The following is a 559,165-nucleotide window of genomic DNA, read 5'->3' as shown; positions in this document are numbered from 1 at the left end:
ATGCATTTGGCTGCAAGTAAAAAAAAACCCACAAAACTCTATTGCAATGGCTTAAACAAATAAGGGTCTATTTGGTCACGTAACCAGTCCGTAGGTAGGCAGTTACTCCTTTTGATTCAACAGCTTAAGAACAACAGAGCCACAATTTCTATAATTCTCTTGACATTTCCCTCATGGTTGCAAGATGGTTGTAGCAGTTTTAGCGTTCACACTGGAAGATGGAGAAAGGAATGGCTTCAGCCACCTATGTTTATTTTTTTTTTCAGGAAAATAAAAATATTTTTAACATTAATTTTAACTAGTTTTAGATAATCTTATGCAAATTGCTCTAGGGAACAGAAAAAAAAAGGCAAGTTATTTAATCGATTACATGAGGCCAACTGATTATATGAACCTAAGAAAAGACAATATGGATACTGAAAATTATAAAGCAATTCCATTTATAGTCTCAGATTCCAAAATCCTAGATGAAATACCAGCAAATGGAACCCTGCAATGTTTATTAAAGCATATCAATCCTGAGTTGAGTGTATGTCAAGAATATAAGGATTGTTTAATGAGAAAAATCTATTAAGGAATCTGCTTTATTATAAGGAAGATGGAAAAAAATATAATTGTTGAGTTTTAACAAATGGTTTTCCTGCATCTACATGACCTGGCACAAGAGCCTCCTTGCCCCAGCTGGCATTACTCAGTGGTTGAGCATGAGCCGAAGAGGTCATGGTTCGATTCCCCATGAGGGCACATGCCTGGGTTGCTGGCTCTGCCCCCAGTAGGGGGCCTACCGGAGGCAGCTGATCAATGATTCTCATTATTGATGTTTCTATCTTTCCCTCTCCTTTCGTCTCTGAAATCAATAAAAAATTTTTTTTTTACAAAAAGAGCCTCCTTAAATTGTGTGCCTTAGGCGCCGTACCTCACCCTATAGCCAGGAAGAGGAATAATGTCAGGAGCTGATCAAATGGAGAAAAAGTAATGGAGGTCTTCTACATGACAGTCAAGGAGCGAGCAGAGTGGGTTGTGGTTAGAGAATGGAAATGTGAAGTCTGCAATTTCAGAGTTGGAGCCGTCGTAAATTATAGCAAGGTCCACCAGGTAGCCATGGTCGTGGTTTGCTGAAGGGCTCTGGGCGTGAAGAAGGTCTTTGATGCTGAGGAAGGAAAATATCCAAAAAGGTGGGGTTTTGCATGAGTCACTGCCTCCTTCAGATTGTAGTCATTTAACGGGATCCCAGGCCTTCAATGAATGTGCCAGAGTGTCCAGCAAGGTGAGAGAGAGAAACATCACGAGATGTTTGTGTTCACAATTTTATAATGTTTTTCTTAAAGAGAGTCCCCTAAGTTTTCTAATATTCAGTCCCCATAAAACTTGGATCTGCCACAAGCTAGTGGCCACGCCCCAGCCCTGAAGTACATGGAGACGGGGAGAATGAAGACCCTCCTGGGAGAGTCCTCAGGAGGGAGCACGGTTCAAGGACTATTCAGTGAATAGGATGAGGGATCTGGTGGCTCCTGTGTAGCCAAACAGGGCTGCTAGGCGGTACAGTTGAGAGGGTTGGTAGGTAGATCACCAGGGAGCAGGAGTGGAATGAGAATGCCTCCGAAATACCAGCGGACTGGGTTTGGGGCTGGGGGCAGTGCTGAAAGCTGTCAAGGGTGAAACGGAATGGTCTGCCCTGTAGATTCCAACTGACCTCTTTTTTCTTTTAATATTTTTAAAATTGATTTCAGAGAGGAAGGAAGAGGGAGAGAGAGATAGAAACACCAATGATGAAAGAGAACCATTGATTGGCTGCCTCCTGCATACACACACACACACACACACACACACACACACACACACACACACACACTGGGAATGGAGCCCGAAACCCAAGCATGTGCCCTTGACCGGAATTGAATCCGGGACCCTTCAATCCACAGGCCGATGCGCTATCTACTGAGCCAAACCGGCTAGGGCTCCAACTGACCTCTTAGGTAAGAAGGTTTTGTGCTGCGTTTGTACAGCATTTTGTGAGGTTAGATGGTGGCTGCTATTTTGGTGGTAAGGTCCAGTTAGTGAACTGTGTGTTCTCTGCTCAGAATTCCAAATGGGTATTATCACCATCATCTCTATTTTAAGATGAGGGCACCTGAGGTTCAGGGAGGTTAAGTCATCTGCCCATGTACGCGAAGTTCCAATCCTACTGGTTGGAAGGGGAGTGGGCTGACATCTTTGGATTCTCAGGCCCAGGGCCTTTTCTGGTGCTTGGGTGGTCAGTGTCACCCTCGTTTTGACAATTTGACAGTCCGTGTCTCTCGTTAAGACCGATTTCGACTTTCCCCTCAGTTGACGCACTGGTGTCACATTGAAATGTTAGACACACGTGTAAAGACAGTCTATGTTTTCACACCCTGAGCCTCATCGTTACCATGTTGGTCAAGTAATAAACACACCAAGGATGCTCAGCCTCACTGGCGGTCCTTCCTTCCTTCATTCATTCATTCACTCCACAGATATTTGAATCCCTACAATGGGACCAGTACAATTGTAGCTCTAAGGGATCAGCAGGGAAGAAAGACAAAATTATAATTCCTAGGGAGCCTATATTTTGCAATGAGATGCCATTTATAACTATCACATTGAGGGGGGGGCGGGATGTAATAAGTCTGACAACACCTCGGGTTAAAGAGGAAGTGGGGTGACATTCATAATGTGCTGCAGCTGATGTAGGTGGGGATCAGCCAGTCAGAACAGATACCTGCTCTAGCGCTGAAGGGTTTGGGGCCCCACTGTTCCACTCATGCCCCTTCATTTGCTGAATCCTGGGATATCCAGGGAGGAACTGGGGGGCCATTCGTTAGCAACGCCATGGTGTGCCATACAGGTGCACATTGCCTGAACGTTGTGACTGGCCGCGGGGGACAAAATGACTACCATATTTTCTTTCTGGGTTTCAGAAATGGAAGTTTGCATTTTCCACGTTCAGTGGTGCTCAGTGAATATCCGGCTTCTTCGTGTCTCAGTCCCCATTGCCCACTACACTTAACCACAAACCTATATTCCCTATGTGTGATCATCAGGCACAGTTCCGGCACTATAGTGGTTATGGGGAAAATGAAAACGATGGAGACTCAGACTGAACTTCAACAGGCTGAGAACTTGAGTGAAAAACAAGACTTACACTTAGAAGGCAACAGCCATGACATAGGTGACCAGTATCTCTGCTGCTAATATTGACAGGGAAACTGACAACATTCCTGCAGAAACAGATGAGCTTTATCTTCTGTTGCCCAGAAGAGGGAGCTACATGGTAAGAGCTCTTGAAAGGAGGTTCCGTATGGAAATGCACCTCAAAGAAACTATGCATTTGGGAAAGAGAAAATGAGGGCGGGAGAGGGCAAAGGATCCCATGTAATACTGTTCTGGGAAGCTTTAAAACAAAACAAAACTGTGTTTGTTTGACCTGGTTTATGGTAAAGCCATGCCAGATAACGTGGTGCAGCCCCATGGGAACTGAAGCAAAGTCAAGACCTTCAGCTTTAGCCCAAAGATGAAAAAGATACTGATAATGATTCTCTGTATAAGGTATCTTGAGTTTGTTATACAACTGGTTTAAGGGAATGTGCTATTCTGTTGTTATTTCATAGGAAACCAATTTCTGAGTTCCAGCTACAAAGAACAGCTAAATATTGCAAGGGCATGATATTCAGCTTAGAACACTGATATCTCTCTTGATTTGAACTAATAAAGCTGTGATACCAACAACCACATTAAGTATGTGTCACATTATAAAGCCTTTGGAATAGGTTGTAAAACAGTAAATAAACTGAATTGCATATGGTTGTGTGAATCTGGCACATTTTCTCCCCTTCCCCAAGTGGCCACATCACTGATAACGCCACCAATAGGGTTGGGTCATTTGCATATACTTCTACCCTGTATCCTGTCTTATAATCTCCAGGGACCTTTAGATAAGGAGAACATGATGGTGGAGTTGAGGACAGAAGAAATAGATGAGGGCATCTCCACGAACAGGTCCTTCCCTGAGAAGAGAGAGTACGCCTTGCTCGTTTTTATAGATGGAGCGACCAGGCACATTGTAGGTCCCTGAAAACAACACTGATAGATGCGCCCAAGGGTTGGTTCTAGTCCCACATAGTCTTCCCACCAGTGAACACTCCTAGAGACAAAGGAAGAGGAAGCAAACAAAAGTTGATATTCAGAACCTGGGACCTGGATGGTCCATTTGTGGAACCAATCTTCTCCCAATAAACCTTACAGGTTAAGTCTGACGAGGTGCCAACATGTTCACATGCGATTTACATGTAATTCTGTCCCAAAGTTGTTTGAAAGAACAGGACAGGTGTGGGAGAGCATGGGGTGCCTTGCAGAAAGGATCTTTGGGTGATAATCTGGACAGTATGGCAATACATACAGATGGGTCCAGCGGTTTTGCCTCTAAGTTACCCTGTGGTGAAAACGTCTCTATTTTTCACTCCCTGGAGTCACCAAGTACCTCTCAACTTGGTGTAAGTAGATGGTACAAAGTGATAGCAATGCATTTTTTCAGATGAGCTGCCAAAAGGCAAACAAAGGTACTGTTTTTGAGATTGGTCTGAATGAGGTCTATGGCTTTTCCTAACCCCTACTTCAGGATTCGGTTTAGATCCTCCAGGTAAACACCTTTGACCCATATCGCCACCCAGGCTGGACTATGTGACTCTCAGGGTAAGCGCGCGGCATGGCTGCATTAACTGGCCTTAGGGTTTCCAGAAATAACAAGCTCTGGCCATTCCAATCGGGGCCAATCGTGTCGCTGAGATAAACTTTCTAAGGCCAAGTCTAGGAGCAGTTACTGAAGAGAGCTGGGGAGGGAGCCAGCCTGCCCTGCCTCAGATACTCTTTAGAAAAGATGCGGGAATCCAACCCCCAGGGGAATGGTGAGTTCCAGGGACCCCGAGTGATGACAGCAGCACCTGAAGCTGGAGAGGGAGGGACACTTGTCCCTGAGCAAGATGTGGCTCCACCTTGGCTCACTAAAGAACAGACGCCCTCCCCTAGCTGCAGACACCACCCCAGGCTGCAGAGCTGCCTCGGCTGCACACAGTCTAAACTACTAATTCCCAGGAAGGCTGTGCTTACCCAACAGGACGACGGGGAATTTGGGGATGTGGGTGCTTGACCCAGTATAGTCATCCCTAAATCCTTATCATTTCTCTGAATCAATTGTTCTGGGCATAATCATAATCACGGGATGGTGGCAATGAGAGCTAAGCAAGTTAAGTACATGATTTTTTCACTGTTATTACAGAACACCCAATTACCCCTCGCCACCCCCCAAAAAAACTCAACCCATCGTGCCAGGGTTTATGAACACAGGCTTTTGTGAGCAGCGAGGCCCAACATACTTCACACTGTTGAGTGAAAAAATAAAAAATGAAAACAAATGTGGATGGTATACTAGCATTTATGTTAAAAAACAAACAAAAGAAAACCCACATTTACTTAAGATTCATAATTAAACCTTACGTACCTTTGAAATTTGAAAACCATGCAAGTATTGTTCAGAAATAAAATATTAATAAATACATTTGAAAAATAAATAATGAGCTTTTATTATCTTCAACAACAGACGAGAGTGGAGCCTGAAGTCTGGGAGTTCAGCAGCCTCGCTGTGGAGGTGGCAGCCCTGGAGGAGTGTCCTCAGAGGCTCTGTCGTCCGGCCACCCCGACTTCCTAGGCGTCGCAGGCCACAGTGACCAGCAGGGGGAGGACTGGGAGGGCCTGTCCTGCCACCTGGGAAGACACAGTCCCTCTCGGGGGGGTCACAGCTTCCCTGGAAGGTGGGTGAGAAGTCACTCGTGTGTGTGACACCAGATGTGCTCCTGGGTGTCCCCTCTCCGACTCCAGGCCCTCTGTTCTCGGCCGCAGTGTGTGATTCTGAGCCGAGAACACGGACAAGCCGGGCGGCTGTCAGTCCGAGTCCGAGCTCTCACTTGACTTGGAAGACTTATGCTTTCGTTTCTTCTTCCTTTTCTTCTCTTTCTTCTTCTTATGCTTTTCTTTCTTCTTCCTCTTCTTGTGTCTCTCCTTACATTCCGAGGAGCTGGAGCTGCTCCCATCGTCATCTGAGGTGGAGTCCTCCAGCAACTGCTTTAACTGCTGTATCCTAAACAGAAGACCGGTCAAAGAACCAGAAACCATAACAACGTCCAAGAATTCTTTCAAATATAAGATTAGTAGTGAGGGTAAAAAAAGTCACAGATAATCACCCCATTCTGCACAGTACCTATTTTTTATTTTTGCATGTTTCCCATTCCTGTCCACACCCACGCCTATTTTACACGGCTGTTTACATCCACGCCTATTTACCAGTGTACAGTCGTTCTGTATCCTTTTCATTGTCCTAAATATTTCCCCATTTTTCCTTTTTAAGTTTTTATTGTTATTTTTTGATAGTACGTTTATTAAAGCTGGGGACAGTGAAACATGCTTTCGCTCACTAGGAAGTCAGAGAAAGGGTCCTTGGGGACCCTGTTCATCAGGGGGTTAGCCAGGGATGCGCTGTCACTCCCCACTGCTCTCCTGGTTGCAAGTCTTGTGGGGTCCCTTTGCGTTTAGGAGAAATAAAATTCACTTAAAAAGGAGATTAGAGTGCACATGCCCCTAGGAGGTGTGCCTGCGTGTTTCTCTAGTCCCTCCTATTATAACTCCTAACAGATACAGCCTTTCCTAAACCATCCCCCATTGCTCAAGTTCATACTAGCTAATCTACCCTCTCAACAATTATAACTAAGACCACAAATTTGAAAGAAATAAAGACCTCCTGTTTTTTCACTGTCATTATTCATGTTTAACAATAGCTCAGGTCCCTGAAGACACAGGAGAAGATAAACTAAATCATATGGGAGAGAACCCATCAAACAGTAGAACCACACACCACGAAGAGGGCTGCCAACATCAACCACCCATGGGTCAGCGGGCTGGGCCACACCCACTGCACTAAGCTAACCCAAGGGGAGCAGGCTACCTGCTCATTGCCGGAACACCGGCCTTTTCAGTGACTGCTCCTGACCTCCAAGTACTGCGCAATTAAGGCACCACCTCTGTTACACTACTCCGCTAATAGGAATAGTTGTTTCCAACGTAACACAATTTAAAACTTTAAGAGGGTCTTGTTGTCATCAGGACAACCTCACCTTATATCCTTCTCATGTCTTTTATTCTCTCGGATGATGTCATACATGGGATCTTCATGTGCCTTGAGGGTTAGAGAAGGTTCACGTTGGGTAAGACTTCATGAACCATTAATTAAATAAATATTAAATCTCTATGTTACTAAAACCAGTTATTTTTTTCCAGTTTGCTAGTTTTTTAACACATTCTAATTCTTCCTGAGGGTCACCATCACTGACTGCTAACTCACTGACGCTGTGAAAAGGATTTTCCAATTAGAAAAACACAGGATTGAAAAAAATAATAATAATTTTTTAAAAAGAAAAAAGATTAAAAAATATAGGATTGAAAAAAATATATAGGATATAATTTAAATATCTTTTATAAGTAAATAAACTCTGGCAGAATCACAAACTACTATACAAGGTAGAAATACTGAGGTAATTCTCTTTGGTCTATGTGTATAGATGACTAAGAGATAGGATTTTTTTAAAAAGTGAATTATAAGAGATGATATATTTTCATGCACCGAGCCTCTAGTTTCTAATAAATGTAAATTCACATGGTAGGGTTCTACTTACTACTCTGAACTGCTCTAACTTTTGGTTGCCTTTGATAAAGAAAGGGCATTCTTTGTCGCCCGTTCGGTGACCATACCGTTTACAGCGCCAACCTAAGAACAAAGAAAAAAGGAAATATTTCTGTAAGATAACACAGTTTCATTTAATGAAGATAATCAGTGGATCACATTAAGGTGTTTCTTCATTAGACTCCAATCTAAAAGCATATGCAATCAGTGAATGAACCATTAAGAGTCTAGAAAATTGGTGACATGTGAGATTGCTGGAAATGCATAGTAATCAGCCCACTCCAGAAATACTGACACATACTTGAATTTCAAAAGACTTATTGGTGATTTGTAGACATATTAAAGTTTAAAAACCACTGTTCTAGGTAACACTACAACCAATAAAGAAAAGAATGAAATTATGTATAGTGTACATGTCTGGAACAAGTTCAAGTTCTGTGGGGCCTGGAGGCAGTGGGCGCTTCAAGAAAAAAAAAAATCTTGCCTTGGCAAATTTTAAAAAGTGTCTGACCATATCAGCGTATCAATGGGACCCCTGCAGGCCCCCCCTCCCGCCCCCCCCCCCAAAGGCACAACTGGGGTTCCCTGAAGCTTAAACTTCAATTACTTCTTGGTAGAACTGGCTCTGGTCCCAACCCAAACACACTTACAATGCAAATAACTATAAAATGGTAAGTGAAATGCAACTAACAACCTCATCAAACAGAGTAGTAATTTTCAAACTTCAAAAACTTAAAAAAAAAAAAAAAAAAAGGACTCTAGGCCCTGGCAGGATAGCTCAGTTGGTTAGAGCACCGTCCTAAGACGCTCAGGTTGCAGATTCGGTCCCTGGTCAGAGCACATACAAGAAGCAACCAATGAATGCGTAAATAAGTGGAACAATAAAATCAATGTTTCTCTCTCTCTCTCAAATCAATTAAAAAAAAAAAAGCTGTAGACTTCTGGGCACAGATGACGGACCAAACACATTCATCTGCTTTCATTCCCTTCCTAAAGTCATCCAAAGGACAATGAAGGAAATTCTTTTCAGAAGTGAGACCCCAGGAAGTATGTCAAGAATGGCCAGGTGACAATCTCTATACATTTGTTCTTCCATAAAAGCACTGACAGGAGTTGCAAATTTGCCCAAATCAACTTCTGTGCAACCCTGGGAATTAACCAGAGGCCTGCCACGACCTGAGGAGCATTAATTCAACAAAGAGCAGTGGGCCTTGGCGAAGAACAGCAGGATTTCTGGCATTTTATTTTATTTATTTTTTAAAATATATTTTATTGATTTTTTTACAGAGAGAAAGGGGGAGGGATAGAGAGTTAGAAACATGTGCGGGAGGCAGCCCATTGATGTTTCTTCTCCCTCTCTCTCTAAAATCAACTAATATATATATATATACCAAACAGCAAATTGCTGGAAATAACCCAAAATGACAAAACAATAATACTGAATGAATAAACTTCAGAAAATTAACCATACATAAAAAGGCAGTGGCACCCTTTCTTCAAATGCCGCCTTGCGCCGGATGGAGGTGCTGCTGCCTGGTGGGGAGGGGGTGTGCATGCTGAGCTCTGCTTGTCCCACCCCACCCTCTGTGGCCTGGAGCTCCTCAGGCAGCCTGGAGAAGCCTTACCCCCAACGGATGGGGGGGGGGGGGGCCTAACTGAGGCAAGACCCAGAGGGACCTGCCCCAGGCGTTTCCACCACGGAAGGTCCTTCTGCTGCCGGAACACTACCAGCGAGTGTCCTCCAAAGGCAGCCCCGGCCCGTGGAGAGGCCACGGCACGTGGCGTCAGCAGCCTGGAGCACATCGCTGCTCCGCCTCTTACCCGGGACCACTTCCTGACGCGTGTGAGTCACTCTGCAGAGCAGAGATCATGCCAGGACTCTGACAGCGCTGAGAGGACACGTTAAATGAGAGAAAAACACGCCTTGTGAACCGCGTGTGTAACCTGCGTGCACTCGGGAGCACCGGACGCACTTGCACACTCACACTGCATCACTTTGACCTCCTTCCCCAGGGGCATCCAGAGCCCTTTGGTTGGCGCGTGAGCCAGGAACTCCCTGGCATGCTCATTGCCCGGCACGTCTGGTATACAGTCTTCCGGCTTAGTCTCATCCTCCTGCAAAGGGAAAGGGCGTGTAAACAAGATGGCCAGAAAGCACCGACCCCCACCTGCCTCAGAGCACAGCACGGCCTGGCTGTCTCAGGGGGAGCTCCCGAGGTCATCATGAGTTACCCCTCAAGGACAGGAGTCACCAATGAGACCTGACAGAAAAGGTGGGAATGAATGTGCGGAAGAACTACTTCACAAAAACCAAGTGGCGGTTCTCGGAGCGGATGGAAATCTGTCCTTCCTACAGGAGTGATCTGCAAGCTCGAAATCCTAATGGATGTTAGATTCCAAGATAAAAAAAAAAACAAAAACGGTTTCACCTCGCCCTGGCTGGGTAGCTCAGCTGTTAGAGTGTCGTCCTGATATGCCAAAGTTACAGGTTCAATCCCCAGTCAGGGCACATACAAGAATCAACCAATGAATATCTCAATAAGTGAAACAACAAATCGATGTTTCTCTTCCCCACCTCTAAAATCATTATTTTTTTTAAAAAAGGGAAAACTCTTTGTGGAATGAGCACAGCATAAGAATTAAACAAGGCTACCTGGAATAATAAAAAGGCATGTTGCTTGTTAACCTTGCCTTGTTTTCTAGTCACACACATGCTCTCTCTCTGATATGCATTTCACTGATGAATAACTGCAGTTATACTTAAGGAGCTTCCAACACCCCTATTTTCATGAATATTAAATTTATAGTAAAATTTTTAAAATATTTTTTATTTCTATTTTGTAAATTTATTTTTATTGTTTTTATTGTACAGATGCCCCCCGTTTCCCTCCATTTTTAAAAAAAATATATTCTTTTCTGACTTCAGAGAGGAAGGGAGAAGGAGAAATAGAAACATCAATGATGAGAGAGAATCATGGGTTGGCTGCCTCCTGCACGCCCCACACTGGGGATCGAGCCCGCAAGCTGGGCATGTGCCCTGACTGGGAATCGAACCGTGACCTCCTGGTTCAGAGGCTGACGCTCAACTACTGAGCCATGCCGGCCGGGCTTACATCTTTTTTTTTAATTGAAAGTTTAAATCTTTAAACAGAAAAGGTTGCTTTGGCTTTTAACCACTCCTCTAAGCCGCACTCCCCCAGAGAAACAGACACTGGCCAGGGGGCGGGAGGAGGGGCTCCTGCAGGGGACTGGGCTGGGGGAGCTCCAGGTCTCCCCAGAGTCTCCCATTCTCTGAGCTGATGACATTCGAGGACCCAGTGCCAGGCGAGAGAGTCAGCACCAGGGCAGCAGGGCTTGGAGGGAGAGAGAAGGGGCGCGATGGCTGGGGGGCAGGCTGGGCCCGCCTGGGTTTCTTAGGGAACAGACACCGGCTGAGTAAACTGCCAGGAAGGCACAGGCTGTGACAAAGCCCAGGGTCTGCCTGGCACCTGCAGGAAGGAAGGTGATCCCCAAAGGAGTCTGAGCCCTGAGTGACTGATGTCTGAGAGAAGAGCCGACAGGACACGCTTCACACTGACCTTGATGAGCCCAGGAGGAGGTTTTTCGTAACTAGAGAGAAAGAAAACAAACCGTCACCACCACGTTAACAGGAACGTAACAAGCAAAAAGCTGCTGTAGGCTAAACTAAAAAGGCCTTTTTTAATAAAAACCTGGAAGTACGTTATGTCTAAAGCAGTTAATAGAACATGCCCAGCACTCGAGATCACATATGGATACACGGATGTTCTCCCACATCCTGCTGAGACGCAGAACTCGAATTCACTGAAACTGTAATCGCCTGCCGTCTTAGCACAAAGGTTTTCTTTTTGGAAGAAGGGACAGCAAGAGGTTACAGGGAAAACGGGAGTTAACTGTGGTTCCAGACCGTCATTATCGTCGTCAGGTTGCTCACCCAGCATCACTGCACCCACCCACCGTGGAAGAGGCTCGGGAGGGGGGCTGAGTGATCTGCTCTGAGGGGCTGGAGTCAGCCTCGGGGAAGAGCAACTCTGGAGGGAAGGGCCTGCTGGAGGGGAAGCGGGGGAAGGTGACCTGTCTCAGGGGCTCCCCCTCCCAGTTCCCTGAACGTCCCAACTCAAGACCCTCCCACCGCCTCTGCCAGGGTGAGCCCAAGCCGCCCAAGCCGGCTGCCTCCGGCTCCTCAGCTCTCTGCCCGCCCTCTGCCCGCACGGACCCACTGGATCCGGGTGCAGGACCCCTGCACGATGCCTGGACCACGGGCAGCATTCAGTAAGTAAAGCTGCAAGATTACGGACAGGATTGACTGGGGAGCACACCTTCCCTTTCACCCGTGGAGCTCTCAGACCCCCGGGCCCTGAGCACACAGCTGCGCCTGTGCATTACGCTCCCAAGGCACTTGAACTTTCACGTGAACTCTGCGGGAGCTGCCCCCAAAGGCTTCTGGTTTCCAAATCCGGAAAACCTGGCCCAATGCTCATGTTGATTTCTAAGTATTTACTCACTGTTGGCCATTAAGCACCCAGGGTGGGTGTTTGGCTTTACCTTTGAGTACCTAAGGGATAAATATCTAGATATGTTATCCCTTCAGTATATATATTTATATATTTAATGAGAGAAAGATACAGGAAACCAGACATCCAGGCCCGTTCAGTGCCTCCTCAAGGGACATTTTATTAAGGAGACCTGGACATTGTGGCTGGTTTAAAGCTGTGTCTTGACTCCAGAAACACGGAAATATGGGAGCAACTACATTTTCCAAGTTTTCGATAATGAAACGTATTGCGGTTATCACCAGCAAAACATTAATGTTGAAAGAGTGAACTAGATGTTGATATGGAACAATGTCCATGAAAGTTAAAAAAAAAGGGGGGAGGAGAGTAGGAAGCAAAACAAAACAGAGTCTTTGATAGACTTCTATTGGTGGGTATGGGCAAGAAGACCTATGGTTCTCACACGCCCCTCTACATACACAGCATGCAGATTAGCTCTGAGAGGAGCCTAAGAAACTGGTAGCATGCTGGCCTCTAGGGAGGGAACTAAGCATCATAAATGGGAGAAACCTTTATTTATTTTTTATTTTTTTAAATATATTTTATTGATATTTTACAGAGAGGAAGAGAGAAGGATAGAGAGTTAGAAACATCGATGAGAGAGAAACATCGATCAGCTGCCTCTTGCACACCCCCCACTGGGGATGTGCCCGCAACCAAGGTACATGCCCTTGACCGGAATTGAACCTGGGACCCTTGAGTCCGCAGGCCAACGCTCTATCCACTGAGCCAAACCGGTTTCGGCAGAAACCTTTATTTTTCATTCTATTCACATTTATATGCACATATGCTAAACCACAACATGCTTTTCAATTATAAAAGAAAAACAAAATCAATGATATCTTCATTACAGCTATGGTGGTATAAGCCCAAGTTAATACATCTCTGAAAAAAAACCCAAAGGTATCTTGAAATAAGAAAAACGAAGCCAAAAATGTGCAATTATCTGATGCAGGATTATATAGGCTGAATTTAAAACTCAACATTATTACCATAATCATTTTAGAATCAAAATCCCCACGCTAGCCCTAACAAACTTGGTACAATAGGCAATACTACACTTGATCTTCAGGTAATAGTGAAGGTTCAACATAGAAACTCACTCCTTGCAGAAGTAGCGAGTCAACAATTTTTGTGCCAAGCATGGTGCTAGGTACCAGAAGGGATAAACTACAGGCAGAAACACAGGGAGTGTTTCACCCGCACCCCGGATCCTGAGAGAAGGAAGGAGGGCGCCCGATTCCTCGCGGAACTGGCCGTGGGTTAGGTTTCTGCTGGGGCACTGTCGGGCCCCGAATCTGCTTCACCCACACCCAGGACCCAGAGAGGAGGCCCCTGATTCCGGGGTGCATCACCTGAGGACCGCCCTCTCACAATCCGGGACCCCTCGGGAGATGTGGGAGAGCCAGTTTCAGCCTGATTCCCGCAGGCCAGGCCAAGGAACCCCACCCGTGCATGAATCCATGCACCGGGCCTCCAGTATTGTAATAACTAGCTATGGTGTCTGATGTGTACTGGACTCATTAGGGCTGTGGTCGGCAAACTGCGGCTCGCAAGCCACATGCGGCTCTTTGGCCCCTTGAGTGTGGCTCTTCCACAAAATACCACGGCCTGGGCGAGTCTATTTTGAAGAAGTGGCGTTAGAAGAAGTTTAAGTTTAAAAAATTTGGCTCTCAAAAGAAATTTCAATCATTGTGCTGTTGATATTTGGCTCTGTTGACTAACGAGTTTGCCGACCACTGCATTAGGGGGATCACTTTGTAAGGTATATGAATGTCTAATCACTATGCTGTGCAACTGAAACTAATATAATATTGTATGTCAACTATCATTGAAAAAGAAAAAAAGAGACATGTCAGAAATGAAGGTGCATGGTGTGGGTACAGATTTATATAAATAAAATCCAAGAAACAAATAAAAAATTCCTAATTACACACAAAAAGACCCACATAAAATGTAAACTGCTCTCAGAAGTGACCATGTACCCGGGCCAGCAGCATGGGTTGGTGGTTGAGCATCGACCTGTGAACCAGGAGGTCACGCCACGGTTCCATTCCCGGTCAGGGCACATGCCTGGGTTGCAGGCTCGGTCCCCAGTAGGGAGAGTGCAGGAGGCAGCTGATCAATGATTCTCTCATCAATGATTCTCTCATCATTGATCATTGATGTTTCTCTCTCTCTCTCTTCCTTCCTCTCTGGAATAAACAAACATATAACTATCCCAATAAAAGGAGATGCTGTTTTCTTGGAGTAAAAGACCCCCAATTCCCCCAGGAGCATTTTCCAGTCCTAAACCAGTGTGAATGTGAAGCAAGGCAGAGTGGACACCCCATGGGCATTGGCGATAAAAACTTCCGTTTTGAATTCTGATTCATTCTCACTGCTGTGTACTTTGGGCAAGTTACTCAATCCCCAGAGCCTCAGTTTCCTCATGTGTAAGCCTGTCACAGCACACAAGTGAGAGCCACGCCACAAAGCTGGCTTCCACCCCTCCTGCTGAAGACAAGTGGATGTTCTCAGCGGCCTCGAGAGGCAGCTCAGGACAGGATCACTAGCATCACAAAGGCCAAGATCTGGACCAAACAGAGAACAGCCTGCTGGATGGCACATGCCCAATGCCAGAGCTCTTCCAGTGCACAGAGGAGGGCCTGCCCCACGATATTACCCAGCAAGCAACTGGGCATGAATAGACCGAGCCGCTGAGGTGTGGCACAGTGCTTTCCAAAGCAAATGCTTAAACTCTTTTCTAACACAGAGGGGTGGCATGTCCTAGCCGGAACTTACTCAGCAACTGCACTGGAATCTGCACGAATTGGGACAAGGATACAGTTCACCTGCAACCATTCACGAGAAACATGAATGGTACGCCTCGTGCACAGGGACCGACGGGAGCCTGGAGCACAGACTGTGACTCCGACAATACCTCCTTTGAGCCACAGGAGTTGCACAAACAACCACATATGGCCGATCAAACTGAAATCCAAACTCCCGGAAAAAACACGTCACTGTTGTTGCCAAATGGAAAAGAAGGGCGATGGAACCGCACATTTGAAATCTGCGATTAGCAAGGGCATTGCCTCAAAAGTCCATTTCACAGCTGTTTTCTCAGTTTCAGGGACGGGCGTTGATGGTGTTTCCTACGGCTAAACAATCCGTGATTTTAACATGTTAAAAAAGAAAAATCCTCAAAGTCACATTTAACTACGAAACAGAACAGATTTGGGAATGGGACCATGTTAATGTATGGCTGGCTTCTGCCCCCTGACAGTCAAGAATCTACATGTGTCTTTGCCATTAATTCTTAATATTAAAAAAAAGTTGGTGGAGGCCCATCCTTCCGTCCCATCTGAGCAGCCAGCTGTGAATTCATGCAGACTGTAACAACTTGCTCTGTGGAGTCAGAAGACGAATCTTCCCAATTGTGCAGGGGGCGAGGAATCGTTACTTTGGCAGACACAGAGCATCACAGAGGGCCCTGAGGGGCCGGGACGGTGGGTGCCCGCAAAGCAAAGCCCCTGCCTGCAACCACCGTCCTACTGAGGTGACATTCAGCTCAAGGGCCACAGTGAGGACATATTAAACGTGTTATGCAGCCCTAACCAGTTTGGCTCAGTGGATAGAGTGTCTGCCTGTGGACTGAAGGGTCCCAGGTTCGATTCCGGTCAAGGGCATGCACCCTGGTTGCGGGCACATCCCCAGTAGGAGGTGTGCAGGAGGCAGCTGATGGATGTTTCTCTCCCATCGATGTTTCTGATTCTCTATCCCTCTCCCTTCCTCTCTGTAAAAAATCAATAAAATATATTTTTAAAAAATAAATAAACATATTATGCAGAGCAGGCCAGGCTCCAGCAAAGCGATGCGTTTTGTGTCAAAGCTCCCAGGAGGGTCAATATAAAGCTTTGTAACCCTTTGAAGACCTTTTCTTACATGACTGCCTTAGCGCCTTTGTCAGGGACCAGCTGAGGTAGGGAGGTGGGAATGGAGAAAAGAAAGACAGACAGGAGAGCGGGGTCGGGAGGACTGCAGGTAGGTCATCGACCGACTGCAGCTAACTTTATTGACGGCGCAATGCCTTTTATACACAAATACTGAATGGGAGGTCAACCAAGAGGAATGTACTCTCTGTTCTTCTTAATCTCTAAGATAAAGCAGGAGGCCAAATTCTCGGTAAATATTTACAGACTTCTGATAAGCTATGAAAGGTCTCTCTTATGCTACTCATCTGCTGACAATAGGAATGTGCCATCAAAACAAGTTAGGGGACACTGTGTGGGAAGGGACTAATTTTTGTCCGTCCCTTCGGGTGCAAGGACTCTGTCAGCTTACACCCGGTCTCCAACACGCCTTGAAACAGAACAATTTATTAAATAACTCAGTGAACACCAAACTTGAAGAATGAAAGCTAATTACAGAATGGCAGGATGACAGGAAAGAGCCGGAAGGTCATTCATCCAACCTCCCACCCCCCCCCCTCCTCCCAGTGGTTCCCTGGGCTCAGTGCGGCCAGGCTCACCTGCAAGGATGTGAGTCTCTCGTCCCAATTCCTTCTGTGGGGCTGGAATCGGCCTCGGTGGCCTCCACCCTCAATCCCGGTAAAAGGCCTCAGGCCTCGAGAGCGGGTCTGCACTCTCCCCTCCTGACAGCCCCCTTCCCAGTCCTCCGGGACCAGCCCCTCACCCACGGTTACTCCTCCCACAGGCGCTGCAGGACTGCGCCTTCTCTCCCGTTAGGAACAGGCGGAAAGATGTGACCGGGTTCCGAGTGGCCCTCTGACCCGAACGCCGCGAAAGCACCGGGACCAAGGCGCACTTCCCGCGCGTTCGTTCGTTCGTTCATTCATTCATTCATTCATTCATTCCGCCCCAGATGCAGAGTGCGCGCCACACGGAGCCCCAGCCCAACTCCGACGGCGCGGCGCGCGGCCAACCGCGGCTCCCGCGCGGGCAGCACCCCGCCCCCCGCCCCTCCTTCCCGGCACCCGCGGGAGCGCCCGGAGCCTGGGGGCGGGGCCGCGCTCCCTCCCGGCCCAGGCGGCCCCGGGGCGCCGGGCACCGACCTCCCTCCCGCCCGGGACCGGTAACGGCAGCCGGTAGCCGGGCCGCCTGCCCGCTCGCGGGTCTCCGAGGACCCCGCCTCCCGCGCCCGCAGGACCCCGGGCGCCGGGGACTCACAAGGACTCCAGGTGCTTGAGCTGCTGCAGCTGCTGCGCGTCGTGTCGCCGCCGCTTCTGCTCCCGGCGGCGCTGCAGCTCCGGCTCCGGCGGCTCCCGCGCCCGCCGCGCGCCCCCGGGCTCCGGGTCGCCGCGCCCCGGCCGGGACGACATCGCGGCCCGCGCGGCTCAGGCGGCGGCGAAGACGGCACTTCCTCCGCGCCCCGCCCGCCCGCCCGGTCCCGCAGCGCCCCCTCCCGCCGCCGCCCCGAGGCCGCCGGCTGAGCCCGGTGTCCCCGCCGAGGCCGCAGGTCCCCGCCTCCCTGCGGCGCGGCACTCTGTCCTCGCTCCGAGCGCCGCAGCCTGGCCGGTTGGTGCCGGAGGTCGGAGCGCGCCCCCTGGCGGCGTCTGAGGACTGAGGGTGGCGGCGGTTGGGAGCCCTTCCCTGCCTCCCCCCACCCTCCCCCCCACTTTAGAATGTGCGATCCCTGGTTAAAACAGTGTATGTTGAACTTAGACATGCTTTGGGAGCTGAAAATGAAAACCTAATACATATTGAGTGCTTTTATGTACTGGTCATTGAGCCCAGCCCTTAAGAAGATATGATTTAATCTTTACAAACTTAAGTTCTGTTATTACCTTTATGTATTACACTAATTTTGTAGACTGGAGGAGGCCCAGGAAGTTAGGTGACACGCTCAAGGATGCAGAACTAGTAAATGGTGGAGCCAGGATGCAAAGGTGTTAGGTGCTTAACTAGATTGCGCTTTAAAAGTGTTATCTGATACATGAAGTTATAGCAACTTACATGTAATGAGATAAACTACAAAGGATGACACGCAAATTCGTGAAGCATTCCATATTTTAAAAAAAATAGTATAGAGGATATTTCCCTCAAACATGGCATTTAATATAATCAATCCCTAAAATACCTGGGGGGCTCTTTCATAGTTATTACAGGAAGTCCAAATAAACACACAAAAGACTATGAACAGACACACAGTGTTACACGGATGTGTCCCAGAACTTGGAAATCAGGTTTGCCTTTGAGAGGGGAGAATCGGTGTACGAACCAATCCAGTTGTAGATGCAAGTGACCTGGGCCAATAGTTCCTCCTCTCCTGGGAAGACTTTGCTGGTCGAGATATGCCCCCAAAGTACAAGAAACGAAAAGAAGATACCAAACATTATAGCAAGCAAACAAGCTGAAAACTTTAGGATATAGTTCTATGCAAAACCAGTGAAGTTGTTCTTCTCACACTTGCAATTGAAAGAGTTTTAATCAATGAAATTATCTAGTATCACACTTTTTAAAAAATATATATTTTATTGATTTTTTACAGAGAGGAAGAGAGAGGGATAGAGAGTTAGAAACATCGATCAGCTGCCTCTTGCACACCCCCTACTGGGGATGTGCCCGCAACCAAGGTACATGCCCTTGACCGGAATCGAACCTGGGACCCTTGAGTCCGCAGGCCGATGCTCTATCCACTGAGCCAAACCGGTTTCGGCAGTATCACACTTTATATATATAAAAGAAGAAAGTCTTGACTGATGCAAATATTTGCTTAACTCAATGATTTGATCTCTCAGGAAGAAGACTCAGGGATTGATAATTCCATTTTAGCAAGCATTATTCGACTCTTAAAGACAGCATACCAAAACCCAAATAAATCTGCTTGGTTTTTTAAAGGAATTTATTTTCTCACATTTATGTGATGTCATGGGGCAGAACTTCAGGAATGGCCTGATCCAGGTGCTGCAATGTTACGAGTCAGCCATTTCTCTTTCTCTCAGCTTCATTCTCACGTAGCTTCTCCCACTGTTGGGGCAAAGGCGGCCAACAGCTTAGCAGCCCCTGGGAGAAGCCGTTCTCAGTTCCAATAGGACTTCCATGTATTAGACGCCTTGGCTTAGCAAGGGTCATGCAGCTGCTATGGAAACAATCTCTGTGGTCGGAGAGAAGCAGTGCTCTGACTGGCCCAGCCTGTGTCACATGCCCACCTTAACTCCCAGGGGTGAAATCAGCTTTACCCAGGCCACACAGACTAACAGTGTTCATAGGGTGAATTATATGAATAGGTTTTCGATTTCCATTGAATAAGCTCTCATAGGAACAGTGAACATTAGTGCTACATGAAGTTTCTCATTAGATCCTGGGATCTCATAAGATCTATAATAATCTTGTAATTATCGTGTTTTATCTTCATTTTGCAGAGGATAAAAGGTCGCTTAGGTAGTGCACATGTTATATGTATTATTCTTTTGATAACTTGTTGATTTCCATTTGCTCACATTTTGTTTAGTATTTTTGCATATGTGAAATATTGTATATATTAGATTGGTGCCCAGTTTCTCTCTCTCTCGCTATCTTTGCCACATTTTGATATCAGAATTGCTTGCTTCTGTGGACGCTGAGAAAGAAGATACCTACTAAGTAGGGCTCCCACTGGCTAACTGAGCTCAAATTTTAAAAAACGGGGCCTTTTGCAAGCTGAACTTCAGGGAGAAGCCGGAACTGAACCGCTTGCCTGCATTGTGTTCCTGCCGTCTGAGCCAGGCCACCGAAGTGGAGCGGGGCAGGCTGTCTAGCTGGAGAGGGGCCCCCCGGAGGGCTGCCTGGCCCCCGGAGGTGTCTCACAGCGGCGCTGCTTCATCATTGAGCTGTGACACTCCTGAGCTGTCCCACAGCTGTGCTGTGCTCAGGGCCACTCTGTATCCCAACTGAGCTGTTTGCACTGAATAAAGTCTCCTTTTCTCACGGGCACTTCACATTGGGAATGGCTATTCGCTTTGAACTGGCGCTCACAACCATTGGTTTACACTTCCAAAATGAATCGGAAACTGGTGATTTGCTCTCATTGGCGCCAGGTTCTAATGAGGACAATCGACTCTAAGCTCAATGCCTTTCACTACTCTGATGAATTTCTTTTTTAAAAAAAATATATTTTATTGATTTTTTACAGAGAGGAAGGGAGAGGGATAGAGAGCTGGAAACATCGATGAGAGAGAAACATCGACCAGCTGCCTCCTGCACACCCCCCACCCGGGATGTGCCTGCAACCAAGGTACATGCCCTTGACCGGAATCGAACTGGGACCCTTCAGTCCACAGACTGAGGTTCTATCCACTGAGCCAAACCGGTTTCGGCTCCGATGAATTTCTTGCCGCATCTGAGTACTGTGAAGCCCTACCTGGCTTAGTCACGTGTTTGAGGCCACGGGGGATGCTTGCTATAAAGTCAGCTCAGTAAACCTTGATGGCCTGGGGAGCATTCACCGTTGGCAACTTAAAACTTTCACCTGGACAACTGTCCAGGGAGTCTGTCCACGCATGCCTCCCCTCTCTCTAATCCTGAAGACTGGGGACTTCCAGTCTTTTTCAGTGGAGACTTCATCCTTGTAACTAGGTTTAAAAAAAAAAAAAATCTGTTTCTCTCCTTCTCCGAGGCAGCAAAGGGTAATTGGACCCGCGGCCACGTAGGAGCCTCTCGTGGTTCTAAATCCGGAGTCTCCGGGGACAGGCGGGGACCAGCGGGTCTGCTGAGGCATTCACTGCTCTTCTCTCCCAGCTCTGGCCCGGAGCCCAGGCCGGAGGAGCGCACCATTCCCCCCCGGGGACGGTCCTCTTCCCGGGGCGGGCCGCGGGCTCGCAGGGCAGGGCCGCCTGGGCGGCGGCGCAGGGGCGCAGCGGACCCGCCCCGCGCGCGGCCGCAGCTCCTCCCCTCGCTCGGATGTGGCCGGGGGCGGGGGCCGGGGCCGAGGGGGTGGTGGCTGCGGCCTGGGGAGGGCCGGGATTCATTTCCACGTTTGCAAACGCCGCCGCTCCCAGGCCCGCCACGCGCGCTGCCCGAGCTCCGCGCGCGCCCCCGCCGTCTCCGCGCCCGACCCCCGCTCCTCTCCTCGCCGCCCCCGATGGCGTTCAGGGCCAGGGGCTGGCGACCCCCGCCGCCGCCGCTGCTCCTGCTGCTGCTCTGGGTGACCGGGCAGGCGGCGCCCGTGGCCGGCCTGGGCCTGGGCTCCGACCCGGAGCTGCAGATCGAACGGCGCTTCGTGCCCGACGAGTGCCCGCGCACCGTGCGCAGCGGCGACTTCGTGCGCTACCACTACGTGGGCACCTTCCCCGACGGCCAGAAGTTCGACTCCAGGTACCGCGCCCCGCGGGCTGTCCCGCTTCCCTCTCTCCGGACAGGCCTTTCCCTCCCGACGGACCTCCCCCAGCTCCGCCCCGCGCACCCCGCGCTCCTCCCTCTCCCTCCTCCTACCCCAGAGCTCCCCGACCCTCCCTCTCCCTCCTCCGACCCCACAGCTCCCGGACCCTCCGTCCCTCCCGGCCCTGGGGCTCCCCACGTCTTCTTATCCGGGCGGGAATCTTCCACACGACCTTGCGCAGCAGAGCTGGGACAAGTCACGCCCACGCCCCCCCTCCTCTTCGCCCAATTCATTTACACGCGCGAAACCCTTGGGAGAGCGGCACTCCGCGGGTCGGCCCGACCCCGGGGTCCCTGTGGCTGTGCGCCAGCCGCCCCCTTCTGTGCCTTCCCGCAGGCCCCTCTCCTAGTCCGGGATGCTCCAGCCCAGGACAGCGGCCGCTGAGAGCATGGAGACACTACAACGTGCAGGGTAGTTCCCAGTGCTAATGCGCTCACTTCATTCTTACAGCAGTTCCCTGAGGCTGGAACTGTTACTACCCTCATCAGGCCCGGGGGGTCATTGAGGCCACTGAGGCTAAGACACTTGTTTAAGTGGCGTCAGACTGACCCCTCGGACCATCCAAGTCCAGAGTTAACAGGCCTCTTTGGCTCCAGCTCCAGGCCCTGCCCCCCAAGGCTTTGTCACTAACCGGTCTGCTCGGGCACATCTCAGTGAATCACCGGACTAGGCAGAGAGAACTGGTGATTTGCTCTCCTGTTGGGGTAGGGCTCAGGATGGGCCTTTCTGGGCAGGCTTCTTACTGAACTCGTCTTTGTAAGCATCCTCTTACCTTCTCTTGCTTTTTTTCTTTCTTCTGAAATTGCAGACAGGGAGTGCATCTACAGAAGCTGCTTAGCGTGCTATGAGGCCCATAGCAAGGGCTTACACACGCTCGGCTTACTGTTGTTTCCATCACTTCCTTTGTTCTGGAGACAGAATTCACATACCAAACAGTTCACTCAGAATGCACAGTTCAGTGGTTTCTAGTATAGTCGCAGTTGTGCAAACATCGCAACTATCCCATTCCAGGACATTTTCATCACTCCAAAAAAGAAATGAAAACATATGTCCACACAGAACTTGGTGCATGCATGTTCACACATCATTATTCATCATAGCCAAAAAGTACTGTCAACCCAAATGCCCACCAGTTGATAACGGGAAAACAAAATGTGGAATAAGGATACAGCACCAGGAGTGTAATTGCTAGACCCTAAGGCAGGGGTCCTCAGACTTTTTAAACAGGGGGCCAGGTCACTGTCCCTCAGACCGTTGGAGGGGCCGGACTATAGTTTAAAAAAAAACTATGAACAAATTCCTATGCACACTGCACATATCTTATTTTGAAGTAAAAAAAAACAAAACGGCAAAAACACCCGCCTGTGGCCCGCGGGCCGTAGTTTGAGGACGCCTGCCCTAAGGTAACTCTATTTAACTTTTTGAGGAACTGCGTTTTCCTACAGTTGACTGTGCTGTTTTACATTCCCACCAGCAGTGCGTGGGGGTTCTAACGGCTCCACATTCTCCCAGCACCTATGATTGTGTTTTTAATTATAGGCACTTGATTATTGGTGGGTGTGAAGCGGTATCTCATGGTGGTTTTAAGTGGTATTTCCCTCAGGCTGATGATGCTGAGCACCGTCTCACGTGTTTATTGACCATTTGTGTGTCCTCTTTCATTTGCTGCTTCAGTTAGAAATAGGAAAAATTTCCTGCTTACACTGGTGTTATTTAATAATTCCCACTGGAACCAGTTGTCTGATACTTTCTACCCTGTAGGCATGGCAGCCACTTCGAGGCAGTGTGGGACAGTGGGAAGAGCACAGAGGGGCTACCGTCCACTCCGCAAACTTGGATGCAGAGTCTGCCCCTGAAGGGACTGCCCCCTCCCTGCCCCTACCACTGGCAGTTCAGCAATTACATAGTGAAGTGGAACAGAAAGAATAATAGCGCCCTGACCGGTTTGGCTCAGTGGGTAGAGTGTCGGCCTGCGGACTGAAGGGTCCCAGGTTCGATTCCGGTCAAGGGCATGTACCTTGGTTGCGGGCGCATCCCCAGTAGGGGGTGTGCAGGAGGCAGCTGATTGATGTTTCTCTCTCATTGATGTTTCTTTTTAAATATATTTTATTGATGTTTTTACAGAGAGGAAGGAGAGGGATAGAGAGTTAAAAACATCAATGAGAGAGAAACATCAATCAGCTGCCTCCTGCACACCCCCCACTGGGGATGCAACCAAGGTACATGCCCTTGACCGGAATCGAACCCAGGACCCTTCATTCTGCAGGCCGACGCTCTATCCACTGAGCCAAACCGGTCAGGGCTCTCATCAATGTTTCTAACTCTCTATCCCTCTCCCTTCCTCTCTGTAAAAAATCAATAAAATATATTTTTTAAAAAGAAACAATAATAGCACACACTTCTGTTTCTCACATAGAGTTCACATGTAGTTTTTTATTACATATCTTTACATACATTAATTCATTTAATCTCAGATGAATTCACTTCACTTACAAGACAGTGAGGTAGATACCTCATTACGAATGAAGAAACCGAAGCTCAGGAAGTTCAAGTAATTTGCCGAAGGTCGATAGCTACGAAGTGGTGGAGTGGGGCTTTGAACCGAGGCATTTTAGTGCCAGAGCCTATGGGCTACCATATATACGACGGAAGAAAAGCAAGGAGCTATGGAAGCACACAGAAGGCTTAACCCATGCCATGGTGGGGTGGGGTTCAGGAGGGAGTCCTGGGGTTTCAGGGCAGAGACCTGAGGAGGGTTACAGTTTACTGGGAGATGCTGAGGGGTGAGGGCTGTAGGGAGAAGAGGGGGTGGCCGGTAAAGGGGAGAGCATAGTTGAGATCTGGAGGTGGGAGCACTGTGTTGGGGGACGTTCAGTCTGTTCATTGTGGCCTGAGCTGGGAGTGGGAGCGTGGGAGTGGCCGAGGGGAGGAAAAAGAGAGGTGAGAGGAGGCCAGAAGGGAGGGCTGGGCCAGCTGTAGAGGGATGTTGCCTGCTTGGATATGGAGTATGGACACTTTGACTAAGGACAGTGGAAAGCCATTGGAGAGTTTGCTTTCTTTTTTTTATTGGAGAGTTTTAATCAGGGGAATGAGGGACCAGATTTGTGTTTTTACAAAGGCCCCTGTGGCTGCAGTGTGGACAGAGGAGTGGAAGGGGCAGGGCACACAGTAGGTGCTTTACTAATGTGAGGTGTTTCTCTGGGGCCCCCTTTCCTTTGGGATTTTATGAAGTGTTAGGGATGACTCTGCTATTCCGGCTCAGAGACCGTGAGGGAGGAGAAATGTAAGGTGTTTGGGGCTTCGGCTGCTGATTTGGAGATTGTGCCCAGAGGGAAAGGATGGCTGTCGCCCCAACCAGAGTCATAAACCTGAAAGGGCCTTTCTTTCCACAGAGCTTTCTGCCCGCACCTCTGCCTGGCGCTTGGGAGCAGTTGGTGATGGTTCAGTTATGGGCACTTGCAGTTGCCAAGAGGTCCAGCCCTTGAGCCCTTGGACCTGGCTTGGTTTTATGCGGAGCCTCTGTGGGCTTGTTAACACGCCCCGGAGGCTGCTGCTCCAGACCCAGGGAGAGGACACCAGCTTTCCGCCTGCAGGTGTCCGTGGGACTCCGGCTCTCGCTCTCCGGGTCTCGGAGCTCCTGGTCAGCCAGTCCTGATTCAGCTTTTAGGATTTTTGTAGTATTCCTAGCACTCCTTGTCCCCTTAGAGGGGCATGATCTCCTTTGTTTGCTCGGATTTCCTTGGGGGACTGAAGTTTACCAGTTCCTGTTACCTTTAGCAGGCAGACCAAGCATCTGGTCATTTCATTCGCAGCCTGCAGGCCTTAGAGTCCAGACGTCCAGTAAATATTATTGTGCGCCTACTACGTGGCCGGTTGGATGGGATGCTCTGACACAGCTCCAGGCTTCCTTCTGCCCTGCTGCCTTCCACCTGCAGGCTCCGGACAGTACGCCCTACTGGTCCCCTTAGGCACTCACACCCTTGGCCACACCCCCTTTCTATACATTGAGATTCTGTTTCTTCATTTCTAGGTTAGTTCCTGCTCATCCAGGCCCTTCCCACCTTCCAAAATGTAGTTGCCATCTCTTGACATCAGAAACTCCTTTCCGGTTTTCTAAGTTCTAGCCGGTTTGGCTTAGTGGATAGAGTGTCTGCCTGTGGACTGAAGGGTCCCAGCTTCAATTCTAGTCAAGGGCACATGTCCATCAGGTCAAGGGCACATGTCCAGGTTTCAGGCTCAATCCCCAGTAGGGGGCGTGCAGGAGGCAGCCAATCAATGATTCTCTCATCATTGATGTTTCTCTCTCTCTCCCCTCTCCTTTTCTCTCTGAAATCAATTATATATATATAAAGAAATATAAGCAAACATGGCTGATTGACACCTTTAGCAGACATCCCAGGCCGAGTGCTGCGGGGAACAGATGATACTTCCAGAGTAGGCAGTTCCCGGGAAGTTTAACAAAAGGGGCTGTGTGCAAAAGTGTGTGTGTGCAGGGTGCAGAGAAATGGCAGGGTTTTAATCAGGGGAATGAGGGACCAGATTTGTGTTTTACAAAGGTCCCTGTGGCTGCAGTGTGGACAGAGGAGTGGAAGGGGCAGGGCACACAGTAGGTGCTTTACTAATGTGAGGTTTTTCTCTGGGGCCCCCTTTCCTTTGGGATTTTATGAAGTATAAGCAAACATTAAAAAAAAAGAGAGAGAGGAGCTTGGGAGTTTGGGGAAGGAATGGGCTTTGGGGACCCGAGAGAGGGAATGTGTTCGGTTTGCCTTATGTTCTTCTCAAGGTTCATCCTCATTGCAGATTGAAACCTACACTTACCAATAGAGCCACGGTATTTGTGCTTTAAGAATACAGCCAGGGATAGTCATTTCTCCCGAGGAACAGGCTGCAAGGTGGTGTGTGCTTGTGGGTATACAGTTGAGTGAGGTGCATGTGATGGTTTTACATGATGTCTCCAGTCTTAGTGGGTTTGGGGCTGATAATTGTGAATAGCATCATTGGAGAGTACCGCAAGCACCTCCCATCCCACCCCCCCCCACCCCCCACCCCCCTCCCCTGCTCGGGGCAGAGGAAGGTACAAGTGTCAGGGACAGCAATGGAAGGGTCTGCAGCAGAGAATGAGCAGGGGAGAAAAATAAGAAAGGGGAGTGTTGGAGGTGCTGGGTGATTTCCACTTGCCTTTCTAGGTCCACTTTCCCCATTCCAGTGATACAGGGGGTTATATCAGTGACCTCCTTGTCATTTGGCTTTTGGTTGGGTTCCGCCAATGGGGCATCAGCAAAAGAACAGAGGGCGGGAGGTGAATAAAGATGAGATATTTATTTCCTAGGCTCCCTGTCTGTAGAGTCATGGTGGATGGTGTCCCCAGACCTAAGGTCCCAGCTTAGCTTCTGTCCGGTGCTTTGAGCTACCATCCCTGTCCCTGAATCCCTCAGGCCCATCTGTGACAACAGTACTCCCTACTGGTCCCCTTGGGTACTGCATCTCCCTGCCATTTCTCTGCACCCTGCACACACACACACTTTTGCACACAGCCCCTTTTGTTAAACTTCCCGGGAACTGCCTACTTGGGGTGTATCATCTGTTCCCCGCAGCACTTGGCCGGGGAAGTCTGCTAAAGGTGTCAATCAGCCAGATGCTGGGCCCGGTTGTGTAACTAACTGCTCATTCCCGAGCTTCATTTTCATGACCAGCGCCGGGCTGGGTGCTGCCCAGGAATGTGTGCCAGTTGTACTGATCAGCACAAATGTGCGCAGAACAACTTTATTTTTCCAGATGGCCAGAGTTTTCAGCAGTAAATAAGACTGGCCTGCCTTGCACCGTTCGTGTCTTGCGTATGCCAATTTTCTTTTGGAAGGGTGTTTTCTGTTTTTAGCACTTCGTTTACGGGGTCCTCAAATGAAGAAATTAATGCTGCGAGGCAGTAGCAGTTTTTATACATCGTCTAGGGAGGCCCTGTGCCTGAAAGGTAAGAACTGAACAGTCCTGGGTTCTAGCTTGTTTTCCCCACTCAGCTAACCATGTGAGTGTGGGAAATCTTTTCACCTCCAAGGAGCCCAGGTATCAGCATCCACTGTAAAGTGTTGTATGAGGATCCAATGAGGAGTATATGGCAAAACTGAGTTTGCCTCTGTGCCTCACATCAGAAACACTCTCTAAATAGTAATTATTAAACACTAGAGGCCTGTTGCAGGAAGATTCCTGCAAGAATAGGGATTCCTGCGGCCGGAGGAATAGGGGTTCTCCGCCGCCCCGCCTGCTTCCCTCCCTTCTCCGCCGCCCCGCCTGCTTCTCCGCAGCTTCGCTCCCTTCTGCAGCGCTTGACTTCCTTCTACGCTGCCTTCAGTCTTCACTCCACGCCTGCGTATGCAAATTAACCTCCATCTTTGTTGGGTTAATTTGCATACTCTCTCTGATTGGCTGGTGGGTGTAGCATAGGGATGGTCAATTTGCACGTTTCTCTTTTATTAGTGTAGATTCCCATTAAATTTGGAAAAGATAGCCCTGCCAGTGTGGCTTGGTGGTTGAGTGTCAACCTATGAACCAGGAGGTCACTGGTTCGATTCCTGGTCAGGGCATGTACCACTGTTGCAGGCTCAATTCCCAGTAGAGGGCATGCAGGAGGCAGCTGATCAATTCCCAGTAGAGGGCATGAAGGAGGCAGCTGACTCTCTCTCATGATTAATGTTTCTATCGCTCCCTCTCCCTTCCTCTCTGAAATCAATTTAAAAAAATGATATCTATACTAATAAAAGGGTAATATGCAAATTAGTCAGGACGCTCTCACAGTAACGACCTAACAGCAGGCTGTGTGGGGCGACCAGGCTGGCAGGGGGTTAGTGAGGGATGACCAAAGGACCAAACAGCAGGCTGTGTGGGCGACCAGGCCAGCAGGGGGGGCAGTGAGAGGCGATCAGGCTGGCAGGGGGGGGAAGTTAGGGGCCATCAGGCTGGCAGTTAGGGGTGATCAGGCAGGCAGGCAGGTGAGCAGTTAGGAGCCAGCGGTCCCAGATTGTGAGAGGGATGTCCGACTGCTGGTTTAGGCCTGATCCCGGGGATTGGGCCTCAATTGGCAGTCAGACATCCCCCGAGGGGTCCTGGATTGGAAAGGGTGCAGGCTGGGCTGAGGGGACCCTCCTCCCCCCCGTGCATGAATTTCATGCACCGGGCCTTTTTTTAAAGAATGTATATATATATATATGAACTATATTCAAGCACTGTGGATGGAAAACATAGTTATAAAGTAGTTTTCAGCCACATTGTTGCTATTTGTGCATGTTCTGGGCCTGGGGAGTCTTTGAAGCCTCGAGTTCTGGTCGTTAGTAACATAAACCCACCAGTTAGATGGTGGTTCGGGGCATGGTGGTTCTGGCCTGGCCACGGCCACGTGGAATTCAGAGCTGGCATTCCAGGGAGCGGCAGTTGGTCCTCCAGAGATTGAGGGTTAAGGTGTAAAGCCGCCCAGTGCCCAAAGCTGACCCGTTCTTTTGTCCTCTGGCTTGTTGGCCTGAACTTGGAATTTTGTGTTCTATCCACTGACCCTGGAGAGAGGAAGACTATTAAATGAGCCCTCAAACTGAGGACAAAGGGAAGTGGGGGTGGGGCGTGAGGAAGCTGCCCTGCCGGTGGGAGGAGGATGTGCTGTGGTCCCCAGCCTTTTTTAGAGAAAAGGAAGAAGAGGTGGAAGTAATTTACCAAATGGAGGGCAGGGTACCCTAATGAGGTAAATTCCAACCGCTCTTAATGTTTTATTACACAAACATTACGTGATCATTTTGAAAATTCAGAGAGAATTAAAGGGAAGACAAATCACTTGTAATCTCCTACCCATAGATTATCATTATTTTATTATTTTCATGTATCGCCTTGTAGATTTTTTTCATGTGCATCTATATATGTAAATCCATAATGGGATTGTTTTATACCGTGGCTCTGTAACCTGCACTTTTCTCTTAATGAGTGTATCCTCTCTTCCAGGGAATAGAAATCTGTTTGTTGTTGTTGTGTCTTGTTTTTCAAATTTTCAATTGAGGTATAATTGACATATGACATGTTAGTTTCAGGCGTACGACATAATGATTCGATATTTGTATGTATTGCAAAATGATCACCACAGTGTAGTTGACATCTGTCACCATCCGTAGTTACAAAAATTTTTTTCTTTTGATGGGAAATTTTAAGACCTACACTCTTAGCTTACAAATATGAAATATAATATGCAAATTATTAACTATAGACCCATGCTGTACAGTACATCCCCATAACAGAAATCTGTTATTTTTATTTTTTATTCATTTTTATTGCTTTTTTAATCTGGTATTTTAAAATGGCCATACAACCTTTATTGTATGTATTTTTTTGTTTTTTTGTTTTTTAATGTTTTTATTGACTTTTAGAGACAGAGGAAGGGAGATGGATAGAGAGATAGAAAGTCATCAATTGGCTGCCTCCTACACACCCCCTACTGGAGATCGAGCCTGCAACCCAGGCATGTGCCCTGACCGGGAATTTGACCGTGACTTCCTTCCTGGTTTATAGGTTGATGCTCAACCACTGAGCCACGCCGGGCGGGCTAGGATGATGTTTTTAGGTACCAATCACACAGAAATGGGGTAAACTGGGTGCTCTCCCTCCAGGGAGCATGTCCATGCCATTCTCTCCCCCTTTCTTTCCCCCACAGGCATGTATTCCCCACGCTCTAAGGGACCCCATGAGACTTGCAACCAGGGGAGCAGTGGGCAGCGGCAGCTCATCCCGGACCCACCCCCCGAACCTGCCTCCGAGGCCCCTTCTCTCTGACTTCCCAGCGAGCCAGAGCGGCCCGGCCTGGGCCCTCCTGCCGCTCCTTCTCTGCCTGCCCTTGTTTCAGTGCCCTCAGTGTGTTTTACTGCAGAAAAGAAAGAAAGAAGGAAAGAAAGAAAGAAAGAAAGAAAGAAAGAAAGAAAGAAAGAAAGAAAGAAAGAAAGAAAGAAAACTAATTTTAGTAGAATTGGAAGTTATTCTTCAAAATAAATTATATATATATATGTATATATATATATGGGGGGGGGGAGTTATGCTGATGCTATCTAACTAGATTTGCTGGCAGTATTCACGGGAATTTAAAAAATCCCGGCGCCGTAAGAACAGTTTCCAGGTCAGTAACTCCTCCGCCGGCGTTCTGCTTTGCAGTGACCTCACTCCGTCCCCGGTCCTCGTTCACTAAGGTGGGTTTCACTAAGGGAAACGCTATTTACACTGTCCTTTCTCTCCCTACCTTTTGGGTCGCCAGCTATGACAGAGACTCCACTTTCAACGTGTTTGTGGGGAAAGGACAGCTGATCGCAGGGATGGACCAAGCTCTGGTCGGGATGTGCGTGAACGAGAGGCGCTTTGTGACGATCCCCCCCAAGCTTGCTTACGGGAGTGAAGGCGTTTGTAAGTTTCCGTCCCGTGTTTGTCAGCACATCTGCAGAAACAGCCGGACATTTGCAGGCTGTTCCGTCAGGCCGATGGGAGAATCCTCGGAAGCTTTAGATTTGGGGGGAAGTTGAGAAACAGCAGATACACACACACACACACACACACACACACGCACACGCACACGCACACGCACGCACACGCACACAGAGCTAAATTTTCTCTTAGGGTCATTTCTTCTAGATAGGAAGGAAGGTGTTAACACAGGTGCAGTGAATGTTACCCTTGCTGAGAGGAACGTTTTATTTTTCTGTTTTCTTCCTATTTCATTTGGAGGACATGGGGGCTCAGTTTGAAATTGGAGGCCCCTTGAGCCCTCGACGGCAGCTCCTCAGGGTGAATTCTCTTTAATTTCCAGCCGGTGTGATACCCCCAGACTCAGTGCTGCATTTTGACGTGCTTCTCATGGATATCTGGAATTCGGAAGATCAGGTCCAGGTTCACACTTACTTCAAGCCCCCGCGCTGCCCGCGGACCATCCAGGTGTCCGATTTCGTTAGGTATCACTACAACGGCACGTTCTTGGACGGGACACTGTTCGATTCCAGGTGAGCCCCACATCCATGCTCGTGTCCGTGAAATGCCCCGAGTCCCTCCATCTCACCTGCTTTTCATACCCGTGGAGGAGCCAGAAAGCGGACTCTTCCCAGCGTTCACCAGCGTTAACTTCTTAGAAAAGCCTATGAACAGGATTTATCTAAATTAACAGTATTTTTTCAGGTCTCATTAAGTGAAGGGCCCTATGACCAAGGAGTTCATGCATTTTTTGGTCCATTTTTGTAGTTTTTCCACGGAAGGAGGGGGGGAAGGCTGCATGGCTATGAAGCTTGGAGAAGTGTGGGCAGAAGGAGCTAAGCTGGGGGAGTGAGCCTGTCCCCTCCTGTAGGTGTGTTTGGTTAGACAGAAGAACAGGCCTAATTTTGTGAACCGCGGTGGCTTAGTTACATGCTTTTTATAAATTCTAGGACGTGTGCTCTGTGGTTAGGAGCAAAGATCCAGATCTGCTTGTCTCCCGGGATGGGGATGGGTTCATTGTTCAGCGGAGATGTGGGTAACAAAAACCCTCCTGAGGGGTGAGTTAGCAATGTCCTTATGGTACCGCCTTCTCCCCTTTCTCGTTGGTTTGCAGTCATAATCGCATGAAAACGTATGACACCTACGTGGGGATTGGCTGGCTGATTCCTGGGATGGACAAAGGGCTGCTGGGGATGTGTGTGGGGGAGAAGCGCATCATCACCATTCCTCCTTTCCTGGCCTACGGAGAAGACGGAGACGGTGAGTCCTTCTCCCTCTCAAGGCACTCTCGTCTGTCCTTTTAGAGAAAGAGGAGGGGAGAGAGAGAGAGAGAAACAATGATGTGAGAGAAACATCCATCAGCTGCTTTCTGCATGCCCCCCGACCAGAGATCGAGCCCGAAACCTGAGCATGTGCCCTGGCTGGGGATTGAACCGGCAACCTTTTGGTGCACAGACAACACTCAAACCAACTGAGCCGCACTGGCCAGGGCTGTCCTGATTTTCACTGCCGTGGTGAATGCAGCTCGCTACACGAAATCCCCAGGCCTGTTGGTCTAGACTTGCACGGTCCAATGTGGTAGCCATTCGCTACTCGCGACTCTTTGCTGGTACGTGGCCGAGCGCTCCTGTCCTGGACGGTGCAGACGCAGCATTTCCGTCTCTGCAGAGTCGTGGGGGCAGCGCTGGTCCAGCTCGTCTGCTCTCTGATGACTGAGTGGCGGGAGCCTCCGCGTGTTCACGGTCATGGGCGTTCACAAGGAAGCCGTCTGCCACTGCCTCATAAGCTGTAACCTGGGGCGCCAACCACTCCCAGGCCTGTGCGTTTCCCACCAGTGAAATGAGATTCGAACTAGACAGTCTAATTTTTTAAAACATATTTTATTGATTTTTTTTTTTTTTTTTTTTTTTTTTACAGAGAGGAAGGGAGAGGGATAGAGAGTCAGAAACATCGATGAGAGAGAAACATGGATCAGCTGCCTCCTGCACACCCGCTACTGGGGATGTGTTCGATGCCCTTAACCGGAATCGAACCTGGGACCCTTCGGTCCGCAGGCCGATGCTCTATCCACTGAGCCAAACCGGTCAGGGCTAGACAGTCTAATCTTACCGATGCTCCGGTTCTCTCATCCTTGCCCGTGAACATTCGTTCGCCTTGGCTCCCAAATTCTTTTGACATCATCCACATGCACCCGACATACATAATAAAATTAAATGCCTAGCTAAATATGAGGAATATTACTTATTTATTTTAAAGAATTAATAATTTAAATATTCAAAATAAAAGGTTTATTTAAAATAATAACTCTTTAAAAACTTTATACTTTAATACTGTACTCAGCTGTCTAGGTATCACTTTGAATAGGTGAATTGTATGGGAATTATATCTCAATAAAGTTGTTAAAAAAAAAAAGACAACAAATAGTTAGTACGTGATAATGCTAGAAAAATTTAAGCCCTGGGGTGACTTTTAAGGTTTTCTTTTTTTCTCTTAAATTAAAAGATTCTGAAAAGTAGAAAAGATGCATATCCTGCCCTGGCCAGCTTGGCTCAATGAATAGAGCATCAGCCTGTGGACTGAAGGGTCCCGGGTTCCATTCTGGTCACAAGGGCACATGCCCAGGTTGCAGGCTCGATCCCTGGTAGGGGGTGTGCAGGAGGCAGCCAATCAATGATTCTCTCTCATCATTGATGTTTCTATCTCTCTCTCCCTTTCCCTTCCTCTCTGAAATCAATTTAAAAAAAAAGAAGAAAAAAGAAGCATATCCTATTGCACACACACACACACACACACACACACACACACGCCCCTCGGCATGGGCCACACCTTGCATTCCGGAGGCTGACTCAGCAGCCTGTTTCAGCCGATTTCATCATCCCCCCGAGGGAAGGACCCAGAGCCAGTGGAGGGAGCACAGGCTTGGCTTGTGCACCGGGCGGCTCACTTGCCCAGGCCTCCTCCTCCGCATGGTGGGACCGTGGCCAGTCAGAGGGCTGAGGTCGGTGGTTCGTCAGTGAACTTACTTCCATCCCAAAGTGCTGGGTTTAGAGGTGGTGATTGGTGGCTGCTGATCTTTGCGGTTCGAGCTGGTGCTCGGCAAGCTCACCATGTGGGTGATCACGTTGCCGATATTCAGTGACTCCTCGCTGCCAGGAAGATCCAAGAGAGGCAGTGCCATCCAGAAGCGAGATCGAAACGACTCGAGGGCTCTTTGTATGTGAGGCTGTGGGTGTCACTTTTTCTCTGACCTCAGCTAACTTTAGTTTTATTTACATCTTGTTCTGGAGTCACCCAGAGGATTTAATTTTGCATATTGTCTCTTTAAAAAACACACAACTGGCCGTGGATTCCAAAGAACACGTCTAGGTAGAAGCAGACCCCCGCTTTGGAATGTGGGCCTTTAAATGTCTGACACTTGCATTTCTACACAAACACACCCACAGAGGTATGTCTTGGAGTTTGCATGTGGCGGTACCCACGTGGCGCCTTGATTTGCCAGCACACGCAGAGACAGCGTGGTCGGAGTAGTCTTTTGTGTCATTCATATCACTTTGCTCCTTTTTCTGAGGGAGTCTGGCTTCAAATGGTACCTGCCGGCCCACGGCGAGACCCCAGGGGGGGAACCAAGATGAGGAAGAACATTTGTTTGCTTTGCTTGAAAACGTCAAAGGATGAGTTACACCCACACACCGGGTGTTGAGGGGCAGTTCTTGTGTCCTGATTTCCTTTTTTTTTTTTTTTTTTTTAAATATATTTTATTGACTTTTTACAGAGAGGAAAGGAGAGGGACAGAGAGCTAGAAACATCGATGAGAGAGAAACATCGACCAGCTGCCTCCTGCACACCCCCTACCGGGGATATGCCCGCAACCAATGTACATGCCCTTGACCGGAATCGAACCTGGGACCCTTCAGTCCGCAGACCGACGCTCTATCCACTGAGCCAAACCGGTTTCGGCAGTGTCCTGATTTCCTGACCTTGCTGCATCCCGCTCCAGGGAAGGACATTCCTGGGCAGGCCTCGCTGGTGTTCGATGTTGCCTTATTGGACCTGCACAACCCCAAGGACGGCATTTCCGTCGAGAACAAGGTGGTCCCTGAGAACTGTGAGCGCCGCAGCCAGAGCGGGGACTTCCTCCGGTACCATTACAACGGCACGCTCCTGGACGGCACCCTCTTCGACTCCAGGTGAGGACCAGGGTCTGAGTGCCGCCCTGTCAGCGCTGCCTCAGAGTCAGTGTTTTCAGCTCCGACGCAGGTTGCTGTTTGCTGAACTGACGTCCTTCAGAGGCTGGGAGACCTGTCCCCTGGGGGCCTGTGGGACCGGAATCTGCAGGGAAAGAGGAGAGGCTCCCCTTCGACGCCCACCAACCCCCTCTCCTGTGCTTAGCTACCCAAGCACACCCTCAGCGGTGGGGCCCCAGAGGGGACGTGGCCAGAGGGAGGTCCAGGCAGCAGGCTGGGCAGAGAACAGACTTGGTGGCAGGACACCTGGGTTCCAGTCCCCGTGCACTAGCTGCGGACAGCATTCGACCTCCCTCGGCGTCAGGTTTTTACCTGTGATGAGCACCTTTCTCCCGGAGGTGGTTAAAGACATAAGGGAGATAAAAGCACTTGCCAAACGTTGCAGGCTTTCCTTGTCCTGCAGGGACTGGCTGGGTGCATTCAGCTGCTGTCCTGCGGGCCAAGAGGCTAATGGCCCAGCCGCTGTTGTGATGCAGAGTCGTGTTTGGTTCTGAAGGCTCCGCCGCAGGTGTGCGATGGCTGGGGCGTGCCTGTGTGAGGCGTGTCTTTCTCCTTCAATGGCCTGTGCTGTTTGGGAACCACTCCTGTAGAGCAAACAATCGTGACGGCAGTCTCCCCGTCCCTCCCAGGCAGGAGACTTCGAGTTTCTTTAGTCCGCCAGAAACATTCCGCAGAATTGTTATATGGTATTATTTTATTTGAATAATCCTTTCTTCCTGCGCCTAGGGTCTCTTCTTCTAAATTTTTCATTTGGTTTTCTTTTTTTGGGGAAAAACGTAACAGTCATGGTTCAAAATGAAAGCCACGTACGCATTACGAGATGTTGTACCACCAGTCCCTACTTTATTATATAAGGGAAACAATGCAAAGGTATATAATGGAATATAATAATTTTCCATCAGCCCCTTCTCTTCTCACTACCAGGGTAAATATTAATAACCTTCCGCAGTCCCTCTCCACTCCTATGAATGCATTCATGCTTAAATATTCAATCCATCTGGAATTGGTTGTATTCAGTGTGACAGTAAGCATCGAACTAGTTTTTTCCAGATGGTTAGCTAGTGCTTCCAACACTCTTTATTGAAGAGCTGTTTTTTTTCCTTGCTCATCAAATATCTGGCTTTTATTACATACCAAATTCTTAAAATATGCTTTTGGGTCTTTGTCTAGAATTTTTATCCTTTTCCATTGGTCTAACTCTTCCTGGGCCAGTGTCACACCTTAAACTATTACAGCTTTCTCATTTGTATGATAGATGGTATTCTTTTTCTCTTTTCAACATTATTATTTCTACTAAGTGATACCTTGACATAGTTCAAAATCCTCAAAGTATAGAAGTGTATACAATGCGGAATTGTCCTCCTATCCTTGTCCTTGACACCCAGTGCCCCTCTTCAAAGGGAAGCGGTTTTATGAATTTCATCGGTCATCCATACATGTACATTGAAATACGTATTCCCCTATTTTAATTTTTTACAGGAATGAGAGCTTGCTATATCCTGCACCTTCAAAACAGTATTCTTTTTTTTTTTTTTTAAATCCTCACCCCAGGATACGTTTTTATTGATTTTTAGAAAGAGGGTGCGGGGGGGAGAGAGAAACATGGATGTGTGAGAGAAACATCAATCAGCCACCTCCCATATGCACGCACCCCGACCAGGGGGATCGAGCCCACAACCCGGGCATATGCCCTGACCAGGAATTGAACCAGCGAACTCTTGGTGCATGGGACAACGCTCAACCAACTGAGCCACACCGGCCAGGACTGTTACTACCATTTCCTCACGCCCCTTGGCTTTGTGGTCTCTGAGGGTGCTGAGAAGGAGGACCCTCCCAGCTCTCCCCACCTTCTCTGAGGCAGTCAGCCCGGGGCTGTGCTCAGTGAGGGGATGGTGGGACAGACGGCTCTTCCAGGACAGGCTTTCTGCCCCTTCTGCCCCAGGTGGGGTGGAGAACAGCTGCAGATCCCTGTGGCTCAGAGTTGGGTAGTAGACGTGGCAGAGGAAATTTTATGATTTTATTCTGGAATCGTCGGGCTTCAAGAAATTGCTTCTTGTTCTCACCAAACTCATGATTCTTGACCTCAGTTGGCAGCTCACCCCGAGCCTGGATCTCCGCTGAGCGGAATGCTCGGGCCGCCTGCCAGTGGCACTTGGGAAACCCAAGTCCTCACCAGACGGCAGCGTGGCGCGCGGGGACCCAGCAGGGAGGATGCACCGGGCGGCGGTGGAGACGCCGAGTTCGGTTGCTCTCGGTGCACACGCTGCTTTTCTGGCCGCCCCAGTGTTCCTGTCCCACCTGTGCAGGTGTCCTCGTTCGAAGCTGGACATCGTCCGTGGACGCACGCTGAGCTCCTGATCAGGGCTCCCCGGGATGCTTTTTTCGTCAGCCTGACGGGGTTGCCAAGCGTCTGTCTCAGTGACGTTAGCTGCATTCCTGTGGTTGCTCCTCGTTGCTGTGTCCCATTCGTAAGGTGACCGGAAGGCTGGAGGGCTTGTTTCTGAGGCGCCCCTGCCCACAGGGCAGCCTGGACGCTGGGTGTGGACAGAGGAGCCCTTTCCTGGCTGTGTCCTCGGATTCTAAGGTTCCCTGTACTTGCCCAGCTAGGTTAGCTCACCCTCGCACGCACCAGGAAGTTGCTGGTTCCATTCCCGGTCAGGCACAGGCCTGGGTTGGGGGCTCGATCTCCAGTAGGGGGCATGTAGAAGGCAGCCATCCATGTTTCTCTCTCATCGATGTTTCTATCTCTGTCTCCCTCTCCCTTTCATTCTCTGAAATCAATAAAACCATACATCTTTTTAAAGAGAAGGTCACAGTATTCGGGGACTGGCGGCCTCTGCCTCCTGCGGCCTCACCGCGCTGACGGATGTCACAGCTGTCGTGTCCCCTTGCGAGGAACTCTCTGTGTTCTTTTCTAGCTACTCACGGAACCGCACCTTCGACACGTACATCGGGCAGGGCTACGTGATTGCTGGGATGGATGAAGGCTTGCTGGGAGTTTGCATCGGAGAGAAGCGGAGGATTGTGGTCCCCCCTCACCTGGGGTACGGGGAGGATGGGAGAGGTGAGTGCCGGCTGCCTGCAGGCAGTTCCAAGCCTCCCCGCCTTCATGAGCGCAGTGTCGAAACTCAAGTGCAACTAGACTCGAGGGCCCAAACAGCTGTCCTTTCTGGGGGTGCTCTGCCGTTTCCCCGCGTCCTCCCTGCCCATTGGTTGTCCTTTTCCTTCGGAAAAACCGTGAGTCTACTCCAGAGGGAGACAACTGTGTAGTGAACTCCTCTTCGTCTCCCCGTTGTCACGTCTCACTGTATTTATTTTCTCTCTGTCTATAAATTACGTTTTTTGTGGTTGTGAAGCCATTTGAGAGTCCATGGCAAAACCCACTTTTTGCTTTCTCACATCTTTGTTTGAGGTATAATTGACATGCCATAAAGTTCACCATTTTAAGGATCCAATTCAATGACTTTTAGTAAATGTAGGGAGTTGTGCAACCATCGCCCTAATCCAGTTTTGGAACAGTTTTGTCCGTCTCATCATGAACTCCCTCCTAAAAAGGACACAACGAATACATGTCCACCCTAGAAAAAGAAAACACGGATCGAGAAAACAAAAACCTCCCATAATCCCACCACCCAGGAACGAACGCTATAATGTGGCAAGCAAAAGAGTGGCCCCAAAAGATGCCCGTGCCCGGTCCCCAGGACCCGTGAATGTTACTTTCATGGCAGAACGGCCTTTGCAGATGTGACTGAGGGAAGATCTTGGGATGGGGAGATTGCCCTGGGTCACCCAGGCAGCCCTGAGGTTCTTACAAGAGCCTTTGCGCCTGGCCCGCGTGGCTCGGTTGAGCGTCAGCCTGTGAACCAGCAGGTCCCACTTGGACTCCCCTGGCTGTGGGCTTGGTCCCCAGTGGGGCACGTGCAGGAAGCAGCCAATCAATGATTCTTTCTCATCATTGATGTTTCTCTCTCTCCCTCTCCCTTTCTTTCTGAAATCAATAACAAAATGTATTTTTTTAAAAAGAGTCTTTGTAAGAGGAAAGCAGAAGGTCAGAAAGAGGAGAAAACGCTAAGCTGCTGCCTTAGAAGATGGAAGAAGGGGCCATAGGCAGGGAATGGCCGTGACCTTGAGAAGCTGGGAAAGGCAAGGACATTAAGTCGCCAAGTTTGTAGTAACTTGTTGCAGCAGCAATAGGAAACTAATGCAATCAGGAAGTGAATACCCCTCTATGCTTTTTAAAAATAGAATTTATTGGGGTGACGTTGGTTAATAAAGTTGTATAGGTTTCAGGTGTACAGTTCTGTAATACGTCATCTGTATATGGCACTGTGTGTCCACCAGCCCCGGTGACGCGTCTGTATTGCTTAGTCTGTGTGAATCTATGTAGATAAAAGGAAACACACATCCACCTACACAAATACCGACAAAAATGGAATCATCTGTACATATAGCTTTGTCATTTCTCTTTCCGTCTAATTTGTTGTGAAAATTCTCTATATCAACAGGCATTTTTAATGGCTGCATAGTATTCCAAGCCATATTTCCTTTCTTAATTATGTGTGTTTTTTTCTCTCACATACCATTTTTGGCTAGCTTGCTCAGGAATAGTTGATGTGGCATTTATTCCGATTTTATTTTATTTTTGCTGATGGGATTACGGCTGGCTTGGCAGGCTGTCTATATTTATGCTATTACCCTTTTCTGAGAGACTGTGCCTACGGGTCTTTGGAATTTCCTCAGGTTGGTTGTACCCTGGAGAAGCATCCTCTTCCTTCCTGACTTAAATCCCCCATTGATGCAGCCCCCACAGGCCACAGCCTGAGCCACATCCAACAGGCCTCGCTTGTTTGCCGAGTGTCTCGATGCCCGTTGTTTTGTGTCATGTGACCTTCTACCTCTAGCCAAATGCGCGCAGACATAGAAAATTACTTCTGAGTGTTTATGTCAGTGTAATTATGCTCTCAGGACTGATCCTTCCTTTTTCTAAAAAGAACGTATTGCTGGGGAGACATTTGCTTAAATGCTTTTTCTCCCTTTGGCTTTCTGTCAGAGAATCACCTAAGGTTCCGGGACGCAGGGAAGGCTCGTAAATCCTCTGGGCCTGAGGCTGCTGCATCCCAAGCTGCTGTGGGGGCGGGGCGCCCTGACCCGTGACACCCCAGGTGCTTTTGTGCGGAGTCCCCCTCTGTCCTCTCTTGATGGGCACCCAGTGCTCATCCCGGAGGGACTGACCCCGGAGGGTGTCGGGACACGGAGAAAGTGTGTGGTTTCCTCGCCCCCACCCCAGGGCGGGCACGCAGGAACCCCGGGTCCGTGCTTGTGGGACGTGGGACGAAACGCTGGGCTCTGCGTGGGGGTCGCAGGCTCCTCCCTGCATCGCATTTTCTCGCAGCCGTTTCCCCACCAGGTTGCTGCACAGATTGAACACGATAATATCTGTGCAGAATACCTTTGTGAGCGAAAACGTTATTCAGAGGTAATGTTTTCAAAGCGGAGATAATGGAAGATAAAATTTTGTGAATGATTCTGTGCAGAAGAAGCAAGTAGGGTGCGTAGTGAAGGCACAGGGGGCGTCGGCTGTGCTGCAGCCGGAGCGGGGTGCGGGCGGGGTGCGGGCGGGGTGGGCCCCGGGCTCCCCCGGGAACTTGCCGTTGGTCGTCTTTCTCTCGAGCAGTGGCTCTCCAACCTCAGCTGATTTCCTCAGCTCGCTTCTGGCCCCGCGGTCTGTGCTGAGCTCAGCCAGGAATCTCTCAGGCGCAGGATGCCCTGGGGCAGGAGCTTACCATCTGGAACGGAGAGTCCAAACTGTGCTCCCACCTGGCTGCCCGACCCGGGGAGGGGGGTGGGCAAATCCGTGCCTCAGTTTCCCCATCTGTAACGTGAGGCCCTTCCAGCTTCCTTCTTCCAGGGTTCTCTAGGGCTTCATACCTGAGTCCCCATGCCCCTATGGGATGCCGGTGAGCGGGTGAGGACATCCTAGGTGATGGGGGCGGGGAGGGGGGGAGGCGGCGCTTGGAGGGTTTCCTCATTCATTTCCCGTGTCTGTCCTTCAGGGAATATCCCGGGCTCGGCCGTGCTGGTGTTTGACATCCACGTGATCGACTTCCACAACCCTTCGGACTCCATCAGCGTCACGTCCCACTACAAGCCCCCCGACTGCTCGGTGCTGAGTAAGAAGGGGGATTACCTCAAGTATCACTACAACGCCTCGCTTCTGGACGGGACCCTGCTGGATTCCACGTGAGGGCCCTGGGGATTGCAGGGGGCGGGGAGCGGAGGATCCTCCTTTTCTTCTCATCAGATCCTGGCCGAGGACTGTCATCTCCATGGTCTCCCCCCTGCGCGGCTCAAGCCCACATCGCTGCTCGGATGTGTCTTTCTCAGAGTTCCCTGTGCGTGGCCTCCCCCTGCTCCTGAGACGCCGTCTTTCTGGAAAACACATCTCGGCTTTTAACTGCTGCCTTTACACATTAACCCGCAGACGGGAGCCAGGCCGTCTCTGTCCCTCCGTCCCTAACCCTCACCCCGGCTTGTCTTCTGCTGGGGCCCGGCTCCCGCCCCCCGGGCGCCCTGGGCAGTGGGGGGAGGCGCCCTGCATGCCCCTTCCTCTGGTCAGTCAGCGTCTCCCTGTCCTCAGTCTGTCCTCACTTCTTAGGAAGCGGCTCCCCTTGGAGTGTCCTAACGGGTTCTGCACTCCCTGCCTTTTATTGTCGTTTCTGTCCCGGGGGCTGGTCTGAACACCCAGGGACACCAAGGTGTTTGTTCCTTAGCTCAGGGGGCGTTCCGTAAAGGTTAAGGGGCTGAGATGACTCTGGAAACATCCCCAGGGAATCAGCCGCATGAACTGGTGTCAGAGGCTAAAGGAGCTTTGGTTCTGATGCATCGAGTCTTCAGATGCGGCTGTGAGCTAATACAATGTTCTCTTCTTGGGAAAGACATTTTCAGCCTTTTAAAAAAATATGTTTTTATTGATTTAGGAGAGAGAGAAAGGGAGAGGAAGGGAGGGAGGGAGAGAGACAGAGAGAGAGAGATCTCCTGGCTCCTGCACCCCGCTACTGGGGCTCGAGCCGGAAACTGGGCATGTGCCCTGACTGGGACTCGAACCCGAAACCTCTCTGAGCACAGGACGGCGTTCAGCCAGCTGAGCCGCACGGCCAGGGCCAGCCCTGCTTTCTATCTCGGCGCATCCGTGTTTGCGCTGAGCCCGGCTTAGCTGCCCGCCTGGTCTTGGGGAGAAGGAAGGGCTTCGTATAAATATTTGTGCTGCACTTCTGTGGATGGTGGGGAGGTCTTCTACTCCCCCCCCCCCCCGTTTTTCTGCTTCTGGCTTCCGGGGACATTGTGGCTGGGGCAGCCAGGCCGGGAGGGCGAGCCCGAGGGACAGACCGTCCAGACGATTCTCTCTGCTGCTGTGGGATCCTATGTCCCGGTGCAGTTAGCGTGCTTGATCGCATCCAGAATGTGTTGATTAGAAGCATCATTTGAGGAAACGCTAAGAAAGTAAAAATGCTTCCCTGAAAGAATGACCTGCTGCCCGTTGTAGCATGTGTCCCAGTCACAGAGATGCTAAAGCGTGGGGGGGATGGGCGTTATGGAGTCAGTGAAAGAGGCACTAGCTTCTGGGGCGAAGGCTGACGTGGACCCTAAGTAAGCACACCTCCTTGCACTGGTGTTAGAAGCCTGCGGAGGGGCGGGGAGGAGAGGGGAGGGGCGGGGAGGGGCGGGGAGGGGCGGGGAGGGGAGGGAGCGTGGCTTGTGGTTTGGGGAGGAAGTGCGTTTAGGCCTGTGAGCGCTCCCTGAGGTCTCCAGGGCCAGTGGCGGCTGTCGCCGCTCTTGCTAACGTTCACATTTTTGCTGGTGCTCCTCTGGCCCCGGGAGGAAATGAGCAAAGGGATTCCGTCCCAGTGGGTTCAGGACAAACTTCTCCCGTGGGGAGGGCGAGTCAGCCGCCCGCCTCTGAGGTGTGTTTGGGGGGCTCACAGCCTTCTCCCAGAGCATCCGGGAGCCACGCGCTGCTCCTTCCTCTGCTCAGAGGCTCCGTTCTTTGCCAGGCCTTTGTGTTCTGTGTAAATCCACACCCAAGGGCAGCATCCTTGCTGGGCTCTCAGGGGTGCACGTTTCAGAATGAAGGGGTGAAGGGGAGTGGGGCGGCATCTGCCCACCTGTGTGTGTGTGTGGGGGGGGGGGGAAGCAGCTTCTGGAAGGTGGGGCCTGCTCCTGCCTCGCCCTGGGAGCCCTGCAAACAGGAGGCAGTGAGTAGGCAGTGGAGGGGGCGGAGGGGAATGTGGGTGGGGAGCGGGCGGGGCGGCTGCAGCAGGAGGCAGGAAGCTTTCAGAAGCTGGGAATGCACCGAAGGAATGAGGAGAATGTCAGGGAAACGCTGGAGGAAAATAAGGAAATACGTACAGGGATGACCGAGGAGAAAGAGCGGGCGTTCTCAGGCCGGAGCAGGAAAGCACGTTGCTCGCTCTGAGGTTTTTTCCTGCGAGTTCACACGGGCCTCCGGAGGAAGACGGGGGTTCGCTGTGGGGTGACTCTGAGCTCCGGAATGATCCCTGAGGCCTCGCAGCCCCGTGGTCCCCGGAGAAGAGCAGGAAGAAGGCGCCTCTGTGCTGCTGACAAAGGGGGGATTGTGTGGGGCGGACAGGGCGCCCCTCCCGCCGGCCCCGGCCAGGGCTGCCTGTGCCAGCTGGCTGGCTTCTGCGTCGTCCCAGGTAGGACGAATGCAAACCCTGTTTTGGTTTCCTGGCCCCAGAGAACCAGCCGGGCCCTGGGAACCAGCTGGAGGCGGGCAAGAGCCTGCAGGGGAGGCTGGGAACCCGGGAAGGGGATGTGACCCAAAGGGACGGACCCTCCTTGTCACCAGCCGGCGAGGGGCACCAAAGGGCCTCCAAGGTGCGGGGGAGCTCTCCTCGCATCGAAGCACGCCCCCCCTGTTTGCCCTTAGGAGGTGATAGGATTGCCGTCGGTTTGGAAATACATTGATTTTCAGTAGTGATGGAGGTGAGAGCGCCGGCTTTTATTGATCTGGATCACCCAGGGACCATGGGTATCACAGGTCACGGAAACCACGGCCCGGCCCTGGTCGGTGTGGCTCTTGGTTGGGCGTCGTCCGTGCACCGGATGGTTGCTGGTTCAGTTCCCCATCAGGCCCAGGCTGCAGCCTAGTTCCCCTGGTAGGGGCATGCAGGACGCAGCGATCCATGATTCCCTCTCCCACCCATGTTCTCTCTCCTCTTCTCCCTGTCTCTCTCTCTCTGAAAATCAATAAAAATACATTTAAAAACAACAACAAAACACCATGGCCCACTTTAAGCTCAGAGTTATTTTTCTGGCGTCAAAGAGGGTTACAGACCCAAGACCCTCGAGGCCATCTGTTCATTGAGGTCTTTGTGCTTCCTCTCCACCGGGCCACGCATAACATACTGTTTCCTATGGAGGACGTCCCTGTGCGACAGCTACCACTGCCTCCACCTCGTAGAGGAGGACACAGATCACACTTCCCAGGGTCAAATTCAGTGGCCAAAGCAGGGTTCACACTCAGGCCTTGCTGAAGCTACAGTGCAGGGTGTTCACTACATTCCCTTGGAAATTTCTGCCTGGAACATGGACCGAAACTTAACTAAAAACTCTAAGAGCCGTGGGGAGGACCCCTGGAGCATTGCCACCACGATGCCCCGTCACCCTGAGGGTTTCAGTGTGCTTTTCCTAAACCCGGGCTCCTTCCCCGCATGGCTCAGTACATGCACCCGATCAGGAAGGCGACGTTGCCAGATCACCGCCTTTCCACCTTCAGACCCCACTGAGGTGTCGCTGAATGTTCCCCGAAGGTCTTTCCTAGCCAGAGGACCCCGTTCCAAGATGTCCTCACCCTGGACACGTCCTCAGCCTCCCTCTGGTTGTCATCCGGACGCTTTTGGAGATGATTTAGGTGTTTTTATTTTTGTCTGTTTATTTCTGCAAAGTGTCCCTCCGTGTGGGGTTGTCTGTTTCCTCGTGACCAGGCGGGGGTCCGTGCCGCTGGCGGTGATGAGATGTGCCGGGGACGTGATGAACGTCCCACGAGGACACTCGGGTGCCAGTGGGTTGACGACCTAACCGGGGACGCTTCTGTTTCGCTTCCAGGTGGAATTTAGGCAAAACGTATAATATCGTGCTGGGGTCTGGCCAGGTGGTGCTGGGAATGGACATGGGCCTCCGGGAGATGTGCGTCGGAGAGAAGCGGACGGTGATCATCCCGCCGCACCTGGGCTACGGGGAGGCCGGCGTGGGTGAGTGGCCATGTTTTGTTGTTTTTTTTTTCCAATTAAAATTTTTTAAAATATAATTTTATTGATTTCAGAGAGAGAAACATCTCTCGATTGCCTCCAGGACCCACCCCAGCCAAGGATTGAACCCACAGCCTGCGTATGTGCCCTGACAGGGGATCGAACTGGGGGCCTTTCGGGGCGTGGGATGACACTCAACCAACTGAGCCCCCTTAGCCGGGGCTCCCCTCCCCTTTTTCACCCTGCCCCCCAACCCTGCTGCTTCCATTTTGAACCCAAAGAATCTGTTGGATTTTTTTTTAAAAAAGCATTTGGCATTTTTGTGTGACGACCCCATGGATTCAGAGTTGACGCCAGGCGAATGCCCCACGTCCTCTTGAGAAAGCCGGGGCATGCTGCGGATGCGGTTCCTGAGCCTGTGTTTGCCGTCATCTCGGACCGCGATCCGAAGGCATCCCTTCCTGTCCTTACAGCTCTGGGTCCAGGGGAGATGTACTCAGCTCTCCCACTGTGGTCTCTGCTACAGCCTTTGAATCACCAAGACACACAGGAAGAAGTGTGTTTTAGCTCCTAACCTGTGTTACAAGTAAACATACAATTTATGTTTACCCATATAGACATGTACATTTAGGTTTATCTATAACATGGAAACTCAAGTTTCATGGAATGATACTTATCCTTTCTACGTGCCAGGTGCCCTAATTGTTTTATTATGTTCCTTTCTTTAAAAAAAAAAAAAAAAATGCTGGCCCGGCCGGGGTGGCTCAGTGGTTGAGTGTTGACCTATGAACCGGGAGGTCACAGTTCAATTCCCGGAAAGAGCATATGCCCGGGTTGCAGGCTCCATCCCCAGTGTGGGGCGTGCAGGAGGCAGCTGATCAATGATTCTCTCTCACCATTGATGTTTCTATCTCTCCCTCTCCCTTCCTCTCTGAAATCAATAAAAATATATTAAAAAATAAATAAATCTGGTCACACCCTCTAAGCTGACTTGGTGACTCACTGGCAGTCACTGCCTCCCGTTGGGAAAACCATGTGCTGATGCTGAACTTGTTTGCTTTCCAAGAGCTGCCTGCCCCCCATGAGGTGGCTGGAGCCCAGGGTGGGGCAGGAGGGCGGCTGGGGGGCCTGTCCACTGCCCTGCAGCGCTGACCCTCCCCTCCCTGTGGGTGAGGCAGACGGAGAAGTGCCAGGCAGTGCCGTGCTGGTGTTTGACATTGAGCTGCTGGAGCTGGTGGCCGGCCTGCCTGAGGGGTACATGTTCATATGGAACGACGAGGTGTCATCCAACCTCTTCGAAGAAATCGACAAGGACGGCAACGGAGAAGTCCTCCTGGAAGAGGTAACTGACCTTTGCAGGCAGGTGGGACCGGGGGAGCTCAGGGAGCCGTCCTGGGCCCGGAGCCTTCCCAGCGTGGGGAGGACACCTGTGCTCATCTCTTGTGCTGGGGAGCACCTGCACACGGGGGCACCGAGCGCTTCCCCACGCTCTCTCCCATCGAAGCTCTTTGCAGGAACGGAGAGCTGCAGGGACTGATTGCAGGGTCTCGGCTCTGGGGCGGGTCCAGGTCCTGGGCGCTCCCTGCGTGCCCGGCGTGCTGTTTGCCCATCTGTCACCTTGCTTGGCCCTCCCGACAGCCATGCAGTCATCCCTGGTTTTCAGAGGGAGCAGCTGTGCACAGAGAAGGTCGCTGACCTGCCCGAGGTCACCCAGCTCCCAGGGGTGGAGCCAGGATCCACACCCCTGTTGGAGCATCCAGTGTTGTGCCTCCTGAACCGGACACCCTGGTGGAGCTGGGTAGTAGAGTCCCCTGTCCCGTCACAACCCTGCTGAAGTCCACTCCCCCCGCTCCACGCCTGCTCACGCAGGGACAGCGCCCCACCTTCTCCCCTTTCTCACGCCATCAGCATCTCGCCGGCTGCTGGCTTGCTCACAGTAGCCCTGAACCTGGTCTTGCCCGGGGACCGGTGCCTTTCGTATTGCTGAGTCCAGTTCTCGGTCCTCACTCTCCTATCGCGACACAGCTGACCCCTTCTCACGCCACCTTCTTTCCCCGGCTTCCAGAACCCCTCACCGGTCTCTCCTCAGGAGTCTTTCCTCCTCCCCACCTCCTCTCCCCTGGCGGGTCTGTGAGCACCGGGCAGGCACCCACCCGCCTTCGCACCCGCTCTCCTCTCTGCCCCAGAAGGCTCTCGCCCTGGACAACCGGCACCTTCCCTCATGCCCTTCAAGCCTCAGCACAAGTCTCCCTGTATCCCTGGGTGGGACCCTGGTCCCGAATTCATACTTCAACCCCCTCGGCATCTTCCTTACTGGGCTCTACCTGTTTGTTTTTCTAGAGCATTCCCCTGTCTTACTTCATATGGAGCTTATTTTGTATGTTCATGTTTAATTGTGTGTCTTTCCTACCAGACTGTGCTCGAGTTACAGGTGCAGGAAGCTTAGTGTGTGTTGATGTAGCTCTAGGACACAGCAGAGACGGTTTTCTTGTGTGAATGAATGACACACACACACACACACACACACACACACACACACACACACACACGTCCTCAGGGGCTGGGTGGTCAGGGGTCCGTCTTTGTGAAGAGCGAAGGGCTGGCGTAGGGGGAGGGGGAGCTCCAGTAGCCACTGGGGTTGCCCGCCTGGACCCTAGGGGCTGCTGGAATCACTTAGTCGGCGTTTCTCACCTGCACCTGGAGGGGAAGCCCAGGCTGAGGAGCTCAGGGGATTTCCTGTTTTGCTAGCTCGGATGCAAAGCCCGTTCCGTGTGGGCCTGGGAGGGCGTGCCGGCCGCGGTGTCTGAGTCTGTCCCTCCCTGTCCCCTCCCTGTCCAGTTCTCCGAGTACATTCACGCCCAGGTGGCCTCCGGCAGAGGGAAGCTCGCTCCCGGCTTCGATGCCGAGATGATCGTGAAGAACATGTTCACCAACCAGGACCGCAACGGAGACGGCAAGGTCACGGCCGAGGAGTTCAAACTCAAAGACCAGGAGGCCAAGCACGATGAACTGTGAGCCTGACCAGCCCCGTGTGACGCCGAGCCCCGTGGCGGCCGAGCGGCCGGAGGGCCCGAGGCTCTCGCAGGTGAACTGTCAGCACGTGCAGGAGGCCACACAAGGCTGGGTCCATACACACCTGAGGGCCTTAGGCCGAACGCCAGGGGATTAGACTAGATGGGGCGCGGGGCCTCCGCACGGGCTGTGTGGGGGGCTGTGTGGGATGCTGAAAAGGCGGCGCTGCCAACCATTGTTCTGCGGCCTTCCGGGTAGTTTGTTATTACGGGAAAATAGTGTCTAGGGAAGTCATGACCATCCTGCAGGGAACAGAAGAAAAGATCCAGGATATCTGTGTAAAGAGGGTTAAGACAGTTGTTTTTAACTTCCTTGTGTCTTATAAGCATTGTCCAGACGGGCAGGAAAAGCAAAGGGCATGCCCAGTGGGATTCCAGAAAGCCCCGGAAACTTCTCAGCGGCCTGTACAGTACCTTCTGGTTGGCCCAGCCTCCACCTTCACCTCCTCCTACACACACACACACACACACACACACACACACACACAGCCTCCACCTCCTCATACACACACACACACAGCCTCCACCTCCTCATACACACACACACATACAGCCTCCATCTCCTCATACACACACACACAGCCTCCACCTCCACCTCCTCCTACACACACACACACACACACACACACAGCCTCCACCTCCACCTCCTCTTACACACACACACACACACACACAGCCTCCACCTCCACCTCCTCTTACACACACACACACACACACACACACACACACAGCCTCCACCTCCACCTCCTCCTGCACACACACACACACACACGGCCTCCACCTCCACACACACACACACACACACACACACAGCCTCCACCTCCTCCTACACACACACACACACAGCCTCCACCTCCACCTCCTCCTACACACACACACACACACACACACACACATGGTCTCCACCTCCACACACACACACACACACACACACAGCCTCCACCTCCTCCTACACACACACACACACACAGCCTCCACCTCCACCTCTTCCTACACACACACACACACACACACACACACACACACGGCCTCCACCTCCACCTCTTCCTACACACACACACACACACACACACACAGCCTCCACCTCCACCTCTTCCTACACACACACACACACACACACACACGGCCTCCACCTCCACACACACACACACACACACACACACAGCCTCCACCTCCTCCTACACACACACACACACACAGCCTCCACCACCTCCTCCTCCACACACACATACACATACACACACACACACACACACTCCACCTCCTCCTCCTCCTCCTACACAAATACATACACACACACACACACAGCCTCCACCTCCTCACACACACACACACACACACACACCCAGCCTCCACCTCCACTTCCTCCTACACACACACACACACACACACAGCCTCCACCTCCTCCTACACACACACACACACACACACACACACACACGGCCTCCACCTCCTCACACACACACACACACACACACACACACACACACACGCTTTTCTAGTTAATCGCCCCATGCCCTTGTGGTCCTCCGATTGGTTGGGTACTTGGAGGTGAAAAACTGGGGACCAAACAAAAGGCATGGAGGCCCCCGGGTAGAGAGCTTGACTGTGTCTGCCACGCGAGACCACCTGCTTCACTGTCCGCCCCGTCACTCTGCCCCGTGGCGCCCGAGTCCTTTGGTCAGAGAGATGCGTGCGGGGCCCGCGGCCAAGCCGAGCTGCAGAGCATCTCCCGTGGCCCAGGTGGCCGTGTCCTCCCAGCCGATGAGCCTAAGCAGGGGCAGGCTGCTCCTCTGCCTCCTGGAGAGGGAGGGCCCGATGCCCGCGGCCTCGCTCTGCTAACAAGGCCCTGCCCCTGGCGGCCCGTCCCCACGTTGTGCAGCGAACACCTTGCTGCCTTATCTCCTCTGTTCCCCACCGGTGATGGCACCCCCCCCCCCCCAAGTGATCCGCGCTTTTCCTTCTGAAACGGCTTTCTGTTACTAATTTAAACTGTTTTGTACTGACGTAGCTCTGAGGCAGTCCATGAAAACGCCATGCACTCATTCAATTGAATGTTGGAAAACCCATCTTTTCGTATATAAAACGTTGAATTCTCTCACCAGGCTTTGTGGTATTTTCTTGGAAGGCGGAGAGGATCCCGTGGGAATATACCGCGCAGTCAGGATCCCCTGGATAAGGACTCACAGGACCGCGCTGTGTGACTTGGGAGAGTTCAGAGGGTGTAGGCTCAGGGTCCTGGCAGGAAACGCCCTCCTAGGGACTTGTGCAGGGAGGACAATGACAGGACTGTTTGTGGAGGTGTGGACAGGACTCTGGGACCCACTAAGAACGTCAAGGTACCCAGGACGGCTGGTGGCCAGCAACAGCAGGAGGCTGCTCAGCACTCCCTGGGCCTGAAGGGTCAGGGGAGCGTAGACAGGGCCTGAGCCACGCCGGGAGCTGTGGCTGGTGCTGCAGCAGACGGGAGGGCGTGTCTGCCCTGCCGCTGGCTCCCAGTCACTGAACCCAGTCCGAAACAGAGGAAAGGAGCTCGGGGGCTGGTGTTAGCGATCAGCCTCTTTGGATGCAGAGAAAGGAGCAAATGGAGAATGATGGGCACATGTATAGGGGGAAATACATGTGTGTTTTTAAAAATCAAATGTTGCTTACTTTTTGCAGAAGCAACCTCAGGGGCTCCGTGTGCGTGGCTGGCCTCACATTTGCATTAGGTTATGGGTGAAGCTCTGCCCCAGCAGAGGGTGGAGGTGCCACACGCAGCGTTTTCCTTCATCACATTTTACACTCCATTTGTGTTGCCCCTTGAGGCAGCTTGGACCTCCTGATAGGACAGATGGCCAGTCTCTGCCTTGGGACCACCTGGCTTGTGACACAGGTTTTGAACGTTGGGCCTGAAAGATGAACTAGGTCATCGATGCTAGCGGGAGGTTAGAGTATCGTAGAGAATCTGACATCTAAGCATGCATGTGACCTGTGTGCTCGAAACATCACAAGGCACCCTGGTTGCGTAGCCCAGCTGGTTAGTGCTGTCCCGATGCACCAAGGTTCGATCCCCCGTCAGGGCACATAGAAGAATCAACCAGTGAATGCATAAATAAGTGGAACAACAAGTCGATGTTTCTCTCTCCCCCCTTTTCTCTCCAAACAAACAAACCATGAGGCTACTTTGCAAGCATAAGCAGTCTGCACTATTTTGTTAAAACCTAGTGCATTTGATCTCCGATTACTTAGGAATTTATATAGCTTTTCTTTTCTCTTTTTAAAAAAATGTGTTTTTATTGATTTTAGAGAGAGGAAGGGTAAGGGAGAGAACTATCGATGAGAGAGAACCATCCATCGGCTGTCTCCTGCACACCCCTGACTGGGGATCGAGCCCATAATCCGGACATGTGCCCTGACCAGGAATTGAACCAGTGACCTGAGTGTGGCAACCAGCTGAACCACACTGGGCAGGGCTATACAGCTTTTCAAAATTATCACTTAAGACAGAAAAAAATATTTCATTTTGGCAGGGAAGTTGGCCTGACTGCAAGGTTATCAAACACATACAAGATAAACCCGCAGGTCCTTAATAAGTATTTGTTGAATGAATGAATGAATGTCTTGCCAATGGAATTAAAAAGACTTTTCATTTCATGTTTATTATCAGTGCATCAATATAGAACATTTTATAATGATTAGTGACATGTGGATACCAAGTTTTTCCAACACCATGTGCTGGTATGTATGTTCTTGTAAGTTTCAATTTCCCCCAAAAAACAACGAACACAATTTTAGAAGATGGTGATACCATCAGCATAATTCACTCAAATTACAAAAATGTCAATACTTAAAATCACACACATGTAAAAAGACTCCTCAAAAACTTCTTAACAGTAAACTACAAAATTCACTTTGGAAATGTAGGCAGTTTTTTCAAATTTTGACTTTAAGATTTTTTTAATGTTAAAAAATATGGTGAGGAGTGTGTTGAGAGAGGCAGGAAACAAGGAGCTTCCGGTTGATGGATTCAGCATGTCTGAGCAAGGATATGTTATAAATAAGAGTCTTTCGCACGCCGAACACATGAGCGGTTCTTGCATCCATTGCACCCACAGGACAGGCGTCTCCTTGAAGAAAGCTCATTTATACAGGATCTTCTGTAAGATAGAGTTGGCTACCTCCAAGGATTCCTCTTTGACTAGAACAATATCATAAGAGTCCATGTACTTGTCTAAAAGCTCATCCACCTAATCAACAACAACAAGAAAACCATAAAGATTAATATACAGGGAGAAGCAACGAATTTCAGTACGAACCACATTGTTAGGTTAAATCTGTTGAGCAAAAAAAAAGGTTTTATGAAAGTGAATTTAATAAAAGACTAAATTAACTTTCATAAAACATTTGAAATGAAGCAGTACTTTTCAATATTCAAATTCTTTTTTTATTTAATTTTTTAATTTTTCATTTTATTTACTTATTTTTAGGAAATACTCAATTTCTTAAGGTTTGCCCAGTTGATGTGGCTCAGTGGTTGAGTGTCAACCCATGCACCAAGAGGTCACGGGTTCAATTCCCGGTCAGGGCACATGCATGGGTTGCAGGCTCGATCCCCAACAGGGGAGGGGGGCCCCCGTGCAGGAGGCAGCAGAACGCTGTAGCTGTTTCTCTCTCATCGATGTTTCTCTCTCTCCCTTCCTCTCTCTCTAGAATCAATCAAAAACAATTCTTAAGGCTCATTGACAGACCCTTTTCCACTTAGGGGCTTTTCTCCCTAAATGAACTCTCTATTCCAATGGTTCGCAAATGGGGATAAGGTGCCCAAGGGACATTTGGCCATGGCTAAAGCTTGGATTCTCCTGACCGGGGAGTACTATTGGCATCAAGGGAGGCGAGGCCGGAGAGGCCTTTTACAACGTACACCTTCCTTCCCAACACTACAGTGGACACCAGCTCCCTCACTCAGCACCAAAGGAGAGGGGTCAAGGGCAACCCGGACGGACGGCTTTCTCAGGAGCCTGGGATAGCAATTACCTAACAAGTTTCACCCTAGTTTTTCCTTCTTACAACAAAACATTTTTATTGATTTATGTTATATCTATGTGAGAGCAAAACATTGGTCAGCTGCCTCCTGCACTCCCCCTTTTGGGGATTGAGCCCACAACCTGGGCATGTGCCCTTGACTGGGAATCGAACCAGCAACCTTCCGGTGCAAGAGACGACACCCAACCAGCTGAGCCACACTGGCCAGGACAACCCTAGTGTTTTCTTAAAAGGAAATGAGATTTTATATACTTACCTTATCATTTAGATATCCAATTTTCAGAATGTGTTCCACATTAGCTACTCCATCTGCCATTCTTAAGTCTCCTTGGGAGTCTCCCAGCAGAATGATGTTGCTATTGTCTTTCAGTTGATTGAAATACTCTGTGTTCTTCAAGGCACCATCATGTTTGTTAAATACATGAATTAGATCTCCTTTAAATCCTTTGAGCACTCCCTAGTCAAAAGACATAAATCCTTTGAAATAACAGCTTTACAAATTTTACTTGTCGTAGTTCCACATTCATGATAGGTAAGAAGGACTCTGAGAAGGGACTCTCTAGGGATGCTTTAAATGTTCAACATGAGTTGAAAGCCCATTTTTTACTTTTCATTTGGTTCCTAACCAAAAGGTGCCATTTTATGTATGTTATATTGTCTTGACTAGAAGAACTAGTTCAAATTTCGTTAGTTCTAAGCCACTTCTTTTTTCCCATCCATGGATGTTAATTCTTTAGAGTTGTTGCATTACATTACATTAGAAATTTTACTAGTTTTAAGATTAGTCTACAGCTTGGTGAACAAAAGTTTAAGCAGAGTTACTATGTTTGAAACATGGGTATGGATACAACCCTGCGAGAGATGATAAGGCCCATCGTGGCCTATGAACTTGGCCTAATTTAATGAGCACACGTGAAATAATAAATAACAAATGCGTTTACATGATTAGAATATTTTCAGATTTTCAAAGTAGTGATAGGGAATGACCTGATATTCTTACATTGTCATCAAAATCCATGAAGTTGGACACGACTTTGACGTTGGAATAGTAAACACCAGCCTGGCGGATGACCTCCTCCAGGACGTCGCCGATGCCCGCCGAGAAGATGAACACGGGGATGCTGTGTTGCTGGAGCTTATCGAAGAAATTCTCGTAGCCTTCCCTGCAAGGCGAGGTACGGCAGGACTGTTAGGAGCGAAGACATACCTCTTTTTCACCTCGATGTTTAAAAAGCCACTGATTTCTAGGACTCACTGAGTTCTCATTTCAAAACAAAGCCCAGGGGGACTGTTACTGATGTCTGAGACTAGCACAGGTTTTTCAAACAACAGTTAACTTGTTAGCCTCCTTCTGGTAAATTCTCATAGTAAAGATGAGCTGATTTTAGACTCGCCTTGGATATGGAGAAGCCTACAGTTTGGCATGGATACTAGTGAACAGCACATCATTAAAGCTTAGCTTGAAAACCCCATTTGGGGTGAGCTGCAAGACCTGCTGCTTGTCATTCTGCTCCTCTCCTGCCTGTTGCTGGGAACGCAGAGCGGCAGGGCCCGAGCCGGATTCCCTTTCCACCTGGCCCCTCTCCTGCCTAAGATGTGGCAGCTACAGGTAACGTTTTCATCTTAAAATCTCCTCTTCTCTTTTCACACTCCATGGCTCTAGGATAAGCTGCCCAACAAAGGAATGAAATACCAGCAGTCCTCACACTCTGACAATTGAATGCTTTCCTCAGAAGTAAATCACCTTTAATGTAGCATCATCAAAAAAAAGGAAAAGGAAAAAGAAAAAGCATCATATTTGCCTAGTGAGTTGAAGAATTTAAGAGGTAGTAAACAGAATTGAAAATAAGCTTTAACATGTTAATATCTAATAATTCACCTATTAGAAATATTTGTATTATTTGCTAAAACATATGTACCTTTCCTAGAGATTGTTTTCAAGGGACTTGGAGAATTCAGAGAGTAGATTTATGTCAATTTTAAAAGAGGGTACATCATAAAAGGGTACAATATGACTTATAAACATTCTTTTTTATATTTCATATCTTTGAAAAGTATTTTTGCTAAAAAAAACAAAACACTTCAAAATGGTCTTGTTTTCCTAACTTTGTAAGTCTTGAGATTTTAAATTTGGAGAACGAAAATGTAAATTAGTGCTTCAAGCTCATAGGCTTTCATTCCCTGCACCATGATCTGACGTGTCATTCTCAATTCCCTATCTCGCCACTTTTAGTATGTGATAGGCGGCATGTTCTGGATGTGTTTTTATATGGGATATTATTATATATTATTTTAATAAATATTTTAATACACACTTGGAATACGGCATGTAACAGGTCAGGTCTGTAGACAATTAACAACATAAAACACCCAAGAAACTTACTTGAGCATAACGTCAGATTCTGCCACAATTTCCTTAAGTTTAGCTCTCGGTATAGCCTGTTCAACAAGCAGGCGATGTGATTTAGTGTACCTGGAGTTTATGCCCAAAGAAAAAAGACAATCAATGAAAGCGAATTAATACTATTCTTTTTATGACAAAGCATTCTTCGGTATGTGAAAATGCAGTATTTCATTCAGGCTATTTTGGATTTAAATTTCAGATCTTTACATTCATTACTAATGAACGTATACCTCGCATGTCTCAAAAAATGATACACATGTTCTCACTGCATTTCCCAGTTCTCCCCAAACGCTGGCTTACTTTAAGTGTGTTAATAAGACAATGAAAGGATTCTAGGTATAAACCTCTCCTCGGTCTACGGATAAGAGCTCCAACCTTAGGAAACATAATCATTTCTTTGATTCCAGGAAGAATTGGAGCAAAGCCATTTTTCACCGGCCTGGGGTCTGAATTTTCATGGAATGCCTAAGCACTGAAGATGTTGCCTCGTGAGCAAAAGAGAAGATCCTTGCTCTGGGAAGTTTTATCCACATATAGGTGCTTTGTAATCACATAAAGCACCTGTAATCACACCACCTCAGTGTAACAGGCCTTTAGAACCTCTCCACCTGACACCCACAAATCCCCCCTATATTATTCTTCAGTGAAACCCCCTCTCTGGGTGGCTCCCATCCTGCTCGTGAGCTCATTCTCCCGGGAAGCTATACCATTGCTAGAACATTCTGCTAGTAATTCCTAAACAGTCCTGTCATCGTGCTGAAATCCATGTTCTGAGCCTTCCACGCCCGGTTCCAGTTCTGCATGTTGAGCGAGCCGAACCTCTTTTCAGCACTGCCTACCATAAACACTGATTAAGTGTGCAAGGTACGCGGTTAGGTGATGGGATAATGGATATAAACAACATCGTTTCTGGTCTCTTAAGATCCTAAAACCACTCAAGGCTCCCTTTTTTGAAATGTTCCTCAAATGGAGTGGCTCCTCCAGTGTCCGGGCGTCTCTTAGTGGCTGCCCGACCCTCTGAGTGTCAGCAGTTCTCCACAGTGTCCTCCCAGGAGGCAACACCCCGCCGGCAGCGTGCCCTGCTTAGAGCGAGGGCGCACTTCCGTGAGTGCAACCAGCAGCAGGGCCAGTTGGTTCTCAGCACTGTCCCTGCTGGCTCCAGCTCAGCAGAGCCCATCTAAATCCCAAGTCGTTTTCTTGACACACTGAGCCACATCTCGTCCATAGACTTCAGAGAAAACAAATTCTTGTTGTGAGTTTCAGGCTTAGGTGCAGAATGTTAAATTTATTCCTACTGATCTTCATCTTCAAAAGCAAACAAAGCCGAACAAAACTGACTCTAGACTGTGAGAGTGATTAGAGAATTTAGTTGGTTTTGTTACCTTTAATCACTTGCTCTAACTCATTGGACAATGCAGTAATCTATGTGCACGTGGTACAGCGGGGGAAAGACACCATTAGTTGTAACTGTTAGGTCATGTTATTATATTGGAACCCTCCCGTTGTGAATACACACTTACCATTCTACCATATAAGGGAACTTCTCTTCTACCGTAAGAAGAGGGTCAGTTTCAATAGCATAAAATTTTTCCTTTAGTTCCAGTAACTGGAAAGAAACAAATGCCTGAATCAGGAAGGCTGCAGAGCTGTCATTAAGTGCTTATTTTACAGGAAGCAAAACGATGTAGACAAGTGTTTTCCGTGAACTGCTTTAAATGGCAAAGATTGGAGCATGAGTACGTACCAATTACATATAGCAACTGAAAAGATCTTTGTTGGTTTTGGTTTACATGCAACTAAACAGACCTGCAAAAGCCTGCTTTCCTTCCTTCCTTCCTTCCTTCCTTCCTTCCTTCCTTCCTTCCTTCCTTCCTTCCTTCCTTCCTTCCTTTCTGTACTTCAGCTCAGCAATTCAGTGAAACCAACTAATAATCAAACTATCACTACAAAAATATTTTCATTCTCATATGAAAGTATTACATTTGATTCATCTTTGGAATCTTCTTTTGTTAAAAGAGATACAGACAGACATCTACTCCAAAAAGCAGAGAACTAAGGCAATTTCCTGATCAATTTAAAGGAGCAAAACCTACATTAAAACCAAAGTAGTTTTGTTTAACTTTCCGGTTAATGTAAAGATACCAGAATATTTTGGTAATCATTTAAAAGTTTTTTCGTGTAAGTTTTGTTGTTATTAAAATGTTACTGGTAATTTTTTCTTTAAAATAAGCTGAGTGCTATAAACTGAAGAATAAACCTAACATTTATTGAGTGTGCCAGGTATGGCTACAAGCCCTTTGCATGCATTCTCGTTTGTGTGAATGAACCTGAAGAAATTATCAGGCAAAAATGGTAATGAAGGCTTTCATAACTGGATTATTGTTAGTGCTTTTACCTTTTTTCGACATTCATCTGAAACCAGCTTACAGTTGTCAATGACATCTGAAGAGAAAAAGCAAACGAGGCTGAAAAGAAGTGCTCTCATAGGGGAATACCTTACTACTTTTCTCGTAAGTTTACCTGCCAAGTCAGCTAGCACGCTCACTACAGCTGTTGGAGCAGTGCTATCCACATGGCATTGCTAGAGAAGCTAACGGTTTTAAAATCCATGATTTCGTGATTGCTCATGTACACCACTGAGCTAGATAATCCAAAGTCTTCAAACACTGTGAATTGTATAGTGACTGGTCCCTCTAACACCATTAAAGAGAAGCAGGGAACACACCTTTGAAATATACTTTCTTTCTTAATAAAACATTAATAATGCGAAAATCTGGAAAATACAGATTGTAACGAGAACAAAAATTACAATTTTACCACTTAATAATAAATTAACACTTTATTATATTTCCTTTCAGTCTTAAAGTTCTATGCATTATCAATTATATAGCAATTAAATCAGACCTATACTTTTGAATTCGGCTTTCTTTTTCACTTCAGAGTGTAGTTTGTTTTTTTTTTAAAAATATATTTTTATTGATTTCAGAGAGAAAGGGAGCAGGAGAGAGAGAGATAGAAACATCAATGATGAGAGAAAATCATTCATTGGCTGCCTCCTGCACGCTGCCAACTGGGGATTGAGCCCACAACCCGGACATGTGGCCTGACTGGGAATCAAACTGTGACCTCCTGGTTCATAGGTCGATGCTCAACCACTGAACCATACCAGCCGGGCGAGTATTTTTATTTTATTTATCTATTTATTTTTAAAAATATATTTTTATTGATTTCAGAGAGGAAGGGAGAGGGAAAGAGAGAGAGAAACACCAATGATGAGAGCGAATCATTGATTGGCTGCCTCCTGCACACTCCCTACTGGGGATCAAGCTTACAACCTGGGCATGTGCCCTGACCGGGAATCAAACCATGACCTCCTGGTTCATAGGTTGACGCTCAACCACTGAGCCACGCTGGCTGGGCGAGTATTATTATTTTAAAAACTGAATTGTCTCATTTAGAATACAAAATAGGCGTCTTATCTTAGCAACACATTTTAACTTAGTATTTATTTAATAACGTATTCTTTAACTAATTTACATATAAATGACACAACGATTTAGTAACGTGTTACTAATTAATAAATGCTGTTTCTAACCCAAAATAGAAAATTCATTTAAATTTTTCTTGAGTAATGAACAGACCACATTTGGAGAGAAAAATTTCAGACTTCTTTATTCCTCTTGCAACCAAAACCATACAGAAAATAGCCATTTATATAACATGGGGTGGAAAAATAAATCCTAAACATATAATAAGAAAAAGCTGGTCTACGGCCATACCACCTTGAACTCGCCCAATCTCATCTGATCTCGGGGGCGGGGGGGAAGCAGGTCCCCTCACTTTTAATGTCCAAAAGGAAGATAAAAACCCCCAATCTCATAGATAATATGATCGGTAGAAAAGGATCTTAAATTAATGATTGCTTTCCTGAATTGGTTAATAGGGCCACACTTACTATGACATGTTGGACATCTTTTTCCTTTGTAGGAAAATCTACTCAGTGTCATATCAAAGTCTGTTATTATCTGTAAGAAAAGGGGAAAAACCATTATGAAAACATAGCCGCAAGGCCAGACAAGTATCTGCAAGCTTGCCAGAGGCACACGACTGTGCTGGGTGTCCCGCCCCCATTGTAAGCTATTCCCTCTACACTGAGTTTTCTAACGCAGCTCATATACAAGGCCCTGAGAATTACCTTAACTACAAGCAATACCTTACATGCCCAAGCGTTACCACATGAAATCTGATGAATCAGTATAGGAATTTGCAATTGCAGGCCACAGAGATAAAACACTGCACAATTTCAACCCCCTGGGTCAATGTACAAAAATGCAATAAAGCATTTAAACTATATGAAGCTTAGTCACTGACACTGTTACATTCCAGATGTAACTTGTCTATATAGGTAAATAAACTATACCAATCAATGAATCATACCTGGTACAGTTTGCCAGCTCTTGCAATTTAGGAGATTGGATTAAATATTTTTTCAAAAAAGAAAAAGAAAAAGAAAAGATTTATTTTCACTGACTATCCAGACTGTTGATTTAGTTTACATTTAAAACATCCCTTAAAAAAACTTTTTAAAAATCAGTTATCCCACGTAGTGACAGCTTAATTTGAACTATTATGATTTATTTAATTAAAAGATGGAATGGCAACTGGAAACTGTACATATTTAACATTATTCTTAAAATAGTTGAATACTTATGCACAGTATTAGTTAAATTAGTACTTAATATTAAAGAAAAGCTAAATTTATTTCAAGACTATTAGGTTTTATTCGTTTACAACAGGGCATTCTATGTATTTTTGACAAGCGCTAGACCCATCTTTCAGATTTTACGTTCTGAAAGGATAGGCAAAGCTCATCTATCTAAACTTTCTTTGCTGAGATTTCAGCAAAACAGGAGATGAATATGTCCACTTGACCATAAGAAATAAAGGCCTAGCAATAAAGGCTTCGTGATGGCTACCCACCTGAAGTTTGACAGCTCCCCCCTTGATGAGACCACAGATGATTTCTTCTACTCTTGTGGGGTTCTTGATGCGAACCGAACTCTTCTGGAATTCTGGCATCTAAAATAAAAGGAAAGTAACTGACTTTTTAATTTCTCTTTTCTCAGGTTCCTTTGATACCAAGCAGCAGCTTATATTATTTAAAGGTTTTAAGATATTGAGGCATTATATAAAAACAAGCAAACCATGGTATCAAATTATCATTTATACACAAAATTTTTCAAAGCACATCAGTAGTTTCCATCTAGAAGATTAAGATAAAACTACATTGGTAATTAACACATTATCAGTGTAATTTTTCTAATTATAAAAGTCATGCATGCTTATCACAGAAGTTACAGAAAAAGAAATTGCTTGGAATTCTATTACCCAAAGATAAACAACCACTTTATTTTCCATTATTTTCATATCTCTGATTGCAAACATGCATGTATATGCACAGTTTATCTCATTCTCATAATTTACTTTTGCATCGAGTTTTCTGAATATTATTACACTAGAGGCTCGGTGCACGAATTTGTGCACGGGTGGGGTCCGGTAAGGGCCAATCGGGGGGAGGAGATGCAGGAGGTTGGCCGGCTGGCCCTGCCCCTGATCTGGTGATGGGGGTGGCCAGAGCGGGGCCACAGGTGGTTGGCTGGCCGGCCGGCCCCACCCCCTGGTTGAACTCCTGGTTGAGGGGACAATTTGCATATTAGCCTTTTATTATATAGGATAGATAGTTATAAGAAAATTAACAGAACTCCTTAACCAAAACGGAATGCAAGAACTGAACAGAGAATATTTGAACTTTGTGATAAAAGAGTTTTCTTGTAAGAATCTTTCTGTTTACGATTTAATTTGTATTCACATTTACATCTTCAAAGCTTTATTAGCAGAAAGGAAACAAATATTACATGATTATTTCCCACAAATTTACCTTTTTTAAAAAATATATATATTTTTTATTTCAGAGAGGAAGGGAAAGGAAGAGTGAAAGAGAAACATCAATGATGAGAGGAAATCATTGATCAGCTGCCTCCTGCACGCCCCCTATTGGGGACCAAGCCCGCAACCCCAGGCATGTGCCCTTGAGTGGAATCAAACTTGGGACCCTTGAGTCTGCAGGCCAATGCTCTATCCGCTGAGCCAAACCGGCCAGGGCTACCTTTGTACATATAATTATAATATATTTAATTGGGAAAGTTGCTTCAAGATGTTTTCTCCTTTATGGTACTATATTCCAAATAACTTCATTGTCCCTGGCAAAAATTTTACAACAGATTTATTTCAAGTTAGGACAACTACTAAAAAGCCTAAGACCAACTGGGCCTACGCTGCTACCAGGCTGGTTTATGCAGGCTTTAGTGTTTCTCACTGAATGTTTGTTTATTCCCTACCCTATTGCAGACAGAACGAAAGGGGTCCGAGTAAATTCAGCACCAGCACGGTGCTCTGATAGCGCCTGCACAAGCAGACCCGGAGAGGAAAGTACAGATCATTTAACAGTCGGCCCACAGGGTAAAAAGACAATTATGGACGCTCAAGTCAAGGTTCCATACTGGCTTGTACCTGACAATATCCATTTCATATTCTATCATTCTGGGCGTGTTCTCACCAATGTTAACACAGTTCACCTGTGTAACGGACACGGTTATGAAAAAAATCCCCTAGGCCCGTGGTCGGCAAACTGCGGCTCGCAAGCCACATGCGGCTCTTTGGCCCCTTGAGTGTGGCTCTTCCACAAAATACCACGGCCTGGGCGAGTCTATGTTGAAGAAGTGGCGTTAGGAGAAGTTTAAGTTTAAAAAATTTGGCTCTCAAAAGAAATTTCGATCGTTGTCCTGTTGGTATTTGGCTCTGCTGACTGAGGAGTTTGCCGACCACTGGGCTAGGTCTTAGATCTTTGCGACAAGAGAGCCTGGCCAGGTAAGTCTCTCAGGTCCCATGCTATCTCTACACAAAGGACAAGATTAGGAAAATCGGGAAACGGCTAAACTGTTTTCCAAAGGCTGCAAGACGGATGCAGGAGTGGACAGGAAAGAGACATGCTGACATTAACATTTTCTCCATGAACGGAGCACCTGGCCTCACAACACACAGCCTTTTAAAGAGCCGTGTGGTAGGACCAGGTCACCTGCAACGGAACGGCCTTCACACAGTGAACCTTTTCATTTCACTGGACTCCACGGGATTTCAACCCACTGAAGAAGGTCCTCTAACTCAGGGGTCCTCAAACTTTGTAAACAGGGGGCCAGTTCACTGTCCCTCAGACCGCTGGGAGGGCCGGACTATAGTTTTAAAAAAAACTATGAACAGATTCCTATGCACACTGCACATATCTTATTTTGAAGTAAAAAAACAAAACGGCAAAAACAGCCGCATGTGGCCCGCGGGCCGTAGTTTGAGGACGCCTGCTCTAACTATTAATAGTGATTTTTCAATAGATGAGAGAAACGAACAGGCACGTGTTCCTAGATTCCTTTTTTTTTTTTAATTCATTAATCCATTCTTTGCTTTACAAAGACTGACCATGTGTCCACGCAGTGTCAGACCAGACAGTCTTACTAGACTCAGGAACAGGGTGATGAGCGCTGCTCACACCGATTCCCTGCTGAGTTCTAGGAGCCGCTGCTGTTTTGGAATCTCACTCCCATAGCGTCCTCACAAACAGCTCCGCGAGTCACTTCATCTCCTAACTACGACCTCCTGCTCCTGCCGCGGCCTTCGGTGGCAGATGCGTCGTAGGCAGCATGTGCTCGATCCAATAACTCATTGCTTTGAAAAGCAACAGAGGGTATGTGTCACCGACTGTATTTTCTCCAAGAAAAGGAGACACTGTGCTTCAGTGTATCTGACTGAGGAAGTCACATGCTCAGGTTTCAGAGAAGGGACGGGAGAACAGGACCAGGACCGCTTCGGAGAAGCCCGAGTTCTGCGAGGCTAACAACTTCTAGAATGTCGTATGCGAAATCACCGGGCCTGACAGAACCAGTGGCCAGAGGCATTGGTGTCGCTGCCTCTGCACGACACACCACCCTTCACTTACAGACACAGGAGCAGCGGACCCCGAGTGCCACCGCAGGGAAACAACAGTGATGCAAACAGGTGAGAGAGCAGCTGCTTTCTCCAGAGAACACCGCAGGGTGGAGGTGACAGGTGTGAGAAATATACGCGGCATAATTATATCTGCCCTGGGTTATACGGTAACGCTACTCCAACCTCCCCGCAGTACACATACAACGTCACTGAATACTTCTCAGATACTGGGCATTTTACTCTAATATTTTTTATTTATTTATTTTTTTAAAATATATTTTATTGATTTTTTACAGAGAGGAAGGGAGAGGGATAGAGAGTTAGAAACATCGATGAGAGAGAAACATCGATCAGCTGCCTCTTGCACACCCCCTACTGGGGATGTGCCCACAACCAAGGTACATGCCCTTGACCGGAATCGAACCTGGGACCCTTGAGTCCACAGGCTGACGCTCTATCCACTGAGCCAAACCGGTTAGAGCTACTCTAATATTTTTTAAATTTCAGAGAGAGGAAGGTAGAGGGAGAGAGAGAATCATTAACTGGCTGCCTCCTGCACGCCCCACTCTGGGGTTCCAGCCCACAACCTAGGCATGTGCCCTGACCGGGAATCGAACCCTGAACTCCTGGTTCATAGGTCGACACTCAACTGCTGAGCCATACTGGCTGGGCTTATTCAACTATTTTAGGACGGGCCCCAGAAATAGAACTTGAAGTAAATATGTGTGAAATGTGTCAGAGATTATCAGAACGTTAAGAAGCACACCGAGGAGTATGCATTTCATCATACTTTCTGTCACCTCCTCAGATCTCTTCTCCCATATTCTTGGACAAAAATGCACCTGCTTGGTGGCACATAAAGGGCAAGCTACTGTGATTTGTCCAAAGACTTTTCGATTAGATTACGATACCATTTTATGGAAAATAAATAAGAGGCTAAACACTTCCATCGTTTGTGAACAAAGAAAGCAGATTCCTGTAGTAAGACCATAAGGAAAAGGTTGGGGAAGGAGCAAGGCTCTCCTGACAAGAACCAGGGGACATTGGCTGACTGGAGCCTGATCTGAATCAACACTCAAGATGACTAAGAAAACCTAACATACATTCCTTCTGGCTGATCTTTACAATATTGTGTTTGCACAGATAAAACCAAGAAAATTAAACATTTAGTCTACTTCCATGTTAAAAAAGCAGTGATTTCTAAAGATGTTGATTTCAAAGATACACAGGTTTATTCAAAACCCTATAGCAATATTATTTGATATTATCTTACAGGTACATTTATTGAGATATAAATGACAAGATATAAATGAGTAGCTGAATGGTTTACTCAGAAAATTGTCCTAGTGATGTTTATCTGTATTTTTCTAAAAATAGCCTACATAAAAATTAGTTTAAATTACTTAAGAATGTCTGTCCAAAGCTTTCAGGGGATGTATTTTTTCTTTGTTTTCTAATGTTAACATTTGGTACAAGCAAAAGACTTCATTACTACATTGGTATGAAGGAGTGAGTACTGCCCAGCCAGTGTGGCTCAGTGGTTGAGCATTGACCTATGAACCAGGAGGTCACAGTTCGATTCCTGGTCAGGGCCCATGCCCCAATAGAGGGCGTGCAAGAGGCAGCCAATCAATGATTCTCTCTCATCGTTGATGTTTCTATCTTCCCTTCTCCCTTCCTCTCTGAAATCAATAAAAAATATATATATTTTTAAAAAGGAGTAGGCACTAGGATTTTTATGTAACTACATAAAAAGTATAGATTGAAATACGCCTACTCAGACTGGCACACTTACTCACATACACAGATGATTCTATGACTTATGGGAGGATTATGCATTACTAAATTTTAGTGAGAACCATCTCCCCTCCCTCCCACATACAGGATATCAAAAAAAAAGTATATATATTTTTTAATAACTGATATCTGCAGATCCTACTATATTTTGAAAATTAAATATATTTTAATAAATACTGCCTTTATAGTGTGTATATGTATATATTTGGGACACCCTGTATTTGGCCTATCTACACATTAAAGTCATGTAGGCAAAATTCTTTCTTTCATTCCTTCACCATATTGTTAGTAAGTATAAGGCACTATGTGTTTTTTGTTGTTCTTGTTCTTTTGTTTGTTTTTTTTCTTTTTCTTTTTTTTTAAAATATATTTTATTGATTTTTTACAGAGAGGAAGGGAGAGGGAGAGAAAGTCAGAAACATCGATGAGAGAGAAACATCAATCAGCTGCCTCCTGCACACCCCCTACTGGGGATGTGCCCGCAACCAAGGTACATGCCCTTGACCGGAATCGAACCTGGGACCCTTGAGTCCACAGGCCAACGCTCTATCCACTGAGCCAAACCGGTTAGGGCTCTTTTTATTTTCTTAAGGCACTATGTTAAACAGGTCTGTAAGCGACACAAAGCTTTAATAAGATATACTTCTTACACTTAAGATACATATTCTATAATATGGATTGTAATAACTACTGCCTTGTCAAGAATCCAGATAAAATACAAATGGAACAGACATTATTTATGCTGAGCTAGGCTTTCAAAGAGAAGCAGAATTTGGATATGCTGAGATTGGGGAGGAATCAAAGTACAGGGTCTAATGGGGGAGAAAGATAAATAGCTCTGTTTGTCTAAAACCTAAGTGGACATGGAAATTGTGTGTGTGTGTGTGTGTGTGTGTGTGTGTGTGTGTGTGTGAAGTCTGGAAGGAGAGATGTGGAGGCAGGCCATGAAAAGTTCAGGCTGACATCCTAAGGGGCTTTCAACCTATAAGCTGTATCAAATTTTTAGAAAAGCAAGCCCAAGGCAAAAAGTGTATAAATTAATGTAATGATAATAAAAAACATATAAGTATACATCAACTTGATAGAAAAAATATATAAATATACATCATCTTTGGCTTCTTTTCCTTCCATAGACCTTTTGTGGGCTAGCTACATACAAGTTACTTGCTTCAAAAAGAGACACATGTTTGCCCAACCGGCGTGGCTCAGTGGTTGAGTGTCAACCTAAGAACCAGGAGGTCAGGCCACAAGCCTGGGTTTCTGGCTCAATCCCCAATGGGATTGGAAGCTGATCAATAATTCTCTCTCATCATTGATGTTTCTAATCTGTCTCCCTCCCTCTATGAAATCAATAAATTTTTTTTTTAAAGAAAAGAGCTTTGCAGACAAAAAAGGCTAAAAGAACTTGTTACCACCAAATCAATACTGCAAGAAATGCTAAAGGAACTGGTATAAGAAAAAGACACAGAGAGAAAGAGAAGAACACAGGCATAGAGAGTAAGAATGGCAACAAACAAGCACCTATCAATAATAACCTAATGTGCCAATCAAAAGGCATAGAGTAGCTGAATGGATAAGAAAACGTGACCCAACTACATGTTGTCTACAAGAAACTCATCTCAGAACAAAAAACTCACACAGAATGAAGGTGAAGGAAAGGGGAAAAAATTTCCAGGCAAATGGAAATGGGAAAAAAAAAATGCGGTAGCAATACTCATACCTGACAAAATAGACTTCAAAATGAAGGTCATAATGCCTGGCCAGAGTGGCTCAGTGGTTGAGCATCGACCTATAAACCAGGAAGTCAAAAGTTTAATTTCGGGTCAGGGTATATGCCCAGGTTGTGGGCTTGATCCCCAGTAGGGGGTGTGCAGGAGGCAGCCAATCAATTATTCTCTCTCATCATTGATGTTTTCTCTCTCTCTCTCTCCCTGCCTTTCTGAAATCAATAAAAAGAAAGTATTAAAAAAAAATGAAGGCCATAATAAGAGACAATGAAGGCCACGTCATAGTACTAAAGGGATCAATACAACAAGAGGATATAACTCTGGTAAACATATATGTACCAAATACAGAAACAGTATTTCTAGAGGATTTTAAAGGAGAGATGGACAGCAATACAATCATAGTAGGGGACTTAAACACTGACATCACTGGATAAATCTCCTAGACAAAAAAAATCAACAAGGAAACACTGATCCTAAACAATAGAGTAGATCAGGTGGAACTGACTGACATTTACAGAACATTTCACCCCCAAAACTACAGAATATACATTCTTCTTCAAGTGCACATGGGAAATTTTCAAAGACAGACTACATGTTAGGACACAAACTAAGTCTCTACGAGTTTAAGAAGACTGAAATCATATCAAGCATCTTCTCACATCACAATGGCATGAAATTAGAAATCAACTACAATAAAAACACTCAGAAACATTCAAACACGTGGAAGCTAAATAGTATGTTATTAAACAATGGCTGGGTTACCAAAGAGATCAAGAAAGAAATAAAAAAACTTCCAGGAAACAAATGAAAATGAACACACAACAACCCAAAATCTTTGGGGCACCGTGCAAGTCCTGAGAGGGAAGTTCATAGCACTACAGGCCTACCTCAAAAAAACAAGAAAAACTTCTAAAAAACGATCTACCATCAACTTAAAGATTTCAAAAGAGAACAACAAGAAAAGCCCCAAGTACAAGGAAGGAAATAATAAAGATCCGAGTGGAAATAAATGACATAGAGACTAAAAACAAAACAAAAATAAAATATCAATAAAACCAAGAGCTGGTTCTTTAAAAAGAATAACAAAATTGATGTGCCTTTAGTCAAACTCAAGAAACAAAGAGATATTAACCCTTTATTAGATGTATCAATCATTGCCAAATATGTTCTCCCACACAGTGGGCTCCCTTTGCATTTTGTTGGTATTTTACTTTGCTGTGCGTAAGCTTTTTATTTTGATGTAGTCCCGCTTGTTTACTTTTTTCTTAGTTGCCTTTGCCCTAGGTCTAGGAGATGTATCTGTAAACGTATTGCTACGAGAGATGTCTGAGATTTTGCTACCTCTGGTTTCTTCTAGGGTTTTTATGGTTTCACAGCTTACATTTAAGTCTTTTATCCATTTTGAGTTTATTATAAGTATCTCATGATCTCACTCATATGTGGAATCTAATGAACAAAATAAACTGATGAACAAAATGGATCCAGAGATATAGAACCATGAGGAGATTGATGAATTTCAGAGGAAAGTGGGAGGGAGGGGGACATTAACCTATATGCATATATGCATAGCCCTTGGACACAGACAAGTGTAGTGAAGGCTTGGGAGGGGTGGGTGCAGGGAGGAGGGAGTCAATGGGGAAAAAATAAAACAAAGCGGACATCTGTAATACTTTCAACAGTAAAGATAATTTTTTAAAAAAATGCTACTTACATAGTTACAACACTCACTAACATAATACAGGAGATTAACATTTAGAGTGCTTACTATGTGCTAGTAGGCACTTCACATACTTTTTCATCAAGTATAAGTAAGAACATTTCAGTTATAACATAAGGTCTGAGGATCCAATGTAAAACCTGGTGACTGTAGTTTATAACTATAAACTATTACATAGTTGAAATTTATATTTCTGTGAAATTTGCTGAAAGAGTAGAACACTTCAATGTTCTCACCAAAAAAAAACCCCAGCAAAAAACAACAGTGAATATGTGAAAAGTAATGGATGTGTTAGACAGAGGAATCCTTTCACAATGCATACATATGTCAAATTATACATTGTATACTTAAAATATCTTGCCATTTTATTTGTCAATTATACCTCAATAAAGATGGGGAAAAATATGAATAAGAACAACAAGAGTTTGGTGGTTTCATTCCTGTTTCTTAAAGCTGAGACTCTTGCCCTCATTCGGGGGTATCACAGCTTTCGAGGATCGAGGTAAGATTTGAAATCAGTTCTGATCTCAAAGACTATATTTTTCCTACCTCAACCTAATGTCCGTAATGCAATGAACTCTATTATTGTCCAAGGAGTTTGTTGTTGCTTTTTGTTAATCCTCACCAAGGATATTTTTCCATTGATTTTTAGAGAGTGGAAGGGAGGGGCAGAGACAGAGAGAGAGAAACATTGATGTGAGAGACACACTGATTGGCTGCTTCCTGCAAGCGCCCCAAGGAAGGCTGGGGATCAAGCCTGCAACCGAGGTATGGCATTCTTGACTAGAATGGAACCCGGGACCCTTCAGGCCAATGTTCTATCCACTAAGCCAAACCAGCTAGGGCCAAGGTTTTTTTTGTTTTTTTTATATTTTATTAATTTCAGAGAGGAAGGGCGAGGGAGACAGAAATAGAAACATCAATGATGAGAGAGAATCATTGATCGGCCGCCTCCTGCACGCCCTACACAGGGGATTGAGCCTGCAACCTGGGCCTGTACCCTGACCAGGAACCTAACTGTGACCTCCAGTTTCATAGGTCGATGACACTCAACCACTGAGCCACACTGGCTGGGCAAGAAGTTTGTTTTTAATGTAAAAGTTTTGCCATTTTTATTTTTTTTAAAATATATTGATTTTTTTACAGAGAGGAAGGGAGAGGGATAGATAGCCAGAAACATCGATGAGAGAGAAACATCAATCAGCTGCCTCCTGCACACCCCCTACTGGGGATGTGCCCACAACCAAGGTACATGCCCTTGACCAGAATGGAACCTGGGACCCTTGAGTTCGCAGGCCGACACTCCATCCACTGAGCTAAACCGGCCAGGAAAGCTTGCCATTTTTAATTCAGAGGCCTAATATAAAATGTCTCACGCTGCATAAAGATAATTTTTTTTTAAAAAAATGCTACTTACATAGTTACAACACTCACTAACATGTATGATTTACATGTGTTGTTGAACAAGGAAAATCTAGCAAAAAGGAATGGGGGAACCATCTCATATGCCTACAAACACTCAAATGCACATTGTATTTCAACCAAAAATATGTCAAAGGTAGGTTGGAATTCAATTCAACAAATATTTGCGGTACTACTGTAAGTCAAACATTGTGAAGAAAGACCTGCATCCAGTTACAGTCCCGTAACGAATGATCGGGTTAGAGGCAGAGGTCAAGGTGGTGAAGTCACCGTTAGTAAGTGGAGCTGGAAATATTTAAATACCCACCATTTTCACATGTACTGCAGAATCTTGATTAGTCATATCTTGGTTATCCAATCTTCTGAATTTTCCCAGGTGAGGTCACAGTAAAAGAGAGAGAAAAAAGGCACACGTGACACACATACATTTCAGGTTCCTCCTGTATGTTAATGACACACTAAGATGGTACTTTTGGATTTAAATACCAAGTTATTGAAGGCATCCTTTTTCTTTCCTAAGGACCTCAGTAAAGATTTCACTCTTTCTCTTAAAGTTTGGGGTTAAAAGATTTATAGATACTCTTTTTTTCTTTTCTTTTTTAATTTCAGAGAGGAAGGGAGAGGGAGAGAGAGATAGAAATGTCAATGATGAGAGAGAATCATTGATCAGCTGACTCCTGTAAGCCCCCCACTGGGGATGGAGCCTGAAACCTGGGCAGTGCCCTTGACTGGAATCGAACCCAGGATCCTTGAATCTGCAGGCCGACGCTCTATCCAATGAGCCAAACCACCTAGGGCCAGGGTTAAAAGTTTCATACGGAAAATTCGAAGCCCTCCTAAAAGAACTATGGTGTTAAGATGATTTGAACAGAGTTAAAGTGAAGTAGATATTTGCAAGAAAATGCTTTACTATAAGAACATGTTATCAACATTTTCTCTACATGTGAGGAGGTTGAAGTTTGTGGGGAAATGATGCTTTACTATTACTAAACCAATAAAGGAATATAGAAAAAAATGTAAAGAGAACCATTATACACAGTCAGATAAAAAGTCAGACTTTTCCTTAAACTCTAGTAATAGAAGTTGGACATTAGATCGGTGTACTTGATAATTAGAATGTGTGGTAGCAGATCTACAAAAATTCTTTAAATTCTGAAACCTATCCCCTCCCCCTCTTCCATTTTAACTGCATATAACTGGGAAATGTCTTATAAAAAAGTATTTTCCCTCCCTTCTCAGAAAGGCTATTAATAAATTGATCGTATAGTTGATGGCATTTTGGAGTTGAGTAAAAAGTATTTTCAAATAGTTAGATACCTCTAATTTTTCACATGTGGAAAAATAATGTAGTATCCATCTGCATAGACATACACTCTATATAACTCATAAAACATTTGATCACCACCCCCAAATTTAATTATAATGGTAGTTTGGGGGTTAGTAGTCTTTTTTATTTTTTGAGGGGGGCGGTCAGTTGTCTTTAAATGACTGTAGGCACAGTTAAACATGGAGTCAAATTTAACCTTTGGTCTATCTGCTTTCTGTCAGTCACCTAGCTTAAACAAAGATGTCCTAGAGCTGCCTACAAGTCTGTTTTTATCTATAAAACCAACGCATACACTATTAAGTGCCCGTGATTATTCTTTGATGTTTAATATCTGAAAAGGAGTTTAAATTTCTAGAAGGCACTATTTAAATAAAACCATTTTATTAGCTTGAAAAAGAGGAAGGAGAATGTGGAAAACTACAAGAGAGCTTACAAAAATACTACGTACCCTGTGAAACACTGCAAAAGCCCAAAGAAAACAATTCAAACAGTGCAGGACACATTTTAATATCTGGGAATCTAAGCTCCCTTTGTTACACGTGGCCCAGCAGCCCAATTTCTCTCCTCCCCCAGCCCCCAAGTATGGCTCTTTCTAGAGCATTCAGGCTTCGTTTAAAAAAAAAGGCAGTGTTAATAGGTGAAAGAGTAGTTGTCTTTCTCATGGTCTCTTCACATTTTATTTAACAAAACACACAAAACCAAAGAGTAATCAGAAAGTTGCAACTGCTAAATGTCCCACTTTAGTAGGACAATATTATTGATAACGAGGACATTACTTTTGATCATTTGATATGCAAATTTCAACTGCAGCGCTTTCCTTTTTCCTAACCCTCACCGGCAACCTGACCAAAGTTGATCCTTGCTCAAAAATAATCTCACATGAAGTGCGGCTGCGGCCCAAGGTCACGATCATTCTAAACCTGTAAAGACTAAGGCAGAAATGTCAGCGTTCTGGCACAATTCTAAAGAAGACTTAGAGAAGGAGGGCAGGGTATTTTTAAACCAATAGGCTTGTAAACCTATACTTGGTATATAAAGTCCTGGCTTCCTCTGCCAGCAGTCATCTGTCGCAGATGCTGCAGGAGGAGAGTTGCTGGAAAAAACATATCGAGTGGGGAAGACACGTTCAAAAATAGAAAAGACCAGCCTTGAACTCCGAACTCCCTTCAAAGGAAGTTCCGAAGTTTTCAGTCTCTGGAATCTTTAAACGGGGGCGGGCTGATGTGGGAGCTGGAAACTGCCCTGCTTGCTGTGTGGGAGGGTCGGGTCTCCACTATCACAGGGTTCCTTTCAAGGAACATGTAGGGCAGGGCTAACGACTAGAGCCAGAGGTGGGACCTGCACTTGAGGAGCACAGACTTGGTCACCGGGAGGGTCCGCTGGTGGCCTTGCACGCTGAGATGATCAACTTCACCTTGAAAATACATTGACAAATCAGTGACCGAAATCTATGTCTACATGAAAAATAGCTACTGGCCTTTAGACAAGTATCTGAGTGAAAGTGGAATACTTCTAAAGGCCCATGAGATTCAGTCTTATGGGAAAATGAAAAAGATGAAACTCCTGCATATAATTAGCAGGAAAAGCTATGATTCTGCTTTAATTTTGATACTTGAAGGATCATTCACGCTACACAGCAGTGAGGTAATGAAATCCCGAATGGCAAACTGTCTACTACTTACATAGGAAAGGCACGAATTGCTATAGATTGGACAGGGCGTCAGTAACAGGGCTACACATCCATGGTGAATCCGGGTGACACTCCTTCCCAACAACCTGCATTACTGGTTCTAAGCCTGAGCTTTTGATAACAGCACTTTCTTAGGTAATTAGCACATGGGAAAAAATAAAACTGTAAGGTCATGATTTCCATAGCATTATAAATCAGTTTCTTGAGGCATTTAAATAATTCTCCCTAATGATATGTTCAAGGCAGCAGTAAAAAAAAAAAAAAAAAAAATTATATAAATTGGAAAGTGAAACTTTCTCGATACAGATATAAAACAGAAATGAAACTAAATACCCAAGGTGGGAGAAGAGAAGGAGATAGAAGGAAAGAGGAAAAATCATTTTCAAAGGCCAGTTGTTTAAAAAGTGGCAATTTATACCAATCTTCTTAAACAGTAAAACTTGGCTTCCCAGTCAGAATATAGTGGATACTTAGGAAAATACATAATTTCAGAGTTTAGAATTTATTCATTCATCCTCCCCACCAACTCTGCCCTAATATCTAATAGCATTTTTTTCAAGAGAATTAAACCAAGGCACACAGAAATTAAGAAATTTGTGCTGATTACCCTTAAGGCACTCTGAGTTCTTCTGTCCTTGAATCTGTCCTACACCCACAGCATAGGTGGGAAGCAATATCCAGAGATGCTTGGATATAAGCTGCCAATAAAAACCAAGTAATCTGCTTTAAGAACTGGTCTGCTGCATTGTCTAATTTTCCTCATTGAAAAAAACAAACTACAAAAAAGGAGGTAAATTAAAATGTTTACATTGCACTTTTTTTACAACAAAAATCCAACTTGTTTACATAATGCTCACCCTTTTATGGTAATATTTATGTGTGAATCTTAATTGACAACATACAATTTGTTATAAGCCTTAAAGGGAGTAATCCAGATTTTGTCAACCCATAAAACATACCAGTATAATCCTGTTCCATGATATCCTAGATAAAGCTCAGCGGCACAAAATAAAAATTAATTATCTTTATTACTAGCTATAATCAACAGTTCCCAATTCCAGATACACAAAGCGTGTAACTATCAGCAAAATTGGGTCATTTTTTTGTGAACAACAAAATCGGACCTTATAATGTTTTTCCCCCTTAAAAAAAGCGATTTCTGAGGGCACTTTGCTTTTTCTTAACACCTACATGTCAAACAGGAAGCTCTTAAAATTAGACCCTATACATTTCTGAGACCTATGCGAAGTTTTACAAATCCAGATCTTTGCAAATTACAGCTGTGCACTCTACTGGATCCTTCTATTTTCAGTTTCTTTAATTCATGTTTTTAAGTGCCTAAACTTTCAATCAGACACTAAACCAACTAAGAGTTAGGATCAAGTTCAACAACAGTATCTACAAGAACTGTACACACTTACCCCGAAGGTAACCGGACCAGATACACCAGCGAAAGAAAATTCTTCCTGTCTGAGCGGCCCTAATATAGCACAAGGTGCAGCTGAGGGGCGGGCCCCAACGCCCAGGCTGAGCTCTATGCAAAAACAGGCCTGTGACTCATTACTCCACGGCGCTTTGCTATGCTCCGGTGACAGCCCGGCCGGCCGGCTGGCTCTGAGCTGGTCACCGGCCCACAGGACCCCGGGGCCTGAAATAATGTGTCCGTTCAGAGCCGGCCAGAGGGCTATCAGAGCACCACTTGCTGTGCAGAGAAAAAAGGAACTTCGATACGAGCGCAAATACTTCCTTCCTCGTGGTGGTTTTTCGTTGGGGGGTTGTCCGTGTCCTTGTGGCCTGTGAGTTTTTCTGGGTGACTATTGTATTTCATTACACGTCAAAAAAAGACCAGGCCGTGGTGGGCAGGGGCGGGGGAGGGGCGGGGGGCGTTGCTCAGTGGGCAGTTCCCGCTGGAAGGTGAGAGGACCTGCAGAGGTGGCTGGTGCTGCGGCTGCGACAATGCAAACTCCTTAAAGCCACCGCGGGAGAACCGGGGAAAGGGCCGGCGTCTGTGATGTGGGCTTGACCGTCTTTAAAAGATGAGCTCATTCATTAAAGACACAGAACAAAGCCATGGTGCATGTCTGTGTGGCCAAAAGAACAGGAAGAGTCTTTACTGCAGGGCAGGGGGGTTTAAAGGGATCGCTTGTGTTTTTCTTCACATTCTCCTACGTTGTTTGAAAATGTGAACAAGACCGTGCATGGATTTGCAAAAAAAAAAAAAAAATCTGAATACAAATAGTGAAAACTAATTTTTATGGTTAAATTTTTTTTTTTACAAAGTTCCTTTCCTGTAGGAAATAAAAGCTAACTGTTGTGAAGGAAACATTCGTTAAGTTTTATTAATTTTTCCCAGTAAAATTTTAACTTTTAGAGAGAACGGGGCTTGCCTTCGGCCTGAGCAGCGGACTGCTCTGTGCCAACGCCATGTGTCGGGGCCTGATTACGACGCCCCGGACGCCGCGCAGCTTTATCAGGGGGCACAGGGCTAGGCTACCAGCTGTAAATACACTTTTATATCAGCCTCCTCTTCATGCCCAAGAGAAATCAAACCACGCAACATTTCAGCAATCAAACTTCGTGAAGTTAGCATTCTCTGTTAAAAACACCCTCCTTCCCCCATCACCCGGCGTGGCTCAGTGGCTGAGCGTCCACCTCTGAACCAGGACATCACAGTGTGATTCCTGGTCGGGGCACATGCCAGGGCGGCTGGCTCAACCCCCAGCGTGGGGACTGCAGGAGGCAGCGGATCAATGATTCTCTCTCATCATTGATGTTTCTCTCTCTCTCCCTTCCTCTCTGATAAAAGTATATTTTTTAAAAACCCTAAAAATTTAACTACACTGCTTTAAAAAGAAGGCCACTAACAAACTATCCAAACTTGGTCTCTGCCAAATGTTAAAAACCTGGCCCTGCTGTCTAAGGTGAGACGATTCACAAAGAGGAAACCTCATACTCTAGCATGGGGGGTGCAAGGGCAATGAGGTGATTCGTTTTGAAAATACTTCTGGATTAATGGGTAAATATGGTTACCTAACTCGTCCCACACATTAACATAACTGACAACGATAAGAATTTTGAAGCTATCACTTTGAAAGATGACAAGATAAATCATCTTCAACAACAGAGAGTGCTGGTGTCAGAGTCCCGCCAGCATTTACAAACACCATGAAAAGCTTTCAAATATGCACCCCCGACACCCCAATGTTGTGTCCTGTGGAAATAAGGCAGGGTACACGAATACCTAGTTGCAAAGGTGTACTCTGCAGAGTTGTTTATAATCCCGGGACACTTAACCAACCTACACGGCTGCCCCGGCCGGGGTGGCGCAGCTGGTCGAGTGCCGTCCGGTGAGCCGAAAGGTCTTGGGTTGGATTCCCAATCAGGGCCCACACCTAAGCTGCAGGCTATGGAAGGCAACCAATCGATGTTTCTTTCTCACATCATTGCTGTCTCCCCCTCCCCTCTCTTTCTCTCCCTAAGATCAATAAAAACATATTTTAAAAAAACACCTAGCCCTGATCGGTTTGGCTCAGTGGATAGAGCATCAGCCTTTGGACTGAAGGGTCCCAGGTTCGATTCCAGTCAGGGGCATGTACCTTGGTTGCGGGCACATACCCAGTGGGGAGTGTGCAGGAGGCAGCTGATCGATGTTTCTCTTTCATCGATGTTTCTAACTCTCTCTCCCGCTCCCTTCCTCTCTGTAAAAATCAATAAAATATATTTAAAAAAAAACAACAACACCTAAATGACCAATATCTAAATGTTCATTAATACAGGAGAGCTGAATCAATTGTGGTATACACATAAAATGTAAAATGATACAATTCTTAAAAATAATTGCTATAAATAGATAAAATTTATTGTACATTTATGATGTGCCAGATACTTCTTAAGCACCTGACATTCCTCATCTCATCTAACACTCATAACCCTAGAAGGTATGGGCTATTATTATCCCATTTTACAGGTGACTAAATTAAGGCTTGTAGCTGGCAAGTGGCAGAACTGGATTCAAACTCAGGTCACTCTGACTTCAGACCCTGTGCCTGAAAACCACTGGACAGCACCGCTCTGTGAGGGCAACGGTGACAGATGTGCGGAGGTGTGCCTGACCCACTACCAACTGAAAACGCCACGAGTATCCACAGCAAGAGTCCAGTTTGGGGGGGAAATCTTTATATGAGCTTAGGAAGCCTAAAACAGAACACGTAAGACAATGATGGGATCAAGAGGCCATTTCTATGTTCTGAACTTTATAAAATAAACGAGCTCCTTGGGAAATACAAAATGGCTTCTTAAAAATGCTGCAGTGGGAGCACCAATCATGCCCATAATAAAAGAAAAAGAAAGTTAACACACACACACACACACACACACACACACACACACACACAACCTCAGAACCAGCCAACGTGCTATGGATAGACTCTTTAAAACAATGTTTCTAACACAGGAACAGAAACAAGGAGCTCAGCCAGTTTACTCTGAAACGAAACAAAGACAGACAAGGAAGATGGCCGCTATCTTATCAGGAGGGCCATGTCGGTCCCTAAGGGAGGACGACGGCTCTGGCTTCCCTGGGGTTCCGCCTGCCAGTCAGAGGAGAGTGAGAACAGGGCCGTGTGAGCGGCCTCCTGCCTACAGGGGGCTGCTGCCTTCTAGTTGCACCCCGTAAGTGTACATGCAGGGGGGTGCGACGGCATGTCTGCTGGACTGTCCCCCAGCGGGGGCTAACATTCTTCTAGCACTTTCTCTCCCTGGGTGCCAGAGTCCCAGCAGCATGCACTCGCCCTTTATATGCAAACTCACTTATTTTAATGAGCATAGCCTTAAGAGAAAGGTAATAATTCCCCCTTTTTGGTAGATAAGGAATCTAAGGTTTGGAGAGGTGTTAAGTCACTTATTACTTAGGTAACTTATGTACAAGAGCTGGAACACACCCCCCCACACACACATGATATGCTGTTGCTAGGCAATAATAGACACATAACCATTACACGAGAGGGCTAGATATGTTTACAAGTAAGAATGTCTGGAAACGGTGCCACAGAAAAGGACTCAGGCAAAACACTGAATAAAAGAAAATGAACCTGGCTTCAAACAGCTGTAGGTACTTTTTTTTTTTTTTTTTTTAGAAGGGATATACAGAAAGGATCCAGAAGGAAGCAAGCAGAGTGGACTTTCATCTCCTGGGCCTGTTGCCTTGGAGTTTCTTTACTCATTGTCATAAAAGCAGAAACCACTCATGCACCCCTCCTAATGCAAATTCGACCTGAACTTGATACGCCCAAGGAGCTTCTACACGACGCAAAGGTTTGGAAGGCTTTTCTCCCCTCGTGACCCTGAAGCTGTTTTCATCAAAGGAGAAAGGGCTACCCATCTCTACCGCTGAGAAACTAGTTACCTTTTAGATACTGACAACTATTCAATCAACTCAGAAACCTGTAAGCAATCACTTCGTATTCTGCCAGCAAAACCTTTCTCCAATTTTTGAAAATATGGGAAAAACAAAAAAGCCCAGAGAAAATCAAATCTATCAATTTAAACCTTAATTACTTATTCACTGCTTGATTCATTTTGCCTTTAATCTTGGGATAGGGAAGTAAATGGAATAAAGTTATCACATTAATTAAGTTATATGTGAAAGAAATCATTTCCTAACCCCACGTAAAACCTGTATTATGTCTCACTAATTCAATCTAAGATTTAACTAGTAATTCAGTTTGCCATAATCCAATTATTGTTCAACCATCCAATGGATTTTTTTTTATTGTTTTAAATATTACAAATAGTAGTACATATGTCTCCTTTCTCCCCCATTGACCTCCCCACAGCCTCCCCTACCTCCCGGCACATGCCCTCCCCCTGCCCCACCAGTGTCTGTGTCCATTGGTTATCCTTACATGCATGTATACAAGTCCTTCGGTTGATCTCTTACCCTCCCCCAACCGTCCCCTGCCTTCCCGCTGTCGTTTGACAGTCTGTCCGATGCTTCTTTGTCTCTGTATCTATTTCTGTTCATCAGTTTATGATGCTCATTACATCCAACGTATTTTTAAACTTCGATATGAACTTGACTGACACCCTAGGAAGTTATTTCAAACAAAACAATAGAGCCGTATAAGGAAGACAATTCAGTAGGAGGTGAGATCAATACTCTATATGGACTCTTGCAAAAGTTGCTCCTGCTCATTGCTGCATGATGTAAATAGGAAGATGTTTGTTCTTTTTAAATAAGCAAAACACCACTCTAGGTATTAGACTTTTCTTAGAACTCTTCTGAGGAGACCAGTCAACTACCTTCAACACTGACTCTTCAAAACAAAATTAAAACAAGCTGCTATAGATGCTTATTTGAATGTGGTTTAAAATGTGTAAGGAGCAAAAACAAAGATGAAACACTAAAGTATTACATGTGGGGAAAATAGACAACAAAGCAAGTTTTTCTCATACGTTTTTCTCATGGAAAATCATTCCCAAAACGTCTTCTGTCTGGGTGACTGCTGGTGACCTTGATCGCTGCATCTGTGAATTGACGCACATGGACAAACTGCGGGAAACCTACCGTTCTAATCTCAATGCATTTCTTAAAAACGCTATGTGGAAATCTAAGATGGACTAACTTAATTTTCAGAAACTCAAATAAAATTCTTTTTTTTTTTGCAAATAAAGTTCTTGAAGGTAGTCTATGTAATTTTTATTTTCTTATTTAAAAGCAATAAGTTCTGGAACCTAAACTCCAGAAGTAAATGACATTGTGGCAATAGGTAGGTCAAGTTCAAGAAAACTGGATGTAAGACAGTATCATAAACGCAGGGAGTCTTTCTTAGCTCTCCTTTACTCAAATGCCCTGTGTTCTTAGCACTGAAATTGTTTCCATTTTATATCTGAATCTTTGTGCCTGGAATGGGACAAGATGAAAAACTTTGTTTAATTTTGGACTCTTTCCACATCACACAGTTGGTATTCTGTCTGTTGAAAAGAAATAGTATTGTTTCGGATTGCTATTTTGATATGGGTTATATTAAAAATGGCAAAAGGTTATTCTATTTAAGCTCTTTTTTTTTTCAGTATTGGTATGGTATATCCAATACATTTAAATGTAGAGTATAAGACATAACTTACTACCCCCTTTTTGCTAGATAAACTCATTTTAAAACTAATAAGGTAAGCCATGGCCAGTGTTGCTCAGTGGATAGAGCGCTGGCTTGCACACCAAAGGGTCCTGAGTTCAATTCCCTGTCAAGGGCATGTAACTGGGTTGCAGGTTCTACCCTGGGCTCCATTCTGTGCACATGCGAAAGGCAATCAGATGTGTGTGTGTGTGTGTGTGTGTGTGTGTGTGTCTCCCCCTTCCCTTCTGCTCTCTCTAAAAATCAAGGAAAAAATATCCTTGGGTGAGTATGAACTAATGCTGCTGCTGCTGATGATGTAAGAAAATAGAGCAAAGAGTTATATGAAGAGGAGTGGGTTATAACTTAAGTTTTAAAAATCATAAGGTTCTGAAAATGCTCATAGGTTTTAAAAGAACCCAAAGAATATACGTTTTTATATCAAACATATTCTAAGAATCAACAAGCGTCACAGAGGGAGGATAGGATCACAGGTGACTGCATTTTCTTCGTATTCCTTGGTGTTTTCTGTAATGATTATATCACACACCCAGAAGAAAAGAAAGATTATTTGTTAAGTTAAAACTGCATGCTCCGCTGTGGCTGGTGTGGCTCAGTTGGTTGTGCGTTCTCCTATTCATGGAAGTGTCCCAGTTCATTTCCTGGTCACGGCACATACCTAGGTTGCTGGTTCGGGCCCGGATGGGCCACATATATGGGTGGCAACTGCAATGTTTCTCTCACACATAGATGTTTCTCTGTCTCTCTCCCTCTCTAAAATAGATTTTTCGCCCTAGCTGGTTTGGCTCAGTGGATAGAGCATCAGCCTGCAGTCTGAAGGGTCCCAGGTTCGATTCCGGCCAAGGGCCCATGCCCCAGTTGTGGGCTCGATCTCAGTAGGGGGCGTGCAGGAGGCAGTCAATCAATGATTCCCTCTCATCATTGATGTTTCTCTCTCTCTCCCTTTCCCTTCCTCTCTGAAATCAACAAAAATATATTTTAAAAAATAAGAAAATAAAATAAAATTTTAGCCCTAACCGGTTTGGCTCAGTGGATAGAGCGTCGGCCTGCGGACTAAAAGGTCCCAGGTTCGATTCCGGTCAAGGGCATGTACCTTGGTTGTGGGCACATCCCCAGTAGGAGGTGTGCAGGAGGCAGCTGATTGATGTTTCTCTCTCATCGATGTTTCTAACTCTCTATCCCTCTCCCTTCCTCTCTGTAAAAAATCAATAAAATATATTTTAAAAAAATTTTTAAAGAAACTTACATGCCTCAAAATATAAGAAAGTGAATGTATATAATGCTACTGCATCTTTGGAAGAAATGAACATGGCATATGTTAAGTCATGCTTATGACCATAAAACAAAATTATCTACAAAATCATACCTGCCTTTTTTTTTTTTTTTCTTTAATTGCCTTCCTCATTCTATATCTGGGAGGGTAAACCAATGAGTAACTTACACAAACCATTCAAACAACGTGCTGTATTCCCCTCCCACCTGGCTACAGAATGAAGTCACCATGTGCCAACGAGGAGCCAAGTGCAAAGGAAGCTCTGCACAACATTCCCAAGACACACTGCCAAGGCTTGAAAAGGAGGGTCACACTCAGACTGCTCAGAAACGGGAGTGCAACGGAAAACACCCGCAAAAGTACTCTCGTGGTTACCACCATCTTCCAAAGAGCCTTTGCAAATCAACAACAAGAACTCCTATGGTTCAGGAAAGAAGAAAATAAGTGGCCCATTCTTTTTAAAAGTTCAACCTCAAAAGTAACTGAAATACTTAGAAGTAACTCTCCGTTGGAAAGATGAGAAAAAAGTGATGCGTGTTCCCAGGAAAACAGGGAGCTGCTGGAACACAGGCTGGGGGAAATGTAAGCGAGTACCGCCTTCCCGCAGTGTAACCTGGGCACATTCCTCAGATGTGCGCACCCTCCTGACCCAGTAATTCCAGGCCGACGGCTGCAGACGCGCACAGCTGCTGGGAGACTATTCGTGGATCCACCATTTCTCATAACGAAAACCATGTCCCGCCATGAAGAAACTTGCTAAGCAAGTTGTGATAAAAAGTTAAAAAAAAAAAAACCACACAAAATAAGTTGTGATATCCATATATGCTACCATAACCTAAAGTAACATAATAGTTATTAAAATAAATATAAATTTATTATTGAGAAACAAATTAATTTAAGTGAATAATCTTGTTAAAATCAATGTTAAAATATGATCTCCTTTTGGGAAAAATAATACTTAATATTTATATACGTAGAAAAGAAAGTAGTATACTAATTAAAATGTTTTTTTTTCTTTTATTTTGTTGGTTTTTGTTAAGGTGGTAAAATTGCAGATAGCCTCTTTTTCCTTATCTAGATTTATTTATTCTTTAAATCAGAAATAAAAAGAGAATCAAAGGGGCGAAGGAGCTTAATATACATAAATAAAACAGGCAAATTCCTTACAAAAAGCTGGATCTTAATTCAGGTACTCATGAGCCTTTAATGATATTTATTTTGTTATTCAGTTATTTAGTTAGTTTTTTGAGCCCTTAATTATTAGAACTTCCCTAAAGCTGAGTCACAGGATTGGAAATCCGTGTGTGTGGACCCCGTGAGTAACTTTTCGGAAATCTACCGTGAAGCACATGATCTGTTTTTGTTGTAAGTGTCTTAGACGGGATGCACAAAAGACAAAAGAGAGTCAGGTATTTCATTAGCTTGGAAAGACCAAGTGTTAGCACTTGTGTTTGTTTTTGTAATTTGTGGACAAAAACTACATACAGGTGCTAAAAATAAAGCCTCTTTTGCAACCCAGAACTCATTGTTCAGTATGAGTTTTGATACATATAAGAAGGAACATGATACCTAAAACACTGGTTCTAGGACTGGACTGTAGGATTAATAATTTAAAAAAGCAAAGAATACAAGGGAAATATCAACTATACTGCTTTAGTATTTTAATTTTGCTGTTGATAACACTAACGAAGTTGACTTTTTTTTACTAGGGTTTTATCTTGAACACAATATCTGGATTTATATCTTACTCTTTAGGTATTTTTTTATATCCTGAAGATCTGTACTATTCTAGGGAGTGATAGCTTAGGAGTGAAGATTTGCACTTACTCATGGTTAGCGGGTGTCTGAAATGAAAAAAACCAGGCAGATCCATCTGCTCAGACCCTAACCATGGCCCTAAAGTAAATTGCTTGAGGAAATTAGTTCCCAACGATTATAGGTGCAGAGTTTTTGAAGCATGTCCATATTCAAGTGTAGATCAAAGAAGCTCAACTAAAAGAATTGTGGACAGACCGAAATGACATCAGGATTGAGCATAAAAGGGAGTAAGATGATTAAGACTCAAACTCAGGAGGAACTAAGGCAGTGGAAGAACTAAGAACATCTGAAATTCCTTAAATAAATAAAAGTTTATTAACTTTAAATAATTGTGCCTATGTTACAAATAATAAAAGCCCTCTATACTTTAAAAAAAAAAAAAAAAGAAATAAAGACCAAGTGTTTAAAGAGAGCAACACAAAAACACTTCACTGGAGAAGTAATTCTCATCCCAACTGGGCAGTATGCTTCACCAGCAGCTTCAGAGAGCCGGAATCGGGCTGACGGCGACCGGCCAGTTCCTAGGCACATGCACAGATTACAGCACCTGCCAGCTGGGCTGCGTCTTACGGATTAAATAAGGTCAACACATGGGGTGTCGTTGGCCCCAAATTTTAGTTCCTGTTTCCTGGTTACTGGATGATAGGACACGGCCAAATTAAAATGGGGACCCACTTCTAATGGTTTTCTAGTCCTAATCCCAGGGTGGCCCAGTTTTTTCTTAAGATAACTCAGTGGGTTTCTAGTTTCTAGCACTTCGTTATTCTATAATGCTGAGGTTCTCTAACTTTCCTGTCTCCCTCCACCCGAATCAATCCAGGGCCTCATTCCCTTAGAGCCCTAATGGTTTGACAGAGAAATCTGGATAAACTGACACGTTGTTCCTGGGGGGAAACTGTATAAGAATAGGATGATTTTTTTTTTTTTTTTTAATGACAATACTCTGAACTCAGACCCTAACTGGGGCACTTGGTGTGAGACAAACGAGAGGAATGTGCCAAGATAAGTCTGCCGAGCAGATAAAACGGGGGCAGGGAGGACGGGAACCCACACGTGGCTCTGTCTACTTCCATCTACCGTACTCATCAGCAGGAACTTGCCAAACAATTTAAGCAATCCTCTCAGCAATCTTGTCATGACTAGGACCTTGAAAATGAGGAAGACAAACAACATGTAAGGAAACAATAAACAGCACTGACTTGAACGCAAGGATGACATTAAAACAATTGTAATTTCCACGGCTGAAAGTCTTTTTCAAAGAAAGGGTTTATTGGGCCATTGGTAGCAAGAAAAAGAAGGCAGGTCCTGGGGCGTGGCATCTAAACCGCCAGCAGCGTGGCTGGGGAGAGGGGGAGGCGAGCCTGGCCACCATCCTGGCCTTGGCAAGAGTTTGTATACAACAGGTAAGTTGTTCTGAAATAATCCACGTTACCCACGGACAAAAAGGGGGTGGAGGAAGATGAAGCACAGTGCGGGCTAGTTCTGAGATAGGCACATAGATGCGTAAGGAAGGAGTGTTGCTTCACTGGATTAGCTGTGGGCAGGAGATTGGAAAATTCGAGAAGCAGAGGCTCCTGGGGTTTGACAGCACCTGGCTGCTATTTTCTCTTTTAGACATTCATGAAAGAGCCACCTGAAAATTAATCCAAAATTCCACGTACACTCGGGAGTGCGGGCAGTCTTTTGTTGGTGTGGCCCTGCAGCTGTGAACTGAGAACCCCTTTTTGGTCTTTTTCTCCCTAGCTGTGGTTTAATTTAGGACATCTCAGAAGTGTCTCCTTGCCAGGTGGTTTATATTGTACAGCTAGATGGGTTGAAGCAACACCAAGAGAGTAAACAAAAGTGCGTAAACAAGAAGGTTAACTTAGAAATGCAGCCCTGTGCCATTCACAGCAAAGAGAGAACTCTGCCACCTGCTGACAGAAACTCGGCATTGCATAGCTTTCCCAGATTGCCGTTTCAAGGGGGAAAACCTACCATGGTAATCAGATTTCAAATTAATTATTATACCAAAGATATAGAGCATAACCTCTACTTTAAAGGAAAATAAGGGTTAAAATAGGATTCAAGGTTATTTATATGCCTCTTAACTCAATAACTCTACCTATTGTGATGCCTGAATTATTTTAAAAGCAAACCACCGAGGGCTATATGGAAATGATTCCACATTATCAGTGGGGACGCGCTGACTTACATCTGCATATGGACTGAACTCACTTCACCGTACTTTTCACCCCTCTCCCCCATAACAGGCCTCCCCCATACCCTTCTGTCTTTTGTCTTAACTGTAGATGGTATACTTCTAAGCCACCTAGGAGAGTTAGTCATTTTCCCACAGGTATCTCCCCATGTATATGTGGACAAAATAGGGGGGCTCTATGGAAAATAACCTCCCAGGATGATCTGATCCCACATTCCTAACTGGGCAGGCCTATAGCTTCCCTAGTAAGAGGTTTCTCTTCGCCTGAAGCATCTAAGTTAAAGCACCTTCCGAAGAAGCATAGTCACCTCTAGAGAGCACATAATTTTGTTATCTCATCCTTGCCTCACTTCCTCCCACTCTCATGTAATTTTCTTTACAATTCTCCCTTAATTCAGTTTTGGCTCAAAAAAAGTCTTATGAAAATTCTTTACAGGTTTGGACGCTGATGTCGACATTACATGTTAATAAACTTGTGTTGTTAAAGGACAAAACTATAAAGAGCTTCTGTGTGGTTTCCCCCAGATTTCCAATGACACACAATCGTATGTCATTCTTTGGGTGTTGTCTCTCTTGGGACCATAACTGTTCTACACTTGGTTTTGTTCCTCTCGTTACTATCTTTTGAGCCTTTAAAAATGTTAATTCATGCAGATTTACTTTTTTGGGGAGAGAGATGTTTGGGAAACATCAATGATGAGAATCACTGATTGGCTGCCTCCTGCACGCCCCCTACTGGGGCATGTGCCCTGACGGGGAATCAAACTGGTGACCTCTTGGTTCATAGGCTGACACTCAACTACTGCACCGCATTGGCCGGGCTGTACAATATCTTATTATTCAAATGCCGCATCATTTAGGAATCACTATAATTTATTTAGCTAACGTATACTTCCTCCAACTGAGGAAACGGAAGTGCCCATTTTTCTAAACCATTATCAGCTTTCTCTCTTTACACAGTAATTGTTTGGCTGACCCATTTTTGACTATTTGTCAGCAATTTTCCTGAAGTTGTATGACTTGTAAAATTTGTCATTTTTGCTGGAGGTAAAGATTTGAATTATTTACTTCAATGGTACTCCAACTTTAGCAAGCATCAGAATCACCCAGAGGGCAGGTTAAAGCAGAGAGCTGGGCCCCGCCCAGGTCAGCTTTGGATTCAGTAAATCTTGAGCAGAGCTAGAGAATTTGTGTTATCTTACAAATTCCCACAAGATGCTGATGCTGGCTAGGAGCACTGAGAACCACTGGTGTACCTCAATACTAGCACATGGGATCTTATACTTCAAAATGTAAGGGTTGCCCATCTTTGTCATGGTTTATAAAGTCAGCACTTATGAGATTGTAAAAAATCGCCCTACTGTGGCGGGGGAATACTGTTTATCCCCTTGCACCAATGGCTCCCATTGGTAACGACGCAATTGAAGAAAGTAAAAGCATTTAAGGCTATTCAGGCTTTTAGCCAGAAAGGAGAATTTTTAGACAACTTAAAAATCCTAGTGTCCAAAAAGAAAGAAAGAAAGAAAAATCCTAGGGTCCAGTTCAAGCATGTCTCCATCTGTTATGTAAATGAATTCACAACAAAAAGAAACCAAGTCATAAAATGGTAGGAAAAGTATGCAAACAGGGCCCTTTAAAAAGGAACTGGAGCTGCCATCTCAGAGGAACTGCCTTGCGTTCTTACTCCTCAAACCTTTGGAATATTGAAACGGGGGAAATAACCTTTGGACTGGGCCTAAAGCAACATTATTCCCCAAAGAACTGTTAACACGGATAACAAGAAAGCAGCTATTACGACTTACCCGATGACTACAGAACTGAAAATTAAAAACATTATTTAGAATTAGTGTCACTATGTTCGCTTACCTACAAACAGAAATGCCTTTCTTCTGTTGGTGTAACTGACCCCCAGAAGCACCTTTGCCACTGCCTCCTGACCCCAACAGACTTGGGCTTCTGCTTTCCCGATTAGGTATTATTTTAAATCTCAAATAAATGCTCCTTGCCTCTGATTTTGGCATTTTAATTTCAGGTTAACTTCCTAAAACTGTCCCAGCTAACCTAAAAATGGCTTACTAGAAAAGAAGCCAAACTTTTCATGGGGTTAACTTGCTGAATGATGAGGGTAATACACAGGAAACATGACAAGTGCGACTTCAAAGGACAAAGTCACATGCCTGGAATAAACATTTCCATACTTGCAGATCTGGAGATTCAAGATGATCCTGGATACAGTCTTTGCCAATGTTAAGAATTTAATGTATTTCCCTTATTTTACAAAACGTTTTATTCAAACTGAACCAATCAGAAAGGGTACCCTTCAAATACCGCCACATCCATCAAATATTACCCAACGTCATCTCCTATTCCCTTGAAATCCACGTCAGCCTTTTATTGATACCTTGAAAGTACTGTTAGGACTCTAGCTGCTAAGCTAGTTGTCACGTTTACTTGGGAGACCAGCCTCCACATCTGATACACATGTGTGAAGGCAGTGGCCAGGTCTCAAGAACTATTGAAGATCCAGACAATTTAGGTGGGAATGAATAAATCTTCACTCTTGGGGCGGCCAGAAGAGCAGAACTATTCTGAATTTGCATTCTTTTCTGCTGTAGTACCAAGTATTTGGGCTAGCTGGGATGCTCTATTTTTCTACCAGCCAACTGACCACCAGTAATATTAGATTACATACATGTGTTTTCTCTTGATCAAATATTAAGTCAATAAGAAGAGACACTGTGGTGTAGTGTGGCAGACTGCTGAATACCGGATTAGCATACACTCTCGCCTGCTTTTTCACTGATAGGATCTCAGTTTTGTCAGAGGATGGCAATCTGCTCAACAACAACAACAAAATCTCAGCTTCCTTTACAGTTGGGGTGGCCATGTGACGGTTCTCTCCAATGACACGTAGGGAGAAAGTTCTGCTTTACTTGAAATAGGTTTCCTTCTTCCTTCCTGCTGCCTGAAAATATAGATATGTTGGCTAGGCCTGCGACAGCCATCGCATGACCCTAAGAAAAGCTAAGAAAACACCAAAGACTTCTGCCTTGATATCCTCGTACTCTCTAATTAACACCAACAACTGCCTACTTTTTGAACTTCTCATTAACTTACAAAAATACAATCTGTGCTGTGTATTGGAGCCACTGTTTGGGGGTCTCTGTTTCTCTTAGGTGCAATTAATAAAACAGAAAGACCACGAAATATGTACCAATTCACTCTTAAAGAGCACATACAACAGCAAACAATACAAGACAGTACACAGATTGCTAAATTTTGAAGAATCATCAGGAAATGCCACAGGAGTTGAGGAAATAGGCTTTGTAAAACAAATCAGGAATTCAACACAGGTCCTACCAGGTCATAAATCTGAGTACTGGTATAAATTACATAAGCGTTGAGCTACAGAGATATTTTAAAAGCCTAAGTGATCATGCTAGTTTAATCCACTAAAGCAGTTAAGTCTTGGCCCAGCCCCCACCCCACCCCTTCCCTTTCTAAGTACAGACTCAATACTTCCCACTTTCTTAGTTGTCGTGCCCGGAGGACATCTGATACAGTACTATCTTAAGATAGAAGAAAGGAGGAAGTGTTTGTTAGAAGTTCGCCACCTGGAAGGAAACACGCTATACTAGGTTTCAAAAACAGCACCAGCTATTTAAGGATAACACTCGATGTTCACAAGGAAGCCATAAATAGCCGAGATGTGTTTAAATTAGAAATGACAAATGTAACTGGTTGGGAAACTTCTAGAGACATCCATGCCCCCTAGCCTCCCTAGCCTGCTGTCTAAATAATGCCCACCCTCATTTTTTCTCTTTAGGGGGTAATCTTAAGACTACACATTTGTTCTAATACAAAAATTCTTTTTTATTAAATTTATTGGGGTGACACTGGTTTGTGCCTGCATTTTAAAAAATATTTTATTGATTTTTTACAGAGAGGAAGGGAGAGGGATAGAGAGCTAGAAACATCGATGAGAGAAACATCGACCAGCTGCCTCCTGTACACCCCCCACCGGGGATGTGCCCACAACCAAGGTACATGCCCTTGACCGGAATCGAACCTGGGACCTTTCAGTCCGCAGACCGACGCTCTATCCACTGAGCCAAACAGGTTTCGGCTGTGCCTGCATTTTATTTCCTTTGATAGATACTTGTACTTTGGGAGAACTTAATGAAGGATATAAGAATAACTGAATAAGATCAAAACATCATCTTTTTTAAAAAAAAGATTAGTTTCCTATTTCAGAAAAATAATTTGCTGTAAAAAAAAAAATTAGAATATATTCTAGCCCAGCTGGCATGGCTCAGTGGCTGAGTGTTCACCTGTGAACCAGGAGGTCACGGTTCAATTCCCAGTCAGGGGATAAGCCCTAGTTGCGCACCCAATCCCCGGTGTGGGCGTGCAGAAGGCAGCCGATCAATGATTCTCTCATCATTGGTATTTCTGTCTCTCTCTCCCTCTCCCTTCCTCTCTGAAATCAATAATATATATACATATATATAAAGAATACATTCTAGAAATGCAGGAGAAATTAATTTGGGGATTCAGAACTCGTTACCCAAGATGATCGAACCTGTAACCTCGGAGTATTGGGATGATGCTCTAAGGAGCTGAGCCAGCCAGGGCCCCCTCTTGCATCTTTAATCACTTACTTTTCACTGCTCTTCTGCCTACTAACAGGTTCACGTGACAACCATTCAACAACAAAACAAAATGAAACACATGCCCTCAATACAAGTATTTCTTCTACTCCGCAATCACTGTGGTTCCTTCATGGCTCGTCCAGTGGCTGCTCAGGCCAAGGCCACAATAGCTTTTCCGTCCGATACTGTTAATTCTGCCCTATTTTTGGAATCACTTCCTGTATTCCACCTCTGACAGCTGTTTTCCTTCCGAACACCTCGTAAATGGCACAGTTCTCAAGCTTTCTTTTCTTCTTGCTTTAACATTATGGGTAAGAAACCATCTACACAAATCCATTTCTAGAAGTCATGAACTGTCCTATTTCTACAATTCGAAGCAATAATGTGAATATGCCAAATCTCATTGGCTTTTTGGCCACTTCGGAAATTGTAGGGTAAGCTTTTCCCAAAACATCACTGCCACGTAAGCCCTTGCTTTCCCTTCCCTCTCCATGTCCCTTCCCCTCCCCCCTCGCTCCCCAGGCACTTTACCATTAGCTTCCCCAAACTCCAAGGGCCCTTTCTTTACCTCTAGAACGTGTTTGCAAAGCCCATTTCTTCTAGGAATTACTTTTTCTATCTCTGTTAATTCACCCAATAAATGTTCTCTTACAGTTTGGGTAAAAAATAAATATAAAAATAAAACTGCCATAGCAAAATACTAGATCGGGCGGCTTTGGAAGCTGGAAGCTGGAGGTCCAAGATTAGATGTTAGTGCGAATGGTTTCCTCTGAGGCCTCTCTCCTTGGCTTGCAGATGGCCACCTTCTTGCTGCCTTTCAGTTCACACTTCGGTGCACAAACGCCCCAGGTTTTTCCTCCTCTTCTTATAAGGGCCCAGTATTATTGGATTAGGGCCCCTCCCTACCAATTTAATTAAAGTTCATAATCTCTTTAAAGATCTTATTTCCAAATGGGATTATATCTGAGGCAGTGAGGGTTGGCACGTGAATTTTTGAATTTAGGTGGAACACAATTTGAACCCTTACAAAGGGTGACACCGGAAAAATAATTTCTTAGACTTAGGAGGATGTTAAATTCTGAAACTTCCTGTTTAGGCTCAATTCTGGAACCAATATGATAGGTATCATACTTAAGGTGCAGACTATTTATTTATTAATTTTAATATAAATTTTTTTTTCATTTCAGAGAGGGAGAGAGAGATAGGAACATCAATGATGAGTGAGCTCTAGCCGATGTGGCTCAGTTGATAAAGCGTCAACCTTCAGACTGAAGGGTCCCGGGTTCGATTCTGGTCAAGGGCACGTGCCTGGGTTGTGGGCTCGATCCCAGTGCGGGGTGTGCAGAAGGCAGCCAATTAATGATTCTCTCTCATCAATAAAAATATGTAAAAAAAATGTTTTTTAAATGATGAGAATCATTGACCAGCTGCCTCCTGCACGCCCCACACTGGGGACTGAGCCTGCAACCCAGGCACGTGCCCTGACCAGGAATCAAACTGTGACCTCCTGGTTCTTGGGTCCATGCTCAACCACTGAGCCAGGCCAGCTGGGCAGGTGCCGTCTATCTAACAAGGAAACAGAGAGAACGGGGTTCATGACCCTAGGGCCCTCACCCACTTAAAGAACAAAAAAGGGTGAAAAACATTCATAAAGAGCTGTTCAAGGGGGCGGTTCATTAAGGTGACCTCACCAGGCTAGCAGGTGGGGCCTTTTGTGGGGTCACCTGGAGAACTTAAAATGTGTTTGCCCGACCCATGCTACAGGAAGACAGGTGGGGACAGAAATGGCTCTGTTGCACTCCACCGAGAAGAGTTCTGTATTTTCTACAGTTGATAGCACCATATTGCATAACTGATATTTGCTAAGAGAATTTAGCAAATGTTTTTATGAATATAAATGTTATCACACACACAGAAACCACACACAAGATAAATCTGTAAGGTGATGGGTGTATCAATTATAGATGGAGGAAATCCCTTTCTCAATGTGTATCTAATCACCACGATGTGCATTTCAGTACCTTACAATTTTGTGTCATACCTCAATCAAGCTAAAATTTGAAAAGGCCAAAGAAAAAGGAGGTCTGCATCCCTAGTCGGTCAGAGCGAGGGGCGAGGGAATGTTTCCACAGATCGGGCAGGGGTCACACAGGAGAACCAGCCAGGAACCCATTTCTGTCCCGCCCCAAAGAGCCACCTGACAGGGAGGGACTTCAAGAGCAAACGTGGGTCGCTTCAAAAAGCTCCGGCTGAGTGAGGTGCAAAGAAATATTCATCCCACATTCAGGGGCTGCAGTCGGGACACGAGAAAGCCCTGGCAGGTGTGGCTCCCTTGTTGGAGCATCGCCCTGTGCACCGAAAGGTCACAGGTTCACTTCCAAGTCAAGGGATGTGCCTCGGTTTCGGTTCAGTCCTGGGTTGGGGCACGTACGAGAGGCAACCAATCGGTGCTCCTCTCTCCCTTCTTCGGTCTAAATTTTACGTTTCCTTAAACCAGCGGTCGCCAACCTTTCGGACCTCATGGACCACCTGTTGGCGACCTCTGGAAACCAATCAACACATCCTTCGGTGAGGATTTAAAACAATAAGGACAAACCAACAAACAAAGGATAAGTCAACTGCAAATATCTTGCAGGCCCAGAGAACACAAGCCTACTCGGTCCAATAAGAACCTTTCTTTCTTTCCTTCCTCAATGCTGCCCCATCCCTCCGACCCCACGACTCACAAGTCTGAGCAAAGACTAGCGGAGGAAGGAGGAGCGGCAGGGAAAGAGAGAGGCTGATTACGACCTCCTCCCCCATCCCAGATCAGGGGCCACCATTAACTAGGAAGGAGAGAAGCCACCTGCAAGAAGCCAAAGCTTGGGGATGATGGAAAAGTCTGTATTAGGATAGGTTATGGTGCAGTAACGACACAAAAATCTCAGTTCCTTAACAACAAAAAAGTTTATTTTTCATTCACACACAGTCCAACACGGGTCCAGATGGCTCTCCGGGGCAGCTGTCCTGCATGTAATGGCATGATATTCCAGGCTGCTTTGACAGTATCATCTCCATCTCAACATGGTGCTTCAGGGTTAGCCCCAGCAGAGGGAGAGAATATGGGTAACTGGGCACCCGGTCATCACCAGCGGCTCAGAGCTGATCATATTATCTCTGGACGCAATTCACTGGCCAGAGTAGTGAAAGCTTGCCCAACTGCAAGGAGGACAGAAGGACTGAAAATATTGGTGAGCACTAGTAATGCCCACCTAGAAGTCTCACATGAAAATTAATACTGAAATCGTGAATAATAGATAAGACTGGACATATCTGTTGGCAGAAATGAGACTGATTTCTTGTGATCTTAAAATACAGTCATGCCCAGCCAGGTGTGACTCAGTGGTTGAGCATCGACCCACGAACCAAAAGATCATGGGTTCAATTCCCAGTCAGGGCATATGCCTGGGTTGTGGGCTTGGTCCCCAGTAAGGGACGTGCAGAAGGCAGCCAACGGATGATTCTCTCTCATCATTGATGTTTCTATCTCTCTCTCTATTTCCCTTCCACTCTATAAAATATATAAATACCAATAAAAATGTTTTAAAAATATATTTTAAAAAATACATAGTTTTTTACCAGAGAGTGAGCAAAAAGTTATGGACCTATCAGTTTTCACCAAGAGGGAGAAACACTGAATAAATTTTAAAGGGACCACTAGAGAGAAAATCAAGTTGTATTTAATTACATCCCTTGCATCGCGTCTATTCAGCATGCAAATCACATCTTTAGAAATCTTAGAGATCATCTAATTTAACTCCACTTATTTATAGAAAACCTTTAATCTCTCTACTTTAAAGATTATAATTCCAGCCCTAGCTGGTTTTGCTCAGTGGATAGAGCCTGCAGACCGAAGGGTCCAGGGTTCGATTCCGGTCAAGGGCATGTACCTAGGTTGCAGGCTCCTCCCTGGCTCAGGTCCTGGTCGAGGTGCAGGCAGGAGGCAACCAATCGATGTGTTTCTCTTACATCAGTGTTTATCTCGGTCTTTTCTTCACTCTTCCACTCTCTCTGAAAATCAATGAAAAATATCCTCGGGTGAGGATTAAAAAAAAATAAAAGATTATAACTCCATTTCTCTTAGTAAATATGAGAGGCTGGAAATGTTTGTTCTCAACAGCCAGCTTTCCATTTACTGAATAGTCTATCAAAGGAAGCCATTCTTTCCCATGAATGTAACTTAGTTTACAATCCCTTATTTATTTTAGCTTTTAAACTCCTATAGGTCTGTATAAGAACAGATATCTACGCTTGATCTTAGTCAAAGGCCGAGAAGTGATAGATGGGCCTTAAATTTAAAAGTTACTTTTAGAGCATCCTTTTAACATCTTGGATTATAAAAAAAATTCTCAGCTTTCTAAAACAACTTCAAAAGCACAAATTAAGCATATGGAATTTTAAATGACAGGAAAACTTGGTAAATTTGCTATTGCTATATTAAGGGCATTACATTTTCTGTCCTATATGACACTAAAATTTCCAGATTAGTCTCTGGAATAAATACAATGGAACACCAAATTTTAAGTTATTTTACTGAGAGGTCAAAGTACATTTGGATAGCCAAGTGCATAATTTAATAAAATCCACTTTTGTATAACCTATCTAACAAGAATAATGACTAAAGAAAGTGGTGGAAACTGAGGTTATTATTATTATTTTTAAACAGGTATAGTTTTTTTTTGTTTTAAATTTCTTTAATCCTCACGAGAGGACATTTTTCCATTGATTTTTTAGAGAGAGTGGAAGAGAGAAGGAAAGACAGAGAGAAATATCCAGGGCCCAGGTCAGGGAGGAGCCTGCAACCTAGGTACATGCCCTTCACAGGAATCGAACCCGGCACCCTTTGGTCCACAGGCCAATGCTCTACCCACTGAATCAAACCACCTAGGGCCGAAACTGAGATTCTTGAAACCGTAGAAAAGTCCAGCTCTGTGGAGATAAATGATAAGTGTAGGACAGGAAAGATATCATTTGTTCATCACAAATAACTAGTAAAAACCCTTTCAAGACTTCTGCCGCCATAATCCAAAAAGACTAAAGAGTTCGTACAAACATCGTATGTGTACATGAACATATTTATACACATACATTTAAAAATAAATGTTTTCCATCTTAAAATAATTTCTCCTTCAACATTATTTTATTATTATTATTTTTTAATCCTCACCTGAGTAATTTTCTCCTTTGATCCTTAGAGAGATAGAGGGAGAGGGAGGAGGAGAGAAAGAGAGAAACATCTATGTGGGAGAGACAGACACACTGATTGGTTGCCTCTCGCAGGTGCCCCAAGCGGAGCTGTGGAATGAACCTGCAACCCAGGTACGTTCCCTTGACCGGGAATCAAACCCAGGACCCTTCAGTTCGAGGGCTGGTACACTACCACTGGGCCACAGCAGCCAGGGCCCAAACACATTTTAATGGTGTAAAGATGCTCCCATAACTGTCTTCTTTAGAAGCCATACTTAGAACTTAATTTTGTACACCACAGTCTTTTTAATCACTAGCACTTATTTTTACTCCGCTTCAAGTACAGGGTCTTTCTTTCATGAGGAAAACTTGCAGTTATTACTATTTCCTGAAGATTTTATTATTGTTAACGCTCTTATATTTAGGCTAAAAGTCTATAAATGCTATCTGTAGACTATAAAATATGGAAGCAATGTCCACGAATAAAAACCAATCAAGTAAAAAAAAAAATCAACCAAGTATAAACACTAAAGTTGTCATGTATCATTCAATATGAAAATGTTGATTACATTTCCCGGCCTCAGAGCCTCATCCTTCAAAGACTAAGCTCTGTGTTGAAGTGGGTTTCTCTGCCTGACAGGAGGAAACTTCCGGTCAGGGCTCAACCTTTGTTCCAGAAGCTTTGATTTTATGGAGAGACTAGCCATACCTGGCTGCCAGGTCTGATCTGAGAGGAGGAGGGACCTGGGAGAGAACTGGTCGGATCTGAGTAGGCATGCTTGACTGGATTGGTGAGTTAAAACTGAGGCGTGATGGTCAACAGATATGAGGGAGGCCTCAGTATTGCATGACTCCCAGAAAGACTGGAGGGAGAAAGGAATTCAGGCTTACCATTATATCATAATTCATCCCCGAAGACCAGTCACATTTGTGCAAAATTCAACGCTATATGTATGAACTTCCATATACATGTTTGGCAATCTTAACCTTTTTAGTCCAGTTTACAAAAACTGCAAGTGATCCTTACTGGGGATAATTAGAAAGAGTAGTTTTTTTTGTTTTTGTTTTTTAAACTATACTAGTATTTTTATTGAATTCAGAGAGGAAGGAAGAGGGAGAGATAGAAATATCAAAGATGAGAGAGAAACATCCATTGGCTGCCTCCTGCACGCCACCTACTGGGGATCAGGCCGGCAACCCGGACATGTGCCCTGACTGGGAATCGAGCCGTGACCTCCTGGTTCATAGGTCGATGCTCAACCATTGAGCCACACCGGCTGGGCTGGAAAGAGTAATTTTGACAATGAAAGCGGAGGAGAGAGAAAGGTGAAAGTAAATAAGACCAGTGGCTAAAATTATGCCCCACTAGTGTCCATAAAGAAAAATGATTTTAGAGGGGCTGACACTCCGTGCTTTGGTATAATAGTTACAGCTACTATTTAGTAAAGTTACTACGCTTCACACTGAACTGTTTTTTATTTTATTTTATTCTGTTATTATTATTGTTTTCACACACAACACTGGCACCAAATGTGTGGGGGTTTTCTTCACACCAACCAATTCAACTCCACGGCCAATTCAATTTTCACACTATTTATAGTGAGTGAAGGGCGCAGTCCCACAAATCTGCCCCCTACTTTAGATGCCAGTGGGCAAGTCCCAGGTTGCCCACCCACAGGTCTGATGGACTGGGTGTAAATTCGAGGGCTCCCACAATCCCTTCCTCAAGTCCCACAATTGGCACGCAACTCAGGAGAGTGCTCTACTGATGGTTACGGGTTTACTACGAAGGATACAAGTCCGAACAACCACATGGAAGGGAAGCATAGGGCCAGCTGTGGGAGAAGGGGTGTACAGCCCCATGCCCCATCCAAGCACGCCGCCCGCCCAGCACCGTGAGGTACCCACCAACCTGACAGCTCTCCTTTAGGGGTTTTTAGGGAGGCTCTGTTGTGCAGGCAAGATTGATTAATTCACTGGCCAGAGATGATTGGCCCAAACCCCAGCCCTTTTCCCCTCTACAGAAGGGGACTGAAAGTTCCATCCTGTAACCACGCCTTGATCTTTATGGGTACCAGCCCACATCGCACATCTTGGGGCCACCAGATGGCAGAGTCCATCTCATTAGCATACAAGAGACAGTCCTAACACTTGCCAGAGTCCAAGTGTTTTATGGGCTGGGTGCCAGGAACGTGGGACAAACTCCAAATATATATATATTTCTTATAGTGTCATGGATATATAAAAAAAAAAACAAATAAAAAAAACACACAAGGAAAATCTGAGAAACTGTCCCAGCCAGGATGGGATAGGGAGACATGATGACAAAATGTAATGTGATATTCTGAATGGAATCTTGGGGCAGAGGACATTAGGCAAAATCAAAGAAAATCTGAACAAAGTATGGATATTTAAAATGTATAAATAAGGGGGAAGGGGACTCCTAAAAAAGAAAGAAAAAAAATCAAAATAAAATATATGAATAAGTATTAATTTTAACAAATGCCCCATACTAATGTTAGTAACAGGGGACAACTGGTTGTGGAGTACAAGAGGACTCTACTTACCTGCTCAATTGTTCCGTAAATTTAAAAATATTCCAAAATAAAATGTTTATTTAAAAATAAAGTGTATTGACTACGATTAATGAATTAGTAATCTTAAATAGATTTGGGTTGCAAGGAAGAGAAATCTACCCAAACTAGCTTCATTAATAGGTAAGGCTGGCTGCTACAGGGTCTTAGGGACACACAAAATGATGAGTAATTGTGCAGGGGCGGGGAGGGGAGGCCAGTGGGGAAGTCAATAAGGGGGGGGGCGGTAAAGGAGACATATGTACTACTATCTGTAATACTTTAAACAATAAAATAAATAAATAGGCTTGAAGGGAAAGAAACAGCAACATCATGAAAGGGCCCCTCTTATCTCTGAAGACCTCTGGCATGTGGCTGACTTCCCTTCTGTCTGTTTCCCTCGGTGCCTCACAGAGCATTTCAGCAGCAGGGTGTGCAGGCCACTAGCAACTCCCTGCGTCTCTTACGTAAAAATCCTCCAAGCAGTACATCCTACCAAACCCAGTGCCAGAAGTCATTTGCTTACCTCGTCAGCTATGGACAGGCCCACTGTGGGCAGGTAGGTACTGCTGGTTCCACTACCTGGGACCAGTTTCAGCTATATCCACTGGACATCCATGGGTTTGTTCAGATTCTCTAAGGTGGGGGGTTTTTGAGGGTGAGGCGGGCACAGCATGCCCCCTAAAACACATCTATTACCAAGAGATAAAACCAGGATTTGAATCTAGGTCTTCCGATTCCCAAACAAATGCTTATCCCATTTGAAGAAGTAAAATTACAAGTTAAAAGCATCAAGTTCTTTTGACTTTTTTCCTTTTAATAGCTACTAGCAGTCAGCCCATACGTCACAATGTGAATATGATAGTATGTATACATATGCATATGTAAAGATTGCCTGGTCCCTCTCTTCATGAAGGTGGCAAACTGTCCATGATGGTTCACTGTGGAATTGTGCGAGAGCATTCATTTTTAGCTCTTTTGGTTTAGAGAAGTGACGTAACAGATGAACCCACAGTTCCACACACAGAACCACACACCAGCAGGTATGGCAATCAGTGTGCGCATGTGTATTATAAATTTTTCCAAAATAAAATTAAGTTTTATGGGTCACATAAAGATACTCGTGAGTATGCCGAAACCGGTTTGGCTCAGTGGATAGAGCGTCGGCCTGCGGACTGAGGGGGTCCCAGGTTCGGTTCCGGTCAAGGGCATGTACATTGGTTGCGGGCACATCCCCGGTGGGGGGTGTGCAGGAGGCAGCTGATCCATGTTTCTCTCTCATCGATGTTTCTAGCTCTCTATCCCCTCTCCCTTCCTCTCTGTAAAAAAATCAATAAAAAAATAAATAAAAAAAGATACTCGTGAGTAAATTCTTGGTTTGGGACAAAAGGAAGCCACCAAAGTTCTCTCCGCTGGACAGCACTGTAAACAAAATGAAATGTCTAAGATAAAAACTATCTGCTGTGGGTATACAAGTGGAGAAAAGAATAACCCAAGAATAATTGAATGCTAGCAATAAACAAAACCTAGAAATATAATTGACATATGAGACATGAAGGAGTTAATTTTTTTTTTTTTTACTCTTAGTAATGGAAAGTATTTCTGTACTCAACCTGCGGCCAAAAGCAACCAAATAGTTTATCTGACCCATCAGATCTTATCGCTGAGGCTGAAATATTCTAAGTAGTGCATGAACCTAAAATGATTAGTGTTTAGTAGAGTCGTAGACTGTCAACTGATTTGTCAAAAATATTTGACTCCAGATGCTCACCTGGAATATTCCTGGAGTATATACTCAGTAAGTACATTGGAATGCAACTCAGTGGGTTACCTGTCTTGATTAATGAACTCTAATTTTTTTTTTTAAAAAAAACCTCTGACGTTGTTGCAAACACTCCTTATAACGTTCCTCAAATAGAATTCTCGAAACATTATATTACAATAAAATTGTAAATAGACTTCTAAAATGTTATGCAATAGGTTTTTTTTTGGGGAAATGAACACAAAGATACCTCTTGGCGGTTTGAAACAAGAAGAAATAAATAACATTCAAATACAAAATAAACAGCTCTGAACTCCAGCTGGACTAATGGCATTCTTTTAGCCACGGAGCAGGCACACCTACCTATTCATGATCTAACTCATCCTCGCCGCGGCGCAGAAACACCCCCTCTGCCAGAACCGGATCGGTTGCCAGGGTTTGCAGGGGATGCGGGGAGGAGGGAGAAAGCTGTCCAGAGGTTCGGTTTATCTCTATAGAAACGGACTTTGCAGCAGGAGGTAGCTGGTTTCCTTATCACCTATTCGCTGCCTTTCTGTTTCAAAGGGAGACCTAACCAAGGCTCCGAGTGCCGCCATCGGGGGTCCCGAACGGGTCCCCTGGGCGCCCCTAGCATTCCAGCCCGCGTGCCCCGCGGGTCCTCTCTCCGGCTCTCACGCGCGCCGGGTACCCGCACTCACCATCTCGATGATCTTGGTCTTCCGCCCCGTCTTCCTCTTCAAGGTGAATATGTACTGGGCCAGCACCACGCCCGCCACCAGGGCACACACACTGGCGCTCGCCACCGCGCCCATCCTCGCCACGGCCGCCCGGTCCATGGACAGATCCTCGCGCGCCTCCCAAGCGGAAAAGAACAGGTCTCGGGGCCGCTGGGGGCCTTCGCAGCGCGAGCTTGAAAGGCCAGGACGCCCCGCCCCCGCCGCTAGGAGCTAGCCCCGCCCCCGCCCCAAGCCCCGCCTCCGAGCGCCGAGGGGCGGGGCCAGGCTAAAGCGGGAGGGCGTGGCCTGCGTCGGAGGCCGGGGCGGCAGGTGGGCCTACCCGAGCCAAGGTCCGGGTGCTGTCCAAGCACTGAAAAGGGAATTGTATTAATTACCTGTCTCTGCTAAGGAGGGCCACGCAGGGGTTCATTGTAGCCCCACCCAATAGGAATCCGATTCCAACCTTGGTCCATTAAAAACAAAAGTTCCTCGACGTCCCGCCTCCTGGGTCTGGACTACAACCCCCAGAAGGCCGCGCGGTGCCGCCTCCTAACCTGCGCAGTAGCGTTGGCGGTAAAGTACGGCCGAGTGCAGCGCCGCCAGCACGGCCGCGTAGAAAGGGGACCAGGGGTAGGTGAGGAAGTATTTTCAAACCACAAATCTGATGAGGGTCCCTTTCATTTACAGCAGGAGTACAAATTAAAACGATGGAATCTCATCTCCAAGTTTCATTTCTGTTTCTCCGGTAACGAATCCGTACTCTGGTAATACCTTTTAGCTCAATCATGGTCACAGAACAATTGCCCTGGTTTTTATAATTAAAATAAAGGGGACGCCCTAGCCAATGTGGCTCAGTGGATAGAGTGTCGGCCTGCGGACTGAAGGGTCCCGGGTTCGATTCCTGTCTGTTGCAGGCTCAATCCCCGGCCTGTTTGGGGCCGTTGGGGAAGCAACCAATCCATGTGAGGAGACACATCAATGTTTCTCTCTCTGTCCTTCACTCTCCCTTCCACTCTCTCCAAAAATCAGTGGAAAAATAGCCTCGAGTGAGGATTAATAAATAAATAAATAAATTGGGAAAAAAGAATATGTAAAGAACTCCCAATAACTCATCAACAAAAGCAAACCCAATTAAAAAATGGGCCAAAGGCTCAGCTAAACAAATGGCCAACAAGCTTCTGGAAACATGCTCAACCTCATCAGGAAATGCAAATCAAAACCACAAGGTACATGCTCTTGACCGGAATCGAACCTGGGACCTTTCAGTCTGAAGGCCGATGCTCTATCCACTGAGCCAAACCGGTTTCGGCAGTTAGTTGCTTCTTGTATGTGCCCTGACTGGGGATCAAACCTGAAACCTTAGAGTATGGGAGGACGCTCTAACCAACTGAGCTACCTGGCCAGCAACCAGTGTGGCCTTGGGGGAGCCCTTGTCTCTGTGCCACACCTGCAGTTCCCTTTCTTCTCCTAACCCCTCCCTGCCCCACACACGTTCCCATTAGCTTCCTCACTCCCAAGCTCCAGGGGGCCTTCCTTTCCCTCTTATCACTTGTTTCTTAAGCCCATTTTTTCTAACCTCTGTGATTTACCAAATAAGTGTTCTCTTAAAAAAAAAAGTGCAATAGAGGGGTCAGGGGTTATTTTCTGGTTAGTTTCATTTTAAAGAATGTCATCAAGAACATCGTTGAAGCCCTAGACAGTTTGGGTCAGTGGATAGAGCGTTGGCCTGCGGACCAAAGGGTCCCAGGTGCAATTGTGCCTTGGTTGCAGGCTCCTCCCTGGCCCAGGCCTTGGTCAGGATGTGCACAGGAGACAACCAATCAATGGGTTTCTCTCACATCGGTGTTTCTCTCTGTCTTTCCCTCTCTCTTCCACTCTCTCTGAGAGATCAATGGGCAAATATCCTCAGGTGAGGATTAAAAAAAAAAGAACATCATTGAAGAGGGATGGTTTGGAATATAAAAACCATTTGCTCCTAGTGTCCTTGGTTAGGAAAGATAAAACCTTGTGATTCATTAGCTGGCTGTAAATTGCTCAGATTGTTTGGCCTTGTTTAATTATATTGCCTCAGTTTCCCTTATTCCACTTGTCAAGGAATATCCTTAGCTTCTTTCTGTCCTGCCTTAACCTCACACCTAATCCCCGGGAAACCACTGATTTGTTCAGCATAATGCCCTTGGGATCTATGGAAACTGGATCAAGACCCATTTGTAGCTCCGTAGGGCTACTTGCATCAGTCTGACTTACCAGCCACGTTCAAGGCCTTCCCCCTGGGAATCTGCCACATAGCTATCTGTAGTCTCTGTCTCTTGGTCGGCAAACAGCACAGTTTTATGGGCATGTTTGTACCTCAGAGGGTAGAGAGGAATATATCTACATTCAGCCTATCTCTGCATTGTTACAGTCCCTCCAATGTCCATTCCTTTCATCCACCCAGGTGGCCATTTCAAACAAGCACAGAAGGCTAAACACTTGCCTAGAATGAAACAGTAGATTCTAGGGGGAAAAGTAAAAGAAGAAAATCATACATGGAAAGAAGAGCAGGAGATATTAAATTGCACTGAAACTAATACATTATTTCTCAGGAAAATCTTGGCCCTGACCTTCCACCAAGAGGAGGTTGAAAGGCCTTTGATTCAGAGAGTTTATTTCAGATTCCTCAAGATTATACACCCTGCCCCCAGACCTAATGATTATTAAATCTTTTAAATATATATATATATTATTGATTTTTTACAGAGAGGAAGGGAGAGGAAGTTAGAAACATCGATGAGAGAGAAACATCAATCAGCTGCCTCCTGCACACCCCCTCCTGGGGATGTGCCCACAACCAAGGTACATGCCCTTGACCGGAATCGAACCTGGGACCCTTGAGTCCGCAGGCCGACGCTCTAACCACTGAGCCAAACCAGTCAGGGCTGATTATTAAATCTTATGGTTCTCCAACTGTTGGGCAACATAAAGTAGTTACAGTTCAAAAATACTGCCAGAGACAACAATTCCAAGCCTGCAACAGCTCCATGTACTCGGCTGGGTGGGAAACTACACGTATTGTCTAAATAACATATTGTCCATACACACATGTCTAATAGAGCTTCCCGACTGGTATGCCACCTGTGGAGGTTAACAGTATGCCGGAATGTGGCTTCCCCCTCCAAGATGTGCACAAAACCCATCATTTGTGCATGTCCCAACAGGAGAAGTCTTCTGTTGAGATATAAATATCTAGTAGGTAGAATGGAGATGGAGATTTGGGAGTGAGCAGTATGTTGGTTGTATTTGAAGCGCTGAGAATGGGTGAAAATGTGAAGTGGCATAAAAGGGAAGAAACTTTAGGGCTATAATCTGGAGAATCTTTATACATAAAAGCTTAAGCAACCAAACAAACGAACGACTGGTTGACAGGTCGCTATGACGTGCACTGACCACCAGGGGGAAGATGCTCAATGCAGGAGCTGCCCCCTGGTGGTTAGTGCACTCCCACAGCTAATCTCCTGCAGCTGGCCAATCTCCCCCCAGCCAGGCAGCCCCAATTGGCCCAATCAGGATTGGGACTGGGCGAGACAGCCCTATCTGCCCCGATTGGCCCTGATCACCAGCCAGGCCAAAGGACTCTACCTGTGCATGAATTCGTGCACCGGGCCTCTAGTATGAATATAAAGAGAGAAGTTTGGGAAGAGAAGCCAGTAAAATACTTTGAGAAGGTCACGTAGTTGCCTGGCTGGTGGAGATGGCTCAGTGGTTGAGCGTCAACCCAGGAGCCAGGAGATCAGGGTTAGGTTTCCCGTCAGGGCACATGCCTGGGTTTCAGATTCCATCCCCAGGAGGGGGCACGCCGGAAGCTGCCAATCAATGATTCTTTCTCATCATTGATGTTTCTATCTCTGTCTCCCTCTCCCTTCCTCTCTGAAATCAATAAAATATATTTTGAAAACAAACAAACAAACAAACAAACAAAAACAGCCCTACCTGGTTTGGCTCAGTGGGTAGAGCGCCAGCCTGTGGATTGAAGGGTCCCGGGTTCTGTTCAGGTCAAGGGCACATGCCTGGGTTGTGAGCTCATCCCCAATAGGGGGCCTGCAGGAGGCAGCCAATCAATGATTCGCTCTCACCATTGCTGTTTCTGACTCTCCCTCTCCCTTCCTCTCTGAAATAAGTAAAAAAATAATATATAAAAAAAATAGGAAAAAAAACCAAAACAATACAAAGCACTAATGGAGGGGGGAGTTAAGAACTGTGAGGGGGACAAGAAACTGTCCAGGTCTGGGAAGGAGCCCACACCAGGGCGTCTACACGCAACCGGTGGGCCCAGAGGGAAGGGCTGAGGTTGCTGGCGTGGCTGGTGCAGAGCGGCTCTGTTCCTGCCCCGTAGGCCCCGGCGCGCTTTGGCGGGGCCTTCCTTCCGGCAGAGCCACCGGGCCAGGGGGAGGGGTGTCCTTGCCCAGGGCGCATGCGCCGGGAGGGGCCGCGCCTGTGCAGCACGCAGCACGTGCCGCCCTGTGGTGCACATGAGGGCGGGCGAGGGCTCCGCAGACACAGCAGACGTTCCTGGTTGCAGAAGGTAGGCCAGAGGCGGGTTGGCGTCGCAGACTTCAGGATAGAGCTGGTCGGTGTGCCCAGGCCAGAGCAGGGGCCTTGCGGAGGGTGTGAGGCGGGCAGGGAGACACTGGCTTGCAGGGAAGGGGTGTGTGTGTGTGTGTGTGTGTGTGTGTGTGTGTGTGTGTAGGGAAGGGGTGTGTGTGTGTGTGTGTGTGTGGTGCGTTAGTTGAGCCCGAGTGCAGCCCCTGGCATTCCAGGCCGGCACTGGAGTTCTCCGCCTCTCCGAGGCCTCAGCCTCCCCCAGGGAACCTAGACTTTCTTGTCACCACCTGGGGCCCTGGCTTTGGGCAGCTCTCCTCTGGCCCCAAGTGCAGTGCAACCCTCGGTGTCCTGGCTGTCAGGTGAGCGGGAAGAGAAGGTGAGGAGCCTGCCACCCAGGCTTGGCGTTAAGAAGGGGGAGGACTAGGATGACTTCTCTCTCTCTCTTTTTTTTTTTTTTTTAAAAAAATATATATATTTTATTGATTTTTTACAGAGAGGAAGGGAGAGGGATAGAGAGTGAGAAACATCAATGAGAGAGAAACATCGATCAGCTGCCTCCTGCACACCCCCTAGTTGGTATGTGCCTGCAACCACGGTACATGCCCTTGACTGGAATCGAACCTGGGACCCTTGAGTCCACAGGCCCACACTCTAGCCACTGAGCCACACCGGTTAGGGCTAGGATGACGTCTCTACTTTCACAGCATCGTACCCGACAGAGGGCGATGGGCCTTTCCTAAATGCGAACATCTGTTTTTTCAGCCTAGAAGATGAACTCTCCAGAAGAAAAGAGACATTCTGAGGAAAACAAACCCACACCCTTTTGTTACCTGGATGGCGAGGCTCGGCAGCCTCGCCCTAAGTGCTGGGGCCAGAATTATGTCTATAATCCACGCTCTGTTCCTGGGGCAGGTAAGGAATCTGCATAGAAGTCCAATGGGGTCGGGCACCCTCCTAAACCAAAGCCTGAAGGTTTTCTGGTGTCTCCAATGCCTGGAGGGTTTTATAAACTTTTCTCCCTTGTGGCAGCTCAGAAGTTCACACTAAGAGGTGAAATGTGAATCTAGCTTTATGCCAGGTACTCTGCTAAATCCTCGGAGTGATTCTCTCATGCCACCTCTCAACAACCTCCTGAGCTAGGTATTGCTGTCCTTGCTTCACACGTAAGGGGACGGAGGCCAGGACAGTCAGTGAATTGCCTGGGGTCACACAGTAGTCCAACCAAAACCTCATGCTCTGAGACCAGTCTGGTTGGAAGAGTTAGCCCAGAGCTCCCATAATTGTTTCAACAAGGCCTACAAATTGTAAAAATCTTTTACATCGAAGCGAAAAAAATACTCTGGGAAGAATAAATAAGTGGTTTAAAGGGAAGGGGGTTTGCCCAGGCCGGTGTTGCTCAGTTGGTTGGAGCATCATCCTGTGCCCTGAAGAGTCCTGGGTTTGATTCCTGGTCAGAGCACATACCCAGGTTGCAGTTTTGATCCCTGGTCTGGGCTTGATGGGAGGCTCTCACATTGATTTCTCTCCCTCTCCATCCCCTCTCTAAAAAAAATAATCCATTAGAGATAAGTGGGGTTTAAGGAGAGCAGTAAGGAGGTATGTAGGGCAGGCCAGGTGGGGCTGTAAATTGAGTAGGAGTGAGTGATTCTCTTATCTGCAGTAGCAAAGAGTGTCTCAGGGGCCTTACCCTTATTCTTGTGTCCCCTTCCGTAGATAAAACATGTTGTGTACACTACTCATCTTTTCCCAAGTGGAAAACTAGGTGTGATAAGGAGTGCGCTTGAGTTTATCAGTGACTACGCCCCGCTGGGTAGTAGGAGCTGTTGATGGCAATTTCAAAGTTGCAGTCCAAGCCAGGAGGAATTCTGTCAGTATATGGCATGTGGACGCCAGCCATGTCTCTGGTGTGGCTGGCTGCCTACCTGGCAGATTTTGGACTTGCATCTCCCTATGAGCCAATTCCTTAAAGCAAAGTTTTTTCTGCATAGAAATGTTCCCTTGGCTCTTTCTGGAGATCCCTAACTAATAGGGATGTGGAGATGCTATTTTGATTGTGCAGAGGAACAAATTGTGTGAGGAAAACCATTTGTATTTCCTTTGCTACTTAGTTCAAGACCAGTTGACTATGTTGATGTGGTCTATTTGTGGATTCTCTGTGTTTTTCCATTGATCTATTTTTGATTTTTTCCTTAAATGTGAGCCTGTTGGATCTGATGTTTTTTTGTTTTGGAAGGTTATTATTCAAGTTCTTTAATAAAAATAGACCTACTTAGTCCATTTCCAGTTGGGTGTTGGCAAATATTGTCTTTTAAGGAATTGGTCCATTTTTATCTAGATTATGAAAATTGTGTCAATAGTAAAGATAAAGAAATGCCCATGGTTATGGCAGCTATGTACTCTCATTTCTGATATTTGTAATTTTGTCTTTTTACTTAGCTTAGCTAGAGGATTATCAATTTTTGCTCTTTTTAGTGTACCAACTTTTGGTATTGGTTCCCCTATTGAGTTCCTGTTTTCAGTTTCAATGATTCTGCTGTAATGTTTATTTCTTTGGATTTAATTTACTCTGTTTTACTAGATTCCTATGTTAGAAGCTAGATGATTTTTATTATTTTTTTAATCCTCACCTGAGGGTATGTTCAATTATTATTTTTTTTAAGCGAGGAAGGCAGAGAGAGGTGGAAAGAAACATTGATGTGTGAAACATCAATGGGTTGCCTTCTGTATACACCCCAACCAGGGATTGAACTCACAACCTTTTTGGTGTACAGAACGATGTTGCAATCAACTGAGCCACCAGGCACGGCATAGAAGCTGAATGATTTTTAGATCTTTTCTAATACATGCATTCAATGGTATAAATTTCCCTGCTTTTATGTTCAAAATATTTAATTTCTCCTGAGACTTCATTTACTCATGTGTTCAGCAGTGTGTTTAATCTCAAAATATTTGGGGATTTTTCCAGCTACCTTATTATTTTCTACATTAATTCAGTTGTGGTCTAAGAGCCTCCTGTAGTTTATATTTTTAATTAAATCTTTATTGTTGAAAGTATTGCATATGTCCCCTTTTCTTCCCCCATGACCCCTTCTAGCCTGCCCCCGCTCTTGTAGTTTCACCCTCTGTTAAGGGCATACAAGGTATTGTTATATCTCAGTGAACAATTGACTTTTAGGTAATGCCCCTCTTTATCCCTGAAGACTTTTCTTGCTTTAAAATAAAATACATCTTCTCCCACTCTCTTTATTTTCTTTAAAAAAAATATGTATTTTTTTTTTTTTTTTATTGCCCTAACTGGCTTGGCTCAGTGAATAGAGAGTCGGCCTGTGGACTGAAGGGTCCCGGGCTTGATTCCAGTCAAGGGCATGTACCTTGGTTACAGTCTCTTCCCTGGCCCCGGGCCCTGATTGGGCGTGTGCAGGAGGTAACCTATTCCTGTGCTTCCCTCACATCGGAGCTTCTCTTTGTCTTTCCCTCTCTTTTTCTCTCTAAAAATCCATGGAAAAATATCTTCTGGTGAGGATTAAAAAACACACACAAACAAAGAAAATAAATAAAAATGACTTAAAATATATATTTTTAGTGATTTCAGAGAGGAAGGGAGAGAGAGATAGAAACATCAATGATGAGAGAAAATAATTGATCAGCTACCTCCTGCATGCCTCACACTGGGGATCGAGCCTTCAACCCCTGCATGTGCCCTGACTGAAAATTGAACTGTGACCTCCTGGTGCGTATGTTTTGGTAGCAATTGGAGGGGAGTGGAGAAGGGTCCCAGGAAAGGGAAGAGAAGTTGGTGTAGTGGAGGAATCCGTATATGGCTAGAGTCTGTGGTATTATCTAATACTGTAACTGGAGGGAGTGGATCAGAAGCATTATTCTGGCAGTGGTATGGAGTATAGACTGGGAGATAGGTCAGGAAGGTTACTACTTATTCATGTGAAAATCTGGAGAGGACTTGAAGTCTTTTGTATTGTAACAGAAGAGGGAAGGCTTTTTTTTCCCTTTCAATAAAGAAAAACCAAAATGCTTATATAAATAAAAAATATGCCAGGTACGTTACAACTTGAGTTCATAAGATGAGCCCCACAATATTGACTAAATTGCCTCATGAACACTGATTTGAACATAACTATTTATTCATTTATATGCTAGAAGTTTTCTCTTCACTTCATTTATCAATATATAAATCTGTCTTTCCTTTCCCAAGAATGTATTTATGGTGTTACTGACACAATTGCCCTGAAGAGTGGAAGTGGGGGAAGGTGTGTGTGAATGAATAAGAAGATCTAATAAGGTTTTGAAATCTAAAGAACTTTTTTTGATCTTTATTTTGTATTATTCTGTAGCCAGGACAGTCCTGAATTTGTGCTTAGTGTGGGCTTGGTCTCTTTTTTTTCTTGGTCTCTTTAAAAAGTCATTACGGCCTGGCCGGTGTGGCTCAGTGATTGAGCATTGACCTATGAATAGGAGGTCATGGTTCAATTCCCACTCAGAGCACATGCCCAGATTGAGGGCTCGATCCCCAGTGTGGGGCATGCAGGAGGCAACCGATCAATGATTCTCTCTCATCATTGATGTTTCTATCTCTCTATCCCTCTCCCTTCCTCTCTGAAATCAATAAAAATACATTAAAAATCATTATGAGTGATATTGATAATGTGCTGTCCTGAGGACCTGCCAGTCAGAACAGATACCTACTGGAGTCCTGAAGAAGGATTTAGGGGGGCCCTACAGTTTGAGTCATTGCTCCTTTATTTGTTGAATTCTGGGGTATCCAGGGAGGAACTGAGGACCATTAATTACTGATTGATAACTGTATGTGGCCATACAGGTGCATACTGGCTATATGTTGTGACTGCTGCAGGAGACAAAATAATTACTATGTTTTCTTTCTAGGATTCAGAAATGGAAATCTGTATTTTCCATGGTCATTGGTACCCAGGAAGTATTTGGACTTCCTTGTACCGCAGTCCCCTTTGCCCACTACACCCAACCAAAGACCTAATTTCTGGCACTACAGTGGCCATGGAGAAAAAATGAGAACGGAAGGGACTCAGACTTAAACTTCAGCAGTTGTGGCACAATAGGATTTCACAGAGTTCCTGTGAAAGCAGGGGTGTGCTCCATAACCCTCATGGGGCGAAGACCCCTCCCTGGAGAAAGTGTGTGAAGAGGAAGTAGGAGAGATGGACAGCTGCCCTCAGGGGCACGTGCCCTCTGCTGCCCCGTTGGCCCAGTCTAACCAAGTCAATGAAGCCATTCAGTGTGACATGAGCTGGTTGGAGTGTGCGGAGCTGGGGAGATCCCCTGCGTCATCACCAGGAGGGAGAAAGGGAACCGGGGAAGAGTCAGTGCTGTGTGGGGACCTGGGTAGAAAGGAGGTAGGAGAGCAGGACAGCAGGCCCTCCGCTGCCCAGTTGGCCCAGTCTAACAAAATCGATGAAGCCATCCATTGTGATATAGGTTGGGTGGGAGATGCAGAGCTGGAGAACTCCCCTGAGCAAATGCCCTTGGTAAGTGAAGAGTCACCGGACTGCCCAACACCGGGACCAAGGAAGATGTCCAGGAGCAGGAAATTAAACGAGGCCAGGGTTGCATTCTTAAAACGAAAGGACGACGTTGCTACCTTGACCAAAGAAATTACTTCTTTGAACATTTCAGATGAGTGCGAGTTGGAAGACGAAGCGTGTGAGATAGAATGGCTCTTTGAAGAAGAAGTTAGCGGTCCGAGTTCTAAAGGAAGGTTTGATCGGGAGGAATCCTGGGGAAGCTATTTCTATTCTCTACTTTTCTGGCCCTGCAGCAATAAGATCAACAAGAAGAATGCTGAGTGTGAGGGCATCTCTATGAGCCTGTTATCCTTACCAAAAAAGAGGACTGTGAAATATATGACAGCAAGTCTCTAACAGAACATAGCATCACCCAGGAGGCATTGGACTCCATGACATTGTCTCAGGAATGGAATATAAGCGACTAGTGGGCTCAGCCTCCTTAACTGTCTAGTGGTTTCCTTTTGGGTCCTGGGTCCAAAGGCAGCTGGATCAATGATAATTCTCCATTAAAAAAAAAAAACATATATATTTTTTATTGATTTTTTACAGAGAGGAAAAGAGGGAGAGAGAGTTAGAAACATTGATGAGAAAGAAACATCGACCAGCTGCCTCCTGCACACACCCCACTGGGGATGTGCCCGCAACCAAGGTACACGCCCTTGACTGGAATCAAACCTGGGACCCTTGAGTCCGCAGGCTGACTCTCTATCCACTGAGCCAAACCAGTTAGGGCGATAATTCTCCATTTTAAAATCGAGTCACTTAACCTCTAGGTGCTTTCACTTAACCTCTAGGTGCCCATATTTGTAGAATTTGCAAAGAGGATCCCAAGTTAGAGTTGAGACAGAATCATAGCAGATGGTGGCTGGGAGGTAATGGTAATGGAGAGCTGGGTTGAATAGTCAGGACAGGGGGCTGTAGAGTTAACTCTGCTGTTGGGCAAATGAAAATTGTCACCATTCTAACTGGGTAACAGGCATATTTATAGACCTTAGGTTACAAAATGGATTGGAGCCAAAGATTTTCTCTTCTGTGGAATGTTATTTTTATGGTTTTTCACATTTAATTGCTGATGTTGCTAATGATAGTAAGTTGTGGTTTATGTGGGATTATTATTATTTTGTTAAGAGAGTGAAAGGGAGGGGGAGAGATAGGGAGGGAGAAACATTGATTGGTTGCCTCCCAACTGGCTGGGGATTAAGCCTACAATCGAGGCCCATGACCTTGACCAGAATTGAACCCTTGACTCTTCTTCAGTCCTCGGGCCAACACTGTATTTATTGAGTGAGCCACTTTAGAGCCGGGTACTGGAAGTTTAGTATCTTAAGGACAGGTTTTCCTTTACACTGAGCCTTGATATTGAGTATCCCTGCCATACCTCCAACACCTAGTCCTGGGATGTCAGGGTTCAGTTGCTTTACAGCCATGTAAAGCTCATCCTGCCCTGCAGTGGCATAAAGGAAAGACTGATAACTAAGCTCAGGCAAAATGTCAAGAGCCTTCGTTTTATCCTAAAGGTAGAAAGGGAAAATGGGTAATGATTCTCTATTTTTTTTTGTTTTTTTTTTTTGTTAATCCTCACCTGAGGATATTTTTCGATTGATTTTTAGAGAGAGACATAGACCAACACTCTTTCCACTGGCTAGGGAGTGTATTCCATTCCTAGGAAACAAATTACTGAGTTCCAGCTACAAAGAAGAGCTAAATGTATCATGATGGGCAAGAACATGTGATGTCTTGATTTCAACTAATAAAGATGTTACAGAAACAAAAGTCGTTGGAGTGAATTTTATGATATAGAAGTTAATTGAATTGCATGTTTGAGATTTTTGAGCATTTTCTTTCCCTCCCCAAAAGGCCACATCACTGATAACACAACCTATAGATTTGGGTCATTTGTGTGTGCTTCTGTCTGATAATTTCCAGGGACCCTTAGATAAGGAATAGACTGTCTTGCTCATTTTAATAGATGGAGACCAGGCACATAGCAGGTTCTGGATAATAGCACTGTCCAAGGGTGGCTGCTAGCGCCATGGACTTCCATCCAGTGCCTGCTCCTAGGAAGGAAGTTTTAAAGGAACAGTCTTTATACAAATATGTAGACAGTCACTTGGTCAATTTGTAGGGCCAACCTTCCAATAAATGGTGCAGGTTAAGTTTGACTAGATGCCAAAAAGGTTAATTAGGGCTTATTTGGAAGAGCAGCAAGTGTGTTGCACATGTGGGGTGTGATGGGAGAGCCATGAGTGTCTGCAGGGGGGATATGTGCATGTGAGTACCCAATGTTGTCTAAGCTCACATCCCACAGGTTAAGGGCTCAGTCCTACAGGACTGCCCACCACCCTTCAGATGCCACTCAAATGCCCAGGTTATCACCCATACCCGTGCTTCTGACAGACTGGCTATCACTTGGAGGTTCCAGTGTCCCTTGCCTTGGGTTTGGTTTTGCTGAAGCAGATCCTGGTACGCAAACTAAATTAAAGGTGGAAGAGATGCATAGGGCAAGGTATGAGGAAAGGGTGTGGAGTTTCCATGCCCCCTCCAGGCATATAAGTCTTCCAGCACTTCCCTGTGTTTACCTACCCCAAAGCTTTGTTTTGTTTTTTTTTTGTTAATCCTCACCCGAGGATATTTTTCCTTTGATTTTTAGGGAGAGTGGGAGAGGGAAAAACAGAGAAACTCTGATGAGAGAGAAACACATCGATTGGTTGCCTCCGGCAACGGCCCAGACCAGGGCCCCTGCCAGGGAGGAGTCTGCCAGGGTATGTGCCCTTGACCAGAATCAAACCCCGGACCCTTTGGTCTGCTGGCCGAAGCTCTACTGAGCAAAACCGGCTAAGGCTATATAACTTTTATTGACTTCTTTTTTTTAAGAAAGACTAAGGAAAGGAGGGAGGGAAGAAGGGAGAAAGATAGGGAGAAAGGGAGAGGAGGGGAAGAGAGAGAGAGAGAGAGAGAGAAGAAAGAGACATTAACTTGTTCTACTTATTCATTGGTTGATTCTTGTATGTGCTCTGATTGGGGATTGAACCAGCAACCTTGGTATATTGGGAAGATGCTCTAACCAACTGAGCTACCAGGCCAGGGTGAAACCTATATAATTTTATTAAACAACTATAGGCCCAGTGCATGAAATTCATGCAAGAGTAGGCCTTCCTTCCCCTGGCTGCCAGCACTGGCTTCCCTCTAGCAACTGGGACCCGGGCTTCCCTCCCTCCAGCCACCAGCAGGTATCTGGGACCAGGGCTTCCCTGTGGCTGCCGGTAGGCACCCGGGACCCTGGCTTCCCTCGCAGCCCTGGCTTTATCCAGAAGGATGCCCGGAAGGATGTCTGGTCTAATTAGCATACTATGCTTTCATTATTATAGATGTCATTCCAATCCTATCTAATAAAAGAGTAATATGCAAATTGACTGTCACTCTAACACACAAGATGGCTGCCCTCATGTGGACAAGATGGCCGCCACAAGATGGCCTGCAAGGGAGGGCAGTTGGGGGCAATCAAGCCTTTAGGGGAGGGCAGTTAGGGGTGACTAGGCCCCAGAGGAGGGAAGTTGGGGGTGACCTGGCCTGAAGGGAAGGGCAGTTGGGGAGGACCCAGGCCTGCAGGGGAGGACAGTTTGGAGGGACCAGGCCTGCAGGGAAGGGCAGTTGGGGGGGGACCCAGGCTTGCAGGAGAGAGCAGTTTGGGGGGACCAGGCCTGCAGGGGAGGGCAGTTAGGGGTGACCAGGCTGGCAGAGGAGGGAAGTTGGGGTGACTGGGCTTGAAAGGAAGGGCAGCTGGGGGGGGGGGGGATCCATGCCTGCAGGGGAGAGCAGTTGGGGGGGACCAGGCCTGCAGGGGAGGGTAGTTAGGGGTGACCAGGCCTGCAGGGGAGGGCAGTTGGAGGGGACCAGGCCTGCAGGGGAGGGCAGTTTGGGGGTACCCAGACCTGCAGGGGAGGGCTGTTGCGGTGGGGGGGGGACCAGACCAGCAGGGGAGAGCAGTTAGGAACGATGAGGCTGGCAGGGGAGGGCAGTTAGGGGTCACCAGGTTGGCAGGGGAGGGCAGTTTAGGGGCAATCGGGCTGGCAGGGGAGCAGTTAGGCATCAATCAGGCTGGCAGGGGAGTATTTAGGGGGTGATCAGGCTGGCAGGCAGAAGCGGTTAGGGGCAATCAGGAAGACAGGCAGGTGAGCAGTTGGGAGCCAGCAGTCCTGGATTGAGAGAGGGATGTCCCAGATTGGAGAGGGTGCAGGCTGGGCTGAGGGACACCCCCCCCCCCATGCACGAATTTCGTGCACTGGGCCTCTAGTAAATTCAATAAAAAAGGGCCACATGTCAGGAGTGTTGACAGGCCTAAGTGATGCACTCTAGAATCTAGGCCAGAAACAGAAGACAGAGAAAATGAGATGAGGGAGTAGGGATAGTAGTTAACTTGCAGGGGCCACCCAGATTCCAGTTAAAGCAAGAAGTGGGGGAAGACTCCAGTAAGAGGCTAGAGATTAGAGCAGGGTTCTCCTAGTGTGGTCCCCAGAGCGGCAGCATTAGCATCCTTTGGGGACTTGTCCAAAAGCAAAATTCCCAGATCTATCCCAGTCCAGGTAGTCTGGGAGGCCAGGAATATATATATATATATATATATATATATATATATATATATGTGTATGTATGTATGTATATATATATATATATATATATATATATATATATATATATACATATATATATATACACATATATATATACACACATATATATATATATATATATATATATATATATATATATATATATATATTTAATAACAAAAGTGGAGATTTATTGAAGAACAAGTACAGACTCCCACATGGGGAGAGAGAAAGAGTCCCACAGAATGGACTCCCACGTAGGGAGGGGGAAAGGGTCCCCAGGAATATGTTCTAATAAGCACTGTAGTTGATGTTGGTGCCCCTAAGGTTTGAGAGGCATTGATGCAGATGTTTCTCATGTTGTTTAAGAATACTTTGACCATGAATGGGATTCCAGGAGGACAGTAAGGAATTCCTGGAAGAGAAGAGGCTGGGACTGGGTGGGAAACAGAGATGTACAGGAGGACAAATGGTCCACATGCTCATGCAGAGCTGGGATGCCGGAAGTGGAGAGCAAGCCTGAATTAACTGGCCAGTTTTCTGAAACGGCAAGCCCTGGCATTGTCATCTGGACTAGTTCCTACTGAGATCTTATTTGAGGCCAAGACCAGGAGCATTTATTGATGAGCACCTGGGACGGGTTCATTCTGGGCCTGGGATTGGCTGCTCTTAAAGGGGTGTGGAGTGTGTGTGTGTGGGGGGGGGGGGGGGAGGGGGGGGGGGGGGGGATGGACCCAACCCCTAGGGAAAGAGACCAGAAATGAATAGAGAGCTTCTGGAACCCTGATAATAGCAACAGAACCTGCTGGATAGGGAGGGACACAACTTGTGAGCAAGATCTAGCTCCACTGTGCTCAGCAAAGAACAAGACATGCTCTGCTTAGCTGCAGGCACCACCCCGACAGGCTGAGCTGCTTCTGCTGAGGCCCAGGTGGGCTGTGCTTAACCAGGAAGAGGAAGGAAGTGAGGGATATTTTGGGGTGTGGGTAGCTGACTCAGTACAGTAATTCTCTTATATTCTTAACAATTTTCTGAGTCACTTACTCTGGGAAATTCTTAGGGTTTGGGCGGTAAGATCCAATCAAGCTAAATATGATTAGCCACACCAGATTTTTCATTGTAGTTATAGGAACCCCTTCTTCCCAATCAACAAATCGTCTCAGGTGATATAAACACATACCTTTTGGTGCAGCGATACCACATGTACTTGACTGTAAAATAATTAGTTTCATATTGTCAAGATAAAGCAAAGTGCAGATGAATGTGTAGAGCATTTGTGTAAAAAATAGTCCTCTATTTGCTTGTGATATATAAAATTTATCTGGAAGATTTAACAAGAAACTGGTAACATTGGTAGCCATCGGGGAAGGGAACTGGGGAAGCTGGGGGAGAAAGGAAGAAGGAAGAGTTTTCATAATTAAACCCTATATACCATTTAAATTTGGCACACATGCATGAATTATTCAGAAATAAAAAAATACATTTGAAAAATAAATAATGAGCTTTTATTATCTTCAACAACAGACGAGAGTCGAGCCTGAAGTCTGGGAGTTCAGCAGCCTCGCTGTGGAGGTGGCAGCCCTGGAGGAGTGTCCTCAGAGGCTCTGTCGTCCGGCCACCCCGACTTCCTAGGCATCGCAGGCCACAGTGACCAGCAGGGGGAGGACTGGGAGGGCCTGTCCTGCCGAAGTCGGCGCCGTCCAGAGCTGGCACCTGGGAAGACACAGTCCCTCTCGGGGGCGGTCACAGCTTCCCTGGAAGGTGGGTGAGAAGTCACTCGTGTGTGTGACACCAGATGTGCTCCTGGGTGTCCCCTCTCCGACTCCAGGCCCTCTGTTCTCGGCCGCAGTGTGTGATTCTGAGCCGAGAACACGGACAAGCCGGGCGGCTGTCAGTCCGAGTCCGAGCTCTCACTTGACTTGGAAGACTTATGCTTTCGTTTCTTCTTCCTTTTCTTCTCTTTCTTCTTCTTCTTATGCTTTTCTTTCTTCTTCCTCTTCTTGTGTCTCTCCTTACATTCCGAGGAGCTGGAGCTGCTCCCATCGTCATCTGAGGTGGAGTCCTCCAGCAACTGCTTTAACTGCTGTATCCTAAACAGAAGACCGGTCAAAGAACCAGAAACCATTACAGCTTAAAAATATATATATTTTTTTTAGTTACAAGATTATTAGTGAGGGTAAAAAAAGTCACAGATAATCACCTCATTCTGCACAGTATTTATTTTTAGTTTTTCATGTTTCCCATTCCTGTCCACACCCACGCCTATTCTACAGGGCTGTGTAAAAGTGTTCTGTATCCTTTCCATTATCCTAAATATTTCTGCATGTTTCATTTTCCTTCTTTTTTAAAATATATTTTTATTGATGTCAGAGAGGAAGGGAAAGGGGAGATAGAAAGTTCAATGATGAGAGAGAATCATTGAACAGCTGCCTCCTGCGCAGACCTGGCCACGCCCACTGCATTAAGCTAACCTAAGGGGAGCAGGCTACCTGCTCATTGCTGCAACACCAGCCTTTTCAGTGACTGCTCCTGACCTCCAAGTACTGCGCAATTAAGGCACCACCTCTGTTACACTACTCCTCTAATAGGAATAGTTGTTTTCAACTTAACACAATTTATTTTATTTTATTTTTAAATTTCTTTATTGATTAAGGTATTACATGTGTCCTCATCCCTCCATTAACCCCCCAACCCACCCACCCCCACTCATGTCCTCACCCCCCTGGTGTTCATGTCCATTGGTTAGGATTATATTCATGCACACAAGTCCTTTGGTTGATCTTTCGCCCACCCTCCCCTAGCTTCCCTCTGAGGTCTGGCAGTCTGATCGATGCTTCTCTGCCTCTGGATCAACTTAACACAATTTAAAACTTTAAGAGGGTTTTGCTGTCATCAGGACAACCTCACCTTATATCCTTCTCATGTCTTTTATTCTCTCGGATGATGTCATACATGGGATCTTCATGTGCCTTGAGGGTTAGAGAAAGTTAAGGTTGGGTTAAACTTTATAGATTGTTAGTTAATTAAAATTAAATCGCTGTTTCACTGAACTTAGTTTGTTCCCCTCCCCTGTTTGGTGTAATTTTATATTCTACATGTTTTAATCCTTCCTGAGAGTCATCATGACTTTAAACTTATGGAGGCTATAAAAAAGATTTTCCAATTATACAAATACAGGATTATAATTTTAGTATCTTTTTTAAGGAAATAAACCATAGAAATATTGATAAATACTATTCAAGGTTAGAAATATTAAAGTAATTATCTTTTGATTAAAAGATACTAAGCAAAACAAGTGAGTTAGAAAATGACATGTGAGAATGATTCATTTATAGGTACACAAACCATGTGCCAAAAAGGAAGTCTGGAGGGATACCCATCAGACTACTTCCTGTAAATCCCCTTTCCATTTTGGAAAACCTTATTATAATGTTTCCATTTTGTTAAAGGAAGGCCAATGTATTCCTGTAATATCTGTATAATTTAAATCACTTAAAGTACTTTAAAATATGAATACACAGAGTGAATTTTATGGTATGTGAGTTATCTTTAAAAATGTTTTTTTTTTTTTTTTAATTTTACATATTAAACTAAAAAACAGAGTTAAGCCCGGCTGGTGTGACTCAGTGGTTGTGTGTTGACCTATGAACCAGGTCACGATTAGATTCTCCGTCTGGGCACAAGACTGGGTCTCGGGCTCAATCCCCAGTGTGGGGTGTGCAGGGGGCAGCTGATCAATGATTCTCCCTCATCATTGATGTTTCTATCTCTCATTCTCCCTCTCTGAAATCAATAAAAATATATTTAAAAAAATAGTTAAAAATATCTATTATCTCACCACTGGGAATATCCACTGCTAATATTTTAGTGTGGTTCTCCCAGTCATTATTCATAATTTACAAAAAATTATAATCATGTTATATAAAACTCTCTATTCTCTTTTTTCACTTAAATTTTCATGAACATCTTCCTATGACATACTTTCTTCTAAAACATAATTCTTAAAAGCTATATGATTTCTATGTTATAGTAATTTATGTTGTTGGTATATTGGCCATTTAAGTTGTTGCATATTTTTATTGAGTTTCTATTTTTTAACCATGTAAATAATTCTGAAAGTTATTTTTCTACATTCATAAAAATTTGTGTATATTGATGTTTTGTTAAATCCTTAGGATCAATTCTTAGAATTTAGGTTTCTGCATTTGAAAAAATATTAAATACAGTCTGTTTAAATTTTTGAGATTTATCACCAAATTGTGAGAGGAGGTATAAAAATGGATATTCCAGCTATCAATGATTTAGCCAGAATATCTTCTTCAAATTATTAAAATGAAAGCACAATATTTTCAAGGTCTTAAAATCCCTGGAGAATGTGGACCCCAGTTTGATATATGCTGGTAATCCCAATATACCTGATATATTGAAACAGTTACTGAAAGGTGAATTACCATCCCTGGGAGGTGACTGTTAAAATATAGTGAGGACAGACCTATTTTACTGACATGTAACGAGGAAATATCACTTATGCTCACTTCTAGTTTATAACAGAAATATATCTAATACCTAGACAAGGATTAGGAAACTAGAACCCTAATTTTTTGTTAAGAAACACGATTTTTTTCCCATAAGTAAAAAGTGGATAAGAATGTCTGCTTCAGAAAAAAGAATCAGTGTTCCCAAGACATAAGCTAATAACACTTTAGTAAGAAGTTAGTTTCTTGTTAATGTAACTAATCTCTCACACAAACATGATTTAACAGAGATGTAGTTAACACCAGGTACTTTGGCCAAAAGGCTTCTGGAAATATAGTTTATGTGAGCCTCCAGTTCACCGATGACTGCCTGATTCATGGACATTCACCCGCTTTGGTAAACATAAATTGACACCCTGGGGTTCTACTTACTACTCTGAACTGCTCTAACTTTTGGTTGCCTTTGATAAAGAAAGGGCATTCTTTGTCGCCCGTTCGGTGACCATACCGTTTACAGCGCCAACCTAAAAACAAAGAAAGGGGATATATTTCTGTAAGATAATGTATTTTACTTAATCAAGATAAAGTATCAGTAGGTCATATTAAAGTTATTCTTCATTAGACCCCAATTTTAAAAGCAAAAAACTTTAAAAAAGGTGTGACCCACAAGGACAGGGAAAATCTGAAAGGAGACGACAGTAAAAAGATGTGGGAAGTTATAATGCAGGTAAGAGTGTGCAACATGGATAGCAGACCCTGGAAAACCGAATTCTAAGCCAGCAGAACAGAAACAACTCGATTTCGATTTGGAGGACCCCAGAGGCCCTGGAATTGGCCGCACACTCTGGCAGTGGAGGTGCAGGGACAGCTTAGAGGAGGAGGGCTGGTTAAAAGGCCACTGGCACGCCCCAGCCCCAGAAAGGCAGGCTCACTCTCTGGAGCAGTGGAAGGAGGGGCTCTGGCTGCGGCCGCAGGCCCATGGGCAGGCCAGGTGCCACACTGAGCACAGGAAGGACCAGACGACTGAAGACGGGACGGGAAGCTCCGGCCTCACAGCCTCGCCCCCAAAGCAGTTCCCAGAACCAAGCACGTGGCCTTGGCCCTCAGCAGGAAACTCTCCTGAAAGACTAAGCAGCCTGAGGAGAAAGACTAGGAGATACTGATCTCAGCAGCTGTTGACAGCAATAAAATAAATATTGTGTTGCCTGTTAAGCAGCCCAGGCACTCCACCCTACAGTGAGATCCAGTTACCAGTCTCTACTCAAAAGTGAACTCGGGCCCGGCCAGTGTGGCTCAGTGGTTGAGCATTGATCTATGAACCAGGAGGTCACCGTTCGATGCCTGGGTTGCGTGGGCTTGGTCCCTGGTGCGGGGCCTGAAGGAGGCAGTCAATTGATGTTTCTCTCTCTCTCCAAAATCAATATAAGCCATATATATATATATATATATTTTTTTTTTTTTTTAAAGGCTTCAGCACCCTTTCTTCAAATGCCGCCTTGCGCCGGATGGAGGTGCTGCTGCCCTGGTGGGGAGGGGGTGTGCATGCTGAGCTCTGCTTGTCCCACCCCACCCTCTGTGGCCTGTAGCTCCTCAGGCAGCCTGGAGAAGCCTTACCACCAACGGATGGCGGGGGGGGGGGGGGGGGGGGGGGGACACTAACTGAGGCAAGACCCAGAGGGACCTGCCCCAGGCGTTCCCACCACGGAAGGTCCTTCTGCTGCCGGAACACTACCAGCGAGTGTCCTCCAAAGGCAGCCCCGGCCCGTGGAAAGGCCACGGCACGTGGAGTGAGAAGCCTGGAGCACATCGCTGCTCCGCCTCTTACCCGGGACCACTTCCTGACGTGTGAGTCACTCTGCAGAGCAGAGATCATGCCAGGACTCTGACAGCGCTGAGAGGACACGTTAAATGAGAGAAAAACACGCCTTGTGAACCGCGTGTGTAACCTGCGTGCCCTCGGGAGCACCGGACGCACTTGCACACTCACACTGCATCACTTTGACCTCCTTCCCCAGGGGCATCCAGAGCCCTTTGGTTGGCGCGTGAGCCAGGAACTCCCTGGCATGCTCATTGCCCGGCACGTCTGGTATACAGTCTTCCGGCTTAGTCTCATCCTCCTGCAAAGGGAAAGGGCGTGTAAACAAGATGGCCAGAAAGCACCGACCCCCCACCTGCCTCAGAGCACAGCACGGCCTGGCTGTCTCAGGGGGAGCTCCCGAGGTCACCATGAGTTACCCCTCAAGGACAGGAGTCACCAATGAGACCTGACAGAAAAGGTGGGAATGAATGTGCGGAAGAACTACTTCACAAAAACCAAGTGGCTGTTCTTAGAGAAATGGTACTAGTGCTGTTCACAAAGAAATGATTCTGAGCTCCAAATTCTGATGCTAAGATTACAACAAGTTTTCTGCTAACTTAAAAGTTTTATGGAATGAGGCAAAGTATAGGATTAAACAAGTAAGGTTTCCTGGAATAATAACAAAAGCATGTTAAGTTAAAATGGATTATTATACCTTGAAGGCCACAGGGTGTATTTATGAAATGTACTTGCACCACCAAATACCTTTAAGGTTCTCTCTCTTTTTTTGGTTAATCCTCACCTGAAGGTATTTTTCCATTGATATTTACTTATTTATTTACAATATTTTTTTTTACTTCAGAGAGGAAGGAAGAGGGAGAAAGAGAGATAGCAACATCAATGATGAGAGAGAATCATTGATTGGCTGCCTCCTGCGCCCCACACTGGGGATCGAGCCCACAACCTGGGCATGTGCCTTGACCAGGAATGGAATGGTGGCCTGACCTCCTGGTTCACAGGTGATGCTCAACCACTGAGCTGCGCCGACCAGGATCCATGGATTTTTAGAGAGAGTTGAAGGTAGGGGGAGAGACAGAGAGAGAGGAACATTGATGTGAGAGAGATACATCCATTGGTTGCCTCTCATACACACCCCAACTGGGGTTGGGGATCGAGCCTGTATAAGGCTCTTTTTTCTTTAACCTTTTGATTTTTTTTCAGGTTTCCATGTATATTAAATTTATAATGAAAATGTTTTTAAAAATCTTTTTTAATACTGAAAGGTAGCAAACAGAAAAGGTTATTTTGGCCTTTAACCACTCCTCTAAGTCTTGTTGCCTCAGAGACTCGGACACTGGCCAGGGTGCAGAGAAGGGGCGCGATGGCTGGGGGGCAGGCTGGGCCCGCCTGGGTTTCTTAGGGAACAGACACCGGCTGAGTAAACTGCCACGAAGGCACAGGCTGTGACAAAGCCCAGGGTCTGCCTGGCACCTGCAGGAAGGAAGGTGATCCCCAAAGGAGTCTGAGCCCTGAGTGACTGATGTCTGAGAGAAGAGCCGACAGGACACGCTTCACACTGACCTTGATGAGCCCAGGAGGAGGTTTTTCGTAACTAGAGAGAAAGAAAACAAACCATCACCACCACGTTAGCAGGAACAGAGCGAGCAAAAAGCGGCTGTAGGCTAAACTAAAAAGGACATCTATAATAATAAAAGCATAATATGCTAACGAGACCGGACTTCCTTCCTTCCGGACAGAGCCACAGCAGGCGGGGCCGCGGCAGAGGTGGGGGCCGTGGCGGCAGTGGGGGGGGGGGGGGGGGCAAGGCCCTTGTACAAATTTTGTGCTTCAGGCCTCTAGTTTTTAATAAAAACCTAAAAGTACGTTATGTCTAAAGCAGTTAATAGCACATGCCCAGCACTCAAGTCACATATGAATACACTGATGTTCTCCCACATCCTGCTGAGACGTAGAACCTGCCGTCTTAGCACAATGTTTTCTTTTTGGAAGACGGGAAAGCAAGAGGTTACAGGGAAAACGTGTGGTAAGAAGACCCCGGAGTTAATTGTGGTTCCAAATCGTCATCGTCTCTGTCAGGTTGTTTATCTGGCATAACTCTCACTCAGTGTTGAATAGGGTAGTTCCTAAATCCCTTGCAATATGATGGAACTGCGTATTTTGAAACCTATTATTATTAGCAATGGCCTTAAAAAGTACATTTCTCAACTGTCTCCAAACATTTAAAGGCATGGGGTTGGTGTTTTGTCTTAGGACTAAACAATTTCTTAGTTTATGTAGTAATTAGAAGATACATTTCTCAATTATTGAGGGAATATTTAACTACTAAAAATAACAGAGTTGGCTTTGGCTGGGTGGCTCAGTTGGTTGGAGCATTGTCCTGTACACCAGAAGGTCTCGGGTTCGATTCCCAGGGCGAGTACGGGAGGCAACCAATCTATGTTTCTCTCTCTGTCTCTAAAATCAATAAACATATCCTTGGGTGAGGGTAAAAAAATAAAGAAGATTTGGGAATGGGAATAGGAGTGTGTTTACTATGTAGTTGCCTTCTGCGATATCACAGTTGAAACGTCTGCATTATTTTTGTAGTTGATCCTTAGAAAATAAGAAATGTCCCTGGAGGCCTGTTATTTTGTGCCATCTGTGATGCCTTACGATTCTGTAATGCAGATTGGAATAAGTTGCTCTGAGCTGCAGGAAGACTATATTTAGAGAAGAGAGGAAAGAAGGATCCTCCCAAGTGGGTATGGGGGAAGAAATCTTTTATTTTGCCAAGTACTTAAAAATACTCTTGGGATTTCTGAGTGCTGAGGTGGGATTTCTTTGGGAGTCCTCCTGTGAGTGTGCTCCATCCAGTGGTTGTGCAGCGGCTCCGAGGAGAGCCCGCACGAGCGCTGAGGACTGCATCTTCTCTGCCTTAGCAACGAGACGAGAGGTGGTGACCGGCCACCGCGCCAGGACAGGTGCCAAGGCGCCCTGCTCTGCGTTCAGTCCCCAAACCCGAGTGCGCCCCCCCATCCCCCCCCCCCACCGCGGGGGCGCCCGGAGCCTGGGGGCGGGGCCGCCTCCCGCCCGGCCCTGGCGGCCCCGGGGCGCCGGGCACCGACCCCCTCCCGCCCGGGACCGGTAACGGCAGCCGGTAGCCGGGCCGCCGGCCCGCTCGCGGGTCTCCGAGGTCCCCGCCTCCCGCGCCCGCAGGACCCCAGGCGCCGGGGACTCACAAGGACTCCAGGTGCTTGAGCTGCTGCAGCTGCTGCGCGTCGTGTCGCCGCCGCTTCTGCTCCCGGCGGCGCTGCAGCTCCTGCTCCGGCGGCTCCCGCGCCCGCCGCGCGCCCCCGGGCTCCGGGTCGCCGCGCCCCGGCCGGGACGACATCGCGGCCCGCGCGGCTCAGGCGGCGGCGAAGGCGGCACTTCCTCCGCGCCCCGCCCGCCCGCCCGGTCCCGCAGCGCCCCCTCCCGCCGCCGCCGGCCGGTAGCCTGCCCCCAGCGCGGCCTGGAGGCCTGAAGTTCGTGCTCCGAGCGCCCAGCCCCAACGCCTGCCGGGCCGGTTGGTGCCGAGGTGGGAGCGCGCCCCCTGGCGGAGGCCGCGGGCGGAGGCCTGGGCGCCCTTGCCTGCCGCCTGAAGACTTGTCTGTGCGCCTTCCCGCTCCGTGTCCGTGTCCTCACCTGGAGGCGGGGTCCTGTGCAGGTCGTCTGAGTCTCCCGGTGGCCAGACGGGAGGTGCTCCGTACAAGTTATAGGACCCACCAGTTTTGGAGAAAGGAAGGTTCTCCATAGGAGTTCTCTAGAGTATGCGATCCCGGGTTGAAACACAGTGTTTATTGTACTTAGACAAGGTGTGGGCACTGGCAATGAAAAGCTAATGTACATTGAGTGCTTTTTACGTCCTGCTCATGGAGTTAAGCCCTTAATAAGAATTGTTTTAATTTTTGAAAACTAAAGTACTGTTTACTGCCCTTACATATTATCTCTTTTTAATGTAAAAATTTTTATTGAATTTATTGGGTGTAACATTGGTCAATCATCCTGATTTTATAGTTAAGAAGCCCCACTTAATAGTCCTATAAATATTTTTGTGAAAATTCCTTCCAGTATTATTCCATACTTTTTGTTTTCCTTTTTAAAAAATATATATTTTGATTTCAGAGAAGAAGGGAGAGGGAGAGAGAGAGAGAAACATCAATGATGAGAGAGAATCATTGATCGGCTGCCCCTTGCATGCCCCACACTGGGGATTGAGCCCCCAACCTGGGCATGTGCCCTGACCAGGAATCGAACCGTGACCTCCCAGTTTATAGGTCCACACTCAATCACTGAGCCATGCCGGCTGGGCCATATTTTCTTCTTTATAAGAATTATATCAAGTGGTTTTAAAGACTTTTTCTCACTGATATTATGAACTTTATTCAAATAGAAATAATTCAGTCATTTGAATTTTAATTGGGGAATAGTACTTTGCCTAAGCTTTTATTATTGGCCGTCCAAGTAATTTACATTTTATTTATTATATTCAATGTTGTGATGGTTTAATAATAGCAAAGTATTAGAAATTAATGCTTTCCATGAAGTTCTTTTATCTTTAAGAAAAGCCATAATTTAGAATTACATTTCCTAGTGGTAATGTGAATTGGTGGTGACAGACAGGAACTTTAAAGTGTATAAGTTAAATCTAGTGAAAAAAGCAAGAACAGAAGTTTCCAAGTTGGAATGACAGGCCATATACCTACACTGACTTTGCAAGTAAAGAAGTTTGGGCCCTAAGAAAGAAGACACCTCCCAAGAAGGGGCTCCTGGTGGCTAACTGGGTTAAAAAAGAAGAAGAAGAAGAAAGCAACAGAAAAAACAGCCTAGCCGCTGTTTCTAAGGGGACCTCTCAGGCCAGCCAGCTGCAGGGAGAAGCCTCTGCGGAACCTGCCTGAGCACTGACCTGCCCCCTGCACGTGGGCCAGCCTTTACAAAGGAGTTCCTGGAACCCTACTGCAGCCAATAAGACTGAGAAGTTCCCTGTCCAATCCGAGCTGTATCTTGACCAATCCAAACAATACTTTTTGGACAGATCAAACTGAGTTCTCATTTGCATGAGGATGGGCCAATCAGGGACCAGGGATCAGCTCCCCTCTGACTTGGGAAACGCTCGTTCCCTTTCCACCGAAGGCGCATTCCCGTGGCTGGAGCTGAGGACACCTCCCTGGGCCGCTCCCAGCGCTGCCTCTGCGCCATCCGCAGCGGCGGGGCTTCCGAGTTCAGCCGTGGCGCCATTGAGCTGCTCCATCGCCGAGCTGTGTCACAACCGAACTGTCTGCCCTGAGTTTCCCGCGTCATCACACCCCAGTTAGGGGATTCCTGTTGCTGATGAGTTGGCACCAACGACCATCTGTTGACAGCCCATAGGAAGTTGGAAAGTGTGGCATTATCGTTACGTTCAATGATAAAGTTGGACGTTTGCATACCTGTGTGCCAGGAAGCCCAGCCCAACGTCTATACTAAAGAGAATGTTTAGCACATGTAATGAGGAGACACGTACAAATAACTTTGTCCAGGAGGAAAAAAATAAAACCCAGACACCTTGCCCCGCAGCCGCAAAGATCTCGGTCTTCCACCCTCGGGGGCTTCTTCACGGTGAGTACGTGCTGAGCCAGCCCCCTCCCCGCCCCCCGCCCAGCAGCCCAGCCCAGGGACACAGCCTCGCGGGCTGGAAAAGATGAAGTCGCTCCAGAGGCTTTGATATTCTGAACCCCAATCCCCCCCACAAAAGCCCGATCGCCCCGCCCCCGCAGGAAGCCCCACCCACGAGCGCCGAGGGGGCGGGTTCCGATCCGGAGCTGAGCGCGGAGCCGGGGTTCCTGCAGCCCCGCCTACCCGCCTCGTAGAAATCTGACGCCGAGCACCGCCTGCCATTCCTCTTTCCGTCCGCCCCAGCCCCAGCCCCAGCCCCAGCCCCTCCGGACTACAGCCCCCAGAAGGCCTCGGGGCTCTGCCCTCGGACATGCGCAGTAGCGTTCGTTGTAAAGCGCTATGACAACTGGGCGAAGATGGTTTGGAGTTAGGCACGGGCGGGGAGGTGTCCCTTCCGCCGCCGCTGCCCCTTTTTCTGCTCCATCTCGCTCACTGCCTCCTCCATCATCTCCTCCTCTTTGCGACCAGCGGGACGTGCCGCGGCTCTTGCCTGCCTGATTTCTTCCAGGGGACTGATGCCGTCTCCCCTGCTCGCGTCTGGGGGTGACAGAGAAGGGATGCAGCGGGGCTCCTTGGGGTGATTCCTCCAACCCGGTGGAACTGGTGGTGCTGCCTGGCGAGGCTGTCCCCTTGCCCGGGACGTGGGACACGTTGGAGCAGGAGAACGCGAGGGAGTAGTGAAGTGAGGGTTGCTCTCTCTGCACCCCCCGCTCTTGCTCTCGTCCCAGCCCTGGGACCCTCTGGCAGGCGTTCTGAAAGGAAAATTGCGGAGAGTTCCAGGCAAGGTGGGGCAGGACCCACCTGATTCGGCATCAGGTAAGGAAGGGTGTCTGGTACCTCGGGCGTCTGGATTCCCGTTCTGAGTTTTATCCGGCGGGCAAGATTGATCCTCTGATACCATGTGTTAGTTCTTGGGGGTAATAGGTTTCTTAGGACGGATGTTTGTGTTGAAAACGCAACTAGGAGCGCAATGGGAGTGAGATCCTGTGGACCTTTTCCAGAGAGGATGTTAAGAATTTGCAAAGGTTCCATTCAGGAATGTTCCGTGGTGCAGGAGCATCCTCCTCCTGTGACACTTCACCAGGTCTTGGGAGCAACTGGTCCGTGCAGTTCTCAGCTGATGATGAAGTGGGATGCCTGTGCTAATACCCCCTAATTCCTTCTTGCAATAGGATTATTGCTTCGCCTTCTCTCTACATTGCAAACCACAGCAGCTTCGATGAACTGACCTGATTTTATTAGCATCTCCTGTCCCCAAGCATGTCCTGTGGTTGACTCAGATTTCCTGGAAAATTAAGTGTTTTTTTTCCCCAGCTCACTTTTCCTTAAAAAATGAAACCATATCACACATATGCACAAAGTAAAACTGGTCTTCACTAAAGTCTGTCAGAGAGGGAGAGATTTTCTAACTTATTAGAAACTAGAGGCCCGATGCATGGACTTCGTGCAAGAGTAGGCCTTCCTTCCCCCAGCTGCCGGCACCAGCTTCCCTCCATCACCCGGGACCCCGGCTTCCCTCTGGCAGCCCAGCGGGCACCCGGGACCCAGGCTTCCCTCACAGCCCTGCCTTCGTCCAGAAGGTCGTCCGGTCTAATTATTGTTATTGTAGATACTGTAAAGAGAATAATTGGTGGTAGATTTTTTTCTTGTGTGTGAATAGACTAAATCATCATTTAGAGAATTTTAAAAACTTTTTAAAATTTGCAAATAATTTATAAGCTATTTATGAGAGTTTGAGGGATTTTTCATTTCCTGTAATTGTCCTTAAATTACAACTACACTTAGGTTGATGGTACAAATTATTGATAGAAACATTATCTGAAGGAAATAAAAGCCAAAATCAATAGTATATAGTAATTTAAAAAATTTTATGCCTTTTGATGTATGTAAGCAAGCCTTATCCCATAGAATTCAGACTTTCAAATATTTCTCAAAAAGAATTGAAACATAGAAGTTATAAGACATCTCTGCAGATTAACAACGATTACTATTGGTCTTTGGAATGTCCCATTTAAACTTCAGTCCAGAGGGTCAGGTTGGCATTTGTGATTTTGTCTTGCTCAGAAGACACTCCACCTCCACCACCACCATTACTTCTGACATTATTAGGTACCTGCTGACATTTATCTGACGTTTATTGAGTGTGTCCTTTGGATTGGGTATTGGGCTAAGCAGTCTCATGTGTTAAGCCGTTGTATCCTCCCACCCCCTGGGACAGTTGGGAGACTGGAGGGCGAGGGACTTGTCTAAGGTCACATCGCTGGAGTGTGGGGTCAGAAAGGGAACCCCAGACTCCCTCTCCTGTGCTCTTTGCCTTGTGTGTTTTATTGAAAGAGCCCTTATCATTTTATCTTCAAAAGCAAAATCTCCCTTCACCTCTGTGTGCAGTATTCATCTTTTTTGGACTGTAAGACCCGATTCCTATTTTGCAGAATTTGAGGAGGCACTAGCATGACCTGGAGAAAGCAAAGCTTCAAATATGAACAACAGTGTCAGGGTCTTTGCCTCGTAATTGCAGAATCTGCCTTCCTGACCACATGTTCCTTCCATAGGATTCTTGGGGTTATCATCACCACAGCCATTTTTGTACCGACCCTTCCTTAGTGTAGGGCTAGGCCAATGAGGTGTTAAAACATACATATCTCAAAGGACAGCACAAATTGAGTAAACTTGATTTGGGAGATAATATATATTTAAGTAGGTATTAAAAACAAAAAAAGTGTCAAGTGATAAGTATGGAAGAGAATTTCTGTAGCTTAAGTGATAAAGAGATATCTTTTATTTATTATTCTAATAAGGCATATGAAATCGATCTTTTGTGGGTATTTATAGGTATGCATCTGTTAAAACCTTCAAAGTATTGTTTTCTAATCATCCTTTAACAAAGTAATGAAATGTATGAAATGCTTTCCTGTGGTTTGAACTTGCAGGCTTTTGGTCTTTATGGCATGGCTGTACAAGTTCTGGAGATGACAGCCTTGTTTTAGGTGCTACTTCCACCTCATGCCATTGTGACCACTGGGGCAGGTTTTTTTTCTTTTCTTTTTTTTTTCCCCAAAAAATTTATTGATGGGAGAGAGGGGCGGGAGAGAAAGATCAATTTATTGTTCCACTTATTTATACATTCATGGTTGCTTCTTGTATGCGCCCTGACTGGGCCTTGATTTCTGCAATTAGCCTATGTGGAAGGCCTACTTTAAAAAACAATATTTATTTATTTATTTTTAGAGCAAGAGGAAGCAGTAGGGTGGGGGGAAGGGGAGAAAGAGAGCGAGAGAGCGAGAGAGCGAGAGAGAGAGAGAGAGAGAGAGAGAGAGAGAGAGAGAGAGAGAAAGATATACATTGGTTGATTTTTTTTTTAAATTTATGTTTATTGATTTCAGAGAGGGAGAGGGAGAGAGAGATAGAAACATCAATGATGAGAGAGAATCATTGATCAGCTGCCTCCTGCACGCCCTACACTGGGGATCGAGCCCATAACCCGGGCATATGCCCGTGACCGGAATCGAACCTGGGACCCTTCTGTCTGCAGGCTGACGCTCTATCCACTGAGCCAAACCAGCTAGGGCAGTTGATTCTTGAATGTGCCCTGTCCGGGATTGAACCCACAATCTTGGCATATCTGGATGACACTCTTACCAATCTAGCCGGCCAGGGCTGGAAATCCTTCTTTAAGAAGCAGATTGCTCTACATTTTTTAACAGCACAGTTGATCCTCATTAGTTGTGAGTTTGCCCACTTGCTAAAATTATTTGTAATTCCAAAATCAAAGCTCCTGGTGCTTTTAGGGTCGTTCAGGGTCATGCGCAGACTGGCAAACAATTTGGGTCACTCGCTGTACACTTTCCCAGCTGATGTCAAACAGCAGCTCTGCCTTTTTGTTTCAGCTCTCATGCTATAGGCAGATGGCCTTTCCCTGGCCTGTTTAGTGCCATGTTTGTTGTTGTTATTTTTTTGGTGATTTTGCTGTGCAAATCATGTAATGCTGAAGTACTGTCTCATGTTCCTAAGTGTAAGAAGGCTATGATGTACCTTATGGAGAAAACACACGTAAGCTTCATTCAAATAAGAAGAGTCTTATTGTTGTTGGCCATTGAGTTCAATGTTGATGAATCAACAATAAACAAAATATTTTTAAAAACACACACACACACAAAAGTTATGTAGTGATTGGTTGATGAAAATGAGACTTGAGGCTTATACCAGCCCCTATATTTCCCCTAGGACAGTGGTTCAGTATTTGCTAATTCAGTGCTTGTGACCTTATGGAACATGACTTCTTTGAATAAGGAGAATGGACTGCATTTCCCATTATCTTTTAAATCAATCTTGCTTGAGGGAAAGCCTCACTTATGGTACTTTTACTCTCCTGGCGTCCCAGGGCAAGTGATGTTTGTGCTGTAATTCCGAAGGTCCAATGGGCTTTCGCAAACACCTTATCAGTAACTCAGTGGTAGGTCTGGTTGGTACATCCTCACTCTAGCTGAGGAACCTAGAGAGGTTCTGTGGGTTGCCTGAGGACACACAGGCAGTGCTGTAAATGGACCTACAACCCAGTTTTCCTGCTGCTTTTTTGGTGTGAATTTCCCTTTTTCACTTTGCCGTTCTTCAGTTAGAATGGGAAAGGGAGTGGATGCTTTTTGAGGACCTGTGATGGACAAGTTCCAGGGTTATTCATTTGAGGCATTTGATCTCATTTGCTCTTCTCAGCAACTCATTGTGGCTGGAGATGCTGCAGTCTTTTGTGATAAAAATGAAGGGAAATTAGATATTTTGCTAAGGAATTATGTGCGAACTAGAGATGGTAGAATTTTAACCTCGATCCTTCAAATAATAGTTTTTGTTGGTGCTTCATGCAGTTGTCTACAAAATCTTCCAGAAGAGAGACCTGGCCCAACATAAATGGATAATGTCTTAGCCTGGCTTTTCCAAGGTCCTGGCAAAATATCTGATTAGTGCTTCTGGCCATTTAGATTTGTGGTTTCACATGTGCCCACAAAATACAAAAAAATCAAAGTTAATACAGGAATGTTTTTCTTAAAGTTTTCCAGGTTTTAAGAGGTAAATGCCTTAAGAGGTAATGAATTCATAATTCATGGTGTGAAGTGGATTTTTACTGTAAACACATGTTTTCTTTTTAGAGTGAACGAAAATGTCTTTATTTAAAGCCCGTGATTGGTGGTCAACTGTTCTGGGAGAAAAAGAAGAATTTGATCAAGGCTGTTTGTGTTTGGCTGATGTCGATAATAGTGGAAATGGACAAGGTAAGTAACTTATGACCCTGCATCTTGGAGCAAAGCGTTACAGAGATGAAATAAAAGCAACTTCCTCTTAAAATATGTACTTTTATGGGACTTCCGTGAACTGTCATAATTATGCCCCAATTTTTGAAGGTAGTTTTCCTTATTAGTGATATTTAGGTAGCAGGATGACAAATGTAATTCTTTTTTCTGTTCAGTTGTTTGTGTTTTCCTGGTTGTGTTGATTCTGTCATATTATTTGCTGGAACTCAGAAAAATATTATAAGACATCATTTAAATTGCTTCCATTTGTTGTAAAATTAGTAGAACTAGAAAAATATTTAGAATTTTGAAAAAGCCTTTTAAAAATTATTTGAAAGAAAAGAAAAATTGTTATTTTTATTACTTATTTTTTTTTATCAAGTATTGGTTGTCACATAATAAAACAAAATTTGAAGCTTAGAACTGGATCACTTAGCCCTTTCTCTTCTTTTTAATTATTTTATTTTTTATTGATGACGAGAGAGAGAGAGAGAGAGAGAGAGAGAGAGAGAGAGAGAGGAGCATTGATTTGTTGTTCCACTTATTTATGCATTCATTGGTTGCCATTCATTGGTTGCTCCTTGTGTGTGCCCTGACTAGTGATTGAACCATAACCTTGGCGTATCAGGATGATGCTTTAACCAACTGACCTACCAGGTGGTCAGGGACCTTTCTCTTCTTATCTCCTCCCAGTTCGAAATGCTTGAGTCTCTTAATAGCCAGCATTCTCTTAGATCTGCAGTTGGGCTCAACACATTCAAGCCTCAGCATAATCTTCTTTGTAGTTTTAGCAGAAAATCGGCCTAGTCTGCCCACCACAACCACTCTGCTTCCTGTCACAATGCAGTATGTCCCTGTCCATACTGACAATCCTTGCCCTTCTTGTACTGTGTTTCTTCGTGGGGTTGATACTTGCCACATTCTTATAGAAAGTCCAGCGGGTTTGCCCTGGCCAGTGTGGCTCAGTTGGTTCAGTGTCATCCAACAAACTGAAAGGTTGCTGGTTGATTGCAGTCAGGGCACATGACCAGGTTGCAGGCTCCATCCCCGGTCAGGGGCGTGTAGGAGGTAGCCGATTGATCGAAGTTTTTCTCTCTCCCTCTCCCTTACTCTCTCTCTAAAAATCAATGAAATATCTTAAAAAAAAGGGCAAGTCCAGCAGGTTTAAGGAATGTTTATCATGTTTTCTAGAGCACTGTTGGCATGGAAATCAAATTACATTCTTTTAAAATTGAATCTGAAAGCCAATCATACAAGAATGGAGAAATTATGCAAGCTCGATGTGTTGGTAGAAAATAATTGTTAAAGCATTGCTTTCATTTTCATAATACTAGAAAAACATTCTATTTTATTCTTATATTAGTTGCGCCTCTTTGCATCTTCATATTTTAAAAATGGTCTTTAAAACATTTTAGTTCTATATCATTGCTATTTAAAATTTGTATTTGGTTTTAATGACTTATAGTCATGAGCCTTTTTTTTTTTTGTAATCTGGATAGTCATTGACCTACTTTTTTCAAAATCTTTATTGTTGTGATTATTACAGATATCCCTCTTTCTCCCCCCTCCCCCAATGGCCCTCTCCATCCAGTTCCCACCCTGCCCCAGGCCTTTGCCACCCTATTGTTTGTGTCCATAGGTAATGCATATATGCATATAAGATCTTTGTTTAATCTCTTCTTGCCTCCCCACTCGCCTTCCCTTTGAGAATCGTCAGTCTGTTCCATTTCTGTGCCTCTGATTCTATTTTATTCACCAGTTTATGATGTTCATTAGATTTCTTATTCATTTATTTTTAATTTTTAGATTCAGTTGTTGATAGGTATGTATTTGTTGCCATTTTGTTTATGTTTTTGACCTTTTTCTTTTTCTTCTTCCTCTTCTTAAAGAATACGAATACACCTTCAACATTTCATATAATAATGGTTTGGTGGTGATGAACTCCTTTAGTTTTTTTCTTGTCTGGGAATCTGTTTATCTGACCTTCAATTCTAAATGATAGCTTTGCTGAATAGAGTAATCTTCGTTGTAGGTCCTTGCTATTCATCACTTTGAATATTTCTTGCTACTCCCTTTTGGCCTGCATAGTTTTCGTTGAGAAATCATCTGACAGTCGTATGGACATTCCCTTGTAGGTAACTAACTGCTTTTCTCTTGCTGCTTTTAAGATTCTCTCTTTGTCTTTAGCCCTTGACATTTTAATTATGATGTGTCTTGGTGTGGTCCTCTTTGGGTTCCTCTTGTTTGGGACTCTCTGTGCTTCCTGGACTTGTAAGTCTATTTCTTTCACCAGGTAGGGAAAGTTTTTGTCATTATTTATTCAAATAGGTTTTTAATATCTCCCTCTCTCTCTTCTTCTGGCACCCACATAATGTGAATGTTGGTACGCTTGAAGTTGTCCCGGAGGCTCTTTACACTGTCTTTGTATTTTTGGATTCTTTTTTTCTTTTTGCTCTCTGGTTGGGTGTTTTTTGCTTCCTCATATTTCAAATTGTTGATTTGATTTTCAGAAACCTCTACTCTACTGTTGAATCCCTGTATATTATTCTTTATTTCAGTCAGTGTATGCTTAATTTCTGACTGGTCCTTTCCCATTTTTTTTGGAGGTTTTTATAAGATTCTTGAGTAACCTTATAACCATGACTTTGAACTCTAAATCCAGTAGTTTGCTTTCTTCCATTTCTTTCATTGTAACATGTCTCTTTGTCTCCTTATTTTGTCTGCTTCCCTGTATTTTTTTCTATGTATTGGGTAGAGCTGCTATATGTCCTTGAGTTGGTAGAGTGGCCTTGTGTAGCAGGTGTCAGAGCCCAGTGGCTCAGCCTCCCCAGTCACCTGAGCTGGGAGCTGTAGGTGCACCCCTTTGTGGGCTGTGAGCACAGTCTTGTTGTAGATGAGATTTGATTGCTATTGGTGTCATTGGGAGGAATTGTCCTCCAGGCCAATTGGCTGTGAGGACCAGCTGCAACTACAGTGGGAGAGCTGCTGTGCAGGAGACACTCCTGTTGACCAGGACTTACTTCAGTGGGGCTTTGGTGCTCACTGAGTCTGCCTCTTGAGTGTGTGAGTTGTGGATATGTAGAATTGTAATCTGGTATTGTCTGACACTGACCACTGGGTACACTGGTTCTTGGGTCTCCAGGGAGGTACAAATTCAGCCACTGTCTGGGGCAACCCAGCAGGAACTACAGAGAGATATGTGGATTCCTCCTCTTTGTATTGGGTTTGGAAGTGCCCAGACGAGGCCCAGCTATGAAGCAAGGCAGGCTGGTGCTGGTGCCAGGTCTTGGGCCTTTTATAGATAGGTTTGGGCTCTCAGACCCAGCTGCAGCTTGTTTGAGAGATTTTAGCCTGAGCAAGGACAGGCCATTCATATGCAACAGCTGCTACACACAGCTTGGGTGGGGTGTAAATTGGTTGAGGCTGGTTCTCAGGGAATGACCAGAGCAGAGCAAATAGAAATGGCTGCCAGTCAGCCCTGTGACTGGGGAGGTCCCAGCATAGGAACAATGATCCCTGCGAGCACCTCTGTTTGAGAGAAAGCTGCCCTGGAGTTCCTGCCCTGATGCCAGACAATCCAGTTCCTCCTCGTATGTGTCTATGTCCCCCAAAGCCTTGCCCTGGTGCTGGAGCTCAGAGGAAGCGGGACCTTGTAAGTTCAGTTCACGGTGCCGGCCTTTTAAGAAGAACAGGTGGGTCTTCAGCAGCTTCTGTGTCACTGAGCCCCAATCCCCACTGGGTTTTACAGCCTATAGTTCTTACTGCCCATAGGGACTTCTCTTCCCAGCTCTGGGAGCCTGGGCTGGGGGTCTGGTGTGAGGCTGGGACCCCTTGCTCCCCTGGTGGCCTCCACAGAGACGATCTCCCTCTTGATTAAAAAAGTGGCACAGCCCAGCCTGTTCCGCACCTCCTCACCTCCTACCAGTTTCATTGTGCTTCTTCTTTACTTCTCTAGTTGTAGGATTCCATTCAGCAAGCTTTCCAGCGGTTCTGGATGATGGTTGTTCTGTATTTTAGTTGTAATTTTGATGTGGTTGTAGGAGGCGGCAAGTACAGGCATTTACCTATGCTGCCATCTTCAAATCTCTCAGTCACTGACCTTTTAAAAAGAATGATTCTTTTATTCGGTGTATCTAAGTATTGTCTCCTTACATTTTTCTTCATTTTATTTTTCTTGCCTATAATGAAAAGAGTAGAATCTGGGGGACGAGGTGAAAGGAGAAAATTACATTGCCCAGGAAGAGTGCGAGGCACTGAAGTGTAGTGAGTGCCCACTAAGTTGTTTCTAAGGAAAACCTGGGCTCTGCCCTCTCAGTGATAGGACATGGGAAGGCCTATTCCTCAAAGATGATCAACCCTGCCCGGGCCGGTATGGCTCCGTGGTTGAGCATTGACCTATGAGCCAGGAGGTCATGGTTTGATTCCCAGTCAGGGGCATATACCTGGGTTGCGGGTTCAATCCCCAGTGTGGGGCGTGCAGGAGGCAGCCGATGAATGATTCTCTCTTATCATTGATGTTTCTATCTCTCTCTCCCTCTCCCTTCCTCTTTGAAATCAATCAAAAAAAAAAAAAAAAAAAAAAAAGGAAAAAAGATCAATCCTGCCTCCTGCTCAGCTCTTTGTTAAAGCTATGCTTCCCTATTATTTGACAACATAAAAGAGTCATACCATTAGAAAGTTTATTTCCAAATTTTGTCACTGTTTGTTTCTTCCTAATTCTTTTTTTTTTTTTTCAAATTTCTCTACAGATAAAATAATTGTGGGTAGTTTTATGGGATACCTACGAATCTTTAACCCTCATCCTGTAAAAACAGGAGATGGGGCTCAAGCTGAAGATTTGCTTCTAGAAGTTCAGCTACGAGATCCAATACTACAAGTGGAAGTAGGAAAGTTTGTTTCGTAAGTATGGCCTACAAATTCTGGGATTTTATTTGACGTGGAGTGTATTAATCCCTCACTGTGTCACATTTGTGAATTCTTCAAAGAAAAACAGACTATCCATGAATATGTTTTAATATCCATTGAATATATTTTCTGAATATTGTCACTTAGGTGCTCCTCATGTACTGAATGATTTTTAACATGGAAGCCTGTACATTTAAGATCAAATAATTTAGGACTTTTTTTTTTTAATAGTAATAGACCTAAGATGCCTGATGTATCAGAAACTTAAGGGAAAAGGTTAAGCTTTTGAAAATAACCAAATAAAGAAATAGGAAGTATTCACTTACTTAAAACACTCAATGTCCAGGTTATATAAATGTCTCTTTAAATAATTAGACAAAGTAGCAGGTATGCTACTTGGCATATAACTTTGAAGCTTTAAAATGAATTACTTGTTTGGGATATAGAGGTTGGTCCTTAGTTTCTTTTTAAAAAAATAAATATTTTTATTGATTTTAGAGAGGAAGGGAGAGGGACAGAGAAATAGGAACATGAATGATGAGAATCATTGATTGGCTGCCTCCTCCACGCCCCCCATTGGGGATTAAGCCCACAACCCCGGCATGTGCCCTTGACCGAAATCGAACCCAGGACCCTTCAGTCACAGGCTGACGCTCTATCCACTGAGCCAAACCAGCCAGGGCAGTCCTTAGTTTCTTAAAAGAAGCCACATCAACCCATATAATGTTGTCTTTCCTTACAAGAGCTTTGTTTCAAAGTACTTTATACTTTTAAACCTAATTTATTTTAGAAAACTGTTTATTAGTTTGCACTTTGTTTAATATGTCTGCTTTTTATTTACTGATGATATTGCAGATTTTGTCTTATTGTCATACATGAATTTTCTTAAAATAAGCCTGTATTTCTTTTTTAAAAATTAAATTTATTGGGTGACATTGGTTAATAATGATAGGTTTCAAGTATATAGTTCTATTATATATGGTTTGTATATTGCATTGTCTGCCCATCACCCAAAGTCTAGTCTCCCTCTGTCACCGTATATTTGACCCCCTTTACTCTCTCCATTCTCCACACCCCCTTTTCTTTCTGTTGTCTGTGTCTATGAGTTTGTTTTGTTCACTTGCTGCTTTCTGTTCTGTATCCCACATATGACTGAAATCATCTAGTTCTTGCCCTTTTCCATCTGACTTACCTTGCTTAGCTTGATGGTCAAGATCCATCCATGTGGCCCTAGCTGGTTTGGCTCAGTGGATAGAGCATCAGCCTGCAGACTGAAGGGTCCCAGGTTCGATTCCGGCCAAGGGCACATGCCCGGGTTGTGGGCTCGATCCCAAGTAGGGGGCGTGCAGGAGGCAGCCGAATCAATGATTCTCTCTCATCATTGATGTTTCTATCTCTCTATTCCTCTTCCTTCCTCTCTGAAATCAATAAAGAAATATATTAAAAAAAAAAAAGATCCATCCATGTGGTCGAAAACAGCAGTTTTTCATCCGAAAGCCCTTGTTTCTTAATCACTTATGGAAGTATCCATTTTGAGGAGTTCTGAAGGCAGAGGTGGTCTTGTTTTCCCTGCCTCTTCTTTTTGTCCCCCCTTTTGCCTTCTTGATCGGGAGTGCCCTGAGCTCTGGATTTTGGCTCACTCCATCTGCTCATCATAGTTGATTGCCCCCAGTTTCCATTTACTCAGACCCTGAGTCCTGCCGGAGAAGCCTGGCCAGCGACTTTTGACCATTGCCCCTCTCCTGCTGTGCTTTGCTCTGATGGGCAGCTGCCTCATGGGTGCCATGGGCCGGGGCTCTGTGCCCTGTGACGGGTGGACCTGGGAGATGTGTGACTGACCTGGCCGGTACTTACCTACTCCATCTACAAGCTCGTGGTGATTGGGTGCCCACTGTGTACTTGCACATTTTCCTTTTTCAGAAAGTGAAATGCTGCGACAGTCATGCTGTCCAGTAGTCCTCAGTGTGGCCTTCGTCTGTGTGATCACTAACATTCGTGAGTGCATACTGTGCTAGTATTAATTAACTACTACTAACATCTCATTAATCTTTGTTTATAAGATGTGACCTCGGGATAAGGAAACTAGCTGGAGCCCGGGATTCAGACCCAGGTCTGACTCCACACTCTGCTCTCTATCTGTTCACTACATCATTTCCTGTGCGTGATGGGAGATTGCTTTGGGGGTTCAGGGCACATAGAAAACACTTCCGAAGGCAATCTTGATTATGTGGTTGTTGTGTATATTTGCATTTCCTGGTAGTAGAGCAAGCGGTGGATATTTATATATTCGTTGTAACAATGTTTTGCAAGTCTTATCGGACATACTTCTCATTTTCCAAAGGAGAGACTAATTCTCTGAAAGGGTCCATGATCACACAAGTATCAAGGTGAGAGTCAAGGCCCTACCCCAGTCTTCAGATTCCAGCCATCGTCCCTGCAGTTTAGGACAGTCTGGAGAGCGCAGGTCAGACCCCGGAGGCCTGCTTGCAGATGTGTCTGAGATGGAAAAGACCCGCCAACGTCTGAGAGCCAGGAGGAGAGCTTGCTTCCCAGCATATGATGTCAGTTGGCTCAAATAAACTTTACATATATATATATATATATATATATATATATATATATGAAGCTGGAGATTACATTCTGGTTTTTCTTGGGAAAGAAAAAAAGCGGACATCTGGCCACAAGCCCAGGACGGAGCAGCAGTGGCCTCCCTTAGTCTGGCCCCCGTCCCCAGCGGACCACAGCCCTTCTCTCATTTACACCCACTGGCTGACCTTGAAGACTCTGAATTTGGGGTTTCTGGATCTGCCTTCCTTGTCTCTCGAACCCACTTGACAGGGGCTGGGTGGTGAGTGGTGACAATGGTCAAGCTGAAACACATCCAGTACCTTCCATGACGTTTCAGAGCTGGACGTGATGAATGCCGCGTAAAATCATTACTACTGTTTCGTCACGATTAGCATTCTGGGGTGCTTCATACTTTACAAGGTGCTTTCACGTGATTTTATTTCATCCAATTGAAACCTCTTATTTTCCAGAAGGGGAAACAGCTGGGAGAGATTAAGTGACTTGGCCAAGGTCACAGGTTTATTGGCTGGAGAGCCAGGACCTGACCTGGGCCTCCTTGCTGTGGGGCAGCTCAGAAGGAGCCTCCTCAGGACTCTGTCGGGAGGCTCCCAAGCTTCAGTCTGGAGGCAGCTGCTGGCGGCCCAGCCCCGAGCCCCCGGGATTGTCAGTCAAGCTGGCTGCTTGTTGTGACCTTAACTTTTCGGTTTAGAATGTCATCTAGTGAACTGCTTACTTTACTCACGGTAGACTGGCTATAATCACTTTGAAAAATTATTCTACAATGTTTTGGTTCCATCTGAAACTAATATTTACACTTTTAAAACTTCCCCATTTTTCAGAGGCACTGAAATGCTTCATTTGGCTGTGTTGCATTCTAGAAAACTTTGCGTCTACTCTGTCTCAGGTAAGAAACATTTTTTCTTTTCTAATGGAGAATTTGTATTAAAAACTGGGCTTTTGATATTGTCAAAGAATAGATATTCTCTAATGTTGACGTGGAGGACAGGAAAGATTCGAGTTGAGGTTTTCTTTTCTTAATGAGCATTTTCCTCTCGATCATTTATTGTTTCAGGTGCTTGGGCTGTTACATTTCCTACGTCGGCTATTTCCATGGTTGTTCCCATTTCCACTGGAGGTTCCTTGTAACCTCCTTCTACTTAGGAATAGTGTCCAGGATTGCCTATGACTAATACAGGCCAATTCTGGGTACTTAGGGCACTTGAGTTTTCAGAAATATTCAATAGCAGTTAAAATTCATTAGCTGCTGAGTCACAGTGGTTTAAAGTGCATTTTCTTTGGTGAACCTCAAGTGTTTTTTCTTTGCAGTTCCCATTTCTTGGCCTTAGGGTGTCTTCGCTCAACCAGACCTCAAGGCTCTTATTCCAGGCTTCAGCAGGTTTCTATCTCTACTGTTCTGTGGGTACAAGTATGTTAGTTAAAAGTGGCGTAGTTTCAGCATTTTGGACCTTGTTAAATAGAAAAGATAACTTAAAAACTTGTGTTTCCGTTATTACATAAATTTTAGTGTAAGTTGAGAGTGTCAGTTAGATGGATATCACTATTGGGGTTTTTTTTATGGGGGCAATAAAGCTAAGCGTTTATGGGCCTGTTCCTTATTTGCTCACCTTTGGAGTTTGCTGTACACGTTAGCTTTTGTTGGTTTGTTTATTTGTTTATGTTAATCCTCACCTGAGGATATTTTTCCCATTGATTTTTAGAGAGAATGGAAGGGAGGGAGGAAGAGAGAGAGAGGGAGAGAGAAACATTGATGTGAGAGAGACACATCAATTCGTTGCCTCCCTCACGTGCCCTGACTGCTGCCAGGGACTGAGCCTGCAACCGAGGTTTGTGACCATTTAGTCTGAGGGCCAACACTCTAACCACTGAGCCACACCAGGAAGGGCCAATGGTAGGTTGTAGGACTTGGATTTCCCCGATCATCCTCGTGATTTGGGCTTTCTTTGTATTTGGCTTTCAGTTTGAATGCCCATTTGTTCTTCCTGTCCCTGAGCTGGAGAGTCCTAGGCAGCCTGTTTCTGGGGTGAAGGTCTGTGGGCTTCCCGAGGCAGGCTGGGTAACTGGCGTAGGGTAGGTGGCAGGCATGAATGAATGAGTGAGCTGATTTCCGGGCAGTGCTGAGGCAGTTGGTATTGGCTCACTCTTACTCTCGTGTTATTCCCTTCCTTCTTTTCCTTCTCTGTTGCCTCTGTCATTTCCTTTTCTACTCTCTCTGCCTCAGAGGTCCTGTTCAGTACCTCTATGGTCATGGTTAAATATCCTCATGGGTTTCACAGTAGGAGATGTTGCTCCTCCCGGTGGAGGGCAGATATTTAGGTTGCAGAGTAAATGAGAAGGTGTGACACAGGCGACTTGATTGCATGAATCTCGCTGTTCTGTTTTCCATCCTAAGCCTGTTAACTGCGAGTGCTGTTTTACTAACTGGGCTACACAGGCCACGGGAGAGGGAGTCTTGCCCACGGTCACCAATGGACACTTCTTAGAGAACTGGTTCCTTCCGGGGGCCCCAGGGGGTCTCTAAGAGGGCGGGAGAGGGGAGCATGCTCCAAAGCAGAAATTAGGTTAGGCTCTTGGCCTTCCCTGGTCCTGTTTGAACGGTGGCCCAGAAGGACAGAAGCCTTGCCCTGCAGGCCTGGCTCAGGGGTTGATCATCGACCTATGAACCAGGAGGTCACAGTTTAATTCCTGGTCAGGGCACATGCCCAGGTTGCAGGTTCGATCCCCAGGAGGGGGTGTTCAGGAGGCAGCTGGTCAATGATTCTCTCTCATCATTGGTGTTTCTATCTCTGACTCCCTGTCCCTTCCTCTTTCTGAAATCAATAAAAATATGTTAAAAAAGAAAAGAAGAGAAAGACAGAAGCCTTTTGAATTCCACTCAGGTGTACAGCATAGACTTGGGGTAAGTGTGTATGCTTATAAAAAACGCCACTGAAAGAAACTGGCATGTTTGCTCACAGCTTGTTCATGGGATGTGGTATCCTCCAAGTCAGGGCTGGAAATGGGAGTTATGGGTCAGGGGAGTGGTGGTTTTTCTCGCTCTTTTATTCGCTGTATTCTCTTACAAGCTCTGTGTTCTCTGGGGACGGGGAGTTGTCCAGACTACACTCCTAATGCCCCACCTCACTTCCCTCCTCAGTCTCTCATTTCTGCAGCCTCTTACTAGTATAATACTCATAGGCTGACAATTTGTCTATTTTTCCTGGCTTGGCTGAAATTGTGAGGCAGGAAAGTTCATGTTTTTGTTCTCTTGAAAATGTTTCTTGAGGTTCCTGTCTGAACTTCTCCCTCGCTTTCACTGCAACGGGAAGCGTAAACGTTTTCTAGTTTAAGTACAACCACTGGTGTTAGCAGGTGAGAGTGCTGCCAGACTTGGCATCCTGACCCCCAACTGCCCCCTCCCCGTTATATTCTGTCTTCTTTTACGTGCTGTGTGCAGCTAAGATAGACTCGAGGCAAACTGGAGATTCCCTAGACACACCAAACACCCCGTCATAGTCAGATGGCTTCTTTTCGGTGGGTGCTTTGTCGTCAGGCGCATGCTGAGTATAGAGACCCAGCAGGCTCCTGCTGCCCTGAGTTAGCCCATCTTACCAGCCTCGGTCAAGAACAGCAGCCCGGGGCTCTCCAGTCCTTTCTGATGGGCTTCAGTTCTGAGTAAGTGGTTACACCGTGTGAGCTGAAGGCATCCTGATTCTGTTAGTCTTTCCCCAAAGTTGTGTACTTCTCAACAAGCATTTACTAATAAGCGTTTGACCTGATTGTGGAATTTTAATGCTAGCCACGAGAGGCAGAAACACGGGTTCCTTACTTTGGACAGGCTGAAGTAATCTAATTTGGTTATTTAACACAATGAACCTTTTAACTTACTGTGGGAAGGCTTTTATTTCATTTAACATCATTAGATTTTTCATCGGTTATATAAAAGTGCACCAAAAATTGTTGTCAAGGTAAACGTTGATTTTTCAATAGATTTTATTTTGTTTAAATAAGATCTTGTTTAAATAAGGCCAACAGCATAAATCTTTTAGTAGCCATTTACTTGCTAATTGGTGAAACTTTACAGGAACTTTGGCTACCTGGGGATTCTGATTATAGGTATACAGTTATTACATTCAGTCTTTGTATCCAAGGGCAAAACCTATGTAAGTGATTTTAATCTTATGTTAATTGATGCTTCTCTAGAAAAAAAATGGCCAGAAATTTTAGATTTTCAGGTACTATCTTTATTTTAAGGTGGTAACTAAGGATGCATTGCCTAATGTTCTATAGTTACACTACTACTTTTTTTTAAGATTAAAAAAATAGATTTTTAGAGAGAGAGGAGGGGAGAGGGAAAGAGAAACATCAATGTGAGAGAGAAAAAAAGCAATGGGCTGCCTCTTGCACGCTCCCTATTTTCAAGGAAATTCTTCTTGGCAGACTTCAAATAAAACATCATGTCCTCTTTACTTGCTGAGGGAAGCTTTAGAACAGTGATCGGCAAACTCATTAGTCAACAGAGCCAAATATCAACAGTACAACGATTGAAATTTCTTTTGAGAGCCTAATTTTTTAAACTTAAACTTCGTGGTATTTTGTGGGAGAGCCACACTCAAGGGGCCAAAGAGCCACATGTGGCTCGCGAGCCGCAGTTTGCCGACCACGGCTTTAGAAGCTCTCTCCATTCAATTAGAATCTAACGCATTAGGGCTTGAGTACTATTTTGAGAGTTGGGACAGAAAATTGAATTGCTTGAACGTGTGGGGAATTTTGTTATTGTTTTTAAGCTCAAGGAAGTTAAGAACCTTATTTATTTCAGACCTGAAATGGGAGGGTTTTGTTGTTATTTGAATTAATTACACTTTAAAGTAATTACACTTTACTCAGACATAGTGAAAATGGATGATAAAATGTCACTATGGTGTAGTCTTGCTGAGACTAACCTGTTAGCACTGAGCTGACATTCTGTCATCCGCATGCTAATTGTTCACAATACACAGCGTTTCAGTGCTTTGTCATTTTAGATTTTACTAACATTGAATTACTTGGAATTAGTGTAGAGGATGACCTTTTTTTTTATGTACTATTTTTTAATGTAAACAAATTCAAAGTAATAATTAATATTTTTTAATGTAAAAAAAATACAAGGCAATAAAAGGATTTGTTTTTCTCCTTAGGAACCTTGGGTAATGTGGAACATGGGAACCAGTATCAGATCAAACTGATGTATGAACATAATCTTCAGAGGACAGCCTGCAATATGACTTACGGATCATTTGGTGGTGTAAAAGGTAATTTGCATTTATTCGTGAATGTGTTGTTGCAAGTCCCAGGTTACAATACAGCAGGTCCTCAAATAACAGCATTTCGTGCACGGTAGTTTCATCGTCACGTCGATGAGAGGTCCTAGAAACATAACTCTTGTTGATATCAGCCTCTGGTAACATTGGTTCTATTGTATGTCATGTCACTCAAAATTAAACAACCTATCTGTGACGTCCAACTTGGCAGTAAAAATGGACGATTATGTGGTATGAATCCCAAAGAGAGTAAAAAATATTTTACCAAAAGCTTTCTATTCAAATACCCAAGCAAAAGAATTAGAAAGGAAAACTTAAACATGAGCGTGTTTGATTTTCATATAACCAGCACTTTTATATGGTTTACAGAGACATTTCTTTTTTCTTAAAAATATATTTTTATTGATTCTAGAGAGGAAGGGAGAGGGAGAGAGAGAGAGAAACGTTAGTGATGAGAGAGAATCATTGATCAGCTGACTTCCGCCCCACACTCGGGATTGAGCCCGAAACCCGGGCATGTGCCCCAGCTGGGATTCCAACTGTAACCTCCTGGTTCATAGGTTCCACGCTAAAATTTGATGAGAGGCTAACTTTGTCAATGAAGTGCCCCCACCTCCCGCCTCAGCTGTTAGAACTGATTTTCACTGTTCTTTAAAAAAAATGTTTGACATGATGGGAGATCTAGGTCCTCTTGTTTAATTAAAATTTCCAATTCTCATTTACCTACTAAAGCCCCAAAATGCAAATTGCTAAATATATATCTGGATCCAAAAAATGATATGAGAAAAAAGTGCTTTGGATAAATGAAAGTAAGGTGTGTGTTTTTTTGGTGTGTGTGTTTTTTGGTAGCATCAAGACAATTCTTTGTTAAATGTTACCTTTTATTTAATTTTATTATCCGATCAAGTTAATAAAAAATGAAGTTTTAAATTAATTAAATAAAAATAAATTGTTTGACTTTTTGTGTGACATTTCTGCTGGATTTAATAATGGATTTCCAACGTAACAGAGTTGCTACTATTTTGAAAAGAACAGATAACTTTGTATTTATATGATACCATCTCTTAGTTCTTAAATTATGCCTTACATTTCAAAAGTACCTTTTGAAAAAGGGGGATATTCTGGCATGTTTTATTTTCCTGTTGAGTAGAATATTTCAGTTTGAAACAGAAATAGCTGAGTAGCAGAAGGAATTTTTCCATTTCCTGTGTTTGAAACACTTACTGCAGTATCTATAAGAAAACAGGACTAAATAGTGAGGTGGTAAATTAGTAACAATTCTTCATATGGGGGGTATTAAGGGAATGGAGAGAATCTGCTAATGGGTGTTTTTTTTTTTTCATGATGAAAATGTTCCATAGTTATATTATGGTGATGGTTGCATAGTCTGTCAATACACTGAAAACTATTGCGTTATGTACTTTAATAGAAGGGTATATAAATTATATCTCAATAAAACTTTAATAAGTTAGCATAGTATAAAGCTGAATGTTAGAAAGGTGATGATAGTCTCAATATCCTACATTGCTCGTGTCCATGTGAAACAATACAACACTTATAAGGCAGGTTGGCTATTAAGAACCATGAAAATGTTCTTGGATCTGAAATGCGACTTATGGGAATGTATGTTAGGAAATGATCCAAAATATGGAAAAGTTATATCAAGTTGCCATACATTAATTTATTTCTTCTCTCCTTCTGTCCTCCCTTCCTTCCTTTTGTATATACATTTGTGCATTTACTTGTAACATATAAACATTAGAAGTGATCAAAATGAGTAATAGAGGAGAATGGCTAAGTTTTGATGCATGGATTCAGTGGGTTATTATGAAGCTATTAAGATTAATTTTGTTTTCTGGAATGAACATCTTTGACTTTGAACATAATCTTTGTCTACATTTCTGATTATTTCCTTGGGATAGGATGTAGGAGTGCAGTTATTGAGTAAGAGGTTATAAAAAATATATATTTTTTCTCAATTTGAAAGTTCCTCACCCCCAAATACTACATAATTGGTAACAAGTACAGAATTTAGGGAGAAGGAAATAAAAGTCACTCCAAGGTACGCATATGCCAAAAGCAATCCCATTTTCTAAGCCTGTTTCTAGGGTTTGTCAAGGGTGGACCTTTCTAGGTGTGAGCAGATCCATCTTTTAATTTGAAAACTTGCCTACACTTGATTTGAGTTTAAAAAAGGAAACTAAGAAAATCCTCGTCTTTTTCCTTCCTTGACATTTATGATGCCTTATTTTGTTACTATTAAGTGGGTACTGTGTTAGTAGTCCTCAAGAAAGGAATTAAGCAAAAAGAAAGTCTGGCCCTGTTTTAAACAAATGTAGTTGTAGACAAGGCAGTGGTGATTTGGTGTGTGCAGTAGATTGAATCACCACTGGGTGGCAGTCCTCTACCACTCTGGGCCTTAGTTGGTTCTGCTGCTTTTCAGTCAAGTATGGTAAGAAATAAATTTTGATCCCAATTAATACTTTGCCTTTTACTAAAAATAAACTCACCTATCCAAGTTGCAAAAAAGTAACAGAGTGGCTTTTTAAAAATTAACTGTAATAGGTAAAGTAACATAAGAGTGCATTCTAGCACAGCTTTCAAACTCTAACTTGCATTCAAACTAGAATGGGATCTGGATAAAAATGCAGGTTCTGATTCTGTAAGTCTGGAATTGCACCTGAGACTGAGTTTCTGACAGCCGGGTCCCAGGCGATGCCAAGCTGCAGAGGTCCAGAGGTTTGCTGCCGCCCGGCACCCACCAAGGGCTGATTCTGCACCAGCTGTGTTCTCAGTGCTTTGCAGGGTGAGAAACGTCCCCAAGGTATACTAGGACATAGTGAATGGCAGCGGAGGGATTCCAGCCCAGACTCGCTTCCAGAAGCGTGTGCTGTTCATCACACTAAACTGCTTCCCCACTGGGACCGTGAATACGTCCCCCTTCTTCCTAATTCAGAAAAAAGCTTCCCTCTTAGAAAGGGGGGTGCATTGGTTTGGCCACAATTAGTGCTTAGCTTTGCTTCTTCAGAGATGATGGAAAACCTGTTGCATAGCTTCTGGGTCAGATGTTTTCTGTGTCAGTTTCACTTTTCGGGATGGTGCTTTGGTTATAGGAAGAGTACCCCCCTCCAACAATCAGAGGTTACGTGTGGGAGGGTAATATAGGATTTGAAATTTGCAAAAGAGTAATTACTGTTTTTGTTTGCACCTTTTATACATTCGCAATAATTCAAAGGTACATTCATTTGATGCAGTAACGTTTGGTTTTACCTGTGCCATGTGCGGTGTTTATTCATGAGAAAGAAGTGATGGGTAAAGAGCCCTGGCCGGGTAGCTCAGTCGGTGAGAGCATTGTCCTGATATGCCAAGGTTGCAGGTTTGATCCCGGGGGCACATACAAGAACCAGCCACTGAATGCATAAAGCAGTGAAACAACAACCCCCCCCTTCTTTTTCACTCTCCCTCTCCCTTTCTCTCTCTAAAATCAGCCAGTAGATAAAAATTAAAAAAAGTGATAAAGAAATAAGAAATCCAGTTTTATGAACTAGTTGAAGAATATCTGCCTCAAATCTCTCATTCAGATTACTGCCTACCATTCCAGAATTTAAATTACAACATTTTGCATGTTATACTTTTTAGAGGGAAATAACTGAATTGTGCAATATTAATGGCTGTATTGTGTTGTTGTTTTTTTATTACAGAGGGGGTGAGGGCGATGTCAGGAAGTTAAAAAATGTTTGTAGTTTCTTTGATTTAAACTTAAACTACTTTTAAAAAGGTACATGTGCCTGTTTTTTAAAAAAATACAAATGTTAGTTTATCTTTGCTTCTCATACTATCAACAGATTAATGCTTGTAAAATTTAATGGGTGGCATAAGCCTGGACAATCAAATTACAGTTTGGAAATATACTAAATCAATTTTGAAAAGGTGGATTTGAATTGATTTAAAAACTTCCTAGTATAATTGATGGAATTTATTTGGTTTGGTAATTTGAACTCTACTTGTTTTTGCAAAAAGGAACAAATACTATTTCTGCCTGATCTTTCTTTGATTTTGTTCATTGTGTCACAACTTCCAATGGCTGTGGACATGATACTTGACCTTAAGATTATTAAGATAACTTTGCCCTTTTAAAACAGTATTTGGAAAAGGAGGATATTGAGAGTGACTGACAGAAAGCCAGTGGTGGAGTGAAGAAAGAATGTTATTGCTTTAAGGTCAACAAGTCTATATGCTTAGCTTGGTAAAATAAGACACTTCCTGTAGGCTATGTGAGGTACCTTGCTACCGTCAAGATATCTGAGCTAGACTTTCCTTTGCTCATGATCTGACTTTGAGGCCCTGTAGTTAGTTGTATCCACAGTTATATGAAGTTTGCCCTGTAGGACTGTGACAGGTTGATGAACCTTATAATGTATAGGAATCTTTCAGGTGTGCGACAGGGACACTGAGATGAAATGGTTGATTTGTTGGAGATGTATGGGAATTTTCAGGGACTGAGGCAAGTCTGGTGTTAGTCCTCCCTTGCATCATCTCCCCCCCCCCCCCGTCTTTCTGTCTGTCTGTCTGTTCTTCCATTCATCCATCCATCCAATGCACATTTACTGAGAGTCTTCTGAGTGCCCAGGCACTGTAGGAATTTCTTGGAGTAAAAAGGTGAATAAGACACTTTATGTTCCCAAGAAGTTTACAATCTGGGGGCAATAAAGACGAAGAGCTATAATATATCGAGGTGATAAGTCATAATAGAGATAGAGATGGATAGTACCAAGTTATGCTGGAGCCCTGAGGGTAGAGCAGTTTCCTTAGCCTGAGTGTGTGTGTGTGTGTGTGTGTGTGTGTGTGAGTGTGTGTGTGTGTGAGTGTGTGTGTGTGTGTGTGTGGAGAGGAGTACAATAGGGTGAGGGAGTGTGCTGTTACCTTTTTTATTCCAGCTCTTCAGTTTTTATCCACTTTAATCTGGAGGTTACTAATCCTAGTTTCTTGTGAATGAGCAGTTTTATTGTCTGTAGTGTAAAGCTTTCAGTGCCCATAGGATGAGCCATTCACATTTCTTTTGGGGCAGTTTTTTTCCTCTCAGGAAATTTATTTTTCAGACTTCGGAGCACTTTAAAAATATTTTTATTGATTTGAGAGAGGAAGGGAGAGGGAGAAAGATAGAAATGTCAATGATGAGAGAGAAGAATTCATTGGCTGCCTCCTGTACACTCTCAACTGGGGATTGAGCCTGCAACCTGGGCAGGTGCCCTGACCTGGAATTGAACCAATGACCTCCTCATTCATAGGTCGATGCTCAACCACTGAGCCACACCGGCCAGGCTTTTAAATACTTTGTTAGAGATTATTACCATCATATGGTTCTTTCTTCAATTCTTAACTGCCTCCAACATTTTTTGCTTTGCTCTAATTTATGGTTTGTTTTATTTAATCCACCTTTCTTTTTTTAAAAAAATATTTGCATTGATTTCAGAGAGGAAGGGAGAGGGAGAGAGAGATAGAAACATCAATGCTGAGAAAGAATCATTGATCGACTGCCTCCTGCACGCCCCCTACTGGGGATCAAGCCCGCAACCCTGGCATATGCCCTGACCGGGAATCGAACCATGACCTCCGGGTTCATAGGTCGATGCTCAACCACTGAGCTATGCTGGCCAGGCCATCTATCTTTCTACATATTATCTGTCTGTCTGTCTACTATAATGTTGCTATGGTAAGAACACAACATGAGATCTACACAACAGATTTTAGAATGTTATCTATAGGTAGCTCTCATTCTTAAAATTAGTTTTCTCGATCATAACTCTTTGTTTAGCATGAGGATATATATTTTGAGCTTACCTGGTAACAGCCAACTCAAGTCTTAGAGGGTTATTACTGCCCTAATGGTTTGCCTCAGTGGGTAGAGCGTCATTTATTCATCTGGCTGGAGTGTGTTTCTACATGTTATTCAACCTTTTGTTATTAATATTTTCTTCTGGATAAAATGTGACATTCAGAATTACAAGTATTTGTGATAATATTCATAATTCAAAGAGTTTTAAGTTTTAAAAAGTTATTTAAACTCTAATTTTTAGTATAAAAGACATTTTTCTCTTTAATCTTTTATCGCTCTTCTTTTTGTGTCTTTTGAAAGCTCATTTTCCTTGAATTCTTCCAGTTCTTTTATTTTATTTTGATTTTTTCCAGTCAAATGGAACTTAAGAAAAGTAGAATTTTTATCAAGGCAAGTTTAATGTAAGGGTATAGACATAGTATGGGCATGGTATAGATTATAAGGGTCTGACAGCACAGTAGTCCCACGTTTGTGACTGAGGTGGAAAGAAAACATTGTATATTAAAGTATGTTTGGAATATAATTGTCAGTAAAAGGAGGTGAACAGATTTTAATAATATATATGAGTATGGTAGAATACTTTTTAAATTATAAAATGACTTCTATAAGCTTGTATGGGATTATGTTGTCACCTAAATAAAAATTCATGGATTCTTTGGAATAAAAAGCCCGCCAAAGAAAATAGTGAACTAAAGAATCATAAGTCGCCTTGGCCTCGTCTTTTTTTTATTTTTATTTGTTAAACTTTTATTGATTTCAGAGAAAAAGGAGAGGGAGAGAGAGATAGAAACATCAATGATGAAAGATAATCATTGATTGGCTGCCTCTTGCACACCCCACACTGAGAATCGAGCCCACAACCAGGCCATGTATCCTGACTGGGAATCGAACCTTGACCTCCTGGTTCACAGGTTGACACTCAACCACTGAGCCACCACCGCCCAGTGCCTTTGCCTCATCTTGAGGGGGCACCCCCAGATAATCATATGCTCAGCCTTCCAATAACTTCCAGTTGATCAGGCTGAAGCCTTTTTCTGGTCTGCCAAGGAGGTGCGTTAGTGGCCACGTGCAGTGGCTGAGAGGCTCTGCTTCCCCGAGCCACCGGGCTGCCTGCCATTCCCAGAGGGAACTGTGCTCCGCTGGGAGAGCGAGCAGACTGAGTGAGCGGCCGGGACAAGCCTCACTCTTCTGAATGGGGTGTTGGTGCTAATACGAGATGACGCTGTTTTCCTTCTAGGGAGCCAACAGATAATGTTTGATAACCCTCGTCTCACCAGTGAACCGTAGGGGCCATTTCCGAATGGGTGCGGTTGAAATGCCGGAGAAGAACGTTAGAGCCGAGTCCCAGTGGTGTGCTGGCTCCTGTCCTTGCCTAAGTGTTAGCGCGTAGGTGTTTTATAATTTTGGAGCCCTTCCCTCGTATGTTTTTAAGATCATTTATGGATCCACAGTGACATAAGTTGGAAGATCCAGGGGATAACAGGATTGATTCTCATCCTGTGCTGGTTTTTCTTGGATAAAGTCATTTGTAAACTCTCTGGTCCAAGACCCATAAAACAATGTTACTTCCCAAGATCGTCTTCCTGTATGTTGTATAGAACCTGTAGCTCCTGAGGGAAGGTTATAAAAAGGGTTCCTGTTGTCTGCAAATTGTTTTTTTTACATGATCACTTAAAATTGTTACTTTTCCCGAAAGGTGAGTTCTGATTCCTTCTATACATACCTATAGAAATGTTGTGGTTAAATACTTCAGTGCCTGCTATGGCTACGAGTGGGGAAAGGCTAAAAAGAATGTTTGAAGTTTCTGAGTGTTTTTGAAAATAAAATAAAATAGTTTCTTTCATGGTGGCTGAATGCCAGGACTGGAAAAGTGTTATGGGAATGTCTGTGGTCAGGGCTGCCGCTGGCGAGAGGATGGTTACATGTGGCAGTCCTGATGGGAGCTGACAGCCATTTTTTATCTCTAGAATCAGAGTCTCCTTGTAACAGTGGAGTAACTGAGCTATTAAATATTTTACTCAATCGAGAAGGAAAAGGATTATCATAAAACGACTTTATTCAGATGACACTGTGATATAAGGGTCTGCAACAGTTTCAGAATTCATCTACAAAGCACATCGCCATGTGAAATGAACTCTCTTCCCTCCCCCCAGTCTCTCTTGAATTCAGTAACCCTCTTGCATTCCACAGGGAAACGCTTGCTTGCAGATTTAAATTCTAAAGCAAGGGAGAGATATATGCTAACGCTTAATCTGAAAACAAGTGTTTGTGTTGACTACACCATGTTAAAGGTATTTTAAAAGTACATTAGTAATACTTCAGATAGAGGTTATATACATAAATTTAAAGTAGACTATCTTTTTTAAAAATTATATTTTATTTATTTTTTACAGAGAGGAAGGGAGAGGGATAGAGAGTTAGAAACATCGATGAGAGAGAAACATCGATCACCTGCCTCCTGCACACTCCCTACTGGGGATGTGCCCGCAACCAAGGTACATGCTCTTGACTGGAATCGAACCTGGGACCCTTCAGTCCGCAGGCCGATGCTCTATCCACTGAGCCAAACCGGTCAGAGCTAGACTGTCTTTTTTGATGGACATTTAGCTGACTTTCAGTTTTTGACTAGTATGAATAAAGCAGTTATGAACATCCTTATATAATTTTTTATGTTGACAGTAAAAAAACAAGTGTCATACAAATTTAGGAAGACGTTTTAAATTATACTGCTAAAAATATTTCCAGTTTTCTCTATTATAACATTTGAGACACTCAAGATTATTGAGACTAGAGTTCTAATTTGTATCTTCAGTATTTCATATAGTACGTAATTTAAGTCACTTCTGGCTAATTTAGAAGACCAGAAATGATTAAGCTTGCCATATCGGAATACGTCTCCCCATATTATATTAATATTCAAACTGTATTTCTGCCTAAGTTAAAAATAAGCAGGGCTTTAAATCTGAATTTCCTTGCATTGAAATTTGTGAATAAGAACCTTTCAAAGCAGCATTTCTAGATCTTTCCTAAAATAAGACAGTACTATTTAATATGGAAACAATAAATGAGCAGTATTGCTAAATCTAATTTGGAAAGTTACGTTTATGATTCTAGGGGACTGTGAACATAACATGTGTGAGTGGAAAATTAAGATTTCATATGGCTTTTTGAAGCTGGCTGATTAAGTCCTATACAGTTCGTCGTCCTAAAGATGAGATTTGTACAAGGTTTTGGAAGGCTGGGAGTCGTGTGTTAAAAGTGCTTGTTTCCAAGGTAGTACAAACTGGTTTTAACAATCTATCATCTTCCATTTACCAAAGGAAATATGTGCAAAGAAAAGGAAAATGTTCGGGGGGAACAAAATGTTGAGATGATGAAAAGCTACAAGGAAAGAAAAAATACTTTAGAAAGACTGCTAAAAAGAAACTAGCTTTTTTCCTCAACAACCTGTCTGAATTCATTTTGCTTTCATTATATATCTAGCCTGGAGGCAAACTATGTTGAGTATTACAACAAAGAGGGTGTTATAAGGAGGACTTTTTTTTTTTTCAATAATAAAGTATAACATATGTGTAAACCATGCAACTTTGTAACAGGAAACTTTATAATAAGGGAGGACTGTGCTTAGCTTTTCCACAATTTTGGAAGAATGAGTTTTATTAGGTGTTAGACAAAGAAATTATCAACTGACTTTTATGTTGTAAGGTTGAAAGATTTGTTATGACCATTTCTAGACTTGAGCAGTGGTTTTAATGTGGGTCCTGATATATTAGGAACAGTGCCTAGCACTATTAATATGTCTACTGTTGCTAGTCCTCTGAAGGAATATGATTTTAACTTTTGCCTTTCAATGAAAGATTTTTCAGAATCCTGTTATTCTGTGGTTTTCTCGGCAGTATTAGGCTGTTCTTGAATTGATCAACACATAATATAATTTGGGAACCCAATCAATGGTTCTTTTCTTTTTGAAAGATGGTGACAAATTCTTTTGAAACTTGGGAAATTGGCTCCATCATTCATCCCTTACTCTTTCTTTGCTTCTGCTGCCTAACTTCCTGAAAACCATATTGTTTTGATGTCAATATGTAGAATAGATGATCTGCTGGGAATTCAGAGTGTATTAATTATATTGGAATAACTATAAACTGGATAAATGATCTAGGTCAGTGAGCGTTGGGCTTAATAGGTTATTTGGTTAATGAGGACACTAAAATTAGGGATCTCTAATATGCCTGAACCATATTCCTTATAAATTTCCCCCAGTTTTGAGATTAACTGGCAAAAGCTATGTGTTTTTGGCTTCTAAAGGCTAATGTATTATGGTAGAGTTTTAGGGTTTATATAGTGCTTATTATAGAACAGTTGAACTTTTTTATTTGTCACGAAGCTATGGAAGTGAGGTAGAAGTGTAGCAGTCAGTCTCCTACCTTTTGGCTTTTTAATTACATATTTTTGAAATTATTATACCTACTTATTCTCTTCTCTCTCCCCCTTAAAAATAATCACACACCATGCACATGTATGCACTACTTTGAGTGGAAGGTAGGGGAATTTAATGATACCCTTTAATATGGTTCAATCCACTGCAGGGCTGTTAGGAAAGTCCGGGATGAAGTTCTTAGGCTTACAGAGAGATGGTAGAAGTTGTCAGCCAGGTACATTAGTACACCTTTAAAAATAGACTTTTGCTTTAAACCTTGCAAGATCATAGAAGCCTTCAAAATAACTTTATATGCAGTTAATTTGATAAAAATAAAAAGTCAAATAGTTCAGAGAGCTGATGGAGGCATCAGTGAGTGCCCACTCCCCTCCTCTCCAGCAGGACCCATAGCTGCCGTTACTGTTTCTGATGGTTAACTCCTTATTTCCTAAATAATATGGTTGCACCACTGTTTTGGAACTCATCATATTTAGATTTCATCTCTTGCTGTACCACCGTGATAAAGCTTTTGATTCACGGCATATCTTTTTTCTTAGCCTTTTCCAGTTATATCATTTCTCATTTATTTTGCCACTCCCTTCTGCACCCACAAACAAGATAAACTTCTTCTTCTTGTTCCATCAGATTCCTCCGTCTTGATTCTATAGTTTGTAAAATGAGCACACGAACCATTTTATCTTTACTGTTTTTCTTTCTACCTGAAGCCTCTTAACTTCAGTCAACTCCACCTCTGTTCTTGCTTTGTCAATGTTGATAATATTTGCATAATGGTCTGTAGTAACAGCTGAGTCTTCCATGACTCCTCCATGGACGTGTAAAAGCTCATGCATACTTTAATTGAATCATGTAAACATCGTTCAGTGTACCAGCATCCCATTGCCCTCTTTCTGAGCACCAGGAAAGGCTCCCATAGAATTTTTAAAAACGTCCATTTCTTTCCATAGCCTTACAGTCCTCACATTATTTTTCTCAGAGTTGAGCTTTTTATTGAATGTGTTACAAAAGAGGTCAGCCACAACGCCCAAAGCCCGGGTCACGTCCGCCTCCTGAGATTCCGTCTTTGCTTCCACGTTCTCCTCAGCTGGCAGCAGTGGCCGCGGGGCAGGACCTGCTGTTGGTGCAGCGCCAGCTACCGGGGCAGGTCCTCGGCCCCTTCGCTACACTTCACTACACGTACGTCTCCCGACGTTGACATTGGCCAGAGCCTTTGCAAACAAGCGTGGCCAGAAAGGTTCCACATTTACACCTGTAACGTGGGCATTGCCCTTATCCTCCGTCACCGGCGCCTCCTCGTCATGCAGGCTGAGGGCCATGTGGGTGCAGGTGAGCCCCGAGTCTGGGCAATGAGCCAGATGAAGTGAGGCTTCGCCCAGCGTGGCCTTAGCTTCCTCCGAAGGGCCGAGCGCTTTCCCGGCAGCTGGGGAAGAGTCGGGCCTTCTATTGAGCCTGTCGCTTCTCTCTTGGTCCTCGGGACCTTCCTGTCCTCTGGGAGGTGTGGGATTTTTCTCACCTAGCTTTTTACTTTTTGAATGATCTCCTTTTTTTTCTGGAGTAATTTTGTTCTTTTGTGTTTCTTGGGCGTTTCTTATTTCAGGCTTCCCTTGAATGTCCGGTTGTCAGGTTTTATCTGAGGATGAGTCAGTAGAAAGACGAAGTGCTGTGAAAGTGGGTTGGGCTTTTGACCAGCTGGCCTGGCTTTAAAGTGAATGGATGGGGAGGGAGCTTAAATCCAGGGCCTCCGACTGTCAGGATGAAGAGAGGAGGGCGTGTGTTCACAGGAACCAGCATCTACACTGATCACTGTGGTTCTTCCTAGACAGATCAGCCTTTAAAAGAGACTCTTACTGCTTCCACCCTTTTTTTGGGGGGGCGGGGGGCATGAGGGGCAGCAAATACCTGGCTGCTGAATGCATGGCAAGTGGGAAGAGGGAAGGAAATGGACAGTTGGTTGTCTGTCTGTCTTTGCTGGCTGGCTATCTATCCATCCATCTGTCTATTTAACTATCTAATATTTCTTTCAAAACATTTAAAAACATATATTTTTATTGATTTCAGAGAGAGGAATGGAGGAGAGAGGAATAGAAGCATCAATGATGAGAGAGAATAATTGATTGGCTGCCTTCTGCACGCCCCCTACTAGGGATCAAGCCCACAACCTGGGCATGTGCCCTGACCGGGAATTGAACGGTGACCTCCTGGTTCATAGGTCAACACTCAATCACTGAGCCACACCGATCGGTTGGGCTCAAAACCTTTTTATTGAAATAGGTCACATATACAATTTACTACTTATAGTACACAGTTCGGTGGTTTTAGTGTACTCTGAGTTGTGCACCCATCACTACATTAATTTTAGAACATTTGCACCACTCCAAAATAAACCCCTCACCTGTTACAATGGTTTAGAGGATCACTTTCCAGTGTGTAGAGGGGGTGGTTTCCCACACAGCACCAAGTCATTCCGACTGACCAGCTGGTTCCCATGGTGTCCTCCTCAGTTCAAATAATCTGCAAGACTGGCTCACAGGACTTAAATGAGTTTGCTTACTAGTTGACTACTTTACTATGAAAGGACATAACTCAGGAACAGCCAGATGGGAGAGGTGCACAGGGCAAGGTTTGGGGAAGGGTGCGGAGCTTCCACACCCTCTCTGGGTGCACCACCCTTCCAGCATCTCTGCGTGCTTACCAACCAGAAGTTCTCTGAACCTCATTCTTTGGGGTTTGTATGGAGGCTTCATTACGTAAGCATGATTGATTAATTTTTGTCAGTCATTTTTGTCCATTGGTGATTGATTCAATCTCCAGTCTCTCTTTCCTCCCCAGAGGTCAGGAGGTGGGACTGGAAGTTCCAACCCTCTGATCACATGGTTGGTTCACCCTATCTTTAGGTGAGCTTCAAAAGTTACTTCATTAACATAACAAATCACACCTCCATTACTCTCAGCACTTAGTAAATTCCAAGGGTTTTGGGAGCTATAACTCATGAATTGTGGATGAAGACCAAATACATATGAAAAAAGATGTGAGGGCGACCTGGCTGTGACATCGGTCACCCCATTGAGTCCACTGACCTGGCTGGCGAGGCGGGTGTCCTCTTCCCCCCTCACCGATCCATGTGTGTCCCTCCTGAAGCTGCTGGCTTGGTGGAAGAGGATGGCCTTCCCCCAGAGGAGATGACAGTTTTCCAAAGTTGCTGCGCTGATTTTAATTCCTATCAGCAAAGCACAGGGGTTCCACCCAAGGATGAAGTTATCCACAGCCTTGTCAACACTTGTTATTGTCCATCTTTTTGATTATATATAGTAACCCTAGTGGGTGTGTGGTGGTATTGCACTGTGGTTTTGCTTTGCATTTCTGTGGTGGTTAATGATGTTGAGTCTCTTTCCATTTGCTGTTGGCTGCTCATTTATATTTAACATAAGCAGTCAAGGCTGACTTCAAGCTGTGTCTCCCTGGGGTCAGCGGCCAGGGCTTGTCAACTGGTGGGCTTCACTTGAGGGCTGTTAGGGAACTACTTGGATGTTTTATTGGGAACTCAGATATCTATAGCTGCAGGTCATTTCTCTTGAGGTTTTTCCCTTTCATCTCCTCTCCCCTCACGCCCCCCGCCACTAGAGATTTCTTTAATTCCTGTCTGGGGAGCATGAGCTTAGTCCCATGCATTCTGGAGCTGGGTGGGGAAGGGTATTAGAGGGTTGACTGTCCAGAATGTGGACTTTGTCTTCATCCATGTATTTCCAGGAGCTTTCCCTATTCTGACGCTGTTCATACCTGCTGTTCCCCTAACCTGGAGTCCCTGGTTTAGTTCAGCTTCTCCGAAGATTATGCTTTCTGTTTATTTTGGAGGTCTGGGGATCTGTTACTCACACAGACTTCACTAGCTCCCGGGTCTTCAGATCACACCTCTCCCCACTTTCAGCGGTACCTGGTGCTTTTACTTCCTGCACCTTTTCAGAATTTTATGGGTGAATAAATATATTCCTCTTCAGGCATTTAGATTTTCCCTTGTTCTGCTCTTCTGTATTGTTTCTCCATTCCCGTTCTGTCTGTTCATCTTATTCTTTGTTGTTTGGTTGTGTGTGTGTATTTTGTGGAGACAGGGACACAAGAGTCTTTAATTCAGTATTTTACAATATAAAGTCATACTTGCTCTTTTGATATAATGCTTCTATAAAACATTGGGGAGAAACTTGTTCTCAGAGTCACTAGTCAGGTAGAAAAAAATGTGAGTGGCTGTCTCTACAGGTTCTTAATTTCTGCCCTAAGTGAATTAATAATAAAGGGGTCAGAATGGTTGCCAGGTCATGATTACAGAAGCTTGGCTGCAAGTCATGGGCAAAAAGCTTGGTTGTGTGCCCCCAGAGTTGAGTGAGTTATTTCGCCTCTGGGACCTAGTGAATGTTCAGACAGTTGAGTAATCCCACCTTCAAGCACGCGGTTGGCAGCCGGGCAAGTAATATCTGAACACTTGGCGTGATAATTAATGGGGGACATACGGGGAGTGTAAATGTTTGATAGGACTCTGTCTCCTAGTTTCCTACTGCTTCATTTTCATTGCTGTCAATGGGGTTAGTTTTGCTCAGAGAATGGGGCAATTAGGGTTACTAACATTTTAATGTGGTTTATGGAGGGAGAGGAGATGACCACTGTGTTAGCCCACAGTCTACTATCAGAGCCTTTTATTTTTTATTTTTTTTAAAATTTTTATTAAGGTATTATATGTGTACATATCTTACCATTGTACCCCCCACCCCATTCCCATACATGCCCTCACCCCCCGAGTTTTGCGTCCATTGGATATGCTTATATGCATGCATACAAGTCCTTCGGTTGATCTCTTATCTCCCCCACCTCTCCCTAAGTTTACTATCAGAGCCTTTTAGCACCGTGTTTTTTTTAGAGATTCTAACAATCCCAGGTTCCAGTTTTTTATTTCCAGTTAGGAAGCCTGGTTCTCTCTTATAACAGCAGCATATAGTCATTTCACATGTTTCTCCCACTCTGACCCAACACTAACGTATCTGAAAAAGAGTCAGTATCTGAGATAATGTCTATGAAGCACTCAGTCCTGTCCTTGGGGCCATGTACCCACTGTCAGCCTTTAGTGCTGAGTCGCTCCCAATCATTCTAACCAACAAAGACCTGCCAAGGACTTTGAGTAGCTCACGTTGGATCGGATGCTTATTCGTGGACCCACCACTAAGGTCAGAGGATGCTGAGCTCTGTGGGCAAGGTCTCGGTGAAGTTCTCGGCTCTGTGGTAGGTGGTGTGGGTTGGTCAGGCAGTTAGTCCTATTTGGATCACATAGAATTTGGGAACAGATGCTGGGCTGACTAAAACCACATGTTTGCTATACAGAGAAAAGACAGAAGTCTAGAGTAGTGGCTGTCAAACTTTAGTGTCCACCAGAGCCACCCAGAGGCGTATTGAAACAGGTTGCTGGGCCCGCTCTCAGGTTTTCTGACTCAGTAGGACGGGGGTGGGGCCCAAGCGTTTGCATTTCTGACGGGTTCCCAGGTGATGCTGATACTGCCGATCCGGGGAACCACACTTGGAGAACCACTGCTTTTGAACGGTGGTTCTTAAACTTTAGTGTGCAAAGGTTTTCTGGGAGGGTTTACTAAAAGTGTTGCTTCTGGGCCTCACTTCCAGAAACTCAGAAATGGAGAAATTTGGGGCGAGGCCTAGGACCCTGCATTCTAAGTGCCCCGCTAATTCTTATGCAGGAGATCAGCAGACCATCCTGAGAAGTGCTGCTGTGAAGGCTTCATGTAACAAACATGATAGATTAGTTATCCTTATTTATTTTTACTCAAACTACTTTTTTAAAAAAAATATACTTTTATTGATTTCAGAGAGGAAGGGAAAGGGAGAGAAAGATAGAAACATCAATGATGAGAGAGAATCATTGATTGGCTGCCTCCTGCACGCCCCATACTGGGGATCAAGGCCGCAACCCGGGCATGTGCCCTTGGCCGGAATCGAACCTGGGACCCTTCAGTCCACAGGCAGATGCTCGATCCACTGAGCCAAACCAGCTAGGGCCAAACTACTTTAAAAAAATATTTTTTTTATTGATTTCAGAGAGAGGAAGGGAGAGAGGAAAGAGAAACATCAATGATGAGAATCACTGATCAGTATGCGCCCTACGAGCCAGTAACCCAGGCATGTGCCCTGACTGGGAATCGAACCCTGACCTCCTGGTTCATGGGTTGATGCTCAGCCACTGAGTCACACCGCTGGGCGGAAAACTACTTTTTAAATTTCCACGTGTACATTTTTGTCAGTGTAAACATGAATCTCAGGCCAGGTGAAGTGATGATCAGATACATTGCTCGAAGTTAAAGCCACTGGGAAGCTTTTCTGGTTTTCAGGGATGTGCTGGCGTGGGAAACTGGTATTGTAGCTGACCATTGGTATCAGGTAAATCCATCAGTAAACAGAGTCTGTGTGTTTTCTGCTGTTCCGCTGTCACTGGGAACTGACTCCCTGGTGCCCTGGAAGAGGCAGTGGAGCAGCAGGAGTAGGTCCTGTGGGAATTTGAGCCACTTGCTCATTCAGCTTATGCTTCCTCTTCCTGTGTTTCACTCTGGTGAAAGGTCAAATGCTGCTTCGCACCCTCAGCTTCATGACTCAGTAGACTGAGTGACCCACCTCATGGCGGGCAGGTCTGGTCCTGGGTCATGTAGTCACTTGGTATCCTGCACTGGAAGTTCAATCTGTACCATAGCCCAGCAGAACTAGGAGCTGCTTCTCAACGGAGAATCATTGTTGACAGAGGACGCTGGGGTCTGTGCAGTGATTCTCCTCCTGGGCTTGTCAGAGGCTGCATACAGCAGACCTGACTGCCGTGGATAATTCGAGGACATGGGTCTGCTGGGCCACAGGCGGGAGGCTTACATTGCAGCCTTTGTGGCTGCAGAGCCCTCCCTGGCTCTGGGCTCTCCTTAAAAGTAGCAGCTCTACTTGAATGCGCTCTATCTTGCTTCTAGAATCAGAGACTCTCCAAGTTTTGTGCTGTTTCTTTTGGAAGCCAGTGTGACCTTTTTATAGAGGGCATGCCCCATCCTAACATGCCCCAGACTTTCCTGGGAACTTCACAGCGTGGCATGCTTTTGATGTTTATGGGGCACCTGCCACTTTCTGCTTGCCAGGTCTAGTCATAATGTCATGCATGGGTTGGACTAGCATTGCGTTCCTTGGGATATCAGGATGGTCAAGTTCCCCGAGGACAGTCTTATAACAAAGATCAGGAGTATTGAAATAGCCCAGAAGCAAGAGAATGAAGATGTCCTATGTATATTTTTTTGCATTACAGAGTCTTTACTTTTCAATGATTATCAGTACACCGAGTAACAACACGTAACAGTAACAAGTTCCTGAATTCTATAATCTAGTAATTTTGGTGAAGAGAAACTAAAAGCAGCCTAGACAGTTACACCAGTATTTATTGTTCTAACCCTTAGAAAGGACTGTGTTAAGGTTGGCTACTGCTTCACAGAAGTTATAAATAACTACTAGAGGCCTGTTGCATGAAGATTCATGCAATAGGCCTTCCTTCCCCTGGCTTCTAGGACCGGTCTTCCTCTGGCACCTGGGACCCAGGCCTTCACTTTGACCGCTGCCTTCTGCCTTTGCTCCGGCTGGAGTCTGCCACCTTTGCTGCTGACTCCGGCCGGAGTCTGCTGTCTTCGTCTTCACTGCAGACTCCGGCCAGAGTCTGCCGTCTTTGTCTTTGCTGCAGCCAGAGTGCCGCTCCTGTAGATCCCTTCGCCACCCTCCCTCCCTCTCATAGCAGGCGTCCTGCCCCACCCGGCCGCTCCACGCCTGGAGCGGCTGGGCAGTGGGGCTGCTGCCATCTTTGTCCTTCTGATTTGCATATTCCCTCCTGATTGGCTGGTGGGTGTCGCAGAGGTACGGTCAATTTACATCTTTCTCTTTTATTAGTGTAGATGTACTATTTTTTCATGGCTGAAGTCCCTGATCTTTAAGAAAGCTTAAGGGAAAAAATGTTAATCTCTTTCTTTCTTCAAAATAAAATATTTTTTACTCTAAGAAAGAAAAAAACCAGTGTTGATATAAATGTTGCTTGGGTTAAAAGGCATAGGAAAACAGACATTGTGTACCTATTAAATTTCTGAGAAATACAAGGTAAAAAGACAAAATCTTTGGTTAAGCTCTAAGTTTGTACAAAGAAGCTAGATTTAATTTTTCTACACAGAGTGAAGGAACCTACTGAATCTTATACAGAAATAATTTAATGCTTTTTCTCCCACAAGAATATAACTCAAGCTTTGCTGCAACTTCATATTCCATCAAGGCATCTAAATCACCAATCCATGGAGCAGGCTTTTCTTTCTTCCCCTGTTCATTTATGCGGGGGTGTTTGAGTATTTTTGGCCAGACGTTGCAGACAAAGGCGAACAAGTTATCCAGGACTTCATCCCTCTTTGTCAGGAGTAGGTCTGGGGGATGGTCATTTCCTGGGTCGTCTTTTCCACTTGAGTTCTGCAAATGTCCTGGGATGCCGGAGCCGTAGCATCCTTGCCCTTGCACCCTTTCTCTCTCTGCAGGTGGCACTGTTCAGTTTCAGCCTGAATCGCTTTGACCTGCTTCCTTAGGTTCTTTCCCTTGAGGGTCTCAGACCCCTTCTCGGTGGTCGCACCCCGGCTTGCAGCAGTTACTGGGTGCCCGTGACTGATTGACCGTTGGCGATGGCCTCTACTGCCATCTTTGACAGGCAAACGGAACTACTTGTGATAGTTTTTAAAAAAATATATATTTTATTGATTTTTTTTACAGAGAGGAAGGGAGAGGGATAGAGAGTTAGAAACATCAATGAGAAAGAAACATCGATCAGCTGCCTCCTGCACACCCCCTACTGGGTATGTGCCCGCAACAAGGTACATGCCCTTGACCGGAATCGAACCTGGGACCCTTGAGTCCGCAGGCCGACGCTCTTTCCACTGAGCCAAACCCATGAGGGCAGTCGTTGTTAATTTGGATTAAAACAACATAATAGGTTAATATTTGCACCAGGTTTCATGGGATGTGTTGACCTTTCCACTAAATATACCATGTTTCTGAATAGTAGCTGTAATTGGAAACCCTCTGAATGAAATTTATGATAATCCACAGTCATTATCCAAGATCCATTTGGCTCTGTCACAGGCCAAACAGGATATTGAGTGAGGATGCCTCATCGCTGTGTCTTTCAAGTCTTTGATGGTGGCACTAATCTCTGCAATTTCCTTCGGGGAGAGTATTGATTTGGAAGCAGGGGCTCTGTCGGTGGGTTGGGGGCAGTTCCAAGGGATTCCAGTTAGCCCTGCCATCCCAGCAGCCTTCATCATGCTCTTCATTAGACAGGAAGCGAAGGCAGCTATCCAGCCAGTTCCTGAGTATGTCTGTTCCAACTGTGCATTAAACCAACGGGAGAACAATGGTGGGACGGGTCTGTGCACCCACTGGCTTTACTCTGAGGAAGACCTTGGCCAAGGCGTCATTTATACCTGGAATTCCGTAAGCCCCGTTTTGACGAGTGAATCCTGTGGCACTTGGAGTTCTCAGGGATTACAAACTGGAAAGGTCCGTGTGTTATCTTTGTGCAGTGCCACCCTGTTACATGGCCATCGTAACAGTTTTTGGGTTCTCTGCCTGCACCTGGATATGGGAGTTCAAGGTCCCTCGCTTCTTTCTTTTGTAAGTGCTTGGGCAGAGCAGGGAGCCACTCAGCAATCTTTGCAATTACAGTCGCCATCCAACAATCCGGTGCAATAGCCATGTACTTCTCAGAGCCCTGGTCTTCCATGGCACTGCATCCCACCCCGCACCGGCGACGACGTGAACACGGTGATTCCCCCTGTGTGCCGTTGCAGGCAGACAGTTTCCACCGTTTTCCTTTTTCTCGGGTAAGAAAGTCATCTGTGCATTCATCAGATATGTGAGCAAACAGCCCCGAAGTCCCGAGCTCTGTGTCAGTTAGGATCCCAGCAGATTTCAGCTTCCTCAGCTCAGTGGGGCCGCTGTGCGTGCTTGAGTTCCGCTTGCTGTGCTGCGGTGGGACCTGGTCTGTCCACACAGAGCTTGGGCAGAGGTGGGCCTCCCTCCGAGTTTCCCTCCATGTCACCAGCTGGCACTGCCCATTGTCAGCGCCTCTGACGGGAGCCTGATATATCTCGTCCAGGTTAGAGTAGCCCACGGTGGGAGGGCTAGTTATTCGGTTTTATCAGGAAGTTGAAATCCTCCAGAAGCGTCTGGACTTCTGAATACTTGGAAAACAGGATTGTCCATGATTTCCTGAGAGAGATAGAAAAGCTCTAAGATCTGCCTTATATTTCTTCTGGGAACAGGGAAGGATTCTGCAGAGCAGGTTTAAAGGGACGATGATGAGAAAGAATAAAATTGTTTCCTGCTTGTACTCTGTCGAGTTCAGGTTTCAAGTGTACACTCAACAAAGCATCATCTGCACACTGCATTGTACGCCCACCGCCCCAAGCAAAGTCTCCCTCCGTCCCTACCTCCCCCCAACTTGCCCACCACCTTCCGCACCCCTTTCCCTCTCTCTGGCTGTCACCACACTGCTGCCTGAGTCTATGTGTTACATACCTATGTTTAATTTTATTTTTTAGTTATAGCCCAATTTTTTCTATGAGAAAATTCAGAGAGCCCAAGTAATCTATTCCAGGTTGCCAAGCTAGTAAATGGCAGAGCTGAGATCTGAACTTGAATTGACTCCCAAGTCTCGCTCTGGGACCCTGAGTGGCGCTGGAACAGAGAGTGGCAATTCTTTCATTCTCAGTAGGAAGAAGTAGATAGGGGAAATTCAGGGTGCTGTGTACCTAAACTGGGTCAGGGGGTCAGAGTAGATTTCCAAAAAGATGACTTAAAAGCTGGCACTTGGATAAAAGGCAAAAGGATATAGGGAAAAGGAAAAGAGTGAATGGGGAGGAGAAAAGGGGATGATGTAGCTAAAAGGGTCCAAGTTTTCAGTTAGAAGAAGTTCTGAGAACCCAATGCTCAGCATGGTGACTAGCATATTGTCTACTGGAAAGTTGCTAGAGTAGATTTTAAGTTCTTTCTCCCTCCTTCCCTTCCTCCCTCCCTCACACACACACACAGGTACACACACATGCATACACACAAATAGTTACCTATGTGAAATGATGGATGTGCTAGTTATTTTGATCTTGGTGATCATTCCACAATGTATATGTGTATAAAATCACCATTTTATATGCTTTAACAATATTATACAATTATATTTGTCAATTATTCTTCAACAAAGTTAAAAAAAAGAGCAAAAGAGAGAAGAATAGCAGCGCAATTATCATGAGCCAATACGGAGCCTATTTCTTAGGGAAGGAATGATTTTTCAGAAGCTTGACTTCAGTTTGTCTAGGGCAGAGCTTTCCTGGTGTACGCCTGGTGTACTGCATGGCAATTCTACAGTGCAAATAGGCGCCCTTCTTTGCCAAATAAGTCTGGGAAATATGGGTTTATCAGAGATATATGGGACTCCTTAGAGCTGTTAGTCTGCTCAAATGTGCAGCCGTACCTCTGAGAGGGGCTGGAGGATGTACTATTTCCACCTTTCAATGGACACAGAGCTCTTACTTTTCATGGAGCATTTTATGAGACCAGTGTTCCAAAACAGAAATTTGGAAGAAATCTGGTAAAAAAGTTTGATCTTCCTTACATGTCAGGCCAGTATTTCAATAGAATATTATATATAACTAGAGGCCCAGTGCACAGATTTGTGCACTGGTGGGGTCCCTCAGCCTGGCCTGCGCCCTCTCGCAACCTGGGACCCCTTGGGGGATGTCGGACTGCCGGTTCCCTGATCCCCGGCAGTCCATCATCCCCGAGGGATGTAGCAGTGCTCGAAGCGGCAGGCGGCCAGGGAGGAGCCCGAGCCCAGGCGGGGAACCGCACTGCTCCTGCTCATCCCAGCTCCGCTGCGCCTGCCGTCGCTGCTGCTCGATAAGCTCATTGAGCTGCACTCTCACTGTGGGAGCGCACTGACCACCAGGGGGAAGCTCCTGTGTTGAGCATCTGCCCCCTGGTGGTCACTGTGCATCATAGCGACCAAACGGTCGACCGGTTGACGGTTGCTTAGGGTTTTATATATATACTAGAGGCCCGGTGCACGAAATTCGTGCACGGAGGGGGGTTGTCCCTCAGCCCAGCCTGTACCTTCTCCAATCTGGGACCCCTCGAGGGATGTCCGACTGCCCATTTAGGCCCGATCCCACTGGGAGCGGGCCTAAACGGGCAGTCGGACATCCCTCTAGTGGGGATCTGGCCTAAACAGGCAGTCGGACATCCCTCTCACAATCCAGGATGGCTGGCTCCCAACTGCTTGCCTGCCTGCCTTCCTGATTGCCCCTAACCGCTTCTGCCTGCCAGCCTGATCACCCCTAACCACTCCGCTGCCAGCCTGTTTGCCCCCAACTTCCCTCCTCTGCCAGCCTGGTCACCCTTAACTGCCCTCTCCTGCAGGGTTGATCACCTCCAACTGCCCTCCCTTGCAGGCTTGGTCCCTCCCAACTGCCCTCTCCTGCTGGCCATCTTGTGGTGGCCATCTTGTGTCCATATGGGGGCAGGATCTTTGACCACATGGGGGCAGCTATATTGTGTGTTGCAGTGATGATCAATCTGCATATTACTCTTTTATTAGATAGGATAGAGGCCTGGTACAGGGGTGGGGGCCAGCTGGTTTGCCCTGAAGGGTGTCCCGGATCAGGTGGGGTTCCCTTGGGGTGTGGGGCGGCCTGAGCGAAGGGCCTGTGGTGGTTTGCAGGCCGGCCACGCCCCCTGGCAACGCAAGCGGAGGCCCTGGTATCTGGAATTTATTTTCCTTCTACAATTGAAACTTTGTAGCCTGGAGCAGAGCCAAGTCTGGGGCTCCCTCCAGGCCGGCAGCCATTTCTGTTGGGGTTATAATTGAAACTTTGTAGCCTTAAGTGGGTGAGCCTGGCCAGGGTGTGCGAAAAGCTTTGCTTTCCCTGTTGCTGGCAGCAACCCTGGCCTGCTCTCTCAAGCTCCATTCTGCTGCCATTTCTGTTTGAATTTGTTTACCTTCTATAATTGAAACTTTGTAGCGTGAGTGGAGGCTTAGGCCTGGCCAGGGCAGGCGGAAAGCTTGGCTTCCTCTGTTACCTAGGAAACCTTGCTCTCTGTGGCTGTAGCCATCTTGGTTGGGTTAATTTGCATACTCGCTCTGATTGGATAGTGGGCGTGGCTTGTGGGTGTGTCGGAGGTATGGTCAATTTGCATATTTGTCTATTATTAGGTAGGATAGATTATTGAAAAATTTATATGGAATGATTTAAAACCCCTATATCCATAGTAACTCCATAATTATGATGAAGTTATAATCGTGTCCAAATATTCATCCCTTAGTTTCTTTTTTGGCACTTGAATGCATTTCCCAAAGACATGATGCTATTAACGGTGATCAGGTTCCACCAAAGCTCATCTGATCTGTAATGGACACGTCTATTGCTATTCGATGTCTATATAACTAATGTTGGTAACATGGCTTCTATGAGGAAGTGTATTCTGAATTCCTACTTGGGTTTCCTGGAGCACAAGCATAAAACATGAGAGTGCCAGTTTCTGAAGGGAGGGAGATGATGTATTGTTTCCTGGGTTCTCTTACATCGCTAACTGGAAGCATTTATATAAATAAAGACCTCTTCATAAAGATGCTATAAGATAAATGCTTCTTTAAGTTGGTGCTTTCCTACCTCTCTGGAATTGAGAACAAATATTAATTTCCTCCACGAAGACCTGGGTTCCTGGTCTCAGGATTAATTACGTATTTGTGTACGCTACGTAAATAAGAGCATGCTTATATTTTTTTCATTTTGTTCTATTTTTAGTGTTTTTGGAAAAAAAAACAAACAAATTTTAACATTTATTTAGACCTTGGATAGTCTCTAGCTCTTAAGATATCAGGAAACAAATGAAAACATTATTAAATGGGTATATCACCATTATTCCATGTAGGAAAAATTTAAGATGAAAATAGTACCAGAATTACAAAGTAAAATTTCTATTCTTCGATCAGTTTGATAAATCACTTTCCCCTCCAAGTGACTATGCATGTATTTAGAAAGACTTTTTTTTTGGAAGTTGTATTAATGGTAGACAGTTTACAGATTTAAAAATTGTACATTGACAAATTGTTCCCACCCCATTTTCCTATTCCTTGGCTTCCCCTAGCTTTATCTTTTCTCTCTGATATGTGTTCTCCTAAAATTTTATCAGCTTATATATGGGCAGATTTTAAGGGCTGCTAAGTGGTAAGGATGCTTTGTATGAGGGAATAAAATTACTTTGAGAGTCTGGAGTACCCCATTCAAGTACTACCAACAAAGCTACACTATAGGTTTGGCCCCCGCACTGACAATTGACTGCATCTGTCCAACTTCTGCATCATTTTTGCCATTTGGGGGTTAAGTAAAACACTATGGTGGTTTCCATAGAAACTTGTCCTCATGACCAGAAAACGGTTCCGAATGCACTTGTTACTGACTGGATCCATATTCTCATATTCCTATGTGAGTGGAGGTACCGCTTCTCAAATAAGTGGCCTGAAGTGCCCCACTTTGCCTCCCACTCCACTTCTACTTGGTAAGAGGAGTGAGCTTGGCATGTTTTTATCACACTTGTTGCAGGCAACATGGTGAACAGTAGGCAGTAGGAGCTTGATGAGAAGCTCTAGAACCATTTTGCCATTGGATTTAATGTATATAAATATAATTATGAGATATTTTTTCTTTGATTTGCATCCTGTCCCTTTTTCTTGAATTTTCTTCTTAGAAGAAGTTCATGTTTTAGGAAACTAACATAAGAGGGAAGACCTGATTCCTGCGTTAGACAGAGAGGGCTGTTATTACCATCTGTACTTCATTGTTATTAGTGCCTTCATTCGGGCCCATGTGAGGATCAAAGGCATTGTTTAATGTCATTGAACTCTGATCCCTTACAAGGCAGCACAGACTTCTGACACCAGGCCCCGTGCTCTTGTTAAATACACATTGTTGTAATGTACACACTGTTCCTCGGGATAGGATAATGGCATCTACACTTCTGCTTCTAATGAGTAAGAATAACTCCTTTCCGCACGCTGCCATTAAAAATAGAATGGTTCTTCCATTAGCAGCAGACGTTCTTGACTGATGGTTGGCACAGTTTTTTGGTTCTCAAACCTAGACCTTAGTTCTGTTCTTGGGAAAAACCAAGCTGCACTTTATGTTTTCTGTTTACCAAGGAAAGAGATTAGTGTCCCCTCTGTACAAAGAAAAGTATTTTCCATACAAGTAAGGGTACTATATTCCATTCAAGGTAACAACCACTGGAGTAAAAAGGAATTGCCTTTTAATAATGAATACAAAATTCTCCATCTTTTTGGAAAAAAAGACATCTATAGAGAGTATAAGGCCATCAGGTACTAAACCTACTGACATCAGTTTTAGTATCTGCAGGAAGTTAACTGTGCTTGGCCTCTTCCCAGGCTGGTAGTTTGCGGGAGAACTTGGACCTTATTTGGTGCAGTACCTGCCAGTGTTGGCATAGCTCATCCATATTGTGTCAAACTGCCTTTTGTTTTATTATTTTATAAAATTGGGATTGCTATTTATTTATTTACTTAAACTGTAAGGGAACATTTATTTGGTAAATCATAGGGGTAGGAAAAGTAATTCCTAGAAGAAATGGGCTCAGGAAACAGGTTACAGAGGAAAAGCAAGGGCCCTTAGAGCTTAGGAGTGAGGAAGCTGATGGTAAGGAGCCTGGGGAGCGGGAGGGGAACCAGGAGGAGGAGGAAGAAGGGGAGGAGAGGGGGGAGGGGGAAAGGGAGATGCCTGTCTTTTTTAACTAGTTAACCAACTGCCCTGGTAGGTTTGGCTCAGTGGGTAGAGCATCAGCCTGAGGACTGAAAGGTCCCTGATTCCATTCAGGTCAAGGCATGTACCTCCTCTGCAGGCTTGATCCCTGGCCGCAGGGCAGTGTGGGAGGCAACCAAACCCTGTATCTCTCTCACGTTGATGTTTCTCTCTCTCTCTGTCTCTCCCTTTCCCTTCCACTCTCTCTAAAAATCAATGGAAAAATACCTTTGGGTGAGGATTAACAAACACAAACAAACAAACAAACAAAAAAAGTTAACCAACTAAAAATGCCAGCTTTGGAAAACAGACAAATATATTGGATGAAATTTGACACTTCATTTTTAAGAACTTAAATTTTCTCGTACATTGATGTATTTATGGTAGTTTTTACTAAAAAGGCTGTATGTTAATCATCATTTGTTATGTGACAGAAAAGAACATCCTTAAGATTATTTGCAGTTCCTAATTTTTTAACATTAAAGATGCTTTTTTTTTTTTTTTTTTTTTACACAGCATTTCTGGGCAGTGTTTTGGGAACTTTGAAAACAGAGGAAATGATTAAAATTTAAAAAATTTTAGCTTCTCCAAACACTACCTGGTGTTACTTAAATTTTATATGGACTTCATACAGTGTTTACCATGCAAATATATTCTAATTATATTTCAATACAGAATAACACTTATCATTCTCCAACCACGTGCATCTAGATCACACCCGCGGCGTTGGGACAGTGGGAGCTGGGCTGGTGCTTAGAGACACTCGCGAGCTGAAGGGCGTTCCGCCGGAGGCCCGGCCTGGAAACCATGTTGAGTGTGCTAAGTGATTCCATCTGACCCGCAGAAAATCCCTGTGGGTTCCATTTCCACTTTGCACATATGTCCCTGACAAAGCCAGCTGGCTGGAGCGAGCTTTCTGAAATGGACATTTCTGGCTGAGCTTCGGGAAGACTGCATTTTTTTTGAATGTGAAACATAAAAACCCCCACTATTCACTGGTTGCACATTAAAAGCAAATGGCCAAAAGGAAACAAGATGAACTATAAAAAGCTCCTAGGATGAAAACATTAAATTATGGGCACAATTTTAATTTATTCTATTTGTAGTAGGTTTAAAAATAATTATGCTTAATATAATAAACCAACCTCCCTAAGAAAGCAAAAAGATTTAGAATCAACCTCAGATGTTACAGAGGATACATTGGTAGAGCTTAATAAAGAAAAGATTTTGACATTGTTCCTTCTATAAATGTTTAATCAGAACTGGATATAGATTTCATACTGACTGGTGAAGACTTGGAAAATGATGTGAATCAATGAACTTTTGTACTGTAAGGAAATGCAATCGGGGCTCGGAAAAACCCTCTCCATTCCAGGCAGAAATTCCCGAGTTTGAGTCCTTGTTTTGCCATTGACTAACTTTGTGGTATAAAACACATCCTCTTTTAGCCTTGGGTTTCCCTCAAAATATGGTTGTATATTTGCCTGATCCTGTCATTGTTAGTAATGAGCTGCTATTTAGAAGTGGCTTAAGAAGTCCTGGTGAGAAAGCCGTCGGTGGAAGTTCAGGGTATTATTTTTACGGTGTGCAGCACGGAGCTGGCGAAGCCAGAGCTCACGAGCCACATGTGGCTCTGAGGAACTGCTGAGTGAGTGTTCAGTAGTTACACACGCCTTTTGAGTTAGTTAGGACTTACCAAAGGCTTCTTTTGTGAAGCTCTTTTTGAGATACGTTCAGTTACAAGAGAAATAAAGACTAGTGTTCCAGCCCTAAGAAAGGAAAGAAATCAGTACACAGATCCACGTGAGCCCAGCTAATGTGGCTCAGTGGTTGAGCATCGACCGATGAACCGGAAGGTCCTGGTTCTATTCCCAGTCAGGGCCCAGGCCCGGGTTGCGGGCTTGATCCCCAGGATGGGGCATGTGGGAGGCAGCCAGTCAGTGATTCTCTGTTATCAGTGATGTTTCTCTCTCTCCCCCCCTCTCCCTTCATCTCTGAAATCAATAAAAATGTATTAAAAATGGAAGATCCACGTGAGTTACAGGCTGACTGGTGCCCAGGACCTCACAACAGCGTTTATTGAGAACTTAACTGTGTGCCAGGCATTTTGCTGAGAGTCAGATGCCTGTAGCTTGTTTCACAGACGAGGAAACTAAGATTTACGAAGTTGCTTCAAGGGCGTGGAGCTGTAGGTGGCAGAGGGCACACTTCACACCTACGTGGCTTCACATTTGGGGGCAGCCTATCTCCAAATGAGAAGAGTTTTTGAGTTAGTTATCATGACCTGGAAAAAGAGACGCATTTCCATGTTGAGGATGATCAGAGCGGATGTCACTGGTACTTTTTGATTGATCCTCTGTTGCCGAATGTGAGGAGCTCTCTGAGGTGGGGATGGGGGATGGGTGGCTATTCCCAGTTGGCTGCACTCGGAATTGGGTTTGATGTTTGCCAGAGCCCTATCGTGGATAGCTGGAGTCATCACCATTGTGGTGATTCTTTTTAAAAAAAAATATTTTTATTGATTTCAGAGAGGAAGGGAGAGGGGAGAGAGAGAGAGAAACATCAATGATGAAAGAGAATCATTGATTGGCTGCCTTCTGCACGCCCCCTACTGGGGATCAAGCTGGCAACCCCGGGCATGTGCCCTTGGCCAGAATCGAACCTGGGACCCTTCAGTCCACAGGCTGATGCTCTATCCACTGAGCCAAACCAGCTAGGGCTATTGTGGTGATTCTTATCTATATATATATATAAAAGGCTAATATGCAAAGTGTCCCCTCAGGAGTTCGACTGGGAGACTGGGAGTTCGATTGCTCACTATGATGTGCACTGACCACCAGCAGGCGGTGCGGAATGAAGGAAGGCCCCAGCTGGCAGCCGGGAAAGGGAGGCCCCGGCCGGCAGCCGGAGGCCCCGATTGGCTCTGATCACTGGCCAGGCCTAGGGACCCTACCCGTGCATGAATTTCGTGCACTGGGCCTCTAGTTACATATAAAACCACTTTGTACATAACTGTGTCCTTAAACACAAAGGCTGGATTTAAGCAGTTTCAAGCACCATCGGGTTTATGGAATGTGAAGATAATTGTTGCTCAGGCTGGTAACATTGTGATTTTATTAGTAAAGGAATGAGTTCTAGTGATACCTTCTTTTGTACGTATATTATGTGCCTATTGTAAGTTATCCAAGTCACATGTTTACCAATTTACATTCAATTACCGACTAGTACTAAACCAATGCCGATGCCCTTTTAATTCTGAATTAGCATGGAATAATAACAATAAAATGAAACCCACCAAACCCACCTTTTAAATGCAAGTTATAAAATTTCACTTGGCTAAGGATAAGGGGAAAGAAATTATGTTTCATGGTTTTGGTTTAGACTAAGAAATTTGTTTTACAGCTACAGAATTAAAGCCAGGTACCTTTTCTTTAAAAATAATTTTTTTTTTATTGATTTCAGGAAAGAAGCGAGAGGGAGAGAGAGACAGAAACATCAATGATGAGAAAGAATCATTGATTGGTTGCCTCCTGCACGCCCCCTACTGGGGACCGAGCCTGAAACCCAGGCATGTGCCCTGAGTTGAAATAGAACTGTGACCTCCTGGTTCATAGGTCAATGCTCAACCACTGAGCCAAGCCAGCCGGGGTGCCATGTACCTTTTCTAAAGTGTCAGGGCAGAATCTAAAGCCTCTCGCAGGGTTAGCAGTGCTTTCTGCACCTGCGGTTTCTCCTGTCCTGGTGGCAGTTGCCTGTCGTGACCTGGTGGCTCATCAACAGCAGCCCGCACCTGCTCCGAGGCCCAGTTGTCTTTGTCACTTTCTTGTTTTCTATCATGAGGTGTTCCAGCCTCACCCTGTATGTGTCCTCTTCCAGAACTTGAATCAGTAACTTTTTTAAAGGAACCTGTTTCTTTTTTTGGTGGGAAATGACATTTACAACCTGGGAGGTAGTTGTGCTCATTGCTCCTGGTTGGTTATTACTTCTGAACCTTTCTGGTGGATAGAGTTATGGAATATACAGAAATAATTTTTAAAGAGAAAACATATTATGGGTTTATATTTATTATATTTCTAATTCATATTCAGAACTACAGGACGTTTCCTATCTTTATTGATCTTACTTATACACACATGGGTGTGTTCTAGATCACTTTGGGAAACACTGTTCTAGTCGTTGGTTTGTAGATCCCTCCACCCCCCAATATTTTTTATACATTTTTATTGATTTTATAGAGAGGAAGGGAGAGGGAGAGAGATATAGAAACAGCAATTGGCTGCCTCCTGCATGTCCCCTACTGGGGATCAAGCCTGCAACCCCTGGCATGTGCCCTGACTGGGAATCGAACCAGCGACCTCTTGGTTCATGGGTCAGTGCTCAACCACGGAGCCACACCAGCCGGGCTACTCATTGGTTTGCAGACTTTCTTTCTTTCTCCAATATTCAGTGCTACAGCACACACCTTTAGTAATGATGGCTTGGTGGCAATGACTCCCGTTCTCAAGGGAAAAAAGACATGGAGGGAGAAGTTATAGATTCTCATTGTGGGGTGAATGTTGGTTCAGTTTGAAAAAAACTACCCTTAAACACACCCCCTTGAGAATTCATACCCCAGAATAGGAAAATTTGTCCTATGCTCTCCAAAACAGATTTTTTTTTTTCCATGAGAATTTTGCATGTTGGCATAGAAGATCATTTTTTAATGAATTTTTAACTGTTAGCTAGTGTCAGCTTTAAGGGTTAAACAAATACACGGACCTGTTTTGTATATGTTGTAGGTCTTTTATTGACAAGTGTTAGATAAGAACTGCTAGATTCGAGAAATCTCTTCTCTCTCTTCCAGTATGGTACAGAACAAAGTAGAGAGTGTAAGAGCCATACAAAATACAGTAAGTCCTCACTTAATGTTGTTGATAGGTTCTGGGACTTTAGGATGAAACGATGTTTAATGAAACCAATTTTACCATAGGCTAAATGATATGAACAAAAGTTAAGTTCCTATGACATATCATCAATGTTATAATGAAATGATGTGGAGTGAAACGTTGTAATTCGAGGACCTGCTTGTGTATATTTATGTTATGAAGAATGAATGAAGCCGTAGCTGGGGTGCTCAGTTGGTTGGGAGTTATCCCTTGCACCAGAAGTTTGCTCGTTTGATTTCTGATCAAGGGCACAAGCCCAGGTTTCAGCTCAATCCCTGGTAGGGTGCATGCAGGCAGCTGATCTGTGTTGCACTCTCACATTGATGTGTCTCTCTCTCTCTCTTCTTTTCCCTTCCCCTCTCTCTCTCTCTCAAAAAAAAAAATAATTAAGCTATTCTTTTTTTTTTTTTAAAGAGTGAATGAAGACTCAAAAAGATAAAAAAGTAGCCTCAACTGGTTTGGCTCAGTGGATAGAGCATCTACCTGAAGGGTCCCAGGTTCGATTCTGGTCAAGGGCATGTGCCTGGGTTGCAGGCTTGATCCCCTGTAGGGGGTGTGCAGGAGGCAGCTGATCCATGATTCTCTCTCATCATTGATGTTTCTAGCTCTCCCTCTCCCTTCCTCTCTAAAATCAATAAAAATTTATTAAAAAAAATATAAAGTAAATATCAAATTGCCATACAATTAAGCAATTCCACTTCCGGGTATATACTGAAAGGAAGTGAAAGCAGGGACTCAGATATTTGTATACCTATGTTCACAGCAGCATTATTTACAATAGTTAAAAAATGGACGCAACTGAAGTGTCCAATGACAGTTGAGTGGATAAACAAAATGGGTTGCTAGTATATGCACACAATAAATTATTTTTCAGTTATGAAAGAGAATGCAGTATTGATATATGCTACTGCATGGATGGACCTTGGAGACATTATGTTAATTGAAATAGGACAGTCACAAAAGGACAAATAATGTATGATTCCTCTTATATGAGGTTTCTAGAGTAGAGAAAGTAGGGGCTGGAAGGGGCTGGAAGAGAATCTATGATTCTCTCTCATCATTGATGTTTCTATCTCTCTCCCTTCCCCCTTCCTTTCTGAAAGCAATAAAAATATATGAAAAAGAAATGGTTAAAATGGAAAATGTTATTTATGTATATTTCTTACCACAATTAAACACACACACACACACACACACACACACACACACACACACACACACACACAGCATAAAAAAAAAAAGAGTGAATGAAATACATTTTAAAAAGCTATGATAAGCCTTAGCTGGTTGCTTAGTGGTTAGAGTGTTGGCCCTCGGACTGAAGGGTCACAGTTTCCATTCTGGTCAAGGGCATATACCTTGGTTGTGGGAGGCAACCAATCGATGTGTCTCTCTCACATCGATGTTTCTCTCTCTGTCCCCCCCCCCTTCCCTCCCACTCTCTCTAAAAATCAATGGAGAAAATATCCTTCCACAACAAAAAATGCTAAGATAAGAGTGATGATACAATATGTAGTTTAAAAGTCCTAAAGCCTCCAAGCTTTATTTAGTTGAAACAATTAAAAATAAGAGAAAACACTAATGTGAAATAAACATTTTAATAGCTGAATTCAGTTATCTTTATCCAAATTCATAAATCTTTCATGTACCTCATTCCAGAAGATATCCTCACAGAAGGGAGAAGGAGACTTCCTGCGTTGTATATCTTTAGGTCTCTCGATAAGAAATTGTACTTGATTTCGGTCAGGTGTGCTGAGGGACGTGGAGAGAGACAGTTAACATGGATAATGAAAGAAGAATTAGGCTTCATTACTAAAACTATTTTAAAGAAGTATGTAGTTTGGCTTGGAGAATTTGAATGAGTGCATCTTCAAAAGAAACAGGAATGACTTTTTGAATTAGAATTAATTATCATTGTCGTTAGGGTTTGATTTGTAATTTAAACATAGAAGGTTTACGTTTTCTACACTGGGTGTTTCACGCCTATTGACACTTGGTCGGGCAATCCTTGGTTGTGGGCACTGCCCTCGCTGTAGGACGTTGAGCAGTGTCCCCGGTTTCCACTCCCTAGATCCCCGCTGCAGTCCCCCTCCCCACCAGTGTGACCATCACTGGGACACAGTCACCCTTCTGCTCTGTGGTATCTATAATAATAAAAGCGTAATATGCTAATCAGACCGGACGTCCTTCCAGATGTCCTTCCGGACGACCTTCCTGACAAAGCCAGGGCTGTGAGGGAAGCCCGGGTCCTGGGTGCCTGCTGGTGGCCAGAGGGAAGCCCGGGTCCCAGGTGCCAGAGAGAAGCCAGTGCCGGCAGCCAGGGGAAGGAAGGCCTACCCTTGAACGATTTTCATGCATTGGGCCTCTATTAGATTAACATTAACAAAACCAAGCAGTGCATTTTAGGTATAACATATACCCCTCTTTTCTTTTCCTATTTAAACTCTTAGGTCCGAATTACAAATTAGTGTATGCCCCTTTGAGAAGTCATAAATTCATAGATTAGCCTTTGGATATTACACATTTTTTTTGGAGGGAGTGACTAATACCAAGCTTTCTAATTTATATTTCATACTCAGATGTTTTAATTACTGCTTTAAAATCACTTCTTTTTTAAATTATCAAGGTCATATATAATTTGCAGAAAATTTGGAAAAATACAGAAAATTATTAAGAAAATTTACATGACCTTTAATCCTAAAATTTAGATATAAACAAAAATACATATATTTGTAAATCAGGTATTGATTAAAAAGCCCTGGGATTTTGGTGAGCACTTAGAAACACTCTACTAGATTAAAGTAGAATACTCCCTTTCTGGGTTAAAAAATGGCAAACAATGACTATAAACAATTCTTATTTTTAAAAAGATAAAGGTGCCCTGGCCAGGTAGCTCAGTTGGTTAGAGCGTCATCCTGAAACACCAAGGTTGCAGGTTCGATCCCTGGTCAGAACACATACAGGAATCACCCATGACTGCATAAATACGTGGAACAACAAATCGATGTCTCCCTCTTTCCCCCTGCCTCTCTCTGTCTAAAATCAATCAATAAAAATAAACAAATAAATAAATAAAATAAAGGTGCTCGAGCTCATCAATATTTTCACTTAACTTAGTTTTGACTGAATTGTATAAATGTGATAACATGTACAAGGATATCTGTGAGATTAAAAGAGGCTTGTTTATGAATGAATTATCCATTTGGAAGATTAACATTAATTTCCTCATATGTGTGTAAGGTACCATCTTATATAACACATTAAACCTTGTAACTCTTCCTATATAATATACAGCCTAGGTGTATATGTGTGTACATATATTTATATATATTTGTATCTGTTTCTAATTTTATAAACAATAAAATCTCGGCTTGAACAGAAGCCATAGTCTTTGCAGTATAATTGGAAACACATGCGTTTCTATGTAGGCAAGCCTAAGGAAAGTAGTAACTCCCAAACAATTCATGTGTTTAGAAAATGCTTTCAGGACTTTACATATTAAATCTATAATTCTATTACAATTATTGAATTTTGTAACGAGAAGCATTCGTTCATTGACTTAAACTTTTAACGGAATTTCACAATGAGAAATTTCCCAGAATGATGCCTGTCGTGCCTACTGGAGAGAAGTAGAGCGGATGGAGAACTGAGATAGTCTCTGGAAAACAGACATAATTTTATAGGTGAAGTCTGGATCTTGGCATTGATAGGTTAGGTAGCTATTGGTGATGCTGAAATGTTCAGTTATTTTTGTTTTTATTATTTTCTTTTAGAATGTATCATAGCAATTAAATGCATTTCTAAAAAATTACAAATAATGTGTTCAGAATCTAATTTATCTTATCTCAGAGAGGGGAGTTTTCATTATGAACTTTTGAAAAATATTTTTTATTGATTTCAGAGAGGAAGGGTGAGGGAGAGAGAGATGGAAACATCAATGATGAGAGAGAATCATGATCAGCTGCCTCCTGTACACCCCCTACTGGGGATCAAGCCTGCAACTTGGGCATGTGTCCTTGACTGGAATCGAACCTGGGACCCTTCAGTCTGCGGGTCGACACTCTATCCACTGAGCCAAACCAGCTAGGGCAATTATTAACTTTTTGCTGTCTCTTTTTGGAGTCATTATAGATTTATTGACTTATTTTATTTTATTTCATACTAAAGGATATGTGCTTTCTGTAAGGAGAAACCATACATTAATTTCTGTTTTTGTTAGACCAGCCACTTCAAAAAAAAAAAAGCTCTACTGGTATTATATAACTGGCATCCCAAAATGTGAAGTCAGTAAAGGCCTATGAAAATATCTTAGGTGGGTAGTATATTTAATTTAAGAAGAAAAAACAAGACAGCTGCAGATGTGATTTCTTGTGTTAGCGATGTCTTTTTAAAATATGTAGATATTTTTATCGATTTCAGAGAGGAATGGAGAGGGAGAGAGAGAGAGGAACATAAATGATGAGAGAGAATCATTGATCGGCTGCCTCCTGCACACCCTCCACTGGGGATGGAGCCCACAACCTGGGCATGTGCCCTGACCGGGAATCAAACCATGACCTCCTGGTTCATAGGTTGATGGTCAACCACTGAGCCCTGCCAGCCGGGCGTTAGTGATATCTTTTAATTGAGGCTGTTAACTTGGAAATTTCTGTTGTCTTTCCAAAGGCTAAGAAAAACATGCTTTGGGACTGCAGGTCATGGTTGTGTGTCTTGTGCTCTGTCAGGTGACGCCACATGCTCCCATTTAATTCTTAAACAAACTGTGATGTGGGTAGTATTTCCATCCTGCAGGTGACGCAATGGGCAATCAGAATTCTATCCAGTTATGTATGTCTGTGTATGTATGGGCATATGTGTGTGTATATACATATACAAATATATATAAATATACACATTGGTATTATAAGATTAGAACATTTCAGTGTTTAAATATTATAATGGCCAATCTCAAGGGAACAGAGAAAAATAAAGTTCTTGGAAAATATAGATTTAAAAAAAAACACCACATTGATTGTATCATTAGAGGAATTTGGACATTAATAAAAGTAGTGGTTTTATAATGTACTCTCATTTTTTATCCTTGAAATTGTCATTGCTGATATATTCTGATTTTGAATTTGACATGTGACAAGTATAGTTTTGTGTTTTATTAGAGGAATGCCATCAAGTAAGGGATTTTACTAGTTACCTTAGAATATGGATCCAAAGAACAGTATGCGTTACTTTTCCGGGGAATGAGAGTTTTGCATTTGGTAGCATGGAAAGGCCTCGGTTACCTTTCCACCTGCAAATATGCATTTTTTCCTACTCGCCTTCCCTCGTCCTTCCTTTCAGTACAGCAGGGGTCAGAGCTGAGGTCTTTTGAAAATCCACTTGAGCGAGGTCCTAAGGGACTTGACTTTCTCTTCAGCAGGAGGGTCTTTGCACATTTCCTTCTAATTAAAACCAGAGCTCAGTGTTTCACTGGGGAGTTTATTATTGCTTTTAAGCAATGAGAATTTTGAACTTGGGAGTGGAGTTTTCTCTTATAAATCTTATACTGCATTTGGGCCTCAGGATTTAAAAAGCCCATGGGCTGCCCATTGTGTGTTCAAAGATTAAAAGTCATCATTTTAAGTAGTTAGTTTTGTGGCATTCTCTTTCAGGATAATGTGCGGGTTTTTATAAGGGTGCATAAATGCAACAGCTTCTGTTGGAATGATGTTAAATGAAAGTTCTTAACTTTACTGGCAGCTTTTTTGTCCTTGATAAAATTGATTGGACTTGTAACGTTATACACACGTCTGAAGATGGAAATATTTGTGCGCTGACATTTACTAAATAATTGAGGTTGTGTGTGAAGTGCAAAAGCGAAGGTGCTTCCTTGGGTAACTCAGACTCAATGACATTTACCTGAAACACTTGGCTATTCTCTTTCTCTCCCCACCTCCCTCCCTCTTTGTATATACACACACACATATACATACATACATACATACATACACACATACATACAGGGGTGGGCAAAAGTAGGTTTACATAATACAAATAAACAACACAGTAATAAATAAATAGCCCGGCCGATGTGGCTCAATGGTTGAGCGTCGACCTATGAACTGGGAGGTTACACACAGTTCAATTCCTGGTTGGTTGTTTATAAATTAGAGAATACAGTTAAATGAATAAAAATAATTACAAGAGTGGGTTACTGTTAAGTTTTATGATTAATTAGGATTATTAATTCACTTTTATATATTCATTTCTACACACATATGTACTTTAAACAAAATGGGTCATACTGTTCATTCTTGGCTTTTTTGCCTTATAAATTATGACTGTCTTTTCATGTCAATAAATGTAGTTCATTTTTTAAAATTATATTTTTATTGATTTCAGAGAGAGATAGAAACATCAATGATGAAAGAGAATCATTGATTGGCTGCCTCCTGCATGCCCCCCATTGGGATCAAGCCTGCAACCTGGGCATGTGCCCTTGACTGGAATCGAACCTTCAGTCCATAGGCCGACGCTCCATCCACTGAGTCAAACCACCTAGGGCAAATGTAGTTCATTTTTAATGGCATAGAATTTGTGTTTTATGTATGTATATACATCACAATTAATTTCTGTTGATATATCTAATGCTTTTAATATTTTTCTTTACTTCATAACCTATGGCAGAGCCAATCAATGGTAGACACTGAGTTTTAGTAATGGTGGGGAGTTTGATGGATTCCTGCTCTCTCCCCCCAAAATAGTTGTGTTTTTTTAAAAAATTTAAGTAACATGTTCCTTGTAAAAAACTTTGGATGAGGTTTAAATGAGGAGGGGAATAAAATAATCTCTACTCTTGCCACTAAGAACTAATTAGTCATTATGACCATTTTAGTGTATTTATTTTGTCTTTTTACTCAGAGTTTTTATGCCGTAAAACTGAACTCATATTGTACTTCCTTTTAAGGTCTTTTTCCCACTTAGCAATATCATGAACATTTAGCAAATCAATAAATCTTGTACTACAATATTATTTTAAATAATTATAGAGAATTCTATGATATACCTCTATTGGTGGAATTGTTTATAATATTTTTCTCTTAAAATTTTATGGCCATTATAAAATTCGTATGGAACCACAAAAGACCTTACGTATCCAAAGCAATCTTGAGAAAGAAGAACAAAGCTAGAGACATCACACTTGGTGATTTCAAACTATATCTACAATAATCAAAACAATATGGTACTGGCATAAAAACAGACACATGGATCAATGGAACAGGATCGAGAGCCCAGAAATTAATTTATGACCACGGCGCCAAGAATATATTATGGGGAAAAGATAGCCTTTTCAATAAATGGTATTGGAAAAACTGGATTGCCACATTCAAAAGAGTGAAACTTGGACCCCTACTTTATACCAGACAAAAATCAACTCCAAAGGGATTAAGGACTTGAATGTAATTCCTAGAAGAAAACATAGGGGGGGGTAAGCTTCTTGACATCAGTCTTGGCAATAATTTTTTAAAAATTTGACACCCAAATCAAAGATAGCAAAAGCAAAAACTTGTATACTGTACAAGCTTAAGATGCGCAGCATAAATGACCTGACTTGCGTATATTGTGAAATGATTACCACAATAAGTTTAGTTAATATCTATAATCTCATATAGATACTGACAGGAAAAATTTTTTTCCCTTTGTGATGAAACTCTTAGGATATTTATACTTTTCTAACAACTTTCAACTCTCATTAGCACTAGAAAGAAAAAAAAAAAGAACATTTAACCAAAGTTTATTTGGTTCTTTAAAAATCTGCTGGTCATTGATAAAGTCTCTTGATCATATTTTTAATACCTGTTTTTCTTTAAACATAAAATGTAGTGCTTTTGTATTCTCTATTGATAACTTCAGTATATGACATCTTTGCAGTTCTGATTCTGCTCTGTATTATTTTTGCCTGTAATTCCCTGTATATTGTGACTTTGCCTGTGAGGCCATCTTCCTTGGCACTTTATCCATGGGGGTGGTCGTGTGTTCCTTCAAAGCTTTGTGTTTTCTTTTGTCAGGTGCTTGATGGCGCTTCTAACCCAGAATCTCTTCGTAGTAAATTCACAGATTGAGTCTTCTTGGGCAAGTTGATTGAGTGAATTTGGTCTGAAAACCCACATTAGGATCAGCTTGGGGTTTATGAATTCTTAGGGGAGATTTTCTTCCCTTCATCTCTTTCCAAGTTTTGAGATGCGCATTTTAATTTGCTTTCTCTTGGGCTGTGGGGAATGCCATTTCTAAGTCCTCCTTACACTACGGGTAGAGCCCTTGGTGGTCTGAGCTTTCTACTCGGAGGAAGAAGATAATGTGCGGGGTTAAGAAGATAACCCTAACCCTAACCCTAACCCTAACCCTAACCCTAACCCTAACCCTAACCAGTCGGATTCCCACATGGAGTGGGCCCCACGGTTTTCCTCCTGTATGCTGTGCCATTTGAGACATAAGAACCGAAGCTGAAGGTTACCCTCTTTAGGAAATGCCCCTCGGGCTCTGTGTACCTTTGCAGGTTCCCACTTTTGTTTAGTGTTTGGCTCCTGAACTTTATTTTTGTTGGTTTTTTTTTGGCAGCATGTTGTTGTTGGTTTTTTTTGGCAGCATATTGATAAAACTTCTGATTTTAACCAACATTTTGCTTAATAATATAAGCGGGTGAATCAGGGTTTTATTGGCTATTGTCATCTACTTATTTTGTAATTTAATTTTATTTGTCTTTGTCAGCAATTCTTTTGGAAATAAGAGAAGCATAAATGAAGAAATTATAACAAAGACTCCAGCGAGCAGCTCTACCAAGTTTTATCTGCCACAGGGGAAATATTTAATATTTTATATTTAAATCTGATGTTACTCACAAATATACAAAGTGCAGTTGTTTGGTCGGCCATGTTACATTTGAAATCAGAACTGGAGGTAGAGATTATGTCATTAGGACCTACTTTATGCACATTTTTCAGCTGGAGGAATGGACTGGAGATTAAAAGGGTTGACTTCTGCCCCTGCTACTTAACCAGATGTGTCCTTATCAAATCATCAGACTTTCCCGAGCCTTAGGTTTCTCTATATTTGAAGGAAAACAATAGTTCTTGATCTTTCCTCGTTACAGAATAGTTATTCACGTTGACTGTGCTGATAATGTATGGACCAGTGCTTGAAAACTACTGTTAATTTTGAAGTTTCTCTCATTTAAAAAAATATTTTTATTGATTTCAGAGAAGAAGGGAGAGGGAGAGAGATATAGAAACATCAGTGATGAGAGAGAATCATTGGTTGGCTGCCTCCGAGCTCGCTGGAACCATGACCTCCTGGTTCATAGGTTGATGCTTAACCACGGAGCCATGCCGGCCGGGCTCATTTGCTTCGCTTAATCTCAGGAGACCAGTGAGAGGCCCTCAATGCATTCATTGATTGCTGCCTTTGTTCCCCATAACCTCTTGAAGTTTTTTAGCTTCCTTTCATTTCCTCTTTGTATGATATTGTAGCTCAGCTAACCTTTCCAGTGTAGAGCAGAAACCAAGAAATTCGAAAGCTGGTTTAGAAAGATTTATTGAATTACACTCGGAGTGTTACCATGTTATACGTGCCTTTTGCATTAGTAGCAGATGGAGCTATATTCCAGTGCTTTAGGGCATAAAGTAAAACTGGTCTTTGACAGAGAATAGTAAAAGCACACGTACTACCCAGTCAGTACTGTGAACTTAGTCAATGCCTTTGGATGAGATTAGCGTCTTGGTGTGCTAGTCAGCAGAGGGAGCCTTTGCTTCACTTTTGGTTTCAGGAATCTGTCAGTGGTGAGTTTGTAAAGAGCCAAAATGTTTATGGAAAATGCTTATTTCCTCACCTAGGCCTGAGAAGGTTTTGGAACAGTTTTTCCTTTGTTCCTATAAAGGCAAAACTTCTTGTCTGCGTTCTTTACAATAGTGGCTCTTAAGTGCTGGTGGGGAGTTCTTTAAAAGTGGTTGATGCTGGGATGAAATTGGGGTTCTCAAATGTTTTTTTCAAGTTTTGCATGGTCTTAAGGTCGTGCAAATAAAATTTGCTAATGTACTGAATTTTTCAAGAAGCTAAATTTTGTTCCATTAAAGGGTTGTACTTAACCCTAAAATTCCCTACTTTTTACTTGTGTGTGTTATATTGTCTTTGTAGAAAATGGTGGTGGTGATAGTCTCTTTGTTGTTGTTTAATTCCTGCCTGGCTATGCGGTGGAGCTTTGTCCTGTACACCACAAGGTTTCTGGTTCGATTTCTGGTCAGGGCACATACCCAGGTTGTGGGTTTGATCCCTAGTCAGGGCATGTATGGGTATGTTTTTCTCTCCATTGATGTTTCTCTCCTTCTCCTCCTCTCTCTCTAAATCAATAAAAACATATCCTTGGGTGAGGATTAAAAAAAAAATTCCTGATTGGGTAATTCAAAAGGTTGACAACCCTATGATATTCCCCAAGACCTTCTGAAGTTTCATACATCAGTGCAATTCAGGAGCCTGGAACCACTGCTTTAGCAACTACTTGAGCAAATAAAGACTGGAAATTCTGAACTGAACCACTTCCAACCTTCTGGTAACTTTTTTGTCTTAACTTTCCCCTGAGATTTAATGACTAAATTATCTGCTGTCCAAGATATAGATAAGTGTAGGTACTAGGGAAAGTTGATTTGATTGTTTTTCTTAAATGTGCTAAGTTTAGGATTAAGATTGGCATATATTTCTGTCATGTTTCAGGTACTAAACTTTGTAGTTTGCTTATGTTTCTTTCTTTAATCTTCATAGCAACCCAGTGGTGTATAGACATTGTGATAAGGTCTATTTTGCCTTTGAAGAAACAGACTGAATGAAAGTAAGCATAGTAGCCAAAGTCACATATCTAGGATGTATCAGAGACAGGATTCAAAACCTTATCATCTTGTCTTTCTGACTCAGAATCATTGTTCTTCCCACTACTTACATTAATACTTAAAGCCCTAGCTGGTTTGGCTCTGTGGATAGAGTGTTGGCCTGTGGACCGAAGGGTCTCAGGTTGGATTCTGGTCAAGGGCACGTACCTGGGTTGCAGGCTTCTCCCTGGCCTGGACCCTACCCGGGGCTCGTGAAGGAGGCAACCAATTGATGTGCTTCTCTCACATCGATATTCCACTCTTTTTCCTTCTCTCTTCCACTCTCTCTAAAAATCAATGAGAAGATATCCTCTGGTGAGGATAAAAAAAGAAACAAACCTTAAAAAAATTGTCACCCAAGGATATGTTTAGAGAGAGAAGGGGGGGCAGGGAGAGAGAGAGAGAGAGTGATGTGAGAGAGAAACATTGATCAGCTGTCTCTCATATGTTTCCCAGCAGGGGATTGAACCCGCAGTCTTCGGTGTCCTGGATGATGCTCCATCCAGCTGAGCCCACTGGCCAGGGTTACGTATTAATACTTTAATTGACATTTGCTACTGTTCCATATTTGTACAGTTTGTTCTTTCACTATATACCATCCTGCTCGGGGAACAGGGAACAAAAAGTACCTCTTTTTGGGGTACCTTTCCTGCTGGCAATAACCCCTTGTTTTATATCACCCAGAAATAGACTTTGTAGCCAGGTTTCTAATAATTCTTAACCTTCAAAGTTTTTTTTTGTGTGTGTTTTGAAGGTAGAGTTTTATACAATACTGATGGATCTAAAGATCCGTCTACTCCTTTGGTATCCTCTTCTGGCTTCCACAGTTTATTCTCTATAGTTGAGTGGTTTCCCCACTCATTTATATATTTTCCTTTTGGGGTCCTCCTGCATCTCACCTTTATTTCCTGTGTCTTTCCCTTAGGCTTTATCTTTATTAAGAGCAGAGTTCCCTTAACCTTCCCTCTCTTAATATTTCTTAGGGTAGCTAACGTTGGGCATACAATGAGTATTTTGTCTTTTGCCATCGTACTAAGTCCTAAAATAATTTAGAATTCCTAAGTGTCACATATTAAAAACCAATTATTTCAGGGTCTTTACCATACTATTTTGACTTTGATGCTGTTCATTCATTCATTCATGCAATAAACATTTATGAGCCCTACTATATACTAGGGACTGTTGCTGGTGTGAAGGTGTGGTGAATAAAGCATAAAGCCAGATATCAAGGGGTTTTCATGTGAATGTGGTAATATTGTCACATATCTTGGCCCACTTGGTGATCATTGGCTTCTTAGCATTATAGTTTGACATGATATTTTACTTTTATGAGGGTTCAGGTGACTTGAACAGGTAGGTATTTTTGGAGCACCAACATATAAGGGGCTGTACTCAATGCTGTGAGCCAGACAATGAAAAGAAAATAGGCTTACCTTCAAGGACTTTATGCTTTACTTATGGACCTTGGGAAGGGGGGAGAGATATGCCACATTTAGTTGTATCACTAGGAAAAATGTTGTTAGTACTCATGGGGGTTGATGCAGGGTGTACTAAGAAAGAACAGAAGGAGAGTGGGCTATATATGTCTAAAGTGGATTGAAGGTTTTGAAGTGGTGGGATTGGGATCCTGGGGGTTGAGGATGTGTGGAAGGATTTGTGAGGCTAAGAGGGGGGAATTGCATCTAAGAGGAATTGAGTTAGACTAACAAACACATGCTCCCTGTAGTATTTGGGGGTTGGGACTAGATGAGAGGGAGCAGTCAAAGTCCATTTAGCGAACACACTGAAGAGATCTTTGCATATCCAGCTTATTAGTTTATATTTATTTCTGGAGTCAGTGGAGTACCTTTGAAGTTTTTGAGTGTGTTGACAACACCATTACATCTATATATTAAGATGTTTACTTTGTTATATTTGTTTTATGACTTTTATTAAAGATACTAGAGGCCTGGTGTATGGATTCATGTACCAGTGGGGTCCCTTGGCCTGGCCTATGCCCTCTCACAGTCCGGGACCCCTCGGGGGATGTCAGAGAGCCAGTTATGCCTCAATCCCCACAGGCCAGGCCGAGGGACCCCATCTGTGTACTAATCCATGCACTGGGCCTCTAGTATGCATATAAGATCTTTGGTTAATCTCTTCCTGCCCTCCCCTTCCCCCCTTCCCTCTGAGATTCAACAGTCTATTTCATGTTTTCATGCCTGTGGTTTTCACTCCTGCGTTGAGCATCTGCCCCCTGGTGTTCAGTGCGCATCATAGCTACTGGCCAGTTGGCTGGTCGCTTAGGCTTTTATATACATAGATGGTATTTTAACTGCTCCTTTTAGAAAAATCCAAGGAAACTTAATAGACCAAACAATGGTTACATGGCACATTGAACTTTGTGATAAGAATTGACAGTGGAGGAAGTTTAAAATCACCTATGTCATTATCCCTAACTCATTTTGATTTGCCGTTAAAATTGTATGAGTTTAGATAACGTTGAACCTCAACTGAGGATTTCCTAACTTTATTTTTTTTTCACAACTTAATTTAATTGGTTGTAGTGAGTTCAGTGTTTTTTTGTTCCTTCTTTTGATAAACTGATGATTTTAGGATTAAGAGAGTTAACAGAATATAGAAAGCATATATTTAGCTTTTGGAGATCTTGCTTTATGGGACTGATAATATTGCAAATGAAGAATATTTGTACACAATGAAGAGATATTTAATCTTTTTTTTTGTTTTTTAATACACAATGAAGAAATATTGAATCATTTTTGTTGTTGTTTTTTCTGGGGTTGAGTTTGGATTTCTTATCACAATTGGTTGTTACGTTGAAAAACTTACCTGACTTTGAAACTAGTTTTTTAAAAACAAAATTTATACCAACATTATATTCACCCTTTAAGACTTTTTCTTTTGGATGAGATAGGAAAAAAGGAATGCTAATAAGTAATGGCTCTTCTGTATAACATCTGTCCTGTCTATGTCACTCAGGGTCATTCTGCAAAAGCCTCCACGAAAGAAAGGCTGAGGGAAGAAGGTGGATACATGTGTGTTGGGGAGGGTGTGGAGGCAGGGAGAGCTCATTCCCAGTAGGGCTTTCTGGCTCACTCACTGTACGTACACTTCCTTAGGGAGCTCAGAAGTCATCGTGTCGGGGGAATTGTCGTTGGAGTAAAGTGAACTAAGGTAGGCGGAAAATCATCTTGAATAGCCAGCAGTTCACACAGACCTACATTTTGAGAGTTTTTTTTTTAATAGTTCTTAACATCTTAAAAACCCCTTGCTTTGCCTGGCCTGTGTGGCTCAGTGGTTGAGTGTCGACCTATGAACCATGAGATCACAGTTTGATTCCTGGTCAGGACACATGCCCGGGTTGTGGATTTGTGTGCGGTGTGCAGGAGGCAGCTGATCAGTGATTCTCTCATCATTGATGTTTCTATCTCTCTCTGTCTCTCCCTTTCCTCTGAAATCAATAAAAACATACTTTTAAAAAACCACAACCCTTTGCTTCGGCAAAAAGGGCGAATTTCTGATAATGTTTGTGCTTCTTCTCACATTAAATTGTATCTTTTTAGCTTGGAATGATGCTTCCCCCCTCAATTTTAAGTTTTTCACGAAATTTGGTGTACAGGGAATAGAGTGATCCAGTAATATCATTTACTTATCATCTATTGAATGCTTACCAGGTAGCAGGCAGTATGTAGTATTTTTGTTGTATTTTATTATAGCAGCACCCTGTAATCTCATACCACAGCTTTGCCGATGAGGAAACTGATAGCGCTTTCAGGGCGAAAATAAGAATGTGGGAAATCTGGTCTCAGGTGCGGCTTTGCCGTCAGTTCTGAGGAGCATGCTGCCTCTTCAGCAGCAGCATCTCCCTGCCCCAGCACCCGCCCCCATAGTTCACGGACCTCCTCCTTTCCAGACATAGCTCTCTCACAAACCCCGTCTCTGGACAGGGTGTGCTCTCTGCGTCTGCTTCTCGCATTGCCTGGCAAACTCTCCATCTGCAAGACCCAAGTGTTATATCACTGTCCTTGATTCTTCCAGACACTGTTTTTCTTTTTTAAAATAGATTTTTAGAGAGAGAAGAAAAGAGAGGGAGAGGGAGAGAGAGAAGCATTGATGTGAGAGCAAAACATTGATTGGCCGCCCCCCTATGGAGGATTGAGCCCATAATTCGGGCATGTGCCCTGACTGGAAATTGAACCGACAACCTTTTTCTTCCAGTTAAAAAAAAAAAAAAAATTTAGTGTTGAAAGTATTACATATGTCCCTCTTCCCCCTACTGACCTCTTCTTGGCCACTCCCGCCCAACCGGCCACCTTTCAGTGCACATAACAATGCCCAGCCAACTGAGCTCACCGGCCAGGGCCAGACACTGTTAACCATGCTCCCATAGCCTTTACAATTATTTTTAATGTGCCTCTGTTCTTACCTTGTCGCAGAATTGAATTGATTAACTCCCATAGCCACTAAAATTTCCGAGGACAGTGGTTATGTCCCTCCTAGCACAGACTAGGTGTACAGTGAATGTTTGTGGAGTTTATTGCATGGATGTGAGATCCAGAGAATGTTATCAAGCCTTTCATGATATTTACATCTGACGAAACAATTTATCCAATATTTTGTGGATGCAAGTGATAATATAATGTTCAGGGCTTTCTTTTAAACTCAACCTTGCATTCATATTGAATCCATTACATATAATGCTAATTTAATGAATGGCTGTGATTTCTTTATAATATGTTATTAACCTTGTTCACAGTGTAGGGGGGAAAACTGTGATAAATAACTTGGTGTGGAACACACACTAGTGGTCTTTGTAGGGCTGTTAAAGTTCCTATGAAAATGAGACACATTAAAATGTCAAAAGGCAAGTTCATAGGAAGAGTTAGTAGGTAGACTCAGTTTTTATTTTCTTGAGTTTTAAAGTAATTAGTTTCATGAAGTTATTTATTGGGGTAACACTTGAATAATAGTTGAGAATTTGTCTACTTTTTTCCCTGGTAATATTTAAAAATATTAGCTATTTAGCTCAACACATGTATTTTATTTATTGATTTACTCTGTTTGCTTAGGGCTTTAAATTTTATTTATTTATTACTAAAGTTTTAAGCTTAGAGTCTACTTGAATACTGCATTATTATAAGGCATGAATTACTTTTAGAATGTTCAAATGAAATAGAATTATGAGGAAGAGAATCATAAGAAAGAAGCCAGCTATTTTTATTCAATTAATTATTAATTTGTATGACAAAATGAGTGAAAAAGTGAAAAATGATATTTATGGCAAATTTACAATCCTGCAAGCTCTAGAAATCCATCTACCATTTGTTTTTAAGTAAGTATGTGTTGAAATCCTACTCTGAACATTTTTATGTCCTTGCTCACAGCAAACATGTTGTATCACTTTTGAGTTAGGTTTGCAATAAAGATTAATGAGTTAGTGTTTCACTTTTTATGTAACAACAACAACAAACGTTTCTCCGAGCGTGTGTAAAAGTGGCGGAAGCCCCGCAGACTTTTGGACTCTTCTGCTCTCCTGTAGCGGTCTCCCGATGCTTCCTGTCTGCCTTGCCGACTACCTACCCAGCTGTTTCTCATGTGCTCCTCAGACTTGGAGGAAGACCAAGTATGTGTGACAGCTGCATGCCGAGCTGCGATCTGTGCTTGGCCACAGGTCACGTTTGCATTTCTTCACTTGTGTTTCTCCTCGTTGTGTAAAAGAAATATGAGCAGAGAGAGATTCTGGAAGCATGCAGCGTGCTGTGTAATGGCACCTTCTTCTGTGTGTGCCGCTCCACTTACTCTGCTGCATTGATTCCCCAGAGAGACGGAGGCAACGGTATTCAGGACTGAACCTTGGTGGGGCCCGCGTTGCTATAATCATGAATGATGGGAAATGCTCTGGGTCATGCATGGGCGAAAGGACTGGGCATGGACACACACACACACACACACACACACACACACACACACACACACTGCTCTATACCATGTTAGTGAACAGATTATGACTTAGTAGAGAAAACTGTTAATCTAGCAGTCAGTTCAATATGTAATTGACGACCAGTTCATGCATATGCATCATGTTAACGCTCTGACTACATGATATTTTAACACCAGGAAACGAGACACACTATTTAATAAATATTCATGTTATAAGGCTGCCCTAATGGAACTTTCCCGCCTTCATCCACCAGCCTCACAGGCACGAACATTTTTCTTTACCTTTGGAAATGAAAAATGCTGATTTCCCAAATCCTTTCAAAATGGTTTTGGTAGGTCCTTTCTCTAATTGTTTCTAGATCTTGCAAATCAAAGTGGTTATTTTTCTCTCATCATGGTCTTAACCACTGGAATATAAACATCCAGATTCAAAATTCTGATGAAATCTCTACCCTTCCTAATTATTTCAACATTAAAAGGTATTTTTCCATATAGGGTAGGCATACTTTTTGAGTAAGCATCATTAAGATATTGTCATCTTTTCAGTCAGTTGCTTTTACAGTTCATGCCCATTCACTGGATCAAGTTTAATTGCCTCTGCCTGCTTTTCTAATATGTTCCTTTTCTCTCCCAGAAAATTCTTCTGTTTTTACCTTTGACCCCTTTTCATTCCTCCTATCTTTTTCAGTCTAGGATACATCCTACCTCTATTATGAAACCTTTACCAGGAAGTTCAGTGTCATTAAGCTCTTAGCTTTTCTGTAGTACTTAATCTGTTTCACTTCATTTAGATTGTCTATGTTAACTTGTGTTATTTTAAAAAATGGATTTAGTGTGGCATAATGGAGCCTTCCAGGGGATGTGGGTGGTATAATGGAGCCAGATAGATTCCAATTGGAGTACTAGCGCTGTCATTTTCTAACCTTTTGGGCATTAGGCAAGTTATCTAAGCTTTGTGGGTTTCACTCCTTACATGCAGAATGGGACAACTGTCCACCTTTTAGAGTTACTAAAGAGTATAGCTAACAGGCTGGATCAATGTTTAGCTCAAAGGCAGGACTATAACAGGTGCTCAGCAAATGGCAGTCATAGTTATTATTGCTGTGGTTCTATATTTCTCCTAATATCATCCTGGGCTGAGCATGTGGGAAGGTATCGTTGAGTGTGGTTCACGGTGAGGTCACGTAAATAGCTCCTGAAATCCCATCACTGTTATGAAGGCTTCCTGTTGGCTCTGTTCTATCAGAACTAAGAACCTCTTAGGGGTTCTTTCTGTTCCCATTATCTGTAAGGGGAGCCTCTGGTATGTATCCTGAAGCGGCTTCCAGAACAGCGAGTTGAAGGATTTATTTTTGAGTAATGTTTTGGATTAATCCCTACATTTTTCCAAACGTCAGCAGCCAGGATTGTAATAAATAAAGCATTTTTCACTTAGTTCAAATGCAATCTGTGAAACTCACAGAATAAAATCTCAGCCAATCAAGCAGATGAGTGCATTATTTTGTCTAGCTCACTTTAGCTCAGCAGACATCTATTATCATATCTCCTATCTCCAGGCATTTCATCATTGTTGGATTTCCAAAGATGAACAAGATTTGGCTCCTGCCTGTGAGTGAGAGACATAAAAACTGATCATTTCAATCTATAATCAGTTGTTAGGAGGAGGTAAGGATGGGATCACAGGTAGAGGGTGTCTGAGTGGGACAGAGAAGACTGCTAGGAAGACATGACCCTTAGCCTGTGATGTCCGTCAGAGGAAAAATGGGGTGATCCACCTGATTCAGGGACAGAGACCCAACTCGAAGAGCTTCGATATTTATGGAAATTTATTGCCTGCAAAGTTCATAGGCGGGATTGACTCCAAGTGGCTCAACCCATGTTCTCATGGCCCTGTCTTAACTGTGCCCACGTAAAAGTCAAATGGCCTCCATGACTCCAGACCTGCTCCCCTCACACATTGCTCCCCCAGGGGGAAGAGCAAGTTTCTCTCCAGTTCCGGCTCAATCTAAGGATTTAGTTTTTCTCATTGCCCCTGAACCAATCACTGTGACTAGTGGGATACTGATTGGTTTTCTTACGTCAGGGTCTACCCTCAAGCTGAGAAGAAAGTCAGTCTCATTCAAACCTCATGGCTAATGATGAGTGGAGAGGGGAATGCATGACCAGGAGGCAGCCAGGACATGTTTTCTAGACCAGGGGAAGCAAATGGAAAGAGTCTTCTGGGGAAGGAAATAATATAAGCAAAAGCAAGGAAGTGTGCTCCATCATAGTGCGTGTGGGAAACAGCAAGCAGTTGAACAATAATTTAACATGTATTATGAGACTTTGAAAATAATTATAAAATAATAATGTGATGGTATATTTGGATCCAGTTGCCTTACATTATTTCATTTCATCCTCACAACAACGAAGGTAGGAATGCCATCTTGTAGGTAAAGAAACTTGAGCCCAAGCTCACAGCTAATAATTGGTGGAGCTGGACTCAAACCCAGGCTATCTGACTCCAGAGGCAGCCCACATGGATATTACAGTATATTAAGCACTCTCTCCTTTGTTGCTAGAGTTTCAGAAATAAGACCTCTATATACCATGCTGAGAAAGCCTGTTTTCTCTGAGACTCAAGTTTTCTTCAAGCTCTAACTCTGTCTGTCATCCATGGTAAGACATTGGTTCTCAAACGTTAGCATGCATCACATAGCCTGGAAGGTCTATGATTGCTGAAATATGATTGCTGGATCCTAACACCAGATTTTCTGATTTAGTAGATCGAGGGTGGGATCTAGAATTTGCATTTCTAAGAAGTTTCTAAAGGAATCGGATTGCTGGTGGTCTGGGAGCCACACTCTGAGGACCACTTGTTTGAGGTCTTTGGAGGCTGAAGGTGTGTGGTTCAGTGATATTCAACATATTGAAATGCTGCTTGGAAACACACATGCTCTCCCCTCACATTCTTTAATGCTACTGATCTGAAGAGTGTATTTGGTTTCAGCAATATCCTCCCCAAAGGTCAAGGTCCTTGCATGTGTTTCATTGATTGGATTTCTCCTGTCTCTCTGATTCTTGACTTATTAAAACGAGATTTATTGCTCTTCTAGGTCTCACTCAGTTCCTAAGCTCAGATCCCCCTTGAGTGTTAAAACGTACATTTGTGTACAAAAGAAATATATTTAAATGCTTTATTTTATTGGGTTACATTTTTAGTATAAAAATTTAAATATCAGAAAAAGTAACATGAACATTCATATTTCCGCCATCTAACGTCAACAGTTATAGATGTATATACGTGTGTATACACACATTTTCTTGATGAACCATTTTAAAGTAAGTTACAGATCTTTGCCACTTTGCCCATAAATATTACAGCACACATTGCTCAGGAAGAGCATTCTCTTATGTAGTCACAATTCCAGGATCACGCGTAAGAAAATTAACAGCAATCCCTAATGTTATCTAACCTGTAGTCATATACCAATTTCTGCAGTTGTCCCAGTGTCTTCTCTGTCAGGAACCAATCAAGTGGAACTAAATCCTAAGACTCAGCAATGCTGCATGGACCTTTTGGCTCAGATGAATTCTGTTATTTAATGACAGGTTTGATTGCTTTAACCAAGGCCCAGTTTAATGATGGCTTAAGTAAGGGAGATGTCTATTTCTGTCATATTTAACCACCTGGAGATCAAGTGGTCCAGGGCTGAGAGGAGAGCTTCCATTTCGGAAACCAAGATAGCTGTTCCAGCCCTACCACCATGCTGGGAAGAGGGGAGGGAGTGCATACTCCGTCCTTTTAAGGGCATGTTTGGATGTTGTATATATCACCTCAGCTCCCACCTCATTGGTAGGAACATAATCATATGATGCATCTGTGTTAGAGGCCTGGAAATGAAGGCGCTTTTCTGGATGGCCACGTGTCTAGTGATAATTCAGGTATCAAAAGAAAGGATGACTGCTAGGGTAGCAGTTAGCATCTCTGCCACAAGTTCTTTTTTCAAATGACTGAGCTATTCCAAATGATATTGAATCCATTTAATTACTCCAAGTACATTACAATATGACATTTGTCCTTTTGAACTATAGAGGGCTGGTAATTGCTCCTACGCTGAGTCCAGAATGTTATTTTTTAAAAAAGTATTTTATAGATGTTCAGTCTTTTTTTTGTTTTGTTAGGGCGTAGCTGCCACTGCTGATATCTGTCAGTGTCTTCACAGTTTTCTCATGTGCTATTTTCTGTTCTCTGGGCTGGGAAGGCCGGTAACAGTAACCATCATCATAAAGCTGTGATTTAGTGTGTGTCCACATGTGCTGTCCGGTGTGAGACTTGTACAGCTTACCTCTGACTTTGGAGCTCTTATACAAATAGAAGAGCTGAAGCTCCCGGGTGTCAGTAACCCGTTCGTTCATGAGAACGTCCTTGTTAGAACCACACTTAAAAGGAGAATCGATGCCCTGCCTGAGTGAGATCTGGGAATCTACCTGGGGAAGGTTTGCATGATTCTCATTACAGAGACTTTGCAGCATCTTTTTCGATGCTTTTGAAGCATTTTTATACTTCTTTGCGGGGTGCACACAGGTGGGCTTGCTAGATAGTTAAGTTCTCCATGGATGAAAAACGCATTGCCTAATAGATCTCTGTGAATACATTTGTATAGCATGCATACAGGTTGCGGGCTTGATCCCTACTAGGGGGTGTGCAGGAGGCAGCTGATCAATGATTCTCTCCCATCCTTGATGTTTCTATCTCTTTCTCCCTTTCCCTTCCTCTCTGAAATCAATAAAAAAGAATATAAAATATTATATATATATATATATATATATATATATATGAAAGTATGAGGCTGACCTATTATGCAGACAAATAGCCTTGTGCAGAACAGTTGTTATATTTCTGATTTTGGGAAAACTGGTATCTCGCAAAGAGTCATGCTTGCTCTTAGGGGTTATCTTGAGCTAGAGATTTTAGCACACAGTAAATGAAAATAAATGTATGTAAAATTATAGACATCTGAATCCTTTAAAAATTGGGAAATATATATGTACTGATATGTAATAATCTGATAGCTTCACCAGTTTGTAATTTAAAGTTTGAACTGCTCATTTTACCGCTTGGGAGAAAAAATGAACTATGACATATTTGTGGCAGAGAGTGATGAATTATAACAGTGTATTTCAGAATAGACCACCGACTTTCCTCTGATTCTTCTTTAGGTCGGGATTTAATTTGTATCCAGTCTATGGATGGGATGCTGATGGTGTTTGAGCAGGAAAGCTATGCCTTTGGGAGGTTTCTCCCTGGTTCTCTCTTGCCTGGCCCCCTTGCCTACAGTTCCCGGACAGACTCCTTCATCACTGTCTCTTCCTGCCGACAAGTGGAAAGCTACAAGTAAGTTTGGATGTCCCGCCTTTGAAATCGGTGTTTTTGGTGTGTATGTTGCTGATACATTTTTTCCCCACAAAGAGCTAATATCACAAATTAAGAAGAGCCTGTTTTTTTGTTTTTTTTAATAAGATGAAATTGTGGTGACTTAGATTTTGGTACTTCCAGCTGTTTGATGGTCAGTGTCCTTGACCTGGCTGTAAAGGGATAAGAATGGCTATTTCAAAGAGAAAGAACTTGTGGACATGGACAGTAGTGTGGTGACTGCGGGGGGAGGGGAGTGGGTGGAGGTGAAAGAGAAGGTATATGGGGGATAAATGGTGATGGAACAAGGTAATAAAATAAAGGGGGAAAAAACCATAGGAAAAAAAAAGTGACTATTTGACAAGTTGTTTTTTTTTTTATAGGAAAATTAAACGTGTGTTAAGTTGCCACTCTATAGAAAATGCTCAATAACTCTTGGGACTGTTCCCTGAATTATAAACAATAAACACAGGGTCAGTGGAAAAGCCTGATACAAAGATGCATATATGGAATTATTTTATAACAACAATACAAAAAGAATGTATGTGTACATAGGAAGAATACTGGCAAGAAATACAAGTGTTTTTATGAATGTTTATAAGAGAATGATTCATAATAAAAGTGAATGACCCTGTGAAAGCAGTTTATACTTTTTGCTAGAAATTTTTATTGGTTTTGTTGACTTGTGTTTAGAGAGACACCTTTTTCCCCTCTATCAGCTACATTTCGATCAAGATTAAGGTTTTGAGTTTTTGGAGGTTGTTTTGTTTGTTTGTTTAATCCTCACCACCTGAGGATATTTTTTCCATTGAATTTTTAGAGAGAGAGAGAAAGGTAGGTGGTGAGGGGGGAGAGAGAGAGAGAGAAAGAGAAGAGAGAGAGAGAGAGAGAGAGAGAGAGAGAGAGAGAGAGAGAGAGACATGGATGTGAGAGAGACACATCAATTGGTTGCCTCCTGCACACGCCCCGACTAGAAAGGGGATGGAACCTGCAACCCAGGTACATGCCCTTGAAGGGGAATTGAACCCATGACCCTTTGGTTTGTGGGCTGATGCTCTACCACCGAGCCTCACAGGCCAGGGCTGGAGGGTGTGTATTTGTTGGAAAGGGAATGTTGGAAATGAGGAAAAGAAAGAAATCCATGCTGGGAAAAGAAATAGATTTGGAGACTTAGAGTATCTTCAATCACTTTTTTTTATCTTACTGACGGCAGCAGTTAGAACTTTAAACGTCTAAGCAACACTTCATTATAGCTTTTCGGTATTATTTTTGGCCGCCTGTTTCCCCAAGGCAGGAAGAAAATATAAATTAATCAGACAACACCTGTACATTTTTGTCTTCAAGTTTCAATATTGTGTACATAGCAAAGCAATGCAGTTTTCCCTTCCTAAGTGGCTTTTGTGAATTATTGTCAAGGCATCTAGGATTCAACACTCTGAAAACAGGCAAATGCTTGTGACTAAGCAGAAGTTAACTGACACAAGTAGTGCATTATTGTGTCACATTCCTTCTGTAACTCCTATGGCTCTTGTCCAAAGGAGATGAATGAGTTGTGGCATTGCTACTGGTAATAAATAAAATATTAGAGTTATCTTGAAAGGCTGAGGAAAATATCTGTATAATACATTCAAGCCTGTCACAATGTAAGCAATATTGAGGAGATCTGCTTTTCAGCTTTCCACCCAGTTCTGTGTCTCAGCTCTTGCCAAGGAGCGATACTGGCGGTGCCACACAGGGGTCATCGCACGGAGACTGACTTACTCTTTGAAACATGTGCATAGGAATTAATTTGGTAATAACTCCAGGAGTCGCTGGATGAGGGAACGAGGTGTAGGTTTCCTTAATGTGTAAATTCAATCCCACAGGAGCGCACACTGTTTTAAGTACGGTGATTCAGCATACCAATCTATTAAATTCATCTACATCTAGGGCTAAAAAATGCACCTGTTTTATGTGGGTCTTTTATAATGATACAAATGCATGGGATATGCGATTATTGTGAAATGATGACAATCAGGGGGTTTATACCATTAAGTAGTATGTTGTATTTCTATATGCTTTCAAGTTTAATAGATAAAATTAAATGATAATCATGGGTGCAATTTAGGATGGGAGAAAGCATGAAAACGGCAGGTTCTTTTGAGATTTCACTAAATATCTTTGTAATCAGTGAATAGAATGCCATCAGTTAGTATAGAAGGTATCATTTTCATTTTTCCCCCCTGAGTTTAATTTCAAACTTTAACAAGAATGAAAAAAAAAAAGTTAAATTGGGTCCAAAGAAGAAAAATAAAAATCATCAAGGTTTAGAAAATAGGAGTGATGAGAAAACATGGTAGATGTTTAAGAAACAATTTCACTTAAAGAATTAACGAAGAATTTTGATAAAGTGTTTCCTACAAGAAAGTTTATAGGACAATTGTTTTAAATTGTAGGGGGTGGGAAATGGAAAACCACCCAAGTGATCAGAGTAGAAGATCAGATAATTAAACATCCATATATCATTTTCATTTTTGCTCCTGATGTTTGATTACTTTAAAACAAGCTCAGTTATGTTTTACGAGGAAGTAGGGAAGGCCGTGGGTCTCCAACTTCAGTGGGCATAGAATCACCTGGGAACCCTGTCATAAAATGCACGTTTGCAGATTCCCAATTCCCAACCCTCTAGATTTTGATTTAGTAATTTTGGGAAAAGTCCTAGAAATTGTCATTGCAGACACACACTCCAGGTTGGATTCTAATTCAGGGTCACACATTGAGTGTTTTTTTTTTTTTTTTTTAAGGGAGAGAATCGTTTGCTGTTTTTGGAGATGGTAGCTTAGGTACCACTATTCTTTTGGTCATGTTTATCAAAACTTTGAATCGTTTTTATTTTTAAAATATGTTTTTTATTGATTTCAGAGAGGAAGAGAAAATGAGAGAGAGATAGAAACATCAGTGATGAGAGAGAATCATTGATTGGCTGCCTCCTGCATGCCCCACACTGGGGATCGAGCCCGAAACCCAGGCATGTGCCCTGACCAGGAATTGAACCATGACCTCCTGGTTCATGGGTCGACACTCAACTGCTGAGCCACACTGGCTGGCTGAATCATTCTTAATTCTCTTTTTCTTTCCTTTCTTGTCAGAGTTATTCAGTCAGTAAGTCCTGACCTTTCTATCCTTTTTTCCTTTTATTCAGCCATTGTTGTCCCATTGGGATTGAGGCTTTTATCTTTTCACTTGGATTTATGATTTTCTTACCTCTAGATTTTAGGGTCCTTCTTATAGCTATCATTTAAAACCACCTCTTTAAGCCAGAATTTTTGTTTCTTATTAAAAAAATCCGAATTTTCTTATATTGAAATTTAGTGCTCTTTATGATCCAGTCCCATTTTACCTCTATTATGTTGACTTTCAGATTTGGAAGGGACTTTTAAGGGTAATTCGTTCAACTATCCTCCTTGTTTCACCTCCTAGATATATTTCCCCAAAACACTGATTTTTGCACAGTATCACATATTGCCTTCTTGTATTGTGCTGAGATGTTCCAGGGGATGTCTTGCATGATCAGGTTCCTGAGAGCAGGATGTGCCTTAAATATCTGCTCACTGATGGAATAATTCGGTTTCCCGGTTCATTCATTCATTCAGGAAACATTTTTCAAGAGGCTTCTGTGTGCAAAGTACAGGAAATGCAAAGTCAAATAAGACCTGTCTCCTGTCCTCAAGCTGTAAGCACGTGGGGGAGGTAGCATATCACTTGGCTGTTTCAGTTCACAGTGATACAGGCGATGGCGGACCTGGGCACAGGATACGGAGGAGGCCTGCAGGTGGGACCTCTGGATGAGAGCGGGATGTAGGCAGGCTCCCTGAAGAATGCATTTGCCACAGGTTACATTTCTCTCCTCTGTGCTAACACTTCCCTGCACCCTAACAGTGGCTCGTGGTGCCTTGTAAGTAGATGATAGGCTTTACATATTTTAAAATATCTTTTTTGAATTTAATTGATAATATTTTGAAAAGAAGATTGTGTCCTTCACCAGCCTTAGGCTCTTGTCAAATGAAAATATTTGGGGTTCTCCATATATGTCCAGGGCTTTACTCTCTTGCTCATGCGGTACTCTGCCTGGAAGGCTTTTCCTTCCTTCTTTGCATGTGAAAGTAATTTCTGGATGCCTCCCTGATTCCCTTCAGTTCTTCTGTGACCTGGCTTTCCAAGTCACATCTCCTCCTTCTCAATTTAGAGTCGTTTTCCACTGCTTTTCACAAGTACTGTTTATGCTTTCACTGATATTACATATTTGCTTGTTTTTCTTCTTGACTGAGCTAAGTGATCTTTGATGGCAGGGATTTTCTATCCCCCGAAGTGCCCAGCATTGTACCCCGTTGAAAGTAAGTGTTTAAGAAGAACTTGATGAAGGAGTGAAAAGTTTGTAAGGAATGTTTCTATTTTGTTACTGGCTTCTTTTAATGAAAATGATTCCCTCTGGCACAATCAAGAACGTTTTAGCTATAGTTGAAAAGGAACAATGTAAGGCTCTGTATCCAGAGCTTTCCATTTCTAGTAGAGTTCCCCGAGTTAAATATAAAGGTTTCAAAATCTCCTGTTATCCTTTGAGGTGCCAACTATGTTTCATTTGAAAATAAATGATTGCGAAGGGTTTACTTTTGTACTCTGTGACACCTCAATCCATATTTTAGCTCCTTGCCGCTGTTTTTACGACGTGTTACAGAAGAGCACTAAATTATGTGGTTGAGTTTGTCCTTGGTGCTCCACAGGACCCATTAGGCACTTGTGGTTATTGGGCCGAAAAGCACCACCGTTCACCTGGACCTGCTGTATTTGTGATCACTGCCTCTCTGTTCTGAGAAACACGTATGACACTCTTTCATGGAATCTTATTACATTGGGCCAAATTGTTCTTCAGCAGTCTCAACAAGGGAATCTTTTAAAAAAATATTTTATTGGTTGATTGATTTCAGAGAGGAAGGGGGAGGGAGAAAGAGATAGGAACATCAGTGATGAGAGGGAATCATTGATTGGCTGCCTCCTGCATGCCCCCCACTGGGGATCAAGCCTGCAACCTGGGCATGTGCCCTGACCAGGAATCGAACCGTGACCTCTTGGTTCATAGGTCAACACTCAACCATTGAGCCACACTAGCTGGGCTAGGAATCTTATTCTTTAGCTTATATCACTGGACACTTGAATGGTAAGGAAAAAAAAAAATCCAAGTGTTTTCTTTATTTCAGAATTTCCAAGTCTGTTTGTAATTCTTTGGTTTTGGTTTAGATTTCCATGTACATTATTGGTCACAGTTAAGAGGATAAGGAAGAATCATAAAATAGATGCTATTATAAGTTTGTCATCATCTGTATTTACTGTCGGCTACGTTTAGTAATAAAATACTCTTCTGAGTCGTCTTCCAGGAAGAGAAATGACCTGGATTTGGAAATCAGGAGTCAATTTTGGCTGCGTCTCTGCCTGCTGTTTTGATGTTAATGAGGCCACTTTAGGGGCTCCCTTATTCCTCAGATGAAATAATAACCCTTTGTAGTTCTATAAGAAGCTTCAAACAGCTCCAGAGCTTTGGATTTTTGCAACCATCTCATTAATACCCATACCGTCCTCTGGTAGGTTGGTGTCTGCAGGAAATGAGCCGCCTCTGTAATGAACCGCCTAAGGTTAGAGCCGTAGCAGGACCAGCTCAGCTCATGGCCTGTCACCGGTGCATACAGTTTCTGTTACCGTGAACTGGGGAGAGTAAAACAATTCGATTTAGGGGTTGGAATGTGAGGCCTAGAGATTTGCACTTTGGAAGACACAGGCATTTTGAAAGGCAGGCTCAGTTGGTATGGAGACATTGGCTGCAGCTGCCTATGGGGTTTTTTAGTCTAGTTTTACAAGGCTGAGGTCGTCGCCCTCCTGCCTGTTCTGTCTCCTTTCCCATGACTCGGTCCTCCCTGCCATGCATCTCTCCTGCACTGTGGTAGCCTTTCATGTCTCTCTTACTGGTGTGTGCCTTTGCTTGTGCTGTTTGCTTTGCCATAAAACCTTTACCTCTTTTTTTAAAAAACACACACATTTTTATTGATTTCAGAGCGGGAGAGGGAGAGAGAGAGGGAGACAGAAACATCAGTGATGAGAAGGAACCATTAATTGGCTGCCTCCTGCACACCCCGCACTGGGGATCGAGCCCGCAATTTGGGCATGTGCCCTGACCAGGAATCGTACCGTGACCTCCTGGATCATAGGTCAATGCTCAACCACCGAGCCACGTAAGCTGGGCACACCTTTGCCACTTTACCAGCACAATGAGTTTTCACTTATTCTCTAAAATGTAGCTTCCTCCTCCTAAACCAGTCCCAAGGACATATATGTTCTTCCACTTCGATTTCTGTTTCTGCTGCCATGTTCCCTTGGTACTGCATGCATACCTTCCGTTAGCACAGCGTGTTCTAAGCTACATTTATTTGTTTGTATATGAATCTCTACTGCTTTGGGAGGTCCTAATGAATATGGACCATGAGTATTTTTTCCATTGTCAATGCTTCTATCAGACCCCTGCTATATGTTTATGGAAGGAATGAAATTCATACACATTAAGCTTCCGTATTAACTATAAGACTGGTCTTTATGAATGTCTTGCAGAGTCTCACTTAATTCATAGTCATTCTGCCTCCAACTGAAATTGGAGGCTTTTTACAAATGAAGTATTCCTGATCGAGTAGGATGGTTTTAAAGCTGGTATATGATATATGAACACCACTGTACATTTCAGTGCCTATGTAGATATCTCACATTGCCTTCATTCAGGTCCCAGATGTTCACATGATCAGACATCTTTCTCTTAGACAATATGAGGTGTCTGAATATACCTTTTACTGATTTTCCTCTTAGCTATGGAAGAACAATGCAAGGAGTTCTGATTCAATAGGAGGGGAAGGAACCTATGAGCCTGAAGTTTCTTCATTTAGAGTGTGATCATTACTCTCATATACCGTTAATTAATGGGAAACAACAAAATAAACTTTCTTGGCTAAATTAGTCATTTCTAAAGTGAATGATATTTACAAATTATTATTATTTTAAATAGATTTTCATTGATTTCAGAGAGGAAAGGAGAGGGAGAGATAGAGATAGAAACATCAATGATGAGAGAGAATCATTGATTGGCTGCCTCCTGCATGCCCCCTACTGGGGATCAAGCCTGCAACCCGGGCATATGCCCTTGACTGGAATCGAACCCAGGACCCTTCAGTCCACAGGCCAACGCTCTATCCACTGAACCAAACCAGCTTGGGCTACAAATTATTTTAAAGAATGATTTGAGCTAAATGTTACTATTGAAATAAAAGCTGTGAAATGCTTATAAAAGTAATAATGTTCATTATTGAGAACTTCTTACATATCAAATAAATTACTAGGTTATTGACCTATCTCCTTATATAAACCATTATCTGTCTGCTAATAAATGAGCACCTAATATATACCAGATACTATACTAGACACTATATTACTTTTCTTTTTAATCCTCACCTCAGGATATTTTTTCCATTGATTTTTTTTTTTTTAAGAGAGAGTGGAAAGGAAAGGGGCGAAGAGAAACATAGATGTGAGAGAGACACATCAATTGGTTGCCTCTTGCACATGCCCCAACGGGAGCTGAGGATCCAGCCTTCAACCAAAGTACATGCCCTTGACTGGGAATCAAACCTGTGACCCTTTGGTCTATGGGCCAATGCTCTAACCACTGAGCAAAACTGACTAGGCTATATTACTTTTTAATTCTCTTAACAATGACTGCATCAGAGATTATCATTCCCATTTTATACATGGGGAATATAAGACACAGAGTGTTTAACTTGCCAAAATTCACTCAACCTGTAAGTGATTTAGCTAGGGCTTAGATTCAGGTCTTCTTGGTTCCATCGATTACATATTAATAATTTCTGCTGCATCTGGCTGCTTTCCATTATTTACATTTTTCTTCTATTTGGTGTTTTGGTGCTAGATCTTTCTTGAGTATTGTTATTTGTCACATAAAATTTTAATGGAAATGCTTTGATAGTTGGCAGAGCTATATTCCCAATATTGAATTTTAGGACATATGGTTATAATTTCTTGATCATGACAGTTTTACATAGTCTTATGTCACAGTATAATTTAGTAAGAATTCAATCTTAAATTTTACAGTTTTAAAACCAAGGTAAAAGTGGTTCATTAGGTTTATAGATTATGTGTTTTATTTGCTTCTTTTTCTTGATCAGCTTTATTGAGGTTATCTGCTCTTAAAGTTTAAAATAATTTCTACTTTTAAACTCTAAAGTCATTTACAATTATTTCATATCTTTCAAACAGATACCAAGTACTCGCTTTTGCAACAGATGCAGATAAAAGACAGGAGACTGAACAGCAAAAACTTGGTTCTGGAAAAAGACTTGTTGTAAGGCCATTTTTTTAAATATAAAAATTTCAGCAATGTTACATTTATTTTGTTATTGATTTATTTTGTTATTTTTTAAAATTAAATTTTTTCTATTTTTCAATTACAGTTGACATTATTATATTATATTAGTTCCAGGTGTACAGTATAGTGGTTTGACATTTATATAATTTACAAAGTGATCCCCCGATACGTCTAGTACCCTACACGGCTGGCACCATACATGGTTACAATATTATTGACTATATTCCCTATGCTGAATTTTACATTCCTGTGACTGTTTTGTAACTACCAACTTGTAGTTTTAAGCCTTTCATCATTTCCACCCAGTCCCTCACCCCCATCTGGCAACCATCAGTATCTATGAGTCTGTCTGTTTTGTTTGTTTCTTTATTTAATTCTTTAGATACCACAGATAAGTGAAATCATACAATATTTGTCTTTGTCTGTCTGACTTATTTCACTTAGCATATTATCCTCTAGGTCCATCCATGTTGTTGTAAATGGTAAGATTTCATTCTTTTTATGGCCGGGGAATATTCTGTTGTATGTATCTACCACATCTTCTTTATCCAGTAGTCTATGGATGGGTACTTAGGTTGTTTTTTTGCAACTAAATTGATCTTAGGTTTTCCTTTGCAGGTAGATTGGACTCTAAATATTGGAGAGCAAGCCCTTGATATATGTATTATGTCTTTCAACCAGTCAGCATCTTCTGTTTTTGTTCTTGGTGAAAGAAACTTTTTTTGCCTTAAGGATAATGGTCAGATTCAATTCATGAAGAAACTTGATTGTAGCCCAAGTTGTTTTCTCCCGTACTGCTCAGGTGTGTAGCGAGATTTTCTTTTATCTCTTCCATATGTCAGGGCTGTGCTGTTTACACCAGAAAAAGGCAAACTCACATGCATGTGAACATCTAGGAAAATACTTTTAAACTGAACATGTAATGGAAATTTTAACTTTGAAAGTTTGAATAGAAGTTTGATATAAAGCACACACTTGGGTTTGTCAGTCATTTTACTTTGTACAAAAGGATTGTAGAATTGGCCCCAGGCGTACGTTGCTGCTTTCCAAAATGAGGCTGTTCACCATGCTTCCAAGTGAACATCAGACCCCTCTGTAAGCGGAACGGAGCATAGTGATGCCTAATAGAATGACTTTTCTGTAGTGAGTGCCCAGAAAATCATTAGCTTCAATGTGTTAAATATTAATGAAACTCGGGCTTTCTAGATGAAATGCAGAAATATTGGCTAGTATCTGGTTATAGTTTTCAAGTCTATAATTTTTTTCCTTTTAGATATTGGCAGCTTGAAGTTGGAAAATCATGTTTTATTACTTAAATCTTTACACATTAACATCAAGATATTATAATTAGCTTGTATCATAAATCCCCTAAAAGGGATATAATATACTGTTGCTAATGACTGTCTCCTTTTTAGCCTTAAAAAAAATTTTTTTTTCACCCTACAGTTTCTGAAGGAACAATAAATACTTTGATTGGAAACCACAATAGCCTGTTGCATGTTTATCAGGACGTGACACTGAAGTGGGCCTCTCAGCTACCCCACGTTCCTGTCGCAGTGAGAGTGGGCTCTTTACGGTAAGTGGTTTAATTTGACTTTTTTTAAAAAAAGAGAATCTTAGTCAAGGAATTATTCTGAATTTTTATGAAACAATGGCAAGTGATTTTACTAAAAAATGAATTTTACTAAAAAAGTGGCATTGTAGTGTGAGTGTCAACAATGGAAATATTTTAAAATATAAGTTTTATTGGAGAAGAAGGATATAAAAATTCTTAATTAGAACAATGAATCATTTTTATTTGGTATTTTAGTGACATATCCTTTGTAAATTAAAAATTTCAAGAAAATAGTTTGCTTGAGAGATTATTATTATTATTATTATTATTATTTTTAACCCTCACCAGAGGATATGCTTTTTTATTGATTTTAGAGAGAGAGGGGGGAAGATATATATATATATATATATAGAGATAGATATATATATAGAGAGAGAGAGAGAGAGAGAGAGAGAGAGAGAGAGAGAGAAAGAGATATGAGAAACATCCAATAGTTGCCTCCTGTACTTACCCCAACTGAGGATTGAACTTGCAACCTTTTGGTGTATGGGACAACGCTTCAACCAACTGAGCCACCCAGCCAGGGCTAGATTATTATTAATAATTTCTTCAAGCATTTGATGGGTTTCATTTGGAGATCACTTATTGTTAGACTGTGAGAATGTTACGCTACAAAACTTGTTTCAGACTATGTCCAATGGTGCAGAATCACTAATGATTGTGTTTAAGACAGTTTAGATTTTAAATAGGGCCATTTTGCATTTAGAGTGAAAGACAAAAATTTGTATTTTAATACTAAATTAACAAAATTTATGAAAAATGAGAGAAAGGAGATACCTAAGTGTGTAATTTTAAAAAATTCTCAGTATAAAATGCAAGATCTCACATTATGTTTGGGAACTGAAAATCTCGGTATGTGTAGAGAAACTCACTTTCTATTAACTGTCATAGGTTCCCAAATCTATTCAGTTCTGCTTATTATATCATTTTATTGAACATTTAAAAACCATATGTAGAATTCATCAGTGACATCTACAGTATCTGATCAGTGCGATTAATCCCCCAAATTAAGAGGTTGAATGTTATGCATCACATCATGACACTTTGGCCAATAACAATAGTCCCATAAGACTATAATGGAGTTGAAAAATTTGTGTAGTTTAGTGACATTGTAGCTGTCATAACAGTTAATGCAACATAGGCCACGTTGAGTGCCTGACCTGGAAGGAAAATACAAAAGTGGAAAATCAGTGATGGTTATTGCTTGCCAGTCAGGCATGTACATTCCGCCGTAGCTACGATCTTGAAGAATAAAAACAACATGATGGAAACTGTTAAAGGACCTGCTTCATTGAAGACAACAAGACTCACAAAAATCCAGGGAAGCTCTGTATTAGACTCGGAGAACCTTCTGATGACCAGACACAGACATGTATCCCTTTCTGCACCATGGTGATCATGGCCAAAGCAAAAGGATTGTTTGTGATGTTGAAAGAAAAGGCTGGACCTGATCACCGTGTCGAATTTAATGCTAGCTCTGGGTGGTTTAAATGATTCATAAATCTTCACTCAAACTATGTACGGTGTCAGATGGGTATTAGATTTATCAGGGGGATCACTTAGTAAGTTAGGGGATCACTGGATTGTGTACCTGCAGCTAACATATGTCAACTGGAATTGAAAAATAAAATATTGTTTAAAGTGAAAAATAAAAGTAAAAAAGATTTGAGAATTGAAAAAAAAAAATCATTATCTATATATATAAAAAGCCAGCGACCAGAATGCCATAATGACTGGAATGACCAGTGGCTATGACGCCCTCTGCGGCCAGCGAACCACCCGATCGGGAGGTGGGGCAGGCTGGCCAACCTCCTGTGGCCTCTCGCCCCAGCTGGCCCCACCCCCAGTTGGCCCGAAGCCCCTCCCCCTGGCCAGCCCCGCCCCTAATTGTCCCCCCACCCCAATTGTGGGCAGAGCCCACTGGCTAATCACCCATGGCCCCTCCCCCCAGCCAGCCCAGCCCTGATTGGCCACATCAGGGTGGGCTGGCTGGCCAACCTCCCGCCGTCTTCTCCTCTTCCTGACAGGCCCAGCCTTGATCCACCATGATTGGTATCCGGGCCAGCTGGATCCCATCCGTGCATGAATTCGTGCACTGGGCCTCTAGTTCATTGCATAATGTGAAAGTGAGTGGGAGTCTGTGAGTGCTGGGGTGAAGGCAGCTGGAGAATTTTTGGAAACTTTCAATGTGCTGATTGTGGAGGAAAATTACTTGCCAGAGCAAATATTCGATGTGGAGGAAACCTCCCTGGTCTGGAAAGGGATGCCTGAAAGCACTTTCATCCAAAAGGAGGCCAAGTCAGGCCAGGTTTTAAGGCTTTTAAGGACAGTGGAACAGTCTTGCTTGGGGGCAATGTTGCAGGCTACAAATTGAAACCTTTGCCATTTGGCACAGTGAGATCCTCAGGGCCTTCAAACGTATGAATAAACACCCCCTCCTCCCAGGTACTACAGGTGCCATAAGAAGTCATGATGACGCAGCTCTTCCTCCAAGATGCCATATTGAGTTGCTTTGCCAGTGAAATTGAGAAGTGATGTTTGATAATGCTCCCGATATCCTCTTTTTTTTGGTGATTTTCATCCCAATATCAAAATGATGTTTCTCTCGCCAAATATCACCTCTTTGATCCAACCAATAAATCAAAGAGTTATATCAGCTTTTACCTGGGGACTACCTTTGCCCAGGCAATTGCTACAACTGAGGAAGATGCTGAGAAAACACTGATGCAACTCTGGATGGATTACAACATCCAGGACTGCATCAAGAACCTTGCTTGGGTGTGGGATGATGTCACAGGAAGTATATGAATAGCTTCTGGTAGGAGACACTCAAAGAGGCTCGTGCATGACTTCAAGAGATTTGCCAAGGACGAGGAAGTTGCAAAAATCAACAAGGCTGTGGTTGAGATGGCAAATGACTTTAAACTGGGTGTGGATGAGAATGGCATTGAGGAGCTCCTTGATGTGGTTCCTGAGGAATTAACTAATGAGGTGTTGTTGGAACTGGAATGAGGAAGAGACCAAAAAAAAAAAAAAAAAAAAAAAAAAAAGAAAGAAACTGTAGGAGAAGAAAAGGAGAGCCTTCAAGAAAATTCACAGCGAAAGTTTTAACAGAAGTTATTGCAGACCTCACCAAGCTCCTTAAAAAGTTTGAAAACATGGACCCAACACCAAAAGGTTTCATTAATAGGGAGGAATGTTTGTGGTGCTTACAAGCAAATCTATGATGAGAAAAAGATGCAAATTAAGCAAACCACCATGCATGTACTCTGAAAACACTGACACCTTAAGAGCCTCAGGAGAGGACAGCACCATGTGTGTTATTGCCCCTGCAGACCTTCCAGAGCGACAAGTTGTGGAGTGGAAGGCAGTAATGTTAATGATCTGGACCCAGTGTAGGCTTAGGCTAGTGTGTGTATTTGTGTCTTAGCTTTTATTTTTTTCTATTTCTATACTTTTATTGATTTCAGAGAGGAAGGGAGAGGAGAGAGAGATAGAAACATCAATGATGAGAGAGAATCATTGATCGGCTGCCTCCCACACACCCCCTATAGGAGATCCAGCCTGCAACCCAGGGATGTGCCCTGACCAGGAATCCAACTGTGACTTCCTGGTTCATAGGTCGATGCTCAACCACTGAGCCACACCAGCTGGGCAAGGCTTCTGTCTTTCTGGGCGGTACAGGCTTGTAGTCTCAGAGCAATAGGCCGGACTCTGCAGCCTAGGTGAGTAGTGGGCCATACCACCTGGGTTTGGGTAGGTGCACTGTACTACATTCCCACGATGACGAAATTGCCTAATGACTCAGAATGCATTCTTGTCGTTGGGCGATACATGACTGTATTATTATTATTGAAGCTCAAATAAGGGCACTCATATGTTGCACTAATGGTTAATCTGAAACCTGAACATTGAAAAAATGGAAACTTTAGAAAACAATGAATATTTTAAAAGAAGTTGCTTTCTCATGTTTTATATTTGCTAGGCAGTTAACACAAATTACAGTTATTTTGTATCTGAAAAATTTGAAAGTTTGAGATTGGCTTTTGCAGTGTCCAGACATTTTACATCGGATTTACTTAGAAGGATTTAGAACAGGAAAACCATCTTGCCAGCAGGGCCATGCCAAGTATTTCTCTTCTGGGAGAGCAATGCTCGCAGCAGTCATATGTCCATCCCAGAGTTGTTCTCTCTGGCCCCAGGTGACAGCTCAGGTGCAGGGAGACAGAGCCATGCTGGTGGGCGTGGCTTTTCATCTCCATGCCCCTCAGGAGCCAGTATCTTCAAATCCTAAAAAGCCATTGTGGTTTTTGCATGTTTGTGGAGCATGGGAGAGGGATGTAGAGAAAGACTTTACTGAGACCATTGAGTTGAAATACTTATTTTACACATATATTATTTACAAGGAGCGTGCCTGTGTCAAGAGTCATGTACTCAGAAGCTGAAAGATACGGCTTCTCAGCAGATATTTATGGTTAATTTATAGTTTCTGGTCCAGATGCAACTTACAAGTCAAGGGTCCAATAGTAACAGAAATTATTATGATTAAAAAACCAAATTTTCATACAGTGTGCATCAAGATGCTTATATTAAGAAATAGCCTGTTGCATCTAAACGTTTTCAGTATTATAATTTTAAATAATTAAGTGTAATTATTGCCATTAATGATTTCCACAGTTAATATATAGCAATAACACATTGGGAGATATTTCTTATTTTTATATACATTAACATAAAAAGTATAGGATTAGACTGTTTGAAGGAATTTCATTGTAATTTTTTGAAAAATTAAAAAAGTGATTACTGATTTAGTTATAGCATATTTATATTTAGAAGTTATTATCTGAAATTAGAAACGCTGAAATAATTTCGCTCCTGCTTTTGATTATCTTTAGGGCTAAACTATTTTTTGGTAGAAGCTTCCTTGGCTGAATGTGTTTATTTGTAAAGGAAATTGCTGCTATTTTAATATGTTTCTTTTTAGTGAATAAGAAATATTGGATTTGGATCAAGTAGATGCAATTATACTTAATAACAGCATTTTGCTCAGAAACTAAGATGCTCTATTTCCTCCCACTCCCACCTTCTTGGCAGGCCTAGTCCTCTCCACCTGGTTTATTATAAGCCAGTTCTAAATCTGTCCGCGTTTTCTTCTTTCCTTTTGGGGTAAACGGCATTCTTGATTAGATAGAGTTCTTTGAGTTTAGTTATTTTAATTTTTGTGGGTTGGACTATGGGAATGTGAAACAAGCATACAGTTTACAGAATCAGAAGAGCCCGAATGGGATATGCTCTTTAAATCCTTAGCTATTATTGTTTTCCATTTATATTGAAGCCTGGCCAGGTATCTTACCTCTGCTGTGTTCAGTTTCCCAAACGGCAAAGAAAGATCATCATTTATCAGTAACATTACTCTCTCTGGAGACAAGACATATACCTAAAGTGGAGGTGTATCTGAGTGAACAGCCAGTGAGGGCAGCCTTTCCACGCTTTGGCTGGCAGCCTTGGCCATGGTGCTTTAAAGTCTTGTTGTAGCTCATTTTATAGTATAAACAATTGGGTATGGTACTTCGGTATTTTACTTCCCTGGCTTGTATCCACAATGGTGACTTATGTCCATGTTTACCCGATATTTTTTTAGCTTTCGTTGAAACAGTATTCTTGACCAGAATGGTTTCCCCATTTCTTCTCTGGATTTTCAAATTTCTTCTGTCTTAGAGTCCTAACTCAACTCATATCAATAAGCCTCCCCTATCGACCTTGGCCTCCTCTGAGGTTCTGTGGTATTTATATTATGTTGGTGACTGCTGTCTGATTTTCCCGACTTCCCAACTCGATCATACACTTCTCGATGTATGGACCTTGTCTCCTTTTGCGTGTCACTGAATCACAGTCAGAAGGCTGAACATACGGCATGTGCTCGCTACTTACAAAGGAGTCCCTGTGGTTTGTGTGTGTCAGCGGGAGGGTGGCTGGGAAGTCCTTATTGGAGCTTTAAGTTGAAGAACTTTTTTACATATGAAAAATTGGGGCTCATCGATGGAAGGTTATTATTTCTTTGAGAACAAATAAATTTATTAGGATAGTGTTTTTCTTTCTTTTTTTAGTTTAACTTTTGCTATTATCATTCTTTTTATACTTTGTAGAAGTATATATGTATACACACACACACATATATATATACATATATATATGTGTGTGTGTATATATAATATATATATATATATATATATATATATATATATATATATAGAGAGAGAGAGAGAGAGAGAGAGAGAGAGAGAGAGAGAGGGAGAGGGGAAGGGAGAGGGGGAGAGAGGTAGAAATATCAATGAGAGAGACATTATCAATTGGCTGCCTCCTGCACGCCCCCTATTGGGGATTGAGCCTGAAACCTGGGCATATGCCCTGACCAGGAATAGAAGCCAGGACCTCTTGGTCCATGGCACGATGCTCAATCCACTGAGCAACACCAGCTGGGCCTACATTTTAATTCCTAAAAATAATTTCTGTTCAAGCTAGAGATTAATCAGTATAGTGCCTTTGTTTTTTTTTTTGTTTTGGAAAATATTTAAAAATAAAGTGTTAACCTTTTTAGAAGATACAATCATCGAATGGTGGCTGAGCTCTTGGTTTTACACAGAAAATATTAGTCTTTAGTAATTGGATATTCGCTGTTTTCCCTGAATATTGGGTTTTATTTTGTACAGTGTTTATTATAGCTGAATTCTAGCTAAATGAAAGAATTTGCATACCTTCATGAAATTTGGCACAGTGGGTTTTGACATTAGTATGATTATTTCCCTAACCTTCTTTTCTCCCCATTATAATGTAGTATTTATATTCTTTCTGTGACTCTTTGGAAATTTTGTTTTTGGTTATAACCGATGCTTTTGGCATTGTAATTAAATGAAGTTTAATTTAGCTCATTTTAAGGTGTTTAAGCTTATAGAGTTTCAGTGCTTTCACCATTATTTTTTTCCTGAGAAGTCTAGCTCCTTCCCCCATTTTTTATTTGTTTGTTTTGTTTTCTTTTGCCCTTTCATTCTATTTGGGAAGTAAAAAATGTATATATTTTTCCTGTATGAATAGGGATAAATCCATTTTAAAGAAACCCACTGTAACTTAAGTGGCATAGCATATAATTGGGATTTTTACCAGAAATGTTACGTAGGGCAAGAGAACCCCTGTCAGAAAAGGGGGGCCTCAGTTCGGGGCCTGGTGGGCCTGCTAATGCAACCCAATAGAGTATAACTCAATATAAGGAGTTGTAGCCCGGCTGGCGTGGCTCATGGTTGTGCGTTGACTTACTGGTATGGACCAGGAGGTCACGGTTCGGTTCCTGGACAGGGCACATATCCAGGTTACAGGCTCGATGCCCAGTGAATGCCCGCAGAAGGCAGCTGATCAATGATTCTCTCTCATCATTAATGTTTCCATCTCCCTTTCCCTCACCCTTCCTCTCTTAAAATCAATAAAATATATTAAGATAAGGAGTAGTAGGGGGAGGGAGAATAGAATTGATCATATTTGGCATATTTTTTTCTTTCATTTATTGTTAACTAAGTAACCATGATTTGGACAAATTGTTTATGTCAATTCTGTTGAAGCATGTTGGGGGTAGAATGAGTTGTATTATTTTTGATGGCCATCCTTACCTGCATGCACATACTTCCATTGTGAGGTCAAGGTCTTTAATAAAGCAGTCTCTAGATTGCATATTGATTGAATTTTCTATTGATTGAGCAAGAATTGTGCTTGCAGTGTCCTTACAGCCACGTGGCTAAGCCAGCCTGTCATTTGATAAGTTACTTTTACACACTTCCTTATTGCTACTTGGGTAGTTTTATTCACATGAAAGAGACTTACCGTACTCTTATAAATAAATCAAGAAACCGTATCTTTATTGGTATTTGTCAGTTGGAATATAACCCTCAGAAAAACTCTCCTTATGAAAGTCAGAGATCTGCTTGGTCTCCTGCTTTTATTGTCATCTTCTTTTTTATGCAATAATGTAAAACACAGCGTCTTCCACTCTCATGAAAAATTTATTAGTAATTACAGTTCCAGATTGTTTGACTTTGTACCAGTCCATAGTAAATCTGTTTAATTTGCCTGCCAGAGGTTTTAGAAATACTGTATAGCCAAGGATGAGGAGTTGCACTTGAATGCTAGTTGGGTTTATACTTTTCTGTTTTATAAATTAAATGTCTTAATGGTGGAATTCTTATTACCATGTATTTCCATCGAAACATTTCTTTAGACATATTGTCACTGAGACTGTGAGCCTCTGTTAAAAAATGAAGTTCTCAGGCTAAACAGAAAAGTGCCTTTGTGTTTTGAAAAAAATCACAACAAAACACGAAGAGGCAGAAAACAAAAAGAGGCAGATACCTGTATACTTTGTTTTGAATCTCTAGCCATTAACAGGCATGGGAGTTAATTTGATAGTAAACATGGGATGGGGATACGGACGCGGAGTCAGTTGTTCAATAGGATTGCATCCAGCAGGAAAGTATTCCTTTTAGAGTAAGCACATGCCTCCTTGCCCCGGGAGGTCCAGAGGCCATTGGTGCCAGTTGGCGGCTTGCTTTCATCTTTCCTGGAAGCACATGCCATGGTACATCTTTTCTCCTCATTTCACAGACCCTGATTTCAAAGGTAGAATGAGGTATTTTTTTTTTAATATCTCAGTGTTCTAGAGGAAAAAGCTTACATTTTCTAAGTTGTTACTTACTGAGAATATAAACATGAAACGGAGTGATTTCTTGGCAGTGTGAGTTTTCCATGCTGCCATGAACTTTGGAACCTTAGGTGGACTTAGTTGCTTTACCCTACTCACCAGTAGGGGCCTATATTTTAGAACTAGCTTTGGAGTGCAAATCTGGGTTATTGTCGAAATAAAAAAGAATACGTGTAAATGTGTAAATCTTACTGTGGACTAAAGTTGAGTGACTTAAAATCAGAATCAATTGTTGCCTGGAAGAAATGCCAGAACCACACAGTCTTATTGCCTGCTGGGCACTGGCATCGCTGCGCCATCGGGGTCTTAAATTCTAATAAGAATCGCATCAGTACCCTATTCAAAACCCGTGAAGGGTTTAAGTATTAGGTTTAATTAGAAACAGTCACTAACTCCCTATATCAAGCATGTCAAACTCACAGCCGGTGGGCCGCATGCCGCCAGCCGCGAGTTTGACATGCTTGCCTTACATCTTTAAAAAACAGGTCTAGGAGAATGATGGTACATTCCTTCATTTTAAGAGAAGAGAATATTGATTAGAATTACTAAAAAGAGTTGTAAATATAATACAGTCAATATCATGTCACCATTTAAGTCTTCTTTGTAACTTTAACTTGAAACTTGGAAGTAAGTCAGGTCTCACCTGGTAAAATAGGGCTTTAACTCTCAATGATCTGACCGCCGTGATTTCACAGAACCTGCCACTGAACAGATGGGAGGGTCCTGTGGACTCTGAAATGGGGATCTCTATTCAGTGGTGACCTCTCTGTAGGCAGGGAAAATCTGAATTGTGTTCACTGAGCTACAGTGTACTGTGAAATTCAGTGTAAAATAAAAAGTTATTACCTGCTTTTAAAAAGTTTATTAAATGTTTTTTATTTATTTTTTTAGAGAGAGGAAGGGAGAGAGATAGAGATAGAAACATCAATGGACCCTAACCGGTTTGGCTCAGTGGATAGAGCGTCAGCCTGCGGACTCAAGGGTCCCAGGTTCGATTCCGGTCAGGGGCACGTACCTTGGTTGCGGGCACATACCCAGTCGGGAGTGTGCAGGAGGCAGCTGATCAATGTTTCTCTCTCATCGATGTTTCTAACTCCCTATCCCTCTCCCTTCCTCTCTGTAAAAAAATCAATAATATCCTATCTAATAATAGACAAATATGCAAATTGATCATACCTCCGACACACCCACAAAGCCACGCCCACCATCCAATCAGAGCGAGTATGCAAATTAACCCAAACCAAGATGGCTACAGCCATAGAGAGCAAGGTTTCCTAGGTAACAGAGGAAGCCAAGCTTTCTGCCAGCCGTTGCAGGCCTAAGCCTCCACTCAAGCTACAAAGTTTCAATTATAGAAGGTAAACAAATTCAAACAAATGGCGGCAGAATGGAGCTTGAGAGAGCAGGCCAGAGTTGCCGCTGGCAACAGGGGAAGCAAAGCTTTCCACACACCCTGGCCAGGCCCACCCGCTTAAGGTAACAAAGTTTCAATTATAACCCCAACACAAATGGCTGCGGGCCTCAGAGGGAGCCCCAGGCTTGGCTCCGCTCCAGGCTACAAAGTTTCAATTGTAGAAGGAAAATAAATTCCAGATACCAGGGCCTTTGCTTGCATTGCCAGGGGGTGTGGCCCGCCTGCAAACCACCACAGGCCCCTCGCTCAGGCCGCCCCACGCCCCAAGGGAACCCCACCCTGATCAGGGACACCCTTCAGAGCAAACCAGCTGGCCCCCACCCCTGTACCAGGCCTCTATCCTATCTAATAAAAGAGTACTATGCAGATTGATCATCACTGCAACACACAATATAGCTGCCCCCATGTGGTCAAAGATCCTGCCCCCATGTGGACACAAGATGGCCACCACAAGATGGCCAGCAGGAGAGGGCAGTTGGAAGGCACCCAGCCTGCAAGGGAGGGCAGTTGAGAAGGACCAGGCCTGCAAGGGAGGGCAGTTGGAGGTGATCAACCCTGCAGGAGAGGGCAGTTAGGGGTAACCAGGCCGGCAGAGGAGGGAAGTTGGGGGCAAACAGGCTAGCAGCAGAGTGGTTAGGGGGTGATCAGGCTGGCAGGCAGAAGCGGTTAGGGGCAATCAGGAAGGCAGGCAGGCAAGCAGTTGGGAGCCAGCAGTCCTGGATTGTGAGAGGGATGTCCCAGATTGGAGAGGGTACAGGCTGGGCTGAGGGACAACCCCCCTCCGTGCACGAATTTCGTGCACCGGGCCTCTAGTTTATAATAAAATTAAGTCTGGTTTTGGCTAATTAGGATTTAGTGGAGTGCTTTGTCTGTCATTTCTCTTTGTATTGTCTATGGTTTCTTGCCTTTTCTGTGCATCTAAATAATATTGTGTCTTTAATTAACAAATCAGATCCAGTATCTATAGACCACTGGTCATAGTGATTCATATATTTTTACTTTTCTACAATTGTTATTAATATATTTTATTTTCCAACAATATCTTTTATTCTCCATTACATATTACATACCTCTTTATTTCACCACTTTCTGCTTTTGAGAGACTTTTTTTCCCTTCTGTATAAAGAGATTTGAACAAAGTTTTGCATGTGGCTTTAACTGCTAGAAATATTTTCATGCTGCTTGGTTTCTCAGTGGAGCACAAGTTACTTTGCCCTAATGTGGGGGCATCTTAAAGACATTTTCCCCCTACCTCTCAGAGTGGCCTAGAACTTCTGAACGGAAAGCACAGAAGCATAAAACTGTGCATCCTAGAGTAATATGTGTTTCCTTAGAAGGCACACAGGTATGTAATTTATTCTTTACTAGAGGCCTGTACATGAAATTCATGCACGGGTAGGGTCTCTAGGCCTGGCCGGTGATCAGGGTGGATCAGATTCCCCACCTCCCTGCCTCCTCCTAGTCTCCTCCTTCCCTTGTCACCCGCGCACCACCACCGAGTGGTCCCCACCCCCCCTCCTGCCCCCCTGCTGGTCGCCTGCCATGTTCCACGTCGCCCCCTGGTGGTCAGTGTACGTCATTGCGAGTGATCAAACTCCCGTTCTCCTGGTCGAACTCCCTAGGGGACACTTTGTATATTAGCCTTTTATATATATAGATTATATGATGCTGGAGCAATAGGACTACTTTAGAGTATCTTTCCATTTGGAGATGTTTACTGCTATCATCAGCTGCCTCCTCCTCTCCCACACAAAACTCTTCCATTTATGTATGTATGCATTTCCATAATTACCTTTCCTCCCCTGCACAGTGATGGATGTGGGTGGCTTTCTCCAGGGGGAACAGGAAGGAGGCCTTGGCTGCGGCTGGTGCTGACTTAAGGCACTTGCCCTCTCACTGGTAATGCAGCTCAGCTCTCAGCTGCTGGAGACCCGAGCTGTATGCGGCAACTTTAATGTGATACCTTAGAGTTATGTTCTTACTAGATAAATCACATTTAGAAGCTTTTATGCAATCATGGTCATGCTTGTATTTTAAAAAGTCTAAACATGATAAACATTAAAAATGCATTTATATTCATGAAGCCAAATTTGATTTTCTAGGTAATGACCAATTCATCTAGAAATTCAACTGATTGATTTTAATGTTCTTCCATGTAATCTGACAAAATCTAAAAAGTACGCTATGCTGTGACATTCTGTGCTTCATCACAAGTGATTTCCTTGATGATGAATTTGCCTAATGCTTTTTCAAATAGTCTCTTCTTTCCTAAGCAATAACTTAATAATATATTTACTGTTAGAATGAGACCAATATAACCTTTTACTTAGTCTTTTATTTAGGAGCTTTTTCTTTAGGTAGTACTACCTGAGTGGGCATATTGAATATTTGAAATATAGTTGCAGATTAAAGGATATACAGAGGCATATATTTCCTCACAGATTTCAACCTTCAAAGCACACAGTGCTGGAATTTGTACATAAATGATGCTGGATCTAAGATTGGATGAAAGGGGAGGAAAATCAGAGGGATTTGGTTCTCAGTAATTTACTATGTTAAAGAAAGGGATGAATTGCCATGGAGGTTTAAGAGTAAAATTCTTAACTAAAATGGAGAATTTCCTGATATTTTTCTTCTCATATCAGTTTCTTAATGTTATGCATACATAGTTTTTGGCATTTATTTTTATATTTGAAATGGGAAATTGCCAACAAGCATTTAAGAATGGAACCTCAAAGATTGACTATATAGTTAAAATTTTAATTATTTGAAAAAGCAGTAAAGTGGACAAAATTAAGAAATATATTTTTAAAGAAACCAAAATTTTCTGAGGCCTAAATTTTAAACTTTTTAGTTTTGCTTTTGCTTCTTAATTACAGTTATAACTTTTCCCTCGTCTCTTTGAATTTCTAGTTTCCTACTCCCCCAAGTTTTAAAAATATATAGTTGATTATGATTTTAGTTTATGGAATTAAATAAAACAGTCCCAGATAATTTTGGAATAGAACAACTTTGTATTTCAGAAAAAAAATTAAGAGATATTGAAGAACAGATATAAGAATTTACATGGCTATAGTAGGCAGAGAAATCAAGAAAAATTTATTGGAGAATACATTGCTATGTGATTTAATCACCTCAGCAATAATTGTCCCGATCATTGACAAAATAGCCCAGAAAATATTATAATTGAATTTATTTTTGTTCATTAGCGACTCTTGATAGTAGTTTTTGGAACATATCTGTGGAAAATATTATATACCACTTATAAAATACTACATCATTACCACTTAATTTGTGAATAGATGATATTCGATCATAGTTCGATACATTTTTATTGAAATTATAAATACACTTGACATCAATTAATTTAAAGCAATTGTTTACTATTCACAAATTACATTATTTGTCATGCTTTCATTTTGGGTTTATAATTTGGGAATTTTTTTAAGTCCGGGCAGATCACCTGCTCGTGGAGGTGGTGGTCATCTAGAAGAGTGAGCTGGGGCGGCTGCTGAGGTTAGCCCTCCGGCCCCAGCCTGGCAGCTCTCCCGCCGGCCAGGGCAAGCATTGCAGGGTTCATGACTTTCTTCCGTCATCTTGAGAGATTCTACCCCATTTTTCTCCTCCAGTGACTAACCTTTGACTTCTATACCTGCATTTCTCTCCAACTGGGATGGGTAAACACTCTGGGTATGTGAAGATTAAAGGTCCAAGACCCTGCAGGTGCCCTAGGGCAAATTTGTTCAGAATTAATCTGGCATCTCCAATTGTGGTTTGTTTAGGATAGGAAACCAGATAGAATTCAATAGTTTATCTTAAATCTTAGGACTTAGTACTTTTGTTACAAACAACAGAAGGGAAAAAAGGACCGACTCAATTGCCAGTAACATTTACTCTTCAAAGGAAAGTTTTCGTCTTTCTGCGCCTGGTTATCTTCAAGAGTTGCAGAGGAAAAAATGATTTTAGTGGAAATATATTGCTGCCTCTGATATAGAAGAGACCTTTAAAAGAGTCGTTGTTGACATGAAAGGGAAAACATTTTGATTTTTTGGGATGTAAGCCTTAGGAAACAAGCCAGAGTGAAAAAAAAAAAACTCACAGAAAGTGTAGAAATGAGAAAACATCTGACTCCAGGAGATGACCTGTTGTAAATTATTTCAGAACCCATTGCATTTCTCAGATGGTTGATTTTTCTCTAGAGCTTGCTGCATTGAACGTACCTCACTGAGTAGGCATCGCTTTGTTTTCGAGTGAAAAATCACTAACAAATACCACTGTCCTGAACACATAAAAGCAGTTGCTATAGAGAACGTATTGTGAAGTATGTACAGGAAGAACAAAATAAGTTTATGAGTAAAGAATACAAAGAAGCATTTCTTGAAGAAATCGGAACTATTGATTGGTCTTTTGTAGTAGGTGACTTGGCTTATAGATTTTAGAATCGAAAAGTAGTGGTTACTTTTTGCCAATTACAGTTAGGTGCTTCTGGCATCAGAGGCAGTAATTTGGAAGCAGTAGAAGAATAAAGCAGAGAAGCAAGAAGGAATAGATCCTTTCTTAGGCACATACTTTCCACCTTTTATAAAGTAAATGTGTGTTTCACAATACTGCGGAGGCAGCTGACTCCTGGAGTTTAGTTGATTGTAGTTTGTGTAGGAACAGAAGCCCCTAATAAGAGGGGTTTTATAATGTATTTGATAAGTTCTGAGTTGGGTTGGTAAAACAGTACATTCAAAATCACAAAAGGATACTTTAAATATTGAACATAGGGCAGAATCAACTTCATTATATACGAATACCATCATGTTATTGAAAACTTCTTGAATAATTGAGTGCCTTATAAATAGTTATCAAAGACATTTTATCAACATTTTTCTGCAGTTTCATTGGATAGAAATTTTATTTATGTCCTCTCTTTTAGGAGAGATATGCTCAGTTCTCTTATTCACTTGTGAATCTAGATTTGGAATTGTTAATTTGATAATAAATTCTAGATAAGAAAGACTGGAGTTTTAGAAGAATTTGAATCAGTTCAGTAGTACCGTGGTCCAGGAATATTGGACAAAGACATGTTTTCACTGTTGGGATGTCATGATAGGTGAGCAGAGGACTGACCACATGCTCGCTAGCGTACTCAGTAGCTCTGAGAGCTAGGGCAAGGTATTTAAATTCCAGCGCCACAGTTCCCTTTCTGTGAAATGGGGCTAATCATACCTACCACATAGGATTGTTATGAAGATTCAGTAAGTTAATATTAGCACTTAGAAGACTGCCTGGCAATAGCACTCTATATGTTTTAGCCAACATTATTCTTAGATTGGGTGCATTTGCCATTTTGCTCACTTTGACAATTATTTTACTTAGCCTGTAACTGTAGTTACTGAGTTAAATTCCTTGCAGAAATATACTTATCTCTGAATTATATCTCTGTTAGAAGATTGAGCCCAAGATACTAAAGCTGGGCAAAGGTATTTCCTGCTAAATATTCTATAACTCTTAGTCAGCAACATCATTTAATGCCCATGTGTACAGAATTTTGTTTTAATTTCCTCTGTTTGCTCCGTTACATCGAGTTTAAACAGTTCAAGTCAGAAGGACCTGGAAATTGTGTTCCAGAGAGGGATTTGTTTTAGGAAGGCCTGAGGTATGGCCTCGAGATCAAGGACTCGAACTGCAGTCCACAGGGGGGCCATGTCCAGCTGGTACCTTGATATAGCATAAAAGTCATACTTTTGTTTTTCTACTTTTTGAACCGGTACCATAACCAACCTGGAAAAAAATACGTTGGTTCGTGGTTTCGATAGCAGTCAGCAGTCTTTTATTGTTGTTGATACTGTTTTTCACGGAGAGAAAATGTGGAAGATGGTTATCTGTTTAGTGCTGCCAAACGTATTGTTGTTATGCAGACCCTGCAGGCAGCAGCTGAAGCTGTTTTCCAGGGGATTTGTGAGCAATCCAGCTGTCGTGCACTCGGCCTCAGCATTGCCGGCTGGGTTGGTCTGTTGCTCACAGTTGCATACTAACTAGCACTTTTAGTCACAAAATTAACATGGAAGGATGTCTTTATCTTCTCCTTCATCGTTCTTGGTTTTAGTTCTGAGATTACTGCTATTATTTGGGGGCATTTCTGATCACAAAGGCGTCTTCGATTTCTATCTAATGTGTGCATTTTCTTTTTGCTCAGGGCAGTTGTCAGTTATGTAAGTCGAGGATGTACTGAAATGGGTTGCTTTGATTAGACCCCATGGCATTTACTTTAGCCCTGAGCCAGCTGAAATAAGATCGAGCTAACTTATGCCATTATTTTCCCCCCCAGTAATGTGGAACTGGAGCAGAACCACTTACTGTGCTAATGCTCTCTTCTAAAAGATACAGATGCTTATTTATACATACAGAAACACTATGCATATTAGTTGCATTTTAATCTTGTGGTGGGCAAAGTATTGTAAGAGGCATAGTTTATCTCACTGAGATGTTTTCTGGTATGAAACATGATGTATTAAATATGAATCAAAAAGCTGGAGTGGGATGTATCTAGTAACGTCATAGTCGGTCATGTGGTCTATTTTGCACCATTCCTATGAAGCAAACAAGAGTAGTCAAAAAGATTATCAGTTCCTATTTATTAAGCCCTTAGTTTGTACCAGGCACGAGGCTAAGCTCTTTACATTAAATCACTGACACTACACAACACATTCTGAAGCAGGTGCTACTACTGTTATTATTTTTACGGAGGAGGGAAGAGAGTCTTAGTCATGTTCTTCCAAGGTCACAGTGTGGAGCTGGGATCCACCTCTGCGTGTTTCTGACTTGAGAGTCTGAATTTTCAGTGTCCTGTTTTTGCGACCTTGCATGTTACAAACAGGTACGACTGTACAGACCAGGTTCTTGGCAGCAAACAGATGGCACACTCCCGTGGGGTGCTTGAGAAAGTAGTTGTGAACAAGGGTGAGAGATGCTAACAGGATGGTGAGGCTGGCAACAGTGGGAACTGTTCTCATCCCTCTGTATGAAGGCACAAGGAAAGGGCTGGTTCCTGGGTCCCGAAGAGTACGGCTGTAGCTATGGGAGAGGGCCACCTGGCAGGACGATGGCCTCAGGCCGCGGGACACACCACCCTTGGTGACCTCGCAGGGAAAGTGCTGAGGAAATAAATACCCTGACCCCAATTTCCTCCCTTTCGCCAGTCTCTTGCCAGTGATCCTCATTGGCCAAACTCAGCTGAACGCCAGGGGAAAAGGGATCCTTTCGTGCAGTTGTCAGCTTCTCCTGGCGCAGAGCAGATGGGAAACAGATGGAAAGCTTGCAGGGCAAACGGAAAGCATCCATTTCACAGATGCGCTACCACGAAAATAGTTTCTCAAAGCCAAAGGCATCGGTGAGACAGGATTTCCTACTTCGGTTTCTAATCATTTAACCTTCGTTTTTAAATTTTTACTTTCTATTTTGTCTTCTTAATTATAGATTCCAGAAACAGCATGGGTTTGTAGGAGGATGTAGACTAAGATTATTTTCTTACAATTGCCAGGGTTACCTTTAGGATTTCAAACCAATGAACTATTTTTTCCCCTTCTTCTTTAAGATATGAATACTATCCTTATTCTAGTTAGATGCAATAAGGGGTCATGAAATAGTAATGAACTTTGGAAATTTAATTACACACACACACACACACACACACACACACACACACTTTTACCTTTTCCTAAATCTTTAAGCTTCTATCAGAGAATATTTTACCTCTGCCTTAAAAAAATACTCTTTACAATTTTTTTTGTATGCGTCTGCTGGTAAGTAAATCTTTCAAGTTGCTATTTGTCTGAAAAGATTTCTTTATGTTCATTTTTGAAGGATTTTTTTTTCTGAGTGTAGAATTGTAGATTAGCCAGTTATTTTCTTTCAGCACTTTGGAAATATAAGTCCAATGGTCAACTGGCTTCTATAGATACTATTGAGAAATTAGTTATCTTATTATAATTACTAGAGGCCTGGTGCATGAAAATTCGTGCACTTGGGGGGTCCCTAGCCCGGCCTGCACCCTCTCACAATCCGGGACCCCTCAGGTAGGGTCCTTAGGACTGGCCTGAGATAGGACCTATCTGGACTTTCCTTCCCCTGGCTGCAGGCAGCTGGCCCCACCCCCGCTGCTGCCAATGCTTGCCATCTGTGCAGTGCTGCCCCCCCTCCCCTGCCACCGGTGGCCTCCCTCTGTAGGGGACAGGCTTGGCTGGCCTGGGCCTCCCTCTTCAGGGCAATTGCTGGCTGGCCGCACACCTGCCACAGAGTTGCCACCAGTGGCCCCTAACTGCTGGTCTGCCTACCTGATTGCCCCTAACCACATGCCTGCCTACCTGATCACCCCAACCCCTGGTCTGCCTACCTGATCACCCCTAACCACTCTGCCTGCCTGCCTCATCGCCCTTAACCGCTTGCTTGGGGGCAGGGCCAACCCTGCCAGGGGCCGTGGTGGTTCTAGTCTCTGGTCATTGTGATCGTTACATGGTGGCTGGCCTTTTATTATATAGGATTACTTCTTTGAAAGCTGCTTTTAAGATTTTTCTCTTATTTTCAGCAGTTTTACTATGATAGGCTTAAAGTTATGAATTTATTTACAGCTTGCTTCTTTCCAAACCACTTATTTCAAGAGGACCCAAAATGTTGGGGTGTTAACTAATTTTTATTTTTCAAAAAGAAAATTGATTTAAAAAACCTAGTGGGTAGTAGGGTTGATGTATATAAGTTAACAGATTCCACTTTTAGGTACTTTCACATATTCCTTCTTAAAATTGCTGCTTTCCACCCTGATGTATTAAAGTAGACTTGACAAGTAAATAGCATATATTTGAGCTATACCATGCAATGGTTTGATATATATGTGATTACCGTATTTTCTGGTGTGTAAGACGACTTTTTAACCCAGGAAAATCTTCTGTACGCCCAGTCGTCTTATACGCCGGAAAATACGGTAACACAATCAAACTAATTACCACATATTACCACAATCAAACTAATTAACACGTCCATTACCTTACATAGTTACTATTTGTGTGTGTGTGTGTGTGTGTGTGTGTGTGTGTGTGTTTGAATATTGCTTCTTAACAGAAGAATTATGATAATGCAGGAAGTCAGAAGAGGTAAAAGAGAATCTGACAAGGTTTCCTCTTTTTCTTACCTGATGCTAGGAAAGTAGAAGAGAAGGAAAGAGTAGGTTCCTCCCTCCCTTTTATCTAGAACACTAGGAGAGAAGATAGAAAAGAGAGGCAGGTGATTTTAGGGATCTTATTGCTTAATACAGTGTAGTATAGACTCGTTAGCATTCTCACTAGTCTTTGTCATTTCATGATGAAATAATTCATTTTGAAGGAACAAATGCTTTTTTAATGATAGGTATTATATTCACAAGTATTTTACAAAGTGAAGAATCTTAAATGGTAGAAGATTGTTTATTTTAAAAGATAAATTAATTTTTCTAATGAATGTCAGTCTATAGTTTAGGTCACATGCTACTGAAGCATTTTTTTCCTTCCATACACCAAATTTATTTTCTGTTAGCATCAGTGACATCTCCCATACCAAATCCTGTTACTCAGGGCAAGGAAATGTAGAAAAAGAGAAACGAGGGATTTTATGATTTAAAATGTAAGAGTCTCTTTATAATCACTAAACTGGATGGGAGTAAAAATGATGAAATGCCGTGCTTCTGATAGTAATCTGAAGTATTTGTGTGCTAAGTCCTGTAAGCCAGATATTTGAGTTACTGGATTGACAGTGTATGATGGAAAGTATCTGAAGCATTTTGATTTCTTGAAAGGTTATGTTGTGAAAAATTTGTTTTGTAAGAGTAGACATACAAAAAACATATGCCATTGTTATTACCTAGAATCCAATAAAAGATAGCTTTTGCAAATTAATTCCACATGTGTGTAGGAGTTGCTTTCACAGTTAGGATTTTTAGATGCCAGAGTAATTTGTTTCATATTTTAAGCATTGAAATGCTCCTTTAAATTCATTATTCCTGTGACTCCAGCATGATATGTAATAGAAATAGCACAAAATAAAATATTTCAGCAAGTAATTGAAATAGCAAATTCTATGGGAAATCTATTGAATGAAATGATATTTGCAGGGGCAAAATATGAGTGTAGTATCTGTGAGGAGACTTCCCCCAAAGCTACTAAATATGAGCAGTATGCCCTTAAATGACATAATTAAAAAGAGCAAGAACGCAAAGCAATTTGACTGAATGACAACCTATTCATTGGTTACCACAATATAATACAATTTTCAGCTTGTAACATATATTTGATTTTAAAATATCACTTAGCTCTGCATGTATAGTAGCAAATTTAGGATTCCCGCCCCCCCCCCCACCCCCCCTTCTTCTTGTGGTTTGTGTTTATTGGATTTTAACTGATGGCAAAATTCTGAAGTCATTTGAACCCTAAGGGAATTTACAGTCTGTAGTAATGGTAGTAGCAGAAGTTTTTAGTAACTGTACAGAAGGCCATTCTCATTTCCCACTGAAAAGGTCATATGCCTTGTGTGGTCTATTACTAGTGATGGCTTATCAGAGACCATCTAGAATTAAAAAAAAAATTCTTACTAGTACTGAAATGTGTAAAACATGACTGACCAGGTTAGGATACAATCTTAGCCTTACCTATTGCATTTTGGGGTATATTTATTGCTAGTGATTCATCAGTTGTAGGTACTCTTATAACTTAAAGATGTTACGAACTTGGGCTAAGTTCCAGTAGATTTAGATGATTTGTTTACTGTTAAATGTGATTACAAATAAGTAAGTTTTGTAGGCCCATAAAAAGAGATAGATTTGTGGCCATTTCTAAGAAATGAAGAGATCTCTCCTTGGTATATTTGAAAATGGAAACCCAAATCACTACTTTATGAGAGATGCTTTAAAAACAAACTTTGTACTTATTGTCCTCAATCCTGACATAATTTCTATGGGGGAAAATCGAAGATTCCACTTCTGGGTTTCACAAGATTACATTAATGTCCTTTCCTAGGCTACTACTCAGCTTTGCTCACCCATTATATCACTCAGCACAATGTCCTGTGTATCTGGACGGGGAGGTAGGCACCTATTTTTCTTAGTGACGGGAAACGAGCCACACCTCTGCCACCATTTATGACATGGAATACAGTGTTACTTTAAAAATATTATTTCTAACACAGTATCAGGTAGCTGCACAGTGAGTGCCCATTGAATGAGCGAATGGGAGGGGCATGATCAATTCGGTAAATGCCATGTAGAAATTGGGGAGGACTGAGAAAATGGATTGTTTCTCCTCCACTGGGATCTTTCAGTGGCTTCCCATTGCTTGTGGGGTAAGGTCCACACTTCTTTAGCAAGACACTAAAAGTGTTTGTATACCTTTAATTTTGATCACCAACCAGTTTTCCATCTGAATCCTCTTTGGGAGAAAATAGACTTTCTGGCCGATAGGAACACATGTATCTTAATACTTATGCTCATGCTGTTCCAATTATCTGAATCACCTCCCCAGCCTTAACACCCATGCACATCATGCCTTTCCTTCTAGGTTCAATTTGAATCTTACTTTACGTGCTAACTTTATCTCCATAGCACCTGCCACCTTTGAATGTTTCATATATTTATTTCTTTTGTTCATTGTGCTTTTCTCCTTACTAGCATGTGAGCTTTTGATGACAGAAGTTTGTGTGTGATTTCTTTACTGATATTCTCACTCTGAGAACTGTGCCTGGCACATCTTTGACACTCAATAGAGATTTGTGGAAGGAGTGGTTCTGGCCTTAGTGAAGCTTTTTCCCCAGAGTGTCCTGTACTCTGAGGGTATGTGTGTGGTGTGTCCTTCATGGAGAAGACTTTCCGGGAATGCCCTGCTCTTTTGTCTAGCCCCTGCTTGTGTTGTCTTCTGTGGGAAGCATCCTGACTTTGACGTTTTTCCCCTTTGTTTCTTTGGGTTCCCTTGCTGTCCATAGTCTATCAGAACATGCCGTGTACATTCCTGTTTGATTGATCTGTATTGGCCACTGCACTGTAAGTTCTGTGAGGAAAAGGACCAGTGTAACCCGCCTATTTATCTTCAACATCTGGAATGGTGCCCGAATGCAGTCTGTAATAAATAAATATATTCTTTTTCAATAACGAAAGAAGTTAGAGTTGAGCCAGATCCTTATAAATATATTTTGCTTCCCCAGTAGAAAAGAGGCACTTCTAGAAGTTACAATTTTTTCTGGTTAGCAATTTATTTATTTAGTCTGTGAGCATAATTAGTCCGATTTAGTAGTCTTATGTGGTCTTTCTAGTAAGTTTAATAAGAGTTCGTTTTGAAAGAACAGGCTAATGTCTGATTGCTTGATGCTTAGAAATTTCTTTACTACAAAAGGTAGTTTGTTCAGTCTCCCCACTACAACCCCTGTAGTTTCTGCAATTTTCTGTGACAGCATCTTTTTCACGGAGTTCCTGCTACTCTGATACCTTTGGACACTGGCCTTGGCTCCCCCATTTACTTGTCCTTTTCTTGGGCATTTTAATGACCATGTCTCTCCCATTAAATAATCCAGCTCTTGATTATTGAGAGTGACTTAATTGTGGATAGTAATAATAACTGAAAACCATTTACACAAACCTCAAATTGCAACTTAAAAATGTGTGTTAAATTTTTGATTCTTGGGAAGTCAGTATGGAAGCGTGGGCAAAAAAAAAAATATACTCACTATGAAACAGAAAAATTAGATTGTATGCTGGATTCTTCCTGGTGCCCCCTTTTTTATTTATTTATTACAAGCCATGATAGGAAGCTTTACCTGAGAGATGCTCATGCAGAATATGACCAACGAGCCATAATTATTTTTAGAAATTTCTAAAGTAACTCCTCCACACATATGGTCTAAAAATGCACAGGTGGTTTGCTCCGTGCCTGACTTCATTCCGGCAAGGGCTTAATGCACTAGAAAGTCATAGTACATAACCTGTCTTCTTTCATTCATCAGGGATGGGTTCCAACATCTCATTTTATTTATGGAAAGATTCATTGCCTGGAACTCCTACCGTAGAAAACTTTCTTCTTGGGAGAGAATATATTTGCATACCAGCTTTCTTGGCATTTTTACATTCAAGGCACCTTGCCAGGTTAGAGCCACCACCTGCATACTCAGTCTTCCCACCTCTTTTGTCAACGCCTTATGATTTGATGATTAGCGGGATTAGGAAAGGGATATTAGATAACTATAAATAAAGTTGGGTCTATTTTATATTGATCTCAAGGGTTTCATTTGAAGTGTTATGGGCAATTTCAGATGTCTTCCTCATTGACTTGTTAGCCTGTAATTATTGATTAAGGAATGTTGTGGTGTTTTTCTGTTTGCCTATAAATAGATATCATAGAGAAAGATGAATTTAGAATGAATTCTTTTGGAAAATTTTATGTAGGTGAAGTCATCATTGTCTGGCATTGAGGGATACAAATTCAATATTATGTAATCCCTGCCCCGAGGGAATTTGCAGCCTGGTCAAAGATGACAAACATGTAAAACTTTTAAAAATGCTATAACATTTTATAGGTGCTATTGTAGAAATATTAGTTAGTGGGTAGAGTGAGGTGATCTCATTTATTTGAAGGTAACAAGATTGACTGTGGAAGAGATAATTTTATTGTTTTTTTCTGGAAAAGATAATTTTAAATAGAGGAGTGGGTATTTGGAAGGTTGCTTGTGTTAATTAGCTTTGCTATGTAACAGACCATCTCAAAAACTAGCTTAAAACAACAAATATTTATTTAGGCCATGATTCTGGGGATTGTCAGTCCTGGGCTGAGCTTTGCTGGGTGGTTCTTCTGCTCTGCTGTGTATTGGTTTCCTGGGTCTGCTGTAACAAACTACAACCAGCTCGATGTGGGAGGCCGCGGGGAGGTCAGTAGCGGGGGTGGAGTGGGGGAGAAGAGACATATGTACTACTATTTGTAATACCTTAAGCAATAAAAAAACAAAAACAAAAACAAAAACAATAGGAGGTATTCTCTCACAGTCTGTAGCACAGAAGTCCAAAATCAAGGTGTGAACAGGTCTGGTTCCCTCTGGAAGTTCTGAGGGAGAATCTGTTCCATGCCTCTTCCCTAACTTTTGGTAGCCTCTGGTGTTCCTGGCCTGTGGTCTCATCACTCCCGTCTCTGCCTCTGCCTGTACCTGGCCTTCTCCTCCATGTTGTTCTATGTCTTATCCTTTATTTTTATTTTTTTTTTTTGGTCTCTTATAAGGACACACATTGTATTTACAGCCCACCTTAATGCTGGATGATCTCATTATTTTCTTAGCCAAAGCAAGGCACCAGTCCAGTCCAGATTCAAGTGGTGTAGAATAGACTTCACCCCTTAATGAGAGGAATGGTAAAGTCACATAGAAAGAGCTGTAGATACACGGGGGAGGGAGGAGAACATTTTGGCCATTTTTTTAGTCTGCCACACTGATGAAGGGAAATGGGCAGGATGGAGGAGAAGGTTGAATCGGGTAGGAGAGGGGGAGAAAACATTTATGGCATAAATATAGAGCTAAAGTGCTAGGCGGTCCCAGGTCATGTCAGGGTAGGTTTTATACATGATCTCTGTAGGTAGTGTGTTGGTGGTGTCATTTATATGCACAGGGTGGGCAAAAGTAGGATTACAATTGTTTGTATGGAAAATAATACAATGATTAATAAATAATAATATAAGAACAAACTCCGTGTTTTGTGTACTCACAACTGTAAACCTACTTTGGCCCCACCCTGTATTTTTGTATGTATGTAATGCATTTTATTTGCTGTTTTTTTTTTTAACCCCCAAACTTTTACATTATGGAAATCTCAAATATATACAAAATAAGCGGATAGTATAATGAACTCCCTTGTATCTAGTGCTCAACTTCAACAATTATCAGCATTCTGCATGCTTCCTTTCCCTGCACCTCCACCTACCCTACTTGAGCTTTATTTTTGAAGGTAAAATTCTCCTACATTGGAAGGCACAAACCTTAACGGCACAGTTTTGGCAAATGGATACACCTGTGTAACCGTAGCTCTCTCAAGTTATAGGACATTTCCATACCGGAAGTGTTCCTTGTGCCCCTTTCTAGTGAATAATTCCTTCTCCCCTGCTCACATCTTTTTCATAATAGATTAATGTGGCCTCTCCCAGCGCTTCATATAAATGGAACCACACAGTCTGAACTTTATGTCTGTCTTATTTTGTTCAACACATTTTGAAACATTATTTTTTGTTGTTGCATATAACAGTGACTAATTATTTTTTATTGCTGAGTAGTGTTCCATTCAGTGATTACACCATAATTTGCTCATCTCGTCTTCTGGATGAGCCTTTTTTGGGCATATGATTTAATTTATCTTAGATAAATAGCTAGGGGTAAAATTACTGGGTCAAAGGGTTGGTATATGTTTAATGTTATGAGAAACCGCCCAACCTTTTTGCAAGCAGTTGACCCATTTTCGGTTCCCACCGGTGGTGTGTGAGAGCCCTGGCTGCGCCACATCCTCCCCAGCATTCAGTGCTGTCAGAATTTTTAATTTAGATGTTCTGATTTGTACATGATGGCAGCCAATTGTGATTTTAATTTGCATTTTCCTGATGACTAATGATGTTGAGGTTTTTTTTTTGGCTTACCAGCTATTTAAAAAATATATTTTTTTATTGATTTCAGAGAGAAGGAAGAGGGGGAGAGAGAAAAACACCAGTGGTGAGAGAGAATCATTGATGGGCTGCTTTCTGCACATCCCACCCTGGGAATTGAACCCACAACCCAGGCATGTGCCATATCTGGGAACTGAACCAGGGACCTCTTGGTTCATGGGTCAGTGCTGCACCACTGAGCCACACCGGCCAAGCCAATATTTTAATAGTGTCTTTTGATGAAAAGTTTTGAAGTATGAAGAAGTGTAATTTATCTTGTTGTTTTTTGCTTTCTACACCCTAAAAAAATCTTTGTCCATCCCAGGCCTGAAGAAATTGTGTTATTTTTCCCCCCCAAAAGCTTTGTAGGTTCAGCTACTATGTTTAGGTCAGTGATCCAAATTAATTTTTGTATATACTGTTTTATTTTTTTCCATGTGGAGATCCAGTTTGTCAAACACCATTTGTTAAAAAGACTTTCTTTGCCCCACTGAGCTGCCTTGGCCTCTTTGTGGGAAATTGACTGTATGAGTCCAGGTTAGTTTCTGGACTCTCAATTCCGTCCCGTTGATCTGTTTACCCTCTTGCCAACACCACACTGTCTTGATCGCTGTAGAGTTCAAGTTTGCTTTGAAGTCAGTTTGTGAAAGCCCTCTATCTCTATTCTTCCTTTTTCAAGATTGTTTTGCCATTCTAGAGTATTGTGTGTATGTGTGTGTGTGTGTGTGTGTGTGTGTGTGTGTGTGTGTGTGTGTGCATTTCCATAGAAATGTGACGTCAGCTTGCCAGTTTCCACTGGAAAAAGAAAAAAGCCTTCTGGGATTTTCATTTGGATTGTGTCACATCCACAGATCATTTTGGGGAGAATCAACATTTTTAACAACATTGAGTCTTTTAGGGTAGACATTCTTAAGCATATTTTTGCTTATGTCTCTCACCAGGTTAAAAGCCTCTTTTAAAAAAAATCTCTTTCCTCTTTTTTTTTTTAAATCTCTTTCCACTTTTTTATCCATTGCATGCTGTATCCAGGCTGCTTGTTGTTTCTCATGCATTGTCTAAACTTCTCTCCTTCATGCTTTATTCTCTCATGTCCTTCACTGACTGTTCTTCACACCGACTCTCCAAATCCAAAAGACTCAAATGTTATAATGTAATAAATTACAGATTAGTAGTAAGAAGGTTTAAAGAAACAAATTATCATGGGGCAGGTCACTTAAAATCTATTCCACATTAACTTTGGAGCATCCCTCCAAAAATAAGCAAAACAAAACAAAAAACACCAGACAAAAACGGGAAAAAGCATACCTCAATAATTTCCAGAATAAGATAGGGCTTTACTTTTAAATAGGAAGGTGAAGGCAGCTTGAAGGAAGGGTAGAGGAGACAGGAGCAAAATACATGCGGATCAAGGAAACCACGTAAGAAGCACTTTCCACCCAGGCACATAAGCAAACGGAGCCACGAAGAACAGTGAGAGAACGGTGCATGTGACATAGTCAGGCACTTAGTTTTCTGCTGCTACTTAGAGGTTCAAAAAATGGGGGACATCTGTAATACTCTCAAGAATAAAAATACACAAAAAAAACCATTTAGGTACTGGGAAAAATTGAGCATGAACCAACTTCAAAGACCTGTTAACATCATTTCTTTGTGTACAAATCACATATGCGTTAATTCATATTTCAGAAACAATAATTGAAAAACAAACTGTATTTCAGTGTCCAGCATAAGCTTTTATTTCCATCGTTAAAATTTCCCCAATCCCTGTGGCTAGAAATAACATTCCTACTTCTGAATAGTAAAGTACTTTGTACTTGCCTTATGGTACTTGTGTCTACCCCATATTATACCTGCCAAGGCGCATGTCTTATTCTTTTATGGGACTGCAGTTTCATTGAGGTGCTTTTCTATTTTATTTGCGTCTGCTCTATAGCAACTCAAATAGTATCCTGCATATGACAAGTGTTTGAGAATATTTGATGAATGAATGAACAAGTGAACAAATGATGAGTGAATGAAATACAGTGAAGAAATGAGAGGTAAATAGTAAATGAAAAAGAGCCTACAACAGTGGTCGGCAAACTCATTAGTCAACAGAGTGGCAAACCACGGCTTGAGAGCCGCATATGGCTCGCGAGCCGCAGTTCACCGACCACTGGCCTAGAACAAAATTGTGCGCCCATCTTTTTGTTTTCTATTTCAGTGTTAGCATGGTAAAGGCGCTAAAGAACCCAAAGCTGGTTTAACTGTAAGAACAATTATAATTTGAGGTTTTTCCAACATGAGCATTATTTCTTTTGTGTAAGACATACTTGTCCTCACAAGAACTAACGAAAAAGCCACATCCCGGTTAGGTTCTGTAGACAGTCATTAATCTACTTTATAATGCAGATAATTTTAACAATTGATAACTTTCATCAAAAGAGAGATTTTTTTTTTTCTTTCTAAATGTACAAAGTTGGATCCTGCTGACAATAGCAGCTTCCAAATGGCTGTCAGATAGGCCTTCACTACTGAATTCCAAACAGGTGTGTCAGCTAATTTCAGGAGGAAATAACCACAATCATTTTGTACTTAACTTTGTAGCTTAAAGGCAAATATTCACATGACATTTTATGTAGAATTGGTCTCTTCTTTTCCTTTTCTCTCTTATTTTCCATAGTTGATTCTTGAATATGAAGTCATTGTGCTTAGAATAATAATGAAAAAACAAAAACAAAAACACCCTTTGGTAGTTTATTTAAAACTAGAGGCCCGGTGCACAAAATTCGTGCATGGGGGTGTGTGTCCCACAGCCCAGCCTGCACCCTCTCCAATCTGGGACCCCTTGAGGGATGTCCGATCCCTCCCGGGATCGGGCCTAAACAGACAGTCGGACATCCCTCTCACAATCCAGGACTGCTGGCTCCCAACTGCTCGCCTGCCTGCCTTCCTGATTGCCCCCTAACCACTCCCCTGCCAGCCTGATTGATGCCTAACTGCTCCCCTGCCAGCCTGTTTGCCCCTTACTGCCCTCCCCTGTAGGCCTGGTCACCCCTAACTGCCCTCCCCTACAGGCCTGGGTCCTCCCCCAACTGCCCTTCCCTGCAGGCCCGGTTGCCCCTAATTGCCCTCCCTTGCAGGCTTGATTGCCCCCAATTGCCCTCCCTTGCAGGCCTGGTCCCTCCCAACTGTCCTCCCTTGCTGGCCTGATCGCCCACAACTGCCCTCCCTTGCAGGCCTGGTCCCTCCCAACTGCTCTCCCCTGCTGGCCATCTTGTGGTGGCCATCTTGTGTCCACATGGGGACAGCCATCTTTGGCCACATGGGGGCAGCCATCTTGTGTGTTGGAGTGATGGTCAATTGGCATATTACTCTTTTATTAGATAGGATACAATTCAGTTAAATGTAAAAGCATCTTACATTTGCTGAATACATAGTCTACTCTAAAAAATCGTTCTGTGTGAAGAGTCACTTGCTGCCTTCTGAGGGCAGCAGTGTGGTAATGGGACGTTTCAGGGCTGAAGCCAGAGATTATGTGATTATACCTTCTAAATAGGTTTGGTCTACTCGCTTCTCTCCATCCTTATCATCTTCACCTGGGCCACCACCCTTTCTCACCTGGATTTACTGTTTTAGTCTCCCTCCTCCCCCCATGATCTCTCCACATTGCAATCAGAAGGGATCTTTGTCAGAGATGAATCTGATCATGTTATTTCTCACTCCCATACTTAAAAGCCTTTTGTGACTTCTTATTGTTTGAGGATGAAAGAATCTGTATGACTTAATCCTATGTAGTTTCTTGGCCCCACCTTGGCCTAATATCCCTCAATTTTCTTTGTCCCAGTGCCTTGCCTTCTTTATTTCACTGAATGTTTAATATTTTTCCTTGTGCTGCAGGAGGGATGGGTTTGAGTTGGACAGGAGGAGCTCAAATCAGGAACTCAGTTGTAGGCACTTTCGGCGTTAGATGTCTGTGGGCCTTGCAGGTGGGGAGATCGAGTACGTGGCTGGACTTGGGAGGGAGGTCTGTCTGGAAGTATAAACAGGGGAGCTGTCCCTAAAAGCTATTTAATATTTAAAGTCGGGAGACTGAATGAGTTCACTGAGGCCAGGGTCCTCTTCCTTCTATCTGTTTATTTTTCATCTGAGGATCTACTTGTAGGTCAGGACCCCTCCTGCATCCTCTGCCCCATGAAACTTGTCCTGTTCTCTGGTGAAGTCACTGCAGTCTGTTCCTACTGGGCTAACAGCATCTGCCGTGCTATACTGCAGTTGCTATTTAAGAAAAAAAGATGTTTTCCTTTACAACTAGACCAGTTTCTGCTGGGGCAAGACCATGTTTTATTTGCCGTTGTAGCTTCTGTTCTGTTGTTGAGAGATGGTGAAGTGAATCAGCGCTTATTCAAGTGATCAGGTCCAGCCTGTTGGCGCTGAGGGAGGGCTGCCTGCTTCCCATCTGCTCTTGTTCTTGAAGGAAAGTCCTTTCAATCCTGTGCTTCTTACTGAGGCAGAGTAAAAACTGGGTCTAATAAATAATGTTTAAGTTTTCAAGTTTAAAAAAATGTTTTTATTGATTTCAGAGAGAGAGGAATGGAGGGATAGAGAGATAGAAACATTGATGAGAGAGAAACATTGATCAGCTGCCTCCTGCACGCCCCCTACTGGAGATCAAGCATGTAACCCGGGCATGTGCCCCCACCTAGAATCAACCAGTGACTTCTTGGTTCATGGATCGATATTCAAACGCTGAGCCACACCGGTGTGTAGTTTTCAATGTTTTTTGATATGGATATATAATAACAAAAACCAGAATTATAACCTGATAAATTAAAATATTTTACATAAAATGTGGCTGAATAATATATAATTTGATTGAGTACATTTCTCTTCATTTGTTTTTAAGACTGTTGTTCATTTGTTTGATTGAATTAGCAAATGAAAGAAACTTCATTTTTTATCATGTGAGCTGTATTTCAAATGCTTTCAGGTTGTACATTTTCTAGATTGGCCTTATCAGAAAAAGAGAACTAGATAAAAGTTCTAATCCAACAGATTATTTAACCTCTAAGTTGATGATTCAAATTCAGTGTCTAGGGATGGAAAATATAACACTTTTTTTTCTTACAAAAAATAGTTTTCTTTTAAATTTTATTTAATTATGAAACATGATAAAAATAGCTTATAATCTCACTAACAGAGATAGTCACTATTAGCATTTAGACAATTCTTTTTTCCTGGTCTGTGCTTTTTATACATGTATTTTACAAAATTAGGATAAAATGTAAATGGAGTACTATATTTTGTTTTTCCTCTTAATATGTTTTTGCTATTTTTTCTGATAGTAGATATTTTGTAAGATGTGATTTTTATTGGTTTCTAAGCATTCTGTTATAGCTGTATCACAGTTAAAGATATTTTCCCTTTTTCTTATCATTTGGTCAATTTTAAATTTTCTTAAAAACTGTGAAAGTAGATTATTGTATAAAAAGGCAATGAGCATTTCTAAAGCTTTTGATATATATTTCTAAAATGTTCTCCAAAGGATTTTTAACAAATTTACATTCCCATTGAGAGTGTATGTGAGTTTCTATCTCCATGTACCTTCTCTAACATCAGGACTGATTTTTAAATACAATTTTTGCTAGTTTGATGTATTAAATAATAAAGAATAGCTTTAAAATATATACTTTATTGATTTTGGAATGTGTTTTAATCTATTCAGTGACTATTTTTATGTGTGAATCGTACATTCCTTTTGACCTTGTTTTCGGATGTAATCTTATTTTCATTGATTGGTAAGAGTTTTTACATTTTAGCTGAAACACATAAAACTGATTTTATAGGTTAAAAACAGTTGAATATTCTCAACTTCATATGGTTTGACTTGAGTTATGTATTTTATGTTTGTTGCCAGTGTTTTCCCAGTTTGCCTTTTGTTCTTTTTACCATGTTGTTTTTTAAAGCATATAACAAGTTTAAATTTTTTATGTGGCTTGATTTAGAGATAATTTCCTTTGTAGTTTCCTCTATAGCTTTCTTGCAGCAAAAGTCCTTTCCATCCCAAGGGCAGATAAATATTTTTGCAGTTTCATATTTTTAAGTTTAACTTTTAAAATCCATCTGGAATCTTGTTTGGATGTATTATTAGGACAGGAATCTGTTTACTGAGTGATGAAACAATGACTTTCAGATTCCTAAGCAGACACTATCATGCCCCATTGCTAAAAATGACAGAATTATTATGTGTCCTATGCATATAACATCTTTGACCTTGATTCCTCATAAAATACTCTTGCCTTGGGTTAGCCGGTGTGCTTCAGGATCGGTAATAATCCAGAGACCTTAATTTTTGGATTGTTCACTCTGTTTTAAAGACATGAATAGTATGGTAGACAATACTTGATTTCCTTGATGGCTTCTTCCAGCATAAAATTCTGTCATTCGCAGAATCTACCACATTAATCCCTATGGACAATATTGTTAAATAAAATGTTCTTTAAGTAGAAAGGCAATTAAAAAATACATGTAGGAATTTCTATTCAAACTCTTCCTATCTGAACTCAGAAACTTAGAAGGTTCAGATAAAATTTTAGATAAGTCCTTGTGTCTAAATTGTTGCTATTTGCTATCTAAAATAGTGAGACAGAAGTGATTCAATAATAAGCTAGCCAACTCAAAGACCAAATTTGCACAGTGAGGGATTCTTGTTTTAGGCCAGGCTAGCTTTCCTGTATTCTGGACCACTCAGAGGTGAAGATGGAATGGAAAAACCCTTTCCAAGGACTAATGATCTCAACATTCTCTGAGAAGCCAGCCAGATATCTGCCCTTCAGTGTCCTAGAGTTTCCTGAGGATCCACTGGGTCCCTAAACCCCAGTGGGGCTGCGTGGGATGGGGAGAATACCACTGTGACCTCTCAGAGGTGGCGGAGGGTTTGCCCTTTTGAACCGGGCTTGTCAGAGCTGGAAGTTAGGATTTCCACGACCACTAGGGGGCTTCAGTTGTCCGCAAAGAACGGATCATGCCCTGAGGTGCTATGGTGTCGCTTCACTCTTTAAGAAAAGTATTTTATTTTGGGAGTATTTATTTTCTGAGATTGATCGACAGAACCAATTCATAAAACTTAAAGACCTTTGAGGGTCATCTACTCTTGCCTTCTCACTTTGGAGATAAAGATCATTTAGGGAGACTTCTCTAAGTTGACTCGGCTATATAGTGGCAGAATCAGAGTTAGAACCCAGGTCCCTGATCCAAATCCTAGTCTAGTTCTTTAGCTGTTGGATCAGTGATGTACATTGATTTTTTATATTTCTGGAGTTATACCACACGGTTATGTGGCACTGACTGTGCCTCAGCCCTGGAGTTAGGAATGTTGTGTTGAAGGCTGGTGGCAAAAGTGCATGCTGGGCCACCTTATGGGAAGCATCAAGCAGTATAGTAGCTACTCTCAATCCAGCTGAGCTTTTGGATTCATGAGCTGACCATGTGCCATGATTCAATGTTGGGGAGTTTTAAGAATTCTTACCTATTCTGAATAAGGCCTAGAGCCTTATATACCTTATCTTTTTCTTCAGATGAACAGCAACATTTTTCTAGATTTTTTTTCTTAAAAATTTTAATGATTTTTATTAACATTTAACATTTAAAACTTGGTTGGTAACCCTTTAAAAAAATCAATGGCCACTAAAAAACATAAAAATCAAGCAAGCAAATTCATTATGTACTAGCTCAAAATGACTTATGACCGTGTTTAATTTTTTTCTTCTGTGCAAACTATGTAAGAAGCAAATGGTGTTCACTTCAACTACTTTTATAGCAAGTTCAGAAAACAACTTTGATTTTTTAAAATGGTAGGCTAAAATGATAGGCTAAATGGGAGCTGGCGTGAGGATTAAAGACATGGTACTAGAAAAGCGCTTAAAGCAGGATTTGCTGTGTAGTTAGGTCCCCCAAAATGACAGCTACTGTATTATAATAATAGTTAAATAAATGTTAGTGTTTTTCCCCCCCTTCTGTAATGAATCAGAACTTTGGGACTACTTCTGTAAATACAGATCATGTTTGAAACATTAAAAAAAATATATTTTCAGAGAGGAAGGGAGAGGGAGAGAGAGTTAGAAACATCAATAATGAGAGAGAATCATTGATCGGCTGCCTCCTGCACACCCCTGACTGGGGATCGAGCCTCCAACCCGGGCATGTGCCCTTGACTGGAATCGAACCCAGGACTCTTCAGTCCGCAGGCTGACGTTCTACCCACTGAGCCAAACCAGCTAGGGCCATGTTTGAAACATTTGAATTGTGTCTTTGGTCTAAAATTTTAGAAATAGATAATGCAGTCATTTTCTTAATGGTACATTAACCCTTTGCACTCGCTTGCTTTTTTCTCGATTCCTGCTACCGATGCTAACCGTGTCGAGTCACACTCGACATCCGAATGCAAACGGTTAAAGCTTAATTGAATAAAAATGTAGTTGGTCAATCTAAACCCACAAACAAATTTAATTATGTCTTATTTTCTCTGCTTTATTGTAGTGACTTAAAGGGCGTGATAGTTACCCTGAGTGAGGACGGTCACCTGCAGTGTTCATACCTGGGGACAGACCCATCTTTGTTCCAAGCCCCCAAAGTTGAGTCCAGAGAGCTGAATTATGACGCACTTGATGCAGAGCTGAAAGAACTTCAGAAAATCATTAAAGATGTTAACAAATCACAAGGTATCTCATTTGAAGCTTTTTACTATTTGATTTTACTTTGTATCTGGATAATGTTTTGTACATATTAATTTTCTCCCTCAGGTTTAATTAAAGTCATATTTGTAAAAACTGGGCTGCTCTTTAACCCACAAGTCTTTGTGCCTAATTTGAATAAATGTTCTATTTAAGAGAACGCTTTTTCTCTAGTGTCCCCTTTTTGGGGACAGTGCTATCTAGTTTTTTTTTTCCTTTAAGTTCTAAAAAAGGAACCAGCACTCCTTAAGCAATACAGTATTTGAAAAAGAACAAGCAGAATTAGTTTCCTATTGGGAGCTCTTAGGAGCAAAAATATTAAATGAATCTAAATATATAAAAGCCTAAGTGACTGTCTGACCATCCGATCATCTGACCAGTAGCTATGACGTGCAGTTACCACCAGGGGGCAGACGCACCGACCGGTAGCTATGACACGCACTGACCACCAGAGGGAAGACGCTCAATGCAGGAGCTGCCAAGCTGTGGTGACTTGGCAGCTGCGGTTCTCGGGTGATGCACCTGGAACCAGAGAGGAGGGAGCCCGATTTCGGGGTGCGTCATCCGAGAACCGCCCTCTCGCAATCCGGACCCCTCGGAGGATGTTGCAGAGCTGGTTTTGGCCTGATTCCCCCAGGCCAGGCCAAAGGACCCTCACGGGTGCACCCATCCTTACACCAGGCCTCTAGTAAAAAAAGAAAGAAAAGGATTTCTAAAATACATAATACTTTGTCACCATGTCAGTCAGATCAGCAGATGTACACAATATGTAAGAATACTCAATAAACTTCCTTTTAACAACAACAACAACAAAAAAGGAACCTGTACCTCTTTGGTCAGTGGTTTCAGGCCTTGAGAAGAACATTAACGTTTAGAGTGGCCGTTTATTAACTTCTAATATCCCTGAAAAAGAGTTAGCTGCTTCTTTGAAAAGAAACCAAAGCAGTACATGAGTTACCACTTTGTTACTAAAAATGTAGTCATTTGCAGCTTAGCGATAGGATTTATGTTTGTAGTTAGCGTCCACGGAGCGTAGCCCGCGGTCTGCTGTTTCTAATGACTCAGAGGCTGATGGCATATTCAGTTCCTGAGTTTTGAATAACTCAATATTATCTTACTTTGGGATTCACAGGGGTATAATTTTATTGTAAATTAAAAGGAGAAACAAAACCCCAATCCTGCGTTTGAGTTGGACATGTGAAAGGCATTACTGCAAGTTCCCTTTTCAGGGTCAGGTAAAAGCTTTTTTTTTCTTCTTCTTAATGAGAAAAAATACGGACTATTTTCACGTAAAAGAAATGTTAAAACAAGAAGGAATAATAAAAGGAGCAGAGCATCAAACGCCAACCAAAACCACAGAGCCAGCCTTACTCCTGCTCCAATCACTTTATGAGATTTATGTATTTTTGAGTCTGAATTACCAAGACAAGAGTCAGAGGACTTTAGATAATATATTTAAAGAGTATGAATATTAAAATAAAATAATTATTCTTTGGCTTCACACTTTCTCTTAGAAAGTTTTGAAAGTAAAACTTAGGTCTTTTAATTACTTTCATTAGTTAAAAACCTATTTATATGTTGTCAGCACCTCCCTCTCAAATAGAGAATAGTTAAAATTGGATGTATCAAATTGCAATATACAATCCCTCCCCCCATTTTTGATACTATTGTTTTGGGATTAATGGAATTATAAGTCTCACTGTATTGTTTAAAAATGTAGTTGGGAAGAGTGGCATATATGTGAAGCATGAAATTTCTAGAGTTCGTTAAATACTTTTAATGTGGCTTTTCACTCCAAATTTTGTGTTTGGAGATTTTGTTCTTTCCATAAACAAAGTGCTAATGGTATTTTGATTACCATTTAATTGTGTTAAACATTTCTCAGAAAAACCCCTTCCAGCTAAAAGTTATGTTTTTGGTGACCATAGTGATGCCCTTGGGTGAGAAGGGTTAGGGTGTTCTCCTTGTCACTACCTTGATCCTTCTGTGTAATTTGAAATAACTGCTAATTAGGTTAGGGATGTGCCCACAGACCGGGTGCAGAGTTCATTGTTTATGTAACCCCGAGTTCTCGTTGATATTTGAAGTGCTCTGCCCTTTCCCCACCATCATTTGGTTTTATTCCTGAAAAAGAAACAAAGAGAAACTTTTTAGAAAGAGAGACTTTTAAACTACTCTATTTGAGATATGGAAAAATGTAGTCTTCTGTACCCTTATAAATCTGTGGCCTATTCTTTTTTATTAAAATACCTGTAATTATGTAAAGCAGCAAATCGTTTCACTATAGAAGATTCTGAGAAGTTAAAACTGAATTTTTTGAAGACCCCATTATTCATTTAAATGCCACTTATTTTCGTATAGTGACTTCAACTTAACAAAAAATTTCAGTCTTGTGGGTTATGGTCAGTACTTAAAGCTTTTTTTTTTTTTATTTCTTCAAAGCTAGAAATGCAGCAAAATTTAAAGCCAATTTAAAGAGTACATTTTGTTATACACATGGCGCATATTATCTACTGTAATAAAAAAGGTTTTGAACCTGATTTTATGTGTGTAAGTTATATGAGGAATGTATGTTATAAGCATGAAGTTATAGTAATAATTCCTGTATGGCTCATGGATTTTGAAGCTTTCTGTGCCCAACTCATTAGTGTGAATCCTGCCAAGTGTTTCTATTACCAGCATCAACAGCTGTCGGTAGGCACTTTCAAAGATGGGGTTACCTGTCCGGCCGATGTGGCCCAGTGGTTAAGCGTCAACCTATGAACCAGGAGGTCATGGTTCGATTCCTGGTCAGGGCACATGCCTGGGTTGCGGGCTCGATTCTAGCGTGGGATGTGCAATGATTCTCATTATTGTTGTTTCTATTTCTCTCTTTCTCCTCCATCCTCTCTGAAATAAATAAAAAATATATTCCTCTCTGAAATAAAAATATATATATATTTTTTAAAAGAATTTTAGTAAAGATGGGGTTTCCCTATGATTTAGACCAGTGGTCGGCAAACTCATCAGTCACCAGAGCCAAATATCAACAGTACAACGATTGAAATTTCTTTGGAGAGCCAAATTTTTTAAACTTGAACTTCTTCTAACGCCACTTCTTCAAAATAGACTCGCCCAGGCCGTGGTATTTTGTGGAAGAGCCACACTCAAGGGGCCAAAGAGCCGCATGTGGCTCGCGAGCCGCAGTTTGCCGACCACTGATTTAGACAGTTGGCCATGCTCTACTTGGCGAGCCAGGAGGAATGGGTGGGATAGTGAGACAGGCTTGCACACAGTGTGGCTTCAGGCAGGAGAGAGCAGCACGCCCCGGGCACGTAAGTGAGAGTCTGCGTCCGGACGAAGTGGGCCCCGCTGAGTTCTAGGAATGTTTGCACTTGGTGGCCTTGTTGGGGTGTGTTGTGTGGCTGTGTGTGGCTGCGTGTAACAGAATGCCCAGGGACAGCGGCTTAACCTAGGCGGTGTGTTTATTTCCGGGGAAGGCAGGGCGGCGATGCAGACCAGGGCCGGTCTGGCAGTTGCACGGTCACCAGGGACTCGGCTTCCTCCCCTCCCAGGGCCTCTGCTGGTGCAGGGTGGCCTCTGGAACTGCTGCCCTCACGTCTGCGGCCGAGTCAGCCCCTGAAGGGTCCTTCCTGGGAGCCACACCTGAGCAGCTTCTCCTCTCATCTCACTGGCCACTCCGGCTGCGGGAGAGGCTGGGAGTTTAGGGTTTCAGCCGAGCACTTGGTTGCCTAGAATAAAATCAGGCTTCTTGAAGGATGGTTATTGGGCGGGCGATGAGCCGCCTTCTGTACTCTCACTAAGTTATGGAAATTCCTATTCCAAATACCGCCGCGCTGGTGGGAGTGCCTGCTGGAAGCGGAGGCAGGTCTTCTGTTTGCCGGACTCCGATGGTTCCTGTGGCTGCGTCCAGGGCTCTCCATCTGTCCCGTCGGCCCTCCTCAGCGCGTGTGGGGTGTTCCTCTCAGGGTCCCCGGCGATTTCTGCAGTCCCAGGCACACGTGCAAGCACGATTTCCAGGGAGGAAGGGAGGTGTTTCTCCCGAGTCTCCCCGTTTGTTAGGGAAGAATAGCTTTCCCAAAAGCATGTGCCAGAATCCCCCAACCCCACGCCCAACTTTTCTTGCATCGCATCTGCCAGGATTAAGCCCCATGCTCATGCCCAAAACAACCAACAGTCAGGGGCATGAGGTCAACATAATGGGATTTGACCAATCCGGTGACTTTGAGGGGAAGGTGAATGTGTCAGCAGAATCAGGACCGGTAACGAAGGAGTCATGAAGGTGGGTGGTAGGTGGGCAGCCAGCAGTGTTTCATATACACGTGTGCATACACACGCGCACACACATACGTTGCATAAGTATTATTTATGTTCCTTGCTTGTTTAGTATCTCTGTCACTTGTTCATAATATCTTATTATACACTATAAACTTTTTTTAAATAGTGAAATTTTAAGTTGTGAAAATAATATGAATATGGTGAAAAGAATTCAAACAGTACTAAAAGGGTAAAACCCCAGGTCCTATTCCACGCGATGAAAGGTAACCTTTATCAAGTGTGTTGTGTATTCTTTAGGAAAATGTTCATGTTTTTGTGATTGTTTTTTTTTTCAAATGCATATAAACGCACTGTGCTACATCTTATTTTTTACTAATAGGCATATCTTGGAGTTGTGTTTTTTTTTTATCAGTATATAAAGATAGACAGCACTCTTACTTATAGCTCTGGGGTTTAGACCATTGTACAACATGGATATACTATAATTTAGTTAACTTTTCCTATTAATAGAAATATAGAGCTTTAGGTTGTTTTGTTTTTAATAAGTACCAGCAGCAGAGAACTTCCTTGGGCATGTCTGTGAGTTGGTAATAACTATCAAAATGTAAAATGTACGGATCTTGTCACCTAACAATTCTTCTCCCAAGCAGTGGGATTACTTACCTTCAAAAGTAATTACTTTCAAACCAACTTACCTTCAAAAGGGTTGTACTAATGTAGGCTTCCACCAGAAGGAGAAGGCATTGAAATTCCCAATTCTGGTTAGGCATTGGGTCACTTCTTAGCTACTATCTTTGGAGAAAGAGACAGTTTTTTCCTTAAAATATTGTAGAGGGGGAAGAATTAGCATCAAGCTTCTAATTCTCTAATGCATTCGTTTCTTCAATGTGTATGTTTATGGTTGTTTTGGATACATGGTATAGATAACCCTTAAAAACTATAAAGCAGGTTTTACTTTATGATTAAATATCTTTTTTAAAGAATTTCTTTCTTTCTTTTTCAAATTATAGGTGTTTGGCCCATGACTGAGAGAGAAGATGACTTGAAAATTTCCGCCGTGGTTTCTCCTAACTTGGACTCCGTGTCTGTAGGTGTCTTTGCAGACGTTGAAAGGGTTGGCGATAGTGGGGACTCTGCTAAATTGGGGTCAGAATTTATTGGCTTAAATGATAGGCCTTCAAATAGAAGCGTTAGGGAGGATAACAACTTATAATCTTTGTTATTTTCTGGAAATAAACATCTCCAGCCGCTTGGGTGCAGTAAGGAGTTTCTAGGCAGATATCTGTCTACAAAAGGGGGCGGGGAACAGTAGGAGTTCTCACCATTATTCTGAATCTACCTTTTTTTAAAGTTTAACTTTAATTCTAATCCAGATGGATAATACTGACCCCGCAAGATGTTTGTTGAAGGTTCAATGAAATAATGTTTATGAAAGGTCTAGCTCAGGGTTTGATAATTTACAATCTTTAATACATTATGGTGGTTGTGATGGGGTATCTGTGTGTAATTTAAGAGTAAACAGTTGGGCCAGGAATTATTCCCTCCCTTCTCCTCCCCGCCCCCCCCACCCAATTTTTGTCTGTGTGACCCATGGCAAGTTATTTCATTTTTCTTAGTCTCAATTTTCTCATCTGTAAAATGAGAAAAATAATAGAATCTCCTTTGTTGAATTGTTAGGATAATTAGCCAGCATCATCATCATAAAATTACGTTTTAGATCTTCCAACATTATAATCACCACCACCACCACCACCACCACCACCACCACCACCACCGCCACTACGACCACCATCGCCACCATCTATGTTTCACTGCTTGTGTAGTTCTCTGCTACAAGTCACCCTTTGGGAAATAAGACTACAGTCAGAGAGAAATGGCTTTACAAAGACACCACAGCACCACAGCCACATGAATCGCTGGGCTAATGTTTTCCAATGGAATGAATACGATACTCTCAAGAATCTCTTATGAAGGAAAAAAAGAATGAGACAAGGAAAATGAAGCTGAAAGAGACACCTAGTTAAAAGGAAACAGCACTATCTTATATGGGTGCCTATCTTACATGGGTGCTCAGTAGATACTTGCTCTGAGTGAATGAATAAAGCTGAGAAACAAGAAGGATGAAAGGGGGACTGTCCTTGGTTATGTGACCCCATCTCCTTGTTTAGTCTTCTGTAATCACTTGTTAGATTCTGGCTGGTTATGTCTCACTGCCTGCTGTTTGGGCAAAGTCTATTAAGTTTTTATGTGTCCATACCAAAAGCTGATCAATTTAGACAGTGATCGAATTCACTGGTTTTACTGTATTTGTGTCATATCTATAATAATAAAAGCATAACATGCTAATTAGACTGGACATTCTTCCAGACGACCTTCTGGACGAAGCCGGGGATGCGAGGGAAGCCTGGGTCCTGGGTGCCAGAGGGAAGCCGATGCCTGCAGCCAGGGGAAGGAAGGCCTACTCCTGCATGAATTTTGTGCATCGGGCCTCTAGTAATTATATAATTTTGCCTAGGAAATGACTTTAATATCTAGGTATCAGAGCATAATAGAGTCAGTAGTTGTCATAAGTTTTCCGAGATTAATTTTAGTATAACAGCCAACCCAGGTTGTGATAAAAATCACGTTAACATTGCTATAGTATAGTAAATTGGGTACACTTAAAAAAATAGGATCCATATGAAAGAAACATTCACCCAGCTGGTCACATAGTGGAGGCACTGTTTTAACATTGGCCGTTCAGCACACACCATTCCTCACTCTACCTGAAGGGTGTAGTCTGGTGGAACACTTCTGCTTAGTTAGCTGACAAATGTACACACATTTTCTTGCCTTGGGAATGATTCTTTTTTTCCTTTGGGTGACTTACATAATTTTTTTTTAGGTTCTCTTAAACATAGGCTATTTGGAATGAGGAATTCCCTCTCTGTTCTTTGGCAACTTTTGATCTTTGAAGGAAAAGGCTTTAGGTACTAGCACTAGATTGTAATGTATATTTCCCTGTTGGCAACCTGGAGTGCTGTTTCCTTTTAACTAGGTGTCTCTTTCAGCTTCATTTTCCTTGTCTCATTCTTTTTTTCCTTCATAAGAGATTCTTGAGAGTATCGTATTCATTCCATTGGAAAACATTAGCCCAGCGATTTATGTGGCTATGGTGCTGTGGTGTCTTTGTAAAGCCATTTCTCTCTGGCTGTAGTCTTATTTCCCAAAGGGTGACTTGAAGTACTGAGGTGTTCAGACAATGGATTGAAAAGAGCAGGAAACAGGAGATGTTTGTTTCTTTTCTAGACACTTAGACAGCTAAATGTAAAACATTTCCTGGGTTTTAAGTAATACTATCCCCCAAAGCCTGGCTTAATATTTTATTTTGAATCATTAATATGAAAGTACACATCTGAAAACATAATATAATTTATATTAGAATGGGGTCTTTTATAGAGGCGGCAAGCATTGCTATCCTATCTTCTTGATTGAGGAGTTGGATTTGAGTTTATATATGGTTTTTATGGAGTCATAAATATAATATGAATCTCCAACTCTTAATTATGCTGATGCCCATTATATCATAGCAATCCCCATGGCTTAGATGTGGCTTAGTTTTTCTTAGTGAAAAGATTCCAAGTAGGTTAAGTTAAAGTACAGTTGATCTATTCATTGGTTGGATACAGATTTAGGACCTTAATTGTTCCCCAGGAATTCATATGAGTATTACTAAAAAATATGTCCTCCCTCTGTTTTATTCTGTCACAGAGTGAGAATTTTTCTCTCTCCATCTTCCACTCTAAAAAATAAAATACATAAAAATGTTATAAGAAAATGTTTGCTCTATTATACAATACTCTGAATTTCTTAAGAAGTAGAACCAGGTAGCCTGGGCTGATGCTCAAAGAGTGAACTAGTTTGATATAAGCTGGTGAAAAAAAAAATCACACTCATACTTTTATTTTCTAGGTATAAGGCCACTCAATCTTTTTATTATTAGTTACATGTCTTAGATACATATTCATATTACTAATAAGAATAAAGTACCTTTGGAAGTTAAAAAATAAAAGGGCCTAAAAGAATGGCATAATGTTTATCTGGGAAATACAAGGAGGCCGTCTTCTGTGTAATATAAAGAATGAGTTAATAGAATTAGTTTCAACATTCAAATAAATTTGGCAATAGAGCTTGGTAATAAGACCTGTGATCTTTCTTAGCAGGGGGAGGGGGGATGTTTGAATATTAGCTGATGACTTTCTAGATGAAGACATCTGAAAAGTCACATGGACTCTTCTAGTCTGTCATCGGAGTGATGAGTCCTTTGCAGTTGGTTCCCGATTTCGGTGGTGAGAAGTGTGTGTTGGCGTGTAATATTGAAGCCATTGTTTCCTTCCTTCCTTCTGTGTGTTTACAGCAAGCTCCTGATGTTGACGTGGGAACTGACCTTGTCCCTTCAGTCACAGTGAAGGTATTGTACAATGGTTCTCGACTGTGATGTGCACAGGATAGTGTGCCTTTCATCACGTTTGTCACCCTTTAACAGCCAACGGAAATGTCAAGCAAACACTTGGGATTTGTATGCTTTCCTCAGCCTTGGGTGGTGAATTGCTAACCTTCATTGCTTTCTACAAATATGAAACCGATAATTGCATTCATAGCAATATGTACATAATAGAAACAATTGTTATGACTTATTCCTACCATTATTTAAATGTGCTGTATGATCCAGGGTCTTTTTTCTAGAAACAATTAGCATTTTGAATATGCTAAAGGAATTGTGTCATCACATAGACCAACCAGTTGATTGACGCATCATATATATACTAAGGAATTATGTACATGGTAATAATAGCTTTCTTCTAAGAATAACTGTATATGTGTTTTAAAAAGAATTCCCAGCCATCTATCTGCCATAATATTAGCTTTAAAGAGGTGTATTTATAGCAAGAAAATATTAAATGAAGAAGCCACAAAGTAGAGTAGTGACAAATTGATAGTCCTGAAAAAATAGAATAAGAAGGATGTGGTTTTGGTTAAAATTTTTAGTCCCGTCATTGTAGAATTTTAGACTAGGACTCAAATGTAGAACCCTCTTAAGGCATTTAGATTAAAGTGTGGTAATCAGTCAGCACATTATTAAGCTGACAATATTTATCACTGCCCAGAGCTTGGAGCCAGGGAAAGTTGTGGATCTTGGCGATTCGCTCAGTCAAAACTTGGACAGGGCCTCATATTTTCTTAGATTATGGGTTGCTGTCCTTGGAGGAGCTTGACAGGGTACCAGGCTCTACCAATTGTGTTCGCTTACTCTGGGCCCAGCGGGTGGCCCTAGTGTGGGGCTCTGTGGTAGAAGTTGAAGGGAGCCCAATCTTTTAACAGTTTCCTAAGCTAATTTTTTTGGATTCTTGCCACTGGAAACAAGGGTGGTCTTTCCCCAGTCTCCCTCCCCTATTCAATCAAAGGCTCTATCTCATTAATACTTCTGAGTCTGGAAAAGCATTAGTGGCAAGAAATCAAACACTTAAGAAAAAAGAAACCCTTCAGAGTTCCAGGAATGATCTATAGACTTGTGTGGGGAAACCCTTTTTATGTCTATCTACTGATACTGTTCAGACACATACACATAATAACTCAGGCACACACTATAAATTGCAGAAAAGTCTTGTACCTCAACCAGATAACTTTGCTCATGCTAATCTCCCCCCCCCCCCCCCCCCAGCTACTGCTGATGGCTGTAAGGAAACACACCTTTCTGTCCCAGGTCGCTCTTAGGCTCTCAGGTGGAATAGCCACCTCCAAATGCTGGCGTGACTCTACCGGGAAAGTCTCTTTTACTGGCGGGGTTACTGCGTTTGAGAACGACTAAGCCATTCCTAACGCTCCTTTATTGACAGACACTGTAAGAGCAGGACAAAGAAGGCACCACACAGGGCTGCACACGGTCAGCCGGACTTCCGCAGCAGACACAATGCCTTCCTGATTCGCTCTGACAGTTTCTATACACATTTCTGCTATAAATCTCCCCTTCTAGCCTTTTATAACAACAGCAGCCAAGATATATAAGCATGCACGTTTCCATCATAATAAATCCTGTTAATTGAGAAAATGTTTCCATCCGTTCCACGTGAGCGAAGATGTGGCTACCTTGAGTATGTGTGCCTGATGGGAGAGTGGTTTGTTCAGACCTGGCCTTTGGGTCCTGGTTATACACCGAGGATAAAAATTCAGTATTCTGTTTCCTAAGGATCATATTTCATTTTGTTAGGAGCAGAAAAGAGCATGGAAAATTCTTGTATTAATGTTTTATACTTTCCCCTTAATATTCTATAATTATTTTTCTCTTAAAATATGAAGTTTACGATCTAGCCAAGTCTTTAACTCTTTTTTTGGCTCAAACACAGCTCTTCTTTGTTCCTGTAGTTATTTTCGTCCCACATCTCCTTGATTCACTTTGGAAAGGGCCTCGCTATTGTTGGGGTTCTGTAAGTCCATGTAGGAGAGCTCTCACGGTTGTGCCTCTAAACCAAATGCAGACACTTTTGTGACAATGAAAAGCTGTGTGACCTTGGTCTGAGTTCACGTGGCCAGGTCAGGCAGTCAGTGTGTCTGCTCTCTTACACATGGCCCACGACTGCTTCCAAGATTGTTCATGTCCACTTTCAAAACCGAGTTTTCAGCTCTCTTGCACATACTGGCTTGATGGTCATGGGCACGCACTTAGCTTCTCTGAAGCTCTGTCTTTAAATTGTAAAATGGGGGCACTTGTTCATGTGCAGAGTTGTTTTGAGACTTAGCCCCAGTTGATTAAGAGCATGGGCTCTGGATTCTGGCAGCCAGAAGTTAAACTGTGGTTCCTCCACTTACAAACAGAATGGCCCTGGGCAAATTATTTAGCCTCTCTGAGCCACAGTTTTCTTTTCTATAAAATGGCATATAGTAATAGTAGCTGTTTCACCATGTTGTAAATAATAAATAAGATAACGCACATAAATAATTTATTAGCATGGTTCTATGAATATAGAAAGCTGCTAATGGTTATCAGTGTAATTAAAAAATATATGTATAGGCTAGCATTGTATTATTATTAATAGAAAATATTTAGATTGTGTTCCATTTGTCCAGGGGACTAGCTCTTTGAAAGAATGTTGTCTGTGGTGCATATCTGATTTCTTCTCATAACTGCCGTCAGGGTTTGACTGAAAAGGCAGTAGGTTTACAATGGTCAGACGTCACTGAGGAAGCTCTGTTCGTGGGATGCAGATTCCCCTCATGTATTCCCAGGGCTGATAAAGTAACAACTGAGGGTTCATTGTTCATTTGCTGTGTTTATTGTATTTATCTGTGTCAATAGTTGTCCTTTAAAATTTTTTCTGTGCAAGTCAAAATTTCATGTTTGACTTATTTTTAAGTTGTACAAATATCCACATTCTTTAAAATTAATTCAGGATATTCACTGAATCTGATTATCTATATATATATATAAAAGCCTAAGTGACTGTTTGACCATTCAACTGGTAGCTATGACACTTACTGACCACCAGGGGGCAGACGCTCAATAAACAGGCATGGAAACATGGAACAAACTGATGAATCTTAGAGGGAAGAGGGGAGAGGGTGGGCGGGAAGAGATTAACCAAAGATCTGATATGCATACTAGAGGCCTGGGACATGGATTCGTGCACCAGTGGGGTCCCTCGGCCTGGCATGCGGGGATCAGGCCGAATATGCGCCCAAGTTTTCTGACATCCCCCAAGGGGTCCCAGATTGTGAGAGGGCACAGGCCAGGCTGGGGGACCCCACCGGTGCACGAATCCGTGCACTGGGCCTCTAGTATATATATAATGTTTGTGGGCCAGTTGTATATTGCTGTATATGGTTTCTCTATTATATGTATGTATGTATATATATATAATTAAGGAATAGGTGATACAAGTCTTTTACTTAAGAGAAATTTCAAGACTACTTTCCTTAAGGAAAAGTAAGGAAGCCTTTTTTATTAAATATATATTTTTTAGTGTTTTCAGAGAGGAAGGGAGAGGGAGAGAGAGCTAGAAACATCAATGATGAGAGAGAATCATTGATTGGCTGCCTTCTTCACTTCTCACCCTGGGGATCGAGCTTGAAATCTGGGCATGTGCCCTGACTGAGAATCGAACTGTGACCACCTGGTTCATAGGTCGACGCTCAACCACTGAGCTACATTGGCTGGGCAAAGTAAGGAAATCTTTAGAGAATAATTGACTTATGTACAATGTAATATACTGATACTGGATAAGATAAATAATTCATGATGCCACATCTATATGAAAAGAAGAGTGAACACATATGATATTTCATGATGTAATTATTTATCAGCCATTGAGGGCAGATACTTTTTTTTTGCTTTTGATAGAACATTTTTAAGTTAAAAATTTAAATTAGAAAAATTAATTGAAATGAAAAATAGTTTTTAATTATAGTTGACATACAATATATTAGTTTCAGGTGTATAGCACAGTGATTAGGCATTTATATAACTTACAAAGTAATCACCTGGATAATGGTAGAACATTTTTAATAGCTTTATTGAGATGTAATTTAGATACTATACATTTTACTCATTAAAAGTACATAATTCAGTGATTTTTAGCATATTTGTAGTGTTGTTGAACTATCACCATAATTTAATTTGAAAACATTTTCATTCCCCTTAAAAATGGCCCCATTCCTATTAGCTGTCACTTCCTGCTCCCTTCTCTCCCAATCCTCCCTCATAACCCCTCTCCATCCCTCAGCAACTCCAAGTCTATATCTGTCCTTATAGATTTGCCTATTCTGGACATTTCATATAAATGAAATCATACAATATGTGTTTCTTTGTGTCGAGCTCCTTTTACTTAGCATATTACTTTTAAGGTTTGTCCATGTGGTAGCATGTGTCAGCACTTCATTTCTTTTTATTACCGATTAGTATTTCATTGTATGGATATACTGTATTTTGTTTACCCAGTCATCAGTTGATGGACATTGGGGTTGTTTCTACTTTTGAATAATGCTGGTTTGAACCTTTGTGTACAAGTTTTTGCATGAACATATGTTTTCATTTCTCTTGACATGGAATTGTGAGATTTTATGGTAAATTTATGTTTAATCTTTAAAGAAACTGTTAGACTTTGTGTGTGGCTGTACTATTTTACATTCCCATCAGAATATATAAGGGTTCTAATTTCTCCACGTTCTTTCTAGCACCTATTTTATCTGACCTTTTGATTTTAGCATTCTAGTGGCTGTGTAGTAGTAGCTCATTGTGGTTTGAATTTGTATTTTGTAGCGGTTAAAGATATTGAGCATTTTTTTCATGTGCTTTTTGGCCTTTCCTGTGTCTTCCTTGGAGGAAAGTCTGTTTAACTCCAGGGCCAGTCTCTAACTGAGTAGGACACTTCAGTCTACCACTTATGTTACATGTTATGTTTTGTAGCTTTTCTTTCTTTCTTCTTTTTTTTTTTTTAGATGATGTTTCCTAATTACTTGTAGTGATTTTTAAGTAGTTGTGATAGTTTATTAATTTTGGTAGAATATAACTTTTAGTTACTAACAATTTCTATTTCCTTAGGTTACACTGCAGAATCGAGTGGCATTGCAAAAAGCCAAATTATCAGTCTATGTGCAGCCACCTTTGGTATTGTCACGTGACCAATTCACTTTTGAATTTACCGGTGAGTGCTTGGTTTTGGCTTAAAGTCTATCATAGTTTGAGGTTGTCTTTTTTTTTTAAATTAAATTTTTTTTTATTAGTGTGTTCATTTCATGGATATATTTCTTGTCTGAATCGTGAGACTGGTATCTTCCTGAAATTAATGCTTGTGTTGTTTGGCTTATGGTGTTTTCCCTCTAAGCATCAAGCATGGACATTGAATGAATGGTTGTTGAGTCTGAAGTAATTACAGATTTCCAAGGGCTTTCCTTAACTAGGTGGACCTGTAATTGTACTTAAACACTGTAATTTGGAAGGCTTTCTTTATTAGTGTTTCTCTAGTGAGCTATTTATTGAATCAGGAATGTTTGAAGAAAGAATATTGACTTTGGAGTCTGGCCGGAATTTGAATCCTGGCCCTGACTCTCACTCTATGTGTAACCTTGGGCAAACTACCTTAGTAATTACTTGGAGCCTCCGTTTTTTTTTAAATCTCCAGAAAGGGATAATGATGTCTTTCTTGTAGGGCTGTCTTGAGGATTTAATGAAAAAAATGAATCTATGTAAGGTATCTACAATAATGCCTAAAGTAGGGGCCACTCTTATTCGGCATAGAATCTCTTATCCGCTCCCACTCACATCTGAGTTGTCACTGATTCTGTTAAAGTGATTTCTGAATTATCTTTCTTTGTTTACTGCCACAGTTTAGCTGGGGAGCCTATGTCTTATTCACGAAGTCAAGGACATCTCGCTCTTTTTTGCCTTTTATAACCAACTCTTACCTGAATGTCTGTTAGATAGTGGGAACTCAGTAAATTATTCATTGAATGAGTGAAGGAATGGTTGAATGGCCGAAGTAGCCTTGGATGTGATACCTAACAATTGGTTTCTCATTTTATTTTCTAATTTTTATTTTTTTTAAAGTATTTTTATTGATTTCAGAGAAGAAGGGAGAAGTAGAAACATCAATGATGAGAAAGAATCATTGAATCATTGGTTGGCTGCCTCTTGCATGCCCCCCACTGGGGTTTGAGCCCACAGCCTGGGCATGTGCCCTGACCAGGAATCGAACCTGTGACCTTCTGGTTCATATGTCGATGCTCAACCACTGAGCTACACCGGCTGGGCTATTTTCTAAATTTTTACAATACTTTCAATTTATCTTTTTAAAACACATTCTGAACAATTGATTTTTCCAGTTACAAACCTGTTAGGGCTTTCTAGCGCAGGTTGGAGATCAAATGCGTGATGACAGAAGGCTATGTGCCATCTGCTGTCTCTATAGTTGTAGTTCCATCACGTCCAGTCCCCTCCTTGGATTTCCCCTGCAGTCTTGTCCTGACCATGATAAAGTGCTGTTCCCCACTCCCACAGTCTCCTGCCCTTTTGTGTGCCCTTGTCCCTGTCCATGCTGCCTGCTCACTGAGCAAAGTTAGAAGCAGTAGTGTAGAGTGTTCGGCACCCTTCTCTGAAGTCAGTTCCCAGCTGTGTCTTAGCTATATGACCTTGGGCAGGCCTCTTACACTCTCTAGCCAGTTTCTTCCTGCACACTCTCCCTCCACCCCCCCTCAACAACAATAACAAAAAAGAAAGGAATGGGGACAATAATACCACCCACCTTTATAGGGTCATTGTGAGGATTAAGTGAATTAACCCATGTGAAGTGCTTAGGACAGTAGCTGGCATACAATATAGGCCTAATTTGAGCGGCTGTTAATAATCACTGTCCATAATTATGTAACTTCCATTACTTTCATATTGCTTATAGCACCAGAGATGACTAGAACAGTGGCCTTCTCTGTTTTTCTGAAAGGAAGTTATGCACCACCTGAATTGGAAGGAAATGCTGTTGTTTCTTATGCCAGACCAACAGGTAAACAAGATTAATCACTCCTTTGCACTTGTAGTTATGAGTGAAATGTTTAAGTGGTAAGATGGGGAAACACGTTGTAAAATATTATTAAATGAAAAAATATTCTTTTCTAGTGTTACATAAAATTGTATGTCCAAGTTACGTTAATGTATTATGAATAACTAGTGGTAAGTCTATTTAGTGGATTTCTATACCTAATGTTTGATTCTATTTTTTCAGTTAATACTAAGTATGATATACTTTTACTCTCACTAGAAGAATGGTATATAGTCATACTTTATCTATTTGAACTAAAGAGAAAAACCTAGTCTGACTAAATGAAAGACTATTATGGGTTAGTCTAACATTAGATTAGTATTCAGAGTTTTAGATATTGTTTTAGTGACTTATTACCCTTTAGTCAGTTTAAGAGCAGACCTAGTATAATTTGATCTGTATTTAAGAACAACAACCTCTTTTTAGATTAAAAAGTTTATCTTTAATGAAATGATGGTTGCCAAAGGTCGGGGGAGGTGTGTAAAAGGGGAAGATGTTAGTCAAAGGATTCATACTTCTAGAATGAGTAAGTTCCGGGAGGGGGGGTCGTCTAAATGTATAGTGTGATGACTATAATGTACAGTACTGTAGGATATGCTTGAAAGTTGCTAAGAGAGTAGATCTCAAATGTTATCACCACAAAAAATGATAATTATATGACGAGAAGGAGATATTAACCCTTTGCACTCGCTTGCTTTTTTGTCGATTCCTTTATTCTACTCGGGATTTAATTTTTTAAATACCCCAGATTTTACAAAGCACGGCAGTAGAATAAAAAACTGGAGTTTCTTTTCACACAAACTTATTTATTTGGATTTTTTTATATTTCAAATTATTGATACATTCAAAGAGTAATTTTAATCTCTATAATTTTTCATGGTGTGATATTTTTTGAAACATTCACCCACATGAAGACCTGGTTTACATTCACATGTTTCGCAAATATAAATCATCTCTCTTCTTCCTCCTTTGATTTTTCTGTTAGAACAAACAACACAATCTTTGTGCTTTTTGTTAGGGAGAGGTGTGATTATATGGAGCTTTCCATCTAAACGTTGCTCTAAGTTAGTGGATAATAATCTACCCCTGGAAGTTAGTGTACCATCTCTGAATTCTCCAACAAGATCATGTACTAGTTTCCTAATAAATTTCACATGCGTTATCGGTTTTTCATTTTTTCTTTTTTGGCATCAGTTGAGACGGCATTTACATTTTACTTGTCCTTTCATGCTAATGAAAACAAGAAAAGATACTGGAAAAATAGACAAAAATCCCCCTTCCCCCCGCGGTGAAACTACGTGTCGAGTGTGGCTCGACATACGAGCTGCTACCGATGCTAACTGTGTCGAGTCACACTTGACATCCGAGTGCAAAAGGTTAACTAATTTTATAGTGGTAATCTTTTTGCAATATATAAGTGTATCAACTCATCACATTGTGTAGCTTAAACTTACATATGTCAATAATATCTCAATAAAGCTGGAAAAAAAGGGGAAAAGGTTATCTTTAGTCCAGTTGAAATTTAATTATTATGTTTTAATTTAATTGAGTCAATCAATTTTATATATTTTTCTTGTATAGTTAATTTCTCATAGTAACAGTTTGACATTTGATTGGTAGAAGAGAATTCGTCATTGCTTTTTGTCATTTAGCCAAAAATAAGGTTAAATGTAGTGTAACTGATAATAAGGTATTTCAGCAATGTTACATTTTAAAAATATTTCTATGCAGTTTTCTTGTTTTTTTCCTTTCTACTGATGCCCACTTTGCTTATTTTAGCAATGTTTTTAATAATTATTGTAGTTTTTATTTTGCCTAAGGGAATTTTCAGGCTTATGTATTGACAATTTTATGCTCTGAGTTGATTTTATAACTTTAGTACATTTTCAAAGTGGACAAAATATATTATAAAATGTATTATAAAGTTGTAAAATAAGTCTGTGAGCTTATTGTTGCATGTACCATTTTTAGCTATTATGCTTTTCTATAGACAGAATTTAAAAAGCAGTAAATTATTGCTAAACAAAAGAGCATAGCATTAATTGGTTGAAAGTATATTAGAAATTAAAGTAAAAAAAGTCGATAGAAGTAAAAGAATGGCAAGACAAGCTCCCACTTACCCAAAGACATTACAGCATAGTGGTATCTACTGCTGAAATGATAATATAAGCAAGACTAACTGGAAATATTATGATTATGTATTTGGTCTTTCATGCAACTGTTTTCCCAACAATGCATTTAATGCTCTTGATGCCATTTATATACTTGGTTTGGTTTGTGATTTGGCTATATCGTATATCTTTATCTCTTTTTGCTACTTTTGCACTGGAATAGCACACCCCCATGGACTTCTGAGAATGGATGTGCAGATATATTGTTAGATTTCATTTATTCATGTTTTACTCATCAATTGTGGATTAACCTTAACTCATTTTTATTGGAGAGCAATTTAAATCATCAGTGAGAATCTTAAAAAATTAATTTATATTTTTAAGCAGATATGTATTAAATTTGTGTTGTAATTTTACCATAAGTAATTTGTTGCATTCTTTCTCCCCTAACCCTTTCTGCATTGCCTCTGATGGGTAGATCGAAGTCCTGAAGGTAGGTAAGAAAAATGATTTAGAACTAAATGAATTTCTGAACTGAAATGTGGTCAGTGAATTGAGTTGGTATTATAACATGAATTAACTGTTTTTATAAACTGCTATTGTTTTAAATTTGGGGGGGTGACATTGGTTAATATAATCATACAGGCTTCAGGTGTGGGTGTCTATGTTATAGGACCTGCATTTTGCACTGTGTGCCCACCTCCCAAACTCAGATCTTCTCCTGTCACCATATATGAAGACCCCACTCATCCCCGACCCTCTTCCCTCTGACAACCACCACACTGCTGTTTGTGTCCACGAGTTTTAGTCTTAAATCCCACGTATGAGTGAAATCATATGGTTCTTAGTCTTTTCTGACTGACTTATTTCACTTAGCATAATATTCTCAAGGTCCATTGGTGTTGTGGCAAATGGCAGTATTTCATTCTATGGACTGCTATTTTAACTATAGAAACCTCTTTAAGGATGATTCATTTCCTTGATCTGACTATGGAGAGTATACTACATGTTTCCTCCCATAGAGACTTGTCATTCAGCAGAGTCATGAGAAAGAATGAAGGTCCATGACTCTTAAAAAAAAAATCACGTCATTGACAAATGATTTCTTCAAATGACTGGTGATTTACCTGTATGCTCTGTTATCGTATTTTACTAAAAGGAAGAAATAGTAAGGGACACAAGGTGTTTGCCACGGAGTTCTAAATTGTCTGTTTTCTCTGTGCCCCAACAAACCCACCTCTGTCTCTGGTCAGCATGCCAGGGTGCTCTTCTGTGGGCCTGTTCGTTGTCTTGTTTAGAATTTATGGGGGAATGCCATTCCGGGTCTGACCCCTTGAACTTGTCCGGGTCAGTGTGAATTGTTAACCCATTTTGTATTCCTCCAAACCTTTGTTTATGAGTGAGTCTACTGTAAAACTGACCATAATGTGAATTTCATTAAGTTTGTTCCTTTGAGTCCTCTAGTGGATTTTGAGCTCTTTGAGAGATAGGTTCGAGCACTTATCTTTGAATTATACAATATTAGGATAAATGACAGGCACTCTAAAAGAATCTTCTGCCCTAGCTGATTTGGCTCAGTGGATAGTGTGTCAGCCTGTGGACTGAAGGGTACTGGGTTCGATTCCAGTCAAGGGCACATGCCTGGGTTGTGGGCAGCCGATCAATGATTCTCTCTCATCATTGATGTTTCTCTCTCTCTCTCACCCTCTCCCTCTCTGAAATAAGTAAATAAATATATATTAAAAAATAATTAAAAATATATATAAAAAGAAAGAATCTTCTACTTTGATTATTTTCCTCCTAGACACAGACTTTTTTTGGTGGTTTATCTTCATATTAGCTATTTTAAGGTAAATGTTAGATAACAATGTTAATTCATTAATAATAAATATATAAATACTTTAAGATAATGGCAATATTTACTCAAAGTTTTGGTGATGCCAACAACCTTAGTTGCATAGTATTTGGAAGGTGAAAATGCACTTACATGAGAAATATTTTAACAGAAGTATGTGATTAGCTTAATAACATAAAGTAAACTAGTCAAATTAGAATTTGGGTTATTAAAAAACTATTATTAATAAATAATATTTATATTTTACTTTGCAAGATTGCACATAGCTGATAAAATTTGCACTAACTTTTGTAAAATGCCATATTCATACTATTATTGAAATGATTTGTTTTAGGTTAAAAATATCAGTTAAGGTTATCATTGAAAGTAATTTATTCCCTCTTACTGTAAATTCAGTCCCAACCATTAGAGGGAAAAATCACAATATATGGAAATTTGAGTATTTCAGTACAAAGCTAAAGCTGGTTGTAAATAATCTCATGATATATTTTAAAATTATAATTAAGCTTTGGGGAGTCGCGTTGAAACACCCAGTTTCAGCTAGCAGGCAAGAAAATAAAGGTTGCCACTGAGCTTTCACTTTGCACACAAGGCTTCATATTTCAAAGACGGTCCGTTTCATTGGCCTGATCTGTTCAGGCCGCAGTGCAGATAAGCAGTCTTGCTTTTACTCATGGAGAAGAGGGAAGCAAACGAGGTTTTATGTTGTCCCATAAGAGTTAGTCCCCATTATTTCTGCATTAAAGTTACATGACATGGGAGGTGTAACAGGACTGCAGATGGAGCACAGTACGTAGCCAGACATAACAGGAAGGGATCAAGGAAGTTCTGGCTACCAGACACCGCTACTGCTCGGGGCGCCTTGTTTTCAGTATGAAATGATTCTAGCAGGCCCCTGGAAAGAGTGCTCCAGGCGTTATGTGGAAGTGTAATGCATATACGTAGTTATTCTACTTTGAAATATATGCCCGCCCCCCCATTTTAAAGTGCATTTTGGCTTCCCTCTTGACAGTGATACTGGGCTCTTGGGTGTGCCAGGTGTAGTTAGAATTCTCTTCCTGGAAAAATACTTCCATCAGGAGTGGTTTTGATGTGACTTCTCTTTCTCAGTGTTAAATAATGTTGTGATTAATCGTACCAAGTAGTTGCAACTGCCCGTTTCCTCTAGCAGGCTTGCGAGGGAAGTGTTTGAAGGGGAGGCGATTATACTTGGTCAAGACGGCAGCACAAAGTCAGTCTGATGAATGAGTAGGCCAATATTTGAATATTATAAATGACCACATTTTTCTTTTCTCTCAGCTTAAAATTGAGTTGAATAATCCTGTTTGCCAACAACATAGAGAAAATATCGCTGATGGTAGGCAAAGTTAGGCCAATTAGGCTCTTTCAACTGAGCTGAAAGCTAGTTGAAAGTCTTTGAATACATGTAATTCTTTCCTTCCTTATTATAGATGCACACATGTGCACACTCACACATATCTCCACTTGTCTCTGGCTTCAGGTTCTTATGTACACTGGTAGCCTGAAGAATAATTGTAGCCAAATTTACATTTCAAGATTCTCAAGAAAATGTAAATCTCAATGGAAATGTGTGTCTGATAAACCCCGCAACTAAATACTAGAGATTGTATTTTGAAATGCTTGGTTTTTAATTTGATGAGAAATAATGTAAAGTACTGGCATTGTGATTTTTTAAAAAAAGATATGGTTTCTTTAAACTTGTTTCTGAAGGATTTAATATTTTCTTTCTAAAATATATTTTATTGATTTTTTTTTTACAGAGAGGAAGGGAGAGGGATAGTTAGAAACATCGATGAGAGAGAAACATCGATCAGCTGCCTCCTGCACACTCTCTACTGGGTATGTGCCCGCAACCAAGGTACTTGCCCTTGACCGGAATGGAACCTGGGACCCTTGAGTCTGCAGGCCGACACTCTATCCACTGAGCCCAACTGGTTAGGGCTAATATTTTCTTTTTAAATATTTCTTTATTGATTTCAGAGAGGAAGGGAGAGGTAGAGAGAGATAGAAACATCAATGATGCGAGAGGATCATTGATCGGCTGCCCTCTGCACTCGCCACACTGGGGATCGAACCCGCAACCCAGGCATGTGCCCTGACAGGGAATGGAACCGTCACTACTGAGCCATGCCAGCCGGGCAGATTTTATATCTCTTCCCCGCCCCCTCCCCCCACATGGTAAAACTTTTCAAGGTGCCATCATTTTATAATCAAATTTTTAAGTATCATTTTCCAAAATAACGTTTTCCAAATGTGCTATGAAACAGGTTTACAGTTCCTAGAGAAAAAGGGAATTCTGGAGGGTTCTACAAATCTTAGCAATTGTAGACTGTTGCCCAAATGTGTGATACTGTGTAAGTACCCTGCCTAGATAGCGTGGGAATCCTAATCGGGAGTGTTCAAGGCTAAGTTACTATAGGCAGGTGCAAGAAGCAAGGACACAGCTACCTTACTGTACGTGTGCTGCACAAGCGTGCCCTTCTATAACCCAAAATAGCGAGGTCACTATTTGGCAAGAAGCCTCTTTTGCCTAAGTTAGTATTAAAGTATGTTACTGAGCAGCAGGCACGGGGGCTGGGAGGCAGCTGCTTAGTGAGGCTGTAGCTCTAAAGATGGCTCCTGTGTAGCTCCTACTGCTACTTTGTAGGAAAGATGTATTGTTACCTAGCCGGTGTATGGCGACTGAATGGGACTTTACTTTGAAGAACTGCTTTGTCTAAAAGCTCCTGTCAGAGCTTGGGCTACAATAAAGACTCTCTTATATACCCACAACTTCTCATGGCTTCTCTGTCGAATACCTGGCGTCCAAGGAGGTCCAGTCCCTGGCAGAGGGGCTTGGACCCAACACACTGTCATTAACTGACTTCACTGGACTGTGAATTGAGTTATATTGTATTTCCCTTGTTAGGTTTATTCGTGATTTGTTCCAGTTTCTGAAAACATATATACACCACCAGTTTCTTTAGCTCTAGGTTCTTAGAGATTTAGTACCAATATTCAGATATAGGCTCATTAGCATAAGGCTAGTGTTGTTGATCATGATTACATTTTTTACCACAAATTCAATCAGTACCCGGTCCAGTGAAACAGAGCCACTGGTTTTAGCAGTATAGTTTTAGAAGCACATTTACAGCCAGATTTTGTTTAAACAATTAGCTCAGACTTTGGTTCCAAGTACATAGAAGATTGCTTATTTTTGTGCATAAAGAGTTGAGTGGGGGGATGGGGGAGGCTAATGGGGGGATGAGGACATGTATGTAATAACTTAATCAATAAAGAAATAAAAAAAAGAGTTATCAGAAGGTGAAGCATTTCCCCCTACTATTCATTAAAAATGAAGGAAATGAAGATAGGTTTCAGGTTTTGAGGCTTTAATTTATCTATCGTAGAGGAAATATATTAGTAGGTACAGTTCCATAATTTGGAGATATATGGAATATATGAAATTGGAAAAATTCATAAGCAGTAGCTTAGATCATGCTACCATAATATTTTGAGTCAAAACATTTTACCATTGCCCTGGCTGGTGTGCTAAGTGGTTAGAGTCTTGGCCTGCACATCAAGGGATGGGGGTTCAATTCCCAGTCAAGGGCATGTACCTGGTTTGCAGGTTTGATCCCAGGCCCCAGCTGTAGTGCATGCGGGAGGCAACCAATCCATGTGTCTCTTTCACATCGATGTTTCTCTCTCTCTCTCTCTCTCTCTCTCTCTCTCTCTCTCTCTCTCTCTCTCTCTCTCCCTCTTCTCCCTCTCTCTCTCTCCCTCTCCCTTTCTCTCTCCTCTCTCTCTCTCCCTCTCCCTCTTTCTCTCTCCCTTTCTCCTTTTCTTTCTCCCCTCCCTCCCTTCTGCTCTTTCTAAAAAGCAATGAAAAAATGTCCTTGGGTGAGGTTTAAAAAAAAATTTTTTTTGCCATTGCAAAGTACAAATAAACATGCCTTTAAAATCTCACAGAATGTCAGGGTATAATACCCTGGGACCTTTCTGAAGAGCCACAGTTATACTTTGCATCTAGGATTCCAGAAGTGAATTAAACATCTGTTGGTTATGAGCAAAAAATGAGCTACGTAAAATTTGATGGATAATAGATTATGTTGGAGAATGACAAATACGCTCCCCATGCTCTGAAAAAGTCTGTAATTGACCTCATATATCAACGTGTTTCCATTGCTGCTGATCTCTCGCTATCCCACTGAACAAGTAATACTGAAAAGTATAGTCCCAGCTTGGATGTAGAGTAAGCCACTCAACTCCAACCGGCTTAAACAAAATATGTTGCTAATTTGGAATCATGTCCCCAAACTCCAACTGCTCTTGCTTTACTATTTCTAAGTTGCTCACTGACTCCACGGTAAGGCAATAAAGGGATGAATGTGTGGCCCCATCAAGGAGAGTACAGCAGGTCCTGAGATACAGGCTTCTGTATATTACCTTTTATCTTACCCCGTCAAAAACAGAACCCTAGACTAAAAGGAGAGAAAACTAAAGTTGTAGAATTGCTTTTCTGGATTTATAAGTAGAGAACCAACTTTGCTTTGGTTTCAGTATCGTTCTCTGTAAAAATATTGAAAGGAATTGATTTTAAAAAACTTTTAATCCTGACATAAAAGTCTTCATTGTTATGTATTGTTCAGTTACCTATTTAAATATGCCTGTATACATAGAGAACAAAATCTGACAATTGAGTGACTATGGAAGCCTTTAAAAATGTCACTCAACTGATATGTAAAGTTAAGTGGATTGAGAAAAATTGAATCATATGAAGGTAATATTCTTAATATTACTGTATAAAATGTCATGAACTTCAGTAGATCTTAAGTAGAACAAATTCTGCTTTCATGTTGTAATTTATTGCAAATTGTTAATTGTAATTTGATTTTCAGTAAGTAAAAAAAGCTAAAGGTTAAAAAATTTGTGTGTGGTGGTAGAGAAATTATGAAATATAGTCATATAAAGTCTTTCTGATGTAAATTTCATATTCATTGCTCTTCTTAGCTGAGAATCTTAAATTAGGGCTAGAACTTTGAAGGTCTTAGTTTAAAGATAGTTCAGTAATTGACTATAACTCTATATTCAGTGTTGAAGCATGATGATTTTAAAAATATGGTATTACTATTAAAGGCAGACCTCATGCCTGTGGTCTAAGATTTTATTTCTGCCTTTCACTTTTAAAAAATTCTGCAATACTAGTACTCTTTATCTTTTTAGTTTTTAAATTATGGTTGACATTCAATATTATATTAGTTTCAGGTGTACAGCATACTGATTAGACATTTATATAACTTACAGTGATCCTTGATATTGCCTTCTGCTTTTTGACAATAATATAAAAATGTGAATTATGATAATGTGCAGTTACTTCAGTTATGCTAGAGAAAATAGGCAGGCAGCAAACTTTTATACTAGGATACGTTGCTACTCAGACTACTAGTAGTACAGATATTTTGTGTATCAAATTATTTGACACATTCATGACTCTGCGTTTCTCTCTTTTTATTTCAGGCATTCCTCGGGTTACCCAATGTAAATTCAGACTTCCCCTGAAATTAATCTGTCTCCCAGGCCAACCTTCAAAAATTGCAAGCCACAAACTAACGATTGATACCAACAAACCTCCCGTCAGCCTTCTCAGTCTCTTTCCAGGTAGGCCTTCTGAAGTAACATGCCTGTAATATATCAGAAATGTTAAGAATTTAGAATGGAATCCTTCACCAGCAGGTAATGATGGGGTAATTATCAGATAATTGTTAAGTCAGAATATAAAAATGCCTCCAGGATTTTTCCCTGGCCTGTTCAAAGGCGAATAGCTTATATCAACAAGTAATGAGGTGTACCTTTTAAGTTTGATTAAAATTAGTATAATCATTATTTTGTTTCAGTATTCAGAGATGAGAACATCAAATGTTTCTCTTGAGACTGTGGAATTTTTTGGCTTGGAATGTAAATATTTATTATTCACTTTCATTGTAGGTTTCTGGATAGGTACCTTTTTAAAGCACAGTCTTATGCCCCTGAAAAGTAATCGCCTAAGTAGGTATCTCAGGCTCTTTGTGGTTCTGCTGCCGGCAGCAGCTGGAGGGGGGGAGTGTTCGTTCTCTGGCCCTAATTGCTTAGAAGGGGCTCCGTATATAAAGCTTCAGTGTCACAGTGAACATTTGGGGTAATCTGTGAAGGTGTGACTTTCTCCAGGTGTCAGTTTCTCTCTGAGTAACTTACAAAAGAGAGGCATTAATTGGAGGCAGCATCTGCAGTAACCACGTTTCTAATGTACCCATCTAGTCACTTTCCTGGTGATGGGGTGGAATTAAAAAAACAAATCTGGGAATTAAATCAACCCTTTCAAATCCCTCATTAAAAAATCGTCACCATTGACTCTGAGGTGCATCCTCACCCTTGCATTAGTGGGTAGGATTTAGAATACAAAGAGTATTTCCCACAAGCTTTAGCGATTTATGGTAAGTCAACTTTTGTGTTATTAACTACTTAAAGTGCTTACAGTTTATTTTTTATGAATTTGAAGTGTTTAAAAAGCATTGTTTATGTATAATGAAAAGCCTCCAAAATGGAATGCTTTTTATTACAATTGATCTATTCTTTAGTTTGACTTGAGTTTGGGTATATATATATATGTATATTGTTAGCAAATAGTTTTGTACCTTTTGGTTTTTCCCTTCCCTTTCCTTCCTTCTTAGTCATTTTCTTATAACAAATTTGGATTATAAAGAAGGCAGGAAGAGTTACTACCTTCATAACATCTTATATAAATGTATTAATTCCTTGGGTCTCCTATACTATCCTGGAAATTTAGTAGGAAATTATATGCTACACACCAAATCTATTGGTGCCTTAGAAAAGTGTTGAAGACCTTGGCTTCTGAGTGGTTGACATTTACTGTGGATGGATGAAACCCACAGAGACTGAATAAAAATGCAGGCTTTCAATCAGAGAGGTAATCTCTGTAAGCCTAGGAAAGTTTAGGTACGTTTTTCTCCTGATTTGGGGCTCAGTTGTTTTGATATTATTGGTATCTTAGGCTCATCAGCACATATTTGCTTCTTACTTACTTTAGAAATAGGACTCAATGACAGATTTAAAAAAAAAATTTCCTTCAAGATCCAATGTATGTGATATAGCTGGTTCCTTTTGGGAGATCCTGGATCTGTGTTCATATTGAACATGCTGGAATCCTATCATTGTTCAACATAAGCACGCTTGGGTACTTTTTCACTTTTCCATTTTTCACTCTTGGTATATAGAAGACTTTTATGTATTGATGTCAAGTCATGTTGGATCAAACTATCCTTGAGTTCCATATTTCAGTGATACTGTCTTTTTAAGCTTTGTTTCTCCTGGCGCTGTATTTTGGGTGGTTTCTGTTGCTGTACATTCGAGTCACTTTCTTCTGCAGAGTGTGATGTGTTCCCACTCAGCGTGTGTTTCACCTCAGACAGTGTAGCTGTCATCTCTCAAGAGTGATATGGGTCTTTTCTTCTTCTTAAAACCATCTTCCAAGTCTCTAATAGAATGTCCTGGAACATACACAACAACAACATAACTGTTTAAATGCCCTTGTCTGTGAGTCTGTCATCCATGTCGTTTCTGAGTTAGTTCTGATTGATTCGCTCCCTCTTATGGATTGTAATTTCTTCCTTCTTTGCATGTCCTGTAGTTTTTGTTTGAAGAACAGAACTTCTGAATTTTATCTAGTTGTGTGCTGAGTACTTTAGTTTTCCTCTTAAAACTTCTTGAGCTTTTTTTTTTCTGAGACACTGTTAAGTTACTTGAAAAAGTTTGATCCTTTCAAGTGGTGTTAGGCAGGATGGGAGCAACATTTTATTCGAGGGCAAACTTCACCTACTTCTGAGGGTGAACTCTTCCATGTGTTCTGCACGATGCCTAGGGAACTAGGCTGGTTCGTACCCTGGCCAGTGAGAACAGGGCTGGTTCCTGGCTCTGGGTGGGATCACAGGTTCCATGTTCCCTGCAATCTCTTTCGGTGGTCTTCCCTCAGCCTCACGCAGTTTCCTTACAGGTGTGGACTCATTGGTATTGGGGTATGTACTCCAGGGGCACTTTGCAGATCTCCGCAGGCCTCTCTCTGTCGCGCTCTCTTCTCTGACACCCTGCCTGTGAACTTGTGCAACTTTGATCTTTCCAGACTCCCAATTCTATCTCCCTTCTTGGGGAGAACCCTGGGTTGCACCTTGGTTCCCCAACCTGTCTTGCGGCCTACAGATCTTTCTCAAGGCAGTAAACTGGGGCAATCATAGGGCTCACTCTGTTTGTTTCTTGTTTGGAAGGGATCACTGTTCAATTCTTTATTTCCAATGTATTAACAAAAAGTATTTCAGCCTGGCAGGTGTGGTTCAGTGGTTGAGTGTTGACCTGTGAATCAGGAGATCATGGTTTCATTCCCGGTCAGGACACATGCTCAGGTTTCAGGCTCTATCCTCAGTGTGGGGTGTGTCGGAGGCAGCCGATCAATGATTCTCTCTCATCACTGATGTTTCTATCTCTCTCTCCCTCTCCCTTCCTCTCTGAAATCAATCAAAATATATATTTTAAAAAGTATTTCATATTTTCTGTCTCATTTTTTTAAGTTGTTTTAGATGGAAGGGTAACTGTGGCTCCAGTTTCTCCATCTTGGCCTGAAGTGAAAGTCTCCAACATTTAATTTTTGTTTGTTTTGAGTCAGGATTCAAATGTGGTTTACATTTTTCAATTTTTTAATATACATTTTTGGTATCTCTTTTTCTATAGGTTTTAACCCCTTCATCTCCCTTTTAATTATTTGTTGAAGAATACATATTATTTTTCCTATGTTTCTCACACTCTGAATTTCACCGATTACATCCCTGGGATGTTGTTTAATATTTATTTTCTCTGTCCACTTGGTTGACTGTAAATTGCAGTTGCAGCTAGAGCTAATAGTTAAGCTTAATTATTTTGGCCACATTGCTTAATGAACGGTGGTTTATGCTTTCAGCAGGGGGGACAAGATATCTGCTTGTCTCTTTTTGTTTGTTATGGTCTCAGTCATTGATATTAAATGCTGAGATCCATTCATTCATTGGAAGTTGAAAATAGTTATACTCTATTTCTTTCAAGCTTCCTTCATTTTTTGGCTGAAATAGTTCTATGTGGAGAACCTTTCCTTATGTACTATGGGTTATGTAGTGCATACGTAGGATTACCAGCATAAATGCATAGTTCCCTGTGTTTATTACTAATTTTTAAAATAAAGAGTTGCCTGGCTGGTGTGGCTCAGTGGTTGAGTATCGACCCATGAACCAGGAGGTCACGGTTCGATTCCAGGTCAGGGCACATGCCTGGGTTGTGGGATTGATCCCCAGTGTGGGGTGTGCAGGAGGCAGCCTGATCAATGATTCTCTCTCATCATTAATGTTTCTATCTATCTCTTCCTCTCCCTTCCTCTTTGAAATCAATTAAAAAAAAAAAGGGTTGATTCTCTAATCCTCCAAGACTGATCATTTGGCTTATTTTATTTTATTTTTTTAGTATCAACATAAACACAGGCCTTTAATTATATTTGATGTGTTTCACTCCATTGCAGCTATTATTTTTTGATAGTTAAATATTTTCACTTCTGGTCAGTGATAGTCTCTTTAAATTGGCTCTTACATCCTTTTCACACAACTCTGCCAGTTACTGGTCATTTCCTTGCTTCTGTTCCAGGTTCACCTGTGCATTTCCTACCTTAGACCTAGAATGAACCAGTAGGAGAAAGGAAATGAGATGATTTCAGAGAGTTCTTATGAGGCAGAAATTTTAGCAACTGGAAGCTAACATGAAAATCAGTTAATCTAATTCATGCGTGGGCTTTAAACATGACTAGTGACATAAAACATACTTGTCATCAGCTAAGTTTCCTGTTTCAAATACTGTCTTACCTCATGATTATGTAAGGTGATTTTCCCCTCCACCTTTTTTTTGCAGGCTTTGCCAATCAGTCCGAAGATGAACAGGTGAATGTAATGGGTTTTCGATTCTTAGGTGGTTCCCAAGTTACTCTTCTTGCTTCTAAAACCTCTCGTAAGTAAACCATAGAGTTATGGCTTTTGAAATTTTCTGTTAAGTGCACTACATCATCACCAAGGGTTTCCGCAAAGGGTGGTGTTCAGCTAAATATTGAAAACTGAGAGCCATAGTATTAAGTATATAGGACATAAAAGTTATAAAGCTAGGTCCTATTTTATTAGAGATTTATCTTTGTTTGGGGATGAGGATAGTTTGAGGGAGGAATTTAAAGGATTGAAAAATGTTTATGAGATAGGTATATTCTGAACTAGATTTTAGGGACTATTAGAAACTGGAATTAATTTTTATGTGTGTATATATTCTTTTTTTTAAAAAATCCTCATCTGAGGATATATTTTTATTTATTTATTTTTTAGAGGGAGAGGAGGAGGAAGAGAGAGAGAGAGAGAGAGAGAGAGAGAGACAGAGAGAGAGAGAGAGAGAGAGAGAGAGAGAGAGAGAGAGAGAGAAACATTGATTGGTTGTTTCCCATACATGCCACAAACAGGGGTGGAACCTACAACTTAGGCATGTGCCCTGATCGGGAATCAAACTGGGAACCTTTTGGTGCACAGGATGTCGCTCCCACCAACTGAGCCACCTGGCCAGGGTGACACCATTTTGTTTTGATTAGCTTTAATCTTCACTTGGGTGATGGAATAATTTTTGTACATTTCTTTTGTTAAACTATTCTCTTTAGTTAAACTAAAAAATTGTTGCCAACATGTCCTTGGGAAATTGTACAAATCTGTTTGACTTCAGTTTATGATGCTGTATGATGAGTCAGCAATTGAGATCATTTAAAAAAGGCAACAAGTTATTCCATGTGAAAAATGGGGATATTTATGTCCTAATGCATTATGTTTATTATTTTTTAGATAAAGTGACTTTTAGAGCATTGCTGTAGTGCATGATTACCATTCTGTAAATATCACCAAATATTCAGTTATATAGCTGATTTAGTCACATATATCTGACTGTGCCATAGTGCAGGCAGACAGGCTGAATCATGGGATAGGACAAGGCCTTTTAAATAAGGAACCAAATGAACTGTGTCAACTGGAACGTGAAGAGTAGCCATTACAATTCCCTGGTGGTTTTTTTTACTTCAGTGACACACAGAATTCTACCTAGGAAGTGCCCTTGGTGATGAAGGGAGATAGATATGAAGTAAGTACAGTTTTCTGGGGTTGAGGTAGATGTTGGTGCTCCCTACTGCTCTTACCAGAATATCCATCCCCAAGAAAGGAATGAGGTAATTTGTACCCAATGTGTGTCTGGCATTTTTCTTTTTTGTGATTCTGAATCCAGGATGTAATTTCTCTTCTAAATATCACAAAGACAACTCACTTTTTTAATAATGTCTCTAGCCCAGCTGGTGTGGCTCAGTGGTTGAGCTTCGACTTATGAACCAGAAGGTTATGGTTCGATTCCCAGTCAGGGCACATGCCCAGGTTGCAGGCTCAATCCCTAGTGGAGGGTGTGCAGGAGGCAACCGATCAATGATTGTCATCATTGATGTTTCTATCTATCTCTCTCTCCCTCTCCTTTCCTCTCTAAAATCAATAAAAAATATATATTTAAAAATTATGTTTCTATAGCTTATCTTTATAATTTATGAATAGCAAATTTCACAGAGCTTTAAAAATATTGATAAAACTCAATTTACTAGATATAATTCTATCTGAGCTCAAATCGGTGCAGTCTAAGCTACAGCTTAATCCAAGGATAAATGTAGAGGATCTAGTGTTGCAAGTGTTTAGAAAGAACTGGACAACCAAACTCAGTAGTAATTCAGAAGTGAGATGTAGTTGGAAGGAGTGTGGGTTTTATTTTGTTTTTAAATTTGCAATAGTAGAACATGTTTGAATAGTAATGGAAATGATCGAGTTAAGTGGGAGAGGCTGATGATCAGGAAAGAGAAAGGGATCACAAAGCAATGAAATCTTTGAGAAGGAGAGAGGCGATGGGATACAGGGCCTGGGTGGCAGGCTTTGGGGGTGTCCAGGGGGATTGAAGGACAAGCTTTTATAATTTTACTGTGACAGGAGTGATTGGATGTAAGTCACACCTTTCGGAGAGTGGCTTGTGAAGATGGAGAGAACAATGGAGACAAGGATTTCAAGGAAATGAGATGTCACAGTTGTGTATATTGAAAGAGCCTGTTTGATGTTAGCACAGTGAATCAGAAAAAGAAACACATGTAAACACAGTTTTTGAAATCTTGGAGCACTAAAGATTAGAAGCATATCCTCAAAGATTAAAAAAGAAAAAGCAAGCTACTCAAAGAACATGAATTAAGAAGATTGTCTTGGGTGTTAGAACACAATGGAAGAATTTTTTACAAGATTTAAGGGAAATGATTTTCAACTTAGATTTCTGTACCCAACTAAACTGGTCATTAACAGTGAATGCTGAGTAAATACATATTTTTAGTGTCACAAGCAGGGTTAAGCAATTGCAAGTAGCAAATTTATTTAGCCTCGTGTAGGCCTTTGGGAAAAGAAAAGATAAGTAATACAACGAAAGATTATCCTGAAAGATTTGAACATGCTAGAATAAGGGATTGAATTGAATAAGATCAAGTTTAAAAGTCCTTTGCTTGTCTCTTGATTATTTGGCTTCAGGTATAATGAAAACATTGTAGTCATGTATGTGAATAAGGGTTGGGCCTTGAGAAAAATTTTCTTTTTAATCTGCCAAAAGAAAGCATCTGTAATCTTTAAAAAAAAACAATTTATTTATTTATTGAAATTAAATTTATTGTGGTGACATTGATTAATACATTACAGGGGTAGGCAAAATTAAGTTTATGGAAGTATATAGAAAATAATACAATAATGAATAAATATTAATAAAATAATAAACTCACAACTGTAAACCCACTTTCGATAATACATCATCTGTATATTGCATTGTGGACCCACCACACAAAGTATAGTCTCTTTCTGTCACTATCCTTTTGTCCCCTTTCCCCTCATTACTCTCCCCTTACTCCCCTTTTCCTCTGGTAACCACCATCCTTTTTTGTCAATGCCTATGAGTTTGTTTGTTTTGTTTGTTTGTTGCTTTCTGTTTTATATTCCACAGCATATGTAATCTTGAAACATATTAACCAAAATATCTTCAGAGGAAAGCATGTGAGAGGCTTGCTCTTGCCTCTGTTCATTTTGCATTCAGCAGACATCCTATCTAATAAAAGAGTAATATGCAAACTGACTGTCACTCCAACACACAAGATGGCCGCCCCCATGTGGTCAAAGATGGCCGCACCCGTGTGGACACAAGTTGGCCACCACAAGATGGCCAGCAGGGGAGGGCAGTTGGGAGGGACCAGACCTGCAAGGGAGGGCAGTTGGGGAAGACCAGGCCTGCAGGGGAGGACAGTTCGGGGGGGGGGGGGGGACCCAGGCCTGCAGGAGAGGGCAATTGGGGGGAACCAGTCCTTCAGGGGAGAGCAGTTGGGGGTGACCGGGCCGGCAGGGGAGGGCAGTTGGGAGGGACAAGGCCTGCAGGAGAGGACAGTTAGGAGCGACCAGGCCGGCAGGGCAGGGCAGTTAGGCATCGATCAGGCTGGCAGGGGAGTGGTTAGGGGGTGATCAGGTTGGCAGGCAGAAGCATTTAGGGGCAATCAGGCAGGCAGGCAGGTGAGCGGTTGGGAGCTAGCAGTCCTGGATTGTGAGAGGGATGTCCCAGATTGGAGAGGGTGTAGGCTGAGCTGAGGGACACCCCCTCCCCCTGTGCATGAATTTCGTGCACCGGGCCTCTAGTGTTAGATATAAACACTGTGGTGGCTCTTGTGGCGTTCCTGGACATGGGAGAGACAGATAGAGAACCAATACTCGAGCTTGGTATGCTGATAGAAGCCCACTTTAGGTGCAATTGCAGCCGAAAGGAGTGAGGTTCCATGAGATTTTATTTGTAAAAGATCTTGAAGGACGAATAGGAGATTATTAGGTGGAGGGCACTCTACAAAGAGGAAAAGGTATCCTCAGATGCTGGATAGAGCATGGGGTTTTAGAAATCAGGGAATTTTCTTCTGTGCTGGGAATTTTCTATAGTAATGGCTTTGTGGTAGTTTTTCAATGAAGTAAAAAAATGTAGAGATAAGTGTAATGACCAAATCCAAAGTCACCGGAAACCCACCCCATGCCACTGTATGCACTTTAATGTATGCAGTGAGTCATCAATATATTACTGTTTTATATTTATCTTAGAACTTCTTAGCTATATTATCAAGGGACAATGGCCAAATTATATAAATCAAGCTTGGAAAAAGCCTTTTGAAAAGTAAATTTAGAGAAATCATCTACAGTTTCCACTAATATCGAAGAGGCTGTATATTTAGAATATTATACTAATATCTACTGAAATTGTTTATATTATTTTCTCAAACTTCTTGGCTCCAAAAGCCTTCATCTGCCTTTCCATCTCGCATTTAAAAATTTCCAAATAGTATAAATTATGCTGATGCTTTGTTTATGACATGAATACAAACATTATTTATATTGATGAACTTCAGATGTTCTGACATGAATAGACACTGACGTGATGCATTTTTGTGCCCTGCTTAGTTAAATCCATTATTTTCTCCATTTGTAGTAGAGTGGAATGGCAATTGACTGCACTCCAGTCATCTAAATTTATTCATTTGGAAGCTGGAATGGTTATTTCCACTGAGCTGCTATTACAAGATGCAAAGGAAAAAGGACTAAAATAAATAAATAAATAAATCGAATGTTAATTTTGGCAGCTATTTTAATTACTAGTATTGTAAGGGTGTATTTTAAAATACAACTTTCTTCCTTCATGTTATATTATAAATAGATTTTTATTTCTCCTTTCCATGAAATGCAGACTCTGGAAAGTTTCCAGGGCAATGTTAACTATTTTGAAACACAAAAACTGAGAAAATGCTTAATCATCAAAATAATGCCTTATAAACCTTTGACTCATTAATTCTTGTTGATTTTTGGTAATCTGAAAAAAAATCAACTAAAATAATTGTTTTTATATTTCTGAATCTCAAGTATAATTTCTTTATTGAAAAAAAACTAGTTTTCTCCCCCCCCTCATGTATTGATGAAAATAAGAATATAATTAAAGCCCAAAGTGTTACAGAAAATATTACATCTATTTAAATGTTTATTATTTTTACAATTCTATTATTGGTGACATTCATGCATTATACTTGGTCATAGTAGTGTGCTGTCTTAGTTCAGTTGGGCTGCTATAACAAAATGCCAGAGACTGGGTGGCTTTTGTACAATAGAAATTTGCTTCTCGCAGTTCTGGAGGCTGGGAAGTCCAAGATCAAGGCTCTGGTACAGCTGGTGCCAGGTGAGAGGCTGCTTCAGGTTCATAGGTGTCTGTCTTTGTGCTGTGTCCTCATCTAGCAAAGGGGCAAGAGAGTTCTCTGGGGTCTTTTTTTATAAGGGCACTCATCTCTTTCATGACCTAATCACCCCAAAGACCCTACCTCCAAATACCATCACATTGGGCATTAGGGTTTACCATATGCATTTTTGGGGGATATAAACATTCAGTCTATTTCAAGTAGCTGCGGGGTGTCTAGACATTTATTTATATTTGAATTTTTTATTGAGCTTTAGATTTTTTGCTTGTTTCACTCCACATTTTTTATATCAGATAGTTTTAACTTTTTGATATATATATATTTTAACCCTCATCAGAGGACATGTTTTTATTGATTTTTAGAGAGAGTAGAAATGGGAAAGAAAGAGATAGAAAGAGAAAAACATTAATGTGAGAGAAAAACACCAATCAATTACCTTCGAAAAGAGTCCCGATTTGGAATTGAACCTGTAACCTAGGTATGTGCCCTGACCAGAACTGAACCCTCAACTTTTGGTGTACAGGACGATGTCCCAGCCAATTGAGCTACCAGCCAGGTCTTGACCAGTATTTTTCAACATCTAATTGTGATTGATATAAATTTTATAATTCCAAGATAAATTGCATTTTTATGGATACAGTAAACCCTTGATTTTGTGGACCTCGATTTAACAGACTTTGGATTCTAGTCTGTATGTCATGCGTGAAAATTAACACTCCGCTAATTTAAAAACGCTTTTAACCAAGATTTACTTATACTTAAATTAACAGGTTATTTTTTTGGTTACTAATTCACTGGTATTTTTAATGAATTTTAGTGAATAGGCCATATGTTAGAAAGAACGCTGTAGTAATTTCATCGACATAAATGGATATTACATATCTACAACTATAGCCTACATAGTTAGATCCAAGAGTACTGCTTGTAAACAATGCCCAGGAATGATTAGCATGTGATCACACTGCATCCATCATGGTAGCTGGTTCTGTTGTCACTTGGTGTGACTTTCTGCAGCGTTTTGTTTTGTTTTGTTAATCCTCACCTGATTGATTTTAAGAGAGAGTGGAAGGGAGGAGGAGGAGACAGAGAGAGAGAAACATCGATGTGAGAGAGACACATCGATTGGTTGCCTCCCGGGGATCAAGCCTGCAACCAAGGTATGTGCCCTTGACTGGAACTGAACCTGCAACCCTTCAGTCTGCGGGCCAGTGCTCTGTCCACTGAGCCAAACCTCCCAGGGCTGCAGCAGTTTTAACGTGAGCAGGCGATGTTTCATGCGCGCTAGCCCTCACCCCAGCGTGTGCATTCCTTTCCTCTCGGCGACTGGTGAATGCATTCATTGACTACACCTATTCATATAAATTTAAAATTACTGTGATACACACAGCAAACTTTTCTGTGAAACTAAACTTTTAATTTTACAAATGTGTCTACATAAGGAAAAACATGTAAACGAATTAATTTGTCAATTTTTTAACATACACATTCAGAAAACCTACTTTATTATGCTAGTGTAACGGACTTTTGCCTTTAATGGACACCCCTTGCCTGAATTGGTTCGTGATATGGAAGTTTACTGAAATGATACCAGATTGTATTTTTACAATGGCTGTTTTCCTACCTTTAAAGTAAAGTGTTGTTTGTTCTTTAGAAGGACTCAAATTTAAGTGTTTTTTTTTTTTTTTTTTCTTATTGTACTGTAACGTAAAAAAGACCATACTCTATAGCTTGGCATTGTGACCACATACCTTTGGCATTAAATTTGAAAATGTTAAGTGGCTGATGCAGAAAACCTCAATAATGCACTGGAAATATTTTTATCAAGCCAGTAGAAGTTGTTTCTATATTCCATCAAAGAAATCTTTGTGCTTTTTTTTTTTGTTTTGGTATTCATTATCAGAGTTAGTGACAATTCATGTATTTCCAGCTAGTAATAAGCATTTTTATTAATTATTTTTCCCTCTCCTAGAGCGATATCGCATTCAGAGTGAACAATTTGAAGATCTTTGGCTCATAACAAATGAGCTTATTATCCGCCTTCAGGAATATTTTGAAAAGCAGGGAAGCAAAGATTTCGCATGTTCTTTTTCCGGATCCATGCCCCTTCAAGAATATTTTGCGTTGATCGATCATCATTTTGAGGTGTGTATGATTAGAACAAACATCATTTATAGTTTTTCAGCACATTAAAGAAAGAGATGCTGCAGAGGGGAGAATTGTCCGATACACACTATTAGCCAGATGCTCCAACCTGTTCTTCTTTTATGGACGGTAGTTTTTGTGAATCTGTTCCTGCCCCTTTGCCCGGTTTGTGATCAGTTGCAGACAATTAAGAGTGGCTGCCTGGAGCTAAGCATGTGGTCTTGCCCCAGAACAGAGCTGATTTAATTCTTCCACATGAGGACTTAACCTTTGACCCCAATAACCCAGTGTTGAAACGATTGGAGCTTATCGGCAGCCATTAGGCTAACTAACTCTAGCACGCCGTAAATGAGGTGTGATTGTAAAGCAAAGTGATTTTTCCTTTTCTTTCTTAACAAGCACACCAGAACTTCTGCATCTGAATGAGGGTAACCACATAAAATATTTGCCAGTATCTGGCACCATGGACACTTAGTAAAATGCTAAATGACTAAATGTCTAAATAAATGAGATCTGACAGTAACTTTGTTGCCTGAATATGTCATTGTTTTAAAAGTCCCATGTGTTAAAAAAATTCACCAGGCTCTACTTATTTATTGGTCTATAGATAGACTTTCTAGGCAATTACAAAGGGGAATTTCAAAAGAATTTTGAACATCATTCAAGGAAGATAGAGTGACTACTTTTTAAGGACTCATTAGGATTTTGCATTTCTGTGTATAAACTATGGTGTGTGTGTGTGTGTGTGTGTGTGTGTGTGTGTGAGAGTGTGAGTGTGAGAGAGAGAGAGAGAGAGAGAGAAAGAGTGTAAGAGAGAGAGAGTCACATGAATAGTCTACCTAATTTCAGTCCCTTTCAACATACTAAAAGCAGCATTGACTTCAAGCTATAATAACTTTGTTTAATACAGTGTGAACATAAAGGGAAAAATTCAGTGCATACAATCCAATTACAAATAATGTCATTATCAAATACAGTTGAACTTTATTAGAGTTTCCCTTTTTATATGCTGATTTATTGACATAATTATTGATGAAATATTACTTTTAAAACATTTTAGTTTAAGAAATTTATCACAACTTTTGGTAAAGGAAGCTTTTTCCCCCTTCAAGAGAATATTCTTGTATTTAGTTAATTCCTTATTGTTTCTAACATTGGTATTAAAAGAAGCTAATAAAATTCCAAGATTTTTATATCATGTATTGGAAAGTACATATAATGAAAAGATAAGGAAGTTTGTTTTGATATCAGAAATGTTAGCTATGCTTGATTTCTGAATATTTTGGATATATTTCTTTCAGAGCTAGTTATGACTGTTTTATAAGGTTGAATTAGTAGTTCACATGATCTAATTTCATAGAGAGTTTCTTCTCCTCTATGACTTTGACTAGCTTTCTTGTATCTTAATAATATTAAATTTAAAACTTATGGAAAGAGTTAACAGTGGAACGAGTAATTTCTGATTCTCATCCTCCAGTCTCCTCTTCGGTATCTGGTTTTGGTATCTGGTTTCTGGCGCGTCTTTCTAGAACTATTTCATGCCATCACAACTATATCAAAAAGTACATTTGTTTTTAAAAAATACATGAATGCTAGTATATTGTACATACTGTTCTGTATTTTTTATTTTCTTTGTTTTATTTAGTATATCTTTGGAGAGCCTTGCATATCAGTACCCAGTAGTCCTGCAAAGTAGTCTTCTTTATTCATTTAACCTGTTCCCCTATTGATGAGTATTTTGATTTTTAATAACATCTTAGTGCAATAACAAACTATTCTATAATGACTATTCTTATGTCTACATTAGTTTTTGCAGGCATACCCATAAGATCCTTGAAGTGGGATTGGTAGGTCAAAGGCTGTATGTTTGAGAGCTTATTTGTATTAACTTTTCTGTAAATATTGCTCATTTCTTTTATTGGGTTGTTGCTCTTTTTCTTAATGATTTGTGTTGGGTGTGGTCCTTTTCATTGGTTTGTAGATGCTTTCTGGATATTAGTTTAGGGGCATGGCTTTCAGTCTGTGTGGTTATTGCTCTTTTTGCAGTTTGCTTTTTGTCTTGTCACTTTACTCATAATGTTTTTCTTTTTGTAAATCATATAGAATTAATTTTGTCAGTACTTTATCACGTGTGTGTGTGATTGTGTGTGTGGCTTTTGGATTTTGACTATACTCATAAGGGTCTTTCTCATGCTGAGATTATGTAAAAATTCTAATTTTTCTGGTACTTTCATTGTGTCTAAACTTTTAATTCCTCTGCAATTAATTTTGCTGTAAATACTGGGGGAGACTTTCTTATTCTTTTTCCCCATGTTTAATTAATTTTCTCAAGACATTGATTAAATAATCTATTTTTCCCCAGGCATACTAGGCATCTTTACTAAATTTTTATTTAACCTACTCAACTGTATTATCTATGTATTCATGTACCAAATATCACTATTTTAATTCTTAACTCTACGATATGTTTTTATTTCTTCATTACTCTTTCAGACTTTTATTGGAATTTTCTGTATTATTACTTTAAATATGTTTTGTTATACACATTTAACCTGAATTTAAGAAACTCTTCATTGTAGCTGCGGCTCAATGGTGAGAAGTTGGAAGAACTCCTCTCTGAAAGAGCTGTGCAGTTTCGGGCCATCCAACGCCGGCTGTTAACAAGGTTCAAAGACAAAACTCCTGCCCCGCTCCAACACCTGGACACCCTGCTGGACGGCACCTACAAGCAGGCAAGTACAATGCCAGTGGTAGTTCCTCTCCCACGTCCTGTTGATTTTGAAAATCAGGTGTGTTTTTTCAGAGTTAGCTTCCCTAGAGGAAAGAAAAATAGCTACTACGTAACCCTCAGTAACTGTACTGACAATACATTTGCTGCTTGAAATCCTCACGGTTATTTGAGAAGTCTGTAGCAGCCGAAGGGCACTCAGGGAAGTACCCTGGGCTTTTCTCCATACGACGGGGTGAGTACTCCCCGTGCTGTGACAGGGATTCTGCTCCACAGTGTGCGTGAGAGTGCGGGGCACCTGGCTCTCCAAAGACAGACACGAGTGCCTCCCATGCAGGAGCCGTTATGTGGCTCCTCCTCGGCCTGATGGGTCTCTGGTCCACACTTCTCTCTTCCGTGCACTTTTCGTTTGGTTTATTTTTCATTGTTTTCTTTTCCCCTCCTCCTCCTGGGGATCTCTTTGTGGACTTGTCTCTCTCCTTCTCCGGCCTCCAGCCATGCTTACCACACACGGCCTGCAGGTTGGCTGAGTCTCGTCTTTAATGAGGCTGGGTCTTTTTGTGGACACAGTGGCAGGGGGCTGCTTAAAGGCATTTGATGAGGATGCTTGATTTAGTGCTTTCCATCTTTTCCAGAGAGCAAGACTTCCTTGTCTTTATACACTTAAAGTGCTGGGTTTTTATGTTTTCTGCTTAGCCTCGGGGTTGGGTTTTTCCATGATATGTACTGTTACAGAAAAGATGATCAAAACCAGGGGTTTTCACTTGAATCTGTATTTTTAATCCTCCATTCATTTTAGATGAAAAAAAGAGAATGAACAAGTTTTCCAAAGAAAAATATGAATACTATAAGAAAATGTGGCTTAGTTTTAATGTAATTCACAACTCAATTTTATCATAAATATTCACATTATTACTAGATATTGTTCTCTATTTTAATTCTTTACAGTAAATTTTTAATGACATAGTTGAATCATGAACATAATTTCCCAATGAAAAATTATAAGATTATACATAAGGCTAAATTCTCCATCTTGATTCTTTATCAACTTTTCAGAAATATAATCACATTCCCTAACCCTTGAACTTAGGTTTTCTGTACTTTTGAATGAGAGAACCTTTTGTTGTAATTAGAATCTTATCTACACTAATAAAAGAGAAAAATGCTAATTGACCGTACCTTTGCTACGCCCACAGCCAATCAGAGCGAGTATGCAAATTAACCCAACAAAGATGGAGGTTAATTTGCATATGCAGAGGGAGGGTGGAGTGAAGACTGAGGACAGCATAGAAGGAAGAGGGAGGGAAAGTGGAAAGCAAGGTGGCTGCTGGAGGGAAAGCGCTGGTGGCGCGTGCGCAGCGGCGGTGCATGCGGCCGAGGAGGCAGTGGCAGCGGGCACAGCAGGTCAGGTGGGTGGGGTGGCATACGCGGCCACGGAGGCAGCGGCGGCTGTGGGCGCGGTGGGTTGGGCGTGTGGGGCGGGGCGCACAGCGGCGCCGGCGTGCGTGGCTGCAGAGGTGGCGGCGGTGGCTGCGGGCGTGGTGGGGCAGGTGGGACGGGCGGGGTGCCCCGCCCATCCCGCCCCACCCCGCCCGCTGCAGCGGGAGAGGTGGGGGGGCGAGAGAGGTGGCGGTGGCGGAAGGGAAGCCCGCCGGAAGTCTTGCAGGAATATTCCTGCAACGGGTCCCTAGTTCATTTATAATCAGTTGTAGTCTATGGACTTTAAGATTCATTTTGTCAAGAGATGCTTAAAGCAAGCAGAGTATTTGTGTTGTGTGCAGGCTAATGAGGCTGCCTGGATACTCACTGACATGCTCAGTCCGGCCAGTTGTTTGGAGATGGACTCGCTGTCCAGTCTTCTTGCACATCCTCCCCTCAGCCCTGTCCTGGGTGGACTCACGGGACCCATGTTTGGCCTCATGCTCTGTGGTGACCATCTTGAAACCCCTAATACAAATTGACAAGAGGCCCCATATTTCCATGTTGCTCTGGACACCCCAGTAATGGAGGTGGCCGTGGCGGTCAGGATACTCATTTGTGATAAATAGAACAAGACGACGGAGAGTTCCAATACACGACAGAGTTCAAAGACAGAACAGTTTTAAGACAGAATGGCTTTGTTACCACTGCCTCCAGACCACCTGCACATTTCCCCAAAATGAAGAAAAAGAGCTGCAGTGGGCATCCGTGAGAGCTCCTCTGGACAGCTCTGGCTTCCTTCTGGGAAAGGCATCCTGGCTAAGTGACCCTGGATGACAGGGTTAACGCACTTAGGAGCACTGGTCTGCATTAGTTGTCTCTAGGCATGTTGTGGATTGCAGCCTCTCTTTAGACTTCCAATAGGTGGTCACTGGTGTAAAAATCCCCCATCAATAGTTATGAGTTTAGGTGCATAAGGGGGTCAGTCAAGCACTTTTCTCCTGCTTTTAACTGTAAGGCATTTCCTACAGCCCGTGACTTTGATTGGACAGTGACCGAAACCCACACGCCCACATTATTGTTCTACTCTTTCTAGCATGCCTGTCTTAGTCAGCCTGCTCCACCTCGCTCTCATGGGGGCCCCTGCCAGGCAGCTCTCCCTGGCCACCAGCGCTGAGCAGAAGGACCAGGGCTCTTGCTCTGGGGAAAGTATCTTGGGATTCTGACACAGGAAGGGCCTGGCCTCCTTGAGTGAGGATTTTTCAGTTGCTCACCACAATTTCAAGAATTTATTCTAAAATTTTTGGGAAAAAGGCTTCCTTTTTGAAAGACCTTTCACTTTCTAGGTTTAGAGGTATAATGTTAAATGAAAGTAAGCATGTCGAGAATTTCTTTTTTTTTAGTAGCGAGACACCTAACTTTCATCATTTGTATAATTAGAATTACTGCCTTGTCAACCATCTGAATATGGTTTTGAAGAACCTAAGAAAGGAAGTAAGGCAGGGGTGGGAAATGTCCATCTGGCCCTGCCAAGGCGTTAGGGGTGAGTTAATTGAATGTTTGACAAACATATCAGGCTCATTTTTAAGTTAATAATTTTGTATGGCCCTTAAATGATGTTATAAATATCCAAATGGCCCTTGGCAGACAAAAGGTTCCCCACCCCTGAAGTAAGGGAAGAGAAGAGAAATTCATATGTATTGAGTATCTGTTGAGTCTTAGGTCAGTTTTATTTATTACTTTATTTAATACAATCATTTTGTGAGGGTGGCATTATTGCTTCCATTTTATGGATGAAGAACTTGAGGCTCTGAGCAGGGTTAAGCAACTTGCCCAATATCACAGATTCCAAAGTCCCTACTTTACTAACTCATGTGGCATTTTTATTTTAATCATTTCCAGGTGGAACATAGACATCCTAGGTTTTCTTTAGCAAAACTACAGTAGGATTAAAGAAAAAGAAGGTTCATGCAAACTCTTTGTGCATATGCATGGCATATATTTATGATCATCCACCCAGCATTCATTGTGATTACCCTATTGGACAGGTAACAAAATCTGGAGTGTTCCCCAAAGTATATATTATGTCTGAAACTGGGGTATCGGGAAGAGGCAACTTTGTTAATGTGTTGACTTTTACTGAAGTTCAGTTTTCTTTGCCGTCCCGTGCTAATGCTTATTGCATTTGGCAGAAAAGCTTTGGAAAATAAGTTCTCTTCACGTTATAAAATTTTCACGTACATTTGTTAGTCAAAGCAGGACTGATGGGTTGAACTGAATGAGGGGGAACTTAGACTTACCCTCCGGCGTGGCTTGTGCTGTGATGCTCTTGTGTGTCCCGAGATTTCTCCTCCCCATGTGAACACTGGCCCTCTGTTGTAGCAGAGGGAAAATGTTTACTAATCTGAACGTTTAATTGTGTCAGATGACATATGTGTGATGTAATGACTGATAGTCATTAATGTTCTAGAAAAGCACTTGGCTGATTTCTCTCTTGTGGAAAACAGGGGCTGTATTAGGCCTAATTTTAAACAGAGATCCTGTGGTTTGGTTTTGCTATTTGTTACTTTTTTCTGTGCTTAAAACTTCCTTCCACTCTGTTTATTTGTATGGAATTGATATATAAAAGTCATTTGCAGTCACACAGAAGTCTGAGAGCTTTTGGGTCTATGACTTTTCAAATGAGCATGATTTTGGCTGATAACACAAAGGAATATGTGATGAAACCCTTCAGAGCCCGCATTCCTCTTTGCCAGGGCAAGGAAAACACTCTGCTAATAGACTGAGAAGGAAGGCTCTGGGATGTGGTGATGGGGCTGCATTTGTTTTTCTTATACCCACTTACGAGCTAAAAAGAAATCTTTCTTGGAAGGAGAGAATAAACAGGTCCGAAGGGGGCACAGGAATTTCAGTCACATGTTTGGGACGAAGGGAAGAGGTAAGTTAACAAAAGGATGGGATGGCAAAAGAAAAAGAAGGATGGTTAAGAAAAAACAAGGAAGTTTGTATGTCTTTACCCCTTATTTCTACTCTTAGAAAATAGTTCACAAAGTTGTTTATTTATAGTATTAATCACCTTGGCAAGAAATTAGAAACCAGCTATTCTAGTTGGAAAATGATTAAGTTATTGTAGTTCTACTATTTGAAATGATATCATTTCATGTCATTATTTAAAAAACTGGAATAATAGAAAACATTTGTAGTAATTGAAAAAAGCAGGTTAATATGTAGTAAATAAATAATGAAATGGATGTATCTATAATAGGTAGATGTGCAAAGATTTGGAAGAAATAAAAAAATTGAAAATGGTATACATTTGTTTTAGATGACTTTATATTCTTAAACCATCTCCTTTAATATTATGATCATAATTTGATAAGCATGAAAATATTTTTTTTTCACAATTTGTGAATATACTTAATACTACTGAACTATACACTTGAAAAATAGTTAAGATGGTAAATTTTATAGTCTTTGGGTTTTACTACAGTTAAAAGAAATAATAACTTTTTGAAAAATGGGATATAGCCCAGCTGGTGTGGCTCAGTGGTTGAATGTCGACCTATGAACCAGGTGGTAAGAGTTCAATTTCCTGTCAGGGCCCAGGCCTGGGGTGCAGGCTTGATTCTCAGTAGGGGGCGTGCAGGAGGCAGCCAATCAATGATTCTCATCATTGATGTTTCTATCTTTCCCTCTCTGAAATCAATAAAAATATATTTAAAAAAAGAAAAGAAAAAGAAAAATGGGATATGGTCCTCAACTCTTGGTTTTCATTGGTATTTTTGGAGGGAAATATTTCCTCACTCTTATGTATATCTTAGAAGCTAATTTCTCTTGTTTCCAAATGTGTGGAATTTTGGGTTATTATTCCATACTAGTAGCCCTGCGCACGAATCTGTGCGCCAGTAGCTCGCCAGTAGCTCGCTGCCGCCCTCCAGTAGCTCTCTGCCCACTGCCCCGCCCACCTGTAGCTCCCACAGCCCCCCGTCCCCCAGGCTCCCTTTATAGCTTGCTGCCCTGTCCCCTCCTATAGCTCTCTGTCGCCTGCTTGTAGCTCGCTGACCCACCCTCCTGCTGATCCGTGATCCGGTTATGCGATCGGGTTACGCTTCACGGTGTAACGACCATTTGCATATTACATCTTTATTATATAGGATATGAGTTAGTTTATTCAAAAGAGAGCAATTAGCCCTGACTGGTTTGGCTCAGTGGATAGAGCATTGGCCTTTGGACTGAAGGGTCCCAGGTTTGATTCCAGTCAAGGGCATGTACCTTGGTTGCGGGCACATCCCCAGTGGGGGGTGTGCAGGAGGCAGCTGATCGATGTTTCTCTCTCATTGATGTTTCTAACTCTCTATCCCTCTCTTCCTCTCTGTAAAAAATCAATAAAATATTTTTTTAAAAAAGAAAAAAACAAAACAAAAAAACACACAAAAGAGAGCAATTAGATACCTGAACTTTTTACTTGAATGAATATAGGAATAGAGTGGGCGTTGTCTTGTTGACCCTAACTTCACTAGTCCCTTTAGGCAAATGAGAGAAGTATACAAAGCTCTTTCAAAATTTTGTAAATTTTTCTTCATCCAGGTTAGAGTGCAACCTAGAATATTATCTCCAAAGTGTGTATGTTACAAGTACTAGTACATCACTGATGTATTCAGTGTATATCAGTGTGTGTGGCTATATGGGTCTAGCCCCGTGGTCGGCAAACTGCAGCTCACGAGCCACATGTGGCTCTTTGGCCCCTTGAGTGTGGCTCTTCCACAAAATACCATGGCCTGGGTGAGTCTATTTTGAAGAAGTGGCGTTAGAAGAAGTTTAAGTTTAAAAAATTTGGCTCTCAAAAGAAATTTCAATCGTTGTACTGTTGCTATTTGGCTCTGTTGACTAATGAGTTTGCTGACCACTGGTCTAGCCCAGTAGAAGTAAGTGCTCCAAGTGTGAGCCATATATATAATTTTTAGTTTTCTTTTTTTAAAAAATAAATCTTTATTTTTCAGATTATTACAATTGTTCCTCTTTTTTCCCTCCCATAGCTCCCCTCCACCCGGTTCCCACTCCCCCCTCTGCCCTTACCCCCCCCCCCCACTGTCCTCATCCATAAGTGTACGATTTTTGTCCAGTCTCTTCCCTCACCCCCCCACACCCCTTTCCCTCTGAGAATTGTCAGTCCACTCCCTTTCTATGCCCATGATTCTATTATATTCACCAGTTTATTCTATTCATCAGATTTTTTATTCACTTGATTTTTAGATTCACTTGTTGTTAGATATGTATTTGTTGTTCATAATTTTTATCTTTACCTTTTCCTTCTTCTTCCTCTTCTTAAAGAATACCTTTCAGCATTTCATATAATACTGGTTTGGCGGTGATGAACTCCTTTAGCTTTTTCTTATCTGTGAAGCTCTTTATCTGCCCTTCAATTCTGAATGATAGCTTTGCTGGGTAGAGTAATCTTGGTTGTAGGTTCTTGCTATTCATCACTTTAAATATTTCTTGCCACTCCCATATGGCCTGCATAGTTTCTGTTGAGAAATCAGCTGACAATCGTATGGGTGCTCCCTTGTAGGTAACTAACTTCTTTTCTCTTGCTGCTTTTAATATTCTCTCTTTGTCTTTTGCTCTTGGCATTTTAATTATGATGTGTCTTGGTGTGATCCTCTTTGGATTCCTTTTGTTTGGGGTTCTGTGCGCTTCCTGGACTTGTAAGTCTGTTACTTTCACCAGGTAGGGGAAGTTTTCTGTCATTATTTCTTCAAATAGGTTTTCAGTATCTTGCTCTCTCTCTTCTTCTGGCACCCCCATAATTCTGATGTTGGTACGCTTGAAGTTGTCCCAGAGGCTCCTTACGCTATCTTCATATTTTTGGATTCTTTTTTCTTTTTTCTTTTCCGGTTGGGTGTTTTTTGTTTCTTTGTATTTCAAATCTTTGACTTGATTCTTGCGTTCCTCTAGTCTGCTGTTGGATCTCTGTATGTTATTTTTTTTTTATTTCAGTCAGTGTATGCTTAATTTCTAGTTGGTCCTTTTTCATATCCTCTAGGGTCTCGCTAAATTTATCGGCCTTGTCTAGAAAATTCTTGAAAAACCTTATAACCATGGTTTTGAACTCTATATCCAGTCATTTGCTTTCCTCCATTTCTTTCATTTGTGACCTGTTTCTTTGTCTCTGCATTTTGGCTGCTTCCCTGAGTTGATAGAGTGGCTTTGTGTGCTAGGTGTCCTATAGGGCCCAGTGGCTCAGCCTCCCCAGTTACCTGAGGTGGACACTCTTGGTGCACCCCTTTGTGGGCTGTGTGCACAGTCTTGTCGTAGTTAAGCCTTGATTGTTGTTGGTATCACTGGAAGGATTTGACCTCCAGGCCAATTGGCTGCGAGGATCAGCTGTGTCTACGCTGGGAGAACTTCTGTGCTGGAGACACCCTTATGAGACAAGACTTGCAAAAGCCTCTGTGCTCAGCTTGGATGGGGCGGAGTCTCAGGGTTGAGCAGACAGTCTTGGCTTCCCGTCAGCTCTGCCCTAAGAGGACCTTGGGTCTCAGTGTCCCGTGGTAATCGTTGCAAGCACCTCTGAGCGAAAGCCGCCCTCGAGTTTCACCCGCTGCCAGACAGTCCACTTTCTCCCCAAATGAGTCTGAGTCCCCAGAGTCTCACCCGGAACTGGAGTTCAGATCTGTCAGGAGCTTTTGTTTCCCTCCCAATTGAGAAAGCCAGCCACATACTCAGTTGCCAGCCCTCTCCGAGCATGCACCTCCATGTCTCTGCCTTCCACAGCTCCTCTGAGTCTCAGTGTGCTTTTCTCTTTCCTTCTAGTTGTAGAATTTCCATTCAGCCAGCCTTCCTGTGGTTCTGGATGATGTCCGTTTTGTCTTTTAGTTGTAGTTTTGAAATTGTTGTGCGAGGCAGCAGTTTAGGTGTTTACCTATGCCGTCATCTTGGTTTCTCTCTAATTTTTAGTTTTGTAGTAGCCACATTAAAAAAGTAAAATAAAACAAGTGAAATTAATGTTACAATTTCAACTTGTAATCCAATAAAAATTATTGATATATTTATATTTTTTCATAGTAAGACTTGAAAACATGGTTTATTTTATACTTGCAACACATTTCAAGTGCTAAATACCCACATGTGGCCAGTGGTTACCTTAGTGGACATTGCAGTTCTTGCTACAGATAGTTGTCAACTCACAATTTATATTGTTTCTTGTAATGCCTCTTTTCTTGATTTTTAATTTCCTTTAGTTCTTTTAACCCTTTACACTCGCTTGCTTTTTTCTCGATTCCTTTATTCTACTCGGGATTTAATTTTTTAAATACCCCAGATTTTATAAAGCGTGGCAGTAGAATAAAAAACTGGAGTTTCTTTTCATACAAACTTATTTATTTGGATTTTTTTTATATTTCCAATTATTGATACATTCAAAGAGTATAAAAAGAGCTGCTACCGATGCTAACCGTGTCGAGTCATACTCGACATCCGAGTGCAAAGGTTAAATTCTTGTTTATGATAAGACTATCATTGGCCCAACGGGTTTCATTCACTGGATGTGAATAGTGAGCAGTGGGAGGTACTCTTATATGGTTAGGGGACTACCAGGAGCCTTCCCTTACATAACCATGTGTTCAGTTATTTAAAAAAAAAAAAAAAAGTACGCTCTCCCTCTCAGGAGTACACCCGTGCCTTTTCCTTTCATCTCTTCTTCCCTCCAAGCACGTTATCTTTGCTTTTCTCTCTCTAAGCTCCCTTTTTTGGCTCTGTAACTTGTTTCCTGAGCCCATGCAGCCCAGTTGGCTCACTTCTACTACCTCTGTAACTTCCCAATAAACTTTCTCTTATAGTTTGGAAAAGAAGAAAAACACACATCAAATTTGTGTCCACAGATTTGGGTCCTTGTTTCAGCTCTTCCTGGCTCCTTGACTTGGGGCATGCTGCTCACCCCTCTGAGCCTTGCTGCTTTAATTTCATCCTTGGACTCTTAGAATCTGTCTGAGAAGCATCCAACATGGTGCTTATCTTCTAGTCACATTCTCCATAAATATTTATTGTATCTGCATAATAGTTAGGGCAAGGGACTGAGACTTTCTGGTGGTTCAGAATTTCAGGAACAAATGGAGCCCCCGGGGTCATCTAATGTCAGCCCTAGACCGGGGTGTGGCTGCTGACCTGTCACCATTGTTCGGTGGACTTGAATGATCGGGATCTAAGTTACTGGGCTTTGTGAGACTGAATTAGTTTTCAAACAAAATCTGTAAGTGCAAAGTATTATTATAACATTGGAGTTATGCTTCCCTGGGTCGAAGTATGTAGCACTAATTGCCATTAATGGGTGTTGTACATAAATCAAAGGGAGAACAGACCTATTAGTGTATTAAAAAAACATTCTACTTTTAATATCCATCTGGTATGCTTTACTTCCCTGGGGCATGCATCTTTTTTTTTTTTTTTATAAATTAAATGCATATTTCTTTTATCTGCATGTTCTTCAGTCAGTATTTAAGTTTTCTGCTTGCTAGTGTTAGTTTGAACAATTCCCTAGGTTGTAAACTCAACGTTAGGATTTTGCTTTGGTGAATTTATCAGATTCAGAAATTTGATCACCTGTCTGATATAAAGTATTCTAAGCCAAAGTAATCAGGGTTATGCTCTGGTGGGACAATTTCCTTCTATTTGTTGTTTGATCTTTTTAAAAAAAAATTAGTCTTTTGAGATACACTCAGAAGCAAGATGTGTCTAATATTACAATAAAGCTATTTATGGGCCCATTATAAGGAAATGCAAATCTTATCTTTTTGTGTGAGTGATGAGAGAAAAATATATAAGTGGCCTCCAATTATCTGTAATTGTATAAAGTCTTCTTTCATGTATGTTATCTGTCTTCCTGTTTAATCCCATCTGGCACACTTATGCCTTTTGTATTAGTTTTCTGTAAATGGAGTTCTGAATGGTTTGAATTGTGAATTAACAATGATCACAATCCTCACATCCCTCCTCTCTACCTTCCTTCCTCCCCCTTCCTCTCCCTTTAAATAAAGGGAAAGGGAGCCAGTTTCCTAGAGAGACCTGGAAGGATTAAAAGAAGGAATGTAGTCTTTATAAGAGTATCTGTGAACAGCTGAGCAGCTTTATCAGTCCTGCTGTGTGTTTCTCTGTGTCTGAGTAAACAGAGGGCTGGCAGTACGCTGAGTGCTGCTTGAAAGTACCACATGTAACCAAGGATAAACTGAGGTGGTGTCTCTTTAAAAAGATATTTTTGTGAGACCCAACTGTATATCCAGGGAGAAGGTCATAGTAGGTAAACACAATTTAATTAAATTAAAAGAAATGACTTTGAACGTTGGACTTTAAATCGATTTAAATATATTGTCACTCTACCTGGGAATCGTTAATAGAATTTTGTGCAGTAAAATCAGCAGGTACTTCACTATTTTCCATGATGGCTCACACTCTGTTTTTAAGTTTCTTTTTACATGATTTTCAAATCTCTTATAGCAGAATATTAGATTTCAGGGAAATCCAACCTCCCCTCCCACCCAAACATTGATTCTCTGCCGCCCTCTCCCCCCATCTGGAACTGGCTTCTGGCCAACACTTAATATTCTTGTTCAGTTGACTCACCAGTTAGAATGATGGGCTCAGAGGTCATATATGTTTGGAGATGTGTTTCCCCTGGAAGTGATAGATTTTCACTGGGTCCTTTTCCCCTCCATCTTTTCCCCCACCTTTGTGACTCAAAGTAGAGGTGTGTGAGAGGATCAGCCCTTGCGAAATTGAGGCCATGAACTCAAGGAAGCCCATAGATCCTGGTCCTTATGATCTAACGAGTCGACTGCTTGTCTGACACATCAGATAACACTAACCTTCTCCCTGTGATTATCTGTACTTTTTCTTTGTTTTCGCGCTGTCCCATTCCCAAACCTCCAGGAGACCCCTGTGGTCTCACTCTGGCATTCAAACATTTCTGAAGACTGCAACCCACCTCCTTCTAATCTTCACCCCTACTTCTGCAAAACCTGCATGCCAGGCAAGCTAGCCTCTCCTCTGACCAAAAAAAAAAAAAAAAAAAGCTTTATTAATGGACACTTTGCATACTGCAAAGTTCATCCACTGTAAATGTACCACTTACTGATTTTTAATAAACTGAGAGTTGTGCAGCCATCGTCACAATTGAATTTTAGAACATTACTGCTCCCCACTGAGCTCCCTCATGCCCATTTACACTTAATCCCCTCTCACCCTTAACACCAAGAAACTACTGGTCTACTTTCTGTCTCTTTAATTTGGCCTTTTTCTGATATTTTATGTAAATAGAATCATACAATAAGTAGTTTTTTGGATCTGGGTCCTTTTACCAAATGTAACGTTTTTGAGGTTTAGCCGTGTTGTAGTGTGTGTCAGGGGTTTACTTCTTTTTATTGCGGAGTGGAATTCCATTGTGTGGGTACACCACATCTGTTTTTATCAGTTGATAGGCATTTGGTTTGTTTCCAATTTAGACCAATAAGTAAATAGTGCTGTTATGAATATTCATGTAATGTCTTTCTGTGGACATACGTTTTGTTTTCTCTTGGTAGATTCTTAGGAGTGGAATTGCAGGGTCATATAGTAAATTTATGGTGAACATTTTATGAAACTGACAAACTGTTTTTCTCAGTGTGGTATCATTTTATATTCCAACCATCAATGTATGCGGGCTCCAGTTTCTCCAGCAGTTTCATCACCATCACTTGTTATTGTCTGCTTTTTTGTTTAAAATATGCTTTCATTAATTTTTTTAGAGAGAGAGAAGGGAGAGGGAGAGAGAAACATTGATGAGAGAAAAATATTGATCGACTGCTTTCTGCACACCCCCTGCTGGGGATTGAGCCTGAAACACAGGCATGTGCCTTGACCGGGAATTGAACTGGTGACCTTTTGGTGCATGGGACATGCTAAACCAACTGAGCCACACGAGCCAGGGCTTGTCTGTTCTTTTAATTGTCGCCATTCTGTTGTCTCACTCTGGATGTCTCATTATGATTTTAGTGCATTTTTCCTGATGACTAATGATGTTGAACATCTTTTTATTTGCTTGTTAGACTATTCTCTTTTGATCAAAATTACCCTATGCATTTCTTTTATCATGCCTTTGCGTATGCTAGTCTCACTACTTGAACCTCACCCTTCCCCACCAACCTCAACTCCTCTTCCTTTCTGGAAGCTTCCTCCAAAGCCTGTCTCCTTTTTGAAGCCTTGTCCTATTCCATCTTGCCTTTCCCAGTCATCTGTAACTGCTTTAAACCTCAGGAGCATGATGATTAAGCCTGTGTTGTGACATTTATATTCCGCCTGACATTATAGTTACTTGACTACGTGCCTCTTTTCTCCTGGTGACCTATCAGCTCTTGGATGACTGGCGACTGGAACTGTTCCTTTGCTCGCCCATCAGTGCATGAAACAGTGACATCCTGGGCAAGTTCGGGGACTGTTTACCAAATGGATTTGCAGAGCAAGGTCTATGTTAGCGAAGGGAGGCTGCATTGGTGAACAGTAAATGCAGATAGGCGAAGTAGACTCGCTCCATTCTGCATCAGCTCTCTCACTTTATCAGGGCCGTTTCTACTTGAAAACATACCTCCAAGTTCAATTTATCTTCACATTCCTTGCTTGCAGGGGTGGGGAACGTGCAGCCCGAGAGCCATGTAAGGCCCATGAAACCATTTGGTCTGGCCCTGCCCAGGCATTGGGGGTGAGCTAATTAAATGTTTGACCAAATACAGCAGGCGATTTTTAAGTTGATAATTTTGTATGGCCTGAGGATGATGTTATAAATATCCAAGTGGCCCTTGGCAGGAAAAAGGTTGCCCACCCCTGCTGTAGGGCATGGACTCTACCATTGATCATTTCAAGTTATTTCTTCCTTCTTCCTATGAGTCTCTCTCTGTCTTCTTTCCTTTCCTTTGAGATGCCAACCACATCAGAGCACTCACTGTCTCTTCCTGCTGCCACTTGAAAACATGCCTCCGAGTTCATTTGCCTGAAATTCTGCTTCCCTTACTCCCTCCCTTCTCCCATTGCTCTTACTTAGTCAGTCAGCAGTCTCCTGGGGCCACTGCTCACCCCGCTCCTCCTCTCACTCCCAGGAGACAGCCATCAATGCTATTGGTCAGGAAGGTTGAGACCCACAGGCCGATCTCTCACATGTCTCACCAAGCCTCTCCTGTCTTCTTGTCTCAAAGGATGAGGTTCCTTCCTCTTCTTCAGATCACTTTTTCACTTGACCCTTTTGACCTTCCACTAGCTTCTGGAATCCTAATTACTTAGCTATTTATTTGGCTTACATATTTTCCATCTCTTCTTTTCTCTGTTCCTTCCCTACAGCCTGTAAACATGCAGAAGTTTATCCCAACGCTAGACCTGCCTCCTGTAACTTTTCCTTATGTTTCTCTCTGAGATGTAATCCATACTTTCTTTCCCCCTTTCACACACGTGTCTCATGAGAACTGTCTACTTTTATTTTCTCTACTCTCTCATCTCCCATTTTATTAATCCATCCACTTTTTTTTTAAACTGTGATAAAAAACTACATAGGCTTAACCCTATTAACACATGTGTGAGTATGCTGTGTAGCTTTGTTAGCTGCGTGCACACTCTTGGACAGCAGATCTTGAGACGGTTTCCTGTTTCATGACTGAAACTCTATACCCATTGCCTAGCAACTGCCCATACCCCTACCCCCGCCTGTCCCACTCCTGGCAAGATAAGGGAGCCACGTAGATAAATAATCTAGCTCAGGATACTCCGAATTGCTTTAGACCTCGGGCAGGCTAGAGGCAACATTTGATGATGAAGCTGTTTTTTGTTTGTAATTTTTGGGTACAGTGAAGTGATTCAGGGAGTACTTTTGATATTAGCTCCATTTACATAGTTTGAAACATCACATATTTAAAAAAAAAGACTTGTGTTGGCACATTTTTAACTTAGAAAAGAAGATAAAAATATGTAGGAGGTTAAATTTGGATTGTGCACATGCAGAAGCGGACCACAGAGGAATGTAAGATTTTTTTTTTGGCCTTATGTACTCGGAGTATAATGCAGGCCCTATGTATACATAAGGGAATAATTAAACACAGAAATGCAGTCTACTTGTTGGCCAGAAAGGATGCCTGGAACATGTGGATAAGCTTGGATATTTGTCTAATGTTAATTGGAATATTGGTTTTCAGTTGAAGATGCCAAATCTTCAGAAAAGTAATTGGATTTAGCTTCCTATTTAGCAAACTACTTCAAATCCCCGAAGTATCCCACATCCGAAACTAATTTTTCTTGATTGTATCAAGTTTAGTCATGAACAGAACAAGGGTTGACATAACTTTTTAATATTTAAAATATTTCTTGACAAGGTTTCAACACTGTTGCTTGTCCACAACCTTATTGTTGGGTTCACCAACGACAGATGAGATCTTGGTTCTGTGGAACCAGCTCTGTAACTTTGCAAAGCTGTCTTCTTGAAAGAAATCAATTTCTTCTTTTTCCCTATACATTTAAATTTAAACTCAGATTTCGATCAGATTTCAAGAAACAGCACAAACTGGTGTATTTCTTATTGCTTTTTATATAAACCTACATGTGTGCTTAATTTAACTCCTTTAGATTTAGCCTAGGAAATGTATCTTGTGCTGGTTCGTGAGTCTTGAAAGCGTTATTCAGTCTGCAAATGTTTAATGTGATGTGTCAAAATATTTGGAAATAATTTAAAAACTTATTAGAAAGAATAGGGTATTTGATTATTGAAATTCAGGGATTAAGAGCTTCAGGTAAAGGGATTGTTCTAGCAAATAATTATTGAGCAACTACTATGTATAGGTTTTGTGATTGGAAGAGTTACATAAAGGTGTTCGATATGGGTCATAGCCTAATATTGATGATAATTATGAAGAGAGAAATATTACCTCTTATTTTAGCCTTTTGTCATTGAGGATGATCACTTAAAGATTTGAAAAGATAAAATGGTGCTTCTTAAGTGAAATATGAGTAGATATATCACACATAATTTTTAAATGTATTATCAGAAGAAAGTCATTTTCATTGATATTAATTAACAGTGACTAATAGGAGCTATATAGCTCAACAATAGGTTATTCCAATGTATTTTTTTTATAATAGGACCCATCTTGTTGGGAAAAACTTATAGCCATGCTTCCCTGTCATTTTTCTTCCAGGACACCAAACTTTGGTAGCAGATAAGTATTGTACTTTTCAGTTAATGTGGATTTTCAGTCAGTTTTAAGTCTGTGTCCAGGGTAGAATTCACTGCCAGACCTAACACTGTTCACTGCTGAGCCTCGCATAGAGCCGGGAGTGGCACATAGTAGGTGTTCAATACATATTTGTTGTTGGCCCTGCCCAGGGATAGTCGGCATTTTTTTTAGGGAGCCTCTGAAGGCATGCCTTATGTCTGCCAAGCATTTCCTCTGGGACCGGGGTATTATTTTACTAATGAGATAGCACTTTACAACTTGGGTGTTTAGACCTTCGATGATCACTCCTGGAGCTGAGCAGTCTTCCAGGCACAGCGGCCACAGCAACAGCGCCGCTAATCCTCTGCCACGAGCGTGTTTTCGTGGAGCCGTTCAGGACTCTCTGTTTTGTCACTGTGGAATTTTTATGATCCCTTTGTGCTTAAAAAGCAATTATCATCCTGGAACAAGAGCAGGCTTCATCATCTTGCGGGTGTTAAGTTGCAAGTGTTTGAAAGGTTTATGCTGTGTATCATTTGAGGTGAATTATTTTCCACATTCCAGTTAGGTTTATAGTTCTTTCTGTAAACGCACTCTTCACGAGCCGGAGCTCCAGGTTCAGCTGAGTCCTTCATCTTTCCAGATCTTTGTTTCTAGTTTGATAGCACTCTCCTTGAGCTTGGCTTTTAGTCTTTAAACACAATTTATCTTCTGTGAAACTTCAAGCTGGTGACTGCAGTATCTGATACCGTTTAACAGGGGGTATTAGGTAATAGTTGGATGCCCTGGGCCTAGGAAAGCAGTCAACTCATTTTTTACTGCTAACTTGTTTTTCTGAACTCCTCTCAGCCAACACGAGGTGATGAGTTAAACAACGTTTTCTTTAGCCTCTGATCCAGTATTGGTGCCGATAAAATGTGTTCCCATAGTAACTGTGTGGGTGGAGAACCCCGAATTCCTACGACTCTTGGTGCCTGAGAAACCTATAGGCTTGCTCCTGCTCACAGCTATTAGAACTTCCGGCTCTGTCCTGGTGGAGATGCTGCTGGGACCACGAGTGATGATTCACCAGCCATTCCCTTATTACGAATTAGGTTGAGCCCAGATGGTGTGGCTCAGTGGTTGATTGTCGACCTATGACCCAGGAGGTCATGGTTTGATTCCTGGTCAGGGTACATGCCCAGTTGCTGGCTAAATCCCCAGTAGGGGGCATGCAGGAGGTAGCCGATTGATGATTTTCTCTCATCATTGATATCTCTCTCTCTCTCTCTCCCTCTCTGAAATCAATAAAAATATATTTAAGATATTTTAAAAAATTAGGTTGAGTTAAATTTTTGTTTTGAACTTTATTTTTTTCTTAAGTCACAGATTCTTATAGATTTCCATAGCACAGATTAGCAGTTCCAAGTAGAGGAACATTTTTAAGGCTGTAATCTAAATGACCAGATTATTGCTAATTTTAAGAGGTGCTAGTGCCACTGCTAGCATAGCAAATGCAAGGGGAATCTTTACTCCCTTAAGACATCTTCACTAGTAAGGAGGTCACCATCACGACACCTTACGGGGGGGTCACCCCCAAAATGTGCCTACGCAGTCCTGTCCCAGAAGACCACCCAGCTCCGTTGCAGAGAGCAAAGATCTGCATATAAACAAACACAGCATACTGGCACGAGCAGCGAAAGACAGGACTGGCCATCGTCCCCTTACGTATGGTGAGTTAAACACCAACCCAAACAAAAACGCAGCTTTTCTGAGTGGACTGAGCAGGAGGCAGTACCTGAATGGCCCCGCAGTCTTATCTTATTTGGAGATTTAGGTCAGTTAGCAATTTCTCTGACTGCTTCAGGCCTGCTAGTATCTCCATTTACTGGGAGAGATCGGAGAGGAAGGAGAAAGGACCACCAGCAGGATAAGTGATGATGGATTTTTGGTTGGGTTATACAGTGAAATGAGTTTAAGTGATACCCACATAGAACATTTTTACAAAAGTCTTTCAAAACAATCATACATGCTTTCATTTTATGTACCCTTTAAAATAATGAAGAATTATATTAAATACTATTATGGTAGAAATTTTGCATTAAAAATGAAAAACATAAAAATGGAAAACACCCATCATTCCCTGTGAGCATTCCTCTTCCAGTTTCTCTCAGAGTGCATTATTGTAAAAATTGTCATCCTTGTAGGAAAGGTGTGTTTGTAGTCCTATTTTTCCTCTTAATTTCATCTCAGGAATATTTTCTATGGCATTACCTATCTTACCTTATAATATACAAATATGCAAATTGACCGCACCTTCGCTACGCCCAAGCCACGCCCACCAACCACGGCCTTGGGCACCAGTGGGGAGCCTGCACGGATCGCAGGAAACCACTGGGGGTCGGCTCCTGCGATCGGTAGCAGGGACGCTGGGTGCGGCCGAGCCCAAGGCCACCGCCCGGGGCCAAGCCCCGACCCTGAAAGAAGGCAGAAGGCGGTGGCCACAGCCAACGCCTGGGTCCCCGGTGCCGGCAGAAAACTGGTGCAGGCAGCCAGGTGAATGAAGGTCTATTGCACGAATCTTCGTGCAAACGGGCTACTAGTATTATTATAACATCACATTTAATGCTACATAGTGTGGCTATGCCAAAGTCACTTTAACCAGTTTTCTAGTGTTGAATAGTTTGGTTGCTTTGATGTCCTGATTTCTAGGAATAATGCTGCAGTGGACATCTTTGGAGGTAAAGCTCAGTACGTTCATGACCATTTCCTCAGGACACATTTGCACACGTGGAAGTGATGGGCGGGGTTTCTGTGGATCTGTAAGGGCTCCCGATACCTGGTTCCCTTCAGAAAGGTGGTAAGAGTGGCCCCCCTCCAGCAGCATACGAGAAAGTCCACGTCCAGCATTTCTGTCAGCACTGGGAATTATCATTAAAACACAAAACCATCTTTGCCAGTTTTATAGGTGAAAATGGTGTCTTCTGGCTCTAGCGTGAGTTTGTAGTGTGGCCGTGGTCCTGAAAGCTGTCAGCTTTTGGGATTGGTTAGTCCCTCTGAGCTCCACTGTTAGATGTGCCAATTATAGTGCAGAACTTCCGCCGGCTGGGGTGGCTCAGTGGTTGAGTGTTGACCTGTAAACCAGGAGGTCACGGTTCGATTCCTGGTCAGGGGCACATGCCCGGGTTGCAGCTTGATCCCCAGTGGGGAGCCTGCAGGAGGCAGCCGATCCATGATTTGTTCTCATCATTGATGTTTCTATCTCTCTCTCCCTCTCCCTTCCTCTCTGAAATCAATAAAAAATACGTATTTTTAAAAAAGTACAGCACTCCCACTCAATGCCCAGTTTCTCCGTGGTTTTATCCAGTGGGCTTCTGGGCCTGGTAGTGCACCAGCTCTTAAACATGCTTTCTGAACTCAAGGGCTGCGGGCAAACCTGCAGTTCTCAGCTTGTATTGCTAATAGGTGTCTTCCTGCCTCTGGCTCCCACCCACAGCACTTCATAATGGAACATTTTACAAAACAGTTTCCCTTAGATTGTGACTCCAAGTCCATTTCCTTTTTGAGTTTGCCTTGGACTTTGTCTCCTTTCCTTTCACCCCAAGAAGTCCACCCCCACAGCCACTGGTTTCCAACGTGGCTTCAGTGGAACCCTGGGCCGCAGTAGCGCCCCGTGGGCCATCAGGGTAAAGGGATGGAGGTCAGAACTTCGTCTGGAGTGCCTCAGTTTTATTCTTTCTAGGTACTGGGTTTCACTGTCGATTTCATTTTTTTAAAAGTGTGAAAGCGATGGCCCAGGTATGGTTAGAAGGGGCCCGGGAGGTCGTCTGCTCAGCCTCCCGTGTGCCGAAGCCCTGGCTCCTATGTGAGCTCACAGCGGGCAGCGCGCCCCCTCCCACCCTCGCTCTTTGGCCGTGAGGAAGAGCGTGGGAAAAAGTCACCTTCATCTTTGATCCCACATCGGAATTGGCTAACATGGTGTTTTTATGAAAACACTTATTAGTTGCCACAATTAAAAACCGGGAGACTTTACATTTAAAAATTTCACTTTGGTTTCTCTTGACAAAAGTCAGAAATCCCAGCCACACCGGACTGCATCCCCCCGCGTGTCTGTCGGCTGTCCTTTGCCTGCGGTCCCGTCATCCTTGTGGCCTCCACCGCCACTGTGTCCTGGCCCCTTTATCATCGACTTAGTGCTGCCCTTCCCCTCTCCCTGCCATGTTATAAAGTTCCAAGGAAAGGGAAGCTGTTCTTGTACCCACATTTGTAAAAATTAGAAAAATGAATGATAGCTGAGAAGTTATGTACATTTTAGGGTTCCGAACCCTACACTGACCAGTACAGATCCCAGGGGGCCTGTCAAAAGCTGTTGCCTGGACACTGCCGTCTTTCATTCATTCAACAAACGTTGGAGTGCCGCTCTGTGCCAAATCACGGAGCTGGTCGCCAGGGCCTCACAGTTCACAAGACAGTCACGTCACGTCCCCACCACCTCACGGTCTAAACTCCAGTGGGATTTTCCTTGTTATCCCACATGTATAGCTTATCAGAAGCATCTGACAGGTGGAAATGGGCATTCCAAGTCACATGCAGGCGGGGGAGGAGGTAGTCCATTGTCTCCTGTCAGTGAGCAACAAATGACACTGAACGCCACTGGCCCTTCCCCTTTTATGTGGATAGAAAAGAGCAGGGCATTTGTTTTCCTGATGCTCCTAGGTTTCCTTCTAGGAAAATCTGTCATTCATCGTTCTTGCTCAGTATTAATTAGGGACCCTGGGCGGGGGAGTTGGGGAGGGACACAAGACGTGTTAGAAATGGCGGCTCTGCTCAGGTAGCTTCCAGGCCAGCTGGGGAGGTATGTGCCCCCCACAGCTGCAATGGACACACACTTGCTAACAGTTTCAGGAGTTGTACATCCTGGGTCTAGTCCACAAGCTGTTTTAAACTCATTGTAAATAGCGTACTAACCCCTCATAAGTCAATTATTTTCTGCTAGTTTTTCATTTCCAATGTATACTGTTCAGTTCCATTTTGGCATATAATGGGCTGAAAGAGTCTTTTGAGGACCGGTTTGTGAAATAATCACAATTTATAGTATTATCTCACTGGGGAAATTCCTTCTAGGGGTTTAAACACCCACTAATAAACACACTTTTGGAATGTGGTAATTAATTCATGTTGGACGCTTCCCATTTTCAGGATTTCATACTTCTAGATTGAAGGCACTGCACCCGCCCACACTCTAGTAGCCCGGCCTTCCACTGGGCGCAGGAACGTTGTTTTAATATATTTTTTTTATTGATTTTTCACAGAGAGGAAGAGAGAGGGATAGAGAGTTAGAAACATCGATGAGAGAGAGAGACATCGATCAGCTGCCTCCTGCACACCCCCGTACTGGGGATGTGCCTGCAACCAAGGTACATGCCCTTGACCGGAATCGAACCTGGGACCCTTCAGTCCGAAGGCCGACGCTCTATCCACTGAGCCAAACCGGCCTCCGCAGGAACGTTGTTTTAGAGCAGCCCGAGGCTGCCCAGCCAGCAGGCCGCATGCCCTCCGCCCCGCAGCAATGGTGTGGCTGCCTACATGCGGAGCGGAGAGGGACTTGGAGGGTTTATTCCGGCTCTAAGGCGAAGTTTCTGTAACCATGTAGCGGAGAGTGTCAAAGGCCTGGGAATTAAGGATGTTTCGGGATCTGCCTCATTGTAAGAAAGGAGATTTTCTGGCTAATCAGAGTGAGTTTCCCTGTCAATCTTTAAAAGACTTAGCACCATTTGCTCTTTGTAACGGCAGTCATTTTTTCAGCCAAGCTCCTCAGGAATCTCAGCGCAGGATGAAGGCACGGAAAAGAGAGCAGGCCGTGAAGGCAGGCCGAGGCGTGTTTCTGCCGGCCTGCTGCGCTCACTCTTTGAGGGGTGACCGAGAGGTGGCAGTGTGCAGGGGCCAGGCCGAGGCCCTGTGGGACAGGGACCGGGTCTGTCTCCTCGTCTGTCGGGCACATTGCCTGCCCTATGGTAGGGCCTCAGCATTTGCAGAGGGAAGGAATGAATACAGCCCCTGACCCCTCTGGGGGAAATGTAAGATTAGCTCTTAGTATCTTGAAAGTTACAAGGCGCTGGTTCCTCTGGAGGCTTCAGCAGGGTTTTGATTACACATGGGGTCAGCGGAAGGTGATGGATGTGTTTTCACCCCTGATGATGAGGAACCGAGTCACTGACCCTCTCCCTGGGGAGGCAGAGGGTGAGGCCAGGGTGGCCGAGTGACTTCTTGCTTGGGCCTGTGCCCCATTCCTCTTTGTCAGGCTTTGGAGCTAGGTCACGGGGGTCTTTTCACAGTGGGAACCATTTCGCTCCATTAATTGGGTGAAAACAAAGGCTGGCCCCATGCCCCGCGGTTATTGCTTTATGAGCGAGAGGCGCAGACTGAGCTGTAAGCTCCCAGGTCTGGCCGGGATGCCCGGTGGCTCTGCCCGCCGAGCGCGGTTTACAGGCGTCCCGGAGCCGCCTTTCTGGTTGACTTCATAGGGCAGAAGGTGACGCTGCAGAAGCTCCTCAGCCCGGGACGTGTGGAGAAGGAATTCTGGGAACAGGCTAACAAAACTCCTGAAAGGGTTTTGATCTCTCCCCTCTTTTAAAAAGAAACAACAAACAAAACATGCCAGTGAGACGGCAGAATGCAGTCTTTCATGTCGCAAAGTGTCGGTTTACTGCAGCGTTTAGTGGCTAATAATGCCTTTAACTTAAGGTAGTTAACAAGCATACTTCGCAGTGTTACTTTTATTTTCTGCACCCCGCCTCCCCAGCACTTAGCAAAATCCCATTATGCAATTGGGTGTTATTAAATGTTAAAAAGTTAATTTGTTCTGCATTCCATTAAAATTGCCCTTTTTTTTTTCATGTGCATTGGGCCTTGCATCTTGCTTAAAACCTATAATTTAAGCTCACACTGTAGTAAAGTCTTAAGTAACCTTTTGCCCCTTGCTACCTTAATTATTCTTCATCACACACATTATTTCAGGAGGATTGTGGCCACAGGTTCAGTATTTGTTAGCTAATGAAGGTATCTATAGTTTAAAATGCAAAATGTGGATGTAGAGTTTTGTTTTAATTAAATTGTACATTAATAATGAAGTAGAATGTACCTTTTACTGAGGAAAATAAGTCTTAAAAGTATTGCTTGCTTTTTGAATGCCATACTTTGGTTAGGACCAAACAGTTGAGTTAAATAATTGATGGAAATGAGGATCTTATTTTCATTTAAAATATTAAAATATTTGCTCTTTGATATGTAATAATTTTTAGGTTAAAGGCATTGTCACCTTGGATAAAGATGCTTGGATATTATAGCCTATATATATAAAAGCCAAAGTGACCGTTCAACCATTCGACCTGTACCTATGATGCGCACTGACCACTAGGGGGCAGACACTCAATGCACAGGCATGGAAACATGGAACAGACTGATGAATATCAGAGGGAAGGGGGGAGGGGGGAGGGCAGGAAGAGATTAACCAAAGTTCTTATATGCATACTAGAGGCCCGGTGCACAGATTCATGCACTGGTGGGGTCCCTTGGCCTGGCCTGTGGGGATCGGGCCGAAACTGGCAGTCCGACATCCCCCGAGGGGCCCCAGATTGCGAGAGTGTGCAGGCCAGGCTGAGGGACCCCACCGGTGCACGAATCTGTGCACTAGGCCTCTAGTACATTAATAAAATGTGAGACCAGATCCCAGTGGTAGTGTGGCAAAACACCTTTCATGATTTGATTTCAGATATGTTAGATTTTTTTCTTTGTTTTTTGGCTCTAAATAAGAAATAGTATTGGGGATCAAAGTTTTTCAGACCATGCTAAATATTCTCATAGCACTTGGTTCTGTATTTGGCTTGCTTTCATTTGATAACCTGTATCTACCTTTGAACATGACCAGGAGAGAGAATATTACTGACAATTGTAGCTGAGAGAGAGAGAGACAGATAGATAGAGAGAGAGAGAGAGAGAGAGAGAGAGAGAGACATGTGAAGGGCTTAGGATAACTTTGGATCATTTTAGCCTAGAGAATTTATATCCTTAGATCACATAAAAAAAGCGGGGGGTGGGGTGGCAGAGGAAGAAACGAGTGGTCCTGAGAATAGTGGATTTTAGCAGTTGAAGGGAGTCTTAGCAATTTGGGTTGGTTACCTCAGTTACAGAAGAATAGAGAGAAGCCCCGAAGATTCAATGGCTGTCTAGAGTCCTCCCCCTGTAAGTGGCTGCGATGGGACAAGAACTGGCATCTCTGTGGCAGTTTCGTGGACTTGAAAGAGATTTCGGGGTCAGACGATCTGGGTTTCAATGCCAACTCCACAGTTAACCAATTGGCAAATGATTGAAGCTTTCTGAGCCTCAGTTCCTCTTCTGTGAAGTGGGGATAATTTCCCCTTTCGGGGCATTGTGTGATTTCGAGATGTAATGGATTGAAGGGCTGGTTCATGCCTGGGCCTTCTCAGGGCTTAGTTGGTGTGGACTACTTTCCCTTTGCAAGGCCAGTTTTTATTTTTACTTTCATTTTATAATTTACCATTGTATATAGTAGGTCATTTCTGCTCCACAAGAGCGCGGCCATTTTGGCCCTGAGGTCTGGGTTTGCTGCCAGCCCAGCACCAGGCACATGGGAGCAATAGTGAGCAATTTGACTGCTTTTTTTTTTTTTTTTTTTTTTTTTTTTTAAATTTCTTTATTGATTAAGGTGTCACATATTTGTCCTCATGCCCCCATTCCCATCCCACCCCTCTCCCCACGCATGCCCCAATCCCCTGTTGAACTTAACCGTTGGATAGGCTTATATGCATGCATACAGGTCCTTTGGTTGAACTCTCCCCCTCCCCCCACCATCCCCCTACCCTCCCCTATCCTCCCTCTGAGGCCCGATAGTCCGATCGATGCCTCCTTGCTTCTGGTTCTGTTCTTGTTCCTCAGTCTATGTTGTTCATCATTTCCCCTAGATGAGCGAGATCATATGTCACTAGATATATACTAATAAGAACTGAATGTGAGACGAGCAATAATAGTTATGCTGACAGGCAAATGAATCAATCTGTAGCGAGCTTCCCCCTGGACCAACAGTTCTTTTGAGACCCAATTTCAATGTCCAGTAGTTCCTTATGTGTACATGTCAGCACTGACCCCTCAGCTCTGGATGGTGGACAAATGGTGGTAATGGAGGTCCGACTCCCTCTGGTTTGGTCTCAGCCGAACCCAGGGGCACGGCGTCACCCAGACTAAGGGGCACGTGGCCTCACCCTTACCCAAGGGGCGCGTGGTCACACCCGGGCCTGGGACCCAGCCTCACCTGGATGGATCCAGGGGCGCACGGCCTCACCCGGACCCAGGATCTGGCTTCACCCGTACCCAGGGACGCTTGGCCTCTCCCAGACCCAGGGGCACGAGGCCTCACACGGATCCAGGGACACATGGTCGCACCCGGACCGAGGGACGCTTGGCCACTACCAGACCCAGGGCCAATTGGGCTCACCCGGGCCTAGGTGTACGAGGCCTCACCCGGATCCAGGGACACATGGTCTCACCCGGACACAGGGACGCTTGGCCTCTCCCAGACCCAGGGCCACTTGGGCTCACCCGGGCCTAGGTGCACGAGTCCTCATCCGGATCCAGGGACACATGGTCGCACCCGGACCCAGGGACGCTTGGCCTCTCCCAGACCCAGGGCCACTTGGGCTCACCCGGGCCTAGGTGCACGCGGCCTCACCCGGATCCAGGGACACATGGTCTCACCCGGACCCAGGGACGCTTGGCCTCTCCCAGACCCAGGGCCACTTGGGCTCACCCGGGCCTAGGTGCACGAGGCCTCACCCGGTTCCAGGGACACATGGTCTCACCCGGACCGAGGGACGCTTGGCCTCTCCCAGACCCAGGGCCACTTGGGCTCACCCGGGCCTAGGTGCACAAGGCCTCATCCGGATCCAGGGACACATGGTCGCACCCGGACCCAGGGACGCTTGGCCTCTCCCAGACCCAGGGCCACTTGGGCTCACCCGGGCCTAGGTGCACGCGGCCTCACCCGGATCCAGGGACACATGGTCTCACCCGGACCCAGGGACGCTTGGCCTCTCCCAGACCCAGGGCCACTTGGGCTCACCCGGGCCTAGGTGCACGAGGCCTCACCCGGATCCAGGGACACATGGTCGCACCCGGACCCAGGGACGCTTGGCCTCTCCCAGACCCAGGGCCACTTGGGCTCACCCGGGCCTAGGTGCACGCGGCCTCACCCGGATCCAGGGACACATGGTCTCACCCGGACCGAGGGACGCTTGGCCTCTCCCAGACCCAGGGCCACTTGGGCTCACCCGGGCCTAGGTGCACGAGGCCTCACCCGGATCCAGGGACACATGGTCGCACCCGGACCCAGGGACGCTTGGCCTCTCCCAGACCCAGGGCCACTTGGGCTCACCCGGGCCTAGGTGCACGAGGCCTCATCCGGATCCAGGGACACATGGTCGCACCCGGACCCAGGGACGCTTGGCCTCTCCCAGACCCAGGGCCACTTGGACTCACCCGGGCCTAGGTGCACGCTGCCTCACCCGGATCCAGGGACACATGGTCTCACCCGGACCGAGGGACGCTTGGCCTCTCCCAGACCCAGGGCCACTTGGGCTCACCCGGGCCTAGGTGCACGAGGCCTCATCCGGATCCAGGGACACATGGTCGCACCCGGACCCAGGGACGCTTGGCCTCTCCCAGACCCAGGGCCACTTGGGCTCACCCGGGCCTAGGTGCACGAGGCCTCATCCGGATCCAGGGACACATGGTCGCACCCGGACCCAGGGACGCTTGGCCTCTCCCAGACCTAGGGCCACTTGGGCTCACCCGGGCCTAGGTGCACGCGGCCTCACCCGGATCCAGGGACACATGGTCTCACCCGGACCCAGGGATGCTTGGGCTCTCCCAGACCCAGGGCCACTTGGGCTCACCCGGGCCTAGGTGCACGAGGCCTCACCCGGATCCAGGGACACATGGTCTCACCCGGACCGAGGGACGCTTGGCCTCTCCCAGACCCAGGGCCACTTGGGCTCACCCGGGCCTAGGTGCACGAGGCCTCACCCGGATCCAGGGACACATGGTCACACCCGGACCCAGGGACGCTTGGCCTCTCCCAGACCCAGGGCCACTTGGGCTCACCCGGGCCTAGGTGCACGCGGCCTCCCCCGGATCCAGGGACACATGGTCTCACCCGGACCCAGGGACGCTTGGCCTCTCAGACCCCGGGGCACGTGACCTCACCCGTGCCTAGGTGCACGAGGTCTCACCCGGATCCAGGGACACACGGTCTCACCCGGACCCAGGGACGCCTGGCCTCCCCCAGACCCAGGGGCACGTGGCCTCACCTGGGCCTAGGCGCACGAGGCCTCACCCGGATCCAGGGACACACGGTCTCACCCGGACCCAGGGACACCTGGCCTCCCCCAGACCCAGGGGCACGCGGCCCCACCCGGACCTAGGTGCACGAGGCCCCACCCGGATCCAGGGACACATGGTCTCGCCCGGACCTAGGGGTGCGTGGCCTCTCTCAGACCCAGGGGCACGTGGCCTCACCTGGACCTAGGTGCACGAAGCCACCCGGACCCAGGGGCGCGTTACCTCTCTCAGACCCCTGGTCGCGTGGTCTCACCCGGATCCAGGGGCTCATGGCCTCACCCGTACTCGGGACCCAGCCTTACCCGGATCCAGGGGCCCACGGCCTCACCCGGACCCAGGGTTCAGATTCGCCCGGACCCAGGGGCACATGGCCTCACCCGAACCCGGAATCCAGCTTCACCTGGACCCAGGGGCGCGTGGCCTCACCCAAACCCAGGGGCGTGAGGCCTCACCTAGACCCAGAGGCGTGTGACCACATCTGAGCCCAGAGGCTCGCAGGCTCGCCTGGACTCGGGACTCAGCGGAGTTTCGTCTTCTTGATCCCAATTCCTGTTGGTCAATTCCCTCTCAGCAATTCCTTCGGTCATTTTCTCAGAGCTCCAGGGCGGCTGCCGCAGAACTCGTTGGGCGGCGGGCTCGGCAAGGCTCTGGTGTGCCCGGTACCCGGCGGTGGGCTGGTCCGGTGTCGCTGCGTCGGCCCTTGGGTCTGCAACGGTGGCCAGTCGCTGAGCGTGCGCACCTGGCCACTTCGGGGCATTGAGATTCTTGAAGGACTCGGAGGTCAGCAAGCACGGAGTCTCCCACCCCATGTCTCCCAGGGGCTCGTCTGTCCGTGCTCGGCAGCAAGTGGAGCCGTCCCCTCAGCCGGAGACCGCCGGGGGAACTGCGCCGAGCACGTTCCTGGCCACTATTGTGTCGCCTGAGCCATAGTTCTTAAAGTGTGGACTTTGGGTCACCGGCATCAGCATCATCCTGCGTACCCCTCTCTTTTATTCTAGTTGTAGAGCATCTGCTCAGCCAGCCCCCCGGTCTTTCTGGCTGGTGTCTGCTCTGCTCTCCCGTCGTAGTCTCAATATTGTTGTGGTAGGCAACGATCAGGCTGCCGCCCTATGTCTCCATCTTGGTCCTCCTTTGTACAGTTAAGTCTTGATTGTTGTTGGTGTCACTGGGAGGAATTGTCCTCCAGGCCAATTGGCCGTGAGGACCCTCTTTGTCCATATAGGAAGAGTTGCTGTGCAGGAGACATGTTTGTGGGCCGGGTCTTGATGCAGCAATGCCTTGGCGCTCACTGAGTCTGCCTCTAGAATGCCTCCCTTATGCAAGTGATTGAAATCTGGTGTCATCTCCCACCAACCACTAGATGCCCTCGTTTCTGGGTCTCCAATGCAGTGTGGGTCAGCCACTACCTGAGGCACTCAGCAGGAAAAAGCTTCTGCTCAGCTTGGCTGGGGCGGAGCTACAGGGTGGAGCCTACAACCTTGGCTTCCTGTCAGCCCCGCCCTATGAGGCTCCTGTGTCTGTGTCCCTCTGCATTCCTTGCAAACACCTCTGAGAGAAACGTGCCCTGGAGTTTCGCCCACTGCCAAACAGTCCAGTCCCTCCCCTAATGAATCTGGACTCCCAGATTCTCGCCTGGAACTGGGCTTCAGTGCAGTTGGAACTGGGTCTCAGCGCAGTCTGGTGTCCCTGTCTCCTTCCCAGCAGGGCCGCCCAGTGGCGCAGGCAAAAGTTTGTCCTCTGCGCACCTTCCAGTGCGCGCGTCTGGAGCCGCCGCTTCTCTGTGCCTCCGCCACCACAGCCCAAATTCATTCCCCCAGCGTGCGCCTGGCTTCCCAGGGATTCGCCCGGAACTGGGGTTCAGTGCAGTCGGAACTGGGGTTTAGCACGGTCCTGAGCTTATGTCTCCTTCCCGCTAGGGCAGTTCAGTGGCGCAGGCAACAGTCCGTCCTTTGCGCCCCTTCCCGTGCGCGCCTCTGGAGCTCTGCCTTCCCCCGCTCCTCTGTGCCTGCGCCCCACAGCCCAGATTCATTCCCCCAGCCTGCGCCTGGCTTCCCAGGGTTTTGCCCGGAACTGGCGCTCAGTGCAGTCGGAGCCGGCGCTTAGCGCACTCCGGAGCCTTTATCTCCTTCCTGCCAGTGAACGCCGGCCAGGCCGTCAGCCGCCCCTTCCTCTCCGGCTCCATCCTCCCCGCAGGCGCGCGTGCTCGTGTCTCCGCCAGTTTCTCCATACCTCAGGCTTTTACGGCTCCCCCGATTGTCCCCGTGGCCTTCTCCTTTCCCCCATCTGTGGGCATTTCAGTCCGCCAGCTCTCCTGTGGTTCTGGACGATGTCCGTTCTGACCTCTAGTTGTGCCTTTGAAATTGTTGTGCCCGGCTGCAGGTTAGGTGTTTCACCTATGCCGCCATCTTGGTTTCTTCGACTGCTTTTTAAAAAAATATATTTTTATTGACTTCAGAGAGGAAGGGAGAGGGAGAGAGATAGAAAATCAACGATGAGAAGAATTATTGATCGGCTGCCTCCTGCACTACTGGGGATTGAGCCTGTGAGCCTGCAACCCAGACCTGTGCCCTGACTGGGAATCCGACTGTGACCTCCTGGTTCATAGGTCAACACTCAACCACTGAGCCACACCAGCCGGGCTGCAACTCCACTTCTGATGGTACTGACGGAAGGTCCCGGCAGGGACCAACGCCGGGCCATCCCACCCTTTTGCTCTGTGGCCTGTGGACTCGCATTGGGCCGTGCCGCAGAGAATCCACAGAAAGGGATGGGGCTGAGGAGGCCGCTGCTCGCTTTTGCCAAAGAAACGTTCTATGGAAACTTCCCCCGTGAACCCTCCTCAAGAGATTTATGCGGGTTATCAGTCAAGAGACCGGGTCATTCCAGACTTTTCTTTCCAGGCACAGAGGTTAAAACATAATTTTAGCGGGTATTGGTAAAAATTGAGAATTATTTTGTGGACGCTGGGATTCTTGCCAACATCTGTGCTTACAGCTCCCAAGACAGGGCTAAGTTGAAAGTTTTCCTCACTGCCCTGGGAAGATTCTGGAAACAAGTGGCCATGATGCTTTTTCACTGCATCTGCCTTCCCGAGGCCTCTTTAGACACTGTTCTGGAATCTTGGGCCAACACCAGTTGATTTCCTTTTCACCGAAAGAGCTGCATGCTAAATGCTGACGGCAGGTGTGTTTGGGGGGAGATGTAGAAGTGAAAAGCCTGAGAGACTGGTAGTCAGGCTAAGCAGGTGTCAGTCCATGACTGCTTCCCGAAAAACTGCCTAAGTTTGGTTCGGGTTTTTATTTCCATTTTTAAAAATGTAACAAATGATTCTACAAAATGTGAGTCCAGTTAGGTTCGCCTGGGGAATTTACCAGATTGAAGATAGATCTCTGAATTTGTTTAGCAGAGATGAGGGCAAGATCTGTCTGTGAGGCGGTACAAAACAAACGTTTAAAGACATGACCTCCGACCTACCCGATCAACCATCACCTGCCCAGCTATCTGTTAATACGTGAGATAGTGGTCCCTGCTGGGTGTGTTTGTACACCGTGTCCCTTTGATTAGATAAAGAGGATTTCCGTTTATCCAGAGGAACGTGTAAACCTCCATGAGCACGTTATAACCAGATGTGGCAGTGACCTACGTAAGCGTTCTTTATTGATCGCTTTGTACCGAGCCCCGAATCTGCTCCAGCAGAGAGCAGCAAAAGCCAGTGCTTGCACAATGTTCGCTTCTTTCCTGCAGTGTGGAGACAGAGAGGAATTTTGGATTCAAACAGTGACGAGAACAAACAGTTGAGGTTCTGGAACGGCGCTCCTGGGTCCTATTGGGCGGCTCGAGGGAGCCAAGCTTTCCTTACCTTCCTCAGCAGCACTGACCTCCCTGAGGAAAGGTCATGGTGGGAGCCCAGGACAGCAATAAGCTAGCATGGCATATTTCATTTCCCTTACTTTGAACTAGAACTTCCAAAAAGTGCTGCATATCAGAATTGTTTGTTAGAAAGTATGGGTAAGTAAAGAGAAGGAAATGAAAATAAAAATTACCCTAATCCCCACCCCTCTCCCCAGAAAGAAATAACAATTTTAAAAATGTATTCTAACATTTTGCTATTTTAATTTAATTAATTTATTTTTAAGAATATGTTTTTATTGATTTTAGAGGGAGAGGAAGGGAGAAAGATGGAGAGATAGAAACATCAATCTGCTGCCTCCCACAGGCCCCCACTGGGGACTGAGCCCACAACCTGGCACGTGCCCCGACTGGGAACTGAACCAGTGACCTCTGGGTTCATGGGTCGATGCTCAACTACTGAGCCACACTGGCTGTTCAAAAAATCAGATTTTAAATTTAGTATATATCCTTCCAGATTTGTGAATGTGTTGTATTGTGTGTAGATATAAATAAAAAATTGAAATATTTTTAAATGGGGTCATAAGGCATGTACTCTTTGGAAAGTTCTTTTTTTTTTTTTAATGTAAAAAAAAATCATTAACAAGTTCCCTGTCAATATATGTAGTGATAGCTACTATAGCTTTTTTGTAAATATAGTTCCTTTAGCTACTAGTAGTTCCAATAACATTTGTACGATATGTTTCTGCCTTTCAGAAAACCATCGCGGCACGCTGCTTCCCAGTAACATGTAACTCACTCATTTCACTCTGTGGATAAATATTATTCCGGTGCAGACCACTGTATATTTGATGTGTCCCACAAGGAATAAATATTTACTGTGGCAGATCAGCCGATTTTTCTTTCTGTGGGTGATTTACTTTAAGAAGCTGCTGTTTCTAAGGCTTTGGGAGAGAGTGGGACTTTTTACTAGAATGTGATCATACCAGTATAGTGCTAATAACTTTAATTTGGTTATTTTAAAAGTATTGGTTAAGTAGGACCATAGATACCCAACTTTTCTTGCTTTCTGTCTGTCATGGTTCTATTACTTCTGATTGTCCTACTTAAGTTTCTGCTTTAAAAGAATAATAATTCCCTCTGCTTACACCATGATAATCTAAGAAAAGAAGCATATAAGGTTATACTTGGCTTTTCACAAAGAGAAAAGCTGATTACCAGAGAATTGAGACAATTTTTATCAAGTTTTTTAAAAAAGTAATTAATAAATACTAGCTATTCAGTTTGTATAGAGCACCCCTATTTGAATGCTGTCTGACATACGAGTATTTCTGAAGGAACCCTGACTGGGAAGGGCGATCCCATCAGAGGTAGGGCCACAAGCCGGAAAGGGCAGCTGTCTGGTTGAGGGACTGGGATCCGGACCTGGTTGACCCAGCAGCAGGGAGCCTGGAAGGTAGGAAGCGGTAGCCAGGTTAGAGCGCTGATGGGAGCTGCCCGCTGGAGGGTTGAGGTGTAGCAGGCCTGGCGGTGGGGTAAGTCTGGCTGCAGAAGCGCTGCTGTGGACTGGATTCCATGCCCAAGTCATCTGCTCCCGGGGCAGGGGCAGCCCAGGGCCTGCAGGGACGCAGAGGGCGGGTACACCCTGCTTCTCGTAGCTGGCAGGAGCTGGGAGTCCTTTATATGGTGTGTAAAGAATAGGCAAACCTAGAAAACAAGAAAAGCATAAACGTATCTTGCACCGTTTTAGCAACACTGTTCAAAGGTGTAAACTTGAAAAATTATAGGTGCTCTAGGAAATAAATTAAAGGGCTGGAGATAGTCACTTTACGAGAATGAGTATAGCAGGACATTTAGAAACCAACTTTAATTTCTGGTCTTCAAAGTTGAAACTTTCAAGACTCACTGTAAACCTCCCTTAAACAACTTGTAACTGGGGTAAGCGGCCACCAGGGGGCAGTCACGACTTGGTTAAAAATACATGTGTGACCAGTGAAAGTATTTTCTTTGGTGAGCATTAAAAGAAGTAATGCCTTAATCAATAAAGAAATTTAAAAAAGAAGCACTTTTATTCCTTTTTTGAAATAAAGCAAGTCAAATAAAAAGGAAGTTCAGTAAAATTTAGAAAACAATTAATTTCTTGATGTGGTTCTGGAACTCAGCTAAGTGGCATTTTTTTGCTTCAGCCTCTAGCTGCACAGACTGCCTGACTTGACTTTACCTGAGGATGACTTTTGCTGTCTCATCACCTTGTAGCTAGAAGCACTCACACATTCACCAGGCATATGTATTCTTTAAAATGTGATTTATCTTTTGATTCTGTGCTTGAAGAACAAGTGATTGCAGGAAGGTGGCATCTGGAGAGCAGGAGAAAACTCACTGCCTGACCATTTCAAAGGAACAGCGAGGAGACTGCGCTCTGCTCTTTTTTTCTTTAAATCCTCACCCCAGGATATTTTTTCCATTGATTTCTAGAGGGAGAGTGGAAGGGAGGGAGGAGGGGGAGAAAGAGAGAGAGAAACATGGTGAGACAGCACGTGCCCCTCCCGGGACTGGGGAGCCTTCGACCGGGTATGTGTCCTTGATCGGGATTCAGAATCGAACCCTCGACCCTTTGGTCTGTGGGCCAATGCTCTAACCATTGAGGCAAACTGGCCAGGGCTGCTGTCTGTTCTTATGCAAAGGGAGAGCCACCCACAGCACAGTTCCCTGCTGCCAGCTGGCTGCAGCTTGCCACGGACAGCCTCGGTCCCGGAGCAGTTAGTAATGAAACTTGCCTTGGGTTGACTCCGAGAAGAGCATCTAAGAATTCCGATTCCTAACCCCACCCTAGATTCACTGAGCTTCAAGAGAGAAGGGATTTTTTTTTTTAAGGTTCCGTGGTGATTCTGACGCAAAGTCCAGGAAAATGATTGGCAACTTTCTCTCTCTTGTAACTTGTGAGAACGATGCTAGTAAGACAAGTCCTCAGGGGTACCTTAAAACATTTTTGTATTATTGTGCTCTAGCTGGTTTGGCTCAGTGGATAGAGCATCGACCTGCAGACTGAGGGTCCTGGGTTTGATTCCGGTCAAGGGCACATGCATGAGTTGTGGGCTCACTCACCAGTGGGGGTATGCAGGAGGCAGCTGATCAATGATTCTCTCTCATCGATGTTTCTCTCTCTCTCTTCCTGTCGAAATTATAAAAAATATATTAAAATTTTTTTTGTATTATTGAAAAATATCTACAAATAGTGCATGTAATCAGGTTTTAAGCAGAGGTTTTGACACAATTTTGCAGAAAACTTTAGTCTGAAAATCACATTTTAGGGAAATTTCTTATTGGGGTGTTTCTTTACACCGATGGCTCTATAAATTTGTTTTTAAAATTTTGGAATGGAAATGTACTTTCTTGCTTAGCTGCTATTCAAGAAAAAGCTAGGAAGCCAGAGTAATCAAAGTTTTTTATAGCTTGACTTAAGGATTTGGTCACTCTAAGAGTAACAGTTGTGAAAGTGTATACTCACCATCATGTGTGGTAAACAAAAAAAAGTCCTTTAAGACTTATTTGGCATAAAATTAATATTTTATGAGTGTTCATTAATCTCTGTAAATTGTGAACTACAGGGCAGGGTGGAATTGTATTATAGTTATAGACAAGAAACTGAGCAAAGAGGGAGAAAAGCCTTTATTGAAGGGCATTCTCACCTACTGTACTCGCACAGAAGACCAGATGATTTTGCTTTCGGTCACTTTGTTATCCATCATCCTATAGAATAAAACCCTAATATGCAAATCGACTGAACAGTGGAATGACTGGTCGCTATGACGTGCACTGACCACCAGGGGGCAGACGCTTAACACAGGAGCTGTCCCCTAGTGGTCAGTGTGCTCCCCCAGGGGGAGCGTCGCTCAACCAGAAGCCGGGCTCATGGCTGGTGAGCTCAGCAGCTGTGGCGAGAGCCTCTCCCACCTCCGAGGCAGCGCTAAGGACCCCTCGGGGGATGTCCTACTGCCGGCTTAAACTGCTGGGAGCGGGCCTAAACAGGCAGTCAGACATCCCCCGAGGGGTCCTGGACTGCAAGAGGGCACAGGCTGGGCTCAGGGACACCCCTCCCCTCCTCTTCCCCTCCACCTCCCCCCCCCCGTTTCCCCCCTCCTCCCCGAGCATGAATGTCGTGCACCAGGCCTCTAGTTCTGGTATAACTGGAGAGTTGGTCTCCCTTCCTCACCCCATGCCTGAACTTAGAAACTGGTTACTGACCCAGGGATTAGCCTCTTCTCCTAGACAGCTCTGCACAGGGGTTTATCATTAGTTAATTCAAAGCAGGATGCTAGCACAAACAGGCACACTCTCGAGAGCAGTGCGGCCCAGTGGTGGGTGTCTCTTAGGGATGGAGGCCAACGGGCCTGCCAGGTGTCCTCCAGAGGCCTCGGGAGCACACGAGGTGCTCCCTGGGAGGAGCTGGCAGAAGCAGCAGATTAAGAAAGCTCTTTCGGGACCTGCTCGAGCTAACTTGGCATGGCCTTGGCTTTGACACACCGAGCAGGCCTCAGGTTTTATTTTGATGTCGAGCTTCAGATAATTAAACCAGTGTCTTTGGCCTCTTGCTCATGGGATCCAGCTTGACCTTTCGGTGGCAGTGCTGTTCAGGGAGGAGGAAAAAAAAAGAAAAAAGAAAAAGAAGAAAGCACAAACACAGAGACTTTGAATTAGTTCCTCTAAACAAACGGGGAACTAATTTTTACATTAAAAGAAAACTTTCAAAAAGGAAGGCTGGCTTTGAGTAACATTTATCAAATCGAGATGAAAATAAACCCAGGGGTTCGTCAGGTCGGGTTCTGCGGAATAAAACGTTGGCACCAGGAGAATGGAAACATTGCATGTAGGAAAATGTACGGTAGTAGAATTAGAGAAGGAAAACTCGCTAGTCGTGACCTGATGTTACTACAGCCGCACCAGCCGCTTATAATAGGAATTCAGTGTTACAACAAAGAGGGTCTGTGAATGCGCGATAGGAGGGCCAGGACGCACAGCGGCGCTGTGTCTGGCGCGCTGCGTGCCAGCGCGGGCCCAGCACTTTCCCTGCATCATCTCAGTTATTTTTAAGGGCTCATTTGCACGGAGGGACCCTGCCGTTTTTCTTTATTTTCTTGCTTTCAATAACTTAATGCTTTAAAAAAGCATTTCTTTGTGTAAACACTTCCCTGTGGACTTGGGATTTTAGGAAACAAATGGGAAAATATTAGCTAACCTTGAACAAGAGAGGATGATGATATTGGGCACATGGCATTCACCCTTCCCAGACTTCCCAAACTGTGATCCAGGGAATATTCTCCTGGGAGACTTTAATAGGTGTTTTGTGAAACATGGGTTTTGAAACACGGCATTCAGTATCCTCCTGTTAGAGACCCAGTAAGCCACATTGCGTTCTTAAAGGCTCTGAGAAGTCCGTCTCTAAAGAAACTTAAAAACAAAACAAAACTGTGTTTAATATTTCTCTAATTTAAGCAAAGAGCGCTGTGTGTGTGCACGTGTGTTCACGTGTGTGTGTGTGTGTGTGTGTGTGCGTGTGTGTGCAGAGGGGACACGTTCCGTGAGTGCCTGGCTGGTGTTGGAGACAATTCTGCACCGTGTCTCATGTCTCTGTACATCTTGTGAGCAGAGGCACTGCCTGCCTTTGGTCTGGACTGTCTTCTCAAGGACATTTCTACAGGGAATACCCGTAGCCGTGGGGGATTGAGCTAGGAGCTCACTGCGGAGTGAAGGGTAGGTTGTTTGTTGTCTAGTACAATGAAGGTCATCGTTCCTTACTGACCGCTAAAAAACGTTTAGGTTCCCCATCTCTGGGTTCTTCTCCCGTAACCCAATCCACTGTGTGTGGAGATGTAGGTGTTCCCCGGCCCATTCACATCACCTGTGGGGATTTGGGCCTGGGAAGCAGGACAGATGCTGACATTCTGGCCACTGCTCTTGCTGTGATACAGCCCTTTGCCTCTGGTCCAGGAGTCTTGAATCTTCTGCAAGCATCCGTGACACTATGGCAGATTAACTTGTTAGTTGGTAATGGGGTAAAATCCTAGACCCTTGACAATACTTGAGAGTTAGGAAATGCTACGATATATCCTTGGAGATAAATGGGGCATCTCTTCAGGTTAGATATATCTACTTCTGGCTGAGTAGACTAGGTTAGGGTGGGGTGAGGGCTGGGGGAAAGCGATGGAGAAGGGGAAAATAGAGGGTTACAAACATCTCCAAAGTCAAGCACCTTCCAAGCGTTCTGGAGTATTGCAACATCTCCTTGCAGTGCTGCTCCTCTGAGCCAACTAATCTCAGTTCCTATTGCTTTCCTTTTAGGCTTTATTTTTTCAGACAGAAATACATTTTGCTATTGTTCTTTTCTGTGCTTCATTTTCCCAAGTGTAGAATTTCTATTTACATAATGAAACACAGAGTGGTGGTGGTCATTAGTACTGCAGCTGTTGCAGATTTGGGGAAAGGAAGGAAATGCACATTTATGGAGCACATATTGTATACCGGGCACTGTGCTGGGCACATTTCATGGGTGTTCTGATAGAATCTTCCCTATCACTCAGGGTTTTGGTATTATTATACTCAGCTTATATGTGCAGAAACTTGGGGGTTTGTGAGGTAGTTGTTAAAATATTCATATTATATAAGACATGTTCTAATATTCATGTTATAGAGTGCTTACTAAACACAAACTATTCTGCTCAGTATAGGATATTCTCCTATTTAATCCTCATAATGACCCGGAAGTAGTGACTGCTATTCTATTTTATGTCTGAGGAAGCTGAGGATGAGGCAGGATGTCTCTCCCAGGTCACATAGCAGAGCTATGACTTGAATGTAGGGATGTAGGTCTGACTTCACTATCAAGTCTGTTTTCCATACTGCACTCTCCCACCCCCTCCAAAATAATCAACACCGACACCACTAACAACTTGAGGTTTTATGGAGATAACGGTGGTGCTTAGGATGAGCTTAGAGTGGCTGAGACAATACCAATAATTGCACCAGAACAGCAGGTAGGACCCCGGACTGTCGTGGAGGAGCAGCTGTGCAGACACTCCCGTGCACAGATAAACTACACACATAAATGCTACCGTAGATTTCAGCCGTATTTGCATAATTGATTTCTGACAGTGTGGTTATAGGGTATTATCTCCCATCGAGTCAACATGAATTATTGTGCTTTAGGAGTGTTTTATTGCCGAGGTGGGCCCACCCTAATCGACAATTCCAATAGAGAGAAAATGGATCACTACACACCCTCTTCTCACACCTCATCCTCTTCTCACACCTCAGTGTTTTATGGGTTTCCAGAATTTCATCCAGCCCAAAGTAGAGGGAATAGTTTAGACATTTTTTTTTTTTTTAAAGCAAAACAGGAGAGAATTACTTTCCTCCCTCTTCCTCCACTCCCTCAAACCGGGGATCATGATTGACTTGGCTTTATAGGGTCCACATTCCTCATGTAAATGAAACCCAGCTGAGGATGGAAAATTGCAACACTATCTTGTCTTCCAGTGTCAACTGACAAAGGATAAAATACTTAAATTTTGCTTTCCTTGATGCCATTTTCAGTGGAAGTTAAAAAGAGAAAAAAATTTAAGGTACAGATCTGTGAAAGAGATGGTAGTTTTCTTGTTGGCTGACACATAGTTGTCTAATTAGCCTCTACAGGGTATTATACTGGTTTTCAATTGATATTTTTCTATTGCACTTCTTGCTGGATTTTTTTTTATATCATTGTTAGGCTGGCTTTGTAAGTACATTTTGTGCATTTTTCTACACTGAAATATGTTTTAAAGAGTATGTTCTGTGAAATGATCCCACCATCAGATAATTCTTCTTGCCCTGGCCAGTGTGGCTCACTTGGTTGAGCATCATCATAAACCGAGAGGTTGCCAGTTTGATTCCCGGTCGGGGCACATACCCGGATTGTGGGCTTGATCCCAAGTAGGGGGCACGCAGGAGGCAGCTGATCAAAGAATCGAACCCGTGACCCTTCAGTCCTCAGGCCAACACTCTATCCACTGAGCCAAACCTGCTAGGGCACAAAAAAATTTTTTTTCCTTCCCTTTTTTTTTTTCTTTGCAGAGCATCCATTAACTTTATATAGAACTAGAAGCACACTGTGGAATACACCAGAATATGTGTAGTTCTCCATTAAAAATATGCCACCCTTATACTCTTAATTGTTGTTATATCTTCTTTTCTTTCTTAAAATTTTGTGTTGCCCTCACTTGTCCAGTTTTTTAAAAAAAGAGTAGTTTGCCTTGGGAATTAAAAAAATTCAACCAGAACTATTATCTATCTATTTTTAAAAATACATTTTAATTGATTTTTAGAGAGAGAGGAAGGGAGAGGGTTAGAGAAATAGAAACATTGATTTATCTGAATTGGATCGAGCCCACAACCTGGGCATGTGCCCTGACTGGGAATCGAACCAGTGACCTCTGAGCCACATCGGACAGGCTATTACCTATTTATTAAATGTTCTCTAATTTACTATACTCTGTTAACCTCTTTTCTTGCCTACTGTGGTTTGTTTTGTTCCTTTTTCCAACTTTTTACTTGACTCCTTGCATAATTTATTTTTATTCTTCCAGAACACTGAAGGCACATAAGGCTATAAATTTGTCTTTGAATGCTTCTTGGCCAACACACACATTTAAGTGCTGTGATGATGCAGTATGATTTGGTGAAAATAGCATAGGCTTAGGAGGCAGTGTGACCTTCATTAGGATCCTGCTACATATTTGGTGACCTCGAGCTTCAGCTTTTGCTATTGTAAAATGGGACTATTAGTACTTTTTAGGCTAAAAAATATAATTAAATCTTGTCTGTAGAGTTCATAGCATAAGACCTAGAAGGTAGATTGTTGGGCAGTGGGTGCCTATCTTTCATATTCTCACGATTTTAAGAATTCTCTACAAATTCAATTTTGATTTTCCTTTGACACAGTGGTTGTACAGTAGCTGTTTAGGAGGGCGATTTTACTTGCCAGAAAGCACGATTTTAAAACATGCACTTTTATTAATTTTTATTTGTCTTCTAAGTTGAGAACACGTGGTCTTTAAAATGTCACATAGCTAAGCCTGCGTGGGCAGGGGATAGATGTGGATTTTGGTGGAAGGATTTTTGAAGGTCCAGCGCTCAGGAGCTTTCCCGTTCAAAGCCAGAGTCTCACGTTTAGTAGAAATTACTCCTGACACGTGGTGTCAGTTGATGAATATTCTTACTTTGCGCTGCTTTGTACCTGGGCCTCTGTGTGCGCTTCCAAGAGGATGCACATGGAAATGGGAGAAAAAAGCCGCGAAGATTGCCTTTCTCCTGGGAAAGGTCACCAAAGGGAAATGTTTGATACTGTCCCCAAGAAACTCACTCCAGTTTGTCCTGCACGTGTGTCAGGTTTTTATTTTTTAAATTCTTCTCAAAAATCTTCATTTTGCTGTGTAATTCCATTGTGACATAATTTTGTATCTCCTGTTTCTTTTATGACAAGCCAAAAGGGTTGCATGGGAAAGTAGCTGATATCAAATTCAAGGTGTTCTTTTTGATCATCATGCTAACGTGTTAAACTGTGAAGACAGCTTTGCTTCTTTTCTTTCTTGTTTTGACCCAAAAAAGTGAGCAGAAAAAATGCTCTCGGAAAATCAAAGTTGTATATTTTAGTATTCATAATGGAAGACTATTTGAAATAAAAATTATATCATGTTTATTAGGCCTATGGGAGAGTTATTATGGACTTGTTTTAAAAAATTATAAACATGCTTTTCATTTTTTCCAAGGTGCCCCCCCCCCCCTTGGTTTCAATCCTATATGGAACATTTTGCCCTAAGAGTTTCCCCTGTAGGATTTTAGAGCTAAGGAATCATTTATCTGCTCCTATCCTCTCTCCTCTCTCTCTCTCTCTCTCTCTCTCTCTCTCTCTCTCTCTCTCTCTCTCTCTCTCTCTCTCTCTCTCTCTCTCTCTCTCTCGGCACTGATCTATTCTGTAATTCAGAGCGTCAGTTGAAAAGGAATTGCCATGTATGTGAATAAGAGAGGGCTCTGTCTTCCTCGAGGCTGCTTCACCCATCACCTCGCCACTGTAGCTGCAGACTGAGAGCTGTGACTCATTCCTCCGGGGCTGCACGCTAGACCCTTGGCTCAGGAATATGGAGAACGTGTGCCACAGGGAGCTCTCTCATCTGTTGTGGTTCTGGTCTTTGTGTTAGCACATGGCATACAATTTCATACCAATTGCAGAGACGGGTGATTAAACTTTGGCATTTCCTAGTACCACGACACGTCTTTCATTGAGGGTTCTGCATCGTCATGTGAAAGGAAATGTATATTAATCAATGACGAACCTTCCACGACAGCCATCTGCGGAATGTCCTGCTCTCCTACATCATCACCACGTGGCAGAGAGAAAGAAACCGCGGTTACCGATTTTTACCTTCTCTTGGCAGAGGTGCAGCAATTCGCCCCTACCCTGACCCGCTAGAGATTCTGGAAGGATCCCTATACTGTACTTGAATTTGAAATTTCTTCCTCCGTTTTTACTCTGGGTATTTATTTCCATCAGCCTGTACCAGTGTAACATTGATTGGTGCAAGTAATGTATTATTCATGCCATCCTGGTTTCATCCCATTAGTGCTGCCAGCATTAGTATTCAGCCTGAGAGAAACAGTTCTGTCCAGAGCTCTCGGGATCCGCTGGCCCCGGTTGACAATGGATGCACATTCGTAGAAGTGACTTCTTTTGTTTAGTGGACCTTTTTATGTTGTTGCTGCCAGTTGGAATGATATAACAAGCTAATATGAGGCTGAAGTCAATGTAACCTTTCAAATAGTTTTTTTTTAGTCTACAAATCATTGTATCAGATTTGGAAAAATTGAAAACATAAGGAGGAAAAGAAAATCATCCATAATTTCACCCCCTATTCAAAGGTTGATCCTATGCCTTGCCTTCTAGTCTTTCAAAAAATTATTAAAAGAAAATAAAGCTGAGTTCATGTTGTAGATACAGCTTTAAATTTTGGTTTTCTTTTAGCTTTGTATGTCATAAAATGTTTTGGAAAACATGATTTTTAAATGTATTTGTAAGAATTGTTCCTGCTGTATCATTTTCAAACATTTTAAATTTTCAAACATTTATATTTCTTCATGATTTTATTTTTATCGATAGTGACTTACATTCTTATTCATATACTAGAGGCCCGATGCACAGAATTCGTGCAAGGGGCTTGGCCCTCACAGCCCTGGCTTCGTCCTGAAGGTCGTTCGGCTGTCTGGTCTAATTAGCATATTATGCTTTTATTATTATAGATCTTTGATCACCTCCCTGGTTATTCTTTAAGAGGGATTTCTAGAAGTGAAATTACTGAGCCCAAGAATGCAAACGTTTACCAAACAACTTCCCCAAGACACTGAACCACTATATCCTGTTTGGTCAGAAAATTGCAATCTCCTTTTTAAACTTAGGTTGCTGTAGTCATTTTAGATATATATTTCATCTTCTCAGTAATATGCTCATCAAAATAGACAATGCAGGACATCCTTAATCGCTGAAATAACGAGAGCAACTCGATGGATCTCTTCCTGGTGCCAAAGCTGCCTCACACTGGGGCGGGCCATCTTCTCTAGCGCGTCGTCTTTATCACAGATTGCTAGATCCTGTAGCTCCGTGTGCGGACAGACGGTGGCGTGGCCCAGCATGGGGGTGATCGCAACAGTCCTGGTGTTCTGCTGGAAAGGAACGAGAGGCGCTCCTAGTGCTTCATGAATGATCACCGAGACGTTGGTGTTTTACCTGTGCTTTCATCTAGCTCATAGAACCATTGATGACCTAGTTTTTTAAATTTACAAGTCAAAAATCAGTAGAAAATCCAGGTAATCTAATCAAAACAGATTTCCTTTGAAATGATATGACTGCTGATTTACTCATTGGATCTTTGTGTTTTTTTTTTGTATTTGCTTTTAAAATTGAATTTATTGGGGTGACATTAGTTAATAAAATTAGATAGGTTTCAGGTGTACAGTTCTATATTCCATCATCTTCATGTTGTATTGTGTTCACCACCCCGAGTCCAGTCTCCTTCCATCACCACTTATCTCCCCTGCATATACTCAGTGCATCTTAAGTAATGAGTCTAAAATGCATAGTGGTGGTCATGACATAATATTCTATGAATTTAAAGTAATATTGTGGCTTTGACCTCATTAAATATGCAGAAACTACCAAGTTCAAAGGAGATGTTTTAATTAGAGTGTTGTGGCTCTGCTATTTCCTCTTGGCCTCTATCACAAGACATTGAGAGAATATTAGGAAATGGAACATCCTCTGTAAAGACTGTGCGAAACGAATACTGATTTCTAGTCCCCTGTCCATGCTGGTGGAGCACTGTTTTGGTGATTATAAAGTAACCCTAAAACGTGGGCATAATACAAACGCTGTGTTTGGTGAAGGTTGTTTTTGGTGCCTTTTCTACTTGAATATCTCTCGTTAGGTCCTGCTTTGCTATATTTCTTATTCATGGGGATGGGAAGTAAGCTCTGGAAATATCAAGACACTCGGAGTCATTTAAAAATTCTGTCTTTAATATTTACTGGCTATATGACTTTTGTCAAGTTCTCAATACTTTGTCAGCCTGACTTTTCTCATCTGTTAAGGGGGGATGACGTCACTGCAAAGATTTAAGGGAATAATGAGTGAAATGCCCCACTTGTAGAAGATCCTCAATGAAAGTTTGTCTCTTTCTTGCCCTTGTATGTAAAGTATGTGGAAGGTTAGGGCTAGACCAAGGACTCTGTTGAAAGGAACCAAACCACTAAGCATGCATCGTGCAGCACTCAGAAGAGTAATACCTTCCAAAGTCTCTGTCCCTCCTCTGCAGTACAGATGCATAAATGTACCGAATTAAATGCCCAGCTTCGTATGTTGGCAACATCCTGTGTTTGCAACTGTTGGAGCCAGTTTGCAGGAATCATAATCGTAAATGTGTTATTCAGCAAATAGCAGTGCATGTTCATGATGGAGTCATATTTTCCATGAAAGTCATTAAATTGGTTGCAAGAGGATTTAGCGTGTTCTTTTGTTACACGGACTTCTGGCCCCTTCTGTTCCTGATGTGTGAAAACACACGTGCTCAGAATTGTCAGTAAGGTTTGGCTCTTCATCGCATGGAAGCCCGGGTCCAGTGAAGAGTCCTCAGGGCGTTCCGTGGGGCCAGAGGTGGCCCCAGGTGTTCACTTGGGAGAGGCGGTGTCAGCCTTCCTGTGACCCGCTGCGGCCTTCCTCACTCAGTTCCTTGGTGGGGAGAGAGGACGTAGTTCCAGGCTTTGGGGGAAGTGCCACCCAAGTGCAGCTTCAAGAGGAGCCAGCCCCTGATTTCCAGGTAGATCGCTGCTGGGAAGCTGGCGCCGCTGACACCTCGGCCACTGATGTCAGCAGGAACTGTTGGTTTGCCTTCACTGGCTATCTCTCTGCTTCTTAACTCTTTCCTGAGACCTGGAGATGGGGGGACCCTGTAACAGACACGTGGTCTGTGCTGTCACTGTTGATATGAACTAGATTGTATTTCTCCTTGTATGGAATAGCCTACTTGAAGGAAGATGCCGTTCCATTAAAAATTTTACTTTGTGCTGGTCGGCGTGGCTGGGTGATTGAGCATTGACCTATGAACCAGGAGGTCACGGTTCGATGCCTGGTTAGGGCACATGCGTGGGTTGTGGGCTTGATCCCCAGTAGAGGACGTGCAGGAGGCAGCCGATCAATGATTCTCTCTCATCATCTCTCTCTCTCTCTCTTCCTCATTGAAATCAATAAATACATATTAAAAAATGTTCTTTTTACTTTGTTATGATTAATGGTCGATGTAATAGTCCTTTTCAACTTTGAACCATCTAACATCTAATTTCTGATTGTCATTGCTCAGAAAGTTAGTTTCTTAAGAATTATATAATTGACAAGTAAAGTTACATAGTTGACCATCTCAAACTCTCATACTAGAAATAATGAATAAAAAGTTTGGTTTTTAAAGTCTAAATCAAAGGTTGAAATTCCTCAAGATGTATTCACTTAAGACTCTGATCCACTCTTAACTCCCAGTTTGCCATCACAGCCTTTGAGAGCCTCTTTGACTGTAATATTTATGATTAATATTGTCGCAGTCATTTGATTTGTCAACAAAGCTGTGAGCTGTTTAAAGGAATGGGGTCTATCTTGTTCAGTCACATCCCCCAGTGTTAGTAAGTGTCCCTATTGTTGGTAAGTGTCAGATACATGTTTTCCAAATGACCTTGAGATGACAACTGTGGGATACTAGATAAAACACTGACATTCTAAACATCAATTTTGTGTAACTCGACTTGCAATTGTGACATGATTTATTTAACACAAATTGGGTGGTGATATTTGAATGTAAGTGAGGACATTTTAGTAGATGATTCAAAGTATCAGGAATTAGATAAAGAACAAAGAAACAGGTTTTTAGTGGCGATGGGCCAGCTGCTGGAATTCCTATCTGTCCATCTAAAGCATCCAGTCTTGCCTCCGCTTCAGCCCCATCTCAAGCATCTAATCATCTGGAAGGATAATTAGGAACCACCCGCTTCACGCCGTTGTTGCCGTGTTGGGATTAGCTGGACTCTGCCTCGGCATTGCCCTCTTCAGTGTGAGAGCAAGACCTGGGTGTCGGGAAAGGCCCAGCCGCTGCCCTCTCAGCGCCCACCCTTCCCTCTTCCAAACGGGCGAGTGTGCGCACTGCACACGCCCAGCGCCGCCTCGGTTAACTCCAGGGCGTTTTTAGTGAGCAGACCTGAATGTTTGTCAAACTATCAGTTTTAATTCCTGGATTTCAGGGAAATAACAGAGAGGTGTCTGTAAGACTTGCTCCCAATTTCTTTGGGAAAATTCTTTTGAATTTCACATTAATTCTTTAGCTAGAAACACAGATTGATTTACACTGAGGATTTCTACACATAAGAAGTGAGAGTTTCTTATATAAATGTCTAACCACTATGCTGTACAACTGAAACAATAATAAAATATACTCAACGTCAACTGTCATTGAGAAATAAAAACGTTGAAAAAGGATGAAAGGGAAGTGGGTGCCTCAGAGATAACAGTGCTCCTTCCTGTACCCTCAGTGTATCTTTGGGAAGAGCCTTCGTACTTTAACAACATAGTCCGTACCTTTGCTGAGCGCGGCATTAGGTTCTAAAATACAGAGATGGAAAAGACATCGGCTCTCTTTAGTTATTCTCATCCACTGGCAATAAATAAATAAATAAGTACATGGCAATACCTGTGACAAGGGCCACCAAGGAAGTTTTTCTTTTTTAAAATAAATTTTTAATTGATTTCAGAGAGAAGAAGGGAGAGGGGAGAGAGAAAGAAACATCAATGATGAGAGAGAATCACTAATTGGCTGCCTCCTGCATGCCCCCTACTGGGGATTGAGCCTGAAATCCGGGCATGTGCCCTGTCCGGGGAATTGAACCGTGACCTCCTGGTTCATAGGTCCGTGCTCAACCACTGAGCCACACCAGCTGGGCTGTGTTGTTTTGTTTTTTTTAAGGTAACTTAAAGCAAAACCGATGGGCTATCCATATATAAAAATTGCAATTGGATCCTCACATTGTAAACAAAAATAAATTTTAAGTGAATTAAATACCTAAATGTGAAAGGTATAGCTTTTATAAGAGAAGAAGAAATATGTATTCATGAGCTCAGTGTTGGGAAGGATGTCCTTAAAGGAGCTAGAAAGAGCACAGCTAATGCTTAAAAGAAAAGGTTGGTAATTTTGACTACATGAGAATATAAAACTTGTACAACTATAAACAGAATTTAGGGAAAATGTTTTTCGTTCGTTCTACCAACAAAGGAGTATGTGAAGAACTATATATAAATAAGAAAAATAAACCCAGGAGAAAAATGGGCAAAGGGTATGTGAAGAAAATTCTGAAAGAGGAAATGCAAGTAGCCAGAAACATATAAGACGCTTAGCCTTGGTAGTCCCAAAAGACATGCAAATAAAACCACAGTGAAATTCTATTTTACACAAATCAAACCGAAAAGAATGGAAAGGTCTGGTAGGATGAAGTGTTGGCAAGTCTGTGGAGCCAGGAGAACTTCCCACACACTGCTGGTAAGGCTAGAAACTGGTATAGCATTCGGAGAGCGCTTAAACTGAATTAGCTAGGGCCACATATGTGAACATTTAAAACGACCCCCAGAAGGCACTGTGGAGACGGCAGTTCACAGCACTGGTAGCTGCTCACAGGGTTCTGAGCGTCTCCTGGTGCGTCGGGAGGCAGGCTACCAAGAGTGAGAATAGCTTTCAGGCTTCGAGCTGGTTTGCAAACAGCCAAGATGCCTGCCCTGATGAGCAAGCTTTATGGGCCATCTAGTCCTTGCGCCTGGGGCCTGCTCAGGCCTGAGGGCCATTCTCCCCGGGGCCAGCTGGGAGGGGCAGTTCTGCCTTCTCCGACCATCTTGCACAGGGCTCTGCATCCCTATTTTTGTTCTGATCTTTTTGATTACGTTTGTTTTTTGCAAGAGCTTTCTCTGGGAGTGCTCTGGAGTGGAGTATTTTGATTTTTTTTTTAAAAATGTTTTTATTGAATTTTAGATAGAGAGGAAGGAAGAGGGAGAGAGAGAAACTCAATGAGACTCATTGACTGGCTGCCTCCTGCATGCCCCCTACTGGGGATGGAGCCCACAACCCTGGCATGTGCCCTGACCAGGAATCGAACCTGGGACTTCTTGGTCCATGGAACGACACTCAGTCCACTGAGCCACACCAGCCAGGTGAATGTTTTCATTTTTGTGTGGCTGCCTGTGTGAGCTCTTACTATGTTTTGCTTATGTCAAATGATCTCATCCGAGTTTCAGAGAAATCCATTTTACAGGATTATTTGTTTGGTAAATGCTATTATCTTCCTTTGTGCCTCCATGATGTCACAGCTTTCCCTAGCCTGAAGCACTCCTGTCTCCCTGAGGCGTGCGCACACCCACGTTCCCTCTTTCCTGTTGCTCCCTAGAGGAGCACTTTCCCTGATAGTCTTACCGGGCAGCTAGAGTGGAGCGCGGGGACTGGCTGGGAGACGGCAGAGCAGGGAGGCGACCATAGCCATTAGTTTTCGCATGAGGTCTCGTCTAGAACAGTCCATAGCATGCCAGGGAGGTTTTGATATCAAATCAGAAAAATGTCTTCTGCTGGACCGGGGCCAGGGATCGAACCTGCAACCAAGGTATGTGCCCTTAACCAGGAATTCAACCCTCGACCCTTTGGTGGGCAGGCTGACGCTCTAGCCACTGAGAGCAACACAGGCCAGTGCTGTCATCCCTTTCCATTGAAACTAATGTGTGCTTTGATGACTTTGGTTTCCGCTCATTACCTTTGTGATTTGTTTTGTTTTCCAGTAAGGACGTTGAGCCATCTTTTTCGTTGCTCAAGTGTAAGATGTGTCAAAGGCATTCCTCTTATAGACTATATCAACTCAACACATAAACATTGCCCATCAGTTCTGGGGATCTTTTCAACCATCCCTGACATGGACTTCTAACAAAGTTCCACAGTCAGTTTGGCAGTTGAATCTGTGAACTCTTGGTCTAAGAGCTTTTGATACTAATTATTGTATTATGTTCATCAGAGAACAGGAAAGAGATTAAGATAACAACAGTTTACATCATCCGGCTTGTCATATAAAGCACAGAGAGCGAGCAGTGTGGTTTGTGGCGTGTAAGCTATACCTAGAATATAAGTATGAACTTTTTAAAGCTGAAATGTTCTCAGAGGCATACATTTGAAGTACTTTGGAAACATTTCACCAAATTATGGTATTTGTCGTGGACTCAGAGGCAGTGAAAACTGAAAATTTTAGTACATTTTTAAAATCACAAGCTAAAGTATTACAATGGATTAAAATGGAAGCAAGTCCCTTTTTATCTGGAAAATTATTGCTTTCTTTTGGTTGGGAAGGGAAAGGTAATTAGCACCTTAAAAATCAACAGCCATGATGTAAAATACTGTAGATGCATTAAACTCGAGGATTATTGTCCCTGAAAGAAGGTATACATTGAAGATGACACGATCGCTTATATTTGTCTCGTTAGCTTGGTGTTTATTACATTTCTAGAGTTAACCAGGTCTGCTGAGGGTTATAAGCTGCTTTCACCTGAATTGGTCCTTGTTCAATTTTCACACTATGCAGATATAGGCAGAAATAAAAATATTCCCGAGAAATAGCTTTGAGACCTATGGAGGTCTATTGGAAACATAAGGCATTTTTGGCGTCTTACATATCGGGTAGGAATAGTTACTGGAATTGGTTTTTATGACCGGCCTATGGAATCGGTTTCGTTATTTAGGCCACACCTAAATATGGTATGGGTAAATGGGTAGATCATCTACTCATTTTTGTGAAAAGTTATGACTGCGTTATAGAAATGGCAATTTTATCAAGAATTTATGAATTGGAGATTGGTTTTTGATTAAGATGGACTTTGCCTTAAGCCACATGCCTTGATAACCAAACCTTCCAGTCTGTAACTGTCACCAGGATGACTTGATTTGGGTTTGATGGTAAGGTGGAGATGGAAGGAGACGTGCTGGTCCGATGTCTGATGTCTGCTGGTTCAGACAGAACGTTTCATCCCGGCATCTTCTGAGGCTCAGGTAGTGGGGGGCTAGTTTTGTCACTGGGATTCTCATGCTCTTTTTTTCATTGAATTGCAGTTATTGTTGTGACATTTGTTAATAAAATTATATAATGTACAAATCTATACAATAATATCTGCATATTGTATTGGGTGTTCACCACCCAAAGTCAAGCCTCCTTCCATCACCATTTATTCTACCTTTCCCCTCCTTGATTTTTCTTAAATCCAGGTCTCCTGTCTGTTCCTCTCACGCAGACTCTGGGAACTTGTATATTATCCTTCCCTATGGACTCCATGCTGTCAATATTGTTTGTCTATAAGGATATTATATCATTTTTACATATATTTTAAAATATATTTTTGTTGATTTCAGAGATGAAGGGCGGGAGAGAGAGCGAGCAAGCTAGAAACATCAATGATGAGAGAGAATCAGGATGCCTCTTGCACGCCCCCAACTGAGGATTGAGCCCACGACCCGGGCGTGTGCCCTGACCAGGAATTGGACCTGGGACCTCCTGGTTCATAGGTCGATGCTCAACCACTGAGTCTCACCAGCTGCGCTACATATTTTTATTAGTACCACATAATCTGTATTGCTATAAAGAGATTTAACATTTGACTTATTTGGAGGCCATAGTATCCATAAACATGCATGTTCCATCATTTAAAAAAAATATTGAAAATAACTTGTTGATTCTTCATTTTGGCCTTTAAGGAATCCTTATTGGAGGCATTTTCTTATAGTCCTGTTAGCAAGCATTGACCTATAATCAAGCCAACCTGGGGTACCTATGACACCAGCCCTCTTCTCTGTGATCATGGGTTATAGCTTTTTCAAAGGGGCTTTATGTGAGACACATTTAGGGCAATAAAGCAAATGCCTGAGAAAGAAGTCATCAGCAGAGGTTCACAGTTACAAAATAAAGAGTTCAAACTGTGCTCACCACAAGTAGTAGTTAAAAAATTAGAGAAGGTGTTTGAATGGATGAGCCATTTGAATTGGTTCTCTGACCTCCGAAATGACCTTTCCCATTACCTCCTCAGCTCTCAAAGACAATGACTCTCCTCTTCTCGCCCCCTGGGGCTGGCCTGGCCCGCCTTTCAGCTTCTGCCTTTGAAGGGCGATACCTGGTGTGCTGGATTGGGTCAGGATCTGACCTTGCACATCTGTATTTCACGAGGACCACTGCACAGGGATGGCTGCCACTGTTGCCATCTTCGATGGGGGCAGGGAAGGTGCCTCCCCAGACCCAAACCCTGATAGCTCCTAATAGCAGGATGGTCATTCTATTCTATTCCATTCTATTCTATTCTGTTCTATTCTATTCTATTCTATTCTATTCTACTCTAAAACTGTTGTTTTTTTAAATTGTCAGTTTTGAAGAACAAGAATTCTATTATTCAAGAAGGTAAAAATAAAATAAGTTATTTGAAAGTGGTCTAATATCACATAGTTATTTGACATGACCTAGATTCTTTAAGTTTCTATTTTTCAACATGTTTGGCTCCTGTCTTATCTTCACAGCATTTGTGGAGTTGCAGGAACATATAAATTCATTGTACACTGCTGAGGACTTTCATTGGAAATAGAATAAATCCTTTAAGGAAGGACTAGTCATTGTCGAGAGCTGATTTGCAAGAGCCAAATGTTCACATTATACCGAAGTGAGATATAAACACTCCTTTGTAACTTGCATGTCATTATAACACACAGATGTCTTGGCTCTGAGAACACGTGTACTTAATGAGTGCTGGCTTGAGTTGATGCCAGGGTGGGGGCTTAGTGATTTTAAGTAAGGGCCCGGAACATAGCCGTGAGGTCAAGTCAAGTGCCTTTGCATTACAGGAGCTCTGATCCATGGTTTGGAGTCTGTCACTGGTGGGAGGTAGACGCCCAGCGCAGTCTCTTCCCCTACAACATTCTTTAAGCTTCCTTACAACTGAAGACAAAGCCTGGTCAGTATGCGAAGACCTTAGAAGCAGAAAATCTTTCTAAAGAGTCTTCTTTTGGGGCAGGTGATGGCTGGTTGAGTTATTTCAGCAACTGTTGCATTTCCCACAATATTCAGTTACCTGGGGAAGCGGAGTGTACAACTTTCCCTGTGTTTAAAAAGACCGTGTGTGGGTTGGAGGGAAGTGAGGAGGGAGAAGAGGAAGAAGGCCAGATGCTGGGTCAGGTCCTTAGGTCAGGTTTTGAATTTTGAAGAATCTGGCTCTATTGGAAATGAATCCAGGTGAGGACGTGCATCCGTGAGAGGAAGGATGAGCTGGGCTCTCAGGCAGGGAAACACTGAGCGGCAATTGCTGAACGCACATGCAGGTGGCGAGTGAGCTGTGCTGCTGTCACTGTGAGAGCTGTTATTGCTGTAGTCAGCCCTCTGGTTTCGGAATTCCGAGTGCCCTTTCCATAACCCATTTCCCCCCATTAGCTCTGTTATTTGCTGGAGGCAATTTTGCAGAATGGGAAGTTTTGTAAAACACATATATTGCATTTATGTCAGAAATGTTGGAATTCCATGGTCATTATCTACTTAGTAAATAACTTGCATGTTGATGTAGTAAAGTAAAAAATTTTGTAATAAGATCTCTGTGACCAGATTGAGAAGATGAGGCATAAAACGTCTATGTTATCATATCATTGGAATATTGTGTTTATCACATTGCTCATCATTTTATGGAAACTATTTTAACTCATCTAAATGGTATTAATATTTTTTTGAACCAGGTAATGTATACTAGTAACTGGATCTTCATTCTTTCAAATAATATACTAAGGCCAAAAATCTCAAATTTAAATTTATTTGATGTGAGAGTGAGATTTCTAGCTCTGGTTGCTTGAGATTAAAACAGCAGCAACAACAAAAGCAACAACAAGCCCTTTTACCATAGAGCCAAAGTCACAATGTTTGTAAGTGAATGAAGGAGGCCCCCAAATACAGTCCTTGTGAGCGAAGAGAATAACTTACATGAGCCCCAAGTTCCTATGTCCCTATGCGTAATATTGGGTATAATTCCGAGTCTACAGAATTGGTTAATATCTTGATATCAAATATCAAATTCATGTTTAGATATTAATATATAACTAATATTAACAATAAAATTAAATATTAAAGCTCTTTTCTTAAAAGAGCTCAAAATTCCCGTACAGTATTAGCTGTCATACTATCATCATATCTAAAACCAGGCAAGCGTTGGGGATTGACGGGGGACCTGCTCAGTGCCATGTTCATATTTGACAAGCAGCCAGCTTTTCCTGGAAGCCTAGTGTTTAGCGAAGAAAAGGAAGGAAGTGATTAAAGGAGAGAGTGGCTTAAGTTCTGCCTTCTTCATTGTCTGTGTGTATTTCTCCTCTCCCATGAAAAAGACGAGACCACATTTTCAGGATCAGCCACTTCCTCTCGTGCTATTGCGATGAGTGGTGAGCAATGCTAGCAAGAAGCCTTGGATTGCTTGCCGCTCCGCCCCCTTGGGGTGCAGCCCACCAATCCCCAGATCCGGTGTTGAGCACAGAGGTCTCCAGCTGGCGTCTGGACGAGGCCCGGCCATGTGGAGGGCAGATTTAGTCTGAGTGACGGGGAGGCTCACGTCCGTCGCCCTGTGTCAGGCCAAAGGTGGCGAGCCCTGCTACTAGGGAAGGTTGCTTCTAGTTTAGGGAGGGGGGAACAAAAGGCCACAACATGGGCAGGAAAGAAACTAATGAATTTATAAGATAAGCAAAGAAGCATGTCACACGATCAGAGTCCCGGGTCAAACCTTAGAAGATCCATCCAAAGACCGTGCAAGTATTTTGGGATTGTGTTTCTCGCACATGATCACGGAGGAAGAGACAGAAAACAAAGATTGCTAAAGATGTGCAAGAAGAGACAAACCAGAGTGCCCCGCTGCTTGCCTAGTTGGCAGTCCTCTCCGTCCCTTCCAGGCCAGATGGCCACCGGCCGGGACCGTCATGAGGGGCCGGGAGCCACAGCTAATCATTGAAGCAGCGACGAGAGCGGGCACCTCGCACAGGAGCAGGCTTCCGAGGCGGGCCGGCCTGTCAGAACCCGCATTTCCGAGGACAGACCTCGAGCCAGTTAGCACTCACGGTGCTTTCTAAAGGAAAGAACAGTAACAAATAAATCCACATGGTCAGTACTCACGCCTGGAATTGACTTTGAGTATTGCCCTGAAATAATTGGAAATAATTTGCATGTAGGAAATTAGATCTGATTTGGATGCTTGTTAGAAAACTAATTGCTTCCAAAAAGACTGTTCCGGTGCCTTCGTTAATTTGCGACTAGTTCTGGTTACTGTTTGTTTACTCCTGCTCTGGTAAATATTGTTTTGATGGCTGTGGAATGACCAGGCTGGTGATCTTAGAGGGCAGCTTTGGTTCATGTGTCTACTGTGACCTTTAAACCACTTCTGCCCTCGGTCCAATAGATACATTATTTTTAGGAGTTTAAAAAAAAGTTCAAGAGTCAGAGCGGACGTTCATGAAGAAGGGAAGGGAGGTATGTGTTGTCCAGGGACTTGGCCTGCCTATGTGGCATCTAGCACCCCTTTTCTTACGGTGGAGCCCCCAGGGTATTTGGGGTTGGGGAACGGAGTGGGTGGGCCAAGGGTCTCTGGTCCCTAGCTAAACCCTCCACTTCTAGGCTCTCTTTCAACCCCGAGCGCACATGGCCGCAGTCCTGGCCAGGGAGATGGGAATGGAAGGCCTCGTGCCTGTCATGTTCCCCTCTGACTCCTGGCCGCCAGACTTCTGGCCTCTGTCGCCCCGCTAGCTGCTGCGTTGCCCGCCATGTGGGAGAACAGGCCTTGCTCTGATGGCCCTGTCTCAGCTCTGCCCTGACCTCCAGCGCTCCCCTCCCGCGCAGGCCTCTCGCCCTCCTCTGTACTGGAGGAAGGAAGGAAGGAAGGAAGGAAGGAAGGAAGGAAGGAAGGAAGAAAGGAAGGAAGGGAAGGATGGAGGAAGGAAGGAAGGAAGGAAGGAAGGAAGGAAGGAAGGAAGGAAGGAAGGGAAGGAGGGAAGGAAGGAAGGAAGGAAGGAAGGAAGGAAGGAAGGAAGGGAAGGAGGGAGGAAGGAAGGAAGGAAGGAAGGAAGGAAGGAAGGAAGGAAGGAAGGGAAGGATGGAGGAAGGAAGGAAGGAAGGAAGGAAGGAAGGAAGGAAGGAAGGATAAGGAAGGAAGGAAGGAAGGAAGGAAGGAAGGGAAAAAGGATGAAATCGTATATTTCGACTCCTCGAATTTGAGGTTGATTGTGGTAGCTGGCACCCTACAAGTAAGTTTTGCCACTACTTTAGCAAGAGGTGTCAGCCCTGAATAATGGCTTTGGCGAGAACCGAAATGGCACTGTTCACTCCCTGGGAATACATTTATTCTCTAAGGTTGGCAGTAAGTGAGGGTGGCCATGAAGTACCACCCACAGCAAATAGATCACCAGCAAAGCAGTGCTGCGGGCAGTTTCCAGGCTGGGGCAGGCTGGTTTTCCAAAACGAGTAATTTCTGTTTGAAACTGAGCATGCTCACCAATAAGTACCCGTTACTCAGCTGGGATGGTTCTGTCTGGCTTAGAGCCCGGGAGATGCCTGGGGGCTGGTGGAGAGGGCTCAGGGACAGGAAGCCAGCAGCGAGGGCTTAGAACTCCTACAGTTTAAATAAAAAGATTTTATATCATTGGAGGGCGTAGAATGTGTCTGGGTTAGAGTGCAGGGACGTTTTTTAGTTCTTTCTTCATATGTAACCTGGAAATGAAACATTGTAATGAAGTAAGGAAACCCATCCAACTACCTTTGTTATGCCTGTCTCCCTTCGACCATAGGAGCAGAAATGGTATCATGTTTGGCCAATAACAGAAGTACCTCTTTCTTAAACACGAGTGCATGGAATTGAGTTTATTCCCAACGACACTCTGTTTTTCTGGAATTTAGCCCTTCTTTTCCCTCACCAAGAACCAGTCCTTCCAACAATGAAAATAATGTTCACAGCACCCTTACAGTTCACTCATAGGAAAGCCCCACAGAGGGCCCCCCCCCCCCCCCTGCAAATGTCCCGCCTTGAACTTGGCCCTTGACCGTTGTCTAACCGGGGAAAAGTCACGCAGCTCACTGCGCCTCGGTGTTCTCATTTCTCTCGTGGGGGTATGTCTTCCTTATGAGGCTGCTTGAGTATTAAATGGGATAATGGACACAAAAACTCTGAATATAGTCTATGGAACATAGTAAGTGCTCAGTAAATGGTATCTATTAAATATTATTAAAATAATGTGTTCTTAAGATTTCATGTGTTTCAAAAAACACAGTAGGAGAAATGTGACAATATGTGAAGTAAGAGGGTTCTTATAGGAAGACACTCCAGCAAGAGGGGGAACCGCTGATTGTGTGACAGGAAGAAGGAAGAAGCTAGAAAACTAGGTACAGAACAACAGTTGTGCGACAGTTACAGCCATGCAGAGGCTCAAAGCGCTTCCCGCCTCTCCATACCTCTTCCAGCCGGGTCAGTGCACGGCCTACAGCTGTTGGTGTTCATAATAGCGACGCTTCGAGTCCTCAGGAAAAGATGAAATTACGTGAGTGCAATCCGTTTAAGAAGGCGGTGGGATTGGAGCACAATTTAGGCGGATTTTCCTCCAAAATAGTGCTTGCTTTGCTAATGGGTCTATAAGCCCCAGTATACCTGAAACTCCCTGATGTTCTGTACGACTGAGGTTTTAAAGGCTGGGAACCGGGCTGGGTGAGAATGGTGGTGCCATAAGACGAGGCTTTTCCGATGCTGCTGCTGCCGTCTGAGGGTCCCCGTCTCTGACCCCGTTCACGAAGCAGCTGAACTATAGGGCAGAAGGGGCTCAGTGGCCCTTCCTTTCTCTCTTTTCCCCCATTGATTTTTAGGGAGTGGGGAGGGAGGAGAGAGAGAGAGAGAGAGAGAGAGAGAGAGAGAGAGAGAGAGAGAGAAACATGAGAGAGACACATCCATTGGTTGCTTCCCACATGAGTCCTGACCGGGGCCGGAGATCAAACCTGCAACCGAGGCACGTACCCTTGACTGGGAATCGAATCTGCGACCCTTTCAGGCTGCAGGCTGATGCTCTAACTATTGAACAAACCGGCCAGGGCTCGGTGGCCCTTCCTCGGCTGACAGCGTCACCCTGGACTTCAGCAGGGCTTCCAGCCTCTTGGCCATCACTGGGTCAGGGCCGCCCCCCCTCCCGGCCTCCCTGCCCTGCCGGGAGACAGTCTCACCCAGTGGTCCGGACTGTGGCTCTGGGGTCTACCCGTTAGGGCTGCTTTGGGCTGTAAGTCACAGAAACCCAGCTCAGACGGGCTTGAACCACAGGCAGAGTGTGGCTTCGTGTCACTGAACATCCGGGGGTTCCGGCCTGCCTGTGGGTGGCTTCCAGCCTGTTGCCTCCCTGTGTCCTGGTTCCCCCTCAGGCCGGCAGCAGTGAGGGGTCCAGGGTGCGGGCCCGCAGCTGTGCTCACAGCGGCAGTTACAGCTCCCATGCCTTAGAGACCGTGGGGTGGAAACACCTCTCCCCTCCCCACCCTGTGTTGGGGAACTAGACATGAACTTTCAAGAAAAGGCAATGTCTGCACTGGGGCTGGACCAACAAGCTCCGAGCCCCAGGGAACTGTAAGGAAACTCAGATACGGAGAACAGATGACAGCTGTTGGGAGCGGGGGCGGGGGGGGGGGGGGAGTGGGGGCTGGTGAAAACGGTGAAGGGATTAAGCAAAACAAAAGACAAAACGACTCATAGACCCAGACAAGGGTGTGGCCATTACCAGGGAGGCATGGGGTGGGGCAGGTGGAAGAGGGTAAATGGTGATGGAAGGAGACTTGACTTGGGGTTGGTGAACACACAGCACAATATATAGATGATGGTTTATAGAATTGTGCACCTGAAGCCTATATAGTTTTATCAACCAGTGTCACCCCAATAAATTCAATAAAAATTAAGAAAAAAGTCAGAGAGAAGGAAGTCTGAGATTTGAAGCTCAAAAAGGATTGACTGAGTGCTTGCTGGTGTGAAGACGGGAGAGGCGGGCAAGGAAAGGCAGTGGCTCTGGGAGCTGAGAGAGGACCCCCCTGGCAGCCAGCAGAGATGCTGGGGCCTCAGTCCTACCCCTGCTGGCAACTGAGTCCCACCACCAGCAGGAACGAGCTTAGAAGTGGGTTTTCTATCCGGAGCGCATAGACGGGAACTTGGTCTGCTTAGACACCTCGCTTGCAGCCTTGTGACCCCAGATCAGGGCCCAGCCCCACCTGACTGCTGGCCCACAGAGAGGGGCTCATAAATGAGTTCTGTGTGAAGCTGCTGACCTTACAATAATCTGTTCCTCAGAGTGGCAGCCTTTCAGAAAAACGGTGAAGACTGCAGCCAGAGGCTGCTCAAAACCTCTGCCTCCTGGGACCCTGAACGGGAAATACTGGAACTTCTTTAGGTACCTTCCTATAAAGGAGGAATGGCATATTATCTCCCCCTCGGAGTTATTAGGAAAGTTAGCGAGCACGTGAGAAAGATCTGTGAGGGCAGCTTATAAACACACTGCAGTTAAAATGACCTGATGCTAAGTTACTTCCCGGATGCTCTGTGGGGGCGCTCGCACTTATAAGTATTGTCAATGCTGTTTAGAACCTCCTGGGGAGGCATCCGTGGGGATAGAGCGTTTCAGTGAATATTAGTGTATGCATGTAGGTTTATGGTATTCGGGAGACGGTGCGAGTAGTGAAGGAAGAATAGGAAGATAGATCACGAATCCCACCTGATAAAGTGCCTCAAGAATGCACTGTCTTGCATCTCCGATGGGAGATTCACGGCTGCGTATTGAGTCGTCTTGGCATGTTCTCACAGCTGAGGGCCCTGCCAGGGGTGCCAACTTCTTGAGTTTCTCCGAGGATTGACTATTCCGTCCTGTCCTCGAGTCTGTTTCTGTTATGCTACCTGTCTGGTTCCTGTGAGCCACTACCTCTGCCTACGGGTTATTTAGAAGTTACTTCTGGGGATGTCACTACAGTTAACTTGAACTTTTTCTCTGAATTTCATGCCTGGAAACGTAAGAGTTCTGTATCCAAATGCAACGCACAGTGGAATAAGCAAAAAACTCCACTTCCTTTGCGTCTCTAAAAGGAAGAACCCGGGCTGCCTCTTCTGTGCTGTGTCCACAGAGCTGTTAGTGATGAGCAGTCGCTTATTTGGCTGGACATATTTTGTTACAATATTAAGAAAGAGGAAATAACTTCTTTCATTAGTGCTACTGAGGAAGTCACTATGTCTGCCTTTTATGTTCTTCATAACAAGCAGTTTCAGAAACATTTGGACTCTGGAGATAATGAGCCTGCTGTGCGGAGGGGCAGATGCCGGCAAAGCGGAAGCCGGGATCACACACACTCACAGACAGCCCATCAGCCCGCGATGTGCTGAGTGTTTGTGTAGTTCATGGCCATGTTCTTTGGGAAACGGTTTTTGTTTATCACGGAGATTACAGACATTTTGAGTTATAGGACCCAGAGGGGAGGTGGCCAAGGAGCTTGGAACTGACTTATGGGTGGTCAAGTTTTTAAAAATGTAAGTTCTAGGTTTAAATACTCAAAACTATTAGGCAACTTCACATGTCCGACAGGCTTGGAATTTGGATGTAGGTACCGAAATGAATTCCATATTCAAGGAAAAATTATGTATGTAATTAAGGAAACATGATTTTCACAGTGGCAGCTGAATCGCTGTAATTAGGAATGAAGGAAAGACACATAACAAAAGCAACCAGGTAGTGTCTTCGCTTCAGAATCTTGCCTCTGAGCTCTGTGCCTGTGCTGATTCATTAGTCTAATAGAGTACTTTAAAATATGTATATATCATTGATATCACAACTGCCTTTAAAAATAAATATTTTTATTGATTTCAGAGAGTAAGGGAGAGGTAAAGAGGGATAGAAACATCAATGATGAGAATCATGGATCGGCTGCCTCCTGCATGCCCCACACTGGGGATCAAGCCCACAACCTGGGCATATGTCCTTGACTGGAATCGAACCATGACCTCCTGGTTCATAGGTCAGCACTCAACCACTGAGCCATGCCAGCCGGGCAAGAGATTCCTTTTTAAGCTCTGTTTGGACTACTCTTTCACTTTGTTCTAGGTGGGTTTAATGATTCTGGATTTTAGAGTTACAAAATATGTGATTCTTCCAGATAAAATGGAAAGTTTAGGATTGCTATTACAGGTAACAAAACCGTGAATGTTGGGTCACAGCGAATAAGGTCCCTGCTTTCCTATAGTGTCAGGTGGAACTTTGATTAAAAAGTGGCAAGATGAAACATCATCCATAAAGTTCAAGTTTTTAAATAGAACTAATAGGACATACATAGAAGGATTACCCCTGATCTCTGAAATAAATTTGATTGTGATGTGATTTTTGTGAATAAAACATGTAGTAGAACAAAGGAGTCATACAGTTAATTAGTGGGATGACTAGCGAGTGCAGGGTGGAGACTCAGTCTCCATGGTGCTCAGTAGAGAATGTGTCCGTAGCCCCTGAAAGGGAGCTGGGGGTGCTCTCCTGAGCCGTCTGAAAGCCAGTCTTTTGAGAGAGAGATTAGGACTTATCCCTCTGCTCTCTCTGGCTTCTGAGGTCCTCTTCAGACATTGTTTACACAGGGGTCATCTTTCTGGAAAATCCCTGGGACACACTGATTAATGAACCACAGAAGCAATTAGCTTTGTAATACTGAGAGTTACTGGCAAGAGGCCACGCATTTTCCTAAGGTACAAGAGGAATGTCAAGAAGAAATAAATTAGCTTATGCTTGCTCAGTGGAGTTTTCCCTCTACAAAACTGGCCTCTTATTGATCCACTTTGAGAAATGGGGCGGGACAGGTTGCAGGGCTGTCTTCCGCTTGCCCCAAGGGCACGGTTTTAAGCCTTTCTTTGGACCAAAGAATAAGGATTCTTGACTCTCAGCTAACATGATTGTTTCAATAAGCCCTCCCACTATAGTTAATTGACCAGAAATGTCACTGTACTAATATCCATTCATTATGAGATCAGATGCCTTTAGAAACTTATTTGTTGATGGAATAAGATGTAATTTTTGTAATTAAATGTTTTATGGGATATACAGAAAGCATGCTTCTTAGGATAGCCTTCTGCCTTTTCCTAAGCCAGCTGATAATTTTGAACTCAAGATTAATTTGTCGGGAAACGTGAAGGATTTACATGTGGAAAAGCTTTAGTGAAATTGTGTCTGAAAATTGAAAGAGCCCAACATCTCTATTTAGAGTTTAAAAATACAATTTAACTTTTATTTGACAACTTTTAGCCAGTGCTCTTAAATGTCCCTTCCATAAATTACCCCGTCACTCGCCAAACACTTGCCATTTATAGATCAATAAAAGCCCGAAGAGGTTAAGTGACTTGTCAAAATAACACAGCAAGGGGCAGAATGGGAAGATTTGAGGCTTTTAATTTCTAGTCTTTTGCTCTAAGACAATTCGCTAATTCTCCTCTGAGCTCAGCACAAGGCAATTCAAATGGGGATTCCAGGTGCACTTTGTAAGAGGAACAGTTGTCTGGCTGGGGGGAATATGCACGCTTTTTTTGAAGAGTGCTTGTTATAGAAAATGTCTGGTTTTGGCTAAACTGTTCATGTCACTCTTTATCTAAGAAGGAATGTAAAACTCAGCTGAAGAAAAGGTGAATGGAACACATCTGTAAAGCTGATTTTCTGAATGAGGGAAAGAAGTGAAAGCTCAAACCAGCTTCTTTTCCCTTTAAACACACAGCTCTCAGAACATTGTGCCTGTCTGTGTACCTGCTGATTCATTTGATCCACAAGTTTCTTTCTTGGGAGCATCCGATATCAGTGTATACTAGTAATCAAACTTGCACTTAAAATTTTAGCCCAGTTGAACAATTAATGGAATTGCCCTGGCTGGGTAGTTCAGTTGGTCAGAGCCTCATTCGATAAGCCAAGGTTGCAGGTTTGATCCCCAGTCGAGGTACATACGGAAATCAGCCAATGAATGCATAAATAAGTGGAACAACAAATCAATATCTTTCTCTCTCTCTCTCTCTCTCTCTCTCTCTCTCTCTCTCTCTCTTCTCTCTTTCTCTCAAATTAGTAAATAAAAGTAAGTAAAAAGAATTTGTAGAATTTGCTTTTCACTTGGGAGAAGTGTTTATGTCGACTATTCTGTATTCAATATAAGCCCTGTGAAAAACCCTCTGTACTTTTAGGCTGGAATAAGTAACAAGAAGCTAAGGGTTGGAGCTAATTGTCTAGGACAGAAACCAATTCTGACAGAAGCCAAAAGGGTGACAGTGAATTTGGCACGGGGCGTGAAGAGCCCGGCCTCCGTCGGTGACATGCTCTTGTTCATAAACAGGTGTTTGCCCAAGGGGAGAATCCTCGCCCTGCTCTGCGAATGTCACGGAAGAGTGAGTCACTGGCGCAGGTGACCGCTCAGCCTCACAGCCGCCTGTGCTACTGCGGTTCTCGTAGGCGCTCAGGGTTCAGCCAGCTTTTGGGGGCAGCGGAGAGGTGGGATTCCAGAGACAGTGGCACCTCCTTATTAGGTGTTTCTGAGTCTCCCCGGCAGGCTGTCGTCCTGGCCCTAATCACACTGCCCCTCCGCCCAGGGTCTGGGACAGACAGCTTTGGTGAGAAAGGCAAGTGCTAGGGCCCTTCTGTCTCTGCCAGGAGGCTCTGTGGCAGCGGCGGGTGGAGTCAGGGGGTCAGTAGTCGTTGAACAGGCGGCATTGCTGATTGCTGAGGGGGAGGAGGGAGAGACCAGGTTCAAGAAAATAGCCAAGTCCTTTCCCGAGATCCCCTCTCCCTGGCTCTGCTGGCCCTTTGCACCAGCCGGAGTCTGGCCGTGCTGTTCCATCAGTCTGTTTGCTTGAAGTATCAAGTTTTATTTTGCTTGTCATTTTGGGAGTTTCTTTAGAGAAGTTGTTCCTAATGGAGGAAGGGATTTTGACTCCACCCCCCTAAGACATTTGGCATTGCCTGGGGACATTTGTGATGGTCACCCTGGGGAGGAGGAGGATGCTGTTGGCATCTCGGAATAGAGGCCAGGGATGCTGCTAACCCCCTGCAGTGAGCAGGGCCGCCCCCACTCCAGCACCCCAAGTCCAGACTCCGAGAAACTCTGTTCTAGGTGAAGAAATTAAAAGGCTGCCCAGCTGGTATGGCTCAGTGGTTGAGCTTTGACCTATGAGCCAGGGGGTCACAGTTCAATTCCCGGCCAGGGCACCTGCCCGGGTTGCCATCTCGATCCGTGTGGGGTGTGCAGAAAGCAGCCGATCAATGATTCTCCCTCATTGTTGATGTTTCTCTCTCTCTCTCCCTTTCCCTTCTTCTCTGAAATCAATAATAAAAATATATTTAAAAAATTTAAAAAGCTTTGGAAAGTACTGGCTGGTCTCTGCGAGCTCATGCCCGGCTCGTGCATGCAGATATTCAAAGTACCCACTCCGGGGAGGGGAGGCTTTGTTTCCGTTTGGTTTTGAGCACTTGCAGTTTCTGACATTACCAGATGCTCAAGAAAATGCTCACCTTGTATATCTCCTGCCCCAGCCTGGAATCAGCCGGGTTCTCTATTTGAGAGGAGTATTGCCAACCAGTGTCTGGGTGCTGCTGCGCCCGTTGGCACTCAGTTTTTTAAACTCCACAATCTACCCACAGTTTGTTCATCAGGTCTTTGCCATCCACCCAGGAGCGGACCGTGAAAATACTTTTCTGGTATTTGAGCTTATGTGGAACACGCAAGAGTAGCCATGTAATATTGAAATTCGAAATGCCATTTTTATAAATAACTGACATCTATAGCAATGTAATTTGTAAAGTACATTTCTTCTTTCATAATGCACGCTGGTGGCATTTGGGACTTCCTTCTCTCTAACTCACCCTGTTACTGAACACTTGCCGTTTTAGTTAGTTTTATGTCCTAGCTCCTGCCACTGGGAGGTAGTTGGTCCTGCCCTGCCCACAAGCAGGTACTTCTCCTGACGTGTGGAAATCTGCACAAGGGGGAACCTTGCTGCAAGAGTCCTACTGTGACTGCGTCACATTTATGGGACCGTCTCTAGTCTTAGATTAGTCAGTGTTCACCTCTCTGTAGAAACGGAAGCTTTACATTCTCCTAAGTTGATTTCTGAGAGCTGCTGGCTTTGCCTTTAACTGCTTTGCTCTCTCAAAAAACTGCCTTCTGTACCCAAGATGCATCTGTGTAACCTGCAGGGTTTTCTCTTTATGTGGCATCAGTGACTTTTAGAACATTTCAGGTACAAGCGAACGTAATTTTTGTTTTAAAACAAAATAGTGCAATGATTTTTTTCTTATTCCTTAAATGGTCATATGTATTGAGAGAACTCTTGAGATTTATTTAGACATAAATTTTGTAATTAACACACTTAAATATATATATGTAGGAAAGATATAAACAAGATAAGTTGTTCAAGATATTCTTAAAACACTTTTTGCATTCAGGGCCTGTTTGGGATCACTGTTAAACTTGAGCTTCCGTGTGTGTGTCATTTTTCCAAATAATACTGTCTTCAGTGCCACCACTAGCATTGTTGAAAAGTAATGTATTGAGGTAAAATTCACATAACATAAAAGTAACCATTTTGAAGTGAACAATTCATTGGCATTTTGTATATCCACGGTGTTGTTTAACCACCACCTCTGTCTAGTTCCAAAAATTTTATATCACTCCATAGTAAAGCTTCTTACCTACTAAGCCATTTCTCTCATTGACCCACCCACAGCCCCCGATGGCACCAATTTAAGTTCTGTCTCTATGGATTTATCTATTCTGGATAGTTCATTAGACATAATCGTACAATGTGTGACATGTTGTGTCTCGCTTCTTTCACTTAGCATACTGTTTTGGAGACTTATCCACATTGTAGCATGTATCAATACTTCATTCCCTTTTATGGTTGAGTAGTATTTCCTTATGTGGCTGTATTAATTTATTTATCCATTTATTTGTTAATGGGCATTTGAGTTATTTCCACCTTTTTTGGTTATGGAGTCTAGTGCTGATATGAACATGTATATATGAGTACTTATTCGAATACCTGTTTTCAGTTCTTTTGGCCGTAGTCCTAGGAGTGGACTTTGGGGTCATATGGTAATTCTATGTTTAAGCTTTTGAGGAATCATCGAATAGTTTTCTACAGCAGTGGAGTGATTTTTAAAAATTATTTTTAACTTTCTGTCTGTTATCTAAATCAAAATACTCATTTTGAAAGTATATGTCTTCAGTGTATTTTGTCATTAAAAATAACCTTTAAAAAACTTTGGATAATTCCCATGTTCCTCTCAGGAGAGTTTGTAAGAGTCTCAGAAAAAATATTCAAGGCTTATAATTTCTAGTCTTCTGCTCTAAGACAATTAGCGCTTCTCCCCTGAGCTTAGCATAAGCCAATTTAAATGTTCAGATACAGAATCTGCTTTCCATATGATTTGTAAAAAAACAAGAGAAAAACCAACAAAAGATATACTAGTGTTTAATAATCTTTGGTATGTTTAAAGAGATAATCAATATTTTGTTTCCTTTGAACAGGAAGAAAAGAGATCAGCATTTTAAGATATACCCATGAACTGGAATGCTAATTTCTTTTTCTCCTTTGCCATGTTTTTAGAGTTTTAAAGATTTGTCTAAAAATATTATTTTGCATTGGACTCTTGTCCATTGTATGGATGCTTGTCCATACAGCATATGTACCTACCAAGTGGATTCAGAAATAGCGTATACATTCTGTAGTATTTATTGTTGGCAACTAATAGTTTATATTTTCTAAGAACATCACCGATATGAGCGTTTTATTTCCAATGACACAGAAATGGAGTCGGGGTCCTATGTTAGCTTTCTTGTTTCTTTCAAGGAATCAGCCCAGTGCTGGGTTATTATAGATGCTTGGTAAATACTTGTTCAAATGAATTAACAGTAAATTCTCCAGACAGAAGACTTCATGAATGCAGGAAGCACATCTGTCTGCTTCATGGGAATATCACCAGCACCCAACACTATCTCTTCTATACAATAAATATTTATTGAATGAATCAACAAATGAACATAAATATTTCTTTTTTTATTATGTTGAGGTACATTCCTTCTATATCTACTTTATTGAGAGTTTTTATCATAAATGGATGGTGAATTGGTCAAATGTTTTTTCTGCATGTATTGAAATAATCATGTTATTTTGATCCTCCATTTTGTTAGTGTGGGTATTCATGTTGATTGATTTATGAATGTTGAACCATCCTTGTATCCCTGGAGAAAATCCCACTTGATCATGATGTATGATCCTTATAATGTACTAGAGGCCCAGTGCACGAAATTCGTGCAATGGGGGGGGGGGTCCCCTCAGCCCAGCCTACACCCTCTCTAATTCGGGGCCCCTTGGGGGATGTCTGACTGCTGGTTTAGGCCCAATCCCAGGGATCGGGCCTAAGCTGGCAGTCGGACACCCCTCTCACAATCCGGGACTGCTGGCTCCTAACTGCTCACCTGCCTGCCTGCCTGATTGCTCCTAACTGCCGCCCCTGCCAGCCTGATCAACCCTAACTGCCTCTGCCTGCTGGCCTGATCGCCCCTAACTGCACCCCCTGCTGGCCTGGTTGCCCCTTACCGCCCTCCCCTGCTGGCCTGGTCACCCCACAAAGCCTGCTGTTCAGTCGTTTGGTCGTCCCTCACTAACCCCCTTGCCAGCCTGGTCACCCCATGCAGCCTGCTGTTCAGTCATTTGGTTGTCCCTCACTAACCCCCCCTGCTGGCCTTATTGCCCCACACAACCTGCTGTTTGGTCATTATTGTGAGGGCATCCTGACCAATTTGCATATTACCCTTTTATTAGTATATATTGTTGAATTCAGTGTGCTAATATTCTGTTGAGAGTTTTTGTATCTATGTTCATCAGGAATGTGGGCCTGTAAATTTTCTTTTTTTGTGGTGTCTTTGTCTGGATTTTGTCATTGGGGTAATGGCCTTGTAAAGTGACTTTGGAAGCATTTCTTCCTCTTCAGTTTTTTTTTTTTTTTTTTGAAATAATTTGAGAAGCATTGGCATTAACTCTCATTAAAGGTTTAGTAGAATCCACCTATGAAGCCATCTAGTTCAGGACTTTTGTGCTATGGAGCGTTTTCTAATTACTGATTCAGTCTCATTACTTATAATTAGCCTCTTCAGATGTTCTATTTCTTCATGATTCAGTCTTAAGAGGTTGTGTGTTTTCAGTAGTTTATCCATGTCTCCTAGGATTTTTAGTTTTCTGTTACATAATTGTTCATACTAGTCTCTTATAATCCTTTGTATTTCTGTGATGGGGTCCCTGGAAAGGGCCTGGGCCCGGAGTGGGTCTGCCTTGAGCCGGCTGGTAGTGTGTGGGCTCTTGACTTCGTGCAGGAAGGATTTCACAGTATGAGTCTAGGTGATTTTGGGAGTATGTTTATTAAAGCTGGTGACCGCAAAACGAAGGAAGGGCTCAGGGTAGAAGAAGCAGCAGGAGAGAGCCTAGGCGTGCCCTGCTTTGGCTCTCTAGAAACCTTAGAGGGAAGAAGTGAGCCATGCTGGGCTGCTGTGAGCGCACTGAGAAGTCAGAGAAAAGGGGCCTTGGAGACAGGTTCAGGGGGTAAGCCTGGGACGAGCTGCCACTGCCCAGTTGCTCCCCTGGTTGCAGGTCTCATGGGAACTCTTAGTGGTTAGGAGAAAAAAGTAAATATGCACACCTCAGGGGGAGGAAAGGCGGGGGTGGGTGCCAGAGAGAGCCCACCACGTAAATATTTCCCAAGTGCTGGTAAAGGGCAGCTTTCTGAAGTGAACTTTTTCTCTATCAAAGGTCATTTTATTTTATTTCTCTATTCAAACATGAAGATATGTAGTTTTTCCTTGGGGCAGGTACACTAGGTTAATTGTTAAATAATAAAAGTCAATTTAAATGGAAAACCTTAACTCTAGTTTGATTACACAAGAACCTTTTATTGGGATAATACTTGGTTATTTCCTTCCCCTATTGTGAAATGCTTCCATTCGCTTACATATATAAAATATTCCAAGTTTGTATCCCTAATCCTGGCTGTCTTTCATAGCCCAGATGTGTTTTGCATTTGCATTTGAAGTCAATCAAAGCTTTTGTCGCAATCATTTCCTTGGTTAAGGAAATATGTAAAGGTTTTTGGCAAGAAATATCATGTCACTTTAGGAAGTGAAGTCATTTAGCTCCCCTCGGGTCTTGGCATCGAACAATGGCACATAGTAAATTTAACTCTTAAGTTGCCACAATTATTAGATCCGGAAGTAGTCTTCTGTGGGTGGCTGTACTTATCAGAACACGCTATGGGCGGAAGTAAAAATTATTCTCATATATTGACCTAGAAAATTGCAGTCGTTCCATTTGAGACTATGGACATTTGGGGAATTGTTCCCATTGTTTCTGGCAGTGACCGAAAAGCAATGATTAGCTCTACGTGCCTTTAACTCAGCTGGAGAAGAAACCCGTGCTTGTTCACAGACTTATGGAAAAACATTTAAAGATTCTGAGGCGGTTCTTTAAATCCGCTCCACACCGATGAAGCTATTCCTGGGAACAATCCGCATGAGGTTCCTGGGAAACGAGGACGGCACGGCTGTGGTGGCAGCTCCCTCGCACAGTGGGGCTGCTCTTCTGGGTTTGTTCAGGAAACACCCGTGAAGCCCATGTTTACTTAACACAAAATTAAAACGTTTTTATTAGGAAACATTTTGAAGAAAGTCTGAGTGAGTAGATCCACTACAAACTCATTTTGTATGTCTGTCTGTATCTCATTTTTCCCCCATCATAGATTAGATTTGTCTGTCTTACAGCTTTATGTAAATTGATCTCACAATATGTACTCAAGGCTTCTTTCACTCATAAGCTTAATTAAAAAATATTTTTATTGATTTCAGAGGGAGAGAGAGATAGAAGCAGCAATGATAAGAGGGAATCATTGATTGGCTGCCTCCTGCACACCCCACACTGGGGATGGAGCCTGCAACCTGGGCATGTGCCCTGACCGGGAATCTAACCATGATCACCTGGTTCATAGGTCAGTGCTCAACCACTGAGCCATGCCAGCTGGGCTAAAGACTTATTTTTAAATTAAAAAAGTGGACATATATAATACTTTCAATTTGTTGTGTTTTTTTTTTAATTGCATACACACAAACAACAGAACACACATTGCACACAGCATGATATCATCCTTAGGGTATAGAAATTAAGTTGAACACCAGAATCAGCAGTGAGTAGATAGATATTTCTTGTGCTAAAAGGTAATAAATGATGCGGATCTTTTAATGTGCAGAAACTCTGAGGAGTCGGGTAGGAGGTCAAACAGTGGTGCAGAGAGAATGTGGCAGCTCCATTAATGGGTGGAGGAAGCATGTGATAAGAGAAAGCAAAGCAGCTCTGAGGCTGAAATCCACATAAATAGTCACCTCGCTGAGTCGGCCAAATCCCTGGTCACCTTGAAAAAGGCTTTGTCCCTGACTTGGCTGATAATTGTTCAAACCTCAGCCATAATGCTCTGTGGTCTAAATGTTCAAGTGGTTGTTCATTTTTAAGGGGAAATGGTAGTTATAGGATGATTCTTTCTCCCTGGTACTATAGAAAACCGTGGGAGGAGGAAGATGAGAAGAGGGAGGTCAGGGAGTAGATAAAACAGCTAGCGGCAGCAGCACAGAAAAGACTCCTGGAGCATTTGTGGGGTCAGCGTGGGCATTGCGAGCCAGCTCAAGTGCTTTGTGAAAACTGGGCTAACAGAGCCCCTTCACTACATAGGCTGAGCCATTACACAGTGATACTGCTTGAATTGTTCATTTCTGATCTGAATTCAGCCCACCCTGGAGGTTGTACTGGTAACCACTTATTACAGCAGAAGAGGCTGCCTGTGCCTTGGTCAGCGGTGTCAGACTGGCCATCACCCTTCCAGTGACTCACCGGTGGGAGCCGAGGCAGAGGAGAGGGACTAGCTCTCTTAGCGCAGGTCTCTCTTCCCAGCCGGGGGTGGGGAGTGGGTATGGCAGGGGGAGAGAGGGGAACAATAGTATGAGCTATAGTTCATGGCATCCCAGAAAGGGCAGTCTCTCTCTGTTGCTGTCACGCCTGAGGCCATGCTGTCCTCAGGAAATACTTATTCCACTCACCCGGGCTGTGGCATTGCTTTGCTCTTTCATAGCAAGATAGGATTACAATAATTTCTGTCCCGCCCCATAATTTCACATTTATTTTAATATTAGCTTTCTAGATTTTTGTAAACAGTGAATACCAGCATCCTTTTTTTCTGAGATAAATGATTTGATACAGGTCATTCAGCTAATTGTTTCTATAGTGAAAAATTAGAACCTAGGGTTGTTTTTTAAAGTTGATTTTAGAGGGGAAGGGAGAGGGATAGAAAGATATAAATATTGATGACAAGGAAACAACCCCTACTGGGGATACAGCTCCACGCCCCCCCCCCCCCCCCCCCGCCTCCACCTGAAACCTGGGCCTGTGCCCTGATCGGGAATCGAACTGGTGACTCTTGATTCATATGTCAATGCTCAACCACTGAGCCACCCCGGATGGGCTTGTTTTATTGTTATTTTTAATCATGTCCAGACCTTCTAAAAGCTAGTTCTTTTCTGTTGCTCTCAGGCTCTCTCCCTGATCTAATGTAAATGCCACCTCTTCCCCTTGGCTTTTGTACCACTGCCATTGATTGCTCTCCTGTACGTCACCTCCAGCTGTCCATGAGGATAGCACGTTCTCCTCCACTGATGTGTGTGACGTGAACGCTCCCTTGGGAAGTCCCTCTTTTCAGAGTGGCACAGGGCTTCCACTTTAGCAGGACAGCCTTGGAAGGTGTGAAGCCAGAGGAGGCAGAAAACAGCGGGCCGTGTGTCCTCACTGGGCCTGAAAGTCCGCTGTAGAAGAGAAATCACTCACACACTCACAAGGCAGCACATGAAGAGGCCAAAAGGGTCCTGGACTAGCTGCGTGCCTATGGAGAGCCAGGCAGGTCAATGGACATAGAGCAGGAAACCAATCAGGGAGGGGCGGGGGGTGGGTGAGGGGATGGTGAGCTTTGAGTAGGCTTTTGAAAAGAGGTGATGACAAATCAGGGGCAGCTGAGAAATAGATAATGACGATTCTTAAAAGATTCCATGATGTCCTGCCATGTACTGGTATAGGTAGTCATCCTGTGTATTATTCATCGATTGTGTTTCAATGTGACATCTTCAATGTGGAATCGTCTGTGACTTTTAGCTGGTATCTCTAAAAGTATGTTTTTCTTTAGCATTAATTCAGGCCACTTTTTGTTGTTCCGGTGGCTCATTATGTAATTGACTTACCCAAGTTGTTGCTCCTGTTTCAGCCTCTTGTTACCCTGTTTGCAAATGGACAGTTCTTGTAGGACAAGGGAAGAAAGATGGAAGTGATGGTCTTTCACTTATTCTGAAGTCGTTACCTATTTACTTGTGCAGAAGTTGGTGGAGAAGAAGTTTTCAAAGAGTTGGCCTGAGTGGGATGTTGGAATTGATTCTGGATCGATCAGCAGTATGTATCACTTCAGTATAAAAGATGGAGGTTGGCTATGTATAGAGTCAGAGAATTATTAGACTGTGAACTCCTGGAGGAAGGGGCCTGTGACTTACATCCCTCATTGTATTTCTGGCTCATAACAGGTGCTCATGAATTGCTGTGGCGTAGCTGTCTGACTAGAGCTAGAGGGAGCTTAGAGATGTGGAAACCAGCGTCTAGGAGGTTTACGGGCACTCTCATTAGTAACAGAAGCAGGACCGGTCCCAGGTCTCCTTACCTTCCGTCCCTGGTGCTCCCACCACACCACACCACACCACACTGCCAGCGGCCCCACAGCCAAGCCGGAGACGGTGCCCAGGGACAGGAAATCGGAGGCGGCCGGGGTGAGAGCGGTTTCTTGCCAAATTGCAAATGTTGTTTAGTCAGCAAACCAGAGCCACCAAACCGTTTTAGAAAATTTCCAGTTCAAGTGGAATTTTCAAAAACCATGAATTGCCACCAGATCGGTGAAGTTGATTTCCTGGGCAACCAGGGTCCTGCACAGACTGGTTGTGGTGATTCAGGCTGGGTCGCCTCTGACCACAGTGCCTAAAATCACCCACTCCCCAGGATGTTCTATTCACTGCTTAGGACAAAACCCACTTCCTCTCTAAGGCCTTTCGACTCATAGAGCAACTTCCAGAGAGACACTTTCTCCTCTCCTCCCTCTGTGGGCTCCGGCTGAGAATGGGGAAGTAAGCAGGAGGGGCGGGAGTGATTGCTCAGTGATGAAGAATGACGTTTTCATGTCTTCGGAGGCAATAGGCACATCTGAAACACTGTAAAGACGTCCAGGTGAGTTCGTTGAGTTCTGAGACAAGAGAAATAGATGAGAAGCAGATGAGGATCTTGGATGAAGGCCTAGACCTTGATCATGGAGGGTTTTATTTGCTTTTTGATATTTAGAGTGGATAATAGCAAAGCAAAACTCACAAGGAGGGTCATTTTCCAGAAAAAAAAAATATAGCACTTGTTTCTTATGCAATACTTTGGAAAATATCTCTCAGAGAAGATTCCAGAACTAATTCCATCAAATAGGCCAAGTGTAATAAGTAAGCGTGAAACTGGATGACCTCACAATCTAATAAGATGAAGGCATGATGTTCAATAACATGGGGTTGGCCAGTGCTTGTGGACAGACCTTCCCTAGCCAGCAGGTGGTGGTTCCCTGTGTGAGAGGTTCTTTAGCAGAGAGGTTCATTGCAGGATACATGGACAAGCAGAATTTATAGCTGAAGCTAATGGCACAGCCAATTGTGTGAGCTATTTGGGTCAAATGGCTTCTTCTTATCCTAGGTCTTAACGTACAATAGCATGAGTCCCATCCTCCTAGCCACCCTTACTTCTCTCTTCTGTGAACAGATAAACTTCACTGCTGGTGGGTCTCACCACATGATAAGCATTGGCAACAGGGTCAGTGGCCATAACCACACAGCGAGTTTCTTTCCCACGTGGTCAGACATGTAAGGAAATGACTCAGCTCAGATCTCCCCCTCATGTGCCTTGCCCGGTGTTCATCCAGTTCCTGGTTCCCCAGGGTTTGGACTCTGTCTGACCCCAGGCTCTGATTTGGCCGTGTGGGCCCTGCGTGGCCCTGCTGAGCTCCAGCGTTGGGGTAGACTCTTCTTTAGACTTGGGAAGACTCTGTCACTCATGAGATGGGGCCCATCCTTGGCAGGCTTCCCCTAGGAGGTGTGCGTGGAGGCATGAGTGAGGATACGCTCCCCAGGCAGGGGCCTTTTAGGAGGAATAGTGTTTTGCAAATAAAAAATGTTGCCTGCAGACTAATGTGTTTTAAATAATGACATTAAATTAATTTGTGATGCAAGCTTTGCAGTCTTCCTATATGCAGCCTTTAAAAGTACTAGTTTTCCAAACAGTAGCTTTTAAAATCTTTGTATTTGTGTGCTGAATTCATTTCCATATTTTTTTCTCCCTCATGGCTTTGACTCGGATTAGAATATCTGCCCTCCTCTGTGTTCCTATGACATTCTGCAAACTTCTAGACGATGAGTCCTTGTCTTATCATTCTCAGTGTACGTTTATCGATTCCCCACCAGACGGAAAGCTACTCAGGCAGGGGGCCCCGTCTTATTTGTTTTTGTGTCTCTGGAAACTAGCACAATGCCAGGCGCATTACATATTATGTAAGTATGTGCAGGGCTAGTCTATGTTGTGTGCAAACTTAGGTTCTTTACACTTGGAAGATTTGAAATATTCATTTGGATTTGGTAAATCACAAATTTGAATTGATTAAAATCCAAGTTGTGGTCTCTTGAGTTGCTGTTGGTTTCTTGGAGAAAATTATTTCAAGTACAATGAGCTGTGTGCTCCCTGTGGTAAGCCTTTGATTATGTTTCTGCAAATGCGCCTGCTGGTTTAAATGGCTCTGGTTGCAGTGGGAAAGGAAATAGTGACTCTTCACTATTGTTGGGGGAAATTTTTAATTTGTTTCAAACCAGAATTGTTTTTACTTTAGAATTTGTATGGATTATGGAACCAAACACACATACACTAAAACATAGACGTAAGGTAGTTAAAAAGTCCTGTGGTTATTTGAGTTCAGCCTTTTTTTTTTTTTTTTTTCATCCTCACCCGAGGATGTGTTTTTCATTGATTCTAGAGAGAGAGGAATGGAGAGGGAGAGAAACATCAATGTGAGAGAGAAACATCAATCAGCTGCTTCCTATATGTTCCTGATGGGGATCGAACCTGCAACCTGTGTGTGTGCCCTGACCAGGAATCGAACCAGCGGCCGTTCAGTGTACGGGGTGATGTTCCAGCCACGGCCAGCCTTGTTTTTTTCTTTTTTTTTTTTTTTAGTGGGAGCTTTTAATCCAGTCTTTTTCCTCTTAATTTTAATTGTTTTCTTATGCATGTATACAGCCCCAGTGTGGAAAAAGTAACATATAAAATCAGGTTCTTTCTATCTCCCACTTTCTCTCCTTTTGGGCTATTGCTCTAGCCCTTAGCCTGGCTTTCCTCTTGGTTGCACGATGGCTGCTTCAGTTCCAGCCATCACATCCAGACAGTCCAATATCCAGAGTAAAAAGGAGGACATCCCCTTCTGCGTCTCTCCCTTAGAAACAAAGAATGCTTTCCCAGTGCTCCGCCCCCATGTCCAGCAATATTCCCCTCGAGTCCTACTGACCCCAATGATCTTGCGCCTTCCTGAGCAGTCCCCTCCTAAACCAGTCACTGGCAAGAATAATAACATGACCATGACTGGCTTCAGGGCTTGGCAAAACTTTTGTAAAGAGCTGGCTAGTTAATGTTTTGGGCTTTACAGTCCATCTGGTCTCTGTCGCAACTACTCAACTCTGCTGTTGTAGCAACGCTAGACCGAGTGTAAGTGGTGGCTGTGTTTCCATGAAACCTAATGGACAGACACAGGTGGCATGGCAGGTCCGTGGGCCAGAGTGGGCCAACTCCAGGGCCGGGGAGCAGCGCCTCTGAGGCATCGCTTGTGTCAGAGTCAACAAGGAGCTTGTTAAAATGTAAGGCTCCACACCCAGAGTTTCTGAGTCAGCAGATTTGGGGTGCAGCCAGAGGCTCTGCGTTTCTCACAAGTTCCTACTTGATACTGGGTTCAAGATCAAGTTGGTGCTGGTTCAAGAACATCACTTTGAGACGCAATGGCTTAGCCCTTGGTTACTGGATACGTGTGTGGGGGGGTTGGGGGAGGAGTGCTGTTTAGCAGCATCCCTGGCCTTCACTCACTGGATGCCAGCAACCTCTGAGTCCCTCCTCTAGTCCGATGCCCACAGATGTCTGACACATTGGTGATAATAACAGCACACATTGGTGATAATAACAGCACACATGAGGTCGCAAGGGGACTGTTGGGAGGATGGAGTGAGTAATACACCAAAAACTCTGTTAGACGTGCTCGGCATAGAAGGAGCCCCCAATAAGTGCTGGCCCTCATCATCACTGTTAGTCAGTCCTCCCAGCCATCACTCACTGAACCAGCCCGTCACTGTGGAGGACCGTGGGCCCTAAAAATAAATGTCCATGTGGAATGAGGATGACAACGTGTGTCGAAGGGAAAAGTCCCTTTGAATGTGCGCTTCCTGAAATACCTCCTCATTCTTACTAACTTGTTTACTGCGATCTGACTGCTTTAAAACAGGCATAAATTAACACACCTGCCCACACCTCACTCTCATAATAGAGGTCATTACTTTTTAAAAGCTTTCGTGAACGCCAGGTCTTCCATTTTAGGATGAGTGAGAAAGTGTCCCCTGATTCCGTGGGTTTGCCAATCCCGCAGCATCCCTAAGCACATGGCTCAGCAAGTATGGCACCAGCTGGCTCACCATAGATGTGCTACTGGCTGTGGGCATTCTGATCGTTTCCATCATGGCGTGTGAGCAGCGGGCTTCTGGAGAAGCATCAGCTAGCCATTCATTAAAGCCGTGTGCTGGCCAGGAGCACACACAGGGGCCAGCAGATGGTGCAGATGTCGGGGATGGAGAGCGAGTGGCCATCGAAACTTGCAAAGGATGCACGGTGTTGTGTTTTTGTATGTTTGTTTTTAGGAAGAAGAAAGAAGTCTTCTGGAGAGATGAAAAAAGCCAGGAAATATTAAACATGACTTATTCCTTATTAAAGTGGTTGTTACTAAACAAAAGGTCTTCTATTTAACACTTAGACTGTTCTGTGGTCACGCTGCTGTTCCGTCATTCATTAGTCCTAACTTTCTTATAAGAGATCCAAGAAGTTGGAAACCTTTGGTGTGAGGTGTGGAAATTCGTTTTATCACTTATATCCTGCTAAAGTTCCTAAAAATAGTCTGGGTTGCCTGTTAGATTTCCCAAGTAACGTGCCACAGTGTAAAATAGAAGTAACAACAAAGGAAGAAAGCAGCATGTCCTTCCTGCATGCAAGACTGTACTTACTACTTATGAATTTTAACATTAATTACTGCTGTGTACAGGAAAGGCAGGTTATTATTGGGATTCATCGGACACATTTCTGGGATGGAGATCGTCCCATAAGTGTGGGAGCTGGATGATGATAGGTGTGAAATAAAGGTGACATAGGACCCAGCCTGCCTGGCAATACCCAGCTTGAATGCTTACAGTTTTTAAAAAGATATATATTTTTACTGATTTCAGAGAGGAAGGGAAAGGAAGAGAGAGGTAGAAACATCAATGATGAGAGAGAATCATCGATCAGCTGCCTGCTGCACGCCCCACACTGGGGATCGAGCCTGCAACTCGAGCATATGCCCTGACCAGGAATTGAACCATGACCTCCTGGTTCCTAGGTCAATGTTCAACCACTGAGCCACACTGGCCGAGCATGCTTATAGTTTTTATCATTAAAGTTACTTGTTTTATTTTAATACTGGTCTTGGAAAGTCCTTGTAGCATGATTACCTGGGAAATGTATGACAGAAAAGCTCTGTGAATTCATTTGCCCATATTAGGTCAAGCGGACTGCCCCATCCTTAACCAGTTAGTTAGCTCTGCCATCTGTCAAGTTGAAGATTGGTGACTTTGATACGTCAGGGGGACTGGGTTGGTGAGACTTGGTAGGCTGGAGTGGCGGGAGGGACGCTCAAAGAGATCTTTGTGAGTTGGAGCATTTTAAGAGAGGGAAGTCATATGTCTCTTGCTTCAAGGCAGCAGGTAGGTTTCTTGAGTGTGCTAGGAATTCCAGATCTGTGAAATAATAATGGACGCGGGCCATTACAGATGATGGAGGTGATGAAAGGGAATATTAACATTGTGCTTGTTAATATTTTTTGAGGTCAAAGACTCCCTCCAGGGGGACTGGGAAAGCTTTGGGCTCTTCCAGACAAATACATAAAACACCCACAATGTTCCTTTCAGTTTCAGGGGATTCATTGACCCTTGAAGCCCATTCATGGGTCCCGGTTACAAACTTCTAGGCTGAAGGAAAACTAGGGTTTTTAGGAACATGCCAGTTTTTATAATTTAGTATTCATTTGGAAAGCAGTTGGGAGGCATTGCAGTTTTTTGATATGGGGATCAGCATGGTCATAGTAATTCTTACATTTCTGATAGAATGCCCCTAGAAGTCTGTGACATAGAATATTGTAGCCGTTGCAAGGTACAGTAGAGGTAAAACTATATAACTGAGAAAGGAAGACTTTCAAATATTCCTCGAGGGAAATGCGAGCACATGCATTGCATGTAATTTTACTTCCCAGCGAAAGGTGCTCTTATTGGAAGCTCTGACTTAGTTACCACGATCTGGAAGATTTGTCAATGACTTATTTGTAATTGCTTCTTTCACTTGAGACATGATTCTGGGTTGTTTTCTTTTCATTCTGCAGAAATCATAATATGATTCATTAGAGCTGTATACTTTGCTTTTATAACAGTTTGTAAACCTTCATTTAGACCATCTTGACATGTCTCCAAACAGTCAATATAGATTATTCTCCAAATAATCTCCATGCACCCAGGCCTTCACCACATTATGGTCTGTGTCCATGGGTTATACATATATGCATAGAAATTCTTTGGTTAATCTCTCCCCCACCCCCTTTCTGTCCGCCTTACCCCCTCTTCCCTTTGAGATTCGTCAGCTGTGCCATGCTTCTACGTCTCTGGATCTATTTGGTTCATCAGTTTATTTTGTTCATTAGATCCCTCATGTGAGTGCGATCATGGGATACTTGCCTTTCTCTGACTTGAAGAGAAAGTAAGAGTTAGGGAAACGGAAACTTCCAGGTCTGTTCAGGTGCTTGCTGAGGGCAGAAGGAGGGTCTCCCTGGCAGTTCACAACCAAATTGCCTTGAACCAGAGAAAAAGTTCATCACCGATGCGCATGCATCCCACTGTGATGGGTCCTTTGCTTGTAACCCTCTCTTTTGCTTTAATCCAGATAGCAAAGGGCTCTGTTGCCAGAGCCGTGGTGGCCTATTTTTAAAGTTTAACTAATAACACAGATGCAAGGCCATGCAGGATGGCTCAGAATAGAAGATCCAGTTGTATAATTGAGACAAAAAGGGATATCCTGGAAATAATATTATGTTTAGTAGGGAGTTTTAGAGCTTCTAATTATACTGGTCTTTTCCCTCCCCTAATTACTAATTTTAGAAAATGTTTCTTTCAACTTAGGAGTTAGTCAGCCTTAAATTTGTCAGCCGAAACTCTGTTGGAAACCACATTATTTCCAGTTCGGTTGAAATTACACGGTGTTCGACCTGAGCCTCTCCAGGTTCTTAGACTTGGGAGAACTGCAGGGATTGAAGGCATTAGTGCGTGGGAGCCTCCAGAGGTCAGGACCTCCCGTCGTGTGGGCCCAGCACACGTTCCCACTTCTGTCTCTGGCTGGGTCTGGAATGGAAATGGGATTTGCGGATTTCCTTGGGATAAAAGTATGTTATTTATCCCCATTTTAAGGGTGAATTAGTAAACCAAATTCTGTCTCGTTTAGTTCTTTTTCTGGAGATCTCTCCTGTTCTTTCTTTGTCTCCCCATTTCAGCTGCCTCCCTGTACTTGTTTCTGTGTATGAGGTAGCGCTGCCATGTCTCCCAGTCCTGGCGGAATGGCTTTATGTGGTAGGTGTCCTGTGGGGCCCAGCAGCGCCATCTCCCTGGTCACCTGTGTATCCTCCTGTTGTAGTTGAGTCTGTGGGTCGGAATGACCCTCAGGCTGACTGTCGGTGAGGACTGGCCATGGCTACAGTGGACAGACTGTTGTGCAGGGGGCTGGCCCTACAGAGCGGGATTCATTGCATTTGGGCTCTGATGCCTGGCCAGCCTGCCCTTCTGGTGTGTCCTGTGTGGAGCTGGTTGGGTGGTGCCCGGGTGTGGTCTGCAGCCGGACCCTGAGTGTGTTGATTCTGGGGCCATTTGGGAGGGGCTCCAGTGCAGGCCAAGGTCAGCCACTGCCTGTGCCGGCGGGGGCCACCTGGTAGGAGCTACAAAATGATCTGTGGTTGGGAGCTGCCTCTTCTGGGCTTGGAGGTGCCTGGAAGAGGCGAGGTTGCCAACCAAGATTGGCTGCTACTAAGGAGGGTTGGGGGCCACTAATGAGGGTTGGGGCCACTTAGCAAGAGGTACAGGGCACGCCGAGGCTGGCCACTGCTTGTTTGGGGTGTAGACCTTTGAGAGATTTTAGGAAAGTCCACAGTGTGAGCCCAAGAAGGCTGCTTGTGTGGAAAAGCCCCTGGGAGAGGTTCCGGTCTGGCACTCCAGGTGGGTGGAGCGGGGTCTCAGGGAATCGCCAGGGTGGGGCTCAATGAAGGAACAAATGACATCTGCCAGCACTTGCATGCCTGTCCCTCCAGCCCTCACCCTGAAGCCAGTCCATTCAGTTCCTCCCTTGTGTCCCTGGAACCTTGGAGCAGTGCTGGAGCTCAGAGTGAGCAAGTTTGTGAGCGAGTGAGTCTGTGCCTGGCCCTTTGAGAGAATACCTGGGACTCCAGCAGCCTCCCTCTCACTCAGCCACCGTCCCAGCTGATTTTCACAGCCAGATGTTGTGGGGCTCCTTTTCCCGGCTCTGAGAGAGCCCAGTGGGATGCTCAGGGGGTACCTCTGCAACAGAGACATCCCTTCCGATTCTTAACCACCCCAAGTGGGTGGGACCAGCCCAACCCGTGTCTCCGCCTCTCCTCCCAGTGTGCATGTGGCTTCTTTCTGCCCTTAGTTACAGGAATCCTGTTCAGCTGGTCTCTGGCGGTTCTCCATGATGGTTGTTCTGTATTTTAGTGTAATTTTTATGTGGTCGTGGGAGGAGGTGAGCAGCATTTCTCTACTCTGCCATCTTGACCAGAAGTCTCACCAGGTTCCAGACAAAAATCAAGAAAAGGGGAAGCTTTACATTTTAATGTCATAGCTCGAATGAATCATAAATTCTAAATGAAGAACAAACATCTTTATTTTATTCTGGGAAGTAGCTTAAACATAGATTGAGATGTTTGACTGTAGATAGCTAGTCTTAAAATAATACGGCTCTTGACCTTGAGCAGAAAATCCTGCACTCTGTGGATAGTAGGTACCCTCTCTGTTGACCTGGCCCAACATGGAAAGACAGGGAGCTGTTCCTCGGCTTCGGAATCACCAGGCTCAAATCCTTGATGTGATTCATTGTGTCCTTCCATGTTGGGTTTTTTGAAACTTTTCATAGCTTTTGCTCTTTTCACACGGCTCTCTATGAAAACACAGAGTCCTGCCCCTGTGCCTTCCCTGGCACGTATGCCGTGCCCGGAATCAACTTCAGCCTCGGGCAGAACTAAATAGGCTCTCCCGTCTCCAAGGAGTCTCCCTAACATCGTCAGTCCTCCTTTATTAAGCTCATCAAGATCATTTCTAGTAAACACTTCGGAGCGTATCCCTGAATTCAGTGCCATGTGATATTTTTCTTGGTTTAATAGATGTTTGTTTGATCTCAACAAACTTTTACTGTCACCTTTAAGCTTCCAGAGACAAGAACCTTCTTTTTGAGGCGTAGCGTTGGGCACACAGCAAATGGTCAATAAGGAGTTGGCATTAGTATTAGGTTATATGGAGACAAAGTTCTGAAATGAGACTTTCTGGACTGAGACCTAAATACTTGCTAATATTAATTGAGCTGAACTGAGACTCTTTATTACACTCAACCTGGCGTGAGCTACTTAAATCAAATTCAGTGAGAAATTATACTTATTAATCAGTAGAGTCAGCTTAGCAGTACCCAGGAAAATGTAGAGAAAAGTAGGTTGAATCAGAGCAGATTTTTCAATGAGTCTCAAGTAGTCTGGGTAGAAATATATAAAAAATATTCCTATACTGCTCGACATGGCCCCAGGTTGGACTTCTCTCTCATCAATATGAAGTTGAAATCACAGCCATTTAAAAGATTCTTCATGTTTTAAAGAAACAGGGGCACTTTTTTTCTTGTTTCAGTTTGTTTTGTTTTTCATTATTTTTTGTCATTGTTTGGTTTATTCAATAGCAGGTTGGCTTTCCTAATACTGAGGTCTGTGAGGAATTTTCCTCCTGGGTCTTTATGAGCCGGACATGGTATGATGTAGTGAACAACAATTTTGACAGGAGGGGAGAGATACGGCTAAATGAGCTGATCCATTCACATCCAGAATTACATAGTTGAGTAGGTGTGAGCCTTAAGAAGGCGGTTGGTTCACTTTGTCCAAATTGCTAGTTTTGCAAGCTCTTAGCTGCTGGGGCGATAGCTGCTGGAAAAGGATGAATTCACTCACTGATTGAATCCAGCGCCTGCTGACTCACGAGGAGCTGGGTGTAATTCTCATGACCACACAATGGTGTGTTGAAGCCTGATTTCCCAACCTTGAAAATTAATCTTTTTTATGCTCTTTCAAGGGGTGGTGGTATGTGTGTTGGGGGCAGACAACCAAAGTGGTCTCTGTCCTTTCTGAAATGCAGGGATGTAATTTAGCCTCAGTGTCCAAGGCTTTCTGAGTTTGATACCCTTGGAAACATGCTATGTGACTTTGGAATTTTTCATTTTTTCCCCTCATAAAATGGGGACATAGGTGCTTGCCCCACATGATCCGCAAGGTTGTTGTGAATAGAGAGAGTGGAGGTAAAATCCTAAAGCAGGATGTGTATGTGCCCTGGTTCTGTTACTAACCTCCTGTGTGATTTTAGGCAAGTCTCTGAACCTCTCTGGGCCTTGGCATTTATATGTGTGCATAAAGTAAGGGGCTTAGACAAGATGATTTTGAAGGTCTTCTCAAAGGCGACTAGTTGAATTCAGATGACTGTGTTGAATATTTAGTGTTATGAGCTATAAATAAGGACTTGGTCCTTGTTTTCAAAGAACATATAATCTAGGGAATGGAGACAGATATAAATAAATCACTATTGTGTGATGTGGTATCTTATGATCTTGTCCTACCATTCCAATTCTGTGATTGCCTCTCAGTCTCTTTAATTTTAGAGTTTATTTCTCTCCAGAGGGAAGGAATTATCAGAACCTCTAGAGGAGTAGTTTTCATATGAGGGCAAGGAGTTTGCTTGATTTTTAGTGGAACAAGCACTACTGATTGAGAGTATGTATGAGTGGTGAACGCATCTGAGATACCATGTAACATTCAGGGTAGACTTCTTCAGGTCAAAATAACCACCGGAAATCCCCACAATGACAGACTATTGAAAAACCCTTGGTCTGGAACATTTTGGAAAACTTTGTTGTTACATATTCCTAATTAAGATTTGTCTGCTTGAAAGAAATTAAATTTGATTGGGCAAAGAGTCAACTGATAGAAGATTGATCTAGAGATTTGCACCGCTCTCTCCCCTTTTTAAACAAATCGGATGCTAACTCTTTGCTGCTGAAACTGACTCTTTTTTCTTCAGTAAGTGGAAGGAAAATTTGGATATTTAATACCTTATCAAAGTAGGGTTGAAGACTAAGACCTTCCTACTGCTCCCATCTCTATTCAGGCGGTAGCTGTTACTAAACAGAGAAACAGTCTAACTATCTGAGTATCGGTGATAGTTAAGATGTGACGGGCCAGCTTACCAGCCTCAGATTCCTGCCAGGATGCACTGCTGAGCAGTTCCCCCATAACGTATATTAACTTTCAGAATCTTGTGTTTTCATCATCAAATCATAATTTTTCTAAAGGTCGCTGAAACCTACTTTCCTAAGGTGTTATTAGGAGAATTAAAATGATGGCTGTGTATAAAACGTTAGAGAGCTGAAACAAAGAGCCATTTCCCGAGGGTTCGCAAGCTGAACTGCCATCTTTCCCATCACTCACCCAGGCCTGCGGGGGCCACGGTAGCCCTCTAGCCCCAAATGTAAAACTTCTGCTCTGGGTGGTGGAACGACATCCAAATTCAGCCCGTTGTCACATTGTTTGCTATTAATACCAAGAATTTAGGAGAAAGTGGCTGTGTGAGTCAGTTCCTGGTGTGATGATGATCCTTTCCTTTTGTTATTCTCTGGAAATGGACTCAGGCTTCTGGGGAATGGACTCTATTGGAGGATCTGACTTAAGCTGTGGTACCTGTTCCATTTGGTTACGTAAACTAGAAAGGAAGTTATTTTAAAAACTAGCTTGTAAGTTATACCTCTCTCATCAGATACTATCTTCCTCATACAGTCCATTTTAGCTACTTAGAAGGAAGAGAAAATATGTGTTGAGTTTAGAAGGACCTCGCTCTCAAGCAATGAAATCCAAACTTGGACATTTCTAGAAAAGATCTCATTTTAATGCGCACCACATTGGTTGCTTCTGTTTGTAGATTTTGTTAGTCTTTTTTTTTTTTTTTGCGCAGGCAAAATTTTTACTTTTTTTCCTGCCTGTTTTGTTTTTATTTGCATGTTTTGTTTTAACAGAGAAACTTTAAGTTAGAATATTGATTCCAGGATTAAAACTATTGTGGACTTTTTTCCCCTTTTTATTTAATTTTAGTCTGTATTAGAACTGTACAAAGATATTTACTGTCTTTTGGCTAATTTTATAGCTCAAGATCACTTTGAAAATAGTCATTAACATTACTTTTATAATTATGAAAAATATTATTATCTCACAAATGTTTATGAACTTGATATTCTCTCACTTCAAGCCACCACATAGACCCCTTCCCCCATACACACACTCTAAGGTCAGTACAGCACCTACCACCGTTGAAAAATTGAATAAAGATATTTTTTTCTTGCCCTAGCCAGTTTGGCCTGTGGACTGAAGGGTCTCAGGTTTGATTCTGGTCAAGGGCATATACTTCGATTGCAGACTCCATCCTGGTCAGGGGCCCATGTGGGAGGCAACCAATTGATGTGTCTCTTTCACATCGATGTTTCTCTCTCTGTCTCTCCTCTTCCTTTCCACTCTCTTTAAAAGTCAATGGAAAAAATATCCTTGGGTGAGGATTAACAAAAACAAAACAAACAAAACATATATATTTTATTAGGGTAATTCAATCTTAGCCTCTATTCATAAGAAATATATTTTATTACCTTCCCAGAATGCACATTTTAATTGAAATAATAATAAAGCATAATTAAATTAAAAAAATAAGTGAAAAACTTGCAGAATGAGTTTTCTAGCTCCAGAGAGCCATTGTGTTATAGAAACAGTGTGTTCAGTGAAGGGACTGGGCTGGTGACTGGACAGGCCAGGCCTGGCTGTGAGTCTGGCTGCATGTTTGTGGACTGCCAGTCTTTTTTATTTTCCTGTTACAATATGTTTCTGTTTGTTGTTGTTTTTATTGAATTTATTGGGGTGACATTGGTTAATAAAATTCCATAGGTTTCAGGTGTACAATTCTATAATACATTGTCTATATATTGCATTGTGTGTTCACCACCCCAAATCCAGTCTCCTTCCATCACCGCTTATCCCCATGCCTCTTCCACCTCCCCCACTCTGTTTCCCTCTGTGATCACCGTAGTGTTCTTTAAACCTTTCAGGTGTCAGCTTCATCATGGCCAAAGGAAAGGTAGCAGGTCTGCTGCGCAGTTTGTTCTGGAGATCCTGTCCCACGGGGAGGTGCTGGGGAGGATGAGGGCTCCTGAGTGAAAAGGAGAGAGCCCCACCGGGGGCAGGCGCGGAGTGCCTTTGGCCACTGGATGCAGACCTGGTGTTGGAAGGTGTAATTCCAGACAAAATAAGTTTAGTGGATTCTAAGACATCAATCTGAAGGCACGAGATCACTTTGATCACTTTAAAAGATAAAAAGTAAAACTAGCACATTAAATGAACACAGATGGCAAGACACATCCCGATTTGAAAAGCATTAAAATGTGTGTGTATTAGGGGATAGGGAGGGACCTACCACGCAAAATGCATTAGGGAATTAAGGCAACCTGCTCTTTGCTGGGCCTCACACTCAACAGCTCATATGCTAGATACTAGCTCTACTTCTGCGAGGAGCCCATAACCCGGGCATGAGCCCTGACGGGGAATCAAACCATGGCCTCCTGGTTCACAGGTTGACGCTCAACCACTGAGCCACACCGGCCAGACTGAATTGCTGCCTTCATGGACACTCTTGTGCTCCTGAGCTATCAGGCTTTTCCATTGACTTCAGTGCCACAAACAGACACTGAATGCCTGAGCCTGGGGGCGGGGCACATCAAACAGTGCCACAGCCGCTGGCCTGGGGGAGTTTACAACACAGGAGAAATCAGGCCCGCGTGCCTTCAGCAAGGCCGCACCAATGATGACCATGTCCCAATGGCCTCTGACTGGAGAAATACCCATTACCCTAGTTTCACTCCATCGGAGGCCCGGCAGCTCCATTCAAGCGCTTTTTGCATTATTTCCATGTGGTCTGAGCCACAGGCTTGTAGATGTCTGGCCAAAGTACCACCATATAGCAATGGTATTATTACACAGTTTATCTAAAAAAAGCAAAATGAATAGAAACCACAGGTGTTCAAGAGACATAGACTCTCTGAAGAAGAGTCATAGAAAGAAAAAACTCTACAGTTTGACTTTATTGTGAAAATGCCACGTTCGATCCTTAAACTCTGGAACCAAGGCCCTAGCCAGTTTGGCTCAGTGGATAGAGCATTGGCCCACAGATCGAAGGGTCCCAGGTTCAGTTCTGGCCAAGGGCATGTACCTTGGTTGTAGGTTTGATCCCAGGCCCAGGTTGGGGTGCATGTGGGAGGCAACCAATTGATGTGTGTCTCTCACATCGATGTTTCTCTCTCTCTCTCTGTCTCTTCCCCTCTCTTCCACTTTCTCTAAAAATTAAGAGAAAAATATCCTTGGGTGAGGATTAACAACCCCCCCCCCCCCCCCCCGCGCAAAAAAAAAAAAAACCCACAAAAAACACAAAAAAACACACACAAAAAAACAACCAACAACAAATAAACTCTGGAACCAAGGAAATGATCAGTAGCCTCATCAGCACGGTGGGGTCTCCAGTGCCTCTGGGCCTTGCTCATGGAGCAGCAGCTGCCTTCCCTGATCGCGGGTAATAACGCCGCTTAGCCTTTGCTGCCTCGGCTAAAAGAAGGCTCTTGGAACACCCACCAACTGCCCATCTAGCCATCACTTCCCCTCTTCGGAGATGGCACTGGAGGCTGTGTGGGTGGCTACATAATTACGGACATGTCTTCATGTAGGAATGCGGCCTGGAACCTTCTAAACTTAGAAACTATTCAGATCAGACCCTCGAATGTTGTTTTTGGACAGTGATCACTGTGGCGTTCCCCAGGGTTTGTAAAGCGAGCCCTGCCACTGCCAGCCATGGATCCCAGCTCCAACAGCGATCTGTTCAGTGGGTCACCCTGGCCCGGAGAACGCTCCTTCTTCTTTTCACAACTCGGCTCCATTAATGATTATTTTTTAAATTGGGGTTTCACTTGGCTAAAGGTAGATAATTTTATGGGAAGGGGTAAAAGTTTGGTCAGCGGGGTGAGGGGGTGTAAAAAGAGTAATTAGGTTTGAGATCAGTTGTATTTTTAATATTATATTCGCCAAGCAGTGGGGTTAGTTTCCTTTCAGCCGATTAAGTTACAGGACTATTTGGTGAATAAACTTTGCAGAAATAGCGAAATTTGTCTCCGTGTCACTCGTAAATGATTTATTGTCTTTCTCATTTAACATTTTTATGTATCAATGGTATATATTTTAAAAGTCCCAGCCAAAGTCTATATCCCAGCACTGCCTACCTTTTATATTCTTCTGGGCAGAACATGAAAAAAGAAAAAAGAGAAAGGTCCCACAGTATGTGGTATAAAGAAATTTCTCAGGAATAATTTGTTTTTCTAAATCCAGTTTTATATGAATTCTCAAGGCATTCAGCAAGGGGAGAGCGGTGTCAGGGAAAATTATAATCCTAGACCAGAACAGCCGTACAGCGTCACCGCGATCAGACCGTGTTCCCGAGCACCGGGTGACCAGGCAATTGGCAGGTCTCTTCTTAGGAAGACAGATAGCTTGTGTGACCCAAGTTTTCTACTGAATGGGCACCCTTTTCCTGGTGTTTTGCTAGCTACCCCAGATGGTAGCATGGTTAAAAATGTAGTCTAATCCTGGGTTTGGTTTAGGAATTTCAGCTAAATGCAGGTTACAGGGAAATCTTAGGTTTTTACTCCATGTGAGGTGCAGTAGAACACAATCCCGTCCTCTATCCTATTTATACAAAATAACAGAGTAGCAAAAGCAGTGAAGAATTAGGTTCTTGTTATACCTTTGAAGTAAAAACTCCGGGCTCTCTTTTATCTGGATTCAGCACATAGATAATGAGACACTTCTTGCCTGGGTATCCGGCGTTGAAATGATCTCCATGCCCTTTCTCTTTTCATTTTAAACCTTATTTCGTTGTTTGTGTGTGTGTTTAAAATACGTTTTTATTGATTTTGGAGACAGAAGAAGGGAGAGGGAGAGAGAGAAACATGGATGAGAGCCATTGATCGTTGCCTCCTGCATGCCCCCTACTAGGGACGGAGCAAGCATTCTGGGCATGTGCCTTGACTGGGAATTGAACGGGTGATCTCTTGGTTCATAGGCTGATGCTCAATCACTGAACCACACCGGCCAGGCAAACCTTATTTCGTTATTATTGGTAAAAGAATAGTTGTTTTGGGTAAAAGTTGGATCTTTCAGCCAAAGTAGAAGCTTAGAACCGGGTCAACTTTTCCTTCTTTCTTACTGCAAAGCCTTGGCCATGTTGGAGTCTGCCTTCACAGATAACACGGTTAAATGGGAAGCGTGCCCTAACTCTTGCCTGCTTCCAGACCTCTCCCAGACGGGAAGTGTCTTCTAACCGGAGGGCCGCCCTGTGAAGAACACATTCATTTCCGCAGCCATTCGAGCTGGCTGAAGCCGGGTGCTAGGCAGCTGTGACTGGAGGTGAAGTGGAGTGGTTTTTTAAACAGATAGATGACAGATATATCGAGGCAGGTCTGTTGTTTCCATGTGACATCACTTGGGCTCCATTCAAATTGGGAGCCTGACAGCGCCTGATTGAGTGTCTGGGGTTTAAAAGACAGTTCAGTGTGTCTCCTAGTTGTGCTGGAGTTTGGGGTGGACTGTCTTTGAGGTTCATCTGTTCAGCCAGCATTCAGAGCAGGGGTCGGGAACCTTTTCTCTGCCAAGGGACATTTGGATATTTATAACATCATTCAGGGGCCATAGAAAATTATCAACTTAAAAATTAACCTGCTCTATTTGGTTAAACGTTTAATTAACTCACCCCTAACGCCTTGGCAGGGCCAGACCAAATGATTTTGTGGGCCTCATACGGCATTCGGGCCAGTGTTCCCCACCCCTGAGTTATGGGATGCCCACTGTGTGCCGAGTGCTGGACAGTTGAGGGCGTGGTGGGGACTCATCAATTGCTATTTTTACACCTGAATTTTCTGGGCTGAGTATGAGTTTAATTTTCTTTCTTCATTCTCATTGTGTACTTTATAAACTTTTAATTCAAATCACCAAGTTTTCTAGCATTTTCAATAAGCTACAAAAGAAAATTGAACAATGCCTAGCTCCCTGATTCTAGAGAACAAGGCACACCAGGCAACGGTGTGGGTCTGTGTTTTTCAATAGAATTTCTAAAGGAGTAAAAGAGGGAACACAGTGCATAATTCACACAGCTCTTAGGAATATATTTCATACAGAGTCTCATGGCATTCCACTTTGAAGCTTGATTGTCTTTAGCTACAAAATGAGCCGTCCCATTGGGTGACTGGACAGAGAGGGCGGAGTCACCAGCATCAGCTTAGCAGGTGGTAGTTGGTAGTGGGCCTCAAGTCCCAGGAGAAAGGTCCTCCTTTTCCATGTCAGGTGTTACTAAATGGAAGCGAACTCTCAATTATAGACAGCATTAAGAATTAATAACCAGGGGCCAAACAAAATAGAAATGAATAGAAGGGATGTTAACAAGCTTTTATTGAGTACGATCTTATAGAGGTGAGAAAATGAAGTCGGAGGGTGGCAAAGCAACTGCCCAAGCTTGTACAGCAGCAGGTAGCATCACCAGTATTCTTCCTTAGAGCTAATTGACTCCAAAGTCGCACGAGTATTCTATCATCCAAAATGCTGTTAGCACCTTTGCAATATGGTATAGCCATTAATCTATCAAAACTGCCGCTTAAGTAGAGGTGCCTTCATTTGTGTTTATTTATCCACCTTAATGAATTATACCTTCACAGTAATTTTACTTCTCTTATTATTTTAATAGCTTTCTTGAGATGTACTTTATATAGATACAGTTTACCAATGTGAAGGGTACAACTCAGAATGATTTTTAGCATATTCACAGGGTTATGCAACCTTCATCACAACCTCATTTTAAAACAATGTTACTTACCCTTTAACAAAAACTGCACACTTATTAGCAGTCACTTTCTATCCCACTTATCCACCACCCACCTCCGGCCTGAGGTAACTACCCGTCTACTCACCGTGTTTATAGATTTGCTTATTCTGGGCATTTTATATAAAGGGGGTAACATAATATGCAGACCTTTGTGAATGGCTTCTTTTTAAAAATTTATTGTTGAAAGTATTACATATGTCTCCTTTTTCCCTCTGCCATCCCGCTCCCGCCCCCCAGCACAGGCCCTCACCCCCGTATTGCCTGTGTCCATTGGGTATGCTTATATGCATACACACAAGTCCTTTGGTTGACCTATGAATGGCTTCTTTATCTTAGCATGACTGTTTAAGATTCGTCCACGTAGTAGCATGTAGCAAGTGTAAGTACTTCATGTGTTTTTATGGCTGAATAATATTCCATTGTATGCCACATGTAATTGATCTCTTCATCACTTGATGGACTTTTGAGTTATTTCTACTTTGGGGCTATAGATATAATGCTATTTACTCTAAACACTCATGAACAGGTTTTTGAGTGGACATATATTTTCATTTCTTTTGGGCATAAACCTGTAAGCGGAATTGTTGGGTCCTGTGGTCACTCCATGTGTAACTTTTTGAGGAACTGCCAGGCTGTCTTCCAAAGCAACCGCACCCTTTTGCATTCCTGCCAGCCACGTTGGAGGGCTCCGATTTCTCCCCATCGTCGCCAACACTTGGTATTCTCCATCTTTTTACCTCATTTACTTCAAATATGTCTATGAATTAGCCAAAGAAAAATATCCTTACTGTTATTTTATGGATAAAAACTCCAAATCAGCAAACATTAAATAAAAAGCTCAGTGTGTGTGTGAACAGAGGGGAAGTGCCATGAATAGTTCAAAACAGCAAGTTGAGCAAAGCAATTGAAACGGTTTTGAATCTGACACAGCCACGTTGGACATTAGGGACATTTCTCACCTCTCCATTTTAACGGTGATGAAGCTAGAGCCCAGACCAGGGGAGGACACTGGACATGGGCTGAAGCTACTTGGGAGAGAAGCCAGAACTAGAAGCTCCGTCTCCTCGCCTCCCAGGCCACTGTTCCCACAGAGCCTACCGCATTCTGCCCACGGGGTTTATGAGCTTATCCATACCATAGCGGCTCCGTTTTCTTAACTCGTCCATCCATGCCGACCTTTTATAAATAAACCTGGGCCATTGGAAGGTCAGCAAAGCCGAAACCTCCCATTGGGAAGCTGCGGGTGGACTTTGTTCCACGAATGGCCTGGGATGAAACGTGTGTAGGCAGAAAGTGCATGCAGGCCGCGTTGCTTGGGTCTGAATCCTGGCTCCGCTGCTTACTAACTGCTGGACCCTTTCTGTAATGTTTCCTTGTTTTTAAAGCGAGGACACGAATGGTAGCTACCTGGTGAAATTGTTCCGAGAATGAAATGAGATCATCTCTGTAACGAGGTTAGCACAACGCCTGGGTCCTAGGAAGCCCTCAGTAAATGTTGACAAATTATTAATAGAGAACACCCACTTGTTCAGACCACTGAAAACATTGTAACCTGAGATTTATAGAAAATAAACGAGTCATCCCTTTCATAAAAGTCACCTCACCAGAGGAGCAGGCCTTTAGAAAAATAGCTGCTTCCTAGTCATCATGATTCTGAGCTTCTGGAGCATAATACAGTCCCCTATGTTAAGAGGGGGAAAACGTGCCCGGCCTGTGTAGCTCAGTGGTTGAGAGCCGACCTGTGAACCAGGAGGTCATGGTTTGATTCACGGTCAGGGCACATGCCCGGGTTGGGGGCTCGTGTGGGGTGTGCATCTCTCCTCATTGACGTTTCTCTCTCTCTCTCTCTCTCTCTCTCCCTGTCCCTTCCTCTGTCTGAAATCGGTAAAAACCCCCACATATTTAAAGCCTTCTCAGAAACAGACTTTTGAAAAAAATAAGAGGGAAAACACTTACTGGGTTAACTTTCCACCCTTCATAGATTCTGAACGAATTTCCTTTATATTGTAACTTCGGACAGAAACCAATCTGGGATTTTCAGCTCGAGTTGACCTCAGATTAAAAGCCCCAGCGATGGGAAAAGTTTACGAAAGCACCTATGCCTAGGATGGGTGGAATATATTAGCAGTATTTTCCCTTACTGTCTTTGTCTGATTATCAAGGTAAAAACCCACTGGGTTATTTTAGGGCCAACTGAATACATTGCAGAAGAAAGGGCCCCATGAGGACCCAGAAGACGGGAGGGGAGTCCCTCCTTCTCCCGAGCTCATGACGATGGACAGTGTCCCCCCGAGCTGCAAGCTGATCAGAGCTGTAGGCTTCTGTCTCCTCATCAGAAGGGGGTCAGGGGACCAACGGTTTCTATCCCAGAGGGTCGTCTCGGGGACCAAAGGAACACAGGGCCTGGCCCACCGTCGGGGCTCAGTACACGGCAGCCGGAGAGCCGTGTAGTGGGGTGCTGTGTGCCACACAGGAGATCCGGGGGTGAGTTCAGGTGAAGAAATTGGACATGTCCGTGTTCACATCGCATGATTCATGTCTGCTCTGCTGCTGCTGCCGCTGCTTTCCTGTAACCAATTTCAGAGCCTCTCCTGGCAGCTGGGAGTGTTTGGGATTAATTTCACACTCGCTTTATGAGTTGAGCCTTTTCCTGCAGGCAGCTCCCTGGGCCTCTGCCTCATGACTTTGGCATCAACTGATATGGCAGTGGGACAGGGATGTCCTCTGGGGTCTCCCTTTTATTTGGAAACCTTCGGTTTGAAAAAGCAAAACAAAGGCCATCAGCACATCGCGCTTGACGTTGTTAGCATTTATCGTTTCCCGAGGCCTCCCTTCTGCCGAGCGCCAGGGAGCAACATCTTGCACGGCCCGGGATGAGCCTGCGGGGTGAGTCCTGCAGCTGCTTGGCCGCCTCCGCTCGGCGCCAGGTGAGCCGCGAAGTCTTCTAGGCCTTGGTCCGACCCGGGTCCTGACGGGCCCGGCCTTCGCAGCCCTGTTCATTGTGTGGATTCTGCTCAAGTCATTTGGCTCTGGCGGAGGACAGAGTAAACTTGGCAGCTCCGGGTAAAACCAAGCGGGGAACATGGAGATCTGCTGAGTATTTCGTGCTGGCCAGTAGGTCAGGAAGGTTTTCCTTGGGGGTGACTTACATGAGGAATTGTTTATCCCCTTTCTTTCCAGTTGGGACCGTTTGGGGAGAGCAGACTCTTTCCACAATGGCACAGACATCCATCCAGGGAGAGCCCGAGCCGAGACCTGGGCCTCTCCCGCCTGATGTGTTCTGGGCCCCGCTCAGGAAAGATCTGTGGCTCGGGCTGCCGTCTCACGGAGAAGTCATTCTTCCCCCACAGCTGTGTTTAGCCATTTGGGTGGGTCCTGCACCGACATGCTGTTACACTGAGTAAGACTTTTCCCTGGATAGTCAGGAACGTGCGGAAAAGCCTCTCTTGAGTCCCAGCTAAGGCTCCAAATGTTTCCTGGGATCCCGTAGCTGCCGAGAGTGTCACCTCCACCTGGTAACGCCCTCACTCAGAAGACTCGGTGCTCCCCAGGACCTACAGCGCTAGGCGCATGTTCTTCTTCTTGACATTGTGGTTCTTCGACCACGTTGCCTTTTTTTTTTTTTTTTATCTCATCAAATGCTCTTCCCACAGTGGAGTATTTGTTCTCTGAACAATCAGCCTCCACTTTTCTACTTTAATGCACTTGGTCAAGGTGTTCACTTCACGGTGAAAGCCCCATATCCAATATCTGTTCTTTAAAAAAATACGTTTTTATTGATTTTAAAAAGAGAGGAAGGGAGAGGGAGAGAGTGATAAAAACATTGATGAGAGATTGGCTGCCTCCTGCACACCTGCTACCGGGGATCACCCCCCGACCTAGGCTTGTGCCCTGACCGGGAATTGAACCATGACCTCCCGGTTCATGGGTAGACACTCAACCACTGAGCCACCCCGGCCAGGCCAGTATCTATTCTTGAGGACACATTTCAGGTACCTCTTCCAAGTGGTGTGCTGGTAAATATTGAACAACCGGTTCCCTGGGGAGGAGAGGCGGTGGGAAGGCTGGGGTCTTTGGTAGCATTTATTGACTTCCATGTTGTCAATGCTTCCACTGTGACTGATTTCCAGGGACCCGCGAGAGGTCACAGAATGTGGACTTGGGGAGAAATGGGCACTAACCATTTCTGTTTCCAACCTGCAAGGGCAATAAGCATAAATAACCCCAAGGACCTAGACATTAGTAGAGTAATTAGGAAGTAATTTTGAGTATTTATTACCTTTGATTTAATGTAATGTATTCAATTATAAGTTCATGTACTTTAATTTTTCATAATGGCCTAGTTTAACAGCTGGCACACAAAATTTCCAAAAATAGAACAATTAGTTTTCTCTCCTGAGCCGGGTGGAATCGCTGCTTCCTCCCCCACCTCTCCTCTCAAAGGCCCCCCTTCCCAGCACCTGCGAGGCCCTTCTCTGAACCTGGGGGACTAAGGGCTCATCCAGGTTTGGCGGGAGAGACTCACGGCCGCATCCTGGCCTCCTGTTTCTTAGGTGTGGGCAAGCTGGCTACCTAGTGAGCAGGCCCCAGTGCAAAATGAACATGCAGGGCCCTTGGTAAAAGGCAGGAGAGAGGGCCGCTAAGACAGCTACTAAAATACAAGCTTTCTCCTGTGTTCAGCCGTCTCACTTTCACACCTTCTGATGGTTTCTTTTATTTTCTAGCTAACGGCATTCCAAGTAAGGAAAAATTAACGTTTTAAATCGTCAGTATGAATTTGATCATTAATCAGTTATGCGATGCCAGTTTTAAATTCAGATCTACAAACACGTAACTCTAGGTGTTCATGAGCACGTCTCCTCTGCTCACGCGTGTGCTCTATTATCTTACACGCCCCCTCCCCAACCCTGGCATCACAAAGCACAAATGCAAAAGCAAAATTATTAAGAATTTCAAGAGGGAGACGGCAGGGCACTGAAGCAGGCATGGAGCCCTCTGACCAGCACTGGGCACGTTCCTTATGTCTGCGAGGCGTCATTTGTAGAGGTCACGCCCGCTAAGCCCCGGGCAGGTGTGCTGTGAAGGCACTGCTACCGCAGGCCCAGGGCAGGGTGCCGGCGGGCGGTCTGTGCTCAGTTCACCGGCCGCATTGTGAGTCACAGCAGCCCTGAGGTTGAAGGTGCTCCTCTGAGAGTCTATAGCAGTGGTCGGCACACTCATTAGTCCAGTGGTCGGCAAACTCATCAGTCAGCAGAGCCAAATATCAACAGTACAACGATTGAAATTTCTTTTGAGAGCCAAATTTTTTAAACTTAAACTTCTTCTAACGCCACTTCTTCAAAATAGACTCGCCCAGGCCGTGGTATTTTGTGGGAGAGCCACACTCAAGGGGCCAAAGAGCCGCATGTGGCTCGCGAGCCGCCGTTTGCCGACCACTGGTCCATAGGGTCTTCCCTACATGGTCAGCATTGGCCTCCTTGACCTATTTTCCTTTCTTCATTATAAACGCTTTGGAGGTAGAGGTGTGATCTGTCGCCACTGAATTCCCTATGGTGCTTCCTGCAGAGTTTCGCACCTACTGGCTCCCGGGAGGTGTGTACGACCTTGATCTTTGCATGATTTGGCCTTACCGACAAGAAGCATCTGTGCCTCAGTATCATGGTCCCCACAGAGAGCCTTGATTGGTAACAGTCCTAGGAAGGAGAAAATATAGAGTTGGGCCTTAACAGGAGTCCATTGTAATCATGGGGGGGGGGGGGCGATGAGTGCAGGTGTTTTGGTTTAAGGACAGTGGCCTCCTCCTGTCTCTTGGAGGGACTGCTTGAAGTCAGGGGGAAGGGATGCAGTCCAGGCCTCATCGGAGTGAAAAGGCCCCGGGGACATTAACTCTGGCCGGAATCATTTGTCCCTTTGGCAAGTGCTTTCACACTTACTGTGTGCCCTGCACAATTAGGACATTATTACAGTAATGTTTCTTTCCGCTAATTGGTTGTGTATGTGCGTATGTGTGTTTTCTGTCCAACAAATTATAAGATCCTCATGGGCTGTAAGAAATCCTGCACTTCTTTTGAGCACGACGGAAGGCAGCACAGTGATAGGCGCACAGTGAGCGATGCACTTGATGGTGCAGCTGACCTTGGTCCAGGCTCCCAGGGCCCCCTGGGGAGCTGAATGCCCTGAGCCCAGGGGCGAAGCGTCCCCGTCCGCCTGGCATTGTCAGGCCAGGACCTTCAGCCGCTTTGTCTTTCCCTGACCTATGTCTCTGTCCCAGTGTCCCCCAGACACCCCGAGGCCTGTCCCCCTACTGCGCCTCTCCCCCCGTGGAATTTGGGAGACCACACAGCTGTAGAGTCTACTTGTTTGAATGATGACTTTTTAACACGCGCCTTGGGCCAGTGTCAATAGCCCATGAAATCTCACCGAATGGATCGTCTGCACGAGACCTCGGAAACTCAGCTGAGCCCCGGGCCTCACGCTGCTGGGACGCGCAGCAAGGCGCTTGCTGCTCTGACTCTGCTGTTCCCATCCTGGGGGTTGTCCGACGCCTTGCGCCTTTGCGCCAGTCCGTTCATTACTTTTAATGAGCACAGAATTCACCAAGACATTAAAATAACATAAAACACCAATGGGCAGTCTTGGATGTTCCATCCAATTGTTGCTTTAGTTCTTTTTTCCCACAAATTAACTCAACAGGATGAAAAGAAGAAAAAAAAAAAGCCAATTCTACTCACTCCTGCCAATTCTATCCTGCGTAGATGTGGCCTTGTAAAGCTAACACACCCCGAACATTTTTTTTTCTTCCGGGTCCCTGTGGGCTGGTGCCTGACATTTGTGTTCAAAATGACATATTACCCAATTGGCTAAACGTTTGAACGCTGTCTATCTTTTGGCTATAACAAACATTGATATTCCAACTATGACACAGACGAAGAAGAATAATCAGAAGAAGATAGCTATTTTCTGAAAGGGGTGTAATGAAATTATTATTTTAAATTATAAGGCAAATGCAGTCATTTTGATAAGAATTTTTTAAGTCAACCCATCTCTGTGGCTAACTAGTGTTAGAGACAGTAATAATTGCACTAGAGGTTAGTTTATTAGCATATTGTGGAGGTCCTGAACAAGGCCCCGTGAAGCTGATTTCACGGTATGTGTCCCTCCGCAGTATGGATTTGGGATTCCTTGGGGGCATTTGTTTTAAAGAAGGAAAGGAACAGATGAATGGTAGTTCCCTTATTCCTCAGTGTCGCTCGTGTTTGGGGAGACAAAGCCGTCAGGTTGTGTGAGGAAAAACAGAGTGAGCCACCTGCCCTTTGCGGAGGCCCAGGGAGCGTGAGATGGTCCCTAACCAAAGTTCGTCCTTCCGGCAGGTGATGGCGCTCGCAGACGCCGTGGAGGAAAACCAAGCCAGTGTGTTCCAGGCGTTCAGCAGGCTGCGCAGCGCCACGCACCTGCTGCTTCTGCTGGTCGGGCTGTGGCAGAAGCTCAGCGCCGACCAGGTGGCCATCCTGGAGGCGGCGTTCCTGCCTCTGCAGCACGACACTCAGGAACTGGTAAGGCCCGCGCGTCTGCCGCCGTGACAGCCGCTGTGACGGAAAAGCTGGGGGCTGCAGGAAGCTGTCACAGGGCTATCATGTTTTTAAAGGTATCCGATGATGGCTTGGGTGTGTGTGTGTGTGTGTGTGTGTGTATGTGTGTATATGTGTATGTGTGTATGTGTGTGTATGTATGTGTGTATGTGTGTGTATGTGTGTATGCATGTGTGTGTGTGCACGTGTGTGTGTATGTGTGTGTGTATGCATGTGTGTATGTGTGTGTATGTGTGTGTGTATGTGTGTGTATGTGTGTTTAACCCAAATCCTGTTTTCCTTTTCTTTAAATCATTATAAAAATGTCAAATAAAAGCCTTTTTTTCCCCCTAGAGCTATTTTTACAAAAGGGTATATAGTCCATTTTTATGTGGTATCCAGTCTATTTTTTTAAAAATTATTTTTATTGACTTAGAGAGAGGGAGAGGGCGAAGGAGAGGGAAAAAGATAATCATTGATCTGCTGCCTCCTGCACACTCCCTCCTGGGGAGCGAGGCTGCAACCCCCAGGCATATGCTCTGACCGGGAATCGAACCGGTAACCTCTCAGTGCATGGGCCAACCCCCAACCAAAGGAGCCACGCCGGCCAGGGCAGTCAGTTTTCTTTGTGCCCTGCAAGCACCGAGAAGCCCGGGAAACAGTCGTTTGACGGCCCGGGTGATGCAGCGAACCTTCAGGCTGGCTCATCTAAACGGCTCAGCCATTTTAACTTGCGCCATGCTCTTAAACTGAGCGTCACTGCAAGAGTTCGAGGCAGCTGAGATGGCTGTGCAAAATGACAGGAACATTTCATTGCATTTATATCGTTCGTTATGTACCATTTGCAAACTCTTTTACCCTTAATCCTTTGAATGGACAGTTTAGGATGAAAAGGGGGTAATGGGGATTTATATTGGGAGTTTTGGGTAGAGGATAATTTATTTTTATTTTTAAATATATTAAAAAAATAATTTCAGAGAGGAAGAGAAAGGGAGAGAGAAAGATAGAAATGCACCCTACTAGAGAGTGAGCCTGCAACCCAGGCATGTGCCCTGACCAGGAATCGAACCGTGACCTCCTGGTTCATACATTGAGGCTCAACCAGTGAGCTACCCCGCCGGGTGGTAGAGGATCATTTAAATAAAAACATCTCAGATCCCTTGAATTGTAGAGGTATCTATGACCACCAGCTGCCATTTTGGGGGAACTTTTTGCATGCTTTTATTATAAAGAAATATATTTTAAAAATAATTTCAGAGAGGAAGGGAGAGGGAGACAGAAACATCAATGATGAGAGAGAAACATCGATCGACTGCCTCCTGCACACCTCCCGCTGGGGATTGAGCCTGCAACCAGGGCGTGTGCCCTGACCGAGAATCGAACCTGTGACTCTTGGTTCATAGGTCGATGCTGAACTCCCTTCCTCTCTGTCTAAAAAATCAATGAAAACAGTAAAAAGAACCCCACAAGCTGTGGTTCAAATGAAAAGCCTTCCAGCGCTGTCAGGACCCCTGCTCCATCAGTTCCAGATGCAACATGCCCTCCCCGAACACGAGTCTCTGTTCATCGTGGGACCACGCATGAGAATGCTGAGCTCACGGGGCCGCATGTGAATAGGGCAGAGAGAAGGAGGGTGCCCGCATTGTAGGTGTGTCTTCCCTCCTCACACATGCTTCACTGTCCCATCAACTTCACTTGCAACCCAAGTTCAAAGGTAAAATTACTAAGAATTTCAAGATGGCAACAGTAAGCATTAAAGCAAGTGCGGGCCCTTCTGAGCAGGGCGCCCCATGTGACTCCACAGCTCACAGGCTCCTGAAGCAGGGTTAGACCCAAAGGAAGAACTTCCTAGAAACAAATGTTCGCAAATGTAGGAATTGCATCCCAAGAGAGTGTGGGATTGAGATCTTTAAAACAGTCTCGTTTTGCTGGGAGTCTGTAAGTACATTCATCCCTGGAGGCAGGCGCGTGGACTTAGCATCCTCTTATAGCTCCTTCCACCTGCCTGCCCTGTAGTCTCTGCTGTCCTACCTCCCGAAATGCATGGGCAAATTCTTTCAGCTCTCTCCTGAATTTGGTGAGATTAGAAGGTGTGTACACTCATTATGTCTATTGAAGTCATTAATGAGACAGGACATTCGATAAAAACATAACTTGGAGAAGAATGAATCAAAACAGACATTTTAATACTGCTTGTTATGCTCTTCATCTTTAATTAGGTTGTGGTATTCACGTTGGACTTGCACTGTGGAGACAGCTTATATATCTTGAGTAAAAAGGAATCCTTTTTCGTTCTCGAAGACGTACGCCTGCAGTATGCGGTTTCGACATGCCAGTTCACAATCCCCCACATTATGCCTCTAGACCTCACAAATAAATGTTATGTGATGGGTATCCCGCTGAGATGTGAAAATGAAATATGCAAGCCTGAAATAACTTGGAAGGAGGGTGCGGCGGGAAGAAAGGAGTCTCTGACCAGAATGTTGAAAATGTAGCCCATATTGAAGTTATTATGGTACCACAGAAATCTGAATGTAATTTAGACAGTTTGGTTGAGGGTGGATGGCAGAGTGCATGTGGGAGGGGGAGCTGTAGACATGTGGACATCGTTTTCAGCGTCGTCTCCGCTCAAGGTCAGATGTCCCCAGAGGTACTGGGAGGCAGAGGAAAGTGCTCAGAAAGCGCCACGTCCTGGTTTGTTGTATTTTATTTAGGCGGCATGTGTCCCAAGGCGGGCTAAATGCCGTAGTCAGTTCTGGAATATCTTCTTAGTGACATTAGGTTCACAAGGCAAAAATATTTAGAACTTATCGTTGCTAATGACAGTAATGTTCTTTGCACTATAGTATCAGTATTTTTTTTAAATACCATCTCATTTGGAACACAGTACATCATTGTTTCTTTGATTTGTCTCTTTAGTAATACTTCTCCATTTTTGCCACTTAGTACTATTTTGGGGGCAAATAACTGTTGGTACTGCAGACTGTGGTACGTGCTTTTTGTAAAGGTGCTGCAAGTTCTCTATGCCAGCTGTGTTTGGTGGGGATCCTCTCTCTCACTTTAAGAAAAACATTGAATGTTCTATTCGGCGTCTCTAGAAAGAACTCTTAACCTCATTTTCATAGTGGATTTGATAATATGGTATTATCCCTACCGTCTTCTGTGATGAAGGAGAAGTTTTGCCCCACTTATCAGAGTACCAGACCGGGCAACTCTGAAATGAGTTGTTGTCTTACTTTCCGGGTTGGGGACAGAGCGTATTTCCGAGTATTTGAGTTCTCCGTGCAGGATGGAAACCTGTGTCTCCTGACTCTCTGTGCTCAGAGGTTCTACAAAGACACTGTCTCTACTTCCACCAGTGAGGGTGTGTTAGTGGTGTGGGTCTGAGACAGTGTATAATTGTGATATTACCCACAGCGCCTCCCATGATGCGGTGCAGAAGCCCATGCTGGAAAAGGTACCTACCTCAGCCATTTATTCATTCAGTGAATAGTTCTTCAGGACTGCTGTGTTTCAGGCAGTGTCCGAGGCACCCAGCACAAAACATCCCGTCCTCTGGGTGACTCCTCCTGGCCCTTCCCGCCCTCTGCACAGACAGACCTGCTCCCCAGCTTCCTCGTCAGCAGCTCGATGACTAAGATTCCTCGACAGGAAGTCCAGTGGATGGCCAGAGAGCACGGAGTGTGGTGTTTCCTAACGGGCCGTCTCAGCCTGTTGGGCCGAATGTCATTTGTGCTCCCCGTGTCCCCAGAGGACTCTCTACTGACAAGAGCAACAGCACACTGGTCAGGGCGCCGATCGCGCACAGGCCGAGGGTGAAGGGATAGTGACACATTACAGAGCATTTCCCGGACTTTGTCCTTTTTCCGAAGTTCATGGAACACCTTCAGCAGATGTCATCTCCTCTTGGAAGAAGAAACGCTGTAAGGTGTTCCCAAGGGTTTAATCGTTACCTTCGCTGGTGTTGAACTTGAAAATCCCGGGGAACGTTTAGCTGGAGAGTTGAACCCTCAGCCTACCTTTTTGATGGATTATCCCTTTTGCAGGCTGACAGGGAAAGAGAAACTTATTTTGAACCTGTTCAGCATGGTTCCGTGTGAAGAAACAGATGTTTACAATAGGAAGTCCCATTGTGCGGAGGGGCTTATCAAGGCTCACTTACAGGGTTTCAAGACGTGCACGGCAGCGGTCTGATGTGCCTGCCGTCTGGGCTGAGTGAGGACAGAGCTGCCTGATCATAACTGTTATTAATGGCCTCTCCTTACCAGGCAAACAGAAGGAGGAAGTCTGGTGGCGGCCCGCCGCCCGCCGTTCCCGAGTGCTGGGGCGGCAGCGCAGTGACAGCTGTCTGCGGACACAGTGCGGAAAGGAAATGTTTTGGTGATTCCCATGCTCGTCGCCAGCAAGATAAACATGAAAGAACCAGGTTCATGTTCAGAACGGCCACACTCTCTGCGTGGCCGCTGCTTAGCTGCTCCACTTTCTGCCTCCCCACAGTTTACATAACACTTCGCGGAGCCTTCCTGCGGGCCTGCTTGCTATTTTAAAATGGAAATAGTTGAAATACTTCAGACTTGGGAGCCAAGTGGAAGACCGTGTGCAAGTGCTGATGTGAAATTTCTGTCAGCTTTGCTCGTGTGTATCAAGTCGGGACACATTTACTCTTCTTTAAGCATTTAAGAGCCAAGAGCCTGAATTAGAGAAAAAGGAGTTGATTGCTGGGAGCCTCCCTCTCGAGTAGGCCAGCTCAGTGCCTTTTGGAAATAAGGTGTGTTTTACGTATTAATAACTGGGTAAGTAAAACCTGCACCACCTCCCCCCCGCTCACACTGCTTTCCAGTTGGATCCCTGGCTGGTGTACTGCTATTAGTTCAGTGTCCTTCAAACGCCTCTCACAACCCAGCTTGAGTCTACTAATGACGAAGAGCCGATTTTGACATTGGGGGGGCCTCGTGTTCTTTAGGAACGCGCCCCTGGGTACTGGTGACCAGCTGCTCTGAGCCCAGTGCTCGCTGCCTGCACCGCAGAGCCGCCCGCCCCCTGTGGCTCCGCCAGTCGCTGGGCCCTGTTCTTTCATGTGCAGGTGCGTCTGCGAGACACACCCCCCCCCCCCCCCCGCCGGCTGTGTCCCTCTGTCGGGCTCCTGGGCGGCGTTGGAATTAGCCTTTCTGCCCAGTCGCTTCGTCGCTTTGTTGGCCTGCCCTGCAGTCTCTGCGGGGCTCCGCCCACTGTTTCCCCTGGCCCCTGCGCCTGTCCACCTGTGGCCCTCTGACCCTGGTCCAGCTGGGACCCCGGTGCCAGGCGGTCAGCACTTTCAGCCCCTGCCCACCACCACGTCTTCTTCCTGAAGCTCAGTGTCTGGGGCTCCCCAGCTTCCCCGCGTGGTTCTGGGCGAGCTGGCTTTCCAGGGCACACGCTTCTGCCATCAGCCGGGCGAATAGTGCGTTTTTCTTCACCCGAAGTAGTGTTTACCCGCTGGCCACCCTCTGGCCACCCTCTGGAAGGGGCAGGTCAGTTTCGCGTCCTCCCTGCTGCTCTGTGCCCTTCACCTGCAGGTGTGACAGCTGGGCTCCCGGTGACACCTGCAGCGTCACGTGCTTCTTGCACTCTAATAAACGCAGGGCAGGATTCATCTACCTCCCCAGAGAAGGAAAGCTTGGATCAGGCATAGAGTCAGGTGTAAGTAGGTGGGGTCTGCATGATATCATGATGTTTTCATAACACTTCATACAATTACAGATTCTCCATCAATAACTTGTCGTTTTTTAAAAACCATTTTTTAAAAGGAAGCATTCTACTTTCATTTTGCATTCCTTCCCTCCCCCCCCCCCGTTTTTTCAAGCGACCTCAAATAGCGTGGGTTCTATACGAGCAAAGCCTGAGCCCTCCTGTACCGATGACAAAGATACAGATCGAGAGCCAGGCGCCCCCCACCCCACCCTGTTTATACGTGTATTCATTTACAGCCTGTAATCCAGTGAGCACAGACAAACATTTCAGTCTTACCAGTGAAGGGTACATCTGCCAGGGCTGACCAGCAGCCCCTGAAGGACGGAGGAACAGACTGCTCTGACACAGTGTCCCCGTGGGGAGGGGGCTAAGGGATGGCCTGGCTCTGGGCCAGAGCAGCCTCAATCGCCAGTGAGTAATCTCGGGGGGACACATGAGTTTACATTGTCCTCTAGGCAAGGGCATCCCGGGGGTCTGCACGTGCACAGACTTGTTTGTAAGGTCAAGAAACAATTAGGGGCGCCGCCTTCGACACTCCCCTAAGTCTCCCCGAAGTCGGAATTCCTTTAAACAGGGCAGGCGGCCTTCCGCACACTTCCCTTTTCTCAGGATGTCCTCCTGACAACTTTCCAACCACATCCCATGTGCTCCCCAACACATATCGAAGTGAAAACAGCTGTTAGGCACACCTCACCTGCATTGATTTAGCCAAATTTGGTAACAGTGCCGACAGCAGTGAACCAGACATGCCAACCATTCCTGTTCCAGTCTTGCCAGCCAGGCCTCCGGGAAAGGTGGGCCGTAAAGCTGGCCCAGCACTTGGCTCTGGTCAGCGAAAGGTAATGCACTCCGAGTGGGGAGTCACAGCCTCACGGTGCGTAACGTGCACGTGTGTGACTCTGAGATGCCGAATGCAGCCTGCGTGCTGAGAGTTGGGAAATGCCAGCGAGGCCTGTCGCTTGAATAGGATGTCGTCAGGCTGAGGTTCAAATGTGAGCCATACGTAGCCGGGCCCGCGTCCTCGGGCAGGTGACGGAACTCCTAAGCACTGGTTCTGCTGGGAAGAGAGGTGAGAATGGCCATTCAGACTCGATCTCAGCTAGCGTTTTGCTGTATATTCCTCCTGAGCCAGTAAAGAAGTGAGGAAACAGGAAGAACCTGAGATTAGGAAAGTGAGCGAAGCCCTGGCCAGTGTGGCTCAGTTGGTCGGGGCATGTTCCTTTCCCGTCAGGGCACATACCAAGGTTGTGGGTTCAATCCCCGGTTAGGGCGCGTGTGAGAGGCAACTGATGGATGTTTCTCTCTCACATCCATGTTTCTCTCTCACTCTCCCTTCCTCTCTCTAAAAATCAGTACAAATTTAAGAAACAAAAAAACAAACAAAAAGAAAGTGAGTGCATCAGCTCTCCAGCGCCTTTCTCATGCAGGCCTGCCCGCCCGGAGTTTGCCGGGAACTCAGTGCACAGGGAGGGAGGGACCGGCCGGTCCAGAGGCCTCAGAACCACAGCTCCACACACGTCAGGCTGGAGCAGGGCCTGTGGGCTCCGAGGAGCCTCACACAGGGAGTTCCTTCCCGATTGCAGGTGTTCCGTTCACTCTGGTTTTCACTGCACAGTCTGGCCTCCGTTAGGTAGCTGTGGCTGACTACCGAAGGTTGATGGAACTCCGTAAACTGGAACGAGGCATACATGTCTATAGGAAATAAGGTTTTCTTCAGTAAGACATATCCAAACTCCATTTCCTACCCAAAGCAACTGGAAATGACACTGCTTGTCTGGTCTCAGCGAAGGGGCCACATACCCAGCCTCCCTTGGTTGCCTTCGCCATCACTTTCGGATTCAGGGTTCTGATGTTTGGCTGTCTCTGTCATCTGTAAGCACAAGATCCTCCTGCTATACCACAGTGAGGACAGAGGTGCCACCCGTCCTGGAAAAGATAGCATTCTCCGGGGGCCTCCCGGAAGCCCTGCCCAGGTGTGCCGTTGTTGTGAGGATCTTGAGAATCTCTGAGGACGAATTGCACAGAGAGTGCTGATGTGATGCTGGGCATAGGAGTCATCCACGAAATCGTAGCTGTTATGTGTTACTGCTGTCTTCCAGCACTGAGATGCCATGTATTGTAAGTCACAGCATTAGTTTATGGACCACGTCCTGTTGTGTGTTTTTTTAAAAAAACTGAACGTGGCTCTCTCGCTAAGATCGAGTTTCATGATAATTCAGGTAATCCACTCTGTGATCCCTACCTGAAGCAGTGAGGTCAGAAAGGGAGTCCCCGTCAAATGCAAAACATACCCTTAAAAAGAGAGGATCAGAGTGCGTTGGTTTGAAGCAACCTGTGCTTTCTGCTCGCGTTGCCGCTAAACTCCGTCTGTCAGAGGTTGGAGGCGGTTAAAATGCCATTAAGGTCCTTCTCACCCCGAGGTTCTAGATTTCCGCATAGTTTTCCCATTTCATCAGGTGATTATGCTACATGTTTGATCAGTGAGTTACCACATTGCGTTTTTCTTATAATGAAACTCTCATCTCAAAGGCTCTTTTTTTGTCTGGTCAACATTCCTTTTCATCATCATATTTGAGTTCATGTAGCAATTGGGGCCTCCAAATGATAACCTGCATCTTAGTAGCAGTCTTTCTGAAGTGTTGGCATCGTGCCTCATTATAGGAAAGAAATATCCATGCCAAACACCTAAACACGACATGGTTTTCATTTGGTCTGCGAGTTGGCAATAGGAAAGGAAATTCTGTAGCACCTCTCTAATAACTAAATGCCATATCTACTTAAATAATCTAACATGCCACTGTCAGCTACTTTTGAAAACAGTAGTTTGCTTAGATCAGTGGTCGGCAAACTCATTAGTCAACAAAGCCAAATATCAACAGGACAACAATTGAAATTTCTTTTGAGAGCCAAATTTTTTAAACTTAAACTTCTTCTAATGCCACTTCTTCAAAATAGACTTGCCCAGGCCGTGGTATTTTGTGGAAGAGCCACACTCAAGGGGCCAAAGAGCCGCATGTGGCTCGCGAGCTGCAGTTTGCCGACCACGGGCTTAGATGAATAGTCTATAAAATAGTAGCAACTGTTTTAATGCTGAAATGACCGCAGAGCACACAGATGTCAAATTATATACAAAGGCTCTTTCCTTCTTATTCTCCATAGGGCTTTGCCAATGGCTCTGAATCAACTTGAAAATATGTCCTCTCCTGCCCTGGCCGGTGTGGCTCAGGTGGTGGGGTGTTGTCTGTGCACCCAAAGGTTGCTGGTTCGATTTCCCATCAGAGCACATGCCTGGGTTTCTAACTTGATCCCGGTAGGGAGTGTGCAGGAGGCCGCCCATCGATGTTCTGCTCTCACATCGATGTTTCTCTGTCCCTCTTCCTTCCTCTCTCTCTAAAAATGAATAAAAAATTTTTTTTTTCAAAGAAAATATATCCTCTCTAGTGACATCCAGATTACTCTTTTGCCTTAATTTACCTCTTCCCATTGTTATTGAAATACAAATTCAATTTTAGATATCGTCGCGTTTAGATTTTGATAGTTGTATAGAGATATCTTTGTAGTAACTAGTGGCTTATTATTCTCCACCGGTGTGGGGTAGGAAGCTGTTTTCACAGTCTTTACGTCTCTTGAGAGGATTTTCAAGATCAACCTAAAAGAATTAATTTGTTTCTTAACTTGCCCAGTGGCATCTGTAATGGGTCAATAGAGTGAAAATGTCCTGATTGTAGCAAGCAGTTGGACTTTCTCGAGTGGGCATATTTGATCTGCATGTGGGTCTAAAGCATGAACTGTGTAAGCTTCGAGGGAGATGCGTGGTGAGTGTGGGAAGGGCCTGGGGTTTAATCATGTGTTGGTTCATCGTGAACCAAGAGTGTGTGGTGCGGTGCGGTGCCCAGAGGGCAGAGGTGACCAGAGGCGACCGGAGGCCGGGCTGGCAGGAGAAGTCCCAGCACGCAGGAGGCGCTGCTGTGTCCCCCTGCAGGGTCATCCCCAGCCTGGTATTTCGGGGTCAGTCTGGGGCTCTCTAGTTAGCTGTGTACATTTTTAAGTGCCTGAAATTGGCCTTCATTCAAAGGCCAGTGGTTAGGATAGAGAGAAAAGTTGAAGCCATGTTTGCATAAGGAAGAGCTGGAGGAACTGGGGATGTTTTCTCTGGAAGAGAGGGTACCGGCTGGCTGTCCTCACGGATGCAGGGCGCTGCCATGTATCAGAGGGGCGAGCCTTATTCGCAAGGCTCTGGAGGGGAGGATGAGGGCCGATGGGGCAGATTTGGGCTCAGCAGGGGAAGAGCTTTTTGCTGGTTAGACATGTCCCTGAAAGTAATAAACTGCCTCCCAAAGTCAGGATTCTGGATCGTGAAGACGGCCACGCCTGGGCAGATGGCTGCTGTTGTGAAAGGGATCCTGGTAAAGTCCCACAAGGCTGGACTCATGTCTTCAAAGTCCTCCCAGCTGGTTCCGTATCTCACCAGCTCCCTGTCCAGCAAACACACTTCTGGAGCACCCTCTGTTTGCTAAGCACAGTGCTGGGGTGCGGGGAACCGCAGGCCCTGTCGTGGGGAAGGCGGTCAGGGGGAGTGCTGTGGGGGAGCTGGGCTTGTAAGGTCTCAGCCACGAGGAGGACCCACAAAGGCAGTGCCTGAACGTGGGCATTGCCAGGTAAAGAGCAGAGACAGGGCGTGGCCGCGGGGGAGCCGGGCACGTGCAGAGGCCTGGGTGACAGTGAGGCTGCAGGTGGATAGGAAGAGAATGAGATGGAGCAGGAGCTGGAGCCGTAGTTGAGCGTCGACCTATGAACCAGGAAGGTCATGGTTCAATTCCCGGTCAGGGCACATGCTCAGGTGGGGGCTCGATCCCCAGTAGGGGGCGTGCAGGAGGCAGCCAATCAGTGATTCTCTCTCACCATTGATGTTTTTATCTCTCTCCCCCTCTCCCTTCCTCTCTGAAATCAATAAAAATGTATTAAAAAAACAAAAAACCCGACCTTTGGGATTTCGGAGCTGAAGTCAAGGAGTAACCTAATCCGATTTGCATGTCTGCAGGTGGCTCAGCGGGTGAGGGTGAGGGTGGAGTGGTGCCCAGTGAGGTCTCCTGGCCTCCTTTCTGAGTCTCAGGCCCTCACCTCCTCTGCGTGATCCTGTGAGCACACATTCACCGCTGTCTTCCTTTATCCTTCCACTTGGGTGGTCAGGCCCGCGGTACTGGTCTCTGGGGACAGATGGAGTCATGTTGGCACCAACACCCAGACTGCACTCATGCCTCCCAAGGGGCTGCTTGGGACCTCCAGAGCCCCATGCCGTCTCCCAGCTGCCCCTGGGGCCCTGGTGATGCCCAACGGGAGCTCGGGAGCTGACCCCCCTGCTCCTCGTGTTCTTGCCTGAGGCTGGTATCTTCTGCGCAGGCGCTGGTGCTGGCACCCCCTGACACCCTGAGGTTGCTGCCCAGCACTCAGGTTCCGGGGCGGCAGCCTTCACCGCGCGGAGGTGTGTCCCTGCCCAGGTCTGCCCTGCGGCACGGCCACACTGTGCCCAGTGACATTGGCATCCATGGACTCGTCCTTGCTTTGTGTCACTTTTTGTCACCTGGGCAGGGACGTGGGAATGGATAGGTTGGTGTCTCACAAAAGGCCCCTTGAAATAAGCGCCTGTGGTTTCTGCCTGCAGCCCCGAGGCTGCGGGGCCCAGAGCTGGGAGGCACCAGGGTGTTCCCTCCGTCCAGTTTCCCCCAAGACGCCCCAGGTCCCGCTGCCCCGACCACTTCCTGGCCCTTCCGCACAGGGGTGGGCAGCGTCACCTCCAGGTCATCTCACGTGCCCGGCACAGGGCCAGCACGTCTCCTGTCCATCTCACTTCCCCCAGCCCTCGGAGGGGAGTGCGGGCTGTTAGTGTCCTCATCTGTGCAGGAGGCTGAGGCCCAGAGGAACTTAGTCACCTGCTCAAGGCCACACAGCATGCGGAGCTCGAGTCCCACACCAGACTCGTGTGGACTGTTCCACACACCGGTCATCTCATAACTTAGTTCCCGGTCACGTGCCTGCTTTGCTCATTCATCTTCTCCGCTTACCTTCCACATTGCTTTGCCCCCAGGGCTGGGAGGAAACGGTGGATGCCGCGGTGTCCCACCTCCTGAAGACCTGCCTCTCCAGGAGTTCCAAGGAGCAGGCTCTGAGCCTGAGCAGCCAGCTGAGCAGGCCCCGGGACACCGGCCGGCTGAAGAAGCACATCACCCTGCTCTGCGACCGCCTGGCCAAGGGCGGCCGCCTCTGCCTGAGCACCGACGCGGCCGCCCCGCCCGCCATGGTCATGCCAGGTGAGCGCTGTGTCCGTGCCCAGCTCTAGGGACGTGTCTGCGGCGGTACCTGGGGGCCTACATTTCACAGGAAGTGAGGATGGCAGATGGCTTTCTCGTGTCCCCTGCTATCCCAGGGTAACCTCTTGGTTGGAGACGTTTCTAGAATGGTATGTCTCTTTCCTTCCCTCTGCTTTTAAACACATGATCCGTGTTGCTATGGATCTAACCAATAAAAAGTGGATCAGAGAATAAAACTAAACGTGATTTCGCGATGCCCTATTTCTCAGATGAAAACAGCATAATGCAAGCCGCGGATGTTAGCCAGATGAGGTCAGTCCTGTTGCTGTTTGCTTGGGTGGTGGTCAGCAGGATCAGGGGGCGGAGACAAGGAAGAAGCCCAGGATCAGGGGGTGCGGCACCAGAGGGCTCTCCCCTACGTGGCCCCTCTTCTCTCCCACAGCCAGAGGGTCCCTTGGAGGCAGCAGCCCCACCCGCCCCACCCGCTCTTCCCTCTTCTGTGAGCCCCTCTTAGGCCGCAGGAAGGAGCAGGAAGCCAGTGAATGTGTTAAATGCAGCGGCTGCAGCTGCTCTTTCTTCCGGAAGCAAGGGCCATAGTATGGGAAGCGGGTGGTTTTCCTTTCTTCCTCCCCCACCCACCCATGCTGCTGCGCTTCCGGCTGCTGCCTTTCCCCCTCCACCAGCACTTCTAGAAGTGAAAAGGAATGCAAGCCAACACTCAGCAAGATACGCGTGGAGACAGCGTAGCATAATCCAATACGTGCAGCCTGCAGTGTCTGCTCCTCCCTCCGTGCCCCACTGCATAGATGACCCTGGGTGTGTGAGCTAACTTTCCAGAATCTCCGTTTCTTCATTTGGAAAGCGGATAAAATAATCCTTCCTTTGTTGCCAGGGCCCCGGGGGTTTGGAAAGCACCTAGTACAATGCTTAGAACAGAGACACACTTAGACAGTCCAAGCCGTAATGATCCCCACTGTTAGAGACAGATGTATAACTCGGCCTCGGAATCTGGTGTGGGGGCTGGGGATAGCTGGTTTGGGGTCATGGGGTGCTATATTTGATCGTTTTAAATATTCTTACCTTAATCATTCATAGAGAGAACCTACCTTTTATGCCAAAAGAGTGTTTCAGAATAGAAATGCCTCCTACGTAGAAGCAGTTGGAATAGTTTGTCTTAGTTTAGATCCTCTTCATCTTGTTAGCCTCCTCCAGACTGGTCCTTTAGCCTCTACTCGTCCATCTTCTGTCCACTGTTGCAGGATTACGTTTTCTAAGAAATAAATATTTAGGCCCAATGAGATAGTACATGAGAAGTACTCACTGCAGTTGGCACTCTGTATGTGGCCTCCCTCCTTCTGGTCAATTGGGAAAGCAAGGAGGCTGGAGGGAGGAGAACTCTATAAAGGAGAAGACGCACCAAGAGAAGGGAATTGGCCCCTGCTTGGCTGGAGCATCTGCCTTCTCTTCCCCACGTTCCTGTCGGGGCTCCTCTGGGAACGGCCACTAGGAGTCCCCTGGCGATGCTGCGAGCAAAGACCTGGACACCTGGAGGGAGTCCGGCCGCTTAGTCATTCACGGCGGCACTTCAGTCACGTGCTTGAATAACTAGATTGGAAGCAACTCGAGGGCTGAGTCCATCCAAGCACCTGGTTGCAAAATTTTAACTGTATGGGAGGAAGAGGCAACGAAAGGAGGGAGAGAAGGAAGGGAAGGAGAAATGAAGGAAGAGAGAAAATATACTGTTCACAAGCCAGGAATCTGTAACCAGGTCTGCGTCTTCCCTGCTGGTCTAGCCCGGTTCAGAGAGAGGTGGAGGCTGCGTGCATCTGTGCCTCCCTGTCGGGCTCGCGATCGCTGGCTGTCACTTGCTGACGATCCCTCCTCAACTCCGGCGCCCTGAGTAGTCAGGGGAGTGAGTTTTCCCTGTTCAGTCAGTGCTCTTGGTCATGGACAAACTCCATCGTGCCTAAGCCTTCCCACCAGAACGCAAAATTCTCACACACTTATTTCTGTACTTTGCACATTTTTAAAAAATATATATATTTTATTGATTTTTTACAGAGAGGAAGGGAGAGGGATAGAGAGCTAGAAATATCGATGAGAGAGAAACATCGACCAGCTGCCTCCTGCACAGCCCCCACCTGGGGATGTGCCCGCAACCAATGTACATGCCCTTGACCGGAATCGAACCTGGGACCTTTCAGTCCTCAGACTGACACTCTATCCACTGAGCCAAACCGGTTTCGGCTGTACTTTGCACATTTTTGAGGTAGAAGAAACACGTAGATTTTTGCTGTTTTACAAATAGAAGACGGAGTTGGAAAAAGCTAAATATCTTGCCCAGAGTTCCATGCTTACCGAAGGGTGATGTCTAGAATCCAAACCTCTGAGCCCTCTGGGCTTCCCTCTGGACCACACAGACCGCAATGGAGCGAATGCACTGCTACTCCGCTTCCTCCCCACTCAGCTGTGCCTGAGCTGGCCTCTTCCCCTTAACCGGCGGAGCGGTGCGGGAGGAAATGGGCAGGAATAGTTTCACGCAGTCTCTTTTCTTTGCTACGAGGAATATATTAAAAATATATCTTTTGTGCTTAATGTTTATTATCTCCATGAGTGACATGATGCTATTATCACAGAGATAGCAAGCAATACTAGGAATGATTTCCGCTTCCAGTCAGTAATTGTGCAATTGCAATGCCAGTTTAGTTTCAGAACGCGTGAAGGTAACGTGACGTGCTAGAAAGGAGTGGATCACCGGACACAGGCGTGTGTAAAGGATTTTCCCCAGACATGATCTTTTATCCATGGCTGGGCAGGAACTCAGGATCATCTTGGTTCACCTCCTCGCTTAGCAGCTGAGGTAGTTGAGGCCTGGAAGATGGAGTGACCTCATGGTAGGAAAGGCCAGAGTGTGTGTCACGAAAACAGAGCAGATTCCCTAGCCCCGTGGTCGGCAAACTGCGGCTCGTGAGCCACATGCGGCTCTTTGGCCCCTTGAGTGTGGCCCTTCCACAAAATACCACGTGCGGGAGCGCACATAGAGTGCGATTGAAGGAGTTCCCTAATTAAGTTAATAACAATGTATCTACCTATATAGTTTAAGTTTAAAAAATTTGGCTCTCAAAAGAAATTTCAATCGTTGTACTGTTGATATTTAGCTCTGTTGACTAATGAGTTTGCTGACCACTGCCCTAGCCCATACCATGTGCCACAGTACATTTCAGATGAAGAAGAGGTTTAAACATAAAGCAATGAAATCACAAAAACACAGAGGAGGTGGAGGTGGCTCCACCATATGAGGTGACAGGCCATTCTGCGTCAGCCCGAAGCATGTAAACAAGGGGTGTGCTGTGGGATTGTCCTGGAGGCAGAGTTCCAGGGGGTGTCTGTGTGTCTTCCTATTCCGTCTCCTCCATTATTCTGCATGTTTTCCTACCAACAACGTCTGTAACTTATTAAAAGGGACCATGATAGCAAGTGCCAATAAGGAAACAGCTATAATTGTATCAGAAATGATGGGAAGGAAAAAGCAAGGACCGACGTTACACATCAGGACAACGAATGGCTTTCTCCTCCCACAGGAAGTAAGTTATTCAAGGGCGATGACCGCGTGTCTGTGGGGCTTGTTTGCATGTCGGTTCTGATGACTGGATCCCCAAGTCCCTCCCAGGACGCTGCACCAATGTGCGCGGCTGGTTTATGGGTTCTGCCTCCTTTCCATCTCCGTGCCGCCTCTGACAGGAGGCCAACCGTTGCTCTCTGAGCGATTTTCCACCTTCCCCGAGCGAGCTCATCATGGGCAACCTGGTGAGCATGCGGCTGCAGCCTGCTTGGCTGCTCTGCAGAGTTTGACGATGACACCGCCTCCCTGAGGGCCTGCTCCCTCCTGGGCTTCTCCTTCGCTGCCGGAACTGCCCCTGTGCCCTCAGACCTGTCTTTCCAGGCGGCTTTGTGGCTTCCTGTTCCTTTTTCCATCTCTAGACTCTTGGTCTGACTTCATGCTCTCCTGGACAATCTCGTCACGCTGCCACCCGAACTCCGTGTCCTTCTGGGCTTGTAGCTTCCTGTCTGGCCTCTCCTCCAGGTCTCACACGTCTCCCTCGATACCCTGCAGGCCCCTCCGATTCCATCTGCCTGAGTGAGACTCATCTGCTCTGTGTGCCGGGTCACAGTATTGCCCAGTGCCCGGGCCAGGGACCTCGAGGCAACTGGACCCTCTGTTTCCTTTGCTCACCCTGTTCAGTCAGTCACCCGCACCTGACGAGGCACCTCCCACATGTATCCCTTCCCCTGCCCCCACTGCCCTCATCTTGCTAACACCCCATTTCCTATTCAGGCCATTAAAACCACCGACCAGAGTCTCCTTGTATTAAGATTCCTCCTTTATTTTTAGTACCACCATAAAAAAACAACAATTTATAAATGTTCATAGCAGAATTATAGCTACAAAGTGGGAAAATCCCAATATTCGTCAACTCATAGATGGATAAATACATGCGGCAGAGCCTGCTGGGGCTGCGTAACACAGGACCACAGGCTGGGCGGTTTAAACAACAGGATCAATTTTCTCACCGTTCTGGAGGCTGGCACTTCAGGGTTAAGGTGCTGGCAGGTTTGGTTTCTCCTGAGGCCTTTCTGCTTGGCTTTCAGATGGCCGCCTCCCCTGAGTCCTCTGAGTGAGCACATCCTAGTGTCCCTTCTTCTCTTTACAAGGACACTGGTCCTTTTGGATTAGGGCCCCACCCTTATGACCTCATTTAACCTTATTTTCTGCTTTAATGGCCCTATCTCCAAATAGGGTCACATTGGGGGTTAGGGCTTTAACCTATGAATTTTGGGGAAGGCACAATTCAGTTCATAACACCCCAGATGGAAGGTAGTTCATGGAGTGCCCGGTACAGATTGTATTCTTCTTTGTGGCCTCAGCTCCTCACTTAGGCCTGCCATATAGCTAGCTGGTGACCACCATGTATTTTTAAAACTTTTTATTTTGAAATAGTATAAAATATCTATAATAATTTTAGTTATGGACTCCCAGGAAGATGCAGAAATACTACATAGAATCCCTTGTACCCTTCCTCCAGCTTTCCCCAAAGGTGACATTTTACATAACTGCAGTACAGTATCAAAATGGGAAATCGACATTGGTCTGCCTTATATTTTTAGAATGAATTAGTGGAGCTTTTATTAAAGAGGATGCGTCTTGAAGTAGGTATACATTTTAGACTTTCAGAAAGGGTAGTGGCAGATATTATAGATACAAGCAAGGAGATATGGGCCTGTCAGTAAACTGGTTAAGTTTCAGATTAGAAGTTCAGGTGGCTAGCTCAGGAAGCACTAGTTAGTCTAGAAACTTGGGAGCTGCATAGAAGAGATTGAAAGATGAGCATGTAATGGGAGCAGTTGTAGGTTCTTAAGCTGTAAGTGACTTATAGAACACATAAAACACAGTGTTTGAGAAATACCAAGCTCATGGCGGTGTGCAGGTGGAAGGGGAGCGTGAAGGAGAGGGAAGAACACAGATACTCCATCAAGCTTGTTGGTTGCCGTTGGTGGAAATGATTACGTTGGCTGAGTTTTGTGTGTTATGGATAATGTGCTTCATTTATAATGCAATGAGCTTGAGATGATGAAGGTGCATCCAAGAAGAGACAGGTGTCGACAGCTGTATCTGAGGAATTCTAGCTTAAGGGAAAGATTGAAGCTTGAAAAGTAGATTTGGTATCTTCAGTTTACAGGCCATTATTTTGCAATTGGATGAGCCGTCTGAGGAGAGAAGGCATTGGGAGGGGACCATGGGATTTGGGACTTAGCTGCAGAGCCAGGAACCTGGGATGGGAAGTGGATTCTATGGGGAGAGTGAATTTCAAGGAATTCCCAGAAGAGGTTGTGTCAGTACTCTCAAGGACAGTAGGAGGTCAAGGAAAGATCTTTCAGTAACTGGAAGGAGCAATATAGGTAGACTGATAGAATAGGGCAGTGATGGGCAACCTATTGAGCTTGGTGCGTCAAACTTCGCCAAAAAACTGAGCATAACTCGGGTAGTGTGTCACTTTGAGGAAAAAACTAACTCCAAGACTCTAGTCGCAAATGTTTCATCCTCAGGAGCAGCAAATGTTTCATCCTCGGCATGCGGCCGCGTGTCATCAGAAATGGCTACGCGTGTCAGTGCTGACACGCGTGTCATCGGTTCGCCATCACTGGAATAGGGAGTAGTCTATTCCTGTTGTCAGGATTTTTATGTCTTTTCTTTTCTTTCTTTTAAAAAAAGATAACGTAGAGATGTTTGAAGGTCAGGGGGTGGTGGCAAGATGAGAATGTTCCAAATCCAACAGTATTAAATTGGAAGCTTTGAGGAAGCAGAGAAATAATCTAGAATAAAGGTAAACTGAATAGATTTAGTATTTGAGAAGAGAAAAATATTAGAACCTGGATATAAGTTGGGAATATTTAATGGAAAGTTTAATGCAATCCCTCCACAGGAGTTTTGCAGAAGTGGGTTTATAATGATCTGTGAGAGACAAGAAGGGGTGAATGGGGAGGTGGTAAATTCAGGTTGGTTTGCAGTAGCCACTTTGGGAAGGACAAGCTCGGCCATTGAGCAATTGTACAGCTACTTAGTATTTTTGGAGCCATAGTTTCTTAGCTTGAGATAACACCTCCTTGTTTTGAAATAACATACTGCTGCAAAAATCCAACTATAGTGTATAAGAAAGCATTCAGTTATTAACAGGATGCTGGTCTTACCCATTGTATTAGGGAGTTCTAATTGGCTGAATGGAGGGTTAGCGGGAGAATATTTGAATCCAGGATTAGACTTGATTTCACAGGAGAAGCAATTAGGAGCAACTCTAGGGGAAGGTCTACCATCAAAGACCCAATAGAATACCATTCTCCCTGTGTGTACTTAGCAAATACTTGTTGATAGACAAGCTGGCTGGTGACTAATTACAATGTGATGACCAAAGCCCGTTTCTTGGAAGTAGGGCTGTTAATACAGGAAGAGAATACCAGGGGAGTTTGAGGAATTTCCTTTCCTGCAGATGTTTAAACTAATGCGGATACTCAACAGTCTAAAGATAATTTGGGAAAAACCCTGCCTGAAAGCAGGGGAATAAATTAAATAACTTTTAAAGACATCATTATTTCTGTTTCTTTAGCCATGTCTTGCAGACAAATCTGTAAGATGCTCATTTTTTACCCTCACCCAGCCGTCAAGTGAGCTGTCCTTTCTTTGGATTCCTCTCATGTGAAATACTGCAGTGGGAAGCTTAATTCTGTGTCATTTTCAGTTCCTTTAAAGGTTGCTAAGTTAGCCCAGAGAGGAGCATCCCTCAGTAAGGTATTGTCTCTGGGGCTTTTTATTGTATTAAAAAAATAACTTTTCTCACATGCTATTGATATTTGGGCTGTTGATCTTCAAATATGAGGAAGAAAAGAAAAGGTCTTTATTCCGACAGCTGCTGGTCTGAAGGGATTTCTACAGTCACCTTAAACTTGTACCCGTTTCTTTTCTGGTCTTCCCCCCTCCATTTCTACCCCCACCTCCACTTCTGCTGCCCGGGGCCCTGTGTGCAGCAGTGGGCTTCCCTCGGCCTCCTCCGTTGTTTTTGTTTTGTTTGTTTTTTTGGTCTTCAAGTTTCTTTTATTTATTTTTTTCCACTTAGGTATTATATGTGTACATATCTTACCATTGTTCCCCCCACCCCACACCCATATATGCCCTCACCCCCCAGAGTTTTGCATCCATTGGTTATGCTTATATGCATGCATACAAGTCCTTTGGTTGATCTCTTATCTCCCCCACCTCTCCCTAACCTTCCCCCTGTAATTTGACAGTCTGTTTGATGCTTTACTGTCTCTGTATCTATCTTTTTGTTCACCAGTTTATAATGTTCTTTATTATCCATAAATGAGTGAGATCATGTGGTATTTTTCTTTCATTGACTGGCTTATTTCACTTAGCATAATGTTCTCCAATTCCATCCAGGTTGCTGCAAATGTAAGAATTCCTTCTTTTTTATGGCAGCATAATATTCCATTGTGTAGATGTACCATAGTTTTCTGATCCAGTCATCTGCTGATGGGCACCTAGGTTGTTTCCAAATCTTAGCTATTGTAAATTGTGCTGCTATGAACATAGGGGTGCATATATCCTTTCTGATTGGTGTTTCTAGTTTCTTCGGATATATTCCCAGGAGTGGGATTACTGGGTCAAATGGGAGTTCCATTTTCCTCCCGTTGTAATAAACATGCCGCCTGCTTCCTTCCCTCCCGCCTCTCCTCTCAGTGCCTGTACCTCACTAACAAATTCGGTCTCTGACAATAGAAGTTTCTCTGCTTTCAGTGTAAATTCATGACTGTGAGTGAAGTTGTGTTTATTGTTTTTGTTTTCCTTGAGATTTTAGGGTACCTGGCTAAAGCATTTTTGGTGCTTAAAAGCAGTTCATCCAACTACTTATGTGAAACTGTCATTAAGATTTATTTTATATCACATTATTTTCATTAAAAATTTTAAACTATCTGCATAATGAGAATATCCATGGGTAGAGGGGGCAGACCCAACCAATTGGCCCACCTGAGTGGCTCAGTCATTTCTCACTGGAGCTGATGCACTTGGCGTAAAATAGGAGTGCCCCTCTACCTCTGGCCCTGCACAGGGCCATGCTGCCAACCTTGTTTATTTTTTCCCCTAAATGCTTTAATTGAATTTATTGGGGTGACATTGGTTAATAAAATTACATAATAAAAAATTACAGGTTTCACGTGTTCGATTCTATACTACATCATCTGTATATTGTATTGTATGTTTACCACCCCAAGTCAAGTCTCCTTCCGTCACCATTTGTCCCCCATACCCTCTTTGTGCCCCCACGTGGTGATTACATACTGCCAACCTTTAAAAAATCTTTTCATACTAAAGTTTAAAAAACCCCACCATATTTTAGTGTGTTTATTCAAATGAATTGTTGGACTAGTCAGTCCCTTCTGATTTATGTATAATATGGATATTTCTTAAACAATTAAAAATGAAAAACTGGTCTCTGGATTCTGGTAGCTCCCAGAGCATAGAAATATCTGATTCTAAAAAAGTAAAGCACCTTGCCCGGCTGGTGTGGCTCAGTGGTTGAGCGCTGACCTAGGAACCAGGAGGTCAGGGTTTGATTCCCAGTAGGGGTCATATAGGAGGCAGCTGGTCAATGATTCTCTCTCATCGTTGATGTTTCTATCCCTCTCTGCCTCTCTCTGTATTGTTTTATGAAGTCAATAAAAACATATTTAAAAAATAAAAAATAAATAAAAAGTAAAACACAGGTGTAGTCCTCTGTATGTTTCAACTCTGTATGCTTTTTTTAAATGTAGCTTTTTGTTATTAAAATGTTTAATTTCTTACTTAAAAACAAATATTTTGGTTTTGAGATAGAATTTTTGTGTTTCTCTTAAGACTGCTTTCTGAGCCACAGGCCAGTGTCATGTGGAAAATGTTACCCAAAAGTAAAGTGGTGTCACCAGCTAGCCCTCAGAAGCTGTGATTTGTGCTCATGTCGATAGGATGGATTTTATTAGCACAGGTGTTTGTATGTGGGCAGCTCTAGGATGGTTTTGGCATTTGTTAAAAATAGGCTTAGAAATGACTGCAGCCGTGAAACAAGAAGCAAATATACCTACCAGTGGATGCTTGGCAAGGGGTGCCAGGCCCGGCTCCCTGGCACCCTAGTTCTAGGCAAATGCAGTGGCAGATATTAAGGGCTCAGGTATAGAAGTCGGTGGGTTTTAGTAAAAAATTGAAGTTTGATGCAGCATACTGTGTCACTGGGACCTTTAGACAATCTATGTGGCTGTGTACTTACTTTCACAAGTAAGTTCCCTAATGTTACATTTTTATTTCTTAAGAGATAAAAAAAATCTTTCCTTTTAAACTTTGATGAAACATCAGACCATTGTAATTTTCTAAACTAAACATGTTAACTCTTGGAAAATCATTTATAACTTATGCATGTTATGAATTTAGAAATTCAACACTTCATACATTATTTCTGTTGAAAAAGGCATCATATACCAAGCCAAGATTGAGCCCCTAGGGGAAATGTGTTGAGTGCTTACTCCCAGGCACCATTCTAGGTCCTAGGGGCGGAGTGGTAGACCAGATAAACACCAATCACCCTCATGGAGCTGGCATTCCAGTAGGGGGCAGTCACAGGGCAACACAGCTCAGAGGGTGACAGTGCAATGCACACAAATAGGTCAGGGTTAGGGGAAACAGTGCCAGTTAGAAACCATTGGTACCTGCATTTTTGTTATGACTAAACCTCCTTCTCCCCCCCCCCCCCCCCCCATTTTGTGAAATGGAAGAGTGGTATATTTTATTATTTGAGACAGATTCATTGTATGAGTAGGTAAATAATTCTAGTTGGTTTTATAATACAGTTTAGTTTATTAAAATTATTTGGACATTATAGTTTTCAAAGTATTCTGATGAAAGAATCTGTTTCTATTTTCGTTAAAAAAGCCCAAGTAATTTTTTAGTTTTCCTAATAAATTTGATGAATAGTGACCATTAAAACATTTTATACCATAAAAACAATTTTCATGTTATTTTCAGAATGTCTTTATTTTGAGTTTATTCTGATTTTTGTGCTATATCGTCAGTCATTATTGGATGCCTACTCTATCTTACACTGTGAATCTCTGAGGACAGAGACGTGACATTCATTTCCACATCCCTGGAGTCTAATGTAACTGGAAGGCGACGATGCTCAGCACAGCATTGTGAAGTTGACTTGAACTAATGCAAACATTGTCTTTTCCCTTTCCCAGCTTCGTATCACCCAGTTCTCTACTTCTCCGCTCCCCACCTTCCAACACACCCACTTCACCTTTATTTGCCCCTCCATGAGCCCTGTGTAACCCTGTGTAACCCTGCTCCGCCTGTGTAACCCTGTGGATTTCTACCCTAGATCCCTCGTCAGTTTCCAGCCCTGAGTAAACTTTTGGCTTTTCTTGGCTCCACTCTGGAACTAGAAATTGTTGCTCAAATGAATCATAAAACTGACCCAACTGGTGCTTTTTCCTTTCATGCTGTGCGACCTCACCTGGTCCTTCCTCTGCTACTCAGAGTTTTATTTTCTTGTTTTGGATTGATTTCCTGCCTCATTCCCAATGGTTAACTCTTGGGATTTTGCTCAAGCTCCAGCCTCTTCTCCACCCCTTACCCCTCGCCCGCCTCCCCCCCCCCCCCCCCAAACTGTGCAGAAGAATTGCTCCTATACCACCCAGGTCAAAACTGCCCACAGCAAGCTCTACTTCCCTTTGGGTTATTTAAACATTCTTTTTTATTTTTATTCATCTTTGTCTGTCTGTTTTTTCTCAGAAGAAGACACTTACTCTTAGAATCAAACTCAGACTTGTTATCATGACCTACAGGACTCTGCTTCTTTCTCCTCCATTTCTCGGCCAGCAGTTCCTCCACAATTCCCCTTTGCCCTCTGCTTTTGCCACACAAGACTCCTCTCCAAGCCTTTTCCTGCCTCTGGCCTTGGCATTTGATTCCCTTCGCCTTGAATACGGTGCTCCACCCACCCCAAGCCTAGCCCCTGCCACAGTACACATGCTCACCGGCTAATGGATATCCACCCTCAGGTCTCAAGATGTCGATCGCTGTCCTGTAAGAGGTCTTCTGTGACCCTTACTGTTCCTGCATAGTTCATAAGTACAACTTGATTGTGGGCTTATCTAATATTTCTCCTCTATACTGTAAGTTTCATGAGGAGAGGGACCATGTCTGTTATTCTCAGCCATGTGCTCAGCTTAGTGACTGAGTATCCATGCAGTGGGTATCCCAAAGACATCAATGGATGAACTGCATCATTTCCTGTTTCCCTGATTCCTCGGGGACCTTGTGGCCTCCCATATTCATCTCAACCGGACCATCTACCTCTTCATTTTCGTTGTCACCTTCCCATTCCTCAGCTTTGCTCAGTTCTCCTTTGCTTCACTGTACTAAACTGTCTTGCTTTGCTTCTCTCCAGACGTATAAATTATACCAATTGTACTGTGGTCGCTGCATACAAATTTGTGATGAAGCTGAATAGCAACATCTGTAAACAATTTATCTTTTGGCCCAAGGAACAATATTAGGAGCTTAATGAACACATGCCAACTTCTTAAAAGGGACAAAGGAGTATTATTCATGATATGACACTATTTTTTTTGTTTTGTTCATTTAACAGATACTTTAAAAAAAATAGCACCATATCCCAGGCGCTGTGCTGGGAATTTGGATATGCTGTTAAGAGAGACAGCAGTCCTACCTCATGGACCTTGCCTTCTGGAAGGAGGTCCAGGTAATAAACAGGTGTATGGCTGAGCAGGAGAACCTCAGGTTGTTTTACGTTCAGTGAAACAGAGTTGAGAGAGTTGGGGTGGAGCGACGGTGGGCAAGGTGACTGGAGGAGGCTTCTGGGAGGAAAAAGGTGAGAACTAGGGGAAGGCATTTAAGCCAAAGGAGTAGAATTTAAAGGCCAGGGATTTGCTAAGAGATTATTACTTACATATTCTCACAAAAAAGAAAAACGGTAGGAAAAAAATCAGGGAAATATGTGAGGTGATGGGTGTGCTAACTAACTCAGTGCGGGGGGGGGGGGGGATCCTCTCACAATATATTCATGTCACGTTGTACATTTTAAATATCTAACAATTTTATTTGTCAATTATACCTTAATAAAGCTGGGGGCGGGAGGAGGGGAGCATTTAAAGGTCTAGAGGGGATAAAGGGTTTGATGCATTCAAAAGGCACAGGCCTTCCTGGTTTGATCTTACTGAGGAGGGGTGGCAGGGAGAGCCAGGTCCTGTAGTGTTCCTTGCATTCCATGGTGAGGGATTCAGATGTTATCCTACGAGTAGTGGGAAGTCATCGAATGGTTTTAAACAGGGGGATTATCTGATCTGGTGCAAGTTTTAAAAGATTCCTGTGGCTGCTGTGTGGGGGATGATCTGGAAAACGGCTGGAATGGGAACTGGGGACAGGTAGAGAGATGACAAGGACTGGGGAGTGGCAGTGGGGATAGAATTGGGAAGACGTGAGGCATTTTGAGAGGCCGGAAGCCACGGAACTTGGTGATGGGGTGCATGGTAGGGTGAGGTGAGGGAGGAAGCAAAGATGCCTCCTGGGTTGCTGGCCTCAGTCACGAGGTGGGCAGCAGTGCTCTCCGTGAAGCGGGGAGACCCAGGAGCACTGTGTGCGCATGCGGGCGAGGATGAAGTCAAAGACCGCGGTTGGGCCTATTTCACTGCAGGGGCCGAGTGGGCACCCGACTGTAGATGCCACGTGGTCTGGAGCTCAGGGGAGACGCCTGGCTGCAGAGAGACTGTGGAAGCCAGGGGGCTCACTTACGTGGAGAGAGGAGAGAGAAGGGGACTCGTCGAAACCTTGAGGCCTTCCAGCATCTAGAGGTCAGGAAGCAGGGCAAGAACCAGCACTGGAAAGTGGGGAGAAGTAGCCAAGGAGTGGGTAAGAGGAGAACTGTGAAAGCAGTCCCAGGGCTGCCAGGAGAGGGAGACTTCCAAGGTCGCAGGGTCAGGTGCTGTCCGGGCGCGATGTGGACAGAGGTGGGGGCTGTGTTCCACCTGAGGTTCTTACACACTTCCTACCACTTCTTCTTTTGTATTCACTCCTCATCATTGATGGGAATAAAGCTTTATATGCTTTTTAACCCTTTTCTTCAGTTGATAGAGCTAGTGAGGCACTGTATCAAAAAATCATCACTTCCTCCCCATCTTGCTCGTTCTGCAGAGGGACACAGTGTCAGCCCATTCTTCATAGAAGGACACCAAGCTTCTTGTTTTAGGGCCGGGCCCTTCACGCTCCCCCTTCTCCCACTCCTCTTCATCTTGAACTGCCAGCGCCACTTAGGTTCCTTTACTTATTCTTTCTTTTTAAATTTTTTTTTTTAAATATGTTTTTATTGATTTCAGAGAGAGGAAGGGAGAAGGGATGGAGCCTGAAACCTGGGCATGTGCCCTGACCAGGAATCAAACCATGACCTCCTGGTTCATAGATGACACTCAGTCACTGAGCCACCCCCGCTGGGCTTTCCTTATTCCTCCCTATGTTCCCGGTACTGGTGCAGGAGTGGAAAATTGATGGTGGGCAAAACAGGCATGACCTGTACCATTGTGGAGCCTATTTTCTCAATTAACCACATAATCATGCCGATACTCAGTTACAAAATGAGATAAATGCTATGAAGGCAAGGGATGATAGAGGCTCCAACCTGGGAAGTAGCAGTGGAGATGCAGGGGGGCAGAGAGAGATGAGAACTCTGCAGGAGATGAAGTCAGCGGGACTTGGTGATTGATTGGAGATAAGGGCTGTGTGGGAGAGTGGTATTCCGAGGCCCCGTTCATCCAGAAGGCATCTTTGGCAGAGAGCAAGGCTTGAGGGAGACGGGTCCTGAGTCAGTTCTGTCCCTGTGGGCTTGGAGTGCTTATCTCACGTCTGCTTTCCCTGCACGAAGCCTTCCCTGGATAGTCTGCCCTTGGCTAATGATTCTGACTCATATCGATTACATATTAGCAATTCACATGCTTCAGCCCAGTACTCCTGTCAGTGCTTCCCACCGGCACCTCACGTCATACCATCTGCTTCTCTAATCGCCGCGTATGCGTCCCAAGTTAGAACATAAGATCCATGTGGACACAACATATGCGACTACTGTTTCTGTTGAGACGACAGATCACACTTGGCCGAGCGTGATGTTGTGTCCTAGAATATACATTTGGATTCCCCATGTCACTAAGTGACTTTCTTGGGACACAGCCTTGTTTCTTATGAGGTCATTAATAACCTTCAATTCAATAGATAGCAAGTGTCTCCCAGGGCAATGGGAATGAGTGAGTTTATCGACATAAAGTGAATTACATGCTCTGACATGCTAGTGTCATAGGTTCCTTATCTGGATCTACTTTCTAATTAAAGTCCTGAGGCCCATGCTCCTCACTGTGTTGAATACTATTCAGCTGAACTTCAAGTGAAACACGGGGAGATGGACCCATGAGAGTGTTCCCAGTCTTAAGTTCTGCTTTTTGTGTGTGTTTTCTTTAGCGTGTTACAAAATGTCACCTACGTTTGCGTCTGTGATAGAATACCACGGCCCCTCCTTACTGCAGATTGGCCTCAGAGATGTCAGCATTGGAAAGTGGGGGTTTTATTTTCCCAGCTGTTTAAGTGTAATATATTTAAAGACAGAAGCACTGTCCTGTAAGTTTATAGCCTGAATAAATCTATTTTAAAGGTGTGCTGGTCCGAGGCCAGGTGGCATAATGGGATGACATATGAGCTATTCACAGTTGAAGACCTGGCACGGGCTTCATCGCGGGATGCCAGGAAAATGACTGTGGAGGTGTCAGCTTGCTGGAGTCCTGTGTGGGCATCTGTGAACATCGCAGAACCGGCGTCAGGTCTAACATAACGTGTCCTCTGTCAATCATATTGCCACGTCAGCCACCTCAGGTACAAAAGGGCAATTTGAATGACTCCAGTAGGCATCCCAGGGCCTGGCTTCCACAAGTAGTGAGAAGTCAAGCCCGTCTGAAAGGGGACCGGCCTGATGAGAGGTGGTCTGTGGGCCTGGGAGTTGAAATTTAAACTTTTCTATTCTCTAGTCTTCATCTGGCTCACCAATTATTTTGAAAATACTAGTCGCTCGCTCCTCTTTCTGAATCTTTATCACTTTAGGCATGGATTTTATAATAAGACTAGTTACCCTTCCTCTCCCTGGCTTCAGGTCTCCTGTAAATGCCAGTGATAGCATTCCAAAGAAGTGCTGTGAAAAACTTATTAGTCCTAAAACAAACCAAACAAAACCCGTGATAACCCTGTCTTGAATACTTATAAAGTCATCTCTCAATAATCCAAGGTGCCTAATTGGACCGCTTATCTGGAGATCTTTTACTCTTTTTCATTTGCATTTGCCAAGAATGTCTGGTAATTATGCACTCAGCTTCCATTTGAGTAGCTTTCTGAATGACTTAAAAGGCCATCATCATTAATTCATATTTAATATCTGAATCTAAGGTTTCCTTATTGTAGTAACGCACTGAGTGCTAGCCAGAAACATCACTTAATTTGAGAAAGCAAAAGTGCTCAAAGGTAGCCATCAGCCTTTGATTTTTATTGAGAAAATTTATTTCAATAGCTCACAGGCCTGCTTCTATTAACTTGACCTCTTTAGTTCCTTACCTTTTGCATTTAGCATCCGTCCTTTGCGTAAAATGATCTGGTTAACGATTTGTTCAGAGGGGACTGTAACCAGGAGGGCAGCGACGGTGGGTCACCCTGGCCAGGCGTGTCCTCTTCTCTACCCAGGAGGAGGGTTCAGTCTGGCACTGAGCTGCACCTGGACGTGTGGCTCAGGATCCTTCCAGGTTGATGTCCAACCTAAGGGCTCCTCCAGGTTGATGTGCCCGTGGCTTCTTCCAGCCTCTTCTTCCCCAAAATCCTGCTGCTGGCGGGGGCACCCTCCATGGAGGGCAGAATGCTGAAAGACAGGCAAATGGCCTTGCACCCAGCCGCTCTGAGCCGATGTTTCTTTTTCTTTACCTCTGTTAGGGTCTCAGGATCCTTCTCCCAGTGAGTCTGTGATGCAGCCTTCCCCCACACGCATCCCAAGTTCTAGGCGAGGGGCTGTGGCCCTGCTGACTGCTTCTGCGGAGCCCTTGGATGGCTCATGAAGTCAACTCATAGAAAGGTGTGAGGAGAACTGGGGGCAGACTGTGCTTATTGAACTGAAGAGGCGATTTCAAGTTAAGTAGCCTTTAATCATTCTCTCTCAGAATGAAAAACTTCTTTATTTTCTAAATCTTTATTAAGTACCTACTATGTGCCTCTTACCATGCCAGAGTCTGGTCTCCAGTGGTGACTAACAAAGGAAATCCCCTGCCTTAATAAAGCGCAGTCCTCGTGGGGGAGGGAGACAGTGTCCGCACACCTAAAACGATGGTTACAGCCCAGGGTCGGTGAGGAGTGGCAGTAGCAGGTGAGCGGGACAGAGTGACTGGCGGGGAGGGAACTTGGGGAAACCTGCCCAAAGAGGGGGCGCCTGAGGTGAGACTGGAAGCAGGAGGAGCAGCTCCATGAAGATGCACTTGATGGGGTCGGGGGGTGAGAGCAGGGAGCAGAGTCATCCCAGAGAGAGGGGACAGGACATGCAGAGGGCTCCAGGGAGGTGGGGAAAGGCCAGGGTGCCTGGGAGATTGGGGTGGGGGCCAGGCCATAGAGCAAAGCCCTGTTTCAAGGTTCAGGTTTTAGTAGAAATGACTGTTCTTGACATAGGACATTTTTACGAATCTGCTATCTCTTAGCCCGAGTGCAAGGTGGCAGTCCTGACCTTGACCGGCCAGCCTGCATTCCTAACCTGGCGTCACTGGGAGCCGCAGGCAGCGGCGTGTTGAAAAAGCACTTCACAGCCGTCCAAGGCCGAGACTGCTCAGTCCCAGGCCTTCATCCTTTGAACGCGAGGAGCAGAAACGTTTAAGAGGCTGCAGCAATAACATTTGAGAAGATGAATAATTGAAAGCTGTGAAATCATGAATTATGAATTGTAAAAACCGGCTCCTCACTTGTGATTAGAGATTCATAGTTTTCATGCCACAGCAGAACAGAGTCGGCTGGCAGGCCTTCCTGACGCACTTCATCGAAGCACAATTAGGCCCGACACATTAGTGCCTCGATGTGCTGGCTTCTGCTGGCGAGACCATTAAAGTTTAATGTGAGCAGCTTAAGCATAAGTGGTCACGGATGATTCACGGCCCTGCTGCCTGCTCTCGGTGAAAATGATCGTCCGCGTGCGAATTGTCCCCCATGGCCACACTTATCTTCGTAGCTGATTTCCTAGACGTGTCTGTGTCCGTCGGAGACCGGGAATAAACATTGCACAGCTGATGGGCACAGCACAAAGGGGTTTGCTCGGCGCGCAGGGCGTTTGATGCTGTAGAACTCTGGAACTCTTGACATGTTCCTTGCAATTCTGGTGCCAGGAGGGTACCGGCATAGGAGCTGCTCTGTGAGGATGGAGTTAGCCAGCCAGATGGGTTTTCTCTTTTCTTTTATTTCTATTTTTTAATTGATTTCAGAGAGAAAGGGAGAGGGAGAGAGAGATAGAAACATCAATGATGAGAGAGAATCATTAATCAAGCCCGAAACCTGGGTATGTGCCCTGACCGGGAATTGAACTGTGACCTCCTGGTTCAGAGGCCAATGCTCAACCACTGAGCCACACCAGCCGGGTGATGTTATTTTTCTTTAAGGAGGATGTGCCAGGAGTTGCCCTCAGTACTCTGACCTCATCATTTAGCCGTCGGCACGGAGGCGGGATGAGCCAGCAGGCTTGCCCGACTGAAGCTTTGGACAGCAGCTTAGCCCAGTGCAAATAGGACCGTGGCTTGGGCGTGTGAGACTCACCAGCCTGCTAATGACTCGGTGCTCACCTGACCCCAAGCCATCCAGATGCCGAGACCTCGCAGCCCGAGCGGCTGCCAGCAGAGTTCACTTACCCCGTGCAACCCACCTGCACGCGGCATCCAGTCTGTCCCTCCGGAGCGCGAAGCTCTGGTTGCCTTCGGATAGACTGCCAGGGACCTGCCGTGCGCGGCTCACGTGTGCCTTCATGATCTGGATTCTGCGGCTCCGGCCCCTTTATTCTCACTTGCCACTGGCGACTTCTCCTTCTACCACTGTGACCTCTTTGCAGCTCCCAGAAGGAAGCATGCTCTCCTCTGCCCCCACCTCTCCCTTGCCCCCATGTCTCCCTTGCCCTCTCCTCCCCCTTGTCCCCACATCTCCCTTGCTCCCATGTCCCCGGCCTGTAGCTCCTCTGCCTAGGATTCTCAGTTTGCCCACTGCTGCTGAGTGATTCCTGTGGCCCTTTGCAGCTCAGGGACTGTCTGAGGCCTTTCCCGCCTCTCTCCCACTTCTTATATTCCTCTCTGAGTGAGTTATCCCCCCCCCCCCCGCCTCATTTGCCCATCACACCCTCTATGGCAGGGGTGGGGAACCTTATTTTTCCCAAGGACCATTTGGATATTTATAACGCCATTCACAGGCCATAAAAAATTATCAACTTAAAAATCAGCCTGCTATAGTTGGTCAAAGAATTAACTCACCCCTAACGCCTTGGCAGAGCCAGACCAAATGATTTCGAGGGTCTCATACAGCCCACGGGCCAGACGTCCCCCACCCCTGCTCTGGGGGACTGCATTGTACGGAGAGCGATACTCTCTAACGCAGTCTGCTGTGGGCTCCCTGAGAATAAAGGTGGGTTTGGTGCCCTAGCTGTTGGCACGGAGTCTGCACGTGGTGGGCGCTTGGTGTTGCCTGGACTGAGGGTGTGTCTCTTCTTGGCTCTGAGGCGCTTGGAAGAGTGGATCTTCTCCAAACCAGCCCAGGTGTCATCCTGGACTTTGGCTGCTACTAACGATGTAACCAAACGCACTCAGGCTCCTCATTGCACCGCACTCGGACTGCTGCCTTTTCTAAATGAAGACGTTTTTGCAATCCCTGTACTTAGAAGGAGCATGTTCCAAACTTGTTGCAACTCCCTAAAATCCTCACGGGACGCGTTCATTAACCATTATGAGATTGGCACACCTGGGTGTGGGCTTTGGTTCAGGGGCTCAGAGAACTGCTTTTACCAAGCAGAGAGGTGCTGCCTTCCTCTCCCGCCCCGCTCACTGGAGCTCCCGTGGATGCATTGATCAGTCTGTCTCGTTAAATAAAGCAGGAGTAGTGTAGGACTGGAAGATAAATCTCAAAGTCTCCATTCCAATACTCGGGGCCTTTCTGTGTCTAAACACCCCCCCCCCCCCCAAAAAAAAGATAGATGTTTGTTCTTAAGCATCTCCAGGGACGGCGTCCACAGCCCTCTCATCCTGTGCTCCATTACCTCCAGCCTGCTCATCAGGAAGGAGGTTTCCCTTCCCGTCTAACCTTGATCTCCTGCTGCAATTTACGCTCATTTCCTTTGTCTTGCTTCAGGGGGAATAGAAAGCAACTCAGCAGCACCCACCCACCTACTTGCCCTTGAAGATGTCTGTCTTGCTCCAGGCACCCTTCTTTTTCTAGTGCTAAGTGGCTTCTCTCCTTGTGCCATTTCCTTTGGAGACTGTTCCTTTTAAGCCTTTCATTGCTCTCATTGCAGCAAATATCAGGGCCCACACATCTCAGTTCTGTCACTGTAGTCCTGCATCTTTTTTCCCAATCTCCCAGTCTATGACCTCAGTGAGCCACTTGACTCACCGACAAAGAATCGACGGGCACCGGGGTAACATGCTCTATGGTTGTGGACTTCTTCCTCTCCAGGTGCCCTGTCCAGCGCCCTCCCCTCTCCATTTCCACGTTGAAGGGTGACATGGTTTTCCTGTCTTATTTCTTGCTTTTTCATGCATAAGTTTCCTGTGGCCACAACTTCAGTTTCTGAGTCCCTGGTCCACTCAGGCTCTGCCAAGATAGCTTAGGGGGCCGAGGGAGAAGGAACGGGGCTATATTCTCTTTCCCTCTTGCCTTTCCCAGGCCCTAGAGGCAAGAGCCACCAATCACCAGGCGCTGCAAACTCCCGGCTCCTGGAACACTGATCCTTTTGGGAATCTGAGATGAGAACTTGGGAGTAATGTGAAAGGAAGATGAACTGGGGGGAAAAAATACAACTTGTGTCCACCATCCAAAAATGGGAACATCTCCCTAAAAAACTAGAAAGGAGATAATGATGGGTGTGAAGGAGGATGAAAATGAATTAAACAGTAAGACAAAGATAAGAAGCAGAACAGTAAGAAAACACACACGTGATCAAGTGTGAAGAAGGAAAAAAAACACTTTCATTTGTGATCTCCAAGCAGGAATAAACAAGTATAAAATTCTAGGATAAGAACAGTGACTCAAATTGATAGTGTAAATAAAACACGATTTCCTGTTGATGGCTGTGTTGCCTACGCTATTAATTCAGTGACTCCTCGTGGACCTGTTACCAGTACCAGCCTCTACTTTGTTGAAGGGTGGGCATTATCAACTTGACCCCTTACCAGTTCTAAGTAGTGTGATGCTTCAGGGATAGCCCTTGACTGTAGAGTTGTCGTTGAAATTAGTGTGACTTCAAAGGAACTTCAAGTTCAAGGTAGGAATATAGGTAGTATTACGTTTTCTTCTACTAAGTGAAGATTACACTAATGAGACTGTAATTATAACAGGGCACACCCTTGATTTAGTGGAAGCCAGTGCATTTAACTTGGGGAAGACAACATTTGGTCCTGTTTGCACATTTAAACTTTGGTCAAGTTCAAGTGGTATCTTTTCAGAAAAATAAAAGAAAGGAATATTTAATTTCCTTTTAAGTCGATGTTGTTAATTTTGAATAGTCCTAGGTCACAGGCCTGCATTTTAGAAAGAAATCTCTCCACGAATCCTCCAAAAGTCACTGCTGATAGTGTTGGTTGTCCCCCAGTTGGGTGGCACAGCCTGAATTCTACACTAAACTCGAAAAATCTAACCTACAATAAGAACTTCAAAAGCCTAACGCCTTGTACACTTAGTGACAGGAGCCATAGCAAAGAGAAAGGAGGCCTTCTCAATAGTTTTCACACAACCTAGAGATGTCGCTTCCATGACAGTTGATGCAGTGGAGCGCGTGAGTGGTGTAATTATCAGTGCACAGTGTACTTTTCCTGTATGTCGCTAGGGCTCCGCAGGTGTATTGGGCCTGAGTTGTGTAAACCAGAGATACTGTCAGAACAGCACTCCAGGTGTGTTATCCTCTCTGGTGTCAAGTGACCAGTTCAGATAAATCAAATGAATGATTTGCAAGAATATGTGTAGGAACTCACCTAGATTTGGGCTCCCAGATGTTAAGCCAACACTACATTTCACTTTGACTTCAGACCAAGCTCAGGACCACTGGAACCTGAGATCTAAAAATGGATTTCTTCTGAGGATTAGCAACAATTGTTCCATTTTAACTGATGGTCACCCTTTGGACATCGTCCTTCTAACCTGGTTTTGAAAAGAATTTATAATCCCCGCAAACACAGGAGGTAACATCTACGTGGAAGAAAATCATCCTGGGTTGAGCCACTTCTGATGTCATTCTGATCTGAAATCAAGACGTTGATTAGAAGGTTGAGTTTTGATAACTAAATTTTCATGGCTCCCTTCCCACCCACCCTCCGTCTTAGGATGGAGACAGTGTGCTGCGTTTGCCGCCAAACAAACCGTGTGTGTGTTTGGCCTGTGGTCCAGCACTTTAAAAGCAGCTCTTTATTTGAGTCCAGTGTAAAATTGATTCTTACGTGAACAACTCAATCTTCTATGCTGATTGAGTTGCACGTACAAGTCGGTTGGCTGCAGCGTGTGCTGTGGATGATGGAGGAGGGAAGGAATGTCTGCGGAGGAGTGCCACGGGAAACCTGTGCCAATCTGCGTGGTGCGGGCGGAGCCGGGGGGTGCGGGCTGAGAGCCTGGAGTGGTGCTCACGCTGGGCCTTGTTGCAGGACTGCAGGGTCTGAGAAAGGAGCTCGTCCAGACCCTCAGATCTCAGCATGTTGCTGCCAATAAGGTCAAATACGCACTGGAACTTATGCTTTATTCATTTTAGCTTTGAAAGATTAAAGAAGAAATTGTGCCTGGAATTCATCAATTTTAAAAAAATATTTCATTAGGTTACTGTATTTTGCTTTAAAGATAAAGATTCTGTTATTTTAAGCTGCTCCTCCTCTCTTTGATTAATTAGCAAAGGAGAGGGAGGGAGAGAGAGACAGTGAAGGAGGGAGAGAGAGAGAGAGAGAGAGAGAGGGGAAGAGAGAGAGGGGGAGGGAGAGAGGAGAGAGATCTTTTTTTATTTGATTTTCATTTTGGTTACAGTATAATCTATTCTTTTTTTTCTTTTTCTTTTCCAATTACAGTTGACATGCATTCTCTATGAGTTTCAGGTGTATAGCGTAGTGGTTAGACATTCATATAACATCTGAACTGATCCCCCCTTAAGTTTAATCCCCACCTGGCGCCGTACATAGTTACTACAATGTTGTGACTAAGTTCCCGGCTGTACTTTACATCCCGTGACTATTTTGTAACTACCAATTGGTACTTCTTCCTTTCTCCGCCTTTTTCACCCAGTCCCCCAGCCCCCCTCCCACCTGGCAACCATCAGCTTGTTTCTGTATCTATGAGTCTGTTTCTGTTTTTGTTTTTTTTTGGTTCAATTATATTGTTTTTTATATCCAAAATGTAAGTGAAATCAGATGGTATTTGTCTTTCTCTGTCCAATTTATTTCACTTAATATAATATCCTCAATGTCCATCATGCTGTCGCAAATGGCAAGATTTCATTCTTTTTTATGGTTGAGTAGTATTCCCTTATATATATATGTACCACATCTTCTTTATCCAGTTGTCAACTTAGGTTGCTTCCATATCTTGGCTATTGTAAATAATGCTGCAATGGACATAGGAATGCACATATCTTTCTGAATTAGTGTTTTGGATATCTTTGGATAAATACCCAGAAGTAGAACTACCCAGGTCATAAGGTAGTTCTATTTTTAATGTTTTGAGGACCCTCCATACTGTTTTCCATAGTGGCTTTACCAGTTTACAACCCACCAACAATACACGAGAGTTTCCTTTTCTTTACATACTCAACAACATTTATTATTTGTTGATTTATTGATGATAGCTATTCTGACAGGTATGAGGTGATAATTCATTGTGGTTTTAATTTGCATTTCTCTGATGATTAGTGATGTTGAGCGTCTTTTCACATGTCTGTTGGCCATCTGTATGTTCTCTTTGGAGAAGTGTCCATTCAGGAAGTGTCATCTTCCCATTTTTGATTGGATTGTTTGCTTTCTTATTGTTACGTTGGTTGACATACATTTTGGATATTAACCCCTTATTGGATGTATCATTGGCAAATATCTCCTTCCAATCAGTAGGTTGTATTTTCATTTTGTTGATGGTTTCCTTTGCTGTACAAAAAACTTTTTAGTTTGATATAGTTCCATTTGTTTATTTTTTATTTTGTTTCCTTTGCCCAAGGAGATGTATCAGAAAAAATATTCCTAAGATCAATGTCAGAAAGTTTACTGCCTATGTTTTCTTCTAGGAGTTTTTTGTTTTGGGGGTCTTACATTTAAACTATGGATCTATTCTTACCTGTTTACTCTATACCCCTCTATTATCATATTTGTAACTTTCACCTATAATACCTCCTGTATTTTAATATTAGAAGGCATTTTAGCTTGAGGTAAGCACCACTGATTAGAGTTCTGTGTGTGGTATTGGAGTGTGGCAGAGTGAGGCGGGGGCAGGACAACCTGGGGTGATGTAGTTCCTCATATGGTTATTCTTCTTCTGTTCAGCTTAAAATAACAGAATCTTTATCTTTAAAGCAATACACAGTAGCGCTGTGAGGACTGTTTGAAATAACTGAGGGGAGGCCCACAGGGAAGACCTCACCATGGAAAACACTCAATTCCTGGTGACTTTGTAATTTTATTTAATTATGACTGGAAATGATTTATTCCTTTTGTGTCAGGTGTTCTAAAACTGCCAGGGAAGATTACGTAAAGAAATTCTTGGCTGTTACTTTGAAACCCTGATCGATTTCTTCTGGAAAGGAGGTGAAAATGTAATGTGTGTTAATTATACGATCAGAATAACAATCTCTCAAATATTTCTGTGTTGCCTTACCAGGCATTTGAGATTGAAAGCAGATCTAGCCTGTTTCTCCAAAAACTGAACTCATCGCTGGGAGATAATCTCTCTTTCTGAGATAAAGAATGGTTTGTACTAAATTTTTGGAACTAGCGCTGAAGAATCTTGGGCTGTAGAGTTGCAGTGTAGATCTAACATCAGAAGGAAATATTCGCGATGTGATGGGGAGGCTATCTGGGGAAGTGGAAATAGCCTGAGGCTGGTATTGGGGGACCCTGTTTAAGTCCAGATTCCACCTAGTAATTGTATATCATTTGCTCCAGTGTCATTTCTAAAATGATGATTATGCTAATTCACAAGGATATGGAAATATCAAAAAAGATAACGTCCCTTCACCCGGTATCTGGCTCATGGCAGATGCTGAGTAGATGCTCTCGCCCTCCTGTCTTCCTCTCCAGTGTTTCCATGGAGAAACGCCTCTTTCTTACGACTCCCCTTGTTCTGAGGCTCCCGACCTTGAGCTTTCATTTCTGACCCATTATTATGCTCGCCTGCTTGGTGCGAGGAAGCCTAGTCCTGTCACCTAACTCGCCTGGCAGAGTTTCAGGAACATGCAGCTTGAAGAGAAATAAGATCCTGCCTACCTACCAACCGAAGCACTTGGGAGCTGGCAGAAAACTCATCGGTGCCAACTAACGGCTTCCTCTTCACCCTCCATCAAAGCCAGCAAAGTAATGCTATTCTGTGGTTTCTTTCCTCCCGTTCTTTCTCTTAATCCTCCGACTTGCCCTCCCCCAGCCTCCCATGCATGAAGACAGGAGGGATTGTTTAAATTCTATATTTAGTTCAGAGCTTCCAGGTTGTGGGTGTTCTCTCGCCAGTGAAGGGGGAAGACGTGTGTGTCATCACTTAAGTTTGAACAGCCCATCTCCAGGGCTGGCTGGGAGACTGGCGTAGCAGCCAGCATCTAAGTCGGGTCGAAAGCAGAGCCCAGATCAATACAAAACATCCAGGCTCCCAGCTCCCCAGATGACGTGTCTATTGTAGGGATGACTCTAAAACAGAGCTAGAAAAACGTGGGGTACTCCTTCGGCAGCAGTTACAGAGTCTCTGTTTATACCAGGCGGGGTGGAGGGGGCTGTGTCCCAGGATCTGATTCAGATCATGGGGCAGAGCACAGGGAGTGTGGCCTGCAGATAAAGTCGGGACCAGTTTCACCTCCAAATGTCTGTTTAGGTTTGTTTCCTTTAGACATAGATTCTGTTGATTTCTGCCTTTTGGGTGACAGTCACACACACACACACACACACACACACACACACACACACACACACACACAATATTGATATATACAATGTGAAAGTTCGGTTCTCATTATAAAGATGTTGACCTAACATTAGGTTGGTGATCAGAAATGCTACAGATAAGCAGAAATGTTTTTTGAAAATGATGTCTGCACTTTTGTGAATTTGAAAGATCTCACATTGCACTATATCTGTATTTATTTATACACACATATATGTTTGTCTCCATATACGATTTATATATCTGTAACATATGCATGTATATATGTTTTAACTCTGATAAGTTATTTCCTAGAAGAGAGTAAATTTTCCGAGTAGCATCAGCCTTGAGGTTCCCATTTAATGAAGAGAACCAGACATTTCTAATAAGCACCCCTGAGTTAAAACCTAAGAGGAATTGCTCTATTGTTCTGTTTGGTTGTTTCTGTGATTTGGAGGGTAGAGAGAAAAGATTTAGGGTTTTTCAGATTTAAACACTTGTTTGCTATTTTTATAGCTCTGGTTGTTATCGATGTACTATCCTCTTTTTTTTTTTTTTTTGACAAGGTGAATTAGTGAGTCATTACTGTATGTATATAGTACTATTTGCCAAAATGTTATCAAATGCATGTGTTATTAATATAAAGACAAAAATGAAATATTCTAAATTGGCTTAAATTTTATTAAAGAAGAATGTACATTTATTTGACAAATTAGAGACACATTTTTCCAAAGAAAATTATAAGGACAAATACTCAATCCTTTATGCTAAGAGTATAAAAAGCTGCAATAGAAGAACATAGGAAGAATAACCACATGAGGAACTACATCGCCCCAGGTTGTCAGGTCTTGCAGGTGGTGGTGCGGTAGGAAAGGGAGAACTATGAAAGGACCAGGGGGCAGGAATGGTACTCAGGGTCTGTCCCCCTTCGGAACAGAAGCTTGATGTTCTGTCGGAGTAGATTTAATTAGACATGCGTTACCTTAAGGGGCCCCTTAAGTAACCTGCAGGCAACCTGTGGTACATAGCTTTATATTCTGCATTGTTTCTCACTTTCTGTATCATAAATATTGTCCTGGGCGTGAAAAAGTACATCTCAGGGTTACAAGCACACCCACATGCAAGAGGTTTCTGCATTAAAGGTAAACAGTAGTAGCCCCTTTATCTATAAGACAAACGTACAACCTTTTAGAGCTTGAATGGCAGCAGGAAAAGGAACCGAGGCTCCATGGAGAAGTGGGGGGTTCTGAGCCGGGGCAGAAGCACAGGACGAGCCTGGAGTGGCTCGTAGAGCCCGGATGTCTGCAGGCATCTTCAAAGGATGTGCAGAGCCTCGAGGGGCACTCAACAGCTGGAACAATTCTAACAACACAATAGTGATGCTGTTGGATTATAAACCATAGAATAAAAGAAATATCCCCGGACCCATATTGACATAAACCAATAACTGAATCACTAACTGGGGGATAAGGGACAGCACCTCCTTGCAGTAAAATTCCATTTGGTAAATATAGAGGGGAAGGAGGGACATGCCAGTTCCCCATTAGGCACACACCACGGTGATAGTTATTGCAGGTGAGATCCATCAGTGGATGCTCACGTCGGTGGGAGGAAGTTGGAGGAGAAACAGGATATTTTCGTAGCCTCAAGCTATCCCGCCATATATTTATCAATGAGAAAGGATTACCTTACATCAGAGGACACTTGTAGACACCATATTCCCCAATGATCACAGTTCACGTCACTCGTATGAAGACGTGTCCATACCATGTACCACTGATAAGAGTCAGTAGGAAGCACACAACATTACTTCTGTGGTATTCTTGACAAAAGCACAGATCTCAACATAATCATGAGGAAACATCACACAACCCCAATTTGGGAAACATTCCAGAAAATAACTCAGCAGGACCCTTTGAAAGTGTCAAGGTCATGAGAGACTGAGAAGCTCTCATGGATGGGAAGAGACCCAAAGATACACTGACTAAATGCAATGTGGACTCTGGGTCTAGATCCCAGAACAGCAGAGGGGCCTTAGTGGGAAAACTGGCGGAGTGTGAAAACTGTCTGCAGGTTAGCTGGTTAACGGCATTATGCCCATGTTCATGTCCTGGTCTCTTCTTTTTTAAATACTAGAGGCCCGGTGCATGAAATTCTTGCACGGGTAGGGTCCCTAGTCCTGGCCAATGATCAGGGCCGATCTGTGGGGCGACCAGTGAGGCGATCAGAGGGCCCCTGCTGGCACCTACCTTGGCCGGCTTGGTGCTGCCCACTCACCGGCCCTGCCCCTCCCCCCCCGCTGCCACTGCCAGTTGCCTCCCTCTGCGGGGACATGGGGGTGGGGGTCCCTGCTGGCACCCGCCTTGGCTGGCCTGGGGCCTGTGGGCTGGGGGCAGCTCCTACGCTGAGCATCTGCCCCCTGGTGTTCAGTGTGCGTCATAACGACCGGTCGTTCCGCCGGTCTGCCATTCGTTTGATTTGCATACTAGGCTTTTATTATATAGGATATTTTTATTGATTGCAGAGAGAAAGGGAGAGGGAGAGAAAGATAGAAACATCAATGATGAGAGAGAATCATTGACCCGCTGCCTCCTGCATGCCCCCTACTGGGGATCGAGCCCACAACCCGGGCATATGTCCTGATTGGAAATAGAACTGTGACCTCCTGGTTCATAGGTCGATGCTCAACCACTGAGCCACGCCAGCCGGGCATCAGTGTCCTGGTCTTGCTCAGTGTGCTCCGGTTGTGTAAGCTGTAGTAGAGGTGAAGGGTGCGCGGGAACTTCTCTGGCTTCTCCTGTTATGCAACCTTATCTGATCCGAGCAGGGCAGGCAGGAGGATAACTAATCACTCTGAACTCAAGGCCTTCAGGATGCTAAATATTTATCTTTGAAAAAATGAAATGATTTAAAAAGGAGATATTCCAGCCTCTCCCGGCGAGAGGAGGACAGGGGAGAATTGATGCTACGTGCTCTCTTGGCTCAGTTGCTTGCAGCCTTTTAGTCGAGTGTGCTCTCACGGATCCCCCACCTCGCGAGAACCACACCCGAGGTGCGCCCAGAGCCCTAGAGAAATGCCCCGTCTAAGAAGGCTGGAAGCTTGCTTCTGCCTTATCGCTATTCTGTGACTCTGTATACTTGTGATCATTTTGTATTTTTTCAGGGCTTTCACATAAGTGATCACATTGGATTTTCACATCAACCCTAAAATCAGGAGGGAAGTGCCACACTATACGGATGAAACGGGCTTGGAGATTTTAAGCGATTTGCCCGAGGTGGCAGGGCCGGTGCCGGGAGAGCTGGTGGGGACAGCCCGCTGCCTCCTGCTCTGGTCTCCCTCTCCCCCACCAGGCAGGACCGCCCCCAAACAGGACGCCTGCTTGACCCAGAAATAACAACTGTTCGGCTGTGGCCGGGCAGAGCGAGATGGTGCCGGGATGGCCTCTGTCCTTGGCAGGCAGGCACCGGCTCGTGCCGACCCTGTGAGACTGTTTCACTCTTCTCTGCACGTTTCTGCTGAGAAACAGAAGCCTTGTTTTGGCAAGCCCCGGAGGACAAACCAGGAAGCACGGAGGAAGCAGAGTGCGTTGCCACTGGCCTTGCACACTCGCTGGTGCCACACCTGCAACACAGCGTAACAGGGTCGCAGGGAGGAGTCGCTGTTTCATGTCCCATTGAGGGAGGGTTCTTCCCAGCCATGTTCCGAGGCCCATGAGCTGGGAAAATCTATCCCGCGTCAGCATATGAGCCTTCACATTTCCTCCATCTGGGACAAAGGCGAATGGTGGAGTCTTGCATCTGGACTCAGCATATACTTAGCAAAGCCAAAGCACGTGCACAAACCAGTGTGAGGCGTTGGACGAAAGCCCGAAGGAAGTCTGCATGGAAAGCACCAGCACATGGAAACCCTCCGTGTTCAAAGCAGAGCCCCGGCCCGGCCCGCTGCCGCCTTTGCAGGCTCCGGGCTCCCACCGGCCTGGGGGCTGTCTGTCTCTCCAGCCGCAGGAAGCTGTCAAGCTCGCTCTTTGTGGCCCCAAGACCTGATCGCTTGAAAATCTTAGTGTTGGGTGCTCCTATTTGAAATCCTTAATAAAAATGGGCCTGGCCGGTGTGGCTCAGTGGTTGAGCATCCACCTATGAACCAGGAGGTCACGGTTCGATTCCAGGTTGGGGCACATGCCTGGGTTATGGGCTTGATCCCCAGTGTGGGGCGTGTAGGAGGCAGCCAATCAATGATTCTCTCTCATCATTGATGTTTCTATCTCTCCCTCTCCCTTCCTCTCTGAGATCAATAAAAATTTTTTTTTTAAAAAGTGGGATTTTTTGAGGGGCTGTCCTTGTCTGTGTTTTGTTTGGAACTCATCCTTCAGGGGCCTCCGGAGACTCGCCACTCCCTCTGACGTACTCCGTGTGAGCTGACGGGAGCGGGGACCAGAGGCCCCGCCGTCTCTAGAGGGAGCGGGACAGCGTGTTTGTTTGCTGTGCTCCCCACATTGCCAGGCCTCAGTGTCACCATGGCATTCACCGTCCCACGTCGGTCTTATGTATGCGTGTCGTGGGAGGGACATGGGTTTTCTAACTTGTTAAGAGCTTGAATAAACTTATTCTCTCTCTCTGGAAGGTTTGGCCCCAGCCTTGTCCTGAGGTTTGTTTCCCATCAGTTGGAGCCTCAACTATAAAAGAGTTTCCACAGTGGCTGGTTGTTACCTGTCACGTGCATGATCAGTTGGAGAGACGTTAAATTATGAGATGGCCTGGACAATAAGCAGGCTGCAGAAGCCACTTCAATGGAGTGTTAGTGAGCCGCCCAGTCTCCTTGACGGGGGTAAAAAAAAAAAAAAAAAAAAAGTAAATAAAATGTCAGCCAAGCTCCTCAAGGCAGATGAGGGAATTACCCAATTCCCTCGACCTCTTCACTTAAGTCTCAGGCAAATGTTTGCTGGAAGTTTAGAGACTAAGCAGTTTATGCTCCCCTGGATGGATTTCATTCATTTGGGAGAGAACGACCCCCCCCCCCCCCGCCCCCCGCCCCCGGCCCTGCAGCGAGCCTGTCCTGTTCGTTGTACAGCAGGTCTGTTCTTAACGAGGAATGTTCTCCTGAGTGTTGGTACTCAGAGTTGGACCATCGATGCAGCAACACGTATTCAGTTGGCATCTGGTTTTAACTAACGTACGCTAAAAAGAATAGTTGCTAGCATTTATTGGCCATTTTTGCATGCCTGACTTAGTCTCATGTAGATGGTCCCCCTTAATCTCCTCAGAAGTCCAGAAGCTAAGTAGTTACTCCCCCACTTTACAGTTGGCAAAACAGAGGCTTCCGTGGTCTTGCTTGAGACGGCGCAGCTGTGAAGCTGGAACCGCAGCCCTGGGAACCAGCACCCTCGTGGTTTTTCTGTTCCTGATCTAGCGCAGCCGGGCAGTGGGGCCAGTTCCTGACACATTGATTGGACGATCCCTGGAGAACAGAAGGCTAATCGTGTGGCATTGCTTCTCGAAGACAGTGGGAGACACAGGCAGGTTTTTAGTGTGTATATAGCATCCCCTTGATATCATTGCAGGCATTCTTCTAGAAATGGAGTTGGGCAGTAATCAGGAAGTAAGATTGCCTGTTTGTATGCAAATGATTGCTGCCCATTGTGTTCCCAGATGAGACTGTTTCTCTTTAAGTGAGGGAGACCCAAATGCTGCTCATAAGGGACCAGAGGTGACATCAGAGAATCCGGCAGCTGACTGAGCCGGAGTGTCCTGGCAGTTGGTTAAAGGATCATTTTACCAAGGGGAGGATTTTTACAGGTAAAACTGGCAGATGGGGTTATTCATGTGTCTCTTCTAGAAATAGCTGAAGCGGGTATCACAGTCCTTCCAGTTCAGACATTTACGGGGAGGCAGATTCAGCCAGGATGCTAAGCCAAGTGGGGACTTGGTAAGTTTTACAAGCTGAGGGTTTCCATGAAAATCACTGCAACCCGCGGTTCAGTAACTTGGAGGTCAGAGGTTTCACCCCCTCTGCGCTGGGAGCACCCCCTCTGTGCTGTGGACCATGTGGTTCAGAACAGAACCTCGGGGAAAAGGGAAGATTGTCTTCCACGCTGGCCAGTAGCCATTCATTCCAGATCGCTCCTTACAGCCAGTCACTGGCCGCGGCCTGCACAGGATGTGTGCCTACCATCTACTGGAAGGTGTGGGTGACAGGGACCGCTTCTTCAGCGCTCCACTGACTTTTGGGGCCAAGATATTGGGTACTCATTTCGGGGGGAAGACTGGAGAGCACGTTAGTTTAAAAAATCAGTAGTTTTCTGGTAGATTTAGATGATCGTAAGGTAAGCTCTTGCTGGCACAATGGAAGGTCCCTGTATGTCCCTAGCCTTTAATTTATTTCTGTAAACATCACGGCCCTGGTACATCAAGCCCATTTCATAAAAAGCCACTTTACTCAGCCTTGCCGTCTGTAAAAACAGGGTTGTTTTATGGCCTGTCTAGTTGTAGCTCTGCTTGACAAATAGACATTAAATAAAGAACCAATTGTTGCAGCTTCCTCGGGGGCTTTGGCGAGATCTCCATCCCCCTCGGCCCCCGGGAGTAACAAACAGGGCCCCGGGGTAGATGGCTGGTGGTGTTTTTGTGAAAGTTAGAAAGGATCACCCGCCCGGAGGGTGTATCTTGTTTCTGTGTGTGTGTGTTTTTTGTTGTTGTTGTTTTGGGGGCGGGGAGCCTTTACTGGTTCTAGAATGATGACAGTCACTAACATTTATATGATGTTCTGCCCTTTCCCAAATCATTGAGGTGATCTCATTCTACCCTTTCTGCATCTGTTTAAAAAATGAAAGCCATATATACTGTTTCAGTTTGAATTTAAACACACAGCCCGATTTCCAGAAATATTCCCTATCAGTTTCTTAATAGGTTAATATACTCTTTTTTAAAAATATATATATTTTATTGATTTTTTACAGAGAGGGAGAGGGATAGAGAGTTAAAAACATCGATGAGAGAGAAACATCCATCAGCTGCCTCCTGCACACCCCCCACTGGGGACGTGCCCGCAACCAAGACCTTGACCGGAATCAAACCCGGGACCCCTCAGTCCGCAGGCGGACGCTCCATCCACTGAGCCAAACCGGTTAGGGCGGTTAATATACTCTTATTTCTCTTTTCATATTTTCTCTTTTTTATTATCTCTGGGCAGTTTTCCTTCCAGTTACTTGACACATATTCCGATGTCAGGGGCCTCGCAGAGGGCGTTTGAGGCACATTGCTATTCTTTTTCGTGAGATTTGATGTAAAATTGTGACTTCTCTTTGTTCCCTTGGTTTTCCCACCCATCCCCAACCTCCTTTTCCCTCCCCAAATATTGACCAAAGTCTCTGAGTCAAGCATGGCAGGGTCAGAGGTCAAAGAAAGCCTCTCAGACACTTGAGCAGGGTTGGCGGAAACAGCAGGAGTTCAAGCCACGATGGAGAAGGGCGTCCCTGTCCCAAAGGCACGGAGGCACGGGGTGGTGGGAGGAATTCCTGGAACCTGCGCAGACCAGTGAGGGTGGTGCAGGAGGGGAGGCTGGGAAGAGGCCGAGGGGGAAGCCAGACCAGGAGCCAGTGGGAGAACGTCAGCCTGCCCTGTCAAGCTTCGTGGGGCCGTTGCAAGCCTTTAAGTAGAAGAGCGATATGGCCCCTGTCCTCTGGTTCCTGCAAAAGTCGATGTATTTTTAATGAGTCTGATGATTACCAGGTCACGCCGACATGGCACCTTGGTCCCTTGAGGTTCTCTTTCTCCTCACCTGGCATGCTGCTCGTTTCAATTTCTTTCAGTCAGTAGACATCTATCTGGGGCACGTTGACGGCTTCGGCAGCTGACCGGGCACATTATATACTCACAGGGACTTAAGGAGAATGTGGGGATTTGGTTATCAGGATTTTTTAAATATGTTTCTTATTGATTTGTATAGAGAGAGGAAGGGAGAGGGATAAAGAGATAGAGACATCAATGAGAGAGAAACAACACTGATTGGCTGCCTCCTGCACGCCCCCTACTGGGGATTGAGCCTGCAACCAGAACATATGCCCTGATGGGGAATCAAACCAGGAACCTCTTGGCTCCTGGGTTGATGCTCAACCACTGAGCCACACCGGCTGGGCCAAGGTGTTTTAAAAAAATTAAACGTAGTCAGCATCGTTCCCCGTTCTTGCGTTGCCTTGTTGAATAGTCCTGATGTGATTGCCGAGGTGCTGTGTGTCGTGCTGGTGGGAGCTCCGCACTCAGGGCTCCTGCCCTGTGCTCACAGCTTCATTGCACACAGACACCTTCCCATCCCCCTGCGCGTGTACAGCTTGGTTTGCAGAGGGCAGCTCAGGAGGCAGCGGAGGGAGAAAAGGAGAGAAGAGAGAGTGTGGGGAGGTTCTTGTTCCATCTTCAAAGGAAGCAGAGCGCGGCTTGTCCAGGTTGTTTTCCAGTTGGAAGAGAGTCCTAGAACCAGAGTTTGGATGAAACCCGGCTTTTTCTTGCCAAAAAAAGAGTATAAGATGGAAATGGAGGTAAATGTGAATAAGTCAGGGTAATGGTAAACTCTGAGGACAGTTGGCCTTCTCTGGAATTAGAGATTTATGCTAGCAAAGAGCTAGGGAGGAATCTGGAATGTTTATGTTACTGAAGTGTAAGGAACACTGTCTGGTTGTTTATGTAATCTTTCATTGGGCTTGCTCTTAAAAACACGCTTCGATTTGAAGTAGCCTGGGAAAGAGGAACTGTTCCAAGCCATAACTCTGATGCCCCAGTGGAAATAAGATGGATCCTTTTTCATTCGTTTTGAGAAATTTCCTAAGCAGACAGAGGCCTTTGTACCTTCCTTTGCAGTTCCCTCGTCCACAAATAACTTTTATCAAGAACTAGAATTACAAGGCTCTGTTACTTCTTTCTAACGTCAGGTCCTACAGAAATTACTACTGGACCCTGTTTCTTTTCTGGGCTGAACATCTGTTGTTGCACCTATCCGGTGTCACGGATGCTCTCTGCATTATCACCATTAAGATTCATTTCTTAGAGATGTGTATCGGCTACAGCAGGGGACTTTCCACGAACCTTGGTTCACAGGGCAGCCAGGCGTACTGGGGGTGGGAGTAAGAGGCCCTGCACTACATGCTGCTGTAATTACTTCCCAACCTCCCCACGGAAAGCAGATAACACTGTGTGAAAAATAGAAAGGATTTTGGTTTCCATTGCCTCCTAATCTCTTAGCCTAAATTCATTGAAGCAATGATTGTGTGCCTACTGTGTGCCATGCACCTTTCTAGGGTTGGGGTATAGCAGCAAACACAAGAGACAAAGATCCTTGCCAATTTGGAGCTATTATGCTCGCAGGGGAGACAGTAAACAATAGCATGAGGAATAGCTGAACTACACAGTAGGATAGAAAATGTTAAGTGTTGGTGTTCACCGGTGACAAATACTATGGCAAAAGAAGAGGACTGTTGGAAAAAGGGCAGTTACAAGATTGTAATTTTAAATTGGCTGTGTAGAAGGCAACTTTTGAACAAAGACTTGAAGAGGTGAGGGGTTTATCCGTGCCGAGGTCAGAGACAAGTGTCCCAGGTGGAGAGAATGGGCCTGGCACGTGCCAGGCACCACGAGGAGGCCAGCGAGGCAGAGTGGAGGAGCTTTCTCTCCAAGTGAAATGAGGAGGACCACTGTGGACGGAGGAGTGATAATGTTCTTACGTTTTGAAAGGATCCCCGGATGCTGTATTGATAACAGTCTGTAGAGGGTGGGTGGTCAAAGGGAGAAGTGGGAAGTCAGTTTGAAGGTTAGGAATTCCAGTGAGGAATTTAGCAATAATTCAGGTAAGAGATGATGGCAGGTTGTATCAAAGTGGTAGCAGTGGTGAGTGTGGTGAGGAGTGTCTGACTGGTTATATTTTAAAGGTAGAGACGGTAGACTTTCTGAACACAGTCGCCTTGATGTGTCAGACGAAGAAGAAGGGAATCCAGAGCGACCCCGAGAGCTTTGGGTTAAACCACTGGCAGGATGGCGATGAGACGAGAAAGGGTGTGGGTGGGACAGCTGGTGGGAAGGTCAGGAGTGCAGGTTGGGACAGGTTGAGTTTGGGATGCTGTTGGATATCCAAGAGGAGAGACTGAGTAAGCATGTAGGTGGGCGTAGGAGTGTGAAGTTCAGTTCAGGAGAGAAAGCTGGACTGAAGTTGTAGAATTAGGTGTTATCAGCATGAAAATGATATTTAAGCCCTGAGGCTGGGTCAGTTCTCCGAGGAAGTGAGTTTAGAAAAGAGGTAAGAAAAAAAAAAAAGAAGAAGAAGAAGAAGAAACGAGGTGAGGATCAAGACTGAGTGGCAGATAGTCTGACTTTTAGGTGGTTTGGGAAAACACGAGGAGCCAGCGAAGGATGCTGGGAAGGAGCGTGCAGGCAGGTGGAGGAATCAGGAGACACTGATTCCTGGAAGTCAGGTGAAGATTGAGTCTCCAAGGAGGTGGAACATCAGCCTTGCCTAACGCTGCTAATGGTCAAGTGAGTTGAGTGCTGAGAAGAGCCAGTAGATGTGGAGGCCGTGGGTGACCCTAACAAAGCAACTTCCCTGGCGTGGTGGGGGCAAAGGCTAGACTGGAGGACGTAGGAGAGAAAGGAAAAGGAAAGAACTGGAAACAGCAAATACAGACAGCTCTTTGGAGAAGTTTTGCTGCCACCAGGGGCAAGGAAATGAAGGAAGATGCAGAGAAGTGGGGTCAAAAGATAGCGAATGATTCCTGTTTATCACTTAAATCGACCACAATCTTTGTTCATTCTTTACCGAGCTGCTCTTTCCTGGGCACAGTGTTTTGCCAGGCCAGGCAACCCATTAATGTGTTCCTTGACTAACACGTAATTCATTTTCCCAGAGGTCAGACGGCTAAAGCTTTTGTTCTCCATGTTCTCAACAGTCACCATTCTCCTTTTCTCCTGCGTAGGGGAAGGAATTTTAACAATACCAGGCTAAGATGGTGATGGTCATAATAGTCATGCGTATTGTTCTTAACACTTGTACATCACTTACTGTGAGACAGGTGCTATTCTAAATGCTTTGCATAAATGAACCCTTTTAATCTTTATAATTGCCCGGTGAGCTAGGTACGATTATTATCCGCACTCTACAAACAAGTAAATAGGGGCAGAGAAAGATGAAGTGATTAGTTTAACAAAACGACTAATAATGGTGGGGCTGGGATTAAATTCTGACAGCAGCTCGCCAGCCCTCTTTGGAAGCCACTGGAGAGCTTTCAGAGCAAGATGCTCACTAGAGAGATTTCCTTGCACGTCGTACACGGATCTGCCAGAGTGGGTGAGCTGAGTTCTTTGAGAAACGAGACAATGCAGGGGCTGGTTGGGCGGTTCCCCAGGTTCACTGGCCTGCACTTCAGTCCTGCGGTGATGTGGTGGGACACTCGTCAAAGATACCTTCTCTAAGGACTCTATTTCCTCAGGCTTCATGAACTCCTTTTCAAATCAGCAAGTATGTATTAAGCGCCTACTCTTTGTGTAAGAGGAAAAAATTAACTGCTTCCCTTTATGTGTTTATTTTGCTGTGGGAAGCTTATTTGTTTATCACCAGGCTGTAGAACCATCTGGAAACTAAAATAGAAAGGACTGCATATGTGACCATAATACTTCACTGTTTTTAAGGGATCCTTAAAATTTCTGTATCATTAGAGATGAGGTCTGAGCTAAATGACTCTTTGTTGAGCATTAATTCTTAGAGCACTGGCCAACGGTTGCCACTGAATCCCTCACTAATAATCCCTTCCTTTTCCAGAAGGACTTGCCAACACCCATAAAGTACTCGCGGGGAGAATTAAAATCATATAAAAATAATTGGCGCTTGCTTCCTGGAGGCATACATTTAATGCGTTGCTCTGTTCCCCCGCTCCGCGGCTGCCTCCTATGTTTAGTAACACTAGGTCAGCAGACTTCCTCTCGAAGGTTCATCCACTGGCCATTTCCGTTTCCCATGAGAAAGCAAACCCACCACTGCTTCACCCTTTTATCCTAATGTTCCGTCCACTTACGTCCCGTCGCCCTGTGGGTTTGCGCCTCCCAATAGTAATGGTGCTTCTGGTAAAGAGAAAGCAACAAATGGGATTCTGTGTCTGACCATCATCGTCGTCATCTGAGCCTTTTAAAAATTCCTGTTGGGATCTCATAAGGGTGTTATCTGCGATAGCCGGTTATCAACGATTTCATCTGAAAACGAATGTGCGCGCTCTTTTCGGGGAATTCTTTTAACGCCCCTTTGACAGTTTTGGTTTGGGCGACTGGGCCCGCTGGGGACATCCCACCGCTGGTGTGCTTACCGTGTCCTCAGCTTCTACCCGAGTGTTTGTGTCGGGTGTCAGGTGTATGCTGTCCTCATGTGTGGTTGGCTAGGTGTAATCGCTAATGCATGTTGGGGGTTAGCGCTGAAGAGAATAGCTGATGTTTATGGGGGGCTTACTCTGGGCCCGGCTCTGTGCTAACTGGATTGCTAGCATTAGCTCATTGCACCTTCGCCTCTCATAACGTCAATGCTCCATTTCCCCGCAGTTCAGAGGAAAGGAAACTAAGGCCAGGGCGTCTGTGACTTTGCTTAAGACACAGTGGTACTCGTCATGCCCGTCCCCTTTCGGGATGTCCCATGGTCGGTAGGCGCGTCTCTCATCTCGTGTACATGTCCCTTTTCTGCCAAATGTGACATTGTTTAATGTGCTATTTTTGAAATGTATCACATGCTCTCACTCATACGCGGAATCTAAAGAACAACATGCACCGACGAACAGAATTGATCCAGAGACATAGAAACATGGAACAGACTGTCGAAAGTTATCATTAGAGAATAGAAGAGTTGCTTTAAACCGTGTCCTGAGTATTTATTTAGGTTCCTCATCACACGTGGGACAAGATGCTAAAGTAGGCGCTCTCCAAGCCGCCGGCTCTCTCCGCCCAACCCGGTCAGAACCAGTCCCCCAGCTGAGCTCCTCACCACCACCTAGCGTAGCTGAAGACAGCACCGTTTGGTTAAGATGATGGCTTTCTATTGGGTTGTGGAAAGACACCCAAGCTGAAGACATGTCACTGGGATCCTTAGGGAATTAAGAGCCATCCATGCGAAAGGGAGGTCACGGCGAACATGGCTCTCTTACTTACTGTTCGGTGTCTGGTGGAGGAGAGTTCTCTGCTCCTACTATGTCGTTCTTTAAAAGAAACTATTATTGCAGAACCACTGGCTTCCTTCTTTCTGAACTGGAGCTATAATGTTTTATTTGTACGTATGGACTTGTGAGAGAGTTGGTCTCTGAAGAGGGAGTTAGGAAAGTATTGAAATGGAAATGTCTTCAAATTGTCTCTTTCCAGTTATACATTGGATCTGCTTAGGATCGAGAAGCGGAGTGGAACTTAAAAACCACACCAGCTTCTCTTTGTATCCGTCTAGGGAGGAGCTGGCTCAGAGGCCGTCCATCTTCCTGTCGCTCCAGACACTGACCGCCCGGCCAGGAAAGCAAATATTAACTCTCCCCGCTTCGCCACTGCCCCCCAGGGCGGCTGCTACTTTTGTGTTTCTGTTTGGAGGACGTGATGGCCTTGTTAGCATGCGGGAACCCTGTGATGGGAGGGCTTGAACAAAACAGTGAGTGGTGGTGTGTTGTTTTTAAGTTCTGCGTTCCTGTTCTTACTGGGTGTGTGTCTTTCCAGTGCTCCCGGTTAAGGACTGAGTGTTAGGAAAACAGATGGAATGCAAATGATAGGATAGTTCTCGGTTCCTCCAGCGGACCGGGCTCTGAGTTCCTGAGCGGTGGTCATTTTCCGGTGCCTTCTCCCCTTACCAAACGCGGCCGTGCTGAGCCAGCTCCTCCCCTGAGGGCCTGGCACGTAAGTGATCACGTTCTGTAGCCCAGACGACAGTCCACCTGCACGTGGCGGGGGTCACAGCGCGCCAGCGCTGCGCAGAGATCACTCCTGCCAACAATTAATGGGGGAATTCGCTTTATGAAGCCTGTTTACAGACTGACATCTGGAGAAATTCTTGCCCTGGATCCATTCCAACCTGTTGGATTTATGGACTGTGCTTGCTTTTTGGTAAATAGGACTCTTTTTCTACATGGTACATTCTGTTTACATACTTATCGGTGGATGAAAGCAGCTACGTTTCTGTAGTTCTTAAGCCTCTGAACCAAGTGGACCTCCGTTCCAAGCGGCGGTCCAGGGAAAGGACGCCTACCGTTACCCAAGTGGCGGAAACATCTCACTGCCAGGAGCACCCTCTCCTAAACCCAGACTCTCCGGCTGGAGCCCTTCCACCCGGGGGACTCAGTATCCAGCCTTTATGGGGAGTTTAAGACTTGTTGAGACACATGCTAGACCTCTTAAAATATATTAGACTCCCTTTTATTCACACACTTGGTCTCTGCTGTGAGGTGTGAAATGGAAATATTTTCAAACATAGGTACATGCGTGGTCTTGAACACGTTTTATGTTCTCGCCCTGTGTGGGGGGATCAAAGCTTGTTATTAGGCAATGGCATTGAACTCCCAGCCTTTTCACAGGGCCTCACGTTGGACGCTATCACAGTGACCTTCACCCGCCCTTCCTGTGGTTAAGCATTTAGTATCTCTCATTAGTTCATTAGTGGACGAGCTCCTGTCAGGGTGGCCAGCATGGCATCTGCAAACACCGGAAGAAGGAAAGTCGTAGACTGGAATTCAAAAGGACATAGAAACACTGTATCGTATGCTGGAGCTGGGAACCTGAGACTAGGCAGAGGGCGTTTTTCCTGCTTTGCTGAGTGTGGGGGCTGTAAAGGTGCCCCAGGTGAAGGCTGGGATGCCTCCACGTCACCGCCGGGTAAAGTAGGATGGGAGTGGAGATGAGGGAGATGTGGGCACGTGCCCTCCGGTCCCTCCTCGAGAGCAGCAGTGTGTCACGTGGTATCTACTTGATGTTCCCACACTGGGGTAAGAATACCCTAATGCCGTGTCACGTTCTCAGGGCTCTGTGTCCTTTGGTGAAGTCGATGCCTGTTGTCTTTATTAACAATCTTGTCTGTGTTTTTCTGGAAAGCATCTGCTCAGTAAGCACTTTTGTAAACCCAATTTCACAGAAATGTTGGCTCTCTAAAATGGCCCTAAAGGTTAGAACACAGACACACACACACACACTCTCTCTCTCTCTCTCTCTCTCTCTCTCTCTCACACACACACATACACACACACACACACACATCGTTCATTAAAAACATTCCCGCCAGCACAGCTTCCCCAGTTCGGGTGTGTTCTCGGGGAAATGTTAGGTCCAAGTACGGGGCGGACTGGGCCTTTGGCCTGAAGTCCAGTTGGGAGAAAAGGTCAGTGGAGGTTTGATCTCCTGTAGAGCTTTTTGCTTTTTATCTCTCCTGCGGCCCTTGTGCATGTCCTTGCCCGTGTTTTCTCCACACTTCCTCCTAGCTCCACCTCCTAATCCACTTGATGAGCTATTAACATATTGAGAAATGTTGGCATTTTTCAAACTGCTAACATATTTGTATACTTGAATATTTTATCATCTACACCTTCAGTAAGTCACCCCAAATATTTCTCATAGACGTGTATCCACAGAAAATAGAATGTGTTGATGATGAATCATTTTCCTCCTCCTCTTCTCTTCACCTTTCATCTTCCTTTCTCTTCTGCCCACTTCCCTTCCTGCCACTCTTCCATTCCGCCAAATGCTTGGCTTTTTAAGTTTATATCTCCTTGACCTAGAAAAGAAGTGTATTTTATTTATTTTTAAAATAAATTTTTATTGATTTCAGAGAGAGGAAAGGAAATGGACAGAGAGATAGAAACATCAATGAAAGAGAATCATCAATCAGCTGCCTCCTGCACACCCCCCACTGGGGATAGAGCCTGCAATCTGGGCATGTGCCCTGACCAGGAATTGAACCATGACCTCCTGGATCATAGGTCAACACTCAACCACTGAGCAACACTGGCTGGGCAAAAGTGTATTTTAAAAAACTAGAAAAATAAACAGAGTAGAGGAGAATTACCAGGAAAACTTTCATATATGTCTGTATGCCTGTGTGCATATGTGTGCACACGTACCGAAAGAGTAAGAGAGAGAATAAGAATAAAACTTTTTCAAATGAATATATTTACAGGGAATTTTTTAACTACTCATAGTCTCTCAGGGAAGTTCTTCGTATTTAAGATAGTGAAATTTTCTTTTCAAAGCACCCATTCCCACATGTCACATGAATTAGAAACCTTTGAAATGAAATCTGAATGTTAACCTCAAAAAACACGTTATCCATCAAGTAAATCTTGATGAAAAGACAGATATCACTGGTGTATATTTTGAGGTTTCTGCTGTTTCTAATTCTTAGTGGCAGTTCAGGCCCATGAACTGAAGATTCTTTGGTTGGCAAGTCAGAGCAAGGTCTGCGGTCATTTGTGATTCTCAGTGTCTCCTTGTTTCATTCCTCTTAAAATATGAATAAAAATGAAGAAGAGACTTTTCCCTCCCTGAAGGAATGGAATATTCGTACCCAGGCACCTACTTGATTGCCAAGGCCACTGTGGCAAGAAAATAAGTCAGCAAAGTTCTAAGATCCACCCAAAGAACAGCTCGCCAGCCCTGTGGGTTTTCTGTATCGCTGAAAGGAAGTGCTAGTTAGTACAAGCCAACCCACTGAGATGTCTCTGGAAAGAGAGATGCTCGTGAGGAAGCTCCAGTGGTTTGGGACACCGGGGATCCAGGAACTTGCCCTGCGGCTTCAGGGGCCTCAGCTACCCACTCTGAGCCTCTGTTCTGCTCTCTTCTAAATGAAGGTGGTTAAACTAAGAGTGAAAGTCCTCGGATTCCATAGAAATGGTGTGGAAAGTGCTTCTGTGCCAAGAAAATGAATGAAAGGCAGAGACGATCAAATGTACCATGTGCCAAAGGTGTCCATGGTCTCTTAAGCCTCATGGAAGTGCTCAGTAAGACCCTCATTTTATAGATGGGGCAACTGGTAACCCTCCCTGGGTCCTAGAGCTGGACCCAGCCTGGTCCACTGCCCAGAATCTGCCCTGGGTCCTCCAGCTGGATCCAGCCTGTCCACTGCTGGGAACCCCCTCCCCCCTGGGTCCTCCAGCTGGGTCCAGCCCGTCCACTGCTGGGAACCCCCTCCCCCCTGGGTCCTCCAGCTGGGTCCAGCCCGTCCACTGCTGGAACTTCACAGTCTTGCCTCACCTCGTTGTTGGCCTCCTTCCCCTGTAGTGGCCTCTCCAGCCACTGCCCACCGGCTTCTACTTTTGATAGAGGAGAAGGAACACCTGGAGACACTCCTAAGCTAGTGGAGACCCTAAGAATTTCTGAAAAGAATCCTTTAAAATCTCCCCCCAGTCTAATTGTGAGAAAAAACACCAGACAGGTTTCAGTGGAAGGGCATTCTGCAGTACACCTGCCCATACTCAGACCGGCCAGGCCATCAGAAACCAGGGAAGCACGGGGTTCGGTCACAGCCAAGGCCAGCCCACAGAGACCTGGCAACAGAAGTCGCGAGGTACCGAATCTGTGGGGGCTTCGTTTTCTTCTCTGTAGACAGAGAATAACAACACCTATTTCGTGGTGTGGTTTGTAGGAGCTAAATGAGAGAACGTGAGCAGAGTCTCTAGCATTGAGAAAGCACTTAATAATGATCATTATTGTTACCAGGATCTACAGGCTTGGGAAAGAGATTAAAAATAAGCCTGGTAAAACACCGATGGCTTTGTGAACCAACGTCACCCAATAAATTCGATGTAAAAAATACGCCCGGTTCTTCCGGATGGGCCCCTGGCAGATTGCAGAGATAGCAGGGCCAGCTCATTGCCCTGATGGGTAATTCTAACGCTGATGCTGCTTTCCTGCGTGTGGAAATGCTTTCCTTTCGAGTTTTCCTCGACATCCATTTCTTTTTCAGAGACGACGCAGAGGAATGAATGGTAAGGTGTGTTTTCTTCAGACCTGGGGTCCTGTCACTTCCTCTCATTTAATGTGGCTGACCCCTCCCCCCCCACCCCCCCGTCTTTCTTCATAAATCCCCTCACCTGTAAAGCTCATCTTGAGTGTGAGGCTTTGGGCTCAGTATGTGAAAAACCTCAGTGGAAAAAAAATCACACTTCATTCACAAGAAGACTGGCCGTGGGAAACCTGTGCGCTCTACGGCATGTTGTCTGCATCCAGGAAACCATGGCAGATTGGTCACCTCGAGGGGCAGGCGGCGCCAGGAAATCTCACGAGTTTCCCGTGCAGGACAGGGTGGGGAAGGTGAGGTGACTTACACCCAGGATGCTGCCAGCCCATCCCCCCCGTCACCTTGGAGCTGACGTGGGATTGAAAGCTCCCACATGCAGTGTGTGGCTTTGCTCTTGAACAGGGAGGCGTCTGCATCTGTCCTGGAAAGTGCTGGGCGTCAGGAATAGAATCACATTCCAGAGACCAGCGCACGTTATCGTATGGCTGTCCCATTCGCACCAGGTTTGGTCCTTTCTGACTTCGGAAAGGAAAGCTTAAAGGCAACACCATCGCTGCTGTTGCGAAGTGATCGGTCGTCAGTGTAATATGTCTTTGGGGGCAATAACTCTTTCCCGGTGTTTTCACCAAAGAGAGACATATAATAAGATTATTCTTTGTGGTCCGCTCTTGAACTCCGTTGTCACATCATCTGTTACGTGTTTGATCGGTACGCTTTTCTCAGCTGCGCTCGCCGCGTGACGGGGCAGGTTTTTCCGACCCGGCTCTGAAAGCATTGTCTGTGCTTCCCACCTAGGCGGCTGCGCCCCGATTCCAGAGTCAGACCTGGAGGAAAGGTCCACGGAACAAGACTCCACCGAACTGTTCAGCGGCCACAAGCACCCCGCAGCGGAGCCGCCCGCGCCTGGTAAGAGAAGGGGGGGCCTGCACAAGCCACAGGTCAGGGCCAGCGGCTCCTGCCAGTCTCACACCCCAGGGCGTTCCGCAAAGCTGCTCATTCTCTCCCTTCCTCCTCCTGCCCCTCCACTCGGGCACAGCCCGGTTTGATCATTTGTGTGTTCCTTTCAGTATTCAGACCAAGCGTGTCCAACTCGTGGCCGGCAGACCGCATGTTTGACATGCTTGATTCACACCTTCTCCTCTCTGTCACTCTCTTTTTTTCTAGAAGTTGCACCCCTGCGAGGCCTCTCGGAGTAGTGCACGTAGAGTTGTCCGGTTGAGGGGAAGACGGCTTGCCTCGGGCTGACGCTGTGTGGACCTCGTGCCAAGCGCAGACGTAGGGCTGGCCCAGGTGCTTCACCTAGCTCACCTGGCTGGACATGGCACTGGGTAGAGATGGGGGCCGGGACTTTTATTTTGACGGGCAAGCCCACTGAAACTGGTCCCACCAGGAGAGGACGCTGCTGGTTGGTCATCCGTGGGTTTGCAGCCACAGGAGACAGGGACACGGCATCTTTCCGGGACAGACTTTATAATGCAGAGACCTAGATCCGAAATAATTTGATAACCATTATTTTTCAGAATTCTTGTATAGTACATGTATCAAGTTTAATAAAACATCTCATTGTCAAACAATATCTTGGATTTGGTTTGTAATCAGAGGCTTATCTGGTGACTTCTCTACGTAATTTCTTCAGAGGAAAGAGATGGAGAAGGAATCGAAAACTTTGCTGCTCCACGGTAAGACCCAAACGGGATTGTTTTATGAATCATCCAAGAACTTTCATAGGATTGCCTCTCTTAGGCGAAAAGCAGAAGAAGGTAAGTTTTCTTCTGTTATATGTTCAAATGTTTTCAAGGAAGCAAGTTCATGAGCATCCTCCTCATTACCCCAATGGGTGATACCTTTTAAAAATCCAAGGGGAAAGGGACTCACACTTGATTACAGTTAAAATGTGAGGTTTTTATGTGTAAGAAGTAAAAGAGACTTGGCCAATTTCAAGCCAAAAGGAGAGTTGCAAGACGGATTCATTGAAACCAAGTGTGTCCGTCGGTTTGGAATGCCTCTCAGCAGCACCGGGGGGAATGGTCCACGGTGTTTCTCTTGTGAGACGTCGCGAACTGCAGAGGATGTAACAGGTACTATCTCCAGCCTTCTTCTTTAGGATACACAGCAGAATATGTAATATTTTCAATTGTCAAGTGTGCCAATGGACAACTTCTAGACCTTGGGCCAGAATCAACCATTAGGTGACTATCACCCAGCCCGTGGGACCGGTGGGAGGTGTCAGGGCTGTCGGGATGCCCAGAGCTGCAAAAACACAGCACGCTGGCCGCCTTTAGCAGTTTCCTTGAAGAAAAGCTGCAAGAGAAGTGCATTGCCTCTTAAACCCATGTTCTTTGCTATCTGGTTCCCCCGGCTGCGTGGTACTGTGCACCTGCCCACGTGCTCATTTCCGTTCTCCTTTCTGTCTGTCCTTTGTGAGTCACGTCCCGTGTTCTAGCTTCCTTTAACTCGGTTTCTTTTCCTCTGTGTTTCCATGTTCATCTGCGTGTTCCATGTTCAAAAGCTAAGCGTGCATTGACTTTTCAGTTTTGCTATTTAACTTTTCCCTTAGAGGCATCGGTGAGCCCTGGGGACTAGCAAGGCTGCGGGTCTCTGGTGTGCATCCTTGACTCTGTAGAGAGGTGCTTCGCCTTACATATTCAGGGACAGTTCTCCTGCCCTCAGCTCCCACCCACACGCCAGGCTGGGCACGAAAGGCAGCGAGTCAGCCTTCCATCCCTGGCTGACGGGTCTGTTTCAGATTTCAAAAGCACCTGGCAGGCTATCAAGTTTATGAGGGCCACGGCCCCTTCCTGGGCTCCAAGGTCATCAGATTGGTGAGAAGGAGGAGGTTTAAAGTGCTAGTGATGGAGCTACATCCCGTGTAAGCAGCCACAGCAATCAGTGTGGGTTTCATCTGCTACCAGTTTCCAAGAAAGAAGCTCACAGCGTCACCTGTAACCTCTCATTCCTACGTGCAAGAACATTAAGATCATCTGAATATGGGGAGCAGCTGGAACTGAGTCACTTTGTGTAAACCCCGAATCTAGAAACATGATTTTCTCGCTTAGGCCAGAGTCCTAATTAAGGCCAGACTTCAGTCACTTCCATTTAGTGAACTGTAAGTCTGCCATTTCACGGGCTCCTTTCACGTTATCTTCCTGTGTTTAGGTTACCTGGTGTCTTATTTATTCGAGGACAAAAATTAGGAAATCTTTGTAGGTCACTAGTCATACGTAAGGAAACGGAAGCTTCTGTTTTACGAAGCCTCGTGGGATCAAATAAAGTCATTACTTGTCCCTTAGGGAAAAGGATGGTGCGTAATCTTCATCATTCACACTCAGCAGCTCACAAAAATGAAAAGAATCAAAGCAATTAACAAGTCATTCTGGAAGAAAACATTAAACATTCCCCAGACTTTAATGACACACGGGATGGATAGAGGACAAGAGTTGGGATTTCTTTTCAACTTATCCCAAAGTGCAAAGTGTCATTAAGAAATCATAAAACATTCTCTCATTCATTCTCTGTCTCTCCCTCTCTCTCCCTCCCTCTCCCTCTCTCTCTCTTCCTCTCCCTCTCTCTCTCTTCTCTCTCTCTCTCTCTCTCTCCCTCTCTCTCTCTCTCTTCCTCTCTCTCTCTCTCTCTCTCTCTCTCTCTCTCTTTACATTCTCTGCTTCTGAAACCAATGCCATCTGGATCTGGTCCTCCCTCTCCCTCCTAGTAGCAGTGATGTGCTTCACCTCCAGCTGGACTCCAGTTTGCCAGCTCCTCTGATGCCTGGTTGCCTCTGTTCCTCATTTGAGCCCCTCCCAGCATCTGCATGTGTGTAATGGTCTCTCCAGTGGCAGTAGCTCTTGTCGTCTCTCCTGCATCTTTGGCTGTGCAGGCTGTGGTGCTGGACCCACTGGATATACACGTGCAAGAAAATGAATCTACACATAGGCCCACACCTCACAAAGGTCAGCTCAGCATGGTCCAAAGATCTAAATGCAAAACACAAAACCATAAACTCCCAGGAGATAAGCTAGGAGACCACCGAGGTAACCTTGAGCATGGCGATGGCTTTTTAGATACAAAACCAAAGTTGTGACCCATGATAGAGAATGGCTAAGCTGGACTTTATTAAGATTGAAAACTTCTTTATGAAGCATACTGTCAAGAGAATGGGAGGACAAGACTCAGATTTGTCTTTACAGATGGAGAACTGTTGTCCAAAACTTATGAACTCTTAAAACTAAATAATAGGAAAAAGAACCTGATTTTTAAAATGGGCAAAAAACCTGAACAGACACTTGACCAAAGAAGATACGTCGATGGCAAATGAGCATATGAAAATATGCTCAGCAGCATATGTCATTAGGAAATTGCAAATTAAAATGAGAGACCAGAATTGCCAAAACATGGACGTAACCAAGATGTTTTTCTGTAGGTTAATGGATAAATGCACTGTGGTACAGCTAGGCAAAGGGCATCATTTCAGTGCTAAAATAAAACATATTTTAGTTCCAAGGACAGAGGAAGAATTGAAAATATACGGTTGTAAACTTCTTACATTATACATAAAGTGATATAATATTGGAAGGGAGGCTCTGACGTGTTTAAGATATATATAGTAAACCCAAGAGCAAGCACCAAAAACAAAACAAACAAAAAAACCACCCCCAAAAGGTATAGAAGGCAAAATAGGACATAAAATAGGATACTAAGACATACTCAACTAATCCAAAAGGCAGGAAAAGGAACACTAAAGAATCAAAGAAAATATTGGAAAAATAGCAAGGTGGTAGATTTACACTCAACTATATTGATGATTATACTTAGTGTGATATTTTTTTTCAGATTAAAAAAAAGCAAGATCTAACAAAGTACTGTCTACAAGATACAAAATTTTAATATAAAAAAGACACATTTAGGATAAAGATAAAAGGAGGAAAAAGATATACTATGAAAGTATTAATCATATACTGTAAGTTGAAAAGGCTATATTAATGTCAGACAAAATAGACTTCAAAACAAAGAATATTAGCAGAGATAAAGATGGCTATTTAATAATGATAAAAGAACAATACATTAAGAAGACATAACTTTCTTAACTGTGTATGCATCTACTAGTGGAGCTCCAAAACCTGACAGAACGAAAAGAAAAAAATAGACAGGCCTACCATTAAAATTTAGAGATTTCAGCAATCCTCTCCCAGTAACTGACTGCAGAACAAACAGAAAATTAATAAGAATATAAGAGGCATGAGCAACCTCATCAACCTAATTAAGACCACATCTCACAATCACACATTATTTTTAAGAGCTCATGGGATATTCACCTAGGTAGACCCTATACTTGGCCATAAAATAAGTCTCAGTAAATTTAAAAGCATTGAACTCATTCAGAATATGTTCTCTGATGACAACAGAATTAAATAGAAATCAATATAAAAAGATAATGGGAAATTCTATATATTTAGATATTAAACAACATACTTTTAAGTATCCCCTGGGTCAAAGAAGAAATCACAAGAGAGCTTAGAAAATATTTTGAATTGAATGATAAAGAATATATCAGACTTTGTGGGATGAACCTAATGCAGTGCCTAGAGAGAAAATTACAGCTTTAAATGTTTGCATTGGACAAAGAGAAATGTCTGAAATCAATGATCTAAATTTCTACTTTAACTAGAAAAGTAAGAGGGAATTAAACCAGAGGAAGAAAATGGTAAGAGTAGAAATCAATGAAATATAATAACAGAAAAAACAACAGACAAAGCCAAGGCTTTTCTTTTTTAAAACATCAATAAAATGGATGAATGACTGACCAAGAAAAAAGGGAGAAGTCACAAATTGCCAATAAGAGGAATGGAAGAGAGGACTGACTCCAGATCCTGAAAAGGATAATCATCTGAGGAACGACCTATGCCAATAAATGTACAACTGGAATGGATACGTTCTTTGAAAATTACAACAAGCGACACAAGAAAAGTAGAAAATTTAAATAACCCAATATCTTTAAAAAATTGAACTCATAATTTAAAATCTTCTCAGATGATGAGTTCACTGGCGAGTCTTATCAAACATTTAATGAAGAAACAATAGCAATCATACACAGACTCTAAGAAAACAGGTGGAGGGAATCATTGCCAACTTGTTTTTCTGAAGCCAGCATTATCCTGAGACCAAACTGGACAAAAACGCTATTTAAAAAAAACAGGCAGACAAACAAGAACAGAAAAAGGAGTAAGACATGGAGACCAATGTCCCTCATGAATAGAGAGGCAGAGTCTTGACTAAGACATCACCAACTAGAACCCAGCTGTTATAAAGCAGATAGATGCACATAAGCAGTGGGCTATGCGAAACGTAAAATGGGCTGAACATTTAAAAATCAGTCAAGGTCATTCACCACATTAACAGGACACCGGAGAAGAACAACATGAGTATCGCAGGAGTAGCATTTGATAAAATTCAATACCTATTCCTGGTTTAAAAATCTCAGCAACTGGGACTAGAAAGGAACCTTCACAACACGACAAAAGGCATCTATGAAAAACCCACAGCTAACATGCCACTTGATGGTGAAAGACAAGTCTTTTCTTTAAAGACTGGGATCAGGTGAGGGGTGTCTGCTCTCGCCTTTTCCACTTGACATTATACTGGAGTCCTATCCAGCACAGTAAGGCCAATAAAAGCACTTGGGAGATGGGGGTGGGTGGGTGGAGGCACAAAAATTGGAAAGGAATAAATAAAACTTTTCATTCACAGACAATAAAATATTCAGAAAAAGCTACTGGGACATGTGAGTTTAACAGTGACAGGATACAAGATAAATGTAAAGAATCCGTAATAGTACTATGTGCTAGCAACAAACAGTTGGAGAGTGCGATGGAAGGAAGTACTCAGAGCAGCAGTGAGGTGCCCAGCGTGCGTGAGCACGCAGTGGCGGGGTGCCCAGCGTGCGTGAGCACGCAGTGGCGGGGTGCCCAGCGTGCGTGAGCATGCAGTGGCGGGGTGCCCAGCGTGTGTGAGCATGCAGTGGCGGGGTGCCCAGCGTGTGTGAGCATGCAGTGGCGGGGTGCCCAGCGTGTGTGAGCATGCAGGAGGGGACTCTCCACTCCGCCGGGGCGAAGGTGGGCTGGGGTCCGGGGAGGAGCGTTGGTGGCTCTGCTTGACCTGAGCCGTCGCTCTCAGCCCAGTGCTGCCTGGTGCACCCTGTGGCACAACGTCTGTGGCCCCCCCCCCCTCCCCCGCGGGGATAATGCTGGCCTCGGGGACTAATGGGGCAAAGACACAGACGAGGAGGATGTGCATCTCGTGGGGCTTAGGAGTTGTTTCCGGAGCCGAAGAATGTCACTTCATAACTCCTCTCCAGTCCTGAGCGCGGACCCTGGATGGCTTGGGCTGGAATATTCACCCCTGAGCGCCGGGGTAGGAAACGATTCCAGAAGTCACCCTTGTTGTCTGTTATGTCTTCCCGGCTCTGCACCCGCTGTGAGACCTGACGGGGCTGCTCTTCCTGACCCTCGGTCTCGGCCGCAGAGGACACGGCCCTCCCCAGCCGGGGCTGAGGGCTGAGCTGGGTAAGAAGCTCCCGGCTGCTGGCTGCGCCCTCGGAGCCCACGGGGTCCTATTTTGCTTCTTTCCCTTTCAGGGATTTTACAACACTGTCTCCAAACTGGATCAGAAATGATGTACTCAAGCCTCCCAGGTGGTGACATATCCTCATCGAATATTCAAATGACACGAAATTCTGTGAAACCATGTGGCCAGCAGACTCTCCCTTCAATAAATATAATCTCTCTTACATTATCAGCAAATTACTCTTCAACAATTACACTTGCTCCTGTGGTCACCTCTGAGTTTCTCTAAGGCTCCTCTGCATTTTATTGCTGGGTAAATATTTAGAAGACTTGAAAAGGCTAATTTCAGATTTGAGCCTTCGCCGTTCAGCAGTTTATATTTCCAGGCCTTCTAGACAATTCGAATTCTCTTTTGTGAAACCTGGTGTGGTTCTCGCATTGATACTATTTACATTTTTTTTTTTTTTGGTAATGTGCCACAGGTTCATAAAACTTTCCATTTAGAGTTTTGATGGGATTAGCTGCTTTTAATTACATCTGAAGAGCCCCTTGCCAAATAATGATTAAAACCCACAGAAACGGAACGGTTGAGACATAAGCAAAGCGAAACAGATCTATATGAAAACCGCTTCAATTTGTGAAACAAAAGTAAATCCATCTAATTTGTACGTATGTGGAGGATTTAATTCAAATTGAAATAGAACAAACGATGCGCAAGGTGAGAAAGGTAGATAAGAGGACTTGAAAATGTGTGAGTTCAAATGCTGTGTGTTTTTGTGGTTGTTGATTTTTAAAAGTCAGAGTATAACAGATTCTTCTGGGGAGGTTTTTGGAGTGAAAACTGAAACGCTTATATAATTACGGTTCAGCAAAAATCGCGTTTACTGCCTGGTGAGCAAACTCAGTGGGATTTACCACACCGGCGCTTCCGCCCCTCCCGCCCGCGGCTGTGGGTTCGTGCTCAGGAGTCCTCGCGGCCCCGCTGCTGTGGCCCCTCTGCCGGAAGCTGCCTGCTCCCTCCTCTTTGGCGGCGGGTCCCCCAGCTTTCAGGATCACATTCCACTTCCAATCCTTGGTGGACCCCAGTACCTTCATGAGTTTCTCTGGCTTCTCTCCCAGCTTCCCCACCCACCACAAACACCCTCTCCTCTGGCCACGAGCTGCTTCCCGGGCATAGGCCCCCACGCCTTCTGCGCTCACTCACTCACTCACTCACTCATTCACTCACTCACTCACTCACTCATTCATTCATTCACTCACTCACTCACTCACTCACTCATTCATTCATTCGTTCATTCAGTTATTCAATATGCATCCCACAAATGCGAGGTGCGCTCTGCCTAGTGGTAGGGATGCATCGGGAGCCAGAAAGAAACCCTGGCCCTGCCCTCGGGGTTACAGGCAAGTGGAGGAACCAGGCTTGGGGTGAAGAATCTCCGGGAGACGAGAGTGACGGCTCTGGGGGGTGATGCAGAGGTGACACCTGGGTGACAGACCCTGTGAAACATGGGGACACGATCCGGTTGGGGAGTGGGAAGCTGCATGGAGCAGCAGGTGCCGGGCGAAGACAGAGCACCAGGGGCAGGAGCAGGGTGCCCGGGAGCTGCGGGGGAGGCCCGCAGGGAAGCAGGTGGCCCCACAGCCAGGGAGGAGAGCAGTGCGGCCAGACTCCTCAGAGGGAGACAGGCAGGCCCCGCTCCCCGGCCCCTCAGGAGGCAGGGCTGTCCTGCTAGCCCTCCGACCGGAGGAAGACAGAGCCTCTCCTCCCCCCATCTTCATCGCTTGGGGCTCAGCCTGAGTGTCCATCCTGGGGGGGCCTTTGGCGCCCCGCCCTCCGAAGGGCAGTGTCCTCCCTCTGCCACTGGGGCTGTGGATCTTGCATCCCGGCCGCCTTTCGGGGCACAGAGCAGGCCTGAGGGTGCCGTGGGGGAAAGCAGGCCTTGCACCAGTGGGCGGCTGTGTTCGTGCGCGTGCGTGTGGACAGGCAGCTGGGCCTTGGGGTCCAGTGTCTCCCCGAGGGTGGCCCGAACTCCTCCAGCCCCCATCAGGAGCCCCCTCCCCCCGAAAAGACCCCCCCTTTTAATTCAAACCGAAGGCCGGCTTGTAACTTCAGACGGTAAGGAAGTGCCGGGTATGAGGTGGGAGCACGTGGTTTGCAGAGAACCCAGCCGTGACGTGGTCCACGCCACGGTGCCACCTGACTGGTCGGCGTGCCCGGCCTGGTGCTCCGATGGTGGGGTTATTAGAGGGATCCAGGAGGGGGCTGTTCTGTCGTGGGGGAGGGGGGAGCAGAGGGCAGGAAGGGGGATACAGGGAATCCCAGCTGCTAATTGGGGCCTAGATGGAACAAATTGCCCCTCATCACAGAAAGGGATTGTGTTTCATGTCGAGGGAAAGGAGAGATTTGCCTACAAATTAGGCTGCAAACTGCAGAGGAGGGATCCCGGGCTGCCAGGCGGTGAGCCAGGACGCTAACGAGATGCGACAAGCGGGGGGGGGGGGCAGTGTCTCCCTTTTGCCCTCCATCCTGTGGACTCTGTGATGCCTGCGGGGTTCGAAGTCCCTCTGAAGACCGGATTCTGTCCGAGAAGCACTAGTGGTCTCCCTCCCGGCGAGGTCAGAGGTCAGACGCCCCCTCTGCAGGCTGTGCCCCTCCCGGCGGGCGGTTGCCTGGAGCCGCAGAGTGCCTTCACCCGCAGGCCCCACCTGGAAAATGTAACAATAACGCCACTACTAAGGACCCACGTGCAGGAGAGGACTGTGTAAGGTACTTTTAAACCATCCACTTTAACAAATGACATTGAGGAAATGCGTAAGAAACTAAATGCATTGTCAGATTACTGTCCTGTCTATCTTTTTTTGCTCTGAAATGCTCAAGGTGTAGGTGGTGAACAGCTATGATAAAGACATGTTTTTTTCAAAGCACAGAGACAATGTAATTTAATTTGAGGTCATCAGACTGATTGGAGCGAACGTGTAGCTGACTGGAAATCTGCCTGAAATTAATGCCAATTATTGGGTCCCGACTTTAGGTTATGACCACGTCAGGGTCACCGAGGGTATCCAAAGGGGCTGCAAGATTATTTGTAAAAACCAAACCAAACTCGATGTGCTATCTTTACTTCAGACTGCATAGTTCTCGGCTGGGGCAGGGACAGGTTTACGAAGGGGAGGGAGTCTGCGGAGGGAAGTCCCTTCTGACCCCCTACCCAGGAGCGGGGCGGGGGGGCAGCAATGCCACTCTGGTCAGGGCAGCGACAGGCACTTACACCAGGGACAGGAGCCGGCTGACGCTCCATTGGCTCGGAACAGGGTGGAAACATAGGTCTCATCTTGCACGACAATCTGGACGGAAAATGAAGGCGCTCGGAGAACTGTATTGGGGGGAGCCTGAGGCGCCCTGGGCCGGCCATGGTGACTGATGAGTGCCGTCCGCCTGGCACAGCGGTGGATCCTGGTGATGCCCAGTGGGTCAGGTATTCCGCATCCCAATCCAGACTCGGCAGCGGCGGGAGAACCGCCCCCCCCCCCCCCCCCCCCCATGACAGCAGAGCCGCAGGTGACGAGTGCCCGCTGGTTAGACGGAGATGGGCAGCGAGAGCTTCCTAGCAGCCCACGTGCAGATCTGACCAGACTCGGAGCGGTGGGCAGAGCTGTGGGCGGCAGCCAGGGCACTCGGGGTGCCCGCCAAGGTTGAGTGTAGGTAACTCTGCCTATAGAGGCTAGACAATTAAAATCAAACCGACAAAAGAACTCCCATGTAGGCTGGCGAGAAAAACTGCAGGATGAGGGGAAGGGAACAACATCATGAAGACTAGAAAAATGATTTCCTTCCGATTCTGGAGGGAATGTTTAGGGCAGGCGTCCTCAAACTACGGCCCGCGGGCCACATGCGGTGTTTTTGCCGTTTTGTTTTTTTACTTCAAAATAAGATAGGTGCAGTGTGCATAGGCATTTGTTCATAGTTTTTTTAAAACTATAGTCCGGCCCTCCAACGGTCTGAGGGGCAGTGAACTGGCCCCCTGTTTGAAAAGTCTGAGGACCCCTGGTTTAGAGAGACGATAAAGCTGCAGAAATAGGCTCAACAACAAGCAAAATAAAAACCGCACAGGGTCTCTGAAATCGCCCACACTCCACGGAGAGACCAGGCCGAGATGAGGAGACAATGGAGTGAGAGGAAATTCACTGGCTTTTTTTCCCTACAAGTTTCTTTTGTTCTTTTGTCTCTGACTGGTTAGTTCTTTTGTTTCCAATATTTTCTGTTTTCTGGCACGTTAGTTAAGATGATAACATCGCTCCGAGCACCGATTGGGCTGCATCCCGTAACTTTTGCTATGCCACATTGAAAACAGTCTGAGATTTTAGCTCTGATACTCTCAGGTATCCAAATTATTTAAAAGAAAATATTAAACATTTTTTCTGAAGGGGATTTTTTTTTTCTGTCTTTTGACTGTCACTTTCTAGTTTTATTACATTGTGTTGGAAATAAATGCTGCTATTTTTCCTTTTTGGAATTTATGAGTTTTTTTCCCCTTGAAATATTCTGTAGGTTCTTACTTATTACTGCCCTCTATGAGCTGTTGATTAGGGTAGAGTTTTCCACTATGTCATTGGATTCGTTAATATCTCCTTATTTTCTTTTTTATCTTACATTGCATTACTCTTTAGGTGCTATAATAATGACTCATCAAAAGAGTTCTACCTTTTGTTGATCTCCCTTTGTCATGTCTAATATTTTCATTTCCAGGTATGTTTTTGGAAGACTAATACTGATATCGATGTATTAACGCAGTTATGAATTAACTGGGAAGGGACAAAGGGAAGGCCGGATGTTATAGGCGTGCCCAGGGAGGTCGTGATGACATAGGACAGGTCACACCTGGGAGCAGGCCATTGGCCAGAGGAGGTGTGGTCACTGCAAGGGCGAGAAATCGTAGATATTAGATACATGCGCTCCTGAAGGAAGAAGTCCCCCCCCCCTCTCTCTCTCTCTCTCTCTCTCTCTCTCTCAGCTTCTGGCTCTCCTGTTGCAGGCGTGCGCTCCCCCGCATTTGCCCACGTGGCTCGCAGCTACATGGACCCCCCACACAGTGGACTGATGGACTGCAACTAGTCAGGTGCTGCATGGGACCCCGCTCCACCAGGGAACAGAAGCTCTGGACACGGTGTTTGCTTTCAGCTCTGCTGGCTCCCCAGCTGCACATTGTCCAGGGCTGGGTTAAGGGAGATGGGACTTTGGAAACAGAGGGCGATAACTCCACACAAATAAAGCTTCTGCCACATCTCACCCTCCCCGGGGGGCCTCTGGAAATTCTTATTCCTGTGGTACCCCAAGAATCCCACTCCCACTAGCAAAGGAGAAGAGCCAGCCACACATTTCTACATATTTAACCATATTATCATATCTAGTTCTTTTTTGAAAGCATTTATCTGGTATATTATTGTCCATCCCTTTATTTTTAACCCTCTGAATAATTTTGTTGAAAATGTGTCTCTTTTAAAAATCAACATAGCTTAAAACAGTTTTTTTTTTTTTTTTTTTTGCCAAGCGTCCTGTTTCTTTCCGCAGCAGGAATGTGTAACGCTCTCCTGGTGTGGCAAAGTCCAAGTGTGCACAAAAGAGAACGCATGTCACTCTGCTTCCAGCGCAATCAGTCCCCACCAATTTGGATGATTCTGAAACAAGGTTTTTAAAATTTGGAAGAACTAACAGCAGGGGTTTTTATTACAGATGGGAATGACTCAGGGTAAGGGAAAAAATTAATGCTGATATTAAAAATGTTTTTTACATTATGCCTCTACTTAGGCATAATTTCCTGACAAATGCCTGAGGTACCAGTCTTACCAACGAATAAATATTCTGTAGATTTTTACTTATGATTGCTCTGTGTGATCTGTTGATTGGGCTAAAGTGTTCCACTATGACTTTGGACTGTTACTATCGCCTTATTTTTCTTTTTGTTTTTTGTTAATCCTCACCCAAGGACATTTTCCCATTAATTTTTAGAGAGAGTGGAAAACGGGGGGAGAGACACAGAGGGAAACATCAATGTGAGAGAGACACATTGACTGATTGCCTCCCACACGCACCCTGACTGGGGCTGGGGATTGAGCCTGCAACTGAGATACTTGCCCTTGACTGGAGTCAAACCCGGGTCCCTTTAGTCTGAGGCCCAACTCTCTATCCACTGAGCCAAACTGGCTAGTTCCTGATTTTTCTAGCAAGTTTTACTTTATACATTGCTATCTAGGTGCTACTACAAAGATCCATGGAAAGGTTGCTCCCTTTTGTCAATTTCCTCTCCCTTTGTCATGCCTCATATTTTCACTCAGCCCTCACTTTTAAGTTTACCCATGAGTTTTTCTCATTTCTTTATTGCTTTTCCTCAGATCCCATATTTTCCTTTTGTCTTCGATTTGTATTTTAGATTTGTTTATTTTTTATTTTTTTAGAAGATATCCTCTAATAGAAAGAGAACTTGATTGATAAATTTTTAGTGTATAATATTTTTCCCATCAATAGAATTCCAGTTGAAAATACTTTTTCCCTCTGAATTTTGGAGTTACTCCTTTGTTGTCTCTTTGCATCTGGGTTACTTTTTCTTCCTTTATAGGTAAAGGAATTTCCTTTTTTGTGTTGGAGTGTGCAGTAATTTATTCATAAGCGAAGTTGTTTGAAGCATAGTAGAGCAACAGAGAGATGCTTCCAGTAGCTAGAGCTCAGCAATTTTAGCACCTACTTAGCTGGCTTTGAATGAAGACATACACAGCCACCTGAGAAGGAATTAATTGACAATTCAGGTTATTCACTATCTATCACCTTCTCCCTGGCTGAGTGTGGACGGATGCCCCCTAGATTGGCCTCTACATGGATGGTTTTTCCTCCGATTCTGCTTCACAGGGAGATCTTGGCCCCATGGTGTCTCAAGCAAACACTTTCCTGTATCTTTGTTCTCTTCCCACTTGGAAGGATGTGTTTTTCAAGCTCTGTCTTTTACCCTTGCAGTTCAAAAGAAATGTCTTTTCTTTCTTAGTGATTGCTGAAAGCAATAATTGGGCCTTCTGTTCCAGCGGTTGCTAACGTTGGCTAAATATTTTGCCGAGACACATGGAGAGAGGCTAAGTCCCATGCCGGTAGCTCACCTCCCCCCCCCCCCCCCCCGTCGGAATTCCCCTCCTCCCATCCTGCTTCAGAAGGGCCTCCCTGTTTCCCCTGCCCTCGTCCAGTTGGAAGTAACTTCCTGCCCCTCTGTCTCACTTTTCTTGAAGAACTTCTCATCTTCTCAATTGGCTGAGGGTAAAAACGATTCGGGAATAATGGAAGGGCTCAAGTTATATTTTCCATTTTGTTGGACTGAGAACGTGAATAATTAAAAGACAAACACAAGCTGGATTTGTCTTTAATGAGATAGACTCAGTTTCGACTTCAGCCCTGGTGGAAACCCAAAAGGAGACAGAACTGAGAGCCACGAGGTACGGCCTCCAGCCGAGAATAACAAGGCCTGTGTTATGTTGTCCACTCCATCCTCAGCGCTGCCCAGTCCGGGATCCATCCTGCTATTTTCATAACACTTTCAAATGACTTCACATCTGCAAGTAATTAGTTGCAAAATAATCTGTCTTGGGACTGTGGGCGGGAGAAGGGTTGGGCAATAGGAGTTCCCACTGTGGTCTAACCATGTGTAAACCGTGCTCCTTCTGCCTCTGTCCACACAGACAGCCGTACATAGAGCTGTAAACATAGGTCGTGGACATGGCTGATCCTGCGGAGTCGTGCACAGAGCCCCTGGGCAGCTCATCGTCCGTGAGAACAGCACCAAGAACAATACACATGTTTGTAGAGTGTCTCACGTTTTGCAGAGCTCACTCCCTTCATGATCTTCGTTCTTTCCACCACAAGCCTGAGAGGAGGAGAGGGTAAGACTTCGGTCTGAGACACGAGGAGCCCATGGTCCTTAAGCTACTTGTCGGTAGGTGACACGATTTGTTTGGTTGGTGTTTTTGCAAACGTTTTGTTAACAGTTGATTACTGTAGTAACACACCCGGAAGTGCAAACAAAATCGTCACCCATGGCCTGATGAGCCATTCATGCGCCCAGTTCCCAGGCCAAGAAGCCGCACCATGTCAGCACCGTGGTGCTCTTTCCCAGACACCCACCCCCAAGGGTGACTACCGTTCCGACTCCTAAAGAGGGGACACGTTTATTTCAATTAATTTTGTACGGAGCGTGAACCAGGGCCTTGCAATGCATGGATGCCTTACACATGTGTGCTTGATCCATTTAGGAATTCATTTCATACGATGAAATGCAATGCACACAAGGAAATGAGGATGGAATGAGGATGCTCCAACCTGCAGGAGGCGCCTCGGACTTGGGACTTAATAGCTCGATTGCATGAAGGATGAATGTCTGCAACATCGTAAGAGGCTTTCTCCATAAAAAGAGAAAAATACCTTTCTCTCATTCTTAGAACTTTGTGGACAAGGAGGAATCCATTTCTTTCTCGATCTTCCCCAGAGGGAAAAATGGACAAGGTGATTTTTCAAGAGGGTTTTCTTTGCCTTTCCACGTTTGGCTGAGCATTTCTCTGTTTCCACTGAGGGGATCAGAACAGTGTTCCTTTCAGGGACATGAGGTTTGCTGGAAGGGGAGGCGGTGTCTAATTTGCCTCCCTCCCATGGAGGTAAGGGTGTCCCCAGGGATGAAGCCTTTGCTTGCTGCATCTCCTTCAGAAGGGCAAAGCCAAAGACTGACGGTGACTGTTCCAGCTGGTCTCCTTCATCGGATGAATTCTGGAAGCTTCCCCTCCCATGTCCTCACCACTATTTTTCTCCACCATCTGGAGAACGAGAAACCAACGGGCAACCAGCGACTTGTTTGGAAAGGTTTGGCGCTCATGCACACAGGGGAATGCTCCCAGGTTCCGAGCTGCCTCCCGTGGGATCTGAGCCTTCAGCAAGGGCTGTGTCAGCAAAGCCCTGCCCTCTCTGCCTGTGTCCCTCTGCTTCACCCCAGACCCTGAGCTCAGAGCAGAGGAATGTTTACATGGAAAGGGACTGCCAAGGTTTTAAATTGCATCCGTTAAGAAACGAATTATCCTCTTATTCGCTCTTTGTTTCATTCCTCAAAAGATTAAAATGCTTTTTAATTTAATCAAGTTTTGAAAAACTTTATTTAGGTAAGTTTATAATTTTACGAAAATGTGTTCAGAGATGTGAGAACGCCCAGGGAAGCCGAGAACGCCGGGAATGACCTATTCAGGTCTCGCTCAGCTCTTATTTCTGCAACACAAGGACAAGCTCTTCTTCCAAGCACTTGGGCCCTTTTCCCGCCATCAAATCAGTTAAGTCAGAGTGTAGGTTGAAATCTTAAAAAAAAAAAAAAAAAGTTGGCATTTGTTTTCTTCAAAATATTGACACTCTAGACAGACATACCTGCCTAGAGAGAAAGACCACTTTTATTTGCTTTCTCACCTAATTTGTCCTGAGAGGCGTGAAAATGTAGGTCACACATGGAATCTGCAGCGTGGCATTAAAAGGTCAGTTCTGACCTGGGTGAACATAGGCCACGGGCATGTTCGTGACAGATAAGTTTTGTAAGTCCTTTTGCCCGAGTTTGGAAGGGAGGACAGCAGGTCCTGGCTGGTGCTCACCGGACTGTGCCCTGTCCGTAGAACCTGGGCTTGGCAGCTCTTTGCTCATCTGAAAACACGACACAGAGCTGGTGGAAAAGCAAAGACTCATGTGCAGTAATCGCTTCAGCCAAATATTCTAAACGATTTTTCAGTAAACCACTGTTTAATCACCTAAGTGTAGAATGCAAACCTGACTTAGTGTCCCAAGGTGCTCTAGACTGAATGTTTGTCTCTCTCCCCCTCCACCAGCCCCCCGAATTCATATGTTGAAATCCTGACTCCCAACATGTGGGTTAATGGTAATAGGAGTAGAGTCCTTGGGAGGTGAGTGGGTCACAAGGCCAAAGCACTCATGAATGGAATTAGTGCCTGAGACAGCTCCCTGGCCCCTTCCATTGGGTGAGGCCATAGCTAGAAGGTGCCACCTAGAAGCCAGGAAGTGGGTTAAAAGACGGCTTTAACTTTCCAGATAGAAAGGCCAATTTGTTTTAACACATTTGTTATTAATTTTTATTGCAGTGGACTGTGTGTTTTTTTATTTCGTTTTGTGGAACATATTGAGGCCTTCTTTGTGATCATTTTTTGTGAATGTTCTATGTATATTCTATCAAAGTGTAGAGATCAACGTTTTAAATATAAGTTAAATCTGCATTATTGTTTTGCTTGTGTCTTTTATACCCTTATGTTTTGTCCACTTGACCTTGATTTATTCCTTGTTTCCTCAAACCTCTTTAAGTTATTGAAATCTATTTTTATTGATTTCAAATACAAGGGAGATGAAGAGAGAGATAGAAACATCAATGATGAGAGAGAATCACTGATTGGCTGCCTCCTGCATGCCCCATACTGGGGCTCCACTGATACAAAACATGGTCTTGTTTTGTATTGTTACTATGGAGAAATCTCATACCAAACTGATTTTTCTTTTCTTTGTAAGTGACTTGGTCATTTTGTTTGGAGATCCAGAGGATTTTTTCCCTTTTCTTTAAAAACCTGGTACTAGCCTTAGTAGGCTCTGTCTTGAAGTTGATCATTCTGAATGAGTCTTTCTAGATACACAATGGACCCTTTCATTATATAAATGATGTAAATATATGTCGTTTTTATCTCTGAAAATTTTTCTTGGATTATAGTTTTAAATATTGGTTCTATTCCATTATTTTGTTTTTAATTTTTCAGTGATTCCAATTATTCATATATTAGATCTTTTAAATTATCACCTACCTCAATCACTTTCTCCCTGGTTCTTGTTATATCTTTTTCTATTGTGTTTTTATTCTTATGATTGTTTTTATGCCTTTCCCAAATATTTTTTATTACATCTATTTTCTCTTGGGCATATTGTGATTCAGTCATAATTTCTAAGATGACTTTGTCTTTAAAACATTTTTTCTCCACTGATTTTTAACCATTTATTTTTTGAGTTTTAAAATCTCTGAGTCAGGCTGTCTCCCTGTCTTCCCTCCCCACTATCCCACCTCTAAATGCTTATTTAAGGCTATTTAATTCAGATTGGAGTGTTGACATTTTCTTCTGCTTTGTTATTGTTTTGGAGGGGAGAATGTTCATCAGCTAAAAGTTGTGATATTTATGTCCTATTTTCTTCTTATAGGAACTTTAAATGAGTATTGTGATGTTTACTCTTCATTGAATTTTTTTTTCTTGGACTAGCAATAACTGTCACAGGTAGACTGGGGTGAGCAGGTGAAAGTTTAGATTATACCTTAGATTTCTTTTTTTAAAGTATCTTTTTATTGATTTTTGAGAGGAAGGAAGAGGGGAGAGAGATAGAAACATCAATGATGAGAGAGAATCATCGATTGGCTGCCTCCTGCACACCCCACACTGGGGATCAAGCCTGCAACACAGGCATGTGCCCTGACCGGGAATTGAACCATAATCTCCTGGTTCATAGGTCCACGCTCAACCACTGAGCCATGCCGGCTGGGCTACCTGAGATTTCTTTATTCCAAAGCTTTCTCTTCTGTTTGTTAATGAAGTACAGTTTCTTAAAAATTTCCTCTCTTTTGGGGGATGGTGGTGGTATGCCTTCTGATGTCATGATTTCCTTGTTTTTGAAGGTACTCTTAATTTTCAGCTCTTCCTTATTTTTCTTTACTACTAAATCTCTGAAGGTTGCTCTTTCCAAGTTATCCCTTTTCCTCCAGAATTGGTACTTTCCCAATATTTCCACCTCTGTTTTTTGCAGACTTTTAAATTCCTCCCTTTTGATTTGTCAGGAACCAGTATTTTAATCTACCATGTCTCATACCTCTGTTCAGATTTCCCCATTTTGGGGAGAGATTCTTTTTCTGGGAGTTGTTGTGTCTGTTTTTTTCACACCTAGGACCCTGTTTTTCTTCCCTTTTTTTTTTCTGAACTGGTTCTTCTGAATTGGGTTAGTATTTATTTACCTACTTGGATGTAGTTTGATGTTTGTAGTATTCTTCGTTTGATAGTTGTGCTATGGGCACAGATTCAAATGGTTTTAGTTGCTCATCTTGTTGATCTGTATGGTTTTCTGGAATATTTACGGATATATTCAGAATATAGAACATTTTTTCCCTTTTCCATCTTTTGTCTGTACATAATTTTACATAGTTGTCATCACAGGTCTATTCAACTTTGCTTCTTTTTAACAATATTATTTTAATTTCCCCAATTTCTTTCAGAATCTTATTATAGATGCTATCATTATTTGTGAATAGGCCTATCATATTTTGCCAAGTGGATATGTCATGCTATATTTTATTGCTTTTCTATTTTTGGATATTTACATTGGAAAGGAATGTTACAAGTGTGTTTGGTATCAATAAATTCATTTTGAAGAGATGAGCACTTGGCCCAGTAAGCATGTAATAAATCTTTGTGGAATCAGTGATTCAAAAGAAAACAAAAACTGGACAAAACTGCCCAAATGGGAAGAAAATCCAAGTGTCCTTTAAAATGTGAAGTTAAAATATGTAGGTCTCACGTTCTACAGGAATTTCATTAACTGGTTAAGACTTCACTCGGGGCATAGCAGAATCCAGTGCTCCGGGAATGTCAGACTGAATCAACTGGATAATTAAGTTCAGTTTTTGGTGGAGTCAAATGCAACAACTGTGTCTTAGAGGGAAGGTCATGGAAAAGTGCTTCAATCTGAGGGTACCTTGTACTCAGGCTGACTCCTGGGATCAGTAACCGTGTGACCTTGTCATTTGGTCCCCGCCCCTTTGCATGGGTGGTGGCGAGTGAACCAGGGCAGTGAATGAGGCTCGCAGCTCTGGATGTGGTCAGTCTCCATAAATCACTTCTTCCATTGTCTGAATACATTTGGGCATCCACGGTAGTTTATTTCCAAAGGATATAAGGAAGCAGAGGCCAAGGGTGTAATCTTGGAGCGATTTAAACAGAGTGGTTCCCGTCAAGACAAGCAGCTGTTCCCAATTATTAGCCCATATATTCTAGGTGCCAGGGAAAGCCCACAAGGGTGTCACTAAATTGAGTTTTAAAGTGACCCCTGGTCAGATGAAAATCTCCTAGCTGTGGTTGCTCCCCACAGACTGGCCTCCTGTTGAACAAGTTCGTGGCGCTCTTGTTGTGAGTGAATCATTGCTGCTGCCTGCAGAGGAGACTGCATCACGCCACATGGAGAGGAGACCGAGCAGCGCCTTTCACTTCCAGGGCCTCTCCTGTAAACGCTGTTGGACTGAAAACCTGAACACAAGCACGAGTCCGAAATCTGCAAAAAAGAGCAAGCGCGAGTGAAGAGTGTAATATCTTAGACTCACGTGGGTCGCGTTAAGCATGATTCCCAGGGGTGCCTGGTTCCTGACACACATCTGGAGGGTCCCTGTAGGAACAGGGACTGGTGATGGACGTGTAATTAGGGAAATGGGTCTTTCTCTCTTTGGAGTGTATCACAGGTATAGGAGTAACTTCTGCCCTAGAAAACATGAGCACCAAAAGAGAATGACAGTGCATTTTCCACTGCAAAATCTTCCCACTGAATGCCATGCACTCCCGTGTAAAACCGAGTAAGCTCTGGGTCACAGCGCCTGCTTCATCACTTATTACACAGCGCAACCTTGAGCAAGTTAGTTAATTAACCTTTTTTTTAAAAAAAAAATCTTTTTTGTACCTGTAAAATGGAGATAATCAACTACCAACTTAATAGGATTGTTGTGAGAATTTAATGGGGTCAGCCATTAAGAGTGCTTGCCAATGGTGATGGATGGAGACCTGAGTCGGGGTGGCGAGCGCACAAGACAGAGTACAGATGACGTGTTGTGGAATTGTGCACCTGAAACCTGTATAATTTTGTCAACCAAGTGTCACCCCAATACATTTCATAAAAATGAGAAGAAGAGAGTGATTGCCTAATGGCCTTACACCCTTCTCTTTGGTATCACTGACTATTATCATCCCTCTCAAGTGATATATAGGGGGTCCCCCCAAAATGTATGCATCCACTTTGAATAATTACAAAGTCAGTGTTTATTATAATATGTTTCATTTTAAAAACTGAGCTAGCAGCTATTAAAGTGTGTCTACATTTTGGGGGACACCCTGTACATATATATACACACACACATTGCTTTCATTTATCTGATTCCCCGTATTGCATGGAACATTGGTTATTTAAGTGATTCAAGCCCTAACCGGTTTGGCTCAGTGGATAGAGCGTCGACCTGTGGACTGAAGGGTCCCAGGTTCGATTCCGGTCAAGGGCATGTACCTTGGTTGCGGGCACATCCCCAGTGGGGAGTGTGCAGGAGGCAGCTGATCGATGTTTCTCTCTCATCGATGTTTCTAACTCTCTATCCTTCTCCCTTCCTCTCTGTAGAAAATCAATAAAATATATATTTTCTAAAAAAGTGATTCAAGGCCAACTGTTATCCTTTTTCTCCATCCATCTGTGTGGAGATTGCAGGGGGGTGTCCGAGCAGCTGTTCCACAATCACGAAGCTAAAGGTGTCCTTGTCAGGCTCACAGAAACATCTCCCGGGCCGGCCCAGAATGTCACCGTCACCCCACACAGGTTCCCCAAGTGACCGCGGGTCAGTGGAAATTCCTCGTGGCGGTGCATTTCCCCCGGGGGAGTGTAAGAGCGAAGCTGGAGGGAAACACACTTGGAGCGTGTCGACGTGGGACATAAAAGCAACGCACATAATTGCCTGTGCCTCCGAGAGGTCCGGCAATGGGATACGTGCCTCACAAAGAGGAAGGAGCCCCATTTAATTAGTTGTCGGGGCTCGCCAGTTTCTATCTCCAAGCGCACATGAAAGCGCTCGCCGAGCCCAGGGAGCTGGCCGCGTGGTACGTCTCACTGCGGCGAGGTGCCAAGCCGACTCCGGAGGAACGGGGCGGCATGGTGCCTGGGGGTCTGAGTCCTCAGTGCACGCCTGCCCTGCTCCCCGTCCTCTCCCTATCAAGTCAGAAAGCAACCCCGGGAGCCGCGGGCCTTTTATTTCACACAAATGCCTTCTTAATAGTGGATGTTTATGATTCCTTTTACATACAGCTTTATGGCCACTTTATGGCGACAAGGTTGCTCGATTATATGTCCCCGAGTTCAGCCTTTTCCCTTTATTCCCCCAGACCTAGCTGCGTTTGATATGCTGCACTTGATACGCTATCTTTTATTATGCAGCAGTCCTTTGATCTCGGCCCGGGAAAGGCGCCACATAAACGCAGAAATCCATTATGATCATACAGAGAGTGGCTTTATGGGCGCGGCCAGCCCGGGGATGCTGCGGGCGGCGGGCTGCGCGGGGCTGCAGAATGCCAGCGCCGGAGAATGATGCCGGTAAGTGGGCTGGTCCCAGGCATTTGTTTTCGAAGTATGCTCTTCCGTGAAATCAGCATGCACCCATCGATGCGCACCCATCAGGAGGGTTCCGCTTGATGACTTTCAACACGGCGAATGCACCCATGGAACCAGCACCCAGATCAAGATGTAGAACGTGACAGGGTCCCTCATGCCCCTTCTCATTCCCTGCACCCCCTACAAAGCCACCCTACGCTTTTTATGACCGGAGGCTAGTTTCCCTTGATTTTGAACTTCACCCAGAATGCACGCTGTCCGTCTGCCTTCTTGTTCTCCGTGTTGTGCTAGCAGGGTTCGGCCAGGCAGCGGCCCTCCGTCCTTTTTCCTGCACAGGTGGTGTGGTCCGGCTGTTAGGGTGTGACCGGAGCACTAGCCACCCATCCCGCTAGCGCAGGACCTGTGTACCGTGCCCAGGTTTTGGCTGTACACGTGCAGTGCTACTAAACATGCTTTCCGATGCCTTTCGATGAACGTCTGTATGTGTACGGATAGGATGCTTTCTTAGGAGTGGAATTCCTGGGTCATAAAGCTTGGCTTTGGTAGATAGTGCCAAACAGTTCTCCCAAGTGATTGTACCCAGTTTTACTCCCATAAGTCATGTGTAAGTGTCCGGAAGCTCCGCAGCCTGTCCAGCATGGCGTGGCCAGTTGTGAAAGTGGTAGGCGCTCTGTGGGTGTCAAGTCGCGTCTCTCATCATGGTGTTAACTGTCACTTCCCTGACCCTATGTTGGAGACCCTTCCAGAGGTTTACTCCCTTTGGTGAGTGCCTGTTCAAGCCTTTTGTCTATTTTATTGTCAAGTTCCTTTTGTATGGGTGTGTGGGAGTTCTTTATTTATCCTGGCTATGAGTCCTATCAGATAGGATATATGTATTGCAAGTATCTTTATCTATTCTGTGACTTTCTTACTAGTAGTTTTTGATAACCTCAGTTCTTAAGGTTTATGTATTTCAGTTTACATATTTTTTCTTTCTTTTTTAAATATATTTTATTGATTTTTTTACAGAGAGGAAGGGGGAGGGATAGAGAATTAGAAACATCGACCAGCTGCCTCCTGCACACCCCCCCCCACTGGGGATGTGCCTGCAACCAAGGTACATGCCCTTGACCGGAATCGAACCTGGGACCCTTTCAGTCTGCAGGCCGACGCTCTATCCACTGAGCCAAACCAGTCAGGGCTACATATTTTTTCTTAAAGGAAAACTTGTTTAATGCTTTCTGTGACCTATTAAGAAATCTTTTCCTATCCTAAGTCATGAAGCAATTCTTCTATGTTTTTTTTCCAGAAGAATAATTGTTAGATGTTGAGTTCTACAAACCATTTGGAATTGACATTTTATTTGTGGGTTAAAGGTGGAGGTCAAGACACTTTTTTTTTTTCTGTACAGATTTGCAATGTCTCCAACCTCATTTTTGGAAAAGACCACGCTTTCTCCACTAAAATTCACCTGTGAAACAAGTTCACGGTTGAAACCGCAGCAGGGAAATCAGTCTCTTCTCATGCATAGGATTTCAGACCGTTGCACACAGAACTCAGCGTGGGATGTGCTGGGAATGGAGAGTCCTAGGCCCCCCTGAGATTCTGATTCGCTGTGGGTGATTCTCCAGCCTGGGGGTCTGGCCCCTGTTCTGAGGACTGGTGTTGCACCCAGACCAACCTGAGCCAATCAGACTGCGTCTCTCTGCCTCATTGATCCACGGATGGGCATTTGTCCCTTTTACAGATTTCTGTGGTCGGGAAGACCAGTTAAGTCATTTTGGGGGATCTTTTTTTTTTCGTACCAACTCTGCTTTGTTTGATTAATACTCTTTCCCTTCATTAGTTATTCATCAATATATATCAGTTAATGATCATCGATTTGAATTTCATGTGGGCATTCCATTATCTCCCTTGACACCCATTCTGGTACTCAATAGAGCTCTGGTACTCTTCCAAGCAAATCCTTTGAGGCAACTTGCTTGCCTCCTAATATAGCTCGATCCAGTTGTTAGGATCCATTACACTCAATTAGCCTTTATTGAACACCTACTCATTGCCTCGCCTTGTCTTAGAATCTACTCTTTATCCTCAAGGTTCCCACAGTCCCTACTGGGGCTGGACACACTAACCAACTTCTAAACAGATAATTGCAATGAAGAGCGACATATACCAATTAGGGAATGTGTAAGGTCACCCCTCCCTGTGGGAGGTCAGAGAAGCCTTGGGCAATAGTGTTTGAGCTGGGTCTTGAAGGGTATATAGGACTTTGCTGGGAGATAAGTGAATGAAGGTATTTCAGCAGAGGAAAAAGACACGAAACAACGTGGCACCATTGAGGAACTGCATATAATCCCAGGTGTACATGGAAGGCCCTGGAAGTTGGGAGGCGGGAGCTGTACCATTGACCTTCAAACCAAAGTGCAAACTGCCAGACAAAATTCCAATTTAAGTCAGTGAAAGTTTGGGTAAGGTGGCATGTGAACCACAGATGCCTGTGTTCCTGGGGATCAAAATCCATTTCCCCTCAAAGGACAGACATGTAGACCAAGAAGGAAGGGGAGACCTTGACCATGAGTGTACTATTCAATTGCTCCGGGCTTGCTGCAGGTTTCCCTGGCCTGTCCGATGGCACCACCCAATGCTGAAGTGGGCTGCTATCCGCTCACCCTCCGTTGCTGAAGAGGCACAGTTAGTGTGGAGGGGAGCACCCTTACTGACCCTTGTGGGGAGCGGATGGACACAGGAGGCTTGTGGTGACAGCCACCGTTCCCAGTGAGGACACAAGGACCTCAGAGCTATGAGATGGTGAGGGATATGGCTGCTCTTCTATCGTAGATAATAAAAAGGGGAAAACCCTGCTAATTCGGTGTAAAAATAGTTCAGAGTCATAAATACCCCAAACCGAAAGCGAACTCCAGAAAAGCTAGCTTTGAAATTGGAGGTAATTAATTCCTTATGCCATGTGCTGAAATTCAACCCAGACATGCCTTTTTCTGTTTCTTTCAGACAGTTTACAGTCCGGTGGAAAGTAAAACCACGCAATCTCTCGGTGTGGTACGGTTTTACTGTGTGTCTCCTTTTATTATTTTGTTCATTTTGATCATTTTTTACATGAACAGGCATATAATGAGTTCAGCTCCTCCTGTCTGTGAGGTTTATTTTGCCCTGAGGACCTCTCTTCCCTCCACTGGTAGATAGTTGAATTGTTAGCGCATTTCTTGGTAAAGGAAAAAAATCTTCAGACTAGAGCATTGAAGGGAAATGCTGATATTAATTTGAAATTTTGATTTTAAAAAATCAGAAATAAAGCTGCTTCTTAGAGAAATCAGACTTAAGGTTCAAGTCAGCAAAATAAGTTTTAAAGTCCATATCCATGGAATTATACTCCTTCAACTGTACTTCCATAGTCAAGTTGAAAATCTTTTAAATCCCTCCATGTATTGTTCAGATTCCCAACTCAGATGCACAAGAGAAAATACAACAGGGTCTTTTTCTGAAACTGTCTCCACCCTTCTAGGTCAGGAGAAATGAACTAAATACACAATCCACTTTAAACCTTAGACCTAATCAGTAACTTAAGGAGTATCTGTAGATAAACCTGTCTTGGGAGATGGTGGCCCTAATTTCCTCTTTAATAATTCCCATCCTGAGTCCCCTGTGGAGGCTGCCTTTGTTCTCATGGGCTGGCTACATCAAGGTGGTCCCTGGGTCTACCCGAGGGACTCTGGTCCCTCCCTGGTCCCACCTGTGCGGTGGCTGCTTGTAGCACGAGGTGCCTTACCCTGTGTGTTTTGCTGGCCTTGGCCAATGCTGGCTGATCCCTCTCTGCTGACTAGGTGCCCTTTGGTCCTGGCCCCCTCCCTGACTCAGGTGCTCTGCTTTGGCTGTGGCCTCTAGACGGTTTGAGCAGAAAGTTCCAGAGGCTTTTTAAGGGGAAAGTGACTTTCTCCTCTGGGTGGTTAGGCAACGTGGAAGAGACACCCTGGAGATACCAGAGTGCTGGCTAATGGACTCATTTGCGGATATTTAACAAGCGTCCTGCGGGTGCTGGCTGCTGCTTTAGGCTCTGGAAGAATTACCTTCAGGGAGCAAGGTCTCTGGAGGCAGGGCAGGGTGACAGGGGAGGCTGCCATGCTGGGAAGGAGGGAAACAGGTCCACACTCTGAACCAGACCACTGCCAAGGTGTCATCTTGGGACAGACGACAAGAGACAAAGCAGCGTGGTGGATTAGCTAAACGTTTACTTTTACAGAGATTGCCTTTGGAAGTCCCCTTCTCTGGCCTCCCTCCCTCCCTCCCTCCCTCCCTCCCTCCCTCCCTCCCTCCCTTCCTTCCTTCCTTCCTTCCTTCCTTCCTTCCTTCCTTCCTTCCTTCCTTCCTTCCTTCCGTTATTCCTTCCTTTCTGTCAAGAGTGTGTGCTCATTTTATCCATTAGTTTCTTTCAGACTTGAGGCCATGGATGGTTTGTTTTAGCATTTTGCAGTTCAGCCCTAGATAGAAAAACCAATATTGAAATTGGAAACGGATCTAGAAGGATCCTTTGGATTGTCTGTGCTTTGTCACTTTGAAATTTGTGTTAGTTTCTAGTAAGGGAGGTGAAGCGTGATTTATCATCATCACTGGGATTTGAGATCAGGCTTGGACGTTCAAAGTCATGTTCAAAATTAATGAAGTCCTCTCATAACAATGTCTTCCTGACTCTGTTTATTTTAGGGATATTTAATTTTTAAGAATGATAATCTTTCTTGATTTTATAGTGGGTTAAGTGGTTTTAAATATGACCACTTTATTGTTTTTAAGCATAGTATTTCAAAGTTTAGAGTAAGCTGAGTTTTTAAACTTCCAATTTTTGTATGCTTAAGCTTTTTATAACCATGGCGAAGAAAGAAAATATAAACATTTGTGTTCAACTTTCTTCCTGCATATTATCATTAATATAAGTTCCCGCCTTATTTCCATTCAGAATTATCATTTTGATTAGAAGCTCAAATATATCTAGCTAGCTATATATATAAACATATAGATATAGATATATATAGATATAGATGATATAGATAGATGTAGATATAGATATAGATATAGAAATAGAAATAGATATAGATGTAGATGTAGATGTATATATAGATATAGATGTAGATGCAAATGTAGATATACATATAAGTAATATAGATATAGATGTAGATATAGATATAGTATAGATATAGATGATATAGATATAGATATAGATACAGATACAGATATATGCTCATACTAGCACTTTTTGCAGAAGAAAATGGAAATAGGATGGTGGAAAGATACAGGCAAAATACTGGGATCTCTGTTACGGAGCAGGAATGTAGGTGGTCTAATTTGTCTCTCTGTTATAAAGAGTTGCTATTCATGAAATAGCAGATCTTTTGTATCCATTTCATCTTTATTATTTCAGTTTATCTAAATGTTCGTGGTAAATGACACTGATTCATGGGCTTGGTGTGGGCGGGAGTTCAAAGTCCTCATCAGCCAACAACCTGGATGTACCACATGTATTTACCCGTTCACCTACTGAAGGACATCTTGGATGCTTCCACCTTCAGGCAATTATAAATAAAGCTGCTATAAACATCCACGTGCAAGTAGCTGGAAGAATTTAAATTTGAGTTTTGGCAGATTTGTTCCAGACTTTTATTAAAATTATTTTTCCTATTATTTTAAATCACAAAGCAATAAACCATAAGTCTGAAATCTTGCTAAAAGCGCTTGGCGTCTTGAGCTTGTTTTTCTCAATACACTTATGAGCTATTCTTTGCCAAAACTGACACTGGGGTTTGTTGTGAAAGTCGTTAAAATATAATTGAAGCCTATTGCTAGTTTGAGTCACTTGGAATTTTTTTGCATTTGCTCCCCAGTGGTCTGGTTTCAAATTTAATTAACTTGGAAAACTAGATTGCCATCACCTATGTGATCTTGAAAAATACATTTGAAAGAAGTAATATCCTCCATATCCTATCCAAATAGACCGCAAAATGGGGTTAGTAATTTGATAATTTAATAGGAAAATCATTCCATTTTAAGTGACAGTTCATTTACTCTGCTTGGTCATTCGTAAGTAGACAGGAAGGAACATAAAGGACCAGAGGGGGAGGTTATACCTTGAGCCTCAGCGAATGCCAAGGACGGAGATTGAGCAGCAGACTTCCAGTCCCGATCACCTCAGCCTTCCTCCTTTTAAAAATAGGCGAGGGTGACCATGGAAATGAGAATCTACAAAAGGCAAAAGCAAGAGACGATAGGAATGTGTATCGGTTCAGACATGACAGATACAAAACCAGTGATTGGTGAGGAAAGGAGTTTGGAATAATGTTGTAGAAATCTTTTAAATATATGTCTTTATGAAGTTGGCTGTAGAAAACCTTTCCTGTGGAATATGGTGTTGGAGGTGTACATTTTAAAACGAGAAGGAAGGAAATGGTCCCACCATGTAACAAAAGTCAGTGTTGAGATCGAAGCTACTTTTATAAATCACCCATGTTAGGAGCTATAGAACAGGCCTTCCTGGCTAGTAGTCCCCCCAGCCAGAGAGGCAGAAATGCAGGCCTGGAACCAGAAACTGGTTTATAATCAATTACATCCTCTGGAGGCTAAATCTTCAGATTGCCTGATCTTTGATATGAGAAAGAAGTTTGCAAATTTCAGTCTTTAAGATAAGTAGATAGGCCCTTGTGTAGATGCCTAGCTTTCAGCTGCCTTTGGCTTCTCATAGGATTCATCGTGTACTCTGTTGAGCTATTAAGATGTGTCTGCCTTAGTCATTACAACCCATCCTTGCTTCCTTTAGAAGAATCCACTTACTTCTGTAATCTGACGAATGGGTCTCTCCTTTTAAGCAGGGCCACTGCACAAAGAAAATTGTTCCTCATCTTTACTCATATCCCTCCCTCCATCACCTCCAGAATGGGGAGAGGGGTAGCGTTGCGTTCCTTCCGCAGTTATTGTTAAGTGCGTATAGGTGCCAGCACCATGCTAGGTATTATCAGTTAGTCCTGGCACTCATGGAACTTTCTGGAAAATGTAACGGACCTCTCCTAGGTGGCCTACAAGGCTAAAAACCTTCCTCCTCAGACAACCAAAGCGAATATTACCAGTGTCAGTGGCCTAATATTACAAACTAGAGACCTGATGCATGAAATTCATGCAAGGAGCTCGGTCCTCGCAGTGGTGGAGGCTTGTCTCAGCCCTCGCAGCCCCAGCTTCATCTGGAAGGTCATCCAGAAGGACGTCCAGTCTAATTAGCATATTATGCTTTTATTATTATAGACTAGAGGCCTGGTGCATGACATTCATGCACGAGGCGGGGGGGTTCCCTCAGCCTGCACCCACTCCAATCGGGGACCCCTCAGGGGATGTCTGACCACTGATTTAGGGGGATCATGCCTAAACCAGCGGTCTGACACCCCTCTCACAATCTGGGACTATTGGCCCCTAACCACTTACCTGCCTGCCTGCCTGCCTGCCTGGTTGCCCCTAACCCCTCTGCCTGTCTGCCTGATCACCCCTAACTGCCTCTGCCTACCTGCCTAATTGTCCCTTACCTCTCTGCCTGCCTGTCTGATCGCCCCTAACTGCCCTCCCCTGCTGGCCTGATCTCACCCCCAACTGCCTCTGCCTGCCTGATCACCCCTAACTGCCCTCCCTTGCTGGCCTGATCTCGCCCCCAAGAGCCCTCCCCTGCCGGCCTGATCTCACTCCTAACTGCTCTCCCCTGCTGGCCTGATCACCCCTAACTGCCTCTGCCTGCCTGATCACCCCTAACTGCCCTCCTTTGCCAGACAATTTGGTTCTGATTGGTCAGTTTCTATGCCAGTCAGCATCAAAAGCTCTGCCTCCTAGGCAGCCATTGGGTCCTTCCATTCACCCAGATTTGGTTCTGATTGGTCAGTTTCTATGCCAGTCAGAGTCTCTGGGCCTATCAACAGGGCCGGATCAGAAAGGCAGGGCTGATCAGCAGCCCTAGTGGAGGCCTGGAGAGAAATGGGGAGGCCACCTCAGGCCCGGTGGGACTGATGGAAGTGAGGGGGTGGCATGGAGGTGGTGCCTGCACTTCTGATCACTTGCACACTATGTTTTATACCACAGCATGTGGCAGCGGCTGTGAAGGGCGTCAGGGTAACCCAGCGCTGACTGTAGGACTGACTTCCAGTTGGTCGGCCTTCGGTCGTGATCGGTCGTTATAACCCTGGGCTTTTATTATTAGGATAATGACATGTCGCCAGTTGGTCCCTGTTCTGTGCAGTGTGCTGGTACGCTAAATGTATTTATTTCACCCTATTCACTGTGTAATTTACCTCACATATCTATCGTTTATACTTTAAAACAGGAGACAATTTAATGGAGCTGGTTAGTTCCTAGTTGGATAGGTGCTCAGTCAAGGCAGCGGCTGACTGAGGAGCTTTAACTGCGCCCCCTGCAGGCAGTGTGGGGGTGTGTGGGCTCTGTTCTCTGATGCCAGAGTCTCTAACACTCGTGGACATGGACTCTACAGTCCAATAGAAAAGGCCAGCAGAGATTTATTGCATGACCTAGGCTTCTGGGCACTTTTGAATTAAATCTCCGAGCCCTAAGTGTGTTTTGGGGAGAGGTATAGGATCCAATCAATTAGATTAGTTGTAAAAGAGATAATTACAGGACCTGCTTTATTAATGGGTGTGAAGATGACCTAGATGGCCGGGCTGTGTGCTCAGGGGCAGCCCCAGGGGTGGTGAAGTCTGAAGTCTAGGCAGTTTGGGGGGATCCCATAAGAAAAAATACAAAAGTATGAATTAAAAATATATTAGAATGAGGAAAATCTCAAATTAAAAAATTTAACAGCCATCAAATTGTCACAAACATCGCAACATCCAGAATAATCATATAATTTTTAAGCAGTTAACTGCTGGATCCCTGGCCCCTAATATTTTTTTCTCCTGTAGCTTTGATCTGCAGACCCTTTGCTGTTTCTTCATATGCCATTTTGTGTTATCCTTTTCTCTGGAGAGAATCGGAGGATAATTTTGTCTTTCCTCTCCCATGGTTGATGGAATTAGCCTGTGGGGGGTTTGTATCTTTGCTATTGATTGTTTTTAGGAGCGTTTTTCAGCGTCACAACTTGCTATTGGTATTGCTGCATAAAATCTTAGAATTGTCAAATTTAGGAAAATCTCCATTACTTTCCTTTCAGAGCTCTTCAATGGTCTTGTAAAGGAATGCATCTAAATGCAGGGTGGGCAGAGTAGGTGCACAGTGTCCATATGGAGAATAGCGCATCATCAGTAAATAATAGCACAAGAAGTGACTGTTCCGAGTACTCACACTGTGAGCCTGCTCGTGCCCCACCCTGTGTTCTTTGAATGGACGGCACTCATCTGTCACCGACGACTTTGTTTCAGTCCGAGATTACACGTGCTACGTGACGTTCATTCCCAGCGGCAATTTCACGTAAGCAGACAATAAAAGGCAACATGTTCATGTGATTTCTTTTTCTTCATTAGGTGAATTATTAAGTAATCTAAGAGCCTGTTCATTTTACTTAAAATGTGTCTTTTGTTCCTAAGGAATTAGTGATTTCTGACTGCTTGGAAAACGTTTTGGTTACAGTTTGCTTCTTTATGCCAGAATGGTTTCTACTGGCTGCATACGAAAATAAAGACACCCTTATTCGGTGAATTCATCGTTAGTTCATGTGCATGAGAACTTCTGTTTGGATGAGAAAGGAAACCCCGCAATGTCTGATGGGAAGGGCTTTCCGGAGAGTAGCTTCTGGCCCCGTACTTTTAAAATCTCATTTCTCTTCCAGCACACGTACTTCAGTTTCCGGAGCCATGGGCTTGTTCACAGCACACAGTCTCCCACTGGCCTCACATGGAATGAGTTGGCACTCACGTGACCCTCATGTCACGTGGACTGAGTCGGCACTCACGTGACCCTCATGTCATGTGGAATGAGTCGGCACTCATGTGACCTTCATGTCACGTGGACTGAGTCGGCACTCACGTGACCATCATGTCACGTGGAATGAGTCGGCACTCATGTGACCGTCATGTCACGTGGACTGAGTCGGCACTCACGTGACCCTCATGTCACGTGGGATGAGTTGGCATGGGGAGCTGTGGCATGCCCCTAAAAGCCAGTCCCCCCAGGACGGCTGGGAACCTACACTGTGACCCGTAGGGTTACACCCTCACTAGATACAAATGCATGTCCCCAGCTCAGCTTCCTGTAGGCCAGGCTCCCTGCTCCCACCTGAGGTGATGATTGGCAGTGTCTGGAGACACTTTGGAATCTAGACATAGAGGCCGGGATGCTGCTAAGCATCTTGGATGCACAGAATAACTTCCTCCGGGAGGAAGTACCCAGGACCAATGCCATCGGTGTGAGGCCAGAAAACCCTGCCCAGACGATTCCTCCAGAGCCACAGCCATGCCAGTGCCACCGGCGGGAGTAGCGGGGACTCGGTCTCACCGATTGGGGTTAAACCCTTTTACTTCTCCAACTTCTGGGAAATGACGACCATGCAAACACCTCCCTCCGTGGGAGTGAGGCGAGTGAGGCGCCCGAGCATGCGTGGGTTTTGTGGGGAACCCTCCTCGCAGGGGCTTTGTGTTGGATTCTTTCCTGCCTCCCCGTGGCCCGCCCCCAGGTGGAAGTCAGCTTTGCAGATGCGATGCCAGCGGAGAGACGCTGCCATTTTCCCAGAGGAATCTCTGTCTGCCGGGGCAGGAGGGACGAGGTTGCCACAGTCTCACCCTGCCCTCATGCACCCCATCCTCGCGCACCCCTGGGGTTCTCCTGGGCCTGCTTCTGGCTGGGGCGCGCTTCCTCGCTGGGGGGATGTGGCGCTTGTTACATGTTCCTTCGCCAGGTGTTTCTTCGAAGGTCTGTGGTTACAGTGTCCGATCCCACTGTAGCTTTTCCAAGTGATGCCTTTACCTTCTGATGGCAAAAGCAACCCATGTGCATGGAAGAAAATTCAGAAAAGTACAGAAAATATAAAGAAATTAAAAGATTCGGAAATCCACCATGCCTGATCGGTTTTGGTGTGCTTCTTTCTAATCATTTCCTGTGGGGTATGTGTGTGTGTGTGTGTGTGTGTGTGTGTTTGCGCGTGTAATTGCTATTTTGTATAGTTTTCAGCCCTCATTTGCTGTGTTTTTTAAATTTTATTTTTATTTATTTTATTTATCATGATACTTTCTGTCTTTAAGTATTTTGTGAAAAGTTTTTTTTCCCAACTCTATGCTGTTCTAGCCTATTCCTATCATCGTTTACAGAAGTACTTTTTCTTGTTGGACATTGTATCTAAACCTACCCCAGTGCCCCCACTTCCATAAATAATGCTCTAACCAAAGTCCATGCACATCAACTTAGACTCTCTCTTGAGTCTTTCTTGAAACGAGGTTCCCAGAATTGGAAGAACTGGGTGGAGGGTGGGGGCGGGAAAGAGAACATTTAAGATACTTCATCTCTCTAAAGGCTCTCTCTCCAAGGCAGTCCCGTTCTGAGGTCCTGGGAATTAAGATTCAACATATGGATTTTGGGGGCTCAGGCTTTGGGTTGGTAGAGTCTGCACCCCAGGCCATTTTGCCCCCCAGGACCATTTGGCAATGTCCGGAGGCATCTTTGGCTGTCCTCAGGAGGAGAGGTTGCTAATGACATCCACTGGGTATGGACCAGGGCTGCTGTCAATACTGTACAATGCACAGAGCAGCCCCCCAACAACAAAGACTTCTCTGGCCCCAAATGTCAATGGTGTTGAGGCTGAGAAACCCTGAGATACACAGACCTCAACTGGAATCCCTGCTCTGATGCCTAATAGATGTGCGACCTCGAAATGCCTTCCGTCTTGCAAATGGAAGTGAATCTCCTCACTTGCAAAGTCCTCGTAGTGGGTCAACTGAGATCATGTATGCCAGCTTTTAGCACACGCCTGCCTCCCGGGAGGCTCTCAGCAACCTTGAAGCGCTGTATAGACTTCTCACCCACAGAGGCCTCACGGGAGAGCTCACGGCGGAATTGGAATCGGGAGGCCTCCAGCAGGCGGTAAGAGGAAGGGCCCCGCCCGGCGCAGGCAGGGAGAAGGCAAAGGCCAGGACCTGCAGAAATAGATTGAATTCCATATTTGCTTTGGATGCTTGCCAGTTTCAAATATGTCTACTTCACTGGGCGAAATCTGGCTTGAATTAGGGGCAGCCCTCTCTCTGAATGCAAAGCTGACATCATGCATTTCCAGTATCTGTGCCGCCTGCGTCTTCTTCCTTGAAATCGTTTAGAAAGAGCACAGTCGGGCACGTCACGTGTCCTGCCCAGGGTCAGGTCCAGAGGCCCGGGAGGGGGAGGAGGGAGCCGAGAGCGTCTCTGCAGAGGGGAGCACTGCCCCACACATGCAGGACCCCCTGCGTTTCCTGCTAATTGACAAGTTGGTCCCAGGCATCTCTACACTCCGACCGACACTGCGTTTTACAGGACGCTTCACCGGAGCGGAGAAGTAGTGGTTTTGTGCTTTTCATTAGCACCCCAATCCGGCTACACAAAGCGTGGTCCGCTGGGGCGCTTCCCGGGGAGGACCCAGGGGCGCAGAGCCCGCGTTGGGGCGAGATTCCCCAGGTGCGGCCCGAGGGGCTCTGCCGTGGCCCGCTCCCTCTCCCCTTGCCGGACGCTTGTCTCTCACCTTCGTTAGTGGCCCTGCAGTGCTCTGACAGACGGGAAGGAAGCAGGGTCCTCTCTCTCTCTTTTTTTTAATTTCTTTATTGATTAAGGTATCACATATTTGTCCTCATCCCCCCATTCCCATCCCAAACCCCTCCCCACGCATGCCCCCACCCCCCTGTTGTCCATGACCACTGGTTAGGCTTATATGCATCCATACAAGTCCTTTGGTTGATCTCTCCCCCTTCCCCCCACCCTCCCCTACCTTCCCTCTGAGGTTTGACAGCCTGATCGATGCTTCCCTGTCTCCGGGTCTGTTTTTGTTCATCAGTTTATGTTGTTCATTATTTCCCCTAGATGCGTGAGATCATGTGATACAAGAAATACACTTACAAGAACCGAAAATGAGACAAGCCATAATGGTTATGCTGGGAGGCAAATGAATCAGTCTGTAGTGAGTTTTATTCTGGGCCCACAGTTCTTTTGAGTCCCAATGGGTCCTGTCTTCATAGACCCCGCTGCCACGAACTTCCAGACGCAAATGCATTTGCGGATGTGTCCATCGCTCGTGGAGAAGGGGCCATTGTTCTCGGCCCTCCAGGAAATGCCCCGGAGGCAAAGCATCACTTGCCATTCCATCCTCTCCAGCCAGCGGGGTGGCTGAAGCTGGGCTCTGTCTCGCGCTTATGACCCATGACAGTTACATTACCGAGCATCACCGTCTTCAGAGCGAGAGCCCCACATAGATCACCGCGTCTAAGTCAGCGCCCAGTCACTTAAATACCCACTTTGCTAAATTGCTTCCTCTGTCAGTGTCAGTGAGGAAGGGAGTGCCTGGGAGCTTTTGTTTGACGTGAGAAATGAAGACCTGCGGAGCCGGGGTGGGCGAATTGAAAAATAAATTTCTCGAATAGTTAACATAGCGATGCTATGAAGTCAGTGGGGTATTTCTGAAGGTCTGTGCCAAAGTATTTGGCTCCAGGGTGTGAGCGAGCGTCCTGTTTCCCGGAGGTAGAAATCAGGATGAGAGCAGGTAAAAAGCACGAAACCCATTTGAACAGCGTCTGCTTGGCGAGTCGGGGTGCTGTGAATGCCCCAGGTGGCTTCCTAATCTGCCTAAGCTCCAGCGTCTGCTTCCTCCTCTCACAACCGGCAGCTGCGGGTCCTCTGGTGCAGAGGGTGACCTTGATGAGGGAAACCAAGGAGGCTGAAAGGTCGCATGCGTGGCCCTTTCCCTCCGATTACCTGACGGAACGGCCTGCCCTGTAATAACAGCTGACATGGCCTGGTGGTGGGCCAGCGCTTTGCAGGTAATGACTTCCTTTCACTCCACGTCAGCACTGAGATAGACGGGGTCACCCTGTTTTCACAGGAGGAAACTGTAGTTCAGAAGGATGTCACTAACCTGTCAGAGTCACCTGGCTAGTAAGTTGGCAAGCTGGGTTTGAGCCCAGGTATTCTGATGCCCAAACCATAGCGCGCAGAGCACGCGACCTCCCTGTAGCGTGTCGTGTCCCAACCTCTTCACTTCCTACATCAGGTTTCTCAGAGCCCACCCTTTCCCACCGACACAGGAGTTATCCACACACACACAGAGGTAGAGAGAGAGGAAAAACACCCGAGATCATGCCTATGATGCGGGGGCTGTAACAGGAAGCATCCACGAATCTTCCATTATAACAAAGTGGTTTTGAGCACGTCCTTTAACCTCTCTGGTTCTACATCTGCCAGCTGAAGGAGTGAGGTTCCATGGTCTCTAGGGCTCATCCAGGCTTCAGATCCGCCAGTCAGTTACTCAGCACACAGGTAGGGTGGGGGTTGGCTTCACAAGCAGTGCCTAATTTAGATTTGGGTCTATGTCAGTGGTCGGCAAACTCATCAGTCAACAGAGCCAGATATCAACAGGACAACGATTGACATTTCTTTTGAGAGCCAAATTTTTTAAACTTAAACTTCTTCTAACGCCACTTCTTCAAAATAGACTCGCCCAGGCCGTGGTATTTTGTGGACGAGCCACACTCAAGGGGCCAACTCGCGAGCCGCAGTTTGCCGACCACGGGTCTATGTTATAGGAATACTAGTATGTTATTTGGGACTCTTTAGGCTACACTTGTAGAAACCCAGCCTGATATTTTATTGATCTCATGATTGGGGCACATCATGAACTTTGAAGAAGGGATTCTGCATCGGGGATGCTGAGAACCCCTAAGTCCCTGGCCCCCCTTGGCTTCTCCTCTCTGCCTCTCCTGGGTACTTGTCTCTTCTCTTTGCTGAATAGTCTTCCCTGTTTCGCTGTCCTAGCAGCAGAAAATGGTTCTCTTAGATCTCATCCAAACTTTGCAGAGACTCATCCCCCCGGGTTGAGTCCCATTGGACCCATCCATAGCAGCCAGCGGGTGGAGTCACGAGGTAGGGACAAGCAGCTCCCACTGCCCACGTTGGTATCAGCCAGGTCGGATCATTCTAGATTCGTTCTAGATTCAACCTGGATGATATCATTTGTCCAAGGTGGTGGCTAAGATGAGATGTTGAAAGACTTAGACATACACACAGAGCAAATGACTGAGTGGATTAGGAGCAGAACACAGATTTTAGGTTTTACTTCTCTCTGGCTACTTGAGTGTATTTCATTAGATCTCTTTAGGGAAACGACTAACTTACTTGAGTAGACTCTGTAACTGCTTTGAGGGGTAATTCTAAGTACTAGAAGGTGGAATCTGAAACATGCCTCTTTTCTCCTCAACCAAGTACGTATCTTTTCCAATGCACATTCGGTTGGTTCAAAGTAAAATGAAATTGAAATTGTCCCCTTCCATAGTAAGCTTTCATTATAAGACGGTTGGAAAAGATTTTTATCAAACCATCTTAGAGGTGAGCAATAAATAGATCCCACATTTCTTATAAACCTGGAACCCCACACCTCCCAGCCCTGGGACGAGGGCTGTGGCTTTCTTGAAGGGCCTCACGTCCCTACCAGGAGGATGTGATCTTGTTTGAGGGACCCAGGCACTTGGAACGATGGAAGAATTTCCTTTGTGTGGAACTTGCTCAAACATGCTCTGTCACGCTTGACGGAGTTGTTTATGGGCTACTTCCTCTCAAGCCCAACCAGCAGGCCCAGGGCTGCGTTTCACAAGCTATTAAAAACAAGAGCACGCTCTTTTTTGGTGTGTGTGGCATCTAACCATTTATTTTGAATATTACATATTTGGAAAAGCATTCAAAATAGAAAATGACGGCTTTGGGGGATTCTGACTATGCCCCGAGTAAAGGAGGTCTATAATCTGAAACACATTCGCATTATGCAGGAATGATGGCCACAGTCTGTTGCCATGATTTCTTTTTTCAATACTTGAAAGCTTCATTTTTCTGTTTTTAGGGACTTGTGTTTTGATTTCTGTTTTCCATAGACAGTAGCAGACACTCTCCTCCCTTACTCATTCATGACCTTCCCTCACTGTTTTTATTTTGGCTCCAAAGAGTTTCTCCTTCTCCAAAAATATCCTGCAGAGCGTTCAGCGTGCTTCTCAGTGTCACTTGAACCAATACAACCTTTTGCTAAATTGCATCCTTACAGTTTGCAAAGCACTTTTAGGAACATTTTGTCATTTGATCCTCTCATAAACCCTGTGAAAAAGTTATTGTTCTCATCTCCACTGTACAGATGAGGAGACTGAACTTCAGAGGGTCCCAGGAGGTCACACAAGGTAGGGATCCTTCGCTCAGGGCCATATGTCTACGGAGCCTGGGCTATCTAATCTTTCAGTCATTCACCCACTCACCCATTCACTCATTCATTCATTCATTCATTCCAGTTTACTCTCAGTAATATGGCTCTGTAGGCTCACGGAGATCCAGTGGAATGTGATAGGCCTTCCGGCAGGGTTAGCGCGTTGGGTTTGCTCAAGGAGGCGTTAGCTAACGGTGGCTGACCTGACAGCACCCACTGGGCTGCCCTGCAGGCTGTGCAGGCTGCCCTGAGTGCTGTCCATGTGTTGCTCTCGGTTTGTTGCTTTTTTCCAATGAAGGTTAAAACCACGCTGATGGCTGTGGAGCCGGGAGGGAGGGGACTTGTTGGCCCTGACATTGATTTTATGAGTAGCAATGATAGATGGTTTTCTGGAAGACCAAGCATGAGAAAGCAAAATAGATTCTGCGGGCAGACATTTGCATAATCATAATTCATTTTGGAGGGAAAAACAAACTAAGAATTCTTCGATCCTGGAATATCAGATTCAGGACGTTCTTCTTGTCAAAGTTAACTGTTTTTGAATAATGTTTCAGAGCTAAATCTGATCGATTTTACAAAAGGGACCAGCACATAAATGTGTACTTTTAATACCTAGAGGGGACTCATTATTCTCTAAAATGTAACAGCATTACAGTCAAACATTACATTTACCCCAAGTTAGGAGGATTGCTAGGCTGACCCAGTTAATGCCCTGGAGTTCTAACTGGGGGGTCCCCCCAGAGTAACAGACCAGGGAGAGGGGACGGTGTCTCCTGTACGCTCTGGCCAGCTAGAAACAGCAGCGCAAGTACGTCCATCATTTTTAAAAAGTCAAAAAGACAACAGGGAGTGAACGCTCATCTAAGCTCACAGCATCCCCTGACAGACTCTGTCATTCATCATCGTACTTCTGCGACTTGAAAAGCAAAACCCGAGCTCCTGTGAGAGGCCGCAGCCACCTGCGTCCTGGCTTCTCTGTCTCCCCGTTTCTCTGCTGTGGGAGTAAATGTCCCTTTGGAGTGTTTTGTGCTCACTTCAGACTGACTCCTACAGCCCACGGGTGACACAAGACACTCCTCTTCCTTCAAGCCCGTTCTTTGGCCCAGACCATGAACTGATGTGCACCCCACGCCTGCCCGCCTTTGAACGCATGGCAACCGGGGAAAGAGAGCCGGCCAGCAGTCAGTTCCTCAGCTCCAGCCAGGACCCCCAGCCCACGTTTACTGAGAATCGGGGCTGGGCACAGAAGCTGCCAGAAGAGAAGCTGCCAGAATATCTTCTACACTCCAAGTATTACCCTCTGCATGATGGACAGGAGGGGTGATTTGTAGAAACCAGCCACCTTTGTTTAACATTTCAAAGGCTGACCAAAGGCAATGCAGTGTCCAATCAATGTTCTCCAGATGGATTTCCGGGCGGGGAAGTAGGCCTGGTTCTTCATCTTCCTCCTACTTCGCGGGCCATCTCAGGAGAAGACTGCTGTGTCTACACTGGTAAGTGCCTTTCAGTCTTTATCCATTGCTTTTAACATGAGTTCCCTTGAGTTAATTTTTTTAGAGACCTTAACAAGGTGTTTGGGAATCTCTCCCTTGTTGTCAGGCACTGCGGCACGTAGGATAGAACGGGGGCTTTGGAATAGCAGACCCAGCCTCCAACTTTATTCAGACACTATCTGTGTGAACGTGAGCAAATTACTTAATTTCTGTGAGCCTCAATTTTCCCATCTCATCGGTAAAATGGGTAGAATAATATCCTTTTCACAAGATTGCTATAAGGGTTATAAAGAAGAAAAGATGGTTTGACTAACCAAATAATAGTGAATTTTCAAGTGAGGTTTCTTTACTAGCATTATAAACAATTTTATTTTTTAAAGGGGAATCTTTCATATTTTAATACTAATATTTAATACTAACTAATGTTAATTATATATAGTATGTTACATATTACATAATATTATGTTATATGTTAATAGTAATATATGTTAATATATTAATATCATAATTTAATATGTAATAAATCAATGTATAATATAATAAACTAGTGGCCCGGTGCATAAATTCATGCACATTGAAAGGAAATTAATAGAAGAAATATTTTAATATCACTATTCGCCCTTTCTCTATAATAGAAGTGTCAACCAAATTCATGATCAGACAATGATAGATGAAAACACACACATGTGATTGGTGCCAGCGAGAGCTTTATATGTATCGTGCATGTGCTAGTCAACTTAGCCTTTTATAGATATAGAATAAACTTGCTTAATTAGAACTGTTTTCTGATTTAGCTAAACTTTTTCCAGCCCAGTGAAGCATCCCAACTTCTCTTTCAGGTAATTGTCAGCAACACAGCAGTATATATCAACATGAAGCAGATTATTATTGTAGATCACTCAGGGAGAACAAAGGGTGAAATATTTAACTGCAGCAGTGTTTGACTCTATTCTGCGCAGTGAGAAAACCTGAAGTCATTTTCAAGGTCCACCATTTCTTACTTCTTTTCACTTGGGTCAAGTTCTAAACTTTCTAAATCTCCATTTTTCTGCCAATGAAAAGAAAATAGGATTCTACCAAGCCTCCTATCTACCTACTCCAGGACTTCTGTGAGGATCAAATGAGATGAGGTATGGGAAAACGCTTCACAGACATTTGGTTAAAGTGTAAAATGTTTGCACCTGGCTATAAAGCAAGTTGTGTTTCTGGGCTGAAGAAACTGCAAGGAGGCTAGTCGCTAGGGAGAGGAAGCCGCACATTGTTATGTGACATCATTACCCGGTGCCCACAGCGACTGTTTCTGGGCTGGGCTGGGCTGTGGGGTGCATTTTGTGCCATGGGGTTTCGGCAGTGTCGGCTGATTTGGTGGGGTGTTGCTCCAGGGTGGTGATGGGACCTGTGTCCCACTTGGGGGAATCCGAGTGTTGCTTTGTGGGCATCAGCTCTGCGGTGCTGTTTCTCTGTAAATGGCCAATGTGCATCACAGCAGCTCCTGCATTGAGTGTCTGACCCCTGGTGGTCAGTGTGCATCATAGCAACCAGTTGGACGGTTGGACACTTAGCATATTAGCCTTTTATATATAGATACTAAATATTATTAATTAATATTAGAAGTAATAATATTAATATTTAACCCTTTGCACTTGCTTGCTTTTTTCTCGAGCTGCTACCGATGCTAACCGTGTCGAGTCACACTCGACATCCGAGTGCAAAAGGTTAATATTGTAAAAGAAAGAAAAAATTGAAAGAAATTAGGCCAAGAATGTAACTTGCTTTGCTTAAAAACATTTCCGTTTTTATTTAGCTGTATCGATGTTGCTGTGTTAGTCAAGCTTCTTCCTGGCAGCATGCACCACTGCACTGAATCTGTATTGTGTTCCTCATTCACATCCTTTAGACAGTTAGACCATTAGGGAAATTAACTGTCTCTGATTAGAATACATTGCCTGTTTATAACATTTTTCTTTATGGTTCGGTAAATTAAGGAATTCCAGAAACCTGCATTTGGCCTGGGCCTTTGGGGCAAAGAAACCCCTATTCTGGTTTGGAACCATGTACAAAGAAGACACCTGTTCCAGATACCACCCCGCTTTGGGCTTGGTCTTCGCCACAAAGAAAGGTGTTCAGAAGCCACTGAGTTCCCTCAAGTTAGTATTTTTTCAGAGGCCTTAGCAAGGTGTTTGAGAATCCAGTGCCATATTTGCCAGAATGGTCAGACCTTGATGATTCTCAATCAAGAATATGTGAAATTTATCTAGAATTTTAGTCTTACTTTTTAACTACCAAATTCAATTCCCCCTCACATCAAGCTATTTTTAAAACTCAAAAGAGAGGCCCTAGCCTGTTTGGCTTAGTGGACAGAGCATCAGCCTGCGGACTGAAGGGTCCCGGGTTTGATTCCGGTCAAGGGCATGTACCTCGGTTGTAGACTCCTCCTCACCTGGGCCCTGGTCGGACTCGTGCACGAGGCAACCGATCGATTTGTTTCTCTCACATTGATATTTCTGTCTCTCCCTCTTTCTTCCACTCTCCCTAAAAATCAATGGATAAAATACCCTCGGTTGAGGATTAAAACAAAACAAAACAAAAAAACAAAACAAAAAACTCAAAAGAAAGGAGCATTTGAGATCTTGCTCCCAGGCATATGTCATCAGTTTGGCTCAAATAAACTCTTATAAAAATTAAAAATAAATAAAGCTCAAATGAGAACGGAAGACCTGGGTGTGAGATTTTCTCCCTTACTTCCGCTTGGCAGGCCCTTTGGAGTCAGGTATTAAGAGAATCAGGGAGAAAACAGGGTGAGCGAGGGAGAGCCGTGCCAGTGAGAGGCAGTGGGCCTGGGTTTGTGTCTGGGCTCTGACCTAGCTGTGTGACGGCTGACAAAGGACGTTCTCTCTCTCAGCCTCAGTTTCCTCAGTGCTAACCTGACAATAAGAAAAGCAAGAGAAGCCAAAACCGGTTTGGCTCAGTGGATAGAGCCTTGGCTTGAGGACTGAAAGGTCCCAGGTTCGATTCTGGTCAAGGGCATGTACCTTGGTTGCGGGCACATCCCCGGTAGGGGGTGTGCAGGAGGCAGCTGGTCGATGTTTCTAGCTCTCTATCCCTCTCCCTTCCTCTCTGTAAGAAATCAATAAAATGTATTTTAAAAAAAAAAGAAAGAAAGAAAAGAAAAGCAAGAGAAGTAGATTTACTTGCCAATTAATATGTCAAAATGACTAATTGGTTGAGTTTTGCTATTCTTTGCCTCTGGTTGTTCAAATATTACTAGTATATGTACAACTTTTAATGCACTGGAAAAGCATTTTAAAAAGAGCGTTTGTTTGAAAATCTTTGTTTTGTGACTTCTAGTATAGCTTAGCAACTTTTAATGTTTGCTTTTGAGATTCATTCTAGTCCTAATTTATTTTCAGTCATTTATGAAAATGAACAAAGTTAGAAGTTAAAAATAAAATAAAGCTAAAAGAACAATAAAGACAAAATTAATAAAAGTAAAAGATCAATTAAAATAATGCCCATTTTTGTCTCTTTAACCAGTATTTCCACAAATTTTATTGTCAAACTAGTGGCCCGGTGCACAGATTTGTGCACATTGAAAGGAAATTAATAAGAAGAAATATTTTAGTATCGCTATTTGCCCTTTCTCTATAATAAAAGTGTCAGAAGTGAAAGAAAATTAGTAAAATGTACATAAAAATAACATATAAATTGATTAAGAAATAAACAATAACAACATGATATAGCAACAACAAAGACATAATATGAAAACAACAAAAACATGATATAAAAACAACAAAAACATGATATAAAAACAACAAAAACATGACATAAAAACATTGATAAAAACAATGACTGATAAGTTGATAAAACTTATTCTAATATCTCCCTGTATATCACATTAAGAGTAAAAACACTTTCAGAGGGCTTGACTAATTTCCCTTGTGATGAGTATTTACAACTTTAATGTCAAACACTCTTCGAACTCGAGAGAAAGAAACATATAACTGACCATGTCTGAGAACTTTTTCCAGCCCAGGGAAGCATCCCAACTTCTCTTTCAGGTAATTGTCAGCAACATAGCAGTAAATATCAACATGAAGCAGACTATTATGGTAGATCTTGCAGGGAGAACAAAGGGTAAAATATTTAACTGTAGCGTGTTTGACTATATTCTGCGCAGTGAGAAAACCTGAGTCATTTTCAAGTTCTACCATTTTTTACTTCTTTTCACCTGGGTCAAGTTTCTAAACTTTCTAAACTCCGTTTTTTGGCTCAGGAAAAGAAAATAGGATTCCATTGAGTATCCTATCTACCTACTCCAGGACTTTTACTGTAATATTTGCACCTGGCTATAAAGCAAGTTGGGTTCCTGGCCTGAAGAAACTCCAAGGAGGCTAGTCACTAGGGAGAGTAAGCCGGGCATTGCTATGTGATGTCATTACCTGGCGCCCACAGCCACTGTTTCCGGGCTGGACTGGGCTGTGGGTCGCATTTTGTACCATGGGGTCTCAACAGGTTGGCTGTGATTTGGTGGGGTGTTGCTCCGGGGTGGTGGCAGGGCCTGTGTCCCACTTGGGGGAAGCTGAGTGTTGCTTTGTGGGTGCCAGTTCTGTGGTGCTGTTCCTCTGTAAATGGCCAGTGCATGTCACAGCAGCTCCTGCATCGAGCATCTGCCCCCTGGTGGTCAGAGCTCATCATAGCAACTAGTCAGCTGGTCGGACACTTAGCATATTTGCCTTTTATATAGAGAGACATTTTATTTTATTTTATTTTGTACAGTTTTTGCTAAGTATTATTGAGAAGGGTACTAATACGCTATTTCATTTATTTATTTACTAGTATGTTATTTTAACAATGGAATGTGAGATACAAAGCTGAGGGATATTTGTCTAGACTATTTCTTGCTATTTGAACATTGCAATGGACATTGTTGCACCATTTTTTCAAGGTCATCATTGTACATCTAGATGGTGAGTTCAGTTACTAAAATGGGAAAAGGGGAAGAACTGCCAAAAATGTGTTTAAATCTTTTCAAAAGCAAAGTACCTAGAAAATATGAAAATATCTAAGGTAAATTAATTAAAATAAAACTTCTCACTGAAAATCAGGAGACCATTTTAGGATACATTGACATCATCAATATGTGAATTACTGATGAGAAACCAGAATTTCTGAACCATTTTACTTTCAATCAGTTCACTTAGAACTGGACATCACCATTGAAAACTCACAGAGAATATTGCCAGGGTAGGCAGAATCAGCTAACAGTAAATATAAAATTTGAAAACCAACGATGTGGAAAATGGGACAGAAACGCAAAAACGCATGTACAATTTTGGGTTGCTCTCCAAATTAAAAAAGTTGTGAAATGCATAAAAACTCATAAAGAATACCGAAACTGCTTAATAACACACTCGAATGACTAATATGTATCAATAAAAAAATTGTCTGGAAATATTCATTTTTACCTAGTTAATCATTTGGCCAATTTGTTATTTCAACCAATTTGTTTTAAAACAATTCATATGTAGTCAAAATTTCCTACTCGTAATGTGGTGAATGAGGACAAAAATAGATGTTTGTAAAGGGACTGAATCAAGACAGACAGTTAATAAAGCATAGCTCTTCATTTTTTTTTTTTTTTTGAGGCTCCAGAAACTTGATAGCAGGCCAACGACACAGAACCAAAAAGTGTAACAAATTGAAATAACTTTAAGAATTGAGGATTGTTGGAGAATCATTTCTACAAATTATCGTATTATTCAGCATGTCTGATGTTTGCATAGTTCATGGAACTCTTGTCTTTGGCAAAAAGAGAAATACAAATGTAGTTGATTCAATTCTACAACTCATTGATTTATTTGTCAATTTGAATATTTGTAACCTGGTTAAAGGAGGTATAACCAGAGGCTCAGCAGCTTCAGGCTGTTCCCAGAATTCTCTCCCTGCTGTTGGCTTATGGTGACCAGCACTTGTACATGAACTTCGGCGACACCTGGTATCATGTGCAATAATATCAGAATTTGGGGTTATATTCTTCTTAAGTGCTATATACACACGCATACATTAGCTGAGCCAAGTTCTATCTCATGATTCTCCTTCCTGTTTTTTATAACTTTTTACTGTTTCTGTAGTTAATAACTATCTCATTTCCCGCTCCAAAGAGAACTGTCTTTGGGCGGTCGCCCCACAGTCATCCTGGGAATTCCCTCTGCCTTCCTCTCGCCTGTTGTAGCATCTGTTTTCCGATCCCAATTCTCCCTCTCTTTTGGGTTTACTTCCGCATTTTGGTGAAATGCATCCTCCAATAGAAACTTGAGAAAAAAGTCCGTGGGTGAGTTTGAGACTGTGCCTGTCTTAAGCTGTTTTTATTTTAGCTTGATTTATAGTTTGCTAAGATGTGATTCTCGACGTCTTTTTCTCACTCAGCATTTTCAGGCCTCATGTTGCCTCTAATATTGTTGTGAGAAATCTGATGTCATTCTGATCCCCAGTCCTTTGTGTATAACTTTTTTTTCTCTTCTGGAAGCTTTTAAGATCTTCTCTTTATTGTTAGTGCTCTCGTAAATATGTTTTGGTGGGGCCTTCTAACATTTTTCTTTTTATTGCCCTGGCCAGTGTGGCTCAGTTGGGTAAGCCTTGCCCATGCACCAAAAGGTCTCGAGTTCAATTCCAGGTCAGGGCACATGCCAGGGTTGCAGGCTCCATCACCAGTGTGGGGAGTGCAGGATTAGCCGATAGATGATTCTCTCTCATCATTGATGTTTCTCTCTTTCTCCCTCTCCCTTCCTCTCTCTCTCTCAAATCAATAATAAAAAAAAAAATTAAATTTTTTTTTTGTTGTTGTGCTGGGGACTTGGTGGACTCTTCCAAGGTAGTCTGGGGACTTTTTCTTATATTTTTTTCTTTGAAAATTTTCTTTGTGCCACTTTTTGGGGAAATTGGACTTCCTGAGTCAATTACCCTATCCTGTCTTTTCTATTACATATCCTTTCATTTAAAAAAAAATTCTACTTTTGGGGAGATTTGTTTGACTTGACATTTTCGCTTTTTGCTGACTAAAAATATTTTGCTACTATACTTTTTAAATATCCAAGAACTCTTCCTTCGCTGATAATTTCCCTTTCATAGCAACATGCTCTTGTTTCAGGCTTTCTTTACAATTCTGTACTGCTCCCTGCAGTATCTCTGCTACCTCCAAGTTCCTTTTTGGCTGTTTGTCTGTCTTCGTATTGTTTATCTTGGAAGCTTTCCTCAAGTGCCTAGCAACCCTTGGCTGTCTCTTCACGGGTAAGAAGTGGGCTGCTGAGAAGCTGAGTGGAGTGGGTATGGGTGAGACCACACTGTGCTGTGGTCTAGTTGCTACTCAAGTGTCAGCATCCGATAGCTCTTTCCAATGAGATGTTACCGCCTAGCAGGATCCTCCAGTTTCCTGACTGTGAGTTTGAAGCTTGGCTGCTGGTGTGCAGAGGTGGGTGGGGAAGGGAGGCTGGGGTATCGCTGTTCAGTATTCAGACTTTAATGATTAAGTTTTCGGTGTGATATTTTCCTGAATATCTGGGTCCTTGTTGCAGGAACCTGTCTAGCTCATTTCGCCAGAGACTATATCACCTCTCTCTGTGGGGAAGGGTTGCATTAGGTAAGAATGAAACCTGGAGTTATAACTGACGCTAACATACACCTCAAGTAGCCCCCCTGTTTTAGGCGTCCTCCCCGCACCTGCCTTCTGGGCGTTTCCAATGCCTGAGCATCTCTGGAGTTTCAGTGACTCTGCTTGCTTCTCCTCGGTGGTGCCATCTAGAGGCCCTCGTTCTAACCATCCTGCGCTCTGCTGGGGCCTCCTCCTCCTCCTGTGTCTATTATGGTACATGGTTCTAGATGTCTCCTTTGTGTTTCTGTTTTTCATTCTACTCACTGTGTGGGGATGGCTTTTGAAAGGGTAAGGAGATAGAAGTGTCTTTTCTGTGTCATTTTGAAACGCGAATCTCTGGTGTTAACCGAGACATCAGAATACGTCGGGAATGGAAGTTGCTCTCTGTGGCTGTTCAGTGACAACCTGGACACTAAAGAAACTGAGCTCACCCTTCTTCTTTACAACAACTGGGTTTGGTTTTCCTGGAATTTTGAGCTTATGCTGCCTACTGACCCTATGGTTAGTTGCCTTAGACCCGTGGTCGGCAAACTGCGGCTCGCGAGCCACATGCGGCTCTTTGGCCCCTTGAGTGTGGCTCTTCCACAAAATACCACGGCCTGGGCGAGTCTATGTTGAAGAAGTGGCGTTAGAAGAAGTTTAAGTTTAAAAAATTTGGCTCTCAAAAGAAATTTCGATCGTTGTACTGTTGGTATTTGGTTCTGCTGACTAATGAGTTTGTCGACCACTGCCTTAGACCATCAACATCAAGTTAGCCAATGGCGCGAAGTGTTTCGGGGAGCACAGTTGGTGATGAGGCGGACAGAGCCTGCTGGGCGGTGGGCCCTTCACTGTGTGGGTCTCTGTCTAACCCACTGCCCATGCGGCTTGTGATAATGCACGAGAGTTGGTGATCTTCATCTTGGTTTTCAATCTTTTAATCCGGAGCAAATGAGGAATAATTGGCTTCTTAATTATTTCAGAGTGTGACTCCTATGGTTCCTTATGAACTATGGGAACTTGGACAAGTTAAGCGATTTTGCAAACTCAGTCTCTTCTCTCATAAGCTAGGGCAACTAATGCCAGTTATTGGTGATAATTGAGTGAATTAAGAAGCTAATTCATTTTGTTTATTTAACAAACGTGCCTTAAACTCCTCTCAAGTGCCAGGCATTATGCTTGTGATGCAGAGATGAGCAAGCCCCAAATCCTTGAGAGCAGTTTAGCAGGCAGGGAAGCACGGGAGTGGTTATTAGGGATGAAGTGGTGAGTGCTGGGATAGAGGGCGCATTACGTAAGTACAGATGATGAGGAAACTAGCCCAGCCCTGGGGTGTGGGAGCATGTCAGGGATTGCTCTAGAGACGGCGACACCTGAAACTCGAAAGGCAGCTCTCAGAAGAAGGGTAGGAGCTGCCCAGGTGAAGAGCAAGTGAAAGAATAGTCCATGTCAAGGAGACAGCGTAAGTAAAACTGTTTGAATCAACATTGTTTGTACAAGAAAGTGAAAACGATTTAGCGTTAATGAATTGCCTACCAGAGACTCTGACACCAGAGAAATGTTAGTGACCCCCCTCCCTTCAGCCCCTAACTGTGTTCTTATTAAAAATTCCAGGGCCCTCAGTTTTTTGAGTCAAGATGTAGAGATGTCTGTCATCAGTCAGGTATAGCCCCTGCAGGATGTGTGCGTGTATGTGTGTGTATGTGTGTGCGTGTGTACACACACTTGTACATGGGTGTGTGTTGGATGTGTGTAGGTGAGCTTATACTTTGTCAACGATGGCTGATTTCACATAGCTTTTGTTAGGAAGCCCATTTCTTCCTCTTGGCAGCTCAGTTTGACCTCTGTCATTAGTATATTAGATTAGGGTATAATCTAATATACAAGTATATATTATACACACAAAATATACGCTAATGTGGCCTATTAGGTTACTCTCTGCTGTGCTTCTCTATGAACTCTCTGTGTAATTCTCTATGAAAACAGCTGTCATGTTCTATGAAAGTCCTTGTGCTCAGACTGGTACCAGAAAGGGGACTTTTGCTTCGCACTGAGCTAGATTTTCCTACTCCTGAATTCCCTGGGAAGGCATTCCTGCCAAGGGCTGCAATGGAATTGAGACATAATCTCTCACTGAGGCATATGGGGGATTCTAGCTCAATATTAAAACTCTGCTATTGAGATTAACATGGATTTTTCACAAAAGGAGATGGATTAATTATCCACAAGTTCTTTTTTTTTTGTAGTTTGGAATTTATTTGTGTATAAAGTTAGATTCAGTAATATAATAAACAAATTTAATCCAATCAATTGATGGCTGTCCAGTTTACTAGAGGCAACAGCCAGTCCCGATATAGCTTTTTCTTTATTTATATCCCGAGTTATAGGCGTTCTGATGGTTGTCCTGTACTTTAGTGTAGTTTTGCTGTGGTTGTGGGAGGAGGTGAACACATCATTGACCTATCCACCACCTTGACAAAAACCCACCTGTAAATTCTAAATGTTCTGTCTTAGTTTCAGGGATGAGTTGCATGGACATCGTGCAAGTTGCTCTGTTGTGTTTGTGGCTTTGCTTATATTTTCCACTGAAAGCGTAGTGTGCCTTCATTATTGCTGAACTTGGCTTATTTCAGAATAGTGGCAACCATTTTCTCTCATGAAGTGTATCCAAAAAACAATGAAAAAGTCATAGAAAGAAATATGGTCTCCATCGTGGTTATTCTCTTGGGAAAGTGAATTCTGGCGTCCATGCTGCCTTCCACATCCTGGGGCATATGACCCGTTGGATAGTCTCAATTGATTCCATCCTCTTTTTAATTTTTTAAGCTGATTTTTGGAGATGGGTTGTTCAGGATGACTGCACAGAGAAAATCAGGATGCCCTACCAAGCGACTTCCCTCAGAAACAGGACTGTGTTGGAATATTTAAGTTCTGCCTTTCTTTTAAAAGGTGGATCATTACTTTGTAGGTGTCTTTACAGTGACATGATTGTATTACATATTTGAATTTAACTATGAATTTCCTATTAGTGTCATATACCTATGAATTTCCATGTACCTATAGAGGGAGAGATTTCTGGATAAATTAAAAAAGAAAGTGATCGGCCCCATTTCTTTGAGAAGTAGTAAACTCAATGGTTATTTTTCTAAGACAACAATGAACATGAAATTTTTTTCATCTTGTTCAAATAAGAGTTGGAATTGTTACTGTTGTTCCTACCTGGACCCATTCATGCTCTAAATCAGATGTCAAGCACCAAGTTATCGAAATGACTGATTGTGATCCTTGCAGCCTTTTTTGTTTTTCTTGTAGAAAATAATTTATCAGTTGAGATGAATGGAAAGAAACAGCAATAAAAGTGACCAAAAAGCATATTTTATTTAATACTTTTAGGAAAATGCTATTTTATTACTTTGGGGTAAAATGGAGAAGCAACAACCCATTTGCCTAGTGAAAAGAGTTAAGAACAATTCTAAATTCTTTATTTACTTTTATGGATCTGTTTCCATCATTTGGTTTCTTTCCACACGACTTTCTTGTGCAGAAATAAATGTCATCTCAACCTCAAGGTACATGTAACAAAATTTATAATTTATTCATTGATCATAACATCTTGGAGGCGAAATACTGCCTGCTAGCCAACACCAGATGTGGTTGCAGCCAGTGCTACATTCTGGAGGCATGAAAACACACACACATAAGATCTAGGTCCTTCCTTAAAGAATGGGAGCCTAACTAGAGTCTCAATAATTTAATGATACTTTTAACAATTCCTGTTAAAGGCTGTGGTAAACCTGTGGCTCTCTCATTTATAAACTCTTAGACTACTGAAACCCTGAGAAACCTTTCAAGGGGGACTTAAGTTAGTATGATGTGCTCATTTATTAACTGCTGAGTATACAGCTAACATTGGCCAGGCATGGAGTCAGTGTGGAATATACTGTCACACAGGGATGGTTTTTGCCATCCTGGAGCACATGTGCTTGGAGGTTGAAGGAATAATTATATTAGACATGACTTATGCTTCTTGTTGATGAGACAACGTGCATTGAAATTCAGTTTCAAATTTTTTTTTCAGGTTCAGAAAAGCATGTGGTGCCAAAGACCTGGAACTCTAAGGCAAGACGCAGTTCACTCTGATGACTGGTTTGAACCTGGACGCCTCCCCGCATGTGACAGCTAAGTTCCCATGTCAGGAAGGCGTGTGATCCAGCTCTGAAGGCGTCCCCTGACATGTTAGTGGATTTCAGGGCCAGAACTCGGGCCTAAGAGCTGTTTGTGGTGACAAGTTTCCACGTGTGTTTTCCTGACTGCTCTATATTTTGGCCATTGTTTATACATGCAGCACATAGTGGGCGGTGGGGGTGGGGGGGGGGGCGGTACACTTGGCAAGAAAATTCACTAAAAGATTTTGATGTTAAAAATGACAGACTTGGGACCTGGAATGGCGTGAGAGGTGTGAAGGGTTCCCCAAGCCAGTCATTAACAGGAAGGGAAATAAATCTGCTCAGATGTGTTCGTAGGCCTGAGGCTCGTCCTTCCACAAGCCCAGGGCACACCCAAGCCGACATCCTTTGCAGGTCAACCATCGGCGCACTCAGATGACCCCCTCGCGTGCTGGGCCAGGAGGCCGGATGGGCACGGGGCGCCTGAAGCGGCCTCTGCCAGGTCAGGGCCGTGATTGACGTGGACAGCTAGCTGGTCCCCGGGCAGCAGGACAGGTCTCGGGCTGCGCGTGGCGCCCATGGCCATGAGCCGGGAGGTCTTGGGGAGGTGGGGCATTGCCTAGGCTGGTCTGCATCGCTCCTTCTTTTGTTCCCGTTAATTCCAGTCCTTAAGCATCTGTCAGGGAGACAAGCTCCCCATTGAGAGAGATTATGCTGAATCCCGCTCGCAGGCAGCGAGGTGGTAATGTAACTCTTGCCACATGCTTTGGGCTTAGCTCCTTGCTGAGGGAGAGGTTTGGTAAATATCAAGAGACCCAAGAAGTCCAGAAAACTCCCAGAGGCAGCCTGATACTGAGCTCTGCTTGTAGCTAATCCAGACCAAAGACCCCGAGTTGGGAAACTATATTTCTCACGCCAGACACTCCTCAGGAGCTGCAGGCGGGAGAGTGGAAGCAGGAGTGTGGGCGGGAGAGCCCAGGAGAGCGGGTCTGCTGTCAGGTGCCAGGGCCACGCCAGGGCAGTGACTGAACAAAATTGCTGCAATTCCTGCTCTTGTTTTATTTTCCTTTAAATGGCAGATCCAAAACTTGAATCTCTTCTTAAGTCACCCACTCTGCCCTATCCAGAACCTTCTCTCGTGGTTAGAAATGAATCTCCAGAAGGAAGAGGGACCCAGGGGTGGGTTACCTTAGAGTCTGCCTGCATTTTCGCTCGGCCTCTGACATGGTTACCTTTTCTAATGTAATAAACATATGGAATTGCTTTTTCTAGACATGGCGGAGGGGTCAGAGTTTCTGTTTCCTTTACTAAGATTACAGAACTTCTTAAGGTTGAGAGAGAATTTTCCTCGTATGATAGAAAATTCCTGAGAGATTCTTGATTTATTATGTTTTTGGGTGCAAAGACTTGAGCACAGTGTTTTAATTCTCCTCAAATACCTACGTATAGATTTAGCTGCTCTTCATTACATAGTTTACCTCCACAGGCCGCATTACAAACTGTGCTGGTCCCCACACCCCTGTTTTAAAGGTGGGGAACGTAACTTGTCCATATTCTGGCAGTTGTTTTTAGATTTTATTTCACCCCAAACATCCAAATAGAAGTGTACATTTAAAAACACATGCAGCCCTAACCGGTTTGGCTCAGTGGATAGAGCGTCAGCCTGCGGACTCAAGGGTCCCAGGTTCGATTCCGGTCAAGGGCATGTACCTTGGTTGCGGGCACATCCCCAGTGGGGAGTGTGCAAGAGGCAGCTGAATCGATGTTTCTAGCTCTCTATCCCTCTCCTTTCCTCTCTGTAAAAAAATCAATAAAATATATTTTAAAAAAATAAAAAAATAAAAACACATGCAAAAATGCAGTATAAAAGTAGCTCCTCAAATTCCTTTTATTAGAATAGCCTACAAATCACAAATACATGTATAGAAATGGAAACTTGCAGTCGCAGCTGATTTTTTTTTTTTGCAGTAGAATGGAATTCTTTGCTGTATAAAAGAACTTTCCACAGAGTTGACTTAAGTAGCATTCCTACCCGTTTGTTTAACAGAGGATTATGAATATGAAAAATTCCTAAGCACTTTGAGGTACATTGAACTTCTTAAGAACATTGCTAAGGAGTGAAGTAAGGCATTCGTGTACTTGTCTTTCACTCGACAGATCATCTCAAGGTGCTTTGTGTGGGCTGAATGCGGGACTAGATGCTAAGAAGGCTGTGGTGGCAGACCCTGCGTTGAGTCAGGGGTGGGTGGATGAATAAGCTGCATTTACCACGCCGCACGACCAGGGCTGTGGCTAGTTATGCAGAGAGGGTTCTGGGAGCACAGAGAGGTGTGTCTCAATCAGACTAGAGGAGAGAGGTGGGCTTCTTAAAGTGGTGACCTTAGTGTTTGTTGAAGGATGAGGAAGGAGAGAGCGTTTTAGTTACAGAGGACAGCATGTCGGAAGCCTCCTCAAGACAGGTCCTGTGCTGGCCAGGACTCGCTGTGTGGTCCAGACCGTGAGCCCGTTAGAGTGATGGGAGAGAGGACTTTGCTGGTTTTATTCCTATTCACCAGCTACTCCTGTTCCATCTTCTTGGCTGGTTCCTATTCTTCTCCCTTGGTTCTTTTTAAAAAATATTTTTTATTTTTCAGTTATAGTTGACTTAAAATATTATTTTAGTTTCAGGTGTTCAGCACAGTGATTAGACATTTATACATCTCATGAAATGATCACCTGAGTAAGTCCCGTGCCCTCTGACATCATGCCTAGTCATTGCAATATTACTAACTATATCTCCCTTCTTTTTTTTTTTTTTAAATCATCACCTAAAGATATGTTTATTGATTTTAGAGAGAGAAGAATGGAGACAGAAAGAGAGAAAAAAAGATTGAGAAATATCAATGTGATAGAGAAATATCGATTGCTTGCCTCCTGTACATGACCCAACCGGGGATCAAACCCACAACCTAGGTGTGTACCCTCACCTGGAGTTGAACCTGTAACCTTTCGGTGTTTGGGATGATGCTCCAAACAGCTGAGCCACCCGGCCAGAGCTCCCTTAGCTCTTACCTTCGGATTCTGAGAGCTCAATCCTTGGTCCCCTCTCTCTACAGTCACTCCTTTAGGGAGTTCATTCCATCTCATGCCTTTCCTTGCCACCTCTCTGCCAACAGCTCTCGAAAGCACACATTCTCGCCTGAGTGCTTTTCCAAACTAAAATCTTGCAAACCAAACTATCTTTTTGGCATTACTGTGTGGGTGCCTGATAGACCTTTCCGACTCAAAATGTCCAAAACGAAACTGCTAATCTTCCCCGCTAGCCTGCCCCACCCACTGCCTTCCACCCACAGCGGCCCCTCTCACGGCCACTGATGGCCACTTGATTCTCCCACTTACTCCAGTCAAAATATGCAAATTATTTTTCTTTTAATAGAGGCAAAACTCATAGAAAATAAAATTCATCATTTTAACCACTTTAAAGGGTACTATTCCGAGGATTTAGTACATTCAGCAGTGTGAAAGCATCACCACAATCTAATTCCATAATATTCCATCACCCTAAGGAGTCATTCCTTCCCCATGAGCCATCGCTCCCATGCTCTCCAGCGCCCCGCTCCCGCAACCGCCAGTCCTCTGGCTGCAGCTATAGAGCTGGCTCTTTCGGACATTTCCTAGAAACGGAATGATCTATGTGGCCTTTTGTGTCTGGCTTCTTTCACATCAGCATCATGTTTCAAGGTGCATCCACATTGGAGATTAGGAGTATTTCTTATTTCTCTCTTTCTTCACACCTCATGTTCACTCCCTCCAGAAATTCTGTTGGCTCTATCTTAAGAATATATCTGAAATCTGAGCACTCAATCCCTCCAACTCTACCCCCCGTGGGAGACAGCAGGTCTCATCTGCATTACTGCCATCCTCTCTACCTGTCTGCCCACCCTTATCCCCACCTCCCTCCTGTGATTCCCCACCCAGCGGTCAGAGGGATGCGCAAAACCCATAGCCAAGGTCACATTCTTGATCAGCTAGGCCCTATGCTAGGGTCTTAGTCATAGCAACAAACGAACAAAATGATTCAATAATAATATACATCTGATATTCAACTGTAATTACAAACAGCCTTATTCTGTGCAAGCATTCAAGGAAAAAGCAAATGTTTCTTGAATCAGTATTCTCCCCTTTGAAACATTAATGCAAATAGCACGCATCTGTGTCACAAATGAAACAGATGACGACAGGAAAAGAATCAAACTCCAACTTCAAGTTTAAAAGAAAAGTCTATCACTTCATGGATGCAATGTCTCATCTATAAATCCTCTGTTACCGAGGAAGGCATTTTCAGAGAGATAAATAATTACCAAAGACACCAACGAAAGAAACGTTTTGGGCACGATGTTCCTCTGTTCCAGAATCTTCCACTTGGTAGTTGCCGTTTTCTAGGCCGCGTATCGGCAGGAAAGCAGGGGTTGTATGTTAGGCTCCGGGAACGAATCGCTGGTGAGGTTTCTCAAGCTTTGGAACCTGCGATGTCTGTTGTGCTCATTTTTCTCTGCTTTCCTAAATATCCCGCTGTTTTCTAGGCGAAATACACCTATAATAGGGGGAGGCTGCACTACATTAAATATACGTTTCATAAAATTTGCCTTTAAAAATGGAAAAACACATTAAATATGAACCAGTTTGATGTGGCTCGAGTTAGAGATTAGTGACAAATGTGTTTATAAAGTAGCATAAAACTTCCAAAACGGCAAGCACAGGACACTTAGAAACGTTAGATAAAATGAAAAATTTTTAACAACCACCTCCTCAAAAAGGACTCCCCCCGAAACCAAAACCCCAAGTCAGAGCATGGCAGTCCTCTGCTCAAACCCGGCGGTGGCCCCCATTCCACTCAGGGGGAAAGCCCAGTCCCTGGTGTCTCCTGAGGCCTTTGGGGTCCTTATAACCTTCCAAGGCGGTGACGAAGCGGCCTTCTCCACCCAGACTGGCCTGCTCTCCTGCATTCTCGCTGAGCCACCAATGCCCTCACTCTTCCCTCTGCTTAGAACGTGACCCACTCAGGTCTTTCAGGCCCTTGCTCAGGGGCCACCTCCTCCTTGAGGCTCTCACTGACCCACCCCTCGTTTCCAATTGCTACAGAACCGCCACCCCAGCCCCCATCTCCTTTACCGTGCTCTTCTATCACCCTTGTAGGTGCATCTCCCCCGAGAATGTGAATCCTACGAGGCTGGACATCTGTGCCTGTTTTGTTCACTGATGTACCCTAAGTGGCTAGAATAGGGCTTGGCAAATAGTCGTTTCTTGACAGATAGTCCTCGACCTGAATAAGTTTATAACAGTCGTTATAATAAATAATATTTTTAGGGCTGACGACCACTTATTGGTCTTCTACTGTGCCAGGAACTCAGCTAAGGGCTCTCCTTTATCTTATGTAACACTCACTCTGACTCCGTGGGAACCCGCTCGAACTTCTTTCCCTGGAGGGCTGGGGTGTGAAGGCCGAGGCGGTGCAGGAAGGCAGCTGTCTGGCCTGCGAAGGTGGGCCCCATGCTGAGCTCGCCCGGCGATAGGAACCCGAATGGAGCCAACTTTTCTCCTCTTGGCGTCGTGTGCAGTTGATATGGAGTTAAGTTTGCTTGTTGCCTCCCCACTTAAGCCCAGCCCGTGAGAGATTTAGTTTCACAAAAGCAGAGTTAGAGGAAACAGTGCAAAAACAGTCCCTTCAGATTGGGGCATCTCCGGGATTCCGTTTCAAGAGCGTCTGAGTGTAAACACATTTCCAGGGTTTCCTGATACCAGCCGGTATCATCCTGGAGGGAGAAACCAAATGTGCCCAAATAAAATAGCAGTAAATGCCACAGAGAAATTCTCATGGAAGATAAACTATTGCAAAAAGATGTATACAGGGTGTCCCCCCAAAAAATGTACACGCACTTCAACAACTGATAGCTCGATTTTGAAAATGAAATGTATTTTAATAAACACTGCCTTTATATTTATTCAATATATATATATATTTACTATCAGCTTTGGCCAGATTCAGGAAAGATAGCTTAACGGAGGGCAAAGATTAAACCATAATACTTTGATTCCAAGAGGCTCAAAATGATTTAAAATAATCTTTCCATGTTCACAAGGGAGTCTCTGTGGTTTGGGCTCTCCGGTGTGTCCCTTGTGCACGTCCCAGCTGGGGACTGGCGTAAATAGCCAACATCAGGCCCTGGGTGAGTGTCAGAACAGACAAGGGACGGCCACCCCTCTCTGTTCAAGAGGGACAGTCAGCTGTTCACAGACTCTTGAGTGGAGGTGGCCCATGTTTATCCAATTTTAATTTTGCAGCCTGGTCAGCGTGGGTCAGTGGTTGAGTGTCGACCTATGAACCGGGAGATCAGGGTTGGATTCCGGGTCCTGACATGCCCAGGTTGCAGGCTCAATCTCCTGTGTGGGGCGTGCAGGAGGCAGCCGATCGATGATTCTCTCTCATCATTAATGTTTCTATCTCTCTCTCCCTCTCTTTTCCTCTCTGAAATCAATAATAAAAAAAAAAAGCATTAAAAAATTATTTTGCAAACACAGACCTCCTTTCATTGAGCAAATGTTTGCTCTGCTCTTGTTTGCATGGTGGCTACAGAGATTCACCAAGCCTCTTTCCAAAAGCATTTCAGTCTCTTGAAGGAGGCACATGAGTAACCCCACAATGACATGCCTGAATAACAGGGTGCAAGGGGGTCGGGGAAGGCGGAGAATTCATCGTGGTAGTGGGGAGCAGAGGGAGGTTTCTGAGGAAAGGGCCCAGAGCAGGCCACATGGGAGCTGCCTCTGATACCCTGAATTGTAGATGAGTTAGAATAAGCCCCACCCTCATTCCCAGTGGGAAAGGTTTGTCTGTCTTCCTAAGCCATGGCTGTGACTCAGCAACGAGTCTGAATGTGATTTTACCCGTTTCCATCTGAGCTCTGCTTCTTCCTCCTTTAGGTCCAAGGTGTTAGAAACTAAGACACGTTCGGTATCTCAGGTGTCAGGGAGCCTCTTTAGAGCCCATGGCTACCTAACTGAGAGTCTACTTGCTCAGGGGGCATGCCTCGCAAGGAGAGTACAGAGACAATACCACCCACGTCGGTACCATGCTCTTGGAAAGTATGCTAATGGCCGTGGTATTATTTGGCTAATATAGTGACTAGAGCCAACCTTTCTCAGGCAAAATCTCAGAGCCGTAACCTGCTGTTACAAGGTGAATTGTGTCTCCCTCCAAACTCACACGTTGACGGTGACTCTTTCTGGGAATGGGGTCATTGCCAAGGTCATTAGTTAAAAGGAGGTCCCCCTGGAGAGGGTGGGTTCCTAACCCAATGTGACTGCTCTCCTTCGGAACAGGAGCCATTTGGACACAAACCCTCACAGCGGGGAGGCGATGTGAAGAGACACAGGGAGGGGACGGCCACCTGCAAACCAGGGACAGAGGTCTGGACGCACCCTCCCCTCACAGCCCTCAGAAGGAGCCACCCTGCCGACACCTTGACCTTGGACTTCCAGCCTCCGGAACTGTGAGACAGCACCTTTCGGTTGTTTCAGCCACCAGTTTGTGGCACTTTGTCTTGGCAGCCCTAGTAAACCAATATACCCACCGCCTGGCATCCCGGCCTCACGTGGAGGGAGCGGGGCTCCGAGGGTCACCTCCTCTGTCACAGCTACTCCCTTGCCTCTATTGCCAGGGGAACCTCAGTCTCGTTCCCCAGAAATGTCAAGTGGGGATTGTAAATTCAGCATGACCCAGCCTGGGGGCCTGTGTCTTTAAAAATGGTATTAGAGGAGGGTAAGGACTCACAGACTAGCTTTCTTTTACTTTGTGGAATGTTGGATGGGGAAGAAAAAGAGAAACAGCCCTCAGGCACTTTAATAATGCTTACTTTTAACCAGCAGTGAAAGAATTCACAAGTTATTTGATGGGATATTTTTAAGGAGAGAAGGTATTTTTGTGGATTTTCTCTTGAAATGACAAAAGAACAAACAACAACAAAAAAACCCACAAAAAAAACAGAACCCAAGCCCAATAAACCCTTCACTTGATTTTCTCAAAGATTAGTAGCACTCTACGGTCTATCTCAAATCCCTGGCTTCGTTTTCATTTTTCTCTGAATTTCAATCCTTCCTGATCAGTATTCTTTAATTCCACACTTAATTGCTCCTAGTTGCCCAAGAGGCCCATAACTCCTTCCCCCGATTTGCAAAGGCGTGCGTATTTGTCAAGGGGCAGGTTAGAATATGATTCCACATTTTATTTTATAATGTGATAAGCTATTAGTATTCATAAAGTCCGTGCACACAACTTGACATTTTGAATGTGACTGAGTAGAAAGCAAGTTGAAGAGAAATACGGTGTTAGAAAGAGAAGTGGCGTTGGAATCATGGACGCAAGCTCTGATACCTCCTACCTCCGCGCCTGGGAGCTGATCGCACACCCTCACTGAACACCGTCCAAGGTATAATCTAGCGATGTCCCCCTGTATTTACTCTGAGAATTGCAATGAGATCGTGTACCTCAAGTTAGCTGGCACGATGCCCACACATAGGTACAGCCTGAAAAATAGCTATTGGGAATTCATCCGATTGAAAGCTCTGTTAGCGTAATGAATAGGTATTATTTGGATAACAAGTGGATATTAATAAATGGACATTCCAGTTTTCCATTTTTTAAAGAGCATGCGTCTTCTCAAATGTAAAAGCTTTTTAAAATGAAGCAGAAGGACCTAACCTATAACCTATGTTCAAGGCACCTAGTTTGAGGATGTCACTTACTATTGGTTGAGGCTTTCTTGTGTACCAGAACGTGTGTCCTATCTGTTACCTCATTTAGTCCTCAGAAAACCTGAGGAGAGACACTATCGTGACTCCCAGGAGGAAGCAGGGTTAGAGAATACCTTCAAGTGCGAAGTCTCCCCTCCCCAGCCGGCAGGGGAAGAACTAGCTGGAAAGAGGAATCAAACCAAGTGGCTTGGGGGCGAGACCAAGCTCTCAGCTCTGCGCTGGGCTGTCTCCCTGTCCTAGGAAACAGCCCCCAGCGCGGCCCACTCACTAGCCAGAGGGTAGCTTATGGATGAAAGGTTTCTTATCCAGAGAGAGAACTAGGGACAGGAATCTGATTTATTATTACCGTGGCCTGAAGAGTGGAGGCTTCTCAGAGACCACAGCTCTCCTTAACCTCTTCTTGACAGAGAAATCTTGGGAAAGGAGAAGTGGAAGCGAGCGGGGCCCAGCCTTGGGAGAGAGGTGGTTTCCCACATCTGAGATGACTCACGTCTTAACCTTCTTGCTCTGATTTCTCTCTGTGTACGTGTCCTGTGATTTACTCTCTGGGTGCCGGCTCTGCAGCCGATTTCCAGCCGATGCACGCAGACCCCATGCACTTGGGAGGAGACATGCCCGCTGGTCTCAGTGGCCATTTCCCCCACCCCCAGATTCCTGCCCCCTGAGACACACTGCCTCCCGTGAAGCAGCTGAGGGGGTGGAAGCCTCTCACGCAGGAAGCGTGGCAGGTTGGTTCTGTAGAGTTTTGCTGCATTGGTTACCCCAATTGCTCCTGGGTATCGCAGGCTCCTGGAACCCCCTCCTGGGACTAAGGCCAGGCCTATGGGATGCTGGTTTTGTACTGTGGCCCACATAGGGCTGATCGCAGCCCACCAATCAGAGGCTGCCTGCTGTGATTCCGGCTTATCAGTCTGTCTCATCGGGCCTCGGACTCATTCTTCTCTTTAAGACCATCTCAGTGCTGAGAAGAGTGAATTCCAAGGAAACCCAATAAACCTGACAGCAAAATGTGGAGCTCGAGAGCCACGCGGACGTGAGGACTGGCGCATTAAAGGCTCCGGGGGTTGCGTGTATGACTTCTTCCCCTGCCTCTAGCGCCTGGTCCCCTGTGCCCTTAAATGGTGCGGGCTGGCTTTTCATGAACTCGGAAAGATGGAATCATTCTTTGTGAAGGATTCTTTAGCCGCACAGGATCCCAGAGTTCACCAAGATCCGACCCGAGGCCTGGTGGCGGGCCCAGCACCGTGTCTGTCACGTACAGGGCATGGCTTGCTGCCTTCGCAGCTGGAGCTGTTCTCATTTCACATCCCCTCTGACACCGTCCCCAGCACAAGGGGCTGCTCTGTGTCTGATGTCATCTCCCTCGGGAGCCGGGACAGATGCTGTCCGCACGGGCCAGCCGAGTCCCTCTGACATCCCCTCAATATTTCCCGCCTGTCATGAGGCATGGAGCCATTCTTGGCCCTGGGGGGTCTGGGCCAGGGGCGGGGAGGCGGGGATGGAGCAGAGAGATGCTTCATTGTTCAGGCCCCCCCCCCCCCCCCCCCGGCCTCTCTTCTTCTCCCTTCGGGAGGGTGGGATGCGTTAAAGATCCCCGAGGTGAGATGGAAGTAACCAAGAGCAGGAGAACAGGTGGCCTTCCTCCTTGGACATGCTGCTCTCGTGTTCTTAGCCTGTCACATTGTCCTTATGTTTGTCGTTGAAAATATTCGGGCACCGGAGGAAATGGCGAGTGAGCGACACGGGAGAGAGCCAGCTGGGCTGTAACAGCACCGGGAGCGCAGGGGACCTTCAGGGCCAGCCACTTGGAGCGCCCCGTCCTGGGAGAGGCTCAGGGCCACTGGGACGGGCCACACACAGAGACAGCAAGGACAGCGACCCGAGGAGACACGTCCTTCATGCGGGAGAGGGAGAAGGGCCTGGGCAGGTGACCTCCAGAGGCTCCGTGTGTCCCTTGGCGACTGTATGGTTGGACGACAGCCACCTCGGTCGGTCGGTCTCCAGAGGAGGCCATGGAAGGCATGCGCGCCCGGTCCCACGTGTGGCCGGTAGTGGCTGTGACAGCTGAGAGCACTTCCAGGGGCAAGAGGGGGCCCAGGGATGAAGGATGGAGAGGAAATGATGGCGAAGTGGCGGGGTACCTGGTGCAGGAGAGGGAGCCCCGAGAGAAGAGAGGAGAGGTGGAAGGTCAGAGGGGAACGTGTACCCCACAGCGGGCCAGGACCCTGTGCTGCAGCTGCAGTCCTGCTTCTACTTGGTGGCCTGGGTCATTCCTTGGGGGACACACGCCACCTGGGTCCCGGGGCCTTCCCGTTACAGCACAGCATTCGGACCCCACAGGAGTCAGGTCCAGGCTCCTGCCTTCCGTGGCGTGCACGGCCCGGGGGCAGTTGCATTAACCTCCCTTGGTTTAGCTCTCACCTCTCCGTTGCGGGATTATGGGAACGAAGCCCTAGCTCATGTCATCGGGGTAGTCACAGATCCAGCAATGCAGGGAGGATCCAAATTGTGGAAGAATGCTCTGTTCACCAACACGGAGGCAGCATTGGGGGCGCAGTCAGAACAAACCCTGTTTTCTCTCGCTCCCAACCATAGCTCAGACATCCCAGGAGTTGTGAGGCAGCCTCCCCTTCTCCCTCCATAAGGAGCAAAATATATTTTAAAAAATGGAAGCATCTGGTTAAATATTAAATAGGAGAGCCATTCTTCTGAGGCCTCGCGCCGCCAGCACTTAGGGAGCCGTGAGGCCGGAGGGCCGTTGGCTTTGACAGCCATGCATTTACGATGCCGCATAAATAACAGCTGACAGCAACGCCACGGCCGCCTTTCCACCAGCCTCGCGTCTCTTTGCAGTTTCTTTAGTGGCTTACACACACACACACACACACACACACACACACACACACACACACACCCCGACACCCACACGGGCTATCATAATAGCTATTGTCTCTTCCCTTCCCCCCTCCTTTCAACAGATGTGTCCATTTTTAGTTAATGCAAAGGAAATGGCAGCTTTTAAAGGTAGCCTCGTGCAGTGGGAAAGAGCTGCATTAACTGTAAAACCTTTTAGTTGCACAGTTTTTGTATTCAGACCCCCCCTCCCCAGACATTACTCGCCCAGGCCTGCATTTCCCTTGGAGCTCCCTGGTCTTAGAGGGAGGGCTGAGGGCGGAGGGTGGAGGGCTGAGGGCGGAGGGTGGTGGGCTGCCTGCAGAGGAGATGCTCACAGCAGCACCAGCAACTACGGTTGAGAAACTGGCTCTGGGTCCCTGATGCATGGATGGCCTCTGACGAAGTAATATCTGTGCGCAAAAAGGGCTTCGTGGAAAAGCTTGTTGTGCCAACCTGGGCTCAGAATGCTAACGGTATTGGTCTAGGGCCGTGGTTGGCAAACCGCGGCTCGCGAGCCACATGCAGCTCTTTGGCCCCTTGAGTTTTTATTTATTTATTTTTATTTATTTATTATTATTTTTAAATATATTTTATTGATTTTTTACAGAGAGGAAGGGAGAGGGATAGAGAGTTAGAAACATCGATGAGAGAGAAACATTGACCAGCTGCCTCTTGCACACTCCCTACTGGGTATGTGCCCGCAACTGGATACATGCCCTTGACTGGGATTGAACCTGGGACCCTTGAGTCCAAAGGTCGATGCTCTATCCACTGAGCCAAACCGGTTAGGGCTGGCCCCTTGAGTTTTTAGCAAAGGCCAGCTTAGGAGTACCCTAATTAAGTTAATAACAATGTACCTACCTATATAGTTTAAGTTTAAAAAATTTGGCTCTCAAAAGAAATTTCAATCGTTGTACTATTGCTATTTGGCTCTGTTGACTAATGAGTTTGCCGACCACGGCCCTAGGCCATTGGCCAAAGAACAGGTTCTGAAATGGAAGGGCATCGAAGTCGAGCTTACCTTTCCAGGGAGTCTCAGAATGCGATTAGCCCGTGAGCTCATGAGACTATGGCATCCACAGGGCCACTCGGCGGACAGGCTTCGGCCATAAAGTGACCTCAGGGAATCCACCAAGGAGAGGACCCTGGCACATTTGCAGTGTGGGAAAATCCCCTGTTAGGATTTTCAACTGGAGTCACTGAGAATCCACTCAGGGGCAGCCTCGGGCGCCTGGGTTGTGGGAAAAGCTTTCTAAGTGGCGGAGAAGGCCAGCTCCACGTGCCAACTCCGCGATAAGAGCGAAGGCCCCAGGATCCAGTCACACGGGAGAGACTCGGGAAGGCGATCACACTGAGCCCCGCTGGCACCTAAGGCCTCACACCTGTGCCGCGAATGCAGCCTAGAGGCCCCGTGGGAGAGAAAGCCGCCGGGAAGAGACACCGCCCTGCCTCCCGCCTCACCCTGATGTGCAGGTTTTGAGTGGGCACTAGATAATGTGAGGATTCTAAACCGCTCTGGAAATCAACGAATGCGGAAAAACCAGCCATTAGCTCGAGTTGTAGAATTGTTGATTCCATTGTGGCTCAAGCCTTGTTAATCACGGGAAAGAAGCCGCTACAAGGGTCACATCCCTGTTTCCATACTTGGGGCTTAAGGAAAAGTCTGTGACAGATCGTCTCTCTCCCTCCCCTCCCCATTTCTGAGAAAACCTTTCCTTGTTCTCCCAGCCAAGGTGAGCAGAGGGCCCCGCTCCTTTGTGAATGCACTTGACTCTCCCGTTAGGACACGGTGGATCTGAGCATCACTGAAGAAATGGGGTTATTTATGGACATTCTGAGGGTTCTAGAATGGTTTGGTGTCTTCACAAAGCTGCTGTTTTCAGAAAAACGCTGGGGGCGGTGGTGTTAGGTTTCTAGAGCTGCCATAGCAAATTACCTCCGATTTAGCAGCTTGAGTTTTATTTATTTCCGATTCAAATGTATTTATCCCAACCCTCTGATGATCTCAGCGTTCTCAGCAGTAGGTCTATCGAAGTAGGGCGGATACAGGTCTCAGCAGGCCGACATCAAGGCGTGGCAGGGCTCCTTCCCGGAGACCCTGGGAGAGAATCTGCGTCCAGACTCCCCCAGATTGCTGGCAGGTGTCACTTCCATGTGGCTGTAGGACTGGGCTTCTCATTTCCTTCCTGGCTGCCAGCCACGGCCATTCCCAGCTTCCAGGGGCCACCCGCGGGCCTTGGCTCTCGGCGCCCTTCCTCGGGCTTTAAAGCCAGCAAAGGTGGGTTGTGTCGTTCTCATGGTTCACATCCCTCTGGCCTCCCCGTCTGGCTTGTCTGTCCTCTGCCTCCGCCTCCCACCACATCTCTCTGACTCTCTTCCACTTCCCCTCTGCTCTTCAGGGCCCACCTGGCTACATCAGGCTCACCTGGATAATCCAGGACAATCTCCCTATTTTCAGCAAGGTCAGCTGATGAGGGACCTAAGTCCCTCTGTGCCTAGGTTGGTGCTGGCTTAAACTCAGCCCGAGGCTGAGTGAGAATCTTGGAGGACATGGTTGAATTCTGCCTGCCACACTGGTGATTACTGTAGAGAATGGGGAACCCTTTTGTGGACAGTAACTGGCTAGAGGTCAAGGCCAGGGTCAACCAGTAGATGAATGTCTTGAACTGGTTATTATTTTAGTGGTGACCATAGACGTCTACAGATGATGGCCCCTGTGGCTGATGGAGCAAACTGGGAAAATAGGCTCAGATTTATCCCTGACTTTTTAAAAAATATATATTTTATTGATTTTTTTTACAGAGAGGAAGGGAGAGGGATAGAGCGTTAGAAACATCGATGAGAGAGAAACATCAATCAGCTGCCTCTTGCACACCCCCTACTGGGGATGTGCCCGCAACCAGGGTACATGCCCTTGACCGGAATCGAACCTGGGACCGTTGAATCTGCAGGCCGACGCTCTATCCACTGAGCCAAACCGGTTAGGGCTATCCCTGACTTTACAGCTCACAAAGACCTTTCCAGAATTGGCTTAGAGGTCTGAATACTGGGCTCTGTGCAGAGGGCGGGCAGGGACCTCAGAGGCGCCTCCGGCCTGCTGAGAAACGGGGAGGAGTTGAGGACCAGAAGTGAAACAGGTAGGGCTCTGCCCTCCTCCTCGGCCCTCCAAGTGGAGCGGCTCTGCTTTGACGCATTTGGGTTTGGGGCTAGACTGCAGTGACTTCCATAGAAACGTCCTCATGAAACCATCTTCAGGGAACCTTGTGAGGTGGGCGGGTCAGCTGCTGATTTCCCTGTTGCCGGGGAGGAAGCAGGTTCCCTGCGCTTCCACGGTGTCCCCAGAACCCACTTAGCCCGGGATGCTTCATTCTGTCAGCACCTGTGGGCTGTAGAGCCCCCCCACAAGCCATGCGATGAAAATCAACTTTTTTTCTTTTTCTTTTCGCTCTAGGGAAACCCCACTGGGACCCTCAAATACTAGACAGCCATGGCCCTTAGCATGGTGGACTTTTCCTACAAACCATACCATACATCCGTGAAGGAGATTTAAAATGATGTGCTAAGCGCTGAACATAACGGCAAAAGAATTTCTCACGCAGATCGTGGCCTCTGTGTGTGGGTGGAGGGGGGAGGGGAGAAGGCAGAGGCTTCATTGAAATCAATCCAGTTCCCGGACAGGAATCCACTTCCAAGAGGATGAGACTTGTTTGGATCCATATACTTTTCCAGTGTATGTTTTAGAAAAACAAAGTCACCTACTTTTACCATATTTAGGTTTTGATAGATTTAATAAAGGCCTTTGAAATGACTGGAAAAGGGACAAAGAGGAAATGGAAAATACTCTGAGTCCATGGCATGTTATCAACCAAAATATTAAAGCTGTGTGTTGCTAAGCTTTCAGACTCCTGCTGTTGGAAAGGGATGGATTTTCCTCCTGGCTGCAGAGTGTTCACAGTATTATCGGGGCTGGCGGGTATCGTAGCGAGAACTCTGCTGTCCATACAAAATGCATTAGCAACAAGAAGTGAGCAAGGAGGTTGATTTGCAGGGAATTTCCTAGAGAGAAAATCATGCTCCTCGTCTCTTCTTCCTCTGAAGCGTCCCTTGTGGGGTCCCCAAGTGGGGGCTTTGGGAAGGAGGGGTGGCGGGGGCAGGGAGGGAAGTGGGCCAGGGAAACGTGTCTGGGAAGAGCAGCTGGGCTGCGGCTCCCGACCCCCGGCCCCCTGGCCACACAAACACAGACGCATGCCCATTAGCGGTCCGCGTAGCTGCCGTCCGCACGGAACATTTGCTGGGGTTCGATCGATCGCTGCAGGCAGGAGACGGAGTCAGCGGGGATGTGGTGCGGGGAGGCCTGGTGCTCGGGGCTTCCGCTCTCACACATCATCAAGCCGTTTTGAAATGGTTTGAATTAATGACACTTATTCAGACAGGCAAAGGAGGTAAATGGAAATATTAGACAAGGCTTTTCACCTACTTTGCTCAACATTTCCCGTTACCTTGCGTGCTGGAAACGGGCCACGGTCTTGCTCAGCCTGAAAGGGAGCTGGGAGCCGCATGAGCTCACAGCCCGCGCTGCCCGAGGCCGGGACGTGCGCCGGCTCATGTAGGAGGGTCAGCGTGCAGGACGGCCACTCCGTCGGGGCAGGCGGGCCTCGGGGAGAACGTGCCGGGGGGCCCTGAGTCCCCGTCCTCCAGCATCAGGACCACCCCTCACGGGGCTGCCATTCGTCTCGCAGGCTTTCAGAGCGGTCATGACCATTTTCTGGCAGTTGGTAGCGGAGGATCTGGGGCAGGGGCCCCTTTGACAAATTCACACAAAGTGGCCTTTGAGGCTGGTGGCGGGGCTGCCAAGCATCACCTCGAGGACAAAGCAAGGGCTTTGAAGTCCGAGCCCAGCTCCAGTCCTCGCTTCGCCGTTTCCTGCCTGTGCGACTTTGGGCGAGCCACCGACACACTCTGGGCCTTAGTTTCCTCATCTCTAATCTCGGGCTTTATGTGAGCTCAGAGGAGGCGAGCTGGGAAAATGCTTGTCACGGTGAGAACTGCGCGAGCTCGTGGTGGGTGCTCACGATCACCAGGGCTGTGCCCTCCTGTCCGCTCCCTTCCTTACCGGGGGAACCCGGAGCCATGGATCATGTGACCTACAGGGATGCTGACGCTCTGAAGCCTAAACTTGACCCGGTGGCTTGAGTCTGGCGGCCTGCAAAGCCGTCCTTGAGCCGGGCCCAGGAATTCGTTCTCAGGGAAGCAGCCAGCTTCCTTCCCCAGGGGAATGCCTGCCCCAAGTTATCCCATGCACCCTCCCCACCACACGAGGGCCAGGGGCACCCAGTCCAAGCGGGAGCTGAGGGTGGCAGCGGAAACCCAGTGGGATGGAAGGCCTTTATTTCAGAACAAGGGTGACAGCCCCATGGTGGGTGGGGATGGGGGTGGGATGGGGAGGCGAAAGCCTGCGGACGAGGATGTGATCTGGCCGTGTCTGCTCCCAGGACTTGTGCGGGGCTTCTGTTTGGCCCCCTCCTGCCTGTTTCATGTACACGGAGGAGCAGGGCAGAGCATGATCGGGTGTCCGACTGCAAGGATCTCAGTCCAGGCTTCCTGTACTTACGGGCTGAGTGACCTTGGGCAAGTCCCTCGACCGTTCTGTGCTTCCGTTCCCACATCTGATTACATGAGAAGGACCTAGCCTAGTCAGTATCCAACACATGATAACATCTTTTATTTGCTATGTATCTGTAACATCATGTCACCTTCTTATGTTTTTCATGTATGCGATTTTTAAATGCATGCAATGAATTTTATGTGCAAATGGATGCTTTTATGATATCAACAGATTATTGGTTGGGTCCTGGCACCCCTTGCGAGGCCTGGGGTCCGCGGGGCCCCCTTCACCCCTGCCTCAGTGGGACCTCTGGCTGACGTTCCTGAGGCTCGGCTATAAAACCCCTCTTACAGATCGAAGGATTTTTATTCCGAAAATATAATTTTCACGTTCCTTTCCCAAGGGGGCTTCCTCTTCTCTAATGGGACAGTTGAGTTCCCTTTCAGACCACACGTTTAAGTTTCAGTGAAAGCGTCCCGAAGGGGACAGCTCTGGGTAGCTGAGAGCTCGGTGGGGCCTCTGTGCGTGTGAGCGGAGGTTTGCAAACGCAAATGTTTATTTATGTGCACCTATATATTAGAAATGTTAACTTGCACTGAACCGTTTAACTTGCTTAATCCAAGGCAGATGGAATGGTCAGTGAATTATTTTTGCAAACCACTTCTGTTGGCACGAGGGGCTTCCTTTCGTATTGATTCCGTTCTGGCTGGCCACGTGAGGTTTTACCAAAATACGCTGGTGCCAGACCCCGCTTCCAGTGACACAGGCGTTGCCTCCCCTGAAATACAACACAGTTGCAAACTTCTTCTGCCCTTAGAGCCACTTCTGTCACTAATGAGACCAGACAAGGCGCTGGGAGAAACCCGGCCACAGCACTGCGTCCTGATAGCTATTTATTAGACGCGCCAGACCCTTCACAGAGTGAACAATTGCCCAAATAATTATTTCCTGCTGTGGATGCCTTTTTTTTTTTTTTTTTTTTAATGCTTTGTTTGTTAAATCCCATTTTCCTTCCTACTTTCCTGTTGACTGCAGCTAAATTGAATTTGGTGCAACCCATCTCACACTAGGTCAGCAGAACGCTCTGCTCTGCTCCGAGGGAACGGGGTTAACCCTTTGAGGCCTGCCCGGCCCAGCAGCTGGTTATCTCCTCTCCCAGGGGCCGGGCAAGGGGAGAGGAAAGGCCACACTGATCTGGGGGGAAGTGAGGTGAAGCAGAATATGGTAGCTTAGGATCATGGCCATGTTGGGTAAAGAAAGTTTGTGTCTCTTTTCCATTTGATCTCAGGGCACTTTTGACTAAAGGGCTTTTCTAGAAACACGGCATGAATTTGAATAAAGGGCAGGTTGTCAAATAGAATTTTTTAAAAATTGGGGTAATCGCTCCTGGGTAATGAGATGAATAGAGGGGTGTGAAGTACAAAGAGGCGGGCGACTTGAATTCACGTCACATCTGAGAGCACCCGGGGGGGCGGGGGGGGGGAGTGCCTGGCTCACCGGTGCTTTCCACTCTTCAGAGACTTAGAGGTTCCGTGCTGTGAGACCAGATAGCCGGGTCTGCTGAGAGGTGCGAGGTCCCGAAGAAAGAACCGGCTGCGAGAAATAGTCTGGCCACTACCTGCAAGTGTGATTTTATCAGCATGCTGTGGCTCCTGCCCTCGGATGTGAAAACTGTCCCCATCTGGTGAGAGTGTGTGGGACTTGCTGGAAGCAGAGATGGTGTCGGAAGCTGCATTTGGCTGTCAGTCTGGAAACGTAGCTTAGGTTTCTGCAGGTGGAATGTCTGGGTCAAAGCTTTTCCTGTTGGATGGAGAGTCTCAGATTTCCCTCCTTAGATATTGTGTGAAATTTTACTTCCACCTGCAATATATGAGAATACCTGTCCACCCCTGAAGAGCATGTAATCAAACTTTTATGTGGTGCCAATACATGTTTAAACAATGATATTTCTTTTCAATGAGGGAGCATTCGTTCATATGTTCACGAGCCACATGTAATGTTTTTCCTGGATGGTGTGATCATAGCCTTTGGTAAATTTTCTATTGGCTTGTTGGTCTTTTCCCTATGTATTTACAAACGTTTTTTAAAATATCATATGTATATAAGGATATTAACCCTTGACTTACTATATAAGTTGAAAATATTTTCTCAATTTGTTGTCAAACTTTTGACTTTGCTTATAATACTTTTTGCTATGCAGGTTTTAAAAAATTTTATGTGGCAGAATTTATCATTTCTTTTTTATGGCTCTGGACATGAGGTCATAGTTAGAAAAGCTTTTACTTTCTACTCTGAAGTTAATTAAAAGACTTTTTCTAAGTTTTTGTGTTTTTTTTTTTTTTTACAAAAATGTGAAATGATAAAGGAAGATAAGAGAAATGCAGGAAATAAGAAGAAATTATAAGAACTGTTTAGTTCAACTTCATGCAAATAATTTTGACACTTAGATGAAATGAACAATTTTCCAGGAAGATACAATTTTCTAAAATTGACCCCATAAGAGAAAGAAAATTCAAACCAATCGATATGCACCAAAGACATAAGAAAGTTGTAAAAGACAACTTCCCCCAAAATGGAGCAGGTTCAGGTGGTTTCACAGGGCAATTCTACCACATCTTTAAATTAAAAATAATTCTATAGTATAGAAAAGCACAGAGCATAGAAAAAAAACAGGAAAATGTCCAATTTTGTTTTACAAAATGCATTCCATTGATACCAAAAGCCTAAATGGATTGAAAGCAAAGCTAAAGAGTATTCTTCCTTATAAATATTTATTCCGAATCTTAAATGAAGTATTAGGAAATGTGATTCAACAGCACATTAGAATAATGTGTCATATCTAGGAATGCAAGGTTGGTTCAATAGTAAGAAATCTATAAATCAATTTATCATATTAATAAGGAAAATTGTTTACACAAAATATTTCCGGAGACCAGAAATCTAAAACCAGACGGAAATCCCGGTGTTAGCAGAGCTGCACTCCCTCTGGAGGCTCTCACTTTCTCCTTTCTGCTTCTGCTTCTAGAGGCTTCTGCATTCCTTGGCTTGTGGCTGCACCATTCTAGTCTGTACCTCTGTAGCCACATTGTCTTATCTTCTGGGGCTAAATCTCTCTCCACCCTCTCTTATATAGGAAACATGCAGTTATATTTAGGGGACCATCTTGATCATCCAGGATAACCTTTCCCTGGAGAAATTTTTAGCCGTGTTAATTTTTCTGAGGACTCTAAGCTCCTGTGAAAGTACTGGGTTCCTTCTTGTGCCTTTATCCTCCCTCCTCCCGGCATCATGGCCCCACGCCTCCTCAGGTCCTTCTCACCCAGGGCACAGGGCTGCTGAAGACTCCCCGGGCTTTACTCCCAGGCCACCTGCTCATGCCTGAGGGTGATTTTCCAAGGGCTCTTCATAATGTCTTGTTTTCCTCTTCCCTAAGAGGGTTCTTTTTGGTGCTGGAAGACTAATTCATTTATAATCACCATCTTGCTAAATGCTCCCTTCTCATTCGGTTTCTAGCTGAACAACTGTATTATCTGTGATGACAATAACACCAGGTCTTGCCCAATGCTGTTCTTGGCCATTTTCACAAAAAGGAAACGAAAAACTTTTTGCAAATCATGTGTCTCCTCCCGCCTGCCCCCAACCCTGTCCCAGAAGTCCAAGCCGCTGGCTTTGTTTTTCAGGGCAGAAGGCCCTTATCTACTCATCATTTGTGCTCTTTTTTGGCCTCAGCCAAGGGCTGGCCCTCCAGGACTGAGTGCTTGGCTGGCAATCCTGCTGATCAGGCCGTGGGTGCTGGGATCTGCCGGTCAACTTCCTTCTCACTCCTCATCCCATCTTGGCAGCCTTTGGGTTTGTCAGCAGGAAAGTTTGTTTAATGGGTCAGTGACCCAGTCCCCAGCCCTGGGACAGCTTCTGAGAATAAGCAAGCAGGAAATTCGACGGCAAAGCCATTCTCAGATGTGGGGAAAGTGCAGTACAGGCCCTGGTCTCCCTGCCTTTGTTTGCAAACTCATGCAGCATCCGTGTAAAAACTTTCCTTCTTCCCTTCTGGATTCAGTGTCTCCATCGTAAAGAAGATCGGACTTGTAGGAAGTCGTATCCTGGGTGTTCCATTGGCAGATATATAATTTTGTCCAAATTGCATAATCTGGTTCAGCCTGTTTCCCAGTCAGTGAAATGGGCCCAGTGAAGTCCTATGCTCTGAGGACTTAATGAGACAATGGGCATCATACCCCCAACACGATTCCTGACACACAGGAGCTGTCTCAATATAAACTCCCCTTTGCACCCCTGCTCAAACTTGAGCCCTGTGTTTTACTCTGTATTTTCCCTCGTGAAGTTCAAGCTCCCCTTTTAGATTATACTTAGACAGCCAAAGTGTGGGTTAATAGTTAAGATAATTGAGTTTTCTATTTATTAAGTCAGGTACTATGCTAAGTGCCTTACGTGCATTTTCTTATTTAATTCAACCTGAAGGAAAATATAGAAAAAGTTGTAGCTCCATTTGTATTCCTCCCCAATCTCAACCCCCTCCCTTAAACACAAGTGTGAAGTTGATGATCTTTTCTTACCCTTTTTAATGCCTTTGCTACATTTCTATGGACATGTGTGGTAAACAAAATAGTGTTGTTTTTTCTGTTTTTAAAATGTATACAAATGGTACTGTGCTGTCCCTTTCCTTCACCAACCTGACCTTTGGAATCAATAATGTATTTTAGAGATTTATCCAGGGGGCTCTAGTCCACTAATTTTAGTTAGCATAATAGCTTACTGAATGAACAATTAGTTTGTTTTCAATTTTACATGCAATTCTGCAATGACTATTTTTGTCATGTCTCCTTGTTCCCAAATTATTACTTTTTTTAAAAGACAAATCTCTAACAGATGAACTATTTGGCACATTTGAAAGTCTTTTGTTACCTACTGTCAAATGCCACTTCGTGTCTACCACCATCGTTTATGGTTTCACCAGCAAATTATGAAAATGTCCATTTCTGCCGATCATCACTGACAACGTGTATTTTGGTTCATTTACATTTTTTCAACTGGGCAAAAACAATACAAAAACAAAAGCCATCATCTCAGAGTTTAAGTTTCCATGTCTTTGGTGAGTAGTGAGACTGAATCTCTTTCCATATACTTCCTGGCCATTTGTTGTTTTGGTTTTGCGAATTGCTCATTCTCCTCTGGCCTATTCTCTTTATCTTCTAAATATTTTGCAAATATGTTGCCCAGTTTGCCATTAATCATTAGGCTTTGTGGTGATTTTTACTCGATACAATTTTAAACTTTGGATATAGCCAAGTAGTCAAATCTATCAACATCTTCAACTGAATCCTTTTAATTTTTTAGTTAATGTTCAAATAAATTCTACAATTATACCTGCTATGTGAAAGACTTACAAATAATAGTTAGTTATGATCTCAGGGAGAGCTTATTATTTAGTTGTGGGACAAGATACTCAAATAAAACTATAGTCAATAACACAAACTGTCGATGATGAGTGTCAAATACGTGGCACAAAAACGAGGTGATTTCACTTTGGCTGCCAGGAAGCTGAGAGCAAAGAGCACAAGCGAATGCTGAGTCACAGGGACCAGATTAGCTTAGGTGACTCATGGAAATGCAGAATAGTAGGGTTGGAATAGTCCTAAGAGCCACCTAACCCAACCCCTCCCTTTAAAGGAATATCTCTCTGAGTTGACTGAATTCTCACCAAGATGTTCTGCCAACAGCCTTGGCTGGTGTGGCTCAGTTGGTTGAGTCTTGTCCTGTGCACTGAAAGGTTGCCGGTTTGACTCCCGGTCAAGGCACATGCCAGGTTTTTGTCTCATCCCCAGTCAGGGTACATGCGGGAGGCGGGCAATTGATGTTTCTCTCTCACATGGATGTTTCTCTTTCTCTCCTCTCTTCCTCTCTTTCTCTCAAAAGCAATAAAAACATATATATATATATTTTAAAAATGACCTGCCAACGAAGTGCCCCAGACGAGACCTTCTCCAGGCTCTTTCTGCTGTGGCCCCAGCTCTGAGAGCAACTGCCACATGAGCCTGCACAGCCCCCATAGACCCCCACCAATGCCCACACCAGAGCCCCAACTGCCGGGAGTGGGGGCCCTTGGGTCTCTGACTGCCGCCCCAGCTCTGGGCCCTGTGAACCACAGAGGAGCAGTGTTGAAGAGGTCAGCATAATGCACGGGAGAGCTATGTAAGTAGATCATGTGTTGATCAGACGTTCCTCTTCATTGCTGAGTATTTTTTCTTGAATGGAAGCACCATAGCTTGTATTACGATTCACCTGTTGGAGGACATGGGTTGCTCCCAAGTTTGGGATATTATAAAGCTGCTCAAGCCATGCAATGGTTGAATGAGTGCACACCGCTGCTTTAGAAATGAGCTCACAATCTTTGCTAATAGAAAACTATGCACGTTTCTAGGGAAGTTCTTTCCTACTTGATACTTCAGGAGCTTCTTAATGGGGTGTTGGGTGAATGACATTCCCAGGCCACCCTTCTGATACCTGACGCTGATTTTCAGAGTTCCGTTTGGGGAGACCAAGGCCAGTCCTCTGCCTGTAGAGATGGCCTTTCTGAAGACTCTAGCTGCCCAAACGTGTCTGCGATGGGCATCCTCACGTTGGGGCCTTGTGTCATTGCCTTCCCCCTGCCACTATGGCTCTGACATCATGACCCCTACTGACTGTTCCCTTGTTTGCTGGCTAACCCTCTGAGGAAGCTGGCCTTTGCTTTGTTTGCTATCCTCCAGTTTATGGGCTGAGGGCCATGCATACAGCAGACGTGTCAATGTTTTTTAGCAAAAGCATTATGTCTTTAATGCATAAAAGAGACTTTTAAAAAAATCCAAGACCAGATTTAAGTAAATATATGTAAAGCCCACCAAAAAGGAGAGTGAAGGAAAACCGTTCCAGGGCTGTTGGGAGTGGAGGGGTGGGGGGAGAAGGGAGTCCTATGGTTACAGGAGAAGATTTGACTTTGGGTGATGGGCACATGGTGCAATATACAGATCTTGTAACTTAGAAACCCCCATGTTCATGTTGACCAATGTCAACCCAATCGATTTAATTAATAAATATTTTTTTAAAAAGAAAAAGAAAGCCTGATTCGGAATCTCAGGTCTGCCTCTTGCTGGCCTGGACTCTGTAGACAAATGGTTGAACTTCTCTACCCAAGTCTTCTCACTGCAACACTGTCCATGATCTTCACAGGATTATTGTGAAGCTCAAGGGAAATAATTTGCGTGATGCACTTTGTAAAACACGAAAGTGCTATTTAAATCTGGGGGAGCCTCTCCATTCTCGCAGTCATTGTCTCCTCCTTTTTTCTCCTTTCCCTCCCCCTCCTCCATCAACATGCTCATCATCACCACCATCCTGCCCATCTGCACCCTGGAAAGAATGAAAGCATTCAGGCAACTGTCATGTGTTCTTGTGACATTCCATCCAGTAGAGGGCAACAGTTCCTACCAGCTAAGTCCACTGTCTAAATATCAAGTTCAAGTACAATCATGGTAACTTACAATCGTTAATATGTATTTATTGTCAAAGGAAACACACGTGTCCACCATGTCCACCCTACTAATCCTTTCATTCAGCAGTCTCCAAATACTCTTGTTTGGTACATTGCCTTGTAGCCCAGGCCTCTTTTAGAAATGTCTGGCTGCCATAAAAATGTTCTTAAAAAAAAAAAAAAAAATTTGCACTCTTCCTTCCTTCCTGGTTGGCTGGGTAAAATGCAGAGCAAACTGTGGCTCAGGAATGATGACACAGACATACTTCTCTTTTGACTATTTATATCCTTGGCGTTGGTATTATGAGATAGGGTAATTGTTTTGCTTGACCAGGTTATCTGAGAATTCTCCCACTTCTTAATTCCCTTAAAAGGGAATACTCCCCCCTATCTGCTCCGTGGCCTGAACTATCTCTGTATGGAGTTCCTGCTGGGATTGGCAGGGAGGGTTCTCCAATAAACTGATATCCTGAGTCTATCTTGTGGGGTCTGGGAACTCCCTCCTATGGTGCCAATCGGTACTAGGACAGACAGGCTGGGAAGTCCCTGGGGGGCTTGCCTGTAGATAGTAAGTGCAGCTGGGCCTTTGATACCTTGCTTTAACTGCTGCCAGGAAAGCTCACTAGGGTAACCAGTGCTACCACCTCCTGATAAGGAGAGGCAGAGAGAGAGAGAGAGAGAGAGAGAGAGAGAGAGAGAGAGAGAGAGACAAGGTAGCCCAGCCCAGTTCTTTCAAGTTAATGAGAACCAGTTGGGGATAATTAAGCATTAACAATGCTTGCTCAGTCTGAGGACCGTGCTTGTCCCTTTACCGGGTGCAGAGAGGTGGCTGGGTAATCCTGGGATATGTCGCCTTTTTTATGAAACTCTGTTAGCCTTTGCATCATACCAGCCCCTTTTATTAAGAAAGCCACCAAGATGTTTAAACAAAATGGTTTGTGCATCTTAGTATCATTCACTCATTCATTCATTCATCCAGGGTCAGTGGAAGGCCTACTATATGCTAGGAATTGGAAAGTCAAAATGAAAAATGTTCTCAGTCTCTGGGGCAGACCAATGTGAACCATGAATGACTCCACAGAGGGGTAAGTGCTGTGTGAACTCGGGGTGCGGGGCCGTGAGAACACAGTGGAGACGGTGGTTAGCTCTGTCTGCAGAGGCTCTTAAGGAGCTGGTGTTGGAGCTGTGTCTATGAGCGTGGGACGCACTTCAGGAGGCGAGTTTTGCAACTCGTTTCACCCCCGAAGCAAACCGTGGTCCATATCTACAGGAAGGCTGGGTGAGAGATGCAGTCAACTTGAATTGTTATCACTCCCGTCCAAGTCTCCCGGCCCTGCCTGGTCGAAGCTGTGATTAGATTCGATGGTAGTGAATCGGTGACTGTGTGGGGTGTGCTAGCACACCCTTCCTGAGCGCTAAGGATGGGAAGCCAGATCTTGAACAAAGGGCGCCCCTGGGGAAATGCAGCTTCTTCCATCTTCCCCGTTCCTTGGCCAAGGAGAGGAATGAATAGAACTCGTGTGAGTTTCTCTGGTCGGGACCACACTAACTTTCCCCAGGACAGGGCATGCCTGTCAGTATTCTGCCATGGGGACCCTGAACAAAAGCACTGCCTGAGGGAGAGGACTCCGCAAGCCGTAGGTAGAGGAGGAGGCCCAGGCCAAGGAGACAGACTCTCCCAGGAAGAGTCTGTGATGGCGGGTAGCTTTCTCCTTCTTTGGAACCATCCCACCCTGTATGTGAGTTTGGCCATCTTGCCAAGCACTGCGCTCTCCACGTCGGATTTCCGATGCTTTCAGATCTGCTCCAGGGCCTTCTAGCGCCATGGATGCTCAGAGGCTCCGAGCCCGGTGTGTGGAGCAGTGGGTGTTGTGGAGTGGCTGCCTCTTGGCAGAGTGAGTGAACAGACCTCACACACGGCAGAGTGCCCAGAGCCGCATACCCTCCCTCCCGGCCGTGATGGAGCCAGAGGCAGAGCCCAGCCCCAGGCACAGCACAGCCCAACCCCTGGGCGGGGAGCCCTTCGGACCCGCTGGCTGGGCTCTGGCGCGGGCGGTGGCCAGCGGGGACAGTGAACCACCGGCTTGTTCTGCCGGCAGCCCCGACGCACGGGAGCCCCTCCCCCGTGGGTGAGTCTAAATTTAGCCCCGAGGAAGCTCCCTCCCCATTTTGCTGGAGAAAAGCTCCTTTCACTGGACTGGGCCTCGGCTTTGATGAAGTGGGAGGACCCACATCTGGGAGCATATAAACTTTATTGTCCTTGGATGACAAAATGGGTTCCTTGCCTACTGGTTTTCCACCTTTTCAGCTGGAGTGTGACGTCCCTGCTAATGACTGTGTTGGCCAGGGTGAGCCATTTCACTCTGGACTGGGCTCCCAAGGTCCACATCTGGGCTGGAGGTGACACCTGGGGACCTTGCCTTGTCCCCACTTCACCCGAGAGGCCGCGCCCTGTGCGTGCAGACACGGCGGAGAGCAGGAGGCCGGTCTCTTGCATGATCCTGGGAGACGGCGAGGTCCAGGTGTGTACCCTCGGGGACCAGGTCCCAGGATTGCAAGAGGCGGAAAACATGCCGGGGCTTCCCTTTGAGGAGCCGGGGTCCAGGTCTCAGGAGTGAACACACGGCTCCCCGATTGGAAAGACATCAGCCCTAAGGGGTTCTCTGGGCAGAGGAAGGCTTTTAGGGCTTCTCCTGGCCCAGAGGGGGCTCCTTAGGCAAACCCCACCCTAGAGCCCCTCGGCCATTTGCGTCTTGTGGGAATTGTTTGGGGAGCTGACAAGTGAACATCCCTTTAAAAGCCATCTCCTAGTTCATGGTCATGTCCCTTGTGACAAACATTTCCTTTGGTGTCTAATGACACAAGCTCTGCTTCACTCATCTAAAGCAGGAAGCCTGAACTATGGGGCAGAGAGCGGGGGGACTGGGATTCAGAAAAGCTGGGCTGCTGGGTGGTCTGGTTTTACTGCTCATTAGCTGTGTGACACGGGGCAAGCTACCTTCTCCAAACTCCCGTTTCCTCGCCCGGAAAATGGCAATAATGAGACTGAACTCACAGCTCTGTGGTCGGCTGCGAGCGAGAAGATGTTATGTAGTATTTTCAAAAGCTCGTGGTCAAAGTAGACTGCCTTCCCCGGATGGTGATCTGGGCTGGTAGCAAATGTTTGTGTGGATTTGGTTGGTTCCCCTACCTCTCCCTCCCTGCACCCCAGGGAAACCTCTTTTCTCTCCAAGAGCCCCCGAAAGGACACGGGGAGCCTAGGGGATGCTGGGAACCGCTCAGAAGGGGAGAATGTCCCGGTTTCCGTGCGGTGCTCCCCATCCGAGTCTGGCCTACTTTCCCATCAGGACCCAGACTTGGCTCCTTTGCTCAGACTCTCTGCACAGCCTCCTGCCTTCGCACCGGAATAAGCTTTCCATGAACAACAGCTGATAGAAACGAGGCTGAGTCTCCGAGAAAGGAGGCCCTGGGTGCGGAGCGGTTGGAAAGGTACCCTCCTGCTGTGCTTTTCCAGGATGCCCTGGACCGCCCCCAGAAGTTGTCAGTGTGGAAAGAGCGCAGGAACATTTTACGAGCTAGTAAAACATTGTGAGACGGGTGATAGATTCTTTGGAATTTATCTGCGTGGCTGACGTCACTTTCTCAGCACAGGGAGCCAAACTGTCTCCATGTCCGTGGCCCCTTTCTGGAACTGTCTCCCTGCAGTTAATCCCAAGTGACCCCGTGGGCCACTTCCCTGTCAGACAGTGTTGGTTTGCAGCGAGAAGTGCAAGTTGGCAAGGACGCTCTCCCATCTGAAACGGAAAGGAGATGGATGGCTTCTTCGGGCCCAGGGCCTCTCCCCTGCAGACACATGTCTGGGCTGCCCAAGCCTCCGATTTTATATCTTTGCCTCTGCAACTGGGGAGGGTACCAGTGGTCACGACGGGTACCCTCCCCAGCTAGACAGCACCCACAGGGGCTCCGCTCAGTTCTCTGCCCCCAGCGTGGAGGACAGGAGGCTGGGCAGCTTGCTGCTACAAGCCGAGTCACTGGCTTTGTCACAGCTGGTAATGTCACATCGTCTTTCCTAAGCTCCCGCGGTTACAAAGTGATGTTCATTTTCACGTGCACATCGGAGGACGTGGCCGTCGACACAGGGGAGGGAGAGGGCAGGGGAGATGGGAACAAGTGAGCATGTATGGAGCACCTACTACGAGGCAGGCACTGTCCTTAACTGTTTCCTGTCCATAATCACATTTGGCATTCAAAACAGCGCCCTAGGGAGGACAGCACAGATCTCATGTCACAGACCTGGAAAGCAAGGTTCGGAGAGCTAACCCTAAAATGAACCGTTACATGGCTTTTTCTTGATTCTCCTGGGAGCTGGCTTCTCCACAGAGGTGGTGTCGCCTGGTGCTGGGAGGATTAGAACAACGATCCTCATATCAGAGCAGCAGGACCCGCTGAGACCCTGTGTCCTCTCAAGAGGCCAACACGAAGGAGCCGAACAGCACTCTGGGAATCCCAGGCAAACCAGTCTTTGCTTCCCCATCAGGAGGCATGGGGACAACCAAGCCTTGGCGTTCCTCGCCTCCTGGACAGGGCGACCCTTCGGAGACCAGCTCTCTCTAGAAGGCTCTCCAGATGCCCAGGGCTGGGTGCCAGCAGGCCCAGCTCTGCACGCTGCCCAGACGAGCCCGGGGAGACAGGCAGCCCTGTCCAGCTGGCGAGACCCGGGGATGACTCATCTGGCCTCGGGAGCTTGAGCATCAGCTAGCCCTCCTGCCTGCTGCGCCTTTGCCCTGACCACGGTGGTGGCCACAGGGCCTGCACAGGCTGGTCCCCGGTCCAGAGGGGGCGCTGTGGAGGCAGCGAGCTCAGCCTGTGTGCCCCCTGCACGCCATGGCCTTCTCCTGCAGCTCCATCCCCAGGACTGAGGGTGTGGAAGATGATTCCTTCCCCCAGAAGCCAACATGGGGGGTAGGAGGTGAGGGGAGGGGATCTGTAGGCCTCCTTCAGTCGGAGACAGCAAAGACGTTTATCCCCGAGCCAGGCGTCCCCTGGGTGTGGGGGGACCTGGGACGGGCTGCCTGCGGCTGTCCTTAGGAAAGGTCTGCCGCTCTCTGACCTGGTGCTGACCTTAGCGCACACGGCGGCCGCGGCCCTGCCATCTGCCTCTGCAGCCAGCGCGCGGGACAGATGACGCCACGGCACTTTTGGGTGTGCTGGAGTTTTGACAGATTCCAAGGAACATCAAAGTGCAGAACAACAGCCAATACATCACAGTCTGTCACCAGGGCCCCCACCCCTGATTATCACATTAAAGCAGCAGTGGGCACATTTCAGCTGAAGCTCAGCAGACGCCTACTGCAACTCACAATTCCTTCAATTTCTCCCTCCAGAGTTCAACAAATGCGGCAATGGCTACATTCAGAAATCTGGGCTCTGGTCTACGTTCAGCAGCTGAGCCCTCGCGCGCACACACACACACACACACACACACACACGCGCGCAAGCACAGCTCACGCACATACATGCACGCGCATAAACACATGCAAACACACATGTACAAGCACACATGCACAAGCACATGCACACACGCACTTTCTTGCTAAAGAACGGCAGATGATTGGGATTAGAATAGAAAGCGGAGTTGGGTTCTAATTTGGGCTCCACCACTTAATAGCTTGAGGTCGTGAGTGATTAGTTCGCACCTCTGGGCCTCGATTTCCTCCGGGTGAAACAAGGGCAGTGACACTTGTGCTTCCAAAGCGGCGAGGTCAGTTGGCAGAGCAGCTCCGCTTCCGTTCACCTGGGACCCACAGCCAGCGTTTGCTCATCGTCAGGATGCGTGTGTGTTTCTTGATGTGCTTATCCTGTGACTTTCGGGAGCAAGAAGAAACACTCTTTCCCACTGAAGATTTGCCGGGAGGTACTTGTGAGTGAGGGTGAGGATGGCCACGCGTGGCTGGAGTTTCAGGTTCTGAAGGAAATGCTTGCTGGGTTGGTATTTCCGGGGGTAAGCTCTCCCTGGGGGGCGGCGGCGGCGGGGGGGGGGGGTGGGGGGGGGGGACGGAAGGTGACTGCAGCAAGAGCCTTCGCTGATCTTTGGAACTGTTTTCCCCAAACGCTGGAGCATCCAAAGAAAGCAGAGTCATCTGCCAGAATGTCCCAGAAAGAGCACCAGGCATGTGAATGGTTCCCACATGATCAGGCATAAGGAATGTCACACTTCTTTTACTACTTTAAAGTCCATTTGAGGTGCTGTTACAGCCAGCCTGCCAGGGGGTGGGACATTCAGTCTCAGCCCTTCCTCCCGGCGATGCCCCTTCCTCCCCGTTCCTGTGAGCACGCAGGGAGGGCCCTCAGGGCGCCTGGTCCTGTGTTCATCTGCCATCTCTTGGCAAAGCTTTACCATGACGGTCATTTCTCCCCGAGGCCCTGCCACCTCTGCACAGGGGTTTCAGGGAGGCAAAACCTCTGTGCCTGGGACGGCAGGTCTCTGTCCCCTTCTAGTCCTGGAGGGGCCCTAGAGTAAGGTGACCAGATTTTAACATTGGTAAAGCAGGACACCATTGACCGGGGAGATTCTTTTTTTTTTTTTTTTAATATATTTTATTGATTTTTTACAGAGAGGAAGAGAGAGGGATAGAGAGTTAGAAACATCGATGAGAGAGAAACATCCATCAGCTGCCTCCTGCACACCCCCTATGGGGGATGTGCCCACAAACCAAGGTACATGCCCATGACCGGAATCGAACCTGGGACCCTCACTCCGCAGGCCGATGCTCTATCCACTGAGCCAAACCAGTTATGGCAGGTTTCGTCTAACTCTTGCACGTATGCTATTCTTTTCTCTTTTCAGAAAGAGAAGCTAGAAGTAGACACATTTCTTATAAGAGAATATGCCCTGGACTTCCATTCAGATCTGCTGGGTCCCCAAAGGCTAGGCTGTGGCCAGCGTAAGACCGTGTTGCCAATTCTACGTGCATTCACTTAGGGATGGGAGTAGTTTTATAAAAACGATAAATTCAAGTCTCAAAGAAGAATGGCAGGAAATGTATTTCTGACTATTTTAGAAGTGACTCATTCTGGGGCTATTTGGAAAATATATATTATTTTTATCAGTAAGTAGAATATAGTCAATGTTATCTCGTCACATCCAGGGATCCTAAGATCCGATTACCCATTTCCCTAAAAACAACCCACAGGGCCACTGCGGGGGACAGGGCCCACCACAGGTCCTGCAGGCCCCCTCCCTGCACCCCGTGCACACTGCGCTGATAACACCACACCCTCCCGAGAAACAACGGAGGGCAGATAAGAAGAACTCTGCATTCCAGTTCTCACTCATTTCCACAGCCTGGGAGATATTTGCATCAGAAGAGGTTCCGTAACCAGGAAATCTTGGCTGGTGTCTCACCCTTTGGAAGCAAAAGAGGAAAATTAAGGAATTCCTTAGATACAGCCTTTCTTAGGGGCTTTGTCAGGATAGGGGCTTTTTTTGAAAAAAAAAATGTTTATTTTATTTTTTTAATATATATTTTTATTGATGTCAGAGAGGAAGGGAGAGGAGGAGAGAGATAGAAACATCAATGATGAGAGAGAGAATCATTGAGCAGCTGACTCCTGCACGCCCCACAATGGGGATTGAGCACACAACTCGGGCCTGTGCCCTTGGCTGGAATCGAACCTGGAACCTTTCAGTCCACAGGCCGACGCTCTACCTACCGAGCCAAACCAGCTGGGGCAAAAAAAATTGTTTATTTTTATTTTAAAAAATTGATTTCAGAGAGGAAGTGTGAGGGAGAGAAAGATAGAAACATCAATGATGAGAGAGAATCATTGATCCGCTGCCTCCTGCACACCCCACACTGGGGATCGAGCCCACAACCCAGGCATGTGCCCTGACTGGGAATTGAACCGTGACCTGCTGATTCATGGGTCGATGCTCAGCCACTGAGCCATGCAGGCCGGGCAGGATAGGGGCTTTTGGATATTAAATCACAACAAAGGATGGCTAAGAGTTCCTACTCTCCAGTCACTTCCCAATGAGCTATCAGACTATACAATGTATTTTTGCAGAAAGTACCTAATCCCGTTTTCATTAGCAGCTATTTGGTCTGGCCAATGTGAAGCAGGAAATTTCAACTCTGCCATCAGCCGGGTTCTGCGGGGACACAGGTATTCACTGCGTGAGGCACTCTGCTCCCGAACAGGAACAGTCGAGCACAGCTGAGCTTTGCTGCCTCCGAAGTGAGCATCAGGGAGTTGGAGTGAGGGGCCACCTGGCCAGCTTTCTGCACTTGCTCCTTCTCGGGAGCGGTCCAGGCCTTTCTCTCCCACACAGCCCTGGGTTTGCCCGTCCTGGGAAAGCTGGGCTTGTGCCCTGTGTGCCCAAGTCTGGAATGCAGCCCTTCCGGTTGGGAAAACAAGGGCTTTGAAGGATGCAAGGGACATGGCAGGCACAGAACCCCGCTGGGTGGGCTAGGGGTCCTGGGGTGGATGGTGTCTGCCTGGGGCGCTGCAGCGGTGAGGAGGAGGGGGAGGGAAGGAGGAGGTGAAGGAGTTAGAAAGGGGGTCTGGGGAGGCAGCCCAGCATTTCCGGTGGCTTAGGAATCTGGGGCACAGCAGCAGCATCCTTGGCACCAAGAACTTGCTAGGAATGCCGAACCCCAGGGCCCAGTCAGACCCATTGAAACGCAATCTGCATTTTCCCAGGAACCCCAGGGAATGTGTATCTTCAAGCTGTGTACGCTCTAGGCCAGTGGTCGGCAAACTCATTATCAACAGAACCAAATATCAACAGTACAACCATTGAAATTTCTTTTGAGAGCCAAATTTTTTAAATGTAAACTTCATCTAACGCCACTTCTTCAAAATAGACTTGCCCAGGCCGTGGTATTTTGTGGATGAGCCACACTCAAGGGGCCAAAGAGCCGCAGTTTGCCGACCAATGCTCTAGGCTGAGAGGAAGCAAAGAGGATTCTGGTGATGGCACAGGTTGTTTGGAAGGAGCCGCCTGGAGTGGTGAGAGGAGCCCAGGGCCGCCGTCCGGGTGGAGCAGGAGAGTCAGGCCAGACAGGTCTGCCTCCCTCAGGTGCCGGGGATCTTGCTGGCGATCGGCCCATTGAGGGAAGGTGTGTTTGGAAGGCGGCCATGCCCAGGAGCTGTGATTCTGAAGTCAGGTTCCATTGCTGTGGCTGATTGCATGCCCGACCCGTGGAGGCGGGACAGCGCGGGGCGCGGGCGGGGGCTGCCGCTGCTCCTGGTGGAGCCCGGTTCTGGGAAAGGCGTTTGGGAAGTTTCCTGCGGCTGCAGCAATTGTGGGGTCTGCCCCGCAGCTCCACTGTCGCTCTGTCGCTCTGTCTTGGGCAGCCAGCTCCTGAAACCGCAGACTCCCGGGCCAAGGTCCTGGCTTCAGGTGAGGTGTGAGGCTGCCCGTGTGCCCCCGCCCCCCTCTCTGCTCAGTCCTGCGAACAGGAGGGCCAGACGGAGGTTGCTGGGCCTCTTGCCCAGGGAGGGGGTGCCCTGGGAAGGGGTGCCCTGGCAGGGGGCGGTAAGAACAGGGAGGCAGCGATCTGGGTCTGGACGGGTTAGGTCTGCATCTGCAGGAAGAAAGAGAGGCCGGGTGACATGAGTGAATTCTTTCAATTGGAAGATTCTGGCTCCCAATTTTGAAAGAAAAGGGCGAGAACTTAGGTGTCAGCTAACTCCTGCCTTTTCCAATTGCTGCTGTGTGATTTGGGCCAGTGAATGCACCTCTCTGAGTCTCGGTCTTCTCTCTAAAAGGCCGGGAGACCCGGACCTCTTCCCTGGCACGTGGCTGGCTCACCCATGTGAGTCTTCCTACCCATCCCTGCCCAGGATTGGGGCCTCTCGCGCGTTTCTCTCTTGCAAGTAAAATTCTGAATGAAATGGTTCCTGTCTGGTAATTTGGAGGAACCAGAGGGAAGACAAGTCTGACACACGTGGCTTTTTTCATCTTAAGGCTACAGTTTAGAACAAATGTGACCCTTTGCTGAAACCCAGCCATTTCCTAGAATGTGGTCACTGAACACCCGGCGGATTCTTAACAGGTTAGCGATTTGAAGCCAGGGGCGTCTCTCGGGACACAAATATACTCGGAAGCAGTCTGTCCCAGCGCCCACAGCTTACCAGGTGTACCGGTTAATACTGCGGACTTTGTAATCAAAGAAAACACAATAATTTCAAGAGAAACATCCGAAGTGCTTTATTCAAAGTAATGTCCAACGCTAGCTACACATTTCCCCATCTTTCAGGTAATTTGTGGATACCATCCCAATAGAACTTTTCTTGTTTTGAGGCAGACCATTCAGAGACCCAACTTTCCACTTCTTTGTACATTTTGAAGTGCTGCTCAGAAAGTGCGTGTGCCATCGATCGGAAAAGTGGTAATCTGAAGGAGCAAGGTCTGGTGAATACAGTGGGTGGGTTAATACTTCCCAGGCAAGATCTTTTAACGTGTCTTTAACTGGTTTTGAAGTGTGTGATGGTGCGTCATCATGAAGCAAAATTACTTTGCTGTGTCTTCTGGCACATTCTGGTCCTTTCATGATCAAAGCGTGGTTCAAATTGATTATTTGTTGTCGGTAGCGATCAGTAATAATGTTTTCACCTGGTTTTAGAAGCTCATAATACACCACACCTTCCTGATCCCACCAAACGCAGAGCATTGTCTTCTTTCCGAAGCGATTTGGCCTTGCAGTCGATGTTGATGGTTGACCTGGATCAACCCATGATTTTGTGCGTTTGGGATTCTCAAAATAAATCCACTTTTCATTGCCAGTCACAATTCCATGCAAAAAAGACTTTCTTTTGTGCCATTGAAGCTACATTTTACTGATGACTTTTCGTTTTTCCATTTGTCTTTCATTCAGTTGATGTGGCACCCGTTTTCCTTCCTTTAAAATCTTTCCCATTGCTTGTAAATGATCAGAAATTGTTTGCTGAACAACGTTTAATCTTCCTGCAAGTTGTTTTTGAGTTTGACATGCATCTTTATCCAATAATGCTTGTAATTGTTGGTCTTCAAACTTTTTCAGTTGACCTGGATGTTCTTTGTCTTTCACATCGAAATCATCACTTTTAAAGCGTTTAAACCAGCGTTCACAAGTATCTTCAGATGGAGCATGTTCACCATAAGCTTCCTGAAGTATACGATAACTTTCAGCTGCACTTTGCTTTAAAATAATGAATTAAAACTTCCCGCAAATGCTCTTTTTTGGGGGACAAAATTCGACATTTTTAAGCGTAAAAATATCTATGATGTAAACACCTTCAGCAAATTTGACATATGAAGTTTTGAAGCTTGCTGTCATACAACAAAATAGCATACATATCAAATCGCATATATATCAACATATGTGTAACTCCAGCTATTGAAAAAAATCCGCATTATTAACTGGTACACCTGGTAAATGTTGCCCACTGCGATCCTTTTTCTCCTCCTGCCCAAGTGAACCCCTACTGTGTGAGTTCAAGCGCTAACCCCTGACGAGCCCTCCTTTCTCTAAACATAGTGTCGGAAACCGGCTTCGGAGCTCACGGTGTTTTCTGTCCTGGGCCCCTGGAGACCCCGAGTTATCACTGTTGCGGAAAACCTCCCATGAAGTTTTCCTCTAATCCAGACCTTGGGAACACAGAAGCCTCCTTGAATGGTCAGTCTTACCTTTTCCCAGGACCATAAAAATATATATTTTTGTTTCCTATTCCAAACACAACATAAGTCACTTCCCATTTTTCCTGGGAGATTGTGGTCTTAGAGGGAGGCCTGGGGTCTCCGGGATAAAGCAGCTTGTAAAACAACTGTAGGGGATTCCAGATCGGACTTAATCAACATTTCTCAAGATCCGCAGACCAATAAAACGGCTCTCTCGCCGCGGTTCCCCGGCTGATTTATTCCTCTCGCCTGCTGAAGCCGTCACTGCTCGCGGCGGCCCGTTCGTCAGGCCGAGAGAATTACAGTTCACGGGGCCCTCACTGGTACTGTCTCAGTTTATAAATCGCACGAAGAGCAATTTATTGCTCGGCACCCCGCGGAGTCTTATATTAATAAATTGCGTCTCATCTGCGAAAGCGTGTGTATACAGCTCCCTGGGACCCAGGCTCGCGGTCCTGGAGCTGCGGCCCGCCTGCACGTGGCCAGGAAACTAACGTGGCTGTTCCCTCGGACTGAGCCCCCCCTCCAGGTCCCTCTGCCTCCGTCTGAGTCTCCCTTTTCCTGCGATGACTGTTTGTGGGTCCTGCTTGCTTATTTGTAACTCCACAGGGATGCTGTCTATGCAGAGGAGAACAGATACCATCTCTGTGTGTGTCTGTGTTGTGGTGGGGAGATGGGGCCAAAGGAAGAACTTAATTCCTTCCAAAATGCCTTATAGATTTTACCTTATAGATTTCATCAACCTGTGGGCTGCATTAACAGACAAAATTGTGTTAATAGTGCAAAATTTTCTTTTGCCAGTCTCTTCTTGCCAGTGATAGGAACCTCAGCTGGAGCTTTCAGGAAGTCCCTGGTGGGATTCACACATGCTCGCAGAAGCTAGTCCAGTGGGAGTGGTCCATTGGTCAGCTCCCACAAGGCACCTCCCACTTCCTTCCTCTTCCCCTGCTCCGGCCCCTTCTGCTGGGCAGGGCTGCTGGCTCCTTCCAGCACCTGACAACGTCTACCAGGCACCCGAGGCCACCAGGCAGCTTTGCTTCTTGCTGACCACCTGCTGGTGACTTCTAATTCCCAAGGGCTTGTCATGATTCCCACTCTCTCTTCTCTGCCATGGACACTTTAGTCCTTGTCATGGGCTAATTGTCTTTCCCCCAAATCCCTACGTTGCAGTCTTAGGCCCCAGGTGACTGTATTCGGAAGCAGAGCCTTTACAGAAATCATGAAGGTAAAGTAAGGTCATCGGGGCGGCGCCCTGATCCAATCTCACTGGTGTCCTTATGTGAAGGGTGATTTGGACACAGACAGGTATGGAGGGAAGACGCCTGAAGACCCAGAGAGATGAGCACCATCCTCACGCCAAGGACAGAGGCCGCAGAAGGAGCCTCATCTCGGACTCTGGCCTCCAGGACGTGAGAAACGAAATGTCTGTTGTGTGAGCCAACCAGTGTGTAGTGCTTTGCTATGGCAACCCTTGCAGCTAACACAGCCCCCTGCCAGGAAGTGTCTGGAGCCGTCGTGGTGACTAAGCTGGGTACCGGTGGATGTAAGTCAGGGATGAGAGCTCTGGCTTCTGTTGAGGGTTGGCTTTGTTCGAGGAGCCCGCAGCCCCATGGCTGGGCCCCGAGGGCGATGGCTTTCAGTGCCTGAGGAGTCGCCCATCCCAATCTGGCATCAGCCTACTGCCCGGGGCTCTCCTCCCTCCCCTCCCCCTCTACGCCCTGTGCTCCGATCATACTGGACTCATTGTTCCTAGAAAGCACTGTGACTTGCAATTAGAGCAGGGGGCTGGGCCGCCCAGGGGAACTGGAATCACAGTGACCCCATTTGGTGGGGAGCAGGAGCTGTGGGAAGACATAGAGGAGAGGAGACACACCCTGGCTGCTTCCTCCCTCCCACCCTCAGTCTCCCACGAATGCCTGCCGTTGGCTGAGCCCAGAAACCCCAGGGCTTTGGGAAACAGCCTGCAGGACCCAGCCCCTGCCTTAGAGAGCAGAGCAGGAAAAGGGTGAGGACGGGACCTGGGGCAGGTGGTCCCCGGACTGGTGCTCCTCTCAGACTGTTAGTTTCCGGTGGCTGCTGCAACAGACTTGGTGCCTTAAAATCACGGAAATGTACTTACAGTCCTGGGCCCCTGACATTCAAACTCACATGTCGGCAAGGCCACAGGCTCTTCAGCGGCTCCGGGGGAGAAGCCTGCCTGCCTCTCCGGCTGCCGGTGCCCTCGGGTGCTCCTTGGTGGTGGCAGTACCCTCCATGGCGCCCTCTCTCGGGATGTCGCTCCTCTGTGGGATGTGATGCTCATCACTGGAGTTAGGACCGATCCAGATGCTCCGGGATGAGCTCAAAGAGATCTTAATTCAATTGCATCTTTTCCAAAAACAGCCACATTCGTGAGTCCCGGGGGCTAGGATGTGGGCATATGTGGGGGGCAGGGGTTACCATTCAACCCACTACCATCTCTTCCACTGTGCTCAAGCTGTCCCCCAACCCTTCTTGATCTAGAAAACTCCCTCCCGTCTCCACCCTGGTGTCGCCTTCAGGATGAGACCTCGCCTGAACCATGCTCTCAGACAGACTCACGCGGCCCCTCGCGGGCCCTGGAGTCCTTTGTTTACCAGCCCGCGCTTATCCCCTGAGAGCCTGCTCCCTGGACCAGGGGCTCCTCAAGGACACAGCAGGCCTGGCCCGCGGCTCCAAGGGCCAGCGTCGCTTCTCAGCTTCGCTCTTTTGTGAGGACCAAGGTCTTTCTGCCTGGACCCCAGTCCTCTCTTCCTGTTTCGGGTCAAAACAGCTTTCCCCACCACGTGGGCCTCTGCCCCCATCTGACGCACGCTTGTTGAGCACCTCATATGTCTGGAATTTGCCCCCACAGTTTGCCTGAGCCCCTTCTTTCCTGGACCCAAACTGCACAGCACAATGCCTCCCCCCCCCCGCCCCCCAGCCCCCAATCCCCAGCACAATTCTTGTGTAAGAGGCGCTGCCTTTAGAGAAGTTCTGGGAGAACCAAACAGGGCCAGGCCTGGAGGGGGGACCCCGCTGTCAGAGGGCACTCCTGCAGAGGAATTGGTCTGGAATCTGAAACACGTGGCTCTGCATTTGAGACTGCTGGGCGGGTGCCTTTCTGTCTGTCCTGAGCCATTACTGCGTTTCGTTCTCAGAAGTATTTTTAAAGCCTCGGAAGTCCTAGAGAGAAAAATCTTCATTACCTGGAAGACGTGAGAAGCGGTTCTTTTCATTTGTCATCAGCGAAGTTCCCCTCCGCGTTGAAGGCTTGTTGCTGTTTTGCCTGAACTACCTGTTTGTTCCTGTGTTAGGGGGGGAAGGGCAGCACGTGGAAGCTGGCGCTCCGCTCCTCGGCTAGAGGGCTGAGGACGTGGGCGTGGGGATTGAGCTGAACAATCTGGGGCCTCATCTTAGTCTCTGTTTACTTGTTTCCTGGGGATTTTATGGTTCTCTCCAAGCGTAGAGGGCAGAAAACAGTCCCGTACATGAAGGCGTCTCTGGCTGACTTCTGATGAATTTTAGCTTCCCTTCCAAAGCGCTAAGGCCGTTTTCTCAGCAGTGACCGACCGCATCTGCGGAGAGGATAAAACATGTCATAAATGTCGCCGTAGGGAGAGGCCGTGGCCCCTTCCGGAGGTTTCCTCCTGGTGGAGCCCTGGCGGTTAGGTGCGGATGGGGGGTGTGACTGAGCGGGGTGCCCTGAGCTAGCCCAGGTGGATACAGCCAGCAGCGCTGAATGAGAAAAGCAGTGACGACACCTCAGAAACCCGGGCATTGTACCCCCCTTGGCGTCTTACCGGCGCTGTGACCTCCGGCCTGAACATTTACTGACTGTTTCTGGTCTGAAAATGAGAGACGCTCTCATCTCTCCCTGCCTCACAGGATGGTGATGTGAATGCAATGGGATGTTCCGAAAGCGCCAGGCACAGAAAACACCGCCCAGACGTCCCCTGGCGTCCGCCACTAACCCGGGAAGAAGCTCTGGGTGTCGGTGCAGCTTCTGTTGCTACTGGACATGGTTGCTATTGTATGGACTGACGCTGGTTCCGCTTGATCCGTCGGGGCTTGTGCCTTGGGCTCATCACAGACAGGCCCCGTGGGGGCCATGTCCCCAGCCTTGCTCTGTCCTCTTCTTTTCCTCCCCCAGCCCTCCCCCAGGCACCCCGGCCATGCGTCCCTGCCCGGCCCGCCCTGTACCCAGCCATTTGTTACATTTCCAGGGAGAAGCGAGGCTCTGCTCTTTTCTCCAACATAAAACCTGACATCTCCCTCATGTGGGGGGGGGGGGGGGGGGGGTGGGGGGGGGGGGAAGGAGAAAGAAAGAAAGGAAAAGAGGATTAGACGCCAGAGAGACACATATATAGTTTCTCTTTGACTGCTGCAGAAGATAAGAGGCTGAAAGAGCCGGGAATTGCCTATAAATCGAGCGCAGCAGGTTTATCGCTGAGCCGGTGGGCTGTGCGAGCGGAGTAACCGGAGGAAGAGCGGGAGGCTACAATAACACGCGATCGGGCGATGCCGAGGGCCGCAGTCTCCGACGCCTGGGCGCAGGCGCCCGGTGCAAAGTGCTCAGGTTACAGAACGCGAGGTCCCGGCCCCAGATGCCTCCCTGGCTCCGGGAGGGGGGCGCGCTGCCCGGGACATTGGTATGCGCCTTGGCTGGGTCCAATGTCACCGGAGAGGCCTGGCTGGGGTGGGTGGTGGGGGTGGCAGGGCCTCCTCTTACAGGGCACGGCCATGCCCCGGGGCCGGAACCCAGACGTACCTGCCTGGCGTGGAATAATATTTGGGCAGGGTGCTCCGTGACCCGTGGGACCCTCGGCTCTTCTAGGTCTCCCTCCCCTGGCAGCCCTGTGAGCGCCCGCTGTCTCTCTATGGAGCCTCCAGAGAGGGTCGCTGGAGCCTGGGGCGGGCGGGGGGGGGGGGGGGGAGGATCGTGACAACTTCCGTGGACCCCAAAGCCTTCCTGGTTGGTGGGTGCGGTGTTTGCGGTGCCCTGCGGTGGCCGAGAGGCAATGACGTGGCCAGGGACCAGCGGCCCGCTCCAAGGCGAAGCGCTGTGACATGCACGTGCCTGCGGCTGGGGCATACATCACCCGAGCCCGCATCCCTCCTCTGGGCAGTGGCTTTGCTGTCTTGATAAACCGCCCTCAGGACCAAATGGCTCCGGCCCAGACTGAGTGTCTCTGGGTCGTGCCATTGACTCACGCCGGTTCCCATTTGGGACAGTGGTAGAAGCTCACGGGAGGGCAGGCTCGGTCCCCCATAAAATGGATACCTCGCATTCCCTGCTGTGTGAGTCACCCCACACTGTAAGACAAGACTGTGTCAGGACTAGGGGCCCAGGGCAGACGCCTCTTCCAGAGTCTGGGTGGGGGGTTGGCGGGGGGAAAGGGGGGCAGAATGTTCGCAGACATCCCGGTGCTCCCTGCTGCCTTTGACAGGAAGCTGAGCCTCTCCAGGGAGGAGGCGGCCAGGCCTCAGCCTTTCTTTCCAAACTCACCTCCTGCCACTCCCGTGCTGTGCGCCCTTCCCTCCCGCAGTGCCAAGCACTTCACATTTCCCCAGTCTTTATACATCTGCGCCCTGGACGGTGCTCATGCTCACCCGCTTTGGCTCAAATGCCTATCTTTCTGGTGAGCTTCTACTCATCCCTCAAAACCTAACTCACATGTGTCCTCATTATAACTCTGGGGGTCATGCCCCCGCCTCACCAGCACTCTGACACACACTGACACGTGCCCTTGTCTGTGCTCCTCAGGGCAGGGTGTCTGTCCCTTTGGGTAAGGCTTGTCATCTGGCCTGGTAGGGGGTTATTCAAGGTCTGACTTCCCCACTAAACACTTGACTCCTCTCGGCTGAGACCTGGCTTATTCAGATTTACATGCCCAATAGCCAGCACACGCGAGACCCTCCATTTCTTCTGAATGAAAATAATGTTCCTGCAACCTAAGTGACCAAACCACGTGCTGGTTTCTTCTTACTCACCCAACAGTTGTGAGGGTCAAACGAGAGCATTCATAGAAACGTACGATCATCTTCTATTGGCTACCTTATGGCACGTTCTGAATAAAAAGCAAGGAGTAAAAGTAGGGTGGACCGGAGATCTATGAATTAGAAGCAGGGGAGAGGAGACGGAAGGTCATTTTGTGGGAAGCATGCTTTGCTCTGATTTTGATGATTCATTTTATCTTTCACTGATGTTTCTCGGCTCCTTTCTCGTCACCAAAAAGAAGTGACAGTATACTTGCTTGGCTGTGTGTTGTCGATGAGGAGAGTGGCATCAGATTGGCAATCAACACACCCAGAGTCGCATCCTAACTTGGCCGGAAATAACAAATCGTCTTTGTTTCAGTTTCCCACCTGGCACGTGGATCACTCAGCCCGGTTCGCGGCCCTCCGCTGCCAGCTGCCAGGTAGAAGGAGGTCACCGGCAGAAGAGCATTCGGTACACCCACCGTGGGCCAGCTGTTTGGCTGGGCCCCTTCCACAGTTATTTCTGAGGCCCACCCTCCGCCGTGCAGTAGGCTCCATTATTACCCTCATTTTGCAGGCCTGGGCTCCGAGGCTCTGAGGGCCACCCACAGGGACGTGTCGCCTAAGTAGCAGGCTCAGGTCTACGTCCAGAGCCCACACAGGTATACTCTGCACATTGTTCGCTACTTCCATTTTATTTATAGGATGCTCTGTTGTTTTTATGCCTCACAAAAATAGTCCACCACGTCTGCAAAACTTGAAGGACTTCAGCCATATGGTTGCCAAGTATTCTGCGTCTAATTGTACAAACAGAATCTTCTTTTCAAGGTTCTAGGAAGCTTGTGTCTAGTGTGTGCTCCTCAGTACTGCTAGGGTGATCTTTTTCAAATAGAATCTGGTCAGGACCATCCTTCCTACACACCTTTGGAGGCTTCCTCTTACCTATCAGATAAGACCAAGATTCCTAAGAAGAATGTCAAGACCCCTTAGGGTCCAGATCTTGCATGTCTCTCCTGTTGCTTCCATGTGCCTCTCCCCAGCACCCCCTCCCACATGCCACCAACAGGCGGAAGCAAGATGAGGGTAATAGCACTCCCCACACCCCCATACCCGCACGGTGTGGGCTCGGTGAGCGGCGCATGCATTCTCTTTATTGGAAAGAGGTTCCCCACTTTATTTCCTTCTCAGCCTGGTAAACTATTTATTCCTATACTCCCAACTAAAATGAAATCTTTCCTCTGTAAAGATTTATCTGCACTCCAAACCTGAAAGTTAATTATTCCCTCTTTGTGGTAGGAAAACTTGGTGCCCAATTCATATGGTGGCATCTGTTCTTTCTTATTTTCCATTGCTCATAACAGATTGCCCCCAAATTCATTTAAAGCAACAGTCATCACTTCTGCTCCCACACCATTTCTGAGTGCTAGGGATTCAGGAGTGGCTGAGCTGGGTGGTCCTGGCTGAGGGTCTCTCACGAGGTGGCAGCCTGGTTACACTGGGCTGCTGTCCCCTGAAGGCTTGAGTGGGGCGGGGGGTGGGGGGAGCTGCTGTTGAAATGGCTCACTCGCATGGCTGGCTATCAGTGCTGGTTGGTGGCTGGATGCCTCATAGAGCTGATGGAGTGTCCCCACAACACGGTGGCCGGCTTGTCCCAAACCTTCCTCTCTTACTGATCTCAACTTTTGTTCAGAGTAGCAATGCACTCACTCTACAGACTTAAATCCCCAGGCTAGGACATACCCAAGGTGGCCTATGACGCTGCTTCTAGCCAAAGGGGTGTAAGTGGAGGTCTGCTGGGTGGAGCTCCCAGGCAGCTCTTATTTTTCTGGTTAAGGGACCACTTCCATCCAGACATCTCTCCCGGTTAAATCCCTGCACACCTCCACTTGGATGCCAGAAGCAAGCCTGCTGTGTACTCCACCCCAGACCCTGATCACCTATTTCTCTTAATGACAAGCCATCCTCCTAGTCACCTCATCACCCTGGAATCAACTTTGACTCTCCCCTCCTTACCCTTTGAGGCAGAGGTTTTAAGAGGCAGGGGGCAGCCTCGCTTGGCATGTGCCTTTTCATCCTTACCCTTGCCTGTCTCTTCTGCCCCAAACCTATACTTGCTGTCTGGGTGTGTAAGAGGCCATCTTGCAAGCATGGAGATGAAAGCTACAAATGCGGAATGACAGCTTCATGGAGCTTCTGTACCTGCCCTGGGCTGCCTAACTCTGCTCTTCTTGTTACTTGAGAAAAATGACTCCTATCTGGTTACATCGCTGTTGTCAGTTTCATGTTACATGCACCTGGACGAAGTCCTAACCAATCCACTCCTTTGTCTGCTTCTGAACGTGTAAAATTTCTACTGCTGCGCACATCACGCTGGATTTTCATTACTTGTTTACACGGGCTTCTCCTCCACTCTTCAGTGAACTACTTGAGGGCAAACATTGGGTCCTGCTTAGCCTTGTACAGCACTTTTTAATTCAACGGATGAGCTAATATTTAAAACCTATAATGAATTCTTTGAGCTCTGACCTCAGAGAATAAGCTCAACCATTCTATAGGTGATTAGGAAATGTGGTCTCATCCTGACTTTCTTTCCCACCAGTGCCAAGACCTGGGTCAGAGAAGAGAGACATCAAAGGCAAAGGGGGTTGAGGGATGGGGAGGGGTCGGATGGGGAGGGGAAGACCTGTTTGATGTGATAGAAGAGGGAGAGGTCTGTGCTAAGTTGACTACAAAGAAGCACTTCTGTGAAAATGGCTGCTGGCTCACCAGGTCATTATTTTTGCCATTCACCTTGCATGGGTCAGAGGACTTGAAGACAGATTCCTGCAGCCAGAGAGTCTAAGCTCATCGCGAACATGATTCCAACCTGTCACTGGGTGCCCTCCCCCTGCCTCTTAAAGCCTCTGCCTCAAAGGGTAAGGAGGGAAGAGTCAAAGTTGATTCCAGGGTGATGAGGTGACTAGGAGGATGGCTTGTCATTAAGAGAAATAGGTGATCAGGGTCTGGGGGTGGATACACAGCGGGCTTGCTTCTGGTGTCCAAGCGGATGTGTGCAGGGATTTAACCGGGAGAGATGTCTGGATGGAAGTGGTCCCTGAAAATGTGGGGATGGAAATGATCCCCTAAGAGGGAGAATAGAACGAGAAGAGGAACAGGTCAGGATCGAAACTTTGGGGAATCTCTCAACTTGAGTGAAACAAGAAAAACGTGGGATTTTTAGGACACTGAGACTATTCTGCATAGTTCTGTAATGATGAATGCAATACACTTTTCCAAAACCAACAGAATGCGTGAGATAAAAAGTGAATTCTAATGTAAACTATGGACTTTAGTTAATATTGTATCAGTATTAACTCATCAATGATAAGAAATATACCACATTAATGAAAATGTTAATAACAGGGGAAACTGGGGCAGGGGAGAGTTATATGGGAATTCTCTGTCCTTTCTGTTCAATTTTTCTATAAACCTAAAACTTCTCTAAAAAATTAATCTATTAATTAAAATGTATATGTCACAAAAAATATAGAGAAAGAAAAATGAGTAAGAGACAAACAAAAAGAGTTCAGTGTCTTGGACACCAAAGTAGAAGAAAGGGAGAGGGTGGGAAGGAAACCTCTGGGTTAGCAGGCCTGACACTAAACTGGGAATCACAATAACCCATGTCGAGCCATTAACTCTGTGTGACCTTGGGAAGTTCACTTATATCCATTACGCCTGGGTCTAGTGTCCTCATCTGTGTGATACGTATACAAAATATCAGAGTGTTTTCTCAAAACTTGGTAGACATGTGACTGGTGGCTTTGGAGATGCTGGCACGTGACTTTTGAAAATATGGAATAGCAGTGAGAAAGTTATTTGCTTTCCAGTTCAATCTCAGTTCTAATTTGGTCCAATTGAAAGTCTCAGTTTGGTGCTAGTATGACTCTAACACTTTTCAAACAAATAATTACTAGTCTCATTTTTTAAAATGGTGGTAAATATATAGCCTATATAATAAAAGGCTAATATGCAAATTGACCAAACGGTGGAACAACCGATTGCTATGACATGCAGTGACCACCAGGGGGCAGATGCTCAACGCCGGAGCTGCCCCCTGGTGGTCAGTGCGCTCCCACAGGGGGAGCGCTGCTTAGCCAGAAGCCGGGCTCAAGGCTGGTGAGCATGACGGTGGTGGCCAGAGTCTCTCCTACCTCCACTTGGACATCCCCCGAAGGCTCCTGGACTGCAAGAGGGCACAGGCTAGGCTGAGGTATGCCCCCCTCCCCGAGTGCATGAATTTCATGCACTGGGCCTCTAGGATATAACATAAATATTAATATTTTAACCATTTTGAAGGGTAAATCTGGTGTCATTGAGTACATTCACATTGTTGTGCAACCATTATCTCTGTCCATCTCCAGACCTGTTTTGTCATTCCATCTCGAAACTCTGTTCCCTTACACACTAACTCCCATTCCTCCCTCCCAGCCTCTGGCAACCACCCTCCTACTTCTGTCTTTATGATTTGACTACTAGAGGTATCTCATGTAAGTAGAATCATGCAGTATTTGTCCTTTTGTGACTAGATTATTTCACTTAGCATAATGTCTTTATTGTTTGTTTAAAATGTACTTTTATTGATTTAAGAGAGGAAGGGAGAGGAGGAGAGAGAATCATTGATTGGCTGCCTCCTGCACACCCCACACTGGGGATCAAGCCTGCAACTTGGGCATGTGCCCCAACTGGGAATTGAACCATGACCTTCTGGTTCATAGGTCGATGTTCAACCACTAAGCTATGCTAGCCAGGCAGCATAATGTCTTTAAGGTTCACTCATGTTATAGCATGTGTCTGAATTTCGTTCCTTATTGAGGCTGATTAATAGTCCACTCATCTGTCAATAGACATTTGGGTTGGTACCACCTTTTGGCTACTGTGAGTAATGTTGCTTATGAACATGGGCCTACAGATGTCTCTTCAAGATGCTACTTGTAGTTCTTTTGTGTGTCTACCCAGTGGAATTGCTGGGTCAAATGGTAATTCTATGCTTAATATTTTGCGGAAACACCACACTGTCTTCCACAGTGGCTGTTCCATTTTATATTCCCAACAACATGCACAAGAGTTTCAGTTTCTCCACATCCACACCAACACTTGTTGTTTTCTGTTTGTGTGTGTGTGTTTATGATAGCTATTCTAATGGTTTGATAATCCTAGTTTTATCTTATAACTAAGCTTTTTTTTCATTTTAAATATATTGTTTATTGTTGATAGAATTACAGATTAGTTCCATTTCCCCCTCCTGCCCCCCTCCTCCTCCCAGTCCCTACTCCTCCCCCCCCCCCCCCCCAGGTCTTCACTATCCTATTGCCCATTTCCATGGGCTTTGCATATAAGGATGTACGTTCTTTGGGAAGGTATTTCTTCCCACTAGCCTGGGCTCTCCACCCGTGTGCCACCAGGGCTTCCCGTGTTCTGAGGTCACGGTCTTCTCAGGCCTTGGGGGATGGGACAGGGTGGGGATAGACCTCCCAGCAGTCCCCTCTGCCACTGAGCATCTCCTCCACATACCCCAGTGTCAGACCAACAGCATCATTGTCGATATTTGGAAATTTCAGTGGTTTTAAGAGCTCTGTGCCAGAAACAAGAGACAAGAAATAGGTATTTCTTATGCTAAATCACAATGTCACAGACTTCATCATTGGCATTTGGTTTGGATTTAAGAACCCAAGGTGTCCTGGCATGCCCATCACAGCTCACGGCTCCCCAGTGTACCTTGGAGGCCCAGCAGGAGTACTGCACACCACCTGGCTAACTGCCCGATGGGGCACACCGCACCCCATGCCTCTTCACCTCTGTACACTGCAGTCCCTTTGCCTGGCATGCCGTTCCTCCCTGCTGTTGCCTGGCTAGGTTTTCCCTCCCTTAAAACCCAGCTCCCACACTGCAGAAGAACCACTAATTTGCTCGTCTGCCTTCCCCGTCAGACGAAGGTGGGGGGCCACTGACTACTGGTGAAAGGACTAATAATAATAAAGTACTACCCACCCAGTTTCTCATCAGATCCTCAAGCACCCCCAGGGTAGGCCCTGAGAGCCACATTCTCTAGATTAGGAAACAAAAACTTAGGCATTTGTTTCTTTGACAAATCTTCTTTGACCTCCTACCACGTGCCAAGCTTAGAGGGTTAAGTAAGTTGCCCAAGGTCAGCCATTTAGAAAATTGTAAAAGAGTTTTTTTTAAAACTCAGGCACATCAAATTGCAAGCTTGTGTCCTCACTACTATATATTTTTTTCTCCTCAGCACGTAGTAGGTGGTCAACAAGTGTTATAAAACAACAACAAATGAATGGATGTAAACACCTCATGTAACATGCAAATGAGAAAAAAGGCCTTGAAATGTAAACCTTCCTCTGACGGGCCTCCTCTGCCATTGGCTACATCACTGCTTGGAGGGGCTTGTATTTCTGTCTGTCGATCTTCCCTACAGCCTTCAAAGTAAGGTGCTGCTTTGTGCGTGGAGCCTGGTAGCAAGATGCCAACGGGAAACACACAGGTTATGCCAGAGCTTCCCCGGGAATCATCCCCTGAGACGGCCAACAGGACACAGACTCTGCAGTTTGCAAGTCTGAGACTTCTAGGATTCACTTTTATGGTTTGGGAGAGGAATGTATGGTTTAAGCAAACACAATTAAATCCAAATTACCCGTGGCTAGGCAGCTACTTGCTGTCTTTCAGGGCTAGAGCACATTAAAAAAAAGGGTGTGTGTGTGGGGGGGGAGTAATGAAATGATTTTGTCCTTTTCCTTTTTGTAAATGTGCATTTAAAACACACCAAATCCCTGAGGACGTGGCTGTTTTATTTGTTTATTTTCTGAGTTGTTAGTGTCATGGAGCATGAAATCTTATTTAACAGGCGCTGCTCTTTCTGGAGAAACTTGCCCGGGATTAGCATTCTCAGAGTCTGAATGCAGAAACGAACACAGCTTTGTGCCTCTTTGGGGGCATCTCCGTGTTTCTGAAAATGTGCTGGTGTCTTTCCTGCTGGAGATTCTTCAGCATCTGCGTGCAGGTGATTGCTGGGACTCGTGGTGGGTTGGGGGATAGGGAGATTGTTTTAAGCCTCGCGTATCCCTTGGTACGTAATACATGGGCAAGAGTGTCTGTCGTCTCCATCTGGTTGGCGCAGGCCATTTGAATAAAGTACCAGATGGAAGTCATCGGTCAAATGACTACTTTCCTATCATCTAAATGCAAGCAGCAAATTGGGAAGCCATTTTCCATGGCTTCCCAAATAATAATAATAACAATAATAATAATAATAATGGCATTAAAAATCCTGACGGATACCTTCAGAGAGTCTGGTATTATAATGACCGTAACTGCTATAATGGGGCTCTTTACAGATGGCAGCCGAGGCAGATCAAACCCTTCATTAGTCCTTCCAAAAACTGTCATATACTTTCCCTTCTTTATGGTCCAAAGCACAAAAGGCCCTTTGTGCCGTTAGGAACTTAGCTGCAATTTCCACTCCAAAGAGAAGCACATTAGCTGCTATTATGCATGAGCCATATCATCAGCATAAAAATGAATTTGTACTATTTTGCCACATGTGATGTATTATTGCTGGACTGTGTAAACAATACTGGGTCTGAAATTGAGCCTCGGGGACTCCCTTTACAACTGACAAATTGAGAAACAAGGCCATCAACTCGCACACATTGCATCCGGTGAGTAAATAACTCAGCCGAGATCCATTTCCAGTCCAGTCTGAGATAATCTCTGTCCTGTAATCATAAATCACAGTCAAGGGCGTCGGATGCCCCGGGCAGATCTATAAACCTGTAAACACTGCTACGCTACATGGTTTTGATCTCTCCCGAAAGCCGAGGCCACATCATTCCTGGGTTTCATCCCCGCATCGGGCATAATTACATTCCCAGCTCCGGCCTGCCCACCACGAACAGCGGGGTTGCTCGTTGGAAGTAGGAGTAGCCGCCTCTCTTTGTTCTGTCTTCGGTCTCCCCCTCTGACTGGCAGCTCAGCAGAGCTCATGCCTGTGCTGAGACTCAGGTCACAGAGACCCAGGCCAGGCTCTGTTTACTCCGGAGGAAGGAAGCAGGGAGAGATTGGGAAAGTGGAATTGCTGAGGCCAATGGTTCTCTGTCACAGGACCTGGAGCAAAGGTCTGGGCCAGAAATGGCCCTCGGATGGCGTATCTGCTCCCTTCTTCCTCCTAATTGTTTGTCGTCCCTCTGCTTAATGGCGTAAGTGCGTCATTTCACAGGTTTAACTGTCTGGTCAGTGCCCACCTTGGGCGTGGCAGGGTCATTAACACTTGTTGGTTGTATACTAGGAGGGTCAAGGCGGATGCATTAAATTGGGTGTTTTAGGTAGTATGCCTATAAAGTCTTATCAAGGACAAACACACAGATCTTACTGGGTTTGTGAGGTGATGGCAATTGTTCACCAATACTCATTATTACCTTTGAGTAAAGTACCAGATGGAAGGGGGTGCCTCCTGGGAGGGGGTGAAGACTTCTAGGAGGGGGTGCCTTGGAACCCAGTTTGAGAATAAAATCCTTACTTCCTGGGTGCTGGTAGACATTTTGTAAATACAGGATGGTGATGCTGCCTCCCTAACAGCAACACTTACTGGTTCTCTTTCTTGGCCCAATTTGATCATAAATTTAAGTTCCTTGCCCAGGTTTAAACTCTCCATTTCAGATGCTTACTTGCACATGAATAACATCGTGTGTGTGTGTGTGTGTGTGTGTGTGTGTGTGTGTGACAGTTTCCATTTCCAAGATTCTGAGTTGGGTCCATAATTCTGGATTACATCCGAGATTCTCAAGCCAAAAAAGGAACAACATCTTTAATTGTAGGGCCTTAGGATTCACCAGGAAAACTAGGCCACGTTCAGTTTAAATTGAATCACCAAAGGTCTTGTATGCTTAGTTGCTAAGAGTCAAGGACACTAGAACTCAGACACTGGGGATCACTTAAAATGTTAACAGATACAATTTTTAAGACCTTCAGATGAAAATAAGCAGGTTTTCCAGCTGCAAGATTTCAGCTTTTGTTTCATTCCCATGTACCTGGAACCCAGCCGCCCAGAAGTGTCTGAGACAGGGCGAGCTGGTGAGACCAAATGCTGCTCAAAGCCTTGGAGACAAGTTCAGATCCAGCAGGAACCGAAGTTTTGCTCGATTAGGGATTAATACAGGTCACACCCTTCCATTCCTCTATATTATTTCCCACTGCCTCGTGAGTAATGGCTCAGGGGCCATTGGCACAGACCCATTAGAGCGAAAAATGTATGAATCCAATTACAAAACGTGCTCATTATTTCCTTTCTTCCATTGACGGGGAAGAATTTTCTATTGAACTGAGTTTAAAAGAAGTGAAAGTTTAATGGCAAAAGTGATTCCTAGCCAGTCTTTGTGATAGAAGCCAACCCTAAAAGGCACCTACTAGTAATTACCGCCCCCCCCCCCCACTCCTTCCTTGAGTCAACATTTCCTAAGGATATACCCCAAATGGTTGTAGGTAGACTCACACCCTCATAGATAGGTGATTTTAATTTTTTCCCCTGAAAAGAAAGGAGCTGGAAGGGACTTAAGTATAGACCTCATCAAGAAAATTAAAAAAGGTTTTTTAAATGTATCATTTGCTATTTAATCTTTCAACAAGCCTGGCTGGCGTGGCTCAGTGGTTGAGTGTTGACCTATGAACCAGGAGGTCACGAGTTCGATTCCCGGTCAGGGCACATGCCTGGGTTGCGGGCTCGATCCCCAATGTGGGGTGTACAGGAGGCAGCCGATCAATGATTCTTTATCATCATTGATGTTTCTCTCTCTCTCTCTCTCTCTCTCTCTCTCTCTCTCTCTCTCTCTCTCTCTCTCTCTCTCCTCCTTCTCCCTTCCTCTCTGAAATCAATAAAAATATATTTTTTTAAAAGAATCTTTGGACAAGACTTCAGTGGGATGGTTGCAGGAAACCACGGCGGAGAGCCCAGGGTGAGATTTTTCAGAGGCTGGTTCATTGTATTCTCAGCGAGTAGAATTGAGAGAATCCAGGAGGAGAGCAGAGTGTGACTATGTCTGAAAAAACACACCCAGAAAACTAGAGGTTGCTGATGACTCAGCCAGTGCAGACCCAGCACAAATGGACAGGCTTCGGAGGCACTGAATTTATGATCCACTGGGGTGCAGAAAAGAAAGAGTGAGTAAATCAGTGAAATTTGGAATCCTTCAAAAAGGAAAGGAGGACCTCCACTCCCCGGATGGTGCTAGACATGGCCGAGATGTAGAGTGGTACCTGCCAGCTGCCATTCAGGCAGAATCCAGGCTGGGAGCCCCGTCCTGGCACACAAATTAGGAACACAAAACTGCAGCTCTGTGACTTTCTCTCCCTGGGGCTGTGTCTGGCCTGGATATAAAGATGTTTTGAGGAGACCATAAATCCAGCCCATGACCCTGGCTTCAATCCAGTTCCTCTCACCTCCCTAAATCAGGTCTCAGAGTAACTTGAGCTCAGAGGAAGATAAATCTTCTGACTGTGGAAAATATTAGACAGCAAAAATCGATGACAAAGATTGGTTGTAAAATCTAAGAATTAGGAAGACTGATTTAGCCCAGTTCTCTGTCTGCCTAATAGGGTATAGATATAACAGTATTTTTCATCTATAAAATAGGACTACAGTAGAATTTATATCCTAATTGGTGGTTGTGAGGATGGAGTGAGGAGTGTAGGAATGCACCAAGGCACATGGTTGTAAGTGGCCCCTCAGTGATATTACGGAGAGAGGTTTTTCCTTCCTGTCCTTTAGGTGAGAAATTCTAGATGGTGGGTGTTGACTTGAAGACTCTCTCTTGTTCTCTCCTTGTCTCCACACATAGCCTCTCTGTTTGGGCAGCTCCTCGGTCCAGAATGATCTTCAAGGACTGACAGGTGGAGAGGGAAATGCGGAGCCATTGTCTCCCTGCACTGGATCATTTTTGTAATCTTTGTTAAGAGCCGATGTTCTCAGTTTTGTGCTTGTCCTCAGCCGAGGCAAGTGTGATGACGTTACAAAGATCATGGTTCCTGTGGTTCTGATACAGTCATGTGATGATAACTTTCAGGCACTATGCTACGTGTTCCACACACATGAGCTCATGTAACTTTGTGCTACAACCCTAACCAGTGGCTACTATCTGTGTCGTCATTTCCATGATACGAAAACCGAGGTTCAGAGAGCATACGTGGTTCGGCCAGGCTCACAGAACCCATATGTGCAGACCTAGGATTGGAACTCAAATCTTTGCAAATCAGACCCCAAGCTCTTACCCACCCTGCTTTCTTCACTGCCTCTCATTCTGCTGTGCTGATGCGCATGGCTTAACGATACTGTGATACTGACTGGGTTTGGAGCTTCAGAATGGGGACTCGGGGAAATGGGCTGTCATAGGACCTGTCAAAGGAGCTGCCTATTACGGTCCTTTTCCGAGAGAGAGGTGTTCCGTCTTACCAAGCTCAGCAGGGCGAAGACCCAGCCCTTCTCTTTGATCGTTCCTTGCCTTCCGTGTACTAGTATTTCATGACCCTGGCTGTCCCTGATCTTGTGGTTCAGAGAGGTCATCAAAAGTTCATGCCAGTTATCCCTCTGCTTCTTCGAAGTCAAGTCAAAAGCACAGAAAGTTCAGATTTTCAACAGAATTGCAAATGTGTTGAGCATTTTGTAGATGATGACTTTTCGATCTTCTGCCATCCCCGTGAAGTAGGTGTTCTGATCATCATTCTGCAGAGGAGGAAATCAAAGCTCAGACAGTTACCAGACATGTCTGAAGTCAACTCTCTGGCTGGTAGATGAGCTTATGTTTTAGGTCTAACCCAGTGGTCGGCAAACTCATTAGTCAACAGAGCCAAATATCAACAGTACAACGATTGAAATTTCTTTTGAGAGCCAAATTTTAAACTTAAACTTCTTCTAACGCCACTTCTTCAAAATAGACTCACCCAGGCAGTGGTATTTTGTGGGAGAGCCACACTCAAGGGGCCAAAGAGCCGCATGTGGCTCGCGAGTCGCAGTTTGCCGACCACGGGTCTAACCGAATACAATGATCTTGCTTTTTACTTGTGCCGCATGCCAACCCTCTCATGCAGTGGTCCTTGGCCAGTGGCATTTGGCCCTGGGGGGACATTTGGCAATGTCTGAAGACATTTTTGGTGGTCACACCTGGGGGCAGCTCTAGGGAACTAGTGCTAAACATCCTACAATGCACAGGACAGCCCCTCGCAACAGAGAATTATCTGACTCCAATGTTAACGGTGCCAAGATTGAGAAATCCTGTCCTGAAGGAATACAGGGGAAGCTGTGTGGTGTCGTGAACAACAACAACAAAAAATGGGCATAGAGATGCGAGGCCATCCACAGAGAGGGCATCTCATCCCCCATCTCTGCAGGGGCGGTCTTACCTCCATGCCACACCAGGGAAGTGGGGGCTCAGAGAAGCTGAGAAACCTGCCCAAGTTCACATCGTTAGCAATCAGTACAGCTGGACTTCAGACAAAGGCCTCCTGATCAAACCCAGAGGTTTGCTCCTTGATCCTGATTGAACTTCCCTGCATTCTTGCTTTTCTCCTTGAGTTTGAGTCTCCCTGAGGACTGGGGAGCTGGGTCAGTGGTTCTCAAACGGTAACAGGCATCAGATGCACAGGAGGCTGTGCAAACACGGCCTGCTGGACCCACTGCCAGCTGCTGACTCAGCAGGGCCCGGCGGCACCTGAGAGTCTGCATTTCTAGCAAGCCCCCAGGTGACAGTGCTGCGGCTGGTGGGGGCCATGCTCTGAGAACTGCTGGGTTAGGTCCTAAGTGTGCTTTCCTTTCTTTTTTCTTTTGGAGACTTCCTCTGCCTCCTCCTCGCCTCTCTCTCCCCAACTGTCCAGAACATGGGAGGGCAGGATGGACAGCCGCTCCCACAGGCAAGCCGAGGCTGACGGGCCAATGAAATATTAGGGGAACATGTGAGACCCACAGCCTCATGGATGCTCATGGCAGAGCTCAGCCAGATTCCATCGGGACCTGTTCAGTGGTCCTGACAGTCTCCTGGGGGCAAATTAAAAGCATTTGCTGGTGACACAGGCCGGTGAGCTGGTTCTGGGCCGGGTCTCATGGGAGGCCTGATCTGTCGCCTCTCCCTGGGGTTGCCTGGGGGACCACGGCTGCCCTCTGTGGGAGGAGGCAGGAGGGTGGAGGTGCAGATGGCGGCCTGTCCCATCCCTTTGTCTGGCAGCTGCTCTTTTCAGGGAGTGGCTGCCTCCGGGAGCAGTAGGTGGGCTGCTTCAGGGGCTGGGAAGCCCTAGGGGCCCTCCAATTTATTACCTCTGAATGCTTGGAGCATCTGATGTGCCAGAGGTCCAGGAATGTGTGATGAATATACAGTCAAGACATGTGCTGTGTTCAAGCTAGCACTAAGTAGGCCAAGGAGGGGGGAGATAGAATTTAGTGTTTATTGAGCCTGATTATGTGCCAGGCAATGTGCTTGATGCTTTACAATTTAATCCTCATAACAGGTTTTCAAATTAGGTATTTTTCTTAGCAAGAAGAAACTGGGGCTTTAAGAAGACAACTGATATACCCAAGCCCATAAACCTTGCAAATGAGGGAGAAAGGATTTGAACCTAGAGTAATCCACTCCAACAGCTTTATCGTTGCATTTAATGAGAGATAGGGGGAGTGGGGGAGGGGAGAGAGTGAGAGAGAGAGAGAGAGAGAGAGAGAGAGACAGAGACAGAGAGAACTAGAGTGCTTTAGGTTCAGAGGAGGTGGGATGCCTTATGTCTAGTGATTTACTTCTTTGGCTTGGTGCAGAGAAACAGAGAATGAGGGGAAACCATGCATTAGAATATGCCGTGAGGGGTGTGTTTCCATCATTGGGTTAGTGACCGGAGGATTGAATGTTCCCCTCAGAGCTTTGTAGGAGGCACAGTAAATTCCAGAACCACGAAGGGAGTTTTATAAGAGGCGTAATACAAGCTATTAGGAGGTTGAGACTTGGTCTGGGTAGACATGCAGTTTGTTTTCCTCTAAACCAGAGCTTCCCATCTCGTCTTAGATATACCAGTAGTCAGAACCCCACTGCCTTTTTCTTCTTTTATGAACAGGAAAAATAAATCAACTTGCTCCCCATAGTTTTCCTGACTTGGGAGAATAAAATCAAAATATATCTTTGTAATTTTATCCTAACCCAGAAGAAGATGAAAGAAGCATGGGCTCAAGGTATTTGCCAACCTGCTCTCTCTGTGGTCCCCAGTGCCTGGGTCTTAATTGCAAGTAGGAATTGGCATGACTTTTTTTAGCATTCACTCATCTGGAGCAAATTGTGACATTCACGGGGTGGGAAGAACCAAACATTGAAACCACTGTTGTAGATAATTGGCCTTGAGCCTCTTAATCCCATAATATGCTTAGTGGTGTCTGCCGTAGGCCTGCCTTCCAGCACTGGCCATTTGAAATTAGACCCAATTCACAACATAAGTAATAACACCTTACATTACTTAGTGCCTTTTACAGTCCTGTAAAGCATTTTTCATGACATTATCTCATATAATCCTCAGAACAACTCTATGAAGGAGCTATTTTTATCTTTAATTTACAGGCAAGGACACCAAGCCTTGAAAAGATCACCCAGTTAGTAAGGGGCAAAATCCCAACTCAGATTCAAACTGCTTAGTCCTATCTGGGGGCTTGCTCTCTATATTTCTGTCTGCCTCTTTGTGGTGTGAATTTGACTTTGTCCTTTCAGCTTAGTGATTAGATTTTAAAATTGCTTTTCCCTGATATAACCTAAGCCCATATTCTGATAGAAAATATAGAAACAATACAATAAAGGAACTCAACCACCTTAATGAGGTCAACCACTGTCAAGATGCTCCTGTATTTTTTCTATGCCAATGAATCAGCACCTCCTCCTTCTGATGGAGCTTAAATTGCATATCAATATTTTTCAGTTTTTTTCTTCCCAGGAGCTCCTAGCACCATTTCTGGAGCCTCAACATTGCTCTAAAGAGGTCTGCGGAGTGGGTGGGGGATAGGACAAATGCCTGTGATCGTAGGTGTATGTGGGACACAAAAGAATTAGAAGAAATTGTCCCCGCCCTTGAAATGCTTGCCATCAAAATATGACAAGACCAAACATTTACTCAGGTTGCAAATTTGCTGGGACTAACAAAAACATAAGGAAGCAACTAAACCTGAAATTAATCATGTGGTGTGGGTGTCCTATTAGTGCTGAGAATGAGATTGAACAGCACACACCGGGATTAGTCTAGGGGACAGTCCCTGGGGAAACAACCTTTAGTTAACCCTTGAGAGAAATGGTGCTTGTGGTTCGTAGAGAAGTATATGGCTTTCTAGTCTTTTCCAAAATGATGGCACTAAGAGGAACAACTGTGAGAACTGGAAGTTACATAGAGGGTGGGGCAAAAGTAGGTTTACAGTTGGGGGTACGTGAAGCACAGTTTATTGTTGTATTAATATTTATTAAGTATTGTATTGTTTTCCATGTGAACAATGGTAAACCCACTTTTGCCCCATCCTGTGTATTCTAACAGTTTTCCATTGGCTTTTGGGTCCCTTGAGTGAGAGTATAATACATTTAGTGGGCCAAGGAGACCTATTTTTTAATCCATTTATAGAAAATATAAATGTGGCCCGTGTTTCTGAAGAGTGCTGCTTTCTAATCACTTGGGGGAAATGTGAAAGGAAATGAAAATGGCTGCTTTGCTATTTAAGCTTTGGGAGAAAGAAACGGAGCAAGCTAAATAATTTACAGATTAAATGTCTGAGTGTTAAGGAAGAGGTCAGCGTTGTTGCTTTTAGAATGATTTACGGGTCTCCTTAGCTTTTAAAGTCCTGCTGTGACATTTCGGGAACATGCTTTTCCATTGATAAGTAACACTGTAGTGTGCTAGATGAGGGAACAATAGCCTGAGTTTGGCCAACTAGTTATTTTTAATGTTTGTTTAACAGATAAAGAAGTCAGGCGACAGTTTCCATCAGCGCAATACTTGTACAATATTGCGAAACTTAACAGCTCCAAGATCTAGCATAGAAAATAAGAAATTCCCAGGGAAACTAGGCTGGCCATCTGAAAAGGCCAGGCAACACCAGTCAATTCCTTAAATACCTTTTCCCAGGGTCTTCACAATTCAGAGGGAAGTGCACAGACTTTGAAGTCAGATCTGTGTTCAAATCCAGCTCTCTAGATGTGGGCCTTTGGAGATGTTACTTAACCTTCATAAACCTCACCTTCTGAATGGTGTTAGTCATAGCTATGTCACAGGGTTGTTGAGTGAATGAGAATAGTTACATATGTAGAGTGGCTTACCTTGATGCCCAGTGGACACAATACATCCATTTATTCAACAAACATTTGACATTGGGCTAGCAGCTGGGAATATAATCAGAATGATGAAGACAGATAGTTTCTGGCCTCATAAAACTAATATTTCAGTAGTGAAGATGGACCTCAAATAAAAGTAAACAGATCAATACATATAACCACTACAAATTTAGCCAAATGTTATAAAGACTCTAGAAGCTGAGACCAAGAATGCTTGAAGTACATGTAAAACTGTTTCATGTAGGGGTGGAGAAGGCATACCATTTTGAGCAGGTGGACTTGAAGCAGAGAGCTAAAGCATGAGGAGAAGCCAGCCGTGAACAGACTGGGGGGTGGGGGGGGGAGCATTTAGAGCAGAAGGAATAGCATGTGAAGCAGCCTTAAGGCAGGGCATGGCCTCGAGTGTTCCAGGAACTGAATGAGACCCATGGCTATGGCCTGGCGAGCAAAGAGGTGACCCATAGGGAGGAGTAGGGCAGGAGAAGGGAACAAGGATGGGTCATGGAGGACCTTGGTAGGGAATTACATTCCAGGTACAATTTCGTCATTAGTTTTATTCCCTCCCCATTGTAATTTCAACGATTACTTAGCACCAAGAACCAACCGGCTGTCATCCAACTTTGCAGGAGTTCCTAGGAGTATGAGCTCCAAGAAGTAGGGAGTAAGTACCAGGGTTGTGAGAAAGCATATCCCTTTGTGAAGTTAAGCTTCTGGAACCCACAGTAAGGGGCTACTGGTCTGGCATTTGTTCTACTAACTGACACGGGGTCAGAGCTGCCCTGGGCTTAGAGCCCCTCCGGTTCCACTCCCTCATTTTGGAGACAGAAAGGAGGTCTACAAAGGGCGTGGTTTTAAGATAATCAGGAGAAAGAGATTTGTGTGCTAATTTACTGGTAGTTCTGTTTTCTAGAAAGCCTGCTGGGTACTTTCCTGTTTAAATTCTTCAGTCTTCCCAGATACCAGTGAGGTAGTCATTTTAGCCAGGTTCCCAAATGAGAAAACAGTAAATTGGCGAAGAAAGTGACCCATTGGTGCAAGTACTTTGTGGAAAATAATTTGGTTTTATTCTGTTAAATTGAACAGAAGGACAACCCCAAATTTCCATTTCTTAGTACATTCCCCAAGAAAATTCCTACACACGAACACCAAGAGACACAGATAAGAATGTTCAAACAAGTATTGTTCTTAGTGGCAAAGAACTGGAAACAATCAAAATTCCCATCCTCATGGAAATGGATGAATAATTCATGATCTCATGACACAGTGGAATATTACACAGCAGTGAAGTGGAGTAGCCTGCAGCCACCCACAACAATGTGGGTTTCATTTAACATAATAAATAAAAAAAGTCCCAAATGACTTCTTAAAATATTATACTCTTTTTATAAAGTTCAGGAACAAGCAAAACTAACCATATGTGCTCAAAATTTTGAAAGCAAAGCAATGATAATCATAAAATTCTGGATGCTGGTTACATCTGTGTGGGGAGGCAGGAAGTAGGATAATAGACATAGGTAAATACAGGTAAATATACTTCAAGTTCTTACGTAGAGCCGTGGGTTCATGATTACTCATGGCATTGTAATTAAACAAATGAATGAAATAAAAGCTCGTCCTACTTAGACCAATGGTGACAGTGTGTTTGAACTAAGATAATGACTAATTCAACTCTACAGTTGAAGTCCATTAAAAGAAAAAAAAGTTACTTTCTGGTCTTTCTATTATGTGGGGATGCTTGGGGATTAAATACAAACATTTGACCATTAGCAGAATTTTGAGCTCCTTACTCACTTGGTGGTTCCATGATGTATCTACAGCCACCACTACCTGTAAACACACAGAGGTACCACAATATTTCGGATTTATATTGTCTATTATATAGATGTGTGGTTCAAACTTTTCTGATCATGCACTTAATTAGTAAAAAAAAAAAAATATTGGGGGGCATCCAATCCTACTATCTGTGAATTTATTGATAAGCTATTTATACCTACTATTAATATGTCTATGCATTTTCCCTTGTTTTAAGATAAAACATAATTAGAAGTTTGAGTAATTAATTTCTTTCCACACTCCCATGGATTATCCTGTGCATCCCACTTTGGGGAGGTCTGGAGATCACTAAGTATTTGACCTTTGTATGTCAAAGTCTCTCCTGTCCTTGCCATATGTTTTCTTCACAGTATATCTGAGAAGCAGGCCGTGTTACTCCCAGGGCTCCAGTGGGGAAGGGAAGCCCAGAGAATTCTTGGCTCTCTCACAACATCACCAAGAGAGCGACCAAGTCTGGACCAGGAGCCGAATGGCCCGGCCCCTGACGAGGACCACATTTGGGAGCTTCTAGTCTAACACCCACTGTGTTATGTGATTCTTTTTATGTTTATTACACCATGTTTTTATTTTTCGGTTAATTACATGTTTTATTTTTTTTTCCAATTACAGTTGACATTCTATATTATATTAGTTTCAGGTGGACAGCATCGTGGTTAGACTTTCATATAACTTACGAAGGATGCCGCAATATGTCTAGTGTTACGTGATTCTTAAAGTCAGACCAGCCTGGCATCAAGTTCCAGCTCCAGTGCTGAGTTGCTATGCGCGCTGGGATGGGTTACTCAATGCTCTGGACCTCAGTTTTCTCATCTGTAAAATGGAGATAATTATATCTGCCTTTCAAGGTGGTTGCAAGAAATAAAATAAGATCAAATAGATTAAGACTAAATAGGGAGGACAAGATGGTCAATAAATGTTGGTTTTCTTTTCCTTCTTATTCCGGTCTCCCTCTTTCATTCTATTGACGTGCTGATTTAGTGGTCTTTGGAAGGCAGGGGAGAAAGCTGGAACAGTAAACAGCATATAAAATATAATTGTAAGTATTTAATTTTTTGTTGTTGTTTGTTAATCCTCACCTGAGGATGTTTTCCCATTGCTTTTCAGAGACAGTGGAAGGGAGGGAGGGAGGAGGGGGAGAGAGAGGGCCGGGGGAATACCCATGTGAGAGAGACACATTGACTGGTTGCCTCGAGCATGGACCCATATCGCAGGGCAGGGAGCAAACCCACAACCCAGGTATGTGGCCTTGACTGGGAATTGAACCTGACGCTCTAACCACTGAGCAACAATGGCCGGGGCTATGTATTTAATTTTAAATGCAGAAAGTCCTGTGAACAGCCTTAATCTTGTCCCTAAATCTGTCTCATATTTAGAGAGGATTTTGGCCCCGAGATGGGCAGTCCTATCACAATGAAAGCAAAACCGGCCAAGGCTGCCTGGAAGCAGTGTGGTCCACACAGACCTTATGTCTCCCCCTTTTTTGGTATCAAGCATGATGCACAGTGACGTCTTTCAGAAGCATACCCATCACTTAGCCAAGCTCTAGCTCTTGAAGTTGTAATATGATATCTTCTTCCTTCTCTCTCTCTGAAGGAATAGAAAAGAGTTGGTGGCGCTTTTGTGTGTGTGTGTGTGTGTGTGTGTGTGTGTGTGTGTGTGTGTGTGTGTGTGTCTGGACAACTGTACCTGGATGTGGAAGAGCGGCTAACCTGGCTACCAGAGAATCAGACAGTTCATAGGCAGCCTTGAGTGTGAGTAAAATTCCGGTGCGCACACGATATAATAGCACATCTTTCCAGAGCTGACCTCCCGAATGCCCCCACATGTTTCCAATTTATGGGGGACTTTTCTCTCAGGAGAGTCCGTTCTCCCTTAGAAAACACACATGTACAAACACGGAACTTGATTTAAATGAAACAGACACCTTAAGAATCTTAACAAGTAGAGTTGACCTTTGAACATAATGCTACAAAACTGTACTGTGCTCCCAGGAGGCCTCGGACAGATCAATGCCTGCCACCGCCTTCCTGAGCTCCCACAAGCCCAGAGGGGAGCTGCAGAGGCCCAGTGTCCACGAGGCCGCGGGCAAGGTGACCTGGCCAAAGGCAGGTGGTGCTGGTTCTCCCAGGAGCCAGGCCGGCATGAGCCCGTCTTTCTTCCTGGAAACCAGCATCGGGTACTTCTCTCATTTGACAATAGCAAAACCTTTGAGTACAGAGACCATGGAAGGTTGCCTTGCTGTGTAAACAACATATGTGTACAGTAACATGCACGGACATACTTAGACACATGTAGTTGTCCACGTATGCATGCCTGACTGATCATGATTCCCGGCTTCATGCAAGGTCACAGGCAGGTTTTAGGGAGGTAACAGGACAAAATACACTGGATCTACTCTGAGGGCAGTTTACCCTTTTGCTGAAGATACGTTGGTATCATACAAAGGCTGAGGTCACCGTGACCTTCATTTCTCATGGTTTTGGCCAAGGGCAAAGTGCTGCTGCAGGGATGCCCCTTGCCCAGAATAGGCAGATCCACAGGGACAGAAGCAGGTGAGGGGTTGGTTGCCAGGGGCTGGGGGCAGCAGGGAATGTGTGACTGCTTCATGGGTACAGGTTTCCTTTGGGGGTAATGAGAATGTTCTGGAATTAGATAGTGGTGATGGCGGTAAAGCATCATGAGTGGACTAATAGCCCCTGACATGTAAATTTTAAAATGATGAATTTTATGTTAAGTGAGTTTTACCTCCATGGGGGAGGAAGGAAGAGGACTCAGGAAACAAGAGCGCTCAGCCATGGCACAGTGGTAGCTCTCCCTGTGCTGGGACTGAGTGCTGATGGCATCCTGGGCCTGGCTGCCAGGTGCACCGGCCTGGGGCAGGACCAGGGCTGAGGGTGATCTGACTCCGGCACTGGAGAGAGGCAGGTGCAGAATCTGGGGCTCAGGACTGGGGGGTGCACTGATGCTGTGTGTGCACAGGTGCCCAGAGCACACCCAGGGCCCCAAACATGCCCTTCCCCCTTTCCCTGGCCACTGCCCCTGCTCACCTGCCCCAAGTGGCTGGTTTTCCTGGTCCTGGATTATGTTCTGGAGACTAAAAGCAGGGAGTGCTCCCTAAAATGCGTGGGCCCCAGGTCCCAAAGCGCAGCCTCTGTGTTTATTTGTCCAGGAAGGAACCCATCAAGGGGGGGGGGGGCGGGCCCAGTTCTGAAGCCATCAGTGAGAGCGCCTTGGGGTCGCCTGGGTCATCAGTGCCAACTTCCGGTCTCCGTGGCCGGAACTTTGCCCACACATGTTGACAGGTGTGTACTTCTCCCTGACAAGGGAGCCCAGTGTCATTTCTGAGTTCAGCTCAAGAGGAACTTATGTCTAAGGTACCCCAAGCTGTGTGTTTTCATTTGGGAAACTAGGACGTCAGGGCTGAGGACCTCCATGTACATAGCTTTTAAGTCAGCTTCCCTGTGGAACACTGCGAGGCCTGACTGTGGCGGAGGTTTAGCTCCGCTCCTGCAGCAGGACTGCAAAGCTCTTCTCGGCAGAAAGTCTTTGTCTTGAAAAACACCAGCAAGGAGCGCTGTGAATTTCTGCATCGGAAAGTCTGAGTCACCCGGGATGCACATGCGTTCCTTGATGGAAATGTGAAATTAATTTTGTACTAAATAAAACTTGAAAATGGTTTCAATTATGGGGGGAAAAAACGTGAAATGAAGACAGTAGTTCCACTGTACTATACTCTTGTTTCATGGCTTTGAAAAATTTTTCAAAAATCATCCTTTGTAGGTACTGCTCCATCTCCTAAGGCCATTGAGCTGTGAACACTGGAGGGTGCGGTGGCCCTTCTACAAACCTGTCGCCGTACAGAGAGGGTCTGTGAGTGGGGTGGAGTGAGGAGAAAAGGAAGGAACAGATATTTATGGAGCATCCGTGCTGTGCCAAGATCAGGGCTAGGAAGTTTCCCATATGTCCTCTCCTTTACTGCTCGGGACGATGACTGCCTGAGATAAAGCTTGTTAGCTCCATTTGTTCCAGATGAAGAGGTGAGCTCCAAAGGTCATTTACGGTGACAACATGACAGCTTGTAGCTGGCAGTGTGGGAAGTCAAGCCCAGGTGTTCCTCTCTGACTCTAAAGCCCACTTTTCTTTGCAACCTACCATTGAGGAAATCCAGACAACTCCCTCTCCCCACCGCATGGAGGAAGCCTTCTCCAGACAGACATTCCCCGTCGTCAGCCTGGGATCGCTCACCAACACCTTCAGTTGGGCCTGAGTTTCTAATCTTAGTCATCACGCCATACCCACCCACAGCTGAGCCTCCTGAAAAGTCCTCACAATACGTCAGGAACTGTGATCTTGTACAAAAGTGAACAAAACACAGTTCCACTTCCTGGGGAATGGTGACATCTGGAATATTTGACCTCAGTGTCTTCAACTTAACATGGCAATAGTGCCGCGTGACCTCAAGGGTGGGGCATGGACTAAAAGGGCATCTGCTGTCTAGCATTGAGCCTGGCTTGAAAGAGGAACTCAATATATTAATTCTCCTTGTCCCACTACCTCTAGCTTTTGGCAAGAAGCAGATGACAAATGTTCTTTGAAATGTTAAAGAGTAAGGCGGAGTTGGAGGGCAGACAGCAATTGGGGTTGTTTGTTCACCAGGTGTGATCAAAATCTTGGGGTGCTCACATAAGTGTGAACACACACAAACACACACACACACGTGAATACCACAGACCTTTTAAAACTAACCTCGGAGTGCAAGAGAGCTTCTAACCCCTGGAGTCATTCAAAGACAGCTTCGTGGTGGAATTCCATGGTGGCAGGATGAGGCCTGGGTGGAAATGGCTTCTGGGGCCCATTTGAATGGGACGCCCCGTGGGGGCAGGGGTGGTCTCTACCGAAAATGGGTCCAAATCAGAGCCGGAAAGGGGAAACATTTTCTTTACTCCAACATTGAACTCTGCAGTTGGTCCAGGGAAACCCTTTTTAAGGAGCCAGCTCCTTCAGAATGAAGTGGGAGCTTCTACAGTTGGAGCCGAATAGATGCATCATTGCAAATATGGACAGGCCCCTCTCACAGGCCTGGCAAGGGAATCAAAGCCAAACAGGCCAGAGGAAGAAGAAAGCCTGAGTGTGTGTGTGTGTGTGTGTGTGTGTGTGTGTGTGTGTGTGTGATATGAGGACGAGTCACCGTTCTGGGCTCAGAGGCCCAGTCAGCGCTGGACCAGGGGCTATGAGCCCGTGAGTGCCGATCACACACTCACTCTGAGTTTTCTAAATCGTTTGGAGCACTTTTACCTACGCCCTCTCATGTGGCCTGACCGGTGAGGAGAAGGAAGAACAAGGGGAAAGTCATGTCTGGAACGGAACTTCTGGCACATGCTGGGCACCGTGCTCAGTACTTTGGTGACCTCATTCCATTTGGCTCCCGGGCTGTTCTAGAAGTGCCAGCCTCACTCTTCCCAGTTTTCTGGGAAGGAAACGAAGTTCCTGATGCGTACGGGCTTTTTGTCTTCCTAGGTGTGTCCGCTGGTAAATGCTTATAGTATGTTGGCAGTTGTAAATCAGAGAGGTCAGCCCTAGGTTTGGCTCAGTGGATAGAGCATCAGCCCTCAGACTGGAGGGTCCCGGGTCCTATTCCTGTCAAGAGTACATACCTTGGTTGCAGGCTTGATCCCCGGCCCTGGTTGGGGTACATGCAGGAGGCAGCCAAGCAATGTGTCTCTCACATAGATGTTTCTCTGTCTCTCCCCTCTCCCTTCCACTCTCTCTAAAAAACAATGGAAAAGTATCCTTGGGTGAGGATTAACAACAAGAAGAAGAGGTCAGGGAAATTGTCTGTTTGGAGACCACGTGCAGACATTAGAGAAAGGCAAAGCAAGACCTTAGAGTCCAGGAAGGGAATAACTTAACTCTGTGGGTGAGGGAATACTTATTATTTACACGTAAGCATCTCACTCCAAAGAATGTGCCCTTCATCCAGACCGAGTTCTGAGTTGTTGCTTGTGGGTCAGGGGTAACATGGCCATCGCCTATATAACAGAATCAGTGCTTTGCAACTTAGAAAATGCTCGGAGCTAGAGTAATAACACACGTCTATTTAGGTTTGGCAAATCAACAAGGTGTACAAGCTCATTGAAATCAAATCCAAACAAAATGTAAGGGGTTTGAGGATGAACAATATGATCTGGAAATTGAGGGAAGATTTTTAAATAGACTTATCACAAGCCCCCAGTGTCCTGAATTCAAGTTGCCTTTCATGTGCTCATCTGAAAGACAATGATTAAACATCCCCCTGCCATTCTAGGCTTACTGGCAAAGGGGTTTTCAAATTGTGTTCCTTGGAACCCCAGGGTTCTTTGGAGGATGCCCCATGGGGGTCCCCTAGGGAAAGGCTATGGTTAATCTGGAGGACTCTTGGCTGTCTACCCCTCATACACCTCTTCCCTCCCCTCCCCTCGCCTTCACTGTAATCACCCCGCCTTCAACTCTGCTTTTATGGGTTTTATGGATTGGCCTTCCCCATTTGGTTTCATTTAGAAAAGCTGCACTAACAACAATTTCTAAATCAAGGCTTTGGGAATGGTAGCTCTTGTTGTCTAATACAAAAAGCCCTCCTCTGAGGAGACTTGCCTTTTAAGGGTAACGGCTTGGAGAGTTTCACCTGAGGGAGTGCGGGCCAGGATTTAGGGGAGCACGTTTCACTTTCCAAAATCATGTCAGCTTTCAGGACTGAGAAAGAACAAAACCGTTGTGAAAAAAGAACATATCAGAGAAAGAACAAAGTGTGGCAACACCACCAGTGAGATCAGACTCCCTTTAGCCCACAGCCTACTGATTGGAGTTTTCTGATGAGGCAGACAGACTCGTGGAAGGCTGCCAGGAATTCTGCACATCAAATTGCTTTTGCTGAGCCAGCCCAGTGGTGCCGTAAAGAGCTAAGGAGTCCCGGGAGAGGGCTGGGAACGGATTGTCTCTGTTTCTCTTCCCCTGATGGGGGCCTTTTTCGATTAGGAAGTGGAGTGTGAAGGAAGTTATCGGGGGTGAAATCAACTCAGCAAGAAACCTTTTTAGACCAAAGCCCAAGGAAAACCAATAAAACCCGTTGGGCTGCTTCCTGCTTATCATATGTTGTGCATGTCGGCCAGCTCGCTTTACAGCAACGGCAGACACCCCCAAACAAAACACTGAGCTCTCCAAAAGGATTGCCAAGTCCCCAAAGGATGGCCTGGTTCTTTCCGGGGGCACTGGCTGCATGAAACTCGAGTACCAGAAAATTTCAGATACACTCTTTCTAAGGGGAGGATGGAAATGAAATGTTGCCTCGTGTATGGATTGGGGATTATATTCAACTGAGAGAAACAAAGCCTCCCAAATGCTGAACCTTAAATAAATGGCGGGTTCTATTTTTCTTAGGTGATGAGCTGTCTGGGGGCACTGAGCTGGGCAGTGGCTGAAGGCGGGCAGCATGGAGTTCCTGGTTTCTTCCCTGCAGACCAGTGGCTGCTGCCACCTCTCCTCTGGCACCTTCCTCACAGCCTCAGCGGGATGAAGGGGGCAGACAAAGGTTGCATCAGCAGGAGACGGTGAGTCTGAGCTCCTCCTTTCCCCTCTGCTCCCATCCCCACACCGCAAGGCGCTGTTCTGGAAACTTCATCCAGTAACTTCTGCTTTCATCGCTTACCTGGAACGATGTCACACGCCATCCCATTGGCAAAGAGGGCTTGGAAATAGAGTCTTTTCGCTGGGCATATTGTTGTCCCCAACCATACCGGGGCTCGTTTCCAAGGAAGGAGGGGCAGAGGAATACCGTTCTGACCACAAGCAGCGCCCACCAGACCTCTCGGACCATTCTGAACTCTTCCCATGTGGGGACACAGCGGCGCTCCCTCCGGGCCCGCTCCCCTCCCTTTTAGGAGCTGTTCTCACTGGGGAGTTGTTGTTGTTTTCATTTTGCAACGGGTTCTTCTTTTCCTCGTGTCCTCGGGCTCTTTGGTGGAATATCACACCATAGCCCATATGAGTATAGGTAGTGGGCACGTCTTTTCTCTGGTGAATGATGGTTACAAATGTGGCCCACGCTGAGTCGCGTGGCTGTGTGGGAACTGTCCGACTCGGTCCTTTGCAGACCAAGCAGCTGGTGCCAGGTTCGGGGAGACGGGCTGGTGGCTGCAGGGCTTCCTTTATGGTTTTGCTGTTGTGAGGTCGAGGGTGCACCAAGGCCGAGTTCACGCAACTTGTCCAAGTGTCATCGTTCCACGGACGCAGCTGAGATGACGATGCAGATGCTTCAAACTTGCTGATTCTTCCCCAGACGCTTGGCTATACTTTTGTCCCCTCCTCAGTAGTAGGGACCTCAAAAACTACTTTGCAAAAATAAAAAAAGATGAGGTCCTTTGGTCTACAAAGGACTCTACATAAAGCTCCCCTCTTTTCCCTTAAGCTTCTAGTCTTTCTCCCCCCTCCTTTTCCAGTTGGCTGGCTGTGCGCCTCCACTGGGGGTCCCATCTCCTGACCTCCTATTAGATGGCCCTTCTCTCTCTCTCTCTCTCTCTCTCTCTTTCTGTACCCACTCTCTCCTCATCACACGTAGGAGTAGTAAGTGCTCAGAAAAAACAACAACAACAACAACAACAACAACAAAAGAACAACAAAAAGGAAACCTGAATGCTATAGCAACTGTGTGCTCTGGTTTGGAAAATTATTGATGATTTTTTTTAAAGGAATCGGTTTCTTTATTTTTCTATATGCTTTCTAATCTTTTGACATCAAGCATATTTTAACCAGAAAATACCTCGCACTTAGACAACTGTCTATCTACTTATAAAAACAAGTAGATAAAAGCATCAGAGAGAAGTCAAGAGAAGTAGACTCAAACCTTATTCTTTCATAGTTCAGCAAATGTCACTAACTTGGTTTCCTCGGCC

At 44.6% G+C, this 559,165-nt stretch overlaps 5 protein-coding genes, 1 long non-coding RNA gene and 1 other non-coding gene across 13 annotated transcripts; 4 read left to right on the top strand and 3 right to left on the bottom strand.

Annotated features, from left to right (window-relative positions):
* Positions 1-5,572: 5,572 nt before the first annotated feature.
* Positions 5,573-17,681, bottom strand: LOC129151414 (retinitis pigmentosa 9 protein-like). The gene is made up of 6 exons (XM_054726135.1): positions 17,490-17,681; positions 11,326-11,356; positions 9,733-9,862; positions 7,740-7,831; positions 7,182-7,243; positions 5,573-6,151 (listed from the first exon to the last, which is right to left on the bottom strand). The coding sequence occupies exons 1-6, from the start codon at positions 17,639-17,641 to the stop codon at positions 5,956-5,958; spliced, it is 663 nt and encodes a 220-aa protein (XP_054582110.1). The 5' UTR covers positions 17,642-17,681; the 3' UTR covers positions 5,573-5,955.
* Positions 17,682-21,264: 3,583 nt separating this feature from the next.
* FKBP9 (FKBP prolyl isomerase 9) lies at positions 21,265-48,692 on the top strand. The gene is made up of 10 exons (XM_008147413.3): positions 21,265-21,614; positions 30,950-31,095; positions 31,496-31,685; positions 32,267-32,412; positions 35,150-35,339; positions 38,315-38,460; positions 41,450-41,636; positions 45,522-45,667; positions 46,843-47,006; positions 48,503-48,692. Exons 1-10 carry the CDS (start codon positions 21,382-21,384, stop codon positions 48,677-48,679), a joined length of 1,725 nt encoding a protein of 574 aa, XP_008145635.2. The 5' UTR covers positions 21,265-21,381; the 3' UTR covers positions 48,680-48,692.
* Positions 48,693-52,345: 3,653 nt separating this feature from the next.
* On the bottom strand, positions 52,346-101,434 carry NT5C3A (5'-nucleotidase, cytosolic IIIA). 6 transcript variants are annotated; one of them, XM_054725966.1, is made up of 11 exons: positions 101,217-101,434; positions 99,339-99,448; positions 71,172-71,226; positions 61,145-61,243; positions 60,120-60,189; positions 58,560-58,606; positions 57,685-57,770; positions 56,144-56,233; positions 54,761-54,923; positions 54,017-54,217; positions 52,346-52,964 (listed from the first exon to the last, which is right to left on the bottom strand). In XM_054725966.1, exons 1-11 carry the CDS (start codon positions 101,352-101,354, stop codon positions 52,857-52,859), a joined length of 1,167 nt encoding a protein of 388 aa, XP_054581941.1. In that variant the 5' UTR covers positions 101,355-101,434; the 3' UTR covers positions 52,346-52,856. The 6 variants fall into 6 exon arrangements, with proteins under 6 accessions (XP_054581941.1, XP_054581942.1, XP_028010516.1 ...); XM_054725967.1 differs by lacking the exon at positions 99,339-99,448 and having other exon boundaries at positions 101,217-101,282; XM_028154715.2 differs by lacking the exons at positions 99,339-99,448; positions 101,217-101,434 and adding an exon at positions 75,303-75,382.
* Positions 83,728-83,852, top strand: LOC129151534 (small nucleolar RNA SNORA40). Its single transcript, XR_008558194.1, has one exon. It is a non-coding gene; the product is annotated as a small nucleolar RNA SNORA40 (small nucleolar RNA).
* Positions 83,736-84,290, top strand: LOC129151379 (uncharacterized). The gene is made up of 2 exons (XR_008558068.1): positions 83,736-84,042; positions 84,095-84,290. It is a non-coding gene; the product is annotated as an uncharacterized LOC129151379 (long non-coding RNA).
* Positions 101,435-117,458: 16,024 nt separating the features above from the next.
* Positions 117,459-125,682, bottom strand: RP9 (RP9 pre-mRNA splicing factor). The gene is made up of 6 exons (XM_054726121.1): positions 125,493-125,682; positions 123,835-123,865; positions 122,443-122,572; positions 120,888-120,979; positions 118,888-118,949; positions 117,459-118,070 (listed from the first exon to the last, which is right to left on the bottom strand). Exons 1-6 carry the CDS (start codon positions 125,642-125,644, stop codon positions 117,872-117,874), a joined length of 666 nt encoding a protein of 221 aa, XP_054582096.1. The 5' UTR covers positions 125,645-125,682; the 3' UTR covers positions 117,459-117,871.
* Positions 125,683-127,819: 2,137 nt separating this feature from the next.
* Positions 127,820-438,484, top strand: BBS9 (Bardet-Biedl syndrome 9). 2 transcript variants are annotated; one of them, XM_054726330.1, is made up of 23 exons: positions 127,820-127,890; positions 133,089-133,211; positions 137,978-138,128; positions 141,542-141,606; positions 145,877-145,990; positions 199,129-199,303; positions 207,665-207,749; positions 208,392-208,575; positions 209,220-209,349; positions 243,728-243,909; positions 249,210-249,286; positions 252,596-252,649; positions 257,774-257,876; positions 259,623-259,727; positions 262,353-262,367; positions 269,250-269,390; positions 273,705-273,800; positions 281,111-281,283; positions 283,863-284,015; positions 380,724-380,906; positions 392,737-392,959; positions 437,722-437,832; positions 438,091-438,484. In XM_054726330.1, exons 2-23 carry the CDS (start codon positions 133,100-133,102, stop codon positions 438,120-438,122), a joined length of 2,664 nt encoding a protein of 887 aa, XP_054582305.1. In that variant the 5' UTR covers positions 127,820-127,890; positions 133,089-133,099; the 3' UTR covers positions 438,123-438,484. The 2 variants fall into 2 exon arrangements, with proteins under 2 accessions (XP_054582305.1, XP_008145607.2); XM_008147385.3 differs by lacking the exon at positions 127,820-127,890 and adding an exon at positions 128,313-128,763.
* The last annotated feature ends 120,681 nt before the right edge of the window (positions 438,485-559,165 follow it).

Source organism: Eptesicus fuscus, chromosome 14, assembly GCF_027574615.1.
Source record: "Eptesicus fuscus isolate TK198812 chromosome 14, DD_ASM_mEF_20220401, whole genome shotgun sequence".
NCBI classification, from domain to species: domain Eukaryota; kingdom Metazoa; phylum Chordata; class Mammalia; order Chiroptera; family Vespertilionidae; genus Eptesicus; species Eptesicus fuscus.
Note: the sequence above shows the minus strand (reverse complement) of the source record. Positions and strands in the feature narration are given on the sequence as shown.

Bases quoted from the DNA above. Each gene is read 5' to 3' on its own strand.
- LOC129151414 (XM_054726135.1), bottom strand. From the start codon at position 17,641: ATGTCGTCCCGGCCGGGGCGCGGCGACCCGGAGCCCGGGGGCGCGCGG. The intron at 11,357-17,489 runs GTGAGTCCCCGG...CTTTCTCTCTAG, and splicing joins CTCAAGCACCTGGAGTCCTT to TTACGAAAAACCTCCTCCTG. The intron at 9,863-11,325 runs GTCAGTGTGAAG...TTCCCTTTGCAG, and splicing joins CTCCTCCTGGGCTCATCAAG to GAGGATGAGACTAAGCCGGA.
- FKBP9 (XM_008147413.3), top strand. From the start codon at position 21,382: ATGGCGTTCAGGGCCAGGGGCTGGCGACCCCCGCCGCCGCCGCTGCTC. The intron at 21,615-30,949 runs GTACCGCGCCCC...TTGGGTCGCCAG, and splicing joins GGCCAGAAGTTCGACTCCAG to CTATGACAGAGACTCCACTT. The intron at 35,340-38,314 runs GTGAGGACCAGG...GTTCTTTTCTAG, and splicing joins GGCACCCTCTTCGACTCCAG to CTACTCACGGAACCGCACCT.
- NT5C3A (XM_054725966.1), bottom strand. From the start codon at position 101,354: ATGGACCGGGCGGCCGTGGCGAGGATGGGCGCGGTGGCGAGCGCCAGT. The intron at 99,449-101,216 runs GTGAGTGCGGGT...TCTTGGTAATAG, and splicing joins AGACCAAGATCATCGAGATG to ATGTGTTTTAGGGGGCATGC. The intron at 71,227-99,338 runs GTAGTGGAACCA...GGGAAAATTCAG, and splicing joins ATAGCTGAAACTGGTCCCAG to AAGATTGGATAACCAAGATA.
- RP9 (XM_054726121.1), bottom strand. From the start codon at position 125,644: ATGTCGTCCCGGCCGGGGCGCGGCGACCCGGAGCCCGGGGGCGCGCGG. The intron at 123,866-125,492 runs GTGAGTCCCCGG...CTTTCTCTCTAG, and splicing joins CTCAAGCACCTGGAGTCCTT to TTACGAAAAACCTCCTCCTG. The intron at 118,071-118,887 runs GTGAGGTTGTCC...TCTTCTGTTTAG, and splicing joins AGACATGAGAAGGATATAAG to GATACAGCAGTTAAAGCAGT.
- BBS9 (XM_054726330.1), top strand. From the start codon at position 133,100: ATGTCTTTATTTAAAGCCCGTGATTGGTGGTCAACTGTTCTGGGAGAA. The intron at 208,576-209,219 runs GTGTGTAGCGAG...TTCACCCTACAG, and splicing joins TTTTCTCCCGTACTGCTCAG to TTTCTGAAGGAACAATAAAT. The intron at 249,287-252,595 runs GTAGGTGTCTTT...GTGTGTTTACAG, and splicing joins CTAACTTGGACTCCGTGTCT to CAAGCTCCTGATGTTGACGT.